Below are 433,303 nucleotides of genomic sequence, written 5' to 3'. Positions count from 1 at the left end.
CCGGCAGTGGCTTGTAGCGTGAGCCTCCACTACAACGTAATTTGCCCAAAAGTTATACTTTCAGAAGTCTCATTTTGATTTGCATTTTCTGCCATTGGCAATTGAGGGTAGTATCTGTGAAAAAAGAAACAAACCTTATGTGACTGAGTTTTTTGGGTTTAAGTTTGTTTCCTTCCTTTTAAAGTGGGAGAAGAGTAAGAGTCAGTTCATCTGTCTGTTAAATAAGATAACCATGTAAAGCTTTTCATATAGTACATCTAAAAATCGTTTTTTAATTAAAAGTAAGTACACATCCATCGTACACATTTTTACATAGAGTAAGAGATACTAAATACAGAAATTAAATGAAGCAATAATTTTCTTTGAAAGATTGATTCAGTTTCACATTTATGTTAACCAGGCTGATCTTGAGAGGTGACTTAGCCATTTTTAGATGTTTTGAAAACTTTTCTATTTAAACATTGTTGTTTTAGTCACGTGTTGCATTGGCGCATAGAAAACAGTTTCAGCAAATATGCTAAGAAAATAAGTAATAACAAACTCACCACTCGCACACAGGCCAGGTATATTATGTGTGCACATCAAGAAAAGGCTTAGTGAGCAGGGACATAGGACCAGGTAACCACCATGTGCTCGATGAGGTAGCTCAAAGCCCTGTGTTACGAGGTCGAGCAGTGAGTCTGGCATTAATTACCTGAAGAGAGAATGTATTCCAATGTGTCTTTTTTGTGTGTGTGATCAAGGGAAACTAAAATAAAACAACACTTCTAAATACATATAGACTATTTGAAAAACTAGCAGAAGTGGAACGTTAAGGTAAGAATGTTGCCGCAGAGTGACTCATTTATCCAACAAATATTTGTTGGGTCTAGGACAACATGAGGTGCTGAATGTCCTTGCCTTCACAGACCTCACAGTATAGTACGAAATAGTAAATAAAGAAATAGGAATTTCGATGAGCAGTGCACAATAAAGAGTAATGGAGTAGGGATACAGACATCTCCTTCGATGACAGAAGGAACTTCTGAGGAGGCGATAGTTAAGCTGAGACCCTGAAGATGAGAAGAAACCAGCCCTGTGGAGAGGGGCCAGTATCCCACAGAGGAGCGGGCTTGGAGGACGGGCCTAAGGTGGGAAGGGCCTTGTGTAGAGTAGCAGCAACTCGAAGCCACTGTGGGTGGTGGGTGAGATGGGCAGGGCCTGGATCACGCCAGGGCCTTTTGCCCCTGGTAAGATGTTGGGATTTCATTCCCAAGTGAGTTAGGAAGCCACTGAGAGATTTAAGCAAAGGAGAAACAATCGGATTTCAAGTTTTGAAATATTTCTCTGGTTTCTCTGTGGAAAGCAGGCCAGGAGCGTGATGCTAGTAGTGATAAGGGCGGCTTCCACTACAGGCGTGGCATTGAGGTGAAGTGAGGTGGACGCTGTTGGAGACACAGTGGAGAGGAAGCAATGACAGGATGTAGGGCGCGAAGGAAAAGGAGGAATCAGGGCTGATGTACATGGTTTCTGAATCGAGCACCTGGGTGGAAGGTGATGCTGTTTTTCTAAGAATGGGAAAAATCGGAAGATCTACCTATTAGTGAGAGAGATCAAGATTTTTGTCCTGGGCATGAAGAATTTTAGATTCCAGTGACTTATCCCAATAAAGACATCAAGAGACGATTGGATGGAGTTCAGAAGGAAGTTTGGGCTAGAAATGAAAATTGGCAAGTTTGCATGCATTAACATTTAAAACTGCTGAAATGGATGAGAAAAGGCCCAAGGCTTTTCTGGGAGAAATCCAACTATTAGAACTTGTGTGGAATGGTACCAGCAGACTGAAGAGGCATGGCAAATCAGGAGTGGAAACGGAGGTTGCTTTATGTTCAACTGTGGGATACGGCTAAGAAGCTGACTAAGAAAAAAACGGTTCTTATGCATATTAGCATATTATGAGTAGTAATCTTAATTTGTTAAAAGACCTAATGTGACCGTTTAACGTGAATTTAGACCGATTGTTCTTACTGATTTTTATTTATAAAGTAGAACTCTCTTTTCACACAACAGAAGTTAATATTTAGCAATATAATTATTTTGGGATTCTCTAATTGATGATTTAATTTTGTTAAAGCTTCAGTATGAACTTAAGATGACAAGTCGCATTTTCTGCATCACTGGTATTCCTGACCTGAGACTCGTATCTAATGTGTAGAGTTCTTAGGTGAATTGTCTCACCATGCATTTATGGACTTATTAAGTGAAGACTTAAACTGAATGTCTCTTACTAATTACAAGTAGCCTGAACCTCTGCTTGAAGAAAAAAATCTGTAATGTCATCAGTATTTTGGAACAAGGCAAGCAGCTGGGCAGTCTACTATCAATTCATAGCATAGGTACAATCAGTCACTGGGAACTTGAGAATAAATAGCATAATCATTTCTAATATAGGCTACAGTGATTCTTAATTTGAGGAACTGGATTTCATTGAGTATCTTGGGGAAGCTATGGTTTCTCACAAAAATTTTACACACAATTTCAGGGGATCATAGACCCTAAATTAAGAACCCCCAGGGCTAAAGCCATGTAGGGTCAGATAAGAAGCCAAGTCTTCTGCAGTCGTAAGAATGGAGCAATTTTATAGTTCCCCAAAGAAGAGTTAAGCACACAGATTGTTTTAACTTAAATACAATTGCTAACAGTGATATTTCTGTAATTCATTTTTCGTACATCCTCCTCATAGAATAATTTGTCCGCTCTCATAAACAAAATAGACTGTGACTTAGAATTCAACCAGAGAAGCAGAACCAGTGTGAGATAACATACAAACGTAGATAGATATATAATCTCCTTAAAATACAGGGTGTGTGTGTGTGTATGTGTTTGTGTGCAAAAATGGGGTGATCCCTGTAACTGAGGGGATGGCTGTGCGAGTCCAGGTTGTGTATGGCAGTCTGGAACGCCCTGGGCGTGGGCCTGGAGCTCTCGTCCGGTCCGCCAGGTGGAATTTTGCCTGACTCTGAGGAAGGCCTCAGCCCTGCTTTCAAAGCCCTCCAACTGATTAGGTCAGGCCCACCAGGATTATCTCCCTTCACGCTAATTGATAGGAACTTAAATTACATCTGCAAAAATCCCTTCTCAGCAGGACCTAGATGAGTGTGTGACTGAATCACTGGGGACTTTAGCCTAGCCAAGTTGACACATCGAGAGCCATTTACAGATGGGATAAGAAGGTCACATCGTACTCACAGAAGCTAGTTCTGGTGATGGATGCTCGGATCTATTTCAAGAATGTACTGTGTAATGTAAGTAATAATTCTGATTGTTTTAATAGCAACAAACTAGTTGTTCACTAGAACAGATATTATCCTTGAAAATGGGTGCTTTAGAACAGACTATATAGACTTATTTTTGTGATACTGCCACCATTCAAAACCTTCTTGAATCTTTTTGGAAGTGTCATTAGATCCAATTTATAAGCCTCGAAGGAAAATGTACCTCAATTCTTTGTCAATACCTTGTTTATTTGTTTGTTTGTTTTTGACCAAAAGTAATATATGTTTGGGTTCCATATCACACTTCTCATTATTCATCAGGCCTGGTTCGGAATTTTTCCAAAATTCAGGTGTCGGCTTCAAGAAGCCTTAATCCAGTTTCTGTACCACCAGGACCGTCATCTTTCTGGAGCACAGTTCCCGTCATTCTAATGCTTAAAGCCCCGCAGAGGCTTCCCCTTTCTTACAGATTACAGCTTTTTCAGCGGGGTGTTCAGAGCCCCGTGCAGCGTCACCCCAACCTGTCTTTACGCCCCCGCCTTTCGTTCTCACCCGCCTAGACCACCTGAGGGAGCCGGGGTCTTTATCTTTCACCTGCTCCGCTGCGCCTCACCCCTACCACTCACCCCCAGCCCAACCTTGTGCTCGTTCGAAAGCCAGCCTTCAAGGCCTGGCTCAAGTGGCCAGTTCCTCATGAAATGATCCGAAGAATCTCTTCTGTGCCAGGATTTTCATAGCACACCGATATTACTATTCCTTTAAACCTGGAAGCGTCTCGGTATGGTAGGACAGGTTTCGTGCCCCATACTACCAGTTACGAACTTAGCGAGCGAGAATGGCGTCCTCGCTTTGCTCTCTCGTGGTGCTTGGCACGTGCTCTGTCTTGGCCACGTGGGCTGTGATGGAGCATCACTGAACGTGTTCTGACTTAGAAGCAATTTAGCATGAGTCCCTAAAACACTTTCCACAACAGGAGGATTACCAAAATTAACTCATTGCCCTCAAGGTCGGCAAGTCGAATAATGCAAGACTCAGTTATTTGTGTTAACCTGCCCTTTCTATTCATGTCGTGGAATCACTCTTCCGGAAGGTTATCGACGAGCCCTTGTCTTTCCTTAACTGAGCCAGATCATCGAAAACCTGTCGCCGATATCCCGTCTCACTGCACTCGTGATGGAACCTGTGCTGGCCCTTAAACTGAATAAATTCCAACCGTGTGATTACTTCTGTCCACTTGCTCTAAGATATATATAGAGAGAGAGAGCTTCAGTATGTGCTGTGACTGCTTTCCACATGCCTCGCAGACGCCTCCTTCCGCATCCCCATTCTCCAGCACCGACAAGCCCCGTCTCAGCCCGAGACATGCACAGACGGCTGCGGCCGCTGCCTGGGGAGCCTCGCCATCCATGCACTGAAAAATCATTCTGAATAACCTCTGAGGAGGCAGTTTTGTTTGTGTTTCCTTTGTTTTGCATTTAAGTGGAAAATTATGCTTTCGGGTTGTTGCTGCTTGTCGGCATAGCCCAAAGAAACCCTAGGGGATTCGAGAGCCAGCCTGCCTGGGTTAGAGCTGGCTGTGTCACCTGCTAAGAGCATGAACCTGGGCAAGGTATTGGATCTCTTACGCCCGCCATTTCCGAGTCTATAAAATAGAGATGGCAGCAGCACCTGCCTCACGGGGTTATTGCCAGAAGTCAATGTAGGGCAGTCCCTGGCCTCCTAGAAATGCTCTAACTGTGCCGTGTGATGATTGTCATGGAAGTCTGAGAGGCCCTCCTTTCCTCCGTGAGCTGTCTGTCTCTGTGTGAGAATCCAGTGACGTTTTCTGCTCTCTGCCTTCCCCTCTGTTTGGAAGAGTTTACATGGGTTTACTGTCTCCATCCGACCTGTATACGCAGCCCTTTCCCTACCGACCACAGTGTTGCCTGTCACGGAACCAGCGTTCCCCCAGCTTCCCAAGACTGTCACTTCCTACCCGAGATGCAGGGTGTGCATTTCCAGGGCCACTCGACTTGGGACTGGAAGGGAGCAGCGTGGGGGTGTAAACGTTTATTTAAAAGTAGGATAATACATAGGAATCCTTCAAATGCAGTTATGCTAAAGCAATAGATTGGGGACTGAAAAACAATATCCATTCAGGAGACACAAGAAATGACCAACCTGGTAATAAAACATTCTAGGGTGGGGAATGACAACTACTTTATGTATATTACCTACTTTTTAGTCCTATAGCTGTGTGAATCGAGCAATAATTTCCCCCCATTTTATAGAAGATGAATTTGCAACTCAGTTAATTTGCTCTAGATAAGTAACAGACGTGGGGTTCAAACCCAATACATCTAAATCCAAATACTTCAAGACAACGGAAGAATAACCTGATGTGCAGATTCATACAGATCATATCCAGTTGAACCGTGGCCCTTTTAATTTTTCCCAAGTAAAATATGTGCAGACTTCTCAAGAACTTGGAGTGGAGACCATTGGTAAAGTGCTTCCTACTTTCGTGAACCAGATGCCAAGCTCAGGAACAAATTTGGAAACATACAAAATAAGACCTGGAACCCCCTTCCTCCTAGGACAGACCAAGTTCATTGTCCTATTGCAGGAGTTAATGATTTTCTCACCGTTGAGTCACCAGTCACTCGGTCAGGTTGGTTCACTTTCGTTCCTCAGTGGAAGTCTGAGAGGCCCTCCCTCCCCCGGCCAAGCAGACAGCCCTGCCCGAGCACCTGTGCACGCTGCTCTTGACTTTTCTTCTACAGTTTAGTGACAATACTCGTGGTTCCACGTGTGTATATTTATGGTGTTAATTTTTTGGTATAACGAGGTCCTTTCTGCTAAAGCAATAGTGAAGCCACGGGGCTGGGCACAGTGCCCTCGTGGTCTTGTCTACGTAGATTCTGATTGAATAGCTCACTCAGCTTTCACTACCTTGAGAACTGCACACCTGTGGGGTGGGGGCTGAATCTGAGAGCTCGTGCGTTGATCCCGGGCGGGCACGCTTTCTTCCCGCCCTGCGCTCACACACAGGTCGACGGTGATGCATCTGGTGGCTGCCTCAGGAGCTGCATGCACACTGAAGAGTTTCCACTTGTCTTTGAGTTCTTGGTCGCTGTTTCTTCTCTTGGATCCTCCCTTTCCCTGCTGCTTTGATTGCTTTAGTTTGAGCGTTGGAAAGCCGTGGATTGGTAGGGGCAGCAGCCCCTAACCCTGAGGAGAGTTAAAGTCCCATGGTGGCAGAGGGCCACCTGCACGTACAGAATGTCTGAGGAAACGTGGGTGCCTACGCGTGAACAGCCAAACAGTGAACGGAGATGTGCCTTGATTTATGGTTGCGTTTAGAAGGTCTGGAAGGCGAACTTCGATAAATTGAAAATGGTTTAACATAAGTGATTGCGTTTATGGGAAGAGGACTTTATATAGTAAAAAAGAAAAATAATTCTTCCGTTGTGGCCCATTATGCAAGTGCCCGTCCAGCCCACGAGCAGCCCTAACTGTGGCTCATTGCATGTCTGTTTTCTTCAGTGGCACTATCCTCGTGTGACATTTGAGAAGTGAGAGAAGGGGGCTTGTGGAAAGGGGTTATACTTTCTGTATGGGATCTCCCTGACTGGTTCACGGTCATTGGTTGTGGCTGAGAGAAAGGATACTTTGTGAGCGAGTAAACCCAGACATACAGGAGTCTTTAAAGAAGACGTGCAAAGCGGTGGACGGCTTTGGCTCCTGCCTTCACGCCCTGCTTTTATTTGCAGTCCGCGGGGCGTCTGCCTGCTGAGGAGTTCAGCCCGCGATTTCTCTGAGCAGGTGCAGGCTCGCCTCCCTTTTGATGGGATGATTCCTTCAGAAGGAGGAAGCCAGTCCTTAATCTCATTCTTTCCAGTCACATACGTTCTTGTGTAACGCCGATAGGCGTGGTTCAGTACCTCCCTCCCTCCCCAGCCCCTGGGTCCCAATAAGAGGGGGGACGGGGAGCAAAAGGGCAAGAAAGAGCCCGGATGTTACGTACGCACGCGTACGTGTACGTGCACCTACAAATGTTAATTTAAAACTGGTTCGTTTTGGCGTGCCAGGTGACACCGGCGCGTGGAATAAGGAAGTGGCTCAGTACCACAAAGGCCAGAGCACTGGCAGATGCGATGTCACAGCTTCGGGCTGACTGGGCGTGACCTAGTCTCTGGAAGCTCCTCAGTGCGTCCTCACGTAGGCTCAATGGACGCAGAGCCAGGCCCGAAGGGTTTTCTCCAAGCCGCCCTCCCAGGCTCATAATAGTCACTAGATCCATGGTAGGTCTCTTCATTCTTTCTGATTCTCTTTGTCCTGCCACCTTTCCCCGTTTTGTCCTCATAAGAAAGCATCTCGTTCGGCCACAGTTTGTATGCAGGGTCCATTGTTTAGGTCTGAGGAACAGGACGGGATTACATCCAGCATTATACATTTTTTTTTTTCTCGTGGGAAGAACTGCTGGCTTATTCTTTAATGTCTACAAATTGCTTTGTAGAGGAAAGTATTGCATAAATACCAGGTAACAGCATCGCTTTTAGGGGCGTTTGTTTCCAGTCCAGTAAAAGGCCTTTATCTCGAGGCACAATGGAAGCCCTGCCTTCCACAGCTGAAATTAATATCTGTTTCTTTCACGTATAAGAGAAGCAGAGCCTCCTATATGCACATTGGCAATGCTAACAGCATTGTTGTTCTCAGTAAAAAATATAAAAAAAAAAAAACAAAAAAAAAAAAACAACAAAAAAAACCAGTCGCCCAAAGAAAGAAGACATTGAGATAGAGCTAGGAAAGAAGGGATGGAGGGGCACATCCTCAAATACTCTTTAAGGGCATGTGACATTGGTGGCCAGGGAATTTAGAACTGGAGAAATAAATGGAGTAGGAAGAGATACAACATTTTAAACAGACAACTTAAAACGTAGCCCAGTACAGAAGGATCCCAGGTGCCTCTTTCAGTAAATGAGTAGGTACGAGAAATGAAGGCACGAGGGTGTCAGATGGCTGCTTCTCATCACTTGGTTGCCATGAAGTTTTCTTTGCAATTGAAATGAGAATCCCCGGGATGAGACTTAGAAAAGGAGAGATGAAAATTCCAGGGTGCGACACCGTGCTCACTTGTGGATCTTGCATGCCAAAAAAAAAAAAAAAAAGCTGTGGCAAAATTTGAATAATGGGAAGAAATGTGGTCGATCCATTAAGAAGCGTTAGTTGCAAGTGACAGAAACTAACTCTGGTTAACTACAGGGAAGGGGATGTACTGAAAGGGTATGAGGTCCCTCAGGGAATTAGCCCCAAAGCTGGATAAGCAGGCTGTGGAGAAGACAGGGACCCAAGCAATTCCAGAGGTCCGCCGGGTCGTGAGCCAAAGAGATTCTGGCTTCAGTACTGCGGTTACTCTGCTCCAGAACTCAGAGTCCCAGGGGAGAGCGTGATTGGCCCTCGGCTTGGGTCAAGGGGCAATTACTGCTAGTTTGAACAACAGGAACCGCAGTTCTCTAGAAATTCAGTGGAAGGTCCAGGGAGGCCTCAAGGACAGGTTCACTGTAATGCATGGGGGAGGGGTGCTGTGTTTAAATAGTGGTTCGAAACCCCAGCCAGAGTGGGGCAGGGCACTTTGATCGACAGTCCCAACAAGACCGCACGCACTGGGAGAGGGGAAGTTCTCCAAAGGAAAACTGAGGAACCAGCAAAGGGAGTCGACACGGGGTGAGGAGACAACAGGCGAGAGAGGGTGCTGGCTGCAGACTGTTCTGCAGATTCTCACCCAGGACTGCGTTCTCCTCATTGGAGACCCAGGACACCACCCAGACGGTTCTGCCCTGCTCGAGGCCTCAGACCTGACTCATCTCTTCGGCGTTCATTGCCTGTTTCTGTCGTGTACAGTTTCATACCTGGATGTCTTCGTAGGTGGTCCAACTTTACCTCACTTAACTCTAGTCACCCGAAGTGTATTGAGCCGTCGTTACAGACACGGTGCCATGCTAGGTATGAGTAAATAAGTGTGATTCCCTGACTTAAGAAGGGTCCTGACTTAAGAAAAGTCGAAATCTCATAGAAGCAGCTCATGCTCTACCCAAATTCATGCTCTTTATTCTATACCAACAGTGCATTCTACTCATCAACGTTTTGTTACTAGTACATTCTCAAACCGCCAGCCTTGAAACCTTGGAACTATTTGCAACTCAGCCTTTTTTTTTTTCTTTTATTATTTTTTTTAACTCAACCTTTTCCACATCCTCCTGTATTTATATCACTACCAACCTACCCACTCGGCAGGTCCCACCAGTCCTTTCCTCCAGACCCTGATGCCATGCCTGCATTTGCGTGGTGGCTCTGGGACACAAGCAAGTGTAAGAGAATGAGGGTTCTGACCCTCAGAACCCTCAGAACCCTCATTCTCTTACACTTACTTTTCTGTAATAACCACCAACTGAGCTCGTTAACTTGGTTTCCGCCTTCGTCCTGTCCATACACAGCAAGCCTCATCATGATGTCACTCCACACTATGTAAAGCTATTTCCCACTACTCCCAAACATATCTACAGCCCTGGGCAGGTACGTTGTCTCACTGACCTTCAAATATACCATGTTAGTCTTGCTTTCACGCCCCTCCTCACATCTTCTGCCCTTTCTCCTTCCCTGGAATGTTCTCCTTTCTGTCATCTATCCATTTAAACCAGTGTTTCTCAGCCTTGGTTACACATTCTCACCACCAAAAGAGAGGGGGGGTGGGAGGGAGTAAGGGAGTGAGAGAGAGAGAGAGAATCATTCCTTCTAAATACCAATGGAAAGCACCCAGCTAGAGCAATTAAGCTGAAATTTCTGGGGCCTCAGTATTTTTAGATTCACCCAGCTAATTCTCAAGTACCACTGGAGTTTAGAACAACTATTGAAACATCAGGCCTCAAACAAGTGTCCGCAAACCAGTCCTGCTCGGGAGGCTCTGCTGGACCACTAAGCTACTGTGCCTTCGATCTTCATCTTTCTTTCAACTTCTAGACAACTATAGTCCACCTTGTCCAAACTAGCAGTGAATTCTCTACTTGTATTATTTTTTAGCTGTCCCTGGTGTTTAGTTTATATTACAAGTTCCCTTAGGGCAGGCGCCAAAGAATTAAATGATTAGTAACCTACAGATAATGAAATATAAAATACATGGAGATAGATTCAAGGATATTTCAAGTGACTGTGAGTAGGCAGTGAAGTATTACGGGCTGAATTGTGTGCCCTCAAAATTCATATGTTGACGCCTTAACCCCCAGTACTCCAGAACGGGACTGAATTTGGAGATAGGGCCTTTAGAGAGATGATTAAGTTGACATGAGGCCATGAGGGTGAACCCTAATCTGATTTATTCAATTTCCTTGTAAGAAGAGGAAATTTGGACATACAGGAAAAACCATGTGAAGACACATCTGGAGCCAAGAAGAGAGAGAGACCTCAGGAGGAACCAGCCCTGCAGACACCTTGATCTCGGATTTCCAGCCACCAGAACTGTGAGACAATTAATTTCCATCGTTTAAAACCCCTCAGCATGTGGCGTTTTGTTATGGCAGCCCAAGCAGACTAATATATGAAGTAAAGGCGTGGGCAAATTAAATTCCTGAATTGAGAGAAGATACCCTAAATAAGCCTTACGTGGTCAGATACCTCGTTAAAAGAATCAGACTTCACTGTAGGCTGCGTACGGTGGCCTGCTGTGTTGGTTACTAAATGCTAGGCTATCCTCACAAAACATGACAAACACACAAACGCAACACCCTCACCCGAAACAGAGGAACACCTGCACCTGGGGGGCTGTGTGTGCAGTCAGGCGAGCCCTTTGGAAGAAGGTGCCAATCACCCTGAAGTGCGAGTCGGAGCTGCAGGACCCCTGTGTCCACCACTCGCTTGGAGGATACAAGCTACCGTGAATTTTAGAGCCATGGCAGCCATGTGGAAGCTGATTCTTCTCAAGTCAGGCTTGCATTTGGGAACCCACCGCGGCCAATACCTAGATGTCAGCCTCCCGAGGCCCCGCGTGGAGAAGCGAGGTAAGCCCGCACTTCTGACTTTCAGAAACTGTGAGATACAACTACTGTGTTTTGTTTTAAGCCATTAATTTGTGGCAATTTTTTGCGTAGCAGTGGAAAACTAATGTGGAGCGTATTTACTACATCCGAGAACATTAGAATGGGGGCCTGTCATTTAAAGCTCGAAGGAAATTAGTTTTTGAACACCTGAAGGTTAGCATGGCTTCATACACCAGAAGATAAATTCATGGGAACTGTTATCCAAAGAACCACTAGAGATTTTAAAACAAAAAAGGTTTTAGAAGGATTTCCGTGAAATCATAAATGACTTTTTTAAAAAAATTAGGGTTTATTCTCTATCTGCTTCCCCAAATGGTTCGAGGTGACTTATAAGGCATGTTTGATGACAATTAAAAAGGCAAATAGAAAATAATAAACCACAGAGGACACATTATAAGGAAATTAGCTTTGAATTTCTTAGAAATAAAGGTGTTTGCAAAAGGGTAAAATGATAAACTGTAGCAGGGGGTCTCAGTTTCAGGGGTACATTGGAAGCACCTAGAGGATATTTTAAAAACCGTTGATGTCTTGAGTTCCATTCCCCAGGGTTCTGACTATGCTGGTCCAGGGTAGGGCCTGAACCCCGAGCTATAAAAGCTGGTGATTCTAATATGCTGCCTCGGCTGGGCATCACTGAACTTTAGTTTTTATTATCAAACAAAAGCGCCCATCCTAGTTTATCAGGAGAGAGAAATTGCCTTTTGGAATTTACATCGTGAAATTTGTATAATGGACAATCTCTTTACACTTTTAGCAGTTTGGCAGAAAAATGCAGATAGTCTTCACAAGGCCCTTTCTGTTATCAACCTTTGACTAAAAACTAAAGACATAACATCAAATGTAATTTTTGAAGAGATTTCTATGGCTTAAGTAAATGAGTTTCTGATGCTATAATTTGGTGAGGATTTGGGGTTTAAATTTCCTAGAAATGTGAATGGACACATCTGTTTTTGCAAGTCTACTTTAAACAACTATTTTGAAAAAGTTCGTGAAGGGACTGGTAACAAAAAGTTCAAATTGAACTCTCCAGTGCAAACCTGTGATAAAAATATTCTGTTGAGCTGAATGAAGGTTTATGCGTTGGACTTATATTCATCTGCAAAAACCTATGTATCAACTTACATTTTCACCTTTACAATTGAGATTTGATTTATTTAGAGAACATTCTTGAAAACTCGGATTTTCAAAATGTTTTGAGATAGATTCTACAAAAACATAAGTGGTACAGGATTTACTTTGAGATTGGCTTCGTCCTTAGATAATTGTTGGGTATGAAAGCAAAGGCTGATGATGTATCAGCTAGAGTTAAAGAAAATTACTTGGCAGTGTTTTAACATTTCCAGGAGTGGTTACCACACATAGTACTTACCTCTGGGACTTCAGTGAGATGAATGGCAAGTCTTTTGATGCTATTCCACAGCTCATGTGGTTCTATTCACTTTTTAACAAAAAAAATACGTTTTCTCTCCATTCTTCATATCAGGTATTTCTCTCTTCAATTCAGTGACTCTTTACCCTGTTATTTCCATTCTGAATGTTTCCCAAGTAATTTTCTTTCATATCTGTGGAGTTTTGCATGAAAAGCACCTGGAGACAGACCACTTTTGCTACCTGTGCTCCGTCTTTGTATCCCCACCTGCAGCAGGACAGGTGTGTTCCTGTCAGGGCGGAGTTGGTGGCCGGCTGGGCAGAGGAAGTGGGGAGGCCAGAGAAAAGTGACTCCCCAGATTGCTCAGACCCAGGCGCCCTGACCTCAGGAGGCCAGGGGGAGCCAGCACTGCACCCCGGCGGGCTCCGTTGCCACCAGACGGCTGAGCAGCGGGTTATACACACAGTGGGCAGCGGTGGGGAGCAGAGGGAAACAGCTGTCGCTCCGTGGAGAATCCTGCTCTTCGGAAGACCTTCGCCTCGCTTCCGTCCCCCTTTCTCTCCCCCCCCCACCCCCAGTGCGTCATTCACACAGTGGCGCCATGATAACGGGCCATTCTCTCTGGGTGGGGGGATGGAGGTGGAAGGGTGGGGAGCAGAGTACTTGCGTTTTCCTCTCGTAGGGTGTCATCTGTTCTCGCCGCAGCCGTTTTACCTGGGCCGAGTTTGTGACTTAGTCGCTGAGCTGGTTGAGAGGGCCACGGAGGGGGGAGCAGCTGGCGCAGGACCCCTCAGAGCGGCGGGATTCACCCACGGGCGTGGCGGAGCCCCCCCACCACGCACTCCGGGCCCGCCCATCCTCCCCCACACCCCCTCGCCCCTCCCCTGTCCTCAGCACGGCGTCTCCCTTCTCTCCTGGGATGACTTTGCCAGTGCTCCTTTCAAACCCTCTTTGGGGCCTTTCGACTGTTTCCACTGCCTCTCCCAGGGCGATTATCTCCTCTGCAGCTTGCCTCCCGCGGCCTAATTATGCCCTGGGCATTTCTCCTTCCATGTTCTCTCCCCTTCCTTCCAGGTTGGTGTCTCACAGACATGTCCCCGGAGTACTTTGGTAACGGAACAGGAAGACAAGGGGCAACTAAAGCCCACGCTTTTTCGCCCCCATACCTTTACTACCCTTAGTCACTTGTGTTAATTGACGTTTCCTTCTGATGTTTTTTTTTCGGTTGCTAAGACCAACAAAAATGAATGTTTCTTGTTTTAGACCCTTAGTCTCATCCCTCCATAAAATGTTCGTGAGCGGCGAGATTGGGGGGGGCGAGGGCAGGAAGGGTTTTCGCCGAAACCATTTCTGCGCTTGGGCTGCCTGTGGCTTCCTTGGATGGACCTCCCTTCCTTAGAAGCCGACGGCCAACTTCCAACCACGTTGCTTTCCTCATCTCATTTTTCTCCACCCACATCCTCTTCCATCTCTCACCTGACCAATGACATTGTCTTTGGCTCTCTGTCCCCGCTTTTGAGCTCTGCCCAGCACCTGTTTTCCAGAGAGCTGAAGCTCGATGCCCTCCCGGCCCTTGCAGACATTTCCAGGCCCTCCCACCCCACCCCCAGATCCCCGAGAGCTAATTGTGACTCCTCGTGCACATCACTGCTCATTTGTTTCAGGAGAATGACTTCCTGCCACAGCGATCCGTGTCCCCCGCAGGCTGGCCTCAGCCGGCCATATTGGCCTTACAGATTTAGGCACAAGTGAGAATATGTGTAACCATGCCAGTGGGCATTCAGTAAATTCAGATTGTTTAATCGTTATCTGATCAGAAGAACTGAGTTTGGGCAAGAGAGAATTCCGATGCGGGTAGAAAAAACACAGTCAACTTTTTTAATGGCCATTACGCTCCAGGCATTGGATTCAAACTTTTTTAATGGCCACTACGCTCCAGGCATTGGATTTATCTGCTCTTCACGGAGATGAGATACGTCATCAGTCAGACAGTCAAGGAAGGGCATTCACCTTCTGTAAACTTGACACTGTTGCATCCACATGAATAAGAGAGGGACTGAGGAAGCTTTCGTGGGCTGGGGTGGTTTACGTGTCGGTGGATTGTGGTGTGTGTTTGCTGTAAGAGGAGGTCGGCAACATAAAAATCACGAGAGCGGCCTGGAGCTTCTCCTGTCCCCAGCTCGACAGGGCCGGGCATCTTGCCCAGGTGTCTCCCCGCGACTACCCAGCCGCGGAGCCACGGCTCTGATTTTGTAAGCACGCAAAATGCAGAACTTCACCCCGCTCCTAACCCGTGCGGGTTCACTGTTTAAATTGAGCACCAAGTCCTACAGTAAAGATCATGGCATCAGAAATGAGGAAACCTCAGTTCTAGTTCTGTAGGCACTCTAACAATTCTGAATGGGACACCCTGCATCCTTCAGGGTGAACTTCAGGGGGACCCTACTGGGCAACCCTTTCTCAAGATAACAAAGTAAACAGGAAGACAGAGTCATGTGCTCAGACCTTCAGTTCCTTTCAGGGTGTTGGAAACCAACCTATCGATGACTATATCTGGGAAAATTTTCTTATCTTTTAAAGCATCCAGACGTGAGATGGTACACAGATTTCAGATCCTGAACCTCCGAACAAAGTTTTTTCTCAGGTGGCTGTCATTTAAAAACATCTTTTTTTCCCGTAGTCAAATTCTTTCCTCAGATTTTCTTCCTGGGTTCTATGATGGCTGACTGAAATATCAGTCGCTATTAATTAACTCTTGCACCAATGGAAAATGTGTCGTGGACCGTTTTGTTTTGTCTTAAATTAGGAAGTGGAAGCTCCAAGGGTTCTCAAACGGCACTTCACAAAACTAACTTAGAGGAAAAGCCGGCCTTCTCTTTCCTTCGCATTGCTAAGATCCACCACAAGGTGGCGCCATGCAAGGCTCGATCCTGTCTGTCTTGCGTTTAGGCCCTCCAACTTAAGAGCGTGTCGCGTGGCACATCTGATAATGCTGTTTATATGGGGACAAATGTCTGTGTTGCCACGTGGGTTTTTAGTGGCTGACGTCTTCCTCCCATGTTCTCTCGATGTGCTCTGCCTTTCGAGAAGCCTTTCCATTGCCGCTGACCACTGGCAAGCCCACCGTTCCGTACGTGTTTTCAGGAGGAGGTGGCTTCGGTTCATCTCTGAAGTCGTTTGTCCAGTTTCCCCCTGAGCTGCAGATGGAAAGCGTGGGGAGGTCGCTTTCTAGTTCCTCTCCCCACGGTGTCCATCGTGTTCTGTTCTTGCGGATTCGTTTACGCACCAGATGCTTGGTTTCCTTAGTGTACCTGTGGAAGGCCTGCAGTGTTTGCGAGCCTCACTTCCGAGAATGGAAGGATGCCCTGAACTCCACGGCCGAGTGACAGCCATTCGCTTCCCGCGCCAAAGCAAACCTCCAGTATTCATTTCCTCCACTGGATGTTCGAATCCTGGACAACCGGATGATTTGGAAATTAAAGAGGTCCAGCATTCACGTGGTCTTTAACACTTGGAAAGGTAGCCACAGGTCGCAGCTTTTACGTGTGCAAAGAGAATGAAGCACAGGGCGTGAGTCTTTGAAACGAAATAGAACTTTACCTCGTACTGTCCTGTTGCCGTGTTGCTAGGTAAATATTTGCGGAGCACCTGCTGCTGCTCTGAATTTGGGGCACATGCTTGCTGGGTGTGAAACAGTCTCCGTGGGGAAGTGAGCCTACCCAGTTCTGGTCTCCTCCCTCTTACACAGAGTCTCCAGGCCGTGACCCAACCTCCAGAGGGGAGGGAGGCCGGCCAGCTCTTGTCTCCCTCTCTCATCTCGTTCTGGGGCATTCGGGTGACCGAGACCAATGGGTCACTCGCAAGAGCCCTGGAGATGAGAGGCAGGCCCAGAGGTTTATCTCTGAGGGTGTGTCCCTGGAGTTGTAGCGTGTGCCACAGGCTCGCGGTAGGGTTCACCGAGGGGTGGGCCAGTGAGCAATATGGTCGTTAGGGGCATCAATCTGTCAGAAACACTAAAAGATCATGGAGATGTAGCAGGATGGAAAATTGTATTTTTCAGAACTCTTCTGAGGTAGACTATTCTAAGGGGTAGGAAGAAATATTTTAAGTGGCTTAATGTGAGGGTAAGATCCACAGCCTCCACCCTACTTGGGAGGGCCCCTGGGGCCCTAGCGACAAACTGCCCACGGCCTTCCTGCCGAGGACATGTTCACTAAGCGCTAAGCAGGATTCACAGTGAGCAGAACGTTTGAGGGACAGAAGAACCGAGGCTGAGTTACCAGACACTTTATCCTCCTCTGTCTCCTCTTCCACCCCCAGAAGAGCAGGCTCTCACCTACAACATCCCGAAAGACTCTGGGGCTGAAGGAGGGCCGGCTTCTGAGTTCTTAGAGCACCATAGGCCTTTCCCTGCCCAGGTGAAACCGAGCCCCTGGGAGGGCGCCTCAGAGAGAAGTGTGACAAGAAGAGGCTCCTGTGACAGGATCACTACCCAGGTGCCCACTGGGCCGGGACCCCAGCCTTTCAAGCTGCCTTGTTGTTTCTCTCCCCCCAGGCACCTTGGGACAATGACGGTAGCCATATGTCCTGAATTTTCAAGAACCGTTTGGTTTTAAATATTTTGTCCATTTTGTTCAGATCAATATATCCTAAGTTGACGGTCAGTTATGCCCCGACTTTTGGGTCAAAAAGTCGGTCACCACAGACTCGAGGACTTTGAATTCAGCAGTTCTCTTTCTTGCGGTAGGAAGTCCCCTGCGAGGTGACCAGGGCTGGGAATTGCCTGTATCAACCCTGGGAGAACATTGCTGATAACTTCCTCACTGCGATGGACCGAAGACCAGGCTCAGTGGCGACAAATACTCTTCATGCACTTGGAGCAGAGGGGCTCTCCTGATGCCCAGCCTCACGGTGCATCTTCTGGGTCGTATTTAGCAGCCCCCCTTTCTTCAATCCCGCTTCCTTCCCTTTTTAAAATTCCTCTTACGCTTTGCCGAAGTGGTTTCCCGAGTGACCTTTCCACGGCGCATGTGGGCAGCAGCCCTGAGCTCTTGCACGCACGTCCAGCAGCATCCTTTCGTTCCTTTACGTTTGGCTAATAATTCGAGGGGGCAGAGAAGGCTAAACTCAAAGCCATGTCCCATAAAAGAATTTTAAGCACATCGCTGCATTGTCATCTAGCATAGTTATGTAAAATTTTAAAAATTTAAATGAGCGTTTTCTCTCCGGCTGCTTCTTTCAGCGGACAGGCTTCTCCACGTCCTCCTTCTGCTTGCTCAGCGAAGCGTTTCCTCACAACCAGGGCAGGGTAGTAACTCTGGGTGGGGACTCCCTCTGAGCGTGCCTGCCTCAAGAGGATCAAACGCTTACTACACTCAGGATGAAAAGCCATTAATCTTCAGTGCTAAGGGCTGGAAGTTGGGCCTTTCATGGAATCTGTGACTCATCATCCAGGAGCCTGAAAGATTAGTTTGCTCCTCTTGGGCTCCTTAATGCACAGACTGAATATCAGCGAAGTGTCTAAAGTTGCTCACGTAGACACCATGTTAACTAACCTGGGGACTTCATCTTTCTGGCTGGGTGACAGAGTCCAGAACGCCTGTCGGGTGAATTGTCAGCTTCCGTAGCTGCAACTTTTGCTCAGATGCAGGGTAAGAGACCACAGCTAGGCCCCTTGGACACCAGTGCAAGGCACAGGAGTAAGTCGTGTTCTCAGCCGGGGGTGCCAGCTGACAATAGTTCCCTGAGCATAGCAGATGAGTGAGAACTGCGAACTCGCCCTAGGGATGACCTGCTAACATCCCGAAGTGGGCCGGACTGCTCTGGGAACCTGGGAGCTCTTTCTCGTGAGAGTTCTTGATGGGGACGTTGCAAATCAGACCCAAGAACCTGTTGGAGGGCGAGAAGACCTGAGCTTTAAGTTCTTTTTCAGCCGTGAGAATTCGTGGGCAGTTCTTAGCAGAAGGACTGGCACGCAGTAGATGGCTCAGTATATTCCAGATAAAAAGTTCGCGGACTGCGTTATTCCCCAGCTCCAAGACGAAGGGTGTGACTGTTTTCATTCGCTCTGATTTAAGTCTATACTGAGCAGGTTTGGTCGCAACTACCATTAGCTACTTATATTGAAAAATTAATAGAATATTCTCTTCCTCCAGCAGTGGCTTACACTGGGGACCCCATTTTTGGTCTCAAGAACTTTACTGCTTAAAGTAATTTATGGGCACCACCACAAACTCGGTGCTGTGGGGACGTAACCAGCACAAAGAGGACACGAAGCAGTGAAACAGCAAGACTTCACTTCATCGCCTGGATCAGCACACACAGGAGGGCTTTTAAATAGGAAAGAGGCTTTCGGGGACACTCGGCCTGGAAAATACAGCTTTTCTTGCTGAGGAGAGTCGAAGCCATCTTCCTTGTGGCTCCTTTGTGTACCTGCTCGTGCCGTATGATTAGGGACAGAATCTGTAAGGGTGGGGACAATAGGAGACCGTCAACGTGCCCGTGAATTCAGTTAGAAAGCTTGAAAAGATGGAGCCTTTTTAGGCATCACCAGGAGAGGTGACTGGCCTGCTGGCCTCGCCGACGGTCAGGGACAATGAGCGAGGAGGGATCCGGCCGCCTAGGCTGCCGGCTCTCGCCTCTCCTGGCTTCTGAATCAAAAACTGGAACTCGTAGGCTGAAAGAGGATATTTCCAGCTTTGCGACTTTGTTTTTGTATGTGAAAATAAGATTACAAGTTTATAGGAAGATGAAAAAGAAAATAATTTATCCATAATCGTCTCACCTTAACAAAACTCCGTCGAGCTCATTGGATGCCTCCAGGATCCCCGCGGTCGCCTACGGTTTATTAGAGACAGATGATTTATTACAATCGTAGTGCCAATATAATGTTTGTGAGTGGGAATTTTTTCCAACTTAATAAGTCATCAGTATTTCGCTAAATATTCTCTCCCAGCTTTTGTTTCATGCGTTCAGCTTCTCCTGGCCAGCTAACTGGTGTTTCATCAAGTAGAAGGAATAATAACATCGAACGTGTTTCTCTGTTTATTATATGCTAAGCTGACTGCCATGCACTTCTCATGTTTATCGCGTTTATTTTTCACAACTTTAGGATGGCAGGTGATACTATTTACTTCTTTCAGATGAGAAATTTTGGGGAGCGTTAGTAGCGCAGCCTGCAAGTGGCAGAGCTGGGGTTCTGCCGGGGTCCGACTGAAGGGCCTGAGGTTTTAACCAGGATACCTAATCATTCCCTTTCTGTTTGGACATTTAAGTTGCCTCCTGCCCCTGCCCCCTGCTAACTAACTAACCCTACGATGAACATCTTTATCCAATAGGCCATCTGCAGTGTAATGTCGTTGACTCTAAATAACAGAGTGTGAACATATTGATGACAGTTGATGCCGTGGGCCAAAATGACTGAAAAGTATTATGCCAATTTATAATATATAAGTGGTATATAATTATATATAGCCTCTATATCCATCTATCTATAAACTACTTCCTTGATAGCATTAGTTTATAGTTTTGTTTTGCTGATTTAGTAGTAAAATGTAGTATTTTAACTTCTTGTTTTATTAAAACAATTGAATATCATTTCACATATTTGTCCACTGACTATGGTTCTTTGACTATTAGATTTATGCCCTTTTCCCATTTATCCATTGAAAACATTTTTAAGTATCAATTAGTAAGGACTTTTTTCACAGTGATGAAGAAATTAACCCTTTTTTAGATTTGGTATAAATATTTTTCCTGGTCTGTTTACATTGTAATTATTTTTTAAACTTATTTTGACATATTTCCAAAAGTTCATGTAGCCTAGTATGGCCATTTTTAACTCTTTAAATTTAATATACCGCTTTAATTTAATAGACAAAGTTATCTCCTCCATCCTCTTCTCAAGGCACTTCTGAAGTATTTTGCCTTCCTGTCATCTTTCTATTTGGTTAAACAATATGATTTGGAATCCATGTTGATTTCTGCTGAGACATATGGAGGCTGTTTCGTAACAAGCAAATCCCGCACCCCCTCTGGCTGCTGCTCCTTCCCCATTACTTCACCCCCCACTCACACCTCCGCCCACCTGCTCCGCTTGAATGCTGTCCCAGTCACACCAATAAAACATCTCTCTCAACACCCCAGTGACCTAGCCTTTCATTCCGGTTGGGTAAACTCCTAGGAGTAGAATTTGTGGGTCATGTGGCAGGCGTATGTTTAACTTTATCGCAACACTCCCAAGCTATTGTCCAAACCAGTTGTGCCATTTTAAACTCCCACTAATGCTGGAAGAAAGTTCCGGTTGCTTCGCCTCCTTGCCAGCACTTAATATTGTCAGTCTTGTTAATTTTAATTGTTAAGGGGTGTAAAGTGGCATGTCACTCTGGCTTAATTTGCATTTCTCTAATGATTTTGAGCACCTTTCTATGTGTTTATTGGTGATTTGTATGTTGTCTTTTGTGAAATGCCTGTTAAAGTGTCCAGGCATTTAAAAATCGGATTGTTTGTCTTTTTGTTTTTGACTTGTAGAAATACTTCAAATATTTTGGATAAGACTCTGTCAGATAAATGTATTGCATATTTCTCCCAGCCCATAGCTTACATTTTCAATTTTCTTAATGGTGTTCTTTGAATTGTTTTAAATTTGATTATTTCAAATTTATCCGTCTTTTCTTTCATGGTTAATACTTTTTGTGTCCTGCATAAAAAAATTGTTGCCTGCCTCAAGGTCATGAATATATTTACCTATGTTTTCTTGAAGGAAGCTTATAGTTTTAGCTTTTATTTTTATGTCTAAGATCCATCTCAAATAAATTTTTATATGTGGTATGGGGTAGGAGCCAAAGTACATTCTTTTCTATGTGGATAGTTAATAGTTCTAGCAGGATTTGTTGAAATGAATTCCCCCAATGAATTATCTGGGAATCTTTGTTGAAAAGCAACTTGTTGATTTATATGCTATTTAAAACTGATTTCAAGCATGTTAACCTTTCTGAGACTTAATTTTTAAATTGATAAGAGATAATAAAATCCTCACATGGTTGTGGTGAGGGTCATATTAAAAGTTCTTGTCACAGTGACTGGCACACAGTAACAAGCAATAAATGTTAATCCTCACTCCCCCACAAAAGAAAGAAGGAAAGGGAAGGAAGGGAAAGGAAAGGAAAGGAAAAAGAAAGAGAGAAAGAAAGAAAGAAAAAGAAAAAGAAAGAAAGAAGAAAGAAAGGAAGAAAAGAAAAAAAGAAAAGTAAGGCACCTGGTTGCATTTTATACGTGAGCACGCACGTACACACAATTTTTAGACTTCCTATTCTGTTCCTTTGATCTATTTGTCTGTATTTGCACGGATACCACACTGCCTTGTAGCTTCTTTCAAGATCATAGAATCAGCTTGCTAATTTCTTCAAAAAAAGCTGGAGAGATTTTGATTGGGATCATGTCGAATCTATGGATCACTTTGGAGAGGACTGACATCTTAACAAATTGAGTTTTCTGATTCATGAATATGGGATATATCTCTCCAATTACTTAGGACCTTTAAAATTCTTCCTGACAATGTTTTCAACTTTTTAATGTAGAGATTTTGCACATATTGTATGTATTTCTAAATATTTCATAGTTTTGATGCTATTACAATAGTATTATGTAAAAATTTTATTTATTTCTCATGTATAGAAATAGAAACATAATTGAATTTTTATAAATATATCCTGCAGTCTTGCTAAATTCATTTATCAGTTCTTTGAATGTTTTTCTTTCTTTCTTTCTTTCTTTCTTTCTTTCTTTCTTTCTTTCTTTTTTTTTTCCCAAATTCTTTAGAGTTTTCTACAGAGACAATTATGCCATGAGCAAATAATGAGTTTTACTTTTTCCTTTTCAAGATCTTTACAATTAATTAATTACCTAATTAATTACCTTATTGCACAGGCTAAGAACTCCAGTACAATGTCAGAGTACTGAAAGCAGACATCCTTGCCTCATTCTCCGTCTCAGAGAGAATATAATCAATATTTAGATTTTAAGTATGATGTTTGTATCACGAATGGGTATTCACATTTGTCAGATACTGTTCCCGCATCCTCAGAGATGGCCATATGAGTTTTCTTATTTTATTCTGTTAATGTGGTATGATACATTAATCGATTTTCAAATGTTAAACCAACTTGGCATTCTTGGAATAAACTTGACTAGGTTAGGATAGCTTATCGCATATGTAGTTGGTTTATATATGCTTTGCTTTGCTAATAGCTTGTCAATATTTGCATCTCTGTTCTTGAGGGATATTGGTCTTTTTTTTTTTTAGCTTGTAATGCCCTTATCAGGCTATTTAACAGGATTTATGATAGAATATTTCTTGCGGTCCCTACAGGTCATTGAGTGTCTGCTCATTTTTTTCCTAGTCTTTCTTTCTCTTTGTGGTTTAGTTTAGGATATTTCTGTTAAGCTCTATAGGTTCACGGATTCTTTCTTCTACAGTGAAAATTCTCCTGTTAATCTCATATGATGAATTTTTATTTCAGACATGATTTTCTGTTCTAGGATTTCCATTTGCTCTTTTTAAAATAGTTTTTATATTACTCTTAAATTTCAGCATTTCTTTCCTCTTTATCTCTTTCTTCACAATCTTTAGTGTATTCGTCTGCTAATTCCAACAAATAGGTCATCTGTGGGTCTGCTTTTATTAGATGTTTTTCTTCCTTTTGACAGTGGGTACACTTTTTTTCCTGCATCTTTTCCTGTGTGGTAACTTTTCTCTGAGATTACAACTGTTATGGGAAGGAAGGTTAGTTCATCACAAGTTTCTGGTAACAGAATTCTTCCTTTTCTCTCATTTTTACATTGAACAAGTCACATTGATTTTTAGAAGTCATTAAACTTGGGTTCTAACCCCATTTCTGCTACTAGTTAGCTGTGAGATCTTAGACAAGTTACTTAACTTTTCTGAGCCTCAACAATATCTTTGTATTTAAAATGAGGGACTTAGACTAGGTGTCTTCTAGTTATAAGATTTAGAGATTTTACAATTATAAGGTGTTGGTGCTAGGATTCAAGGACATATCCTGGAGACCAAATTTTTATCTCTTTCAGTTCACAGAGTCCTGCTAATTATGTTCTTTACCTCTGAGGGGTTTTGCCTGGGTGATTTCCTTTGCTGATGCAGCCAGCCAACTGCCACTAATCCACCCAGAAGGCCTTCGTCTTTGAAGTCCTTTCTGTCCCCACGCCCGTCTTTCAGGAACAAAGTACCTTTGAGCTGGAGAGAGCATCGTGCAGATAAGCGTCTATGAAGAATATCACATAGCAGAGAACATGGGTGTTATTAGAAGTTCAACATCAGTGCAATGTTTTGGCTCTGCCTCAGGCCTACTGAATGGGAAATGCTGGGGGTGGGGCCCAGCACGATGTGTTTGTTGTAAGAGCTCTTCGGAGGCAGGTGATGCCATGCACCCTCAAGAATGAGAACAACTGGTGGGGGGTATGGCAGAATAGAGCAGGAGCATGTAACAGGGGCTTGGGGTGGGGGAGGAGATACAACAGCAAAACCACGTTGAGAGATATTTTGCTTTTACTTTTAGAGACAGAAACTAGAGTCTATTTTGGTCTTTAGAAGGTGGTCACTCAAAAGAGTGAGTGGCGTTCTTTGGGTGATGCTGGGTTGTTCTGAGAAGCAGAGGATGCGGTGAGAACCGCATGGCCCTAGGGGGTCAGAGTAAGATTTTCTCCAGGCCGTTTCATCCCAGACCAGGAAGCCTCTTTGGTCCTTTGGGGGCAGAAGCGCCTCGCGAGGGCAGCCGCGCAGTCACGCCGGCCTCCGTGCGCACGGAGGGTGGGCGTCGGGTGGGTTCGGTGTGCGTTCAGGCGTACTCCCTTAGTCTCTCATGGAGGACGCTGCTTCAGTGACCGGTGCTCTGCGCAAGGTCACCCACTTGACGTGGAGCCAGCTGAGATGTCCTAGTTGCAGCCTGGAAGGTTGGGCCGACCTGGCTCGGAGCACACAGCTCGTGTTATCTTGGGAGCAACCTGGACAGTTTTGTGTCTAACCAGAAAAAAAAAAACGGAGGTTATTTCTCTAGCTGGAAGGAACACAGAGCCAACTACTGTGGAACAATTGCAAATATAAGTAGATTAAAAAGAAGAAGAAGAAAAGCTGATTAATGGGGTGAGAAAGAGTCTTCGTTTTAGATGGTTTCACACCACAATAGGCTTGGTAAAACAAGGAATGGCGCCTTGTCCTGAAGAGGGAGAACATACCCTCATATGTTTACTGGTCTCCTAGGGATTGCTCTACTTAAAATCGCACTGGGAAGGTTTCGCTGCCTGATGGAACACTGCTTTCATTGTATCACTCTGGCTCAAGACCTCACTCCGCCCACCCAGCCTGGCCTGCGAGGACCGCCTTTTGCTGCTGCCTCAGGCCCGGGCTTTCCCCTGAGGTTCCGACCTCCTTCCTGAATGTGATCCAGTCCCACCTTTCTAACCTCATCCCCTCGCGTCTCCCAGCCCTCGCCCCCCTCTTGCTCGCTGCCATGCCGCGGCTCAGCGTGTTTGCTTCCCCAAAGTGCCTTTATGTTCCACAAGCACGACTGTCCCTCTGCCGTGACCCGGCGCGCCCTCCCTGACGCTGGCAGCTCGCGCTAGACTCTGCTCCCCTAACGTGGACGTTTGTAGTCTCCACCTCTAAGGTAGTGACTACATAGGCACCATCTCACATATTTTTTTATAGATTCGCTTTCTATCTAGCTGGTTCATTCCACGATGGAGGCAGCTCGAAGTCCACCCGGCCCGGGCTCTCCGTCAGAGCCGCCGGAGGGCTGATGACGGGGAAAATGAAGACCACGCATCACTGGTGGGCAGACTACAGAACCGGGGTGTCGGGCGTCGATCAGCCGGATCAAGGGGCTCCCAGCTTTGTCCGAGGGAACACTGGCTGGGTACGACTTCGAGCATTTGTTGAAATGCCGCTTGACACGTTGAGGCGCGAGCCCCCGCGACAGCAGTTTCTTCCCGTCCCTGGTGTCACACCGAGGTGCAGACCGCGGTGTGGACGTGGGGGCGGGGAGGGCGTGTGTGCTGTCTTTGCTCTTTAAATTTCGACGCTCTGTGTTTTTGGGGGGCGTGCGTTAGGAAACAGGAAGGACTGGCTAATCAAACACGCTCAGGCCGGGGAGGAAGCCGCGCGGAGAGGGCAGCGAGTGTTTCTTTCTGCGGGGCGTGTTTTTCTCGCGCGGCCTCTTCTGGGCCGTTCGTTGGGACGGCAGCTGCCGTCCGGTGTTGCTCTGTGTGCTCTGCCGACAGCCTGCGGTGAACGTTCAGTCTTACGAGAGGCGGCGCTCGACACTCCCCGCCAAATACACGACGGCCGTCACGTGTTAAAAGGTGCTACTGAGAACATTGCCTCTCTCGGACATTGTCACCAAGATGGAGGGCGCATGGGCTGACGAGTAAGACACAGATGGAAATCAGGCCCAATGAGGAAAGTCGGGGTACCCCGGCAACCTCAGTTCTCTCTCCACCCACTTGGGCGCGTACACATCCACTGCCCCTCGACCTCCTATCCGCAACACGGAGGAGGTTGGCAGTCACCATCAGTCATGAATGAAAACTAGCCCTGCCCCCACTTCCTTCTGCATTGACGGCGTTTTTCGAAAAACTATATTACTTTTGCTATGCAAATAATATGTGATAAATTTATGAGTGCTAGAAATATAGATAACAAAGCATTCATGTAACCAATCAGCATTCTGTCTATGTAGTCAGCCGATTGAAAAAAAAAAACCATTGGACTGGAAATCACATCATCCAGACATAACCACTTTCACCATTTTGCCACATGCATTCCAGTCTTTTTTCCTACGAATATATGTGTAGAAATAGGTAAACTTTTAAAAAATGGTGTTACGATAAACAGCGTTATAAAGTTTTTCACGCATCAATATATTTTAATCGAATTTTTATCTCATTAATCTTCTACATCATTATTTTTACTGGCTAATAATAACTCTTTTGTCTGGAGGTACCATAATGTTTTAACCATTTTCCATCAATCGATATTCTGTAGATAAGGTTTCAGCGGACATGATTTACATACATCTTTGGATACTAGTCCGATGACCTCCTTTGGATGAATCCTTGCGAGCAGACTAAGTCAGAGTATGCATTCTTTTAATACTTTTCCTACAAATTGCCAACATGCTCCCCACAAATGTCTGTCCCTAAGATTCTCGCCCACAGTAGGCACTGTTCCGGTCTTGCATCTGATACATTCTTACCGACTTGATGTTTGCATCTGATACATTCTTACCGACTCTTGATGTGCACTGGTGGTTTTATAGCAGGAACAGCGAGGTCCAGCTGCAGAGGGGAGCCCGCAGTTGGTCTGCAGCCCCAGCAGGGAAAGCTGTGGCAGGGCCTCACCCCTGGAGTCGTTAGTGTAATCGTGGCAGAGCTGTGGGCGAGCCCCTGCCTGCTTTCTGCTTTCGAGCCCCGAAGACAAGCTTCTTGCTAGAATAGGCCCTGGGCAAAACGAGGCCATCAGCGGCATGTTATTCACAGCCGAGCCTCCCTCCTGTGCAGCTATGTTATTTCCTACAGTCCATCTTCCCCTCACTTTCTCAGGCCCCAGACTCCCCTGCTTTCCGTATCCTTCCCTCCCATGCAAACCTGCACCCAGGAAAAGATCTGATATCCGTCATTCCCACCTCGGTATGAATGTAAATCAACACGCTTATTCTTCTAGTTGTTCGCACTTAAAAAATTTACCCCTGACAGTACAAAAAAAAGCATAGTTCTTAATGAAAGAAATAGATCAGCCTAAACAGTATTAAGATGCATCTGACTACCTAGGGAGCCACAGCCTTCCCAATAGACCCTTCCCAAGTTAACACCGGGCAAGGGGCAGGAAAGAGTGTCCACGTGGGAAGGACGAGTGAGTCTCCTCGGCGTGGGTTTCAGGAAGGGGAAAGTGACTGCTCTTCATTTTAGATTTGTTCCTCCATTTGTACCAGTGGTAGGCTGGCAAACCGGGTCTCCGAGGGGAAAAGTAAGCCCTGATTTGTAGCATTTGTCGACTTCCATGGTGTAAAGACTTGCATGTGGAAGATTTTGATCTGCCAGCCATTTAATAACTGGCTCACTGTGTTCCTGACCAGTTAGTTACCAGCCTCCTTTTTGGTCAAAACAGTGGTTGCCTTTACCATAGCATCGCCTTTTAAAGCTGGTGTTCAGGGACCACATGCGCCCTACCTATTTATTGTGATGTTACCCCGGAGGAATCGCTGCTTAGTGCTACACGAATGTGTGTTCGGCACCCCACGAAGTCATCTTGCGATCACGGCAGTCGACAGCTAACACTCGTCTTTGAAACTTAAGGCTAAGTTCTCTCTTCTCTGAATCATGCTGCACAACAGCGGGCTGTGACTGCATGCTCACGAGAGGTTTTGAGGACGCACATAGTTCCTTGTTGAGAAAAATTCGTATCCTGCCTCTGGCAATGGCGACCCTTTTTTGAGACAGAGAGTATATGTCAGACCCCTTAATTTCACCCAGCAGCTTGTCAGTTCTGGTGGCTGGCAGCAGGGAACTAAAGAAGAGGAAACTCTTCCTATCTAGCGGTGCGGATGATAGGAAAGGCCACGTGTACGAGGCCATCCACATCTATTCTCTTCCAGATCACGGTGTCTCATAGTTTAGTGGGCACCACAATCACCTAGTGAGTTTCCGGAATGTAGGTTTCCAGCCCCCTTCTCCCAGTATGCTGATTCAACAGGTCCGGGTTTGTCCAAGAGTCTGCATTTTGTCAAGCAGTTGAGCTGGACGTCGTCAGCTCGAGGCAGGTGTGGGAGGACACCCTGGTCTCGCCTCCTCTGACTCTCTCGCCTTGTGCTGAGGTTGGTCATCAGACACGGAGACGTTCAGACCTGTAGGCTCCCCCTTGCTTGGCACAGATGAGTGTTCTATGCCCTTGGCTTTTATCAGAGGCCAATACATGAACTAGCCACATAATATAAATGTATGTTTTCACTCTTACTTAGATTTAATAATAAATTCCTTTTTAGAATTTAATTTTCATGGGGGGAAAAAAACCTTCTTTAGTATCTAAATAGGGAGCCATCACATTTATTTTTTTAGTCCTAAGATGCTCAGAATAAACTTAATTTAGCATTCAATAATAATACTTGCCCAGCTCTGATTCCTGTTATAATTATGACTGCCTTTTTCTCCATAGTTTCTGATGTTTCGGCTTTTATTTTAAGGTGCCTTAAATCCTTTTTGAAAGTACACAATGAGTGACAAAGTAAAAAATAGATAAAACACAGAGATCCATTAGATATCATTACTCTAACAAGAGACATAATTTCCCCGGCACATTCAGAGCTGCAGACTAGTAAGGACTTTGTAACGCTTTTCCCACTGGGCCTCTTCTGTCATATCATCAAGTTCTCTTCCTTCATTAGCACAGGCTGACCATGTCTTCCATAAAGCCATCGGCAGTGCTGTGGACCTGACGTTCACATTCCCCCAAATCCCTAGGCTGAAGCCCTAATCCTCGAGGGGGAAGGTATCTGGAGAAGGATCCTTTGGGAGGTGATTAGACCAGGTCACAAAGGCGGGTCAGGTTAGGTTAGGTTAGAAGGAGGTTTAGGTTGAGCTCATGACAGTGGGACCCTAATGATGAAGTCAGTGGCCTTATAAGAAGGGGGGGGGCGGGAGGAGAGGTATGTCCTTATCTCCCTGAGGAAAGGTCATATGAGGACATAGCGAGACAGAAGCCCTCAGCCAGCCAGGAAGAGAGCTCGCGCCAGGAGCCTAAGTGGCCTGCACCTTGATCTTGGACTTCCCACTCTCTAGAGCTGTGAGAGAGAGGTATCTGTTGGGTAAGCCACCCAGTCTGTGGTATTTTGTTATGGCAACTCACGCTAAGATAATCAGCACTGATGGGCGCGTACCTTCTCCCCAGTGCTCTGTTTCAGCCACTCTTTCTCTGAAGAGGAAAGATAGGGCACATTTCTAAAACTGGACAAGTCTAACTTTCACATCCCCTACTCACAGAGGGACTGGTCTCGGGCTTTTTATGATAAATACAGCTTCTTGGATATGTTACTGTCCCAGGAGAAAAGGCGACCCTGCCTTACGCCAGAGGGGTTAGGCCACCAAATCCCGCCCTGCTCATGAGCAATGTCGGCCCCTCCTCTCTCTCTCGTGGTGGTGGGTGAGCGCCTCTGTGGACCCCTAGCAAGATGACATATGCGTCTGAGGTGCTCTGTGAGACGCCTCTCCCCTCATTGGCATGGACAAGGCTTGGCGCTATGGTGCAGTAAAGAGTCCTTTTTGACGTTGAGTCATCCAAGGTTCCTCAAATAATGTGACCACAGGACTGCCCCCTTTTAGATTTCACGTTTTGAATAATGCCTGTTAAGAGCAATCGAAGAGCTGTGCTCGAGACCTAGCTCCACCAAGTGCCAAGAAGCGTCCTCTTCTCCGTGAAGTGGCTCTGTTTTACATCCCAACACCAGTGGCAGCTGCCCTCAGACGGCCCCGAAAATGAAAGCGTCATCACTGAAAGCAAAGCTTGTTCATTTTTAAAGCCGAACAGACATTATTCTACAAATATAAGGCAGTTATAGGGAGACCAGTTACAATGTATAAAAAAGGCTGAGTGGTCTACTGATGGGAGATACTGTGAAGAACGAGATGGTTGGAAGGACGTAACAGAGCTTTGAAAGCCTGAGAAAAGAGGGCGGGGAAATGGGGTCTTGTTTAGCGGGTATAGGATTGCAGTCTTGCGAGATGAAAAAGCTCTGGAGGTCTTTGATGCAGCATTGTGAAATATTGAACACTATTGCAACCTTAAAAATGGTCCAGATGGTAAATTTCGTTATACGTTTTATTTTTCTTTTATACCATAATTTAAAAAGTCCGAGACAGGTGAGGGAGGCAGGAAGCGGGAAGGGGAACACGCGTGTGTGGAAAGCGAACGCTTCGGAGGAGGTGTTGGAGTGGAGGCGGCCGGATCCACCGCAAGAGCGCAGCTCGCTCTCTCTCTGTGTTTTCTCTCTCTGTCCCTTTTTTCTCTTATCATGTTTATCCGCAGAACCCTTTATAAGATTAGACAAAACGGAAGGGCGCCAGATAGCAGTGAGGTCACGGGTCCTGTTTCCGGAAGCGAAGGGCGCCCTGCTTCCTCGCTGGCCCTCAAGACATCTCACTCTTGGTTTAAGAGTTCTCGGTTCCTCCAGCACTGTCACTGCCTCGGGCCCAAGGTTAATGCACGGGGGAAGAATTAATTCATTGATTAATATGTTGGGTCAGAGCCAGGCCTTCGTTTATGCTGAATTGCACTTTGGGCTTAGAAGTTCTGCCAAAAGGAGGGGAAAAAAAAAAATGTGACTGCCACCTGACATGAGATTGGAACCATTAATGGAAACAAGAGCAGCCTTATCTAGCATTTCTGGGTGTTACCAGCAAGCATGATGATGCGTCCTTCCCTTCATATGAAACTGAAAACGCTGGGCGTCTGATGAGATTTGAGCCATAGGAAATGATAATTGGTATGATGATAACATTTTATATCATGTGACATTTTATAAGCCCTTCCACCTAAATCACGTGGACCTGACACAGACCCCTGGAGGTGGGTCCTAGCGCCCCACTGCGGAGTTCAGAAAGGAAAAGTACTTGCCTCAGAACACACAGTGTTTTGTGTAAGTAGTAGAAGCAGTGATGAGGTAGGGTTTGACCACTGTGCTTTCAACGACCTAGGGCAGGAGGTGGCTTGGCGGTCACAGATGCTGTAGACATGTGTCAATAAAGCCAGGAAGAATTGTGCTGGTGGAGGGGACCCGCAGACGAAACCCCACGTGAGTTCTGGTCGTTTGCTCAACCTCATTCACTCAATCTGCTCGGCTGTTCCAAAGGCTCTTACAAGGCTACGTGGGCAGCTGAATACAACTCAGCTGGTAGCGCGGTCAGGCCCCTAAGGACTGGACGGTGGCTTCCATAATTCCAATAAGCCTTCGGTCATTTTCCCCGAGGTTCTTTTTGGTCCCAGCCTGCAAAGTCATGCAGTGCACGCTGCCAGCTCCCACTGGGAGGACCTCCCAGGTGCCAAAGCGGAGGCCCAGGGTTGTAGACGGCGTGGGTGGGCCTCCACCCATGAACGAGCCTAGCTACCTGGGGTCCACGGCGAGAAGCAGCTGGGCTTCCAGGCCTTTCCGGTGATGGAGCTTTGGGAAACGCATCCCAAAGGCGATTCTGCTCGCCATCTCCTGGGCGAGGAGCAGGCTACAGGGACAGAGGGGGGTGGTGCGGCCGATCGCCGAGGGCGTCAGTCCCTTCCACCCCCGGGGACTTACCCTTTCCTCACGCCTGCCTCAGTAGGAAGGAGAAAGGTAGCTCTCTCCCCCAAATCTTGTCTTTGCGAGAGTGACCTTAGGTAACAGGTGTAATGACTGTGAACCTCAGTTTCCCCATTTGCAGTAGACATGTAATCAGTCCCTCCTTAGCATGACATGCACAGCCTTCTGATCCGTCTCCATCTTCCTGTTTACGCTCATCTCTTACAGTGTCCCCCTGTGCACATCCAACATGGTCACAGTAAGCTATACCTGAATGTGGGTGTCTCCCCCGCCCAAATTCCTGTGTTGAAACCTACCCCCTAAAGTGGTGGTGTTAGGAGGCGGGGCTGTTGGGAGGCATGGGGTCCCGAAGGTGGAGCCTCACGTTAGTGCCCTTGTAAAAGGGACCTTAGAGAGCTCGCTTGTCCCTTCTACCAGGTGAGGTCACGGGGGGAAGGTGGCCACCTATGAGCCAGGAAGGGGGCCCTCACCAGGTACCAAATCAGCTAGCGCCTTGATCTTGGACTTCCAGCCTCCAGGAATGTAAGAAGCAAACTCCCCTTAAGACGCCCAGTGTGTGACTCTCTGCTAGGACAGCCCGAATGGACTCAGACACAGCAGCTGTCCGAGGGTCCCCGCGATGTCGTCACGCGCGCTCTCATCTTCGCTCTTGGCTCTTGATGTTCCCTCCGCCTGGAACGTTGCGGTCCCAGCCGCCACCGACAGAATTCTCACTTCCCTTCTGAGGCCCCTTCGCTTCCTCGTGCTCCCACAGAACTCGGCACACACCCAGAGTACAGAAACTGTAAACATGCCACCCAGTTATTTTCCCGTCGGTCTCCTGGCTCCTGATAGGGGCTTTGTGTTCGCCAACCTCCTAGCACACTTCCTGCACACACTAGGTGCTCAGTACTGTCAGCTGCAAGGAATTGACAGTATGCAGCTTAGAGCCTCAGGTGAAAGCTCCGGTGGGTGAATGGGGTCGGAGAGGCCTCAGGGGTGCACTGTAATTTATCTCCAGTCTGCAGACAGGACCCGTCTATCACTGCCCTTGAAGAACAGTAAGTAGTCCGTTGACTTTTAGAGGAAGGGTCCTTGTGCGCTAGAATGTCCCTTTGCTAACAGATGTAGTGGGAGAGGACCGTAGCTGTGGGCACCGGGAAATGGAGAGCACCGAGCTGGACCGGGGCAGCCTGCCATCCCCACGAACAGATCCTTCCAAAGGAACAGGACAGATTTCCCCTTTGAAAAGTCCCGAACTGCAGAGTCCTCAGCTTGGCCAGCATCCGACTTCATCAGGTGGCGCTGGGCCTTCGGAGAGGGATTTCATTGAGTAGAAAGAGGAAGCTTGGAGCTTTCAGAGGTGACATAGGACCAGCTCCTGTCTGTATGAAGAGGTTCTGTCATTCTAGGGAAAGCTGCGAAGAAAGAAAATGGTCTCGTTCCTGGCTGTTCTCAGACCCTTGGGCGTCTTTCAGCCCTTGGTCACCTGCTCAGGTGGGTGGAGGAGAAACTGCCCTAACGTTGCTCTGTGTGCTCCGGGTGCTGCCCTCACCCACATTGCCAAGAAGCCTGGCACGGCCCCCCCGTTGGAACAGCGTAGGATTACTTGTCTGCTGCCGAATCTTCAGCGCTCAGTGTGGTGCCTAGCCTACGGCAAGTGCTCGCTAAATGCTGAGTAGACAAATGCATGAATTATCTACCCGACAACTCAACCGAACAAAATGCCCAGGGCATCCGTTTTGGCATCTGCTTGAAATAGCAAATCAAATAGAATGTTAAGCTAAATAAGGCTCCTATTGGTTTTATTAATAAGACTAATCCTAGGAATTTTTATTTTTAATTAAGGTGTGTATTATTATTATTATTATTATTATTATTATTTTGTATTCATTAGAGTACTTTGGTTCCCAAGTACAGAATTGAGATCTTTGAGGGCAAAGATTACACTTTGTCTCCTCCTCACCTAAATGCTACCCAATAATGCTATGAAGACATTTGATAGGGTAATCTCGAGATGTCAAGTATTTAAATACAAATTTTCTTTAATAAAAGATTTTTCTCCATTAATTATATTCTATTAATGTAGAGTATGTTACCCATAGAAATGATCCTAAGTGAACTGGGTTACATATATGATCTGCAGTTTTTACTGAAAAGGAAAAAAGATAAAAACTTTTGTTGGTATCATATGCAGGTCTTTTGGTGCACTTATGCCTACAAAACCTGTTGTAGTTTTTGTAAAGTGCATTGAAGAATGAGAATTTCTTATTAAAAAAAAAAAGAGTCTGCAAAAGGTAGGGATTTCAGTGTAAAACATGGTAATCTGCTGCTAGAAAATTCTCCAGTTTACGAGGGGGAGTTCTTACTAAGTAGCAGGGCAACTCCCTGACAAATGTTCTTATATTAAATAGGAAAATATGCTTGACTTGACTTTAATTTGATTCTCAAGGATTTAAAGATGTTTTCTTTGCAACCATGGCAATGCACAAAACTGGAAACTATTAAAGGGCAAATTAAACCATGAGAAGAGTACTAATATATTCCTGAGGAACAAAATAATATATCCATTTGTCAACGTTTGAATTCCCTCAGACTCTGTAGTTTTGAAACATCCGCCTCTACAGCCGAGTCTTTGACTTCTGAGAAACTCTGACTGGAGAGGACGCGTCTGTCTCTAAGCAGTACTTGACCTTAACTAAGATGAGTTGTTCTGTCCAGTGAAGAAGGTTCTGTCTCCATCCCAGGCTGAAGATGTCTCAGTGAATCACAGCGTTTGTAGCCAATAAACTCTCGCGCATGCTCCAACTGCTGGGCCCTTGGCAGGTGTTCAAAACATAGTTGCTAACTTAGGCAAACCGGATGTCCAGTGTAACACCGAAAGGCTAGGATTTTTACTTTCTTGGCTTTGGATTCCAACAAGCGTCTGATGCATTGTCATTCTAAATGGATCTGCTGCTCCTCTGTCTTTATCTTCTCTGTTTTTTATTTACGTCTGTATATTTCAATTAAACAGTCAATATTATTTTATATTAGTTTCAGGTGTACAGTGCAGTGTTTAGACATTTATATAACTCGTAAAGTGATCTCCCCAATAAGGCTAGTACCCACCTGGCACTCTACATAGTTATTACAATATCGTTGACTATATTCCCTACGCTGTACCTCACACCCCCACGGCTATTATGTAACTACCCGTTGGTACTTCTTAATCCCTCCCCCTTTTTCACCCAGTCCCCAACCCCCCTCCAGTCTGGCAGCTATCAGTTTGTTCTCTGTGTCTGAGTCTGTTTCTGCTTTGGTTGTTTATTTTGTTCTTTAGATTCCACATGTAAGCGAGATCATATGATGTTTGTCTTTCTCTGTCTGACTTATTTCACTTAGCATAACACCCTTTAGGTTTATTCACATTGTTGCAAATGGCAAGATTTCATTCTCTTTTATGGCTGAGTAATGTTCCATTGTATATACATGCTACCTCTTCTTTATCCATTCATCTATTGATGGACACTTAGGTTGCTTCCATTTCCATATCTCGGGTTTTGTACATAATGCTGGAGTGAACATAGGGGTGCATATATCTTTTCGAGTTAGTGTTTTGGATTTCTTCAGACAAATGCCCAGAAATAGAATTTCTGAGTCATGAGGTAGTTAGTTCTATGTTTAACTTTTCGAGGAACCTCCAGACTGTTTTCCATAGTGGCTGCACCAATTTGCAGTCTCATCGAAACAGCGCACGAGGGTCCCCTTCTCTCCGCATCCTCGCCAACACTTGTTATTTGTTGGTTTATTGATGATAGCCATTCTGACAGATGTGAGGTGGTATGTCATTGTGGTTTTCAGTTGCATCAGTGACACATCCGATAATAACAGAGAACATCTTTTCACATGGCTATTGGTCACCTATATGTCCTCTTTGGAGAAATGAGAAGATTTTATTCTAATGTCTATTCAGATCCTCTGCCCATTTTTAATTGAATTATTGGTTTTTTTTTTTGGTGTTAAGTTGTATGAGTTCTTTATAAATTGTAGATATTAATCCCTTATTGGATGCATCATTAGCGAATATCTTCTTTCATTTGGTGGGTTGTCTTTTCGTTTTGTTGATTGTTACCTTTGCTGTGCAAAACTTTTTGGTTCGATGTAGTCCTATTCGTTTGTTTATTTATTTATTTTTTGTTTCCTTTGCTCGAGGAGGTGTATCATTAAAAAAATATTACTAAAAGCAATGTCAGAGAGTTTGCTGCCTATGTTTTCTTCTAGAGTTTTATGGTTTTGGGCCTTAAGCCTTTAACCCATTTTGAGTTTATTCTCGTGTGTGGTGTAAGAAAGTGGTCTCGTTTCATTCGTTTGCATGTGTCCGTCCACTTTGCCCAGCACTATTTATTGAAGCGAGTACCTTTCCTGCATTGTATATTCTCTTCTGTTTCTTCTTTGATCAGTGAGATTTCTGCTGACCCTAAACGCCCAAGGGGGGAGCTGAGGCTGCTCCTCGTGTTCCCAGCAGGTGGAAACTGAGGCTTCCACAGCTGATCTTGCTCACTCTCCAACCCAACTCCAGTCAACTTTCCTCGGCTGAACTTTTCAGTCCTGATCGCTCAAAAATCATGGTAAACACCCGTAGGTCCCCCTTTCCTCCCCTTTCCCCTCAGTGGTTCAGCACTTAACCAGGTTTGTTTCTTGTCTCTTAGCAGAGCAGTAAGTGGCGATTATGCCCCTGAAAGCTCCTGTGCAGTGAACACTTCCTTTGTGCATTGTCTTCGCAAGTAGGAGCTGCCCCAGTTTTCACAAACACCAGAAATGTCGGCGCCAGTTTCCCATCCGACACCACGTGGTTACCCCCCCTGTGCTCTTGGCACAGTTTCCAATGCTTTTGGTACTAGAAATGGATACAGGAACCAGTGAGCTAGAGTGCAGTGTGCAGAGAACGTTCTAGTGGGAAGGGGCACAATCGGCCTGAGTGCTCTGGGGAATAAAAAATGTTTCTTGGGGAATGAAGGTGAGAGAAGCATTATCAGTGGGGCTCATCTTTTCCAGCCCGTTCTCTCGCGGTGTGAAGGTCGTTGCATTTTTCCTGACTTGAAAGTTACTGAGAAACATTCTGCTTGCGAAGGCAGCTCGTGTTATCTGGGCACGTGCCCGAAGGGAGGCGACCGGAAGACATGCCCTGGCGGAGAAAGGGAGTGAGACCGGTGGTATCAGACGCGTTCGTCTGCCTTTCCGAGTCCTGGTTTCCTCGTGAACAGGCAGGAAGTGAGAGCTATTGCGACAGGGATCCCCTGAGAGCTGTGTCGAGGGAAGTGAGAGACGACGCATATGAAGTTCGTGCCATCAGGCCGGAACGCACGCTCAGCGGACGGTCACCTGGGGAGGCTCCTTCCCTCAGTCCTTCCTCTTTGCCACAGGGTTCTTGCGCGCTTCCTCACTCTCCTTGGAGGACGAAATTCCTTGCTACGGTCTTCCTGGGGATCCTACTCTGTGCCCTCATAGCCTTCATGATAAAGATAATGACGACTACTGTTTACGCAGCACCCGCCATGTGTCAGGCACTACCTGAACGCTTTATGTGCATTGACTTGCTTAATCCTTGCGACTACGGCAATGAGACGGAAGTATTATTATTTCCAATTTACACCTGAGGAAACTGAGGCACAGGAATGCTTTATTTTGCTGCCCAGCTGCTGCCACTAAAAAAGCAAGCCACTGGCCTCAGGGGTCAGCCTCCAGGCTGCCTTTCAGCTGCATCGTTAGCTGTGGGGTCTTTTGTGGAACTGATCGGGGGGGGGGGGAATCTAGCAACTCTTCATAACATCTTTTTGAGGAAAGCGTGTTTTGAGTTCCAAAAGCCACATATCCATGAACTTTTGGACCGAAGTTCCATTGCCAAATCTGGGGTGCTGGTAATGGGGTGGAGAGCGGGGCTCCCGGCCGTCTGGGGCTGAGCAGCGTTATAAGGTATTGAGGTCACTCCCCACCTCACACAGAGCTCTGGCTGAAACGCTCATCTTCCAGTCTGGGTGCTGTTCTTCTGAGTGGGTGGGGCCGGCGGGCTTCCAGCCATTACCTTAAGCTTCTGGACGGTCCACCTGGACTGGCCTGGTTTCCGGTGGCTTCTTACACACAGCTCTCCAGAGAGAGCCCTGCCGTTTCACGCGCCGGCTCCCATGCGGGAGGCCTCATTCATGGAACGGCTGTTTGGGTCACCCAACATCTCAGCTCTTACCTGCCCCTTGCTTGAAAGCTCTTTTCACCTGTTAGCAGCAGGGACACGAAAAAGCAGCAGCATCTTTTCTGTCTCTTCGTAATATAAAGGACGCGCTTAGCGCCTGCTCCGGCTTCCTTATTGCTGATGATTGTAACAGCTCTTATTTAAGGAGTCTGTTCTGTGACCTGGGCACTGGGCCCAGGTCTTTATATACTTTCTCAGCAATTTCTCAGATGAGGAAACTGAGGCCTAGAAGAGTTACAGCCCAGGCAGAGCTGAGGTTGAAACCCAGTTCTGCCGGGCGCTAAAGGCTGATTTCCTAACCACCAGTTCTCCTGCCTGCAGCTAGCTGCCTTGTGGTCCCCTACCGGGACAGAGGGGGTGCCTGTGGGGCGAATCCAAACAACGGAAAAGTTTTTAAAAATTACTGTTTTTTTTCCCTAGAATTTGTCATTTATGGGATTTACTTGTTTTATTTAGGCTAATACTTAAATTAATTTGTGAGTTTACAGCAGCTCAAGGTGTTGGGGGATAAGAATGTGGCCTGAGAGCATGGGAATCAAAGGAAAACATCGGATTGGGGTTAAAAACAGCCCCATAGACCCAATAAAACGATGGCTGTAGACGTGGGTGACCAAGGCTGGCGATGTGACCAAGTGGTGCAGTAAATCATAAAACGACGCATTCCAATCCACAATACAGTTTTGTTAAGTTTGGGCACCTCTAATTTGGGATTCACGGTGATCGAATGGCTTGCTTAGCGAAACAATTTCCTAACGATCATACAAACGAATAATATAAACGAGATCCTGGCCTGTGAAAGGTAAACTGGTTTGGGTGAGTTTTCGGTGCCTTAGAGGCATTTCTTTCCAGATGAATATTAATTAGGTACCTGTCTTATTCCCAGTTCATTACAGTGGCCCCATAGAGTCCCTCTTGTAGGGCATATGACTCCCTTTTTAGCCTCTGTTAGGCGAGGCTGTCAGCCTTTCCTAAAAAATTCTGGGATTAAGGTGGCGTCAGAGTGCGAACGGTCTTCCTCCCAACTTAGTGAAGTTTGACTGGTCTCTGAAATTTTTCGTTTCTGTACCCATAATATTTTAGGGTCACCACCTGGTGCATGGTGATGTCACGTACACACTTATCGTGCGCACAGTGAGGAAATCACAGCGAATAAAGGAAAACCGACCCGTCACAGGGGGAGGGGGCAGGCTCCCCACTCAGGACTTCCTTTTTTTTCTCTTGGCTGTTTCTAGAAAACACAGGCTGTCCCAGATTCCTATGATTTTAGGCCTACGAGGGAGCTGAGACGTAGCCAGTTCCCTCATTTTCATCTGTTTCCTTAAAAACACAACCCAAAGACACGCAAAGAAAATCGCACGCCTTGTGGGTCTGTCTTTCCAGACCAGGGTCATTTGTAGCAGCGGCTTCTGCGTACGGGCTCCCATGCACAGGTCGCTGTCCCCTCCTCATCCCGGCCTTATTTACTCACCTACGGAAAAAAAAAAAAAAGCCTCCCTCTTTAGGTCCAAGAAGATGAGAATGTGATGCCGTTCATCACACATGTCTTTTCTGACATTCTTTTTGGGTTTTTCAAAATACATGGAGAGAGAAAAGGAATCACATACATATTCAGGCCATGTAAAAAAATGTCCAAATTGCTAAGATCATGAGTTTAACTGATACTACTATTTAGCTCAGTCCCCTAGTAACGGACGATCTTTTCAATGTCATGCAGTTCATGCATTCATTCAAGGTTGACTGTCAGATGTCATCCATTGATAGGAGAGAAATAAAATACAGACCTTGTCCTGCGAGATCTCACAACTGAGCCGTTGAAGAGCCTGACTTGCCTCCCTCTCACTGAGAGGGTGGACACCTTGATTGTTTCTGGTTATTGCAATGATTGTTCTGACTCACAGCTCCCCCAGCTTGTTTGTGAACCAGGGCACTCATTTCCCAAGGCTAGTTGACCGGGGGTGCAAGGAACACTGGGAGAGGAGGGAGAATAAACAACAGGCACCATGTTTTGATCAAGTAGGCTGGGCAGACTCAGCTGTGATGTGGCTGGTGATGACGGCAAAGGCTGACAGTCAAGGCGATTTGCAGTGTCTTATACCTGGATGAACCTGATATCCATAAATCCTTGACAGCTGAGCCTGTGCTGAGGGCGCTGTGGAGGTGGAAGGCATCTATCATTGCAGATCCTCTTTAGAGAAGAATTTGAGCCCCAGGAGACAAAGCTCAATATAAAGACAGTGTTTCATGCATCATTTCTAAAGAGTATTATAAGTGAATTCATTTTCGCTTCCACGGATCCTTTGCCCACCCCCAAAGGTTTCCGTTTGGGAAAGGAAAGCTCTGACGATCACAGCTTCTACTTCCAAGGCTCAACTTCCTTTATAGATTCAGGTTTTCTTGAGGTTAACACACCCATTCTCAATTTTGAAAAATAAATCAAGCTTATGTTCACATTTCACTACTGTTTAGTTTCAATTTTTTCAGTTCAGTGAGTGTTCCATTTTAATAACCAGACCACGCCTTTTTTTTTTTTTTTTTTTAGGCACAGCGACCCTTGGTTGACCTCACAGATTGTAAGGACCTTGTCAGCTTACAATTCCTTATTTTTTATGCCGACAGCACCTGGTCTTCCTAGGTGGTCTCCCATACCAAGTACTAACCAGGCCCGACCCTACTCAGCTTCCGAGATCATACTGGATCGGGCCCATTCAGGGTGGCGTGGTCGTAGACACTTTTTTTTTCTTCACTAAAGAGGAGGCACAGAATTGCAAGAGCCTTTCTTAGGTTTAGTCCAGACATCAGTTTCTCCGAACATTTGTCTTTTACCTGAGTGATAACTAGGAGAAAAGAAATGAGAGAAATTGATTGTCTTTATTTTCAAATAGAATTATTTATGAAAGCGCATGCATGAAATCTCTGAAACGGCGAAAAGTTCTTGTATGTATATTATAAGATTACATTAATTAAGGCATAAATAGTAAAACACAGTTGAATAGAACAGAGAAGAATGCCATGAAGCTGATCCCAGAGCACATAATAGGAAGAGATGGCAAAGGAGCTTTACGAGTCATTGCTAAAGGGATGAACTTATGTAATGAATTATTTAATGAGTGATAGTGGGAAAATGGACTATCTGGGAGAAGTCTCAAATTATATTTACCTTCACCACAGAAGGTAAAGTCATGTCAAGTGAGTTCTAGATGGAATAAGAGAGAAATGTAAAAATGAAACCATAAAAAATTCCAAAAGAAACTGAAACTGGAGGCAACTTACATGTTCAACAGACAATAATCATTAGTATTATGGTACAACAAGAAAATGGAATATTATGCAGCTAGTAAACATTATGTTTTCAATGAATATTCAATAACATGGGTAAAATCTTACGTATGGTGTTTAGTGAAGGTAGATACACTCATCCCATTTCTGAAACAAAACAAATATTTAGAAGTAAAACAGGAAGGCAACATGCCACAATGTTGACAGTGGTTATTGCTGGTCGATAGCATTAACAGTTTTTAGGTTTTGACATCTTCCAGATTTTCCACAGTAAACACGTATTGCATGACGTAGAGCATAAGTCAGAATTAAATGGGAATAAGTCACAGTGTTTATTTTCAGTAAGCCGAAAAGCACCGCCATGTGCATTTTTATTATATCTATTGTCCTCTGTCACTGGAACACTCCAACGACCTTCATCTAGAATTCCAGTCCCTTCCTGATGGTTCCCTACCTGCTTCTCTTTTTATTTCTCTGCTCCCAGCTCGTCCACTGGCCCTCCAGATGCAGACCTCCTGGTCCCCCACACCTTTCTGCCGTCTGGAATTTCCTCGGTGCTGTCCCCTGCACATTTGGGGGCCCCGGGGTCACAACATCTTCCCAGTCCAGCCTCTGTGATAGTCCTACCAGCCTTTATGGTATTTTTCTGTCTTCTACCTGTCCCTGGAGGTGTCTGTTTTTGCAACTAGACCGCAGATGCCCACAGGGCAGCCACCGCGTGCCATCTGGTACAATACCGGGTATATAGGAGGTAGCGTGAGCACACAGTAGGCACTCAATAAGTACTGCCGAGTATCTCATTTCTAATCTTATTGTGACAATACAGTTTACCACCCTCTGGGAAACTTTTTTTTTTTACATTTCTCCCCTCCCCACCTCCACCCAGAACAAGGTCATTTGGAGATGATGGACAACCTCAGTGAGCCAATGAGCAGCCCAGACAGAAGGGAAATTAGGCTGTAGACTTATTTAGCCGATGTTTGGTTTCCTTTCTGCCTTCTTTTCGGGCTCTTCCCAGATCTCTCTGCTGGTCAGGAGCCACTCCAGGCAGCTGCTTGGACTCTCCTCCCCTTTTAACCTCGCAAAGGAGAGGGGCTCGTAAAGCATAAAGGCTTCTTTTTACTATCTCTTAAAATAAGTGAAATCACCCCTCATTTTAGTAACCGGCGTTTTAGGGAGGGTGGGGCCTGCCTTACAGGGCCAGGGCCCAGCTGTATTTATGCTGGAAATCAGGGCCGGAATGAGGAGGAATGGTGGCAGGAACTGGTGGCCACAAAGTGTGGACAGGAGGCCACAGGCTCAGAGGCCTCCACGGGCTGGGAGGGCAGCACGTGCCGGCGCTGGGCTGGGATGAAGTCAGAGGCCGGGGCGGGGACCTGCGTGGGGTGACCGGAAGCTCATGCTGTGTAAGCTCCGAGCCCCATCGCTTGCTCAGGCTCTTGGAGGAGGCATAACAATTTCATATTTATAGTTTATATTGATTTTTCTTAGCGAGGTATTTCCCAAGTTGTATAAGCTTCGAGTCCCACAAACCTGGCTGTGCATCTGGTAGAACTCTGGTGACCAGGGGGCCCAGTCTCCACAGGGACAGCTCATCAGAAGTGTCTCTGGAGCTTCTGACTTTTCAAGAGCAGCAAGGCATCTAGGTGTTTGTATGAAATTGCCCACATTTAAATGTTGGCAACTTAAAACAAAAACAAAAACTCATCGCTCTGGCCAAAACAAGCCTTATCTGCAGCCTCTCATGTTGAGCCCATTGGCTGCAGGACTGTGATTTCTGGTTATCCAAGCCCGTAGGAATTACAGAGCTGCCAAATGCTAAGGATGGTTCTACGGCAGGTGTACCTGCCCTCCTCGTCCCCTGCCCATTAAGAACAGGTTTGGCCAGGTCTAAACCAGTGAGGTTTGTTTGCTCTTTTCCATGGTGGCAGCCAACAGCCAGACATTCTCTAAGTGCTGCCGCTGGTCACGGGGCAAGGAGTGGACAGAGGGTGCGGACGAACGAATCGGTGTGAATTCATCCTCACAATTGGCAAAGCCGACTGAAACGTGTGGTCCGTGGCTAGTGCTGGGGCAGCAAAGTCACCTCGTGAACATAACGAGGGTGGTTATTATTCTTCCTGGGCACAGATTAGTCTTGGCGGTGGGTGTTTTGTGCCTCCTGGCAGGCAGGGCTGCAGCCAATGATTTCAGGAAAGATTTATATACCGTCTTAAAGGGACAGCAAGTCACCTGTCTGTAACTCCCAAACATTTGCTCCCAAGGCAAAGCAATTCACCATTTTATAACAGGATTTCCACAATATCAACACTCGTGAGAGACTGTAAAGAGCCCCCCAGCTGAAGGGAGTTACTTCTGGGTACCATTTCACGTGCACAATGTGCTTCTGGTATGGCAGGGGACATCAGATGGGGCCACAGGCTGGAATTTGAGGCAGAACATGACAATAAGACCTTAGAAGAGAGAGAGAGGCTGATGGGAACAAGGGATGGCCAGTGCCAGCCCTGTGGGCGCCCTCCTGCTCTCAGCTCTCCTTGGCGATAAAGCTTGGAGCGGCTGCATTTTGATCGCTAATTAGCTTGTCGAGCGATCTGCTTTGCCACGGAATGGCTTTGAGGGCTGCAGCTTGCCTTTCCACTCATCCGTTTGGGTGATTATGTGTGTCAGGCGTGGGGCCAGAGCCAGGGGGTGCTGTTGTCCAAATTCCACTTCTCCGGATCTGACAGAGGCAGGAACAGAAGTAAGTGGGGGAAGAGAGGAATACAGAGGGTGTAGGGGACATCGCAGAACATGAGCTTCTGCTGGGGACACCGTGCTCTCGTGCATGGCTGCTTCTTGGAAGGGACCCGTCAGCATTTCCTGAGGCCGTTTCAGGTTACACAGCTCACCCTTACCGAGAGATGTGGCAGAACGTGCCCACCCCCGCGCACCCCGGCACCCCCACTACGGCATTGGGCCCGAGGGAGGGAGTGCCTGTGGCGCATGGGTGAAAGGAGACGTTGCTGAGCCTGGACCGTCTTGTCTGGAGCCTCATCTCCTGACTTCCGGCCTAGCGCCCTGGTACCTGTATACGCCACCCTTCCCTGGGCAGGACAGCAGGGGTTCTGAAGTTGGAGACAAGAGCTGGAGACCCCAGGAAGCCCATTTTGGTGTAGAATGGGGAGACGGGCCGCAGTACTGTGACTATCTCGAGGTCACGGTCATCCTTTCCATGCCCTGGTGCTTAGGGCCAAGCACAGGTTTGTACTTCTTGAAAGAACTCAATGCATTGCAATTCCATACAAGTGCATTTCTACCCTAAACTTAAAAAATCTTTCAATTTTTAGAAACTGCCATAGCTAACGTGCGATGGGGGGAGAGTAAAGAAACGAGATGGAGACTTTCGCTTTTCCCTCCTGAGCTGGATGGTCTGCCTGTCTGAAACGTTCCTGATAGTCGGCGTTCCTGATAGCGTCTCGGGGAGGTTGTCTCGCTTTGCCTCTACACTCACTCACTCACTCACAAATTAATGTGTGACTTCCCGTTGTCATTGGTATCGTCCTCATCTTACTTCCATCTGGCCCTCGCTGATTCGTTTGCATTTCTACGAGTTAAAAATCACTCTTGTTTTAAATAGCGTGGTTTATTCTTCTGATTGCTGCTGACCAGGAACGTCTAGAAACCAGGGGTGTTTCTGCTTATGTAAACAGAGGGCCACTTAACACAGAATGCAGGCAAGTGGCAGATAGTGAGGCGATGCTCAGGCATCGATGAAGAAGGAAGAGAGCCAAACTCAGCCGCATACGATCCGGGTTCAAGATTTCATTCACTTTGTTTTCGGCGTTTACAGTTTCTTTAAGTTGTATCTAAGTGTAAAGTTTCGAAGGTTCATGTTGCTTGGGATTCGTCGGGCTCTTGAAACTGTGAGTTGATGTCAGCCATCAGTTCTGGAAAATTCTTGGCTATTATCTCTTCAGATACTGCCTTTGTTCCAATATCTGTTTCCTCTCTGGATGTCCATTAAATGTATGTTAGACATTTTAAACGTATCCTCTATTTTCTATTTTCCTTCCCCCCCTCCTTTTCAAGATGAATTCTGGATTTTTTTTTTCTGATTTGTCTTCTAGTTCACTAATTCTCACCTTAGCTGTGATAACCTGCTGCTAACGTAGTCATTTTTGTTTTGTTTTGTTGTTTGTTTGTTTTTTAAACTTCAATGATCATATTTCCCAGTTTGAGAATTTCTGTTTGGCTCATTTAAAAATCTTTTACTTCATTTTCTATAGTTTCCAGATCCCTGTCAAAATTTCCAAGTGTGGCATTTACATTTCTGAATATAGAAAGCAGAGTTGTTTTATAGTCTGTATCTAAGAGTTTCCATTTCTAAAGTATTTGTGGGCCTGTTTCCACTCTTAGCTGTTTCTGCCGTTCTTGCTCGAAATGTCCTGTTTCCTTGAGTGCTTCCGTTCTCTTAGTAGTCACTAGACATTGAGAAAAAAATATGTACATACATTAGGCATTGAATATATATGATAAATACACACACACACACACACACACACACACACATACACACACAGGGTCCTGTGCTGCTGCATGATGACAGCAAAGGACCATGCGTACCTGTGGTCCCGTAAGATTATGATGGAGCTGAAAAATGCCTATTGGGTGGTGATGTAGTAGCCATTGTGATGTCATAGCACAATGCATTACTCACTTGTTTGTGATGATGCTGGTGTAAACAAACTACCAGTCATATGAAAGTTTAGCACATACAATTAGGTACAGTACATAATGCTTGATAATGATATGAAATGACTATGTTACTTGCTTATATGTATACTATACTTTTTATTGTTATTTTAAAGTATACACTATAAAAAAAAGTTTGCTGTAAAAGAGCATGCCACGTTATGCTGGTAGCAGCCTCATGAATAGCTCATGTTTACTGCATCTCTCGGCTGCATTATTTTCTCTTGTGCTTGATTTAATCCTGTGTAGTTTTGTATGGTAACGTCCTGTATGGGTTAAAAGCCCAGGAGCAGTAGGTTGTACCACACAGCTGAGGCGTGCAGTAGGGTAGACCATCTAGGTTTGTATAAATGTGCTCGATGATGTTTGCACAACTGTGAAATCACGTAAGGATGCATTTCTCAGATCGTATCCCTATTGTTAAGTGGCTTATGACACACACACACACACACACACACACACACACACACACACACAAATAATGGTAGAATCTCCTTCTAGAGAGGCTTTTCGCTTGTGTCTGCCAGGTGTTGAAGGTTCTTCCCATCCGAAGGCACCTCAGTCCGAGAGCAAAGCTTGTCCCCTGCATTCAGTGGACCTGTCCTTAAGGCCGAGGGCTGTGGAGTCCCCTCTCCCCCGACCCGGGCACCCCGCTTGAAACGCCCAGTGGTTTGTCTGGATCCCTGACTTTGGCGGGCTCTGGGCTTTGGCCTCGTGAAGCTATCAAACAAGAGCTTGTTTTTAAAGTTGTTTTCTTTTCCGATTGACAGAGGCCTTTAGATGAAAGCTTTGTGGGCTGGCTAACCTCTCAAGGGTTCGTCCTCTCCTCGATTTGGGCAGATGTTTCTTCACTACCTTATTATTGCTTCGATGCTTTTAAGAAAATTAAACAAATATTTAATCCAGTTTTTAAGTTGTCTTTGTTAGGAGGCTTGACCTGAATTACTTAGTCTGCCATTGTCAGAAGCGGGAGTACTGGATGACCTGGGTTCAAATCCTGGGCCTGCCAGTTTGTTCCAGTTTGTTCCCTTATCTACCAGATGCATTCATTAAACCCTAGCTACTTGACAGCATGGCTGTGAAATTTAAAAGTGCAAGTTTTTTGTAAAGTCACACTATGACATCATTTTCGTTTATTATCTCTGTCACAAACTGGAATGTAACTTTCCTGAGGGGGGCACATTTATTTTTTTTCACTGTTGTTTCCCCAGTGATGTCTGGCCTAGAGTAGATGCTCAATAAACATCAACTAGGAGAAAGGGTCACTTTGTAAAGGTAACCAAGTGCTTAATCTAAGTGCATATATTTTAAAATAAAAACATATTGGAAAAGTGTACTCTTGGGGGGAGGGTGTCAAGCTCAAATCTTTGTAACAGCTTCTACTATTTAGAAGATCCTATTTCCTTCTATTATTTCATAAACTTTATTGTTAGATCGACACATTGGTATTGTTATTTTGTTTTAATTTCCCACTTGATATTATTTTGACCAGAATCTTCGCCATGAGGGAAAGCATTATATTTCATTGCTTTGAGTAAATGTGGTCTAGACCTGCTGGATGCTGGGCTGGTTCCAGTTTGGGGCTTTGATGGATAATGCTGGCTTCTTTGTTTCCTGATGACAGTGAAAAGGATAAAATGTGTCTATTGCAAAGACTTGTTCAGGCTCACTTTAGAAGGAGCAGGTCTTTTGGTACTTGAAGTCTAGCATCTTCTATAATATAAACGAAATCAACAAAAACTGATCCCGAGTCTCTCAGAGAAAGACTCAGGCTGCTTCCAAAGCAGATTGAGGAAGGAGGTCACGTGATGTGGGATCCAGAGTCACTGTCGAATGCTCGTCATTAACTTTCATATTTCTTTGGACCAAAATTATTTCATTAAATGCCCACTCAGTCATTGTTGCCACAGATAATTTATTTTTTTTCTTAAACCAAGGGGTGATTTAAAAATGGTAATGTGGTTTACCGTAAGCCATAGAAGCTGGGGTGCTTGATGACCTCATTCCATACTTTTCTATAGCTTTTTAGAAAAAGTACAAAAATAATGTTGTAATCAGAACAACTAAGTAACCTAAGTATGCTTTCATTTAATGGTTAAATGACTGGATGAAAAAGTCACGGCAATGATACGACTTACCATTTCTTGACCACCTCTGTGTTAGATGCTTCAGAGTTACTATTTGATTCTTAGAGCAATCCAGCAAAATAAGTACTACTGTATCTCCATTTTCCAGGTAAGGAAACAGAGACCGAAACAGGTTATGCAACTTGCCCAAGACCACACAGCTAGAGAGTGGCCGGGGCAAACTGGTGGTGCCAATCCCAGGGCCCCGTTTCTTTTCACGACCCACCGCCCTCTGACTTCTCATTTCCACGAAAAGAAGAGATGGCCGTTCCTATTGGCCAGAGCTCATCAGGCTGCCCTGTTTGACCATCCTCAGGCCCGTGAGGTTGGGGTGTTCATTACATCTAATAAGGGTTTCTTTAGGAACCCTCGTTGCTTGCCCCCAGGGCTGTGGGTTAGGTGACTTGAAAGGTGACAAGGGCTATTAAGACATGACATCTGCCTTTGGGGGCTCAGTGAAGAGGTTAGACATCTATGCACATAGGAATACGCCACGTGAGCTGCAGGTCATTATGCTGAGCACCCAGGGCGAGGAGGGGCAGGCATGTTGGCTGGGGGAGGGGAGCCCTGTCCAGCCCATCTCTCAGGAGATCAGACTAGGATTTAAAAGCTCCATTTTACAGATAGAAAAGCTGAGATAAAGCCTCCCCTGTCCACGAGCACACCAGTTTGAATTAGCATCTTCAGCCGGCTTCGATGTGTTTAGTCTTTCTCGAGTGTACCAAGATAGCGTAAACCTGGGAATCAGAGTTGGAAGGTAAAAGATCTGAAACTCTCTTGGCTAGCACCCATTTGCCCCCTTCTCCCTCCCATTTGCCCTTTGTCATCTGCAGGGAAGGTAGGGGGCAGGGAGAAGGTGATGGACACATAGTTGGGGAGAGCTCCCTGAAATTTATTTTTCTTCTGGTTCACTTCTGGATTGAACTGGAGCTCCAGCCCTCTGATTTCTGGTGAAAAGGCTGCCTGCAGAGGGTCAAATGAAAACTTTGGGCTCCATGTGGGCACAGCAACAAGAAAGTTCTAGTGTCCTGTCCAAGGAGACATGTCAAGCCAGAAATAGAAGTCGGATCTCTGGCCTGCCATTCCAGGCTGCCTCTTGTTTAACGTTCTGCGTGAGTCACTGAGCACCCAGCGCAGAGAGGCCACCAAGGGGCTCAGCATCCCTTCCGAACCCTCAGTAGCTGGACTGAGGGAAAGAGAGAAGTTTTTGTTCGTGAGCTCATTCCAATCAGAATGTGTCCAGACGCCCAAATATTTGATTTGAGCCTGGTTGCTAAGAGACCTCCCACCAGGCCCCAGATGCCTGCGGGCAGGAGGGCGGTATTGGCATCGAGTCAGATTTCTGCCAATTTATTTTGAAACCAGAAAACCTGGAAGCTCGGCCTCCTAGAGGCAGCCACGAGGAGAGGAGAGATCTGAGTCAGCCAGGCACCAGGGATCCGTAGGAGGACTCAGGATAGCTTTCTTACCCCGTGATTGTTTACTTGGTGTGAAGTCTGCTGGTATGGCAGTGGAGTTGAAACAGGAGCTTTGTGCTTGGGGACATGTCAGAGCCACCGCAGGGGACGTGGCAGAGCCACCACAGGGACCCCAGAACAGCGCCGGATCTGAGTTATAACTGGGAAGGCTGCCTTGATTCAAACCAGAGCCGCACACCCACTCAGCTTCCTGGGTTTTAATTGCCTGGTGATTTAAAGCCCCTCAGGGAATGCCATGAGCAAAAGTGTCCTTGATAAGTGTGTGAAAGGTCGGGGCAAAGGGGGGAGCTGGGGAAACCCCACTTTCCCAACAGAAGGCAGACAGCCGAATGGAACAGGCTTACTTATGGTTCCCAGCGAATGGCTGCCCCTGCTTCTCCATCCTGGGTGGCAGAATAGCCCCCCGGCAGGCCGTGCTCAGACCCAGGCAGTGATCTACTCAGGCCATAAACTTTTCCAGTGCATTTTGTTTCTGAATTTGGCTTCCGTACATATTTATAAACAAATGCGTTGATGTGGGAAACATAGGTTTTGCTGTCAGGATTTTTGGGTGAGAGTTGTAATGTGGAATGTAAAGGTCACGGATTGTTACCCTTGGCTTTTCCCCAGAACCCTCCTTCCTACGAATTATTTGCTCAGATGCAGTACTGCCCAGTGGGTTTTGCTTCTGGCTAAACCATACTGTGGACTCCATTCTCCCCTGCGTAGACACGTTCCCTTGGGCAGGGTTCGATGCCTCAGTTTCCTCATCTGTCAAAGCCACCCAGAAAGAAGCGTTTGTCGAGTTTGAGAAGTAGTATAGTGCTGGGGGAAGATCAGCTGGGAGGCAGCAGCTTGAAATTAAATAGGGAAACAGAAAGGAAAGAGAGAAGGGGTCTGTGCTGAGCACGATGTCGGGCGCATGGTGACCGGTGCCTAAGGCATTCTGTATTTTCTCTGAGAGGCTCCAATCAAGTTCGCTTGACTGAAAAGAAAGATGAGAAAGGATATATATATACCCAGTTCCATCATTGGAGGACTTGAGTGAGTCGTCTGAATGTAACGTAGAAGGGGGAGTCACGAATGCACCATCCAGCCGGGTCTGGTGGTTCTAGAAGACATCCACTCAGCAGGTAATAGGATTTCCACCGTTTAGACCAGGGAAAGAGATACTCTCCAGGACTGAAATACACCTGAATTTAGAGGGAACGCCATTCAGTAAAGCACATTTTTGCTGTTAAGTCTGTGTGCGTAAGAAACCTGCTAGAGATGTTTACATTTCTCTCCCCTTCCCCGACCCCTCCGTTAAATAAACCGTGCCATCCAGGGAACCAATGATTTGTTTCCATGGAAGAAGCCGTGATGTCACAAGGGTGGTGTTATGATGTCATCACAGGATCCCTTAGGCGCCTGACAGAGAGAGAGAGAGAGAGCGCGCCTCTGGTGTTGAATCCAGATATCCTCGCTAACGGGAACATTGGCACTGGGGAGGACAAGGCCACTTCAAAAAGATAAATGTGGCAGATGGAGGGCCCAGTCCTGCATGGAGATCTTGACTATTCCACGGGGTATTCAGCCAAAAGCTGTCTCTTAGTTTTTCAGTAATAATAAATGACAAAGCCTGGGGTAAAAATAAACCCACTTCCAGTGTTGTTTCTGGCTGGTTCAGCAGGAACAGTGCCGTTAGCCGTGAGGAGGCTGCGGAGCTGCCTGGGGATTGGCAGCCCAGCCTCGGCCTCTAGGAGGAGGACGCCAGGGGAGGGCTGAGGGGCTCAGCCCCCTCTACTCAGTTCCTGTATAAATTTGATTAGGTAAAGGCTCTCCTCGGGGCCGGTAGTTTAAACATCTTCCCTAAGGTGTCGGCTTAAGGCCAGTAGCTGCATTAGGTAAAGTGCCTACGTTTTGTCATGAGTGTATCTAGTACCCCAATAATCCCGCAGACTGGTCTTCTGTCCATCTGGGAAAAGCAATTGAGCAAGGAACACTTAGAGAAACAGAAGAACCTCGGTGGCCTACAGGGGTGCTCTGTCAATGTGAAGGAGCTCATCCTTTCAAAAATATTAAGCTACATACAAGCCATTTGCTTTTATAAAAATATTGGTTTCCACTTGTAGGCCTATGGTTTAAATATAAAAACTGCTATATGTTTCAAGTTACAGATTTCTAAAAGCATTGGTTTGCAAGAGTTAATACTCACAGTGCCAAAACACTCTGAGGGGGGCACGTATTGGCAGGATCTGGCTAATTGATAGGTTTTCTTTAGCTAGAAAACCCCTTCCGGAAATAAGAATCTGTGACAGTCCAAGATTACTTACATCTAAGACAAAATCTGGCAATCTAGAGGAAGTCTTGTGGGTGGATGTGTTTTGGGTAGGATATTTTTTCTTTTTAAACCCTTCATCTTATAATCCAGGCCAAAAAACAAAGAGCCAGATGTGACAGCTATTTTAAAAAAAAAAAAGATGCATACTATTAATACCTTATGTTTATCGGCTGCTTTCCTTCTGAGAAGTCCATAGGGCTTTGCAGATCTCACCCATCCCCATATGTTATCTTCATTTGAAGAAAAGACTGGAAAATGCCTGAAGTCAGGGAGTGTGTAAGACATCAGACGAGACCTGGGTTCTTTTATTTTGTACACTTTCCCCGGTTTCTCCGCTGCTTTTGCGTACCAGCATGACAACACAGAGGCCTTTCACCGAATTATGTTTTAAACCCCCCACCCCCTTTATTGTACCCACTTGTCATTTCGCTGTAACCCTAAGGCAAAAGCCTGAACATGCAGACAGCTCTCACCAGACCTACTGACAAACCCAATTACTTGTTGGCTGTTTCCTGCATCAGGCTGTTTGCAAAGTCACCTCTGCATGGTGTACCCACCCACAGACCAATAAGGTGATTCCAGGGCCATAGCTCTCCTGGATTGGAGGTGACATTTGGGGACCTACCCCTGACACTTTGAGACTGACGCCCGTAGAAATGCCCCGGCGGTAGAGTGCATTTCAGAACCCTGGTTAATGAGTCCATCTTTGGCATATCCTTAGGGCTTTACTCCAGGCTTTGAGATTCCTTAGTGATGAGAAATTGAAATCTATATTATGAACATCAAAAGTTGGAATGTCTGAAGCGATACTGCGATTTTCTCTGGAGCTCCTGGTCCAGATCCCTTCATGGTGTAGTGTTTTGTCATGCTCAAGAATGTACTAGACCAGGATTAGAGAAGCAACCAGGAGCCCATACACTTTCTGCGGGTGACAGCCGTTACGGACATGCAGGCGGGGCGTTGCTATGATTTTGGCCCTGATCCTCACACCCCAGCCTCATCTGTGCCCCGCTGCCTGCTCACCGCACGCTCGTCCGACACGCACAGCCTCACTGCCTGAACCCTTCGCCTTCCGTGGCGCCTCTGTGCTGGTCATCAGTGCTCTTTGCCAAATAGATCTGGCTCTCTGCCTTCTGGGCATGTGACGAGATCGCACTTCCTGGCGTCCTTGTGGTTGGCTGAGGCTGTCACGAGCTCTGGCCAATAGCTCGTGAGTGGAAGTGATGTGTGTCACTTCCAGGACAGAGCGATTCAGAGCCGGTCCAAGACCTGGCCTCATTTCCCTCCACCGTAGCAACTGATGACATTCAAGATGGCAGCTGCTCTGCCCAGCAGGCAGGCGTGAGAAACGAGCCTTTGCTATTATGAGCCACTGAGATTTGGGGACTATTGCCGGACTATTCTGATGGACCCAAATTTCTCTAATTTTTATTCCTTCACCTGTGCTTTTCCTTCTGCTTGAAAGCTGCACACTCTCTTCTCCGCTTGGCATATTCGTCAGATCCTTCTAGACCCAGCTCACAAGTCCTCTTTTCAGGGAGCCTCCAGGAAGTCAGACCTCCTCTACTCTGTGCTTCCCCGCCACCCTCTGTGCAAAACCCCACCGTAGCCTTAATCACCCCTTCTTCTTGCTACATGTCTGTCTTCGTCTCGTAGACTTCGAACATTTCGAGGGTAGCAGCTGTGCTTTGTTCATTCTTCCATCCCGAGTGTCTATTCCAAAGCATAAGCTCAGCAGGGAAATGAAGGCACTAAGGTCGGTTGATGGATACAATTAAGGTCAGCCCACTAGTGCTACAGTTCACCATCTCCATGTCCTTACATAGACCAGGACTGGTAATTTACCAGATGTGGGGAGACATTTCCTAAGATCGATTTCTCTCCTAGATTCAACATTATTTAAGTAGCCGTTATGTATATTTTTTTAAAAGAAGTTTGTGGTTCAATTAGCTAAGAAAGGAAGAAAGAACATCTTACAATTAGGCTCCCAAATTCTGATAATTACTCATCTTTACAGGAAAATATTTTTTAAAAAGATATGAGGATTTGAAGAGAATTAACCTTCATGGGTGATTTTTTGAGGTCATTATGGTTTGCGGCTAAGGCCTGGCTCTGCTTGTATGAAACAGCATATTGATTGACTCAATGCCCTCGAATTTATAAATGCCTTTATGTACATCATCAAATATATACCTCCCTCAGATGCTTGGAATGTACCATTAAGTTCAAATGTAAATTGATGAGATTCTATTTCAATATTTGTTATAGAGCCTGTTCTGGGTAGAAAATCAGGGAAGGTCCCATTTTTATTTAGGTCTAGTTCTCCATGTCAGAGGCACCATATTTACTGTGTTTAGTGTCCTTAATTTTATAAATGCACTTGGGCATATTGCCAAATGTGTTTTCTTGAGTTAAGAATAGACTCTTAATTCTAACACGAAGTGACAAGACTGTGTTTCAATGTCAGTTGAAGAAGTAGCAAAATCTAGACCTGGGAGAATGTCCAGAAGGGTCTCTTACTTGACTCAGGTCTGAGGTGAAAAGATAAAGGTTAATGTCCACCAGATAAAGATCCAAGAGGGTATGTTCACTTGAGGTTCGAAAAAGTAAAACTACAAAAACAAAACAAAACAAAACAAAAAACCCCAAAGATACATGTATGGATTTAGCAGTCATTTGATTCTCTTATTTTGGTTTTAAACAACTCTCAGTTCTCTTCTTTCTCTTCATTAAAAGGTGATTTTTACAGTATGGTGGACATCTATCATGTTTGTCTCCATCCATTCCTCCTCCTCCTAGTTACAGCTTCTCAGTGTTTATCCGATGCCTTTATATGAGTGACGCTCTGATGGGATCATAGCACAGTAGTTAAGAGCAAGGCCCGCTGGAACTGAGCTGCTTGGTTTTAGTCACTCACGCTGTGTGACCAGGGCTATGTGACCACCTTTCCAAATCTTGGTCTCCTCTTCTATAAAATGAGAATCATCATGTTACCTACTTCACGGAATTAATGCGAGGATTAACACATAGGGTAAAGCACTTAAAACAAGGCCTGATGAATAATGCGAACTCAGTAAGGGTTGGCTATTATTATAAAATTCTTATATGACAATTTAACTTCCTTAGGGACTTCATAAACATATCTTCTATCATTGATTGTGGCTGTAGAAGTCTGTAACAGGCTGATCTATTTTTTGCCCTTGTATTTATTTGTTTTTTTCCTGAGAAAATCAAAGGATTATTTTGTTGGAGATAATGACAAGAGAAAAAACTGTACGTGTTCGGTGCAGATGCACCATCATAGGCCTAACTACATAGTACATGTCAGCAACAACGTGACATTTTTTTCCAAATATTTTCGATAAGAGCTTAGTTGAATCACAGGATGCAGAACCCATGGAAAAAAGGTTGTTGACAATTTTCCTTGCACCATTTCCAATGCAGTCTTTATATCTATGTTTTTGGGTTTTTTTTCTTGCTTCTTTCCTGAGCTTCTTCAGCTCATGTTTTAAGATCTTCTGTTGTTTTTCCATAGCTTTCCTGAGCCAATGCATCTTTGCTTTAAGTTCTTGCTTCAGACCAGCTTTGTTTTGTTTTTGTAAATTATATTTGAATATGAATTTTACCTGTTCTATAGCACTTTTTTTTCGCGTGTTGATTCTTCACTGACATACATTTTTCCTCTTTCTTCACACTTTTTTTTTAATGGAGAAGTTTCGTAAAGATTTTCTGCTGGTTCCACCTTGAATTTCATCATGTGAACAAGATGAGTTCTTCAATAAAGAGCTGTTTGTAAGAGGCTCATGTAAAGGAGTGGGCCTTAGATATTTTCCAGCTAGCTGGAATTTTCCTTGGATTACGCTCAGATTCTTTACAACCCATGTTTGTGACTGAAGGTTCTTTAAATCTTTACCTCTTTGAATAGAGATCTGAAAAGGCCATGTTGAGTCTCTTTTTTCAACCTCGCCTCTTCCACAGCCTGCTTTTTACAAAGGTGGCAATTCTGTGTGGTTCTTCATTCAGCTACTCTTTCTTTCCTCAGCGCTGTTGTAGCATACACTGTTAAGGGCTTATGTTAATCATCAGTAGACAGGAAATATGCTCAAGAAACTCTCATTTAACTATTTCTAAGAACTAAGTTCACAGTTTAAGATGCCAAAAATTTTGTGAGGAGAGGCCTCTAACATCTAAGTGTTTCAAACAACCCATTTGATGATGCCCCATTCTTAATGAGGCAATGCTTTTCCCTGCAATATTTCTTGATGAATTTTAAACAAGTTTTTTCATGTAGGCTGTATCTAAATGAGGTCACTTAAACTATTTTTGATTAGCACATTTTTGGACAAAAGAGTTCTTAAGTTTTCAAAGAGTAATGCTATTCTGGATAAACTTTTCATCCTATGAAATAAACCCATTGATTTGTAAGTCCTAAAAATCATCAGGTTTACATATCATTCTTCCTCCTACAACCTGTGTTTTACAGGGTCAGGCAGGTAGTGTCCTATTTGCAAACTAGGCAACAGACCTGGGACTTGAGCCTAGTCTTCCTACCCCAGCTTGCCTTCCTAGCTTATCATTTTAGGCTTATAACTTCATCATTTTAGGTATTAAAGGCTGACTAGAGTAATTTAGAAATTTGCGAATGTAATCTATGCATTCGCTTTAGATAGTATTTATTTCTCCCATCCCATCTGCCCAGTTCTGAACCTGGGCCACACAAAACTGACCTTTGGCAGCAAGGCTGGTCGGTGAAGAGTTTGATGGGCATAAAATGAGTAACTCGGTAATGATGAGCTATTAAAAGTACCCCTTCTTTGGGGGCCTTTAATGATCATTTTTAAGGGCTTCGAGGAAATATAAAGACGTAGGGCCTAAACTTTAGTGATCCAGAATACCTGGCAGAGCTTTCTGGAGTGGAATTTTGGGGTAATAGACAGTTTTTGACTGATGGTAATAACTGACTGACATGGAGTTGGGGCGGAATGAAGGCGGGCCTCAGCACCCATCACCTGTTCCTCTAGAAAGACATGACAGGCTGGAGGACATGGTCAGTTACTGGAGAGGCGTCCAAGCCAGGGCCCCCGAATAAACAGAATTAGGCACTTTATAGGCCAGGGCTTAACCATATTCAGAGAATGGTGGTTTTTTTGTTTTCTATTGCAATTTCCAGGATGGAGAGCTTTTGTTTTACATGGCGTCCAGTAAGGGAGAAATGACCGCACTAAAGCCAGACTGATTTTGTCTTTGGCGTTCTCAACCCCTTACTTTGGGCTAAGGGACACATTCTTCTCACCTCTGTCTTTTATCCTGGACTCAGGCTAGCTGAGGACAACTTGATAATGCTGAATGAACATCACGACAAAGTTTGGAAAAGAAAGAAAACTCCCTACAGCACCTGTCACCAGTACAACAAATGTCAGATAGCTGTCCTAATTCAGCTTCATTTCCTTATCCATTTAACACACATCCATGGATGTGTAAGTTATGGGGGCAGGTGCTGAAATACGGCAGTGTGGCGCAGAAGTCAACATGTTCCTTTGCCCCCGTGGTCCTCAATGCTTGGTCACGTGCAAATTTCCCTCTGCTTCCTTTTCACCTTTGCATTGCCCCAGGAGACCTGCTCCTTTTAATAGAGAGGCATCCATACTTCTTTAGTTCCAGGGACAAAAGCCCAGACCATTGTTTTTGTGAGCTCTGGAGGCCAATCTTTAGGCAAGGAGCAAGTGGAAACTGAAATGAAGGGGAGAAGGAAAGGAGAAAAACCGTGCAAAAAGATGCCTGTGGTGGGCCATGGGAGGGTACCAGCTGGGATCTCAGGTATGCCTGGTTCCTACTCTCCATACCTAATCTTTAACCCAAATAAAAGATATTATAGTTCTCCAAACCTATTTCTTACGGGGGTGTGTGGGGGGGGTGTGGGGGTGGTCTGTTTGCTTTGGGTTTGGGTGACGTGTCCCAGCCTATCTCTCAACCCGTTTTTGAGAGAGGTTCGTTCCTTAGTAGTCTGTCTTGGAATCTGGGTTTGTCAATTCGGTCTGTTTTTAACAGCCAAGTAATCCCCTATGTGCTTTCCTCAGCCTGGAGAGCCTTAAGCTAGCAGCCTCTGAAAGACAAACCGGCATGGAGGTGTGGAGCTGGGGTCATTGTCTGATCTCCTTGGGGTCAGGGAAGGAGGTGGAGGACCGGTGCCGGCTCCAGATTACTTCTGCGAGAGCAGTTGGCCCGCATCTAGCTTGTCAGAACCAGGCAGAAGGTGCTGGATGAAGTTTTCTTTTCAGGGAGTAGAATTTTTTTTTTTTCTTTTCCTTTTACATTGAAATTGGAACAGTTCTGGGAAATCATGGGACAGGTGTCTCTCCAATCAAGAGTCAAGGCTGTTCACCCAGCTCAGCCTCGGGGCCCTAAGGGAGTGCAAGTCTTTATACAGGGAAAAGTATAATTTTCCAGAAAGTGGATAGTCCCTGCCGGGGACCCGCACGTGGGTCGCCCTCTGACAGGTGGACATGGGAGGAGGTAGGCAGTCAAAGTGCACGACCGAGAATGAGGCCAGAGGGAACTCTGGGTTTGTTCTCCCAGCCCGTAGGAAAGGATGTATCGAGGTATGAGCCCTGCCATCCGGGTGGGGCTAAGGAGGGTGTGGGGGACACGTTCAGTTTCCACCGAGCCTCTGGGTTTGCGAGGCCGAAGAGCGGCCAGAGCGGGAGAAACGAGGCAGGGCACAGCAGGAGCGAGGGCTGGCCCAGGCTGGCTGGCCGCTCCGGCCCGGGCCGAGGCGGCCTGAGGGGCGCGCCGAGGCCGCACCAGGCCCACTTCGAATCCACACGCCGCCCCGCAGCCGAATAATCCCGGGAGTTTTGCTCCCAAAGGAAACACGAGGCAGCGCCCGGCACGTCCTGCGCGTCCTCGGCCGCGAGGCGCCCTCCCCCCGGCCACAGGAGGACGCCAGCGCCGGTTTTGGTGCAATGCGAATTAGCTCCGGTCGCCGAGTCGGGAGGGACTGACAGGCGCGCGGAGCGCCAGCCGCGGGGCCGAGTCAACGCCCACCTCCGCCCGCATCCCCGCCGCCGCCTCCGGTCGCCATAACAACCGGCCCCCGCCCGTCCGGCCCGAGCCGCGCCGGGGCGCTCCGGCCAGGGCTCGGGGCGCTCCGGGGGGGCGCTCCGCATCCGAGCGGCCTCGCGCCGCCAACCCCGCCCCGCCGCGCCGCGCCGCCGCCGAGCGCGACACAGAGGCGCCCCCTCCCGCCCCGGGGAGGAAAGCCCTCGCGCCCCCGAGACTTGACTTTGCAGAATCAATAAAGCACCCCAGGGGCCGGGCTCCTCCCGCGCGCGCCCCCCGGCGCCCCGCACCTGCCCGGGGCCGCGCACCTGCCCTCTCCCGGGCTCCAGGGCGCACGCGGCAGCCAGGAGCGTGGCCGGCGGCTGCGCCCCGCGCCGGGGGTGCAGGACATCCCCGCCGGCGGCAGCGCGCGGGAGGCGGGGAGGCGGCCGGGCCGCGCGGGGAGGGCGGGGAGCCCGCGGGAGGAGGCGAGGAGGAGGGAGCAGGCGGGCGGCGGGGAGGAGGCGAAGGGAGGCAAGAAAGTAGCAGAAAGTGAGGCTGGCAGCTCGCGGCGAAGGAGCCGGGCGAGCGGCAGCGGCGGCAGGAAGTCTGTGCCCGAGCCGAGCAGAAATAAGAGCCAGGGAGGGACCGCGGCGACGGCGAGAGTGAAAGAGGAAACTGCCGGAGAGGAAGCTCTGCCGCAGCGCCCCGGCTGCTCCGGCTCCCGCGCCGCGCCGCGCCTCCGAGGGACGCCCCTGCGCCCCCTGCCCCGCGCGCCCGCCCCGGCCCCGCGCGCCGCGCTCGTCTGCCATGGCCCGCGAGAACGGCGAGGGCAGCTCCTCCTGGAAGAAGCAAGCGGAGGACATCAAGAAGATCTTCGAGTTCAAAGAGACCCTCGGAACGTAAGTGGGGGGCGCGGAGAGGAGGAAGGGGGGGCGAGCGGCGGCCCCGGGGGCCACCAGCGTCGCCGCCACCAAGGCAGGAACCAGCTGGCGGCCGCGTCCTCCTCGTGGGGGTCTCGGCGCCGCGGAGCCCCCCGCGCGCCCCACGCCTGCGTCTGCGCCCCGGGGCGCGGGTAGGCGCGGCGCCTGGGCGGGGGGCTCCGGACGGTGGGAGGACAGCCCGGCTGGCGGGCGGCTTGCCACTTCCCCCGGCGCCGCCGCCCTCTCGGCTTCTTTCTCGCCACGCGTGACTCTGGGCCGAGATGGTGGATTTTCCATTTAGCGGCGGTGCGTGTTTACTCACCGCGTGCAGGGGCGCACCGTGTGGACGAGGAATGCGGTCACGCGGAGATGGGGCTTCGCTCACCCCCCACGTCTGCCCTTCCATCACGTACTCGTACAGAGCTGACATATGCTCGTGCGAGGTGGACGCACGACTTTGGATGGCCACGCGATTGTGGAAGGGACGAATTTCGCAGTGTGCGGGGTCACGTGTGGGCAGAGCCTCACCTGAGCGTCCGTCCATGACACGGAGGCTCAGCCGCACACGCCGGCCAGGGTGCCTGTCTCGGGGGGAGGGTCTGTGAGTGTCGCTGTGCAGGCGCTTTCCCTCTAGGGCTGTACTGAGTCCCACGCTGGTCGCTGCGTCTCTGGAAAGCAGAAATAATCCGAAGTCCATGGCACGAATGCCGCGAGCAGGTGCCGCCGGCTTCGGCTTCGGCTGCAGTTCCCTCCCTGCCCCTGAGTTGGGTTTTGTTTGTGTTGGTTTTTGGAGCGCCCGAGGAAAGGTGGGGAGGCTGATAGTGAAAGACAATCAGGCACTGCTGGGTGAATCTGAAGTTCAAGTTATTTTCTCCCCTCATGTGATCAATATCTGTTGTTGATCAGTATCTGTCAGTGTACATTCGCACACGAGCTACCGGAACCTGACATGTTGCGGGCGTTGGATTGGGGGGTGGGGGGAGGAAAGGGAGGAGGGTATTGATGAGGCTGGGAAGAGAAGGAGTTGCTCTTTCCTAGGATAAATCGATGCGCTCTCTTCTTTTCTTTCTTCGCCCTCCCCTTACTTGTTTTTGTGGTTGGTTTGCTTTTCCAGAATGGTATTTTGAAACCCAGGCTGTCTTCTGCCCCATACCCAGGGTCCACTCACTGCAGTTGTCGCCTCACACCCCCCTCCCACCCCCCCATATCTGCACTGGGTCCCCCGGAGTGCAGTTGTGGAGGTGGTGGCCGTCGCAGCCACGCTTCTGATCCCGGGGGAGCACACCTGCCAGGGCTGGGCTGGGGCCTCCCAGCCGCGGTGCTGTGCTTCAGGGAGGCACCTGTGGGTCTTCTCCCCTTCCTGCCTCGGTTGCAGTGAAAGCAGAAGAGACTTAGTCTTTTCAGAAAGAGGGGCCTGGGGCTGCCTCCCAGCATGGCCAGTTAAGGGGTGAGTTTAGGGGGGGGGGGAGGAAAAACTTTCGAAAATTGCCATTGAGGTTTTTTCGGGTTCGGGTTTGTGACTCTGAGATGCTCAGGAAATGGGGCAAGTAGCAGTGTGCCCTTCGCTGTGGTCTCCACACTGATTTTGTGGCTGCGGATGAGGGACTGGAGAGAGCGGAGTCCCATCTTGTGAGGATGTGTTCCTGCTCACAGTGCCCCCCGCCCCCAACCCCTGGCACCCGTCACGCAGTCCACTGCCTCCAGGCGGAGGGATGCAGTGTCTCCTGGCAGGGCGGCCGCACCTCTGCAGTGGCGGGCTGCTGGGGCTCAGCGAGCTGTGGCTTCGCTGAGTGGCTCCAGCTGTCGCAGGCGCTGCTCGGGATAGCTGCGGTGGTTGCTGCCTCTGGGAAGGACAGGTTTGCCCTGCGGGGCTGGGGAGGCCTTACTGCTCTTGCCGAACAACCTCTTGGACTCTGGCCACGTCCCCTGGTGGGTCTCCGGCTGGGGTCCCAGAGCTGTGCCTTCTGCCTTAGCATTCTTTGAAGAGAAGCTTCCCACTGAGGTCCCATAGTGCTGGCGGGGTTCTAGAGGGATGAAACACAAACAAGAAAATGACCAAAATGTTTTTACTCAGTGACATAATGATAATCATAGTAATCATAGGTGACTTTATTAAATGAATTCTAAGGAGCAGGCATCATTCTAAGTGCTTACGTGTATTTACTCATTTTACTTTCATAATAACCTGATGAGGTGGGTGTTTACTATTATCCCCGATTGGCAGATGGGAAAACTAAGGTAACAGAGAGTAAGTGACCTGCCAGACATGAGCTAGTTTTTAAGTGGTGGAGCCAGTATTTGAATCTAGGCAGAACAACTCATGATTATCCACATGAGGTTGAGCCACTTCGTGGATTATGTAATGGCAAATATTTAATAATAATGTGACTTAATTTTAGTCTTTGGAGAGCTAGTCTTAATATTAATGTAAAACAACAAAAAAAAACATGATTATAGAGTGACCTGTTATCTAAATCTGTAACATTTCAAAGCTTTTGGGTTATCAGCATTATTTTGTTTCCTCACACTTTCTAGATAGATGGGATCTGAAATTCCTGATGCCTTTTTCACCCTGGGCCACGTCCAGAGACCTTGGCCTGAGTCTAAATAGAGAGGTGTCTTCTGGTCTCAGTGTGAATGTTGAGTCTGAGCTCTTGTTTGTAATGAAACACTGTAAGTCAGAGACATCAACGATTATGACTAGGATTAATTTCCAAGGTACTCTGCAGGTCCAATTATTTTGTTTATCACTCTTTTGCCATATGCCTTTAAGATCCTAAGGCAAGAACGCCCTGCCAAGAGCCAGACTGTCAGCTTGAAGTGTTACAATGCTTTTAAAATAAAGCATCGTAAAGGCCTGGCAAGCACTCTGCCAAACATCGTCATCTGATATTTGGCTGCCTGACCCGGTACCCTTCTGAGCAGAGCAGAACACTTGCTGTTGAAGCTAAAGGGGTCTAGCCGTTTAGTCTGGGTGGTCAGGGGGAACTTGCTGGAGGGCGGGGCTAAATGGAAGTGAAGGCGGCCCAAGGGTGGGGTGGGGTGGGGGGAGGCTGGGGAAGCCCAGGGCAGAATAGGGGAAGCACCCATCCCTGTGGTTTGGGCCTGGGTTAGCTGACAACCTCTGAGTCAGGCCTCAGGACAAACCTCCACCCTGTGGGCTGCGGTGTGACTTCCTTTGAGAAGGAATCCCAGAACCCAACCTCATCTCCCAATAAGGTGGGAAGACTTAATTACTATTTCTTCATCGGCGACATGCTCTCAGATCCTTGGCACACTGTGAGAGCAGATAAATGTTGTATAACAGCATCAGGAGTGGTAGACGTTTCTGTCGGCATATTGCTGAGGCCCTTCAGGTCATCCCTATTGTAAATATTGTTCAGTGACTTCTGAAACAAGAAAATGAAAATATGGCATTTGGGGACATATGTGGATTGGAAGAAAGCTTTGATGTGGTGTCCAGTAGTGCCCCACACTCATGGAAGTCACTTCTGTAATTTCCATACCACGAAAGGCATCGAAATAGAGAAGGCCTTAATCCTCGGCACGGCACAGAAGGACTCCCCAGCAGACCTCATTTCCTCTGGGCTATAGGAACTGGCATGTCCTAGAAAACATCTTCATCTCTGTGGGGTACGAACACTCGCTTTTCTTGCAGGCGGAACATTTTACGTGGCAATAATTGCTGTCCGTACGGGGCTGGAGCGAGCATTGTGGAGGGTGTGCGCCTGGGTTCTGGGCCCAGCTCAGCCCCTCGTGGGGTGTGTGGCCTGTGGGTTAACTGGTCGTTTGCTCAGCCTCCTCATCTCTGAAATCAGGGGTGCAGGGTGGCTTTCCAGTGCCCTGACAACCATAAGATTTCATGGCTCGCCCTTGCATGTGGGGCCAGGTGCAGCTGATCCCAGTTTGGAGGGACAGTTTTACGCCCCGGCTAGTTGCTAAGTGAGCCAGCTCAGGACAGGAAGTCTTACTCCACTTCATGTTAATAGCAGAGTCTGTCCTCTTTTTCATTAAATGAGAGCCTGGTGCGTGCTGCTTTAGGAAGGGTATAAATAGAAGTTTCTGTGGAGAAGCACTGTCTGTTCCCAGTAGCATCATACTTACATTCCTTATTCTGAAATTGCTCATTCAGTACACCTGTTGAGGACACAGATGATTGATTTGTCTGAAGGCCCAGGTGGAAAACAGACTCAGCTGTTCTTTCCTGGGATGTGCGTGGAGGGGGTGAGTGGAGAATGCAAAGCCGCCTGAGGTGGTTTGCATATTTGACTGGCTGATTTAATAGTATCTATTCTGGAATTACTCAGAATTTTAGAGTCTGGGAGAAGCATTCGAAAGAATATTACCAAGAGAGAGATGCGGTGGGAAGTCCCTAGGTTTCTACCTGAGGGTACCCCAGCTGCAGTATTTGTTAGAAGCTTTCGTTTCTCAATCTTCTTTTTTTGAAGCATGATATCAATGCAGCCTCTCATGCATTTAGAAATATCTATTGAACACTGTTATATTCTAGGCGCTGGGTGGGTGGATAGGGGACGGCAGTGAACACACAGATGAAAATGCCCGCATTCTGGCGAGGAAGCCAGAAAGTGAAAACTATGAATTAGTGAAATGTGGAGTGTGGTCTATAGTATACATGTGAGGGAGAAGAACTGAGCAGGGAAAGGGGATTTTTTCTGGAGTGGGAGTGATTGTAGCTTGAGGCAGGGTAGCGAGGGATGGCCTCCCTGAGAAGCTGGTATTTGAATAAAGATCTGAAGGAGCCGTGGGGTTAGCTGCTACAGGTAGAATGTTCCAGTTGGAGGGTCAGCCCGAGGTGGAAGTGTGCCTGGTGTTCGAGGCCTGGTATTCAAGGAGGCAGGTGTGCCTGGGACCGAGTGATCAGCAGGTGGAGGTGGGTAGGAGTGAAGGGTGGGAGGGGTGGAGTAGAGGGGAGGTAGAGGAAGCTCACCAGGCTTCGCAGGCCATGGTTAAGACTGCCTTTGCTCTAAGAGAATGGGGGGGGGCACTGGAGGGTTTTTGAGCAGAGGAGAGCCCCGATGTGATGTGGGGGTTCCTGTTGCGGCTGCGGTTGCTGTGTTGAGGGACCAGTGGGCTCCAGGGCGGAAGCAGGGAGATGCAGGGGAGAGGTGATGGTGGCTTAGAGCTGGGGACTAGCTATGGAGGCAATGAGAACGGGTTGGATTCTGGATATATTTGGAAGGGAGAGCAGATGGGAGTCGCCGGTGGCTTGGATGTGGGGTGTGGGATTCCCCAAGGATTTTTGGTTGAAAGAATGGTGCCATTGGTAGTTCGGGTCAGGTTCGCCAGAGATTTTCTGAGCACCTGGAAGAGTTTAGAGGGTCAGCTCATACCCTTCGGGCTCCTGGGCTCCCCTCGTGAGGGATTCCTGTATTTCAAGGTGAATTTCCTTCCTTCCAAGAGCGTGTGTCTGGAAAGGCCTTTTGAAGTATCTCTTCTTCTGTCACAGGGGAAATGATAGGCTGGACATTTTAGCAGCTGGAAGAACTGCTTAACTTTCTGTGAAAAGGTGGGTTTTACCTTTGGAATGATCAATCTAGATTACTTTGTCAGTAGGCCTAGAACTCTCCCCCTTCGGGGAATTTACAGCCCCAAAATTCTGTGAAAAAAAATAAACTCGAGAACTCTTGTTACTCCTTTCTTTGATGGAATGTTTTATATTAGGAGAGGAAAAGCTGAAAGTTCTTATTGATCTAGCGTCTTTATTGATCAGTAGGGTGGCATTCGGGAAATTCCACCTTTGGCTAGAGCCCGTTCCCAGAGAGGCTAATGAGGACTGCTTCCTAAGTAGAAATTTCTGGTCCAAACTTGGCAACTGAGTGGACAGCAATCAGGCTTGGCAGAGGGACATATATGTCCTCTTGGGGGAAGACTTTAGGGGTTAACTTGTTGAGTTTTTCTTTGGCTAGGTCTCCATAAATCCCTTTAATCTTCCCTTTCCCTGGATAAATCTCCTTAAATCCCCTCCAATCTCTCTCCTTCTCTCTCCTCTGGGAGGGCTTAGGCTTTGTCCAGCAGGGGATGGTCACATCATTGGTCAGCTTGCACCCACAGAGGTCCTCAGGGAGCCCACGGCTCCCTGGGGATGCATCTCTTTAACCGAGGAAGGAGCGGCTGGTGGGTGGCCAGGGGAAGCCTGGGGCCCTAGTCAGCTGAGCCACGTTTCTCTTCTGGCTCAAGATGGTCACGCCAGTGCACAGGTGGCTAGAACAGGAGGACGTGTGGCCTCCAGGACGGGCGTCGTCACGAGCTTTCTCAGTTCATGTTGGTGACACCCCCTCTGACTTTCTGTGGTACAGGAGGTCACTTTCTCCTTGGGCTTGGGCTAGTGTTCTATTAGAACCCACTTTTACAGATGTTTATTACACAACGTATGGATTATTCAGGCTCCAGTGAGACCAAGGGCAACCTCCAGATGGACACCACGGGCCAAGTTTGTCCCACGTCTCCAGCGGTCAGCTGTGTGTCTGTGCTATTTTTTTTTTTTTTTTTTTTTTTTAGTATTTCAGCTGGACTCAGAAACAGGGGCATTCTGTGTCTTAGATAAACCAAATCTCAAGGCTAGGGCTTTAAGACAGCATATTGGCCGAGGCCAGCAGTTAGGTGAGGCATCGAGAGGCAATGAAGAGAAATCATAGACAGGTAATTCCAGCATAACTATTCATACCCATGTGCGGCTGGAGAGGTTCCTTCATCTGTCTGAGTTAATGTGGAGAGGGAAGTTGCTGTCATGGATTCTCGTAAGGATTCAGTGACATGTCCCACCCAGAGGAGGTGCCTGGAACACAGCTGGGATTGAGCAAAGGGTACCTGTCATCTCTAGCTGCCTCCAGCAGCGGCGGCTGGGGCTGACGATCTATGGCTAGCCGGGTCGGTACTGCGGGGAAGAACGCATCAGTCTCTGTTGGAAACTGACTTGGGAAGCTCTTGCTGGGAGCGTGTAGGATGGTGCTTAGTTAATGTCTCCAAAAGTCAAGGTGAGCAACCGTCACAGGCCGTCCGGGAAGGACAGCTGCTGGCTGTCCTCGGCACAGTGGTGAGCAGCGCGGAGTGTGGGCTCCGAGGTCCCTAAAGCATGGGCGCAAATCCCGAGTGCAGTGCTTCCTGGCTGTGTGGTTCTGGGCCGGCTATTTGGCCATTTCCAGCCTCCCGTCCTCATCCGTAAAACGGGGTAAGACTGGTACCCGACCCACGGGCTGCCGTGAGGATTAAATGAGGGCGCATGGAAATTGCTTAGTGCAGTGCACGGCGCGTGAACACGTCCTCAGTGAGGGCCGGTTCTCTCTCATTAGTCCCCGCGGCGTGGAACACTGCTCCGCAGAGGCCATTTGCACAGATTAGGACGGTCTGTTGAGCCATTGAACGTTTGCTCCCCACAGGAGGGTGATTAGTTCATGGAGCGCTCGCGTTAACCAAGGGACTCAGCCTGCGACGTCCTCCCCGCCGGCTCGGGCGGTGGTGCGACCTAGTTTGCTGTATCTCACAGGCTCGTTCTTTCCCTCGGTTACCTCATCAGCTCTGAGTCTCTGCACCCTGAGCTGGTGCGTGTGCACGCGCGTCTGTTTTAGTCTGTCCTCACCTCAGCCTGTGCCACACTCTTTTTGAGCTGCTTTCTGTTCTTCTCGAATGGCACACGGGCCTGGCCGGCCACAGCTGCGGCCCTTCTCCAGCTAAAATGTGCTTTTTTCTCCCTCAGACAAGCCGCTCGCTGAGAACTGCTTCAGTGTTCCTGCTTCGTTTCTTATTGAAAATGAAGTTTTGATTTGAGGACTTAAGTAACTTTTTTTAAAAATATATATATAGTATCTTTACATTGTAGAGTTTTGTAGCTTAAAATCTCTATGGATATATTTTAATGTGAGAGTGTTTAAAAATGGCAGCATGTCTATGCAGCAAACACATGAACACATGTAGCAGTTTCTTTAAAAACATCCTTATAAGGGGGCTGGTGGATGGGCTGTCAGAGGAGGTCTCAAAAGATTAATTTCTCAGGTCCCTGGGTGTAGATCCAGCGCTCAGGGAGCTGGCCTCCGAACCGGGCGCTATCCCTCATCTCGACCTGTTCCCCTTCACGCTTTTGGTGGCCAACAAGATCTGGGGGGGGGGTCGCAATTTATTGAGACCTCCGCGACGAGGTGAGCAGGGGAAGAAGAGGCTCGCACAGGGAAAGGCGTCGACGTCGCTGCGGTCAGGAGGACCCCGTCTGCCCCTCGCGACCATGACGCCCGTCTCCGGCTTTTACACCAAGCGGGCGGAGTGCTGTGAATGGAACCCTGGAGGTGTCAGGTTCAATCACAGCTCAGTCCCTGATTTTCAAGTGACACTCTGGCCTGCCTCCTACACCTCCCACCAAGGCCCACAGCGTTGTGAGAAAAAATTTAAAAAACAAAACAAAACCAGAAAACCCCTAAACCTTTGTAGCTTTAGAAAACTTGTGGGTAGAGGAAAGAGAATGTGGGCAAAGCGGGGGGTCTGGTGGAGTGATGGAGGCTGCAGACATCCCAGGCGGGACCAGTGTCCCCTGCCCCTGGGCTGACATTTATTCGCCCTCAATAAAAACGACTGCTTGAGATTTGCCTTAAAACATCGGAAGAAATAAATACCTTAAACTAGGTCGAGGGACCAGACATTGATGATGTAAAAGGCATTGTAAAGAAAGTACCTGTCTCCGGCTCTTAACGGGAAAGAATGAGCGTTTGAACGGTAGACAGGAAGGAAGAGAGGGAAGATACGGGGTGCTGGCCTTGGAACTTCAGAGGAGCGAAGGAGGCTCGAACGGGTTGCAAACTGGAAGCCCAGGGTCAGGTGCGGCAGCTTGGGGAGAGGACCCAAGGCTGACTGACCTCAGGCATCACCACCGGGTCCTGGCTGGCCCGGGCCCCCCGCAAGGAGGACCTTGTGTGGCTGCCTCTGTGATCACCCCCTCCTGTCCTTCCCCTCCCCCCGCCCCCCAGCCTAGGCCCTGCCGCCAGCTCCAGCAAGACTGTGAAGACTGCAGTTCAGCCATGGCAGGGGCTCAAGGCTTGTCTAAGCCCGAGAAGGGTCTTCACTACCGTGAAACATGTTACTTCTCTAAGAAAATGTGCCCCTCACAACAACAACAACAACAACAAACAAGGACAACTTTAAAATGAAAAGCTTAAAAAAAGAAGAAAAGCTTAAAATGAACTTCTGGAGCCGACCTTGTGCAAACGTCGGGGACAGCCCATTTCTGGCAATTATGCACAAGAACGATGCAGCTTGGGTTCCTTCTTGGTTCCTTGTGGCACTTTTTCGGCTCCTCTGACAACTGGGATATGATAACAAGACCTCACGTTTGTGTGTGTTTAAATTGTGGTCAAGAATATATATAATATAAAATTTACCATCGCGACCATTTCTAAGTGTACAGGTCGGCAGGGTTAAGCACGGTCACATTGTTGTGTAGCCATCACCACCATCCGTCTCCAGAACTTTTTCATCTTCCCAAACTGAAACTCTCTTCCCATCCAACACCAGCTCCCCATCCATTCTCCCTCCCACAGCCACGGGCATCTGCCATTCTCCTTTCTGTCTCTATGAGCTTGGCTTCTCTAGGTGCTTCATATAAATGGAATCCTACAGTCTGTCCTTTCGTGTCTGGCTTATTTTACTCGGCAGAAGGTCCTCAGGGTTCATGCATGTGTAGCACGTGTTAGAATCCCCTCCCTTTTTAGGGCAGAAGAGTATCCCAGGGTACGGATGGGCCACGTTGTGCATTTCTCTTCCTCCGTCCTGGACACTTGGCGTGGCTTCCGCCTTTCGGCTCTTGTGAACAATGCTGCTATTGCGCATGGGCGTACAGGCATCTCACCGAGTTTCTGCTTTCGGTTCTTTCGGGTTATCCCCAGAAGTGGAATTTCTGGATCATGAGGTAATTGTAGGCTTATTTTATGAGGTGCCACCATACTGTTTGCCGCAGCCGGCGCGGCGTCTTGCTGTTTGCAAAATGTTCTTATATACGTGCGGGATTCCTTCTGAGTCTTAGAACAACCCTGTGAGTGGGCGGCAGTCATTGTCCTCATTTTACAGATAAGAACGTGGAGGTTCAGGGAGGTCAAATGACTCAGGTGAAAAGGTTGCTAAGTGATGGGTGGAGATCAAAGAGTCATCTGACTCCTAATTAGGTGCTCTCTCTCCCATGTCATGCTGCCACGTGGTTAGTGCAGGCGGGGGAAATGGAGAATACTGATGGATTAAAAAAAAAAAAATACCCCCGCGAATGTGGCATCATCTTCCGGTAAGGAGACCGGCTTGGATTTGTAATAATTGCTGATTTGCATGGCGTCGATACTCCTACCTGGAACGATCTTGAGCTACCTATGGTTTAACGACCTACTGCAACATTCTTGAATTAGGCTCTTACGAGCAGGTACAAGGTGACAGGGGCCCGGCTCAGGAGGAGGCAGAGGCAGGAGATCTGTGTTCAGTCCCCGCTCTGTCATTTAGGGACTGTGGGATCTTGGTGTTACCGTCTCTACGTCTCGATTGCCTTGTTTGTTCAATGGTGATAATTATACCTGCGTACCCTGCAAGCCTGTTTCAAGTCCCGAATGAGATAAATGTGTGTAGCAAGGCCTTATACAAATAGAAGGCATTGTCGTGTAACGAAGATTACAGCTTTCAGAATATTCCTGTCTCATAAATGCAGCCCTCGAAGCCTGCTGTCTGTCACCTTTGGGGAAGGGTTCCCAGAGAAGTCAGGCGAAGTCAGCCTTGACATTGACGGCATCAACTCAAACCCTGATATTTCATAATATATATACATATGTAGTATATATATGTGTGTATACATATGTGTGTGTGTGTGTGTGTGTGTGTGTATTTGGCCCTATTTAGGTGTGTGTTGTTTTCATTCTCAGTGTTTCAGTACCTTAAGACATTTTTTTTTTTTAATTATAAAAGCAACATGTCATCTTAGAGGATTTGGAAAATATGGAAGAGTATAAGGAAGATGGTAAGAAGTGATAAGTTAGCTGGATGGGTGCCGTGGGGTCGTCCTTCTCTGCTCATCAGCAGGAAGGTGTTTCAGCATTCCGCCGTCTGGTCTGCTCCAACCGCTGTGCACAGTTTGAGTGTCGGCTCCGACCTCGGGGCGGGTGGTCTTTTCGAGCGCTGTGAGTGTCTGACTTTCTTCAGGGTGTCATTGTTGGGGTGATTGTCACCATCTTTACCCTTGTCACCGCCTCTAAACGTAGCAGTGGGACGGAACCTGGTGAGAACAGGAGACCCTGCTAATTACGCATGTGGGAGGAAGGAGGTAAGAGATATTCAGATCCAAGGGTGGCCGAGTCTTCCCGATTAGAGCAGCACATGGGAACTTAGCTTCTCAATCACTTCGTGGCATAAAATAAATAGCGGACTGAATGTGTGTGCCTCCCCAAAATTCGTATGTTGAAACCTAACCCCCAAAGTGATGGTGTTAGGAGGTGGGGCCTTTGGGAGGTGATGAGGTCATTTGGGTGGAGCCCTCACGAGTGGGGTTAGTCCCCTTATAGAAGGGACCCCCCACAGAGCTCCCTTGCTGCTTCTACCCTGTGAGGACACAGCCAGAAGATGGCCCTCTGTGAAGCAGGAAGTGGATCCTCCCTGGAGGCCAAATCTGCCGGCACCTTGATCTTGGACTTCCAGCCTCCAGAGCTGTGAGAAGTGGCGTCTGAAAGCCACCCCGGGTACAGTATCCTGTCAGGCAGCCGGAACAGACTAACACGCTTGCAGCACAGCCCTGCCTTCCGCCCCGCTGCTCGGCGAAACCATCCAGCTCATCTCTTTAGGACATAGCGCTCAGGCAACTCATCCTTTGGATGAGAAGGTGAAGACTTTCTAACTCCAGTGGAGATCGGACGGGCCGGCTGCCTCGTCTCGCGGGCCGTGGGGCCGAGGCGCTTTGAGAGTAAATGGCTTGCCTGGCATCCCACAGTTCCCCTTGGCCACATCCAGAGCTCAGGAGCCTTGCCTGGGCCTCTTTCCTGTTGTCCTCTTTTCCCTCATGGTGGTAGTGGCCAGCCTCTGAGGCGCTGTCCTGTCATCGCCGGCGTGACGATGGTCACCCAGAAGGCACCGTGCCTGCTAGAGGTTTCCCGCTGTATCACCGTCCCTGGAACTCACTCTGTAAGTGTAAAACGAGCTGCCGAGGATGCATGTGGCTCCGTGGAGACTTCGGAGCCGTGAGCAGCAGGCGCCCTGGGCTGAGGCCCGGGTCGCGTCTTCCCACCCGCCAGCGGTCAGGACGCACCCACAGGCAGCGCCTCGCTCGTGTGCGGCACCTGTGTGCTTCCCTGGGGTTTGTTGAGTGAATGAATGAACAGTGAAATAAAAGGTACACAGGCTTCGATGGGAACAGTTAAGTTCAAATGCTGACTGTGCCACTTCTGAGCTGAGAGACCTTGAGCAAATAACACAATTTCTCTGAACTTTTGTTTCTCATATTGAAGGGGGAATAGCACTATCTTTCCTATTTTCCAGCTTGTTATGAGGTTTTGTTGCAAAAAAAAGTAATAATAATAAGGGATATAAAGCATGCTACATATTATAGGTGCTAAATAAAGGGGCGCCGACTTGATTTTTTTCAGTAAATAGGTGCTAGATCTCATTGTGTGATTTCAGCTTCATTGAAAAGCTCTCTGCCTGGTCCCTTGAGGAATAATATCCTTAGAGATTCATTCCTTTGTCTTAAGGGATTTTCTCAAGCATAAGAAACTAAGCAATAATAATCACTTATAGGTCGTTATTAAAGGGTTTATTTATTTTTTCTTATTATTTATGCCCACAGCACCTGTTTTCCTAGGTGGTCTTCCATCCAAGTACAAACCAGGCCCGACCCTGCTTAGCTTCTGAGATTGGACATTGGGCTTGTTCAGAGTGGTATGGCTGTAGACCACAGACCGTGGCTCCACTGGGGCATGAACCCAGGACCTTCTGCGTGTAAAGCAGACGTGCTAATGGCTACACCATGGAACCACATCCTTAAAGGTTTATATTTTGTTGCAATGAGCTTAGATAAAGAGGTGGGAAAGAGATCTTGACACCCGCAGTGGTTGGACAGGAATAAGGTAATCATGTTGATTGTGTCAAAGAGGAGATTGGAGGCTGGAAAGTCAGCCAGAGCCTTAGCATTCATTCCTTCTTGCATTTATTCAACAACAGTTTTGAAACCCTACTATATGAGAAATACTGGGAGGGCCTGGAATGTTCTATCTCCGTGGCCGCTGGTGCCCACACTCTGTGATCCCGATGGTCCCTGTGGAAGCCCTGATCAAGAAGAACGTGATTTGTCTTCCAGCTGGGGAATGGTTGGTTAACTCCTGTGTGTGGCTGATGCTCTACCAGTGGGAGCTTCGGCGGCAAACGAGACATGGGGTCCTCCTGTGTCCTTCGGACATGCCAGGCTCAGTGCAACCTCTGTGTCCTGCTCACACCGTATCTCCTGCTCCAATTGCCTCCTGGGCCATTCTCCAGGGCTCCTTTCAAGCCCGATCTCCTCCACCCCACCTCCCCAGACGTACGCAGCCCACTCAGGGCTACTCTGCCTCTCTTCTTCCAATCTCAGAATCACACTGTGGAGGGTCAGTCGTTCTAATTTTTTTTTTCCTTTGTGACAGTTTATCTGATGCAACCACAAACTCCTTGAGAGCAGGGGACATTCTGGCAGATGTAGTTCTTCCCAGGTCTCCCACGATACCTTCCATGCCGAGTAATAGATGGACAGTTTGTCTGGTTTGGTTTTAAAAATCCCGAGTGATGAAGTTATCTACATGGTTTCTTAGGCATTTTGCTTTTCTACACGTTTTCATGACCGATAGGCTCTTCAGAACGTCCCGCTCATATTTTGTTGGTCCAGATTTTGTCTCTCTAAATCGTTACCACCTTTCCGCGTGTGGATTGCTCAACTTGCAAATAAGCCGGGGTGAACATTTCGTCTGTGGGGCTTTGCCATGCTACCCCCCTCACCTGTTGGCAGGCTCTTTCTTTTGGTCGCCATTGGGGCTGTGCTCAGAGAAAGCAAACTAATTGTCAGGCTACAAAACAGAGTCTCCTGCAGTAGGACGGCCAAAAGCTAAATATCAACGAAACTGGATTATGGTGTCCTCTGTTAGCTGGGTAGCCAGGGTTGGCCGTGTCCTGAGGTATCCTCTGAAATACTACTATTTCTGTTATTTTCCTTCGTGACGTTCCTCCCTCAAACATGGGTTGTTGCAGTCTTGAGATCATCATGGAAGCAGTGTCTAGTTGTTTTTTTTTTTTCATCTTTTTCCTTGCAAATCAGGCCTTCAAGGGTTTTATCCCCCCCCCCACATGCCAGTGCATCTAAAACCTAACGCTGACCCTTGGCTGTAATTGTCCACCACGTTAGTTTTCTTCAGAAGACGTAGCATCTGCGGAACTGAAGGCGGGGCGAGCATCTCCTGGGCATGCCCACTAGCATTTCCGGATGTTCTTTCCCTCAGAATTAATCTTTGCCTCTGTGTCCCAGATTCATCGACTCTGAGGTAAAGGTTTCCCTTGCTCTTGGTACCTGGGCCAAAACTTCCGAGCGAGAAAATGTGCCATTTCCCCTTTGCCAGCACCTGCTTTCTCGAATGTACTGGAATTCCCGAGGACGTCGCCGGGGCTGGCGCTGGTGGGAAGGTCCAGGTGGAGGTGCTTCGGAAAAGAGTGATGATGGCTACCAATGTTTTAGCATCTGCTCAGCACTAGACACTTGACCGCTTGACAGGTCATTCAGTCCATTCACAGCCCTGTGAGTTCAGTCCCATTGACAGAAACTGACCGCCCTCCCCCGCCCCCGTACATAAGTAGGAGGACAGTGATTTGAATCTAGAGCTGTCTGAAAGAAGCTTCTGGAAGGCTGTGCCCAGCTCACAGCGGTGCTGTGTCTGAGGATGTCCTGGGACTCTGCACCACCGGCCTGGTCCTGGGGCGCCAACAGGGAGACGTGTGTGTGTGTGTGTGTGTGCGCGCGCGCGCACGTGCGTGCGTGTTACAGCTGTTATTGTTGAGCCTCCAGAACGTCACCCCTGCCACCCTTCTCCCCTGGCACCTCAGAGGCCTTGCCCTTGAACCTGGAGTTGGGGAGGGCACCTCAGCTCGGAGCTGATGATTCAGGCTCACCTTATCAGAGACCCTGTGCTGAGAGAGGGATGGGCCTAGTAACTGCCTACTTTGCAGACCAAGGATACATCTCGTTATTGCTATTTCTCTCCCGGCAAAAAGAAGAAAATCGTTTACAAACATCAAGAGAACCCTGAGATTTCGAATCAAACTATTTGTAAAAACAAACAAAAAGCAGCAAAAAAACCCGAGTGCTCTCCCCAGGGCTCTGGCAAACACAATGTACTGTTCTCTGGAACGAGAAAAAAAAATGCACGTCATTTATAGTTTAGGTATCCATTAGCAGAAGTTCGTGGAAAATTCCGGCAGGTACCCATACATTCAGACGAAGTCTGGTTTATTTTCTGAAACGGCTGAAATGCGTCCAGGAGAATGATTCTGACCCCCTCCCTCCTGTGCGGGCTGGTGCTGAGCTGGTCACTTGGTGGCAGTTGAGGGACTACGGGACGGTCTCTGATTCCTATCTCGGTCCCCTTTTCCACTTTCTTTTTTAAAAATTCATGTTGTTCTGCTCGCATTCCAACAATTTTCTTGTTCCAATGTGTTGTGTTTTTCAAAAGTTCTGTAGATCAGATTTACTTTTTCTCAGTGGTTAGTGATTAAAAAACAATCATTATTATGTGTGCAATAAAGGCCTCATCCTATATTATGCACCTCAGATGCTTTCTTTATGTTTTCATTCATCGGGAAACACCAGAAGATAGCCAATAGGAATATTCAAAATTCAGATCACCCCCTCTGTTAAGAAAGATGTACCAGCATGATATGCAACGGTACTCACTGTTTCTCTTTAGGATGTTTTGAAATCTGTTTCTCTAACGATATCTATGCAAGATGACCTTTTCCTGCTGTCACAGGCAACTTCTCAGCCTAAGAAGCAGCTAAAACCCCATCTTGTATTGAGTTCACATCCAGAGGTATCAGGAGCCAAGCTGGTTAACTTTCCAGTTTGAGATTCCGATTTTGCGTGTGGTTAATTCTGGAGAAAGCCTCCGACACGTGCAGCTGAGCTCATGGGCCATTTCACAGCCTGTTAGTCCTCGTCCCTCAAGCCCAGAGTGACCTCCGGGGTCCTGGCCACTGATGCCTTCCGGGGCCAGCTTCCTGGGTGCGCAGCCTTTGAACTTGCAGAGAGCCCCCCTCTCAAAGGCTCCCTTGCTTCATTTAATATGTGTCTCCCTCTGTCTTGAAATTCTTAATGTTTATGGAATAAGCTCTACCCCCGCCCCCCGCACCCCTACCTCATTTTCAGTGTGCTAAGTCCAGCCAGTTATATAGTTGGTCTGATCTCTCTTAATTACAGAATTTTCCTCTCCACTCCCTTCAGCTTAATATCAAAGGCATGTTAGTGGTAATTAAAGTTTTCTTAGGGTTAGTGGTTAAAAAAGTGTTTTGAGTACTAAAGTTTATTTTATACTTGGAAAATGCCTTGTATTGTGATTTCCTGGGTGGTACACGGCACCCAGGTTTGGGCAGAGATTTTTAGTATATAAAAAAGTCTCTGGGGGCACTATTTTGCAAAAATTTGAGGTGTTCTAGAATGCTGTGGCCTACAGCTTTCTCGGTATTGCAATGGGTCTTATAAATAAGGGGTGGTTGTGGGTGGGGTCCAGGCCTGAGTCTCAGTTCTCCTCACCAGCCATATGTCTATAATGCTGCGCCCTGATGTATAATGTATAAAACAGGGATAATAATGGCATACATTGTACAGATTTCTGTGAGGTCTCGGTGAGATGAATAATGTAATTAATTAATTAATTGCATAATGCCTGGTATACATGTGAAGTGCTCAAAACATGTTAGCCCAAATCACTTCATTTTGAGCCAGTTTTTGCCGCTCTGATTCATGGCAAAATGGGATACCTCTCACACCTAGGTAGATATCTTTCAAAAATGTGTCACAAAGTGGATGGATCAGTGTAAATTCTTTAGGAGAACTTAAAGAGGTGTCATATAGTGATATCCATGCATACGAAGGGGCAAGGATTGCCAAGTGTCCTGGCAACCGATAAATCAGAGAGTAGCCAGAAATAAATATTTGGTGTGTCAGATTGGAGAGAAGAATGCAGCTCAACACCACACACACACACACACACACACACACACACACCCATTGCTATGTTATAGGCCCTATGGATACAAAAATGAAAGTCACGGCCACTCTCAAAGAGCAAAGGGAAGCATTTGCTCATGTGCTTTCTTTATAGTTCTTGAGCCATGTACCCACAGAATCTTAGGGCTCTGGTTGCAAGGAATGGTGGGGGAGGGGTGTAAGCGAGGAGAGAGGTGAATTCGTGGCGTGGATAATAAGTGGGGGTGAGATGGGAACAGCGTGGAGAGGAGGCGGCTCTGATTTTGCATCCCATGAAGCCCTTTTCCCCTCAGGCCTGACCCCTGCAGAGCGCATATTGTGATACTGTTTCAGCTTCCAATTAAGCGGACACATGGTTTCAAATATGAGATAAAGGTTTGGAATGTTGCAAGATTTCTGTCACACTTGTAGCCTATTTCATGTCATAACTGTTCAGTTTGACAACAGAAAGGAGGCCCAAAACCCCTTCCTTTTATGAAGCAGATAACATAATGGCACTTCTGCTTTTCATATGATTATTGCCCTTATAAAATGGATTGATTTTTTTTTTTTTATCGCAGTGCACCCAAATCAACACATTTTTAAAGAGCACTTACCAACTAATTTAAGGCTCCCATTTTCAGTAATGATATAATGGTTAGGCGGTCATTTATCCATCTCTTTTGGATTAAAATGAATGGTTTCAGGTTCGGATGAAAACAAAAGTATATACCTGTGTGAAGTAGCTAATGCATTTTATGAATTTCTTCCATTTTGGTTTAGTTGAAAGCCTGCTTTTCCCCTTTAGACTTAGAGAAATAAAAAGGGCGTGGGAGTGAAAAGATCCGGCTGTGCCCTGAAAACGGTTATAAAAGAAGGTCAGATTTGTACCTACACTGAGCACTAACAACCAGCCAGGAGCCTTATGAAGTCTCAGAATTGAAGTGACCCCCACCCCCACCCCCCGGTGTGCTTACAGCTTGGCTTAAGCAGACAGTGATGAAAATCTGAATCTGTCCAAGAGAAATCTTAAAGGGGAGGGAGGAAGAACTAGAAAAAGCATTTTATTGTGAAACGTGTCGTCTGTCACCGGGGCCCCCAGCACGGGGTCCGCATCACACAGGCCTCCCATGGCCTTGAGCAGATGTAGGGATGTGTTGGATTTTCAAGTTTCACAGTGTTGACACTGGAGAGGGTCCTTGTGAACATGTTGTTCTTTGATCAGCTGGAGGAAACATTGGCCAGGGACAGCTGGGGCCCTTCCGAAGGACCATGCAACCGATGGTGGCAGATTCAGTGCGAACTCTCAGAACTTCTGTGGGCCGGGCCCTGTCCTTATTGCACTGGGGCTCGAGATGCTAAACTTCTTTAGGGGCTGGAGGTGCACGCAGCTTCTGCTTTGAAAAATGAGTAAAAGTGACTCACATCTTCCTTCTCCTTGTCCTCCTCTGGTTCTTCGTCAAAGTCTTAGGGCGACTGAGGCGTGTAGCAGTCAGGAGCCCTTTTTCAGGCTGTTGTCAGGGTGAAATGAACTGACATGTGTGAAGTTGTTAGCACAGCGCCTGCCTCCGAGTAAGTGTTCAATCAGTGTCAGCTCTTACTGTCACGGGCTAAGTGACCCGGGTGAGCAGTGCTGACTGTGGGTGGGCATCGTCTTCTGTGTGGCCTTAGGCCTTCGGTGCCAGGGGCCTGGCTCTCCTGCCTGAGGGGGCTCCTTTCATTCCAGGAGACCGTGTGTGGGAGGAGCCCCATCTACCATATGGTTGCGGGGTTTTTTTTTGGCCGCTGTTGCTTGGTGCTTTTTAGTTGTTGATGAACGTTTTTCTGTGGCTGACATTGCTAAGCATGAGACAGCCAGGCGTGTGCGCGCAAATGTGTGCTGTTTGCATATGATAGACATTTGATACTGGCTTAGTAGCTACGTTTCGTGTTGTCTTCTGGAAAGTCTGTGGCCCCGCCGAGTCTAGCATCTGGACCGTGGGAGGTGTCCTGCTGTGACTGTGGAATGGACACCAGTTGAGGACTCGGGTCGAATTCTCTTGGCAACTATTACAAAGTGGACAGAGCCTGCTCCCTGGTTTATTTTATTTTATTTTTATTTTTTAATTTTTTTCTGTCTTGCCAATGTGATGCTAACCCTTTGGAGGCTGTCAGGTGCCTACAGTTCTCACAGCTAGGAAAACATGTCATCTTGAGACTCGTTCCCAAGGTTTCCTAAGTAGACAGAGCAAACGTCTCAGAATGGGTGAGCATCACAGTCAGAGAGTTTTCCGAGGGCCGTGATGTCTGCACAGAAGCTGCCCGAGTCACCCAGGCGGAGCTGGTCAATCTTCATTAGCTTGTTAATCGCACAATTTCAGATGTTCCAATTAGCTGTGTCAGGAGCATGCTAAAATGGGAGAAACGAGGATTTTGGCAGTGCCCTTGCTAATTAATTGTCACAGAGTAGACGTGGCCTTTTAGGGGACATGGGACTGTAAGGTAAGAGTAAAATGTGCAGTTCATTGGGCTTTTCCCTGTGCTGTCCTTTCAAGGAAAATGGACAAGCAACAATTGCATGAGCTCATATTTGGGATTTATTAATGAAAACTGTGTTGTAGCGTGTGCGCCAAGTCGCTCATTGTATGGTCAGCCCAGTCTCCTACAATTATGCAACATGGCGTAGTTATAATGCGTGTAAGGTCCTCATGGCGTGTATCACGTTCATTTACACCAGATTATAAGCTACGTGTGGAGGAGCCCAGCTCACCTTGGGGAACTGACAGGATAGCTTGCACGTGAAATACTTAGACATGAAAGGGAAGACGTAGCCGCCTACCATGAGACAGAGACACAAAAAGTTACTAGGATCGTTCAGAAGGATTTTCAGCCACAAAACTTCGAAAACTAGACTTATGACAGACCAGACTATTACATTTTCCGAATAGTTTAGTCAGGGAATACCTCTAATAGTAGCAATATGAGCGCCTACTGTGTTCCAGACACTTTATGAACATTCTGTCAGGCAGTCTTTACAACATCCCTGCAAGGGAGGAGTTTTTCATCTTTTTTTTTTTTTAACCAGTTGGCACAGAGAAGGTAAGTAATTTACCCAAGGTTGCGCAGCTAGGAATGGAAAGATCTGGGATTTGAAGCTAGGTCTTTGATGGTCCAGATGTTTCCCCCTGTCCCTTTGTATATATATCCTGGCTAAGCAAGACGTTGCTCTAATATTTGTTTAGGAGTCAAACCAGATAATCCAGGTTTCCGGGTATAGGTTTTGACCTAAAGTTATCTGGTATGACTAAATAATCAAATTAAGTTACCTGCAAGTCCCCCATTGTTCTAGGATTTATAGATTTAAATACAATTAGAATAGATCTCGGCAAATGTTTTTTTAGGCGTCCTAAAGAGCTGTTAGAGCTAATTCTGGTGAGGGGTGAAATGAGAACTTAGGGAACAGTCAAGCAGGAAAATCGACGCAGAATTTCAGAACATGCTCAGAATCATCTTCCTTTTGGTGGTGAATTGAGTGGATGGATTCATTGAACCCAGAGAAATGTCGTATTGATTTAGACTTAATGGCCACTGTTTGGGCTTTTTGTGAGCAGGTGTTTAGTGCACCAGACACAGACATTTGGCTTTATTAAATCTCTCCATTTCAAGTCTCCTTGAACTTCACAATTACTTGTTTTTTTTTGTTTTGTTTTTGTTTTTTTTTTTAACATGTCACCATCCCTTTCCTACCGATCACAAGTACCAAGAATGCTGAAATTCGATTAGAGAAATAATAATTTGGGGAGATGCACATTGGGAAATGGACATATTTAAGATCGCTTATGAATGGGTATAACACCGAAATAACCTTTTTATTTCCCCACAACACACACATCTGAGGACGCTGCTCCCAGAGCTGACATCATACTTAATGGTGAAAGAATGAATGCTTTTCCTGGAGATCCAGAATAAGATAAGAATGTCCGCTCTCGCCACTTCCATTCAATACAGCGCTAGAGTTTTTAGCCAGACAGCGAGTAGCTAGGCGAGACGAAGAAATAAAAGGCATCCGATTGTAGAGGAAAATGTTAAACTGTCTCTATTTGCAGGCAACATGATTTTGTAGAGAGGAAATCCTCAGGAACCCACTAAAAATCTATCAGCGCTAATAAATGAATGAGTTCATCAAGGCTGTAGGATACAACATCAACATGCAGAAATCAGTTATGTCTGCTTCGTATCATCAAGACAGTAAAAAAGACCACCCATAGGATGGGGGATTTCTTTTTGCGAATCTGATAAGGGACTCGTATCTAAAATATGTTTTAAAATGCTTACAACTCAGTAAACGAAAGAAAACCCAATTAAAAATGGGCAAGGGGTCTAAACAAACATTTCTCCAAGGAAGCTATACAAGTGTAAGCACATAAAAAGGTACTTGACATCTGATGAGCCATCAGAGAAAAGAAAATCAAAACCACCCCGCGATATTACTTCACGCCCAACTGAATGAACCTAAGTCTTCATCAGCTGATGAATGGATAAACAAAATGTGGGAGGGATATCCATAAAATAGCATTATGTTTGGCCAAAGAAAGGAATGAAGTATGGCTGAGTCTTGAAAACAGTCGTCTAAACTAAAGAAGCCAGTCATACAAAACTCCATCTTGTGCGATCCCGTTGATGTGAAATGTCCATATTAGACAAATCTACAGATGGATTAGTGGTTGCTGAGAACCAGGTCGGGGAGGGTGGGAGAGGAAACGGAGCATGACTGCTGAAGGGTACAGGGTGCATTTGGGGGGATGATAAAAATGTTCTAGAATTAACTGCTGCTTATTACACAATTCTATGAATATGCTAAGATCATTGAATTGGACAATTTAAATTGGTGAATCGTGACACATCTCAATATAGCTTTTAGGAAAAAAAGAACTCTGTTTATGTACTAGCATTTCCCGTAGTAATTGACAGTTGGAAGCAACTCATATAATAATACAAAAATCGATAAAATAGGGCACAATAGAATGTGACACTTTGTGGACTTTAACTCATGATGGAGAATATTATTTAAGGGCGTGGGTAAACAATATACTGTTCAATGTGAAAAATAAGGTATCAGATAACATGATCTCAATTTTGTGGAAGAACACTCATAATTATAGGAGAGGGCTGGAGGTATGGACATCAATTATAATGATAGTAGTCATCTTTGAGTGCTGAAATGACAGATTAATTTCTTCTTCTTGCCTTGCTGTATTTCCTAGATTTTCTATGTTAATCATGTATTAGTTATCAGAAAAAGAAAGTTTATGTATAATTTACATATAATAGACTGGCTTAATACTTTAATAAAATAATTGGGAACTAAGAAGATAACTTCTTATTTTCACATATTTCATTTTCCAATTATTACTATTCTCGGAGTAATGACACACACGAACATACATTATATACACAATATGTAACAGTAACTTAACGAGAGCTTGAAATAAATACAATATCTATATAGAGACATTGTAAGCGCTTACTGAATGTTATATGCATGACTCTTTCCATGTCATCATAATTGCTCGGTAAACACCAGCTCTATCTGTTGGAATGTAAGTTCCGAAATATTTTATTCATTTTTGCAAATTGGGCCAGAAAACCCATCTTTCTTTCACATCTGCCCCTCCCACTTTAGTAGCACGTTGCTCTCATGAGTGAGTGAGGAAATGGAGCCTCTCGTGGACGAGAGGACGCCGCGGTGATTTCTGTCCTGAGCCTCTGTCCTGAGCCTCTGAGTGGCGTCTGCCACTCAGCATCTCACGTGTGGCTCGTGGCAGCTCCTGGGACAGGCGTTCCCAGATGTCCATGCTCTGGTAATGTCTATATCAGCGACTGTTTTGGGACACTGGGTCGGTTTCCCCTCTGCTTTGAGGAGGAGGAGACTTTGAAGCCCTTGTCACCATGGAATTTTACCTGAGTCAATCTGGAACCTCACTTTCGGCTTTTTCCTTAGTCTCCAGCTGCTAGATCTTCTTCTGCCTACAAATAAATGACATCGAGTGAAGCTGGTTAAAAACAGAGAAGAAAGCCCTGGAAATAGGCTGGTGCGTCTTCTTTTTTTCAGGAAATGCTTTTGGCCGTCTCCGAGCTCGGGTCTCTGTTGTGTGCTGCTCAGGGGCACAGGAAGAGTCAGTGATGTGCTAATTGCAGAGATTTTAAGCGCATCTCATCTAATGTGCCTCTTAAATTAAGAAATTGTGGAAAATGCACAGTTGCAAAGCTTCTGAGGGCTTATCAACAGTTCTGTTGATCGCCTAGGGCTAGAGATTCCAACAGTTTTCCAGAAAAACTCAGTCAACGTGGAGGTTTGTCTGCCAGGAAAGGAGAGACCTCGCGCCTTGAGAAGCCATGAGCCGTGCCGCGGACGGGAGCATGTGCCCAGGTTCCCGAGTCACGTTGGTGCCGTGCTTGAAAACCCCATTGTTTCTGAGGCTTGGATCCACGCGAGGCTCACGGTTTCAACCGTGGGGACCAGTTTCATGAAGTCGGCGTGATTTCCACCGGGGCGAGCTGCTGGAGATGCCGCCACACCTCGCGGAAGGTCCCCGGGGTTGGAAGGCATGGCGAGATCCCCCGGTTAGAGAAGGGGCCAGTGGGTCACTGCATTCGCGCCTGCGTGAAGGACTGTGTCACGCAGTGATGGGTGGCGAAGTGCGCTGCAGGGTTGGGACGGGGGCCGTTAGCTGTCCCGCACGCGTGTGCGTGTGTGTGAGGGGGACGCATGTGTGTCTTTCAGGCCGTGTAAGCCCTGGGCGTGTGCTCAGCCCTAAGGCCATGTTCTGCCCGCTGCTCTTGGGACACACGCCTTAGGATGTGAAGGGCTCCGGAAGGGTCCTGACATCGCTTCCTCAGGCCTCACGGCGAGAGGCTGACCACGAGAGCGAGCCTTGGCGTGATACGGCGCCACCCACGTGCTGGCCCGGAGCAGCCGAGTGGCTCTGGCCGGCCCGAGTGCGAACGTGACCTACTTATCGTGCCTCGCAGCACATTGGCACAGTGACCAGGTCCTCCTCCCTCCTCGCCTCGCAGCACGGACAGTTCCGCCGAGCCTCTCGGAGGCCGGAGGGCCAGTTATAGCAACGTGCCCTTTCCCGGCTGGCTCCCGTCCAGTTATTTCCAGTGAGTGTTAATGGCTGTGAGTTTGAAAGTTTTATTTAAAAGGAAACTGTCTTTCTTGACCCTAGCATCCTTGTAACTGTTATCTGTCTGAAGCTCTTCTTGGAGAAGAGGCTGAGAACAGAGTGATCACAGAATGCATGGTTTTGGATTGCCACTTGGCCTTCCGATTTTTTTTTTTTTTTTTTGATGTCGTCTGTGGATTTAGGCCGGGGCGGGCGTGAAATCGGTACACACTTACAGGGGGCTCTCAGAGCCCTTTTCTTGTAGGTCACTTAGACCAGCCGTGGCATGCAGCACCCCGCGGTGCAAGGTGACTTTAACTTTGAGAGGTGGCATCTCAGCCTTTTGACTCTAAGGGGTCTGTCTGCCTGGCGGCAAGATTTAACTTCTGCTCTAAGTCAGACCTCTGCCTGGATTCTTGTTACTCTTGGTACCGAGTCGACTGCCTTAACTTAAAGTGGTCGGGGCCCTGGGGACAGGTCGTGGGCGTCCTCTGCGCTGCTTAGAGCAGGATCACTGTGGACACGAACGTCCCGGAGGGTCGTCTCTGGGAATTCCTAACGCAGTCTCGGGGCTGGTGTCCCGCCTGAAGCAGACATCATGCTGTCAGTTGCAGGAGCTTCTCTCCCCCCGAGGATTTCCACACGAAGGCGGCCTCGTCGCAGCTGGGAGCACCGGTCGCTTTGCGCATTCTCCGTTGTTGTGCCAACTTTCCAGATGCCTTTGGAAATTCATGCTGACCATTTTTTTTTTTTCATTCCATTTTGAGTACCGAACATTTTCCTGTCATTACTTAAACTGGCATGAATAAAATATTCCTTTTCAGGATGACGGTCTTCAAGTGTTTTTTCAAGAAAAACAAAACACCCAGTTGGTTAGATTTATGAGGCCCGTTGAAACGTTCTTTCAGTGCAGTGAGTGAATTTGGGAGTTGGAACCTGTCTTTTTGCCGGTCACGTAGTGTCAGGCACAGTGGTTTCTGATGGTAGGCTGCATGAAGGAACCAGGAGAAAATAAATAAATTTGAATGGATACAGTTATGTCATTCAGCACTCAAAATAGAGTTTTCCCCTCAGAACCATCTGGATATCTATACTAAACTTATGGGATAGTTATCGCCATTAACAACAACATAAGTTAGAATGGGGAATGATGAGAGTAATATAAAGACTAAGTATAAAATACTCCGTCTCTTCATACATTTAATACATTTTAGTTCTTATGAAATGTAAGGCCATGTACTAGGTCCTCAGAGAAAGACAAAAAAATGCTGCGGTCAAAAAACTTAGTTATTAGTAGGAAGAAAACTTTTATAAGCGTTGTCCCTTTTTTAAAGTTTGAGAAGTAATGCACTCTGCAAAAGAGGGAAGGTAAAGAGAAACTAAGCCAAACCTTTTCCATATATTATTCCTCACTTATTCTCCTAACCTCAGTGAGATAGGTTCAGAGATTTAAATTTTCTCACCCGGAGACAGTCAGCTAGAAGGGATTCGAACTCGGCTCTGACGAGACAGTCCTCTGCCTTTCCTAAGCTGAGAGAGACCTGGTACGTGAGCTCAGAAACGGAAATGTTAATGCCACCTGCGGGGCACGTGAGCCCAACTTTGAAGCATGGGGCGGGGGGGGGGTGTCCACCTGCACCGGTGGGGACAGCGGCATGGACGTGCTGGGCCGGAAGCCCCGCACGGGAGGTGGCAGGGTGGGGGGCGGGTGGGCAGCGGCCTGGGCGTGAAGGACACATGCAGGAGCCCGTAGGAAGTCAGGTTAGGAAGGCGGGTGAGGTGTTTTCATATCATGATGAGTTCTGGTTCTAGGTCAGTGTGTTTTTAACTTTAGCTGGCAAGACAAGCTCTCAGAATATCCAGGTGATAAAGCTATTCGAATGTCATATTAGATTATTAGAAGCTGACCTCAGTGTCTGGGGCGGGGCATTGGAGCTGGGAGAGCCTGCAGAGAGGGTTGGAAGGCTGGCACAGTGGTCCCAGTGAGGGAGGCCCGAACGAGTGTGGCGGGGAGCACGGGAGAGGGGACGGGGTGAGGACTGTGGCACGCGAGGCCTCGTTGGGGCCTAGGGCTGGTTCGCCCGGAGCTGGGAGAAGCAGGGCTGGGTTCCGATGCCGTCTCAGGTGAATTTCCCATCACTGCATGGGGCCCCTCCAATTTGACTGGGGTGTAACTAGCTGGCAGCCGCTTCCGATGGCCGATGAAACGGTTCCATACCTTTACTTAAACACACGGTGCTTCGTGCCGGATTTCGTTCCAAGTGCTTCACACGTACTCACTCGTTTACTCTTTGTGACGATGCCATAAAGTGGGCTGTTATCATTGCTCCCGTTTAACAGATGAGAAGGCGAAGGCTGGCCCCAGGGTCTGCACTCAACCCTTAAGCCTCGCCCCCACTTCGGTGTTAAGGGTACACGTGAGAATGACATTTTAGTGTGTTTCCCTGCATTCCGAGTGTCTTCCCTTCCCCAAATAAAATGGCTGTAGTCTCCGTCGGAAACATAATGCGTGCCTTGGAAGCATCCAGAATGAGATTCGTCGTGAGGGTGTGACGTGAAATTGGTTTGGAATGCTGAACTGGGAGAATGAGAGGATATCGGAGCGAGAAGCCCTTGGTCCAGGCTCCTCCATGTGCACCTGGGCTGACAGATGCTGGGAGAGCAGGTGGCTTACAAGGGCCCTCAGGACTTGGCGGAATGCAGGGCTTCTGACCGCTAGGCCAGTGAGGGATGTTCTGCTTTGTTGGGGGAAGACTTAGTAAAGAGTAGTTGGGTTTTAAGTATTTGGTAGCCCACATCCAGGGCTCCTTAAACTGGATCCCAGGACTTTGGTCGGGGAGCGGGGTGCTGGAGGCCAGTGTTGGAGCCCCAAGGGCCTGGGAGGGGCCCCCCTCCTCCTCACACTGCCTGTTATCTCTTTATTCCACGTGACTGCCTTCCTCCATTCCTCTTGTGACGACGCCATAAAGTGGGCTGCTATCATTGCTATCAAAATTGTTGTTTTCTGGTGAGTGCTGGAGGATTTTTCAGTATCAGGGGTTATGTTCAGTGACAACGTGTTCAAATTCTGGCTGTGCCAACCGGGACTCCCATAAGGGTCTCCTGCTTTATCTGCTTTTCGCGATCTGTGACAAGCCAGCGGCCCGCCATCGGAGAAAACCCCTTTCTTTCTTAGAGGCGGTCTATGGAGTAGGGGCCACGCGGACAAGGTTTTCTCTCTTTTTCTGGTGTCTTATCATCTCTACTTCTGCTCTAGGCCTGAGCCGAGCAGATCCTTGAAACCGTCTTAAACAAGCTCTTCAAATTTCGCCGGAGTTCAGAGCAACAGCTCTCTGTTCCTTGCTGCCTTTGCTGGTTCCTCTGGGCCCAGCCCGTCCTTTGCCTCCTGCAGCTGTGGTTGGTGCAGTTCAGCTGTTCGAGGGCACCCAGGCGCCCTGCCGCACTGTCCACTGCCTGCGCGAGCTGTCCCCGAGGTTCAGGTATTTAACTCACGTGCCGTCCCCAGGAATTGAGTTCTGGGCCTAGGAAGAAGCAGGTTGTCCACGGCATCGCTGCGTTTGGCCCACAGCTGTGTTATCTCAACCGTGCCCCGTCGGCTGGCCCGGCTCATCTGCCGCCGTCCGTAATCTCAGTTTTAATTAATCTTTCAAAGAAAGAGATTAAGATGATTGCTTCCAAGCTGAGTTTCGCTGTGCGTACCTTTCAGCTGCCTTCCAGAAGTGATTAAAAGAAGAATTTTTATAGGAGCTTTTATGCCCAGTTGAAACTATTTTTGGATCTTGTCTCAATGGTTTATTTCCATCATGAGCCTGTTTTTTGACACAAGGACTGCAAATGAGGAGCGGGGCTGGTTTCCGTGTCCCTGTGGGTATACTTTGCTTCTGGACATCCTGCCAGGATCTTTGCTCCTGTTTACCTTGCTGGCCCGTCTCTCAAGGAGCTGTCCCCGGGATAGCCATTCCAAGTCCCCGACACTGAAGTCCCAGCTTGTGTTGGTGATTTGGCATGCTTCTGGTCCTGCCTCCCTTCGGTCCCAAGATTTCACAAATATACCATCTTTTCCTGGCCCACCCAAGTTCCTGTGGCCACCATACCCAGGATCTCCCTCTAGCACTGAATGTAATAGGTCGTATTGCAGAAGGCTGTCTATTGGTCAGTGGTCCCCTAGGTTGTCTTCCTTGAGGGCAGGTGTTATGCATCCCCAGGGCCCAGGACACTGCCTGGCACAGCAGGAGGTATTCCATGTGGGTTCTTTTACTGTATGGAAAAGTTGACAGAGGATGGTAAGTATTGCTCAGAGTCAGGGCAGAAAAAAATGTTGGCCTGTAGTTGTGTTTTGTTTGGCTTGCACGCTGTTTAAAAACCTTCTGAACTAACATATCAAAGAGAGGTGAATTATACGTAGAAAATCCAGATTGGCAGCTTCTCTTGCAAAATGTTGAGACCTGCACGGTGCTCTAAGTGAGGGGTGGGCTTCCCTTTGAGGGGCCCGCATTCCCTTTGCTCACCCAACCCCTAAAATAATTTTGTAAAGCCATCTACCCCTCACACACTTTGAGTTGCAAAGGATGTATTTTTCCAGCTTATTGTAAATATTGGCATCATTAAATAACACTGTTACATCATTCTTTTAAGTATAACCAGCGCCATCTAAGTGCTACAGAAATCTGATACTCATCATCTTCCATTTAAAAAGTACTTGAGTCTCTGTCCATGCCACCCTGAACGTGCCCAATCCCGTCTGATCTCAGAAGCTAAGCAGGGTCAGGCCCGGTTAGTACTTGGTTGGGAGACCACCTAGGAAGACCAGGTGGTGTAGGCGTAAAAAAAAAAAAAAAAAAGAGACAGAGAGATTATAAACTGACAAGCTCCTTGCAATCTGTGAGGTCAACCAAGGGTTGCCTCACCTGAAAACAAACAAATAAATAAATAAATGTACTTGAATAGACTCTTTAATCACTGGAATTTCTAACTTATTCTCTTTTTTCTCTGAATTCAGAGGATATTATACAACATCATATATATAATATATATGATATATAATGTTATATATATCACAATGTTATATATCATTATGTTTTTGTAGGATGTATGTAACATATATGCTACATATATGTTATATATGTGTTATGTGTTATAGATAAGTTAGGAATGTTATATAATGTTAGGATGCCAGAATGTTAACCTAGGATATTGTATTTACCCTTGCAAAGAATATATCTATACATTTAAATGAAATTTCCTGTGGCTTTAAGGGTCTAAATATTTTAAAAATTCCTGCATTTAGTTATTACGATTACCATTATGCATTTGGACAAAATACACACACACACACACACACATTTCAAAGTTTGATAAATGCGTTAAAAAGGTTAAAAAGAGAATGTAAAATTTACTTGGAATTACATCTCCTTATGAAACTCATGGCGCTGTTTGTTGTTTGGCATTTGTTTTCTGTGTCCATGGGTGAGTATTACTCATCGCTGGGATGAGAAGGTTCAGCATTCGTCCATTCCTATTTTTATGTTTTAACGCATAGAAGCACAAAGGAACCATGTGTAACTAACGTAGATAGGATAGGAGTTATGTTAACGGCTCTGCATTCTCTCTGAAGTCTTTCCGAGTTATATGCCCAGTTATTTGTCCTGCCTGGATCCATAGTTAGTGGGTCCGTAGTTTCTTCCTCTTCAGCAGGTAGTTCTTGAAGGGAGAGGACACGGCCCCTGGCTGGGGTCTTGGAACCGCATGGGGGTGGCTGGGGTGACGTCCCCCCATACACGTGTCTCTTTGAGGCTCACTGGCAAGAGGGAGTAGGTGACCCCTGGTATAGTCAGGAGGACAAAGGACAAGCACTGGTCTGTAGCTCCCTCGGCCAGAAACCACACCGTGGCCGGTTCTGACGGGCCTCCCGCGGCACCCAGCCCGGTCTCGGCGAGGTCACCAACGTCACGTCAACTACGGCCGGTCCTCATTATTCACGGATTCTGTATTTGCGAATTCACCTCGTCACTAAAAGGTGTTCGTGACCCCTAAGCAATCCCCGAGACGCTTCCGCAGTCATTTGCAGACAGGAGCAGAGCAGTGAAAAGTGTCTCCCCACGGGCAAGCTCCCAGCTCAGGCTGAACAGGCCGGGTTCCGCCTTCCCGTGTCAGTCTCAAGTGTCCGTCCCATGGTCTCCTCGTGCTGTGCTGTTTGCGGTTTTTGTGTGTGCGCCTTTTTTTTTTTTTTTTTTTGGTGACCTCACTGTTTGGGGACCCCCCTCGGGCTGGAGTGCGGCCGGCGTTCACCTGCCCACAGCTCCGTCAGTTCGGTGTTCGCGTACTCGCGCCGTAATGACGTGTCATGTACTGAACGCGGTGACCAGAGGCCCGCGGGCACCTCGCCCTGCATCTCCCCCTGGGGGCAGAGGCTCAGTGTTTGTGAATTCGGTGTTCACGGCGACTTTACGGGGCATAACTACCGTGGATGATGAGAATCCGCTGTGCCACAGTCGCATGTGGATGTTGTGACTTCAGAAATTTAAGGAGAAATTTCAGGGGACTGTCTGGGGAGGCAGGTGTTTCGCTCGGGATGTGAAAGTGGTAACAAATATTTTATTTCTCGAAGGTAGCCTTTTCAGGGGGCTCCCTGACAGCCGTGGCATTCATTACCGAGTCTTCAGAGTTCATCCAAAGGAGTAATGTTCTAATGATGCGACATGCTTTTGCCGTTTGAACTTGACCGTGAGCATACTTCTCGCCCCGTACTTAAAAATCCTGAGAGTCAGACAGGGCTGCGTGAGAAGAAGAGCATCCGAGTTGCTCTTTTATTGTTTGACTAAAGCTTCTGTCACTGGAAAATAAAAGACCTCAGAAAAGAGGTCTGGAGTTTGGAAACTCTGCCAACCTCCTAATTTACATTCACATGGCTTTAAACTACAATCCACCCTTAAACAGCATGGGGTTTGAACTGCACGGGTCCACTTATACACAGATTTTTTTTTTCTTTTTTGATAAGTACTGTAAATGTATTTTCTCTTCTTTAGGATTTTCTTAACATTTTCTTTTCTCTAGCTTGCTTTATCATGAGAGTATAGCATGTACTACATATAAAATATGAAATATGTGTCAATCCACTGTTTATGTTATTGGCGAGGCTTCCAGCTGACCGAAGTTGAGATTTTGGGGAGGCAGAAGTTACAAATGGGTTTTCAGATGCACGGGGGTGGGGGGGAGGTCAGGGTGCCTTTAACCCCCATGCCGTTCAGGGGTCAGCTGTATTTTAAGAGCCGCTAGTCCCACAACCACTAATCCCTGCTCAGTAGCACATAAGATGCAATTGTTATGGTTCTGAGAAATTTATATTCCGAGGCACAGAGTGTATTTTAAGATGTGACTCAGTCCTTCCAGAATCCCCCACTTGAGTGATGGCTTTGCACTCTGGGGACGCGGACCCCTCGCCTCCGCCCAGAGCATGACGTGGGCGTTCAGGAAGTGCTCGCTCCTGCCTCCATCCTCGCCTCCTCCTGGGCCCCATCTCCGGTCCAGGAATACCTTGCCTCTCCTCGCCGCTCCCTTTATAGAATGTTTTATAAGCGCGAATCGGATCCCAAGTCTGGTTTTCCCCTCAGTAAATCATCGAGCCAGTGGTTTTCTTTCCCTGTCCGTACGTTGTTTTTATTCATATTTATTTAATCGGGAGACATTACTAAGCCTCTGCTTGGTGCCGGGGCCTGTGCTGGGTGGTGGGGGGACAATGACAGCCAGCCCCCGACCCCCAGGGGAGGGAATTTACTTCACAGTGTGGTGAGGCCGGTAGGGGAGGTTCCTGAGCTGAGCTTCAGCAGGCCATGCTCAGGCTGCCTCAGGGTTTGCCCTAGCATCAGGGAAGGCTCCACAGGGGAGGCGGTGCTGGGCCTGAGGCTCGAGGGATGGGTAGGAGTTTCCCAGCTGAGCAAGGGGGAGAGCACGTCCCGGCGTATGGGCCTGCTCTGGTCCTAAGAACCAAAGGATGGAAGAGCATGGTGTCTGTGTTGGGGTTCAGGCAAGAACAGGGGAGTGGTAAGAGAGGGCCCTGGAGAGGGGATGAGGGGCTGTGGTTTCAGGGACCGTTTATGCCACGCTTAGTAGTTGGGACTTTATCCCGAAGGTGGGGGACCTGAAGGGGAAACATGATCAGCATTTTCGCGCGTTTGAAAGAAAGACCACTTTGGAGCTATAGCTGGGAAGCTCGAGACCAGTGTCAGGGGGTGGATTGAATTGTTCTTGGATGCGTGGAGGGGGTTCGGGGAGAAGATGAGCGACACACTGGCAGGGGCCCCGGAGAGGTGGGCGGATGGAAGATACGCAGAGGCGGTCAAGTCCAGTTCCTCGGGACCATTTTGGATTTGGGCGCATCAGAGAGAGGAGGGCCACGGGTTTCGTGCTCGGGCAGCTGGGCCGAGGTTGGCACGCGGCCCCGAGGGTGCGCGCAGGAGCAGGGGAAGGAGCACAGTCTGCGTGGCGCTGTGCGGGCCCCCGAGGCCGCAGTGCAGCTACCTGGCGCCCAGGTGAAGAGATCCATCACTGTGGCATAAACACAGCTCTGGGATCATACCCCGGAAGCAAGGTGTGTTTGGTCTGTTTCGTTTGCTCATTTTGGTCTGCGGTATCTACTCGAGTAATTTATGTTGGTCTGTTGGTTGGCAGATAAAGAGAGAGCATGGAGCAAAATGTGTGATGGACCCGGGGGTGGGTGGAGGGAGAAAAATGTCTAATGACATGGTCTGAAGACCGACGTGGGCGCGCAAAACCAGATAACAGTGAAAGGCCACGAGCTGGTTTTCAACAGTGACATGGCCAGCTGTCACGTGCTGGCCATCCTGTGTTCACGTCTGCCCTGTGGAACTGCTCGGTGGCTGAGGACGCCGGTTCTGGTCCAAGGTGTCCCTTTCCCAGCGAGTCCATCCTTTGGGCAAGTCCCAGCTTGGTGCCTAAAGCGTCTTTCTTGCATAATGGTGGTAATAGAACCCGCTTTATGTGTGAGGACTGAATGAGATAATTGATAGTGTATCTTAGCCCCAGTTCCTGGCATAGCGCGCACTCAAAAAAGAAAAAAAATTGTATCCTGAAATAATTACATGAACAGATCTTCTCTAATGACTCTAAATTCACAGCCAAACATAAAACCGAGACTCAGGATTGGTTTTTTTTTTTTTTTTTTTTTTTTTTAAGAGAGATTTTTCTCATGGAGGAAAGGCTGAGTGTAGAACTCCTTCCCATTAGTGCATTTAAAAATATTTGATTTATAAAAATTCCACATACTTTAAAAATCACGGTCTAGTATTAATAATAGTATAACGTATAATAAGCTGCATTAAATAATGCATTGAACTTTTACCGTTCTTTATCCCCTCAGCTGCTCCTCTGTCACGGGCTACACAGTAGGGCTGACCTTGTGGCCCTGATGTTACCGGGGAGGAAACTGAGGCCAGGACGCTTCCGGGATGTCACGCAGGTGACATCATTGGGGCCTATTGAAACCTTTCCTGTTGCTTTTTAAAAGAAAAGGATCAAAGAGGAAAAAAAAATGAGCATCTAGTTCCTTGAGCTTTTTGCAGAGCAAGAAATTGAGGAAGAAATTGCTAATTGAGCCGATCCAGACCTTTCCTTCGTAACTCGGAGAGCATGCGGTTACATCTATTGAATTCTTCTTTCGGAGATGTGACGCCCCTCATAAATAAACACGCTCTTAATCAGTTGAAAAGATAAAAACAAGTGCAGGGAAGCTAAGACAGAAAACTATCCGTTATTGTCGGTTACTTATTAGGGCTATGCTAAGAATGAGTTACTCTTGGTATGAATAACTTCCGGGGAAAGTTGGAATTGTCGAGAAGGAGGGACCTTAAAGACCAACTTTTAACCACAGGTAGTTTTGAAGCGCTAATCCCTTTCCTACATGTGTTTATGAATAAAGGACAGACCCCACGGCCGGCAAGGGTCTCCGCTGTCTTAGCTGTCACCACCACTGCCCACTGAGTTGACACAGTTCTGATCCAAAGCGAACACGTTTTAGCCTGTGCCACCATATCGTGGGTGAATGTGCGGTGTCTCTTGGGCCTTCTGAAATACTGCAAACCGCCTCAGTGGCCCCACTACTCTCTTTGGGGACATTTGCGGCTGTCTCCAGGGCAACCTCCCATCGCAGACATCCAGGGCGTAAGTCACTTGCCCATGGCAAGAAACGTAGGGACTTCGTAGGGTGATATATTGCACCCAGGGCAGTCGGGGTGCTGAGGAAACTGTGGGGTCAGTCACTGATGCCCTTTGTAGGAAACACGATGATACAGCTGTGATACACGCACAGCGTTTTTAGGTTCGGTCGGTCGGAAGGCAGGCAGTGAGCGGGCAGCACACCTCCACCGTTTGCTTAGCGCATCTGTGTATCTACTCACCTGCCCGCGGTCCTAAGCAGCTATCTCAGAAAATTAGTCACAGTCTGTCAGGTTGAAATGAACACCTGTACCTGTTTCGCTCTGTAAGCGCCATGTGCCGAAACCCCGGTAAACCCTCCCTCGTTGAGACCCCCATGCATCTGGAATGCCAAGTGGTAACCACCAGAGGTAGGCCAGCGTTTGAGCCGTTATCTACGAAGAAAGGAGTGACGTTTGCTAAGCAAACGTATGCTATCGACAGGATCGTGGTCCTGTTGTTTGACCCCTCAGCTTTAATATTTGCATGTGCAGTTAAGTGTTCATCGTGAGCAGTTCTTACCAGGACCAACAAGGCTCCTCCTGCGTAGCGATACTTGGCCGGCCCTTTAAAGTTGTTTATGACTCTCAAAGCGTTTCAATTGCATTTCTCTGTGAAGATGCGCGGGGAGAGGGCAGGTGTCTGACTTGTTTGCACCAGTGCCGACAGGAAGACCTAGCATGCAGGAGATGCTCGGTGCTTGTTTGTTGAACGTAGAATTGAATGTGTGAACAAAGCCAGTGCTCCTGGGATGGTGGGCTAACTAGCTGGGAAAAAAAGGGCACGTTGTTATTTTCCCATGGGAACCTATTGGCCCTGTGGCCAAGATGGTTCTTCCTTGCTGAGCACTGCCCGGGCATCCCTGGACACTCGGTGTCCCTTGATGTCATCCACTAAGCAACAGTGTTTCCCACCCTGCTGTGACCAACCACGAAGGCCCACGGGCTCCTCGATACCCCCTGGGGGAGCAGCGCCATCGCTAGTTAGGGATCACCACTTCTCCCCAAACATCAAAAGAAAGTCCAGATGTTAGAAAGTTAACTGTGAAAAATCAGTAAAATAAGGAGGAAATAGAAGTTAATATTTGATGAAATATCTTGTGAAAACAAAGAAAGTGAAGCTGTTGGGTTCTCTGCACAAATCAGTCACGCTTTCTCACGCTTCCCGGGTCCCCTCTGCTGCCTAAGAAGTCCATGTCTCTGATTGTCTATGAAGTTCTCTCCTGGGCTGGTCCGGCCTTTCCCATTGAGCGAGTTCTCGATTTTCAGAGGTGATGGAGGGCAGCCAGAGAGACTTGTCACGACTTCACCTCTGCAGACCTCACTTCCTCATGCCCTCTTTGAAACACCACAAGCACGATTCCAGGTGCGCCCGCGAGACAGTCGACTTCCTTTGCCTGTGAAAGTGTGTGAACTGAAAATGGGTACCCGTTCACATCTTGTCCCTGAGAACTGTGCACCTCCAGTGCGGACCCGGTTCGGGGTCCGGTGCGCGCGGCATGTGGGGAGATGGGGAAGTTTCGGCTACACAGTGGCCCGGACATGGAGCAGCTGTCCTTTCTCCGCTCGGACGTCACCTGCAGAACACGGCCCAAAGGTGCACCCATTCACCGGTATCTGTTGGTGCTCACCCTTCCCAAGTAATATAGGTATTTTGCCTCCGTTCTTGCCTTTTCTCCATCACTCGTTTACTTTATTTACTTGTTCTATCCATGTGTCCTCAGCATCTTCTCTGAGCAGGCACCAAGCTAGGAGCTGGGAAGTCTCAGTGAACAAGACACCCACGGTCCCTGTGTCCACGTGTTTGGTCCATACACTCACGAGTAGGAGCGGGAATGGGATGCAGGCTATGAATGTGTGCGCAACTAAGTAGCATAGTTACACCTGTGACAGAGAATGAGGGGAAAGAAGGATACTGTTTTAGATAGAAAGTTTCTCATGCGGCCCAACATCTTTTTTTTTTTTTTTTTTTTTTAAAGAAAATCGGTTTTACTGATATATAAATTCAGAGACCGTACAACTCACATTTAACATGTCCCATTCAGTGGTTTTCGGTACATAATATTGTTTCTTCTCTTTGAATTGTGGTTCTGTATATCACAGGTTTGTCATTTTAACCATTTTTAAGAGTACAGTTCAGTGGCACATCCACATTTTCCTGCAACCGTCATCAGTATCTACTTTCAAAACTTTTTCATGATCCCAGACAGAAACTCTATAGCTATTAAGAAATAACTTCCATTGCGCCCACTTTCCGTCTCTATGAATTTGTCTATTCTAAACATTTCTTATAAGTGGAATCACACAGTATTCGTTCTTCTGCGTCTGGCTTATTTTACTTGGCCTAATGTCTTCAGGTTCACCCATGTGTCCAAATTTTCTTCCTTTTTATGGCTGAATTATATTCCATTGTATGCATATGCCACACTTTACTGATCGACGTCACTTGAAATCTTGATGCTTTTTATTTTCTTAGGGAATCCCCTTTATTCTCATCGGAGTAACTTGCCTGCCATATTACCAGTAAATATGTCTTCATCGATTGAATTTACTAATGATTTTTAACAAGATAATGGTAGCGAGAAGTCAGAAATGCCATTTCCTGGAGGGCGCATTATGACTATGTGTGATTTCTGGAGTGTGTATGTTTCTGCGTATCTCATAAGTGAGGTCCTCCGTGTCTGCAACAGGTAATATAGACTCAGAGCAGTTCACCTGCCACTCCTGCTCCAACGGTATTGGAAGGAAAAGCCAGTTTCCTTGCAAAGCTTTGTCTTGTTCTGATTCACTCTTATAGTCTGCTTAAAACAAGACTGGTAGATATCTGTCTCCTTGTAATAAATGTGTTCCTCAGGGCTGAAGATGCAGAGATACAAAAAAAGTACTTCTCTAGAGGGCTGCTCCCCAGGGAAAGCGGAAGGATATATCTTTTTGTTGTTGGTTCCATAAATCAGAGAGGATACGTCCATTTGATCAGGCAGTGGGGGCAAATATATAGTGTGTTTGACAACAAGCGTTAATTCTCTCTCATGGGTGTCCAGAGGCAAAGTGATTCCCTAACTTAGGGACAGCCTGCGGTCTAGCCTTTAGAGTTTTTCCTCTGCCCTCTTTATTGATTATTTTAAACCCCTCTCTGCAGATGACTTGTTGCTGTTGCTTTTCGTGGGTTTGTTCTGATTACCAAGGCTTCAGAACATAACGGTTGGCTACAGTGGCCACTGTCTCCGACATTCTAGAATGCTCCTGATGAACCTATGCCCTTCCCTTCCTCTTAGACCCCGTCTGACCTTGCAATATGTGCTCAGACAGCCAGTGTGTTCGTTCATGTACTAAGCTTTGAGGCCCCCTCCTGTCTCCCCTGACACCACCACACTCAGCACTGACTCATGGAATATTTATTTGGGCCAGCCTGGGTGCTGAGTAATCATCTCTAGACGAGATGACCTCGGCCAGTTCTCCGTGCCTTGTTTTCTTAGCCTCAGCAGTTTTTTAATTTTGGGGGCAGGAACACGTGGAGAGAAGGCCAAGAACCCAAGCTCAGAACTTTCTCACTTTAGTTGAAAAAGAATTTCACCTTTACCTTCCTTCCCACTGTTGGCTGCACTTCCATGATGTGACTTTGCGTTGAAATTCCCATCTCGTGCCGTCTCGTGGAAGTAGCCACCTGATCGCCGCGCAGCTCTGGGCAGCCAGAGCTGTCACCGATGCTGCACCCAGTGGGAGGCGAGGTGACGTGGCTGCAGAGGCACCCGGGAGAGGCTGCTGCACTCACCCTTCATCCACCCCGTGCTCACACACTGCGGGCTTTCGAGTAGAAATTTATGGCAGATGCATTTTAATTTATAGTGTTATTCTACCTGGCTTTTTATGCCCATAGTTGGTAAGAGTTATAAAGCCGGGAATCAAAACCCCGACTCTAAAACAAAGGCTGGGACATCTGTAGCCGACTTTCAGTCAGTCCTGTTTGAGGTTTGAGTGTTTCTGACGGGGAGGGTGTGTCAGGTGACATCTGGAGGGAGAAGCAGAGGAGGAGGCTGAGGCCAGGGTTCTGATAACCCAGACAGGACCCTTTCCCACCTGTCACAGCCAAAGGGGCTTTTCTTTCATCGCGACCCTCACCGCCTGGTATTTGCCCCACCTGCGGGGCGGGCTTGTGGCGTCGGTGGCTCTGGATGGAAGCAGACAGTTGTCCTCTTTGCTCCCAGCTGGGTCCAGCCTAGCATGCTCACGGCTTCTCTTCATAACCACTGAAGAAGGGGAAGTGGGACGGGGTGTCTGTTAAAAATGAAACCAGTTGTAGGTTGTAGCAGATGCCCGGCTCGAGCGTAACAGAAACGGGGGTGAAGTGGGGGTGTTCGGCGCTGAATTTTCCAGCCACCTTTTTCTTTGGTCTTTCCCTTCGATGAATCACTTGGCCCTCCCGGGTTCTTTCTGTCCCTGGAAAGAGTTCGCGAACATCTTCCGGCCATCCTTTTCTACTTGACTCACGGCGGGGCCTTGCCCTCTCGGGTTGTGTCACTCGGGTGGGTTCTGGGGGCCTGCAGAGGCGGTGCTCAGCCTGGTTCCCTGAGTACAGCTTCTCAGACAGAAGCCCGGTCCCTTTCCTTGCTCTGAGGGGCCTCGCTCTCCAGGTTCCGGGAGTCATGCCTGCTTCTCTTGGGAGGTGGGGAGGTTTAATCAGGAGTTGGGGAGAGAGGGCCCATCTGCTTTGGCTGAGGTGAAAGCTGGCCTTACTGAGGTGCAGGGGAACCCAGAGAAATCCAAGGAAGTGCACAGTGGTCCTCAGGGGTGCTAAGGGCGGGCCTGCAGGGGACAGATGGCAGGTCCCCTGGTCGGAGGCTCTGAGTGGAACTCCTAGCCCACCGGTGCTGGGCTGTTCTGATATGTCTCAGGAGGCCTTCTGGGGGAGTGCCGAGAACCCTAAGGTGTCCTCTGTGTGCTGTATATCATCACGACACTCAGCCTGCTTGGGAAATTGTAAATTTGTGGATTGCACCGTGGGAAGGAAACTCGTTGTGCTGGATTCCAAGGGACAGAGTGCAGGATCACTACCTAAAAACAAAACAAAGCAAAACAAAACAAAACAAAACAAAACAAAGCCTTCCGTTAAGAGCACTTATGACATACTCAAGGGAGCTAACCTGCCCTCTTTAAGCCTCAGGCTCCGCACCTGCCAAGTGGGGTGATAGTACCTACTTCACCTACTTCGCAGGGTTACTGGATTGATCAAAGTAAATATGAAATCACAAATTTGAAAGCGGTCTTAACATACTATGTGGTGTAAGTGTTGTATGTGATGGGATGATGATGATGATGATGGTCATGGTGGCGATGGTGATGATCATGATGAGGGTGATGGTCGTGATGGTGGTGTTGGTGGTGGTGGATGGTGATGTTGGTGGCGGTGATAGTGATGGTGATGGTGGTGATAGTGGTGTTGGCAGTGGTGATAGTGATGGTGAAGAAGATGGTGTTGGTGATGGCGGTGAAGGTGATAGTAATGATGGTCATGGTGATGGTGGGGGTAATGACAGTCATGGTGATCATGGTGGTGGTGAGTTTCACTGCAGAGGACATGGAACTGTGTGTCCGAAGGAGAAATAGCTACTCATTGGCTGGTGTTTATGAACCTTAAATCCCTGGATATGGGATAGTTCTGATTTCAAGTACAATGTTCCATTGTTAGACTGTATATTTCAGAGTAAAATTGTGCCATCGTTTGTTTGGAAAAAAAACATGTTGTTTTTACAGAGTTTGCAGATAAGGAACCTGGGCCTGCCAGAATGAAATCAGGTTCTCTGAACGTCTTTGCTGGTTCTGAAATCCATGTGCTTTATACCTGTGGCCTTCAAACTTCAGCCCGCACCAGAATCACCTGGAGAGCTGACTGAAACGCACATTCTAGGCTTTTGCCCTGGATTTCCTCGGGGCCTGGGAATTGGCATTTCGGACAAGTTCCCAGGTGATGTCAGCGCTGCTGTTCCAAGGCCCACCCTTTGAGAAGCCCTGCTCTGTACCCCACAGGCCCCCTTTCTCAGTGCTAGTTCATGAGAAAGTTTTCACTGACATGCAGGAAAATGAGGAAAATCATGCACTGGGGTTTTCAGAAATCCAAATGTATTAAATGGAGAGGATTATCCTTTTTTCCTTGAAGTTGTGTCTTTCCTATTTTGCAACGATAAATGTTTTTTCCTTCGTGAAACGACGGTAATGATATCAGTAGTTTGGATGTCTCGACCGTGCCTGAAAATGAAGAGCTGGCAACTCTGACCCAGTTCCTGATTTCTGGGGACGTTCCCCGGCTCCCCAGAACCGAGGAGCCTGACAGCCGTCGCCTCATCGATGTGCAGTCTAGTTCCTTCATTTTAAAATTTTCTGCCTTTAAATGAGCAGTAGGGAGAATGGGGCCGTCGAAAGAAGAGGCATGTGTTTATTCGTTTGGCTAGGTCTTGGCTGTTTTATTTTCCGATTATTGTGGTACCCTTTTTGGGGGGTTGTTTTGCAAAAAGGCCGTCTCTCGCAGCAAACTCACCACACAAAGAAGACAGGGGTCTGTCTTGAGGGATGGACGTTGGTTATCCCGCGTTTTATCTTTGAAATCATCTTTTCCTCTGGGGATAATGGTCGGCCAAGAGGACCCTGGCTAGAGGTTCGGGTCTGGCATTTCATCTCTTGTACTTCATTATCTCATATGGAGGGAGATGTTAAACTTTGTACACATATCTTGCTTTTTTTTTTGTTTTGTTTTTTAAGCTTTGTACAGCTTTCTCAAGCCTGGCTATCCAAACACATCTAACACTAGTGCCCACTTGTAGGCCTCTTTCTGGAAGTGTTCTGATACGCTTTCACCGTTGCGTCGAGCTATTTTAGGCAAAGTGTTGAAGACAGTTTTACAACTGTGCCCCATTTCATTGAATTTGGATAGTTTCCTTGAAAAATCCTCCTTGTTAGTCACAGTGTCCCAGCTTTTTGCCTCATACTGGTGGGTGATTGATGACCTTAATTCTCCATTTGGCTCTGCCTGTGTGATGTGGTCTCAGCTGAGTTTTTTTCAGATCTCGCTTGATGGCCAAATTCATTGCAAATTCAGGAGGTAAATTATGGAGAGGCTGTTTCTCTTCTGTGCTCAAAAGGTTCCATTTAACATTCATTTTGAACTTCTACCGGAAAAGGAAATCTAGGTAACCCTCTTAGACGTTCCCTTGCAAATCTGTTCTTGTTTCCCAGTCTGATTGTGTAACCTTCTCATGTTTATAGATTTCCTCCGCTGTTTTCACATGTCCTGTTATTACAGACAGGATCACCTTTCTCAGCTTATTAACTTTCCCAAGCCTTTCACATCTATTCAGATCACTTGAAATGTGCATGATTTTCCTTTTCCAGAATACAGTGACTTACTAAGTCACCTGGCCATTCCTTTTTTGTACTCTGGAATGTATACCGGTAATTAATTTATTCTGTAAGTATCTATGTATGTATTTTTTTAAATTTTGTATTAGTTTCAGGTATACAGTACAATGGTTAGACACTTACATAATTTATGAAGTGATCCACCCAATTACTCTAGTACCCATCTGGCACTACACACAACTAAGTATTTATATTTTTAAAAAAATTATTTCTTCCAAGTGTTATTTATCCATGACTGTTTTTAAGGCCCTCACTTCTGCATATTTTGCTTCGTTATTCTAAACTCAGTGCTAAGAAATCACTTCTTTGTTTGAAACAAATTGAAATCCTAGTTATTTTGATCACTTTTGAAAAGACAGGCATTTGACTTTGGGGCAAAGTATTTATAAATATATGATTGTAGCTAAGGCTTGTGCAGTATAGCAGAATAAAAGAAAATATTTACAATTCATTTAAAAATATCTAAAGATATCTTCTTTGTGGTTTTTATTTTTGTGTGTGTCTACATAGTCTTTTTATTAGGAAACGTAGGATAGTCCTTTTAAAAAAATCAGTGTTAAATATATTAATATAAATATATTAATGGAGAGGTTTCTGGAAATGTCATTTAAAATGGAAACATTTAGTTTGGATTTAACTTTTTATGGAATCGCGGATGTAATTCCATTCACATTGCTGAGATTTCGTGGTATTAATAGAATAGACAAATCAGCGTTTTGTCGGTGTGTGTAAGACTTTTTTTTGTTTTTCCTGTCTTGATTGCTGGTTGCACATAAAATTCAGAGAAGGAAAAAGAGTATAGCGCAGAGCGGAAGGGAGGTGGCGGAATGACTCAGGCCTCCCGAAGTCCTGTTTCCACTTCGGTGACAGCCCTCTGGCTGGAAGCCCTTGCTTCTGAGCTGGCGGCGGGGCATTAGCCCTAGCCTCCCCACCCGTGCCCCCGCCCCCGCCGAGCAGTGCGGAGTGAGCCCCCAGATCGTCGGGGGTCACCGCAGTGAAGGGCTTTGCCGGCGGAGCGCAGTTGTAAGGCGGCGCGCACGCGCGCCCGAGGTGCTGTGCGCTTTGTGATTGGCGTGGCATTGTGGGGGGCCCCCGGGGTCAGGCTGCTTGGCTCTGAGTCCCAGCTCAGTCCTGTGACTTTGGACAGGTTGCTTAAGCTCTCGAAGCCTCTGTTTTTCAGTCTGTGAGGTGGGGATGGTAACAGCGCTCGCTCTCATAGGACTGTCCTTGGAAAGAACTTAGCACAGTGCATGGCGTAGGGTAAGGTTTTGAAAAATACTGGCTATTATTATTGCCCGAACACAAGGTGATGTGCCATAACCTGAGTTTCCTTACATTGTGTGTGTGTGTGTGTGTGTGTGTGTGTGTGTGTGTGTGAGAGAGAGAGAGAGAGAGAGAGAGAGAGAGAGAGAGAGAGAGAGAAAGAAACATTTTATGGAGTGTGTGAGATGTTTGAACAGTTTCAATGTCATGTCTTTGAAGACAGCCAGGAATTTGGGGGTGCTCCTGTGCCAGAGAAAATAAGTTCCAGAGAAAAGAAAACAAAAGCGAGACCCCTTGCACAGAAGGACGTGGCAACGAGTTGTTTAAGATGGCCTCAGCCAGGCGGATTGCTGAGTGGTTCCACAGCAGGTAGCCTTGGGGCTCAGGGTGGGGTAAGGGAGCAGGGGGCCAAGGGCCAAGGGAGGCGGGCGGAGATGCTGGCCTGGGAACTGAGCTGTGAGCCCCTGGTTCCTACAGAAAGGAGGCCTGGGCAGGCCCTCAGCTGGCTCCTCCTGGTACATGAGTGTGTGTGTGTGTGTGTGTGGGGGGTCAGGGTCTTTGATGTAGAGGCCCCACTCTGACACTGGAATTAAACGGACATTGGGCTTCCTTTCTTTCAAAGAAAACCTCTTTCTGCCAGTTGGGCCCTCCATACTCACTGACAGACAGCAGGCTGAGCGAGAAGGAAGAAGCCTCCCCAGGATGTCGGAGCAGAATGAGTTGCTTGCTCACTCAAGGAACGTTTGGACCAGTCCTTGCCTGCAGGGAGCAGCCAGTCTGTAGGTCAGATGAGGTGGATGACGTGTCATAAAGCCGCAGGGAGGATGGTAGATTGGAGATGCAGATGGACCTGCTTTCTCACTAGAGACGCACTTGCTTCATTACTGACTCATCCTAATTTATGTTCTCACTGGTGAAATTGCATTTATCTAAGTTGGTATCATACTTACTATGTCACTTTACACCTGAGTTTTTTTTTTCTTCCAACATTATGCTTAGAGTAATTCACCATGAATTATATAGTTGTTTGCAAATTTAATTTTAATAGCATCTGAATGTCTCATTGACTAGATGTTCCTTAATTTATTTATTCACTCTCTTGTGGCCCAACATTTGGCTTATTTCCATTTTCTACTATTGTAAATAACATATGCATGGAACATCCTTGTGCATAAATCTCTCCGTACAGTCCCAATTAGTTTATTTAGCCCCCTAGGTTTGATAATTTTTTTTAGTTTCATTGAAGTATAATTGACAGAGTTGCAAGATGAAGCGTACATATATACATCATGGTGATTTGATGTACGTAAACACCGTGGGAGGATTCTTCCCATCTAGCTAATTAACACATCTAGCACCTCACACCTTTTTGTGGGTGGGGGTGGGAGAGAACATTTAAGTTTTACTCTCTTAGCAAATTTCAGCTATAAAATACAGTGTTGTCAACGATCGTCGCCATGTTATACATTAGGTCTGTCAGACCTAACTCATCTCACGACTGAAAGCTGGTACCCTGTTACCATCCTCTCCCCCATGCCCCGCCCCCTCGGCCCTGGCATCCACAGCTCTACGCTCTGTTTCTGAGTTCGCCTCCTTGGAGATTCTCCGTGTACATGAGAACACCATCAGGTATTTGTCTACTTCTCCCTGGCGTATTTCGCTTAGTGGAATGCTCTGACGGTCCCTCCGTGTAGTCACAAATGGCAGGAGTCCCTTCTTTGTGATGGCTGAGTAATGTCCCCTTATTGTGTGTGTTTATGTGTGTGTATGTACCACATCATGTGCTGTCCGACGCCTAGGTCGCTTCCGTGTCTTGCTTAGCCTTTGTGAATAGTGCTGCAGTGAGCATGAGTCTCGTGGTACAGAGAAGGGGGATTAAGTTAAATGAGATACGTTTGTTTTAAGGGCTTGCCTGGTGCCATGGCGGCTCTCAGAAACATTGTTTTACTAATTTATGCTCCTGCTAGTGCTGTATGAGCATGTCCCTCGCATCACATCCTTGCCAGTGATTGTCATTAATTTTTTTATTTTTTATTTTTATTTTTTGCTAACTTGAAAGTCCAAAATGAAATCTTTAAAAAAAAAAACTCATCAAGATATTATAAAGAAACACTTGATGTTCAGTTGAGCGAAAGCCCCAATGACTGCATGTGGCCACCTGGGTGGGAGGGGGAGAATGGCGGTTTACCCCTATTGAGATGTCCCCAGCTTTGCTTCAGTTGAGGCTGGGATGTGGGGTGAAGACGCTGCTCATAGGAAACTTTAGAATAGCTGTCCGTTTTTTCGCTTGACTTTCCTGAGTGAATGAACTTCTCTGTTTTTGACCTAAAATTTAGACGGGCCCCTCAGAGGTCCTCCATCTCCAATGAATGGCAATCCATCCCACTTTTTAAAGCCCCGGGGGTAGGAAAATTCATAAGCATTAATGATTTTCCCATTTATTTTCTTCAAAACTTGGCCGACACGATCTCGTCAATGTCCACCTCTTCTCCCAACCCCTATTTAAAAAAATAAAATAAAATAAAAGGCAAAATTGAGAAAATTAAGCCCAGCGAGGTGAGGTTGCTAGGCGGAGGCCACTTACTGTGTAGGTTCCAAGATAGAATGGGGTTATCCCCACACGCACTGACTTGGGGTGGGAACATTTTCCAGTCGCTGTAAAAAATGGGAAAATCCACCAGATACCTAGAGCCAAGTTCTGTTTCCTGACTTTTGCAAACAGCTTTTATTAACAACGTGCGGGGCACACGTTAGGAATGACTCAGACCATTGGTTTTCCGAGGGCCTCAAGTCTGTGTGCAAACAGCCGGGTCCCCATGGCGCTGAATGAAGCCAGAGAGTGATTCAGCCTCGATCAGAGGAAAACACACACGTGCACACACATGCACACGCACACGCACACGCACGCCACACGCACACCCCCGAAAAGCAAAAGGAGTTCTTGTTATTTCTAGGTTGCAGAAAATCTTAGTATTGAAAAAACTGTCTTTTCAGTTTCTTAGGATTTCATGTTATGGATTGGGGGCTTGAAAGGAAGTGTTTCTGTGGGGACAGTCCCCAGATCCGTCCTGTCTCGAGCGTGACTCTGTGGATCCTTCTTTCATAGCGACTTCAGTAACTCAACTGAGGTAAAAAAAAAAATTCAGTAAGCAACGAAGAATTAGATATAATACTCCCCCCACCACCGCTCGCTTTAGTGAAAAGTCACCTCTACCTATGCAACTGTCAAAGCTGTGGCACTTTTGTGACAGACGTAGCGGAAGCATGTGATCATAGCCTCTGCTCATGCTTTACACTGGTGACCTACTCCAAAGGAACAAACGTTGCATGATTCTTTGTCTTATTTTATAAATTATAATATTTGTTTTCGTAGCTCCAAACAAAGCTTTATCGGCAGTGGATTTTCGGGATTAGTAGGATTTTTGTGGTAACAGAGGCTAACTTATTTAATTTACCCCGTGTTTGGGACTTTTCTGTGGAAATTTTAGGCAAATATATTCCTCTCTGGAACTGTCTGGAAAAATACAACACCACAGGCTGCCTGGCGTTTGTGGTTGCTTCCGACAGCCTTTCTCTCGCAAAGGGCTGCTACGAAATCTAGGAAGACAAGATTTTAGAGGACGACCAAGTACCTACCAGCAGGACTGTGACAGCCAACGCTGAGTCACTAACCTGCCTAAGAGTGACTTTGCTTCCTTTCTATAAAATAAAGTGTCAGATGTATTATCTTCCACTCCAAGAGGGCTGTCATCGTTCTGGGCTCACATGGGTATCTGGGACAGCTGAGGAGTCCAGTGGCTCTGGCCTTTGGACCGAGAGGAGGCCAGCAGGTGCAATGTCTCTACAGTGTCTGCTCTGTGAATTTGCCGCTCACCTTCATCTAAAAAAATAAACATACTGCGTTCCCTCATGCCTGGAGAAGGCCCTCTTACTGGTTTAAACTGCCCACTCTGGGCCCTGCAGACTTTGTTATAGAATCTCCAGCCCTGAACCCAAGCCCGGCCGCCTACCTTTCTGGGTGAGGAATTCTAAGACCAGGCAGGTATAGGCTCAGGTGTTTGACCTGGTTTCCTTCCCACTTTCACATCCAAGCATAGGAAGAACTTTCTCTCAGGTTCGAATCAGCCTGGGCTTTGCCTGAGCTTAGCAGGGGAGTAAAATCCTATTAATAAACCACCACGCTTATACTACTGATTCTGAAGGTCAGAGCTTTGTGGGCAGAGCAGTGTCCACTGTGCTTTTCATCCGGATCACAGGGAGCTTAACCCCGAGCGTGCCCAGCCAGCAGTATAACCGAGGACAAACAGTACAGCCGAGATATCACCTCCAGTTTCACCTCAGTCTGAGTCGTGCCTCATTTCGCTGTGCATTGTGCCTGCAGGGCCACTTAGCCCGGGTTCTTTCTGGTGGTTCTCGGTCTTACCCTGGTGGCTTTATTTTATTCCCGTGAGGCTGGGCATTCAGGAATGATTTTCACTGATATTTGGTAGTTACACTACATGAACATGCTCTCTTTGGTTCACCCACTAACAGATACCGAGGGGCGAATAATTATGTTACTGATGAATCTTTAGTCAGGGTATTTTGGTCGCGTATAATGGGAGGAGAGAATGGTCTTTTCTTTCCCTGCTCGTTCTTGATTTTAGCATGTGTTGGTAATGAGATCATTACACAGTGATCAAAAAATAACTCACTAGCTCTGCGTGGAGGGGCTCCATGTCCACAGGCATTATCACGCCGTAACAGGTATTATGAGGGGACACGGTTCCCTGGATGTGAAAAACTGTTGTGTTCAAGCTCCAACATACTATTTGAACACCCAGCAAACATGGAAGAGAAGCTGGAAGCTCCCCCTCAAAAAAAAAAAAAAGACATTACAGATAAACAGAAATACAAAATAGTATCCTGGCTTATCGTTTATCAATCACAGCTCTCTTTGGGAAATATGTGGATAATGACTTTTGTCAAACTGTGAGTACTACAGCCTGTTTCTTCAGGGGGGTTGCTTACCTGCCTGGAGCCTGAGCTTATGTCTAGAAAGCAAAGATGACTTAGGTGCAATAATGGAAGAAAATGGGATATTGTGCCTTGTTCCCTGCTACTTCTAGACACTTGAGAGTTTTCATCTTGTGATGTCCATGGCCTTCACTTAATATTACAAGGGTGACCACTTCCCTGTGCCGACGAGAGGCCCCTGCGTGAGGCGCAGAGATCCCCAGGTACGCAGCACGTCTGTTTGTCTGGAAGTGTCAGTGGTAGAAATTTTGTCGTCTTCTATCCAATCAGAGGGAAGTCAGCTTGAAATGACAGCTGGGACGTCTTGGATTTGGATATAAGAAATATCCCCTTCAGATTTGTTTGGACCGCCGTGAATGTTTTATCCTGGCTTATTTGGTTATTTTAGGCTTCCGGTTCTGGGGACCCGAAATCAGGAAAAAGACCCCCCTGCAGTGAGCTGGTGCCATCTCTTTCCCGCATTTCTCCGATAACGTCTTCTCGGCTCTCGTGGTCTTCGTTTCGGCCCCTGTGCACAGCTGTCCACGCGGGGCCCGGAGTGATTGTCGCGAGGCACAGATCTGAGCATGTCGGTCCTCTGCGCAAACCTCGGCAGGGACCTCCCCCGGCCCGGAATGTGTCACCCGGCTCGCGGGCCGAGTAAGTGGCGTGGCCATGCGTCTTGCCTGCCCGGGACCATCCCCATGTTCATTTCCCCAAGTGCAAAATGTCACTCTGAACGGGTCCCAGTTTGGATGATAAACTGTGGTTTCCCCGCTTCTAAGGCTTTTCGTGAGGTGCCCCCCCCCCCCCACACCCCAGCCTCCTCCCCTCCGCCGTCCCTGTCACATTCTACTTTTCCGGGGCCGTGCTGTGTTTGCTCTTCCACCTCCAGCCTGTAGACACGTGGGTCCCTCTGCCTCGCACCCGACCCAGCATCCCCGCCCTGGGCCTGGCTGAGGTTCCCTTTCACGCAGGAGCCCTTCCTTCCCTGCTCCTTCCTCGGCCCAAGCAGGATGCTGCTCCCGCGCTGAGCCCCAGCACCGCCGACTGCCCTGCATTTAGTGGTGCGTGAGTCCCATCTCACTCCTCAAAACCAGGCGCTCATCTCCTTGACCGCACAGGACTGTGTCTCGGTCACTGCTCTCTAAGGTTTGCCCGGCGCCTGCCAGTGTCAGCCGGAATTGATCAATATTTGTTAAACCGGCGAATAAATGGGCCACGTAAAAGTGGAATTCCTCCCGAGTAAAGAAGTCGTAGTGTCTCAGTTATCTCAGTTCGCGTGTGACGACAAGGAAGACTTTAAAACCTGCACTAGCAACGTTTTTTAATGCGTCGGTGGAGGAACTGGGAATAGAGGCCGAAAATTCTCATCCTGCTCTTGAACGATTCAAAGCCCGGATTTCAGCCAGCTGCCCCTGAGACGGCGACACATCGGCGAGGGACCGGACCTCCACGGAAAGGGTCTTACATGAGGTCCGCAGAGTTAAAGTAACTGCAGATCTTACGTCGCGGTTGACTCCCGGGACTGTCCCACCGCGGAGTGTGCCCAGGTGCATTCTGGGCCTGCGGGCGGGTGGGACACACATGACGCCACATCACCCGGGAAAAACCGACGGGCGCGAGGGCGGATCTCATCTCCGCCGACCGCAGAGTTGCCCTCTTTGGGCTGTTCTTCTGTCAGACCCTGGGGGTCGAGGGGCAGGGGGCGGGGGGCAGGGGACGGGGCGGGGGGCGGGGCACGGAGATCCCGCGTCTCCCGCTAACAGCTCTCCTCACCTCAGCTGCTTTTATGCTTCACACTTTCCTGCAGATTTGCAGATGCGTCTCGTCTCGTGGCCACGCAGGGCCCTTCTGCAGACCGCAGGGCTTAATTACCGGCGGTGGATGCGCTCCCTGCAGCCCTCGTTTCCTGCTCCGGGCGCATGCGATTTTTTTTCTCTCTCTCAGATTGAAGGGTTCGGTTGTTTTTTATTTCTGCTTTTTCAAACCAAGTAGTCTAGGCTTTCTTTACGGTCCTCTCCCCCAATTTTGCTCAGTGCTTTGGTCAATGAAAGCATGAAATAGGGCCGGGGGGAGCAGAATCCGATAGCTCCAGTGCGGAATGCTTGTTGAAGACTCACTTGATTTTGGGGGGCCAGGGGGGGCTGGGACCGTGTTGTGGGTGTCTCCCCCAGCTGTCTCACTTGTGGCTATTCAGAGAGCTGAAGTTGCTGTATATCCGCCGAATGAAAACCACAACAAAGAAGGGAAAGCAAGGCCTTGGGTTCAGAGCATTTTTGCAGTAACATGTTGTGATGCTCCATTTTATGCGTCACCTTGGCTGGGGTCAGGGGTGCCCAGGTCACTGGGAAAACACTATTTCTGGGTGTTTCTGGCCGAGATTAGATTTGGCTCAGCGGGCGGGGTGAAGAGGGTGGCCCTCCCTGTGCGTGTGGGTGCGGTGCAACCGCGGAGGCCCGGATAGAGCAGAAGGGCTGAGCGGGGCGAGTTCGACCTCTCCCTTCCTGAGCTGGGCGTCCGTCTGCTCCTCTCCTCGGTGCTGGATCTCCTGCTTCTCAGGCCTTCGGATTCTGAGACTCAGGCCGTCAGGCCCCCGGGTTCTCAGGCCTTTGCACTCAGAGCGAGTCACCGCGGGGCTCCCCTGGTTCCCCAGCTTGCAGACGGCAGCGTGTGAGGCTTCTCGGCCTCCACAGCCATGCGAGCCAGTTCCTATAACCGGTGTCCTCGTCTGTCTGTCCCTTTGTAGCTCCTATTGGGTTCGTTTCCCTGCAGAGCCCAGACTCATACACAGAGTGCCGAGCAGAACAGCTTCATGTGGGCAGCTCTGCTTCTTCTGGATGCCATCAGCAGGTCCAGCCTCAGTTCACAAATGCCTGTGTCGAGAATCCCAGCGTGAACGGGGAGGGACTGTCCCGCCAGGCAAGGGTTTCGGGCTCCCATGCTTCCTCCTGGCTGAGCTTCCTCAGCTCTACCAATGGCGTCTTCCGAGATGTGAACGGTTCCTCTGACCGTGAAGTACCACCACTGCCTTCGTCCAGGGGCAAGAGAAGCGTGCCATTCCTCGTCTGCAAGGCGAGGAAGGGTTGGGTCCCGAGCATCGATGCTCCCGGAGCTTAGTTGGCAGAAAAATAAATGTGAAGTCCCCATGTTAAGGACCTCTAAGACCGCCTCCAAATTTGATGATCTGCTGGGAGAATTCACAGGACCCAACCTGCAGTCATCCTCGTGGCCATGATTTCTTATGGTGACAGGACACAGAGCAAAGTCAGCAAAAGGAGAAGGGGCATGGGGCGAAGTCCAGCGAAGCCAGGCACAAGCGTCCGAGAGTCCTCTCCTGGTGGAGTCCCAAGGATGTGCTATATCCACCCCAGCAACGAGCTCTGACAGCGTGCATGATGTGATACCTGCCAGAGAAGCTCATCAGCGCCTCGGTGGCTGGAGTTTTCACTGAGGCTGACCATGTTGGCACCCTCTGCCCGGCACAAACCAAAATTCCAGACTCCCGCAGGAAAAGCAGGCATTCGGCATAAACCTTCTCCCCTTGCGGAAGGCTTCGTAGGCGTGGTGCCGTTGTTTCCCTCAGTTCAAGCAGAACAAGACCCTTATATAGATGTCCACCATAGGGTCAGCCAGCGCCATGAATTTCGGTGACTTTTCCTTAAGTATTTGGGGTCTGACGTGAGCTGGGGCTGTTCTCCTGGTGCCCTTTATAGTCCCGAAGGCCTAGAGTAAAAGATCGTATTTTTGTGTATGCCAGCAGAGAAAACTGTTCTTACTTTCCTAATGCTGTCTTACCTTGAATGACCAGTCCTAAAAGATTTCTCTTCCAAACACTAAAAAAAGAGTGTGTGGGCGTATTTCTCAAATTGTAACTGGCTGTGCAATGGTCTCTAGTGTGTGGGACACACCCCTTGAACACCTTGACTTGTGACTTCTGACGAATTGCTCTACCTTTCCGCATCTCACCTGTAAGGTGGGCGAGCCCTGCAGGAGTTGGGGTATGGTGATATGTGTGTGAGGGGTCCCGTGCTGAGCCCGGGGGAGGGTGCCCAGTAGACGCCGCTGTTGTAGTGATCGAGGCCAGGGGTAGAGCCACACCCACTCAGAACTGTGAGGCAGGTCGTGGTCCTGGCTTGTGTGTTCCAGGCTGTTCTTCCCATGAGTCGTGAGCCCTCGTTACTGGCCCAGAATTAACTGGTGGCTCTAGGGATGATTGCATTTAACAGGTGATTGCTTGAAGACTCTAAAAATGTAAGGAGTCTAAATGATCAACTCTCCATCCATAATGGAAAAGTTTAAAAATTCCTCATGATATTCTTAAACTTATCGTCAAGGTTCTCCAAAAATATAGAACCAATAGGAGATAGATGGGTAAATAGATAGGTAGGTAAATGGGTAGGTAGGCAGGCAGGCAGGCAGGTGGATGGATGGATGGATGGATAGATGGATAGGTAGATAGATAGAGAGGTAGGAGGAATTTATTGTAAGGAATTGGCTCATGCAATTCTGGAGGCCAAGAAGTCCCATGATGTGCAGTTGGCCATCTGGAGCCCCGGGGGAGCCAGTGCTATGGTCCAGCCAGCGGGCAGGAGAGGCCCAGCACCGCGGTCAGGCAGGGAGAGCGACTACTCTTACCTAGCCTTTTCTCCTCTCGAGGCAGAAACCGCATCGATTGCATACACGGTGCGTCTCTCTTCACTGCAGCGGTGAGCGCCCTCCCGGAATCCATGTCCTCGCAAGCCAGCGGAGGGCCAGCCTCGTCGGCAGGACTTGGGAGGATAGGAGTCAGGCCTGCTGTGTGACTCTTTCCTGCACCAGGCTTATAGGCTCCGTACCAGGCTCAGCCCGGGAGTGATTCCGGGGCTGGAGTCACCAGCCCTTCGCCCTGAGCTCTGGGCCTCATCCTCCTCCTCGTCTGTGATCCCTGGTTGCGGGTTTGTCTTGGAAAAAGAATCCTCATTCCGAGCAGCCCTTGGCATCGTTTGCCTACCTCTGGCTCTTTCCTTCACATTAGATAAATGACCTTGTTCGTCTTCTGCCCTGATGGAGTCATGGGTATGGCTGTTGTCCTGTCTGAATGGGACAGTACCTTTCTTAGATGGCATGTTTAGCTTCTAAGAAAAGCCTGTTTCTAAGCACGGGTCACTCTATCAGTGAAGGTCCCTGGGCACGTCTTCTGCCTGCGCTCACCCTCCTGTTTGCTGGGACACCTTTTCGACTCATTTCCCTGGCCTGGGAGTTAAACACTGCAGTGAGGCTTGCCTGCTCCTGCTGACCTCTCACTCAGGAGCCGTGGGTCTGCGTTTGTGGACATCATGCTAGGGATGACGAACCTCGAGACTGGAGATCCTCGCCCCAGCTCCCGAAGCGCGCGGCATCGTGGCAGAGGCGATGGGCTTGTCCTCCATGGCCCCCGCTCTGTCCGCCCTGCCTTGCCCGTTCCTGCCATCACACAGTTAACAGTTTTGACTTCAGTTAAAAAGCGAATAAGGAAATTTGCCTTTGGCCACTGAACGCGAACCACACCCTTGAGCAGCACTGTATTGCTTTCACCTTCTAGAAAGAAGGTGTTGGCTTTCTGTTTTCCGTGGCGTTTTCCCGAGACCTTAGCCTTCTGGTGCAGGAGCCTCTCCCACCCTGCACTCCTCGTGTGTGTGGGAGACCGTCACCTGGCTGAGACAGACGTCAGCCGCTCCGCGTCTACCGTGAGCCATTATCCCAAGTCCCAGTGCCTGGCCGTCTGAGGACAATTGTTCTGTATACAGCCAGCTGAAATTATTTTTCTTTTCTGCAGCTCATTCGTGCAGTTATTATGACAGATGCTTTCTGCGGGCAAAAAGCCTACGTGTGTCTCAGAGACCAGAATGGTTGTTTGTTGTGGTTTAATATTTATCGAAAGCGCTTGTCTGGGGGAGCGGGGGACGTTTATTGACCGGAGTCCAGGCAGCGAGAGCCACATGTGTTCAGAGTTATTCTGTGACTGTCCATCCCTTCAGACTTGCAGTAAGTTCTACCACCATTTAGTGTGCCGCGGACATTAAATTGACACGACCGAAATGTTGCGTGTTTTATCGCCTGCCTGCATTCGAGGGCTTGGCAGTGATGGCAGCTGTGACGACTGCGGGTTTCTGCTCTTGCCGTTCACCCCTCTTCCGTCAGCATCGTCCGGGTGAACATCTGTTGCATGAACAGGCTGCGCACCTGCACTCCTGAGCAGTTTGCACTTGAACCTGAGGGTCCCAGAGTCCAGAGAGGCCTGGGGACTTAAGTGGTTCCTTTTTCTGTGTCTTTGACACCAGACAGGCTGAGGAGGTTTTCGTTTTTCTCAACAACATGAGAAAGAATTTGATGGCCTGACCTGTCTTCCTTTTTAGCAGAAGCTTCTCTTGAAATCTGGGGGAAGCCAGAGATGGGGCGCCCCCGGTGAGGGCTTCATTCCTCCCGATGCCTCATAAGTCAAATGAGCATATGAATTAGTAGTTACAGTATAATATTGTAATCGTGTTCACGGAGACGTGAACTGTGTGTTGCGCTCATATAGCAGGAAAGAGCAGGTCTGTTGCTTTGTTTGTGTGTGCTGCCATTCTTGTTTTAGTTTAGTCCTTTTGGATACATATTTTATTCGTTTAATTTGCTGTGACAAAAGCCAAACTTTTTTTTTCCCCTCTCAGCCTAAACTTTTTTTTTTTTTATGTAGTCTACTCAAAGATGGGAGTTAATAACCTTCAAGAAGCATTTGATCATAGGTTAGGTAAAATCTCCAGAACATAGAACGGATTGGAAATAGTACAAAATGAATTTTCTTGCACAAAAAAAAGTAAAAAAAAATAGAAATTTGCAATTTATTTTTCAGGTTATAAAATAATGGTTTTGATGGCATAAAAATGCAGCTGTAATAACTCTTCAGGTCTTCTTAATGAATTAAAATGGACCAAAACTCAATAAAATTTAAATCATAGGCTCAAAGAGTTATTAAAGTACTTTTTACTAGCAATGTGCTTTTCTTAAAACTTTGATTTCTCTTAAACATTATACAAACATGAAACTTCAGTCTGACATTTTATTTCAGATAGAGATCTTTCCATTGACATTCACCGTTTTCAGTTTCACCACAAACCTTGAACATTTACCTTTCGTCAGAGTTTACATACGTCTAAATCTGATGAGATGGCGCTTTTAGGTCGTGAGAGGTTGTCCGTGGAGTGTTTTTCATTTGTTTGGTTTTCTATCAAGGCAAAGATCAAAAAGGAACTCTCAACCACTGTTGAGTATTTTGGGAAAAGTGAAAAGCTGCTTCTTCATTTGTTAGGAGAAGCATGTGAGAAGTGAATACTTCTGGAAACGTCCAAAATTCTGCCAGGAGAAGAGGAAATGATGGCTGAGTCCAGGGAAAACTCTGAAGAAGGCGGCATATTTGCCTTCTTCCCATCTAATCTTTCCCTCATCTTTTCATTTCTTTGCTCTTTCCACTTCTCCTTCCTCACTCTTTCTTTCTAATCTTCCCCTTAGGTTCTGAGACATTTTCTTTTGCTCCCTTTTCCATATCAGCTCATAGCAGTTGAAGAAAACAGTGACACCCCTCTGAGATCTCTTTTGTTAAGGACTCTGGAAGACAGATCCAAATACATTAACCTGCAAGAGTGAACTTTTTTTCTTGAGCGGGAAAGATATTTATGAGCAGCAAGTGTTCTCAGGGGTTGTCTGCTTAGGACATTCGTTCAGTATTTACAGAACGGATGACAGTTGCCCACTGTGCCTCAGACACTTTGGTCAAATATACGGATGGAAAAACGATGTCACTTGCAATTAATTTGAGGACACTGCGGGGAGAGGACAGACAAGCATATAAATGAGTAGTTACAATATCATATTGTAATCGTCTTCATGGAGACTTGAACCATGTGTTGTGCTCACGTAGTGACCCGTGAAAAAGACCGTGGAAACCTCCATTTCCCTGGTCTCTGAGACTTTGGGGAGGAGACTCTGCTAATAGGGTTCATGTGAGCATTCTGAAAGCAAACCGCCTCGGAACCTGTTTCAATACTGCGGGGCTCGAGTTTGCTTAGACTTAGCTTTGGTTCTGCCATTTTTGCTTCGGCTTCTTTGGCAGGAAGGTTGGGTGTTAGGCTCTGGCTACGTGGCTGGCTTCCACGTTAGCATTGCTGTCACTGACCATGACATATCTAGTACCAAAACACGGGTAAGAAAGAGGAAGACGCGACCGGGCTGCAGAACAGACAGACTTTCCTTCGCATTTTTTAGACAGGAGCCTGTCCCTTGTTTGTTCCCTGACTTGCCTTTCCCCGTTACGGTCATCACATTTGCACTCTCTGCCGTAATAGAAAAGGAAAAGTTTCTACTCTTCTCCACGTAAAAGTCATAAACCATCCCTTGACAACTGCAGAAAGTTACATCACTAATTTATTTTTGTTTTTAGCGGAACTTTTAATTGCCTTCCTTATCTTCGTGCCTGACTGTTGTTTTCTGGGACGAAGTTGACAGTGTTTTGAAAGTCAGTTCAGAGGTGAATGAACGATGCAGTCACAATAGAGATAGAGACGTGTTGTTGTCATTTAGCAAATGTCAGATACTAAGTTTAACAATAATAAATTTTGAGGAGGAACAAGAAGTTTCCAACTAGTAAGAAGAAGATATTCTACGTGACAGACTCTTGTTTTTTATGGATACCGCCATTCAGTTCTTTGCAAATAGGAAATATGGCTTCTTTGCCCTGATTATTGCCTTCTGCATTCAGCCTGCTACTATGTGAGGAACCTCGGATTTTTCCAGTAGGAATAATCACCATGATACAAGACCTCTCACTTCTTGTGATGCAGACCCTTTGCAGTGACCTCCTTTCCGGCAATCACTGAAACCTTTGGAGTTGGAGCTGTTGTTCTAGTTGTTGAACTGGCTTTTAGTCTCCGCCTCCCTTGGTGCCTTCAGATGCTACCTGAACCCGACTTTGACTTCCTTTGAGAATTCTGTGGCATCTTCTTGATGCCATGAGACACCCTTGACTTATTCCTGTTGGGAGTAATTGGACTCATCAGAGAAAAGGGACTCTGGCCCAGGCCTAGGGGACATTCTGACAGGCACTATCCTCAATTCATCTTCAGGCACCTTGCCTCTTCCAGGATTGTCTATTTGGATCTGATATATATATATATATATATATATATATATATATATATATATATATATATATATATATTTGGTTTTGTGTCTCATTTTAGCATTGAAGGTATAACTCTAAAGAAGTAATTTAATCATCAACGCCATTGTCAGTACTGACAAAGATATTGGAAGGTTGGCTACATCCTCCTTTATTTCCCATGGGTGTGTGTGCACGTGCGTGTGTGAATGGAGACTTCCCTGCAGAAGCTTGCCCAGACCCCTTAAAGGGAAAGATTGGCAGCTTTCCATCACATCAAGATAGGAAGCTGAGCGGGCAGCCTCAGGCCTCTGCCGCCCCATGGGCAGCCTCCAGGGAGTTCTCTAGAAGGAGAATTTGCAGAGCTGCCTAGATTTTTTTCACCAGGTTTATTCGGAGGAGAGAACTAAGCAGCATCTCAATGATTTGACTTTTCCATGAGAAACATGAAGTAAAAGATTTTTCCACCATCAAATATTTTGTTTTGGCCTATGGGGCAGATTTAATTATTCTCTTTTACCTTTTGTTTTTATTTTTCCGCACTATTTTTAAAAGAGAACAATGAAAGAATTATGCCTGGACCATTTCTCCCAGTGAAAACTATTGGGGTGACTATGTGGAAATAGCGTGTGGCCATAAGGAAAACATGTGGAGGTATCGTCCAAAATGCAGACTCTGTCCCTGAGGCCTCTCGGTGGCCTGGTTACCTTATCGATTAGATAGTGACAATAATCTCATGAGATGTGCCGTTCGATGAAGCGAGATCATTCTTGTAAAATACTAGAATTATCCCCGGTACATGGCAAGCAGCTCATGGCCGTTATTGTAGTATTTTACACGCATTCTCTTAGGTCATGTGATAATGTGCTGAGGTTTCAGAAACTCAGAACAAGTGTCCATGTAGGCCAATGTGAAATGAATTTTGGGCCCTGATTTGCTCATTTGGATCAGAGAAGGGCAATCTACCTACCAGCTTACTCTTTTCATCAAAGCCTGGTTTGTCACACTCATTTGGAGCATGCAGAGTCCAATGGTGGCAGGGCTCAGATGGCTTTCTGAAAGGCTGCATCACCTTGAGTAGCTGCCCTGGTGTTGAGAGTATAAAACCCCGGAGGAATGATGCTTGACTTTTAAGCAGCTCCACCACTAACAGCTGCGTATACCTTGGTCAGGCCATTCACTCATTCATTCATTCACCTCACTCCATTTGAAAAAGTTCTCAAGTATTTTAAAGTAAATTTAAGATACCTTATTGCAGCATTATTCACAATAGCCAAGATATGGAAACAACCTAAGTGTCCATCAACAGACAAATGGATAAAGAAGATGTGGTGTGCACATATACACGATGAAATATTATTCAGCCACGAGAAAGAAGGAAATATTGCCATTCGTGACAACATGGATGGACCTTGAGGGCATTATGCTACGTGAGATAAGTCAGACAGAGAAAGATGAATGCTGTGTGATCTCACTTACATATGTGGATTCTAAAAAACCCAAACTCATAGAAACAGAGAGGAGAGTGATGGTTCTTGGGGGCTCAGGTGGGGAGATGGTAGTCAGAGGGTACAAAGTTTCAATAAGACAAATGCATTCTGGAGATGTCACATTCTGTGTGGTGACTAGTCAATAATACTGTGTTGCCTACTTGCAAGTTGCTAGGAGACTCGATCTTAAATGTTCTTATCACAGAAAAGAAATGACGGAGGTGTTAGCTGGTGCTATGGTGGTAATTATATTGCAATATGTAAGTGTATTAAATCAACGCATGGTACACCTGAAACTTACACAATGTTACATGTCAATTATATCTTATTAAAAAACACCTTGACATTCCACCCCTAACGATACTTAGTGTGGATATCCACTCCTCCATCCCTCCGAGGAAGGAAGGAAGGAAGGAAGGAAGGAAGGAAGGAGGGAGGGAGGGAGGGAGGAGGGAGGGAGGGAGGAAGAAAGGAAATTTACCTATATATCTATATAATACATAAAATGACCTATACATAACATTATCATAACACAATTTATAATTTTGAATTTCCTCTAACATCCCGTTCATATGCAGGTTTCCCAGGTGTCATGTACTGAATTTCCTTTGTGTTACCACAGTTGCCTCATATGAGGAATGAGGAGGCAGAACTAACCGAATGCTCGCGAAGGGCTAAGGCCCTCGGAAGCATGAAAGTTTTCTGTCCCCCACCTTGAGGAGGGGCTGCTCGGGTTTATCCAGGCCCAGCAGGCTTTGGGGCTTGCGTTTTCTATGCTCCATGAACGTTCATACTGCCATTTAGAGCTGAAAATGAGGACAGTCCTTTTGATTTTCTTTTGTTAGTTGAGGCTCTGGTGTTTTATTCAAGGAGACTGAATGCTGGCTCTCTCAGGTTACCTGTCAAGAAAACTCACACTGTTTCAGAACACAGGGCAGCCACGGGGCACATGCTCCGCAGCCAGCCGGTACCCCTGTGAGGTCCCTTCCCAGCTTCGTAGTCTTCCCAACCTGCCCCAGGCCATCTTGTTATGCATGTGAAGAATGAGGCCCTTCCCACCTGAGCCCTGGACCAGCTGAGAGGTAGGGCTGAAGGGTCAGATAGATGGACACCAGAATATGAAGTTTATCCGTGATAAAGGCGAACGGGAGGACTGTGGTATATGGTCACAAAGGGCTTCTTAATTCAGAACCTCTGGGCCCGGAGGTGCTGGCCCCCTGCAGACCCCTTCTCCTGGTGGGCAGCGGAGAGGGGAGAAACAGTAGGTGGGCTTCCAGAGAGGGAGGGAGGGAGAAGGGGCTGAGCTTGCAGCCCTCTGGGTCCTCCTGGCCAGCCCTCCTGAGAGCATCTGCCCTGGGGAGGGGGAAAAGGGAGGGGACCCGGGGAGGCTCAGCCACAGAGAAAGGGATGTCGGGAGTCCGGGCGACTCTTTCCCCTTTATAGTCACCTTCCTCTTGCGACCTGGCACTCTGCAGCATCACGGGTGCCTTGTGGCCTCCTCCCCTCTGTCTTAGCTTCAGAGACTCATTTATTTAGAGGGGCGAGAGAAATAAGTTCTGTTGCAAGTGTCATGCCATAAATATTGTCATTCAGATAACATGCACTCCTTGAATAGATAAATTTTTTTTTTTAAATTCATCTTCAATATTTCCCCCAACTGACTATGAAGATTTGTTCAATGAATGAATATACCGATCCCTTGTTTGCATTTAGGGGACAGAGACTTGAAGATGGTTGTGAGTGTGTGTGTGCAGTGAGCAAGGCAGAGAGGAAGTGGGATGGAGAGCCAAGGTTTTCTGGAAGATTTATTACCTAGAGGAATTCTGGGCTCCCCTGAAGGGGTGCCCATGCCCAGAGTGCCCCAGGAGTCGCTCCGCTGGGTGACAGACCTTTCGCCCCTGGGTCCCAGGACCTGGGGCAAAGATGCTGGTGTCTTGAGGCTGCGTTTGTTTTGGGAGCTTTCCCTTGTCGTGGAGGGAGAGGGCTGGGGTGAGCCATCCGGGTCCCCTGAAGATGTCAGTGAGGCAGGGACGCAGCAACCAGGGGCCCTGGGCGGGCAGCGTTTGCCGGTCCCTTACAAAGTATAGAGACTGCGCTTTCCATGGGTTCCGAGAGCAGAGGGTGGGGCAGGACAATGGCTTCTCTTCAAATTAGCGGAGCAAAAGATTGCATTTCATATATATATATATATATATATATATATATATATATATATATATTTGGCATTTGTGGTAAAATAGAACATTGACTACTTTTAGGTTTACAGTTCGTGGCATAAGTGCATTCATTGGGTACCATCATCCATATCCAGAATGGTATCATCTTCTCTAACTGAAACTGTCCCCACAGACCACCCCTGGTAACCAGCCCCCTTCTACATTCTGTCTATGAAATTTGCTAATTCCAGGTGCCTCATGTAAGTGGAATCATACAGTATTTGTTCTTTTGTGACTGGCTTATTTCACTTAGCATAACATCTTCAGAGTTCATCCATATTGTAGCCTGTGTCAGAATTTCTGCCTTTTTTAAGACTAAATAATATTCCATTGCATGACTATACCACATTTTGTTAATCCATTCATACATCCAGGGGCATTTGGATGGCTTCCTCTTTTGGCTGTCATGAATAATGTCGATGTGAAAATAGGTGTACACATATCTGTTTGCATTACACCTTTTCAAAGTAAACTGTTTATTGAAATATATGCATTACAGTTTTGGTGACTACAACACTCTTCACTTCAATGCGGTGACTCACATTGAACCTGAATTTGTTAACCTAAAACCCTTAAAGTTTTAAACGCAACTATTACGACAGATTTTACCATTGAGCCTTGCCTAGTTTGTGCCGAGTTGTTCATTTTTGTGCACCTCAGTGTACCTTTAATCTTGTTAGATCCCGCTCACTAAACCAGCATGTCGAGACCTTTTAGAAATCTCAGTCTTTCATCTGATTTAATTTCGAGTCATCTACAAATACGCTTATCATATCTTCTCTGTCTCTACACATGTCTCTAAGAACTGCGGGTGTCCTTGGAGAGCTCCCTGGTGGTCGGCTTCTTTCTTTGGGTCTTTCATCTATCTACCCAACTTTCCTCACCTGTAGGGCCATTCTTCACTTGGTTCATAGGACATCACAAGGGAACTTGTCGTTTTGTGACGAGCGTGTCTGCATATTTCCCTGCCGTCGCAGTCTGCAAACCTGTTGACAGCGGAACTAAGCCAGGTGGGCCATGCACACTCTTAGCTTTTTCGCTCGGGAATGGTATAGTTGGAGGCGAGGAGGGGTTAGCTGTTCTCCCACAGCCTCATTCCCAGATTATCATGGAGGCACGTTTCAGACCAAATTCAGCAGCAGACACGTGTTAAAGAAACGCGTGTTAGTAACCAGGCGGAATCCAGGTCACGGGCTCTGTTCTGCCACCTTGAAGCCCCACCTCTGTGCCGCATAGGCGCTGTGACCACCACTTGGGACGGAAGCTTTACCTGAGGCAAATGTGCCAATCTTCCCAAAGCAGGATTCCATTGTCCTTTCGATAGGCATCAGGGAGTCGGAATGCTTACAAATGAATGGCTGGACCTTTTTTGGGACTGAGTCTAAGGTACAGGCTACGTACGGGCCTTGTTGGATGGATTCTTAGACCCCATCTATTCAAGGATAGGGAGTTTTACCCTATTATTAACACGTACCATGTTAATTAACAAACCCCTGATTTCATCGAGGAAAAACCATTTCCGACGTTCATCTTGCCAGTTAGCAAAGAAGCTAGTATTACTCGGACCTAGGGAGCGGAAGTGCTTCTAGTTCCCACTTCTGGAGTAAGAATTTCTTGGATGGGAAGCGAGCTGACCAGCTCAGCACGTTGAGATATAACTTACATATGAAGTTCACAGGTCTTACTGTTTTATAACCCATGTAATGAGGCAGTTCTCACTTTTAATTTTTTGACATACCTAGATCAAGATGCAGATCATTTCCAGCCGCTCTTTCCCAGTCAAAACACTCCCTACCAAAAGTAATCATGATTCTGGCCTCGGGAATTACTGTAGATTAGTTTTGCCTGGTGCGAATCTCTGGAAGTGGAATCATCCTTACGTTTCCTGAGATTCATTCATGTTTCTGCATGCATCAATTGTTCATTTTCTTTTTTTTTTTTTTTTACATTATTATGTAGTATTCCATTACGTGAAATTTAGATACCCATTTTACAGTGGTTGGACGTTTGATTGTTTCCAGTTCGGGGCTATTGTGAATGCAGCAGCTGAAAACATTCTTGTGCCATGTCTTTGGTGGATGGAGTATAAGTTCTTAATGAGAATAACTGTTCCTAGAATTGAAGTTGACGTTTACCAGCATGTATTGGCCATGCCAAATGGTTTTTAGGTAAATCGAAGGTGTTATATAAAACTGCATGAATCAAAGAATGAATTTAGTCAAGTATGGCTTATACTTGGCCTATCCATACTGATACAAAGGCACATGATTACTTTTGTGCTTCTTGACTGTAATAAATGTTTTAAACTGGAGGTTAATTTCCTGAAAGCTAAGATTCTCGTGTTAAGGTGTGTTTCTTCATGCCTTCCCTAGAAGGGGTGAGAAAAGAACCTTTTCATTAATTCTGCAAATAGGCATCATTTTGTAATTGCAGATTCTTACTGTGAAAAAAGTCACAAATTATCAAAAGCTCTGAGAATAAAAATAGTTTCATGGGGTGGGGGAGGAGGTTCCTTTAATTATATTGAATAAGATTTTAAAATATTCATTTATATATTTCTTTCCATATCATTTTGGGTATTGTGATGAACAAACTATTTGCTGCTAATTTAGAATCCCCGAATACTCTTATAAAAATTTAACTTCGCCTATATTAACTAGGCTGTCAAGCTTTTTTTTGAGGGCCTATTTTCCTCTCTAATAGATTACTAGAGGAGAAATCTATTAGCCTAGACTAGAGCATTGGTGGGTGGAAGTAGATTAGGGAAGCTGAACTCTGACAACCATTGAGGCATGCTGTGCTGATTTAAATTTTAAAGCATCTGAGTTTTATGAAAGTGAAGAATTAAGTTAGCACTCCTCTTGACAAGAGCAGAAAAAGGTTCTGGTGACCTATATCACACTCACCCAGGTAAGGTCCTGCCACTTCTTTGGAGCACTGAACAATACATTTTGAAAATGCTCCCGGAGGAGAACCCAGCAGAGTGAACCAACATTCCAGGGACAGCAGTCCCGTTCGGGGGGATTTTTCCTACACGTACATCTGCATCTGTAATGCAATAACATCTGTACAGAGTTATTGTGGAAGCTTTGTGTGTAACACTGTAACATCAGAAGCCATCAAGTGGCCAATGAGGAGGCGGTTGAAGATCTGTGTTCTGGGAGGGAACAGTGACCAGGTTCATTCCTGAGTGAAAGAAGCAAGGTGGAGAGTAGCCTGTAGAGTATGCTACCCTTATAAGAAAGGTGGGAATATGGAGATATGTAGATTAACTTGCTTATATTTGCATAAAGGCACACTGGGAGGATAAAGAAGAAGCTAATACAAATGCCTATCTATAGTGGGCATAAGTGGGTGGATCAATTACAAGTAGGTATAGGGATGAATCCTTTACATATATGTTTTTGTATTGTGCTGACTTTTTGAGTTACGCAGAAACCAAACAACCAATGAAAGTGAATCCATGTGGGCATGCCCTTTGCCGCTGAACTAGACCCGGAGTAGGTGGTAGAAAGGGAAGCTGGTTGAATGCATTGTGAAAGTGTCAGGCCATCCACGCCGTTTCTTTTCTCAGAAGCCAGGTCAGTGAGTTTAGTCATTCGAATGCTTATCGAGCCAGGCTGCCCCTCCAATGGGCTGTCAGTGGCATCCTGAAGGTCCAGGCTCTCCTGGAGCTGGCATTTCTGAAGGGACAAGCAGACAATAAATAGGTGATGGTGAAGGAGAGAAGGTTCATGCGGCTAGGGCCTTGGGAGGGAGGTGAGAAGAGACAGTTAATTGCTGATTGATATTCCTCTGCATTCGCTTTTGTGGATGGTGCATCTGTGGACGGCGGAGTCATGCACAAGACTATAAAGGGGAGTAAATTCTCGCTTTTAATTCTTTGCTACACCTGCCAGGATTTCATTTTTACCATAATATTATTATCACTTTGGTTAAGTTTCAAGTCAAGATAAAAACACATTATGTCAGGTCACTGGGCCCCCATCTACTGTAGTGTTGGCAGGAGACTAAAATTCAGTTGACTGAATAAAACATTTGACCATTGTAGTTTGCTTTCGCAACAGAGGGGCTGTATTGGGGATAATGTTATCTATATGGTTTGTGACTGTAATCACAGGTTGTTAGATAGACAAGGTATTGCTATGATAAGTATTTTTTTTTTCTGTTCAAGGAGTTGTTAATAAATTGTCTCTTTAAGATGACATATTAACTACAGAAAATTGAAGCGCACACACATGCACCACATAGCCCTCACATTCTATTCATGACAGTTGTCTGAAGATACCATAGAAATATTTCCATAGTAGATAGTGTAGAAATTTGAAACATATTTCTCCTATGTTTATTTTTTCTTGTTCTAGTCTTTTACTAGCACATTTCTCTTCCATAGTTTCTGAATTAGATGAAAGATTAATATGGTCACTTTTTAAAGTTTCTATGATGAAATGATTTTTTAAGAGATTTTTCTGTTTTTTGGGGGGTTTGATGAAAATTTTGGTGAAACTTGAGAAACAAAGATCAAAGTCATAGGAAAATGTGATGACCAAAGTGTTTCTTGCATCTCCAAATCTATAATAACTTAAGTCTAGCTCAGATAAGAAGGAATAACAGCCCAGACTTGGGAATCTGGAATTTTCCTGGCAACCAAAGTCCAAAATATGGATCTATCTGGAGCCAGCACATTCACAAACCATACTAGGTTTGCGATTTAATGAAGAAGGCAGAGAAATACAGATTCTTATTTCTTAATTATGATAAACCCCACTCTGTAGAGTAGCAAGGAAGTGCCCAGGGGTTTTAAGAATCCACTGTCATCCTGGGAAATGCACGAAAAGGCGATGATGGACTCCTGCTATTGTATTTCCTTGTTCTCTATTGAGTAAGAGACTTGGGCCATCTTTGACGACTGGCTGTTTCAGAATTTTGTCAGATCTGTTCTCTTGGAATCCCAGGCGACCTCAGGAGGACGTGATGTTCGCTTCCTCGTAGATCGAGGGGGAGGCAGTGACTGCAGGAGCTCTGCCCCTCGGCCGCCTGTGCTGGCCTTACGACAATGTTCCACCGCTTCGCCGGGCCTGGCTGGGGGAGGCGCTAGAGCTTGTCCATGATGGGGGTGACTGTCCCATTCTCCATCATTAACAGAGTGAGGCAACCTTGCAGAAGTACTCGATGAGGCAGGATGCTGCAAGGAACCTGGGAACTGAGAGGCCGTGTGAGGGGTGCTCCCCAAGCTGCGTTTTCTCCCTGAATTTAATTACCAGACAGGAAGTAAGAGCAACAGAGGTGCAAACATGAGACAGGATGACGGGGAGATGCAGCGAAGGCGGGCGGGCTGCTTCTGTCATGCCTTCTTGCCGTCCGGGGTGTCAGGTGAACGAGAGCCCTTTTTAAAGTCGGCATACCCAGAGCCGTCGGACAGTCCGTGAAGTCGTTCACAACTGATTTGGGGCCGCGGTCCGTCCGTGCTCCTCAGGGGAAGACCGGCTCCCCTGCGTGGAAGCCGTTTTGTTTTGCCCACGGCATCTTTGCAGGGACAAGTTGTTGCTCGTCACATAAACCATGGACCGCTTTTCTTGGCAGCAATTCTGTTTTCTAAATACGCAGTAAACGCAACCCGCTGGCGTCCACTTGACTGGAGCATTCCCGGCCAGCGTTCCTTGCATCTGCGCACAGCAGGATCCTTAGCCCCCTCGAGAGTCAACAAGAAGGATGCGTCTTTGTTCACAGGCAGTGTTAAGTGTTTTTCGCCAAAGCCCGAATTTGGATACTTTCCTGGAAAATAAGTGGATTCTTTCGTGCGCGTACTTTACGGGACAGTTTGCTTTTCTGTCCTGTAAAGAGTTTTGTAGATGGCTGATAAGCATTTGACTGTCTTCATGAGAGTCTCAAGGCAGTTTGACGGAATGGGTGTAAAATACCATAGTAAGGACAAGAGAAGTAGAAAGAGCTGATATTGGTCTCTTACTCTGGGGCTCGCCACACAGAATTTCTGCGTCGTATGTGTCATTAGACAGTAGAGGGGTCAGAGGACAGACAGAACAGGTTCAGGAGGCTGATTTGAGTCATGGTACTTTTTTTTCCCCCTATCGAGTTTATGCTGAATTTGCAAATCAATTTTAGGAGTATTACATTTTTCATTTTTTGTGTGTTCTTACGTCTGCAAACACAACTTTCCTCCACCATTTATTTTCTCTTTAATTTTTGTCAACTATGTTATACAGTTTTCAGTACAGAATCTTGTATAATTTTTTTTCATTTTTTTTCTTCTCACCCATCCCTCACTCCCCTCCCTTTTGGCAACCATCAGCTTGTTCTCTATCTGTGGATCTGTTTCTGTTTTGTTTATTCCTTTTTTTTCATTTTCTTAGATTTCACTTATAAGTGAAATCATAACGATATTTGTCTTTGACTTATTTCACTTAGCATAATATACTCTAGGTCCAGCCATGTTGTCGCAGATGGCAAGATTTCATTATTTTTATGGGTACTATTCCATTCTCTCTGTGTTTATGTATATATACATACATACACCATATTTTCTTTATCCATTCATCTGCCTATGGATACTAGGTTACAGGATCTTCGCTATTGTAAATAATGCTGCAATGAACATAGAGGTGCAGATATCTTTTTGAATGAGCGTTTTTGTTTTTTGTTTTTGCTAACTATCCAGAAGTGATATTGCTAGGTCTTATGGCATCTTCATCTTTAATTTTTTAAGGAATCCCCAGGCTGTTTTCCACAGCGGCTGTGCCAATTCGCACCTCACCAGCAGGGTACGAGGGTTCGCTTTCCTCCACGTCCTTGTGAGCTTTTATTTCTGACCAGTTGAGGTAGTGGGGTCCTCCCGTGTTGTCGAGAAGCACTCAGAGGGCAGCACTTAACAGCAGCACAAACAAGGAACATGGTGAGTGGGCAGGGAAGAGGAACTAAGCATTGTACCAGAGAAGGGGCATCTCTTGGCAAAATTCTGTTGAGCAAACAGCAGCTGGAATTTGTGTCAGGAGCAAACTTATTTCCTGGCTAATCAGGTTCAAAAATGAAAGTAAGCTCTACGAGATACACACACACACACACACACACACACACGCACACACGCACACGCACACCTTTTAAAGTAATCAGCAAGAATTCATCACCCGCCAGCACATCTGCGTCTACACTTTTCCCATGCCCGAGGTTGTCACCCGTGTGCTTTCACAACCGAGTTCCTGCCACCTTTTTCTCACCTGCAGCCGGCGACTTGAAGGATGGGATCCCAATGCTGAGCTGGGCTCTAGTTAAAACGCATCCCAAAACAATAATAAAAGTCACTGGCTGTTCCCCGCTCTTCCTCCCATGACTGTTGGATGACTAGGTAAGAAATGAACTAGGACGAAGGATGCGCAGACACCCAGCACAGGCCTCGGCAGGTGGGTGTTCCACGAATCGGTCTTTCCTTCGCACTCAGCAGGGCTTTCCGGCCTCCCCCTGGGTCCCGTCGAGTGCAGAGAGCAGTTAACACACAGACATCTTGGGATGCTTCTCCCATTGATGGGCACTGATCCTCGAGGGAGACGTGCCACTGTAACCTAGTGGCCTCGCCACCCCCTGGCACATGGATGCCAATTTGGGAAGTTTGGCATTAGTGGCTAATGTCAGGCAGGGCAGAAAGGAGCCGTCAGTTTATTCACCCCAAATACGTTTTGTAAGATTTCATGGTCTGAAATTCAGCCACTTACAGATAGCTCATCAGGCAGTTCTTGTAAGCAGGTTAGATTAAATAGCACACTCATTCCGCAGCCATTCTGGGCATCGGGCAAAGATTAATCATTCCTAACCCCTGTGTTTGAAGGTACCGTCGTAATGTGGAAATCTGATAGGAATGCACCCATAAAATATGTAGAGTTTTAGCGACCTGCATTGCTTCTAGTTGTGGGTTTCTGATTGAAGGATAACCAGGCAGCATTGTTTATTTATTTATTTATTTACCAACTCAGATAAATGAAAATAAAAAAGAACCCCTTTCCCCACCCTCGCTCATGGGCATCTCTGTAGCGACCACTAATTATAGACAGTCCTCAGTTACCCATGAACTCAGGGGTTCTTGCAAATAATCAAAACTCTCTGATAATCTCATGTTGGTGGTTCGTTCTTGTTTATTCTGTTGAACCAATCTTATTTTCAAAACCACTTTTGACAAAAGGAGTCACATTCGAGCAGCCACCGCAAATTCTGCCCAGGTCATCGCACGCATTTAATCATCCCTTTGGCCCTGTGATGTGGGCGCCACCCTCACATTACAGCTGAAGAGACAGAGAGGCTCCGGGAGGCTTCATGCAAGGTCAGCCACTGAGTCACGGCTGCAACTTCACCTCTCTGACTCAAGACTCATTTCTCTCTGTCTCTCTCTCTCTCTTAAACTATTGCCTGCCCACTGGTGGAAATGTGGCAAAACACCCTGCGAGACAGGAGGAGGCCAGGAAAAGGCTAAACTGGTCTCGAATCATCAATTTCGGAGTCACCCAGTACTGACGAATATTTGAGAGCGTTAGCTTCAATATTGATAAATATTGTAAGGAGCCAGTGACATGATGGATTAAAAATGCTTTGATAAATACAATCAGCAATAAGTGTACCAAGGGAGATGGTCAGTCCTTCAAGGCTGTGCTCGTAGGGAAGGCTCAGTGCCTGGGACTGTGTCTTCAGCCTTTCTGGGTTGTAGGAAGGTCGCCTCCCTGCCCGGGGGGGAGCTCCAAAGGGCTGTTTACACTAGTGATAGCCCCATCTGGTCTAGACAAAGAATAGCTACCAAACAAAGCAATAGAAATGAGGACCGTCTGGCCCAGGAGCACATTGGCTTATGATCTTTGGAACGTTCTGGCTAAAAGGCACACAGGCTGTGACAAATCATTTTGAAGCGAACCGTGTCTTCTCTCTGGGGCCCTTGAGAAACTTGCTCCTAAATGTGCAGAGAGCAGCAGACACGGAAGGGCATCGTCACATTTAAGCGTGTGGTAAATGACAGGAGCCGGTGGCCGGGAGCCCGCCTGCACATCTGTTGGGTGGGCGGCTGGAGCTCCGGAAACTGACGAATCGTTGCTTGAGCCATGTCCCCACCTTATTAGGGCACCTGTCTGATGTGTGTCTGAACACGTTCATCCCTGTGAAAGAAAAGCTCAGGCACACGAGGGCTACCTCATGACTTTCCTCTTATCGCTGTTCGTTTTCTGAGATCAGCCGAGACAGGCTCCGGGGTGCCTGGCGTAGGAACGGGCGTGCTCCAGGGTGGCACACGTCCTTGTTGAACAAATGAACTACAGATGCGTCTACAGAAGCCGGGCTCTCTTTGTCTGACCATCTGGAGGAAGGATGGACTCTTGATTGGCCTTCGTTCACAGGAAGCTTATAAAGTATGCCTTTCGGTTTGTCTTTTAATTGGAGTTTTTATTGAGGTAATTGTAGATTTATTTGAAGTGATAAGGGATAAAACAGAGATCCCCAAGTTCCCTCTACCCGGTCTCCCTCAGCGGCAGCATCTGGCAGAACTGTCGCACGTTATCACAACCAGGATGTCGACACCGATACATAGTCCACCCGTGCTGTGTGTTTGATTTGCGGATTTCATTTAAAGTGATTTTAAAATGGTGAAGTATGTTTGGGGAGAATAACAGCCAGGTTGTGGGCTTCCGTGGCAAAGGCGGAACCAGAACTTTCTGGACATCTGCTGGGTTGAGGCTGGTTCCAGTGGCAGAGGGGAGCTGAGTGTGGGATCACTTGAGGGGGTTCCTCGGTCGGGTAGGGGAGGTTTTCCCAGGGTGGCCTGGGGTTGAGAATGGTAAAGGACTGTTCGGCAGCACATAATGCAAGGAGGGAGCTTCGTTCCGTTTGTTCTGCCTTTTCCGGGGATGAGCCTTCCCCTAGCGGGTGCCCGTCCAGCCTGAGAGCAGCCCCAGCGCCAGCCGCCAGCCCACGTGGACGGAACACATGCGGCGGTTCAGGCTCGCAGGGGCTCTGCGTCGGGTCCACACCCAAATCCCAGACCGCACCCTCTCCCTTCCGAGGCAGAGTTTCCAGAAGGTTTGAGAGGAATGAGTGCTGCCTTTGTCATTCTTTCCTTTCACGTGGTTGTTTTCTTATTGGATTCAGGCAACCAAATAATGAGGCAGAGGCAGCCTGGGGGTACCTCTTTTTATTCATTATTTGGCAGGTTCTTCGCAGTCCCAAATCTCCTCTGTCCTCAGCAGCCCATCCAGCATCAGGCCCTGGAAAAGTGGGCCATTCAGGCCCCTGGAAATTGAGTCACCTTCTCCCAAGGGAGAGAGTCCCTGAGCATGAAAACGGGCAGGGCGAGGAGCTCTTCGATTGCTGGGACCCCTGAAGTCACTGCCCCACGGAGCCTAAAGGGGGGCCTCTGAAGTGGGAACATGCTCTCGGTCCTATTTAGGTGGAGAAGTACCACCCGGCATTTTTATTCTCCTGAGTGCAATCTAGCATTGCAGGTGAGGAGATGGAGGTTCTCCCGCCCTCCGCATTTTAGGTGTAGACTCGATGTCTGGATGTCAGCCTGTACCGGTGGTAACTCAGAGTTTCCCCTCTCTCCTGAGCCAGGCCTGCCGTTTGGGGTGCCGGCAGCCCTTCGTTCCTTCCCGCTTCCGCTAAGGCCGAGCCCAGAGAGGCAGCATTTGCATAATATCCCTTATTTGGTTTGCTCTACTCTCTGCCATAGATTAGAAGAGAAAAGACACACCTTTCGCAGAAATTGCTAGTCCTTAAACAAATAACCGTGCATAACAGCAGCTTATTATGTGGGAACTTTTCTTCCCAGGAAAAGCTAATACAATAAAATGCTTCGGCAAATATGCTTATAGTCTAACATTATTTAATAAGGTTTTAAGTATCCGTTTTTCAAATCTGAAGCTTCTGGAGGAAATAATGTTATATTTTACTTGGAGAACAATTTAGTCGAAATGACCCTTTCGAGGGATTTGACAATGAACGTGTTAAGTTATTCCTTTAAGCATTTGTGTGTAATTGGTTCTCACGAAGCTGGTTATACCTGGCAGAATTGTTTTCCTGTATTTAACGTCATCGGTTTACTAGGTTATTCTTAAGTATCGAACATCTACTTTAAGACGTATTCTGATATTTTAGTAAATGAATGAATACCAGAAAAAAAGGATGGTGAATTTTCTGCTTGATTGGCTTTGGGCTTTATTTTTGATCCAAAGGTTTGTCTCAGTGATTCCAAATATTCACATATCAGTAAGCAAGCAGATAATTAGGTTTTTCAGATTGTCTCAAAATGTCATTATTATATAAACAAAAGTAGCCGCGAGGGTCGCACTCGCCTCCCAGATTTCATAATGATTTTCTCTAATGCTTTTGAGAACTTTGATTTTATTCAATTCAGTACATACAGGCTTGCTTTTGTAAGTTAAGGAAAGTGTGCTTTCTTCCCACCCGACTTTGTGTATGATATATAAAGATTTAAAGAAGAATATAAAAGTCAATTTTAATCAGACATAGCCAGTTAAATTTTTAATGTATTTTTAAAGGCTTTTCTTTTTTTTATGTGTATAAATAGTTCATACAATTACATTTATAGTGTTTCTTCCATTTCTTATTCAATGACATATCCTGGGCATTTCCTCATTTTGCCAAGTCTTTCCCCAAAATACTGTATATACCTTTTGAACCCCAAGAAGCCCAGTCCTAGCTGGAAGTGCGCGTCATGGCCCAGTGTGCCACCACCTCTGTACTAGACAAGGCCCCAGTGTGTGCGTGTGTGGGGGGGGTGGGGGGCGGAGGGGCGGGGCATTAGTTCCCTCTCCCTCCTCCTTCCTCCCCACGGGTGTGTCTTCTACATGTTTATTTTTAGGTCTACTTTCTCCTTTGCCAGTGAATCAGAAGTGGAGGCCGACTGGCCTTTCGTTGCACACTGTCTGCCTGCGCACATGCCCGCTGCAGGCTGTGGGGAGCGGGCTGGCTCCGCTTGGGACGTGGACGCTGCCCTGGTCTGTATCAGCCTGGCCAGGTGCGACCAGGGCGGGGGCGGGGCGGGGCAGGGCAGGGCGGGGCGGGGCGGGGCGGGGCTTATGATGCCCTTTCATGATTACTTTCAGCCCAGTGATCACAGGTCTCCATGTTGACTTCTCACTGGAAACAGCATCTCGTTCACGAGGGCGAACCATTTCTTAGTGGCCAGCGTAGGGCTGGCTTGGCTGGTCAGACGACCATGTGACCCGGGTCCTGGGTCTTCGACTAGAGCTCAGCAACCAAGACTGAGGGTTAAAGGTCAGGAGCTGCTCTGGCTGCCAGGATGCTGGCCGAGGGCCCTTCAGCTCCCAAGTTCCTGAGAATCGAGGGAGGCAGGACCGGAGCAGCCCTCGCCTCCCCCACCTGGGCTCTCCTCCCATCTCTCTGCCCACTGAGCGGGTCTCAGATTTCTTCCTTCACTTTAATAAGGAGCGACGCATTGAAAAAGCCATGTTTCTGAGCCTGACTGCGAGTCCCCCACTCAACCTGAGCCATCTCTGCCCTGATTTTTTTTCTGTTGTCTAGAGCACAGCTAGCTGTTTGGGACACATAACTCATTTCATTGAGGTACGAGGGCATTTTGAGATACAGGTGCCGCGCCATCCCCATCATTCGTCTCTGTTTATTCCTGTCTAAATCTGTCACGGGCCTTGATGGCTTAGGCCCCGGCGAGACCCGTGAGCCTCAGGTGGTCTGTGCACAACATCACTGATTGCTCAGCCCCGTGTGGCCTTCGGTTCTGCCCTTTCTGTGATTATAAACCTTGCTTCTCTTCCTCTTATTCTTCTTCCTATGTGGAGACCTCGTGCAACGTTATTCTGTCTCCTTCTTTCCTCTCCCTTCGTTCAGCATTCATTCGTTCATTCATTCACTCATTCGCTCATTCATGTATTCATTCATTCAGCTTTATTAGGTGTCTTGTATGTGGCCAGATACAAGATATGTTTGAGGCCGCACTTACAAGGACAAGCAAGATAGTCCCTGCCTTCCAGGGCTCCACTGCTCCTTACCTGGGAGCCAGGTGAGCAGCTGAGTGTCCAAGGTGGGCATCGCTCTAATGGTGGGCAAGGGCCAAAGGAAAGACAGAGGAAAGTGGGCACGAGTGTGTCCAGGAGTCAGGAAAGCCACCAGTGGTACAATGGCAGCCCCGGATGAGTTTTCTAGGCCAACGCGGGGCAGAGCGAAGACGGCATGTAGGTGGGGGGAATAGCACCTGCGGAAGCCAGCCTAGGCAGGGCGGCCTGTGGTGAGGGCCAGCTAGCAAGGTGATCTGTGCGGAAGCCACGGGCCGAAGGTACACTTGGAAAAAGGAGCCTGTGGCCACATGAGGAAGATGCTTGTGTGTCAACATGATACCAATAGCTTACCGCTTCCATGGTCCTTATTATGTGTGAGACGCTGTCTGAGCGTTTTACAGATATCAGTCCATTTAACCCTCATAACACCTGTAAGAGGTAGGAATTGTTATTATTAGATTAAAAAAACAAAAAAAAAAACAAAAAACCCCAAAAACCGAGACCAGAGAGGCTGTGATTTACAGGAAGGCATTCAGACAGCAGGGAGTGGAGCTGGCATTCAAGCAAGGGAGTCTCCCCTGGGTGACCAGATGGCCCATAGTCAGCTCTCCCAATGGCCCAGCTCGCTGCCCCTCACGCTGCAGAGCAGCCGGGGGGCAGGGAGCTTATGATGCCCTTTCATGATTATTTTCAGCCCAGTGATCACAGGTCTCCATGTTGACTTCTAACTGGAAATAGCATCCTGCTGGTCTGCAGGAGCTACGGAAAGGTGTCAAATAGTGGGGAAGAGGGTCTGAAATCTGTGCAGGTAATTCTTTTTCTTTAGAGACAGGTGGAGACCTGATCCGGGAGGGCTGCTCAGAAGTCCCTGCTGTCTTTGTGGGGGGATCTGGTAGAAGCGTCTTGTAGCATTACTTTCTCAGAACGATGTGTGCTGAAAAGGCAATACCGGAACCTGTTCTTAGAGCAACATTGGTTATTAACGAAACACGCTGTGTACGCCGATGGAATCTGATGTTTGCATTAAAGGAATACGTTCATGTGACTTAATGGTATTTTGCTATATAATAAAAGGAAATTTTTTTTTTTTATGAGACACTTAAGTCCCTGCTACTTCTAAGTCGATGAGAAGCTGGCAGTAACACTGACAGAACCTTTGGGAGTCATTGGAGAAGGGGCAGCAGCTAGTCCGTGACAGTGACCCTGACTGGTACCTCTTTCAAGAGGATTGTTTTTTGTTTTGTTTTGTTTTGTTTTGTTTTTTACCATTTTCTGGTTATAGTAAAATATATACAACATAAAAAACTTTACCGTCCTAACCATTTTTAAGCATACAGTTCAGTGGCATTAATAAGTACGTTCACATCGTTGGGCCACCATCACCACCGGCCACCCGCAGAACTTCTTCGTCTTCCCGACCTGAAACACTGCCCCTCATTAAACACCAACTCCCCCTCCCCCCTTCCCCAGCCCTGGCCGTCATCCTTCTACTTTCTGTCTCTGTGAATTTGACTCCTGTAGGAACCTCATATAAGTGAAATCACACAGAATTTGTCTTGTCGTGTTTGGTTTATTACACTTACCATTAATGTCCTCGAGGTTCATCCCTGCCGTCGCGTGTGACAGGATTCCATTTGTTTTCAAGGGCAAATGATACTTAGCCGTGTGGACAGACATTTTATCTGGTCCTCCATCCCGGGGCACTTGGGTTCCTTCCGTCTGGTAGCCGTTGTGCACAATGCTGCTATGAACATATAGTAGAAGTCTGTTCAAGTCCCTGCTTTCGGGTTGTTTTGAGTACCCCATGAGGCTTGAACCCCTCCTAGATCTGAGTCTGGGAACTGGAATGCAGTGGTGTTCACGGGCATGGCAGCCGCCTCCTCCTCCACCTTCCTTCCTGTCCTACCCCGTCAGATGAATCACGCTTAATGGAGGAGGTGGGCTTCAGGAGGGCTGTGTTTTAGGATGGGTTCTCCTTCCCACTTTATGAGATGGGAAGGCATTTCCCGACGAATTCCAAGCAGGATGTGGCTGCGTCCCGAGCTGTGGGAATGCCGGTGGAGAGGGGGGTGGGCTTGAGGGAGGCAGGGAGGGGGCAGTGCCGACGTGAGCGCCGTCCGGGAAGTAGAAATTGCAGGAATTCATGAGCTTGCACTTCATGGTGGTACGTGAGGAACAGAGTGAACCCCAGGTTTCTAGCTTGGGCGACTGGATGGCCCCATTACTTGGGGGTGACTGGCAAGAGGGAGGGTTTGGAGAGATCGCAGGGCGCACAGCTATTCTGGGCCTCTCCACGGGGCCTGCCGATGATCTGCGGGGTAGCGATAATTACAACGTGACTATATAATGGAACTGGAAAATGAAATAAAGATACTGTATAATTAGTGCGAATTTAGATTCTTACTCAAAGAAGACGGTTATATTTCTTTACAGAAATTTCTCTTACTGTGGCAAGATTTTTTATTTTGGGAATCTGCAGTAAAGGTTAGTATTTTCTTGGTCTGTTTCAGAAGTGACAGATGAAACTAGGCGAGCAATTTGATATTAAATGCTATAAGTATTTCCACCTAAATTTTTGTACTCTACTTTGAACTTGAATTTGGAGTGAGTCACTACTTTACTCTTAATAGCACCTGCGTTGTCCGGCTCCATGAACCTTCTCAGTAGGCTTCCCCGTGCTCATCCCTAGCAAACCTAGCTCTTTATTTTTTCTGCTCCAAGTCCCATTACTAAAGAACTGGAGTGACGTATACAGTAAGAGGAACAGATGTTATGGAAAGGATAACGGGTTCACTTTCAGATAACTTGATCTCGCATGCTGGTGGAGCATCGAGGTGGAGGTTAAGTCGGTGCTTGGATATAAAGGTCTAGAGCTCAGGGTCAGCCTGAGGCTGGAGGTAGCTGTGGAGGTCATCCCAGTGCCCAGGGAGATGAGATTTCCAGAGAGGAAAAAATAGACAGAAGAGAAGAGCAGAGAGAAGACTGACCTCTTCGTTGTCTACTCGCATGCCCATTTTAGGTGATGGAGAAAGCGATAGGGCCAAGATTAAGAGTTGGCACCTGGCCTGGAGCTTTGTTCCATCCTGCTGTCTTCATGTGCATCATGCAGGCTCCAGGGCAGGAGTGACGGGGTTTCAGTAGATGGGCTGGAGGAGATAGGACGAGGTGTGACAGCCCTGAAGGCCAGAGCAGCGGAGCCCACAGGACAGGTGGCTGCTGGAAGTCGAAGGGAGGAAGTTGAGGGAGGTGCGAGCGGCTGGCTATGAGATGCCGGAGGGGTAAGATGATGGACAGGTGTTCGCTGCATTTGGCTGTTAGGTCATGGCGGTGTGTAACCCAGGGTGGCGACCTTCCAGTGTGCTCGCTCCTTAGCTCCTGACTTCCAGACACTGTAACTCAGAAAAACTTAAGTAACTTTCTTGAAGACGGTGGTTTTCAAACTTGAATGGGCATCAGAATCCCCTGGAAGTTTTGTTAAAAGACAGGCAGGCCCCCAGGCCTGACCCCCAAAGCTTTGATGCAGTAGGTCAGTGAGGGAGCTGGAGAAGTCACATTTCTGATAAATGCCCAGGTGCTGCTGTGGCTGCTGCTGCTGGTGTGGGGACCATGCTTTGGGGACCAACACGCTTAGCCACTCAGCTAAGTGGGGTCAGGGGTTCACACCTGGGCCTGGCTGACGGCAGGTGTGCTCTTTGCTTTATGGGAAGTAAACTTCAAAACCCGCGGTGGAGGGAATTCTGCTCACTGCCCAGGATGGACTAAGGGCTTCCTAGTAGGGGTCCAGGTGAGCGGCTATTTCTCTTTTAGGTGAGGTCCTGGCATGCGTGGGTGCAAAGGCAAAGGGAAGGGTTGGGAGCGGGAGCTAAGAGAGGGCATTGCCCATACAATTGCCCAGACAATCATAACATTGATTAAAAGTCAGTCTGCTTTATTATCGCTGTGTGCCAGCAATTCTAAACGACGTCTGTGATAAATACTCTGTCCCCACACCATGTATGTGCCGCTGCCTGCCAGGGAAAGATAAAAACGCTTAGACACCTTCATTGTTGGGGCTCCGAATTCAGGGACTTCGACTTTTGTTTCTCTGTGTCGCCACGTGGGTTAGCGCCCAGTCCGCATCTGACTTAAAACCCTCAAGGAATAAATCAGATGCTGTGGAGCGATACATTTGGTAGGTAAGTTTCATAGCAACTTAGAAAGTTTCTTGACACTCAGCTGTGTATCTGACGGTCCTAGACCCAGATGAACCCGTTGAATCCTCACAGTGACCTTGTGAAATGAATTCTGTTATCATCCCCATGTAACGAGGACACAGAGGTGCCCAGAGGTGAGGTGACTTCTCAAGGTCAAGGTGGCTTCCCAAGGTCAGACAGCGAGTGAGTGGGCAGAGCCTGGATTCCCGCCAGGCAGCCTCGTTCCATGCATTTAACCGCTATCCTCTACTGCCCCTCAGGGAGACAGTCGGTGCTTAATAAATGCACATTGGCTGGAAGTCAGTAGGCGCAGCCGATGCCAGTGGTCCAGGGAGCTCCAGTCTCCAGTGGGAGCGGGATGCCGTGTGGCTCACGAACTGCCCTTTTCAGGTCTCAGGATCTTGGCTACTGAAGCAGCCTGAACCCAGAGCCACTCGATGGTGACCTTGGGCGCTCAGGAGGGCACAAGCTCCCTCCGTGCGGCCTCAGGGCCTGGCCTTCGTGTGGCCTCACGGCCTGGCCTTCATGCAGGCGGCGGCGGCAGTGGCACTCACCTCCACGGTGATGCGATGTGGTTTCCCCCGCCAGCGGGTGGTTATTGGTATTTATAGAGCAGCTCATAGCTGAAGAGCTCCAGAAGCAACAATTACCTCTTTAATCCTCTTAGCAGCTCTCTGAAGAGAGGGGAGTGCAGGAGCTCCTGCTCCCGCTCCCTCTCCTTGCCTCTCCTCCCCTGCTCCTGAGCCCAAGGCGCAGCTTCACGGTGGGAGGAGGAGAGGGCAGTCTGGGCAGTAAGTCATTTCTTGTAAGTCAGGTTCCCAGCTTGGTGGAAGTATAGAGCCTCTTGCGGGGGAGGGCCTCAAGGTCAGCTCACCTGTATTCCTGCTTATACTACCTGGCAGCTCAGTGAAGAGAGAAATAGCCTTTTTCCATCTAAAGAAATCTCACCGGTCCCTTTCAGTAATAACCTTTAAGTTCAAGGAAAGAAAGTTTGAATAATACAGTTTCTTTTTTTCTTCCCAAGCCATGAATTCTGTCTTGGCAGTTACAGTGTCCAGGACAAGCTATTCGGAGAAATGGCAGAGAAAAGGGAAAGGGATGTGTGTGGTCTGAGAGATGTTAGCGTTTTTTTTTTTGTTTTGTTTTTTTTTCTTTTTCCATAAGCTTCTGTGCCTTATACATTTGCATCTCTGCGGCAGCCTGCTGGGCAGCGTGATAAACAGCCTGCCGCTGCTCTGTCTTTTGTTATGCAGATCTAATTGAATTCAGCGGAGGCACCTGGAGATACACTTGGAGGGGGAAAACGCTTATTTTGGTGATCTGAACTCACCAACGGGACCCCATGATGGGGCTGGAGGGTTCCTTGTTTATACTAACAGTTTTCTCTTCCTAAGGGTGGCACAATCCCTAACTAAATCAGCTCTGCTATTGCTGAGGTTCAGAACATTTTCAGATGTTCGGAACTCTGATTTCAGGGCTGTCAATCATTTAGTTCCCTGGCCAGGTCACAGTGCTACTAGCTAAGGATGCGGAAGAGATCAGACAGCTAGAGAAATACTCTGAGCTTCTGGTTCCGGATTGTTGTTGTTTTTTTCTTCTCCGTGATCCTTCATGATCAGGTCTGGCTGGACCAACTTCCTCCTTGTTGCCATTAACCACCTGTGCCCGGCCACTTCCAGAGTGTGGATGGAGCTGGTGGGACCCCTGAATTCCAGCCTTTGGGAAACTCCGCTTTATGTTTGCTCAGTCTCAGAGTTTTAATTTTTTTTTTTTAATATTTTTTTATTGGGCTTATTTCATACCTGGGCAAGAGTGGCTCTGGGTTCAGGCTGCTGCAGTAGCCGAGATCCTGAGACCTGAAAAGGGCAGGACCGGCAGCGCTGGCCTTCTGAACGGTTCACTCTGTGGGCATCGCACATCTGTCACCCCGAGCGGAGCCTTGCCGTGGGAGACCTCGACATGGCGCCAGCTGGGTTCCGAGCTCTGGCTCCCCCGTCCCCCCTCTTCCCGCCCGAGCGCCATGTTTTTTGCTCTTTCTGCCCTCCTCAAGGATCTTCTCTAGGGCCAGCAACCCCAGCAACTGTGTCCCTTCGTGCTTCACCTCCAGAGAGAGGACCATGTGTTCAGTATGTGTTGGGAGAAAGGAAGGAGGGCCCATCCGGAGATGCTGGGACGAAACAGGAAGAAGGAAGCACGGATGGAGGAGGCCTTTGACGACCGGCATACGCGCCTCTGCCCGCTTCCCTGCAAGGAGGCAAAGTCAGAGAGGGGAGATGTCATTATGCCCCACGTGATTACAGAAGAGAGTCTGAGAGTCCTTGGCAATGCCAGGGAAGTGAGGGAGCTCTTCTAGGTCGGCCCCCGGAAGCCAGCGGGGACGTGAGCTGGCGGGGGGGGGGGGGAGGATGAGCTCACAGGAGGGAGGGGACCCTATGCAGTGGAAATGCCCTCCCAGCCTCAGACGTGGGAGGCAGCTTCCAGGGACGGCTCGTGGAGTCAAGCCTGGTCCGAGGCTTCCTTTAGACGTTCTCCAGCTTTCTGACATGTGTCGTGTGGCTTCCTCGGCGAGGCCGTTCTGCAGCTGCTTCTGCGGTGACAGTGACTCTGGGGGCTGGGGCTGGGTGTGCGTGTGCCCGGGGAGGGCGGGTGTGGGAAGCAGGCAGCGTAGGGTTCCATGGTGTGCCCCCCCCAAACCATTTCCCAATTGGCTTCTTTCTTTCTGCTCCAGTGTCAGCCTTTTTCAATTTTTTTTATATCACAAATTACCTTCCTGTGTGGAAAGGTTCGCTTTTCAAATTCCTGCGCTGAGCACAGCAGAGCAGAGAGGAACCTTCCTGGAGGAAATGCTAGAACATCCCGCGTGTTTCCACTGCAACCCATACGGGTATTTCTCTAAGTAAGAGTACAAACAGGCCTGAAATAGAACGCATTAGTAAGTGCAACGGAGAAGCGAAGTGTATTTTTAGCAAGTATGGCTAAAGCGCATTATTGCGGTGCCCGAACAAGCTGAGAGAAGGCAAGAGAAGGCTGGGAAGCTGGGGATGAGGACGCGTCTGCCGCCAGCTGTCCTGGGACCCAAAAGAGTGACGGGGCCTGAGGACGCCTGGGCCGAGGTGGCCCCCGGAAGTCCGGGGGCTTCTTGAGGCCATCGCGATGGTTTTCCAGTCGCTTGTGCTCGGCTTCTGCCCGTCGTAGGGGAAGTAACTAGAGACAGGCGGCAGACTGGGGAAGCCAGACGAAACCAGCAAAGGCCCGAGGCGGTGAGCCCACCAGGGTCGGTGGAGAGGCTGAGGTCCTCGCTTCAGCCGTGGCTGCAGCTGGCCTCCTCTTCTGGTGCAGGACGGGGGAGGCCTGTGAGCCAGAGGCTGTCGAGGCAGACAAGGCTGTGAGCACTGCGGGAATCCAGGGAGGGGAGCAGGGGACTCGGATTGTGACAGCCGGAATATGAGGCCTCAGCCACACCAGCCGAACGCTCTAAAATTCAGTTTCTTTCTTTGGGAGCCATGAGCCCTGTCAAGGTCACAGATAAGTGAAGGTTGGAACTTTCTGAAGGAAATTGCTCAAAATACCGTGATGTGATACTATTTCCTCACCCGCTGCAGATTGGGTGGGGATTAACACTTGATAGCTGTGTGAGTGTGTGACTGCCTCTTGTAATGGCACTATTCACAAAAGGACAGAGTTCAACCCCAGGCAGGGCCTTTAGGTGTCCATCTGGGGGCTGCGGCTATCAGGATGCTGGGAAGTTTCCCCATCCAGGGCCCCGTGGCTGGACCCCAGAGTCTGGTCTCTCCATATTGGCCAAGTTCACTCTGGGATCCTCAGCTTCACGTGGGTCCTGGACACCTGCTCCTGTTTTCTCTTCTGTAGAAAAAGGACATCACAAGTATAATGGTTAATTTTGTCTATTAACTTGACTGGAATATGGGACGGCCAAACATTCGGTCAAATGTTATTCCGTGACGGTATTTTTTGGAAGAGGTTAACATGTAAATCAATAGAATGAGTAAAGCAGATTGCCCTTCCTAGTGTGGGTGGTCCTCATCCAATCAGTCGAAGGCCTGCATAGAACAAAAGGTTGGCCTTCCCTCAAATAAAGGGCAATTCCTCCTGCCTGACGGCCTTTGAACTTGGGCATTGGCTTTTTCCTGCCTTGGAATTTGAGTTGAAACATCAGCTCGTCCTGGGTCTGGAGCCTGCTGACCTTTGCACTGGAACTTACTCCTGGGTCTTCAGCTTGCAGAGTCACCCGACAGATCGTGGGACTTGTCAGCCACCATGATCATGTGTGCCAATTTCTTATAATAATTTTCTTTATTCTCTTTCTCTGGAGAATCCTGAATAATAACACAATCCTCTGCCAGTAAAATCGTATTTTGTGGCCCACCCAAAATGCCCCTTTCTCTGTTACAGGGTCTCATGAGAAGGCAATGAGTGAGCAGAGCAATGCAATGTGGGGTCTCTCATTGTTTAGTTTTTCTGTAACGGGCAGTAGATCAGAGACTTAGAGCCCAGGAGGTCCTGCTTTTAGAAAATTCAATGCATAACAGTTTAAACCTATGGAAAAGGAGAAATCAGGAGCTGATTTGTCACATGAAAATGGGATTTTTTTTACAAGGTCCTTTGAATTAGCAAGTTTCCTCTTTTATGTGGAAAATTTTGATTGGCCCTAACCCTTTCAGGAACACATGGCTTACCTCAGATGAACTAACCCCCCCCACCAGCCTCTACCATGTAGCATTGAGTGACCTTATTGATCTACTTACGAGGTTGATAATTCGATGGCTTATTTCACAGACCGTCCTGTAAAAACTGGCACAGACCTGGGCGTTGCCCTGTGGCAAAGGGAGCTTTGCTTGATTTGTACCTTTTTTTTGTTTATTTGGGTTTGATTTTATTGGATTGACTCTGAGTCAGTCCTCAGGTCCTTTTGGAATCACTCAGTGCCTGCAGCGAGCCTCAGCTCACCATTGTAATGGCACGTACCCTGGAAGAAGGTGCCATCAGAATCATTTCTGGGTGTCCTACAAGAGACCCCCATCATCAGAAAGGTGGTATTGGGCTGAGAGGAGTTCTGAAGAATTAATGAGACTGAGATTTTTCTCTGTTTCTGCCAGCAGAACGCTGTGTCCTACACAGACCCTTGGCAGACATATTCAGCAAACGTCAATATTATCAGAGAGAGAAAGTATAAAAATTCCCATTAAAATAGGCATATTCAACAATAAGCAAAACTTGTGGCTTTTTCGTTCATGTTTTAACAACCCGGGTATTTCAGAATCTCAGCAGGACTTCTAATGGTCAGCCTGAGCCCAGGTAATACCCTCCCGTCAGGCCTCAGCAGATCTCTTTCCCGAGGTCCCCTCCCTTCATGGACATTGTCTGCTGTAATTCTCGTGACATTATTCACGCTAAGGCAGAAGGGACCGAAAACAACTAAGTTTTACCCAGGAGTTGCGCTTCTGAGGTAAAGTTTCCCGTTTAACTATTTAAAGGGTCTGGATTTGTTTTCTTCTGAGCATGGAGGCCTCCCAGGCCCTCTGAAGTCACAAAGGTGGATGCCCAAATCACATATGTGGTGGTGGATAAATATACTCGGTGATTCTTCCATATGCCCTGGCGAATATACTGAGGTAATGACTATCTTTAGTGTTTTCGGCCAAGCCCAAATTGTAGGGTTATCTCGACCTGCCAGAACAGGACAACAGGTAGTGACTCTTACACGATGCAGGTGCCAGAATAGATTTTTTTTTTAGTATGGACCGTCCACGTGACATAAATGAATGGGATGTTTTCCCACGCTTCCCTTTCTTGGCAGTTACCAGGGTGTAGGGCTGCTCACGCTCTTCACACCCCTCCATTTAATCTCCGCCACTGTCATTTCCAAGTCTTTATCTCGAGCTCACACACCCATTTGCCCGAGCTCGCCCATCTGCACGGGCAGCTGTGCCCAGGCGAAGGCCAGCTCCGTCGAGAGCCCCGCAGAGAGCCCCGAGCGGGGAGCCGGGCTCCCTGGAAGCCGCATTCCAGCCTTCGGCACGAGTGGACGTGTTTCTGGACACGACGCTCCCTGCTCTGGATAGCGTGGGGCAACTGTGAACGGGGCGGCCACACTTGCTACTCCAGGCGCCGAAGGTGTTGGAGACACCCGGCCAGGCCTGGGAAGGAGTAGGCCAGTGGCACGCTGGAGTGCATCCAGGTTTCTCACGGCCCCACGTGAGAGGAGCACCCCGCCCCCCACAAACACCACAGCCCTCGCCTCTGCTCTTAAGCCTTAATTGGGCCCAGGAAACCACTCCAGGGGCGTCCCCTTCCCTGCCTGAGGACACAAGAGACTTTGTTCTGAAATTAATTAGCGCGTGATAAGTATTGTGAAACAGCAATGCCGTCCTTGGAACTGTCATCAAAGCCGGCTGTTTGCGGGGTGCTGGGACACTGGGTTTGCTAGATTCTTCTACCGCCCGGGGCTGTTAGGTGCCTGTGGTATGGACAGGGAACGTGTGTGTGTGGGGGGGGCCTGCCCCAGCTTCGTTGGAAGAGAGGGAAGCAAGTAAGCGAGGGGGGAGAGGTTTTAAGGCAGAGGGAGGAGACGGGATGGGCGATGAAGAAAAGCGTCAGGAGGCCGGGCCCGGCCCTCGGTCGTTACTTCCTCAGCGTAAGAACGTCAGGCCGGGTCGGCGGCTTCGTCCCTTCGCCATGTGACGAAAAGGAAAACAAGTCCGCGCAGAGAGTGGGGATCGGACAACGGACTGAGTTGGACACGATCAGATTTCCGTGCCGGTCACAGAACGTGCGGCCCCGTGCACGTCCGGTTGTAACTGTGGGTCACTGGAGGGGATGAGCGTGTGTTTATTTACGTCCTCCCACAATTCATATGTCGAAACCTAACTCCCAATGCGATGGTATTGGAAGGCGGGGTTTTGGGGAGGTGACCGGGTGTGGGCTCCCAGCCTGCCCACCTGGCACAGGTCAGTGGCCCAGCACAGACGGGGCTTAGAGCTCCCCGAGCTGGACGTGGCGTCTTGGTTGCTCCTGTCTCCGCAGTTGACCCCAGATGGTTCATCTGGGGTAGTTTGGTGGCCCTTCTTCTGCCTGTCCCTGGCTGAGCACGGACTCCCAGCTTCCACGGCTCCGATTCTGTGCCTCGCGGAGGGCCAGCCTTGGCAGGTGCAGAGTTGTTTTATTAATAGATGAAACCCTTGAATACTTGCTTTATCTATTCCTGTTAATAGCTTAACAGGGTGTTGTGACATGTTCACTGGCCCATCTAGGCAAATCCTCTCATGACACAATTTCTGAAAAAAACCCTTTTGCAGTCTCTAGACTGTCCCTTGGGCCGTCCTGAAAACAGTCTTCCCGATGACTCCTAGAAGCAAGTGGCAGCGAGGCCAGCACAGTGATTCTGTGAGGGGCAGGGAGCCCAGGCCGAAGTCTGGAGGCAAGCAGGTGCCTTTGGGGTGTGCGCAGTGGCCCCGGCGCAGATGTGGAGGCACCCGCAGCGTACCCACCTTACAAAGCGTTAGGGCAAGAAGAAGCCTTCCAAAATCCCCCTGTACAAGTTGTTAGTGTTTTTATTGTCTAAACTATCTGACGCAAGCTGTGCATCTTCTCACAAGAAAAATGCACGTGTGCCCACACCCCTGCCATTTTGCAGACTGTGTCAGGAGTTCACCGACTGACTGCCTGACGTGCGTTTATGGGCTATAGGTGAGGTGTGCTCCGAGCCAGTGTGCTCTGGATCCCGTCTGTTCCCGTAATTGCTGGTGAAAAGACGATGGCTACGCTCATTTTCGGGCACCTTGCTAGTCGGTGCAGAGCCAGACCTAGGAGCTTGCTGAACTGGCCAAGACTCTCCACCCAGGGCTCCTTCTACAACCCTCGGGCTCTCTCTCTCTCTCCCTTACTGCTCTCCGTGACATCCACACGAAGTGACTGTTGTCTTATTTTATCTCGGTGTGGGTGGTTCATTGCATTCGCTTCCGAGCCCAGGAAAGGCGATGGGAGCCTTCTTCCCTGGTCTGCGGATTTAATGCTCGTTCTGGGACGAGAGTTCGTGACCTCACTTTTGGCCGCAGAGGCTTATCTGTCACACTTCGCTTGGTGTTTCTGTTAGTAAGTCATAGTTTGGGTATAGAGAATCAGGCCATTGCAGAGCAGAAGGTGTATTAGTTTGCCAGGACTGCCATAACCAAGTGTCATAAAATGAGCGCCTTAAATAGCAGAAATTTATTGTTTTGGAGGCTGGAAGTCCAAAATCAAGGTGCTAGGAGAGCTGGCTCCTTCTGAGGCCTCTCTCCTTGGCTTGTAGGTGGCCGTCCTCTCGATGAGTCCCTTCACATCACCTTCTCTCTTCGTGTGTCTCTTTGACTGAATTTCCCCTTTTATAAAGACACCGGTCCTGTTGGATTAGGGCCCACTCATGAGCTCACACTAATCTGATTATCTCTGTAAAGACTCTCTCTCCAAATAAAGTCATATGCTGAAGTCCTGGGTTTTTGGGGGCATCGACGTGTGAATTTTGAGGGGACTCAATTCAGCCTACAGCAGAAACCATTTCCTGTTTGGTAGGTCTCGGTGAGGCCAAACTTCACCTGGTCCAGTCCGTTCTCCGTAACTCCCCACTGTCTGATTCCTTTAGATGCCATGAGATACATTTCCTGTAAAAAGTGACACAAGACACATCTTTCGAATGTTAGGGGAAAGTTTTGATTCTACCGGAACACTTGGCAAGTATCCTGAGCACCTCCCTGAGCCAGTGAAGTTTGCTTGACAGTCAGGTGGAGGGAAGCAAACACATTCGTTGTGTAGTTAAGAGTTGCATGCTGGGTTCTGGAAGAATCTCGCCTCTTCATTTCTAAGTGCCTGACAGCTCAGAATCAACCTGGTCGCACTGTGGTCATTAAGAATGAATTTTCCATTGGAATTACATTTTTGATAAATGGTGTCGATTACGTTTCCTTGCAGAGAAATCATACTCTCAGAGAAAGAATGCGGAAGCCAGGTAAAGACACAACCACTGACATAAATAAATGAATACTTCAGAAGCGAGTTTAGTTTCTCATGGAAGAAAGGTGCCTTTTAGCCTAAAATGAGTGCCTGTGGCACCTACCCGTCTCTATTTCTGTCTTAAGTTATTCGTTTTGTGCGGGGTGGGATCAAATAGATGGAAGGTTAGCTGCTACAGTGAAGTCACCCTGGTTTCCTGGAGAAAAGCCTCTCCTCACCTGAGCTTTAGGAGAACGGATGGAAATGCACAATGTTTTAAAATGTGGACATTGCAATCTGGGGGTGGTGAAGTGTAATCCTCTGTGAGAGCAGCTGAAGGAATAGTATAAGAGATTTATAGTCGGCCTTGAGACCCGGGTTAATGTTATGAACATCTCTTCAGCACAATGCTTGTGGAGGAGGAGATACTGGCCCTTCGGGTGGTCTCCGACAGGAGCTCTGAATGGCAGAGCAAGGCGAGGTGTCTGAGGACTGGCAAGTGTCATGTCAGCACCAAGAAAAATCCCATCCGTTTATAGCACAGTACATCAGACGAAGGCAAATACCAGAAGAAGCTTAAGGTCAGTTATAGAACCAGATTATCTAGGGTGGATTATCTATGGAAAACGTTGAATCCCAGCCTAGCTTCACTCGGTGTGGTTTTGGCATGCAGCTTGTGTTTGAGCCATTTTTCCTTTTCAGCTGGTGTGTGCCTAAGAAATACTTGCTAATTTTCACCATTAATTTTACAGACACACACACATTAGAAAGTCATATATAGGACGGAAAACCTACTGCCTTGATGCTCCATGCCCCGGTTCTACCTAGTGTGTCAAAAAGCCTGATATTTTTGTATTCACCATGGTTTTCGATGTTCTTGTTACTTTTCACCTTTATTGTTGTGGTCGATTAAGAACTGACTATCTCATTGTTTTGAATTTGATCTCTAGTAATGAAACTGATTCTAAACGTAAACTAGAAGTCAGTGAGGGTAAGAGTGGCTTACAGATGGAATTTCTATTTTGGGTGAAAATAGTCTCATTTAGAAGTAAAAGCACGATCGTCAAAATCCTGCAATTGAACAAAATGTAAACTGCGAACTCGTGGGCTGAAAACTTAGATTCTGGTTACTTTCGAAGCAAGCACATTGTTTTTTTCCACTGTTGTGAATTTCTCAGAACAAAAATTTGCTGCCCCAGTTGAAACTCATGCCATTTATGAAAGAGAAAAATACCTTCAATTCTTTTATTGCCTAAACAGTTTTCAGATGCAGACAAATATTTATTTCTTCCAACTGCTATAGGTACACGTGACCTCATAATAATGCATAGCAATGACATAAATTTTAGTGACTGCTTAGAATGAACTAAATACCATCACAGAATATTTCCAATTAGTTTAAACAATGACGTGCCTTTCGTAAACTATACAAGGCATTTCCCTTTTAATGGATTGGTTCTTTCCAGTTTTTAAAAGTTATCTTAATTTTTAAATTCGAAGACTTTTTTTTTTTTTTCCTACAGTGACAAACATAAATGTTTAGCTCTCCAAGAAATGCAGAATCCCAGAATGGTTCATTTGGGCGTATTACTCATTGAAGGTTTTGTGTCCTTGGGAAAGTTGCAGAATAAATATTTAGGCAATTTCGAAGAGATGAAAATACCCCAATATGTCACACTAGTAGACTACAGAAAGAAAGAATATACAAGACTTTTATTGTTTTCTGTCAAGAATTTCATGATGTGAAAGATTAAACAAACTGGACATATATATTCATTTCTTGTAGGAAAAACTTCTTTTTTCTTCCATGTTCTTTTAAATGTATATGTTTTCTTATGTGTCTCTGTTCTCCGAAGGATCTGGACAATTGCCTTAGTAAGTTACCTTGGTCGTTCGTGGCTTTATGAAGTTTATGTTCATTTTGAAAACTTCAGACTCTTTAATGGCTCTCCGTTAGGACGAAGACTGACGTAAGTCCTGGAGAACTGTAGATAACACAGTGAAACAGGACGGGGCTGTTTCTGTCTTGTAGAAGTCCCGGTGGGGGGTCTGGGGCCGGCGTGGCTCTTCGTGGCGGCAGGGGCCCAGGCTGCTTCTCGCTCGCTGCTCCGCCTTGTGCTGCCTTGATTTCATGGTGTAACATGGGGCAGCCATATCCCAGGCAGCAGGATGGACAAAGGGACAGAGAAAAGGAGGCCAAAGGAGCATGTGGCTGGCTAGAACTTAGACAGTCGTGCCTCACTGCAAGGGCGGACGGGAAAGAAAAGCTCCCTGCTGAGGTGTACGGGTCTTGCTCGTAATCAGGGACTTTGTCCCTAGGGAAGAAAGAGAACTAGTCATGGAGAACGGCTTGTTATCTCTGTGACAGTAACAGACTTTAGCTATAAACACAATAGAAACAGTCCATTAATAACATTTAAAAATAAGCCAAATTGCTTTTTATGGTTGTTAGGGACTCAAATTCTATTAGCTTTAAGACTAGAAATGCCCCCATAAATCCAGACCTGAAGTAAACATTCGTTGTTTAAAATGATGAAATGCAGTTACACTCTAATAAATTGTATTGAAATTTTTATATCTGTTCCCTGAATGACTGGGGTTGAAGAGTGCGCAAGAATTTCGCAAAAGCCTGGTTTACAAAAATTGACTAAAATTAAGCTTAGGAAGTGGCAAGAAAATATGAATTCGGTGATTAGACTGGAAGGTGCATAGCCCAGAGGAAGAAGAGAAGGGCAGGGAAGGGTGGAGATTGAGGAAAACAGAGGTAAGAGAAGAATGTGAGGACAACCGGTTAGAAGTCAAAGCGATGGAGACTTCTGTGATGGCCGGGAGGCCTGGACCCGAGCTCCGAGACTGACCTGAGCCAGGCTGGGGCAGCTGACGACCCTGTGGCCAAGATCATAGCGTGAGCATCTGGTACCAACAGAACAGAGCAGGGGCCGGCTTCTGGGTTATCCACGAGGAGAAGGCCTGAGGCCGGTTTGGTAATGGAGAGAAGTATCCAGGAACTCTTCGGCTAAGATCTGGCTAAACTCCGTAGCCGCGGTGTGCCCAAGTTCCAGCTTGTATAAAACCTGGACTCCGATGAGAGGGACCGCTGTGGGAAGCATAGCGTTGGCTCCCAGTACGGGATGCCTTCATTGAGAGAGAGGTTGGGGGACAGGTGCCGGGGCAGTGGGGATGGAACAGAATAGATTTCGGCTTCCAGACGGGAGATGGGTGGCGGGGAGTGCCGGGGAAGGTGAGCTCTGAGATTGACAGGGGACGGAAAGCTAGCCCACCTTAAGACCCCAGTCTGGTCTTGGAGCCCCAAGAAAACACCAACGTCGTTGTCGCCATTGCACACCACATTGTATGACATTCAGGTCTGTCGGGGGCGCAGTTCAGTTCCCTGCAACCCCACGGTTAAAAATTGGTAAGGGGAAGCAAGGATAGCATTGCCTCGCTTTGGATGTAGAGCCTTTTCCTTCCACGGCATGTCATCTCAATTAAGGAATTCTGTCAGTTTTCACCACAGAATTTAGATAGCAGATACTCACGCGCAATTTTGTTATTTATTCTATCCTTCGGAATTAAAATATGCAATGTTATATTAGTTTCAGGCATGTAACATAGTTATTCAACATTTATATACCTAATGAAATGATCACCACGACAAGCCTGGTACCCACCTGATACCACGCGTAGTTATTAGCAATATTATTGACTATATTCCTTATGCGGTGCTTTGCATCCCTGTGACTTGTTGAGTTTATAACTGCAAATTTGTACCTCTCATTGCTCTTCACCTTTTTTACCCGTCCCTCTCTTAACCTTCTCTGCTGGTAGCCATCAGTTTGTTCTCTATGAGTCTGTTTCTGTTTTGTTTTGTTTGTTTGTTTCATCTTTCAGATTCCACATATTAGTGAAATCATTCGTCCTTCTCTGTCTGACGTATTTCACTTAGCATAATACCTTCTAGGCCCATCCATGTTGTCACGAATGGCAAGATTTCATTCTTTTTTATGGCAGAGTAATACTCCATTGTATATGTGTACGGTGGATAGCCTCTACATCTTCTGTACCCAGTCATCTATCGATGAGCGCTTAGGTGGCTTCCACATCATGGCTATTGTAAATAATGCTGCAGTGAATATAGGGGTACGTACATCTTTTTGAATCAGTGTTTTCATTTTCTTTGGCTACATTCCCAGAAGTGGGATTGCTGGGTCATCACGCACCATTTTAGCAGTGGACAAATGAAGGCATTGATTGTGAATGACTGCCAACTTGGGTCTTTTCCGAATCCTACTTCCTTGGCGTCTAGACGAGGGCCTCTGTTTTTGCCTCCATATCAAATGTCATGCTTTATCATCATTTATGTTATCTGTTGACTAATAAGCTAGCTGCAAGAAGGATGGAAAGGGGATCGGGTAAATAAGAACTTCCACGGCAGTTCTTCCCTATATTGTTTTTTCGATCAATCTCAGTACTTAGAGCTGAACGGACGAGGTCATTTAGGGTGACCAGTAACTTTGGCTGAGAGGTGGGTGGATCATTCCGGTCTCGTGTCCCTGCCGGTGCCTCTCTTCTCATTCCGATGAGAACCGTGCTGCTTTATCTTGGCTGCCCACAGTCCATATCGGCATGCATATTTCATGATTTTCTTACCTTCCAGGTGCTTCTGAAAAAAGTAAGATGAAAAAAGACAGAGCTGAAAGCAGAAGTAAACACTTTGATGGAGCCGGCTCTGAGGCATTAGCATTGATTTCTGCCCATGTCTGGGTCTCTCGCCAGGTGACTCTGTGCCTAGGGGGTGGCGCACACGGGGTTTTCTGATAGGATTTGGCTGGAACAACACAAAGAAAGGCTATTTTCCCACTCTCTACAATAGATGGGTTTGAAGTTGGGGTTGAGGGTTCACCTTAGAGCAGACCCGGGAGAACAGAATTGTGGGTGGGCTGTCTGCCCTTTAGCTGTTCAGTTTTGAGGATACTCTTTTGGGGGCACCAATGGGTGTTAGCAGCCTTCTTACGTAACAGGGTGTCTCTACCGAGGCCTTGTGTACATTTCTGGAACCCTCACCAGACACTCTGGGACAAACTGACACAGTCCATGGTCTACTTGAGGAGAAGGAGCCCCAGGAAGAAGCAGCCCACACGGGTCATTTAGAGAGACCATGGCAAAGCCCGGATGCCCGGAGAGGGTGTGTGTGGGGTTTGGCTCCATGGAAGAGGGAGACGGGGAAGAGAGCTGCGTGCCTTCCTCCCGTCCCCCCTGGAGTGGACCCCTTCCCCGTGCGCACCTGGCCAGGCCTCGGACCCACATGCTTTTCAGCCTCACCGAGGATGAAAGCAGAAGACCCTGTGGGAACCACCCTGTGGGAATGCACTCTGGTGGGTGGGGTGGACGGGGGACAGGTCACCAGCAGCGGAGCCTTTTCCTTGTGGGTTTGAAGGAGTCCTTGTTGTCACTGCTAGTGCTGGTGACTTGCCTTTCTAGTGATCGAGAATATATTTAGTACGTAGCAGAAAAGACCAGGCTTTGAGGCCCGGCACTGCCCTTTGCCTTGTGACTTTGGATGAGTTACTTTACCTTCTGGACCTCCATTTAGAGAGGGTTATCTGTCAAAGGTGGCTCGGGACATTCTGCCAATTTGTTGTCTAGTCTGTCTTTCCTTTAGAAGACACCAAGGTATGGATTCTTTACGAGAGACTTAACGATGAAGTACAAAAGTTCCCTCTCATCCATGGGGGGTGCATCCCAGGACCCCCAGCAGATGTCAGGGCAGCAGCATGAGTAAGTCAAGGCATAGAGTGTGGAGTAAGTAGGGTGGTGGGCGGACCAGCCCACGTGAACGGCAGAGGCTTCATGGGGAGTTTGGTTCATCAGGCAGCGGGGTGCAGTGTAGACCCGGGCAGAGTACGGCCATGATGGACACAGGGCTATAAGAAAGTTGCTCCGATGGTGGTGGGTGGGGCGGGTGGAGAAAGGCAGGTCTGAAGGGAGAAGGGCGGCTGTTGTAGCAGACGGAAAGCAGAGGGCGACACACTGTGAAAGCTGGAAGGAACGTTGGCGGCCGCCGACCTGGTCTCGGTTCACCCATAAGAGAATTTGGGTGCAGAATTAGTGGAGGTGAGGCAGGACCAGAAACAGACCCCGGCTTTCTTGGGTGGGTCCTGTCCTGAACACACACAGGGAATCTCGTTGTGACTTCTCAGTAGCCCACAGGGTGGGTGCTGTCTTCACCTGCAATTTACAGAGGAGGAGATGGGAACGGAGTTCAGTGGCCCGCCCCGGGTCCCATGGAGGCAGCGGCGGAGCACGCTTTGACCCGAGCAGGTTGGCGCCAGGACACTTGCTCTTCAGCCGTAGACTTGGCTTCGCTCCCAGGCGGAGTGGCAGCTCGTGTTCCGCGAGGCCGTCCAGGCCGACCGCGGTGCTGGCAGCAGGGGTGGGGAAGGGGTGATTCAGCGGGCGGCGTGAAGGAGGATGCGGAGCACGCGGTGCCCGGCCGCCGCCTGGAGGCCGGTGGTGCGCCCGAGGCCCCGTGAGGGCTGCGCGCTGGCCACGTCCATCCTTTGCTCGTGGAGCCTCTTTCCTTCGGGGGCCCGGGCTCCGCCCACCCAGCGTGCTTCGTGGGGTCCGCGTCTCCATGCTCTCCTGGTGCCGCTGCGTCAGCGCCCCATGGCGGCCCGTTCGGTGTGGTGTGTGTTTGCGCGTTTGCACATGTGTGCTCCTGTACGTGTGTGCATGCATGCATGTATCTGCACGTGCCTGCATAAATGTGTATATGCCTGTATGTTTGTCGTGCGCATGGATGTGTGGGCGTGTAAGAGTATATGTGCATTTGTGTATGTGTTTGTGTACGTATACATGTGTGGGTGTGCATGTGTATGTGTTTGTGGGGGTGTGTATCTGTGTATATATGTGCATTGGTGTGTGATTGTGTGTATGCACACATGTGCACGTGTATGTGTGGGGGTGTGTGTATTTATGTGCGTACATGTGCATATGTGTATATGTATGCACCCACGCGTGCGTGCACGCACATGCTCCTGGAATCGCGGGAGGCATGCTTGCTCCTCTCCCTTTTAGCCAGGCGGCCTCATATAATGTATTTAAATACGTTCAATGAGACTTGTGAACCGAAACAACTCCTGGGAGCTGGGTTACAGCCGAGGAGCGGGTCCCTCCTCGCACGTGTGTCGCAGCTGTCCGGCAGCCGGGCAGAAGGGGCTGGGGGGATGCGGGAGGAGAGAAAGGAGGCATTGGCACTAGCGGAAGAAGGAAAGGACAGCCTTCAAGGACCGAACTCGGCGTAAGCAGGGAGCGTCTGGACCTCCTTCCTCTCAAGGATGCCAGGAAATGGACATTCTTTTGCAAACCCAGCATGGGGTTGGAATACAGAGATCGCCGGCTCTGGAATTTCAAGGGCAGTAACACTGTGGCGCGGAAAAGCTTCTTCGAGGAGGATCAAAGGCTTCCAGATGGTGCAGTGTCGGGGAAACTGGTCTGTACTTTCTGGAGGGAACTCTCCCCGGCCAGGTGGTCCACCCGGCCACTTGCCGGGCCCGCAGAAGGAGCCTAAGTTGCAGCGTCTGTCCTTTATTGCTTATTCAGCACGGTTGCCCAGCAGAGAATTAAAAGGAGTGAAAGCAAATGGGCTGGCACGAGTGTCTGTTTTACGAGAATTTAATTATCTTTCTCCTGGAAGAGTTGGATTTTTTCTTAGCTTTGTGGCTTTATCACCGTTTGGTTTTCATTAAGGCCAGGACTACATGCTCTGGCGTGTACCAGATACCAACAAAACAGGGCAGAGGAGGGCTGATCTGATAGAACAAGTGATTTCAGACAGCTGCCTCCTTCCGCCTCCTTTCCCGTTCCAGCACCACCCCCATCACATCACATATATATGAAAATCTACCATTTCTCCCAAAAGGAGGGAGTACCTGAGAATTCACTCTTTTGTATGAGAGTCATAGATTGGAAGAAAGGAGAATCCAGGTTGAGTCCAGGCCCCACCACATACTAAATGTGTGAGGACTGGCAAGTCACTTAACTTCTCAAGCCTTTATCTGTCAATCTGTATAATGAATGCATTATGCCTGTCTGGCTTGCTTCCGTAGTTGCTGTGAGGATCAGAAGAGATAATGTATGAGTGATTGCTTGGGAAGGTTAAGCTTCTCTATACACTGTAAAAGATTCAATGGAAGGATCTGGTCCTCTCTCTCCTGCTCACTCAGTGCTTGGTACCAGCAAGCACTAGAGTCAGACTCTTGTCTACTTCGGGTGATATTGTATTCTTAGTTCTCAGCACAGTGCTCGATAAATGTCAGTGAAATTAATGAAAGGGAACCAGAAAACAGTCTTTTAATATTTCCCCATATCAATGCAGAGCTGAGAACAGTTTTCAAATTAACCTCACTAATTAATAGAGGAAATGATTTATTGGGTTGTTACAATGCTGAGTACCTCATTAAAAAATTTAAGGAGAGCAAGAGAATTGAAATTAGGATCTTGAAGAGATCCCTGCACCCCCATGTTTATTGCAGCATAATTCATAATATCCATGATGTAAAACAATCCAAATGTCCATCAACAGATGAATGGACAAAGAATGTGGCATAGTTATATAATGGAACATCATTCAACCTTAAAAAAGAAAGAAATCTGCCATTTGCAACAACGTAGATGAACCAGGAGGACATTATGCTAAATGAAATAAGCTAGTTCCAAAAGGAGAAATACTACATGACTCCACTTACATGAGGTATCTAAAATAGTCAAACTTACAGATGCAGAGAATGGAATGGTGGTTGCCAGAGGCTAGGGAAGGGGGGAAATGGGGAGTTGCTTTTCAATGGATATAAACTTTTAGTTATGCTAGATAGATAAGTAAGTTGTAGAGACCTACTGTACAACTTAGTTCCTCTGATTGATTAACAGAATGGTTCTGTGCTGGGACCAACTTTAAAATATGTTAAGAGGACAGATATCATGTTAAGTTCACTTACCAGAAGAGCAACAAACAAACAAATGAACAAACAACCCCAAAGACTTAAGAGGAAAAAAGTCTGTCCACCATATCCACCTGACCCAATAATACGATGCTATATATACTGTTTGTATTATTTGTCAAAAAAAAAAAAATGCTTAAAAAATTTTTTTAAGGATATTTGATGAACTTCTTTCTGAAAGATTTTGAAAACTTTACAGTTACTGTTTGAATGTGCCTTACTATCTATAGCCCTATTTCCTCCTGATTCTTTGTTCCGATGGATAGTATGTATAGTAAGTATATCCCTCAAGCTGATAAACAAAGTAGAGAAAAACCAAGAGGCTAAGAAAACCCCGGAAGCCCCTGGACCAGTGGAAACAGGGTTTTCTGTGTCAGCTCAGATGGTGTCTGTCTGCTCCTGAGGATTCTGTCCTTAGACTCGAGGTTCACCGGGAACTCTGAGGTGCCCTTTCTCCTTTCGGTTTCTGTTAATCAGATGGGGGAAAGGCTTAAGCTCACCAAGATGGAGGTCATTGTGCCTAAAAGGAATCTCAACTCCTGGTTTCCGCTGATAAGAGTGATATTCCACTAAAATCAGGTAATCCTATTGCTCCTTTCCCAGGAAATTCAGAGGGAGTGGGTGGTATAGGAGATTGAATCCAGCAGCTGCTTCGGTTTCTATAGTTTTCTGGCCAGGGGGCACCCAGAGGGGAGGAAGCTTTTTTTCACAGTCGCACAGAAGCACTGTTATGGGCTGGTGGCACCTGAGATCACTGTTTCTAGAAAACTGCCTGCCAGGTCCCCCTTGACTCATGCTGTTTACCCTCAGTGAGGTCTTTATTGATATTCCTGATTCTTTTATTTATCTCTTATTGATTCCCTGCTACGTCATCACATAACTAATTTATCTTTCCTGTCTCCAGCCGTGGTTCATTTTCTTACTTCCTGTCAATGTATGCGTCTCAAGATTGTGTCCTAGAGATGCCCCTCTTGTCTCTGCAGTCTTCCTTATTCACCTCTTCTATGGCCCAAGCCTCACCCATCATGTTGAGGCCAAATTGTTCTCAGCCATCAGAATCTCCTAGGGAGCTTGTGAAGGCAGAGCCTGGGTCCTGTTCCCTGCCTCTCTGGTTCAGTAAAGCCTGGGGTAGGAGCGAGACATTTGCATTTTTAACAAGCATCTCAAGACACTTTGAGGAAGGGTTTGTTGACCTTCATCTAATAGAGAGGCAGACATTTCTCCAGTAAAATGGGTTTATTTGGGAAGAACAAAGGATCTCAATGCACAGCATTGGAATGGGGGGCAAATCGTGCACAAGTCCAGGGAAACGAAAAGGGGCAGGCTCTTTTACGGACTTGGGCGAGGGCTCTTGTAAAATAAGAGTCCACTGGAGGAGACCGGGGGTGGGAAGTATAGAGGCTCCTCATTGGCTGAGTCCTGGCCATCTCTCATTGGCTGAGCTGTTACTAGGCGAGGAGGACTCTTCCTCCCACCGAGGAAGTGAAGTAGCGTCACTTCCTGTCGTAAGTTCAGGTAGTTCTCTTTCTGTTGGCGTCAGGAGTGTGCGCTGAGTAACAGGTGCGTGAGAGTTCTCTCAGCTCTGGACTTTACTTCATTTTTTAAAGTTTTTATTTAATTTTCATTTACTTTTATCCCCTGCCCCTTGCTTCCCTTTAAATGAGGTTTCTGTTTATTACCGTTCACAAACTCTAGGATGATAATTCCCACCCCCCATCGCCAGGCCCTCAGCAAGAAATTCTCATTTCCAGCTCTGTGAGATTTCATATATTTTTTTCTGGTACCTCAGACTAATCTTTCCAAAAGTACTGACCATAGTCAAAAGGTGGAAACAACCCAAATCGCCACTGACTTGGGTGGGGTCGGGGGAGTCAGTGTTTAAGGGCGGGGCGGGGCGGGGGAGGGGTGAGAGAGTGTGAGGGAAGGACGGAATTTCTGTTTCGTGAGATGAAAAGAATTCTGTGGATAGATGGTGGTGATGGCGGCACAACACGTGATGGACTTAGTGCTGCTGCTGAACCGTACCCTTAAAAATGGTGAAGATGGTAAATTTTATGTTATATATATTTACCACAGTTTTAGAAAAGCAAGCCCATTGGTCTCCCTATCCATCCCAAACTAATCTTTTTCTCTTGAGGCTCATATTTAGTTGCTAGAACCTGATGGAACTGGGAGGAACCCACCCAACTTAGCTTCTGCATTTAAGCCAAAGTAAAAGAAAAAAATAAATAAAAGAATGTCTTTTGTCTTTAGACTCTCGAAGAATAGTTAAGCAAAAGGAGCTCATAGCAATGTTAACAGTTCTGGAAATTTGTTCCTCTGCCCCCTTCCCCCCAACCCTGGTAACAGGATTGGCAATTCTGGTGGTGAGTTAGTCTTCAGGAGGGGGCGTGGGCACAGAGACTGTGACCATCCACATGGTGTTACATTTTCTGAGATGCAGGGAGGCATCTCGGAAGAGGAAGCAGCATGTGCCAAAGCGCAGAGGCTGAAGACAGCCTTCATTTGGGTAATTGCTAGTCTTTCAGTTTAGCAGCCACTAATGGGCAGGGCCCCAGGCCAGAGGCATCACCTGCCCTTGCGTGAGGTTCTCTCTTCCAGCTCCTGACTCCACTTGCTACCCTGAGCCTGTCGCATGACACGGTCATTTCCTGACCAGGAATCATGCTCTTGGAGCAAAAAGGACTGGAGACTGGTATTTGACTCCCCCTACCTCAAACTGATGTGGTTTTATCGTTACATGAATGAACATGGTTTGTCAGCTGCCATTTAGATGTGAATTTGCATATCTTGATGCACTCTATTTTTCCAGGATTGTGAGGGTTTAGAAGGATCTAAGTGATCCTTGTCTAAGAACAGGCTCTAGCAAAGCCTTGCCACTACTCTTAATCACGCTGTGGTTTTTCTTTTGTTCACCAGGGACTTCGGACATAGCCACAGGGCACCAAGTGAATTCCCCCAAGGCCTGCGTGACATAGCCCATCTCCTGCAGCCTCCCTGGCTGGATGCATATTTTCATTTGAGGGTTAGGATCACAGAAAACTACACTCTGGGTTGTTGCCTGCTTCCATTATTATAGGGGGCAATGCCTGGAAATTGTGTTGCGGGTAAATAAAACCTGAACATGAACCCACAGTGTGGTTTTCGGCATAAGTGTGTCCTGTAGGCTGGAGCCGAACGAGCCACACTGCTCAGTTCAAGATGGTTTGGGAAGCCGTGAGTGCCTTTTGATGCCATCTCCAAATTTGTCTTAAGATCTCGTTTAATCATTCCCTATTATCCACCATAAAAGTACTCCTTCATTGACAAGTACATCTGAAAATTGAATGTCTTTTTACTAAGGTGGCTACATATGAGCAAAGTTCCCAGTGCAGCCTCTGGGACCATTCAGTAATTCAGTCCTTCCCTAGAGTCACCAACATGAGATGGCATTCTGGCCCTGCCTGGATGAATTGGAGGAGTGCCTTCTGCAGGATGCAGTGGGGACACAAATGTACAATCTTGGCATTTTCTGGATTCCTATGCATTTATTCTGCAGGGAAGACAGTGGAAGTGAATGCAAATGAATGTAGACCAGCAGTCCTGACAAGCTCCAGGAAGCCTTAATTCAGCAGTGAGTGTACACAATTGATTTCTCATTCCTTAGAGGCGTTCCCCGCTCTGTGATAAGAAATGGAGACCTAAGGACGGAAAGGATTTGGCAGTCAGGCTTTTGCGAGAGGCCTGGGTTCTGATGGTTTCAGAATGGTTTCGGGATGGTTTGACCTTCACGTTTCAGCTCCTCTGTGCTTACGCAGTATGCACGACTCTAATGTGCAGTTGATGGTCTGCTTCGTCATAAATATGCTCCCGTTTTTCTTTAAATTGCATGCTTTGCGAATGTGGCGATGAAGTCTTGTGCCGTCCCGCTCCGAGCTGCCCGTATCCACGTGAGTCGTCCCTCTGTCCAGCATCTCCAAGCTGCGTACACGCCCCACCCATTACTCCTCTAGCAGCCATCCCAGTTATCAGATTGACTGTTGTGGTTTTGGGGCGCTTGTGTTTAAGTCGCTTTTATTTTACTTAACAATGACCCTAAAAAGCTCAAGAGTAGTGATGTTGGCAGTTCAGATATGCCAAAGCATAAACTTTTTTAGAGTGAAAAGGTGTGTTTGTATAGGGAAAAACATAGTATATTTGGGGTTCAGTGCTCTCTGTGGTTTTAGACATCCACTGGGGTCTTGGAACATACCCCCTATGGATAAAAGGAGGTGCTGTAATCTGTGGATGGCAGTGCATCTAGGTTTTGGAATTGAACATCTCCCTTCCTTAGCCTTTATGGATATTCACTCAAATGCTGTAGTCAGCTCACATAGTAATACCTGGTAAGGACTAGAGGCTAGTGGTTTTCATCTGTGGTGGCAAATTAGAATCTTGAGGGAAGTTTTAAAAAGTACGTATACCTGGGCCCTCTTCCAGTCCAGTTGGATCAGAATCTTTGAGTGGTGCTCAGACATTGGTTTTTTTTTTTTTTATATCAACTCCTTGGGTGATTCAGATGTGGAATAGTGGAGAACCCCAGGGCCACACAGAAGAATCTGCACTCCTAGATGGGCACAGGGACTTGTTTCCACCACATGGATCGCAAGAATGGACCATTCATAATTTCTCACCAGGCACACGGCATCTCTGAGCAGTGGTGAACACATCTTACCCAGGACTGTGGAGATTCCTGGGTCCGTGCCGTTCATGAGCCGCATGAGTTGACTCAAGCGTTTTGTTTCTCAGTTTCTTTATTTGTGAGATGGGCATAATGAGACCTGCCCTGTGTCCTCACTGGGCTGTTGGACAAAAGCTGATGAACTCCTGGAACATGTATAGGAAAGCTCACTGCAAAATATAATGAAGTGCTATACTGAGGGAAGCTATCATTATGCTGTGGCGTCGTGAGGTGTCATAAAAGCCCGATACGTTGTAACAATGTCCAAAGCCTTGGTCTGTGCCTTGAGTGCGCAATTATATATGAAATTGAATTGACTCACTAAAGTATTTATAAAACTCTTTCCAGAAGAGGTGCACAAATGAGTGGAACTAGATACCTTTGTGATTCAGTTGGGATCAGTCAAGACCCGAGAAGGCACTTCCTTAAGCTGGCTCTGGTTTCAGACACCTTGAAGTTTCCACCACCTGCTCCACTAAAAGCCTACTTTTTTGCACCTGCCCGTAGGGAGATTCGGGGCTCCTTAATGGAGCTGTTGATAAATCTAGCATGTCTTTATTTTAATAGATAAGGGTTCATTTTGGCTTCTAGGATCTAGACCCATTGGTCGCCACTGTCATGTTTTCTCATTTCCAGTTGCCCCTACGTAGATGTCCTTGAGCCTGGGAGTGGGTGTGACACAGCGGACAGACCATCCGTGTGTTTCGTTAAAGCCAGGAGAACGGTTGTGCTCATGAAAGCTCACTGAAGCTCACATGGGTGTTTGCTTCTCTCTGAGGGAAAAAAGTGTCCCGGTTCAGGTGACTTTGGTATGTTCAGATTGCTCAAGGGGAAAAACAAGCAGACCGCGCGGGGCTCATGTTGACTGTTCCGCCACAGAGGGACCAACGCGAACTCGCTTTGTTTAACTTTGCTTCGGCTGTTTTCCTTTCCTGAACACAATCAACAGCCCAGACCTCAAAGAACACAGTCAGGATTGTGTGTCATCCCAATATGAGTATAAAAGGTTTTGAGGTCCTGCCCAGTTTAGGTGCTGCAGAGGAAATTCTTACGGGAACTCATGACCATCAGTTCCTCGAGCAAGTGTTCCTGGCTGCAGGTGCCTACCTGGGGGTTTTGCTGGTTTTATTGCTGGCCTTCTATTTTTCTCCCTCTTGAAGATCTTTTTCTTGTGGATGCTCTCCACAGGAGGTGCCAAGGTGATGGATTAACTGGGCTCGGCAGCCTTGGCAAAGTAATTGTGTCAGGTTTTGAGTTCTCTGGATGGATCATCAGTAAGTCCTGAGAAGGATGCAGGGTCATTGCAATGTGCAGGCCTCCTGGCTTTCCATGCTGACCCACTAGTTAGCCAAGTCATATGGTGGGCGGCAGACTCCCCCAAAGGAAGGCCAGTTAGGACTATGTGTGCTCCTTGAGGACAGGGCCCATGGCTTTTTCATAAAAGTTGCTTAATAAATGTTTGCAGAACTGATGACGCATTATCCTCTATTTAAAGTAAAATCTCAAAATAGTAAAAGCTCCATTGATGGATGTGGTTGTATCTCCACATTTGTCTTCTGTGTTTAAATCTAACATTTGTTCATCTCTTCGTCTGCCTGACTGCAGTGGTGAGCTGGGCTTGATGCTAATAGCATGATAAATTATGCCTTCTCTACATAGGCATTTGTCACTGCTGTCCTGGAGAGAACAGCTTCACTGGGTTGTTATGATGAGGTAATGGCATAATGGATCTGAAAGTACTTTTCAGTTGGAGACCAGTATGGAAATATTAAGGTTTCATTAATGCTAATACTAATCAAAATTAGTTATCAGGCTTCTGTCATTATGAGGCAATGGGGAGAGATAAACCATTGTGGATTATTAGCACAATTATGAATGCTGCACACACTTATACTTCTCTTATTTAGCATACTATTCCTTATTATGCAGATTTTGCAACAATTTAGGCCTACCTCAAACCACATTTGGAGTGTTTGCATTAATAAACAAAAATTTATCATGATAAAAATAATAACATCTTCAATTCTGGCCTACCACGTGCTGCATGCTGCACTGTGAGCTCACATTTTCTAACTTAATTCCCACAAGACACAGTGAGGGGGAAGTGTTATTTCCTTTTTACAGATAAGAAAACTGAAGTTACTTGTCTCAAGTCCCATAGGAAGTACGTGGGGCAGGCAGGATTTCAACTCATAGGTCTGCCTTGCTCAAAAATCTATATTATTAATAATAATGTAGTAATATAACAACCGAGCTCAGTCGGCTTTCTGGCGTAGATGTAACGAAGGCCGTGAGACTGTCATAGGTGCCCGTCAAAGCTGACTTCAACTAGAGCAGACAAACTATGTTATTTACTTTTCCCACTCAGTAAGAAGTGCCTAATACAGTGCCTGGTATCGAGCTAGTGCTGTGCATTTATTGGAATATGTTTATATCTCATTCTTTAAAAATACCTTTAAAGTTACAAATAGTAAACATCAGTCTTCTGGTGTATAGTTGAATGAGTTTTGACACACGCCTAAAGTCACGTAACCAGCCCCACAGTCAGGACAGAGAGCGTTCTCTCATTATGGTCCCTTTGGAGTCGCACAGCCCCTCCCGCCCTAACCCTTGGTAACCTTCCCTACAGGTTCATTTTTCCTGTAGTTTTCCTTCCCGGAATGTGATACACATGGCATCCCATAGTACGCAGCCTTTCGAGTCTGGCTTCTTTGTCGAAGCACCGTGCCCTTGAGATTCACCATGTCGTCGTGTGGCTCGGTGGTGTGCTCCTGGTTATCGCTGAGGATCGTACCATCACAGGACATCCAGCAGTTTGAGCAGTGCACCAGTCGGAGGGCTTTAGGGTGCTTTCTAGTTTGGGCGATTATGAATACAGCTGTTACAAACATTTGCTGCATGTAGGTTTCTGTGTAAACATGTTTTCGTTTATCGTGGGTAAATGTCTGAAAGTGGAATTGCTGAATGCTGTGGTAAATGCATGTCTAACTTTATCAGAAACTGCTAAACTGTTTTCCAAAGTGTCTGTACTCTGTTACGTTCCCATCAGCAGTGTATGATGGTTCTAAGTGCTCTACATTCTTGCTACCTCTTGGTATTATTAGTTTTCTTAAAAATTAGCCACACCGATATGTATTAGGCATACTAATATGAAACACAGAAATGTCTCACTGTATTTTAATTTGTAGTTCCATAGTAGCAAATGATTTTGAGCATCTTTTCAAATGTGCTTATTTGCTATCTGCATATCTTTGGTGGAATGTTTGTTCATATCTTTGAAATGGTATTTTATCACTTGATTATAATTTAAAAGCCCTACAGTCAAATAGATTCCTGTCTCTTCTTTACGTTTTAGTTGTATGTACTACCTCTACATGTATTAGAAACCTCACTAAATTTTTGCTTTCAGTCATCTTTTTAATTATAAAGAACTTAAGCAGAGACAAATAATATACCATACTTACCCAGATAGTTACCATTTCTTTAGCTTTCCCTTCATTCTTGAAGTTCCAAGTTAGAGCATATCTTCTGGTGATGAATTCCCTTTTTTCCTTCACTGAGGATGTCTTTATTTTTTCTTTATTACTAACTGGTATTTTACTATATATAGACTTTCACTGGATATAGCATTTAAAATTCTTTAAAGATGTTTTTTCCACTGTCTTCAGGCTTCCATCATTTCTCTTGAGAAATTTGTATTCATCCTAATTGCTATTTCCTTTATATGTGATGTGTCGATTTTCCCTGGCTGCTTCCAAAATTTTGGCTTTATATTTGGTTTTCATCAATTTGATTATTATCTGGGTAGTCTGAATTTATTTCGTTTGGTGTCTGATGAGCTTCTTGTCTTCATGTTTGGTAAGTCGTCAGCTGTTCCTTCTTCAGACTTTTTGTCATTGTTGTTGAGGGGTAGTAAACCAGTTTCTTTCGTCTCTCATTTTGGGAGAGTAATGATACGACTATTAGAACTTTTGATAATTGTCCCATAAGTCTCTAAGGCTCCATTCATTTTTTTCTTAATCTTTTTTCTTTTATCCTTTAGAGTCGATAATTTTGATTACTCTTTCTTCACTTTTATTGACTCTTTTCTCTGTCATTTACCTTCTGTTCTTTTAGGCACTTAGTGAATTTTTTAAAAATTCAATTATTGTATTTTTCAAGTCTAAAATTTTCTTTCATTTCCTTTTAATAATTTCTACTTTTCTCTGAGAACATCACTCTGTTAATTTCAGCAGTGTTCACACTCACGAAGCATGGTCGTAATACTGCTCTAAAGTTTTTGTCTGATAATTTCAACATCTGAATCATTTTGGAGTTGGCATCTATTGATTGTGTTTTTCTTTTCTTGTTTTTTTTTCTTTTTGTATATCAAATAATTTTGGATTGTAACCTGGATATTTTGAATATTATGTTGTGAGACTCCAGGTCTTACTAACATCTGCCTGGGAACGATTTCTAAGAAGTTTTTTAAGAAGGTTAGGCGCAGGTGACAGGTCTGTCTCACCTTTCATGGAGGGCAGCAGCAATGTCAGATCAGTGGTCAAAGCCTTTGCCTTGCTGTGCGGATCTGCCCGCTTGTGTGCTAATCCGAAGTTAGTCTAGGACTTTTGTGGTTCTTTATGCCATAATTTACTTTGCGAGGCCACCGCTGCTTTGGGTGTGTTTCACACAGGTGTGCCTCATGGGAAGCCTGGACCTTGTGTTCATTGATACACAGATTCGCAGGATCTCCAGCTCTCCCCTCTCTGGGATTTTCTTCACACCGTTGCTCTCAGGGGCGCCGTTCTAGTCGGAAAGGTGGGCACGTCTCAGAGTTTTCTCCTCCCCCGCCACCCACTGTGCAGTTCCTCAAAGCAAAGCAGTGAGAGAAGAGAAGGAGAACAGAAGTAACCAGCCTTTCTTCACACTCTCCAGACCACAAGACCCCGCTTCCCAGGTCCTTTGGGTTGTTTCTTCGGGTTCAGGTGCCCGGTGTCGCCCAGCAGCAGTGCGATGCCATGACTAGGGCTGTTCTTAACAGCAGGGCAGGGAGGTGAAAAAGAGAAAAAATACCCAGATGTCCTGTCTCACTCTGCGGTTTTCAGGGGCCCCTTTTCCCAGTCACCTGGGCAGAAAGAAGAGCTTTTCCTTGGATTTTATTATCTTCTCTCACTGTGCAGTGTCTTGATTTCACCTGCCATTGGATCACAGCCAAGAGCTAAAGTAGGAAAATCGAATCCAGGAACATACCAATGTAGATTTCTTAACGTTTCAGCGTCCCTGTCAATCTGACTGGTATTGTTTGCTTTTCAGAGTTCTCGGGAAGTCGGGCTTTGTCTCCTGTGCAAAGATTTTACCTGTAGTCAGTGAGAGAGAGGCTTTTATGGGCTTACTCCTTGTGGCCTTTCTCTCAAGTCTTACATCCCCTTTTTAAAAAGTAAACAATAGCATACTATTTGACACTTTTTTTTTAACTTAATAATATATCTTGGAGATAATAATAATGCCATTAAATAACAGTCGTTGAATGTTTTAAGTGCCAGGCACTGTTCTAAGCACCATACATATCGTATACTAACTCTATTAGGCAGGTAGTAGTAGTTACATTTTTCAGATGATGATACTTCATTAGAGAAATTAAGTAACTCACCCAAGGTCACATAGCTATTCAGTGAAGGAGCTACCTAGGTTTTCTGGTTCTAAAGTCCTTATACATAATTACAATTATATGAAATGGCAATGATAATATCCAATGCTTAACTATCACATATTAGCACATGCCAGCTAGAAACCGCTGTAGAGATAAATGTACAAATCACCTTCAGAATGAAGTGCCTTCGTTAGCACATCACATTTATATTCTGAGGTAACAAGTAGGAAGCTTGAGAAAAGTCAGGTGACTTTCTGGAGAGGAAGCAATAGGATTCTCTAGTACAGATACGAGGTCTTTTTAATGACTTATTGCTTCTCCTCCAAAAAGTATAGTATATTTCTAGCCAGTGAGTCTCGTAATGATAGTATCATAGGAGGTTAGAGCTGGATGAGACTCACAAGGTCCAAGTTCACCCTCTGTTTTTATAAATCATACATCGTGGTTTGAAGCACCTTATAAAACGGTATATGAATGTCAGTTGTTGTAGATACTGAAACAGTTCTAGAGAGCTCAAGGGATGAAATTCTCATCATTATCATCATAGCTGCATTCATAGGATGTAAATGTCCTGGGCTCTTTGCAGAGTACATCTCTGGTGTTTTAAATAACCTTGCAAAATAAGTATTAGTTCCCATTTTTTCACATGAGGAAAGAAATGGTCAGAGATGATCAGTCACCTGCTCCAACCAAGGTGACACACTTGGGTCAGGGTTCATTCACACTTCTTGATTGAGTGCTTCCTATTTATAAGTATTTGCTGGATACTAATCAAATGTGTAATTACCATGTAATGTTCTGATTGGGAGACTTTCTCTGAGTAAAAGGGGGTACTCAGTAAATATACTGGGATTGTCGGGCAAACTGGACAAAGGGCCGCCGTACCTGTGAGCCTTTATCTCCAGATCGCATCACTTGTATTTGCCATAGTTTGTTAGATATCGATGATATAAAATGCTGTGGAGGGCCAGTGTTCATGAGAGTGTATTAATAATCTGTTCGTCTGTTTTCCAAGGTCATTTGAGATGAACCACACAGAGCTGGGTATTTCTTTATGCAGTGGACAGAGGTCCCATACAAATTTTGCTCAGTATTGCTGAGCAAGAGAGGCCATCGTTTAAATAAATCCAATTTTAAAAAATATGAGTGCTGTGAAAAGTCATGAAGAAAGCCTGTAAGTCAATCAATATTTTAAATACTTTTCTTTATAGCGAGGTACTCAGGAGCCTTTCAGGATGAATGTGATTAAATATGGAAGAGAATAGATATCTTCTCTCCTGTATTGCACTGAGATGAAGGAAGGTACATTGTCCTGTGTTTCCTGGAGGTAAGGCTTTGGAAATGCAAACAACCAAAATGTGAATTTTCTCTTATATACTCTTGAAAAAGACATTTAGCCAACTGGTCAGGATGTATCAAGCTGGGTAATGTGCTTTGATATACATAAGCTCATAATTCTTATTGGAATTTCTTTCTTTCTTTCTTTCTTTTTTTTTTTCTTATCGCAATTTTAAGGAAAATAATTGTATCCTTATTCTGTCTATGGGGAAACTGAGGCTCAGGGTGTTTAAGTTACTGCCCCAAATTGTCACAGGTGATGAGTGCTGGTGTGGGGACTTAGGTCAAGGTCTGGCAAGTCCTAGAGGCTGTGTGCTACTCCATGATGACCTGGGAGACAGTTGTCATTTGCACGAGGAACAAGGTTACGCCACTCCCTTCAGGCTGTGAATAGGCAGCCTTGGGGAGCTCGTCTCCCAGGTGGACCTGAATGTCGTGTTTGGGGAGAGCCCAGGACTGTAGTATCATACTGGTGTCGTAAGTGCCTCGACCCTGTTGCAGTTAATCCTGGCAAATGAAGGGATTAAACTTGGTGTCCCTATGGCTCATCCAGGTCTAGCACTTTGTGATCTAAAGTTGATTGGGGGCCCCGTTCAGCATTGTAGACATTCTTGTGGGAAAATGCTGCGAACTAGTATGCATACTTACGGTTTACATTTGTGCAGCTTACCAAATAGAAAAGCACAAAAGCCCTGTTGTGATTTTTAGGGGACTTGGGAGAGTTAACAGGGGTTCTCCGGGGGGAGGAAGTAGTTGCCATGTGCTTTCTGCCAAGAACCATTTCCGTACATTACTTTTCTGGACCCCCCACCTTTCCGCCTTGTCATTCCAAGCTGCCTCCCATCTCTCATCCTTAGTCTGGAACGTGTGGTGATCAGAAGTCTGATCTTGTCCAGGACAAAATAATTAGAGCAGGAACTTAAAGGACCCTAAATGCGAGGCTTCCCCTATGGCAAATCAAACAGGGTAGAAGCTGCACGAAGTTTGCATTAACTTCATTGTTCCTGCCTTGATCGTTAGTGGTGAGACCATCACTATTCGACGATGAACTGCTGACACTGGTTGTTTTTCAGAAGTATGTAGTGTGTGTTAGTTAGGGGCCCAGCCAGGCTAAAAGCAGCCCGCCCAGGGCGCATTCACTCTCCTTTCCGCCTTGTGCTGAAATGAGGTATCGGCTGCTGGGGATGCACAAGGCAACGATCAGCGTCAGAAGGTTCCTGCGCCCTGGCTCCTCCTCGTCGGTGTGCGTCACATCGGCCTAAACATTGTCTGCCAGGCAAAGTCCAGTTGTTTGGAACCCATTTGTTCGTGATAAACACAATGACTACAGCGTTTTCCACTGTGAACCACCGTGGAGCAGGGGCAGCTGCTGGGAATTGTCGGAGTTGAAAAAACGAAACAAAAGTAAACACATTTTGCACAGAATAGCACAGTGGGGCATTCTTCAAGACTCACCCTCTGTGCGGAAACGATACATTATAGAATGCGGAGTAATTATGACTGAGAGAGATGACTTAACATTCCTGTCTCTTGACATTGCCTTCTCTCTGCTTGATTCCTAGAAATAACATTCTCCTAATGGTCTACCTGGGTCGGTCTCAGAGCTGAAAAATGGCTTGCGCTGGCTTTTCTCATGGGGTGGTTGATGCGGCAGATTACTGCAAAATGATGAGTTCGGGCATGGTAACTGAGGCCAGGCAATTGATGATAAAAGCAAAAGAGATTTTGTGTCTCTAATTACAAAGATTGATAATCTAAGAATCAGGGAACTCTCTGGTAGTTCATTTGTAACAGGTCTCTAATCCAGCTCTCCCCAAGTAAGGACATTCAACACACTCCACGGAGGCGCGCGTTGGCCAGGCTAGCCGATCATTTCCTCTTGTTCGCTTCCTCTCGGGTAGGTTATCGAGCTATTAAATCATTCCTAGAATAGGAAAAAAAAAATCTTAATTTTTTTTCCATTCATAATTGGATTTCTTTTTCTTAATTTGGTAGAGCACCTTCCCCGTTTTCTTCTTTGTTGTTTGGGCTTTAAAAGATATGTCCTTATTCATTCATTCAACAGATACGTATTCGATCACTTGGGTGATCAAAAAATTCGTTTTGCTTTATTTTCAAGACCGACCTTGCTGAATGCATCACCGTTTCTTGGCTGTGGAGGGTGTTTCTGTACTCTGGCTCCTCCCTCTTACGCTGTTTGGTTGTGCGATTGTGTGCATGGAAGGAAGGGTCTCACATACCACTCCGTGCCCCATCTCCTGGTCACTATTTCGTGCTGGGAGGCAATGTTCCTTCGTAGACTGATTAATCATGAGTTTATCCTTTTAAAGCCTGATTTTCATGCCATGAAACTTCTAATTGTATTTACTATACAGTCACCATGTACTTTTCTTTGTGCTCTACTGTTTAGTTTTCCATGTTTCTTTGGTCTTCATCGCCGTGATTTTAATGGCTCTGTATTATTACCATGGTCCATCTTTCCTCCCACTATTCTTCGACATGACACAGACCTTCCAAAGCTCATTGGGTAGTTCTTATGGCCAGCTTATTAGTAAAGACGTGAATTTGGCAGATAGTAACAGAGTTCCCGCTGACATGGTGTGAACAGATTGTGGGTTTATTATCACATACAAAATAATTTTAAAAATAGGGAATCCAGGGCCAGCATGGGGGCTCTGTGAAATCACAAGGAACCCAGGACCTTTGTACTTTTCTGTTCCATCACCATTAACAAGAATGTCTGTCCTGAAGGTTATAGGTTGACTACTGGAGATCCAGCCAGCGTATTCTCATTTTAGGAAAAAAGGAAGGGCAAGGGACAAAAAAAGTATGCCTCAAAATATGCCAAATCAACCCATTTTAAAGACCTTTAAATATCACATGATGTCTTCGGCTTAAATCTCATTGGCCACCGCTAGCTGAAAGGGAAGTCGGGAACTGTAACTTCGCAGCTTAGTATAGTAGAGTGCTGTTAGGTGCCGCAACAAGTAAACCTCCAAATTGTAGCGGCTTAGCGCAGTGGCCTTTATTTTTTTCTCATTAGGGTCTAGTACAGATGTCCCTGGTCAGCAGTTGGTCTTCCACACAGGGACTGAGAGACCCAGGCTCCTTGTATCTACCCTCCCCTAGGACCTCAGAGTCCTCTGCACGTAGCAAACAAGAATGGAGAGTCACATGGGGGCTGTTTCTGGGCCATCCTGGAAGGGGCCACATCGTCTGCTTATGCTCCATTGGCCAGAGCTCAGTCACACGGCGACACGTACCTATAACGCTGGAACTAGAGTCTGGCTGGGTTCAGTGGACAGCTAGCCACCGGGCACACAAGACGTCAAGATGCACGGAGATGTATGAAGTGGGTAATAATCTCAATTAGAGCCTGACATAAGCTCCTGCTCATTTTTCCTGTGGGAGCTTTTCCTGTTCCGGGTCACACGGGTCAGGACTTATCCTTTCTGGGTTTGTCCAATGACCCAGCCCTTGCCATTTTTCCCATTCTCTAAATTCTTGTCCCTACCACCTGATTTAGCTCTTAATTCCACAGACACTTGTTTTTATTTGTGCAGTGTTTCCTGGGCCTTGGTTCTTGTTCTCCAAACATGTGAAAGCAGGGACTCCGTTCTCTTCTTCCGTCATTACCGGTTGACTATTCCCTGGTGAGTAATGTGTCCTCACGAGAATGGCCATGAAATCAGTTCAAAGAAATGAATCCAGGAGTTAAAAAAGATAAAAATTTCTGGCCAGCATGATCCAGAGGCCGTTCTGAAGACTGCTGTCCTCTTGCGTTATGTGCTAATACTGCTTGTGTGGTCTGAGCCTAGACAAGGCCCCCCACCTTCCCTAGGTCCCAGTTTATTCTAGAAAATTCCCATTTCTCAGAGGTTGCTTTGTGAAGATTCGCTGCCCAATTTGGGCCCAGCAACTCTCATTCTCCTTCCTCTGAGTGCCTGTAACGTTTTGTGGATGTTTTTGTTTTATGACGTATTACCTCATTAAAATAATTAATATTTGCCGATCACACTGAAGGGTGAGCGTACAATTCCCACCTTTTCATTTAATCGTCACAACAGCCCCATGAGGTATGCGGCGTCACTGTCCCCGTCGTACAGGCTCATGGAGGTTAAGCAGCGTTGCCCCACACACTACGGAGAGGGAGAGCTGTCCTCGTCATTACGCTGGGGTGGCTGGCGTGCGTAAGCTGGGACAGTCCTAGTGGAGCCTGAGTCAGGGCCTCCTTCCTGCATGCCCGCGACTGTACCAAAAAGCACAGGAAAACACACAGACTACCATGTACCCACCACCCGGAGTAAGTAACCGATGATTCACATTTTGCCATGTTTGCTTCAGATTTCAGCAAAAAAAAAGTTACGGATATAGTTATGGAAACACATCCCATTTCCTCTTCCTTCCCAGATCCAATGTGTGCGAAGCTGCTGTGCATTCTTATTGCGTGTGTCTGTACACTTTTACTACTTACGTGTGTACTCCACGTCCCAACAATGCAGGGCTTAGAGCCGTTGGTGTGTATGTGTGGGTTCTACAGAGTGACATCAGTGGAATCAATACTATAGATATCTTTTTGGAACTTGTCTTCTCTCAGCCATTATTATATTTTCATGATTTATCCTTGTTAATACATGTAGATCTCATCACTTAATAGCCTACGGAGTATTCCACTGAATGACTCGGTCATAGCTTACTTTTCTTGTTTGGGATACTTATACCCCTCAAGATAAATTGGGATAATACATCCTTCTAGATAAATACATGTAGCTGTAACTCATTCTTTTCAGTGGCCGTGGAGTAGTCCATGGTATGGATGTACCTACCATTCCATTATTACTGGGCATCCACGTTTTTCTCATTATTTCCCGTTTCTTAAAGTGTGCAATAAGCATCTTTATACACATATCCTTATATAACGCTTTTATTTCTATAGGCTAGACTTCCCAAAGTGAAATTTAACAGGGATAGCCAGACATGGTTTCAAAAATTCTGTAGCAGCTTATAGGCAGCGACTTCCCCCACAGAAACTGACCTTTCCCCGACCCGATGAGAAGAAAGCAGCCCTGTCGCGGTTTCATTCAGCGTTTTCTGGCCACTGGTAAGGCTCAGCATCGGTTAATATGTTCACGGCCCATTGTGTGGCCCATGTGTTCGCACCCTTACCCACGTGGATTGGCAGGACCAGAGCATCTCTGCTGGCTGTGGTTTCTACGAACAGCGCCCCCTACAGTTGTACATGTGGCACCGTTAGTGGGAAGTCCTTGGTGGCATGGGATAGCGACTTTGTTTTATGTTATTCCTCCACCTCTGCCTCAGCCTATCTTTTAAAAATTTTTTGCTTCACTTACAGCGTCTTTTACTATGCCCTAATTTTTTATTTGTAAGACTTGAATATTTTCTCTTTTCCAATATGAGTTTTGGGTTTTGGGTCTCGCTTAAGGAAGTTAACTTACACACACTTCTCATTCTTTCCTGACGGCACGGCTAGGGCATCAGAACTCAGTTACTGAATATCATTTGCTTGGATACCGTATCGGACGCTCTGCCTACGAGCAGGGACGTGACGTGTGTTCTCATCTCTTCCTTTTTAAAATTCACACTTCGATCTTTTCTGTTCACATAAGGCGAAGCTTACGGAATGAGAAAGACACAGCCAGCTGATGGCTGTGCGCACTCGGAAGGGGGGGACCTGGACTAGTGTTTTCGTTTAAAAACTCAAGCAAAGAAACAGGGTCATGATGATTGTCCCCGATATTTATCCCGGGGAGAGATGCCAGCCCTGAAACATCCTGGAGACTGACAGCCGGTCTGGTTGGTTCTGCGGTCCTGTTGTTTATGAGGCTTGAGACACAGTGATCTGTTCCTGGAGGAGGAAGGAGGGTGGCAGCTGTGAGAGAAAGGGAGCTCATTTTGCTGCTGCCTGGGAGGTAGACCTCACTTAATGGGGAAAGCAGTTTGTGGATCTGGTTTCTGTGTTCACGCCTACCTTTCAGAAGCATTTAACTATGTGGCAAAGGAAGAAAAGTTAAATCATTGTAGTGGTACCTTTGTGTGTGTATGTGTGTGTGCATGGTTTAGACAGATTTCCACAACCTCCTTTTGTTATTAGATGGGAGCGACTCGCCATCATGAGGATAAAGCGCCAGCTCTAGGCCGGGCCTGCGAGGTGCAGACCAGCTGCCGGGTGTCGGGCAGATGAGTGATGAGTCGCGGGCTCGCCCGCGGCCCACGCGGTGCAGAAGACGTGCGTGCGGCAGGGCGTGGGAGCTGGAGCCGGCAGATGCTGGGGCCCGAGCCCCTCCTCATGGTGGGCTCCGAGAGCACCGCTTACCTGAGCCGGGAGGTGGGGCTTCATCTCCGTTTCGTAGGGGGCAAGACTGAGGCAAAAAGAGGCTGGGTCTCAGCAGCTTCATGGGGTCATTCAGGGAAGAACGAAAGGCCCTCTTCCTGTTTCACGAGGAGCTCTGTTTTTTGTTTGTTCGTTTGTTTTTAATTTTACAATCGCAGTCGGCATTCAGTATTAGTTGTATTAGTTTAGGTGCACAGCATAGTGGGTGGACATTTCTCTAACTTACAGAGTGACCCCCTGATGAGTCTAGTGTGCTTCCTGAGGAACTTTGACTAAATCGGCATCAATCTGACTGTCCACAGAGCATGAGAGCAATTCATTATTTTAGCTAGAACGATAGCATTGGTGAAGCCAATGCCAGACTTGATTCTTTACACCCTTTTTTTTCAGTGCTCACACAGAAGAAAAGAGTGTCCTACAACCAGTGGATTCACACATCTCTCAGAAAGACAACACAAAGCCCCTCCAAACCCTTGCCATGGCCCACGGGCCCTAAAGGTCTACCTGGATTGCCCCGATCCCATCAACTGGCCACCGGTTCCTTCTTTTACCAGGCCAGGGCCCTCGCTGGCCCCAGGGCCTGTCATTTGTGGGTTTTTCCTTCTGGCAAAGTTTTCCAGACGTGCTCATGGCTTTCCTCCTGTTCCATTCAATTCTCAGCAGAGACCTACCCTGGCTACTATAAATGTACATGCCTTTTCAATGGGAGAAGCCAAGGAAAGGCCTGTGCTGGTGGCCTCTGCGGGGATCAAAGCATTCAGGTCACCTTTTCTATAACTTGAGACTGGCGGGGGCTGGCAGGGGCCCTGCCTCCCCTTCCATTGTCTCTGTGACAGGTCATACCTGTCACAGCCCAGTAATTGAGAGATGCCCAGAGAGCATTATCTCCATGCTTCTGGCCCGCATTTTGCCCACAGTAGCGTGGTCTTGGGGAACGACCACGCTACTGTAGGCAGGCAGACATACTCTTACTCTTGGCCAGAAATAATGTCGTACTCAGCACCCCAGAACAAATTGATTAGTAGTTTGTGTGTGCGTGATTTGCATGGTGAATAACGCTTCACACCTCACACCAGGGCGTGAATGCCCAGGGACGGGTGAGCTTCTTTCCTCTGTGGCAGTGTTACTGTGACTATGTTGTGGGAAATGGGAGTGCTTGTCAGTTGCACTTGAAGCCACGTTGCCTCTGTTAATCAAGAAATGAAGGATGAGCTGTGTGGGCAGTTTACAAAGAGAAGGAATTAGCAAGTGGGGTGTCAAAAGGTCAGTCTTGAGTCTATTGAGTTTCATACTTTTGAAAAGAATGAAGATTATTATGTGGATTTTTCAGGTACAAAGGCAGTAATTTCAGGTATAAAGCCCAAATTGGAGCCCTCATACGGAATGGCTTAGGAACACAAACAGAAAGTCCAAATGAAAAATTCTTCTACTCTCCTGTAATGGAGGATGTGGGTTTCGGAAGGAGGAAGAAAGAGGACCTTCTGTCTTCAGCCTTTGAGATTGAAGTGGGCAAACACTGTCAGAAACTCAGAAGGAAGCTCACACACGTTATTGGGGCGCCATTCATGGGTTCTCTGGTTAGGACAGCTTTAGTGAATTCACCCTTCTTAGCTCAGATTGCTGTTGACACAGTTTGGGTGAGGATTTGGACAGTTGTGGTTGGAGGAGCAGAGGGAATACAGGAGGAGAAAACCTTTGCCCTCCATCCACTCTCCTTACTCTTCCTGCATTAAAGAATTAACTATACCTAGAGAGGTGGTATCATTTAAAAATAGAAAGGCATGACTGGGGCATCAAACTAGGGCCATAATATCAGTTGATTACTTTGTTAGTAAAATTTTTAACGTCTTCGAACTGCAGTTTTCTCAGTTGTAAAATGGGAATAATATTGTCACTCAGGATTATTGGTAGAATTAGAAAATGGGTGACAATTTTTAAAAATGATCTCTTCATTTAACAGAATGATTTTGATTTTTTGATTTTTTTTTGGCAAATATTTTTAAAATTAGCTTATAATAAGGCTTTAATCAGCCCAATAGATGATGGTGATGATGGAGATGATTATCTAGGGTAAAGAAGATTCATCCTTTGCCAATAACATGTCATCCTGGGGAAAGGAATCATTCTCTGTAAAGATAAGGAGGCGCAGAATAATCACATGACCAGCTTCTGTGGAAGAGTCCAGAGTGTGGCTCAGCAATGAAAAGATGGGCAGGGCATCCCACCTGGTTAGCACCAGGAGACGCAGCCAGTCACGAAGCAACCACCAGCGTAAAAAGGAAGGAGGAAATTTTCAAGGTGAAAATACAGAAAGTATGTTTTATGTTACTGGGTAGCGTAAGTAGGAAAACCATTTGCCATAAATGAGTTTCCTGCATGGCAAAGCTGTGTCTCTGTGTCAGGGAGCACACTTACCTGTCTCTGTTCAAACCGACGTACGTAGAGGCCCCGTGGCATGTTTGATTGGATTGAGAATCCCACATAATAATCAGCTCTGTTCATTTCCCTCATTCGTTCAGAATCTCATCCCTTCTTACCACCTGCTGCACTAAGTGACAGCCTTCCTCCTAATGATGTGTGCAACAGCATGGCGTGGTCCCAAGCCACTTTTCCGTGGTCAGCATTGCGTCAGCCCCTCACACTCGGGTTTGAATCTCAGCATCTTCCGGCACTGGCTTTGAGGTTTGGACAAGTTCTTGAACCTGTAAGACAGGGATAAATACTAATATTACAGATCTGTACTGGTTTACTCGTGCTGCTGTGTGCCTGGTGGATTAAGACAGCACAAGTTTATTATCTTACAGCTTCGGTCAAAAGTCCAGAAGTGAGTCTTCAAGGCTAAAATGAAGGTGTCTGCAGGGCTGTGTTCCTTCTGGAGGCTCTAGGGGAGGAACTGTTCTTTGCTGCCTGCCTTCCTTGGGGTCCCCTGATGGCGTCGCACTGGCCAGTGCTTCCAGCATCCCATGTCCTCCGACTCTGGCCGTGCTGCCTCCCTCTTACAAGGACCCATGTGATTACTTTGGGCCCACCCGAATCATCCAGGATGCTCTCCCATACCAAGACCCTTCACCTAATCACAGCCGCAAAGTCCCTTTTGCCATGTAGACGCACATTCACAGGTTCTGGCGACTGGGGCTGTCGTTCTGTCCGCCCCAGGATTCTGCAGTGTAGTGAATGTAAAGATATGGTTCATAGTTTCACACAGGTGCGCGTGCACAGGTGTTCCCACACGCTGTGAGCTCAGCACTGAGCGCTGCATGGTCAGGCACCGCCATCCTCCCCTCACGTGTGTATCAGACCCCTGCGCAGACGGGACCCGGCTCTGGAGCGGATTCTGCTTTTGTCGCCTTAGCTTTCTTGACGTCCCTCCATCTTCCCTGTTGTTCTTGTCCGATGACACATACTCATCCTTGCATTTCAAGATCCCACTTCCCCACGAATGACTTCCCTGGTGTTACGTATGAAGGGTCTCTATGAAGAAAAGCTTTTCATCAGAAAGTTTTTTAGTTTCTTCATTGGTGAAGGTGTCCAGACTACTTGTGAACCAAGTTGAGGGGGCTGGGCCACCAGGTCACACCAGTCCTGTCTAGACGGGTTAGCCAGCAAATGGGGTGAACTCTGCTGTCTAATGGGAATCTTACCGACAGTTCATCAATCGGATATAGCTAGTTGCTTAGTACAACTTGAACATCTAGAACAGGCTTTAATGAACTGGATGATCATTTTGTATAGATGATTATCGATTATTCTCTCGTTTTCTAAGTTCTTCACTTCATTAAATAACTTTTAATGGGAAAAACACTGTGACATAGAAACTATGGGTAAAAATAAAATTCCCCAACTGACTTCATTCTCAGGCAGTGTTGCAGTGTTACTTGCTTCTTAGTCTTTCCAAGGATGGGTGTATGTGTGTGTGTGTGTGTGTGTGTGTGTGTGATGCAAGTCAGAACACCAAAAGGAACTTTGCTCTGCACCTTTATTTTTACACTTAATATAGCTTGGGTAATTCTGTATTAGCACACATAAATCTACTTGATTATATTAAATGGCTGCATTGTTATCCATTGCATTTTTAGATTGTAATTCACTTAATTAGTCCTCTACTGATATATGTTTAGGGTATTTCCAGTGTTCTGCTATTTCAAACTTTCATTGATGTTTTTTTTTTTTTACTAGATCATGATAGCCTTTCTGTTTTCTTGATGTAGATACAGCAAAATGTCCCTTTAATGTAGTAATTATTATACCAATAGTGACTCTATTTTTTTTTTATGAGGGAGCTTGCGAGACTAATTAAAGAGTATGTTGACATGTGAGTTTGGTTGACGTGGAGCTTAAAAGCATTTTCTTTAAAGTTACCTGTTGCTACATCTGCCCTGAACAAGAATTAGAACAAGCTTAAAAGAGAGCTTAAACTAAGAGCCCTCCAGGGGCTCCCAGTGAGTGGGCGGCCAGCTGGCAGGATCAGAAACATCTACCCATCAGCCTCTCCAAAAGCGGTGCATTTGGCATTAGAAGGACATTGGATCTCCGTAGCAGTCACAGGAGAAAGGGACCTGAGGGCTGAGGGTCCGCCATAAGGGCTGGGAGTGAGAAAGCGGAGCGTGATCCTTAATGAGGGCCTCCAGTGTAGGGAGGAGTCAGGAACCTGCGAAGACCGCTGTGAGAGGCGCCATCGCAGCGGCCAGCACAGCTGATGAAGAAAGCTGCGGAATATCCTGGGATTCCTAGTTGCATCTAAGTTATTACCTCCATCGTCCAAGTAAAATACGCCCCTGCGACAAATGCGTGTGTGCCCCACAGGGACACTTCATGTGCCCGTTAGTGTAACTAGCCTTTTAGCCGTGGCCACAAGGAGACTTTGTAATCCTAGAACTGAATCATTTTTCCTGTCACCACCTCCAAAAAACAGGCTTCCATCAAGGCTCCCTGTTGGGGCGCTAGGAAAAAGGGACTGACTCGCCGGGGTGCCCTGGCGGCCTTTCCCGAGTGACTGGAGAAGAGTAGAGGTAGGATAGAATATGGGGCCTCGTCAGAGAAGTGGAGGGGAAAGAGTTGCGTTAGCAGATGAAGCCTGTCCTTGAAAATGTGACAGTATGCATTCATTTGGAATTTATTTGTCTTCTGCATTTGGATCAGTGAAGCAATTAGCAGTGAAGATTCAGTGCCACATAAAAATCTTAAGAAGCCCAGGATGTCACATGCAATGACCGAGCTGGAGCTCTGAAGCCTCTCCGTGCGACAGGGATTGTCATCACCCAAACCTGCTCCAGTGGTGTTAGATGTAGGGATGTAGTCGGAATGAGAATTGGGCAAAAAGCAGGCTAATTGTATAGCTATTTAAGCACATCTTGTCATGGTTCTTGAAGTTTTTATGGGAGGTTGCTAGTTATTGTGGAATTTACCAGTCGAAGAGGAAAATGGGATTTTTGAGTGAAAAAGAATAGCTACTTTCAGCAGGACTCTCTATTCCAATGTATAACTTACTAAAGTTAAGGATATGTCTCTGTTTTGAACCGGTCAGTGGGGCATGCATCTAAATTAATAAGAGCCTGAGTTTCAAGTCATTTTTAAGAAATGAAAATTTAAAACTTTTAGTTTAAGCATTCATATGAATGAACATATGGCTTACTATGTAATTTCTGTAATTTCCAAGTAGAAGGTTTTAGAAGACACACTCTCATGAACAGATGTTAAATTTAAATGGGACATCAATTTCCATGCCCACATATTTGTTCTTGAAGCATGTGAAAGCAGGGGTTTTCTTTTTGCTTCATTTGCTTGGCAGAGCATTATTTTCTGGATTGGGCACGGCTCTCTTTAGGTCAGTTGGCCGAATTAACACTACAAGACACCAGTAGTGGTAGGTGAATTAGTCAAGATTTTAAACTGAAAAAAATTCGGCAAAAAGAGTTAATTCCACTTCTAAAATTGCCCAGTTTCTGCCTGGGGATTTGCTCAGACACCGAGGCCAGCTGACTCCACTATTGCTACTCTCCATTCGGATTCTCTAGGGTCAATAAGACACTATTGCTGGGGTTAGCATACAGGCTCTCCTCTTTTAAGAATTGATTCTGCTCTGCAACAATAGGTCTGAAAGACACCAGTCTATTTTTTTATTGTCTAAAGCCAACTATCACCAACTCCATTTTTCACTCTAGGTTTTTTCCATTTTTTTCCCCACCAGCCCTTAATATTGTCCTGGCCTGCCACTGAGGAAAATAGTATGCTTAGTGGAAAAGAACATTTTGATTTATGGCCCAGGAACTGGAGGTGATGTCTGTCAGCCCAGTTGCACAGTATAGCAATGGCAGTAGACTAGAGGCAATGCCGTTAATAAAATTAATAACACAGTCAATCTGATTTGTTTACAGAATGACTGAAAAACTCGAAAAGGCAATGATCTAGTAATAGCTGACTGTAAGCTAATAGGGCAGATCATTTCGGCACCATCTGATGATTTCTTGGTCTAATTTGGGATGGATATAATCTTACCGAGCGATTGGTTTAGTGTGCTGTCGTGAATCAAAAAGACAGCTCTGGAATTCCTAATTCTTGAGAAAAATGAGAAGTATCTTTTTAAGGTCTTGCTAGTTCAACTGGATGGACATTTTGGAGCACCTAAAATGTCTACAAGTCACAGTAGGTTGTTGGAGGCCAAGTGTTTGTCTGTTTTGTGGTTAAATTGCCCTAATGTGAAAAAATAATGTATTTTTAAATTATGTGCACCTAGAGGAGCCCACTCATGTACTACTCAGGTATGACCTGATATGTATATTTTTTAACAACTTCAGGTTAAAGATAATTAGAAATCGGGAAAGCAGAATCCATAGATTCTTATCTATGTTTTTATGATGATAATTGATAGTGTAGTAGGTGGGTTAGCCAACATCTCTGGGCTTGGCTTAGCTCTGAGTTCTGATCTCTCTGTACTGTAGCAGATCTGGAGGTGAGGCGAATAGCTCTAGGAATTTTTTAGCAGCTAGAAGGTAAGTGTCTATCTTTGGTTCCCAAGCCCTTAAATATCTGTTTTTAGCCGTGGCACATGGGTTTTCTTCTGGTCGCTCAGGAAACGAGGAAACATGAGGAATTCCCGGAGTACAGCCACTTCTTTTCTGTCCTCCCATCGGTCAGTCGAAGGGGGATCATTTCACTCATAGAGGGCTGCGCACGTGATACCCCCAGGGTGGGCTTTATGGCCCGGGCAGTCCACCAGTACCATGCCGGGATTCTCTGCTGAAAGCAGACTAGATAAAGCAGAACAAAACGGCTTCGCTCCAGAGCCCTAATTTATGAAGTTGAAAAGTAGCTGTGTAGGATTCTTTAGTCAATGTAGAAAATGTGACCATGTCCCTCAAGTCTTAAAAATTCTCTCAAAAGATTATTTATTTCCTCCTGGGTATCTGGCTTCCAATCAGAGTCGGCTGCCTCCAGGTAATGATTTGATCTTCTTTGAAATGTAGAAGAAAAAGGGGAAAGATTCAACTTCCTTAATTTGTACAGCTTATCTTCAGGAGCCGAAGAAAATATTTAGCATTTCAAGAATAACTTTTTGTTTGACCTTTTCGGTAATTTGTCATAGAGATTTAATTTAGATGGAAACTTGATATGTTTTTAAAAATAGAATAATAGTTTTGTTTTTTTTTTAAATCAAATATCATGTCACAACTTGAAAAAAATGTAATTTTCAAAACACTGGAATTTTATTTCCCCCGTGATTATGTATTTTCTAGTCTATATAAAAATCTGACCTCTCCTCTTTCCTACCAAATTTTGCTTATTTAATGAGGATGAAGGTCTATGGGGAGAAACATCATATCATAAAATCCACAGATTTAATCTTTTTACCAGCTAAGATTGGCACCCAATAGGATGACCATCCAGTAGGATGGCTATGGGCAACTGGAACCATGGAGAACGAAGCCTTATATAAAGGAGGACCACTGTTTATCATTTATTTTTGCAGACCTGCAGTGCAGGGGAAATGTGGAAAGCTAGACAGAGGGTCAGAGGAGAGCCCCACATAATGGCCATCATCAAAGCTGCCCAGGGCGCCAATTGGTATGAGAATTGTTAGGTATGGAGGTACAAAAAAGAGTGATTTAGGACCCGCGCTCTCATGCAGGCAAGCGCATAAAGGACCACAATAGACTGTGTAAGTGGGGTCACACAGGCGTAAGCCAGGCATGCAGGCTTCCGAATGGGCCTCGTTCTGTCTGAGCGGGAGGCAATTGAGAAGACTTCAAAGAGAAGGAAATATACCAGCGGGGCCATTTAAAATATAAATGGAAATGTGCCAAACAGAAAGAAAAAGGAATAGCGTTCAAGGATGGGGGCTCGGGGAGAACGTGGGCAGGACTTAAACCGAAGCCAGCAGTGTGGAGGGGGATGGGGGTGTTCGGGAAGCTGACCGCTGACCGTGGTGGTTCAGTGGAGGTGTGTGTACGGTGGGCTGTGTTTGTGTTGGGCAGGTGTCCTCTGTGGCAGATGAGCCCACAGAAACGGGGTCAGGTTGCGAAGTGCTTTGAATGCCATGGATAACTTGCAGAGAAGTTCAAACTTTATTCTGTGTAGATGTGAAACCTCCATGTTTTAGGTAGGGTAGTGGCATAATCAGATCTTTGCTGTAGAAAAGTAATCCAGCGTCAGGTAGGAGATCGCGGGTGGGAGGTGAGCTTGCTGGGGGCGCGGAGGCCAGGAGAGAGTCCCGGGGCAGCGCCGCAGGGATGGAACAGGTGGCCTTCTGAGAGTCTTTTCACAGGAGGCCCGAGGATACATGTCGATGGACATGAGAAGGGAAAGGAGTGAAGTGGAGTACTAGGCTGCATTGCTGGGTCAGTGGACACGAGAGAGGATAGAGGAGAGAAGTTTCAGGATGAAGAAACTGTTTCTGACTTTGGTTATGGTGCTCTTGAGAGGCTGCTCGGGAGATTCAGCTAGAAAGCCCGAGTGGGCAGCTAGAAAGATGAGATTTGCACATGAGAGAGATGAAAACTTCCATGAAGGTTAGGGGGCCATGAGGAGGTAGGCGGTGGAAACTGAAAGCAACAGATTTTCTAGGGGGAGGGCGAAGAACAGGATGAAGGGAAGGCTGCTCCCGAAAGTCTAGGGTGGAGGATGACTCAGTGGGTCGTGGTTTTCCTTGGCCCACACGGCAGATCCAATTACCGAGATCCGGGATGGGCAACGAGGTGGGGGTTGTCCTGTCCCCAGCCCAGGTGTGGCACCCGGGCCCTGCCTGCTGGCAAATACAGGCGGTCTCGGAGAGGGGACAAGGTGGCCCCTGAGGCCCTGGAGCTCCCTGACCACAGGGGACCTCTTTGGAGAAATGGGCTTTCTGGCCCCAAATATTCTGGTTACACATTCAGTTTGCCGCTCTGTCCTCGCAGAGTTAAATTTATATTTTCTGGCAGAAAAGTCTCCCCGGCTTAGAGCGTGATGTGTTTTGTTTATTTGGTTAGTTTAAAAAAGAAACAAGCTGCTTATTAAAGGCTTGCATACCCCTATCAATTAATTAACCCTCTGTCAATACCACGTGCTGCACCAACTCACATTTTAATTACATCCTTACCTATCTGCGAGAATTAATTAAATGTGTGTAAACTGCTCTGAAATTTTCTCAGGATGAAAGGGCCTGTGAGGAGTCTACAGATATTAGTGTGATTTCTTGTCTCCTTGGGGTGGGGATGCTGACAGCTTCAGATGGACACGATCTTTCTCTGCAGGAACCTTGCCGGGAGCCTCCTTGTTTGCTCCCAAGTGACTGACAAAGTTGTTCCACAGGGTGGCAGGTGGCCCTGAGACATGGCCAAACCATGTGCGCATAGACCTGTCCCTTTGCAAGAGGGCACATTTGCATGTATGTACATTTTTGCATAAAGAATTTCGGTTGCGTGTGATGCTGGATAAAAAAAAAAGTAACAGTAACACTGGCCGTTATTTGCATTGTTACTGTTGCTCACACTTCGGCAGTGGGATTTAGAGGAGCCGCTGTGGAACCCCAAAGTCCTGAGTCTAAACTGCTTCTCTTCCTCCCTCTTTCTTCACAGCGGGGCGTTTTCTGAAGTGGTCCTAGCAGAAGAGAAGGCGACCGGCAAGCTCTTTGCCGTCAAGTGCATCCCTAAGAAGGCGCTGAAGGGCAAGGAGAGCAGCATAGAGAACGAGATAGCCGTCCTGAGGAAGTAAGTGCCCCACGGCCTCCTTCCCCAACTGCTTTGGGATGGTCGGGTCTGTAATCCGAGGGAGGGAGAAGGCCGCGGGCCGCCACGTGGGGCAGCGGGCCGCAGGGCGCTCTGGGAATGGCGAGTGACGCCCAGAGCGTTCAGAGCGCTTTTCCTCTGCGTGCACTGTGCCTTGTGACATTCGTAGCTGTCATTTGAGGTAGCTATTCTTTCCAGAGATCTCGGCAGTCAAGCTGACTTGGTTTCTAACTGAGACCCGGATCCTCACTCCAGCTGGGGGACCTTGGGCCGGTTCCTGAGCTCTGAGCCTGCTCCGTAAACTGCAGTTAATAACCTCTCCCTACACATAGTCTCAGGATTAAGTGCGATGGTGCTTGACGAGTGTTTGTAAAGCACTGTCCACAGCACCTGCCACATGGCGAGTGCCCTGTGAAGGGTGGCCGCCACCGCCACGGCTACTGGTGTTGTTGCTGTTGTCGTTGTTGCTGTTGTCGTTGTTGCTTCGTTTTATAATTAGGAGATGAAGCTCAGAGAATAAAGCCACTCGTCCGGCGCCTCGCAGCTCGCATGTGACCGGGCAGGCCAGCCCCTCCAGTGTTACTCCACACTCTGCTGGGTCTCCCACGCCCCGCCACACACAGCACCTGGCGCCCAGCACGTTCCACGGAGTCCACTGTGGAAATGTGTCACCTCTTCATCGGGTTTTATTTATGTTTCCCATGTGGAAGAGAAGAAACAAAAACCTCACCTCCATTACAGTGGCATGCACAGAACCCACCGCTCGGGTGTGGCTGGGCCCTCCCAAAACATGACCTCTCATTAGTGAGGCGCCTGCCACAGTCTAGCCATTCCTCCACGCCTCACAAGGTTTGGGGGAATAAATCCTTATTTGGTACCTGCTTTTGCTGTTTGGAGTGTATCTGAGCATTGTGCTATGAATTTTTAAGAGCTTCTATTAATAAAAGATGTTAGAAATATCCTTGAAATTTTTGGGGTTTGGAACCAGCACAGAACAAGAATCCTGTCCAGATAAGCGAAACAGAATGGGAACAAGCCTTGTAGGGCCTCAAAACAAAATAAATGTCACCCCCCACGTTCTTCTTGTATAACCCCCCCCCCCTTGTGTCTCGGGGACCAGCAGTGCCCGCTCAGTGATGCTTGGCTGCCACCAGCACAGACCCGGCTCACCGCGGGGGCCCGCAGAGACCGTCCTGTTCTGTAGCGTATGTGATGTGTGTTCCAGAACAGATGGGTCTGGACAGCTCTTCAGCATAAGGGTTTTGCTTATTTGTGTGGTTGTTTGGATGGTTTCTATGTTTCCCGGATTGTCTATTAGGGACCCACAGAGTTTCAGCTTGTCCTGTGGAGGATCTCATGAAATGAGTCCATGGAAGAGAATTGGGGAGAACAAATTACTCCACTTGAGCATCGAGCAGGAAAACACTATGTTAATGAAACATTTACTTAAATTGCTCATTTTTCAATGAGTGGGCCCAGAGCGAGATTTCCAGAGGTCGTGCCTTTCTTGGGCACAGGGGCCGCCCGCTGCTGAATCGAGATGCCGCCTTTATTTTTATGTGACTCCCTCATGGGCTGAGAAGCCACAAAGCCGGGAAAGTCCGTTTTTATTCTCAGTGGTATCGTCCAGCTGCACGGGCAGGGGCCGCAGAGGTAGACTGTATACGCCATCTCTGTTTACATCACGGTCGCTCTGCTTCGATCAGTGTCTCTACTCCATGCTGCTTCCAGCGAGAGGGCGTCTAAAATGGGGAGGGCCAGGGACTGAGAGCCACTCATTCGGATAGTTCACACTGTCAGCTGGTGGAATGCCATAAAGCATGGCCCTTCCTTCAGGAATAAAGAACAAAGGAATGATTTCTCAGGGGGTGAGAAGGTGATATATCTCCTGGACTGATTTTTTTTTTGGTCCTCTGCGAACGACTTACAAGTGGAATAAGAGGCAATTCCACATCATAAGCAGCCCAAAGCAAAGTATCTGAGTTGTGAAGGAAGTAGTTTTGGAACCACCATTAGAATGCTGTCATTGAAACATTTATTCATTGAACCAATAGTTATTAAATTTCTATGCATCAGGCAGCACTTCTGGGCACTGAGGTTTGAAAGATCAGCTACAGTTCTTGCCCTCCATGAACTCACAGGGCCGGAGGGCAGGGCCGGCCAGCTTTCCCTTTAGGGCGAGGAGTGAGATGTTGTGGAAGACATGGATCCAGATGCTGAGAATATGTGGCTGGGGCAGCAAGGCAGAGGGACGTTGAACTGAAGGAGCAGCCAGGTGGCGCGGCAAGGAGATGGGAGGGCGGCTGGTGTGCCGGAAACCCCAAGTAGCTCATCGGAGCTGGGCGGAGGGTTCAAGGTGAGGCACAGGAGACCTGAGGCTGGAGAGGTTGTGGGGATCGTATACCCCACTTTGGAACGTGAATGTTGTGCTGTAGACCGGGGTCCCCAACCCCCAGGCCATGGACTGTTTGTTACCTGTTAGGAACCAGGCTGCACAGCAGGAGGTGAGCGGCAGGCAAGCAAGCGAAGCTTCATCTGTATTTGCAGCTGCTCCCCAGTGCTAACATCACTGCCTCAGCCCTGCCTCAGGTCATCAGGCATCAGATTCTCACGGGAGCACCAGTCCCTGGTGCCAAAAAGGTTGGGGACCTTTGCTGTAGACAGTAAAGGGAGCCACTGAAGGGTTTGAGTGAGAGAGCAACATGATAAGAATTGTTTCCCAAAAGTTATTGTGGTAGAATTTAGAAGGATATATCGGAGGGGCTAAGACTCAGTACAGGTGGAGCAGTTAGGGGGTCTCCGGGGAAGTCTAGGGAGCAGCACATTAAAACAGGAGCTGTGGGTGTGAAAGACAAATATGAGCATGCGCAGGAAATGGCATCTCCAGGACTTAGGGCTGCGGAAGGGGTGAGGAGGGTTGAGAGGAAATAGGATTGCAGGATAACTATGCGGTTTCTGATCAGATAACTGGGGGATAATAATCTCATTAACTGAGATAAAAAATACAGGAGAGCCGGTCATGCGTTCTGATGCAGACATGCTGAGTCTCAGGGTCCTCGGGATGGAGGGGGCCAGTTGACTCTGGAGTTCGGGAACTCAGCTGTGATCTAGGCTTGCTAGATGTTAACGTTTTCTCAAATCCATACAAAAGAGATATCTTTTGGTACTTCCCATAACTAGATCATTGTAGATAGGGTCGCAAAGAGACCTGATTTATTCCGTGTGCTGCCATATACTCCTGTCATTTGTATTTTCCACACTGTCACACTATTTTTCATCCAGATAGGCCCATCTGAGAGACTGTTTGCATCCTACGTGCTGAATTGATTGTAGGGTGAGAGATTTATGTATTTTGTTGGACTAAAGCAATATAGCTAATATATCCTTAGGGGGTGTCTTTATACTTGCTCTGAAAAGAGCTCCGAAATGAGTCTTCCACTTGTGAAGTAGATGCTAAACCAAGCTTGGAGGAAATAAGAAGTGGAGGGAGGGCGGAGCGCTGTAGCAGAGAGGTGCGGGTCTGACCCTGGCGTGGGGGGGGGGGCGGGGGGCGGGGTCTGTGTGACTCAGCACAGGCGGTCCCCAGCAGCGTGGTCAGCTGCAGCCCCAGGAATGCAGTATTTTATGCATTAGGGGAGACCACATCGTCAGCACTACGTATCCTGGTTCAATTATAGAGCTCTTAGTGTCTGCGCTGTTATTTGTGTAGAGGGCAGACACTACCCGAGTCCAATTTCAAGTCAACACAGAAAGCATTTTTGGAGAAGTAGTAAGGCAAATATATAAACAGTTCGCATTTACACGAGGATCAAGAGAGCAGGAGATGTAGAAAGCCAGAAGATGGGAGACAAGAGAAGTAAAACAAATGAACTGGAGTAGCCCTTTGCCTAATAGTTGGGGACACCGGAGCTGAGACTGGTTAAAGAGGCGCCGTCTGAATGAAACGAGGCACTGGAATTCGACGTGCGGTTCTGCGGGCTTGGTAGGCTGCGGAGGTTTTCCTGGCTGGGGAAGGGCCTGGGTAGGAATTGTTTTTAAATTGTGTGTTCTCCATCTGGGTACACCAGAGAGTTTGCCTCCTTCTCTCTAAGGCAGTAGTTTTCAGCCCTAGTTGCATGTTAAAATCACCTGGGATGCTTTTCAGACCATCCTGAGGCCCAGGCCTCATTCTAGACCAGTTGAGGTAGAAATGGAGGTGACAGCGGGCATCCGTAATTTTACCAAGCACCCCCTTCCCCAGTGATGCTGACACACAGCCAGCTCGGCCCGAGAACAGCTGCTCCAGGGCCCACGCCCCCCGGTGTCGCCTCCGGGGCGGAGCTGCTCTTCCAGTGTCCAGGAGAGTGGAAAGGCGTGTACGCACACGGACACACCGGATATGTTCTCTTTAAGTGGGACGCTCCATTAAGAGGGGTTGAACTGCTTTATCAGAGAGAGGAATTGACCCAAGCCCACCATCCCATCAGTGGGGAGCAGGCACCCCCATTGGCTGGGTCCAAGCCTAAGAACCTAGCTCTTTGGGGTTGGTCAGGTCAGCACGACATGGCACCAAGCACACTATCAGAAGGGGGTCAGGGCTGCTGACAGCCCAGCGTTCCCTGCTGCCGAGGTCAGGATGGGTAGCAGGGGTGCGGCGGGGCTGGACCCTCTGGAGGGGCAGCGAGTGAGTCAGCATGAAACCAGGCGAGAGCAGGGCTCCGGAGGCCGGGGCCCTCCTTGCGGTAGCTGGGTTCTCTGCGTCTCTTGGAGCAGACGCACTTCCCTCGGTGCAGACGACTGGAGGGAAGGCAGCTTGAGCCCTGGAAGGAGAGGACAGCTGGTTTTGTATTAAGTAACAGCCGTCAGAGAAAGACTTCTCTGTGGATTAACTCGTTTAGATGTGGCTTGCTCCTGCGGCTTTGTTCTGATGGCAGGCTGGCCCCGTTCACGCGTTGAAATCATCACTGCTGAGTGCCAGTTTATTGTATGTGTTAGAGAAACATACACTTCAATAGAAATTCATCTATTCAGGGCAAACAGAATCACTTTTCCAATGACTAAATCGCTAAGCTGGTAAAGCTGATATTTGGTTTCTATAGGATGACATTCTAACGTAGACAGACCTTTTCTCTGGAAAACTAGTTTTGGAATTAGGACTCAGGCAGGAAGTCTGAGTAGTAATGGTTAAAAACCATAAGGTAACAAAATAGGGAAGCAGGTATATACTCTATGATCCAAGAACCTTTGGCTACTTTGGAAAACCCCTGCTGCAAGTTCCCTTCATTTTGAAAAACAAACAAACATGCGATTCAAGTAAAACAGGGATGTACTAAGTTGAGAGATGCACTAAGTTACTTAACGGTGGTTATTTGTTCTATGGCGTGTGATTGGAGTCGCAATCTTGCCATGCTTGTAGGAGCGTGCACCTGTGGGCGTATCTGCTGAAGGACCCCAGGCATGCTGGAAAGTCGCCACAGCCCCTCCTGGGACCTGTTCACATCAGGCTCTAATGCAAAAGCCTTAAATCACAGAGATAAGCTGATACTCCCCGGTGGCCCTCCCAGACACCCGAGCTCCGAATCTTGCTGATTTGCTGGACGTCCCCCCTTCGAGTTCTGTACCTAGGTCCCTCTATTTCTGGGAGCCCTGCGGATCTGACTCCAGGGCAAGGAGCTTCTCCCTCCCAGGCAGTCAACTCAGCTTTGTTCAGATCTTTATTTCGTGGTCTTCGTTTATTTCATTCTAACAGCGTGCGTGTGTATATATGTGAAATTTGGTCTGATGCCAACCAACCTTACAGCCGAAAAGGACACATTTGGTGCTTCCCAGCCAGCCTTCTCATGATGCTTTGTCCATAGAAGATAATCTAGGATCATTTTTGATTTGGTTTGAGATTCAGAATCATGCATTTTTTTATTTGTGCTATTAATTGCTTGAGCGTTGCTTACAGAACTCCAAGAATGGGAGGCAAATAGAGTCGGTGGTGTCCCTTTCCGTGAAGCTGGGATATTCAGACTAGCTTGAGCGGGCGTGTGGGTTTTTCTCGCTGGCAACCACCCACCTCGGGGGCCTCCCGCTGCCTGTGGTTTCTGCTTCCCAAGTCACGTGTTAAGCATGGCTCTCACGGGATGGTGGTTTGTCTCCCTGTCTTCAGTCCTCGCTCCAAAACGCGATGCAAATGAGAGTTTAAATGCATGTCCGATGTTGACCCTGTCCACCGTAACTGCACAGAGTCAGCCGCTTGCTGGACTCCAGACTCCTTTGTGAGCAAGCCCCCACTGGATCTTGCTATCTAGTGACTACCTCCCTCCCCCCACACCCCGTGTTTCAGTCTGTTCCCCTGAAAAGAACAGACGACTTCTGAACAGATGATTCAGGCCTCTGCTTCTCCCGCCTTCTCCTTCCTGCTTCAGCGGGCTAAGCCTCAGTTTAAGATGCTCCCTCCTACTGGATTCTCCCTGGTTGTCCCCGCCAGGATGGGCCCTTCCCTCTGAGATCCCACAGTACCAGGTTTCCCTCTGTTTCTCCTCACTCTGCTTTCTGAGAATGTGGGTTTCCTGAATCCAGTCCTGGACTACAGGCTTGAGGGTGAGGATGGAGGCAAGGGATGGGTGGAGCCATCAAGTGACAGTACGGAGGTTGGAGACACTGTCTAAGTAAAGAGGCACCAGAGTACAGAAGAAACCTGTGCTGACTTCCAGTTCTCTCTGGCTTTGGTGACTCCAAGGATGGCAGGTCCCTTGCCAATATGGGGCCTTCTAGAAGAGGAGGCAGATGTGAGGGGAAGATGATTCTCCTATGGCAACAGAGCCCTTAAATCTAGTCTGGCAGTTCTTATCACCTTTTATGCTATATACGTGCCTGTAGATATTTAGAGTTGTTGAAGAAGCAGCGTGTTTTATCACACTTCTAAAAAGAGTGTCAGTTATTTGCATGTTTAATTCTGTGTGCTCTCTCTCTCTCTCTGTCATCTAATCTGCCTATGCGCTTGGGGAGTTCAGCCCTTGTGTGGATTAGCTGTTGGTTTAAATTCCTCCAATAATATATCATGGCAAATGTTTTCCGCTCCTTCTGTAAGCTTACTTAGCTAATGGCTTACACAAATTCCACCAAAATGATTCTAACAGAAGTGTATGTGTTTCGTGTAGCCCAGTAGTGCTAAAAAAGTCAGAACAGCTTAGATTGGAGGATCACACAACATGGAAGATTAAGTATAGGGGGTCCTGAGATGGACCAGGTTGGCAATGACAGAAAAAGATATAAATATATACCAAAGAATCCTCTTTCTTTTCTTGTAAACTTTAGGTTGTGTCTGTTCTGTTTTCTACATGGTTTTGGCATTATTTATGTGGGTAGATAAATGATTTCAGTGAAGTTTTATTTATGACTCATTATCGAGTTTATACGTAATTTGGCGAATAAATTTCATTTACATACTTGAAGGTCCACGGTTATTATTTGAGTCGTTTAAGCAGTTGCCATTTTAAGGCTGCATAACTGACTTTTTCCTCCAAATTGGCTTAAAAGTAAAGCCAGAATCTTAGGTGACTGGCCTGAAGTTTTAAGGAACTGTACGATTATAGAAGTTCTTTCTAAAATAGTAGTCGCATGGAATTTGATAAATTGGATCCATTTTTAGGTTTCACATTTTTCTTTCATAAATATTTTTAAAATGGTGTTGACTGTATGATTGAGACATGTGGTAGATGTCACTGGGGGATCCAAACATCCGGAAGGATATCCATAAACGGATACGGTAGTGTGACAGATTTGGTGTTTTCATTCTCGTTGAAGACTACAGAACTGATGTCCTACATACACACACACGTATATATGTGCATATGTTATACACAATGCATATATTCACATATGTACATATACACATATGTATATAAATACACATGGTTTAAATACATTTCAGGTTTTTATATCTTTCCCCTAAAGAGCAAAAAATTCTTTTTGCTTTCTTCAGTAAATATGACCTCATGGCTGTCAAAAATCTGCTGTCTAATTTACCTAAATAAATAATAAGGCATGTGAAAAGTTTAAAATGTTTAGGTGTTAGGAATTATGCAAATATTAGGCATTCCCACTCTCGTCGTTCTATGCCAAGAGCTGAGAATATCGATATGGGAGAGGTACGAACAGAAGCTGTGGTCTCTGTTTTATGGAAGGAGAAACTGAGGCACAGTGTCGTTGGAGTGAGTGATGGAGCTGGAGGAGCAGCAGAAGCGTCTCACTTCCTACCTTTCAGGGTACCCAGCCTTCCCTTCTGTTGGAACTTGGGACATTGTAGATCAAACTGGTAGGAATCCGAAATCCTATGACTCCCAGCAAATAGTAAGAAAAAGATGGCAATCAGTTTTACCAGATAATAGTTATCAATAGATTAATTGAAGTCAATTAATTACATCGATAGACTGATAACTCTAAAATCAGAATTCGGTCTTTTGTCCCAGCGTAGTCACTGGAAATCTAGAGCACTTTTTATCTGTCCTTTGAGATTTTTAAATACGGATATTCTCACTTTGTCGTTATTTAGAGACTAGCTGGTGGTTCCATGAGCATTGTGTTACGCACTCTTTACAATAAAGCTGTGAAGTGGATGTTATCATCCACATTTTACAAATGAGAAACGGGGCTGTGTGCACGACATCTCCGGAGGGCTCGCAAGGAGTGACAAGCACAGTAGGAAGGCGGACCCGGGTCTGTGTTCCTCTGTGACTTATTGCCCCTGGACCCCAGTGTCTCCGTTTTGTCCTTTGGAGACAGGGCCACATGGTCTTGATGTAGGCAGAGCGCGCCGCATGCAGGGAGTGCCCATCAGTGGTGCAAGAATAAATCTCTAACTGTCTGTCTTGCAGTGCCATTAGAGAGGCCATGTAAACATATTGGGGAAGACCTGAGAACCAGCCTGCCTAAGTTTTCATCTGACTGCATCACTTCAAAGCCATGTGACAGCCTTGGGCCAATTATTTCAACACCGCCTCCATTGTCAGGAAAAAGGGGGCGATATAACTGCGTGCCTCACAGTTTCGTAGGGATTAAAGAATCAGGGCATGCAAGGCACTTAGAATGATGCCTGGCACATAGTGTGGGTTCTCCAGATGTTTGCTGTTCATATTATTACGTGACCGGGGACATCTGGTCACACAGTGGGAACAGGGAGAAGCTGCCTTCCCAGAACTCAATCACAGCAGTATTACCTCCCTGTGGGGTGCCCTTTTGGAGCCCAGGGAAGCCCCGCTGGCCGGGGAAGCAGTGGCAGCAGCAGTGAGGTGGCCGGCCCTCATCTGGTGGAGAGGGAGCTGCAGGGCATGACCCAGTGTAGCTGCAGAGTTGTCAAGAATATATCAGTTTTACTGTTTTTCTTACTGAAAAAAACTATGACGACTGCTGCTCTCCTTATATCTCCCACTGTCTGCTTCTTCTGACATTAGAGTCACAGAGCATTGGAACAGGAGAAGGAGCTTAGAGATCTTGGTCCAGTCTCTTGACTTCCAGTTGAAGAACCCTATCTAGAGAGGTCGAGTGACCGGCCCAAGGTCACAGAGCTAACTCAGCAGACGTGTAGCCGGAACCATGGTTGCTAGCCTCCTAATTTAGAATTCTTTCCACATTACCACGCTGGCTCTCCCGTACAGCGTCCCTCAGGAGATGGCAAGAAAATAACTGTGCCTCATGTTTGTAAGACCCGTGGTATGTATGGCAGGGAGTGAAGGCTGCCCACGTCACTTGGCCAGGTTCCAGGGTGGAATATTGAATCTAGTTTCTGAAATTCCCCTGGTGATTTCAATTAGACATGCTGTTCTTTCCTCCCTCTGCCTTCTCCCGGGGATGCGGGGTTGCTATGGGTTGTGATTGCTGTCATGCTCTGCCCAAGCTGCCTCTCGTTCTCTGGAATTCACCAGAAAGGAGCTCAGAGGCCTGTCTGATTCAGAGCCTCTGTTAAAGGTGAACCATCAGGATGCTCATTCCCATTCAGGTGTGTTTGATGACACTGGTCCTTGTGTGAGTTTCTTGTCAATAGAATGGAGATACCACTTCTCAGAGGTACTGGTACTGTAGGAGGGAGCCAGCTGTAGGCTGTGGAATAATCTGGAAAACATGGCAAGCTCTACTCTGGGGAGCAGCCACAATCCAAGAAGACCTTTTCACTCCCCCTTCCCAGCTGCAGACTAGGGAGGCCTGTCGATGATTGGAGCCCTGCTTCCTGTTCTTCTTGGCCCTGTTTGATCCTCTGCCCTCTCTACACCTTTCTGGGATGTTCTGGAAACAAAGGGAGGGCTGCCTCCTCATCAGAGTGGGTTTGAGGGACTCAGGGTCATCCTGAGACTGAGCAGAGGCTGATTTAACCACCAAGAAAAGGTACCATGTGCAGAATAAACCCACCTGTTCAAGAGCCACGGGACTGTTTTCAGTGGCAAATTTTTATACATGTAGTATGTAACTTTTTCAGGGTATAAAAGTGAACTTCCAGAAAGGAGTTTTCATTAAAGCATTAGATATTCTTTCTAGTGAGCCTCCACACTGGGGAGCAAAGCGGTAATGCAGCCGTTTCTTTAAAATGAACACTTTTCTGGTTGGAGTTGACTTGGTTTGTTTGAATTGTGTCTCCGCAACTCCAAACCCCATTCCCTAGCCATGAATGCCTGGTGCGTTGTTGTCGCTGTGTTTGTGGTTTGTTCAATCCAGGTAGGGTCCCTCCAGGACAAAGCCAGTTGATACAGCCACCAGAGTGCTTCCTGTCTTAAGACCTTGCAGAAGATCGTAGGAACAGGTCAGTAAGCCGGATGTGACTCACCAGCAGTATCCCTGCACAAGTTGCTTATGGTCACTTATACCTCACTAAAGCAGAAAAAAAAAAGTTGCTCGTTGATAGAGTCTCCTGGAAGAATATGGCAAGTAGGTTTTGCTTTCCAAAACATAATTACGTGACACAGTATTTTATTATGCAGACATGGATGCTCTAGCTTATTTAGGTAGTTTGGGGACAATTATTAAATTATTAAGTCTATTATTATTATTATTCAGTCAATGTAACTTTTCCACGAAGATAATATCCCTCTTTAAAAATAATTTAGCATGAGGTTTTTTAAAATTATTTTATTTTATTATTATTTTTTTTAATGAGTACAGTGTCAACCAGTATAGTACAAACTTCTGAATGAAACTTTGTTCTGAAGAAACTACTTATGGCTGAATGTTCACAATATTGTTGCTGAGTCAGATGAACAGATGGCAGCGAGACTTCTGAGTGTGTATTTCAGACTCCTGTATTCTCTGTACTTTACAGTTCAATTAGTATGGACATTTAATTTCCTTTTGCAGTAATGAGCTGCATTTATTTACTTGCGTAAGGCATAATTTTTTCAAATGAAATAACCCATAATATCAATATGCCATTTAGATTGTTTGCATTGTGTCTTTTTTGAATGGTATCATCTACTACATTTATTATATAAAATCTTGTTATTGTGAACTTCGTTTACTTAGGGTACATACAGATCCAGTTGAATTTATCTTTTCTAATGCTCTTTAAAATTGTGTGGTGAGCATATGATAGAATAACAAAACACATGAAGATGTTATAAAATTTACCTAGGAAATGAATATTTTGAAGTTCTTGAAACCAGCGTGCTAAATGCTGGCAGCTTTACCTTTTCACCTAAATAGATGTGACAGTGCCCCTGGGTAGCTGTGGGTTTAAGAGTCTACAAATACTTGAAATAACTCAGCTTCCTTAAAAAGCATTCTATAGCTCAGACTTTTAAATAATTTAGATTTGTCTTCTAATTACTCAAATCTATTTAAGAAGGATGCATCATTCTTCCAAGATTATTGATTTTTTTTTCTAGCCTTTAATTCTTTGTTTCCTCCCTTCACTTAACCTCTTGAAGATACACAAGGAAAGATGTGGTTAGCACTGTGGGCTCTCCTTGGCTAAGTTCATGGCCGCCCCCCCTGCCCAGAGCGGGCTTCCTCTGCACAGTCCGGCCTCAGTTGGGGTCCATTCTTCTGGGCCCTTTGCTGCTCAGAGTGTGGCCCACAGAGCAGCCACTGCAGCACCTCCAGGGAGCGTGCTAGAAATGCAGAGTCCTGGGCCCAGCCCCGGACCCGCTGGACTTGGCAGTGCTGCCAGAAGCCCAGGTGGCTGGCGCGCACCCTCACCTCGGAGATGCACTGGTCTCAGAGACGCTGAGGACTCCCCTGCCCTTCCACGTGCTCCTGCAGCATCTGGCATTTCCCCCGCTTGCAACACTTACCGTGATGGAGAGTAAGTCCCCGTTTCCTGTCCTTCATTCCTGCACCGTTGACAGCTCCTGGGAAGAGGGATGATCTCCGAGCTCCAAATGTCTTTCTAGTCCCCGCCACATAGTAGGTGCTTCGTCTGTTTCCATCACATTGAGTTACACCGATTTCACAAGAGGGAAGATTGAAGAACATAATGCGTGTTCTCCGTACCTCTTAAATATATCGAAATACTTTATTTCCTTGAGTGAATAGAATCTTCAAGTATTTTGAAAACATAAGCACATGTATGCTACGAAAAATGTTTTGAGAGTGGCAAATTCGTATTCATTTCAAAGATGGAAATTGGCACTGAGAAACTAAAAACTTAAAAAAAAATAGTTTCAATAAAATATGTTGAATCCCTGTTATGGAATTGGCCCAGAATTTCCAGTTTGGTTGTTAGTTCTCCTGGGATGGGACATGTAATACTCTCTTACAATGCAGACTGTAGAGGAAAATGTGCGAATTGTACGCCACGCACGCACCCGTATTGTTTAAAAAAAAAAAAAAAACTCTGGTTGAGGTTTGTCTCTCCTGTTTACAGCTTCTCCAGAATTTTAAATGTGAAAAGATACTATTAATGTCTCTAAAGTTTCGATGACTAAACAACCTTCTGAAAAGAAACTGGCAATATTTGGAACTTAATTAAGAGATGTTATTTCTTGAAGCTTATTGGCCACTGTATACGCACTTTCAAAATGAACACAACCCTGTCCACACCTCAGGGAGCTGATCTTTGGGACAGGGGGCCTTCCTGGAACACCCAAAAAGTGTGCATGGAAGTGTCCTGAGCATCTTGGCCTTGGAGTGACCCGGAAGGATGGGTAGGCTTTTCTGGGATGGAGGCGTGGAGAAGGAGAGACATGCCAGTGGGTGGAACAGCTAGAACAGTTATGGACAGACAGACGAAAAGCGGGGGCCGAGTTTGGACGCGTGGCGGGGTGTTTGAGAAGATGTGAGTGGGAAGGCGCGGGGACCAGGACAGGGCACGGAGATGCTTCCCCGTGAGGCCGAAGGGTGCGTGCTTCGTCTGCGAGGCAGCGGGGTGACCACTGAGAGTTGGGGAGAGTCAGGGTGACTGCCGAGGTGGCAGCAGGGTGCAGGTGGCTGAGAGCCGCGTCCCAGGGGACTGAGAGCCCGCCTGGCCTGTGCTCGCGCCAGCCCTGGCCAGAGCAGAGGGTCCCTACGCAACCCAGGGCCCTCACCCGAGACACTGAGAGGACTCCACGAGACTCCGCGGGTCCTGGGGGGTGAGGGAGGACGGAAGTGAGATTTCACGTCCGCGTGATGGGGAACGCGCGGGGACGTTAACGGGCACGGAGGAGCGAAGAGCACGGCAGGACGCGGTGCTGTTCACCGGACATCTTTCCTTCCTTGCAGCAGGATAACTGATGACAGAATTAATTACTCTGACCCCAGAGGCCTGAGCAGAATGAGGCCAGGCCCGCAGCACGGCGAGAGAGAACGACACGTGCGTCCGTGCGTGATGCCTGCCGGCGAGCAGCGTGGGGGAGCAGGGACAGGCCTGCGGCCGCCGGGCAGCTCCGATCGCTGCTCGGGGCCGTTTCACATGGACACAGATGAGGGGGCCGACTGTCGTGACTGTGTACCATGGTTGGCAGCGTCAAGATAGATTACGCTCATTAGGACAAAAATGCAGGCCTCTGAGGTAGGTCATAATTACAGCCTGGATTTTTAAGATGGATCAGGTGAAGCAAACACTGCATATTCTTGGCAGTATTTCCTCTTGAGACCTGATTTCTAGAGCTGTGGTTTTCTCCCAGTAGGGGTTGAGGGTTTCAGAATGCCCCTTGTTTTCTCCTCCCTGCCTTTCCCCCGCTTGCCTTCCCTGTACCCTCTTCCGCACGTAAACCTCTTCACATCGTGTTTCTGCATCCGGCGTTATACTTCCTCGCGCTTTGACTCCTTCACCAACCCCTTCACAGCCATCATGGCGCTGATGCTGTTTCCTCTGAGATCATCAGTTAATTGCGGGCTGCCAAACGTCATCGCCTTTTCGCAGTATCGATTCCCCTTGATTAAGAAAACATGGAATCTTCACTTACCCATCTATTTATCCATCTCCCCATCCACTCAGTAAATCTTGATAGAATGCTAATAACAATGTTAGCCAATACTTATTGATCAACCCCTAAGACCTGTCCCTACCGCTGTGTTATCCTCTGCCACCACAGCAACTCTGAGGACGGTATTGTGGCCGTCCACATTCAATAGATGAGGAACTGGAACACCATAGAGGCTAGGGAACTTCTGCAAGGCCACCCAGGCGGTAAGTGACAGAGGTTGGACTTGAACCAGTTCAGTCCAACTCTAGAGACCAGAATTCACACCGCTACCCTCTACTGATGACTGTCCTCCAGCCACACGTGTGCACTTTGTGCCTGTGGGGGACACAGAGATGAGTAAGGCATGCGCCTTGCGTTTGCAGTCCAGGGTGGGACCCAGAGGCATAGGTGGACGACAGCAGTGCTTTGCTAAGTGCCGGCTGCTCTGAGAGCACAGGAAGGGGCCCAAGCCAGGGAAAGGGACTTTAACTGAGGAGCTGTCTTGTGAACCAAGCCCTGAAGAACAAGCAGAGGTTGGCCAGGTGGGTGTGGAGGAAGACAGAGGAGCAGCTTGTGGTGTGAACAGGGCACAGCCCCGCGTGAAGCTAGGTGAGAGACGGCTCCCCTCTCCTGGCTCCGCCTCCTGGGCCCGAGCCTGGCCGCAGGGCCCTGCGTGAGCTCCCGGTGCCTTCCCCTTCCTTTCTCATGCTCCTCTGCTCGCCTGTGCTGCGACCTCATCACCTTCTGCCTGGACAGCCGCATGGCCTTCATTCCCGGCCTCTTCTCATCCGTCACACATCACTTAAGCCAGCTAACCTTATGGCACTCCCCGATCGTCTCTCTCAGTTAAAGAATGGCTCCCCCCCCCCCCCCGCCCGGTCCGACCACTCGGCCCGCATTCAAGGCCTCCGTTTTTGGGTGTCAGTCTATTCCCTGTTGTGCCTTTCATGACACGTCCACCTCATCCCACTGGAGCAAAGAAGAACTCCGTCTGCTGCTGCCATATACCGCGCTTCCCTGTCTCCGTCTCTCTGTCTGGGTAGTTCCATACTCCCCTTCGCCCTGCTCTCTCCCTGCCGGAAATCCTATCCATCTTCCAAGGCCACCTCTGATATTACTCAGACCTGAAACCTTCCCTCTCCCGTGCAGCCAGGATCCGCTCTCCATTCCCGAGGATGCCGCCCCCATCACGGGGCACCCTCGGCTGCCTCTCCTTCTGTCCTTGTTCACACTTCTTGAGGCCGCGCTGGGTCCTGTTCTCTGAATCTGTCCCCATAGTTCCCACCAAGGTAAGTCAGTTCGCAGAGTGACTGAGTTTCAGAGGGGCCTGCAAACCTGCTGCTGCCTGTGCGCAGGTGGGATCACTTCGGAAGACGTCTGCTCTCTTTTCCCTCTGCGTCTCCTCGGGCATTTGTCCTTGCGTAGAAAATCCAGTGACCTCGTCTCTTCCGAGGAGGTAAAGGCTGCCCACGAAACCTCATGAGGTGTTTGGGCAGGACCGGAATCCCCGGTGTGGGGAACCCGGAAGGTTTAGGCGCCTAAGCCTGGTTGTGCGGGCCCGGTCTCTCTCGTCGCTAGGTAATTCCTCAGGCTACAACTGTGTAAGTAATTTGACTAACTGAACTGGAAATCTAGGCTGTACCAATGCAGTCAAACAATACGTATATGTATTTTTTTTAGTGAAAGACTGGAGCCTGCTGGGGCTGGCAGCCTGTCTCCCTCACAATATTCTGTGTACAAAGCTAGTGACCTTATGAGTGTTGAAGTAGCTGTAGATTAACTCCTCGGAGAACTGTTTCCGGTGACGGTGGGAGATGTACTTTGTGTATAGAAGCCTTACTGTTCCAACAGGTCTTGTCAACCAATTCGAGTTGTACTTTGTACTTGAAAATAGAATATAAATCATAACTGAACGACTGTGTTATTTAAGACTCACTAGAGAGGCAGAGAAAAGCAAGTCACGAAGCGCCGTGTACTGCCGTTCTAGTTACCGGCCGAGTGGCCGGGGAGAGGCTCCGGGAAGGCTCCATGGGGAGCCACGAGAATGGCCAGAGGTTGGAAGTTAGGTTCTGGGAGGAGAGCCAGAAGCAACCGGTATTATTTTACCTGGAGAAATTTGGCCCCTGGCATTGTTAACATACATTTATTAATGTATTCGAGTGGCCAGCACTCTGGGGGGCATTGCGCCTTTTCTTGGTAAGTCCTTGAAGATTTAGAATCATAACACGTAGACATGATAACCCATCTCTTTTATTTCACGTTGACGATAATGAGGTCCAGAGGCATTAAACAGCCACAGCTCACCGCTTGTCATTGGCTGGGCGAGGACCAGGACATAGGGCCTGAAGACACAAGTGTAGGGAGGCTTTTACTTTTACCCTCTTAGGGTCCTTTTGGGCTGGGCCTGAGAAATAAGTTGACAGAAGAGGGATCAACAGGAGACAAGCAAACAAATTTAGTTAATCACAAGTTTTTTTGTGCACAGCAGCCTCCTTAAGGAACGAAGACCCAAAGAATGGTGAAACTTACTCGTTTTTATTTTAGGTTGAACAAAGAGAGGTAACAGGTCTGTTTATGTAGAAGTCCCTTGGTCTCGCCTTCTTGTCCTCGATGATAAGGATGTTTCTTTCCTTCTGGTATCGAGAGGAATTTCATCTCCTGCTTTTAAGAAAAGGAGGGAAGGTCAGAGTGCTTTTCTTGTATTTGTTGTTTTTAGCTCAAAATATTCAACATGTCCTTAACTCAGAGTATTCTGTGTGCCGGAGTGGCACACTTTGGGGCAGCATGTTCTGAACTCCTTCAGGAGTCACAGATGAAATTTAAGTTGGATACAAACAATTCCTTATCAGGGGAAGGTTATCTGATGTTGGAATGAGGGAATGTGGTCTCTTGTCTGGCGAGGTTAGGACATACAGTCCATACTGGGACTGCTGTAGCTCTGCCTATGGGGGTCAAACGGGCTGATTTCTCGGGGACCGTTTGATGGGGTGGCTCCAATGATGAGTTGGCTTTTCCTTTGCATGTAATATGAGATAAATTGTTTTGGCAAGTGTACAGTGTGATACTTGCCATTGTTTTTCTGTTTGTATTTGTTTTTGTTTTTTTAGGGAAGGCAACCCTTGGTTAACCTCACAGATTTCAAGGACCTTGTCAGCTTACAATCCCTTATTTTTTAATTTTCACACCTATAGCACCTGGTCTTCCTAGGAGATACTTGCCATTGTTAAGATAGCTTATCCCATTTCCAATCAGATACGTTTTAAAACAAGCATCAAGGAGGGTTTGGTGCTGCTTCCCAGTCGGACCTTAGATTTTGTCTGGTGTTGCCAATGGCTGAGTGGGTTTGAGTATCTCCGCGTTCCTAACACACTCTGTGCTTGGGGGCCTCACATTCAGGTAGCGTTTCCACTCTGAGCTTTCAATCTTTCTAAGGACTGAGTGAGTGTGATTGTACTATCCAGATTTAGGGTAATCAGAACGTTATGGAGAGTGGCTGTCAGTACTTGGACACAGGTTGCATGTTTTCAGCAGAGACAGATTCCGCAGTTGTTTCTCAAATGCGATGACCAAGTGCAAGCCCATGAGGACCCTGCAGGTCTGCCTGGACCACTACGGCAGGTCTTTAGCGACCTGCCACCTGGGTCATTCTGAGGCCTGCCAGTGGCTTCAGGGCAGCAGCCTCTGTCCTGCTCAAAAGGGCATTTCCTCCTTGAAGAATGGAGTGCCCCGAGCCATGTCCGGCATGAGTTTTAATTGAGGATCAGCTGTGATGAGGTGAACCATCAATGCCATCAGCTTCTTCCAGCTTTTGAAACGAGGTGTTTGGCCAAGGCCACTGCTCGGCCAAGTGGCCTCATGGGTGCAGCACTTCAGAATGTGAGGGTTCCTGAGTTCCCACAGACTCTACCATTCACGCAAGGCCCACCCTGCTCTGGGCGAAGGACACGTGGGTGTGGCATAGTTGAAATGTAACGGATCAGTTGCTTTGTGCCAAAGGACATTATCTTCCTGGTTAAAAAAATGGACTCGGGGTGTATTCAGAACTTTCGGGAAATATTTATTGGGCAGCTGTGCTATACGCACACATCTGAACCAACCATAAATCTAGTGTGAAATTATTTCATAAAAGAAATAAATTTAACATCATAAAAAAGGCAGGAAAAGTTGGAATTTCAAAATAAAGAGCAGTTTTTTAATAAAAAAAAAATAAAAGCAAAACTCCCAAGCTCTCCCTTTCCCATGGGCTTATTTTTGATTTCATCCCTGACAGGTGAGAACTTGTCTGACACTGGTCCCAAGAGTAGCTTTTGAGAACTGCCATCCTTAGTCAGTTTTCTTGTTTTACTGATAAGGAAAGTGAGTCACAGAGAGGCTGCTAGCTAGATAGCGACCTGCGAGCAGAGGCCAGTCTTCACCCTGTCTCCAACAAGAAAATGTGGACCACGGTTCCGATTTCTTGGTTCCCTGTCACTCGGAGCATCTTACCATTAGCGATTTTCATCTTATTCACTCTTGGCTTCAGTTTTCTCCTAGGTTGTAAGTTGTCTCCTTGGACATAATCTCTGAGTACCATGCTCTGATTTTATGGTTTCCTTTCCTTTTAAAGGAAAACAGACTTCTATGCAGCGTCGAAAGAGGTTCTGATGGTAAATAACCTAAAATTAATAAGGAACACAGCCAGCCCACAGCTAGTTTCCTAAAATACACGCTGATTTCCAAAGCACACTGGCACAAACAACAGTTCGGAGCCCCCTCGTAGCATCTCGTATACGCAGTCCTGGGAGATTCGGGGCTTTCTGGTTGTCTACATGCACGCAGCACCGCGTGATAGATGGCAGTGACGTGTCAGCTTTGATTACAGCCTGTGGCTCTGGACTCTGGCTGCATATTAAAACCACCAGGGCCTATTCCAGATCAATGAAATCAGATTCCCGGGGACTGAGATCCGGACATGAGTATTAAAAAACAACGTGGAGCCCGAGTTGAAACCTGGGGCCAGAGTCACCGACAGAGAGGGAAGAACAGGATTGCGAGAGCCCCCCAGGCGTGGGCAGGTGGGACCCCCCGTGGAGGTTGCTGCAAGAATTCCTTTCCTTCCTGTAATATAATAGGTCATTTCAGACAAGTATTTTCACTCTCTTTTTCTTGATGCACGAGAGAGAATAGTTGGGTTTGCCTCAGCATCTCTGTAGATTTTTCTGTAGATGTGTGACCCTGCTGCCAGTAACCCTGAGAGAAACCAGGAATGGCTGTGCTGTGGAAAGGATATGCAGCTGCCCCGTGAGCCCCATGGGGGCTGCGGGCACTGACCCCTGTGCTCTGTCAAAAATCCACATACAGCTTTTTACTCCCCCAGAACTTCACTACTAACAGCCTACTGTTGACTGGAAGCCTTACTGATAAACAGTCAGTCGGTTAACACTCTGTATGTGTCGTATGTATCATTTACTGTTTTCTTACACTAGAGTAAGCTAGAGGGAGGAAGAGGTTGTTGAGAAAATCATACGGAAGAGAAAACATATTTACGGTATTTGTTGAAAAACAGTCGGTATAAGCGGACCCACTCAGTTCAAACCCGTGTTGTTCCAGGGTCAGCCATGCTGAACTATTGAAGATTGTGCCTTCAAGCTCTTTAAACAGTGACGTTCTTAGTTGTTTTCCCCCTCAAAGGATATATTTACATGCAGCTTTGTAGAACAAATTGTTGAAATGAGTTAGTTTATAGCAACTCAGTAGAAAGTATGTGAATATTCCAAAGGGAATGAAAAATTGTGGGCAGTTCGGTACTGACTGCAGTTGGCAGGGTATTTGGGGACTGCGCTGCCCTTTGTGCCTTAGTGTCTCATATATGGGTGACAGATTGCCAGGCACGGAGCTCTACCCTCTGTGTACCGCAGTGACTGATGGGGAGATCCCCGTAGCTGGTTTGGCCACCCGGAGATGGCGAGCTGTTGAGAATAATGATTCTGCACCCTGACTGCACACTTAGCATCATCCCCAAGGGCTTTTAGTCACTGCATTTAAATAGGAGGCACACCCAGGAGAGTTTTCAGAAAAACAATGAGAAACCTTGCTCTCAAAAATGCCTGCTAATTGCTTGGAGACTTACGATAAATTACAGTAAATAAATATCAGGCGGGACCTCTAAATCCCTCCTCAGAGTTAGTAAATATTGAGTCAGTATTTGGGTGCTTGTTTTTGGTAATTACAAACCAGGGGCCATTGCTGTCCCCGAACTTCCTGTTTCCAGCACGCAGCTCCCCCCCTCCCCCCGCCCCACCGTCCATGCACCTGCTCAGCCCTCTCTCACCCTGGAGAGGAAGTAATAGAGAAAGAAAGCCTTCTCACTGAGCTGGGCATCCCCCAAAATAACAACCAATTTGCCATTCTCAACTGCTGTTCAAGAAGGAACTTAAACTCTGTATTAAACCTGAAAGAGTTGTATCAATTTAAAGTGCCTCCTTCTGTATCTGTTTTTTTCATAGGGAACAGACTGTAAAATCTAAGGTAGAATCGTTTGGTCTTTAAGAGAGGCTGACTTTGTTTACTGGGGCTAGATGCAGTTTGAAAAACATGCCTGCAGGCACCAACTGTGCTTCTTGGGCAGAAAGCACATTGCGTTTTGTGATTTTCATGTTTCTCTTGAACTGGAGAAAATGGAAGCGTTTTTGAAAGGTGGCCACAGAGATGCAAACATTAAAGATCAGGCATCCTAGCCAGGAAGAGACAAGTGAAAATAGCCCCCCCCCCTTTTTTTTTGCCAGTGAAAATATAAGGCATTCTACTGTTATGAGACTGCATCTTTTAAAAATCCTCCCCTCCAACACGGGAGTAGCTTCAGATGGGGGTGGAGGGCAGCAGGAAATGGCAATTTTCAGCATTTACCACTTCCTAGGAACAGGGACTTTAAAGAAAATCAGCCTCATGGAACATTTGTGCCCCATCATTGTAGTCATTTAGTAATTTCTGTGACTGGGTTTTCTGTTGCCATAATGTCCTATAAAATGTAGAGTTGCCGGTATTCTGGCAAAACCCCTCATTTTAAGTGCCCTTTGCAGTAGAGATGTGATGATATGTATAACTGATGTGCGAAACCCTGAAGCCGAGGGGAAAAAGAATGGGAGCACATGAAACTTAAAGCAAATGAAAATTCTTTGCAAATTACAATAAGCTAAAAAATATAACCACTAGCTGATCATTCTTTTTATAACCTTCAGGGAAGTCATTCAGAGTATCCATACTGTTTTTCATTTTCTGTAGCACTTTCTGTATCATTTTAGGGCAATGAATACTCTGTTTCTTGCCTAATTGCCTGCATATTGTAACTTCTCAACTATAGTCCTTTAGCTCTGAGTCTCTTTTTTTTCTCCCACGGCTCCTAGGAGAGTGCTTTATTCATATTTGCTGTTACATAACTGTTGAATGACTACACTTTTACAAAACACGGGTGTGATTTGTTTCGTTTTTCAAATTCAGCTCCTAATGATTTAATATATCTAGCCTGGCAGACATAAAGCTGCCGCATGGAGAATAAAAGACTGGAGTCATAGAACCAGAAGATTTTACAACCATAAAGGACCTGAGAGATTTCTATCTAACCTGTTTGTTTTATAGATAAGAAATTACAGCTGATAAAGATCCAGTGACTTGTCCAAGGTCACAGAGCTCGCAGTAGATGAATCAGCCATCCACCTTACTCACACACATAAACATTGCTGACAATTGTTTTAGCTACTTTACATTTAAATTGCATCAATCTTTATGCCCCTGACTTTCCTTGGAGAAGCTATTTTATTGATTTTTAATTTTATCACCTCTGATTTTGGGGCTAATTAATTGCTTGGTTTTCTCTGTCTACTTTCTAAAATTTCTTCATGCCACTTGCAAGGAAGCCAGTCTGAACAATCTGTGAGTTTTCACCTGTTGGATACAGAGCGGTGCTGGGTGGGATTGTTACCGGAACCAAACGGGTTCGTTTGCCTGCGTGCGAGTCAAAGGAAAGACACATGTAAGTCTGTGGCAGAGTTAGAATTTATTTCAGGGAGTTGCAAGTCCCGGAGACACAGGCGAGCTCATGCTCTTAACAACCTGCCAGCCCCCCACCCCACATCTCGGGAGTACAGATTATATAGGGAAAAGTCAGTCGTCATGGAAACTAAGGGAGTTTGGGGCGTGTGTGCTACTGATTGAACGATTGGATGGCGCTGGGGTAATTGATCACTGTGTTTGGTTCTGTAATCAGCCTGGCGCCATCCTGGCTGGTCCTGTGGCCAGGTCCTGGGGCCAGTGATGTGGTTGTTCTGCCTCAATGGGCCTGGAGCTGAAACACATCTAAGGCTAAGATGTTATCCTTAGTGTAACTGAAACTTATTGTCCTCACGATTATAGACCTGAGGCTCAATAAATCTTCTGTCCTAAGGCTTAATGATTAAAGGAGCAGGCATACAAAGGTAGGGTGGGAAAAAGCAAGTCACGATGCCATTATCTGGGCAAAACCAGCTTGAATCAGAAAAACTATGTTAAGGAAATGAAATGAAGTTCGTGTGCAGTCCCAGGAAGCTCATTATACACATGGACAGTGGCCTGATCATACATAACTCTAGAACTCTGACCCGTAACCTCAGCAGCCAGTCTAGGGATCCGAACAGTAACCCCTGTAGCGGCTGGCCCAGAATGGCCAGGACCTGATCAATTACTGACACTGCCCTTATTTTTGCTTTTATTTCCGATTTAGGACCAGCCCGGTAAAGCCCATTATGCTCTACACACCAACCGCAGAGCATGCCCGCTCCTAGTTAGCCCAGCTCTAGCGTCCCCTTGCCAGCAGCCTCCCATCAGGGCATCCCTGAAGCCCTGCCTTTGTTTTACTACAGAGCTTTCCCACCCGTCCACCTGCTTTGAGTTTCTGCCAGATGCAAGTGATGGTGGCTGACTCCCTCCTCCCTGCTCGCGCGAGCTCCGGGTAGATGGCCTTTGCCTGCGCTGGTTCGGGCGGACTTCACTCACTCGGAGGAAGACCCACGAGGACCAGCCCTGCTGCCTTCTGTGTTCTCTCTGGTTATGTTTGTGCAGACAGTTGTACATCTGCATAGTAGGGTTTTTTGTTTTGTTTTGTTTTGTTTTTAAGCCCATTCGTCTCTCTTTCATCAAAAGAACATCTGACAAAGCCTTGGTCGCTCTCCTGGCCGAAGTCAGCATGCCTTCTGTCAGCGGCGTTCTGGTCCGTCACCCCCGTAACCCGGCCGAGACAGGACAGGAGGTCGGCGTGGCCCCTGTCACCACCTCAGTGTCTCCCGAGTGTTCGTAAAACTGCCATTTAATAGTCTCCCTAGAATTTCGTAACGAGGATAATCTCAGGCGTCATCTGCCCTTTTCTTACTCTCTGGTATTCGTCAGTGTAGATTCAAGGTCTGAAGTCACAAAGAATGTACACGATTCACCAGCCAGAGGTATCTTTCTTTTGAATGTCAATATGTGATGAACTGAAAGGGATGAAATTATCTGGTTTGGGGAGCCACCTTTTGCGTCGCTTCCCTCCGCACAGGTGACACTCGAAGGGATGTGGGGCCAGGGATTGAGGCCGCCTAAGAGTCTGTCAGCCCAGGCCCACCCCTCAATTCTCCGATGTGACCCGTCGACATTTTCTCAATATTGAGTGAAGTGCTGTGCAAATGCAGTCGCACGCCCTGCATTTCCAAACATTTCGGACCCGTAAGGCCCTTTAAGAAATAAGTTAATGTATGTAAGGTGCTTAGGACACAGCCCGGCCCATAGGAATCACTCGGTGTCTGCCGGCTGCTGCGGTCACTCCTGTGGCCGCCACTGTCACGGGAGAAAACTCTGGAGCGGCCGCTGCCTCCCAGTCGTGTTTGCTTCACCCATTACGGTCCTCCAACGTGCCAAGCTCTTTTCCGCCTGTGGCCTTGACCCCCACAGTTCCTTCTGCTTGAGGCCTCTCTCTCTTCTTCCTGCCTGGCTCATTTCTCCTCATCGTTCAGATGCCCCTTAACTGGAAGCCTTTCTAAACTCTAGTCTAAGTTAGGGCCCCCATTGTATTCTCTGAGACTGGAGGGGGGGGGAGTGTCAGTAAACATTTCCTGAAAAGTGCCCATTAGTAGATGTTTTAGACTTTGCAGGCCACGCAGGTGACTGTGAAGTCTGCTGTAATGCAAAAGCAGCCACAGACAACATGGAGGTGGGTGGGTAGGCTGAGTTCCAATAAAACTTTATTTGCAGAAACAAGTGGTGGGCCTCTGGCTGTAGTTTACCAACCCCTGTTTTAGAACACTGTGATTTTTCTGCACACTATGATCATGTGACTTTTTATTATCTATCTCCCTGTGGACTGAAGCTTATTAAAAACAAGGCCTGATTGGTGTCCATGTCTGCGTCTACAGGGCAAGCATAGTGTCAGGCACATAGCAGACACTCAATAAACATTTGTTGACTAAATGAATGAATGAATGAGGTGGAAACGCAGTAGGCGTTGGGTTCTGCCTTCTGCCTTCTACCACTGCCCGCAGTCTGTTTGCCAGAACTTTTATTTATCTTTTAGCTCTGAATAATCCTTTGAAATGAAATCCTCTGTGGTCTTTTTGGGCCTTTATTTTCTCCCCTTCCCAAATCTCGTTCCTCTAGGCTTCATCTGTCTTCCCAGACGTGGGCCACTCAGCTGGTAATTACATTGGTCAGGCAGTTGCTGCGCCAGATGGGACTTTGTGATCCCTCCTTCTCTAATGAAGACATGGGAATAAAGTTATGTGTGTGTCATGATAAGAGATGAACTCATGTTATGAGCCTGATGGCATTCGTATTACAGGGAGGAACACTTGGCCATGTAAAATTGTCATTAATGTGATTTAAGGGAAGGATAAAAACAGCAGCCACCACCTAGCAACCCTACCCAAAGCATTTCAAGATGTAGTCATTTCTTTGATAACCAAACAAGTTTGTTTTGCTCAACCACACGTAAGTCTATAGGTGTGATCCTTATTTTTATAGGCATCTAATTTCAAAGTGACATCTTGGGACATGCTGATCTCAGCTGTATTTTTCTCGCCTTGCAGTTGAGGCTGCCAGCCCTGTCTGTGTCCACAGTGCTGCGAGCCGCAGGGGATGCGGACCCACCACCCCCTCAGAGTCGATGGTGGCGGGCTCTGCCTTGCTGCCTTTCTCATTTCCTCTGGCAACTTGTCCAGGACTCGGTGAACTCAGGCATCTCCCAGTTTCTCAGATATAGAAATGTTTAGGGGACAAGCAGTTTGTCTTCTTGGGAAGTGCATAGCTTCGTTAGACACTTGTTTTCCTGGTAAAAAACCTGTTTCCAGGCGGATGCACCTGTGGCTCTCGTCTGCCCCAACCTGCAGTGTTCAGGAGGTGCCAGGATGTGGTCCACTGGGGCCGAGCAGCCGTGCCGTAGCCATGCTGGGGGCCCGGGGACCAGGGCTAAGGGAGGAGGATGCGTACAGCACGTCCTCAAGTGGTGTCATTTTGTTCAATGTTATTCTGTTACATAATGTCAATGGGAAGAAAATATGGATGCCCGGCGGGGGCCACTGCCCGTGTGGACCGGCACGTTCTTCCCACGTCTGCGTAGGTTTCCTCTGGGGACTCGTTTTCCTCTCACATCCCAACGATGTGCCCATGCGCTGAGCCGTCGTGTCTCAGTTGTCCCAGTCTGAGTGTGTGGGGTGCATGATGTGCCCTTTGATGGAAGGGTGTCCTGTCCACGGTGGGTCCCAGCCTTGTGTCTTGAGCTGGGTGAGGCTGCGGCTACCTGTGACCCTGAATTGGAATAAGTGAGTTGTTAAACTGCCCTCTTACTTGTTTTTCTTTATCTTTCTTAAATGTATGTGTAGCTCACATTGATTTCAATGTTTAATATTAGAAGTGTTTAGTGTCTTTATTTAGAGGTTTGGTGATATTTTTGTGGCCAGAAATATGCCTTAGGAGCTTAACTCTTCTTTTTAATAGCCAGTGGTGTAATTGGTTTTGTTATACATCGTTTCACTTAAAGTTACAGGTTGGAAGAACCTACCCACGAAGTTAAGTGAGGGCTTATTGTTAGGGGTCAGGGTTCAGCTGCAGAAAGCAGAAGCTCCCGTTTAAACACAGAGTGAGTGATACAGAATATCCCAGTCATCGGAGTCTGCTGTAACAAAATCCTGTGGATTGGGAAGCTTTAACAACAGGCGTTTATTTGTTTCTCATGGTTCTGGAGGCTGGAAGTCCAAGAGCAAGGTGCCAGCTGATTTCAGTGTCTGACAGGGCTCTCTTCCTGGCTTGCAGGTGGCAGTCTTTTACCATGTCCTCACATGGTGGAGACACAGAGAGCGGGCTCTAGTCTCTCCTTCTTATAAAGGCACTAATCTCATCATGGGGTCCCACCCTTATCCTCATCTAAACCTAATCACCTCCCAAAGACCCCACCTCCAGATACCATCACATTGGTGGTTAAGGCTTCAACTTATTTTGGGGGGCACAAATAGCCCAGATTCAGGTGCTGACACAGTCGTTAGAAAGGCTGTAGCAGCAGCTGAACTTCTGTGAATGGTTCTCACAACCATTCCAGGATGATACCCTTTTCCCACAGTCAGAGGTGGAGAAGGATCAGGAACATGGAGCATGAGCAGGTCTGGGGCAGCGCTGAGATGCTCCTGGCTGTGGAGTCAGCCCTGCCTCTGGACTCAGGATTCATGCACTCGGGTCCGTTGCCTGGGATCTCTGTAGCTATGGTGGGCGCTAAATCCAGGACCGCCTCGAAATTCTTCATCATTCTATCTTCGCATTCGTGTTTTGCAAGTCAAGTCCGATGACCACGTGCTGGGGGCTTGTTGCCTTGGCTCCTGTGAGGTTCTGCCTCTACCCCCAGACCACCTCACCTCTGCCCCCGTCCAGCCGCCCTCCTACCTGGCCCTGGCCTGGGCACGTATGCGGGGCGGAGGGGGGAAGAGGCGGGGGGGGGGGCGTTGCTGGGGACTAGGGTGGGAGTGGGAGTGGCGTCCTGACCTTGCATCTTGGTGTCCTGAGGCCCGGCTTCCGTCTGTAGCCTGTAGGGGAGCGTTGCTCAAGCTTAGGAAACGAGAGGGGAGTGTGTTTAAAACGAAGACGTGTGGATCTTCACCCTCGGTGATTCTGTTGCTGAAATCCCGTGGTGATGTCGGAATTCTAGATCAGCCGTTCTCTGCAGACCCTGAGATGCCCCTCAGATCAATCGCTGGTCCCGCCCTCCAGGCCCTCTGCCCCACCCACATCTTTTTCAGACTTGCCGGTTTTTGTTTTCCTTTTCTGCACTGTGGCTGTTTTATCTGTCTCTCTTAACTTCCTCACAGGTAGAGGAAAGCAGAGCATTTTTTTTTTTTTCGAGTACTCTGGTAAACTAAGGATGTTGAAGGTAAACGCTTAGGTAAGGCTGTTTGTGGAGTTTGGGTTGAATTCGTTCACCATTTCTTGGGCCCCCACAATGTCCCTGTCAGCGGCGGCGTTGAATTGTTGAATCATAAATACACAGCCCCTGCTCTGTAGGGATTCCTAGCCTCACTGGGAAGCTTAGCACCACGCCCCTTGCTAGGTTCAAGCAGTGGGAAATTGGCGTCTCTTTGGAAAGAACAAATAAACCAAAACACAACACGCTTGCCAATCACACTTGGGTTCTGCGGTGACTGCTCTCAATTCCTTGAGTGCTGAGCGTCGAACTAAATCTGTGATGCCCACCATGGTTGGGGGAACATCTGTCACCTCCTCAAGGACCGAGCTCAGCCGTGACGTTCCAGCTGTGTTCCAGCTCACGGAACTTCACTCTGAACTTCCAGGAATTGAGGCCAGGGCCTTCTTCAGCAGGCGGCGTGCTGCCGTCCACAGCTCTGCTAACTTATGGTCGTTGGCCTTCGGGGTTGAGAGCCTCCTCCCACAGATGGGTTTACCCCTCCACGGGAGCAGGGACTCCCTTTCTGGGAGGTGGTTCAGTAAATGAGGGGGTGGCTCCGGAGTAGCTGCGGCGGAAGGGGGAGATTCATGGCCTAAACGCCCAGCCTTTCTTCTGCGAGAGGCACGTCTGTGGCCCAGGTGTTCTCTCAGTGCTGCTGTGGGGAGGAAGCCCGCTCCTTCTTGTAAGTTGTAGCCATTCCCCCTTTAGAGTCTTGCTTCATCCGTATCCTTGGCCAGTTCTTCCGGGCTGCCCGTAGGACTGTACCCACCATCTACCATCAGCTGTTCACTTATCCGAAGAGGAAAGAAGCTTCTTATTTGCCGATGGCAGCTGGGTAGCTGTGTCTGCGCTCTAACCAGATACTGGGAGGTGGGACAGTTACCTGGACATGATGTAGGTGTTGGCATCGTTATCAAACAGTACCACCAAAATTTGCCAGCACCAAGAATATATGTTCCTGTGCCGCATGCTGGACACACAGTCCAGTCGCTGCAGAGCATACGTTGCGACAGACAGTGCTGCCCCTTGTAAGGTGCAGAACGTCTTCCCGTGCAGGCACTCCGGCCACATTTCTTCGGTGAAAGATAATCACTTAATAGCTTCGGAAAGACCTGGTTCATGCTTTGATTTTTAGTGTCGCCGCATGAAAGCAGTAGCTGGTCCCTGCTGTGAAAATGAAAATGCTTAAGGATATTTGATTGCTTTTGCATTATTCATGTGCCTCAGTGGTGGACCGTGATGGCAGTGCATCTGCTCAAAGCATGTGACGACGTGTGGGCTCCCACCTTGGCCTGGGCTTGTTTCATTTCCTACAGCTGCTCTCCAGTGTGATAAAATGGGAATGATGCAGATATTTTGCCCATGAAGAGCTCCCAAGATCCACCAATTTGTGTTTTATCTAAACAGGGCACCAAAAAAAAAAAACAAAACAAAGGACCTAGAGATCCAGAGTAGTTTCAATTAGTATTTACTGAGTACCTACTATGCGCCAGGCCCCCTTTCACATACCTCAGGAAGCAAACTTGCTTTAGAAAGAAACAGTGTGTTTTGGGCTAGTCTACATCCTGCAGATTTAGAACACCCCCTTGGGAAATTAAACCCCTGGATGCTCTTTGTTACTTTGCCACAGTCTAATAAACGCTTACTGTCATGTCATAATATGACCCTGAGTGCACGTGATGTGTGCACTACCTTCTGGGCTGTAGGGGTGAAGGCAAGGGGGAGGGTTTGAGGGGAGGAGGAAGGGTCCGCAGATGGGTTCCTGAACCTCTCTTTGCATTTAGGTTTCTAGTGAAACTCTGCAGTCCGGAGACCACCCCAGCCTGGTTGCAAGCAGAATTAAACCGAGACAGATCAATTGTTGAACGAGTGGCTTATAATGACACGCTATCTGCTATACGTGTGGTGCTTGCATACAGCAGATCTATTTTTATTAGGTCTGCAAAGTATCTCAATATGTGTGATGTGATGTAATCCCGCATTTGGGGTGGGAGTTGAGTAAGGTGAGGGTAGAGAGGACAGCTGCTTTGACATCAAGCAAAAACGTAACGTATACAATTACTGTTTAGTACTTCAAAAGAATCTGCAGCTATTCATAGAATTGAGAAAGGGAATGCAGTCTTCTCATGAATTAGGGAGGGTGATAGACGTGTCTGGAGACTGCCTGGGTCCACATGTTTCTATGGCCGATAGTAAGTGTTTAGCATCATGATTTACTGAGCAGTAATGGTGACTTACTATCTTTGTTGGATTACATGGACCAGTTGTTCTGTTTTCTTGAGTTGTAAAATTACGGGTCAGATTTTGGGTCAGAGCGTTGGAAATAGAAGAACCTCCCGACCCTTGCCCTATTTTGAGAGTTGATGGGGGAGATTCAGTCAACTCAGGCAAGGTGCCACTGCCTCTGGGTTCTGGTTTAAAAACTGCTTTTCCGGATCCTTCAGGGGATGGTGTGGGGACAGAGAGATGACATAAGCACCTGGGTTACTAGGTCCCGGGAGATTTTATGACTCCATCGTGCCCAGGTGGCATCGCGGGAGCAGGTTATGCATGGCCTCCAAGGCGCATTCATCTTGACCATATGCAAAGTAGGAGAAGACCCAACCTTTCTGCTCTACAGCGCTTCAGGGTTCCCTCCCTTTCGCGACAAGCTTATCATGTGAAGAGTCCCTTTCATGACAGACTTATTCTGTGATGAAGACAGGAACAGGATCAGAAGAGGTGGAGAGCAAGGCTGCTACTTGGGCTTTCTCGCTCCAATTAAGAGAGAGTAGCGTTTTCATGAGCACCTGTGAGCTCTTGGCATTTGAGACACAGTGTCCCTGCCCCTAGTGTTGACACAGTTTCCAGATGGGTGCCTCGTGGGGGCGGGGGGCTTCCTCTCCTCAGCCTCTGGAGAGGAGACGAAGCCCAAAGAGTATTCACTCCTTACTGTCAGCTAGAGGAAACACGCATACACACATCAGGTCAAAAAGGCCTGTTATACACAAGTGGACTTAATTTGTAAGAAACTGTAGAACAGTAGAAAACTGTAAAAATACTTAATTTGGAAGAAAAAAGGGAGGAGAGATGCTCACTAAAGTAGATGTGACCACAGTTTCCGGCTGCTTGAGCAGGAAGCGGGGCGGGCACCTCCAGTGCTGATTAAATATTCCCCTTGCGACCTCAGCTCAGGGCAACTTCAGAAATGACAGACCCTGCATTTCAGCTCAAATGCTATGTGTAAGTCAAGGCAAAACTTGGAAAGTGTCCTCTCCCTGCAATCCATTCACATTTAAAAGTATATAGAGATAAATAAAACAAGGAACCTGTGTTTTAATTCAAGGAAACTCTAAGCTCCTTTGTTCTGCAGATGTTGATCTGGTGACATGTGGTCGGGTCTCTCCCTTTCAGCAATCAAAATGCCCAATTATAAAGGGAGAATTTTTCCCTCTGATTTACTTAACCACATAAGCTGTTTGTTTAGAGTTCACTAATCCTTTATCAGTCTTTTGTGGCCTGAACTTTTAACCACAAGCATTTTATGTCCTGTAAATGGTGTGACCAAGTTTTCCTTTATGACAAATTTTGTTCCATTTGGTGCTGACCATTCCTTATCTGAATAGACATGAGAATGACATGAGCCCTGCCACTCTCTAAATCTCATATAGGTCCCTGACCTGGCAGTTGTGCAGAGTGACCTGGAAGTCTCAAATTGGTCCTTAAAGATGCCGGTCGTACACACAACTTCAAGTCATTAGAAGGTCTTTTTTCTTACCCAGAATCCCCTGACCATGTTACCCCAATTCAGCTCACCTGGTGTGCATGACGGACCTGTGGACCGGGAGAGAATAGGAAAAAGTCCCTCACCCATGATGGGGACTGGGATTCTGTGGCGAGGGCCCCACTCTGAGCCCACTCATAAGAGGGGGGATTTCAGAATCTTCCAGAGCTCTGGGAATGCCTAGCCCATGATTCGCAAAGCTTCTCTCGATGATTCTGTCTGCTTTGCCATACTTCCTTGCAAACTTCTGTGTTCGTTTGTTTGTTTTTGTCTGATTGGTTCTTTACCCAAAGCAAAGTCTGATCACTGTAAAATAATTTATGGTAAATCATTATGAGGTCATTTGTCATCACCACCCACAACCTCCTCCTTGCTTACTGTCATAGTCAGACCACCGATTATGGGCATCTCATGCACGAGTCACTTTTCCATCCCAGAAAAGACATGAAAACAACCCTCAGTGAAAGAAAGACCCCTGGGTGACAAATTCTGTATTCTGCAGGACAAGGTGGCCGTCCCAGCAGAGCTTAGCGCTCTCTGAGTTAGACGGGAGTGGCGGCCTCTGCCCTCCCGGTCAGTGGGCCCGTTTGTGTTGTGAATTCCCGGATACTCCAGAAATGCCTCTTTTGACTTTTTTATTGACTTTTCAACTTGTCATAATAAAAGGGGCGCATATGTTCCGGACACGTGGTGGACATCCGCTCGTGCCGTCTCCGCGTCCTCCGTTGCCGGCTCCGCGACGGGCAGCGGGCCTGCAGACGTGTGGAGACCGCGAACTTGCACGTCCTGCCCGTCCGTGTGGGAATCGGGGCCTCCAGGAGAGTGGTCACAGCAGCCCCAGCCCCGACCTCGCCCGCAGACCGCACGCTCTCGTTTCTACCTGCCTGCTGGATATTTCCCAGCGAATTCCCTGTAGCCGCCCGACGCGCAGCGTGGGCTTGCCTGTGCCTAGAAGGCCCTCGCCCGCCTGAAACACCCACTCCTGCCTCACAGCAGCCCCGTGTGGCCATGGGGTGCAGCTGGTCCCCAGGCTGCAGGCAGAGCCTGCCCTCCCGGACTCCCCCAAGCGTTCTAAGCCTCTTTATCACAGAGGTCGTGGTCCCTTTCCACCGTAAATACTCATTTACCTATCTGCCTTCTCAGGCTGAAGGCGAACCTCCTGAGGCCAGGGATCGTTTCTCATGTGTCTTGGAATCCTTAGCACCCAACCAAGCCAAGTGTCTGTACACAGGCGATTCTCAGGGTGAACGAACGTAGCAGCGTAGGCGAAGTGATCAGATGGGCGTCGTGCAAACAATTCAGGCCAGAATCCTGGGCTTGGTAAAAGTCGAGCAGAGGAAGTAGTACAAGTGCCAGTACCTTTGAAGATAACAGACATTAATAAGTAATCAGATAAATTATGTAACATACAGTAAATCGTTGGCTTGTTAACAAGTGTCCGCCACTGTTGGCACACGGAAAGCTGAATTTGTGCCTCATCCGAGACGTGCCCAGTGTGCTCAGCTTCTCTGGAGGACTTTCCAGAGGCGCTTATCTGATGCTATTCAAAGAGTCTCGGGAACTTGAGGGTCGGTCTTACCTATTTCCAGTCGACCCATTCCTAAGAGTAAGACTTTATTACCTGTAACTTGTAAGTGATCCTCTGAGCATTTCTGGGGATTGCTTTACATGTTTCACGTTCCAGTTAACTGTCGGAGCCTGTATTGTTCATGTGTTAAATGTCTGGGGTACAGATAAAGGGAAGGGTCTGATTCCCAGTTGCAAAGTGGATCTCCAAGAATGGGGGAGGGGTGTGCCCGTGCTGGTATTGCCAAGTGTTTACAAAGTTAGTCCATCATGGAATCCGTTTTCCTGGACATTAGGGTACCATGGGACCACACTTTGGGAAATCCTGACCCAGTGCAGATGGACAGGTGAAAGGTAGAAGACCAGGATGTGACGGAGCTGGAACTAGAGCCCAGATCTCGCGGCTCCTAGGTCGGCGTCCCTCCCTGAGAGCCACATGGGCTCCATTCTCACGCAGGGAGGGAGGGCAGGGAGAGCCTGTGCGTGCGTGCGTGCGTGTGCCTGTGCATGTGCGTGCGTGCGTGTGTGTAAGACAGGCAGGCAGGCAGGCAGACACGGCTTGGCCAGAGCTGGCCCTGGGCAGTAGGCAGTGTTTGCACTGGGGTCTGCTCACCCTGCCTGCCTGTCAGCGGGCTTTTCCCCTGGCTGCCCTCTCCTTCCCGGAACCGGATTCTAGGCCACGGAGGGATCCCCTCTGACGCACAGGGGCTCTTCTCCATCCCCTATTCTGTGTCCCGGGAAAAAAATTCTACACTACGATTCCTGTTCACTGCCTTCAGAGGAATGATTCAAAAGAAAGGAGTTCTCGAGAGTGAGCTGGTGAAGGTGGGGCACAAGAGGGGGGCGGCAGATGTGCCACGGCCAGCCCTAGGGGCCACAGCCTGTGTGGACCACACTTCTGCCTCCTCCCTGGGCTGCCCTTGGACGTGGCCTTCTGTGACCGCCACCCTCCCTCTCCCGTTGGCCGGGAGCTCTTGGAAACAGGAGTTATTGGGAAACCAAAAGTAAACAGCCTCTCCCCAGGGCTGGGGCCGGGAGGAGCCGTGCCAGCATCTGTGCTCACACAGTCCGCGGGGCTCCGGGTGGGTGCAGGGGGCGGAGGCCACAGGGCGGAACTGGGCAGCGCACGGGTCACTGGTGTCCTGACTGCTGGGAGCAGACTGAGGTCAGAGAACAGGGCAGACGGAAATGCTCTCCCTCCGTCTGTGCCTCCGCCACCCAGCTTGGAGTGGAAAGCGACCGGGACAGCTCTTTCCTTTGAGCAAGAGCAGATGCTTTATCCTCATTTCACAGCTGAACGGAGAGGTTGTTTACTGATCCCTGTGAGGGACCAAGGGCCTGCAGGGGAGGGGCCGCTAGATCTCAGCCCCAGGGCCTTTGACCCCACACTACTTCCTCCCTACTCCACGGTCCCTCACTGACAGCAGCCCGGCCAGAAGCAGAAGAGCGGGGTCCCAGAGAGACCAGGCTGCCAGGCAGCTTGTGGAGAGCAGGCCCAGCTCCTCCCCGGACACCGTCTCGCCCTGCCCGCTCCCTGCCGCACGCTCGGCCGAGCTCACGCTGAGGTTCCTGAGACAGGAACCTCGGCAGATGAGGCCTTCGCTCCCAGACCTGCTGGGCGGGTGTGGGAAGCACGGACGTCCCCACGGGGCAAGGCTCGGAGTAGAAGGCAGGGGCTTCCACGCACGGCTTCCTGATGATTCCGAGTGCGGGAAGCATCCTTTCTGTCAGGTTCCCGTTCTGCTCCTAGACCCCAGCCTTCCCGGAGGACGCTCACTTCTGTGCCACTCCTGCGGCTCGTGTGATAACGTCCCCATTTACTGATCCCTGTGTGTGGCCTGTCAGGCATCACACCAAGCGCCATGTATCTGTGACTTCATCAGTGTTAGAGCTGGACTTAGCCGTCATCATACTCCCGTAGACGAGGCCCCTGAAGCTCATCTGACCTATGGTCCCCCAGCAAGGAAGCGGCAGATATTTAAGTCCCATTCTGTCCCTGTAGCCCCGACTCACACCCGCCTCCCCATAGAGCCAACACCCATTTGCTCTGAGAATGGGCCAGTTCCCCGTTATTTCCTGCTTTATTGAGATATAATTGACCTATAACGTGTAAGCCGAAAGCGTGCAACCTGATGATTTGATACACGTGTATTCATGACATGATCGTGGCAGTAAGGTTGGTTCATACATGCTTCACCTCACAAAGCTTGCATTTCGTCGACGATTCGGCCTGTTAACCATATCACCCTGCTGTGCATTAGGTAGAATTCCATCTCATAAGTGGAATTTTGTACCCTTTGGCCAACATCTTCCCTTTTCACCCTCTGGCCCCTGGCCATCACCATTCTAGTTTCTGTTTCTAAGAGCTGGCTGGGCCTGCTTAGATTCCACATGCGTGTGAGGTCATATGGTATTTGTCTTATTTCACTTAGCATCATGGCCTGAAGGTCTATCCATGTGTGGCAAATGGCGGGGTTTCCTTTCTTGTGGCTGAATAGTTAACATTCCCGCGTATGCATGCACCACATCGTCTTCGTCCGTCCGTCCCCCGGCAGACGCTTAGGCTGTCTCCATGACTCGGGCATCGCGAATGCTGCTGCAGGGAGCGCGGAGGACAGATAGCTCTTGGAGACCCTGGCTGCCGTTCCTTTGGATAAATACCCAGAAGTGGAATTGCTAACGCATATGTCAGTTCTGCTTTCAGTTTCCGAGGAGCCTCCGCACCGTTTCCCACAGCGGCTGCACCGGTGTACGTGCCCACGTCCTCCCCAGCACGTTCGCTCCTGTCGTTTTGCTGATGGCTGTTTCGACAGGTGTCAGGCGGTGTCTCACCGTGGTTCTGATTTGTGCTTCCCCGATAACTAGTGATGCCGCGTACCTTTCCATGTGCCTTTTGGCTGGGCTAGTTCTTGAGCTTCCAGCTGACCACCGACAAAGGGAAGAAGAAATATCCGAAAGTCATCAGTACAGTAGATCCTTGCTGTGTACCGAGGAAACAAATGGACATTTCGCATCCTCCTTTCCCGGAGGAAGAGGGAGGCAAGCGTTAAGGGAAGAGATTGTCTTCTCCTTGACAGGCTGGTGCGGCGCGCATATCTGGGGGTCGGGCGATGTTAACGGCGGTCAAGGGCTGGGTCTGAGGCTTGCCTGGCGTGTGTTCAAGCTTCAAGCGATTCACAGACCGATCAGATTAGTTTGCATCTCGGTGCCTCGGCTTCACCGTCTGTACAAAGGGGCTAATAATACCGCTTATCTGGAAGATTAGAGTGAGAGTGAATGAATCAATGCCCATAAAACATCAGCAACAGTGCTTGACCCGTGGTGCGTGCTCAGGAAATGTCACCTATTTGTATTAGTTGCTGTTTTCTGTGCATTGTTTATTCACTTATTTGTTTTCCTCTTCCATGTGAAATTCCTAGCTCTTCTGGGAACTCCTGCACTGGCGGAGCGAACTGTGTGAAGTCTCGTGAAGTGATGATCTTAGGGAGAGCAGAGGGAGCGTAAAATGGGGAATTCGAAGGCTTTGTGGCGTGGCTGGACCTCCTGCACTATTTTTCGGCCCGGGTCACCCTGACCGCTCTGCTAGAGCATTCACATAGAGCACATAGATAGATGTTTGGAGTGTTGCTGATGTCAGCAGAACCTCTTCGCAAATTAAATCCTTGACGATACAGTCAAGGTTCGTTTTTCTCCTTGGATGATAGAGAGTTAGGGGAATGATGATATTTATGCTAAGGAAAAGATCTGTGTGATTGATCAGAAAATAGTGCCGTAGTTAGTAGCCTTTTCCTTCTACTGCCCATGTGCAGTGTTTGGCCAAATCATTCACCTGCCCCGGCCTCAGTTTTGCCCCTGGGGCCGTGCTGGCAGCATGGGCGTGGACATCTGATGGGGATAGTGTGAATCCTGCTTCTGTCCCTGCCTGGGTGACCTTGGACCATGGCCCCACCTCCCTAAGTCCATCAATAGTAAAATGGGGATCTGGAGGTTTCACCTCGTGGAGTCTTTGCGAGGCCGGAATGAGGAAATGTGTTTGAAATGGAACCACACCCCGTCCTTGTGCGCGAGCCGATGCTCAGTGATGGCAAGCCTGGGAGAGGGGCCTGAGCTTCACCTCCAGTGGGGCCCCTCGCTGCCTCAGGGGCAGCTGCCGGCCCGAGGAGTGTGATCTGATCCTCCCCCAGCAGAGACCTGTAGCTGTTTTTAGGAGCCAGGGGTTGGTGGGCTGGGCTCCCGAATTCTGGGATCAGGTTTAAAGCCAAGTTCTCCAGTTGGCTTACCAGGAAAACGGTTTATATTTTCATCGCCAACATCAGTGTTTGTCTCGCTGAATCATGTTTCCATTGTTTCTAAACTCAGTAGGAGAAAAAAGGGATGTTATATATTGACTCCCTGAAACCCAGGAGGGCTTAGGGAGCACCTGGCAGGTAGTGATGAATGCTTAGGTGGCAATGGTGACAGAAGAGTGAACTTGGAATGAGAATCTGGTTCTTAGAGCTGTCATCCATAAGAGACACATCCTCAGTCATGTCACAAACGTGGCACCTGAGACTCAGCGTTCCATCTGCGTAATGCAGGAACTAGACAGGTCCGTGGGCTGGGTCTTCCTAGTTAGGTGGGAGAACAGCAAGCCTCCGCCCTCAGTGACGCGCAGGAAGGAATGTGCCTCCCTGAAACAGGGCGGCATTGAATGAGGAAATGTGTATGTGGTCACTGTCTTCTTAAAAGAAGGAATGCAGCCAGATCCCTGGTGAATTACATTCTGGGGACCATTTCAGGGACCTCGTCCCAGGCTCCCAACTCAAGACTGGGGGAGAGGGTGGTGTGTGTCTATAGACTGAGCAGAACAGGCGTTCCCAGCCTCTCTCTCCCCCTCCCTTCTTATCTCCTTTTTCCCTCCCTCTCTCTCTCTCCCTCACTCTTCCCTCCCTTCCTGCTTTAAAGCCAGGTACACCTTTACCCCCAGCATGTCTCATTCCCTCATTACTGAGGGTAACCCAGGGCTGACTATACAAGAACCTTCTAATAAACTATCCGACAGCATCACCGTAAAGGGCAACTTACTCTTGAGATGCACTGTGGGTTTTGTAATGAGAGGAATGCAGACACCTCCTAGGCCACTTAATGGTGTGTTAATTTCCCAGGACCATCTCCCCTGAACTGTGCACATTTCCCTCGGTGTCCCTGAGCACTCAGAGCCTCCGCTGCCAACACAGAGCAGAGACCTTCAAGCCAACGCCTGGCACCCTCGGTCACCTCGTGGATCTGAAGCAAACACCAACTGCGCAGGTTGCTCCAGTGGTCATGGCACTGACCTCCCCAGACACAAGACACTTCACTGACAGGAGTGCCAACCCAGAGGACACTTACTATTTTATATTTTAGGAATGTGAGGTTCAATAACAAAACAAAGCAGATCCCCTGGAGAAATTACGTAGAGCCCAGTGGAACCAATAACCGATTTCCATGGTTTAAAGTGATTTTGCTCTTTGTGCGAAGAGATTTACGATTGGCAGGTTATAAATAGCATTTTCTCTTCCATACTGCATTGATACTTTCACTAAGGCAGTGACAAGAGGGAGCCCCAGAATATGTTTTGTAATACAAAATCCAGCCCCACGGGCCTGAAAAAGGGCAGTTGTAAAGAGCCACCACTATAGATCAGAGAGATTTTAAGAGTCAATTGGGTTAGGAGCTATTTCACTTATTCAACAGATGTAATAAACAAGAACTTATATTGAGATTAAAGAACGCCTACTTTCGCAAGATCACCTTGCCTCTCTTCCTGTCTCTTTTTTTCCTCCAACTTATGTTGAATCAAATTATCAGGGTGCACCAACTAGAAAAGGTGTCGTGGGGCCGTGGTTAAGTGCACTGGCTTCAGTGCTTGCCCTTTGGGGTTCATATAGGTCTATGCAGTCTTAGGCGAATTATGTCAACTCTGCAAGTGTCAGGTGTCTCATGGGAGAAATCACAGGGTTGGTGTAGAGAGCAAATGGCATAATCTGCGCAAAGCGCTTGGCACGTGCCTGGTAGAGCTGAAGCGCTAGTGGCAGCCGCTTGTCATTATTGTTTTTATTGTTGTTGCTGTAACTCCAAGTCCTCGTCTTCCAGGTCCTTACCTTCTAGCAGAGGGTCACACATTACACAGACATTCATCTGTGATGGAGACGAGGGCAGGAGTGTTCTTGAAATGGGCATAACCCAGACTAGGCAGGTGAGTGATGTCTTCTGGGAGGCAGTAATGACCCACCTGTGGCTTAAAGGACATATTGCAGCGATCAGGGAGAGAACTGTGGGAACACGAAGGTCTCAGGGCCTGGTCGGGGAAGGGAAGCTTGTAGAGTAGAGGTCTCCAACTCCCGGGCTTCAGACAGGTACTGGTCCAGTCTGCGGCCTGTTAGGAATTAGGCCACATAGCAGGAGGTCAGCGGTGAGCGAGCGAAGCTTCATCTGCATTTGCAGCCGCTCCCCAGCGCCAGCATCACCACCTCAGCTCCGCCTCAGATCATCCAGCATTAGATTCTCACAGGAGCACCAGTCCCTGGTGCCAAAAAGGTTGAAGACCGCTGTTTTAGAGCCTGAGAAAGTATGCTTAAAACTAGAGGAAGGGTCAGCAGAGAAGCTCAGAAGCTAGGATGAGAGGAGGTTCAAGAAAGAGGAAATGACCAACTGTCAACACGCTGGAGAATTCAAGAAAACTAGAGCCCAGACAGTGACCATTGGATTTAGCAAGTATAAAGTCATTTGTGCCTCCGAAAGGGCCGTTTCAGTCAGGTGGTGGGGAAGGCAGCCGGTGGTGTGCTCCAGATGTCAACAGCTGGCTCTCGGGTAACATCTAACCATTTCCGTGGTGTAAATACTCCCAACACAGCTGATTTAAAGCCACCAATTTGAGGTCATCGAATCTGGCTTGGGAAGAGCTGCCCGCAGGCCTGACCTCAGCAGTCATGGCAGAATGGCCAGGTGACCAATCAGGGACAGGCAGATGGCTTTAAGTGTCAAGTTCATCAGCTTTCTGTAGCTCTGATGGAAACAGTGAGGTAGCATATATGCTGTCCTCAGCACAGTGGCCCTTAGCCAGTCTCGATGCCGACCTTGGCCCTGACCCCGTCTCTCCAGGCGCATTCCCGATTCTCAGGTGCTTTCTTCTCCCCGTTCTCAGCAGACCCCTCTTCTGTCATCTGCCTCGCAGAAAAAAAAAATGTTCTCTTAACATGAATTAACTGAAACCAGCCTTTCTCAGTACTAAACGTAATAATGGAAAGTCGTAAAAAGGGAGTCTGCGCATAAAGAGTAGGTGGGTCTGTCTCTAACCCATTTCAGGGCAGAGCGTGGTCTGACCGGCCAGCACAGTGTTCAGGTGCCCTTTGTAGGCAAGGGGAAGGTTCGATGTCCCCAGCTTGTTCATATGTCTGTTACCTCGGACCGACTTTTAATGGTGGGTTTAATGGTGCTCTAGCTGTATCTGAAAATTCACTGGACCAGGAGCAAGAGACAGCAGAGGACGGAGACCTTTGCGGAGAGGGAACGGTGGTTCGTTCTCCTGCGAAGGGCGTCGAAGCAGCACGTTCCTCCCGGGTGCAGCCTGGGCGGCTCGGGGTCGTTCTTTGAGCAAAGCATTGTCGCTGTGCCGTGAAAGGTAGGGCTGTGTGATTTCCAAAACACCTAAAATGTCCATGATTTTGCTGACAGTGGAAAATTCGTGTAGAGACTTTTTATTGTTAGTATTGCTGCCTTAAAAAAAAAAAAAAACCCTCAAATTACATAGTATCGTCTTGACACTTGAGCCCTTTAAGGTGAATACACAACAGCACTTCCTTTTTGGAGGCGGTATCTGCGGAGGACATGATTAGCAAATAGGGTGAGTGTCCCCGATTCTGTCTCAAGGCCCGACCAGATGCTGGGAGCCACAGATGCCGCTGTCCCTGGTGGCTGGCGGGGAGAGGATCGGCATTACCAACAGCCGAACACCCACTTTTCCCCACGGTGTAGGGATAGGTCACCCCAGCCTTTTCCCAGGACCCGATTTCCAGCATCCTGAGCCTTCCCTCCAGCAACCTCAAGGCTTGAGGAAACTTTAAACAGGCTGTTTCCACAAACGAAGGTTTTTGGAACCTCTACCCAGAACATCTGCGCTCTGGTGTCTAAGTGTAATCGGTGTCCCCCTAGCATGGGTGGCCGGTGCACACGGCAGCCTGCTGGGCGGCATTGTCACAGCCGTCACCAGGACAGGACGCAGCGCCCCGCTGTTCAGAACCCCGTTCGCATTTCTTCATCTACGATGTGCAAAGCGGCCTTGTAGACGGCAACCTGTTCTGTCTTGAAACTTTGAATCCTTTTCGGCACTTCAGCCCTATGGTTCTTGAGGGTCGGAGAGAATTTTTTCTTGTTGGTATCGATCACTTAGCTTTCTTCCAAATTGACTGGCTGTGTCTTAATTATTAAAAAAAGTAATAATAAAATTAAATAGCATGAAAAGCTATGGGCACGGTGAGATTTGAGGGCATCTTGCCTGTACTGAACTGAAGCTAAAGGCATAACCTTTACTTATTACTTTTCTCTTTTTGGTTTGGATTTGTGCCCCTCCTTCTGAGGCCATGGAATCACTGGCTCATAAAAACATCAAATGAGCAGGTCCCTAACCACCGGGCAATGCCCTCCAGTGGGGGTGTCTGTCCAAGCATGGACAGGACTTCCAGCCAAGGACAGGTCACTGCCTTACGAGGCAGCATCCTCTGTATTTTAGGACATTTTAATTACAGGCGTACCTCATTTTATTGTGCTTTTATTGTGCTTGATGCACAGTTTTTTTAAATATCCAAGTCAAGACCCCCCACCAGCATAAAGATAATGACTTGCATCATCGCGACGCTCACTTCATTGTGATGGTCTAGAACCAAACCCACAGTTTTTCCAAGGTATGCTTGTGTTAGGAGACGCTTGCTTATGTTTGAATCTCTGGCTTTGTAAAGTTCTCCCATTGGTACTATGTGATAATGCTGATGGCGATAGCTAATATAGTACTATAGTCCTTACCATAGGTCAGGTATTTTGCTTAGAACTTAATGTACCGCCTCATTTAATCTTTGCAAAACATTTCCAAGGCAAGCAACGATAGCCCTGTTTTACAGAGATGAAGCCTGAGAGGTAAAATGGAGACTGTAACTTGCCCAGTCAGTGGGAGTCTGAGTCTGGAATCTGCGAGAATACCACTCCCCCTCTCCCACCCATTTCCTTGGTCCTTTTCGTCCCCCCATCAAACATTATTTCCACACCCTGCTTGTCCCCTTCTAACGTCTTCAGTTCTGTATTATCATTAGAGCTGACTCCCATGACTTTAGGTTTGAGCTGATACTGACGGCAAATGTACGGTGGTGCCTTTTCCTGGCTAGTTCTGGACCAAGCGTCAAAGTGACCTAAGAATCGCATTTACATTTTTATTTCGACAGCCACATCACGTGTCTGCCCTAGTTCAGGTTTCCAAACCCCACGGCATCCCCCGCCCCCACTCACGCAATCTCTCTGCCAGTTGACAGCTGCTCCGTACTCCACATTTTACTTGGTTCTAGTTTAACCTAAGGGAGCCAGTGCGGGGCGTGGTTCTCGCCTGAGTTTCTCCACTTAGCCGTGTGTCACCCTGAGCAATTTTCTTGACCTGTCTCAGTTTCTTCGTCTATAAAGTGGCATCGTAATAATGCTTACCTCATCGGGTTGTGAAACTTGAATTTGTTAATGCTTGTCGGCACAGAGTTTGGCCTGTAGCAAGTGTCCAATAAATGTTATTATGCCCCGGATTTGTTTTTGCTCTTACATGCAAACTGGATCCAGACAATGGACAAAAATATTAAACTGTGGATCCGCATTAGACACATTTAACTGAAGCATCTCTCTTTTATGTGATTAAAAATGCTGTGAAGTTGTATTTGGCAGGTAGCGTTCTCTATTATGTAATAACCATAGTTTTATATATTACAGAGTTCTAAATATGTGTCACTCTATTGAGTTGCATACATAAAAATGTCTGTATCATACTTTATGGGAATTTAAAGAATTTTCAAGGGAAATTCTGACTGCTTTATACATAATTTTTGCCTTTCTGGCTGGCTTCGGAGCCAGGCCTCTTTGTAAGTTTTAACTGAGCTTGCGGAGCGAGGTCTGTGATAAACTGCTGGGATCCTCCGTGCCACCTGGCCCAAGGTGGCTAGCCAGCTCCCCACTTGTCTGCATCGCACATCCACACAGCCCCCTGGCCATGCAGAAGCTGACGTGGAAGTGTCCTAGGACCACTCGCTGTTGCCATACAGGAAGACAGGTCTGTCTCGTGTCCCCTGGTTCTTTGAGTGCCATCCGTACCACTGTGGTGTCAAGAACTGCTGGCCAAATGAAAGGCATGTGTCCAAATAATTACAGCACAGTGCAGTAAGGTAGATGCACTTCTGACTTACCACCAACGCAATGGGCGCCCAGACATAGGGCCCTCAGGGAAGGTGGGGTTTGAGGGAGTTACAGGGTTGGCAGAAGCAGCCAAGAGGGAGGATGAGGGGGGTTTCTGAGAAGGAATGGCTTGTAGGAAGCCTGAGGGCCCAAAATTGTATTTGAGTGAAGGGTCTACCTGGAAGTGGGAAGGAGCAGAATGGGATAAGGTGAGATGATCTCAGGTAATTGGGGAGCCATAGATGGTATTAAATAGAAAGAACTTAAATATTGTATTTCTTATATGATGTTTCAAAATCGAGCGAATAGCAAAACTTTAATTATCTCAATAAGTATTTAGAGTAGCTCACCTTTAATGATGCTTCCAGTTCCCCAGACACTGTTCTGAGACCGTCACATGAATTAGCTCATTTAATCCTCACATCAGCCTCTCAAGTAGTTACTGCTTTTACCCACCCTTCACAGAAAAATCCAAAGGACAGAGAGTCAGATATGTCGACCCAAGGCTCCACAAGGAGGGAGTTGGGGAGCTAGGGAGGGAGCCCGGGAGGTGTGTCCTCTACCCGCCCCCTCCCCACATGCAAAACCACTAAGTCCTAGGACACCCACTTCCACGGTATTTGTTAAGTAAATAGCCTGTGTGTTTGTGGGGTGGCCAGGGGAAGGTGGAGGCAGGAAATTTAATTTCAGGATTGCTTTCTCATTATTTGTCTTGTTATCTTCATCTAAGGACTTCCGTGAGCTTCTCATAAGCAAGGAGTGGTAGATTTTTTTCCCCCTCTAGGACACAGTTGGCCAATGGGATTCGGAATAAAATTATTAGCTGAAAATGCATTTATGCTTTGTATGAAGTTACTAGTGCAGCAAGCCTTCTAACTGATTAACTGGTGCTATTATTTTATTTGGAAATGTTTTATTTTTTTCACAATGACCAAAACAATGTGTGTTCATAGAAGACAAATTAGAAAAAGTATATGAGCAAAAAGAGGAAAAACATTCATAATCCCACATACCAGAAATTCTCGCTGTTCATGTTGGCATCGTTTATGTTAAATATTACCAGTGACCTTTATTCCCCTGGAATATGTTAATTAGCATCAGCCTGGCACTGGAATAGGAGATTAAGCCTCTAGTTGATAGGCAGACTTGGGTGCTGCAACGGCCAGATAATGAGGAACCCCACAGCATGGCAATTTGTATTTCTTGCTCCTAGGAGGGTTATTTATTAACTTCGAGGAAAGAAGTAATTTTCTGTCGCACCTGCGTCTGGGTTCTGACCCTGGGGACCACATGTCAAGGACCCTGAGTGGTGAGCGCACCCTCCCTCCAGCGTTTCTGGATGCTGAGATACCTGCTGCGTTATTTCCCTTCCCCCGGACCGCATGTCTCTGATTCACCAGCGATAAAAATACCGAACAGTCAAAAAAGACAAAAATACTAGTGTCACTGAAATGCAAATCCTTGAAATCCTGTAGTGCCTTTTCGAAATGGAACATGAAATCATATGTGTTTTCCAAACCATTAATTTAGTTGCATAACATCAGTAATTGGATTAGAGTAGTTTATATTTATTTTGAAATGACAGTTTGAACTTTTTAACTCCTACCTCTCCATTGTTGCCTAGGGTGGAATGCCTCAACCTAATGAATTCGATTATCTCTTTGAATACATGAGCATCCTCCTAAAATTTGAGTGTGTGTGTGTGTGTGTGTGTGTGTGAGAGAGAGAGAGAGAGAGAGAGAGAGAGAATTTTTAATTTACGTGAATGGTATTCTTCTATAGTTTCCATTCTGTTTCTTACCATTTTCAGTTCATACTATTTCTCACATCCGGCCATGCCGCTCTATTTCATTCTAGTTCATTGTTTTTAGTTGCTTCCACCTCTCTAGTGTCGGACGTCTGGGGGTCCTGCTCTTCTGCCCCCATAAAGAGCATCATAATAAAGGCCCTCGTATGAACGCCTTCACGGTGTGTGGGGGAATTTCAGGGGCCTTACATTGAGGAGAAGGCAGATGTGCGTTAATCTTATTAAGGACTGCTAGGTTGTTTTATTTTGCAGTTAAGTATTTATTGAGCGCTTTCTAAGTGCATCACATCTGCTTGGTGATGAGAAGGATTTGTGAGGGAAAAAAAACAGAACTCTGTTCTCAAGAAGTGTTAAAATTTATGTGGGAAGAAAGTAACAATAAAGACAGTCCATGAGTAGTAATAGGAAGAGTTATTGTTTATTGGTAGGTGTGTAGTGGTATCTTACTCTTAACAGTGGTATCAGTCTCTTAACAGGGTCTCTCACAAAGCAAGTTTTTCATTTTGACGACATCTAATTTATCCTTTTTTAAAAAATTAATAGATCATGCTTTGATGTCAAATCTAAGAACTCTTTGCCTAGCACCTGAAGATTTTCTGACATGATTTTACCCTCCTTAAAGTTTTTAATTTTAACTTTTACTTTTAACTATGATGCATTTTGAATTGAATTTTATGTAAGGTTGAGACTTAGGACAAGGGTTTTTTGTTGTCGCTGTTGCCTATTGCTTCAGTTTTTTTTTGCCTTTTGTTCCAATTGGTCCAGCATTGTGTTTAAAAGACTATCTATCTCCACAGAATTGCTTTTGCACCTCCCTGGGCATGTCGGTTTGGATTTATTTCTGCATTCTCTATTCTCTTCCTTTGCGCTATGTGTTTATCGACTTGTCAGTACCTAGATACTCTTTTGATTACTGTAGCTAGATGGTAAGTTTTAAAATCAAGTAGTGTTATTCTTTCCACTTTATTCTTCTTTTTCAAAATTATTTTTAACTAAATCCTAGTTTCTTTGCTGCCTTACATATAACTTGTAGAATAATGTTGTTTATATCGATAAAAAATCTTGCCGTAATTTCGATGGGCACTGTGTTAATCTGTATATCAATTTGGGGAGAATTGACATCTTTGCTAGTTTGAGTTTGCCTCTCCATGAACATGGTATGTCTCTCCATTTTTTAAATCAGAATTGTGTAGTTTTTATTATACAAGTCTTCATGTTTTACTACATTTACACCTAAGTATTTCTCTCTTTTTTTTTTAGAGACTATAAATAGTATTGTATCTTAAATATTGGCTCTCTTGTTCACTGCTAGTATATAGGACTATAGCTGATTTTTGCAAAATTTTTTTTTTTTAAATCCTGAGACCATACTGAACTCACTTATTAGTTCCAGAAATTTTTTGTTTGTTTTTTTATTGGACATTTTCGTATTTTCTTATGAGTCTCTGGACCTCACTTAAATCTAATTTTGATGGCTTTGTTCACACTGCTTTCTCAGAAGAAAGGAGTAGATGCTGCATAATTTCTGCCAGGTGGAGGTAGAAGTTGAGGTTCCCCACGAGGCCTCCGTTGATACCTGGGGGTTGGCTGCACTCACTGCCAGGTGTGGGGGGAAGTATAGTGGTCTTCCCTGGCACCACAGGGAGTAGAGGGCACACACCTTGTTACTGGCCGGCAAAGGTCTCAGGTGCCTACAGGGCCTTCTCTGACACCACCTGGTGCAGGTATCTGGACAGAGTGGTGCAGCCTTGCAAGGATGGAGGTCCAGACTCCTACTCAGCCCTTGCTGGTGTGGGTGATGGTGGGTCACAACCTTTTTTCTGTGCCGTTTGGCTGAAGTCAGGTGGTTATTGTCTAAAAGTTTTTTTCATGTAGCTTACCCCTTTTCTGGTCTTTTAGCTTGAGTGAAAGCAGGCTTTTGTTGGGGCTTTTTTTTTTGTCTGCACCCATTGGCTTTTCCGGATTGTCACCTTTTCTAGCTCTACATCTGGGAAATAGGAGGCATAAAGGAAGCCCAGGGAGCCTACCAGCATAATGTTCCTCGGATCCCAAGGTGCCCAGTGTCCCTGGCTGCCGGTCTGCCTTCTTCCCTTCACCTTGCAGCGTCTTCTTATCTGATATCCAGGGTATTCAGTTGCACTTAGCAGGAGGGACAGGGAAAGGAGCACATCTACCTCTTTTTCCTGCTAGTGGAGGTGGAGAGTGGATTTTGAACCCCGGCAGTTTGGTACTTGGGCCCTTGTACTTAACCAGTCTGCTCTTGGCCCTCCAGAAGGAAGGAGGGAAGGAGGGAGGGAGGGAGGAAGGAGAAGGGTAGAAAGGGAAAGAAGAAGAAGGAAAGAAGAGAGGGAGGGAGCTAAAAAAAAAAAGCCAATAATGAACCATGACTACATATGCACCGAAATGACTAAAATTAAAAATACTGACAACCCCAAATATTGAAGAGAAACTAGTGTTCTCTTACTTCACTGGAGGGAATGAAAATGGTACAACCACTTTGGAAAAACAGTTAAAACAGCACCTGCCAAATTACCCAGCAAGGCCCCTCCTCAATATTTACCCAAGATCAATGAAAACATGCACAGACTTGAATACAAATGTTTGTAACAGCTTTACCATAATAGCCCCAAACGGAGGAAAACCAAATCTTCACCAACAGGTGAACAAATAAACACTTGTGCTACATTTACACAGTGAAATACTAGCCAGAAGTGGATAAGAACAAATACAGCAGCCTGAGTGCGGCTCAGTAACATTGTGTTGAGTGAAAGGTACCAACGAAAGGATTACATGTTGCCTGATTGCACTTGCATGAAGTTCTAGAACAGGCAAACATAATTTATAGCGACAGAAATTCTGATCAGGGGTTGCCTGGGACAGAGGGTGGAGGGAATTAACCGGGAAGGAACATCGAGAATTCTTTGAGGCTATGGAAATATCTTGTATCTTGACTGAGCTGGTGATTATCTGGATGTGTAACCAGTCAAAAACTCATAGTACCATACACTTAAAATGGATGTATTTTATAATATATAAGTTAAATTCTCAAAGATGTCATTAAAACTAAAAAAGTAAACAAGATAATTATTGAATCCAGGGAAAACAAAAAGATACCAGAAAGAAAATGTAATCCAATTTTTATGTAATCATCATGTATACCTTATGATTTTGCTGTGAATAATAATCACATAATCACATAATGTAAGCGCTGGTCTTTGATTTCATGAATTGGGTGTGTGTGTGTGTGTGTGTGTGTGTGTGTGTGTTGGGGGGTGACATACATGTGTTTGTGGGATCAGATAAAAAAGCTGAATTATCTTCTTAGTCGATGTCAATAGATAATGCTCTATAACAGATGAATCAAAGAATAGTAGCCGAAACATGCTGAGAAATTCGGCGGTAAATACCCGAAGAAAGATGTTCAGATCCTTCGCCTTGGCCTTCAGGGCCTTCATAATTGTTCCCCAGTTTATCTTTTCCTGCCTTATCTCCAGGAAAACAGCCTCGATTGCTGCTCTTTCAGCCCTTTGTACTTTAAACACTGATTACAGAATATGGGGTCCGCAGCTCCATGTTCCTCTCAGTCGTTTGATTTAGGGCACATGCATTGGGTGACTCAGCATATACTACCGTGGACTGTTCTCACCACTCATCATTAAAGAGCTAGACTGAGGCACAAGCCCTGGGCAGCTTGTGTTGGAAGAAATGAAACGCAGTTTAGCTGGTGTGGACCCATCCTGACGCTGGCGGAAAGTCCTTATACGGTCCCGGTCTCCTGCCTTCTTTCTGAGAGTCTGGGCTCTTTCTTCCTCTTTGGAGTGAACCCATCTTCTCTGTTCTGAAAAAGAAAAAAAATAAAATCTATGCTGGTTCCTTTCCAGGGAATATTGGAATGTTTTCATATCTTGCATTGTCTTCACAGAGCTTATTAAAGCCTAAAAGTGGCAATTAGAAAGTAATTTCTTTGTCTAGAGAAATACTCCTTAACCGTAGGTGTCACTGAGGAAAATGCGCAGGCTCCCTTGCAGAGATTCTAACTCATGAAGCCATAAACCAGAATGGTTTCATGAGTCAGAAATGGAGAGAGTCCCTGGAATTTGTATTTGTGAAAGCTTTCGCCTTCATTTTGATGTGTTCCCCCATTTGAGCAGTACTGGTGTTAGGCAGTGAAGTCAGCCTCAGGAAAGGAAGCACGTTGTGTCATACGCAGAGGTCCAGCACACCTTCCGGGCCTCGCGATACCGTGCATTCGGTTGGTTCTATAAAGCGCTTTGGAGCCAAGATAAACGACAAGGCAATAAAGGTCCACACTTAAAAGAAAGAGAACGTTTTTTATTGGATGCTGAGTTCTTTTTGTTAACTTAGAAAAAAAAAGCATACAACAAATATTACCCTTTTAATTTGCCGGGGGATTTATTGTATTCTGCTTTCAAAAACCGTAACTTTATACAATAAACTTTGTACTCCACTTGATGTTGTGGAAACATCTAGTTGCAAGGCGTTGAAAGCCCAGGACGATGATAAACACATCTACATATACATACAAAGTAAAACCGGCAAAGAAACAGAGCGAAAGGTTTGTCCTTTCCTCCAGAAGGCTTGTGCGCTGTTCCCCGTGGGGGTTGTCAGAACATTGGAACACCACGCGGGGTGCGGAGTTAGAGGCCTTCTGGGCGGCTGTGGAGCGAAGAGCTCGTTGTGTGGGAAGAGCTTGATTATAGTCATTACAGATGGGGACATTCTCTCCCTCTGGTTTTGTTTCAGCCTCCACCATATCCTGCAGAAAAGTGCCAAACCATAGCTCTTACAATGTCTGAACATTTAAGAAATACATATTCGAGTTCCTGATTTTGTTGTGATGTTCCATTCCCTGGGGCTCCGTCGAACCTGGTGCTGGTCGGAGGTGTGATTTGAAGTAAAGCACGCACCCCAGGTACAGAAGGAGGCGGACGTCCGTGGAGATGGTGATGAGTTCAGCAGTGTGGACAGCAGAGACAGGGCAGCATCACCGCGTACTGCTGACCTGCTCCTCAGGCAACTGAGCTCAGAGGGACTCAGGGCAGAGGGGCATTCAAGAGCCCCAAGTAGGCTTTTATCTTGCTTCGGGGTATAGTTTGGCCTTGGTGACCTCTGAAGTTCCTTTCAAACCTAAGGATATAGCATTCTAACAAGTAAGCCAAAATTCCTCACCTTGATATTTGAAGCTATTTATCACCTGGTTACCTCTTCCCTAACCATAATCCCCTTCTCCCCACCCCCCACCCCCCCAACATTTTCTCCTCACTGGTGAGCTCGTTTCTGCCTCCGGACCCTCTCTCTCTGCTTTTCCTGGGGAACCCTCGCCACTCCCCACCCCCACATCCACAGACATCATGGCCACGCGGAGACCCCTTTTCCTTCTTTCCGTAGCATTCTGCCCAGCGAGCTGCCCTCGCCGCATCTTACCGATGAGCTTTCCCTAACGGCCTGAGCATCCCTCCGTATCTCCCTTCTTTGACCTCCTTTTGGACCCACTTCCTCCACAACACAGTGCAGCACTTTACAAAGGCTGTAACAGGGTGAGAGGCAGTGGAGTCTTCAGAGGTTACACTCAGGATGAGCGGATGACGGAGTGGGGACCAAGAAGATGCTGCCCTAGGTATGAAGCAGGGACCCCCAGATCCCCATGAAAGTGAAAATTCCTTGAGAGGAGAAACCTTATAATCCTCAGATTCTTTCTCATCACTTGCTGGTTCATTATATTACAACATAAAGAAACGTAACAAGGTGCAGTCAAGACTCTGTTTTGAAAGCGTATGGTGGTTGAAGTCTAGAGACCAGCAGAGACCCTCTGATGCCTCGTACCGCTGTTTGCACAGCGATTTGTGTGCGTGCACAGTATTTGTCATCAAACTTGGCAAAGGATCTGGGAGTAGGTTCTTTGAGGAGGGTGGTGAGTCTTTATAAAAAAAGTTTCAGTCCAGTGACTGTGACTTTGGAAGTGGTGACATTGTTCATTATTGTTTAGGGGCCATCATTCAGGATTAGGAACAGTTCAGATCATGTGCTGTGAAGAAAATAAAATCATGTGATGGGAGAGAGTGGCTTGAGGATGTGCTTTGGCCACTTTCTGAATGTTTACCCAAGAAGACACAAACACTGTGAGAGCAGAGACCGCTTTGGTTTCTGTCCCCAACCCCAGCATGCAGGAAGTACTCCATAAACATTAGTGCAATGAACGAGTAAATGAATAAAAAACTCTAAAACACTCTTCCAAGGTTGCTTATTGCCAGTATAGCTAAATGGATCCTTACCTGTCCTGGTTGATGCCCCTGACCTTCTGGTTGATGGATAAGGTCTCAATTTGGTCAAGGTCATACTTAACTCCATTACAGGCTTCTCTGTGGTTTGCAGACTTTGTAGCCAAATTCTCCTCCTTCTTGAAAATATCTTCCCCCAGTTACTTCCCCGTTTTACATGCAACTGTTTTAGATGGAGGATCAGAGAATGTTGCATTTTTGAGCAGAAACAGAAGTGCGATGAGCCAGCCTTGCAGAATCTGGGAAGAGACTTCCAGGCAGGGGAACTAGGAAAGTGAAAGTCCTAAGTGCGGGATAACCTTGAACTGTTGGAGAAGAACAGGATGACCCACGTGGCTGGAGCAGAGCAAGTGGAATGTCCAAAAGGGCTAGTAGGACCACATACTGTATGGCGTTGCAGGGCATCTGACGGAGACTGGATTGTATCCTAATTGCACAGGGAAGCTATTGAGGGCATCTGATTCAAGTGCTTCCCCATATATTCGAACCTCACAGCGATCTGCACCAAGGCAGTCAGATGTAGTTATTCTCGTTTTAGGGATGAAGGAAATGACACTCCACTTGGCTTGGGGGCTAGAGCCCAGACCTTCTGATGGCTCATTGGGCTATCTGATGCTTGGCGTGAAAGGTGGGGCGTCTCCCAATTTGTGGGTCTTCTCTAGCAAGGCCCCTACAGACTGTCCCATGGAGGGTCAGTTGTGCCCTGCCCTATAGCAGAAAGGCAGCAATGTATGTGCTAGGAACTGAGCAGGAGGTAAGAAGTCTTTCCTTTTTTTGTAGCTGGTCCCATCCGTGGTGTGGCATACTCATTTTGGCTGCCACACTTTGGTTCGAGAATGTGGTACCACAGAGGAACAAGAAAATAGGTAAAAGAATGCATCCGTGGTCTCACGGGAGAAGGCTAATGGAATTGGGGGGTTTGTAATTTTTTCCCTATGAGAGGCAATAGCAAAAGGTGAAGCAACAATTGATCCCTAAATAACAGGTTTCTGGCCTGCGACTTCCGCCTCCACAGAAGATTAAACTGGAGAAGGTCAACTTCTATGGTAGCGGTATAGAGCGACTGGGATAATGAGCTCATGAACAATAAGCATCATTAGACACTTAATCAGACCACTCAGGGCGATCGCAGAAACTTGGTCCCAAGGACCGTGTGAAAATCAGAGCCTTATTCCTCTGAAAAGGTGAGGCGCAGGCTCCCATCGGGGACACTCCGACCTTTCACAGTCACTTGACTCCCTGAGCCATGATCTGGGCAAGTTTGAAGTCTGCGCAGTAAGACCATTTCTCAGGTTTAGGAGAACATGACCTCGGACAGAGGGTTTCTTCCGGGCTGTCAGTGGTGCCGCGGGGACCAGGGGAAGCCAGGCTCACTGGCAGGGGTGTCAGGTGGCTCCTCCTGGAAGTCTCTTCCCAGATTCTGCATGGCCGGCTCATCGCGCTTCTGTTTCCACTCACGGGAGCGTTGTGTTTGTTTCTTGAAGAGTGACTTCCAAGCCCGTCGTCCACGCTGCTGGCGCGTCTCCCTGAGAGTGTCTCGTGCGTTAGCATCCCCGTTATCACCTGCACCTCGTTCTTCCTAAGCCACACAACATAGAATGTGCAGCGATTCATTTGGGAGAGAAAAAATAAAGCATAATCAAGAAAACCCAACTTTGTCAGGAGACACCTCCAAACAGACAGATGTCCCCATGTGCTCATCAACACCCGTTTTCAGCCCTAAGACAGCCCAGCAGTGACCAGCCTATTGTCCTACCAGATGTCCTTCAGGCCCTGCTTCTATAGGGACAGAACTTGGGATGAGAGATTTCAAGGCTCATCACATAGCTCGTGGTGTGAAGACCACACCATGTCCCCTGTTAGCTGGCACAGCACACCCCTTTTGTCCTGGAGTTCTGTGCAGGAGACACTCTGGCCAGCCTTCCAGAGCTGGCCACTGTACCCTCCCTGTTGAGTGTCACCACAATTTTCGACTTTCCTACAATGTTGCTTCATGTCCGTACAACTAGTGTCTGGAGCAGTTGTTCTTCCTGTCAGCCCATTCCCTGTCACTTCCCCTCGTCGTGACACAAGCCAGACATTTCAAGGTCACGATGGTGGCCAGGATTCTGTCCATGTTCCGTGGGGGTTTAGGTGACGGCATACGCAGGAGATTAGGATTTGTTTTGTTCAGTCGTTCAGTTGTACGTTCGTTCGTTCATTCATTCATTCATTCAGCACATGCCACATGCTGTGCTAGGAGACAGGATATAAAAGGAACCAAGACAGACAGTATCCATTTTGATGGAGTGAACATCGGAGGGGGAGTAGACAGTAACCCAGATAATTTCAGAAGTTGACGTGTGCCGTGATGGATGTAAGATAGGGTAGAATGGTGTGACGGCGGGTGGTGGAGGAATTAGGTTTGGGGGGCTGGGGAGGCCTCTCTGTGGACTGCATATGGAGAACCTGCACGCCTTAGTTCCTCGCTGCCCGGGTGTGGCCTGATCCAGGCGTGGTGGACGGTGGCACTGAGAACGATGATCTCCTACGACTTTCAGCCCAGCGAAGTGTTCCCTTCCACTTCTCTCAGGAAACCCACAGCCCTGCTAAGGTTTTTGTTTGAGAACTATAATCAGCGAAACATCTGAGTGAGCGCAAAGCTGTTCAGATTTCACCACTTGGAGTAGATTAAATTTAAAGTTCTGTTTACTCATCGGTTGTTTATCGAGTGTCCTCTGAGCCTGTGGCCTTGTGTGGGAGCATGGGGACGAGGTCCTGCCCTCAAGGACTGCAGTCTGGGTGGGTGGAGGGTGAAATCCACCGCTGACGGGGGTTGGGGAGACAGGGACCTTACCCAGGATGGCGGAGGCCAGTCTGTGTTTCACATCTGTTGGCATGTGGTACTGTAAATATGTCCATCGCCAGTAGAAATGAGATGTTACATTTTATTGTGGCAAAACTGATTTTATTTATAAACATTAAACCTAAGTTAGAAGCAGAGCGATGACTTGTAGAACTAAGGCTTTTATCTTACGCTGATTAATTCTTTTCTTTCTCTTCTGAAATGTGATGATTCCTGACAAAACCCAGTGTTTCATTTTATATTTAAAGGATGCTCCATTGCACATTTTATTAGTAACAATTCACGATTGAAAATGTGTATATCCGGAATGGAAACCATCCAGTAGGCTTGAAAGAAAACCCCAACCTCTTTAAAGTGGAAAAAATCTCCCTCTTGACTGTCGTGAATTTCTTCATCTAGACATTTTAAATGCTTTCTGAATAGTCCTTGGAGCATTTTTATTAATTGTGGTGAAATATAACATACAATTTGCCGTCTTAACCATTTTCAGGAGTAAAATTCAGTGGCATTAAATGTATCTCACTGTTGCATGGCGAGCACCACCATCCGTCCCCAGAATTCTTCTCATCGTGAGAAAAGACCTTGGAGGTTTTGAAGCTTCTCTTGCTAACAGGTGCATTTTGTTTAGCCAAAGCACTATACTGGGTATTTCACGTATGCTATATATAAAATTCATAACATCTATCTGATACGTAATCAGATTTGTATTTGATTTAATTCTCACCATAATCTTAGAAAGGGAACATTACATATAGTGTTTTTACTGGCGAGAAACCAGGCTGAGAGGGGTCAAGCACCTCGTTTAAAGTTATGCAGCCTACAGATGTTGGAATGAGAACTCAAACTCGGCTGCCTCCAGAGCAGAGGTTCTTTCTGTTCCACAGTGACGTGCAGTGTGACATCTTGATTTTGGCATCTCGCCTCTATCAGTCATTGTTCTCAGCACCGATCAGGGCGCGGATCCCGTGTTCTCAGGATACCGGGCACATTTCCTAATCAGTACATTTTGAGCACCAGCACGATATGCATCCGAAAAGGCACTGAAAATCAAAACCATACTTTCTTTTTGAAGAGGATTTTCATACATATTTCCCTAAAATGCAACAGCCGCGCACACCTCTGTCTAAACAGTCCTCCCTCTACAAAGCCGTGTTTTCGGTTTTAGCTCAGAAAGCCGGTTCTGTCACAGATCTCTTCCTGTCCGTCGGTGACGGCATCTGCATCTCTCTTTTTTGAAGACACGTAGGCACAGGCCGCATGTTTTCTTACCGTCAGCCCCGGCGGCCGGGGTGTGGGGGCAGGTAGAGGAGACGTGGATTCTGCAGAAGGGCCAGGGAGATCCTGGTGTCGGTGCGCCTGGATTTGCCCGCGAACAGGTGCCTCGTGCTGGGGGAGGCAGGCCAGCCGCATCGAAGCGCGCAAACGCTAGCAATCTTTTTTTATTCTTGGAAAAAACAGCCTGCGAGAGAATGTGCTTAGGAGTTAGCAGTGAGGCACCCTCTCTCCTTTCCCCTTTCTGAGCCACGGCGCTATATTAAGGCGTATGGCTCAGACGGGAACATGGAGCATATGGTGGAGGAGGGAAGGAAACATGGTCTCTCTCCAGTCTGACATGCAAATAAGAGGGGAGACGTCGCAGAGGCTCAAGCTGGCTTCTAATCTTAGAGAGCAGAGGAAGGCCGGCCGCTCCAGCACCCCAACCTGGTAGCCTCGTAATGTCCCTCCGCCTCCCCGTCCCAATCCTTTCCCCCCAGCCTGTGCTCCAGTGACCCGGGGAGGCTGGGCGGGCTTCCGGAGGTCCTCGTGGTGACAAGGGCCTCAGGGAGGGGAAGCCGGTGCTGCTGGGTTTGCGTCGGCCTCCCGTTTCCTCCCTCCATCTCTGCATCTGCCCCATCTCGTCTCTCCGTCTTGCCCCCCGCCCCCCGCACAGACACGCGCATGTCCGCGGTAGCGCCTCCACCAGCGAATCGCTGGAAGTTCACTGCAAAGAGGCGGCGATTGATGCAGGCTGAGCTCCCAGCCAACTTGTTATTTTTCTCGCTCACAGATCCAAAGCTTTCATCAGATGACCCTCCTCAGATTTACTGCTGCCATCTGGGCAAAGCCCTGTCTCCGGGCCTGCTTGCTCTCCGTGCTCGAGCCCTTGTTCCTGCCTTTCTTTGTCCGTGTACACCCCGCCTTCCCCATCGCTGCCCCCGCCCTTTACAACCCGGCCGTGCCGAGCCCCGTGCACTGTGCCCTCTGCCACCTCGGGCCGTTTGCTAAGGCCCTTCTCTCTGCCTGGAGGACTCCGTCCCCTTTGTCCCCTACCCTCACCCCGCTTGGCTTGAATAAAGCCTGCTTGCACTTCATCTGCCTCAGTTATTTCCCTCCGGAAATCTCTGAGCCGCTAAACCTGGTCAGGTTCCCTTCCTGCGTGAGCCCATGACCCGTGTGAACATGTAACACACACACACACACAGCGACAGAACAGCTTGCCTCCTGGCGTCTCCTCAGGCCACCTGAGGGGTCTGCGCACAGCCAGGTCCTCAGAGCCCGATAAACGTCTGCGGGTGGGACGGGCGCGCGCCATCCAGCGTGGCTGCGCAGCACTCTGCCCGCTCCTCGTTCGGAGTCATCAAATCTGTGAATGTGGACGAAGAGTAGGAGGGAAGAAGGTGGGACTCCCGACCTTCTCTCCGCTACAGTGGGAAAAGCCCTTCCGAGGCGCCTTCTCTGGCCATCGTCATCTCCATTGCTGCCCCTTTAGTCCTGCCCCTTCTATCCCACTGTTTATTACAACCAGAGACGATCTGGTTGTCTGTTGTCTTTCTCCATCTTCTCTGGACCGTCCCCTTTCCGAGGGTGGGGACCTCACCCCTCTGGTTCCCTCTTGAGCTCCGACACATAGCTCCTTCCTGGGACATGCAAGATACTCTGTCTTTATGTGCCGAATGTATAAATTAATGCAGATGACAGCAATATGCAGTACTTTCAGCGTCAGAAGAATAAGTCTCTTCTTTCTCCTCCTCCTCCTCCTCCTCCTCCTCCTTTTTTAGCCTTACACAAATGGAGACAAAGCTTTTCAAGAGGTTAGATCAGAATCAGAAAGGGCTTAAACTGTTGGTTCATCCAGCTCATCCCTCCACTCCAATGAAACCGCAGGAGATTTTTCATTACCATTTTCTCTAGGACATACTCCTGTGAAATCTTGTTTATTTACTTTTTAATTAACATTTTGTTTTTCAGTGTCCATCTGTTTATTATTTTAGTTACACTGATTTGCATAGCGTTGCATTCATTACCAGATCATTTAAGCCCTTAGGTACTTCTCATTACAATGCTCCCTGGGGAAAGATTATTATTTCACTATCAGATGATTTGTGAATGTATATTCCTTATTTGGAGATTCTATCCATGCCCCTGGTCTTCAAATAGAGACTCTGTACACCTGAAATTTTACATGAAAACCCTCTGGGTAGATCTACTGGAATAACCAATGATTTCTGATAGCACTGGTACCTCCAACTCTGTGACTTTAATGAGAGAAAAAAGCCCTGCAATATAATGTTCTGCGAAACTCCCCTTTTGGATGATAGAAACCGACAGATGTCCTTATTATTATTCTGCAGAACAGCTCCTTCCTCTCACCAAGAAGAATGTGTGTTCTCAGACCCAGCAATTTCTACTCCTAGAAAACTCTTCATTTGCTTTGCTCCTGAGAATGTTTCTCCCAATTTGGGATTTTGTTTGCTGTCAGCTTGCCTCACCCCATTTAATTAGGCAAGGCTTTGTCTCTGTTACAGGTTTTGCCAGCAGCTTGGTAGAAAGTGAAAGGATTTTAGAATCAGAAAAACCCAGCTCCATGGTATCCGCAGGTTAATGAGCCTCTTGGTTCTCACTGTTGATTGGGACCGGTACACTCTGTCTCCCTAAGCTAGCACGGAGCTCTATACATGAGTGTGTGTTGCACCAACTGAGCCTCATTTGGGGAGCTTATTATCTGCAAGCCTATTGGACAAATCAGCTACAAAATTTCAGAAACAAGTGCTACTTTATTTTCTCTGTGGAAAGCATGAGGATTTGAGAAATGGGTAAACAGATTAAAAATGTCTTTTGGTGTGTGAGATCTAATCAGGCTATTTGCATCTCTCTGTAATTGGTAAAAAGAACATTTAGCACAATTTTTTAGCACATCTTTGGAGAATATTCCTGACCAAAGCTTTCCCATGTGCTGTGCCGCGTGTCATGTTGTACCTGAGTCTGCTGGGCGGGCAGGGGGTCTGTAAGTCTTTACTTCTGCACACTCTATATATATTATTGTGTTTTCACTGTGTGGTGACATGAAAAAGGTTGAGAATCTCTGTTCTAAACTGATTATTCTAGGTAAATTCTTTCTTTCAAAGCGATTTTAAGGAATAATTTATCTAGTATCATAGATATCCTTCGGCTTACGATACAGTTTTGATAAACAATTTTGACCTTTAAAAAAATAAGTGAAAACTTAATTAATGGAAACATTTAAACCGATAACTATAGGGCATCAGTTGTTCCTGGACATATTTTAAAATGTATCATGGAAGAGATGGGTTGTGAACACCTTAAAGAAACGGGAATTACTTTGAGTCAACATTGAATTTTAAGTGGTTTTGAGACTGATGAAATTTTATGCGCTCCAAGATGCTGTACCTATCACAGTGTGTTGTAATTGTTTCCTGGCCCACTGATGGACTGGAATGTGACTTTCTTAAGGCCAGGGCTGAGAGTCATTTAGTTTGGCACTTTAAGGGTCTGGCACATACTAAGTGTTCAATAAATGATTGTTGAATGAATTAATGAGTATTCTTATAGGTGAGATGGAAAAGTATGAACTACATGATACCACACTTAAATGGTAGATGACTGGCTGAGCAGCTATGCCCAGAGGCTGCTGGATCAGTATAAACCTGAGAGGAAATTTGTAGGGATTTTCCTCAGGGTTGTCCCAGAACATACTTTTTCCAATAGTGTAAACAAACAAACAAACAAACAAATAGATCTTGTATAAAAACATGGAAGGCATGCTTATTAAATTTACATATGGCCAGAAGCTAGATTCAAATATAATTCTACCAATACTAAAGGACACAATAAATTAAATATACCCCAGCTCTGCTTTTTTTATGCCTTTAATTTAATTTTACCACCCACTGTTGAATTTATTTTAAGGTGTTTAGTTACGATTGGATCTTGACAATACAGAAGAATGTTCTGTAGTCATTTCCAGTGACTGTAGGGGAATATTCCATGATAAAATTTAAGAGTATTTCGTAGTACATTTCAGGTAAGACATACAAAAGTAGTCTTGGAAGAGTGAGTTACATAACTTTTCTTTTTTTCCTAAGTGGCTATAAAAACTAGAGATAACTTACTCTGGCCAAACTACATATTCTTCTCATGCAGTCTGGTGTGTGCTGACCTTCGCTGAAGTATAGAAGTCCCGCAAGCCTCTCATCTAGTTGTCCCTTCTCCTAGAACTGCCTAAGTAAATAGAACAGGACAGAGTTACCTTTTTGCATTTCCTGACAAAACTAAATGCCTCTTTTTTTCCATCAATGTCAGTCAAAACAATAATGCAAGCCAAACGTGAGGATTTGTGCCAAGTGACTAAACTTTTGACACTGAAATTCAATTCCTTTAACATTTGTAACAAATCAGATAACTCAGCATCTTAATATGCCATCAAATTTAATATTTCCTTACCCAAAGCCTTTACCTCATTACTGGAAACTTCTGTGACCTTTCTTCCCAGAAATTGGCTTGCTTTGTCCCCCTCGTTGATGGTGGCTCCCGCCTTAGTGCTTAGTTTCCTTCACCTTTTCCTCAGAGTTCCTGCCTCTTCTGAGCCATCTGGGCTTTGGAGCTTCCCCTGGAATTCCAGTAACCTCAACTTCGGAGACTTCCCTCTGATTCTGAAGGGGCTCTAGGCTTTTTGTAATAAATTATACATTTTCATTACTGGCAGTAAAAGCTCTGATTCATATCTTGTATAATTCCACAGAGAAATGACTTCCTACATTATTTTTTCATAAGTCATTACAAGTTAATATTAATTTCATGTTAATATTCCTATAAAGCTACATTCCATGGATCTCTTCTTTATCTCTGAAGAAAGTGGAAATATGTGTAAAATTGCTTGCATAGAAATTTCTATGTTAAGATTGGATTTCTAATGTAGAAATCCAAGTGGGATTGTTTGAAGGTTAAATAATCTTCACAAATGGTTTAAATTCATTCCTTTCTTTCTACAAGGCTGTCGTTTTCTTAGCATCTGACCTTTACCATGTGTCTTGGGTTTTTCAGAATTTTTCCAATGTTTGTACCCTCCTCTATTTTACTTGTTCTTTTCACATTCTAAGTGGTTGAACATTTTCCCATACTTTCTGTCTGACACAAGCAATCACATAACCCCTAATATTTTTAGTCAGTATTAATAATTATTGAGCTAACACTATCATTTTCAAATTTATTTCTAACCCTAGATATGAACTATACCTCTATTTTTGTTTACACTTAGTTGAAACAACTTAGAAATGTATGAACTTCTTCACTCATTGGACTGTAGGAGGCATTTGAGTATAAGCAACAGAAAACAAAGCTCAGTCAAGGGGGAGGTTGGTTGATGTATTTGATCCTCTGACAACAGGGCAGACATATCTGGTTCGATTCAGCAAGACAATACTGAGATTGAGACCTTGTTTTCTGCCCATTTCTTTGCTCTGCTCTCCACAGCTTCATTCCATGGTTAGTTCCTTCTTGTGGTCACAGGAAGGCTGTCGGCCGCTTCTAGAATAATTGCGTCCTTGTTCAAGGCCTGAGCCTAATCCCCCAGTCTTACGGCCAGGGGTAGAGTTAACTTATCCCCAAAGCACAAGCTGTGTGTCAGTGATGCCGACTCAGTGAAAATCAGGAACTTAAAGAAGGAAGGGTTTTTCATGGCTGATGAGAAGTGATCTGGTATCCACCATACCATATGAGTGCCTAAAAAATAACTTATGAGCGGTTCATCTAAAAATGCTACCTATGTTGTAAATAGTTCTAGAAAACATGTTAGTTGATTTGTCCTTTTTCATTTTGAGGCTACCCGATTTTATTTAAATTATTTTATACTATTTGAATAATTTATGTCATTTCTTGCACATGTCTAATTTTTAAAAAGTAATCGAAACATTGAAAATAGCTTTTGTTTAGTATCCTCCACTAAACAGAAAAATAAGTTTCTTTGCAAAGAATTACTTTTTGTTTATTTTGTCAATTATTTTTTATCCCGAATGGACAAAACTTAAGTCTTAGTATGGGAAATGATTTCCGAATTATAAAGCATCCTTGAAATTTATTTTAAAATATTTTATTTTCGAAGCTTTTAAGATAGTAATTTCTTGAAATAGCAGTGAAAATTTTTAATATTCTTTCATTTTAGAAGTTCATAGCTTCTCCCTGTCTGACTTGTGTAGCTCTAAATCGGTGGTCTGGAACCTTTTTGGCACCAGGGACCAGTGCTCCTATGGGAATATCATGCCTAATGATCTGAGGCAGTGATGCTAGCATAGGGAGCAACTGCAAATACAAAGGGAGCTTCCCTCGCTTGCCAGACTGCCGCTCACCTCCTGCCGTGCAGCCCCGTTCCTAACAGGCCACTGACCCGTACCTGTCTGTGGCCCCTGGGGTTGGGAAGCCCTGCTCTAAATAACCTTCTATGACTGTAATTAAAGTTAAAGTAGAAGTTTTTTAAAAATCTTATTATGTAGCTAATGTTGTTATGTTAAATAGTAAAATTTCTCTTTCTCTGGAAAATTTAAAGAAATCGGAGAAATATATTCATACTTTTGTTTTGAAGGCAGTTACTGTAAGTGAGCTTAGGAATGAGACAGCTGTGGGTTTGAATCCAGGATGTGCCACGTAACTAACTTTGGACCAGTTACCTGGCCCCTTGAATCTGTTTCCTTTTCTGTAAAAGAAAGATAAAAGGCCTGTCCCTTAACATTTTTCGGTTATTCAAATAGTCATCGAAATGAAATATGATTAGCCCAGTGTCTGGACATAGAAAGCTCTAAGTAGATGATAGTTAATCCAAAAAAATATGAGACTGAACAAGAAAAGAAAAAATTCCAACTGAGTTGTGGGAAATTATTCTATTTAATCCTTCAGGAGTTACCCTTTGTCATGTTGGATTCTTTTACTTTAGAAACATACATCAGTTACCTTTACAACTTTCTGTATGCCAGTGCTTAGTAGAAAAGCTATCTCTGTAAAACTGTATATATGTACCTACATATATGAATACATAAAGTGGAAAGGAGACTTTCACTGTGGCATATTCTGTCCTCCAGGAGCAGTTCTTTCTGAACCTGGCCACAAGGAGCCCCTGGTTCACTGGATTCCATTCTAGCCCTGTGCCCCTCTCATGGGGAGAGGTGTCTGTAGGATCAAAGACGCAAGGTCAAGGAAATATTTTGGTGTGTGTGCCCTCTACTTTGACCCGAGAAATCCTCCCCATGCCACCATTTTGAGGGGAGTCCGAGAATTCAAAATTCAAACCTGGCAGGAGGCAGAATGTTGTTTAAGAGCTTGTTGTTTTAATTTGTTGACCTTTAACAAATAGGACAGTCTATTTAACAGATCACTTTCTCTAGCGAAAAGGGTTTATTTGAGAAGAACAAAGAATCCCAATGCAGGACATTGACGGTGGGGGGCAAACAGTGGACAAGGCCAAGGAAACAAAGGACGGGAAGGCTCTTTTATGGACTTGGGGCTCATGTAAACTAAGAGTCCATTGGAGGAGACTGGGAATTGGAAGTATAGAGGCTCCTCATTGGCTGAGTCCTGGCGGCCTCCCATTGGCTGAGCCGTTACTAGGTGAGGAAGACACTTCCTCTGGCAGCGGTAGTGAAGTAGTGTCACTTCCTGCCGGAAGTGCAGGTACGTCTCTTCCCGTCGGTGTCAAGGGTGCGCGCTGAGTGACGACAGGTGCGTGAGCTTCTTCTATCTCCCAACTCCAAATGAGGTTCCTGTTTATTAATTTTCAGAGATTTGTAACTTGAGCTATACAAAGGTTGTTTCTTAATAGAGCATAAAGAAATTGGATTCTGCGACATACTGTTATTATAACCAGCTAAGGGATTGTGGGTAGTTACTTAATTTTCTCCATCTTTAAATGGATGGCTGGTTAGAACCTTGGTTCCCAAATTTGACTAATCATCAGAATTGCCAGAAACTTTAAGAAATATACATGGTTTCCAGGTTCCACCGGCCTAGCGGTGGTGTTTTAGAAGGATTGGGGAAGAGCTGGCAATGTGCCTGCCTTAAATATGACACGCGGGGTCTTGATGATCAGTTGGCTTTCACCACCAGTCCACCTGATGGACCTGAGTGTTATCCTGTTCATTTAAACACCACTTCAAAGAGTCTTTCCACAAACATTTGGAGATAGGGGCTAGTGTTGGATTGGGAGACACTGTCTATTCAGTATGTCTTAAGATCTGTGCTTTGCCAAGTTTGAACACACACTAATATGAAGAATAAGCAATGAAGTCCACTGCCTGGACTTTTATTCTGTATTATTATTAGGTGCCGAGTTTGGATGACAGTTAAGAAGAAAAGAGAGCCGATACCTCTCTGAAGGGAAAGAGGTCAGAAAAATGTCCAGAGACTCTGCGCTAGGAGCCCATGAAAACTTGGGTGCGTTTCTGCATCGTTAGGAATTCTATCAGTTAGCAGGCATTTTCTACATCCAAAGTGTTTGTGGTTGACGAGGATGAAAAGATTTTCCCAATAGGTACAGTGTATTTTCTGAAAGCAGCAGAAGTATTCAGTCAATGGCATTACAATTCTGGAGATGTAGGAAAAGTCTGAAGAACAAAACCCCAGAAAATAGGAGAGATTGATTCCTTTCTCACAATCCCCTTTTCCTTTAGAGGTGAATAGAGTCATGAATGTGACATCTTTCCATCGCTACCTGCTGAGAGCTCCTGTGTTAGTCTCAATCCCCAGGGAAACCTAGACATTTACACTACAGTCAAATTGACTTTTCCTACTTGTTCATGACGAAAAAGAAAAGTGTATATGAACTTTCCCGCTTGGGAAATTAAAAGTGGAGTAAAGTGAAATTTTATGTTTAAAGTTACATTAGTAGGAAAGAGAGGGTTAGGACCTCAAGCACAATTTGCACGGAACTGCTTCACATTGCTTAATTTAAATATCGCTGCAAAATGAAACACTATACTTTTTTCATAGCTGGAGTTTTACACTTGCATGCTGCTTCGTAGTTCCTTTAGCATAAAACTCACAATATGGAACTTGGCAACAAAGCCTCTCATGATATTTCCCAATCTTCCCTCATTGACTTGTTTCCCAGGACCCCCATCCACCTGAGTATCCAGTGTTCTAACACAGCACACCTCACTCTTCAGTAACTTTGCAAACGCAGTTCTCTATCTCTGTCATGCTCTTTTCCTTATCTTTCTGTATCTGGCAAATGTGCCAACGCTCGGAGTGCCCATCACCTGGGTGCAGCCCTGTCTGAGTGCAGAGTGGGCTTGAAGCAGGACGTTGGATGTGCTGTATCATGATGTTTACATACACGGCTGTCCTTGCACACTGGTCAGGGAGCCGCTTGGTTCCAGGAACCGTGGGACCATGTTTTATTTATCTTTATATCCCACTGCCTGGCCTATTGTCTCGCACTGGTAGGTATTCTCTCGGTGTTTTAGGAAGTCTGTGTCTGTGAATTCTATGCAGCTCTCTGCAAATAATGTGCCATGATGCCCCTCCAAGGGCACTGACATGCAGTGAACTGAGAAAGAGCAATGGTCACAGCAGAAGGTCATGCTTTTCCCTTCCCTCCTGTTTCTCCCCCCACCTGCTTTGGTCTGCAGTGCAGTTGGTAGCACTCTTGCGCAGTGTTCCATTGTGGCATCTGACAGGCTGTCTTATTAAGCGCAACTTTTATGTGTTTATTCATCAAACCACTTTAGACCTCTGGATGCTAAATCCATCACCAGCCCCACTCCTCATTTCCCAAGAAAAGACAGAGAGGGAAAAAAAGATGAGAGGAAAAACCACCAGATGGTTCATCTAACTCTACACTCGTACTGCAAGATCCTAGAACTGCCAGTCTTCATTTCCACGTGAGAGTTTGTTTCCCCCAAGGCTCCCGAATTAACCAGCATGCGTCCACATGGGCTTCAGCCGCCTCCTGATTTTGCATCATGAGACTGGGAAGTAATCCTGACTCAGTTTTGTGTGTGCTTTCAGAAGGCACCGCTCTTTGCTCCCTCCTCCACCCAGGCCCGTATTCTTTCAGTTTCGTTACTCCTCAGGGATTCTTGGCATCCTTTCCCTGAGATAAATCATTCTGCCAGGTTCTCTGTCTGCAGAGCATATCGCACTGTGCTGGCTGCCCCCAGCCGCTGGTAAAGCAGCAGCTTCAATGCTGGAGACCCAGCAACTGTATGACTTCAGACTGGGCTTAAGGAGAGTGGCCCCAAGACTGTATGTATGTCTGGGTGTAAGCATGCATGCACACATGTACGGATATATGTATGTGAATATGTGTATGCACGTATGCATATATCTCCTTGCCCCTTACCTGCCTCTATTCTTGCATTGTTGGCTTTTTCCTGTTTTTAGCATAATTAAAAAAAAAAAAAAAAAACCTCTAAAGAGGCATTAGATTCAGGAAGAAGTACATTAGCACCTTTGGGAATAACTTCCTGAGGAAAGGTATTCCCTTTGTATCTGAAAATACATTAATAATTCTAGTCTTCTCTAGGTGAAGTAGGGAAGAAAGCTTTTTTATTCAGTTATATATTATTTATTGCAATGGTTTTCTTTTTCCTTCCCTTTTTCTATTTTTTTTTTGTGTTTTTGTTTTCTTAGCAGAATGGTTTTAAAAAATAAATTCTCATATAGAACCCTAATACATAAACAGGTAGGAAATGTAGTATTTTATCAAAGGGGATTTATAAGTTTAATTTTTTAACTTTTTATTACCAATCCTACGACGGGGCGAACACCATGGACATGCTGGTGGTCACTGTGATTTCACATAAGGTATCTATCGCAGCTGGGCCTGTGCAGTTGTATTTCATGGAAGTCTCTAAAATATTTATTGAGAACCTGGTTTCCTCAAGGATTTAGGGGAAACCAGATTGAAAAGCTCTGATCAGAAGTGACCTCAGTGAAGTCTAGTCGTTGGACCAATGTGCTCTGATGCTTGGAGAGAAAAAAATCTCTGTGCCTGGCAGAATTCCCTAAAATGCACCTGGTGGCCTGTGTATGACCTCAGCCTGGCCTGTCTCTTCCCGCATTTCACCTTACAGACCTTGACCACCACCTGGGCACATCAGCTGCTTTGCTCACGCATAGGAACGCAGCCACCACTACCCTCTCCACCCTGGCTACCCAGAGACAATCCATGTGGTTGGGTTTTTTCCATCTCTTGATCCCTTGTCTCTTATGGCACAATTACTTTCCTAATTTCATTTTAAACTCTGGAATAGAAAACTGGGTGAATATCAACTAGTTTATTAGTTATAGTCTATTAGTGGTATCATTCCTGAGAATTTGCACATAGCCCTAAAGCTCATCCTAAAAAGTGTCTTACGAGTTTACATCCCTTGGGTTATCATAATCACATCATTTATTAGCAGGACATGATAAACTCCGAACTGCCTCAGCATTTGACACCCATCTACATGAAGCTACATTTGGAGAGACGATGTGTATATCACATGCTTCCTTTTAAAGAATTATTGACAAAGCAAAACATGCTCTTCTTCATCATCATGGCTCTAATCTCAGTTATAAATAAACTTGCTCTTGCTTTCTCAAGAAAGAATATGGAGTTGCCCTTATTACACTCAGATTATCTCTGTTTTTTTAAGAATGTTATATATATGGCACAAATGTCCTCATGAATTCCCAATATGTAGAAGCTTGAAAACTATTTCCTTCGATTTGAATGAGCCTGATTTTCTGAAGCCTGGCTCTGACCTGAACAGACTGTGTACAGCATTAATTACTGATGTGCAAAAATGAAAGAACACTCGATTCTGCACCATTATCTCTGAACACGGGCACTTTTCCTAGAACAGTGAGGAATGTTTTACAGCACAGATTCAAGCCTCTTAAGTCTGAAAATGAGCTGGTATTAGACAGTGCTTCAAAGCAGACTCGCCTCCTTCTCTATTTTTCTTCCTTATCTTTCACCACAAATTTTTTTACAATTTGCTTCCAACTTTATAAACAAACGCCACAGTATCCCAGCAGATTTAGTGAGCTGCCCAGGATCATGCACACCTGGCCCCAGGTGCTTCCTTATCCAGGAGCATGGGCAGCAGGCCTGGGCCTCTTTCCTTACCAGTGTTCCTGGAACTCTGTGTTGATATGAAAGCTACGCCTGTGCCAGGGCTGTGCAGCTCAGCGTGCCATTCCGGGTGCCTTTTGGCTTGGCATAGTCCTGGGTTCAAGCTGTGCAATATGGCATGCTTATTGTGGGAATCGGCAAACAAAGCTTCGCGGTAGCAAGGAAAAGGGAAGTGATACCTCTTCCCCAATTACAGTGCATTGTTTTGGTCCTCTTTCCTTTACGATCACCTAAATGCAGGTGTTCAGAAGTCTCTCAGGTGCTTCTTGAATTCAAGCCCAGCGTCTTCAGTCTGGGAATCGGAGCGTGTGGTGAGGCTGCAAGGTGCAGGCCAGGCAGTCGGCACCGGGTCCTCATACAGGCATGGCTTCTCATTCACATTGTGATCTGCAGTGAATCTGGGACAATCTTTCTGAGATTCCCCTTCTAAGTTGCCTTTGCACACTGCGTTTTCATATAAGTGGCGCTAATAAATCAGGACTTCTTCTCTGGGCTGAGGCAGGAGAGTCCCTTGGCGTTCTCCAGCACTGCAGGTGTCTATTCTCACGTGAAAACATACAGGGACATACGTGTTTTCTGTAGACAAAAAGTTATCAGAAAATCCAGAGAAGGAAATGACAGCATGTTCTTAAATATGTTTGTGTTTCAAAGCCTTACTAAGAAATATTAGAAGCTAAAGTTCCAGTCAACCCATTGAAATTTGTTCAGTGTTCACAAGTGGACTAATCTGTTGGCCAAGTAGCCTTGAACCTTCAGCTCGAGGACACCATGAATCTTACCTTTATCAGACCTATTATGAAGTGTATGTTTTCAGCCAAGATAAATTTAAAATGGAACTAAAGCTGTGGAATTACCGACTCCCAGGTATCTAAAAGTAAACCTTTCTCAGCATCTGTGGTTTTTATTAACCCAGCAACTTATCAGGGGTTCTCAGACTTTGTGTTTCAATCCCTTGGGAGGGAGGCTTTAAAAAAAATTCCAATGCCTAAGCCACATTCCAGCCAATTAAATATAGTCTCCAGGGGGTAAACTCAGTATCAGTATATTTTAGAACTCCTCTGGTAATTCTAACATACAGCCTAGTTTGAGATCCACAGGTAACTTATCATAAGTGGTAACAGGAGCAGGAAAGAAATATGCAGAGTCAAATCTTCTAACCTTTTTTGATTCAGGTATCCAGCTTTTGAGTGTATTTGGGCTGGAAGATTTTAGAAGGGCCAGAATTAATTGTTAATTTATTTATTCATTCTTCTAGAACATTCACTGAGTGTCAGCATGTGCCAAGCACTGGGTTTTTCACATGGATTTGGACCTAACTTATTTCTCCTTTGGACTAAAGATCTTGGCTGGATCTTCTGGAGCTATTCTAGACATAAGCAAATCACCTCGTCATTTCTCTATTGGTCCAAGGCATTACAGAAGCTATAGAAGGAAAAGAAAGTCTTTGTGTAAATGGCTTCCTTTCTCAAGAGATTCTATTCCATATCTAACTGACAAATTTACCCATGCAGAAGAAGAGGCTGTTGAAACATCAGTGGTAATCCAGGCTTCCATGCAGCAAGTGTTCTTCTGGAACACTCAATATAGGCTTAGACTCGAGCTTTGGGGGCCCATACATACCTCTGTACCCTTTGCCTCATTATAATTTTAGATTCATTGATTGTTAGAGTTGCAAAGGACCTCGGAGTATCCTGCTTGACTAGTTAACTTCTAGATGAAGAAACTGAGACCCTGAAAAGTGATGTGACCAACACACTCTACTAAAGAGACAGCCAGTCTGGTCGATGCCCCTCCAATGATGTCGTTACAGGCTCTAGCCTGGCCTCCCAGTACACGCATGCTGGCCATACTCCGATCCTATGTGCCCCTACATTGTAGTAAAGATGTCCGTGGTACTTTTTGACAATATGGTCATCTGTACACAAGGATTTTATTTGTTGTTCGTTTGTTCTTAAAAATTCAAAGAAAAACCTCATCTCATGTGAGAAAGTATCACATGTGGTACTTAAGCCTTAAAAAAATAAAACAACGAAACTGACTTACTGACTTATATACTTTTTTTTTTTTTAATGCCTACAGCACCTGGTATTCCTAGGTGGTCTCTCATCCAAGTACTACCCAGGCCCGCCCCTGCTTAGTGACTTACATACTTTAAGATGTAGTTGATTTGGGTACCATGGTCTGCTCCTTAGTCCAATGTTGATTAGAGCTCCATCTGCTGGCAGCAGAGAGATGATTTGAAGTTTTGGATTTTGGATTCTGGTCATTTGTTCCTGAGGTGGCCTATATTCATAATAGACAAGATTGCTGTTTTATATGTAATATGATACATATATATCTATATATGTTTTACCTCTACACACATATGTACATATGTACATATACATATATATATAGACAGATAACAAGACCGCATTTAATGTTCATTCAACAAATGAAATTCAGTCAGAAAGTATTTAATGACTTGTTCACATCTTACAGTTAGCTATGTCAGAGCTGAGAGCCAACCTAATCTCTTAATTCCTGAACAGTTAAACAAATCATATATATTTATTTGTGTCCAGCATTCTGGATATATTTTGATGAGTCAAGTATTAATAATTTTGATCAAAAACTTTTTAAAAAGTGTAAAAGTTTGGCAATGCAACAGTCTAGCAACCTTTCTATACTTGGATTCAGTGAGAGAATCAAGCCCTGATGCCCTAAGATATTCACTGAATACACTAAATTAACTTTCTCTCTGACGCAGCTAGAATGGTGCCTCTTTGAGAGAAGTGAGAAAGTAGTCACTCAAATCATTTCTCTCTCTTCTGTGCTTCAGGTGAAAATCTCCTCCCCCCTTATCACACTGTCTGTGGTAACTAGTTATCAGTTAGATATGTAACCTTCCAGACTAATTAATCTGCATGTAAAATCATTGAAATATGCACACACATATGCATACACACAAATACTTGGGATGCAATGCAGCATGTACAACAGACTGATAAAATAAGTGAGGTGTCCCACTGTGAGAGGTAAGGAATAGCAAAGGGTTCTCAGTGGAGGTGATGTAGAATGAGTTTCAGAGGATGAGTGGTTGAGTAAGAAGATAGGAGAGGGATGAGCACACCTATCTGGCCAGACAGGGTGTGCACAGATGTGAGAGAACTGCCCATTTTGGTGTGGGGCAGCAGTGGAAGGTGCAATGGGATGGATGGGTGAGGACTTCGCAACAAGGGACCTTGTGTGCCATGCCAAGTTGTTTGGACTTTATTCTGGACTACAGGGAGCCATTGAAGGATTTCAAGCTAAGAAATTTGATCAATTCTATGTCATGGAATGATGGCTCAAGAGACAACATGGAGAATGGTTACAAAGAGAGGAAGACCAGAGGGAGCTAGGGAGAGCAAATAAGTGATTATAAACTGGGAGTGATCTATAAAATAGAAATAATAATGCCTACTTTATAGAATTACTGTGAGAATGAAATAACATCTGTGAATGTGCCTGTTATAAAAAAAGAAAGGCATTATTTTTTAATACCATCTGGCAAATATTTTAACTGTCATTTTCCCTTGTGACGGACGGTATCGATTTTCTCAGCATTATTTTCTGTATTGCTTACAGGGAGAAAGAATAATCTGACCCAATAAAAGAGAAAACGATTCTTTTTTAATTTCAAAAAGACAAACAGGAGTGTTTATAAGACATCAGAACATTGGTCAAATATTTTTAAGGCAATTTGCCATGTCAGAAAACCGCAGAACTTTTTGGGGGGAATAAAATTTAAATTTTCTGGTGTATTTAGTAAAAGAGGGTGGTTGGTAGTGAAAGACTTAGTCCTTTATGTTTTTTGCTTGAGAGGGGTCTGCTTTTCTCATGAGAGAGGCCTTTCCCTGACTAGACGATTAACCCAGAAGTGCCTGAGAGAAGGACCGGAAGCTGGTCACGCTGATTGACATGACTAATGTCTTGCTTACTTACCTAAGGGGAGATGGTTCCTCCACCATCCTTGAAATAATGTCATCTCGTGTCTGACCCTTCTGATTATATTTCCTTCTGTCTCTTATCTTTCAATGGCTTCTTTAACCTGAGTAGGTAAGCAATCATTTCCAGAGATTGCCAACACAAAGGAAAGGGGTTTCATTGCCTTTTCCTTCTGATAATTCTCAAAGTTGTTGCTACAACCCCACAACCCCACCCCCAGATCAGCGAACCATGATAGGATGAGAAAAAGTAAAAAAAGCTAAACTTCCCTCTCGCTTCTTCTCTTTTGAGTTTCTCTGTCTTTCCTCATTTTACATGGAGTTCAAGCTCTGTGGCTCCTTGAAGCGTGGACAATTACACTGGAGGGAGAAATGGTGTGGCTGTCAGTCCTGATGTTCCCTCCAGCTTGGGGCTTTGGAATGGGGCCTACTTGCACACTTGCACATTTGGCACTGATTTTTTTTTTTTGCATGAATTAACTTTAAAATGTTTTCCTGGCTCCTTCCGGGTTTTTCTGGCTTGGCTATCAGTTAGCATGCAGGCAGGAGTCTATATCAATGCCCATATGCTGTTTTTCCACTCAACAGTTCCCCTCTCTCTCCCCCTCTCCCTCTCCTTTCCTCTCCTCTCTGGGCCCACTTACCTCTATCCACCTCTTTTGTCCATCTGTGGGGATTGTAGAGTCTTTAGTGTAGATTGCCACATACACCATTTACCGTTGGACATAGATGCATTGGTTAATGTTTACTTTGGGCCTGGTAGATAAGTCATTAAAATTAAGTGAGGTTCTTTTTATCACTTCAAGTTGCTTTTAGTGACATTATCCCTTTGAATTTATACACATTTTAGAAAGGTTTGCTTTTGAGGGGTGAACATTTCATCTATGAAGGGCCTCTTGGCCATGTTTTAGAAAGACTGAATGCTAACCTACCAGCATTCAGCTATCAACTTATGCAAGTTTAACAGAAATTTGGTTTTCCGTTTGTTTGGACTCTTCTCTCTGTCCACCACTTTATTCTCCTTTATGTTGACACTGGTAGAGCTGGGTTGATGAAAGGCTCTTTCCAATTATAATTTCTGAACTCCTGAACATTCCTTCTGCCTCTGAATCTCTCTTCCTCTGATTTATTTTTACCCACTGGGATTTCATCTGTCAGGATGTTTGCAACAAAACATCTTGAGAGTTTGCACTAAATTTCAGGATAGCTCAACAAATCTCTGCACCCACAGGAGTGGATATTATATTGTTAGTTTTTGAAATTTAATACCTTGACTTTAGGTGTTATAATTTTATATAAGTAACTGAATTTATATATGCTATTCTATATTATTATAACAATATGAAGTTATAGCATAAGTGCTCAATCGTGGACTTGGGAGTTAGAATCTCAACAATTCAATTATTAATTGTATGATTTTTGAATAATTACTTAACCTCTTGGAGTCTTAGTTGACCTCTTAAAAATAGGGAGAATGGTACCTACTTGGTAGGATTGTTATATTAAATGAAATCATTAAAAAAACTAAGTCTTGACACCTAGTTAACACTCAGTAATGGTAAATATAAAACAGATATGTAAGTAAGGCTTAAAGAAAGTTATAAAATTAGTTTATTACTAGATTTAGATGTGTTATATCTCAGGGAACTGTGGAAATTGCACTTACTATAAAAGAGTCACAATTGAAACAAAATTTGAGAAAATAATATAAGAGATATTCATAAATTTTCCAAACAAAAACTTTCGGATATGAGATGTATAGACTAGGAAGTTTGACTTCAATGCACAGCAAAATTCTGGAACAATAAATCAAGCAGATGGATGGTTTGTGACAATTTAGTAAAGACCGTAGTGGTTGCTAGGAGCCACCATGGTTTTATGAAAAACAAATGTTTTCAAACATCCATTTTCCTTTTAAATAGTATTACATGGTGTGTAAAACTGAGGAATGGTCTTTTAGCAAAGAATCTATTTATCTTCTTGTAGATAGGATTGTCAAATATGGGCTAGATAATAGTACTGCTGGGTTTGCAACGCGACAGCCATTGAATCCAGCTTATTAATGTCTTGGTTATCTTGATAGGGCCTTCTGGTGGAATACTAAGAAGCTCTGACATATAACCTTCTCACTTATGACCTTAGCTGGGAATTTGGATAAAGGCATATGAGATGGATACGTACCAGTCAAATGTGCAGATCGCCTTACGTTGAGAGGGATAGTATATATAATGGATGAGAGAATCAAAGTGCAAAGTATTCTTGATCATCTGAAGCAGTGCATGGAACCCCAAAAGATTAAGTTTAATGAAGGTGAAAATTTTAAGCTCAAAGATCAAACCTCGGTAAGAAGAGAGATATTGCTTAGTAAAAATTCAAATGAAAATGAGCTAGTCATTTAGTTGATCCTAAGCTTAATATTCATTCATTCATTTGCTCTTTCATTTTTTCAACAAATATGTTTTGAAAGTACTACCAGCCATGTACTTTTCTTGACATTGGGGAGGTAGTAGTGAACAAAACAGTCAAAAATCCCTACCTCCATGGAGCTTATGTTCTTTATAGGCTAACAGTTATACAACTGCCTCAAAAAAATGAACCCAATGTCAGGCTTTATTTGCAAAAGTAGAATATCCACCTCCTAATGGTTAATAGTTCTGCTCTATTATTTAATACCCTATTCTTGATGCTACATTTTACACTGGGATCATTAGTTTCACTTCCAAACACCACAGTCTGGACAGACAAGAGTGACAATAACATGAAGAGAGGCATATAAGCCATGTGGGAGGAGGATTGGTCGATGATAAGAGGAAAAGACCAAGCAGAGACATTATATTCATGGAATAGTTACAGGATATATAAGAAGAGGGCATGCATTTGTTGTTCTGTGTTGCTCCCAGGAGTCCCTGAAGTAAGAAGGAGGCTAGTTTCTGGTAAATACAAGAAAAAGTGCCTTGGAAGTGTCCTACCTACAGCCAGGTACTCACTCGTGTGGGCTCCATGAGGGCTGAGATGTTGCTGTTGTGATTCCTGGTACTGTGTCTGGTACCTGGTGGGTCCCCAGAAACGTGTGGATGGAGCAGTACCCGTCTAGTTCACTTGGGGTACCGAATTGACATTATGCGAAGATAACCTAGGTATTAAAATAATGTTAAAATTCGAAGTTCGGTGTTTGTATATCTTAAGGAATCTGAAGGTGGAGTAAAGTACCTGAGAACAGCTGTGTGAGGCCATAATGTTTCTTCTATCATGTTCTAATATATACAAGTTAATTAAACTACCTTTCTTAAGGGACATTTAAGGGGCCATTTTAGGATTTCTTTGAAATTTCTGAAGTGTGCCTATTCAGGTATTACCCAACCCAGCTCGACTCCCATCATTTTCTTGAGGCCTTCGCTGTAATTCTGACCCAGACAGAGCCTTGCTTTCTCTACAGGGTTCAGCATTTAATTCTTTCCTAGTTGCTTCATGGGTATCTCCATCTAGCTGATGAGCTTTTTGAAGGCAAAACCTTATTTTGTTTTTTTCTTGTGTTCTTCCAGACACATAGCAGAAAGTAGGCAAATGACAATTTCTTGATGGCTTGATTTGTTAAGAGGGATAGTCAGTAGATGTCCCATTCCAGCCACTTAAGAGGTCATGTAAAACATGGCAGGGTAAATGGACTCTAATTTCTCCATCCCCCGCATCCAGGAAGGCAATATATCCTTAATATATTAGAGTCTCCTACTTTGGCTGGGAGAGCGCTTTGTACATAGTCGATTCTTTGTATATACTTGAGTCTGTATTAATAGATGTACTCGAAGGTTCAAATTGCCTTCTTGGCTCAACCTGAGGGCAGCTGGGTGCAGGGACAAATTCCAAAGCCCAGTGTAGAGGCTTATCGACCGTGCTTCATGTCAGTAGCATGGCCAGAGTAAGCACATGGAAACACAGGGCACACAGTCACATTTGAATTTCAGATAAACAACAATGCAATTTGAGACATACTACAAAAGTGTTGATATTTATCCAGAATTAAATATAACAGGGTGCCCTGCATTTTATATGGCAACCCTATATATCAACCTCATTCCTTTCATGTTCTTATGAGTATAAGCTCCTAATTGACCCCCAACTTAACTCGACTGAAAGAAAATGTTTGTGCCCATGTGATCAATTCCACTGGCAAATTTAAAACAGTAATATAAGGGAAAATCCATATGCTTACACTTTTCATGGTCATATTCTTTCATTTATAACCAAGAATGATAATTCCACAAATATCTAGTATCTCAGCAGTCTCAAATTAATTTGTCTTGGTTTCCTTGATGACATAGTTTACTCTGTCTATATAATAATTGGTGATATTATTTTGCTCAGGTATCACAGTAACCACTGTTAATAAATGATTAGGCTTACACATTGGAATCAGATGAAATATGAATTTAATATAACCTATCATCTCAACTCCTACAAACAACTGCATTGACTAATGAGATGAATGAATCAAAGCAAAGCATTGTTACTCTCAATTATCTGTTTTGTTCCCGTCTTTCATCTGCTCAAAAACAAGATAAATTCTGGTTTGTTCCACCATATAAACTTCTTTTTGAGGAGCAGACATCTCACACTTAAGAAGATTGCCTCTGTTTTCCATCACTAAATGATGATTCCTACTGTTTAATAGCAACAGCCTGTAAATTCCATTCATTCAGGAATCATTTGTTAAGCAGATCGATGCAGGTACTAGGAAAAAACAAAATGAGTAAGATGTGTAGTCTCTGCTTATAAGGGTTCACAAGAATCTGCTCATTAAATGCTGGCTTTTAGGCGCTTCCACAATCATTTCAGAGAAAAGCTTGCAGAAGAGCTGATTAGCTCATAGAGTAATGAAATGATTCTCCTCGAATGCTTTAAATGAATATCAAGCCTTACATTCTGAAGAGAAACCTCTGGGAAGTTCTGGGGCTGGCATTAGGCTGTTTCCTTCTCCCTTGGTTCTGTAGTTAGGACTTTGAGTGTGGTCCCTAGACCAGTACAATCAGCATCTCTAGGGAATGTGTTAGACAACACAGACTCTCAGGCCCACGACAGACCCACTAAATCATAATGTGTGACCAGAACCCCAGATAATTCGTGTGCATATTGAAGTTTGAGAAGCACTGGCCCAACACAGAATCTCTCCAGCTCTGTGTGGTGTATATCAATCATCTGACGCTTCTGTTAAAACAGATTCTTGGGCCCTGTGCTCTGGAATTCTAACTCTGTCTGACGAATAGGGCCCGAGAATTTGCATTTCTAACATGCTTTCAGGAGATGCTGGTGCTGCCTGTTTGGGAACCACATTTTGATCAATACCCGTCTAGTTCACTTGAGGTACCGAATTGACATTTGGTAGTGGTGGTGACTGGAACCCCATGAAGGGTCAGTCTGGTTTTCCTTGGCCTAGGCTGGAGGCATGAACATGACAGATGAAACTGTCCCCTGGCACATCTTGCCTGTTATATGGATTGATTTGCATACAATGAACTATTCAGGCCAGTCTGTGATGATATTGTGAGACTACAGAAGAAAGCGAATGAAATTCTCCACAGGGGCTCAGCCATTTGAATTGGGCCTTGTAAAATAATAGGATTTTGCCTGGATTGGCCCAGTCGTGGGATTCATGTGAATTAATGGAATGAGGCTGGGATATACGTGAATCAACGGTAGTTAATCCAGTATTGCTGTATTGGAGGGTATAGGGCCCTCCAATACAGGAATGAAGAACAGAGAGTAGGGGAGGAATACTGGGAAGTAGGTCTGGTTTGGAGGCAAGACCGTGAAGAGTCTTAAATGTCACGTTAGAGAGTTTGGATTCTGTCTTAAGTACCAGAAATTCAACTGAGTAAACTTTTTAAAGATCTAACTGGCTTTGTTGAACAATTCATGAGTCAGGCAGCATCCCATCTATCAAGTGCAAAGGAGCTCTGAGGAGCTGTACAAAATGCAAGGCTTTTCTAGGCAGAAGAGGACGAGTGGATTGATTCAGGCTTAGGTAATCTATCTTTGGGGAACAGAAGTGGGCTGAGCAGCAGATTACCTCCTGCGTCAACCAGAAAATTCCAGTTATGATTACATCCCCAGGGGAGGTTATAACTGCTATTAGATGAGCTATGAGACTTGGTTTGCTGATGTGGGGCTTGGCCCAAGTGACTCCATTTTGGGCCCCTTGTTTCTTTTCGTAAAGCTTAGAACTGCTACAATGACATTTGTTTTTAAGTTTTCATGTCTCATTGTATTTATATTCTCTGTGTGTGTTTTATTTTTTTTCTTTCAGGATTAAGCATGAAAACATCGTTGCCCTGGAAGACATCTATGAAAGCCCGAATCACTTGTACTTGGTCATGCAGCTGTAAGTATCTTTTTCATTTGATAAGTATGGACCAGGGGTTGCAAACTCAAATGCCTAAAGGGCCAAGTGGTGAAATGAACTAATGTAATGGGCCAGGTATGACAACAGGGAGTGGTAAGGGCTGTGAGACATTGGAGGCACGTGTATCCAGCTAAAGACGGCTGGCGGGACACAGGCGGCTGCAGGCTGCACTCGGTCTAGCCTGCAGCTGCTGGGCCACACTGACAATCTCAAGTCTCCGCGTTGGGATCCGATGCTTCCATTGCAGGGCGCCTACATTCAGGATGGCTGTTCCGTTTTTTAATGTGTGAGGTCCAAATGCTGCTTCCTGAAAACACTTCTGTGGGCCCACTGTCAAGTACACTGTGCTCTTGTCTCTTGTCTTCATTTCTGGGGCGGCAGGGGAGGCAGTGGCAGATGGTAACTGTGTGCTCTGTCCCCTCCCTTTACTCTTCTGCTGGCAGAGGAATGCACACGTGGCTGAATGGGAACTCATGCCCAGACAAGAAAAGTGTAACCAGAGTCAGACCTTGACATTATTGCCCCCCGTAGGTTATTTCTGCATTCTAGTAATGCTGGAGAATACCAGAAGAGGGAGGAAATAAGAAAGCTGAATATTCAAGTAGAGACTGGACTTGACCATGTGTGTTTTTAAAGTGTAAAATGAAACTGTTCTCCCCACTCACACAAATGCTTCGCTCTGAGTGGTGTAATCCAGAGGAGTAGCCCAGGATTAGATTTGTTAGAATTAAATGATAGAAACTTTGTTAAGAGTGTTATGCTTTAACCATGACCTGAGTAAATAAATTCTGAAACACCATTGAGCTGAGTGACCAAAGAGGACTTTTGTTGAAGGTCAGAATATATACTTAAATTTCATTATTATTGATGATTTTCAGACTTTGAATTGCTAAAGGTATTTAGAAGAATTGAGGTTAGGCTAACAATTTTTTTAAAGCTGTTTTATTTTTCCATATGAATGTTTAAACCAACATATTAATTGGGGATCATGTTAGGATGCAAATAAGTGTTCCTCAGTGCATTTATTTAATCTTTCATTATCTTTAAAAATATTAGTAGATTATGACATTTCTATATAAACATTAAAAATATGTCCAAACCAGAAGTTTATGGATGATTTGTCTCTGGCAAATGATAGTCCTAGATGGTGGCTAACAGTTTTATAGATTTGTGTCTAATTGTCAGCCATGAGCCTGGCAGTTGAAGCAATTTTGACTGCTGATTCTACGCTAACTCCAAGCTACTTAAGTACAGTCTTTCCTAGTTTCTTGCTTTTCTGTTTGTTTTACAGTTTGCCACGTTTCTTGTTCTTTCTAGAGAGCGTTAGCTCTCCCCATTCTGGGGACACTCCTAGAAGCTCATGTGACATTGTTCTATATACAGTCTACTCTTAAAGAAGCTGGAGAATCAATTTCCCACCAAATAGAAAGAATATGACATTTTGGTGACAAGAAAAAGCCCCAGAAAATGTCAGTAGTATATTTAAATGTGTGCTTTTTTATTGGTGATACCAAAAAAAAAAAAAAGGTATTAATACATGAATCCAAAGCTATATGTATTTACTTGCTTTAGTTCTCTCTTTATGAAACTGTCACTAAAGAAATCAGTTAAAAGTCCCTCAAATATGTAAATTTCAGCCCTGCCTCTTACTAGCTGGGTGAATTCGGGCAAATAACTGGGCCTTTCTGAGTATCAGTTTTCTTCATTGAAAAAAGCGGGGATCGTAATGTTTACATTAGAGGGTTATAGTGAGTATTAAATGAGAAAAATGCATGGGAAATGGTCTGCCATAAATAGTAGGTACTCAGTTTCTTTATGGACATCCATATCATTTTATCAGTATGTCTCTGCAGATAAAGTTGTAAGTCGAACCATTGTAGGTTGGGGACCATCTGGATACTTTCCAGCAGAAGTTTCTGTGAAGATTGGTTGGCGTGAGAGCATTAAGGTGTTTGAAACAACGAACCTGAGAACAGAGTTTGGATGTCGTACTGTCTGCACAGCTGTCCTCGCCCCTCACTGAGCTTTTCTGTCATGGCTTTCTGCTCTTTTGCAATAATCCTAAAATCGCTTAATATAGATCACACTGACTCAGAATTTATATTAGTACAGAGAGGAATTGGGCTGAAATGAAGTTTAAGGGGCCACTGTACAAGGTTTGTCAGGCAAATTAATCACGAAATCTAGACCTAGGAGCATGAATGTTTCAAGCACCTAAGGCAAAATTATTTAAGTGCACTGTTAAGCATTTTAGAGGCACCATTTACAGAAGCACTGAATACACTAATTACACACTTTTAACTTGTAAGAATTCTTTTTTTCATCAGTTTTCATTAGTTTTTAAAAATCAACTTTATTGAGGTTCAATTTACATGCAATTATCTACACCTATTTAAACTGAGCAAATCAGTGATGAGTATGAGAGACACATACCCAGGAAGCCACCACCACAATCAAGAACAGAAAATTTCCATCACTCCAAAAGTGTACTTGTGGCCTTCTGAAGTCCAATCAGATCTTTTACTCAATTCTTACTGGATTGTTTATCATCATATTAGGAATTGGAAGTATTATTCATATATTCTGTCCTTTGCCAGATATATTTGACTATTTGCTTCCATTCTGTAGCTTGCTTTGTTGTTGTTGTTGTTGTTTTCTTAATGGTGCCCTTTAAAAAAGAGCTTAATTGAGATATAATTCACAATACCTTGCAATTTACACATTTAAAATGTGCAATGCAGTGGTTTTTATTAGTCTCAGGGTCGTAAAGTCATCACACAATTTTAGAACATTTCTGTCCCCATAAAAGAAACTCTGTACCCATTAGCAGTCACTCTCAACTCTTCCTCCCCCAGCCCCTAGTGGCCACTTACTTTCTGTGCCTATGGATTTGCCTACTCTAGACATTTCATATAAATGGAATCATAGAATGTGTTCTTTTGTGACTGGCTTCTTTCACTTAGCTTAATGTTTTCAAGGTTTATCCATGTTGGAGCATATGTCAGTACCTCATTCCTTTTTATTGCCAAATAATATTCCATGATATGGATATATCAGTTTATTTATTCATTCATCGGTGATGGGCAGTTAGGGTATTTCTGCTTTTGGGCTATTGTGAATAACGATGCTAGGCATATTCAGGTACACATTTTTGTATGGACATAAGTTTTCGTTTACCTCGAGTGTATACCCAGGAGTGCAGTTTCCAGGTCAAATGGCAACTCCATGTTTAACATTTTCAGGAACTTCCAAACTCTGGTCCACAGTGACTGCACCATTTCACGATTTCATGAGCAGTGTATAAGAATTATGTCTCTACATCCTCTCCAATACTTACTTCATCTGTCTTTTTGTTGATAGCCATTCTTAAGTGTGAAGTGTTATCTCATGTGGTTCTTTTCGCATTTTCTTGATGACTAATAATGTGGCACATCTTTTCACATGCTTATTGGACTCATATATCTTCTTTGGAGACATCTATTCAAATAACCTATCTATTTTAAATTGATATATTTTTCTTTTATTTTTGAACTGTAAGACTCTTCTTTATATGTTCTACGTACAAGTTTCTTATGAAACATATTTTCTCCTAGGCTATGGGTTGTCTTTTCACTTTCTTGACGCTGTCATTCACGGCACCAAAGTCTTTAATGTTCATGTAGTACAGTTTATTATTTTCTTTTGTCACTTATGTTCTTGGTGTCATATCTAAGAAACCGTCTCATAATTCTTAATGGTACCTTTAGAATAGGAAACGTTTTAATGGTGAACAATTCCACATTATCGATTTGATTTCTCTTTGTGCTTTTTGTATATCCTGTGTGAGAAGTTTGCCTACCCTAAGTTTGCAAATGTTTTTATCTTCTAGAAGTTTTATAGTTTCAGCATTTCCATTTAGGTCTATTTCAAGATAAACTTTAATTTTTACAAATGGTGTGAGGCAAGGATGATATTCTAACCCCCCCCCCCCCCAAACACACACCATAGTGATATCCAATTTTCAGCACCATTTGTTGAGAAGACCTCTTTTTCCAATTAATTGCCTTGGCACCTTTGTCAAAAATCTGTTGACTGTATATGGCTGGATTAATTTCTGGACTCATTTTTCTATTCTGTAACTTTTGTCAGTATCATATTATAGCTTTCTTATAAGCTTTGAAATCAGGTAGTATAAGTCCTCTAATTTTGTACTTTTCTTAAAATTGCTTTGGGTATTCTAGATTGTTTGCATTTTCATATAAATTATAGAATCAACTTTTTTCCTTCAAAAAATGCTTGTGGACTTTTGTTTTGGATTGTACTGAATCTGTATGACAATTTGGGAACAATTGACAACTGAAAAAGTTGAGACTTCTCATCCATAAATACAATTAATATCTTCACTTATTTAGATTTTTCATTTCTCTTAATGCTTTATATTTTCAGTGTGTAGTCATCCATCTCTTTATTGAATTTATTCTGAAACATTTTAATTTTTTAATCTACTATAAATGACTATTTTATTTTCCTGTGGCTTGCTGCTATTATATAAAAATGCATTTGATTTTTGTGCATTAACTTTTGGCCTTGCTAAATTTACTTATTAGTTATAGTAGTGGATTTCTGAGCATTTTCTATATGAACAATCATGTCATCTGCAATTTATAATAATTTTGATTAGACCTTAAAGAAATTTTATTTAGTAAAAGTTTGACAGTTTATTTCTAAATATGAGATGTGTTTTAATGTCATGTTACGTTTTTAAAAAATGTTTCATGTCAGATACTTTGAAAATTCAAATTTGCTTCTCTCTTATTTCTTTGTCTCCTCCATTGATTGTCTAAATAAGATTCCTAAAAAGCAATGGCAAAAAAAAAAAAAAAAAGAAAAAGTAAAGAAAAAAGTAATGACAGAAAACCCTTGATGTATCAGTATATAATATTGGGGAAAAAATTGGTTTGGTTGGAGGATTTTGTGGGCTTTAGTGCTGTTTTTTTAGTTGTGTTTTTATTGACAAGTCTTAATAGATTTTGTTCCTGAGGACCCCTCTTCCCATATCTCTTCTGTCAGGTCAGTGGAAAGGGGGATCGGGGTTTTCTTTTGAAGAGGTAAGAAAGTCTTTGATTTCTAAATACTTGGGGAGGATTTCGAAGACAGCATTTGTGGGTACTGTATTTCAAAATATTTGTGCCTAGGAGGTTTTTGATTTCCTAGAGAACATCATCTTGGGCACTGATGCTCAAATATAATGCGGGATGCTCAGTACCCTAATTTTATTATTAGCTAACTGCTATTTCGATTCTGAGTATTGTAGCATATTTGTTCCTATGTTGCAACAGCAAAAGAGACTTGATTATTTACAGAGGTATGTTTAAATTTTATTTGGGTTTTTGGACAAATATATTTTTTTGCAGAATGATATTTTGGGGGAAATATTTTTCTTTAGATAATGTGAGGTTGGTATGACATCGAGATAAGTTACAGATGAGACGTGTATCTCGATGTCTCGAAGTTTGTTTAGAGTTTATTTCTCATCCGACTTTGCTTATGGAGTATCAGCCTATATATTTTTAAATGGTGAAGGACATGCCCTCAACTCCTCCCCTTGCTCATCTGCAACAATTTAGAATGTAAAATACATTTCAGGCTGATAGAATTCAAAGGACACATCAGAATTACTTTTTAAAAAGCATTATATTTCCTTTTGAATTATATATTTTCAGTAAGACTTAAATTTCTATATGTGATAACCAACTTTATACCTTCAGCCTGGACCACCCCCCACGCTTGAATCCAGGCTTGCACATCCATGCTCAACTGTTCTGCTCGGCTGTGTAGTAAGCATCGCTCATTTATCAGATCCAAAATAAACCCCCGAATTTTCCACCAAATCTGCTTCTCCTGCTGTCTGTCTCATCTTAGCAAATGGCAACTCTTTTCTTCCAGTTGCTTTGAACAAAACCTCACAGCAATTCCTAATCCATCTTTTCTCTTACACCTATAGTCCCATTCACTGGTGAGCCCTGTGGTCACCAACTTGAGACTATGCCCAGAATCCAACCAGCTTCTGTCATCTCCCCAGCCACTACCCTGGGCCAGGACACCATCGTGTGTATAGAACTTACCTTCCTGCCTCCAACCTTCCCCCACCGCACTGTACCTTCTAAGTGTATGAGCTAGAGCTAGTCATGCTCCTGTTGGAAACTCCCACTGGCTTTCCATCACAGAGGAGAAGGCCGCAGCACCCTTTGTCCAGCCCCACTGGTAACCTGCCTGGCCTCACCCCACTCCTCTCATTATCTCATCAGACCGGCCTCCTTGCTGTTCCTCAAACACGCACATCCTGCACCCCCAGGAGTCTTTGTTCCTGCTCTTCTGTCCTCCTAGAACACTTTCTCTTAGCTTACGTAATGCTATCACGGAATGAAAGAAATATTAGAATTTCTGCCAAATGTCACCTTTCATTTGACATTCCCCCAGCTCCCCTATATGAGATAGCCACCCTCCCTACCACCTCCCACCACACACATTCGTTCCCTGTCCCCTTCCCCAACTTGATTTTTCTCTATAGCACCTGTCACCATCATAAAATTTATCTCTGCTTTGTTCTCTGCTAGGGCAGTGCTTGCCCGTTATGACAGATACTTAATAAATATTTGTTCAGCTAATATGATTACATATATAAGAAATAATAGTTAACATTTATTTATTCACTCGTTTAATTCTTATAACAAACAAGGTGCAACTGTTATTTCATTTTACGTGAAGAACCTGAGCAGAAAGGTTGGATCATTTATCCAAGCCAGTGTGTGACCCAGTGGTGGGCTTAACCAGCGTAATACAATACAATGGTGACATTTTCTAGGAAAAAATCTTGTAGGGAATATTAATGCGAATAGTTTGGTTTACCTGGAAAAATGATCACTTATGGTTCAATAAGTATTTTAAAACCAGAAACTGGAGACTAGAAAATGCCCTGCATTTTTTAGTGATTTGTGAGGGGAAAAATATTTACTAAATAACATCACAGGAATTCACTAAAGCAATCTCAGTTCATCACAGCAATGATCATGTTTCTGTCCTACGTCATTTTTTCAATTAACAAAGGTACAGGTGAATGATTCACCAGTATCATGGGTTTTTTTTTTTTTGCATTGTGCATATTCCACATGAGATACAAATATTTCTAATATTCCTTTCATTCCATGATAGCATTAAGATATTACAGCTATTTCCTGCTGAGTTTAAAAAACTAATGGTTACACATAGTTTTGAAAAAGAATGTTAATTGGATTCCTGAGTAGTCCAAGACATGAAAATATACTCAGCTTCCAAGAGGAAATATGATTTATCTACTACCTCGGCTTGTTCATGAAGCTGTTTGAACATTTCCCTATTTGTGGGGGTTGCCAGTGTTAGCTTCATGTGAATACTGTATCCATAATTCATACGGTGCATTCTCAGAAACGGTTTTAATTAGAACACAAATTATTACTCCCAATACAAAGTCTTTTGTAAGTGGCCAAGCATAATAATGAAGAAAGGGTGTTTCTGTGACACCTTAATGGATTTACATATAAATTACCAAAATCTTTTCTTTATTTACAGCAGACACTAATTAAGAGCCTGGAGGACCTGTGATATTTGTTCCGTGTTCGGTGGAGGGGAAGGGGGTTGGGGACACACACGAGGGACAGTGAGGTGCTCTCTGGTGACTCTTTGTGTGGAGGAGCCAACGTAACCCACAGCCACAGTGTCTCTTGAGGTTCGTGCAGGGAGCTCAGGGTCACAGCAAAGGCCCTGGTGGAGGGGACACCCTTGGGTGGAGGATGATTGGGACCTAGCCAGGTGTGGGGTGGCACGAGGCTATGCTTCAGGCTGGTACAAAGAGAGGCATTAAGGAGCCCGGGTGGATGTCAGGGCCTCAGACTGAGTTCAGTCTGTGGGGCTCCAATCTGTGAGGGGTGCAGTCCACGAGGGTTTTAATCTATAGGGACTTCAGTCTAGGAGGGTTCAGTCTGTAAGGGTTTCAGTCTATGTGGGGTTCAGTCTGTGTGGGATTTAGTCTGTGTGGGGTCCGGTCTGGGAGGGCTGCAGTCTGTTGGGAGTTCATGTTGTGGGGGTTTTAGTTTGTTGAGGATCCAGTCAGTGAGGGTTTCAGTCTTGGGGGAGGTTCAATCTGTGATGAGTTTCATGTGCAAAGGGCCCAATCTGTTGGGATCTGTCTTTGGGGGTTTAATCTGTTAGGGTTTTGTCCCATGGAGTTCAGTCTGGCGAGGGTGAGGGCCTGCGTGACATCTTGGCGAGGGATATGGCTGGAGATGTGGCTGCTGCTGTTTCTTTGTCATCCTCCAGGCTACTATGCTTTGGTTCCCCATTCCTGCCACTGGAAAACCTACTGAGATATGAAGGGCTTAGAGAGTCAAGAAGGTAAATAAAAAAGAAAAGCCAAGGTCCAAAATAATCATGAACCAGTTTTACTAGGTTCAGCTATATGAAATTGCCAAAATAAAGTCATGTCGTTTGATATCTCTTTTAATGTAAGCTTTTACAACTACGAATTTTCCTCTTAGCACTGCTTTTGCTGCATCCCATAGGTTTGGTATTTTGTGTTTTCATTTTCATTTGTCTCAAAAGATATCTTCTTATTTCTCTTGTGATTTCTTCTTTGACCCATTGGCTATTTATGGGTATGTTGTTTAATTTCTACATATTTGTGAATTTTCCAGTTATCTGTTGTTGATTTCCAGTTTCCTTCCATTGGGAGTGCAAAAGATACTTTGTATGATTTCAGTCTTCTATATTTATCTATATTTATTAAAACTTTATTTTGTTCCCTAACATATCCTGGAGATGTTCCATGTGAACTGGAGAAAAATGTATATGTATTCTGCTGTTCTCGGGTGGCATATTCTATATATGTCTGTTGGGTTTAATTGGTCTGTAGAGTTGTTCAGATTCTCTGTTTCCTTACCGATCTTGCTTGGTTGTTCTGTCCATTGCGGAAAGTAGGGTTCTGAAGTCTCCTTCTGTTTTTGTAGAGCTATCTAATTTTCCCTTCACTTCTGCAATGTTTGCTTTGTATACTGTGGAGCTCTGATGTTTAGTACATGTCTGGGGCATGTATCTTGTTGGTGAAATCTCCCTTTATCAACATATAATGTTTTTCTCTGTCTTTTGTCACAGTTTTGACTTTTTATAACCATGACTTTAATTCAATCATTTTTTACTTAAAGATTTTCACAATGCTTTTTTAAACATCATCTTACCTGTTTTATCCAATTTGAATGAAATATATCATCTTTCATTAAATTTCTAGTTAGTTAGTTTAAAGTATTCACAATTTTAAAATTTCATACATTGTGGAACAATTGTAAAAATTTTGATAAGTAACATCTGGTCACTGATACTCAAATTTTACAATCCACAAAAGTATATAAAAACTAGAATCCTACTTAGAATATGAAATATCAATTTCAGAAATTATCCATTTATTAATTTACATGTACAAATATTTATTTGATTTACAGATACATATAATACTGTAAAGTCAGCAAGCTGAGGCTTATAAAAAAAATAGAGAAGTTATCACCATGAACTTTGTTGCTTTTTGTTCCCTAGTAGATAAAAAATTGGGGCTTGTAAAATGCATGCCTGTGTGGTAATAAATTTCTAAATATATTAGATTAGACATTCTGGTTTCAGATGCTCCCAAATTTCAATTCCATTTGATGACTTATTAAAAGAAACAGACTTTCTGCTTCAACCAAGTGAACTTCCTCACGCCCTGCAAGTAGGATGTGGGTGTTCCTGCCTCAAGTTTTCCCTTATGTCTTCCCGGTGTCTTTGATGTTTTTCCTCCTCTTGTCAGGCATCTAGACCCCCTCTTTTCTTTTAAAGCACCAGACTAAACCCCTGACATCCCACTCGGGCTCCTTAATGCTTTTCTTTGTACCAGCCCTTCAGCCTGAAGCACAGCCCTGCCCCATCCCACCCCAAAACCCCACACCCAGCTGGCTAGGTCTTAATCACCTCTCCATTCAAGGGCGTCTCATCCACCAGGGGCTTACCTGTGAGCCAGAGTTCCCTGCAAAACACTGAAGAAAGCAGTCATTGTAGGTTATAATTGTTCTCTCTAAAATGTAAGCTGTACAACCTCTGTGATTCCAGGGGTACCAGCCCACTGAGAATTCTCTATTTTCTGAAATCCTGTGACATATTTTATCTGAACTAGTTATTATGCATCATGGTAATCATCATTCATTTACCTAACAAGTTCTTGTGCAGCCATTGCCATGCGTCTGGCACTAGTAGCCAGTGGGGATACAGCAATAAATAGAGTGAACTCCGTCCGCTGTAGAGCTCACATTACAGCACAGGAGAGAGACAGCAGACAACTAGGAAACAAGTAAGTGTGTATCAGGTGGTGATACAGTCTACTGAGGAAACTCCAGGAGAGTGAGGGTGAGACGGAGGGCTGGAAGGTGAATGGGCGGTCTGCTATTTTATGCGGAATGGTCAGGGGAGACCTCTGGTAAGGAGATCCTGGAGCAGAGACCTGAAGGAAGTAAGGTGGCAAGCCACATGGCCGGGCCTGACTTCATGGAGGTGTGACCGGTGGAGTCACACAGAGCCCTGTGCTCAGGAGTGCCCCACTGTTAGGGTTTAATGCTTTGTAGTTACCATATTAAAATTTTTAATAATTTAATCTTGGAATTTGTTTTGTACGTGACGTCCGAGGGGCTTCGAGCCTCTGCTGACGTCAGGTTCCACCTCCTGTCACCTTCAGATGCTTGGTTGCTCACTCCACTCCACTGTTCCCACCTGGCGGGGGCCTGGCCACAGTGTTTGGGTCAGATGCATGTACTCAGCATGCCAGTGTAGGCTGGAAGCCCAGGTGCCACGGGGGTCCGCACTCACCTCAGAGGTGAGTGTCCCTATGACTGAAAGGGCATGACATTAACACCATGACAGGGTCAGTGAGAGACCGTAGACGAAAGGAAATCATTTTTTCTGGCATTTCGAACAAGGAACATACCTTGCGGCTGTCAGAGGAGGAGCACCCTGGCAGCAGGACAGTGGTCCCCTGTGGGGGAGGAGGAGCCGGGGCCTGGGGGGCAGGGGGAGAGCGCGTGAGTAGGTGCGCAGGCGCAGAGGGCTCTGGGGAGTGGGAGGGGCTGGGTTTGGGAGGAGGAACGGGGGTCACAGGGAAGAGGTCTGAGGGAGGAGCTTAACCCACCAAAGGGTACTCAGTCGGGGTACAGTTACTTTTCAGTGATTATGTCCTGGCTTGGCAATTTAAATCTAAGTTCCCAGAGGGTAGGGACCATTGAGTCATGAGATGTAGCCCAAGGTGACCTTGGACATAATCTGATCCAACCCCAACTTCTGTCATTTTGAGGGAATCGTCGTCCCTTCATTGGAGTCATGAAAATCCAAATTATTTGTCAGACTATTTCATGGGGGAAAGTTAAAGCTCTTAGGTGTAGACTCTCTCATGTTCCCATTTGGGAGGTTTTGTCAGGCATCTGGAAAAAGATTTGGGGAGTCTCACAGCGCTTATTTAAGAGGTTCATTTAGGAATGCTGTAGATGGACGGAGGGCCAGACTGGAGTCGGGTACGGATTCCAGGTTCCTGCCTCCAGTGAGTCCTGTGATAGCCTAGCGTCTGGACTTTCTGGGCCTGGGTCTGTCTGAAGTAGAGGCATTCTTATTGTTGGTGCAGGTTTAGTTGTTATAGACAAGCCTAAGATCTCAGGTCTAAAATTCCAGTCTCCCGTGTCTTTTACTGTCCCTATTTTTTAAGTGTCAATCTCTGTGAAACCAGCATAGACATTAGAAATCCACTTGTTGGGGTTCCTGCATTTGCTGGCCACATCTCTCCATTTCCTGAGATGATATTTCTCAAACCATGTCTTACCTCTTTGAATCCATGGGGCTTTATAAATAAGGCATGTTGGTGATGATGCTGGCTTGGCAACCCTGAGGAAGGTATGAGATGTGATGTTTTACACAGGGGTTGGGGAGTAGGAATGACTGGGATTATAGAGAGGTTCTCTCCTTCCTGTTTGGAGCAGACATTTAGAATTCTGCCAGATCCCCCATTGCCATGTCTGGATGATTAATTTTACATCTTAAAGTAAAAATCCTTGCCCCTTTGTAGTTCAAGCGCTCAGGCTCTGTTCCCGCCAGCCTTCCTGGTTTCTGCTAGTTCCCGATCTTCTTTCATTCATTGATGGCTTTGCTGTCTGATTTATAGACTTCTACCCTGTCCCCCAATTCCTATGACCAGGATGGTCAGTATGGTGCATTCGTTGTCCCTGTGGACGACCTACATGATAATATGCAGTGTTCTTCAACCAGCTCCAACCCCTTGGCCGCTTTCTAGAATGGTGTTCTCCAGAGCTCATAACCTTAATCTCCACCACTCCGTGTCTGTCTTCAGCCTAGCTCACAGCTGTCCTTCAGCTTTTTGTTTCTTGCTTGTTCTTTGATGGTTCACTCTCCTGCCAGCATCATTTCTACTTTGCCTGCTGCATCCACCCTGCAGATGCAAAATTCGACATGAGTGCATCATCTTCCCAACACCAGGGTTGCGGGGTCCAGCTGGCAGGAAGCACTCAGTCAGCTGACTTGGAGCTGCTGAAAATTAAATGGTCTCCAGTCTTGGGCCAGTCCCCAGCCCCACTCAGCAGTCTGCTCACATGATCCTGTTTAGATTGTTTTTCCATTCTTCTGATTGTTCTTGTGATTGTTTTTCCATTCAGTTCATTCCAGATGTTTGTTGTTTTTACTAGGCTTACCTGCTCCATCATCAGTTGGATATTAGAATTATGTGAGCCTGTTAGGGAGAGACTTTGTAATCAATATAAGTATACTAAAATGGCATCAAACTTCTCTGTTAACAAAGTCCCTCCCCTGCCCCCCATGTTTTGGTTGTATTGTTTTTAAAAAAAAGAAAGTTGAAAATCTTAAAGTATTCAATGAGTTAAATGCAAAAAACAGCAGCTTTTGAAGTTTTTAGAAAATCCCAATTATTAGAAACAAAACTTGAAACAGGAGAAACTAAACAAATTAAGTGTTGAGAACTCAAGGTATAAGAGTTAGTTTTGAAATTCTGTAATTGTGCTTTGGAATAACTCAATCTGTGGAAAGTGTCTTATTGGGGCTCCTGTTTTTAATTAGATAATTTTATATTCATGTTCAATGGAACGAGATTGGGAAGACTAATTATGTTGCTGCATCCAAATTTGGAGAAACATTAAAAAAATTATTAATGGAGACAACTTGACAAGGTTTGTCTTTTACAAGTCTTTGTCGAAGAAAGAGCAAAATGACAGGGCCTGTGCAAAATATTTAGGCTGAAATATGTATATTTTATTAAAAATTTACAATGAGAATTTTTCTATTTAGTAGGATTTGCTTTGAATTTATTAGATACTACAGCACTTGAAAGAGAGAGTAATTTCCAAGTTAAAAATATTATAATCAATGGAGAATCAGTTGGTGTTGACAATTTCAAACTTATCATAAAATGCAATGTTGAAGAAGATTGTAAGCAATTTTATGAAAAAATTAAAAATAATAAGTTCACATTGAAAAAAATAAATTCAGATATAGATTTAGAGACAGATATGCATAAAAGTTAATTAAACTATGTGAATATGTACCATGACTAATCATTCTGCTTATATTATTTTCTGATACTCAAACAATCAATAGAAAGAAGTTTAATTTTTTAACATACATGGAAATGTTATTTTAAAATTTTGGAAATAATTTTACTTTAAAAAATAGTTATTAAACAGAATTCTTTTTTATAGGCTTACTAATGTGATAAAACAATGTCAGTTCATAAATAAAAATTTCAGACATTATGTGATTTTATTAACATCAGTGGCTCCTTTTACTCTAAAAAATGGATTGGCTGGATACTAAATTATGCAGTAGTTCTATCTATAATACTCTTTCTAACCTGCCTTCTCTCAAGGAATTAAACTAGTCTTTCCTCTCTTTTTTCACTATCCCACACATGATTTTATCATGTTCTTTTTGTTTTTGCTTGCTCACACGTCTGTCTCTTCTAACTGTAAGATACTTGAGAACAGGATCATTGTCTTCCTATTTTTGCATCCTCAAGTTCTAGCCCAATGCCTGGCATCTAACAGGTCCAAAATAATGATTATTAATCTAGTCAATTTAGGAATCTAGGTTTTTTTTTTTAAGAATATGCTAATGAACTAATCTATCAGTAAACATTTGTATTCAACACCATACCTTTCATTTCATTACCCATCCGACAGCCATTTGTTCAGACCCCTAATCATTAAGCAAATGAGGCTGAAAACACTTCAGGGCAGCTGAACATGGCATTTTCACTCATAATCGATGCACAAGTGTGCTCTAAAAGGGATGAGGTTGCATTGCATGCAGATGTGGCATCTTATGCCTTTAAAACAAACAAATTAAGCCGTAAGGAAGACACGACATTAAGGGCAGTGTGATGGAAGTCGCCGACGCTGCAGAGCCCATCGGCCAGTTTGCGTGGCTTATGACAAGTCGCAGAGGCTCCGTGTGAGGGCTCAGCCGCAGCAGGAAGTGCTTTCTAACATCTTGGTGTTTTAAAAAGCAGTCATTCTCCCTGGAAGAGTGGAGTTCCTTGAGTCGGCAGGGACTTTCGATGGATCAGTGATGTCCGATTACTTCTCTGGAGGGTCAGGGGGCATGGGGGAAGAAGAGAAGCTGCTGGGTCACACATGGGTCGGTGCATTAGGAAGCGAGGCCCAACCAGAATATCGCCTCCTGATTTATGCTAGGTTCTTTAGAAGAAAGGACTGTAGCTATTTTAGGTTACAAGCCCTTGGTAAGGGTCCTCAAAGGAGGTAGGTGAATTTTTAAAAGACATTCCATGTGTCTGAAAGCTAAAAAAAAAACATGCAAATAATGTGTTTTTCTAAAATAATTTTTAAATGACTGCTGATTTTAAGTCATATCACTATATGGATTGAACAAGTGCTTGTAGCCATGGTATGTAAAGACGATGTCCACTTCTTGTGTAAATACATAGTACATATCCCCATTGGTAATCCTTATAATGAAAAGAAAAAACTTAAGAGAATGTATTCAGAAGATGTCGGGAGTTAGGCAACATTTTGTTCAATCATCGTGCTTCTCATTTATGTACTCATTTTTCTTTTTTGGTGTTAAGATCTCCGAACTCTGGAAATATAGTTAACCTGGAATAAGTTACCTTTTCGTTCATAAAACGAGCAAACATTTATCTAGGGTGGTAGAAAAGGGAGCAGGGAAGCTGCCTCCTGAGATTCCAACCAGGTCTGTAACTGTGTAATGTTTTCTAAGGACTCCTAAAGAGTTAAGCCTTGTTTTCCAAAGGTTATCTAAAAATAGTCATTACTAACCCCACTGTCCCAGAACTGTGACCTTTAGTATAAAAATATGTTAGAACGATTTGGAAACCCCGAGCATGCCTGAGTTTTGGCATCTTTTACCAGGACTCAAGGACTCAGAGGGATTGTCCCTCTCATGTTTGGAAGCCGCCTGAAATCAATAATAACTACAGTATCAACCTGGCTCAAATATTTGCCTTCCCAAGAAGTGCCGCTGGCCTTACTGAGAGTGCATTGACCCAGGCCCCTTACAATATGCTTGTGCTGTTCGTCATCTGTTTCCAATAATGTTTCTTCAGGCACTGAATTATGTGTATTTTTGTTCAGTAAGTTCACCCCAGGTCCCCTCAGTGGTGACTCACTGTCTCTCTGTTCTCAGTCATCTGGGGCTTGCGGTGGGGGTGGGGGGGGGAGGGTGGTACTTTTGAGTGGCGGAAACAAAGTCATGAAAGGTTAAGGACTGGTGAGTGCCGGGAGATGGATAGGCTCACCTCGAGGACGGGTGAGTGGCCAGTAACGGGGGTTTAGACTCTTCGGGAGAGGTTTGCGGGACGTTCTGAGGGCTTGGCGGGACTCCGTCTTGCCTGCTCCGGCCCCTCAAGTGCATCTTATTTTGTTTCATCTGTGCCCGCATATGGCCAAAGGAGCTGGGGCAGCCACTGCACAGCGAAACAAACTCGGTTTCATGGACTAGAGTAGCGGTGGCAGCAGTGACGCCCGGGAAATAGCAGCTGCGTGTTCCGCAAGGACAGGACTCTGCTAAGGTTCTAGATGCCCAGTTCAGCCTGTTTAGAAGTAAGCGTTGTTTATACATTGGAAGTTCTGTCATTTATGCTCCATATGTACATGAAAATATTGTGCCCTGAATGAGGTTACTTGGTGCGTGCTGATACAGGCTGGTTGTGAAAAAATGATGTTAATGAAGATATAATGTTAATGAACAAGCACTGTGCCTAACAGTGTGCAGTGTGTACTGTTTATGTTTTTAAACAAGTTATATAAACACATATATGCTTTTCTGTATAGGAAGCATCTGGGGGAATATTTAGAAAACTGCTGGAGTTTGCTTCTGGGAGGAAAAATTGGGTGTTTAGAGTAGGAAAAAAACGTACTTTTTACTATATATCCTTTGCACTACTTGAATTTTTTTTTTTGCCATATTTAAAAATATATCTATATTTACGAGGTCCTGTTTGTACTTATTCCCGGGCTTTCACACTTGTAAGAGTCACTTATCAGATATCTGAGAACCTTTGATTCCTTCAGCAGACTGGATCTTTTACCACTAACTTTGAATAGTAATTATTTTGCTACCACCAGTAGTTTTCACACAGTGAGCATCAGCTGTCAATACGACCAAGCATTTCATTTTGCTGCCAGAATCAGAGCCTAGGTCTTTCTCCATGAAGGTGTGAGGCAGTTACACCAAGTGGTAACATCAGATTAAATGGGAAAAGGTCTGATGAGGGGCATTTTCAGAACAGATTCATCTTTAATATCAGCCTCGCTACTGAGCCCTTAATGATTTGGGTCTTTAATTTATCTCATTGAGCAATTTTTGTCGATTCAAGATGTGCCATTCTCTTTATTGATTCTGTGCTCAGAAAAAAAGCATCACACGGTATGTTTTGATAAAGAGCCCCAGAATTGTAGACCAGGATATTTTATATTTGTTCTCTTCCTACTGGGTTTTACATTTGAAAGAGATTAATGATGCTGTTTAAATTTCCATTACGACTTTAATGTATGATTGCAGAGTCTTTGTGAATTTATGAGCTTCTAATTTTGTTGTAATGTGAAATGGTTGATGGAGAATCATGAATGGTGGCTAGATCCTAACAAAATTATACTTTCTCATCAAATCACTAAGCTAAACCAAAGGCCTCTGTGTACAGCATAAGGGTGTCCAAACTGAAGGGCACTGGCATCAGGCTAGAATAGGAAGCAGCATTTGCCACAGTGCAAGCAAGAGAGCCCTTGACTGAAATAAAGACCACTTCTTTCCATTCTGGCCTAAATAAAAAAGAAGAGAATATTGACATTAACAGCTAAAGGCCGCAGTAGCCGGAAGGCATGGCTTCCCGGATGAAGACCTATATGGCTGTCACAGATTGTGCTTCCCTGCCAGGGACCCCGTGTTCTTCCCTCACGACGCCGCAGGAACATCTCAGCTCACAAGCCCAGGGACAGCGTGTTTCCGTTTTTGTGACTGACAGACTTTGAGCGCGGCTATAAATACAATTGATTAATGACCTAGATGTGCAGGTCTCTGAACTCCCTGTTAACATTAGTTAAAAACAGGTAACCGCTGCTCCACAGAAATGGACATGCTGAAAAACAGCAGGGGATTAAGGTGTATGAAATATCATTTTAATTCAGAAAGTGTTTTCATGCTCTAAATTTGTTTTGTATGGTGAGGAAATACCACTGTGGCGTGTGTCTTCTCATTTTCCAGGGCAGCCCTCTAGGGGCTGTTTCGTTCCTTCCAGGCCTGACACCTGTCTTGGCCACCAGGTAAATGAGTGGCTCGTGGTGATACTGTGTGGGTCAATTGGCACAACTCTTTTTGATATTAATGACTGAATTGTAGTGGCAACACAGGTCTGCTTTCATCTTTAAAAACAGTTATTTACTGAAATAAAAATAAATACAAACCAATTGCTAATTACTAGTCGCTGTTTAGCTTCTCAGAGAAGATAGCTAATGAAGAGAAAGATGTAAAGAATTATAGACAGCGCAGTGGAGTTTGGTGCCTTCATATCACAGTTTCATTATAATATCGGCGATTGTTTTTCTGCTGTGTTTAGGTAGAAATTTCAGCCTGAATCCTATAGATCCACAAGTTAGCAAGGTGGTGTTCATCCTTCACGGCTTAGAATTCCTTTTCATTTCCAAAACGCGTACAGCTTTAGCTCGTCCTCAGATGTCGCTGTAATGAGCTATATTCTTTCAGATTTTTTTTTAGAAGGCTGTTTATGCTTCTGAGGAAGGAAGCATTAAGTTCCCTTCTCAGCAGCCCCATAAAATGCTTTAGAAGAGGGAGATTGGCGTTCCACCCCATTGCCTTCCTGCTTCATGCAACTTGGATTAAACTGAAAGGAGAGAGATTATAACCACGCTATGGGGTCGCTGTATTTTTTCACTTAGGAGGTTTCCCTAGCAACCAGCTTTAATAACTTACTCAGTTCTCTCCTCCTCCCCTTTTTAACAAAGCTTTATTCTCCATTAAGTGGTTGAATATAAACAAATTATATTCTTTATAACCTATTTCTCCCTGTGGAAGTTTGACAGCCTGCTTCATAGAGAGGGTGCGCTTCTTGCCCACTCCTCATCCAAAATTTAAAATACGTTTGAACAGAAAATTCAGTTAAAAGCATACATAAAGTGGTTTTCTCATAAAAGTGTAACTATTAGGAATTGGTTTGAATTGAACCCACTATTTACAACGTAAAACTTCTTTATATTTGGTTTATTATTAAGTAGAAAACAAAATGAGGTTTTCATTTGGTCAGTTTACATTTGTATAGTTAATTCTGATTTGGGCTTTAGAATTTCAATGAAGCGTTTATACAAAGTGAACAAGACATTTACATACAGAGAACTTTCTGATATGCAGAGATGGTGGATGCTGGTAGACATTTCTATCTTTCTATGATTTGGTCTTGATATTGGCATCATCCTGTAATGAGTGCTGGTCTGGGCACCGAGGGCTGCTTGGTTCTCTTTGCTCTCCATAGGGCCCTGTTAGCTCCACTCGAGCTCTGCAGTGACCTGACCGCATATGTCACAGAACTATACACTGGAGAGTTAGGGAGAACTGGCAAAAATATAGAAGAGCCACCACTGAGCGCTTGCGGTACCAGCCACTGCTCCATGCACCGTTTGTGCACGGACTCTCAGTATTTCCGCTGAAGCCTGTTGAAATCAACTCAAGTCATATCTTCTACTGACAACAGGTCAACGCTTGTTTCATAATGCAAACGACCACACATGTAAGGCTGTACCACCCACCCCGGAAGCCACAAAGAGGGTGTCTGGAAACTTGCTCTTCCTTCTTCCCAAATTCTTGAAGATTGACTTTAAAGTGATGCTTGAAACAGAAGAAGGGCCAAGGTGAGTAGGGCCTTCCAGAAATTGGGCTGACACACGAAACAGCAGAGTGTTGGAAGCAGAGAAGTTGAACAGATAGGAAGATAGTCTAGTGACAGTACTTCTGGGGATGCAAAGACTATGGAAGAAAGAAGTTAGATACCTGGCATAGGGCTCAACTTCTCTATATTTTAATATGCAATGTACATAGTATCTATGCTGTGAGTAAAATGAAGAGGAGGAGGAGCCCTTCTACGGCCAAATCAACGTTTGTATCCTATTCTTACAAACCATGAGAGAGATTAAACACTTCTACAATCTTTCTGGAGAACAATTTGGCTATATCACTCGGAGTTTTAAATGCACATCCTCTTTGACCCAGCACTTCCAAGTCTAGAAATTTATCCAACAAATAGGTTTATTGCATCATTATTTGTGATGGCAAAATGAAACAAACAACAATGAGAACAAACTATTAATAGGAGAGACAGGTTAAATGAAGTATAGTGCATTAATATAATACCGCACTGCCTAGGCAGATAGATTGATATGTATTGATACAGAAAATTGCCCAAGTTTATTATTCATATGTAATATTTATTTATATATTATTCATACACACATGTATGCCCTTTTTAGAGGAAAGAGGAATTACTATGATTATGTATATTTTTAGTTTCATAATTATTTTCAGGATGGATACATGATCAATTTTAGAACAGGAAGATAAGTAACGTCTTTGGTTAATTATAGGGCATGGGACAGAGAATGAGTTTTTCCATTTTATTCCCTTTGGTACTGTTTGAATTTTGAACCCACAAAGATATATTGTTTTTATAATTTACAAAGTAGATCTCCCTTGAAACAACAATAATATACACACCTATTAGAATGACTGAAACCCAGAAACTAACAATTGCTGGCAAGGATGTGGAGCAACAGGAACTCGCATTCACTGCTGATGGGGATGTAAAATGGTACAGCCACTTTGGAAGACAATTTGGTGGTTTCTTACAAAGCTAAATATAGTCTTAGTGTATAATCTGGCAATTGTATTTTTAATACTTTACCCAATGGAATTTAAAACCTGTGTCCACACAGAAACTGTCACGTGAATGTTTGTAGCAACCCAATTCATAATTGCCAAAAACTCAAGCAAGCAAGATGTCCTTTAATAGGTGAATGAGTAAACTGACTGGTACATCCAAACAATGGAATAGTATTCGATGACAAAATGGAATGAGCTCAGGCTGCCAAAACATTAGCAAGTCTTAAACAGATATTGCTAATTGAAAGAAGCCAGTCTGAAAAGGCTACATATTGTACAGTTCCTATTACATGACATTCTGGGAAAGGCAAAGACGTGGAGATGGTAAACAGATCATTTGTGGCAAAGAGTGTGGTGGGCAGTCGAATTGATGGAACCCGGTATTTCTTAAAGCAGCGAAGCTGTGGTACTGCGTGATGCTGTAATGGGGATACATGAAGGGCACCATGCATTGCCTCATTCTGTCAGCGGAGAGCCCAAAAGCAACGACAGCCCAGTAGCAGCGAGCATAACTAGCGCCCAGATCCTTGTCTCTTAATACCTTTCTTCAACAAAGGGACCAGGACTCCTTGGAGACATGGCTGAAGTGAAGACTGCAGCGGGAAATGTACAGAATGACCCCGGAGTGTCTTTTAGTGCCAGAAAGTGCTCAGAGAACAAGAGCACAGTGCTGGGGCATATCAGAAGGACACAGAGACTGACTGGAACTGCCACCAGTGGCGAAACCTGGAACAATATGAACAACAAAATAAATACAGTCATACTGAGTTATAACTCAGAACATAAAATAAATATCCATGGGTTCATGCTGATATGAATGAATGAATGAATGAATGAATGAGAAAGAAAGGGCAAATCTTAGCGTAGAAGAATTCCAGATAATTTACATAGATGCCGCACCCTCTAGAAGGGGAATCATATACCCCCACTCCTCTAGCGCGTGGCTGCACATGGTGGTGTGGAGAGAGGAAAAAGAACGGCTTTATAGTGGGAGATCCGACACATACTGTCTCAGCCAGATGATCAGCGTCAACGTAACAGTGACAAACTGTGTCACTAGCATGTATCCTTTATATTATGATGAGGATAGTACTTTGCCTCTGTGATCTTCCTCCCCCAAACTCATAACCTCAGTCTAATCAAGAGAAGAAGATCAGACAGATCAGACAGATTGCAAAGTGCCTGACCAGTCTTCAAAACTGTCAAGGTCATCATAAACTGGAGTGTCTAAGAAATTATCACAGCCAAGAAGAGCCTAAGAAGACATGACTACTAAATGTAATATGCTAACCTGAATACAATTCCGGAACAGAAAAAGGGCATTGGGTGAAAAAAAAAAAAAGATATGTATTTATCAATATCAGTATATTAATTGTGACAAACATACCATGTTAATGTAAGATGTTGATAATAAGGAAACCTGGGTGTGAGATATATGGGAATTGGTGTACTATCTTTTCTATTTTTCTGAAATTCTAAAATCCTTTTAAAATGAAAAGTTTATTTAAAAAATAGATCTGTGCCCCAGATTTTTAATGTATGTAAATTAAAGCACCAACAAGGCTTATCTTATGATAGTGGAATAATAGCCGATTTATTTTTCTCTATATATTTATATGCGCATACAATCACTATGTGATATTTAACTTTTAAAAAACATTTAAGAGTTTTTAAAGTTTAGGCTAGTTGAACTAAAGACATGGCTAATGTATTCTAGACTTTACCCTTCTCACCCTGCCCTCTGCTCCTGAATTTATTTGCCTTCTTCAGAATGCCTGAGGGCTAATGTTTCTTATATGAAAGAGATAGAAATTTTGCCATGACTGTATATTTTTCAGGACTTATTTAGGAACAAGTATTAGTGACCCAACTCAAACTGGCATAAGCAAAAAGTATTGCTTCAAACCTGGAAGTCAACAGCGGTAAAACTGGCTTCTGACATGGTTGGCTTCCAGTCCCAACCTGTTTCCGTCTTTCAGTTCTGCATCCTCTGGGGTTCCTTATTTTTAGGTAGGCTTTCTGGCTGCCAGCTCTAGGCTTACCTTCTCATCCTGCAAGAAAGAGCTCTCTTTTTCCCCCAGAAGTCCCAGCAGAAGTCAGCGTAGGTACTCCCTGCCTGGTTGTCCTTTAGCTGTCCTCTGGGACATCTAGTCCCCTTGCTAAGGCACTGGGACAGGGCAGCTGCCATGGTTTCCATTGGTACTGTGGTATCCCGGTTGGGACTAGAGTCCTGGTCCAAACTTGCCATGCCTTTGCCGGATCGCTCTTCCTAGAGACTCAGCCCTAACCTTACCCTAGTCACCAGCCAAGGTTCTATGTCCAGCTGGGTTAGGTCTGTGGCTTCCCCAGACTGGACCCATTGGGTACTAACAATAGCCTGATCCCACCCATCTCACTCCCTTAGACACTGACATTCAGACTATTGTCTTCAGTATTTGTTTCCTGTTGCTGCCGTAACAAATAACCATAAATTGGTTGCTTAAAACACAAGTGTATTATCTTACAGTGCTGGAGTTGAGAAGTCCAACATGGGGCTCACTGGGCTTAAATCAGGGTATCAGCAGGGCTGTGTTCCTCCTGGAAGACCAAGGGGAGCACCTCTTTCCTGGCCTTTTCCAGCTCCTGGACACCAGCTGCATTTCTTGGCTCTTGGACTCCTCCTCCACCTTCAGAGTTGGCAGTATACTAATCTCTCTCTCCTCCCTCCCCCTTCCCCACCCTTCTGTCATTGTAGCCCCTTCTCTGGATCTGTTCAGGACCCTTGGGATTACCCAGATAATCCAGGCTAATCTTACGATCTCAGAATCCTTGATTTAACCACATCTGCAAAGTCCTGTTTGCCTCATTCACTAACAGACTCACAGGCTGTGGGGATGAGGACATGGTCACATTTGGGGAGCCACTGTTCTGAGACCCCAGCCTTGGGGTCTGGTTCCTTTCACTTCAATCCTGCCCCTCTCCAGCTCCCTCCCCTCTCCTCAAAGGCCCTGTGGCCATTGCACTGTGACCATGACATTTTTAATTAGGTAAAAGGTGATATTTCACATCACATAAAAAGGTCCAGTGCTTTAGTCACTATGAAATGCTCTGACATGTGAAGGGTTTACAGACCATTCGATGGGTGTGCTTTGGTCTGTCCCCTTATTCTTGATTATGACACTTCGATTACCCTTCCCCACTGAAGCACTGAATTCCCCCTACCGCTCCGCTCTAAAATGTAAGGGTCTGTGATATAATCCATGTAACAGTGTAGTTGATTAAAAAATAAAGGAACAGTTTATCTCTCTGGAAATCCTGCCATATTTTTGACTTGTAAGAGAGACATGTGGAGCATGAATGTTACCCAGATTTTTTCAATAATTGTCCTAGGGTGAGAAAGCTTGAAAATTGCTTTAAAATTATCCCAGAAGTCTGAATGCCTGAAAAAATATACACCTACTCAAGTTATATGTTCATATTCATGTTCAGCAGTAATTCACTTAATAGATAAAAAATGTCATTCTCTAAAAGCTGCCATTTACTGACTAAATTCTACTTGTAATTCGTGATGTTCTTCATTATATTTGGAAACATAAGAATTTTCTCCTCAGTAGAACAAGTAGTTCTAGTAATAAATTTCAAATTCTTGCCTTCATAGGAAAATGACACTTTCAAAGAAAGTGGCTTGTAAAGGTGTCAGTTTGAAGTTTGGGGTTAGAAACAGCTCCATCTTGGCCGATTTGGTTAATATTCTAGGATATTTATCTGTCAGGATCCTTTCAAAGTGGATCAGAGTTTCCCAGATAATCAGTTTGTTTGCTGTCACAGTTTCTTTTCACTGAACTCAGAAAGGAAAAAAGAAATAGTGAATTAAATATAATTTACAGTAAAAAACAGGCTAACCGAAGGGCAATGTAAACCATAACCCAAAACAGAGTATAGGAATAATACGCAGGTTCACCCAGAATTTAGAGGAAATGATGGAACCAGATTTGAGTTAAATAGTCCTAACATCTCTCTAAAAGTTTTTACTCTTCATATGTCCGAGGACCAGAATTAGAACCAGAACTAGTATGTGAGATTCTCCCGAGACGAGAAAATGTTTTCCTACTTTTAACTCCTGGCTTGCTGCTCTGTTGCTAAATGTAGAACAGTGACAATTAAAAATAGTAGTCTGGGTTCAATTTCAGCAGTGTTGATAAATTTGTTAAATGATTTAAAAAATCAAGGTCAAGGGAAAGGCCCTTGACACAGGCACACTTCCTGCATTTCCACTGATGTCGCCGAGCCTCTGAGTCTGGGCTGGATCTCAGCCAGGCGTCACGTGGGGTTCGGAGTAGAGGCAGTAGGTGGCGTTCATTTTGGTAGCCGGTGTGAAAGGTCAGTAGGCTTTAGAGGCCATTTGCAGGAAATGGCTTCGGCAGTTTCCAGAACTACTAACTCTCCCGAAGTCCATTCAGCTTACTTAGCAAGACCTGTCCCTTTGACAGGAGAGCTTGTGTGGCCTTGAAATGGCTGCTATTTAATGAAATAGTGACACTAGTTTTCTCTAGGTCATGACTTTATAAATACTGCTCAATTGTTAGACTTGGTACAGTTTTCACTGTGTCTAAATTGGAGAAGCACGTTTGTGAAAAAGTTTAGCATGGTGTCTAATACATAATAGATGCTCCCAGAATTTATCCACTGGAATTCTTAGATGTGTAAAGTCATGAGGAACACCGAATGAGCAAATACCAAGCCATGGCTTCTGGGGAAAAGAGGGTTTGGTGACTGTGAGCCTCTGGTCACGACCTTTTCATAGATCCATTAATACAGCACCTCGGTTGATGTGTGTTTCTGTTTAAATGCACCTCACCTAATAGCTATTGTTGACCTAGTGACGTTGCACTCATGACCAGCAGCCCTGCGACTCGTGCCTGAGCGAAGCATGTCAGACACACGCACATCCAGGCCTCTGGTGCTCAGGCGCTCGACACAGCACCTCAGCAGCACGCTCGGGGGCCGCTCCGAGCAGTGACGTCACCAACAGAAAGTCCAGAATGTGGACAAATGTGGCACTAAACATTACAAAAAGGACACTCGTTTATAATATGGGAACTGAAACTAAAAGGCTGAGCATGGCCTCCGTCGGCCTTGTGCCAGTTGGGACTCAGAGCCTCTCATCGCTCATTGTGCCGGTGACCATGGAGGAGCCACAAAATCGATTTGGGGGTTACAGCAAGGAGGCGAATTTGCAAATATGGAATCCACCAATATGAGGATTGACTGTCCTGGTATTTTAATTTTCTTTACTAAATATTTTTTTCTACCAACAAATCAAACACAACATTTTTTTTCCCCAGATGCTAGTCAAAATCCAGACCAGAGACAGACATACAGTAATGTCAGTGGAAACGCAGGAAATATACACCTGTGTCAAGGGTTTTTTCCTTGCTCCTGACTTTAAAGATTTCCCGTCACATTCTCAACAAATTTAGCGATACTGCCGAAGTTGAACCTGTACAGAGTCCCGTTCGTAATCTTCACTGCTCCGCGTTTAGCAGCAGAGCAGTGAGCCAGGAGGCAAGAGCAGGGATCTCTTTCTGGTCCCTGAGGAATCCCACGTTCTAGTGCTGGTTCTAGTTCTGGCTCTTGGACATACGAACGGTGAAAACATGTTGAGAGATATTAGGACTATTTAACCCATATCGTTATCCCATCATTTCCTCTAAATTCTAGGTTAATCTGCGTATTATTCCTACAGCCTCCTTTGGGCTTTACCTCGCATTGCCCCGAGGCAGCCTGTGTTTCATTCTATATGATATTGAATTCAGAATCATTTCCCGCCCTTCTCATGTATGGTTGAAAATATACTGCTATTTGAAAGTTGGCGTTTTCACCGTTGGCTGCCTATAGCTTATTCTTTAGTGTCCAGTGAAGTATAATCTAAAGCAATTTGTAAAACAAAAACAAACCTATTCAAAGATTACAAAGATTTGAATTCATGAATTAATTGCAATTAACTTTCATCATTTCTGTGTTTTTAAGTGCACCCCTGAGCGGAATTCAGACTTCCTCCGACGAGAGCTGGGCTGGAGGTGGGGAGAACAGACGATCGCGCCAGTTCTCTCTCGCCGGCTAGATCGCCCCTTCTCTTTCAGATCAATTTTATTTAAAGTAGCATGGCTTCTTCAGTGACATCTCTGTGATAAACTGCCCTGTGCTTTTCACTGAAGAATGTTTCTTAAATCTCCATCTTCCCATGAACTTCAGGTCATTTACCAGGATTTGCTGTAGGAGCTCGGTATAAATCCAGGCAGTTTGATTTTTCTCTGAACACATGGTGCAATACTCACCTGCTCCCAGAAAGGAAATCTTGCCTCCTGGAGCAGATAAATCCCAGATCTTAGGGGCTTCATGTGATAGACGCTTATTTCTTATTCATGTGATACCCAGTTGGGAGCCTGGCTGGGGCTTCTCCTCCAGCCGTCATCAGACTCCCAGGCAGGCAGAGACTCTGCCGTGTTCCACACGCAGGTGTAGCTGTCCAGCCAGCAGAGGACGTCAGGGGGACGTTGTGACGAGAACCCTAGAAGCAGCGCGCACCCCTTCTCCCTACATTTCTTGGCCACAGCTTGGTCGTGTGGCTTCCTCGTAGCTGTGGGGGCTGGAGGTCGGACGTGTGTGCCCTGGTGGGACAGCCACCTCAGAGCAGCAGCTCCCAGTCCATGAAAGGGAGCGTGACTTGTCCACGGACAGCTGGGCTGTCGCTGGCACGCAGTCACAGATGGTGCGGGATGCTGCTTTTGGTGCCGTGTGGCGAAATGGTATCAGATGTTGAGGAGACGAAGTTGTTGGCAATATTTCTGTCAAATGGTCTCTGTCTTCAAGCTAAATCCCTGCTTAGTGCCACACCTAACAAGGTATAGACACCTGTTCTCTCTGTTTAGGGGTCAGGTAAATACAGCACAGGGCGCAGAACCTCTTTTTGATGCTCCTTGGAGCTACTTGGGGACAGGATCCCGCTGAGCTTTGCGTAGAGAAGACACTCGGTACATGCAGATGGAACAAATGTAATGATAGCTCGCTTTCACCGTGCGCTGCGGTGGGCCAGGCCCTGTGCTGAGCACTCGACATCTGTTTTCTCCTGTTTTCTCCTTTTATCTCTAAATCACCGTTACAAGGCAGGTGCTAGTATTATGATCTCAGTTTTACAGCTGAAGAAGTGCAAAGGCACTGAACCTACTCACAGCGCATAGCTTGGGGGCAGCAGAGCCAGGGTTTGAGCACAGGCCATTTGTGGGGGAGGGGATCGCGAGTGGTACTAAGGGTGCATGGGAGTGACACCTGGTCCCGTCTTGGTGTTTCCCGAGGGTCACATACTGTGCACCACAGTGATTGACAGTCATCAAACCACATGATTTTAGGTTCCTGCCAGAGAGACATCATTGTTTCTTTCGGACTATGATGCCAGAAACCAGGCCTAATGGAGATGCCACAGGCGTAGGAGCCCCACTTTACAGACAGAGACACAGGCTCAGTAAGTCAGTGGCTTGCCCAAGGTGACATAGTAGGTTAGAGTTGTTTTCAGGAAAGTTCACGTGAGTTGGGTGCTCCGTCCACGCACTTGCCGGTTACCATCAAGAAGATAAGTAGTCGTCAGATAAACCTGTGATTTTCCTGGCTTAGTATTATTTGGGGATAAATCTGTCATTTGTCAGATAGCTGCATAACAAGCAGTTTAGTCAACACTAGCACCTCCGTCTCTCCAGAACTGGCACAAATGTGGCATCATCCCTGTTGGACCTGCAGGCTCAGCCAGAGAGCCAGGCAGGCGGGGCATGTGGGGACTGCAGTTGCCCTTCCACGGGCTGCAGGTGCATGCAGCTCAAAGGGACAGTCGTGAGGAAGCCTGCGGACCCACGGTTGTGGGAGTCGGTCCAGCCCTGCCATTGCTTTGTCTCCTAGTGACTGAAGTCAGCTGACAACACTGAAAAGAAAGTCACTTGCGTAGCGCCGACTCGGATACGACCCATAGTTTACGGTCTTGTCAAACAGCAGCCTTCCAGGTGCCCAGATACTTTTTAAGATGTGTTTGTGTTCAATAAAGAAGTGAAACGCTGTTGCAAAGTTAACTCTCATATGTATTCAAAGGTATAGATGCTACAGATGAATCATCCAGGGTTTAATATGTGATTCACTCTTCTCGTCCAGCTGACATAGACCAGTGTGTGTGTGTGTCTGTGTCTGTGTGTCTGTGTGTCTGTGTGTCTGTGTCTGTGTCTATGTGCACGTGCACAGGTACGTGTGTGATAAACGATTCGACTCCCACTCCCATCACCGATTTTAGGTAACTCTTGCTATGGGCGCATCCTCAGCTATGCTATCTTCATCCTTTCCTTCAGCCTTTTAAGTACAGTTTTTAAGAAGTTGCCTCATTAGGCAAGGTTAAACAGTAGGAGATATTTATGTACAGCCTCTCCCTGTTATTAATACTTCATGTAAAGGTAGCTGATTACAGTCACCAGTCCCCCACAATTGCTCAAATATAAATATGAGTTCATGATAACAATTATATTATTATCTTCTTTTTGTATGAAACATTGACTGAAATTGACTAGGGACAAATGAAAACGTGGGCATGGCACACTCCTCAGACCCTGTCCCCTGCCATTGGTGTTTTGAGTTGAGACCTTGTCTGCCCTCACCAGTCCTTCTAGAAGATATCATGTAGTCAAGAGTCTCGTTTTCTATAGCTAAGATGATAACACTCAGAAGAAGAGAACTCTCTCCAAGAATGAGTCATCAGGTATTGAAAGTCAGGCGAAGTGCACATTCCAAATGATTTGATGATTTATAATATGACAACTGAGAATACAGTGGGTTCTGTAAAACTTTGTGGATGGGGTTGGGGTAGGACGTGGAGGTCATCAGATGATAAGTGTTTTTTGTGTAATTCCTTTAAATGTTTAATGGCATTCATTTTACATGTCTCCCATGGAAAGTCTTTTTAAACGTACATTTATAATTTGAGTTAAATATCACTTATTTTTCTCCTTGTTCTAGTAAATTATTACAACACAGTGATGGTGTTGGAAGTAGTATTGGTTCTAGAAGCACAAGATAAGACCGGGTAAAAGTTGGGCAGAATCAAAATATCGAGACACTGGATATGCTGTTGCTGTTGACCATTATTCCTGAACAGCGGGGATCAGGGATAAGTTAGGGCAGCTGACTTATGCACTGCTTAATTGGTGGTTTTTGGACTATAGATTTATTTTTTTTCATCCTCAGGTCTTGATCCACCATCAGATAATCAATTTGGTAGATTATAACTGGCTGTAAAAAATAGAAAATAATAATGTACCGTACTTAGTAAGAGTAAGAGAATGTTGTTCTGTGCAACTTTTATTTCACTTACCTGGACGTTGGTGTGTGTAATACGTGCTGGTTTAGGAAGACCAGTCCAGTCTTTGGTTGTGATCGTGGCTGTCCATTTCCATTTGGACAGCTACCCCAGGCAAGGTAAGTGAACAAAGGTCATTGCGTGTAACAGGAACTTAGGCCAGAATTCAGTTGTTCGGGGTTGAGACACACGTTCTGTCAGTGTCTTCAGAGTCGGACGTATGGTCTGTGCTGCTCCAAGGATGGTAGCATCTCCCCTCGCTGGAGGCGCCTGCGGGACACGGATGCTCCTATCAGCTGAACAGCTGGATTGATGGAAAGGAATGTTAGTTAGAACTGATTTCCTGATTTCAGCAGTAGTTGCCCATCTCGAAGGGGCACACTGTAATACTTCGCATCCTTATTTAGCCTTAGGTTTACAAAAGTCATTTCGTCTTGATCAGTTTGGGAAATTACAGCATCATCGTTCTGAACTGAAGAACCACAGTGCAGCGACGCAGATGTGGGTGTGCAAGGTGGAGAGATGTATTTTTCACTCATCTCTTCATTTATTCTTTAACACGAGCATTTTATATATTATTCTATAATACGAGTATTGTTTTTGAGCACCTACTATGTGCTGTGCTCTGGGAACACAAAGATGATAAGCTTGTTCCAGATGTAGATACACAACAGTGATTCTACACTATTGGCAAGCGCGAGAATAGAGAGAGACGTGTATGAAATTATCAGGGTTCGAAAGGAAGAGGGACTAACTGTGCAGTTTAGGAAGACATGACCCATCACTCAGTCTTCAAAATAAAACTCGACAGGCAAATAAGAGTTTTCCATCTGGAGAAAGAGGAGTTAGAGAGGGGGTGGGAGACATCTCCTGACTCCAGAACACAGCCTGGAATTTGCTTTGTTTAATTAGCACTTGATGAACTTTGAGTGTTAATTGCTTTTTTCTTTTAAAAACTGAATTCAGAAAAAAAATAATTCTAGTTATTCATAGTGCCAATTAGTGGAGGTCTGGCTAATTAAGGTTACACGATAACATTAGTGTGTCAGAAAACAAGATTATACTAATATGTTTTTGTTTTAACTATATTGAAACAGTTTTGTTTTATTTATTTTGGCTAGGGTAGAAATCGATCTGTGTAATTCTGATTTTGAGTTCTTCCTTAGAATCCAATTTGGCATCTCATATCCTCTTCCCGGCAAGAATTTAAAGTGATCCTAGGGGTCAAATAAAGCATGGGTGGGAGAGAAAACAGCCAAAGCCTGCAGAGGAAGACAGGAAGTGTCTGCTGGAGCATGTCAGTCAGCGGAAGTGGAATGGGGCACGGTCAGAAAATAGGGATGCTGAAGAGTGACTTGACCAGCATCAGGGATGCCAGAACGCAGAGAGCAAAGGTCAGCACAGTTCGTTCAGCGTTACGGTTTCCTGTCTCTAACCTCTCTCTCCGGTACGAGGAGCACAGGTAAATGGCATAGCACAGAGCACGGTTCTCACTGACCTGCCTCCAAGGTCCAGGTTCGAACCGCTTTGAGTCTCCATCCTTAGCTGTAGAATTAGCCACAGAACGACTCCCTTGAAGTCATTTTTTTTTTTTTTGGTGAGGTTTCCTAAGGATTTATATCTGCTTAGCTCAGTAAATGGTCTTCCTCTCCCCTATCCTCCTACCCCACATATAATCCTATGCGAGTCTTTGACTAGGAGTTATCAAAGTAACATTGTCATTGCAATGCCCAGGACACACATTGTACTTAGTTTATCCTCTCCTCTCTAAAATCCAGAATATGTTTCTCCAGCAGAGTAAATGTAGCACAAATCGTGCATCGTTTTCGCTGTGATCTGAATGGCCCACCCCATAGTTCCATGTGTGAGCCATCTGCATTCCGCCCCCTGTGATGCCACGCTGACAGCGTGCTCCTGGTCTGAGCCGGGTGTGGGTCCGTACTGTGTCATCGAAGATCCGGACCGTGGGGTGCTGGCAGGGAGATACGGAGTAGGGCAAAGCGTCTGACTCCATCCAGAGACCAGAAAACTCTAGGAAGGTTGACAGATCGGCGCTGCATATTTACTCTCCTTCTTTTCTGCCCGATTCCTGATCCCAGTTAGATCTCAGTGTAGAATAACAAACCTATGATCAAAGTAGCATAAACGCAATTTGTTTTTTTGTTAAACTCTCTGGTATACTTTTGGTATTTGTTTCTCTAAAATCTTTAGATGACCTTGGCAAAGAATTGGTGATCTTTTCCTTTGCCTATAATTTGAAAGAATTTGTGTATCTCTTTAATAGCACCAATTTCCCCTAATTGTTTTAAAGATATTAGCTTCCAAGACTGTTTTATCTTAACAGGGCTGTATACAGTTGGGCCGTTCACCTCTTTTCATCTCTGTTGTACAAAGCGAGTTTACATATGGTTTTACTAATCTAGGATATTATTGAGTGTTAAATGTAGATGACTCGTTTGATGTCCTGGAGCTTATTCTAAATGACGCCAATGATATTTTAGGGTGCCGAAGTTCCCCAGTCACACAGTAAAAGATGCGCTGGAATCCACACCCCATACTTCAAAGTGAATTTTCTCCCGTCCCTCTCCATTCCTGCGGGAGTTTCTTATGCAGCACTGACCCACCAAACATTTGGTTCTTGGAAATGACGACAGATGACTGCATTCTACGTACCACTGCATACAGATGCTCATTCTCTGAAAAAACCCGTGTGCTAAAGTGTGTCAGGCCGTGATGTCCGGTTGAGATGCCGATTGTGGGAAAGGTTTCTTTTAATTGCATGGGGAAAAGTCGTTGGTTCATGGCTCTAGGATTCTGTGAAATCTTAGAGTGAATTCTTCTCTCCCCTTTCAATCCTAAAGCAAACTCAACACCCACAGGCAGATGGAGAGTAACAACTTGTGTCACATAATTAGTTCACAATATTATAGTAAAAAAAAAAAATCTTTGGAGAGCAGAGCTGGCTGGGTCCTAGGCTTCTCCTTGTGGCCTCACCAGGCCACCCAGTGGCTATACAAACCTTTGAGTGACTTCTTTGGCCGATCTGTGGCATTTTCTTTATTGCCGTCAGAGCTATATCAGAGCTAATCAGAAAACCTAGGAGATGATTAAGTTTGAAACTTATCTGCAATTTTGAAGTGATTGTCAGAAACTCTAGACAATATGAAAATAGTATGAAACTTTAGGAGTGAAAATCAAATCTTTACTTTTTAGTAGTTGTGGCCCCTTGAACAAGTTACTCAGCTTCCGCGTGGAGGTTTCCTCTACTTAAAGTCACTTAGGGCCCGGCTCGCCTTGCTCAGGTGTTGTAAGAAGCAAAAGGAATAACTAAAGTACACATGCTTCAGAGTATAAAACTGAATACCTGGTCACCCGAGCCTGCAAACACTGCAGGTCTCCCGTGCACCAGGCATAACAAAACGACAGGATGAGGGCAGGCGGGAGCGGAGGCTGCAGACGCTGAGCCGCTTTGGGGACTGGGATGAATTTCGTCGTCAGCCCTGCCTGTGTTCTGTATCCTCAGGGTTTGGGGTGGGGGGGCGGGGTGATGCTGAATTCATGGGTGCCCTGGAGATCTGAACCAAACCAGGATTCAACTCCAGATATGCGTGTCATTAAGAGATTTGAAAGGCAGGAGGAGCCTTGGAAGACTGAAGCCAGGAGGGCTAATGAGGGCTGCCGAGGAGGCTGCTGGAAGCTGCCTGACCTTCGGTGTGAAACTGAGCTGTGGGGACAGGAGCTGGGGGGAGGTGCCACTCTGAGCAGCATCCAGGTTGGTGGAGTTGCCAAGAGAGCAGCCCTGACTCTGGGGGCTTGAATGGCGGTGGCAGAGAGGGAGGGGAGGGCTATATTGGGACAAGGCAGAAGCCCACCGCAGGCCTCCCTCACTGTCAGACCTTCCCCCCGGGTGAGTCACCCTGTCTGGGGGCGGATGAGAACCTGATTGCGGGGGCTCCGGGAAAGCCCACTGTAGCCTCCACAGTGACATAACTGGAAGTTAAAAAAAAAAAAAAAAAAAAAAAGACACCGAGGGTTGGAAAGACAGAATACACTGCAGCTGAGAAAATTCTTGGCTGAGAAAACGTGGGGAGAGTGCTAAGCCTGGCGTTGGAGGGGCTTTTTTCTTGTTTTTCTTGGTCAGAGGAGATGGGGACAAGGCAGGGACCGCTGTCCCCACCCTTCTGCACTTGTGGAAACAAATTGAGAAGAAGACTGTGCCATTCAATTAAGAGTCTGCGGAGGAAAAGTAAAGTATGAGGAATATAAAGGTTTGAATGCATTCTCAAATCTTAGGGAGATAAAAATATCCAGAACGGAGGCTGTAGCCTGAAGCGAAGAGTCTGCTAACTCGGAAGGGACATTGGGAGGATTTATGATCCAATCAGTTTCAAAATATTTCTACAGAGTATTGTCACTTTGTTATATGTAATTTAATTTTTTAGTGGCTGGCAGACTTTAGGCATATTTAATAGGACATTTTGAAGGAAAGGTTACTTTTGCAAGGAAGGAAGTCAGTAGGAAAGGAATTAAAGAAAGTGGACTAGATGCTCAGAATTTCTTGTTTTAAGTTCTGGTGATCATATTTACTTTTATTTTTTTAAATTTATTTTTGTTTTTAAGCTTGTCATGCTTACATAGAGACCACTTAAGGCACTTCCAAAAATAAAACAAAAGCACTAATCCTCAGTAGAGAAGAATTAAAGGAAGGGCCTCACACTGAGTCAGGAGTCCTTTCTGAGTCTGCTCATTAATGAATCATTTTGGACACACAGATGATTTTACCTTCTTATCTAATAAAAAAAAAATGCTACCTGATGGGTACCAGTCATAGGGTGGCTGGGATTTTCAATATTTTCTTGATCTGTTTATGTGATTACATGATTATTTCTGAGGCTAGCCAAACTGAACTAATTTCTGTTGCATTGTCTTTCTTTTCTGTGAAACCGTCAACCCCTATTACAGGGAATCGATGGCTTCGGTCACCTCTTCGAGGTCTCATCCCAAATGTAAAAGCAGACACCTTTATTATTTGATTTAATAAAATTTAGAATACCTAAGATCATGCACTCTGACCATTGAAAATAAAAATGTTAAAGGCAACTCTTGTAGATTTTGAATTTGCATCAGCAGCACCTTGCATTTGTAGCGTTGTTTTATTTTCTCAAAGAGCTTACCCTTTTATCATTCTGTAGCCCCTACTGCTGACTCTCTGCCCCCTCTTTGTATGATAGACAGGGAAATATCATTCTCATTTTAAAGCGTAAATTATTCAAGGCCTACAACCCTTGAGCTATTTAGCAAAAAGACAAGTTGCAATCCCCAGGCTTCCTGGTTCTTAATTAAGGATTTATGCCATTAAAACCAGCCTAGGGCAACTGCTATCTGTCTGTCTGCTTGTGTGTCGGGTTTGGGTTCACTTTCATCTTATTGATGGTTCAAGGCAAGGGGCTGTCTCCTCATCTGACTTCAGTATCTTGTGAAAATCCAATTTGGCTTTAGGAGTATTTCAGTATATCACAAAATGACCTCATCTCTCTCTCCCTTCATTTGTTTGTCCATTCATTCCTTAGTTCATTCCTTCTTTCCACAGCCAACCACCATGGGAAATGCTGAAGATTTTATATGTATACAATAAACTACACACACACACACACACACACACACACACACACACACACACACACACGATAGTATCATTGCCCTTCTTATAATCCAAAAGGGGGAAAAATAGAAACAGATTATTGCACTGACATTCTGTCTTCTGGAATTCGAATATATGTATCCTCAAAAAGATAAATCTTTTAAGGTAGGCTAACTCATTAAAAGGCTTACAAAGAATTGGAATGCCTTAGTCAGATTTCTTTGCTGCCTTATATTGTTAATCACTCTATATCCAATTTTAGACATGGGCTAATTTGAGATCCTACTTTCTTCATCATTTGATTTGGTCAGTTAGAAAGGGATGGGGGCAAGGGCAAAGATATAATCCTAATCTCAAGATTTCTGTGAGGGGTGGTGTGAAATCATCCATTTTCTGCGGAAGGTGGCATCGGAGTCGACATCTGGTGGCGGGTCCCCAGGCTTATGAGCGTCTCTGAGCACAAGCCCTGAGAAGACTCAAGTGTTGCATAGAAAGGTGACTTGCTTATAGGCTCAGAGAGATCCACCCATCATTCTTCATTTAGTAAGCATTTATCCTTGGAACAGGAACTCCTTAGTGTCTTATAGTTGCTATTCATTGGAAAGACAGTTGTTGAGGTCATTGTAGAAACATTTATCCCTGGGATAATAGCACAGAGTTATCAGTAGCTGACATGGCTTCTGAGTGGTAGTTTTCAGACTTGTCCCTAGTGTGCTAAGATAAGCTGCGGGTCTAGGGTCAGGAGAGGGGGTAAGGGAGGACCCCAGTGGCTAAGCACCTGCCCTCCATCCTGCTGCCTGCCCAGCCGTAACCGATAGGCATTCGGAAGAGATCAGTGGTGGTCTCCTTGTGGGGAATAAAACATTAGATATGGAGAAGCTCCAAGTTCTTGCTTTGTTTTATTTTGTATAAGCCCCTCACGGGCTGCACGTATCCTGTCTGGAGAGGGATGGCGAAAACGTAGAGTTTGAAATTCTTCTATCGATTGCATCTTCTGTTAGCATTCTAAGGTTGGCCTGTGTGGCAGAGGCTGGCTAGCTATTCATCAGTCCCATCTCCTTTTCTTCCTGGGCACAGTGATAAATTGTATTTTCCAGTTAATCCTGCATCTAGCTTTAGGCACATAATTATGTTTCGGCCAATGGAAAGTGAGTAGAAATGACATGTGCCACCTCCAAGCCCAGTCCATCAGACCCTCCTTTGCAAAGTCCTTTGTAAACTCTTTCTCCTTCTGCTGGACTGATGGAGGTGCATACCCTTCCTGTTAAAGAAAACGGAACGACTTGAAGGAAAGATCGTGGGTCCTGGGAGGAGAGCAATGTCTGTGAGCACTTGAACTTGTGTGCACAAGATATAAATTTTTACCACATTGGAGCCATTGTACATTTTGGGGTTTGTTCGTTACAGTAGACTTCATCATCATAGTTTTATCCTCATTAGAGAATAGAATCTCCAGGAAGCCCTCAAAAATTCCAAGAACAACAGAAGTTTTGCACTTAAGGGCTAGAAATATCCCTCAGTGGATGATGACGTCTGTGTGGGAGCATCATGGATGATCAGCTCCCAATACGACTCAGCAAGGCCACATTCGCAAGGGCTTTCCTCCTCCACCCCCTGTCCCCCAGCGAGAAGGCATTGGTATCCGTGGGGATGCTGTTCGAGGCTCCCATTAGGAGACTCGGAGACACCCACATGGTACAGGGTGGCAGAACAGTGGTGATTCAGAGAACCACCTCTGAGTCACACTGCATGGGTCTGGACCTCAGCTCTGCCACGTAACTGACTTCGAGCAAATCACTTAACTTCTTCGTACCTTAGTTTCCTCTCTTTAAAATATGATAATAGTATTTATCTTGCTGATTATTGTGAGGCTTAAAGGAAACACTATGTAAGTACTTAGAACAGTATCATAATTTTTTGAAGAAATACTAGCTGTTGTCATTTGTAACTAACCAATTCAAAGACACTCAGATGCTTCTTTAACTTTCCCACTTCGAACCCAAGGTGTATTTCTGCAGAGTATACCCGGACACAATAGCTGGGTCCAGATGGAGTGACATCAGTTTCTACTATAAATAGCAGTGTTGTACCACCTCCAGCAGAATAATTTGGACAGTCTTTTGACATCTTTCTGTAGTTGGGCTGTAGTCATTCATTCCATACATGTTCGTTGAGCACCTGTTATGTACTACGCACTACAGTAGCTGTGGAAGACACGGGGCCGGCAGATCAGTGGGAGAAGCAGAAACAGACAGGTTCTTCTGATCAGTATGACAGCTCTTGATTTTGTCCATAAAGGTTGTTAGCTCCTCGGACTTTGGTGGGGGACCAGAGACTCAGGCTTTTTCGGGCTCAGGTCTGTGAGTCGTGAGGCAGAGGGTAGAACAGTGCATGGCTGGCAGTTCTTGGACCAAACCCCCTGCTGCTGCCCGGAGCGCCACCAAGCCTCAGCCAGGGAAAACAGAGTGCTCTGGGAGTCAGGACCCAGGCAGAGGGCGAGCTCGGAAGGAGCAGCACTGGTCCCTGAAGAGCAAGTCGCAGTCACACCACCCTGGCTCTAGCACAGTGGGGACCCACCGAGGTCCACGAGCACACCCAGCACGCTGAGTCATCCCAGCCCCTGTGTGTTTGACGTTTGAGCAATCGCAGTTGAGTGTCCATCACCTCATTCAGGCTGCAGCATGGACTTCTGTTTGGTGGGCTGTGCTTGTGTATATATTGCTTCTTTGATTCATCATGAAATCAAAATCCATCTCCCACATAAACCTGTTGGATAGAACTCCCAATCATGAAAGCCTGTTCTCTTTTTTATTCTCTTTCTCTTTGTTTTAATTTCAGCTTAATACAATCTAATGGCTGTGTGATTCCAGGAACAGTTGGTTTCTGGCTAAAAGCAAAATTTCCTGTTTTAGTCACTTAAGGTGAGGTGGCAAGAACTTGCTTCGGAGGAGTCAAGACCTGTTTGCCACTGGACAGTAAGAGGGCACTGGAACAGAGGCGCCACCTGCAGGGCCGAGGGAGGAACACACACAGCTGAGAAAATTCAAACCTTGCTTTGCAGAAAAGGAAAAGGAAAAAAGGAAGAAAGGTAGTCCCTCCAATATAGAAAGCAAAGAACTCGGCAGGATCACTTGCAGATACATGTGCATGAGGACACATCCTCGCAAGATTTTGGACACAACCCTTTCAATGCTGCCTTTTGAAGTTTCAGAAAGGTTGTGTTTTTATTTTTTATTTTTTTCTGTTTTTCAGAGTGTGGAGGGTCTTAAATCTCCACACCATCCCACCCCAGAGCTCTTGCTGCCTAATGCTACTGCTGCCTCGTCTTTTAATAAAAAGCAGTGCTAGGCGAAGCGGTCTTTGCTCTGGTGAGATGAAGGGAATGTCGCAGCCCAGTGCTGGGATGCGGCAGGGAGGGGCGTTCCCGCCTCCACCCACAGGCTTCCCTCTGTTCTGGTGTCTCTCCCGAACAGCAGACCCACACATCTGGCCCACCTGCGCGCGCCCACCTCCGCCTGCAGAAGCAACAGTGGCAGTCTAGAATTAAGGGAACAGTGACAACGAAGTTTGTCAAACGTTGTTTTCCGTATGGTGTCAGAAGTAAGCTGGTCCGGAATAAAGTTCTACCAGAATTCTTCAGTTTTAATGTTCACTTACTAATGTTTAACACGCCTTTCTGGGGCAGACCTGATTTCGGTTGTCCTGCGCGCCATGCATCTGAGCACGTTTTGCATGTTCTCAGCCGCATGTCGGCTGCTCTTCTTTTAGCTTTGTTTATTGTTGCTTTCAAGGGGCAAAGTGGGGTTCGTTTCTCTGATTTCTGCATTTTGTCAGCACCTGTCTGATGAGCATCCACTGTTGTACCAGGAACAGGAGACACAACGGACGTAGAAGGTGCTTTTAAGAGTTTCACCATGATGCCCAGGAGCCGGGGTTTACTTGCGTCCTAAAGAATGCCTCACTCTTCTCACCAGAAGCTGCTCGGAGCCAGTGGGAACTGACATTTCTTGAAGCATCATAGTGTCGCGGTCATTGTGGCAGAATCAGGGATGTTAAGATGTAGCTTTTTTTGTCCTTAGAGTGCTTGCAGTCAAGTGGAGGACATGGGCTAGGATAGGCACACACATAAATGTAATCCAGATCCAGCCAGGACCAAGATTTGCCGTGAGCAGAGGTCTGTGGGGCAAAGAAGGGGAAGGTTCAGCCGTGGGGTATTTTGACCACGAGGATTCAAATGTGGTATTCCCTCCCTACTGCCCAGTGCGCACGCACCGTTACCGACACTAAGCAGAGAGAGGAAGGGCGCAGAGCCTAGAGCAGCAGGCCGGCGCTGTCCGCTTGACTCTTTGAGGAGCTTCCAAGACCACTCTCTATGAAAGGAGCAAGGCTTAATCGTGTGAAAAAAAAAATACAGTTCCTAATGGAAAAGATCCTTTTGAAATCCCTGGAGGCATCAATCCTATTTCAGATCTCCTTCGGGCTTCCGTTCAGTGGGCGCCTCCTTTAAGAAACTCAATGGCAGGAGACTCATGAGAGACAACACAGGTTTCTCGTGCGTCTTGTTTTGATTCGGAAGTTGGTTGAAATGTGGCATGTGGTTAACTTTGTTCTCCAGAATTCCAGGGGCGCCCGTGGCCAGTAACTTCTCACAGCAGTGACATTTGAGGGCCGCGTCTTCTGTGTTGGCACAGCAGATGCACATGTACCTGCTGCTGTTGGTTAAAAATAACAGCCATGGGGGGATGTAGACTTGAATCAACATTCGCGGAGATCAGAGTAGGGAGAAAGGAAGACAGGATGTTTGGGCCATCCTCGTGCTTGAAATTTGTTCTGCTGCAGACTCTCGCTAGGATTGGGGAAGACCTGGAAAGGTCAGCTGCTCACTTAAGGGGCCCCCAAGGAGTGGCATTGGCCTGGCTGGCTGGATTAATGCCCCCAGTCCACAGTCTAGACCTCGGCTGATTTCTCAACACATCAGTGGTCGATCTTTCGGTCAGAACAGAATCCCATAAGCAATGGAAGGAGAATGCCAATTTTATTAATTTATAATGAGATATATAATTGTCCAGTATGCTCATGTTTGCTGAGCAGCATATTCTTTCCCTTTAGGCAAAAATCTCTGAAAAGGCAACCTATCATTAGAAGATTGCTGGGATCTAGGCAAACCGAGCAAGTGCTAGAGGGAGATTATTTTAATGGCTGCTACCATCCAGCTGTGATAGACAGCCTGACATCTTCACCTCTGCTACGGGCACAGTCCTGCCACAGTTCATGCTCGTGGTCCCTGCCCAGGGCTCTGCCGCCCCTGACAGCACTGTGAGGTGCTGTTGGCCCTGGTGACAGTAGGCCTCTCTGACCCTCTTCTCTAGGCTTCCTTTGCTGACCAGCTCCCACCTGCACCCCCACAGGCATGTTCCCTCCTTAGAATGTTAATACAGACAGCCTTCGTACATAGTGTATTCCCCAAACATACACTCATGTGAAAAACTCGAACAATGCACTGACCTGTTTCTAAATCTAAACATGAAAAACAAAGTTTAAGCCTGTTGGAATAAAAAGTAGAATATCTTTGTAACCTCAGTGTAGAAAAGAATTTCTTAAACAAAATGCAAAAAGCACAAAGACCTAAGAAAAGATTGATATATTCACATCAAGATGTAAAATTTCTGTACTCCATAAGAGCATAAATAAGAGTAAAAGATAAGTCGCAGACTAGGAGAAAATATTTGTAACATATCGTAGGCAACAAGTAATCAATGTACAAATTATATAAAGAAATCCTACAAATGAAAGGACAAGTGGCCCAATAAAAATATAGGCAAAGGATATGAACAGGACTGAAAATATATAGTCAATGGATAAAGGAATGGATTAAAGATTGTGATCTATTCAGGCATGGAACAGTATACAAAATTAAAATAAATCATTTCTAGGTATGTATCCATGCGGACAGACCTTAAAATGTTGAATGAAGAATGCAAGTTCCAGTATTAGCGCTGTGCATAAAAGACAAAAAATACTATATATTATTTCTGGATACATAAGTGTAAAAAATTTTAAAACATGAACTGAAAAGTTACCACATTCATCATAATGTTTGCTTCTAGGAAGGGAGCAGAATAAGAACAGGGTTGAAGAGAGAACCAAGGGTACTTGAGTTTGATCTGTCATGTTGTATTTCTTTCATTAGAAGGAAATCTGAAGGAAAATGTTAAATTTGTTAAATCAGTGGTGAATACTAGAATGCTCATTATAATATTCTGTGTAATTTTCTGGATCTTTTAAACTTCTGAAAATTAAAGTAATAATAAAGTATTTTTGACCATGTTTTGAAACACTTTAATAGTAAAGAATTTAATCGGAGAGAAGAGGAGAATGAGTATACTTAACACAGAAATAGAACATGAGTTCAGTTCTGTTATAATACATCATATTTCTCATACACACCGTGCAATGCAAAATCTTGCCATAAAAACCACAGAGCCTCGTGGGAGAAATGGTAGTAGGCACACAGTACTCAAAAAGCACATCAGTGACATGTTAAAAAAAAAAGATCGGAACCTAATAAAAACAGCACATTTTATGCATGTTTAAATGATTAAGAAATAAATAAAACAATTATCTTAAAAACGACCTGAAATTTGCTGTGGAAGTGGATGTAAGGAAGACGGCAGGTCGTGAGTTATTGTGAGGTACTGGGAGGAAGGTTATCTGAAAACGGATGGGAAGTCGTAACAGCAGATGTGGGCAGGCGGGGTTCAGAACGCGGGACTCCGAGGTCGCTGGTAGATGCTTGAGGACGTGCGTGTGTGCATTGTGTGTATTCCTGCCCAGCTCATTTCTTTTCATTCCCCTAGTGCAGCGTTTCTCACCCTTGCCGCTACTGACATTTTGTGCTGGATAAGTCTGTGTCGTGGGGGAGAGCTGGCCGGCCCATTGTAAGAGATTTCTCAACATCGTTAGTCTCTACTCACTAGATGTAGCGACCTTCACCCCCCAAGTAATGACAGAAATATCTCTAGACATAAAATTGCTCTCTTATTTAAAACTGACCTAATGTTTCTCACTGACAAAACACATGTAAGCAAATGGGAAACTTTGTGGTGTTTTACTCCCTAATGTATCAAATTCTTTGGAATAAGTTCATGCTTTCGAAACAAGTGTAATAGCAAAAAAAAAAAAAAAAAAATCTTTCATTAAACTTTAAATAATGAATTTTTGATTTAAATGTGAAAGAATCATTTGAGTTTTAAAATATGAACTCTGTTCCATATTTAATACAAGTGATGAATATAAATTAAAAATAAAAGTTGAAATAAGATAAAATTTAATACCCAAAGAAAATAAACACATATACAATAACAATTGTAATTAAAACTAATTTAAAGAAAATAGTTCAATAGAAAGTGGAACGTATACTTAATGCTGTTAGAGTATTTTAAACTAACAAACATATGAGTTACATTCTTCTAGTTATGAACCTCAAAAAATGTTTTGGAATTTATCCAAGATAACCACAATGATAAATAAGCAAAAATGGTAAGGAATAAAAAAATGCCATTAATTTTAGAAATAGTCCAGTGACAATGCAAATTTCATATTCTTCAAATATTTGGTATGAATAATAGTTTAGGCGACATAGCTGTTTTTTTTTCTTAAAGGGTCTTTGTATTAGTTTCGTAAGTAATTTGAAAATCTACATTTTCATTTTCAACATTTATGGCAACTTTCTGATACATTTTACAGCCTATTTATACTCTAATAATGAATCATGTAGGCAGGAATGAGGAACTCTCAAGTGCTTTTCCTCATACATACCAGTGAAATGAATAGAATTAGGCTTTCATGTAAGGAACTGTGTTTTTCTTATGCCCTCCCCCCCAAATAATAATAATTTCCAGTAACTCGTTGGGAGCTGGGCAAGTTGGAGTTCTGGAAGCTTTAGGGGAAAAAAAGCTTATGACATGTATTGTCACAGCAGAACCTCCTCTTATTCAAGGCAATTATCTCAATATTTGAAGTGATCTTTCCTCCTTTCTGAGAGTAATACGTATCATACATTTTTAACATAAAAATTTTATTGCAGAAAAAGTCATTTTCAATATTCAAAGAAAAAGACACTGCTCTGAAACCATTAACAATTTTAGTGGAACATTGTAGACCTGAAAGAAAAGGTGTATTAAATTATTTTTACTGATCATGCTCAGGATTTGAATTTTTTTATATTTCTGAGCAAGAACTGTTTCTTCCCACCGTGTTCTGCTGCCTTTGTTACAAAGTAGGAGGAAGAGAGAAAGCTAATTGAACATTAAACATCATTTCAGTGAGCCACTAATTCATAATTTGTAATTATTAAATGTGAAAAATACAATCATGAAATAGAGTTTTTTAAAAACAACTTATTACTCATAGCCATTATTTACATTTTTTATCAGAGCAGGTAGAGAAAATAATATTAGAATTACTTTTAAGTACCCCCCCCCCCATTTTGGTTTGGTCGTATCTAAATTACACTATTTGGTTTTTATATGGCATAAGAATGTGTTTTGTCAACTCCAGTCTGTCTTGTGTCATTTCTCCAATGATAGTGCCCACAGGGCAGCAGTCTTGTGCCCAGAAGGATTTTAATTAGCAGGCACACAAGCCACCAGATGGCTCTCTAAGTTTTTTAAATCTCCACTTAGATAAATAAATTGACTTTCTCTGAAAAACTTACATGAATAAATTTTGAATAATGCCCTAAAGTCACAATATGAGCAGGTCTTCATAGTTTCAAGCTGAATTTATAGGTTCAGAGCTGTTGGGGCTTATTACACAAGATCCCCAAGACGGTTTTACTACACGCATTGTGACATATCGTCTTTGTTGGCTTTTCTTTGTAATCGTTTTTTTCATTCAAATTTGAAATGCCTCATACTTTTTCCTTTTCTCCCTTCTAGCCTTTCTCTATGGAATATACGATGCCTTAGGAGTTTCATAACTGGGCCTGACCCTCCCAACAGCATTAGGGGTTCACAGCCAGAGCAGAATGTAGAAGTGTATGTTGCTCACCTGACATCCGTGTTCTCTGCCAGCCTGGCCTACTTGCTGCCCATACTCTCATGATGGAGCATTTTCTTTCATGTCTGCAAAGGACTCTGAAACCCAGTGTTTGGGATGGATTCTTTAGTCAAGAGAAAACAGAGGAAAAGGATTATGGGATTGTTTTTCATGTAGTAAGAACACTTATTAATATGGGATCTACTTTCAATACATTTTTTAGTTAACAGTACAGTATTGCTAACTATAGACAATTCTTCAGCTGAATGAGCTCTAGCCTTTTGGTAACAGCCATTCTAACAGGTGTGACATGATATGTTATGGTGGTTTTGACTTGCATTTCCCTGATTATTAGTGATGTTGAGCACTTTTTCATATGCATATTGGCCATCTGTTTGTCTTCTTTGAAAAAATGTCTATTTAAGTCTTTTGTCCATTTTTTAACTGTTTTTTTTTTTATTATTATTATTAAGTTGCGGGAATTGCTCATATAGTTTGGATTTTAGCTCATCAGACATGTGGTTGAAAATACTTTCTTCCATCCTGTAGGCTGCCTTTTCATTCTGTTGATTGTTGCATTTGCCATGCAGAATTTTGGTTTGATGTAGTCCCACTCATTTGTTTTTGCTGTTGTCGCCTGAGCTGTTGGTGTCACGTCCAAGAAATTGTTGCCAAGACCAATGTCGAGGAGCTTCTGTGAGTTTCACAGTTTCAGGCCTTAAGTTTAAGATTTTTATTTTCAGTTGATTTTTGTGTACTTTTGCTCCAATGATAGTGCCCACAGGGGACCAGGTTTCCCAACAGCATTAGTTGAAGAGACCGTCCTTCCCCATTGTGTGTTCGCGTGGAGGATCAGCTGCCATGCTTGAGTAGGCTCATTTCCAGGCTCTTGATTCTGTTTCTTTGGTCTATATGTCTGTCTTTATGCCAATACCGTACTGGTAATTACTGTAGCTTTGTAATATATTTTGAAATCAGAAAGTGTGATGCATTCAACTTTGTTCTTTCTCAAGATTGCTTTTGCTATTTGAGGTCTGTCATCGTTTTATGTGAATTTTAGGAATGCTTTTTCTATTTCTGTAAAAAAAAAAATGCCATTGAGATTTCATTGGGAATTACATTGAATCTATAGATGGCTTTGGGTATATGGACATTTTAACATATTAGGTCTTCCAGTGCATGAACACAGCAAGTATTGAACCTCTCTGTTAATCCTACTATTCCTCCTTCAGCAAACAGTTTATATTTTTTAACAGCAAGTCTCTTTTACAGTTATCCCAAGGCAAAACCTGTATTTAACTCTCCATTGGCTGTTGTAGGGACTAGAGAGTAAATACTCATTTCAGCCTTTAGAGTTCTGTTCACTGGGAAGTGTGGCTGAGAAACCTACTTGGGAGAAAGATTTAGAGCAGATCTCAAATTTAGTACACGAAAGAATCACCTGGAAAGTTTGTTAAAGAAAGATCCCGTGCCCCTCCCCACCCCCTTCAGAGATTCTGATCCAGGAGCTCTGGTTGAGAAACGGCACATGGATTTTCATTTCAATAAGCTTCCATGTGATGCCAGTGCCGATGATGCAAGGACTACTTTTTGAGGAGTGAGACCTTCCAGAAGATGCTTCTAAGAGTTGTCATCAGCTCTAGGGAGGAATGCCTTTGTAGGTGAACAGCAGAGTGGTGCCACATTAAAACATTTGCCATCTTAAACACACATGATTTTACATGATTCGAGACTGATGACTTCAATTAGGATGTAAAGAACCCAACTTGGTCCATCTCCAAAATTCCAAGCAAAGAGTAACTCTTGGGGTAGCGATGAGAGAAGAAAAAGGACATTGGCACATCACCCAGGGAACGCTCCTGCTGGCTTTCTATCTTCACTCATGCCTAGGAGATGAGTGAGACACATCTCAAGACATCATCCCATTAATGACAGACGGATGCCTGTTGTTGAACATAGGGAGACACAGCGAGTGATGAGAAATGTGACAGGTCTCTGACCAGCCTCCTCCAATAAGTCACTTCAAGACATTCCTACTGCTCTTTCCACCCAACCGTTGCTTAAGGGCAATGAGACCCAAAGGTGGCATTTAAATAAGATGACTGGCTCTCAGCTAAAGTAAACACAGACCCATTATCCCAAGCCAGTGGCTGGCACAGAGCCCTGATTCTCTTAATAGAAGTTTGAAATGGAAATAGGAGTCTTTCAGGCCTTTTTTTTTTTTTTTGAGAATGAAACTGTGGATAAAATTTATCTTCTCTTGAATGGCCCTTAGGAATCCATAAGGATTCATATCTGAGGCTTTTCAAATCCATGGAAATCGGTGGTTGTTCCGGCAGGATAAGCCGGGGAGCCTCCTGGGTGTGCCAGCACCCTACAGTCTTTTCAGCCTTAGAAATAATTGTAGCCCAAGGATATATACATCGAGCCATGCACGTGAATAGTTCTTAGAAGCCAACAGCAGCACACCTATCTTCTGGAATTTATTAATTCATTCCACAGAGACCTTTGGTGAGGATTTGTGAGATGATGTAACATAGGGCCTGATCTGTGGGGCTCACCATCTTTGACCGAGGTGCCAATGTCTGTTACACAGATAACTGGAGACTGGTTAAACTATGCCGTGTGGCTAGCAGGTGCTGAGCTTCCCCAGTGTTCCTGGGAAGCATCAATGCCGAAGGGACCGGTGTCGCCAGGGGAGGTGCAGGTGCGTGCAGCCTGGAGGAGGGAGGATGCATCTGCCAGGCGTAACTGGGATCTTCCAGGCCAAGGGACGAGCGTCTGGGAAAGCATGGATATAGGGCCACGGGGGCAGGGACCATGTTGCATCGCCTGTAGTCTCGTTGCCTGCACCGGTTTCTGGCACATTTCATTCACTCAGGTAATTTGAGATCGACCCCAGTACATTTTCTCATCCTTGATAAGAGAGTAGTTTCTCTATATCTGGCTCCCTCCACATCCAGGCTATGAAAACACCTTCTAGAATGCCATATGGAGAAGAAAGGAATTGCATCAGAAGAGGTGTATTAGGCAGACATTTATGCACTGTTGGTGGAAGACCGCAATCTGGTGTTGGATGGCCCAGAGCTTCAAAGCTCAGTGTGTTCATTCATTCCTCCAAAAAACATTTTCTGAGAGTTTACTAGGTGACAGGCCCTTTCTAGGCATCAGGAATTCAGCAAGCAAAATAGGCAGGGACTATGCACTTTACAGAGCTCATTTTCTAGTAGAGAAAACCCCATTGTAATAGGTAAGCGCATGATCAAGGTGCTTCCCGAGAGTGATAAGCATTGCAAAGGTCTGATGGGAGCTGACTGGTGGGAGACGGTAGGTTTGGATGGGCCAGAGGCCTGCTTCCTGCTCGTTACGGACACAGCACTGGACTCCACACGTCACAGTTACCAAGTAGACCTGACGTTCTGTAACAGAAGGTTTTGGAGGAGTCCTTTAAGCCCCTCGCTGGTTTCTAAGTGCAATGGACTCTATAACGGGGGGACTCCGTCTTTCTGATCTCCAAGGCGCATTAGGAAATGCAAGTGGGGAAGCAGTTACTGGGCAAGTGGATTGCTCAGTACGAGCGGGAGTGAGAAATGGCGATGCCCAGGAGAGGGAAACCTGGAGCCAGGCAGGCTGAGAGCGGGGGGAGCTGGGGAAACTAAAGCCTCTGGTGACAGCTGGGCGAGGGAGGACTTTGGAGCGAGACCGCTGTCTCGGGAGGAGTCGCTTCTCTGCAGTTGCCCGTGCAGCGAGAGGTGAACCCCCTCCTCTGTGTTCCGAGTCTGCATTGCTCACTCAGGGCTTTCTACGGCTGGGTTCTTTTTGGTCATTTCAGTGAAGGGCTGTGTCCCGGGTGGTGGGGGGGACTAAGAAAATCTGATTGGGGACACGGGAACTGACAGGTCTGCAGGAGCAGTCGACACCCGGGTTCCACTTAAAAATCATCCCACAAGAGGTTTGAAATTAGCACAAATTATAAAGTCATCCCCTAAAAATAATAGAAATGTGTGTCCTCATCTGGAAGGTAGAGAAAGTTATTCTTCATGGAGGTGTCGCGAGGAATGTGTAGCCGAGCGCCTGGCACAGTGTAGCTGTTATGAACTACATGTTCGTTCCCACCGCCCAACAAATACATGGGCAAATGCGAGCCCCTGATGTGACGATGTTAGGAGGTGGGCCCTTCGCGGGGTAATCATTCCTGAGGGTGGGGCCCCGTCGTGGGATCGGTGCCCTTGTAAGGAGAGACACGTGAGCACTTGCTTCCTGACTCTGCTCCCCACCATGCAAGGACACGGCGAGAAGGCCGTCTGAGGACCAGGAAACCGGCTCTCACGGACTCCAGATCTGCCAGCAGCGTGATCGCGAACTCCCAGAACTCTGAGAACTTGTGCTTAAGCCACCCAGTCCGTGGTGTCTTGTTATAGAGGCTCGAACGGACTAGACAGTAGCCATTCTCTTCGACAAATGCTAGTTTCCTCTCCCACTCTCTACCATGGGACCAGGCCCAGGCCAACTCTAAGGGCTTCATCGATTTGAAATCGATGAAGCTGTAAGATTCCCTGCTCTTATTGAGGTTCCAGGATTCTGGCAGAAAGAAAAGAAATGTTATTAATGAAATGAACGCAATCTACTTCAAAACAAGTGAAAAATTAACAGAATAAACAGCTAAAAATACAACTTAATGGATAAGTGACAGAGTATCGAAAATCTTAATAGCTTTTCCCTAATGGCAGTGCGATAGGGAGAAGCCGTGTGGGCTGGAACTTGAGTGTGGGTGAAGAAAAGGGAGAAAGAAGAGCGTCTTAGAGTCTATGGCAGGAGAAAACAACATAAGCACAAGCATGGGGACAAGAACCAACGTGTGTGCTAAGGGACTAAAGCTTTCGTGGTTTCACGTTAAGGGTTTGCGCATGTACAGTCTCATTAGTGGGTCACACTTAACTGCTTTAGAATTTGTGATTATTTAGAAAGAGACAGCCTACAGTTTGGGAGAACAGAGATTTATTACGCGCTTGAACAGTCTAAGCAAGGGAATTGTGGAATTTTAGCCGTAAAAGGAAAAGGTGAAGTATGCACCACTCAGAGAGGTTAAGTAGCCTCCCTAACCTCACACAGCTGAGCAGTGACAGACCTGAATTAATTAAAGCCTAGGCTTTCTGGCATCATTTTCAGAGCATCTCCTCTCATCCCAGAAAGAAGGGGAAAGCTATCTACTGAAGGAAACAAGCTATTAAAAATAACACAGAGTATAAATGCATACAAACATACTGTAATTGCAATATGGCACAGGTAAACGTGCATTTTTGCTACTGTTTCTTTAAGCTCATCACTAATCAGTCCATATGTTAATGAAGTGAGACCTCTAAAGGCAGTGCAATTACTATATAAACTGAAAGTAAGTTTTTTCTATTAAAATACAACAGAAATTGTCATGTTTATGACCTTGCGGCAATTTTAGTATATATGAGCAGGTTTTTAAAATGTTTTTCTGGATTGGCTCATTTTGATCTTTGGTTGTCTTGTATCTTAAAGGCGTCAGTATACATGGAGAAGGGAAGGTGCGGCTTAGTGTTTGTGTTTGGGGCTTTAAGGGTCCCTGAGTTGTCAGGAGTAACACGAGGCAGGAGTTGTTGCTTCCTCCACGCTCTCATCTGCATTAGATTTATCACACCTGTAGCTCAGCATCTTCTGGTGTAAGAATAATGGAACGTGATTGCTGGACAAAGACGAAACTTTGCAAATCCGCTTAAAGAAGACAGTTGAATATACCCCTATCATAGACACTGTGAAAGGCTATTTGGGGAGGTGTTCATTTTTTAAAGAGCTTGACGCCAGGTAATTTGCTGCCTGGGATTTAAACATAGGAGATGCTCCTTCATGCTGTCCAGCCCTGCTTCTCTGGGCCTTCACTCGGGTCTAACCAGGTGACATAATATGTTCCATCTGTGTCCCAGCCGATGGCACCTGTGATGTTTGATGTAACCGTGGAAGTATTAGAGGCACATTCCCTTCCACTCATTATTCTTTCAAATATTTAAACATCTCAAATAATAATTAAAGATTTTTGTCTACTAATTTGCAACAGAAAAGCGGCCCCATCGTGTTTCTCTTTAGCCATGTGTTTTGGGGGAAGCTAGGGAGCCCTTCCGGCTGCCGTCCTCTGTCTGTGAAGTGAGCTGGCCGACCCCGGCCCGGCTTCTCACCAGAACGCCCACAGGCCCAAGTAAGACGATGCGTGTGACGGCGCTTAGTGGTGCCAGCCGCGGAGGCCCTCCCTGCTGTCAGGAGTCAGCATGTCCCTGTGGGCGAGCACAGCTGAATGCAGAACCAGGGTGTTTCCTTCCACAACCAAAAGAACATGAAAGCAGTCGTTTTAAAGAGGGAATGAAATGTAAACTCAACTCAGAGATAGTCATGCAAATATGATTTTTAAAATTTTTTTCAAAGACTGTTCAGCCAGAATAGTTAGTAATCAGACAGCCTTCGACAGCTTCCTTAAAAAGTCGTAAATACCCACTGGCAATGTCAAGGGATACAGCTTCTTTTCTCATCTTGGAATCCGGCAGGTAAGATTGATATCATAAGACATGTCTACCCCTGTTCTGGAGGGGAGGGAGGGGGAGGGATTCTGGAAAGGGTCAGACTTTCTTAGCAGGTGAGTCACCGCTGCACGGGGCCTCCTCCTACTTCACACATGTTCAGGCTCAAAACGGTTTTCATTGACGTCTGAGAACTTCCAGTGTCAGAGCTGTGCACTCAGAATGACGGCTGCCCTGGAGGCTCCCGGTCTCGTTCCACAGCCCAGGGACCAGAGCAGAGTGAAGCCATGCGCTGGACGCTGCCTCTACTTAAGCTCAGCGTCCTCTCGCCGCACAAAGAACCTTCTATCATTTGTTTCCCTCCAAATCCCATTGTTTTCATAGTGGATTTATAGGCAGCACTTAAATTTTTCTAAATAAAATAAGTACTAATTTTTCCACTCTCCCCACACATGGCAAACACATCAGAAAGGAATTCTCACAGCAGAACCTTTCTTATTTCATCTCTGTGCACATGCCATGTGCTTTTTCTAGCTAATGAATAGTTCTTTGGGAGTTTTACTTAGCCTATAAAATAGAATTGATGACATTTAGTGTTATAAAGGGAATACTAAAGTCAAATAGAAAACAGACTTGCATACTGTCAACTTTAATTAGATCCAGTTCTGCAGCAGAATGGAGAACCACGTCCCAGAAAACGGTTCTGCAGACGCCACACTCAGAACCTGTCACCATTGTTATTAGTAATTACCGTTAGACCGCCAACGTATAGAGCAAAGCCATGCTGAACACTGTATTATTCATTGTCCTCGCACCTGGTCTGTGATGGTTGTGGACGCAAAGACTTTGAGGGAGAAGCCACTTGCCTGCATGCTGGAGCTGGGTTTTGTTTTCATGACTCTCAGCTCCCAAACTTTATCTCGTACAACTGCGGTTTTCAAACACAGAGCAGGGATTGAGTCCCAGTCTTTGTTTCCACCAGAATAGCGTTCGCTCTCTCTCTTAATTCTTTGCACTTATTTGTGCATCTGGGTATAAGTTCACAGGAACCGAGTTTCCTCTGCACTGCGCCCTGGCTGCCTAAGGCCCTGGCGAGGAGCAGTTGTGTGAAATTCACGCCTCTGACAGCCGTGCCCGTGATGCAGCCAGACCTGCCATCTGCGCCATCCTCAAGCTGCTCTGCCCAGCTGTGTGTGGCAGGCACGAGGCCTGTGGGTCCTGGGGCCAGAGAGCCAGCAGCGAGGGCTGTACCGTTTTGTAAGGGAAGAAAAAATAAGGCTCATTGCGATTACAGTAGGCTATAACTTAAAGCCTCTGCAGACTGTTTTAAACAATTCCTTTCAAGACCAGAATAGTTAGAAAGGTTAAAACTCAAAAATATCAAGCCAGGGTGTATTTGTGAGCTGAGGTTAAATAAGTATTGAGGACAATGCGGCAATCATGAGTCTGTGCTTATATAGGATATTTATCTTGCTTCAAGGAGCATTTTTACTGACAGAGCATGTGAAAGTCTAAGCAGTTTTTAATTTTTAGGATGATACACCAACATTCAGAGACATAAGTTATACACACTAGGATGAGGGTATATTTTGGGTACACTCTTCCATGCCATGTGTTGGCCCCCAAAATACATCATGGCTTTAAACACAACTCCCAACATCAAAGCAATGAAGCTTATTTTTTATTTGATTATATGAAAGGTCATATTCTGGTGTATCACCGTATCATAGGATGTATCTAAGAGCCCCAGAACATTTTCAAATGTAGCGTATTTCTAGACAGACCATCTGGAAAATGTGCTCAAATGCCCACCTATGCATGAAGCAGAGATGAGTTGCATTTCCAGACCCACACTGTGACTTGGAGGGCCGATAGAGCCACGGCATTGCCCGTCTAATAAATGTAATAGAGTCGCAATTTTTTACATTAAAGATTTAATGTAAAGATTTAATTCTGCATGTTTTTCTAGCAGCCCGTCTTGTGCTAACATCTTGCAGGGACAGCCCTGTCTGCCTTGCGATCCCAGTTGGCTGCTTGTAGAAATCCCTGGGCACCGGTTATACCAGTACAGGTGTTTGAATTGCGTTAGAATTTTAGTCCATCCGTGCAGCCCCTGTCTGAGGGTAGCAGCCACTGCAAGGCCGAGGCAGCCTGTGTTGTGAGTTGGCACCAGAGCAGTGCTCCGTGGCCTGACATTGCCATGACTTTTAGGAACTGTAGGCTGTGAGTGACAGTCTGCTGGAAGAAGTGCTCCAGTATCGATTGCATTATTGGCGTGGTAATAGGATGGAGCCAGAGACTTTGCTTCTAAAATCATTATAAGGAGATGCCATCTTTGCGCTCGTGATGGCTGCATGAGATGAGGCCGACCGGTTGTCCTCTCCACCCTTTAAGCTCTACTGACTCCCTCTCCGCAGCTTTTTCATGCTGCACAGCCACATACTTTCATGCTTCGGCCACCAAAACCAGGGAGTCCAGAGCGATTGCTGCCATTGTTTGGCTTTTGGTGTGTGTGTGTGTGTGTGTGTGTGTGTGTGTGTTTCTGCCTTTGTTACTCGTTGGTCAGGTGCCTGCCTATAGAAAAGTGTAGCAGAGAGGTACTGGTGACGATCATTTGCAGTATCTCTTTCCAAAACGAGTGATCATAACTGCCACAAATTTTGTAACAAAGGAAAAAAATTTAAAAGATACTCTAACATGTAAAAAAACTGAAAAGTGATTGAAATCATTCTTATTTCCTCACTGAAGTTAACCGGTATTCTGCCTGATGCCACCCTTCGCGACTTGATGTCATTGTGGTTGGGATAACAGAAGTCCCAGGATAATGGAGCTTTGGAACATGGGACAGAGTGGTTCTGTGTATATTTTTCATTCCACAGAGCTGGTGTGTTAAGTATATACTGAGTAGCAGAGATGGTTACATGTTACGACAGACAATAAAATTTCTGCCTCTGTGGAGGAGGGGACAGTGCCAATAAATATACTAAGTAAATAAGTATATTCTATAGCATGTTAGACCGTACTGAGTACTTAGTCTAGAATAAAATTAAGCAGTGTAGAGTAACAAGGGTTCCAAGAGGAGAAGGATTGTCAGGTATAAACATGATTGAGTAGGTGACATCTGAACAAAGATTGAGGAGCCAAGAAAATGAACATAGTATCTATTTAGGGAAAGAGCATGGCAGCCAGAGGGGACAGTAGGTGAAAAGACCTGAGCCAGGAGTGTGCCTAGTGTGGCCAGGGAACAGCAAGGAGGCCAGTGCGGCTGGCGGAGGGCGAGGTGAAGGGAGAAGAGGTGGGGTTCGGGTCGAGATGCATCAGGAAGACTGAGGGCTTTGTGGTCCTATGCAGACTGTAGGACTTTGGGTTGACTCTGAGGAGAATGTGGGGGCATCAGGAGATTTTTAGTTTGTTTTAAAAGAACCACTCTGGCTGTTTTGCTACATTAAGGATAAACTATAGGGGAAATCCTAGGAGGCCTCTGCAGTGACCCAGTCAGCCAGTTAGGATGTGTGGGGAGATGTGATATGGTTCTGGATTTATTTGGGGGGTCAGTAGTATTCCCTGGCAGGTTGGATGTGGACCATTAAGGGAAAGAGAGGAATCAAGAGTAATGCCAAGATTTTTGCCCCAAGCAACTAGAAGGATAGGGTTGCCACCAACTGAGATGGGGAATTCTGAGGTTAGAGCAAATTTGAGGAGGTCAGGAGTTCTTTCTTGGATATGCTGGATCAGGAACGTCTGAGGACTATCCAGGTGGAGCGTTTGAATAGACAGTTTGATGCGTTTAGGCTGGAGGTCTGGGCTGTAGATAGAAGTTGGGGACTCATTAGCATCTGCATTTGAATTTTCATCCACGACCAGGATAAGATCACCAGGGTAGGGTGGGTAGACAGAGAGCAGGACCTCTGAGCCCTGGTCTCCAACATCGCGGGGCCAGGAGAAGAGGAGGAGGTCGGACAAGGAGATCTAGAAAGAGTGACTGGTGGGATTGGCAGAAAATCAAGAGCATCCCCTTGGAAAGTGAGTCAGGAAAGTCTCAAGAGGGAAGATGTAGACATCGGCGTCGAGGCCAATGGCGGGTCAAGTAAGCTGAGGACTGAGACACAACCCCTGCATTTAGCAAGAGAATTGCTTCACTGGTGATCTCGATGAAAGCATTTTCAGTGAAGTGCTACAGGTGAAAGTCCGATTGGTGGCAGAGGTTTAGGAGAGAATTAGGGGGAGAGGATTTAAATTCGAGTATCGAGAGTGTATTTGAGATGTTTTGCTGCCAAGAATAGAGAAGTAGACAGTAGCTGGCAGAGGAAGTGAGTTCAAGATAAGGGTTTTGTTTTGCTTTGTTTGTTTGTTTGTTTTAATGAGAAAAAAATACGGTATATTTATGTTCTGGTGACAATGAGCCAGCAGCGAGAAGGGACAGGTGATACTATGGAGGACAGTCAAGAGAACCGTTCCGGTGGGCTCCTTGAGTAGTGGAGCAGGGGCGAGGTCTGGTGTGTAAGGGTCAGGTGTGGTTGTCTGTGAAAGGAGCAGAAGGCAGAGCGGCGTGATGCGGATGCTCTGAGTGATGAGAGTCTGCGGAGGTTCTCTTCTGATCGTTTCAGTTCTCTCAGGGAAAGAGGAAACCAAACCGTCTGCTGGGAGTCTTGGAAAATAGAGATTGGGGGAAAGGAGAAGTTGTGAAATGATTGTTTGTCAGAAGGAATCAGAAAGTGAATGGACTAGGGAACCAGAATACGATTTCCAGGCAGTGTATAAGGAGTTTAAAGGGGACCAGTCAGCGGGCTTGTGAGGCTTTCCACCGCCGTGTTCAGCTGCACAGGCGCAGGCGCAGAGCCGGTAGAGGGTTGGCCATAACCAGGGTGATGGCTTTGTCAAGCAAGTAAGATAGGAGAGGAATGAGTGCGTAGGATGGGGGGTGATTGGCTGTGGATTCAAGCTGGTCCAGGAAGCGAGAGAGCATGGAGTTGGCCAGGGACCATGGAAAGGCGATCGATGGGAAAGATGGATTGGAGGTCCAATCCTGGGTCGAAGGATTACTGGAGTCGGTACTGGCAGGAGCGGGCTGGAAAGACTGACAGTGGAGCTCAGAGAGGAGGATGCTGATGACAGGATTATGGTGAGCTGCTGTCGGTGGTGATCACAGGTCTAGGGTATGACCAGGGAGCGTGAAACAATGGCGTGAGGTGGGCTGGAGGACAGATCATTGGAGGATCCGAGATGACTTCCATTCAAAGACCTGGGCAGTTCAGGTATGGGCAGGGTCATCCCCACGCCTGGTGAAATGACCACGCGTATGACAGCAAGAAAGGAGCTCAAACCATTGACAAGTGAAGGGGCAGTGATCTGGGGTGAATAGTTGGCAGCAACGTTGAGGGGCAGGGGTGCTAGCATCCGGCAGGAGCGTCTGTGGCTTAGGATTGACAGGAGTTTGCATTGGCACCAAAATGACCTCATTTCAGATCTGAGGTCCACCGTTTACGGTCTGGCAGGTACTAACCCTCTCGTTTTTACTTTTCTCATCTGTTGAATTGGGGCAGTAACAGTACATACCCGAAAGGTTGTGCAGTCCTGCGGAGTAAGTAAAATAATGTATACAATATGTTAAGCGTAGCGCCTGGCATATAGTGGTTACTTAAAATAGCATTACGATGCCGCGCCCCTGCTTCGAATCTTCATGAGAGACCCTGTACCTCGTCTGGAGCACAGTGGCAGTTTATCTTTCTGTTTTTATGTAGCACAGCTGTTTGCCACATTACATTCGCTGGCCTCTGCTTCTTAGCCTTCGCTTCGTAGCCATGTGGAGGCTCTGTCAGGAAGAAGGGGCGCAGCCAGAAAGCGACCTCGTCTGTCACACGTGCACTCATTGTGTACGTGCTCAGTTTCTCAAAGTTTCTGAAAGGCCAGAGGTTCACAGGTGGACGAGCCTCTCCAACGCTGTGATTAAGCCTCCTGCGGGGGCTCCCTTTGGGTCCTCACCTCTTGTGCTTCCCATGAGCAATTGCTTCGTGTTAAATTATAGACACGAAGCTCCTGGACTTGGCTGTGGAAGGGTCTGAGAGCTGCCTTGATACCTGCTTCCCCCAAGTGCCGAGAACGTCAAGGCTTTGCCCTCTCGCTTCTCCCCCTCCTCCCCTTAGCTTATTCTTGCTCCTTAGCTTCATTTTGCTTGCTAGTATTAAATGTGCTTTATCCTTCCGCATTGCCTCCGTCCTTCCAAGCCTGCTCTTTGGAACAGGGTTGGTCATAAGAAGCAGTTCCTTTTGATAGATTTGGGCATTTTGGACAGGTCCCTCTTCACACCTAGCAGACTGTCTGTCACGAAACATGCACTCCGTAACATTTGTTAAATCAGTAAGAGTTGACTTGATCCCATCTTTGAAATAGAGGTATGATCCCAAGCATTTGCCTAGCTTGAAGTGCCTAAGAATAAAAACTATATTAATAACAATAATGATAATGGCTAGTATTTATAGAGTGCTTGCTCTGTGTCTAATTGTTTAACATCCATTATCTTAATTCTAATGATTCTGTGCAATAAGTGCAGTTACTATACCCATTTTAGAGATGTGAGTTCTAGAGAGGTGCATATCTTATGGAAATTCAGGAAGCTAGCCGTGGAGGAGGGCGGATTCAGCCTCCAGCACCTGGGGTGTTCACCACAGCCCTGCAGTGTCCGGTCCTCCTGGTAAACTGGCAGAAGCCTGTCTCCCTAAAAGGAGCTTGGGGTGCTGCGATGTGTAATGGGAACTAGGAAATTCATGCTTGGTCTTTGTCCTATTCCTGGCACAGAGCTCCTAAAACCACTGGAATTTCTAAGTGATGAGAGCAGCCACAAAGGTGTCTTTGTTATGTTAACCAAGTGGCTTTTGGAAAGCCCCTGGGTAACCCAGGATGGGCACTGCTCACCAGGGGAACTGACCAGGGGGCTGGAGGGTTGGAACTCCAGGGAGGGGACAGGGGCTAGAGATGGAATCGGTCGCCCGTGGCCAGTGGTTTGGTCAACCACGCCTATGTAAGGGAGCCGCTGTGAAAACCGAAAGGATGGGGTTCGGAGAGCTGCGGGGGTGAACGCGTGCAGACATGGGAGAGAGAGGCGCCCGGAGAGAAGGAGCTTTGCGCGCTCTCCCCGTGCTCTGGCCCGTGCACCTCCCCCATCTGCCGTTTCTGAGTTATATTCTTCTATGATAAACCAGTGACCTCGTAAACACATTTCCTGAGTTCCGAGAGCCACTCTAGCACATTGATTGACACCAAAGAGGGGGTTGTGGGACCTGTGATATAGCCATTTGGTCCGAAGCATAGGTGACAACTGGGACTTGCAGTTGGCATCTGAAGTGGGGGAGCCAGTCCTGTGGAACTGAGCCCTTAACCTGTGGGATCTGACACGGGCTCCTGGTACATAGTATCAGAGTGGAGTTAAACTGTGGGACATTCAGCTGCTGTCTGAAAAAAGTGCTGAGTGATGTCGGCACTACTGCAGAGCTGGACACTCGCAAACATCTGCGGCACCAGACCTCTCAGTACACCCTTTGCTCCAGGTCGCCACATGCCCTGCTCTGACCTTGGAGCTGGGAACAGAAGCTGAGATGTGGGGCTGGCAGCCTGGCAAGTGCTAAGCCCGACAGAATAATGGGGTCGCACAGTCAGTGTTGTGTTGTGCTGCTTAAAGATTTTTAGAACAGTGAAACTTCTCTGTATGATGCTGTAATGGCAGACACATGTCATTATACGTTTGTCCAAACCCATAGAATGTACGCCACCAAGAGTGACCTTGCTATAAATTATGACCCTGGGTGATGGTGACGTGTCAGCACAAGTTCATCATTTGTAACAAATGATGTTGATGGTGGGGGAGGCTGTGCCTGTGTCAGGGCAGGGGGCATGTGGGAAATCTCTGTACCTTCTACTCAATTTTGCAGTGAACCTGAAACTGCCTTAAAAAATAAAATCTATTTTTAAAAAAAAGCCGCACTTCTCATACCATGCCTCCGCCCCCATACTCCATTGCCGTGGGGTTGAGAGATGGCTGGCAGCATGCTCAGACTGCAAGGGAGAAAGAAGGGTAAGCTTATTTTGATTGAAATTCCTCGGTAGGCACATTGAAGGGTTTTAAAGCAGCGCTGAGCCCGTGACTGCTGTGGGCTCCTTTTGTTTGGATTTGGCACTGGCCGGACGTCCGTGCGGCCACAGCAAGCTGATGTGGAGCACAGCCTGATGGGTAGTGCGCCCTGAACCCTGCCCTTCCTCATCCAGAGAGTTCTGTCGTGACGCCCAACGCCAGGACTTCCGTGGACCTCTGTCGCTCTCGGCAGCCCACAAGTTTCTTCCCCTCTGAGGACCGTGCTCTCATGCTCCCGCCTCCTCCTTCCCCTCGCCCCTGGGAGAGTCCCGGCCCTGCCCCTGTGCCCTTTCTCCAGCCACTGCCTTTTCCTCTGTGTCCCCGTGGAGTGCAGGTGGCCTCGACCCAACAGACCCCTGTCTCTAACTGTTTGATAGATAAATATCGTGTTAAACCAGATAGTTTTATTTATTCACTTCCAAATTCTTATATATGTTTTATTGACAATTTCTTGATTTTTTTTCCCCAAGCAATTCATTTTTAGAAACACAAAGCAACTTGTATCATTAAAAGTGTTCTGGTATTTCCCACATAAGGATTTGTATTTTTCCATTTTGAGAAATATGAAATACAAAGCCTAATGAAGAATATATGAAAAATCAATAACAGAAAGCTAATTTTATATGCTTATGTGTAAGTGCCTGCCATAGGCATTAACTTGGCTGTGTCCACATGCTCGGATCTCAGATTCTTTCTCTTCCCTCCTGTATTGCTTCTCTTGATCAGTGGCACCACTGTCTACCTGGTCGCCCATGCCAGGACCAGCACGACCTTTGTAGTCGAGATGCTTTGGTTGAGAGTGAGAGCAGCTTAGCAGAACGGAGCTGCGGGAGCTGTTGTTTCTCTCATATTCAGTCATTCTCTCCCCTGACGACGCTGGGGACCGCTTCTCTCTTGTTCTCGCAGCATGCTGGTCCATTTTCAGCTGCCACGCAGGAACTCAGTCCCTGCAGTAGGGACCATGGCCACAGATAACTCCCAGTTTGAGTCATTCTAGCTTACCGATTCAAGAGAACTCTGAACATCCCTTGCCCAGCTTCAGGACATGAACTTGTGTTGGCCAAGCCTAAGTCACAAGAGACTCTCGCAGCTTAAACTTGCATTTCTCTACGTAATTGTGAGTTTGAACATTTTAAATGGTTATTAGCCATTTAGAATTAATCTTTGTGAATTTTCATATCCCTTGTTTCTAATTACATGAGATTACAGTATCGTCTTATTGGTGGAAAGGGTGCCACACAGACACACACTTCACTCTCTGAAACATGCTCCATGTCCCCTTTCCTCCCCTCTCCCCGACACCCAGTCAGCCAGCAAGTTCTGACAGCCCTCTTTTCCAGTAACCTCTCAAATTCTTTTCTTCCTTTCCCTCCATGTTGCTCCTTTGGGTAATTTATCTTTCCACTGGCCTGTTTGGTAGCCTTTGGGTGGTTTCTGTGTCTCCATTACTCTACTCCGTGCCAGATGCTCATCTTAAGACATGACCCCAACATGGCCTCCTTCTGTGCGGAGCGCTGTGCCTCCACCATCAGCAGAATCAAGTCTCAAGTCAGGGCCCTCCGTGGGGTGCCTCAGATGAACACACAAGAAATATCACCACTCAAGGTCTATTGAACTCATGTAAGACCACACTACACTTAAATTCTAGATGTATTAAGTAATTAATGTAAAATAGCAAATTAAATCGCAAGACCTTTAAGAAGAAATGTTTGTGAGACCTTTACAAGGAAGACCTTTCTTTAATAAAAGAAATAATGAAAGAGCATGTGGACAGATTGAGCTATCTAATAAAAATAGACAAAACCATAGGTGACAAAACAAGGAGAATAAAATTAAAATACAAATATTAAACTGTGAAAGATATTTCAAAAATTATGATAGACCCCAGGGTTAGTATTCCCCTGCCGTACTGATTTCTACCAACAAGAAGACATTTGAACCTCATGTAATTGGTGAACGAGGGAGATCAAGAGTCACAGGGACGAATTAGAAGTAGTTAATAAACAGTTTTAAAAGTTCAAACTCACTAATAAAGAAATGCAAATTAAGGCAGCATACCTGTGTTTTGGGGTGTAGGGTATGAAATGAATAAAAATTGAAACGGAACCAATCCTGGCAAAGATGGGATGAGCCAGGAATTCTATCCTATATGAGACAGTTGGCAAGAGTGAAAATCTGTTCACTCCCAGTATCATGTTCAGCATTATAATTCTCTTTCTAGGAATGATACGCAAAGGCATTATCTAAAATGTAGACAATGATATTTATGCCAACTTGCCCTCATTTTTATTCATAATAACAAAAATATCCCCAAGGAGTATATTGTTAAAACAAATTATTCTATAATCATACTTAATATTATGCAAACATCAAAATTATTTTATGATGTATGTTCATTAATATTGGGAAACATTTGTAATATAATATAATTTGATTTTAATGTAAGAGAAAAAAGATTGAGAGGTTAAAGGCAAAATGTTGATTGTAGGTGCCTCTGGGTGGTAGTTTTGGGCGATACTTTAAAGTTTTGTATGCTTTGTGTACATTTCATATTGTCTATACTGAGCATGTATTGTTTATAATCAGAACATTTTAAAGGTTTTTAATTATATGGTACACTCTCAGACTTGGTGTTCATTTCAACTCAGCTACTAACCAGTCAAATCGTTTATTCTTTCTCTAACCTGGCTACCTTGTCCTTAAAACAAGGCCGATAATAGTTTGCCTTGTGAGAAGCAAATGAAGTTCATACAGTTGCACAATCTTTTTTCCAGCTTTATTGAGATTTAGTTGACATATAACATTGTGTAAGTTTAAGGTATAAAATGAGATGATTTGATACATGAATATGTTGTGAATTAAGCACTGAAGTATGGTTGGTTAACACATCCTTAACCTCACAGAATTATCATTTTTGTGCGTGGTGAGAATATTTAAGCCTGACTCTCTCAGGAACTTTCAAGAGTACAGCACGGTACTGTTTACTACAGTTAGCCAGCTGTGCACTGCACCCCAGAACTTACTCATCTCTCATCATTGGACATTGGTGACCACCTTCCCCTTATTTTCCCTACTATCCCCCCCAGCCCTCAAAACTACTATTCTACTCTCTGTTTCTGTAAGTTTGGCTCTTTTTTTAGATTCCACATGTGAGTGAGACCGTATAGTACTTGCCTTTCTCTGATTGACTTACTTCACTTAGCATAGTGTCCTCAAGGTCCATCCATGTTGTCACAAATGGCAGGGTTTCGAGACAGTGATTTTATGTCCTTCAAGTATATACCAGAACTGAGGTTCCTGGATCATATGGTAGTTCCGTTCTCAATTTTTTGAGGACCCTCCCTACCGTATCCGCAGCGGCTGCGCCAGTTTACATCCCCCCCAGCAGCGCCCCAGCCTTTCCTTATCCCCACGTCCTCCCCAGCACTCGTCGTCTCCCGTCTTTCTGGCGCTGGCCGCCCAGACGGGCATGACGCAGTGTCTCACTGTGGTTTTGGTTTGTGTTTCCCTCATAACTAGTGGGCGTCTTTTCATGTACCTGTTAGCCGTTTGTATGTCTTCTTTGGGAAAATGTCTGTTAAAGTCCTCTGTCCATTTTTTAATTGGGTTACCGGGTTGTTTTGCTATTGAGTCATATGAGTACTTTATATATATTTTCGATGTTTACTTCTTATCTGATATATGCTTTTCAGATATTTTTTCCCATTCTGTAGGTTGTCCTTTCATTTCATTGATTGTTTTCTTTGTTGTGCAGAAGCTTTTGAAGTGATGTAATTCCTCTTTACTTTTTCTTTTCTTGCTTGTTGTTTTAGGGTCATATCCAAAAACTCATATCCAAAATGTCAGGAAGCTTTTCCCCTATATTTTCTTCTAGAGCTTTACTGTTTCAGGTCTTACATTTAAGCCTCTAATCTGTTCCGAGTTTATTTTTGTGAGAGATATAAGATAGAGTTCCAATTTCATTCATTTGCACATGAATATTGAGTTTTCCCAGCATCATTTATTGAAGAGATCATCCTTTCCCCATTGAGTATTCTTGATTCTTTTGTCAAATATTAGTTGATCGCCTATGCACGGATTTATTTCCGATCTCTCAAATCCGTGCCATTGGTCTACGTGTCTGTTTTTATGCCAGTAACTGTTTTGATTACTATACCTTTGTAGCGTAGTTCAGAGTCACGAAGTGTGATGTCTCCAGCCTTGCTATTCTTTCTCAGGATTGCTTTGGCTGTCTGAAGTCTTTTGTGGTTCCATACAAGGTTTGCATTTTTTCCCTATATTTTGGAAAAATTTCATTCAAATATTTTGGAGTATTGCATTGAATCTATTGATGCTTTGGGTAATATGGACATTTTAACAATATTCTTCTGCTTCATGAACATCTTCAAGTTTGTCTTATCGTTTTCAGTATATAGATCTTTCACCTTCTTGATTAAATTTATTCCTAAGTATTTTATCTTTTACGATGCTATTGCTAATGGAATTATTTTCTTAATTACCTTTTTGGATAGTTCATTGTTAGAGTACAGAAACACAACTGATTTTTGTATGTTTATTTTGTATCCTGCAGCTTTACTAAATTTCTTTATTAGTTAAAAAAAATTGGTGGAGTCTTTAAAGTTTTCTCTATATAAAATTGTATCATCTGCAAACAGAAAGAAACTTTACTTTTTCTTTTCCTGTTTGGATGTCTTTTATTTCTATTTCTTGCCTGAGTGCCTGGGCTAGGACTTAATACTATGCTGAGCTTATCGTCATCCTGATCTTGAAGGACAAGCTTTCAACCTTTCACTGTTGCGTGTGTTGTTACTGTGGGCTTGTCATATGTGGCCTTTATTACGTTGAAGTGTATTCTTTCTGTACCCAATTTGTTGAGAGTTTTTATGATAAAAGGATGTTGAAATTGTCAAATGACTTTTCTCTATCAGTTGAGATTATGTTAGGACTTATCTATCATTCTATTAATGTTAGATGTATCACATTTATTAACATGTTGAACCATCCTTGCATCCCATGGATAAATTCCACTTGATCATGATGTATGATCCTTTTAATGTTACTGTCAAAATAGGTTTCCTAGTATTCTGTTGAAAAATTTTACAGCTATATTCATTAGGGGTATTGGCCTGTAGTTTTCTTATACTGTCCTTGTCTGTCTTTGGTATCAGATTAATGCTGGCCTCATAAAATGAGTTTGGTAGTGTTTTCAATTTTTGGAAGAGTTTGAGAAGGACTGGCATTACTTTTTCTTTAAATATTTGCTAGAACTTATAGGAAAATTATCTACCATGGGCTTTTCTTTGTTGGGAGGTTTTTGATTCCTAATTTAATCTCTTTAGTTGTTAATTGGTTTATTCTGATTTTCTGTTTCATCATGAATCAGTCTTGGTATGTTTTATGTTTTGAGAACTTTATGTTTCTTCTAGGTTATCCAGTTTGTGTTAAACTGTTTATAGTAATCGCTTATTATTTTTCACTTCTGTGGTAACAGTTGTAATGTCTCCTCTGTAATTTCTGATTTTATTTGTGTTTTCTCTCTGTCTTTCATAGTTGTCTAGCTAAAGGTTTGTCGATTTTGTTTCTCTTTTCAAAGAAACTAGGTCACATTCTGTTGATCTTTTCTATTGTTTTTCTGGTCTCTTTGTTTATTTCTGCTCTGGTCTTCTCGTGTCATCTCATGTTCTCCTGGAAAGTTTCTGCTGAGAAACCCCCTGGGCAGTCTTAAGGGAGTTTGCTTGTATAAGAGGAAATTTTTTCTTTTGCTCCTTTTCAAAATTCTATGTTTGTCGTTGATTTTAGATAGTTTTATTATCACACATGTTGGAGAACGTCATTTGGGTTGAAATTCTTGGAGGACTTTTGAGCTTCATGTCATATTTGGATATCCAGATCTCTCCCCAGATTTGGAAGGTTCTCTACCATTATTTATTTAAGAAGCTTTCTGCCTTTTTCTGTTCTCTTCGTGGATCTCTAATAATGCATGGATTGTTTTCCTTAATAGTATTCCACAGTTCACACAGGCTTTCTTCACTCTTTCATTTTTTCTTTCTTTCTTTGCCGCTGCCTGGATCGTTTCAAATCGCTTCTTTCCTGCCTCACGGAGCCCTCCTTCTGCTTCATCCAGTCTGCTGCTGACATTCTGTGGCATTTTTCATTTTATTTATTGTATTTCTTAGGTCCAGAATTTGTTTCTCTTTTTTATTTCTATCTCTGTTAAACTTTTTATTTCGTTAATGTATTGTTTTCCTGATTTTGTTGACTTGTCCATGATTTCTTGAAGCTCACTGAGCTTCCTTAAAACAACTACTTTGAGTTCTTTATCAGGCAAATCTCAAATCTCCATTTCTTTGGGGTCAGTTACTGGAAAATTATTGTGTTTCTTTGGCGATGTCATGTTTTCTTTATTTTTCATATTCTCCGAAATCTTGAATTCTTGTCTTCACATTTGAAGAAGTAGCCAGCCACATCCTTCGATCTTTACTGACTGGCTTCAGCTGAGAACTACCTTTCATGAGCCATGTTGGGGATTTTGAGGCTTTCTCAGACCTTTTCTACAGATGTGCCTCCTCCGACTTATTCTCTCTCGGTGTGTGTGGTGGGGAATTCTTAAGATTGTATGCCTTCTCAGTCCTGTAGAGTCATGACAGGTGCTGATACCCTCCCATTAGCTCGCTTTCCCAAGGGAGGTGCTGAATCTCAGGTTAGTGAGCTCACGCCCAGTAGCCCGCTTTCTGCACATGCCCACTAGCCGTCTGCAAAGACTTGCTGTCAGCACCGTCAGAGATGTGCAGAGAGAGTAACCTGCAGCATTGAGGTGTGTGGGGGACGGATGGAGCCCATGGGTACATTGGGGGGATCTGCAGCCAGGTGTTTCCAGCAGCTCAAGGGCGAGCTTTCTGATGGAGTCAGTGGGGCAGTTGGTGTTTACTTGATGCCCTCGGAGAGCCCTGGCTATTGTTCTTCCAGCGTCTCCTCGTGCTCCAGTCGTGCCGCACACCACGGCTTTCTACGTAGGGTAGAAGGAAGCGGACGCCTTTGGCGGTGTCCTGCACAGCTGTGGAAGCCGAGCGCTCCCTCGATGCCCTCACTTTTCCTCATGAGAGAAGTCACAAGCCCAGAAGGTCTCTCTTGGCCCTGAGCTGTGCCACCTTGGGGGAAGTTGGCACAGGTAAAGTGAAACTGTTCCGCTTACCCCTTTCAGTGCGTCCAGTCTCAGATTTCATTTTGCTCCAGTGGTGAGTTGGCACCTCCTCTCTGGCCTCCTGGACTTCCACACAGGCACGCTCGCCATGGCTGATGGTCAAAACCTGTATTTTGTGGCAGATAGGACTATAGAAAACTCCTATATTGCCATTTCGATTGCACAAATACTTTTGAAAAGAAAAAGATTGCTAACAGTGGTGAGTTGAAATGTGATATTATTTATGCAAAATGTTTTTCCTAACTTGTAAAAATATATAATCGCATGGTAACAGACTAGTGCTATTTGCTGCTGCATCCTGTTGTTTAGGGGTTAATTTTCCTGATTTCTTACTGTGCGTTTCTCTGCCTGTGTCCAACAACAACCTTGGTCCCCTCCCCTGTCCTCCACTTGGGCAGCACTCCCTGACCCTCCTGGTTAGAGTTATGGGAAGGCATGCACAGGGGCCAGCCAGTGGGAGAAATTCATAAACAAGTAGGAGAGGACTTCGTGTGTTAAGCGAACTATCCATTCAGGGGAGGAGAGTTAAGATCAGAAACTAGAGATGGAACCAGAAAAGTAGGCAGGGCAGGTTGATGAAGATTGTTGGGCTAGCCGCTGTGGAAGCTAAGACATCGACTAAAGCACAAAGAGGCAGAACAAGGCAGGTCTGGAGAAACAGGAAGAATTTGGAAGGCAGTGCCTCCTTTGCAGAAATTGGGTTCGTTTGTTTTTTTGCATAGGACAACACACTGCATAGTGCTGGGTTCTGTGCTGGACCTACGATAACAAAATCAATAATGTAAATCTCTCTGGTTGAGGACATTTAGTATAGTGCCAGCATTCATATAATGGGCCAATGGAAATTATTAATGGGAAGATAACCAGAGACTTCTAATAAGATTTGGGATCTTTTTCAGCAAAGCAATTTCAGATAATTGGCGGCTCCTGGAATCTCTAAGGAAAGAGGGTTTTCCAGATCATCCTTCTGATATAACTGACAGAATATGCAGAATGCTGTCTGAAATGCTACAGTATCAGTGACTTTACATAATGTAATCATGCAAATCTTATTATCCTCCTGCCTGCAGGCTTTCTAGCAGAGGATGCAATTATATTAAATGTAGGAAAGAAATGGACTTCAGACTGAAGTATGGATACAGACTTTCCTGGTGTCTCATTGCTTTCCGGAGGGTCTCATTACTCTCAGATTTCCTCGTCTCCTTTCTTCATACTTGGCAGGGAGCGTGCAGTCTTGAAACTCTTGGAGGCAAGGTGAGGAGAGACCTCCTGGGTGCAACAAATCCATCTAAACAGATGCATAATGCATCTCAAGGTCCTTATGAAAGAGCAAGGAAAGCTCTGCTAACAAAGAGCCAGGTTTCTGACTTAGAATTCATTGAACAATAAATTTAGTATTACAGAGTCTGCGAAAGATCAGACACATTTTTCCTAGTGTTTGTGGTACTTTGGTTTGGGGAACTTTTAGTGGTTTTTCCCCTCCTTATTATGAAGAATTTTAAACATTTACAAACATAGAATCTATAATAAGCCTCTGTCTTATGTCTGGTTCCCTGGAAACAGCCTCTGAAGAAGCAGTTGGGGTGCAGGTGGTTTTCTGGGGAGAGCCGCGATGATCAGAATCTGCCGGGTGTGAAGGAACCAAGCAGGGCAGAGAGCGGGAAAGTGGGGTGCTTTCAACGAAGGCCTCAGCCAGTTCTGGGGCCCCTGGAGCTGGGGTGGCCCCTGATTTCTCCTGCCTTGAAACAAGTGGGGGGCGGGGGAGGGAGATGGGGAGGCCGTGGACATTTCCATCCTCTAATTATCTGCTCGGTGGATGTGGGCTGTCCCAGGGTGAGGGGGATGGCCTTGGACAGGTTAAGGGAGAAGCCATAGAGGGACTACGAGCCTCCATCAGCCAGCACTTGCTGCACTAGGGTGGCCAAGGGGCGTGCTGGGCCCCGCACAGCAGCGTCCGCCGCCTCCACTGGCCCCCAGCGCCGCTCTTGTCAAGCTAAGGCTCAAGTCACAATATCTCTACCCCACCTGCTTCTCCACTTCCACCCCCGGCCTATTTATTTTTTATTTTTGGACAGTTTTATGGAAGTGTCATTTATATACCATAAAATTCACTCATTTTAAGTGTATAATTCAATGACATTTATTTTAGTAAATTTACCAAGTTAAGGCAACCATCACCCTAACCCAATTTTAGAACCTTTTCATCACCCTAATAGCATCCTCCCTTTGGAAAATTACTCCTGTGAATTTTGAAGCAAATCACTTTAGCGAGGTTTTAATGCAATTAAGTTCTTAGCTGAAGGGATCTATCAATAGAAATAAAAAAAGACTTGCATTCATCTGAGTGTGCGAGGTGCCATTTAACAGTTATTTGAGGTCACGTCATGTAAGACTTTGGGATCTGTAATGAACTAAAGGCTGTTTCCAGAGGAAGTGACTCCTAACTCCCTTTGTTAAGTGGCTTATTCCCAAAGGTCATCTAAGAATATCACATCTGACAAAGGCTCTGCACTTTATAGTTCTTCTGCTTTATTCCTCAAGAGAAGAACTGGGGTTAGAGACGGGGCCCGTTTAAGTAGGTCTCGGTGCGTGCAAGACAGCGGGCGGTCAAAGAGGGGGGCTGTCTGCAAAAGGGAATAGTAGCTCCCGTGGCAGGCCATCTATGAACGCCATCAGTCAGGAGGAGAGAAAGAACAGAGGTGGAGGAGATGGAAGCGATCCGTCATGTCTATCAATAGATCTCTTCAGCTAAGGAAAATCAAGACAAAGGGGAAAGTTCCTTTTGTTAGGCAGAAAACTAGGCTATTCCTAGGGTTGCTATAATTGCCTTTTGCACATTCGTCTTTCTGTTGATAAAAATAATAGGTCTAGAAAAAGAAAAGGGAATTAAAAAAAAAATGAGATATAGTTCACGTACCATAAATTCACCCTTTTAAAGTGTATATACGATTCAGTGGTCTTTAGTACATTCGTAAGATTGTGCAGCCATCACCACTATATAATTCCAGAACATATCACCCCCAAAATAAAGTCTGTACCCGCTAACAAGTTACTCCCCACCTTATCTTCTCCCCAGCCTTTGGCAACCAGCCTGCTTTCCGTCTCTACACATTTGCCTGTCCTAGGCATTTCACATGAGTGGAATCATACAATGCGTGGCCTTTTGTGTCTGGCTCCCTTTCCTTAGCGTAATGCTTCCGATGCGTTTGCCGTGCCGTAGCGTGTACCGGCGCTGCATTTCTGTCTATGGCCGAATAAAATGCCATGCGTGAATGATGTGGATAGGCCAGATGTTGTTTATCCCGTCATCAATTGGTGGCTGTTTGGATTGTTTCTGCCTTATTTTTTGTATTATAAATACTTTAGCTATGAACATTCATATACAAATTTTCACAGGAACATATGTTTTCAGTTCACCTAGGAATGAAATGCCGGGTCATATTGTAACTCTGTTTAATTTTTGAGGAACCGCCGAACTGTCTTCCCCGCAGCAGCCATTGTGCATCACCACCAGCCGTGCGTGAGGGCTCCAGCCCCTTCACACTCTCGCCAGCACTCGTTATTTCCACAGGGCAGTTTTGTTTCTTTTTCCTCATTTTTAAGTTACAGCTGTCTCCGTGTGTATAAAGAAGAAGGCACCTTTCAGAAGACACTGACAGCAAACAAAGGTGAACATTAAAAACAAAAGCCGAGTCATATGTTCGGGGCTCTCAGTTCTGGGCCCACATAGCTTCATTGTGTGTGCTCGGCGAGCGAGTGTGGCGGCCGTCGCCGCGGAGAGCCCTGCCACTCCCAGCGCCACGAGGACGCCCGTTCTGGCCGCGCTCATCGGCCAGGGCCGGCTCCGTCTTGTAAGACCTGGCCTGACTGCGGCCGGCAGTTACTTTCAAATAAACATAAATGTGTGTGTGCACACACACACCCAGCAAGACACTAGAAACAGAAGTGCGAAGGAGAAAAGGAAAGGTAAATAATTCTGGCAGCACTACAGAAAGTGCGTCTCTCTCTCAGGAGATTTCTGCGAGTTTTCGAAGTGTCGCCGTATATGGGTTTTGTTTGCGCTTTTTCAAATGCAAGAAAGGACAGTCTGAGAAAGAATTTGCTTCCATGAAGCAAGCACAGCAACTTTGTTGGAAGTATGTTCTAGGCCCGCTTGGCACTTGGATGTCATTTTAGACGACTTCTTGTACTCGCAGTGTTTCGCCATCAGCGAAACACTTAGTATTTTCCTCTCATCCTATCGTGGCCTCTAGAAGTCAAAGCACGAATGACTGAATCTCAGATCTGTCCACTGGGGACTCACGAATCTTAGAAAAGCTTGCTGGAAATGGAGGGAGAAGCTGGAATGGTGGCCGCATGGCTTATAAATGTGACTATTCCGTGCCGTGCCTCCCCACTCCTCCTCAGGAGAACGTCTGCGGGGGTCTCCGAGTGGACGGCAGCTCCGAGAGCGCCCCCTCTCTCTCTCTCTCTCTCTCTCTCTCTCTCTCTCTCTCTCTCTCTCTCTCTCGTCTTCCTCCGCCTTCCTCAGCGTGCTTCCTCTGGGATTCTGCTCTTTCCCTTCCTGTTCTTGTTCCACCGTGCGCACGTGTGTGTGTGTACACACACACTCTCTCTCTCTCTCTCTCTCTCTCTCTCTCTATATATATATATATATATATATATATATATATATTTATGGAGAGAGAGAGTGAGGAAGAGAGAGAGGATGGATGGAGGGAGGGCGGGCTATTTGGTGCGCATGATTATCAAGGCTGACAAGTCCCACGTCAGCAACCAGAGACACCCTCACAGATACACCTAACGTAACGTTAGGCCAAATGTCTGGGTACCGCGTGTTCCAGGCAGCCGTCACAGCCCAGCCAGCGATGCCATGAAGGGACGCCAAGGGACCGTCCTGGCGCCTGGTCTGGCCCAGAGCAGTGCAGCTGTATTCTTCTCTGCTTCTTCACCCCTCGCAGCTCATGATATTTAAACTTTTCCTGTTCTTATTTGGTAAAAATATTTCTTATTCATTCTTATTTGTTAAAAATATTTTTTAGATGGTTCCAAAGCAAGCAAGCTTAATGTCTTTCAGAATGACCTTGAGTCAGAGGGAGTCCTGACGGAGGTCTGTGTGCAGCTGCAGCCGCGCAGGGCCGTTCTGTGCTGAGACACTGAGAGAGAGGGAGGGAGGGCGCGTGGGGATCACGTGAGCCCCGGGCCGCGGGCCCTGCACGGTCACTCGGTGTTGGGCACCGTGTGACTCAGAGTTTTCCTTCAGGACAAATGTAAACCTTAGAGAAGATAAAAAAAAAAAAAAGTTTCTGGAAAGGATTTTCTCTTTGGAACCTGAAAACCACTGGTTGTTGCTGTAAGCTTCTGGTTTGAGCGTCAGGGGCAGACCAGTGTGACATAGAAAATGTGTTCTAGAGGCTGCCACGAGGGGAAGTTTTGTTATATTCTCAGACGTACGGTGTTTTGAGCTGAGTGATAAAGAGCAAGCACCATTGCCTAGAATGTCTGGTGTCTGGTCTGTTTCTTTATCTTCATTCTAAAAGAGCACATTTGCTGAGGAAGACATTTCAGTGCATAATGTATATTTGCACAGCCATAAGAGATTGCTTTAAAACAATTTTCCATCGAAATGCAGAAATCACAGCAAACTACCATGGCCTAACTGCTTTTATTCTGCACACTGCTTTGTTCTGTTTTGATTTGCGCCATCTAGTTCATGTGACACTACCTGGGCCATGACATTGCCAGCCAGTCACACATACCCTGGGGTTCACTCTGTTCCCCACACACTGGCCTATATTATTCACTAACTCACCCTTTAGCAGATCATCCTAAATGATTTTTTGACATGATTTTTCAAATGGATGGTTATGTAAATATGCTGGAGCGTTCTCTTATTTAGATGATTTTAGGTGTGACCTTTTATTAAGAGGAAGTCATAAGGTGTTGTCTGCTCAAGGACCCAGGGCAAAGCCAGGAGCACCCAGGTGGAAGAGCCATTCACTGGACTGGCTGGGGCCCTAGAACATTCTTCAGAGTGTGCAGTGCCTACTCTAAGCAAAACAAAAGCAAAAACAAACAAACAAACAAACAAAAAACAAACAAAACTCAAAGCAGAAGAGGGCAAGGGGAGATACTATTGGAGAGAGAACTGGCTACAAGCCAGGAGCAAGTTCAGAGAGTCAAGAGAGAATCAAGGATGTCTGGCTGGCTGGCTGGATGAGGGTAGAGATGGAAAAAGTGGCTCAGCTGTCAGTCAGCTGAATAGGGTGGGCTTCAGAGCACTTCTGCTGTGCACTCCGTGCAGGTGCTTTGAGGATTTGCATGATAGTTTATGGATGCCATGTCCAGCTAGACCCCAGCCCCCCTCACTATGCATTTTTTTGTCCAATATCTTTCTTTATTCAACATGTCTTTAGTTAGCTTTTCATCTGGGCCAAGTCCATCTTAAACCTTGGGTAAAACTATTTCAGCAGAGGCTGACGTTACCCCTGCCTTTGTGGAATTCACAGTCCAGGATAGGCAAGAGCAGAGTAGGAGGACAAGTGTCACACAGACCAATGTGCTAGTGAGCAATTCTAACCAGTGAGTGCTGTGCAGAAATACAGGTGCTAAGAGAGAATGAAATTGGGGGAGACCCAGTCTGGCCTGGGGGATCAGGAAAGGCTTTTCTGAAGTAGTGGCATTCAAGTTAAGACCTAAGAGATGAGAATGGGTTCAATAGGTACAAAGGTGGCCTAGAGCCAAGGAACCCTGCAGTGGGGGCTGTGATTGTGTCCCTTTGTCAATGTTACCAATAGAAATTCAACCCAGAAACTCCACAGATTTAATCAACAAAGGCGTTGAGCATTTTGCAGGCATGAACAGTGGGCAGAAAACTTCTGTTTTGTTTCTGCTGTTTGAAGGCATCATTAGACCTTTCTCATGTTACCTAGGTGCGTGCGCTCCTCTCCCACACATCTGCTGCGTGATTTCAGTCGAGATCCCCACTGGCTGAGAAACACAAGAATGAACGCAAGTACATACAATGAACTGCCACTAAAGCTGGACAAACAAAAAGTAACTAAAAAGTGTTTTTCAGACTTGTCATGAAATTGGGGCCCTAACAAGTTGTCTTCAGATTCTGAGTCTCTGAGCGTATGTGAAATTGCATGATTGTCCTCCATCAGTTCTGAACATAGTCACTTACCTGAGACAGACAAAGATGTGCTTACAGCCAGCTGGCAGTCCCCTGCCTGGGAGTCACCAGTTCTGTGGACTGCCTGTAACCATGCCAGGTTCCTAGACTTGTTCCAGAGCCACCTCCAGTCTCTTTTTATTATCTACTCAAAGAATGCAAAATTATTTCAATATTAAGAAAATTATAATAGAAAGATAATTGTGTTGCCAAGTAGAATCTTCCTAATTGGAACTAACTGTGGGATGGCTGATATGTAACGTCAGTTTATTGCAGAACACTACCAAAAATTATACTTAATACCTTCGAGAACATCTGTCAGTGCAGAGCTCGTGCTGTCTGTGTTCTGTCAGAAGGTCACTGTCAATCAGTACTTCACTAACCTGGGACAGCTTGGGAAACGTGCCATAGCAGGTCGATAGCATTCTGACCCTCGCCTTGCACGTCCTCGTTTTATAAAGTTACAAGAAGATACCTACTTAATGGAGAAGTCACAATCTTAAATTGTACAATTATGTAACAAGGCCAAAATTTTCACAAACCTCCATCGTAACCAAGTGCACGGATGCCGTCACGAAAACCCCACCGGCCTGTGGGGAGCGGAGAGCCGGAAGCGCTGTCCCCCTCCTCGCCTTTCCACCCGCTGATTGCTCCCCTCCTCAGTGCCACTGGTCAACCAGCCGGGGTCACATCTGGACAAGTCATTTGTCACTGGTGGTTATGGTTATAAACTCGGGCTTCTTTTATAGCCCCCAAATCCAGACTGACCCTGCATGCCAAGCGGCGGGCTTGCAGAAAGAAGATGCTCAGTGAACATCTCTTTCTTCGACTGCTTTTCTCTGAAGAGAGTCAGTTCACCGAAAATCCCTTTCATAATCATTCACATTACCAGACTTTCCTTGCCACTGGGCTCTTCTCCACTTGACTAAATGCTGCTCCTCCTTTAAGACTCACCTTCTCCTGCCCTGTCCCCTGCGTCCTTTCTCAGTGTCCTTCTGTGGTCCCCAAAGCACCGTCACCACCCCGCTCCCAATATCGGAACCATCTGCTGTGTTTCACTTCTCTGGGTTCCTTAGCCCCACCCCCGCCACCAGACCGTGGCCCTCTTGGAAACAGGGACAACATATTGTCTGGCTCGATCCAAGATGATTTGGTGATTCGCTAAATTAAGAAAAAGCATACAGTGCAAGTAAGGTCACAGAAAAGGTTTTTCCTCCAATAAACCTCAAAAAAATACAGGAAGAGAACAGACATTCAAGGATACGCTGCCTGAACGTGGGGGGCCCTTCGTGCTGCCCAGTGCATTCGTTTGCCAGGGCTCTGTGCGCAAGACCGCACGCTGGAGGGCCTGAACATCAGACGTTTGTTTTCTCACCACTCTGGCCACTGAAGCCCGAGACGTAGGTGTCCTCAGGCTTGGTTTCTTCCCAGGCCCCCGGCCTGTTGGTGGCTGCCCTCTCCCTGCGTCTGCGCATGGCCTTTCCTCTGCGCGCCCGCATTCCTGGTGAGTCTCTGTCTCCCATAAGGATGCCAGTCGTATTGGAGCCCTCTGGCTTCATTTGACCTTAATTACCCCTGCGAAGGCTCTCTCTCCAATTACAGTCACATTGTGAGGTGTACCGGGGGTTAGGATTGCAACATACGAAATTGGGGAGGGGCACAGTTCTGTCCCTGACACTCCAGATATTGAGAAGGCAAAAATAGCCAAGATTAAATCATAAGGGGGCACAAGGGATTAAATTGATCCGGTCCATTAAGTGGAGAGGCATGTGTTTGTGTTTTGGACATTTCTGAGCAGATTTAGACCTGGAAGATATTGTGAAACTAAATGCTAAGAATAAAGATATTTTTTATTATTAAAGTAGGATTTATTGAAGGAAGAAAATATTGAGGGCAGAGGTTGCATGAAATAAAGCCTTAATCTTCCCGGAATGGATGCGCGAGTTCCCTAGGAACAGAATGTGTGGGTGTCAAGGCCGAGTGAAGTAGTGAGGATTAAGAGTGGGGGCCTGGGGTGGGCGGCGGGGCAGGGGGGAGCTGCCCTGTGTGGGAGGAGGAAGATCCCAGGGGCTGCGACGTGGGGACCTGCCTGAGGGAAAGACTGAGAAGATGGATGCTTTCTTTGTCCAGGCTCAGTGAAAAAAAAGACTCACTGCCTGTCATCTGGGCCTGGGGGTTTCACAATTGAAAAATGCTTGGCTTATAGGTCTCTTAATCACAACCTGCACATTTCAAGAGTGTCCTCCCCTTGGGACTCAGTGTAAACGGGGGAGGTGGTTCTTCGCCAGCGCACATCTGTAAGCTGCCCGGCTCTGGGGCGCAGTAAGAGCACGTCGCTCTCCCTCTCTAGCCGCGTCACCTGGTTCTTCTGCTCTTTCCCTGCCTAGTCATGTGACAGCCTTTGTGACCTTTAGGGCGTATTTGCTGGAACACAGCTTTTTCATGATCTCAGCATCACTGCTAATAATAGTTCTCAGACTACTCTGTCTGAGATTAACAGCGCAGCCCTGTACTGTTTGGCCTCACAGGGGAGGGAAACGTTTTCTGTGACCCTCTTCGGTCCCTAGCTAGGTCTGAAAATTAAACTGACAAAGACAGATTCACAGGAGAAAAGTACATACATCTTACTGAATTTTTACATGTGCATAAGAGTCTTTACAAGAGAATGAAGACCCGAAGAAGTGACCACAGCAAGAAGCTTTTATACCTTCTAGATAAATAATAAATTTGTGGAGAATTGACCGGACAAGGGGGTTTGAGCTAGGGGTCGTAGAGGTTGAAGAAGTAACTAGGAAGATAAGGCTGAGTTTAACGAGGTTATGTTTACAGAATTCTTTGGTGGTGTCTCTGGGCTCGTTAAAGTTTGTCTTCAGTGAAAAGAGAATTTATTTCTTGCCTTCAGATAGAAAACGGGTAACTTTTTCTGCTTTTACTGTTTCTTAATTGCCTTCAGCTCAAAATAATTTTTAGGCCAAAGAGGCATATTTTGAGGTGACGTATTTTGGTTTCCTTCGGGTTTCTTCATTTTATTTTCTCGTATCTAACTTCTAGAGTAATAGATGGTCATCATTAGCACAAGTACTATCTTTTAGTGATTGTATAGATGTTATTGTCACAAGGCATAAAACATTTTAAGTTAAAATTGGCAGTAATTTTTAAACTAAGAGGATAAAATTTTCCAAACTGAGATGGGGAAGTTCAAGTGTAGATAAAGAACAGCAGGGTTTGCCCAGCACTAACAAAGCGTGTGGCGTGGTATGCTGGCAATGTGAGACACCACCGTGGAATCAGAGCTTACGTTTCCTCGATCCAGCAGCCTCGAAATTATGTTTCTTGACAGTTATTCTTTAACTTGAAAAGATTTGCATTACTTAAAATTTTGCCAATTGAAATTTTACTGCGATTATTACATCATACTTTCACGCTTGCATGTTTAAAGTTCACATACACCGTGGCAGCAGTGCACTGTGCCAGGTAAGGTGGTCTGAGGCCGAGCAAACCCAACTTCCATGCAAAGGCAGTTTGATCTGAATCGATATCAAAGTGTGGACTGAGAAGAGTGGAGAATGTTCAAACCATCTCTCCGCCTTCTCCTTTAATCTTTGGTAGCCAGTTTACCTTTCCAAATCTGCATCCCCCACAGTTGAGCCTCTCTCCCAGGAGCCACATTAATTCATTTGATTTGTTGATCTGTTCTTAAGGTTCTACTTCTTTTCTCCAATCGCTGGACCCCTGACCCTTCTAACTGTGCCGCTCTTGGAAGGGAGGCCAGTGGGAAATTCCATGCACGTAGGAAGCTTACCACAGGAGGATACTGACTCAAGACAGCAACCTGTGTCAGATCGGCAGCCAGCCAACCAACCTAACCATGGTCTGCAGGCCTCAAAATGAGGCACGCCCCTCGCCATAATTCTAAGCCTATTTCCTCATTAGTGACGCTGGGATTCTGGTTGTTCACAAGTGGTTTTGAAAATGAGCGGGTGTCGTAGTTAACCTGGGCTGCCGTAACAAAATGCCAGACACTGGGCGTCTTAAACAATGCAAATGGGTTTCTCACATTTCTGGAGTTCAGGAAGCCCACAATCAAGGTGCCGGACAGATTGGGTTCCTGTCAAGGGCTCTCTTCCTGGCTTGAAACAGCTCCCTGTTCTCACTGAGTCCTCACACAGTAGAGAGAGCGCCAGTCTCTCTTCCTCTTCATGTAAGGGCACTAATCCCATCATAGGCCCCACCCTCCTGACCTCACCTAACCCTGACCACTTCCCGAAGGCCCCACCTCCCAGTACCACCACATTGAGAGTCAGGGCTTCAACTGATAAGTCGGGTGGAGGTGGGAGGTAGGGGGGTGGGGAGTGGGTCATAAACATTCAAGTGTTTGACATGTATGCTCAAGGAGACTTTTGAAAAGAATGAAGTGATTCGCAGATTCAAGGTATTTTTATTGGCATTGTTACATATTTTTATTGGCAAGTTTTTACAAATTTTCCCTTTGCCTTGGTTTCTAAGGAAACCAAATTCTTTCCAGGTACTGTTCGGGGGCGGGAGGGGAGAGGGGTGGAAAGCCTTGGTGTTATTTGAGATTTAAGAAGAGAAGTGTTGAAGTGTCAAGAGAATTTGGACTCTGTGGCAATACACACTACGGCAGCAGCTCCCCCTTCAGCTCTGATGCGTTGACCTTACTGCGTTGCTGCCCTACTGCGGTGCGAACGATAGCATTCAGTAGGCTCTATCAATGCCTGATACATTACATAGCAGAAGAGCGGACTTTGAGAACATGGGAAGCAGGAAAGATCGGTTTTGGAGGAAGGCGAGGATCTGACAAAGAGTGGGGTGTGCAGCGCTAGGGGCGGGAGGTGGGGAGGGCAGGGGCGAGCATTCTTGCCCGAGGTCCTCCAGCGGCCTGCAGGAAGAGGGCATGGACCAGCAGGCCACCGGGGTGAGAGAGCACTGGAAGACGGGTAGGGCGTGCCGCTCTTGGAAGGGAGGCCAGTGGTAGAGAATGAGGAGGGGCACGGTCAAAGCTGACTCTGCCCCTTGGGGGCCAGTGCTGCCTGACTGACCCAGCCGAGCACGGTGGCCGGCATGTCATGGGCACCCAGTGAGCACTGAACGAGTGGTTGAATGAAGCGATCAAGTCGGGGGAGTGCACCCAGGTCGCCCTGCCCCTGTCAGGAGCACATCTCCTGTCCCGAGTCCTCAAGCTCTGCAAAGTTTCAGACATTGAAGCTCATTGGAAGAAGGTTCTAGAAAAATAAAGACTGGCGAGAAGCTGCTGAGAGGGGAAGTTGGAGGTTTTGGTTTACCGAAGGAAGGATCATTTGGATAACAAAGTGGTCTCTCCCCCGCTGTTTCCATTTCTTTCCACTCCCTGAATTGCTTTTTATTTCTCTGGAGCATCTTTTCTTTCTTATCGAGATTGTTCAGTTTGCTTTAGAAAGGAGACATTATCTGAGCACAATATCACTTGGAATGGCTATAGGTAACTCGGAGGCCTTTTATAGCTGTAATTGTGTTTTCTTTATTGGATTTTTTAAAAGAAGGTGTCAGTGGATCAGTTATTGCACATTAATTGCCGTGACTTGCAGAAAATGAATCATGGTCTTTGTGAATGGGCGTGTGTGACCGTGAGGGCATGCCATTTATTCTCTCTGTTAAAACTGTAACAGTTGTTTATGAAATTGTTTTATGCTTTTAATATTTTATATAAATCTTTTTTCCATTTTGCATTCTTGAAAATCTGAAAAAAAAATAGTATTCATATATCCCTTGAAGCTCATTTCCAAGATGGCTTAATTATTTGAAAGAAGCGCTGTTTTCTTAGAGAAGTATATATCCTAAGAATTGGAAGGCTGAGGTGTTAGTTGAGTTGTTTCTATTCAGAATTGTGCCATCTGTTACTTTGTTAAACTCAGAGTTGCATCAGATATCGAAACGAAAGGGGCCGTAGCTTCCTTTCCAACTTGGGCCCCCGCAGAGAAGGGAGGTGAGGAGGAAGGCTCTTCTGCCACCGAGAAGGTAGTGACCAGAGAGCACACCAGCACCATGCACAAGCGCATCCATGGAGTGGGTTTCAAAAAGCGTGTCCTCAAAGAGATCTGGAAATTTGCCATGAAGGAGATGGCCATTCCAGATGTGCACACTGATACCAGACTCATCAGCTGTCTGGGCCAAAGAACAAGGGCTGTCTCAGACCATTTCTGGTGCAGTTGTCCACACGAAGTGAAGAGGATGAAGATTCACCAGGCAAGCTCTATCCATTGGTTACAGATGTCTCTGCCTCCACCTTCAAAAATCTACAGTTAGTGTGGATGACTAACTGTGGATTGTCGAATAAAGTTATAAAATTGCATAATAATAATAATAATAATGGTCTATAGAGGTCGTTCACCAGGGCTTTTTGACCTTTGCCTAAGAGGCCTTTCTTTGCTTTGGCTCTTTTTTGATAAATATGAAAAAATATTTAATGCAATCTGAAATTCAAAACAAATTAAAATTAAATATTCACACACACACACACACACACACACACACACACACACACACAGCAAGGCAATATAGCAGAGTGTCATTTTTCTTTCTTTTTTTGTAAGACACATGTGACTTTTAGGTTCTGATGCCTCCGAGGACGTCCCCCTACCTACCCTCTGTTGGAAACGGTTGATTCTATTAACCCTGTTGTTTTACAGATAAAAAGACTGAGGTTCAAAGACTCAAGAAATGCTAATGCACTCAGCATATCAGGAGCAGCACTCAGTCAAACCCCCAGATGTCCTGTGGGCTGCCCCGCACTTTGCCCACAGCACCCCGATCCTGGGCTCTATCAAGGCACCCTCTGTGCAAAGGAGAACTCTTGTCCAGAAGCATCTCCCTGTTTCTGATGATGCTCAAGTTCTGGAAGGTTATTCCAACTTTAAGTTGTCACCTTAGCATGGGTGCATAAGCCAGGAGAGGCTTGTCAAACCTGGCCAGCCCCTGGGTCCTGGCTTATTTTCCTTTATTTCATCCTGGAAATTTGTACCACTGTGACCCAGAAGCACTTCCCTGGTGTCACCTTCTGGGGAATAGATGGGACAAAATTTAACTCTGGTAGTGGATTCATTTTTTAAATAAAAGTCGTGTCTTTTATCACCTTGAAAGCTCTTATTGATGTTTTTTTTTCTGAGTGATTCAATAGATCTTCCCAAACTTCTAATTTGTTCCTTTTTTTTTTTTCAACAGTGTATCCGGTGGAGAGCTGTTTGATCGGATAGTGGAAAAAGGATTTTACACAGAGAAAGATGCCAGCACTCTGATCCGCCAGGTCTTGGATGCTGTCTACTATCTTCACAGAATGGGCATCGTCCACAGGGACCTCAAGGTGAGGCCATCGCATAGCAACAATCATCCAGCTACACTCCGACCCACAATGCACCTGTCTGAGAGGAATGGCTCCAGAGCAGGGATGGGGTTGTTTTGATGTAGATATAGATGTAGCGAAAGGTTGGTGTTTGTGTACTATTAGTCATCGGGGTCTTTGGGACCCAGAAGTTTCCTGAAAGAAGATGAAGATCAATGGAGCTGGCCATGGTCTGGGAGATTTTATAGCCATTATGCTGCCAAAGGGCCACCAGGAGGTGGGTTATGGATTGATGCAAGCCTATCTGAAAGGTGATTTTGTTCGAGATGTAAAAGCCACAAAAACCTTTCTCCCGGTGCAGCTCTTCAGGCTCCTCCCAGTTCCAGCCCTGTTTAAGCACCATGCACTGTGTGAAGGAGAAGGAGCGGTGGGTAGGGGTCATGAGACGAGAGAGAAGGGGCGCGGACGCCCACCAGGAAAAATGGGCTTCATGAGCTACAACCGCAGCCTTCTGCAGTGTCCAGGAGCTTCCTTCCTCACCTCTTTCTTACCGGGTTTTGGCATCCTGACCCTTCACCCAGTAGCGTTGAAGGTTCTGGGCTGTATTTGGGCATCTTGGTAGTACATTTCTCCCCGGGTCTGTGTAGCTATCTGAGGGTAGATATTGCACGTATCAATTTGAGGAACAGGACAACCAGCGTTGTTGACCCAAGGCTGCAATGTGACTTCATTCTGCAGTAGTTACAGGTCCAGTCCCCAGAGATTGCTGCACCAGTCAAGGTGGAAACTCTCATTCCAGCACGAATACCCTCCACTCATGTCATAAACACAGAAATTACATTCTGCTGAAGCTATACTACGCATGGCTATGGAAAATCTAATCAATTTAAAGAGTAAATTCTAAAACCTTAATGAAAATGAATTTTAGCATCTTCCCTTTATCTGGTACTGGGACTCAGGGTGTTAGATGGTATAGCTTTTCCTTTCATAAAGACTCACTGTAAAGTTTTCTCCTTATCTCTCCATGTTACCATTTTCCATTGACTAGTGTAGTGGCTCCCAAACATTAGCCTGCATTAGAATTGTCTGAAGGGCTTATTAAAAACACAGATTGTTGACCCCACCCCAAGGTTCTGATTCTGTAGGTCCACAGTGGGGCCCAAGAACTTGCATTTCTAAGGGTTTTACAGGTGATGCTGATGTTGGCCTGGGAACTGATGGACGGGGGTGTTTGGGAATGTCAGTGAAGTCCTTGCCTTCCTCACTCTGCAGGCTTCTTGACAGGTGAAGTGGGCTGTGGGCACAACTGGCTGACCTTCAGGTCCTGGCGGTCCTTCCGAGGGCCAGGTAAGGGCTAGGCGAGCCTCCTGTGTCAGGCAGCGCTGCCTTCTCTGCTCTCTTGTGCCCTCACCAGATGCCAGCTCTGCGCTTCCAGAACACTGAACGAGTTAGTGTGACAAGCACAGAGATGTGATATGATGGACTGGCTGTGCTTACTAGAAATAATTTCTAAGCAGATAGGCCACTTCCTGGAGGGGGCATTGTTTTTCTCCCCCATAGAAAGGCAGATGCTGTAAGGGTGACACTTCTCCCCGCCCCGATGGGTGCTTTTGGAGAAATGCAGCCCCCAGCCCATCTGCTTTAAGATCTCCCACGGGGCTTGGAGTTCTGGAGGGAACGTTGCCATTTTAGGGCCTTTATGTGATCTCTTTGCAGAGGCACAGAGGAGTTTGATCTGTGTGGAGGAAGTCGATATTAAATTTTCAGAAACAGCTAAGAAAATGAAAACAAACTGTATGATCTAGGCCAGAACAATAGAGAATATGATTGAGTTAATTTAAAATTAGGGCACATCTGGGGATGGGAATGTACTTCCTTCTTCCTCCAGAAATGTATTCTTGTGCCTGGAAGCTGCTGGAGCCTATCAGTTCTTTTTTCAAAGCAAAGATTGAGACAAAATGCCCACTGCTGCCTCGGAGGAGGGCAGTGGCCCGCCCTGTACGAGTGGCATTGAGAGCTGGCTCTGACTTGTGGCAGGGGCTGTGCTGTGCCTTGCGGGATGTTCAGCAGCACCCCCGGCTTCCACATGCTAGTTGCCTGTACGGCTCCTAGAGCTATGCCCACCAAAAATGCCTCTCGCCATTGCCAGCTGTCCTCTGGGGGGCACAGCTGCCCCCAGTTGAAAATCACCCAATTAGGACAATTCCGTTTAACATTAGCTTTAGGGAAAATGTTGCTTTAGATCTTTTAAAAGCTTGCTATGTGAATACTAAAGGGTTGGGATTGACATTTCAGTTCAGGTATTGGCCACCAGTTGTTTTGCAGAGATGTTATAAAGTACAGAAAGCTAGTTTGCAGGTGATTCCTGGACCTCCTAGGACCCCAAGCAGAATTGCAAGCTCTCTTCGCCCCCATCCCCCACTCCCACAGGCCTCCTACTGACAACTGGGGCCTCCATCCAGATTGTCCCTGAGCCTGTCCTCTCCCGTTTCTTCCCTGCCCTTGCCCCAAACAAAAAGCCCTGCTTTCTTTACCAGTCTTAAGCCAATTAAAAGTATTGATCTGAACTGTGAATGACCAGCCCACTGAGCCCTCCTTAGGGGTAATTGTTCTTCAGAGGAGTGCTTCATTGACCCCAGCCAGTCTCCAGTCCGAGGGCTGTGTAAGAAGGGATTAAGGGCTCTGCAATCTCTTGCCTGGAGGCGGCCTTCTTCAGGATCATGAGATCACTGACTTTAGAGCTGCAGAAGTGCTGGGACAAGGAAGATTAAAAATCAGACACAAAAAAAAGAAAAAGAAAGGCCCCTCTCTACACCCACATGGCTCCCTACTGTTATCAAAGGATAACCCCTAACCATTCAGAGAACACACGAGCCGCATGCACTTTTTGATGAGGTCATTGCCCCCACTTTCTAAGTATTATCATTTCTATCGATTGGCCCATTTTATCCTCCTTTAAAACTCATTGCAAGCATTCTCAAGCATACATTGATTTTCTTCTGACCTCGTGCTTCGTCCACAGAATTTGAGTCGCAGTGACTGTTAAATGCCATTCCTCTTTGTGTTATTATTTGTGGTGAAGAATGGTGTTTTGTTTTGTTTTGTTTTGTATCTTTCCTTTGGGTCCTGTTAAAGAAAAAAATAATTCTGACCCTTGTTAAAACTACAAGAAAGACTTTATTAAGGACTGCTGCAGTAGGGAAGAGCATCAAGCCCAACTCCGAATTTGGCACGGCCGCGTGGGGATTTACAGCCATTGAGCATAGCGGGGGTCATGGGCGGAAAGTTACCAAGAGGAGCCACTAGGGTATGGGGAGTCTTGCTAAAGGCAGGCCAAGGACTTAGACATGACAGTAAAAGGAAATTTTGACCGACTCGAGCTCCCTTGAGCTTTCTTTCTGACTAGGCCCTGATCTTGGGCTTGTCCTGAGTCCAGTGACCCTGCCCACTTACTTCAGTCTTAGTGAGAGTCCTGCTGAGTCCTGCTGAGTTCGTTTAGCCAAAGTGCTGACCCTGGATATCTAACCAGGTCCCTTGTTCCCCACCCTCTATATCTAACCGCCCTGGTCTGTAGCGAAACTCTTTTCAAGTCAGTGTATACAGACGCCCCCTTACCCTGCACATCCCCACTTACTCATTTCCCATCCACCGACCCCACCTTGCTTCTTAGCTCTAAACCTCCACTTGTCCTTATGTGTTCAGAACTGAATTCAGTCTCTCCCTGCAACTGCAAACCCCACTGCATCATGCCCCTCAAATCCAGTCTCCCTTACCGCCTTTAACAAGTGTCCGAATAGTATATTTTAAGAATGTCAAAGGCAGGGGGTGAAGAACTTGACCAGCTATCAAGAGTGAAGGATTCTCTCTAAACTGATTTATCAGGATTCTTGCAAAGACTGGGCCGTGCAGGCCCAGTGAGGACAGGAGGGACGCAGAAAGCCAAGGTCGAGGCCGAGTGGACAAGAGGGCTCCTCTGACTAACGTGTGGTCAAGGACGGAGTCCTGGTCGTTCTCAAGATGGCTGCACAGCAACAGGTGCGCCTCAGACTCCCTGAACCCCAGAGGCCTGGACGCAGCCCCTCATCTCCCGGAGGACAGCGCATCGAGACGTTTGGTTCCCTCACGGCCGAGTCTGCTGCACAGCGAGGCCAAGGACCTCTTTTCTAAACAAGTCTAATTACTCTGTGTAAGATTGATTCCTAAAATTTAATAATTAGGAACCGAAGATTCACCACAAACCGCTGACGAGGGAGAGGATTGCTTCAATGGCGAGACTGGGAAGAGAGCCAAACAGGAAATGGTGCGGGCAAATGAGTTCCCCAGTCCCGACCCTGCTGTACCGTTTCCTTCACGGCTTGGTGTAAATGACAGACATGAGGGCTCTACTTGGTAAATCTTCAGTATTTTCCGGTGGGCGGTGAAACTGGTTGATAGCAGAGGTGTCAGTCAGTCTTTGGCATTATTTTGCTCGGTGACAGCATCATTAATTGAGCAACTCTTCAAAACCAGACAAAAAACCGTGAGCGCCTCTATTCAGGTTCCTAACTGGGCAGAGCAGGGTCAGCTCTGAGGCCGTGAAGCCTCCCTCTGTCTCCGTAAGCCTTGCCCCCCATTCTTCACTAGGAACAGTGAGATTCCCCGGTTTTACGTAAAACACTGTAAAAATGAAGCTTCACTGTCTCCCCCTCGTCCCCAGCCCCTCCCGGCCTCTGCCGTGCTGGGCGCTGATGTGCATGGCTCCCCTGGAGCCAGGACCGCGCTCAGATGGGCAGACGCCGGCCAGGCAAGGAGCATCCTGCTGCCCCAGCTCCGCCGGCTTCTGTTCAGGGAAGGGAAGTACACAGTGCGCATCCTGCAGCAAGGCGAGCAGATGCTCAGGGTGCTTAGGGACACTTGGCTAGAAAGTGCTAGATCTTCCCGCACAGGTTCATTCCAGAGTGAGCAGGTGTCAGCTGGCTCAGGAATAGAGCGAGTGCTCCCCTCCACCCCCCGTCTGCCAGACCAACTGGTCGGGATGTTACCGAGCGCACGGAGGGGGACCCTTGGATCGGAGAAAGATTGCTAAAAAGGGCCTGAAAAAAGCAACAAAGGAGCTCCTGCAAAAGTAATTTTACTTCTCAGGGTCCCCTTTCCTCTAACCAAGGTCTGGGAGGCATCAGCTTTCTAGTGCTAATCTGAAAATAAAAGGCCTTTCAAAGTTAGAGGCAGCTAGCGTTTGAGACCAGCAAGAATAGGTAGCTACTCGGATAGCGTTCATTCAGGCAGAAGCCCAAATAACGTTCTGATTAGGAGGCAAAGCAGTGGGTATTGATGAGAAAGGGAAGGAGGACAAGTACATCCGTGAAAGGAAGGCCTTTCGACCAGCACAGGTGACGTAACTACGCTAATTCTACAAATGATAACTTTCAGTCCAGTAGTCATGATAACTGCTTCCTTGTTATCTTTGCAAACAGTTCTTTGGGAGACAGTGGGCCCCGTCCAAAGATTATTTTGCCCTATTTGTCACCTTCCAAGGGTTGAGGTATAAAACGTGCAAGGCAGTTCCTCCGGCATGGCAATTCCAGCTCCAGTTGAAAGTGGCTCCTTTTATTTTAATGTTTACATTAGATGGCCTCCAAATATGGTCGCATTTTTCCAGTGGAGACAATACTAATAAGGGGAAAGGGATAACATTTATTGAAAACCAGCGAGTGTCCTCTGCCGTGCACGACCCTCTGCAGTGTTTTATTAGAAACCGCTTTTCTTTTCTTAATACATTTACTGCATCTGAAGCTCAGGTATATTCTTGAATAGTAACTAGAGTTTGTGGTTTGCTGAGTCAGCCGCAACTGAACCAGCTGTAAACACCGTTTGTAATTTTATTTTTTCTTATTTTCTTCCTAGCCTGAAAATCTGTTGTACTATAGTCAAGATGAGGAGTCCAAAATAATGATCAGTGACTTTGGATTGTCGAAGATGGAGGGCAAAGGAGATGTGATGTCCACAGCCTGTGGGACCCCCGGCTACGTTGGTAAGGACCGTGTGTGTGTGTGTGTGTGTGTGTGTGTGTGTGTGTGCGTGTGTGTGTTCCCCACATGTCAGCTTCATCTGTCTTAGCACTTGAGCCTGGCACATGGTCACAGCTGCCTTCATTTCACTCGAGGGAAGAATGAAATGACTGAGAGACACTGGGTGAGTCAGAAGGGGGGTGTCCCGCGAAGCCTTTCAGGGCTGGGCAGAAATCCTGCCGGATGTGTGTGTGGGCCTGACCTCAGCCCCGGAGTTGGTTTGGGTGCATTGCCAGGTTCTAATACCAGAAACATTGCATGTATGTGTATTTTCAAATGGTTTACAGTGAGACCCTGAGCTAACAGTAAGGCACAAACTCAGATAGGACATGTTAAATGTCGAGGTAGAGGCAGCTGGAAAGAAAATGTTGGTGGAAGGACTCTGGTTCAAACCTTGACAAAGTCACTCTGTTGAATTAGCGAATGCTGATCTGTACTGGAGAAGCCAAGGACGCGAGTTTTCCCTAAAATCAGAAAGCTGTGTCTTTTTGTACTGAACATAGAGAATGCAAGAAGGCTCCTGACGTGTGAACATGTGGACACTGAGATTCATCTTCTGTCTCTGGGGCCCAGAGAAAGGCTGTCGGAACTGTTTGCAAAGCGTTTGGGACTTTCACTCACACGAATACATTCATTCATTCATTCATTCATTGAGCAAATGTATATTAAAGCACCTGCTATGCACTAGATACTGTTCTAGGCACTGGGGTGTCTGTGAATGAGACGGGCAGGGTGCCTGCCTGGGGGAGCTTACAATTTTAGTTAGGAGTGACAGACTGTAAACAAAGAAACAAATGAATGAACAGAATTTTTCAGATAATTGCTACAAATAAACAAAAAATGGGGGCATGTGATAGAGCAGCAGAGGCGCAGAAGGACCGGGACTGGGGGAAGGGGACAGGGAGAGGACTTGGGCAGTCAGCCATGGGAGCCTAGGGGAGAGAATGTTCCAGGTAGGGGCGTCAGCGTGCGCAAAAGCCCTCGTGGGAGGAAGCCTGGGGAGAGGGTGCAGACTACAAATGTCTGAGAACGGGGTTAAGATTGAGACTGGGAAAGACATTTAGAGAATGGACACCGCGATGGCCTTTCTTAGTAAGAACAGGAAGCCTGCCTTGGAGGAGAGGAGGGGATGTCACATGAGCCACATCATTCCTCTTTGTCTCTGGGTACAATCAGGCCGCCTTCTGGGTAGGCCGAGAGCAGGCCTCACAGGAAATGGGCCTGGGTCCCAGAGCATTGTGGGAAATTCCAGGTGACTCAGAAGGCACTTTGTGGCTTTTCAAGTGTTTGCAAAATAATGGCTGTTATGTCACAGCTGTTTCATTTAAGGAGCTCGAAGGAGAGGAGAAAAAGGCAGGCAGTGGGGAACAGAGAATAACATGAGAGAAAAGGCTGTGGAGGAGGAGGAGATACAGATGGCGGATATGAGGCGGGCACGAGAAGGCGTGCCCGGCGCTGCTCAGCTCCTGACTGTCGCCAGCGGGGATTGTGCCCCTGGGTTGTGTGCACGCGCTAGAGAGAGAAGGCGAGATCTTTCTCATTGTGTTTAGGAGGTCAGCACGGCCTTGATGGAGGTAATGGCGTGGAGAGCCGTCTCTTTTCTCGGAGAGGAAAGTGATGGTCGCGGGCACAGGCTGGACCCCGTCAGAGACCCTTGGAATCGGGGCTGTGACGCGTGTGGACATGCGTGTGCATGGCTGGGAGCGGGGCTGGGTGGAAGGGCGAGCGTGTGAGGGGTGTGTGTGGAATTTCTCCAGCTCAGTCCCAGCCGTCAGACAAGTGGCAAATGAAAACAAGGGGACAAGCTCATACTCGTTTCTCTTAAAAGATGGGGAGGGCGAAAGCCCGTTCCAGCCACAGACATTAGACAGTGAGGATGCCTGTGAGGTCGTGGTGCCCAGCGTCCCTGCCAGGGCGGCTCTGCCTCGTCAGCAGTCCGGTGCCCAGGCCGCTCTGGGCGAAGGAACTTTGTGTGTGTGTGGGGGGGGCACCAGCACCCCCTTCAGAGGGAGTCGGCGCTCGTGCTGTGATTAAACGTCCTGACGAAGAATGTCCATGCGTACATAAGCTTCATACTCTTCTCATATTTGGCTCTCACGTTGGACAGTTCTAGCACTTTCTGGCTGGGTTTTTGCTTCTTCGCGTCTTGGCAGAGCCCACGGAATGGCAGTTTCTCTGGGTTTCTAAGTGGCTGCCGCCCGAGGCGGTCTGGTTCTGTTTATAGGTCGGACGCTGGTGAGTCTGGGAACTGGGAACGATGCTTAGACATGGCCCTTGCTCTTTCTGCCCTAAACGTCTGCAGGTGGAGCCCTCGGGGGATTCTGCCCTCAGGTGCTCCGTTTCCTGTGAGTGTGGAAGGGGAAGGAGCACTGTGGGAATACAGCACTTCCATTCACGCTTCTTGAGCTCCGAGACTCCTGAAAGACTTTTCAGAACAAGGAAGGGGCCCCCGGGGGAGCTCTACGAGACACACCCCGGGCACTGGGCTGAATTTCTCCCCCACAGGCTGCATGACAAACTCCTACTCAGCCATCAAAGCCCAGCTTACATGTCACCCCTGCTTCGATGGCTTTCCCAACACCCATCCTCCCCTTCGTCACCCTGGTTCTCTGCCTTCCCCTTTTCTCATCACCGCTCAGAGCATGTTGCATCGGGGCCCGTATTTATCTGCGTCTCTCCCCCTCTGCGCTTGTGGGTTTTCCTAGAGCAGGGAGTGTCTTATTCATCTTTGCACAGATGCTTGTAGATTGAGTGAAAACCCAAGATTCATGAAAATTGGTGACTTTTTTCTTGTCTCCCCTTCCATTTGTTCAGCTTGTATTTATTGAATTTCTTTCATGTGCCATGTGCACAGTGGTTTGGTGTTAGAAACATAAATATGCATAAGGAAGAGTCACTGGCCTCAAAGTGCTCACAGTATTACCGTGAGAGACAGAGGGCAAGCGGAGATATTGAATAATATGTGGTGAGTGCTACATTATTCATCCATTCAAGAATTATTTATTTTGTGCCCACCTTCTGTTCTAGGTACCGTAGATGTATCAATAGGAAAAAAAAAAGATGAAAGTCCCATCTACAATGAGATATAGTAAGCAAACAGCTGTGTATGTTAATTAATATTGTAGATGGTGGTAAGTGCTCTGGAGGAAAACGAAGCAGGAGAGAGAAAATCAAATGTGTGTGTGGGGGGGGGCAGGGGTTACAATTTTCAATATGGTGCTAGAGCAGCCCTGGCTCAGAAGGGGTAGCAATGGGGGAAGGATCTGACGGAAGTGGAGGAGCTGGCCATGGTGTTATTTGGAGGAAGAGCTTCCTGAGGATTGTGCAAAGGCCCCGAGGCAGGAGTGAGTGGGTTGAGCAAAGAGTAGAGTAACGGCAGATGAAGTCAGAGGAGTAACGGGCAGGGCACGTGCAGACCGGGGCTAAAGGTCATTGTCAAGGCTGTGGCTTTTACGTAGGGTGGCAGGAAGCCATTGGTGTGTTCTGAGAGAAGGCACGATGCAATGTGACCTTTACCGGGATCCCTTTAGGGAACAGGCTGGGCCAGGCTGGCAGAGCGGAAGTGGTGAAATATCGATCTCCAGATATAATTTGAAGGTAGTGTCATCAAGATTTTTCTGAAAAATTGAAAGACAAATCAAGGATAATTCCAAGCACTTTTGGCCTGAGCACCTTTAATCGAGAAGCCCGTGGGAGAAGCAAGTTGCAGAAATATTACCAGGGGCTTGGTTTTGATTTGTTAAAGTTTGCAAGGTCAAGGAGGCAGCTGGAAGATGAGTCTGGAGTTCTGGAGAGAGATCCATTATGGAACTGTACTGTTCTCGTTATGTATCGTAGCTATGTTCTGTAAAGTCTAGGTGGACACTGAGTTTGTGACCACTGAGCCACGGCTCCCAGGGGAGATGCAGGGTTAGGTTCCTGTGGGCCTCTGGTCCCAGCATTCTCAGCAGCTGATAGACACACAAGCTCATTTTATGTGTTTCTCTTCAACGACACCTTATTTAATATTGTTGTTGATTCGTTAACATTGCACTCAGGGCCAACAGTGCTACAACTTGTGCCTGAGCGAAGCTTGTCAAGCACCCATACGTTCCCCATAGGCACATCCGGGCCTCCGGTGCTCGGGAGCTCTACACAGCACCTCAGCACCATGCTCTGAACAGTAACGTCACCAAAACACACCACAATGTGAAAAATGTGGCCCTGACTAGACCATGACAACGACACTTGTTTCCAGTGGAGAGACCAAACAAGAGGGCAGAGCGCTGCCCAGTTTGCCCTAGCCTGGAATGAGCACCTCGGGGGGCTCGGAGTTCATTTGCTCCGGGGGAAGGATGGACTGCGTGTGGGCGCCGATAGCCTCTGGCTGCGTTTCAAAGCCCCGACCTGGATGAGATTGCCAGCGGGGTGGGTGGAGGTAGAGGAGAAGAAAGCCCCCAGGGCTGAGTCCTGGGGACTCAGGGGACAAGGAGGCAGCAGCAGGTGACGTATGTAGGACGAGAACCCAGGGGAGTGCACTGTTGGGAAAGCGCTTCCAGAAAGATGAGGTACCATTTGTTAGTCGTTGCACTAAGTCGAGTAAAATGAAGACTGAGTGAGTGTTGGCCGTAGGTTTGGGAGACCTTGGAGTATGACTTAATTAACTAAGCCTGTGGGAGCCTGGCCGTCAGAGTAATGCTGGAAGAAGGTGAAATAGGACTCCATAAGAGGACTCCAGCATGCTGCCCACCCTGGGGACGGACACAGCCAGCTCCACCTGCCCCTGCAGCAGCTGCAAGGTCGGAACACTGTTGGGATCTCGGACAAAGAAGCCAGCGCCTCATTCCTGCTGGGCAGTTCTGCAGTTCTCCATCTGAACAGGGCAGAGCCCAGCCGATTTGGCATCTGGGAGAGAGAAGGGAGAGAGTGCTGCCCTCCCCACCCTCCACTCCCAGGGGTGGAACTGTCCCACGAGCCCCGGCCAGGAGCAGAGGGTCTCTGTCTGCCTTCAGCTTCAGTCCAGGCTCCTAGCAGCTAGCTTCCCAGATCTTGCGTACCTTCGAAAGGACCATTGGCCCTTGCAGAGTGTCACGTCATCGGCAGTAGGAGATGCGGGCATCTCTCCACCCATGCGTGCTGGGTTCCCACCACAGGCAGTGCAGAGGGCCCCTGCCGTGGAGTGTGGCAGGCGAGCGACACAGATCCACATAAGGTGGCATGTTTGCAGGGTGAAGCAAGTCAGCAACATGTTTCAGAAGCAACGTCACAGGTACAGGTGAGATGGATCAGCAAGGGCTGGAAAGACCAGGGAAAAACGGAAAATGCTACAGAGGAGGCCAGGGGAAGATGGGGAGGGTTGCAGATGCGGGCAGGCAGCTCTGCGGAGGCCCAGAGTCATGGACTGCTCCCTGCACAGTCAGGGGACGTGAGCAGACTCACTGGGCGAGGAGAGAGGGCATGCATGCACAGGTGCTCAGAGAAATGGGCCACCTGGTGGAGATGGGCTCACCGGGGTAACATGGCGACTGTCAGCGCAGTGTTGACCTGGGTTTGGATCCATTAACTGGGCCAGGGAGAACATTCCCCTTGGTGTCACCAAAGAGGGAGAAAATCAGCGCTAAGAACGTTAGGAAAATGACTCGTGTGACCTGCTCGGCACCACTGAGTAACGCGTCCAGACAGGCCCTCCAGAATCACTGAGCAGAAGCCGCAGGTCGGCAGAGAGGGCCCGTCCCAGTCGTGGCGTTGATGGGACGAGGGTCGACAGGCCCACCCTGTTTGGTAGAGGAAAGCCTGTCTTTCACTTCCTGGTGTTGCTGTTTGCACGCTGGTGTGATTTCTCAGGTTCTGTGGGTCTAGTCCTCCTGGTTTCAAAGAAAATGAAACTCTTTTAAAAGAGCCTCAAACCTTTGGCCGCGGATTAAGTGACAAAGTGCTTTGCCAGAGGAAGGCAAGCATGTGCTCTCTTACTAACTAGCAAGGAGATTCAGGAACCCCAAGCTGCACTTGGGACGGAAGGCTGGGGCGGTGGAGGCTGTCTCTGCCTCATGATGCGCTTGAGTTAAATGAGCCTTGCTTTTCTCATTGAGCCTTGTTGAGTGGCGATCCATCCCTTTGCCGTATTTCATTTGGGGTGCACGCCAGCAGCCACCCTCTTTCATTGTTGGATGCCGCTCAGAAACAGCAAGGAGGTGTCCATCTGGTGCGGCGTGTCCACGAGCTCGACTCCATGCCGGTTCTGTAGGTGGTAGCCAGTCGTCCCGTCCCTGAGCTGTGGGGAAGGAGCCCTTCCGGTTCCCCCTGGGACTTAGCTGTGGTGTCGCCTGCACAGGCATAGCATGGGCCTCGGCCTGGCTCTAGCTTCACTTTCTTAAATAGTTTCGGGAAGTTTCATCGTGTTCTCTTCTAGATGGACATGGGGAACGGTCGGCCGACATTGTTGGCGTATTTCTTCACACAGCTAGAGGAATACTCTTAATTCATAGTGTCATCACGCTTTAGAACTTGATAGTGGGACCAGAAGCACCACGAGGTCTTGGAAGCCCATGGTTCCAGCCAGTGCTGTGTCAGGGTGAGGACCTCTGTCCTCAGAGCCACACAGCCTGGAGTTGGTGGCAGCCACAGCAGCGGGACTTGAATGCAAGTATCCTGTAGTATGTTTCTGTCATTTGTTAGACACAGAGAGGCCCAAGCCCTTCACGTAAGCTCTTGGGTTCTCGGTTTCTTGTATGTAAAATACACAGGTTGGACTAATTGATCTTCGTGATTTTTTTCTGGTTCAACCATTAGGTATTTTTTCTATAGCCTTTATATGACGTAGTACCCTTTAAGTATGTACATATTCGTGTGTCAAGGATATTGACTGTTATTTTTTTCCCATTTTCACTCAGAACTGATAAGAACAATTAATTGGATTAAATTGATGGACATGGCCCATTTCAGTCCTCTTCAGCAACCTATGTCACATGGCGGCTCCTTTTATCTTCCCCATAGGTCCTCCGTTCCCAGCCTTTAATCCTCACTCTCCTGTGCGGTTGTATTCCCACAGAGCCCCCTTTTCACTTGTCCACTTAAGCATCATATTTTAGTACCTGGCCATAAGCATCTCATCATCGTTCTCATTCTCTCAGACCGTTAGTGTTGAAAGAGGATTGTACGTAACTGATGCATTGGCGTACGGGGCACATAAGAGTGGGCAGAGGATCCAGATGAGAATTTTCTCTTTCCTTTCCTCTCTGCAGCTACCCAGTGGCCCCCAGCCTCAAGCATTTCATCACACTGGTGCTGCAGCCAGGCCCCATTGTTAGAGAGGACAGCCCTCCCACGCCCCCTCAAGTGGGGCACGTGTAGGGCCTGCTCTTTTTCTTACTCTTTACACAGAGAGCATGGACTGGGACAGAAGCTCACGATCAGAACGTGGGCAAGGCGACCCCAGCCCTGCCTTGGAGGCGCCCCCACCCCACACGTCCTGTCCCATTCACTCCTAACTCTTTGTAAAGAAAGCGCTTTTCATCCTTCTGGGATTTCTTCGTGGCTCCTCTCGAAATCCTTGATACTGGACTGGAGTTCCAGTTCCTAAACTGGCTCCATTTTGTTAGGTGTGGGTTGTGTGTGGGTCAGTGGGGAAGCAGTATTTTGTGGCTCACTCTTTTTTTTTTTTTTTTTAACAATTACAAACCAAAACATTGGAATGGCTCTACATGTCGTCTTAATTTTGAAGTGTAGCTTCTTGTCAATTTCCGAAGGAAGGGTGGGCTTACGTGCAAAGTAGCCACCCCATTGCGGTCACTAACGGGTTACGGTGGAGGCCGACTCCTGGGACAGCGCGTAAGGACACACAAGGGTTATTTGTTGCCACGGTGCTCTGAAATGTCTTGCTCGGAACATTCTGCCTCCTCGTCCCACCGAATTCCAGGTCTCCCCCGTGTCCGAAACGTCAGCAGCCCTCCCATTTCCCGCTCCCTTTTCATTCCTTCGCTCCAGCTCCTCCGCCCACCAGCCACATTTTGGCTTTGGTAGCACTTGAACAGTAATCCAGCTCAGATCAGGATGATAATTATAAACCAGGATGGTGTTTTAATGGGGAGTTTTCATGCCTGTGGTAAAATTCAAGAAGCTACTAGGAAAATCAGAGTGAGCTGCTCCTTTGCAATGCATTTTTAGTAAATTATAACTCTGAAGGGAGGATACGAAAGAGCAAAAAAGAATGGAGCTTTCCCAGGAAACTTCCACCGCTCTGAAGTTTGGGTTGAAGACAAACCACAGGCAAGGTCGGATTCTGTATTTCAGTTGTATTTTTATTTGCCAATAATTGAGATCATAATACCCTGAAGCTAGGTGAGGCAGTGCCTGTTTGTTAATGTGCTTACCACAAAGTCCCTTTTTAATCCATTTTTTCCTCTTTTAATACCCCTGCAGCTGAAAATTCTGCTGACAGGACACAGATCTGACTGACCCATTCGGCATGACATCCTCGCTGTCCTGCAGGCCTTACCCACTTCTCCTCTGAATCATGCCTGATTTTATTACCCTCGCTCTACCACGTCCAAACAGGCCCTGGCTGGGTAGGGCTGTGTTCCTTCTCGCCACCTGTGGAAGTTACTTGGGGACAGGAAGACTGTCCAGGATCCAAGTGTCTAGCCCCAGACACAAATCCCTAGTGGCATGTCTTGAAATGAGGAGTCACACACAGCTCTTCAGTAGAGCTCAAGTCCTTTTCCACAGAGGCCTAACTCCAGGACAAAGTGCAGGCTCCCTTCAAGACAGGAGACCAAGGCAGAGAAAGATAATGAGCTCTTTAAGATACTCTCATACAGAGCCCAGCCTGTAATTCCGTCCTCTGAGTCAGTGCCGAATCCGAGGTGACAGAGATGGTAGTGCCGCTCTGTTACAATCGAAGCGTCTTTAAAGCCACCTCATAGAAGTTCAGGGCTCTCTCGTTAGGCCCCATCATATTGCCTAGCCTGTCCGGCAGAGTAGAACTTGAATCCTGACTCCCCTAGTTTCCATGGTCTCCTTTCACAAGCCACTTGGGAAAAAAGCCAGGATGTTAAAAGAAGTCTTCACTAACTCTGACCGTGACTGATTTTCATCTTTTAGGATCTTATCCTCCCCATCATGACACATGAAGTTCAAGTCAAATGCCTTTCTCCTTGGCCTCTTCAGGGAAGTAAGGCCAGTCAGCGAGAGGAAAAGATGAACCTTAGACTAGGCTATGGGCGGGCAAGTCTCCTGTCCACCAGCCTCTTCCTGCTGATATCGTAAGATATGTGGCAAGTTGGGCATTTCAAACCCATGTTCAAAGACAGAAGCTCATTCAAAGACATAGAGCTGCTGCTAATTTAGTGTCCGGTCGGCTCTGTCTCAGCAGGTAGGGGAGATGGCAAGAGTTCCACACACTGTAAAGAATTAGGGGGGAAATTAGCGTATGCCCATTTTATAGCTAGTTTTATGGATTAATTTTTTCTAATCTCCATTTAAAAAAGAATTATAACTGGGGCCAATGAAAACAGGAATTGGTTAGAGCTTGGCATTACACCTTCTTAGCTACTTAAAGAATGGGAGAGAGCTCAGGATGATGGGCAGGGTGATGCCACCTGTCCTGGAGCCTCAGAGGGGAGGATGGGGACCTGAGGGTGGGGGAGGAAGACGGAAGCCGGGGAGGGAGGATGTGCAGGGAGCGCGGTCTCCTTCCTCCCTCTGTAAGTGCAGGGCCATGAGGGTGCCGCGGCGAGCCGGAGTTCCCCAGCCATCGTAGGAGTCTCTGATACTATGAGAGATTGTTGTCATCTCTCCGCCGTTGTCTGTCAGCAGTGGCCAACAGGCGGTTCCTGTGATGCAGTGTCTGGAATGGTGCCTGGACAGGGTGGGCACTGTGTAACGTGCTGGCGATTAAGTGAGCAAAAGGATCAATAACCAAATGAACAAAGGGACCAACTGGGCGGGAGGTTAGTAGGGGGATTTTCGAAGTTCCGTCCAACTCTACGATTCAAGTTCTCATGACGCGCCCTCCCATCTCACACGAGCCCAGCTCGATCCTGGCTCAGAAGGGCGGAGAGCTTCATTTATGAATCACTTCTATCATGGCAAGCTAGAATCGAGGGAAATTACCAAATGGTATCAAGGATCTGTCCATCCTTCTTTCTGGGAAATAATGAAACTGGAGTTCTGTTTGCTCCTGTGCTTTTGGCTTTACCAGCTTTTCTCCCGTGCACAATGACGACTCCTGACCATGTGCTCGTCGTCTCCCGTGAGCGTGGTCACCCTGGACGCGGGGCTCCGCCTGCGTTCCCCTTTCACAGATGAGCAGTGGGGCTTTGTCCCACCCCACGGCCCCGTCTTCACACGTCCGCCTTCATCGCGCGGGCACACTCTCGCCGCCCGCCTCGGCCGTCCCGCCCCTGCTCAGTGTCCTTTCCATTCTTTCTCTTTTGACCTCCATCTTTTGGCCGTTGGAGGTAATTAATTCTTTTCTGGATAGCTTCAGAATTTTAGAGTAAGTTTAGTATTTTCCGAATTCTAGTTAGAGTGAGTTAAACTGAAAACTCAGTGCCCCCCCACCCCCGCCCATCTTGCCAGCATCCTGCCCGTCTTGGCCTGATCCTTTTCCTGAGGGAGGAAACTAAGGCCGTATTACATCTGTGGCTCGGGTCTACACTCAGTGCCCAGACCAGGAGTGCCATGGGCGCAGGGCTCACGTCCACCTCCTTCACCCCATAAAGCCAGTGCCTGCAATGAGACCCAGCCCATGAAGCGACTGAACCGAGGGAGGAACACCACCTCGGTCCCTTGGTCTGGACGGTGGTTTTCCCGTCCTGGCATTAAGGGTTGCTCCTGCCACCGGGGGCCCGTCCTGGCTGTGTCCCTGTCCTTCGCCCACCGGAAGTGGTGATCTTTGAAGTACTGGGAGGAGTGGTCCTCAAACCTCCATAGAGAGCAAATCACCTTGAACATGAGCGTGGTAGCAGGTGAGATCTTCTCAGTCTCCTTGTCTCTCTCGACAGGAACGGCTTGCTCTTCGGCACACCTCGAGAAAAATCCTTTCCTACTTTATACGAGCCTGAGGATTGATTGCTGGGGCCCCCACTCTACTCCCCCAGGACAGCTGCTCCCCTCGTTTCCAGTTACACTTGTTTAAGCCTTTTTCTTCTCTCTCTTTCACTGAGGAAAACACGCAATTTAATTGTTTTTAAAAACAAGGTGAAAGGTTTCTGAAATTGTGTAGTTTCCTTTTGAAATCCTTCTCTAAACCAGGAATCCTTGCTCTAAATCAGTATGATACAGCTCAGCTCGTAGAAGGTATTTGGCACCGAGTGGGATTCGGCACCGCGGACTGGTAGTGAGCCTCACAGCAGCAAGGGCAATTGTTTTAAATGTTAAACCTATGGTTTCACTGAAGACTGTGAGTAAGGCCTGGGCCTGAGAAGGACCACATCTGCCCACAGATGGGGAAGCTCTGCTGAGGCCGCATGGTTTCCGTGGAGATTAGTTATATTTACTGTGTAAACTAACCAAGCGGACGGGACGCCGCTTCTGTCGGGAATAGCCAAGAAAACGGAGGGAGCAGCCCTCAGTGTGTGACCAGGAAGGAGGTTCTGAGGGATCATTTAACAGAATGACTTTTCTGCCCTTTAGCCCTAAAACTAGACCTCCCGAAATCCCTTTGAGAAAAAGTTTTAGAAGGAGAGCAGCATGAATGACAAACATGTCCACGTGCCGATCATTAGAGCCATTTCTGCCTCTTTCATCCTCAGTATTAACGTCAGAAATCATTTGCCGAAGGACTGGTGTTTAGTAATTGATCTAACTTATACCCGATACTTTCCAATTGATGGGTTGATCGCATTCTGAAATTCATTTGTCACCCTCACTCTTATTTTCTGTATTTCCCTGTACCTACTCACCACAAATATTTGAGGCAGCTTAGTTTACTTGTAAGTCACTTATATGGAGCTCAAAAATGTTTTTTTATAGAAATAACAGTGTGCGTTCAGGTGAATAACCATTTGTTGAACTCCCAGAGCTTGCTAAACCCCGAGTAGGCTGGACGTACGTCCCTGCTCTCTGGCAGCATGGAGACTGGCATTTGACCGCGGAATTCACGCGGCGACGGAGGGATGCGTGATGCGTGACACACAGTAGGACCACGCAGAAAGTCGGTGTCTGACAGGGTTTCGGTGAACGGACACTCACCTGTCATGCCCGGCACACATGTCACCCAGACAGAGCGGCCTCCACCCCAGCCCCGTTCTCCCCACCTCCCAAAGGCCGGCTTTGGCCAAGCCTAAGGGACGGTCAGGAGGTCGGAACTGCTGCCTATCTTGCATGTGCCTTTTCCAACACCTTGAGGTGGGTGGATCTCTCTTCTGATGGCCACAGCCCTCAGGAACTGTGCCTTGAAAGTGCTGGCGGAAGGTGTCTGCCCCCCCCCCCACTTGAGTCTTTTTCTTCTGTCATGGACGTGCTGGAGTTGGAGCCCTTCCCCGCTCTGTGGGCTGATGGCATCACAGTCCAGTCACAGTGCCTGTAAATGACTGCTCTCTTTGTCAAAAGCTCCAATTAAGCTATTTCGATTCAGAGCCTCCCTCTATTAGAAGGTATGGGGGTGGCGAGAGGCATCGCCAACCTCCCACTGCACAGGAGTTGAGCTGGGTACAAGTAGAAAAGGAAGTTATTTCTCCTTAATTAAGAAATTCTTCAGCACCTTCAGGCAGTGTTGGGGGAGATGGAATTGTGTGGCTCAGAGGACCCTGATCACTTTCCAAGGCTCCGGATGACCTGTGCTCTGGGCCTCCTCAGCCTGGAAGCTCATTTGTCTTCTGAAAGCTTGTAAATTGGATGCTGTGACTTTTTAGAATGACAGCAGAATGTTTGCCAATGGTATAAGATGGATAACACAATACAAGGAAGTTTGGCCGGTTCTCAAAGTGAAAACTGAGCTCTAAAAAGATCAGAGTGAGAAATAGACTCTCCCAGTGAAACATGCTATGGAAAGGGATCAAGAAAAATGGTAAAAGATTGGCCAAAAACCAGGTGAATTAACCATTTGGTAAAACAACGAAGCCAACTACAGAACACAGAGCAGGAGAGAAAATATTTCATCTGATCCCAGGGGTTCATCAAGACTTGGTTGCCACGTCAGATTGTCAGGGGGATTGTCAGTATTGCCTGAGAATTTATTTTTGTCAAGAATTACTATGATATGAAAAGTAGCTACTTAGAGTGATGTATGTAGGCTTGTTTAGTGTCCCAAAGAATATTTAATTCCAAGAATCACATCACACGTGAAATTAGAATTAAGGCCATTAGTTGTGTGTACCACCATGCAATTTTTAAATATTTTAAGATGGTGAGAATATTATTTCCAAATCAGTTGGCTTTGTCTCTTACACGTCCGGCGTCATCTTCTGCATTGGTTTCAAGTGCTATTAAGAACCTCACCAGAAGGCAAATGGTTCCTCCGCCTCCAGTTGGTTAAAAAATGTTTATATTTTATTGTTGTTGACATAGCTCAGATAAGACACAACACGGAAAAGAACAAGAAATGTTTGACACAAGTCCATAGACGTCCACCCTCAATGTTGTGCCCCCGATATTCACTTGTTAATCGCTTAGAACTTTCCCCCTAATGTCCAGGACTGACCCTAGAATCTTTTGGTCAGTGGCTCCTTTAGTCAGTTGCCAATACAAGCGTCTGAGAAAGATACAGAATTTTTTTTTTAAACTGCATACTTGATGTTATAAACTTTACCATTGAAACAAAAGCTCATATTTAAGAATCTTCACGTGTCAGGTAACATCCAAGCTCCAGGTTGCATAAAAACCAGCCACTTGCTTTTCACATCTGTGCGGCGCCTTGCGCAATTCTCCAGACCAGTGGTGAATTTGCCAGAGTGAAGGCGAAATGCTTGATAAGTGCCTCCTGGGGGTGTGGGCTCCTGGGAGGACACCGTGCCTTTATTCTTCTGGTTTCTGAACAGAGGATGGTGGCCAGTACTTTTTCCTTTCTAACTGGTGAGGAGGAGGAGGAGGAGGAGGAGGAGGAGGAGGAGGAGGAGGAGGAGGAGGAGGAGGAGGTTCTTTTAAAGAGCTGCCCCCCAACACCCGAAGCGCTGGGGGCGGGGTGCTGAGGGCGGAGCCCTGGAGAGAACCAAGGGTGAGCTCCTCCGCAGAGCCGCATCCTTGCGCCCTTCCGCCAAGGGTGGGCCCAGCCTCGCCCATGCGCTGCAGAGCAGCTGTCGGAGGTGCTGACGCCTCCCTTCTCAGTGCTTCTCTCCTGTGTGTCTGTCACCTGTGGCACCTGGTCCATGAGTTTGTGCTTTAAATCCTGTGCAGAGTGCCTGGTGCCTCTGCACCCTTCGACAGCTGGTCTCCGAGTGTTCAGGGCCAGGCTGGCTCTCCATTTCCCTCAAGGGGCCTGGAGGCCAGTGCGTCCATCCACCGGCATGGCTCTGTGCTCAGAACATGTGCTGTCAGCTCTGCCGGGAGGTGAGGCTGGGTCAGATGGGCCCCACGAACCTTCTCCGCCTCTTCTGAACTTTCCATGGTGCCACAAGGAAGGCCCTGGAGTCTCAGAAACGCGCTCCTTGCAGACGCAGTCACCTCCCACCATCCGGGCCCCTGTGGCCACTCACGCCAGAACACCGGCTCATAGAGCGCATACCTCCTAAATCAGCAAGATGTTTCTGGTGGGGAACGGCTCCCTTGTGTCAGTTGCCATAGCAGAAGCATCTGAGAAGCATCTGAGAAACAGCAGTTATGGCAAAAGATAGTACCCGAGCCGCCAGCTCCCAGGAGCCAGGGCCACTTCTCTGGTTTCTGGCCATGGGCTGTACAGTTCTGTGTCTCCTTCTGCCACCGTGTTGAGGGTGAGCTCAGCAGGGAAGAGATGTACACGTCTTTTTATTTTTCTCTTGTTAAAACAAAAAAAAAAAACAAAAATTAAGTGTGATCGGAAGAAATTGGGGCTGAAACCTAAAATTAGATTTGGGGACTATCAGTGGATTTATTCCTTGCCATCATTACGAGAAACACTCAACAATAGTTTGTATGCTTCCCTAGTCTTGCCCTGAAAGATTTACCTTCAACAGAGTGGAAGAGGATCTCGCCGAGTTTTCCTGCGCAGGGACTTTTCTTGTGGACTGGAGACCCTCCCACCTTAACGGGCAGTGGATACCAGGGGGAGGAGCGGGGACGGGCGAGAAACCGAGCTGGAGCTGCGTTCAGGTCCCACCTGGCTCCACATATCCGCTCTGTGGAGTCAGAAAAGGAACTTCTCAGAGGCTCATGTCCTTGGTCTGTCAGGTGCAGATAAGGGTAATTAGCGAAGTCGTCCACAGGGTTACAGTGGGAAATGTTTATGAATGACAAGCAGAAGATCCAAATCGTGGCGGGCTCTTAATTCAGGTTAGGTCTCCCTGAGGGGAAGGTGGGGTAGAGGCCACGTTCCAGCTGGGTCGCTTTGGCCAAGTTATGGAACTCTCAGCCCCTCTGCGCCCTCACCTGTAACTTGGAAATGATGGTAAAGACAGTTAAGCTTTTTCCTCCGCGAATGTTTGAGGTAAGGGTGGTAATGCATCTCAGACCCCTCGGAACACCCAGTTCGGCTTGTGATGAGTGCCTCATAAGCTAGAGCTGGTTTTAGTTTCTCTACTCTCTTAATTTTTTCTGGAAAGTCTATGCTAAAGGCACCTCAATCACATATTTTTGGGTAAGAAGAAGAGTTTGCTTGTGAAGAAGATGTACTGTCTTTTCTTGTATTTATTTACTCATTGCATAAATATGTATGGCAGGCACTGCTGAGTGCCAGACAGTGTGTTTCCAACACTGGACTGTCACCACAAGGCCAGAAACAGGAGGCGTGGAAATAGTACAAAGTAAGCCCAAAGCCTCGGAATGGATGACATGTGATAAATAGCGGGTTAGACCCAAGGAAGTGAGATTAAATAGCATTTTTCCTATTTCACAGCGCCGACAGGAAACTCACCCAAACCCTCAAAGAATGAACTCAGAGCAGGCCTAATGCTGCATTCCCAAAGGCCGGGTATTAGTTCTAACCTCTACTGAGTCGTAAGCTCCATGGAGGCAGAAAGAGGGGGCTTCACCTTGGTGTCCCCACAGCACGTAGAAGGGCCCTACTTGGGGGCCAGAAATGCTCCCTTGAATTGATTTGAGGTGAAGTCAAAATGAATATACCTCTCTCTGACTCACTCTGGTCTAAGCTGAAGTGCTTAGCACAGCGCTGACGTAAAATACCCTCCTATTAAGTATTTTCCGATGGATGGGTTGAATTTCTTTGATAATCTCCAGTTATCCCCTCTCCGCCCCAACTCCACACATGAATGTCCTCATTTTTTTCCACTTAGAAAAGCCAACAAATAAAACAGGCCATAGATATCTACTCACATTTTAGACTCACCGATAGTTCAGCCCAAGTAGCAGACTGAAAAAGAAAAAAGCAAACCTAGAAAATGTCTTCCATATCAGGCGTTTAAATTGTCAGGTTGTGTCTCTGCTTTGTCATTGCGCAGCTCCTGAGGTCCTCGCCCAGAAACCTTACAGCAAAGCTGTTGACTGCTGGTCCATCGGGGTCATCGCCTACATCCTGTAAGTACTGCTTGGCATCTCGGTTTCTTTTTTCCCTTTTTTTTTTTTTCCAGTCATGGTAAAATATACCTAAGACAAAATTTACCATTTTAACTATTTTCGAGACTACAGTTCGATGGCGTTAAGCACATTCACGTTGTGGAACTGTCACCGCCATCCGCCGCCAGACTCTCTCATCTCCCCAAACGGAAACTCTGTCTTCAGTAAATACCGCCACCTCATTCCCCGCCCTGGCCCCTGGCACCCAGCATTTCACTTCCCGTCTCTACAAATGTGACTGCTGTACATACCTCATATAAGTGAAATCACACAGTATTCGTCCTTCCGTGTCTGCCTCATTTCACGTCACATAATGTCCTGAAGGTCATCCATGTTGTATGTAGCATGTGTCAGGATTTCATTCTTGCTTAAGGCTGAATAATATTCTGTTCTGTGGCATCTACTGCGTTTTGTTTTTCCATGCGTCCATCAGTGGACACTCGGGTGGTTTCCGCTTTGGGCCGTTATGAATAATGCAGCCATGAACATGAGTGTCCAGATGCCTGTGCACGTCCCGCTTTTAGCGCTTTGGGGCATATACCCTGAAGTGGGGTTGCTGGATCGTGTGGGAATTCTGTGTTTGACTTTTTGAGGAACCTCCGTACTGTTTCCAAAGCAGCACCACCATTCGCAGTCTCAGTAGCAACGCGCAAGGTCCCAGTTCTCACTCCCGTGCCCGCACTTGTTACTGTTTGTTTTTTGACAACAGCCATCCTCATAGTACACAGCGGTGTCTCCCTAAGGGTTTGATTTGCATTTCTCTTGTGGCCAGTGATATCGAGCATCTTTTCATGTGCCACCTTGGCTTTTCTGGGGACATAAACCACTATGAAAATATTAGGATATTTCTAAAAAAAAAAATCAAAAATGAGAAAAAAAATATAAAACCAAAATTTAACCTTCGGATAACTCATTTCTTCTCACGTAAATTATCTCTACTACCTGGGAAATGTAATCATAGGTCATAGGCTTGTTGCAATTATTTCAGGATGTTCAATTTTGGTTTTTATTGTTATGTTTTATTTTGCTTAAGTCCATTGTAAAGTTATTTTTAAGTTACATTCTCTTTTTGCAGTGATGCTTCGCAACACTTATCAAACATACTTTTACGGTAGGTTTAGGCTAACTAGTTTCTGTAATTAATAAGAAATTAATTTCTCTTCCTCATTGTGCCCAAGGAATGGAATGTTTCTTAGCAGACAGAGCGCACCACACACACAGACTGTGGGGGACGGTGAGCAGGGAAGGGTCTGATGGTGTGTGGCATCCTCAGGGAATGCTGGGAACGTGCCTACCCCTCCCTGGCCCCCGTAGTGGCTTTGTCTCATTGCCTGAGAAGCAAACGATCTTTTTATAGCATACATGCAACTGGGCAGCTTTTGTAGACAGCTAAGAAAAAAGAATAGAGAGTGGTGGAGGAACAAGTTTAAGGGGGTGGGTGAGATCAAGAACCTCGCTTGTGGCATGTTCATCTTGAGACCCCTTGGAGCAATCCGTGCAATGGTGTATGCATGTGCGGAGGCCGGAAGTCAGGGGCAGAGATGCTGGCATATGGGTCTGGGTGTGATTGGAACGTGCTGCATCTAAGTCCTTACAATTACAGGATGAGTTCAACGATAGTCTTAAGTAAAGATACTATGTTCATTTCTGTTTTAGGTATAAACTTGATAGTTACTTGGTCACCCCTAGCTTTGCTCCAGGACTTAGTCCCAGGTTGATTTCATGACTGTGTCAGACTTCAGAATAGCAGCCTAGGCGTCTGTTTTCCTTGGTGTCTTCCAGAGCTTCGAGAGTCTCAAGCAGAGAATGAATGGACTTCGGACATATCAGTTGTACCTGCCAAGGTGTTCGGATCCTTGAGCGATTGGCCAGATATCATTTTAATTTGCTATGTAATATGGCTGTGCTTGGAGAACCACTGGTCTCAAATTTATCATTCTCGGTGTCAACAACCAGCATATCTTGGGTACCTTCTCTATTTCACGTACTGTGCTAGGTGCTAAAGGTATCAGGATGGCAAAGACACAGTGACTCTCACAGAGTACTAACAGGGTATATGGCAGAACAAGAAGTTTCATAAGCAGATTAAGTGACGTGTAGGGAGTCTTGTGTCCAGCTGTAGGAGTTCCTAGGATGAAGTGCCATTGAGGACAGGCCGGTCCAGGAAGAAGAGGCACCATTCCAGGTATGTCCAGGTTGGAGAAGACTGACATAAGCAGACAGGAGAGGGCAGAGCATCCCAAGGGAGGAATGCAGGCACAGGAACAGGGCGCCTGAGGCATGTCGACAATATTCCGTGAAAGGCTTATGGCCCGGGCTGGTGTTCTTGACACAGGGGTGGCTCTGGGCTGAGCTAGTGTTAGAAGTTAGAACTCAGTCTCGGGCGCTTGGTACTTCCCACTGACCCATTGTGCCCGGTCTCCCCATTCCCATCCTCCATCTGAAGATAGATGAGCAAGGCCGCTGAGCAGGCTGTCACCAGCACGCAGCACCCGGGGGAGACCAGCCGTCCCGTGGGGATCCATGCGGAGTTCCTCATTTTTCCTAACACCTGTGATGGAAAAGAGGTTAGCCTCCGCAGTTTTTGGAGTGCAGCATTATTTCATTTCAAAACCTGTCTCACTGAGACATCAGATTGCGGCAAAGGTGGCTGAGACGAGGCCACCGCACCAGAGTTCCTCCTCTCCACGTGGCGTGCAAACATGCCTCATTTCGTCGGAGCAGGGTCTTGATGAGGGGATTCTCTGTTGCTCTTCACACTTATTTCTATGTTATCCATCATTTGGAAGAAGAAATATTTTTCCTATCAGGGATCCTCATTTTTTAAAACACATTTGATGGGTACTTATCCTGCCAAGAATCTTCCTTTGGGGCTCAGGACTTGCAAATAACATCTTTGCCTGCAGAGCTTAAGCTACTGAGAAGGCTTGAGTGTGGAGTGTGCTAGACACCCCGATGGCATGGTGGTGTCCAATCAGATAGGCTTGCCTAGGACGAGGCAAGACTAGTTCCAAGGAAATAAGTTTCTCCCGTCGAGATGAGAATCAGCATTTCATAGACCAATCTCAACTTTGTGATTGACAGAGAGAGGCTGCCTTTCTTCTCACAACTCTGAGGAGCCGATTTAATGATCACTTGCTTTAATTATGCTCAGGGACACAACGTGCTGTGGAGAAAGACAGTGAATGTTGACTGATGTAGAAACTCAGGAGACCTTAAGGAGACTGGGCATGAGGGCATGAGGGCAGGCCGCGTGGGTGGGTGCACGTGCCACGGACCCTGAGGGCACTTCCCCGTGTTGTGGCCTCTGACCTCTCTGCTTACAAGAAAGTCTGGGCAAAATACTTATCCACTTATTTTTTGACTGGCGTCCTATGTTGTTCAGTTCTTAAAACTAGGTCACGTAAGTGTTGAATGGCCAATACACAGAATAATTAGTTTTGTAAAAGGAACTAAGAATGCCTAATCTGCATGCTGTGTCACTTTTCTGAGACAAAGGATGATCTTTGCCAAGGTAGTCACCGTCACTTAGTGACTTTAGAACAGTGACAGCTGTCTCTTTGTAGATACATATGTCCCCAGGGGAGAGCGTGAACCTAGCTTCAGCGGGAGAGGATGTGGTATAAGTCCTGAGCCCCAGCGAGATCACCCAGCCCGGGGTATGATGATGGTGGTTCTATAATCCAGTATAGGTTGTATTAACGCTGATAGGAATAATTAGATATTTATGTATCTTGCTGAGATGAGCCCTGTGAATTGATTCACACTAGCCAGACTCAAAAGAGATTTAAAAAACAAACAAACCAACCTGGAGAGTCCGTTCTGTAAATTGTAATGAGATTTGTGTCCCGCAAGGTAATTGGAGATGCCTGCCATTGCAGGGCATGTTCTCTCCCTGATAGGACACGCTCCGTGAGAAAGCAGATTAAAACCAGAAGCTGCCTTTGCCAACAAGGAACAGCACAGCGGAGTCAGTGGCCTTAGCTGTTTTCATGAAGCCTGGTCTCCAGGTCACCCTTCTCACCAGAGGGTCCTGTTGTCCAGCGACGGCTGTTCCTGTCAGCTTGTGGGAGTGGCCCGGGCCCGTCACTCTTACACCTCCCTCTCCAGCCTCCTGACTTAAGGACCAGCCTCCACCCTGCTCTTTCCTTATCATTCTGCTTGCCCGGATTTCAGCTTTGTTCGTGGGCCTATGGTCCTCTCTCTGCTGCTCGGGTTCACTGCTAACCCCTTAGGAAATAGTCAAACATAAAATACTCTCTGGTTTCAAAAAGTGGGTGCAGGGGAATGCCCGATGCTAGTGAAGCGAATTTTACAAGCAGCGCAATTGAGCTAAAGAAATTCTGCATTTTAGATGTCGGTGGGAGCAACTTCCTGTCAGCGACTTCAGGGAAGATGGAATCCATCCATATCTATGCCTTTGTCTTTGCAAAGGCCCTGGGATGGAGAGGCCCCTGGAAGGAGAAGAAGGAAGGAAATATCTGTATCACTTTTATATTCTCAAAGGTGCAGCTTCAGGCCAAATGGAAAAACGTTTCACCTCCTCTGCTCTCTATGTTCATCTCAGCATCATCTCCTGGAAACTGTCATTTAAATAGCAGCTAAAGGCAGTGAGATGTTTAGCCTGGAATAGGAGGGAAGGCAGGGGATTGACATTCATTTACCTAACTAACATTTATTGAGCCTAATATGTGTCAGGCAATATGATGGAGCAGCAGGGATGGACTCATTACCTCCCAGCCTTGGAAGCACTTGCTGTCTGCTGGAGGTGAAAGTCAGCAAACAGATAAGTTACAGTTCAATCTTTCTGGCTGTCACGGAGATGGGAGGGAGGGGTTGGGGGAGCTCCCAGAACTATGAACCCTGCCCGGCCTCAAGGAAGGCTGCGTGAGGCACTTGACAGTGATCTGTGTCTTGAAGGATTGTCTTCAGAGGACTGTCTTGCCAAGCCATCATGTGGGGAGATTGATGGTTTATCCTTCAAGACCCAATTATCTAAAGATATGATGTGTTTGCTGTATTTGAAAAAAGGTGCACCAGTCAATCTGAAACATGATTTTAAAAATATAACTTGAAGGGTCTGATCCAGCTTTGAATGTTTGATATCTAAAACCTGGTGATGGAGAAAATATCATCTCCGAATTATCTGGGTTGTAAATTTACCTAGCAGCAAAATGAGTCAACAGAAGAATCAAAAGAGGCCTCGTTGTGATTTTGCATGCTTACCGCAAGGGCTGTGCCACCGCAGCACGCAAGCAGCAGGGAGGCCGTGCGTGGGGGACGGAAAGACCCAGAGAGCGCACAGGGGAGCTGGCCGGCTGGCTCCCCAGGAGGCGCGGCAGCAAGTCGTGAATTCAGACCACTTGTTCCAGGCTGGGTTTGTGGCGAAGAGGAGCAGGGGTGGAGGCAGGAGAGGGAGAGGTTCTGCCTCACACTGGCGAGGCAGGAAGCGCTCACGGAGGCGGTGCGAGGACGGGCAGGGCGGACCAGAACCGCGACTCGTCTCGCAGTAGTGCCGTGTACCGGGGCCGGACGGCACAGGAGACCCACTCTCTGGCTTCTGATCTCCTGGCCGTGTTCTAAGGCCTTGTCTTCTGTTCATCCTCAGAAGGGCATTGTGGGACAGCAAACAGAGGCCAGGAGACAAGTGCAAAGTGCAGTCAAAGGCCAAGGCCAGCCAGATGGAGGTACCGACAGGATGGAGGCATGAGGCCTGTCCCACATGCAGGTGTCGGTCTGCACGGACTCGTAACTGCTTGCCAGTCAGACCGTGACAGATGGCTGGGTGGTGGCGGGGGAGGCTGGGGGCAAGGAGCAGGAGCCCAACAAGCAAAAACAATGTCTGGATGCGAAAGTCGAATTGGAAATCTGCCCACTTCCCAATCCTCGGTTCTTGCTTGTGTTAATCACCTCCAGACTGCATGTCTGCACCCCTCGGGGCTTCGGCGTGAAATTCGTTACTCGTGAGAACTCGTTTCAGCTGCCGACGGTTCTGCTGTGTGTTTCCCAGCACGACATTCCCGGCGGTTGGAAGCGCTCCTCGCAGTGCCCTCCGTGCACAGGCAGCGCGAGCTGAGCTGAAGGTGGTTTCGTCCGAACCTCCTTCCGACGTGTCCCACCTGCGGGGAGAGGCAGGGTGCCTGTGTGCTCACCCCCCAGACGTCCCCGAGGGGCTGTCCATTCGGCTAATGCAAGAATCGAAAAGTTATGCATGTGAGACTGTGGATCACGTGCAAAAGCTTTGGATGCTGTGCTGTCTAGTCCAACTCTGTACTGTGTGCAGAATTTGTTTTTAACTATTTTACTCCAAATGGCATATCCTGTGAACTTCTCACGCTCGGGGAAGTGTTTGGTTACTTCCCTGGCTCCCAGCCTTCAGCTCCAATTGTGTATAAACTCTCTAAAGAATGTGTTTCCTTTTTCTCCTCCAGTATTCCTTTCCCTTCTCCCCTAGATCTTTCCCTGATCTGCTTGCTCACTCTCAGCCTTCAAGGCACTCTCCAAGTCTCAGGGACTGACACGGGACGTTTACCCATTGCGTTTTCATCCACAGTGCTTTGCCGAAGCCCGTCCGCACGTGGTTTTCACGTGGGAACCATTCCCAGTTTCTCCACCCTGGTCTCTTCCCAGTTTGCAAGGAGAAAGCTCTGGAGTGCACATAATCAAATATATGGTCGCTGAGATGATTGGATGACATTTTGTAATGATCCAGATCTCATCGGTCATTCTGTTTGAAAATCCGAATAATATGCTGAAACCCATTTTGTTCGCTCAGTGGGCCTTGCAACTAATTATAAGAGACTTACCAGCTTAAAAGCTTTGTTTTACCTTATTATTTTAAAAGGCTTTTATATTATCCAGAGTAAGATGAATAAAACTCAGATTCCTTAACACGGGCCCCAGACATTCATTCAGTAAACACTTGAATACCTACCGAGTGCCAAGACAGGCAGACAGTGCTGCCCAGAGTCGTTGTGCATCCGTTGGACTTAGTTTCCAGAGGAGAGACACCCAGACTTCATTGATTTTTAGAATGTTTTTCAGAAACTCTTTGGGCCCGGGCTGGCTTTACATGGCTTATCTAGTTTGCAATATACATAGACGTTTGCTTTTTCATTCCTTTTCATGGTGCCCTGGTCTAATTGCATAAAAATTATTCTTTCTTCACAAATACGTCTGCGTAAATGTTCTCGGAAAATCGCTAACTGTCCCTGGGATTGAGGGCTTCGGGATAAATGCTTGGAAGTGTTGGAACACACAGATCAAAGCTTAAATGCAGGTCGCTAGTAGTACATTCTGTCCTCACATTCATAACAGTGCACAAAACGATGGCCGGGGGCAGCATCGCTCTGCCCCGCATCCGGAGTGGTTTGGAAGTTCAGTTCAAGCCGTATGGGCATTAGCGGATGATTCTGAGACTGCGCACCACTTAAAAATGTGTTGCTTCATCCTCACATTTAGAACATCGGAGATTTGATTGGACCGAGTCCCTCGGGGCTGTTCTACTCCTTCCCCCCCCCCCCGCCTCGTATTATCGTTCCTGCTGGGGAGCAGTGTCCTGCTTCCCAGTAGTTCAGCTGGAGGAAGCTAAAGAGGACTAGATGGAGTCGATGGGATGGGAGGGGTAGGGGTAAGGGGGCCGGCATGTAATGATCGTTATGTGACAGACACTTTCATGCGCTGCTCTCTGCTGTCTGTACATCTCTCCATGCATGGGTGTTTTATGTGTGATATACATTATTATGTAGCATATATATATAGTAATATCTCTTTAGAAGGTGGGCATTGTTATCCTCTTTCACAAAAGAAACAGACTCAGGCAGCATATATATTTCCCCCAAGGCCACTCGACCATTGTTTATTGGCACCTTTGTTCCTCTAAAGCCTAGGCTGAGGAGACCACACCAGGAAACCTCTCTGAGAGCAGAGCCAGTGTCTGCCCTTGGAGGACAAACCATCCTTGAAAAATCACTCCTTTCTTCTCTTTCAGAGCCCTTCTATCCAATTAGTCTAAAACAGCAAATTCTGGGTTGCCGTTTTCTGAGTATTCATTTGTCAGTGTGGACTGGTGCGCTCATACTTTTTATATAAAATATTTAAGATAAGTTTTGGTGCTTAAGCTCGTTCAGGTGCTAGAAAGTTCGCATATGTCTGTCCCTTTGATCTCCCAGTTACTCTGGGTCAGGGAGTGAAGCCGGAACTTCCTCTCTGTCCTGCAGAGACTGCCTGTCTTCCCCGTCCCCTCGGCTGAATGGAGGAGTCACGGGGTGGATCGTGCTGGAATCTGGTTCAGTACACACTCGCGTTCATTTCTCTCCCAGAGGCAGAGTCATAACGGTCCCGGCCATTCTGCCATCTGTCTTTCCGGAAAGCAGGCTGGGTAGAACATTAGGTGTTGATTTCCTAACTTCAAGGACGTGAGCCGTTCTTTATTTCTTTGGCAGGTCTTATAGTCTTGTTTCTGGCTTCATTTCCAAACATGAAATAATGAAAACATGACACCCTGACTTCAGAGGCAGGTGTAGGGGGAGAACATGTGTGGCGCCACCCCGTCTTTGAGCGACACATCTGGCTGTAGTGCTTCAAGGTTAACGCGACTTGGCTCCGGAGTTGGATGAGGAAGGTTAAGGTTCTGTTCTGTCCCGTAGATGTGAGCAAGTTGCCTAATTGCTCATGCATTTCCTCATCTGGAAATGGAAGATTGAAATACTTACCTTATAAGCACGCATTTAACGAGACAGTATGTGTAAGTTGTGTAGCCCAGTGCCTAGCATACAGTAAATGCTCAACAGATGGTGGCTGTTGTCATTAACTTTTATGGGACAGGCGCAACATAATTAGTTTCTGTAGAAAAGTCAGCGTTCCACTTTTCCTATTTAAATATGGCTGGAGTCTGAACTCCGAGGAGCGAGAACAAGGGCCGCCTTCCTCAGCGCTCTGTGATCCGCATTTGGCATAATATTGGCGCTCAGTAAATATCTATGGATTGGGTTGAAGTGGCTTTCGCTGCTCTAAAGCCGGAGCTCTAGGCAGATAGGTGCCCAGGTTTGCAGTGGCCGTGGCCCTGAGGCCATCTCTTTATCCCTCTGACTTCTAGACCCCAGAATATAATTCTGTGGTTCTGTGCTAACCCCCCTACTACACAGAGTCCTTTCTCAAGCATACATTTCAGCGTTTGGTTTGAGGGTTGGGATGGGGACAGGAGGTATGATGAGCTGTGTCATCACAGGGACATGTGCCGGCCGGAGGGAATCCAGAGCAGGGAGACAGACACGTGGAGGAAACCGTCGGGGCAGGGGACAGATGCGACTCCGAGGATGTTCACTGAAGACTGGGCGTGCTCGCCTCCGTCTGCTTTGGGAGACGTTGCTTACAGCCAGTGCTGCTGGCCATTAAGAGTTCCCTGCCGACATGATGAAAAATTATAATACCCAGGAAAGTTGAGTCAATTTTTTTTTTCCGGAGTAAATACCCATTTCCGGGTATTCAGTCCTACTTCTTAAGTCAACTTTAGTACGTGTGGTTGCATGTGCATGCATACACACGTACACACACACAAATGTTCCGTGTGAATATTTCCCATTTATCAGAGAATAGTCAACCAGCACATATTTATGGAATACTGTTGAGTGCTGATGAAAAGTACAAAAGAAATACAGTATGTGACTTAGTCTCCCCCCCTCCAGGAACTCAGAATCGAGGTAGGATAAATGCAGTAACCGCGAGACGATGCGTTTTACAGTTTTTGAGAGGACCCACGAACGGGCTGGGAGTGTGAGGGGTGCGAGCTGTCTGGAGAGCCACGGGCAGGGCGGGCGGCAGCCCCGAGGCCCTGAGGCTCGTGCGGACTCACGCAGACGGCACACTGGTGCTGAGCACGTGCTGTGGGTACCGGGACTGCAGAAACAAGCCAGACACTGGCCTCGCTCAGGGAGCTCGGAGTCCCACGGAGGAGGTGACGGACGCGGATGTAAGGCAGCACGGGTGCCACATGGGTGGTGCCTGGGCACCTGGGGCACACAGAAGTGGGGCGCCTGCCCTGGCCGGGGTGGGGTCAGGACAGGGGCCGCACACGAGGCTTTGGGGGCCGGACGGAGCCGCCGTGGTGGCCGTGGGGAAGACGGGCGTCCTGGGCACGGAGAGCTGCGGATGGGAACGGGGCTCTCGGCTGAGGATGCAATGCACTGGCTTCCCGTGACCAGCCCCACATCATCTTTTCTGTCTGGTTTTACATTCCTTGTTTGTTTTGATGTTTCATGGTGCGTGTCCTCTGTCCCTGCAAACAGAATGCGAGTGCCACGGGAGGAAGGCTCCGATGGTCTCATTCAGTGCCATATCCCCAGGCCTGAGAACAGCCGATGCCCAGTCGGCTTTTGGGGGCAGCCAGAGGACTGCCGGATGGGCGCTTTTCCATCCTCTAGGGACCCGAGGGGTTGCCCAGAGAAGGCAGGTGTGGCCCAGGAGAGCCAGGCGTGGCTGCAGCAGGCCTGTGCCCACGCCTGGGTCAGAAGGCAGGAAAGGGCGGCCAGCTGATGTTCAAGGGAAAGCTAAGAGGAAGGATCAAGCATATTCCGCCTGAAGAGGGGCCGTTCTGCTCATGCTGGAAGCTTGCCAGCACACGCCGTGGAACGAACGAGCTGTTCTCACGTGGCCGTGCAGTGGGTCCTTCCTTTGCAGGTGATCTGAATGCTAGTTCCCGCACATGCATACGCACATATGCATGCCAAGAAGATTTCTGGCAAGCATTCACAGGAAATTAATAGCAGAAGTGGGAATGTGGATCAAGAAGGAAATTTTCCCTTATATTCTTTTGTATTTGAACTTTTTAACTATGATCATGAATTACCTATTAAGTTTTGTTTTGTTTTTTAAAGAACAAAAGTTGTGCCCCGCGCCCTCAGATGTATGCCATCAGGAGATCCTATGGGCCACCTTGTTTCTTCCCGCTTCCCAGGTGACTGTGATGGGCAGCAGCCTGGAACCTCAGCACAGGAGCCTTCCCTGGTCACCCCAGTCAGCCTTCTCAGTCTCCCCTGAACTCCTGCAGCAGTTGACAAGAAGAGAGTCACACAGGCGCATGCACACAAACATACACCACACACGCGCGCGCACGCTGCCTTCGGCACCTGGGCTCTGGGGTCTGGCCGGCAGGGCTCACTTATGCAGCAAATGCAGCCAGAAGTACCTAACCCAGCGCTGAGGCCCCTCGTCCCCTTTAGAGTTGCCTTCTCCAGACCTCTATCCTTGGCCCTTGACTCGAAGTCACCAGCTTAAGGTGTGGAGAGCCTGGTGGTGGGTGATGTAAACATGTGACCAGCTGGGCGTGAGTAATAGGGAGTCGTGGGGACTGGTGAACTGACTGGGTCAGCACTGTGAGCATTCAGAGTCACAGTTACCGTCAGTCACTGCTAGCCAAACAAAACACGTGTGGGCCAGATAAGCCTGCGCAGGATTTATCCACATCTCCTGTGTCTAGATTCTCACTGAGTGACCTTATCCACCCTCCCAGCTTGCATGCAAATGCCGATGGCTTCAACTTAGCATCCCCAGACCGGACCTAGTCCCTGGCTTCAGGCTCATGTCCCCAGCTGCCTGCTGGCTGCCTTCATACGCACCTGGTCCAGCTCACCACGACTTGAACAGAATTGCTCATCTTATCCTCTGGGATGTTGATGCTTTTAGTTTCAAGGAACAGATTCTTTCCAGTTACCTTAAGGAAAAGGGATTTGTCACAGGGCTTTGCGTGGACTGAACGGAAGCCCCAGACGCTGTAAGGGCCCCAGGCACTGGCACCTCTCCCAGCCACACTTCCGAGCTGGGCTCCCCCTCCAGGCATCTCTGCAGCTCTCTCTGTGTTTGTAAAGCAGCTCACTCTCCTCCCAGCCTCTCTCGGTCTTCAGCCCAAGCCTAGGCGATCGCCATTAGCTCTATGATTACTAGAGCTAATTACCACTGATGCCAGGCTGCTGACGGGTCCCCTGTGGTAGGTCAGGCTCCCCATCCACACACACACAACAGCTGCCTGGAGCTGCTTCCCGGAGTGGGGCCATGTCTGCTCGGGAGAAGCAGGAGCTGCCAGGCGCTCTGGGGACGCATCGGGGCCAGCCCTGGCCCCACCTTGCCTCCCATGTTCTCCACCGCGATGATGGCAGCTCCAGTCGTCCCTCCTGGAGATCCGAGTGTCAGCCCGGCTTCCTTCAGCACCCTGGGAGAGCCCAGACCCTCCCAGTGCTCTCTGAACTCCTTTGGGGACCTTTCTGTCCCGCCCCCCACTCCACCCCTGATTCAGCTACCACCACCTGTTGCTTCCTGACCTTCCTTTGCCTGGTACAACTGCTAACTTGTCTCCCTGCCTCAGATCTGCCCTCCGCACAGCCGCAAAGCCATCTCCCATGTACCTCCTCTGTCTGCACCTTCGGGGGGCTTCCTGTTACTTGAAGTCGAGGCCGAAGCATAGGGTTCAGTTCTCAAGCTTCCAGCTCTCCAGTGGGTAAATGGGATGGTCAAGAACACAGGCCGCAGACAAGTGGGGTCAGAGTCCTCCTGACTTTGCTGCATCTTAGTTTCTTTGCCTTGAACATCAGAATCATACAAGGGACTGTGTATAGGGGTATAGACTGGGGACAAAGGACAGCATGTGACCCCAAGCTTTATAGAAACTGGGCCCTAAATACACCTAGACCCAAGGGGATGAGGTGACGGGTGGGGGGTGGGGAGCGGGTGTCAGAGCCTGAGGGAGAGGCTGGTTGTGTCCGCCCCCCTGATGAGCAGCAGCCCTCATCAAGGGCTGAGGCCAGCCTGAGCGCTCAGCGAGAGGGCCAGGGCAGCTCCTCCCCATGCCCGACTCCCGCCTTCCTTCACCATCTCCACCGGGGGCCCTCCTGGCTGGTCTCTACGTGATGTCGGGGTTCTACTCTTATCCAGCTGTTCGTACACGTCAGCCTTCCAGGGACAGAGCAGAGTGGACAGTGGCTCTGAAGGACAAACGGAGTGTCAGGGACCCCTCCCGGGGGAATGAATGTTAAGTGTGATAATACAGCCAAGCTCTTAGTGGAGGTCTTGACCCAACATAAGTGCTCAGTCGAGGCTAAACTAGAATCCAACCATTTGCATGAGTATGCCACAGGTACAGAAGACGGCAAACTAAATAGCAGATGAAAGGCTGGAAGGCGTGAGCGCCCTCCCCGGGCGACTGTGCTGAGGCCGGGGGTGGAGGCGATGGACAAGCCCGCGGAGGTGTGCTGCCTGCAGTGGGCATGGCCAGTGGTCATTGGGTCAGCAAGCTTCGATGTTACTCTGAACCATAAACTTCAGGTGTAGAAGCATTAGGAATGCCTTTATTGTCTTTAAGTATCCATGGTGAGATAATTTGTAGGTTATTTAAGTGGTTTTATATGTAAAATCATCGTACAGAGATTAAGCATGCAAATAGGCAGGTCGGGGACCACAGACGTCAGTGGCCTCTATGTGGCGATGAGCAGCCCAAGCTGTTATTCCTCCTGTCTGGAGGCCGCACAAACCTCCTGTTGAAATAGCCCGCCAGGGAGCGCGGGGAAGCGCCGGCATCTGAGGCGGCTCTCACTGCTTCTCTTTGCTCTCCTCTTGTTTCACAATCCCTCCTGTGAAATCCTCTTTCTTAATTTTAATTTATTTAGTCTCCAAGCTACGTCTATTTCCTTTTCTTCCATCCTCAGTACAGCCGCATAAACAGAGGATCAGGTCACCCCTCCCTCCCAGAAAAGAGCTAAAACCAGGAGAGATTGTGATATACATTAAGAAAATTGGCACAAGAAGAATAAATCTTTCTTGGAATTTTCGTTAAGATTTTTTTTTTCCTTGAAAAGAAAGCCAAACTGGAAAGTAAAACATTCTCCGTAGTTAATAAACAAAAACCTCACAAATCGAAAACTTATTTTCCAAGATGAACTAACATTTTGCTCTGTCTGCTTTTCCTAATATGCACATTTCTTTTAGCCCAAACCCTCGCTCTGGGAAACATTTGCATCTCCGTCTCCCAGCTCCAGGGCTTCCTGAGCAGAGAAATATGTGCTTGGTGGTTTCAGAAGCACTGGCTCTTACTCATTTCGCCAAAAGCAGCAAATCTTTAGAAATGAAATTTTCCAGGCACTTGGCTTCTAAATCAGCCTTGTGGGAATAGATGATTTAGAATCTTATCAGACCACAGGTCTCACGGCCTTTAAAAATGTCATCCGCCTGTCCCCTATGCAGCCTGGCTAATCATACTGCCTGTCTTGCAGGAGCGGCCGAGGAATGACTGTTCCGAGGCTGTTTACAGTCTTTATTAAACTTCTTGTTTGCCGACAGACCTCATCTCTCGCTGGCCTGGAGTCTGTTGATCACTGTTAATTTGTTCTCATTAAGTTGGTCTCTAGGCTATAGCTGTGTTTTGAACAAAGTTTGGTTATGCGGGAAGGTTCATGGCTCGTGTGGCCACCCTCTTGGTCGTCTCGGGTGAGTTCTGTGCCATCCAGCTTTGCACCCGGACTTGAGGAATCCAGCCCTACCTTCTGCTCTGTCACTCACAGCCACAGCCTCAATCTCACCCCTTCCCGCTGTCCAGCCCCAACTTGGACCTGTCCGTGCCCCACGTGGGCCTCAAGCATGTCCGACATCTTCCCCTGGGGCTTGGCCAGCCAAACGAATTGGGACAGGGAGTCATAAAACCACAGCATCTTAAAGCTGGAGAGATTACTGGGAATTCTCTAGTCTGTCCTTTTCATGTTCAGATAAGGAAATTTGAGTCAAGAAAACGAGCCAATGGCCTACTAATGGGGAAGGTCCCATTGGAGGTGATAGCAGAACTGGAGTGAGAACCCATGATTTTATGGAACAAATCGTGTTCGGGATATTTAATAAAAATTTTTGCTTTTACGATATTTGCCAGATGACTGTTGGTATCTCTGGAACTATATGTTACTTGCACCAACACCCCAATTCAAAACTCAGCTTTGGAAATGTTCAGAGGAGAACAGCAATTTTATTCAATTTGTGCCAACTTCTGCTTTTACCGACTGCCAGTCGCGGGGCAAGCTGCAACCGTCTGGGCGCGGTCGGGTGCCGAGGCGGCCACCTGGTACAAAAGAGTATAGGATTTCCTTTTCTTCCTATGATGATGTGTTAAACCTAATGAATCTGGAAGGACCATAAAGTGCATATTAAACATATATTTTGGTGTTTTTTCCTCCCAACCCTTCATCTACTAGAGACAGTATTATGGATAAGATCGATAGCCGTCATACACAGAAGGCTGTCTGTCAGGCTTTTAGGGTGTGTGGGACTCTGTTAAATAACGTAAAAAGAGTCCAGGTGGACTTGCATGTGTGTATTTACCGTGGACTATCCCCGAGTTAGCCCTTGGGGGATTTATGAAGTCACAGGCTTCTCCTGTGCCACCTGGGCGCTCCGAGCACGCGCTTCCTGCTGGACCGTGTGTCTGCAGCGCACAGCGCGGGAGTCCCCGCGCCGGGGAGAGCAGCTCCTCCCCGCAGGAAGGTGTCCAGCGCCATGCGCGCAGGCCCTCACTCCAGCTTGTCTTGCAGGCTCTGTGGCTACCCTCCTTTTTATGATGAAAATGACTCCAAGCTCTTCGAACAGATCCTCAAGGCCGAATACGAGTTCGACTCCCCCTACTGGGATGACATCTCTGACTCCGGTAGGTGTCCTGCTCCCTGTGGGTGGCCCTGGGACTTTACACCCACATCTCTGAACCAAAGGTGTCACTGGCTGCCAGGGAGAAGGAACTTCGAGCTGGGAAAGTAGCATTTCAGGCCTGGCGTGGCTGTCTCTTCGTTGGCAGGTCTCCACGGAAAGTCCCACACCTTGGCTTTCCTTTTCCCCAAACGCTGGTGCTTCACGTTCAGTGTACCGTGGGGTACGGGGAGGGCCGGTCCCGTAGCCTTCACGCGACACACGACGCTCCGAGAGACCCCGTCGAGTCATGCCGTCGTGTCTCAAGCCACAGACTGACTCCTCCCCTGTGCTTCTTTTTGAACAGCAAAAGATTTCATTCGGAATCTGATGGAGAAGGATCCGAATAAAAGATACACGTGTGAGCAGGCAGCTCGGCACCCATGGTAAGGAAGGGCGCGCCCCAGAGACGTGTCTCCGCCGTCCTCCCAGGGCCAGCTTCCCGCTGGCTGTCGCTAGCTGTGAAAGCCACGGGGAGTGGCCGCACCTCCCTCCCGCCAGTGGCCTTAGTCCTTTCCCCAAGCCAGCACTCGAAATCTCTCGTCCCCTCGGGACGCAGTCTTCTAAACGCACTAACGACAAGTTAAGCGTGCTAAAGAGAGCTGTAGCTTTTTCACTTCACGTGAAATTTTTTTAGGATCATTTTTATTGAAGTAAGTTGCCCAACAAGGCATAAAGATGGGCGTTTTATTCCTTGAGTTTATTAGTCAGCAGTTAAGTGAATTGAAGTTATATATGTATATATATATATATATATATATATATGTTTGTGTGTTTTTTTGAGATGCTTTTCAAGTTAGCCTATGTGCGACGTGTTCAGCAGTGTTTGTGAGGCTGCCTTGTTTTTATGCCGCTGACTAGTTTTGAACCCAGCTTCACTACCAGCTAGCTGTGATTCGGGGTTTATATATTAACTTCTCCGAGCCCCAATTTTCTCAGCTTTAAAATGAGAATAGGGATACCTAGTTTACAGGACTGACGTAAGAAATCATCGAGGTAATGCACATACAGGGTTTAGCACAGTGCCTGGCACACAGGAGCTGCTTCATTAAGCTGTTATCATTAAAGCGCCATGAGCATCCCTTTTGGAACATTGCTCAGGAGCTTTAGGGATTAAACAAGATAATACATACAAAAAAGAAGAGTACCTAGTACGCAATAAATCTTTAATCTATGTGAGTCACCATTATTTTATTATTGCACTAAGGAGTTTATACTTTCCCCTTTGGGCAGCGGGAGCGCCTGAGCAGGTTTTAAGTGGGGTCCTCAGATTTGCATTTCAGAAACCTCAGCCTGGCTGCAGGGTAGAGGATGAGCTGTGGAGATGGGGCGTGGGAGGGTGGCAGGAAGGTGCAGGTGGCCTGCCCAGCACCACGGGGATGGGCAGGTGGAGAAGACTGCGAGGCGGACCTCAGGGGTGAGGGAGCGCCGGGTCTCGGGCAGAGCGCTGTGGCGGGGGGGGGCGGGGGTGCGGGGCGGGGGACACCAGGTCATTCCCTCTTTTCCAGTTTCAGCTAGAACTGGGGTCGTCCAGGCGGAGACCTGTGGTGAGCACTTTGCTGAACGGGTGTGCAGTTCAGGAAGGGGGTTGAGCTAGAGACAGCCCGGGTCGCATTAAGACGTGTTAGCATTTGAGCCGCACAAATAACCGCCTTCCTACTCCAGAGGGGTTTCCCCCAGTGCTTCATAACTTTCACTGTTCATATCAAAATTCCCAAGAAATCAAACATTGGAAAATGATTTAAAAAAAAAAGAATGCATTTGACCGAAGCGTCAGTCAAACGCCCCTCTTGGCTGCGCATGTGGTATGTGTGCTACTGTACGTAAGGTTGCCCGGGGTCCAGCCGAGGGCGGCAGCAGGCAGAGGGCGGGGCGATGCTCCCAGAGGGCGTAGCTCTACCAACATCGCCATTCTGGAAGCCGCAGCAGCGCCTCTCACCCTGCACTTGCTCCTCCAGCTTAGTCACGGCCGTCTAGGGCCGGGAGGGGCCTCTGGAATCCACGGACGCCTGCCCCCAGCCTCAGAACAGACCACTCTGGCCAGGAGAGGGCTCCTCGCAAAGCTTTCCTCTTAGGGGGCAGTGAGCCCTCTTACCAGATGTTTGCTGAGCGCCTCGCTTGAGGCTTTGCCTTTCTCTCGGTGGTGCGTGGTAAGGAGCCAGCAGGCGGCTTGCTGGCAGCCAGAGATTAGGGAACGGCAGTGGCATGTGGGAACCCATTCCTGTTTACAGGGAACACCTTGACAGAGTTCATTTATCCGGCTCAGGTTGTTCCAATCCTCGAGCTCCAGTTTGAGGGACAAACCAAGTGACGATCCTGGGCATCGGTGTCCCAGGTGACACAGTGCTCCATGGCAGCAGCAGTGTGGTTCCCTTGGGGACCTGGTCTGTTGGCCAGGCCGGGGAGCACCTGCCGCCTTCTCAGTTGTTTACAGAGACCCCTGCCCTCCCTGCTTCTAGCCCCAGCCAGCTAAGCTGGATTTAGGAACTGGGGCACAGCTAGGGAGCCCGGGATACGCACACTCATCACCAAGCCCATCTCGAGCAAGTGTCTAGAAAAATGCAAAATCAGAGCCACGGAGGTGGAGCGGCCTGTGCACAAAACGCAGAAGCACCTAAAGCAAGGAAGGCAGAGCTCAATGCTCTGTGCGTGGAGGACATGTGTGATTCACAGAACCGCTCCCTGCGGAGCTGGAGCGGAGGGGGAGGTGACAACTGGGAAGCAGAGGGCGTGAGATTGCCGAGGGAAAGGCGGGCGCCGCAGCTCTGTGTGAGTGTGCGCACGCAGATTCGGAAGCCGGGTCCCCTGTGGCGGAAGCGTTGTGCAGTTCCCGAGACAAGTGAGGTGGCCGCTGAGGCCCCTTCCATTTCCAGGAGGAATGTCCCTGTTTCGCTGGTGAGTGACGCTAGAGCCAGCAGCACACGCTTCGCGGGCTTCACACGTCGCTGTGCCCTTCCTGGCCTGCGAGCAGCAGCTGTCACTTCCATCGCGGTGTCCTTGCGGGGAGGTCCTGTGCTAGCAGGGTGCGCAGTGGCGGCACCCCCCAGGGAGACCGCCCAGTGGAGCCTCTGGGCCACCGTCTGCCCTGCTGACTCTCCCAGCTGCAGCACACCCTCGGACTGTGGCCCGCAAGCACGGAACATTCCTGAAATAATTGGAAGTGTGCATTTTCCTTCCACTTTGGCCCTGGCTCGCCCACAGAAAAGGGAGTCTCCCTGCCCGCCCACGGGTCTGTTTGGTTTGGAGGGCGGCTCTGCCCTGCGGCCGCGCTCTGCCCCAGGGATCCCGTGCTTCCGACCACGACCACTTCTGTGCGGCCATTTCCAAGAAAGAGCTGGCCACGGGTGGGGTGAGACGGCCCCCTCTCCTGAGTCCGGGGCTTTTATAAACAGTGCAGGAGGAAGTCACCCGCAAGCCCTCTCCAGGGGGAAAGCCTCACAGAGACGCCTGCACCCCACAGCGGTGGCCGCTCCCGTTTCAGATGGGGCGCCCCCTCAGATGCCTGATGTCCATTCACCGCATGTCTGGGGAGAGGGGGCGACTCACGGTTGGTGGACGTGGAAACTGGGGTCATGTCGGCTGGGTTCTGAGTGTCCTCTTGCCCAGTGTCTTCGGTCCCGCTGGGGACGAGGGAGGAGTCTGTGTGGGGCGAGCTGCTCTCAGCGGGAACAGACTGTATGCACGACTTGGGCCCAGCATGGCACAGACTCCATGTCCCGGCCACCAACCGTGTTTGCAGTGCCAAAGTGAAAGGCTGGCTGGCTGGGAGCACGTATCTTATTCAGGGATGCCTTCTTGTCGAATAAGCCCTCGGCTTCTTCCTCTCATCTCCCCAAACTGTTTGGACGTATTTGGACATCGTAGTCGTCTGGCAGCCGGGCTGTTTCGTGTCCGGGGCCCTCTGGTTCTGAGAGATGACAGGCTTCCTTACTCACCAGTCACCTTCCAGCCAGAAAGGGTGCTCAGTGTCACCAACACCTGTCTGCCCCTTAATTTCTCCGAGATGCAAGAAACTATCTCTTTGGGCATCAGATATCAATCTAGAATCTTGTAGTTTGGAGTGACCCAAGCCCAAAAGACTAAGGGCAAAGCACAGCTTCCTCCGAACCCCGGGGAGGCCAGTGGTTGCACGTAGAGTGAGGACAGCATGAGGTGGAGAAGGGACGTGTGTGCAGGAAGAGGGCCGGGAGTGGCCTGCAGGTGGTTATTAAGACCAGGGGCTGCCAGCCGAGGGAGAGGAGAGGGAGGCGTCCGGTGAGGGAGAGCATGAGCGGGGGAAGCTGGGGCGGGCAGTCTCAGGATGAGGGGAGCTCCAAGGACAGGAGGCGGAGAGCAAACCCACCTCTCCACTCATCGAGGGCTACGGAACAAGCAGGAGCCGATGCCCAGTAACATCAAGGACCCAGCTGAGCGCAGAGCGGATGTGGCCCTGGCATTGACGAGAACTCGTCTGGGAGACTCAGGAGTAGAGGCGCCGGGCAGGGCTGAGCTAAGGCTGGTCCCCTCTCGCTGAGCACAGAGAAGCTGAGCAGCCCCCCGGGTGTGGCTGTGGGGGAGCAGGGTCCACAGGACAGAGGGCCTGGAGAGGGCAGAGGAGGGGCCTCGCGGCAGGAAGCTGCGCGGAGGGCCCGAGTGCGGGTCCCGGTCAGGCGGGCAGGAAGCACGGTGAAGATGGTGCAGGCAAAGCCCTGCAGGCTGACGGCTGGCGGACGGAGCCGGGGAGGATGCTGGGAACAGCTCAGGTCACGTCGTCGTCGTGGATTCTGCTGTTGTGGGAATGGGCGTCAGAAAAAGGAGAGCCAGGTGCAGAGGTCCCATCTGGAGAGGGTGCAGACAGAGGAGGGGCGGGGCCTGAGAGCGGGTGGCGGGTGGCGGACCATGCTGCAGACAGAGTCGCAGGGTGGTGCAAGCAGCCTGGAGCACCTGACCAGCCAGCCTCGCCGCCAACTTCGGGAAAGGGGCGGGCGGGGGCTTCCCATGGAAAGCAGCTCCAGTGTCCACGGACCCCAGAAACTCTCTGAGGAAGCGTCTCTGCCTCTGTTTCAGGATCGCCGGCGACACAGCCCTGAGCAAGAACATCCACGAGTCCGTCAGCGCCCAGATCAGGAAGAACTTCGCCAAGAGCAGGTGGAGGGTAAGTCCCGGGGCACTGGGCCCCGCGAGTGTGACCCCCACGTGCAGCGCGCCCTGCAGCTGGAGCGGTTCTCGTGTCTGAAGGTTACGGTCACCCGAGTCTGAGGAACATCCTCAGAACCTCACCCAGATAATTTTGCTGATTTTCACCGATGTGATGCGAACTTTAAGAGAGTGTCACAGCGTGAAAAGGGTGACGTCTGTGGGTTGCTAGTCCCCTCCGAGGGTCAGGACCAGCCGTAGTGCCGGCTCCGACGCGTCCGCTATGTCCTGAGGACGTGGTCTTTCTCCACTTCGCTGGAATTCTGAATAGTCAACTTATATTAAAGTGACGCCAAGGAGAGAAAAAACAGGAAATCTGAGTCAAACTCATCAGTGTTTTCTGGTAAAATGTGGTGGATTTAAACCGACATTTTTGTGATCACTGACTGGTTACCTAGATCCTAATCATGTGGGTAATTAAGAGCCAACAGTGATAGACCATACAGAAACAAAGTTAGTAACCCAGACCTCTGTTATTCCGAGGACATGCTATTATTTGGGACGAAAGCACCAATAATAGGAAAATAAAAACTATTGTGAAATGTTATGTTTTAAGGTACCACATTATTATAATGAGCCTTTTATTCTAAAAGTCACTTTTAAATTACAGAGAATTGGTTTACATTTATTCCATATGTTTACTGCATCAGAAGAAAACTATGTTTCTAAATCTCCAAAATAAATTTTGATGGGGAGGGATCAGATACATTAGGATAATTTTAAAACACGGGGCAATATAAATTTCCTTTCTAGAGTATCATGAGAACATTTTTAGAAGTTTGAAATGCTTAGAGTCACTGGAGAAATAATAATGAACTAGAACATTTTGTCTCCTCTTTTCCTTTCTTAAATCTCAGCAAGCATTTAATGCCACAGCCGTCGTGAGGCACATGAGAAAACTCCATCTTGGCAGCAGCCTGGACAGTTCGAATGCAGGCGTCTCGAGCAGCCTCAGTCTGGCCAGCCAAAAAGACTGTGCGTATGTAGCGAAAACAACTTTTCAACTGGCATCTAAGACAAATCTGGGGTGGAGAGGAGGGCACTTGTCATTTGCTGAGTTCCTTCCATGTATCAGGCACTTTCAATAATTTATCCCGTCTAGACTCCCAGCAACTCTAGGGCGTGATTTAATTTTTAAAAATAGGGTTTTCATTTTTTTTTTTTAATTAAAGGTATTGCAGTGACATTGGTTAATAACATTAAATAAGTTTCAGGCGTACATCCTTATAACACGACGTCTGTATGCTCTAATGTGTGCTCACACTCGAAGCCTCGTCTCCCTCTGTCTCCATGTACTCGACGCGCCTCACCCTGCTCATCTTCCCCCCACCTCTGTTCCCCTCTGGAAGCCGCCATTCTGGTGTCTGTGTCTGTGAGTTTGTTTTTCTGTTTGTTTTGTTTGTTCATTTGTCGCTTTTTGTTTTCTATCCCACATGCGAGTGAAATCACGCGGTTGTTTTCCTTTCTCATCTGACTTCTTTCACTCAGCATGATGCTCTCAAGATCCATCAGTGTTGTCACAAACAGCAGTGGTTCGTCTTTTTTATGGCTGAGTAGTATTCCACTGTATACATGGATCACATCTCCCTTACGCAGTCATCCACTGAAGGCCGCTTAGGTTGTTTCCCTGTGTTGGCTACTGTGAATAATGCTGCAGTGAACATAGGGCTGCATGTATCTTTGTAAATAAGCGTTTTCAAAATCCGAGGGTAGATACCCAGAAGAGACATTGATGGGTCATATGGTAGTTCCGTTCTTAATTTTTTGAGGAATCTCCATACTGTTTTCCATAGTGGCTGTACCAGCTTATATTCCCCAAATTAATGTTTTAATATTCACACTACTGTACATATTCTTATTTCCATTTGTTATGAGAAGTCCGTTGCTCCAGTCCCGCACATCCATGTCCGTCTGCTTGCCCTCCGACTTGCTTGTCATTGTGAGTCCCCGTTAGGAGTTGAGGAAGGGATGGCAGAGACTCCTGACAGCCTAATCTCGCTGACTTTTCATACATATTTTTTGATGAGGACATTGATAACCGGAGCTGATTTATATGCAGTGCATTGGCTTTGCAATCAAAGTAATAGCAGTGTTCATTATCCTTCACTCCGTGTGGAAAGCTATGTCACTGAGGGCACACGCACACCCTCCTTTCCTCACTACCCCTCCGTGTATTTACCTTAATCTCACATCAGGCCATTCCAGTGGCTCCTCGCCACTTCAGAGCAGTTGCTGTGATCTTCCTCGTCAGCCCTCGACTCCCTAACCATTGAGCACCCTTCAGCTGGATCTCTCTCTGGGTATCACATATCTTCCCATTTCCCTTGGAAAACACGTTTCCTTCCTCTCCAAATACTCCTCCCATCTCATTCAGGAGTGTCCAGCCCTTAAATTTTCCCAAGAACGCTCCATGAGCATCCCTGACCCAATTGCTACCATAGATCCACGCTTACGTTTCATGACGGAGCCTTTCCACCCTCTGGTCAGTCGTTTCATTGAATATTCATACACTGGCTCTGACAGAAAAGCCATCTAATCATTTATTTATGGCTCAACCTGCATCTGAGCCTGCGAAGTTCATGGGGGGGCATGCACCCCTGGAGCTAAGCTGACCTACACCCAGACTTTCTGGTGCCAGCACATCTGCTCGGGGACCAATGTGGTGCAGTCTGTGAGGGATTTTTCCAGGCTAGAGGGTTGCTGAGTTCACACAGGAGTAGGAAAACAACCTCATTTCAATGTGCTTGCTCTGTGTCACAAACGTGTGTTAGCCAAAAGTACAGACCACTCACCAAGCAGGGATCAGAAGGCATGGCACATTTTCTCTTCATTCTTAAAATCTTACTTCATGGAGCTGCTGTAAGAAACAGTTTTCATAATGACAGTGTGCATTCAGCACCTCGCCCGAAGCCTCGTACATAGTAAGTGCTCAGTAAATGGCACCCGTCATATTAGGGTGGCTAAATCATGTCTTACTCAAGTACAAAACAGTTATAACGGAAAAAGGAGTGCAGGGCTGGGTCTCAGAAGAAGACTTTTTGGACACATTGCAAATGTTTTCTTAGATATTTTTATGCACTAAAAACTTAGAATTGAGTGCCTAAAAGGTCGACTTCCCCACCCCCAGCAAATCCTCGCAGAGGGCCGGGGAGCGAGTATTCCCTCCTGAAGCTCTGAACCCTTGTGTCACTGTCCCTGCAGGTCTGGCGCCCTCCACGCTCTGTAGTTTCATTTCCTCTTCGTCGGGGGTCTCAGCAGTGGGAGCGGAGCGGAGACCGAGGCCCACCACTGTGACGGCAGTGCACTCCGGGAGCAAGTGACTGGCTCTGGAGGTGGGACGCTGGGGGGGGGGGGCCTCAGGCGGGGCCAGGGAAGGGGGTCTCCAGGGCCCTCCAGCGCCACCAGCCCCTCCGGAGTGATCCCACCTTGCATGGTGCGCCTTCCTGCACAGGACTGGAAGACAGATGTTTTTTATGGCCATATTTTATACTGCAATTCTGAAGTGTTCGTTTCTCACAAACGGTACTGACTCAAGGGAGCCGATTTATAGGATCTGGTGCTGTATATACGAATCCTGCGAAGCTTTGCTGGAATGGACTTCCTGCGCGTCCTCGCCCCGATTCCTGGCATTCCCGCCCTTCTTAGCATAAGTAACCGTCTATGATGTATTTTTTTTTTTTATTAATGACAAAAAAGGTTTCAACTGGATTATTTAAGTATTGGTAAATATTGTGCATTAGGGTTTCATTTTTTTTCCTTTTAAGAAATCTGTCCTTGCAATCCATACCTCTTAGTTACATGACCTATATATTTTTTGCTTATTGGTAGTAGATTTTATGTTAACCTGTAAGAGAATATTTTTCCTTCAAGGCGAATTTCAAGGTATTTTTTAAAATGCTAACAAGAGGGTGGAGACGCCGTCTCCCAGGTGAAGAGTGCACGTACGTCACTTCTCGGCCTCGTGCTCTGCCCACTTCCGTGAGGCCCTCCACGGGCAGCTCGGCAGTCCCGCGGAGCTGTCCTCTCTCCGGGACGCTTTGGGAAGGAGCCTGAAGAAAACCTTTCCTGGCAGCTCCTCCACCCAACCCCTCGCCAGCTGGAAGCCCCAGGGGCCTCTTGCCATCAGCGGTCAGAAATGAAGACGCCCGCCCCCTCCAGGCTGAACTTCAGAGGCTGGGCTTGCTGTGAAGGAGACTCCCGCCCAGCGCACGTTTACATGTGCTTACCAAGGAGCAAGATGCCGTTTTGCTTAAAGGGAACCTCCCATGCAGCTCCCGTTTCTCACGAGGGGTAACCCCCGGAAGCTCTGCTCTCAGCTATGCAGTTTTCAAATTAATCTCTGTGTTTTTTAAAAATGGGTTTCTAATCCTACACTTAAAATGGCCTCCAACTCACATCAGTTGTGTCTGCACATTTTTACTCTGTTCTTGTATGAATGTTATCTGGAGGAGGAGAAGGAAATGGCCTTGGAAAAGAATCCATTGATCTGGTGTCGTAAGGAGAGGTGACCTGCCAAACAAGCAGGACACTGGCCACTGCAGCGATGGCACAGACCGCCTGAGCCAGGCCCAGCCGGCGCTCAAAGCTGTCCCTCTGACCAGGGCAATTTGAAAACCAAAGACCACGAGGGTGGGGTCACCAAAGGCCCCAGGCTGCCAGGACTGAAGTGTTTCCTGGGGCATAGGACTCTCAGTGCCAGGCCCGCAGCGACCTGGGCGGACCGGGCCACGTCGCTCAGCCACGTGGGGGGTAGGTGTGCAGGAGCGAGCAGTCGTGGTGTGAAACCCAGGGCAAAACACTTTTCAAGGGGGCTCAAGGATGCTGTCCTGTAGAGGCAGGCAGGTGGCTCCGAATGCCAGCTTCGCAGAAGCGCGCCCGCCCTCGGCTGGCACGGCCTCGCGAGGCTGAGTCCGCATTCCGTGCCGTCAGCTCAGCCCCGCCGGGGTCCCGGTAGGTCTGCCCGATGGTCCAGCAACTCTCCCAGCTGTCGTCCTCATGCCCTGTTCCTGCAGTTGGCCAGACTTGGCAGGTCCTGTTGGCTACGCCATCTTTGTCACTTCCGCACCTTTGCCATGCCAGATGTTTAGGGATAGCACCCCCCACCCCGCCCAACACACACACACAGTGTTCTTGGCCTCGGCAGCTCTGTTCTGCCTCTTTATGCGGCACAAGTGTGCATGAGGCAGCTGTGTCGTGGGCAGGAGTCCCGCCTGGCATCTGTCGCACGTGTACCCAGGGTGAAATCAGGTACCACTCTTCAAAATCCGTAAAAAGCCTGGAAACGTCTATAAAATAACAACAGACGCAGTTAGGAAACAGGTGTCCGCCCCCACATGCAGAAGGACGATCATGACTCCTCTAGAGAGAACCTGAGGAAACGGGCGTCTCTGCAGACTCGGCAGGACGCTGCTTGCTGACAGGCGCAATGGATCATGCGCGCGTCCACAGCTTAAGGAAACAAGTGCTCGGGCGGCACGCGCGCCGGAATTCGGTGCCCGCTCTGGGCCCTGCGAAGCCATCAGCCCTTGGCGCCATGCAGCACGCGGCCAGTCGTGCCGGGAAGGCGGCATTTAAAGCCAGATCTGGCATTCGTGATACTGTTTTCCGGAGCTAACACGTGGGTGCTTGTTACATGCAACGAGTTTGAAAGTGCGTCTTACCTGACGAGTGCGGCCGTACTCAGCCCGGAGCCCGTCGGGCCTCGGTAACACAGGGCAAGAAGGGCACAGCGGCTGGTTCCAGCCCAGAGGTTGAACTTGACATCGGGCACGTCCATACGGTCTCGATGCTGCCACACGTAGGGTATTTCCTATCGTTTTAGGAAGAGGAGAAAATGGCCACCGTATGGAAGAACTTCTGCCCTTTGGGGAGAGCCTGAGTGTTTGGTGTTATTCATGCTTTGCTGGAACATGGGAGGAGAACCCAGAATGTGCCCTTGTTAAGACCCGTCGAGTGGGTGGCAAGGCCCTAGGGCCCTCGCTGGTGTCACAGCCCAGCAGCAGTAGCTGAGCATTTCTCACGCACACCACCCGTGAAGCCAGAGTGTGTGTCCCCCGGCCCCAGCACACGCTTCCATCAGCCCCGAGCTCACATTGGTCTCCGCCGCCTCAGAGCAAGCAAATTTGTCTCTCACCTGCATGTCACATCTTGAAATAGTGTTCTCGAAGGGCCTTTCCCTCGCTTCCCTAATCTTCGTCAGTGAGGCCGTGAGAGAAGCCAGCACCTGTCTGAAACGGCGAGTTTGGTCCCCATCAGACCAGCAGCTCATTGCTCTTCACCAGGCCCCTGGCGTCTGGGCTGCTCGCTGCCCTCCCTCGGGCACGCTGGGTCTTGGAGCGTCGCGTTAGGGTGGGACAGGGACAGCTGAGAGGGGCAGGGCCCGCCCGCACGACAGGCACACAGCCGGCCATGGAAGACCCTCGCAGGAGGAAGGTGTCCAGATGGAATGACAGCGCAGCTGCGGGCGCTCGCGACCGACCGCCGCAGTGGGCAGTGTTCACCACCTATCGCTGCCCCTGGCTCCGCAGGAGGGTGGACGGGGTGTGTCCCCTTCATTTCCCTTTTCTTTTCTCTTCTTTTTTTTTTTTTTTATAAAAAAATCTGTGCAGAAAGTATGCGCCCCAAAAGCAGGTGTGGTTTTGTGTTCTTGACGAAGGTGGTGATTCCATCACTTCTAAAACCTCACCGCAGGAACAGGGAGCAGCTCCCCTGGCACAGGGGCTTGTGACCGTTGAGTGGGTCCCACTCTCTAGCTAGCTGTTGGCATAGTGTCCTAGGAACTCAGCAGTCGGCCTGGGTCAAAAGAAGATGCCTTTAACCGAGCAGGCCAAGCTCTGGATCTCAGGGAGCGTGAGCCGTCTGATGGAAGGGATTAGCATATGACCTCAGACTCAGTTCACCTGCCACACTCCAACCTCATCCTGGTCACTTGTCTGCGCGGACACACAGCATGTCCCAGATGGACTGTGGGGGCGAGAGGGCGACTCCCGTTTAGAATGAAGGGAGGGAGCTGAAAGGACCCCTCCTGACAGAGGCCTGACCCTCTCGCTCTCACGGAGTGACAGCTTAATCGGATGAACCCACTGAAGTTTGATGTTTCATGAGCAAGTTTGAACAGAAAGAAAATACCTTGTCCCAGTGGCGATAACCCATTATTTAAGGCTTTGGCCATTACGCCCTATGCCCCCACCCCCCACCCCAGAGCTGTGGCCAACATCAGTCTCAGGCTGGAGAGGCCACACTGGAACCACCACCGCCCAGGGCTGGAGACAGGAGAGTGGGGTGGCTGCCCGTGCTCTGGCCAGCACCCCTCCCTGCTTCCTGCCACTCCCACAGTGCACTGCGGCTTTCCTTCGAATATGAAAAAAGAAAGCGAGGGCCAGCAAGGGGCAGCTCCTCGGGCCTCTAAACACAAAGAAGATCCGCTCTTTCCTAGGGCCCCCTTCCGGCAAATGGAGAGGAAGTTCTCTGACTCAACCAGTGCACGAAGCCTTTGCATGTTCTGAAACAATGCCATTTGTTTCTACTCACTCTGCAGAGTTGGCCTTTTCCTTAAACACATTCCAGACCAAACACTGTTCAGTTTGTCTCCAAAAAAAAAAAAAAAAAAAAAAAAATGTATATACCTGTATGTAACCCACCGTTCTTTTGTGGGGTACCTGGTCATAGGTTGGGGCTGCAAGTGTACCTGACATTTGGAAAAAAGTATTCCAATCCTTTGGTTTTTGGTTTTCAGAATTGAAAAGGTTAAGATAGAAAAGGTGAAGTGGGCAAACATTCCTAAAAGGAGGGTGACTTATTTCCTGAAGACTCTAGAAAACCAGTCCGCAGATGAGTCCGCTTGAACACCCCTACCGCGGACCGCAGGCCGGGAGGAGGGAGCGGAAGATGGAGGCCCCTCAGCCCCAACCTCCACTGCGGTTCCTGCACGTCGTGGTCGCAGCGGGCATGGTCACGGGAGCCGGCCCCACAGCGAAGTGCGTCCTGCGAGCCAGCCACGGCCTGGCCGGAGGCGGGAGGCGCGCCAGCCTTCTCGGCCCTCCCTGCCACCTGCAGCAGCACAGCTCGGCTGTGGCCCTGGGCTGCCCTCTCCTCCAAACCCAAAGGCTGTGCACTGGGCAGCCAAACCCGCAGCATGTGGCTGCCAGGTCTCGTTTCGTGGACAAAGCAAAATGTGGAATGGCTTCTCTGTACCTTTCTACACCAAAGGGACAAACTGTCGCGTTCACCCTTCGTGCTAATGCCGCTTCTGCATTCATCACATCTATTTTTAACCTCCTGGTCTCCAGGGAACAACTTCTACAGTGATTATGTCTTCTGATTATTTACGCAATCATTTTACTTAGAGGTGATTTTAATTTCTTATGGACAGGAAAAAGGAACATGAGAGGAGTGTGTGAGACTTCAGCCATAGCGATAAGGTGTCATCAGGGACTTGAAAGCCCCAAACGCTAGATAAGTCTCAAAGGAAAACTTTAATCTGGACAGAATGAGGTCCCCCAGGCCCTCGGGGTGCGCCTGCACTTTGGGGTGTGGGGTCTGCTCAGGCGTTCACGCTCTCCTGCCCAGGGTACTTGGCATCTCCGAGTTCAGTGAGATGCTGTCCAAATGGCAACAGAAGAGATTTGTTTTCAAAGGTGGGGCCGCATGCTTCCGAAAACATTTATCTTAGTCGCATGTTCAAGTTGGAAGACACAAAAGGTACATTCTGTCCAGAATCAAAATTTGGAAGAATCTCTCAATTGGCTGTGGCCACCGCACACAATGCCGTCCCCGCCCCCTACAGCTCCCCAGCACTGAGCATGTTTTCCAAAAGCTTCTGACGTCGAACCCAGGAATGTCCCCGTGTCCGCCATCACCAGGCTTGTGAATGGTCCCATGTTTCCGTAAAAACATGCTTGTCCAAAAGAAGGGGAACTGCATTTATTCTGTGCATGTAGTAAACTGCAAGAAGTTTCACCCACATAGGTTTGCGGCTCTGCAAAATTGTGAATGGGCCTACGTAGCAAATGATTCTCTGCCTTGACAATCATGTACACATATCAAGATTTCTACCATAATGACGAGACTGATGACTTCTTGTTTTCCTTCAATAAAGACAATTAATCACCTTCAGATGTATGTGGTTCGTTTCTTTCATAAGGAGCAGGAAGCGGGTATTTCAGCAGCTCTCTTACCTCCTCTGTCTGAAGTTTGGGTTTGAAGGAAGGTGTCTGAATTGAGCCTCCAGAAAGACACGAGGTCCCCTAAGTATTTCATGTCACCTGTCCAATGAGCAGGAAGTGCCAGGGAGGGGGAAGGGGCAGGTTGGGGACTTGGGCTTCGGGTTCGTGAAGGGTGCCCAGGGTGAACACCCTGCCGGGCAGGAAAGCTCCCCCTTTTCCTTGGTACTGCGGGAGGTAGCTGGAGGCTCAGAAACCCAAATCACACTAACGAGGCGGCCACGCGTTGTTCTGCGGATAAGCCAGCGTCGATTTCCAGGAAGCTCGCTCTGAGGAGGGGCTGAGAGGCCGCACGTGCGTCACCATGTCCTCAGCATAGTCCTAGAATTCCCGATGCCCAAATGGAGATCCTTTTCTGAACAGAAGGCTACCTTCTTTTGTGGGGCTTGGGGGGACTTACAGTTCATAGGTCATCAAGTGCCCTGTGGGTGGGAGGCGTGATGACCACACAGTGCCTTCCATGCAGAGTACGTGGTTGTGTACCGAGGGAAGATGAGTCGACGTGTGTCACAGAGATGGAGAACGAACACGGTCCCACACAGCCAGTAAGCATCCCGCGAATACAGCGTGGGCCTCCGCGGAAATAAGCGAGCCCGAAGGAGGACGGGCACACCTCCTTTCATTGCATTTCACAGATGCTGTGTTTTCACGAGGTCCTCCGCTGGGAAAAAAGATGATGACTTGCTGAAGGTTCAGATGATGGTGAGCATTTTTTAGTGGTATTTTTAAATTAAGGTATAGACGTTGCGTTTTTTCAGTCATGACGCGATAGCGCGCGTAGTAGGCTCCAGTGTAGTGCGAGCATAACTTCTCCGTGCACTGGGAAACCAGGGAATTCACGTGGCTCGCTTTATCGCGATCTTCGCTTTGTCGCAGCGGGCCCAGAACTGGGCCGTGGCGGCTCCAAGGTGTGCCTCCGTGTGCACACCGTCTGACGTCTGCTCCTTCCGTAGGTGATGACGGCTTCTCTGGACCCAGACCCTAATCGCAAGGTGTGTCAACCCAAAGGGACCCTTCAGTGGACACACAAGTGACCTCGTTAATGCCGATTGTATGGAACGAAAGGACTTTGGTAACCTGACCACGTTTGAAAATTGTTTGTAAGGATTTATCAAAGAGAGGGCTGGCCAACCATGACTCAAAATGTGGCCAAAACAAAACAAAGCAAAGCACATTTGCGTGGTGTGGCATGAGAATAAATCGGATCCTAGTGGAAAGTGGGAGCTTATCAAGGCCTTAGAGTTGAGATGTTTAAGGTCACACTTGTGTTTCGCTTGGCTCCAGTCACGCTGCCCAGGCCAGCACCTCTGTCCTGGGAGCATGCACCCAGTCTCCCTGCTGCTCAAGCCTCTCTGTGGCACTCAAATCTAGCCCGAATTTTCTATATTTTTCAGGTAAAACTCGGTCGTAACCATTCTAGTGAATATCTATCATTGACCATCGTGCATTCAGGGGCTGGCAGTATAAGAAGTAAATAATGCGAATGCGTAGCTACAGGACTGTCCATCCAGGAAAGAGCCAGCCCGATCACAGCAGGCAGGAGCTGGGCGGCCAAAAGGGGGAGCCTGTGGTATGTCCGCCATGCCCCAAGGAAGGTGACGATAACAAAGTTCAACTCCATAGAGAGAGGTTCTGGAAACAACATCCTCAGTGCGCACGCAGGCCGAGCCCTTGGCGGGGCCAGCTGCGTCCTCAGCGGCGGGCATGCCCTTGGCTGTACCGGCACCGTCCGGCTCAGGAAAGGCCTGTGGAGAGGAGGTGCGCTTTGCTCTGCGAGGTTTTTGTTGTTGTTTGGTTGGGGTTTTTGTTGTTTTTTTTGTTTTGTTTTTTACCAATTTTATTGCAAAACCTGTGCTGAGCCCCCAGAATGTGTACTTTCCAAAAGAGCGCCCCTGTTAACATTATCTCTTTCTAAGAGGGAGAAAGAGTGTGTCTGTGTCTAGGTGTGTGTGCAGGTGTGTGCAGGTGCGCAGACCCTAGGCCAGGGCTTCCGGCTGTGGGGATGGGTCGTGGGGGTTGCCTTCCAGGCCACACACACCCTCCACGGCAAGCCGTGCACTGGGTGCAGGGGAGAGCGCGCTTCTTCACCCACCGAATTCATACGGAAGTACCGTATAGGGACCTGCTGGCCTATGTGTGCCCAGCGGACCTTGCAGCTTTAGACTGTGCCCTGTGGGACAGCTGGAACTTTTATCAGGTTCTCAAGGTTGGAGAAAGCTGCTAAGCGAGAGGTCAGGATGAAGGCCCAGCCTCCCGGGGGAGTTCGCTGGCCTGTTTTGTTGAGGGACGTGAGAGGAGGAGAGAAGCATTAGCCTTCGAGAGACTCTCTCTAAGGACTGGTACGTATAAAAGCACTTTACAGACCTCACTGGATATCACAGCTGTAGCAAAATGTGTTGGCTTCCTCGTCACACACAAGAAACCCAAGGAGGGTTTGCCTTTCACTCAGGCCCATTGGCAACAGCCAGGTCGGCCCACAGAACCCGCAAACCCTCCCTGACCTGTTCCCCGACCATCAGTGCCCTGCAGGTGGACCCCGTCGTGAGCTTTCTTTCATTCATTCATTTATTCTTTCAACATTTTTCTGGGTACCTACTCTACCTACAGGTCTCATTCATACTGCAAAAGTCAAGGTGGCTCTGCCCTGGACCTCACCCTCAAAGGCGAGAGAGCTTGGAGGCTGGGAACGTACCCAGATGGAATTGGACGTATTTCCCTGGGCGGGAGCATAGGGCGTGGGCCAACCACGGGGAGGGAAGGAAAGGCAGGGCCCAGGAATCTTGCGTCATTATCACCAACGATGCATCATAATGTCACGTAGTGACTGTTCACTGTGTTCTCAACACTGCGCCAAGTGCATTCCATTTAATCACCAGCCCAGCAAGGAAGGTGCCCTTCCCGCCCAGATGGATCCAGAGAGCTGCGCTGATTTTCCCAAGGTCAGCAGACTTTCACCCTCAGCCGGGACCGACACCAAAGGCCATGCTGTCGTACTGCCGCTCGTGGTTCTGCGCAGGTCACCGAGTCCTAAACTGTGCAATCCGGACTTTATTTATTTCGTAGGTACCGGCGGCCACCAACAATTGTTGAGTTGACGAGTGGCTCCATGAAATCAGGTCACGTTTTGGACCGTCACCGATGCCAGGGTTCGTTCTACATCCAAAAGGCCAACCGGTGGGGAACCGTGGAGAGCAGAGGCCTCGCTGCGTGACCACCCCGTGTGTTTCCTGCTGCTCTGTTGCTCCGTTTCTTGGGAGAAATATGTCCAGCAGCCGAACGCAGATTAGAATTGGACATGCAGACAGCAATTACAACACTGCTGGGGTTTTGTTTGTTTGTTTTTGAAGGTAGTCAATTCTCTTGCTCCAGTCGATGTCTCTGGAAAGTTCTGCTCATACGCACAGAGCTTCAACCCCGACGTGCAGGCTTCCCCATCATCTTCTATCCCCCTCCAACGCGTCTTCCAAGCCGCTGATTTATTTCCAAGAAAGAACGTGTCTCAGAGCTCATGCTGTCCTCCAGCCTCCCCGGAGAGGACCTGTGCTCGGCGTGAGCTCATCTTCCCACTGTTTCCAGCAGCGAACACGGGCTCGTTCCAGAAAGACATCGTCGGCTGGGGAAATGCAGCTTTCGGCGGTGTTATTAACCCTCTTCCTCTCGCCTCCCCCTCTGCCCATCTCTCCCCATCCCTAGAACATTTCTTCAGCTTCAGATTGCATTTCCTTTTTCAACCGGGTTAAGACCTGCCGTTTCCATGGGCCTTGCTGGTCAGGCTGTCGAGATCGGCTCGGCTCGTGGAGAAAAGCGCCCTTGGGGTGCTGACCGCCGGCCCAGCCTGGCCGTGACCGTGCCGGAGAGCGCATGGACCAGCCCCCAGCGAGGGCAGCTGTTCCTCAGCCGGACGTGGGAACAGGTTTTGCACGTGCCCGCCTGGGGGACAAGAGAAAGCTTGCTCACTCGGGGTAAGTCTTTAAGATTACTTCTCCTGTGTCCGGATGGCAATCCCTGCCTTGAGGGGGCGTCTCAAGAGCCAGGGAGTGGGAAGGGTTTCAGTCACCAGGGGCTCAGGTGATGCACTGCCACTGCCCGAGGCGGGAAGAGGCCCCCTCCTCAGCTGTGCTCTTGGCAAAAGACCCCAGGCTGCCGCTGCTCAAAAGGCAGCGCTCCAGGGCTTCTCACCTAATCCCGGGGGTTTTGCTGAATGGCAGGTTCTGATTCCGGCGGAAAGGCGCCCTCAGCGATTCCCAGGTGCAGAGCCACCCAGAGCAGCCTCCCCTCGCCATCCCAACTCCTGGGGTGGAGACACCGCACAGCTTCCGGGTGAAACAAAGCTGAACTGTAAGCGACAGTATCAGGAGAGCCCAGGAGAGCCCAGCATGAGTCCTGGGCCGAGCCTCCCAGATCCAGCTTCCGCCAGCCCACGGCACCACCTCTTGTCTGACTAACCTGTCCTTTTTTTTTTAAGGGTGACATTGGTTGACAAGATCTAGTAAGTTTCAGGTGTCCAATTCAACAGGAAGGCCTACATATGTTGGATTGTGTGCTCACCACCCATAGATTTCTTTCTGTCACTAATATTTGACCCCTTTAACCCCATCTACCTCCCCTGTCCCCCCACCCCCTACCCTCATAACTGCTAGTCCATAGTCCATGTCCACGAGTCTGTTTGTCTTGTTCATTTGTTGCTCTTAGGCTTATATCCCACATATAAGTGACATCACGTGGTTTTCCACTTTTTCTGTCTGGCTTATTTTGCTTAGTACGATTATCTCACGGTCCATCCACATTGTCGCAAATAGCAGTGTTTCATCTCTTCTTATGGCTGAGTCATATTCCATTGTGTGCATGACCCATAAAACTCCTTAAACTCTCCCACTGTGCTTTCAGGGACTCGGCGACTGTCATCGGCGCCATGTGCCTGCCCCTGTTTCAACCCTGTTTGAATACTATTTCAATCTGTATAACAGCCCTGTCATATAGGTACTATTATATCTCAGTGTTACGGATGAGGAAACTGAGGCACAGAGATGTTGAATGACTTCTCCCAGGCACACCAGTGTTAGCAGTTGTTACGGGTTAAATTGTGTCCCCCGCCCTCCAAACTCACCTGTCGACGTACTAACCCTCAGTATCTCAGAATGTGACCTTTTTGGAAATAGGATCTTCAGGGTGGGCCCTCATCCAATACGACCAGGATCCTGAACAAAAAGGGGAGGATTTGAACACAGGCACAAAGACAGAGGTGAAGGACAGAGGCCTACAAGGCAAGGATGCCAAAGAGCAAGAGAAAACCACCGGAAGCCAGGCCCACAGCCTGCACAAGGAGCCAGCCCTGCCCACACTTTGCACTTGGACTTGCAGCCTCTAGAACTGGGAGACAAGGAATCTCTGTCCTGGAAGCCGCCCAGTGTGCGGTGCTTCGCTACAGCCGCCAAGGAGCCTGAAAGCATGGCTGAGCCAGGATTCACACCCAGGCCCTCTGGTGCTGGAACCCGAGCTCCCTCGCCGTGGGGCTGCCTCCCATGGGGCTGCCTGCCATGGGGGCGTCGGCGGCATTCCGTCCTGCCCAGACACACCTGCTCTTCATCTTCCTGCCTTCACTCCCTCCTTTTTCCCTGTCCCCTTATTTTCTCCAAGTCGACCATTTCCACTTTTTCGTGTCTCTTTCCATCCATGTTAGTTTTCTTTCAATTGTATACCAAAATACTTAAAACTAAGACTTAAAACAACAGACTTGACTATCATAGTTTCCACAGGTCAGGAATCGGGGTGTGGCTTTGCTGGGCTCAAGGCTGCTTGCGCGGTAGTGACCAGCGGCTGCCCACGGGGCCAGGGGCATCTCGGGGCTTGGCCGAGACTGAAGGGTCTGCTTGCAAACCACTCATATGATTATTGGCGGCCTTAGGTGCTTGCGGAGTGTTGGATTGAGGGCCTCGTCCTTAGCCATACATGTGGGCCTCTTCCTCAGAGACAGAGAAAGAAAGAGACAGACAGACAGAGGACAAACCCAGGACAGAAACTACAGTCTTTTGATAACCACACCTTGGAAATGACACCCCACTGCTTCTGCCATATTCTATTCATTAGAAGTGAGGATTACTCAAGAGTGCAAATACCAGGATGTGGGGCTCCCTGGGGGCCCCAGGAGGCTGCTTCCACAGCATCCTCCTCTGCTGACCTGGGAGCAGGGATGGGGCCCAGACTGCGGTCCGTGGCCCAAGTGCCTCGGTGAGGGAGAGGCAGTGTGGGCGCGGAACCGCCGATGCTGGCAAGAACCGAGCTGCTCTCAAAACCACGTACTTCACGTAATGTCTTTAAAACCTTGGATTAGCTGTAAGAATATAGCACAAAATACTAAAGCCCAAGCAAACTGCCCCAAGGAAGATTTAAGCTTCAAGACACAGCGTTTCCTGTGTGTCCTGAGATAGAGCATTCAACCCCTCAGGGAAAAAGTAAGCTTCGGCCCAATGCCTCAAATCCACAGGCGCACCCCATCCCCCAAACGGCGTCAACACATCCGTTTCTAGATCATTGGTGAGCTCAGATGCCGCAGGTGGAGATGAGAAATGAAGTCAGGCCCCACTGTACATGGTCCTGTAACTGGGACCAAACCGTACACGCAACCTGGGCGGAAAGGGCTGGGGTACCGGTCGAGTCGAGGGGGACAAGCTCGCGGGTGATGGGTGGCAGGCGGCGTCTGCGGGCGGCAAGGCTCGGGGGCGTGGGCGTGGCTCCTGCTCTCTAACACCGACAAGCCTGTGCAGAGCGGCTTGGCGTCTGAAGCGCTCTGCCTCGGGCACCATTCAAGACCCCCAGCAGCTCGTGAGGCAAGTGGGAACCACGTACATCGTTTCTGCCTCAAACACCGGGAAACTGAGTCTCAGAGACGGGAAGTGACGTGTGTGGGCCCGGAGCGCCGACCTGCTGTCCGCAGAGCCCGCTGCAGTCTCCCCCTCCCACGACCCAGCAAGGCCAGATCCTGTCCCAGACAGTGTGTCAGAGGAAGCGTTAAAGCACGCTGGCCGTGTGTGTGTGTGTGTGTGTGTGTGTGTGTGGGACCCTTCCCGGCGGGGCCGTGGGTCCACCCAGCTGAGAAGGGCGTCTTCGCCCAGCCCTGCCTCTGGAGGGCAGGACGCTCACTTGCTGTTTCTCCCACGGCCGTGGTCGCCCAGCGAAGCGGAGGGGAATTAGTGGACTTAGGTCATGGCTTTGGCAGAAAACTAGAGGTGCGTTTTCACTGAGGCCACCGGGGCCAGCGGTAACTGTAACGCAGTCCACAAGAGGGTGACAGCACAGAGGAGGCGGCCGGCTGGGATGTTTCTAAGGTCTTTCCCGACCTGTTGGTCGGACTTGCAGCTGTCACCTCTGCGGCCACCCGCGAGCCCAGCATCATCGGGGTTGAAAACTTGGTCGTCTTCCACCTCCTCAGGTGAGGCCTTTATCATTCAACAACGTTCTGAGTACCTTTGTGCCAGGCACTGTTCTAGGCACCGAGGACACAGCCATGAGCAACACACACACACACACACACACACACACACACACACAGTCTCCGCCCTCACTGAGTTTCCTTTCTCCCCCTTGCATTTCCGGTCTCCTCGGCCCTCAGTCTGTGTGGAGCTGTAGGCATGACAGGGAGCTGGATTCACAAGTCCATCATCTAGGGTTGAAGAAATAGCAAGTGAGCGTCCTGCCCTCCAGAGGCAGGGCTGGGCGAAGACGCCCTTCTCAGCTGGGTGGACCCACGGCCCCGCCGGGAAGGGTCCCACACACACACACACGGCCAGCGTGCTTTAACGCTTCCTCTGACACACTGTCTGGGACAGGATCTGGCCTCGTCTCATCGTAAGCCAACAACTCTCCATGTCTTTCCTCCACATCAGCCCCAAGGGGACCTCAGAGAGTCCACGAGCGCACGTGGAGTCCGAAGACTTGGTCATGGCCCCAGACGTGCCACAATGAGTTGTATAATCTTGGGTGACTCACTGGGATCCTCAGCCTTCTGTGTCCTCATTTATACGATGATGGGTTGGACAAGAAGATCCCTAAGAGGCTTCAAGCTCCAGAATGCTCTGACACCCAGACATCGCTGGACCCCGTGTCCCCACTGCCTTTTTTGGGTTTTGCTGTCTTCCTGGAGAAGGGCGTTGCCATGTCAAATGTACCCTGTTTGCTTCCTGAGAAACAAGGCAAAGAGACTCAATCCAATCTGTGAATTTCGGGCTTTTCCAGACCTGGATCCCACCCAGAGGCAAGAAAGAGCATGCGGTAGAATTGTTACGGCGTTTCTGAAACCCACACTTCCTGTTGTTTCTTTCCAAGTCTGGTGTTAAGTTAACAAGCTCAAATGTGAATGTTAACAAGGATGACTCAGGCCTAAAGAATGTGGTGGGATGTTGCTGGCGTTAAGTAACAGCAGTGGAAGGGCTTCCGATACATTTGTTGACAAAGGACAGCAAGAGATCATTAATCTAGTTCAGTGATCTCTAAACAGTTTTCATTGTGCACCCTTATGATAAAATATTTTTGAGCACGCAAGCACCCCTAACATATGAATATTTATAGACTTGGAAATTATAGGCATGTACTCCTATACCTACCTATGAACATATAAAACATGCACAAAGGAGAAAATTTAAAGGACAATACCTAAACACAAGAAACTCTTTGAATACAACAAAGCTTTTATCTTCGTTACATTGAGTGATTGAGTAGCTTGTTATTTTTGTAATACAGCACTCTGAAAGTCTAATTCCAAGTCTAGTTTATCTAAATTCTTGGTTTCTAAGCCCTGTTGTAACTGAAAAAGTTGCAGTGCAGAAGTATGTAGCCCCAGACGGCGGCAATCTCTTGTTGAGGTGCATGTCATTGGGGCCTTGACCAAATGCACAGGGGAAGCTTCCTACAAGAATGATGGTAGTGACGTTACAGGCTGCTGCTTTGTTCCAATCCCTGTCTACCTGCCCTTCCGGCCAAGGCTCCTTGTATGCCTCTAATCATGTTACACAGACATATTATAATCCACGTACAAATAGGTCCCCAAACTCCCTTTTTCTCTGTAAAACAGTCAGTGTTTATATCTAACTGTTAATAAACGCTTCACTCTTTCAAAAACTCTTGAAGGATGAGGGGGCCCCTTTTCATGGAACCCAGCATACTAGCAAGTAGAATCGATTAAGAAAAGACAGCACAAAAAGCTTTTAAAAATGAATTTGTAAAGAAAACATGGTATTTACATTCAATGGAATATTATACAGCTTTTAAAAAAAGGAAATCTATCACTGGCAACAACATGAGTAAACCATGAGGACATCGTGCTAAGTGAAATAAGTCAGTCACAAAAGGACTAATATATTGCCACTTATATGAGGTGTCTAAAATCGTCAGAGTCATAGAAGCAGAAAACATGATAGTAGTCGCCAGAGCTTGGGGGTGAGCAACATGGAGAGTCGTCAGTCAATGGATATAAAGTTTCGGTTTTGCTAGATGAATGTGGTCTAGGGGTCTGCTGTACAACGTTGCGCCTATGTTAGCAATACGATTGTAATGGACTTCAAAATTCGTTAGGAGGGTAGATCTCATGTTAAATGTTCTCGCTAAAAAATACAAAACAAAACACCCAAGGGACACAGGGATTGGGAGGTGTTGGATATTTCTGTGACCATGCTTGTGGCGAAGGTATCACAGGCAGCCCTTGCAACCAGTGTGTCATCTGGACCATTACCTTGAAGACACACCCCTTGTGGGAGGAAAAGTAGCTAGGAATAAGGATCCAGACCTCTCAGTGATGATCTTGAAAACCCAAACCTATTACATTGTGACAAACTTATACTAACCAGGCATTGTGGACTTTTAAGTCCTTTTCTCTTTCTAGGCTGTGTGCCGATTGACACTCATGACCTTGTAAGGCAAAAAGTAAAATGGAGAGGGGTACCAAAGGAAATGCACAGAAAAGGAACCACACGGTATAACTGAGATACAAGGTCGTCCCCTTGTGCAGCGCTTCTCAAACTTTAAATGTCATGTGAAACACCTGGGTGTCTTGTTAAACTGCAGGTTATGATTCAACAAACCTGGGATGGGATTCTGCAGGTGTAACAAACTCCCAGGGGATGCTGGTGCCGCTGGTTGGAGACCACGCCCCAAGTGGCAAGGCCCTAGCACGTAGGTATCTTCAACAGGGGACGGATGACTTCATCTTGCTCAGTGCGCCGGTAGCAGCCTCGGGCTGGGAACCCAGAGAGGGCCGGCATCGTGAGCTCCACACACAGCACAGACGCTGCGGCTGGTAACGAGGTATCAGGAGAATGGCTGTCCTCACCCTTACCTCCGGCCAAACGAGATGGCACCTTTGGGTTAAACTTTCAGTTCAAGCCCGTGCCCTCCTAGGGGAGGGTGTGGCAGTGCGGCGCAGGCGCGCCCCGCGGGTGTGCGCCACAGCGCCCCCGCTGGCAGGGCGGACCTCCGGCGGGAGACGCGACGCTGTTTAAGGGGCCACAGCTGGTGGCGAAGGCGAGCGCGGGGTCGACGGCGGGGAAGCGGGGCCACGGCAGCGCGCGGGCCGCGAGCGCAGGCCCTTCGGCTGCAGCCCGCACGGCAAGTGCCCGCGCCCTGAGCCCCCAGCGCAGCGGCCCCGGAGAGCCGGGGCGGGACGGCCCCACGCCGCGCACCTGGCAGGTGAGCCGCTTCTCCCCCGCGTCGCCGCCTTTTCTGTGAGAAGCCACCTCCTGTGACTGCAGGGTGAGGCCCGGCCCTCGCACCGCTGTGGCCTGGCGGGCAACTCCTCTTGTCCTTAAAAAGGGAGGAGAAGAAAGGTCCATCCTGGACACGCTGTCGACTCGGTTACAGCGGCGCGAGGCGCCCCGCCACCCTGAGCGGAGGGGTGCAATCCGGTTGTGCCCCCGGGAAACGAGGTGGTGTTCGAGAAGCTTCCTAACGTGGTCGCGAATTGGCTTGCGATGCTCCTAAGAATGCCCCCCGCAGCCTCTCAACGCAGCGGACTCGCTAGCGAGTCGCCTTCGGAGGCCGCTGGGTGAGTTCGCGGCCCAGGACGCGCTGCAGCGGGTCGGCTCCCCGCTGCCCACCCGCCGCTTTGTCCCCGGTGGAAACCGCGGAGGCCGAGTGCGCATGGCGAGGGCCGGCGCCGCGGCCGGCTTGCTCCCCTTGTATCCCCAGCACGCGGCGCTGTGCCCCGCTTGCCTTGGGGCCCAGCCCGAATGGCGTTCCGAACCCCCCCTCGACCGCCTTCCCCGCTCTGCTTGTCCTTCCTCTTGCGCCGGGAAGTGGAGCTTTTAACCTTGAGAAGGAAGGGGGTGATTCAGAACTGAGCGTCCCAGCCTGGCACGCGAGGGCAGCAGCGGGAAAGGGCAGGAAGCCCCTTGGCGCCGCTGGGGTCAGGACGCCACCAGCCTGTCCTGGACCCCGCCCTAGTGGGCCCACCACGAGGTGGGTGCCAACCTGGTCTTCAGGGGTTTTTCTTTATCCGGCTTTACTGAGCTACAGCTGACACACGGCACTCTGTACATTTCAGGTGTGCAGCGCAAAGGTTTGCCTTAGGAATCTTATGAACTGATTCCCTAGTCTTCAGTTTTACCCGCGCCGCTAGTGTTATTCACGACAGCTGGAAGGGGAGCGGCCCACGTCGGCTTAATCAGACGGTTCCACGTGTTTCCTTCAGTTGGCCGATGTGCGTATCTGATGCCTTCAGGAGGCCCAGAAGAGCACCAGAGTAAACACGGCTTGGAGGTCTGCTCGGAATCAGGACTATGCAGGGTTAGGCTGCAGCTGCCGGGGGTCAGTGGGGAAGGAGAGATGCACGGTGGAGTGCAGGATTTTTAGGGCCGTGAAACTGCTCTGCGTGATACTATGAAGGTGGACACGTGTCATTGTCAAGACCCACAGAGTAGACACCACCACGAGCAGCCCTAACGTGAACTGTGGACTTTGGGGGGTCACGATGTGTCAGGGCAGGCTCATCAGTTGTAATAAATGTCCCGCGATGGTGGGGGATGTTGATCATGGGGGAAGAGCAGAGGGGATATGGAACTCTCCATCCGGTCCTCTCAGTTTTGCTTTGAACCTAAAACTGGTCGACAACATGGTTTCCTCCCTCGGAGTGGCAGGCTGTGCCGGAGAGAGAGTGTGTTGGCAGGCGGAAGGGTGGACGAGGCCTAAGGGGCTGGGCGAGGAAGCCCGAGTTGCCGCGTGCTGATTTTCAGGCTCTGAGGAAGGCCTGCTGTCCTGGGATGAGGCCGGGAGCCCCAGGGATGCGCCGGGCAGATCTGGCCCTGAGGGGTGAGAGCGGGAAAGGAAGGCCGTTCTTGGTTATCACAGAAACTCACGTACTGCTCCTCCCCGACCCTGCCTCGCCCATCCCTCCCGCCTCCTCCCTCAGCCCACGCACGGGGTTTACCTTGGCTCCCGGCAGTGCACTGAGCTGTGTGCAGGCCTGAAACTCGCATGCTCTCCGCCAGATGGTTTGTTTATTCTGGACTATGAGCAAGGATGGGCCTCCCCGTTTGCTTCCCTGAGGCCCACACTCGCCGGCCACATGGCCACGCGTAGGCAAGCCTGAAGTGATGGCCCAGCGCCACGGCGCCCCAGCTGTCGGCGGCCGGCGGGCTAACTCCCATCTAGGGGCGATTTGCCCGCTGCTGGTAGCTCCTCCGAGGGCGGGATGGCGGGCGCTTGGGGATGACCGTTCTCATTTCTTCGAATGTCTGTAATTCGGCTGAACCTTTCTCAGGGCATAGCTCAGCGGTTCTCGGCCGTGGCTGCACATTGAAATCACCTGTGTGCGTCTTTGCTGGTTCTGATCTCATTGGTCTGGCCTGTGACCTGTGCTAGGGAAGTTTTAAAGCTCCCTCTGACGATTCTAGTGTACGAGGAAAGTGGACTCGCGGCCCTGCTGAAGCCTTTCTGGCTCCGATGCAGGTGGAACAGCCTGACCCTGGAGCTCCTTACCGCCCCGGCTGGTTTCTACAAAGCCGGGACGGCTGCAGAAGAAAGGTTCCCTTAGGGTGCTTCTGTGTAGAAATGTTTCTCATCTGTGCTCCATGTTCTTTAAGACCCGTGGGACCCGCCCCGTTCTGCTTTGCATTGCGAATTTTCTGTTCACGTGTCTCACGTTTGTCTCACTGGGACATCCTCCAAATCCACCTGGTGACTGATCTCTTCCCGTTGGGTTCAAAGACACTTCTGGTACAAATTGTATATCCCAGATAGGGTTGACAGATATAGTACAGAAGGAGCAGTTAAATTTGAATTTCAGAAAACAGAGATTATTTTTTTTAGTATAAGTATATCCTATGTAATATTTGAGATGTACATATATTAAGAAATTATTCAAATTCAACTGAACATCTGTATTTTTAATTGATAAGTCCGGGGACTGTGGTAAATATAGTAACTAGAACTCTTTGTTACAGGTGACAAAGTCCAAACTCAGACTAGTTCAACAACAGCAACAAAAAGGAAGTTAATGGGTTTCCGTAACTGAAAAGCCCATGTATTGGGGCTGAATTTAAATGTATCAAGGGCTGTCTCTCCATGTTTCTTAGCTCTTCATTTCTCTGTACAAGTCTTTCTAAAGAAAGAGGCCCCTGGCCCTATGGGTGGCCACTCCCCACCCAGCACCTGGGCCGATCAGTTTTACAACAGACATGGGTGTGGGCGGTTTCCCAAGGGAAGGGATTTTGAGCAAACGTGCATCTACTCCATCCAAAGAGGAAATGGTTTCTTGCTCATCCCAAACATGTGAGCATATACTGCCTAAGGAAAGGAGAATCTCAGTTAGGATGACTGTGAGGTCGGGAGTGGGCGATGCCCTCGGGGTCTCTAAATGAACCATGTAATCGCCCAGCAGGGACGGCACACAACAGGGTGCCTAGCCCTCTGCCGTCAGCTGGGGCTTCTGCGCGCAGAAGGGACGAAGGTCCGCAGTGTGTCATTTGGGGAGGGTGCGAGGGGGCATCCTTCCTCCAGCTCTGTGCCCTCCCCTGACTGTGAAAGTGAGAAGCCTCTCGAGCGGCTGTGGTTGAAGACCCTCACTTCTGGCGCCTGAGTCATCCACAACACCCATGATGCACCGCACCCTGGCAACCTTGTCGAGGAGGCACCCGAAGATTCCGGCCCCGGGGCATCATGGGTGGCTGAATATGCTCCTGAGGGAGCAGAAGACCCGTAGGGCCTGCCCCATTCTGCCGTGCGTGTGACCTTTCCATTCGTGTGTGTCACATCTGACTTCTCGACGGTTCCACCAGGGCTTCTTGAAGCCTGGGATCCTTCTGTTCTTTCGTAGGGTCCAGGGTGGGGCTTTGTTGCATGTGTTAAGTTACTGGAAGGATGGGGAACAGGGCTCTGTCGTCCTGTCGTTCCCAGTTCTTGCAAATTGGCATTTTTAACATACCTCTCCACCAACGAGTATGTATCAATCCACTTTTTAAAACAAAGTTGCCCATCTCATGCTTCAAGAAATTCCGACTGAGAAGACTAGGATGTTGGGTTAGATTGAAATGTATATTTTGGTTTTCGAAGAGCTCTACCAATAATTCTGAAAAATATCTCTCTTTTTTCCGTAAACCACCTTCAACTGAAAACAGTTCTGGAATAAATCTCTTCCGTTGCTTGGAACATCAGAACAAGGTCTGGAGTCATAAGGCCTGTGGTTCGATTTCAACACACCTTCACTCAGTGGCATATCGTGATTGTGTTGGACGCGATTCAGGAGAAATATCAGGCAACCTAAAGTTTCATGGCACAAACCAAGTCTAGGCTTATGCTTAGAAGTACTTCTGTGCTAGCACTAAAAGGAGATCTTTCGAGAAAGATGTCCCTCAATGCGGGGAGATGGTTCCCCTTCTTCTCGTGGCTCCGGTTTAGTTCTGACAGTGCCCGGGGTTGGCACTCGCAGCTCGTTCTCCTCTGACCCCTGGAGAGTGTGTCATGACAGTGGCCGCCATGACACCTTGGGGCGGGGCCCCCACAGGCTACACAGTTGTTAAATGTCGTGGCGGGTGAATGAACGCTCTGTTTGCTTTTCCTTACGTTACAGTGAACCAGAATCAAACCCCGTCCAGTCATGTCAGAGCCAACCGGGAGCTGGGGCATGTGTGGCCGAGCGAGCGCAGCCAGGTGGACAGGTGGACGCCGTGTGGGCCTGCCAGGCCGGGAGAACAGGAGGCGGGAGTGGGGGGCGGGGTCTGGGACGGGACACTCCCGTCACCTGAGGCTCTGACTCCTCTGCAGTGCGATTCCGCCGAATGTCTGAACTTATTCCAGCGTCCCCGTCATCAGCAACCATAGACGGTCCCCGTGTGCAGATCCCCGCCGTCCCCTGCCCCCCCCATCCTACTCAACTCAGGCTAAACCCCTCCCCTCAAGAACCATTGAGAAAATGACAAAACTCCGTGGTTATCTTTCGATGTCCCAGTACATGGGTCTTAAAACAAACGAATCAGAAGCATTCAGGAAGTGAGGGACCTCTCACACCTCCCGCAATCGAAAGCAGTCGTTTTTAGTCAAGCTAAGTTGCCCCCTTGTAGTTTTATATATGAGGATATTAACACCTAACCAAATTCATTTATTTTCAGATTCACATTTTAACTGAAATAACACTACTTTATAATTAAAATCCTCCCCATCGAGTTCCTTCCCTAACTGTGCAAACCTTTCCACTGTAATATGCGCCCCATTAAGTCCCCTAAGATCATTGTCTACAGAAGCGATTCACAGGACCAAAATTTTCTGCAGACTGATGCTTTACCTTAAAAACGACTGAAATTTTTCTTATTCTACATCATAATAGACCTGGGCTTATTGTAAAATAAGATTTTAAATCACTTACTATCAGGAAAGCCGAAATGATGATATCATATAACCTTATATCAGCGTTATAAAGTTTTAAGAACATAAACTCGTATAAATATGTGAAGATAACAAGTGTTCTTTTACTGCTTTATAGATAGTTGGTCCAGTGTGATGTTTTGGGCCACTTTTGGTGTAAATTTACTCAGACAGTGAAGTCGAATGATAAACTGGAAAAGTTTGCGGTCCATTATTTCTTGTACCATCTTGCAAAGTATCCATCAAGGACATTTTCTGTAAAGAAAGATGACGGGGTCTTAGACAGGGCCCTTCGTTTTATCATCAGAGTAATGATTTTTATTATACATCAAGTAATTAAGAGTCTCAAACATTTTCTAATTCTCCCAACTTACTCTCTCTGTGTAAGTCTCAAGCCTTCTTTTATTACAGAGATCTGCTCATGTTTAGCTTTTTGAAAATGCAGCTTTGCCTTGAAATTGTTGAATGTATTCAGCTTTGAAAAAAAAAAAACTGCCTAAGTAAGCCAATTTTGAGGTCATATTTTTTTAAAAAGTGTATTGCTACAGTTAACCAGGCATGTGCTGGTAAACCAGTTGTCCAGGAAAAGGGCAGGGGGAGGAGTCCTGATTTAATGCGTTTGCCCGTTACAGTGACATAAATGTTCCCACTGGGGTTGACTTCAAGTTCCCAACGTGTCACTAAATGTGGAGCTGGGAGGAGACAGCGTGAGTGGCCCTCAGCGGCGGGTATGAGCCAGGCCAGCAGGCCCCAGCACGGCACCGACGTGAACCTGTGCGCACAAAGGTGCATAGAACATCGCCAGCGCCCCCAGGACTCCCTCACCTGTTCTTCCCCCTCATAATTTTTTCCTTCCCAGACGAGTGAACCACATCCTCGCTTTCGTGATGACCTCTCTCTCCCCTTTTACTTTCCTAAGGACGCATCCCCCAGATATTCCGATTTAAGTTGGCCAGTTTTGAACTTCATGTAAACGGGATCACACTCCGTGTATTCTTTCGTGAGTCGTTTATTTCGCTCCCTTATATTTGGGAGATGTATCCATCCAGGTGTGTGTACCTATGGGCCATTCGTCTTTATTACCGCCCAGTGTTCCAGCATGTGAATCAACTCGGTGGTATGCTGGAACCGGCCCGTACAGCCTAGAAGGAGCGGATTGTTCCGGAATTTTGCAAGCTGGTTGATTTCATGTGGGGAGCCAGAAATTGGCCACAGTGGGAGTACTGGCCTCATGGAAATTGGTGAACGCTGCAGATCAAGGCTTCACCCGCCCCCCCCCCATTGGTAAACATCTGCTGTCTGTCATTGGACATGCTATAGCGTATTTATCCATTTTACGGGAAGTGGACGTTTGGGTTGTGTCCAGTTTTTGCTTATGAAATGCTCTTGCTTGTGTACTGGTAGCTATGCACTCACATTTCTGAAGGATAAAATACCCCGCGGGAGGGAAACCGTGAGGTCGTAGGGCATACATATGTTCAAATTTAGTTACTAATGTCAGATAACGTTCCACAGTGTTTGTGCCGATCCACGCAGAACCCCAGCAGCCCGTGGAAGTCCTGTTACTCAGTGTCCTGCCGTCTCTCGCTGTCATGAGACTTTTAAACTTTTGCCAGAAGAACAGTTGTATATTTATATATTGTTATGGCTTTAAGCTGCATTTTCCCAATTACTCATGAGGTCGAGTACCTTTCCTTATGTTATTTGGCCCATTTGAATTTTTTTCTTTTTAAAGTACTCGTTCAAGTCTTTTGCCAATTACGTGTACTATCTTTTTGTTATTGATTTTTCAGATTTCTTTATTCTGGATATTCGAATATAAGCATCTAATGCTATAAACTTCCCTCTTTTTATCTCTTCCTTGAGGTTTGTTTACATAGTTGCTGTTCCATTAACAAAAATATCTTGTTTAGGGTTAACAGGGCAGATTCGTACAGACTTTCTGTTTACTATGACGTGTGCATGAATTTTGCTTGACATCCTTTAACCTTCTCTGGAATCGCTTTATTTCCCTTCATCATGAACAGTGATTGAAAGATGGAGTCTAAGATTTGTTTCATTACTCTGAGGCTCAAAGAGGCAGAGAGAAGAAAGGGAAAATTCTGCATGAAAGATGCACAGGGTCCCGTGCCTCAGATACTTTTAAATGTTCTGGGTCTACTCCGTCTAGCCAGTGTATTTTGTTCTCTTAGATTCTGGAAACTTCCTACAACCCAGCACTGTGTCCTGGAAGATGGCAAGTCTCAAAAAACCCTTTCCACATCTTCTGAGGTTCCTTTGAAAGCTAATGCTCAAGAGAAGGAAGGAAGCAAAAGAGTATCACATAATCAGCACGTGCGTCTTAGTCTGTTCAGGATGCTAAAACAAAGTACCGTAGGCTGGGCGGCTTATTAACAGCAGACATTTGTTTCTCGCAGTTCTGGAGCTGGGGAGTCTAATATCAGGGCGCCAGGAGATTTAGCGTCTGGTGAGGCCCATTTCATAGGTAGCCATCTTCTTGCAGAAGGGGCAAAAAAGCTCTCTAGAGTCGCTTTCATAAGGGCACTGACCCCATTCTGTTGCCCACCATCCCTCTAATGCTCTCTCTCTCTCTGCATAGTCAGGAAGAGAGCAACCCAACCACCCCCAGCCAATGAGAAGAGAGGCGATAAAGTGATGGGCGAGTAGCTGCCCTGTCAGTGCCCAGCCAGAACTGCATGCATCACTTGCACTCATTTCATTGGATGGCATTTAACCCTAGGTCCCACCTACTTGCAGGGAAGGCTGGGAATTGTAGTCTCTAGCTGAAGAGCTACAACTTGAGTTCTAGTAATCATAGGACGAAGGGGAGAAGGTCTGTTGGGAGTCAGGTAACATCATTCCCACAGATCCTCAGCCATGCCGCCTGGTGACAACATTCCGAGATCACCAAGGAGGTGACTTTCTCCTGCCTCTACCTCCGATCTCACTTTGCCCTGTAAGTTTTCCTCTTCCCTTCCTGTATCTGCTCTTACCACCTCAGGTTCTGTCCCTTTGGAGTATCAGGCCTTCAGAAGGACCGCTGTGAAATCCTTTCAGATCCCCCAAGGCTCTGTAACGTAGGAACCGAGGAAAACCTGAGGACCTTCTTGAGGCAGGTCCTACCCCTTGTGTCTTGTGACCTTCATCCTTGGGCGATGTGGCTAGCCGTCAGGACCTTCATTCTCCTCCTCTTCGGGTTTTGGCTTAGGAACCTGAAGGCACTTGGGGGAAGGAAAGAGAGACGAGATAATGGGGCCGGGCCACCTGCAAGACAAGGTCTAGAACCTTGGTTGGTTCTCTGCCAACACCCCCGCCCCCCAGGAAGCTTCCAGATACCACCAAGGCTGAGAACTGCTAGTGTAGATCATAGAACACACCCCACAGATTGCGAGCTTGACTAGCTGGTAGATAGGGGCGACAAGGTCACTGTGACCCGCCATCGTGGTCCCTCACTATTTCTCAACTCTGGCAGCTCACATTGCGGGGAGAGGCGGGGAAGAACTCACCCTAGGAACCTTCTATAAATGCGTGTCCCCTAAAAGGCCATTTAGGGTCTGGTGCAGAAACCAGAATCCTGTGAGATAAGCCAGCACCTGAGGGGGCGAAGCTCGCCGCTGCGTCTGGGTCCTGTCCCAGCTGCCACGTCTGTCACAGCTCCCGCTGTGCTCTCCTTGCCGAGCAGCCTCTCTTGTCCCCAGGGCCCTGATATTGTTGCCAGCAGAAAGGGAGAAGAGGACAGAGAACAGGGGGCCGGCTTCCTGAGGGACTTGGGAGCACCCCGCAGTGGTCCCCGTTTCTAAGTCATCTCTCCGATGTGCCCGCCTGGCTCCTGCAGGTGCCCCTCATCCTACAAGATGTGCAGGCAGAAGGGCGGGAAGTCGCGCCTTGAAGCCCGCCGGAATGCGCAGCAGCGGGCTCCCCATCAGGAAGGAGACAGGCTGCTCCATGGACCCCAGGGAGCACTTCTTCCTTGGAGTCTCTCCCATTCTCCTTCCTTTAACCCTTCCGTCCTCCCAAGCTGACCCCGGCTCCATCCCGTCTCTGTTCCTGCGTCAGGGCCACCATTCCTGCCTCCTCCTCAGCAGGGCACGCCTGGCCTTTGGTCACGAGCACAGTCAAGACGCAGACCTCCCACCTCGCAAGGCGGGTTCCTGCACAGAGCATAATGCCGGGCGTGACTGTGCTGAAGCCCCCAGCCCGATGGGCAGCAGTGGAGTTTGGGGAAGGACACACAGAGGAGAGAACCCCACCCTGCCCCACACCCCATCTCGTGTAGCAAAGGAGGGGCTCTGGGTTGGCAGTGTGGGGTGACATGGACCACGGGGAGCGGAATGGTCTGCAGGAGCATCCCTGAGCCGCCCGGGGCACCCACCTTATGAAGCAGAAGGTCAGAGCAACTCAGAGCATAATCTTCCTTTGGAAGTCTCGGAAAAACGAGGGCCAACACACGGATTTTCCCGGTGGAATTTTCCAGTTCCAGGAATTTCATGAGAGGGGGAGTATGTAATGTTACTTCCATAGAATAATGTCTCTAGATAACTTAGAGGTATTCAAATTATAGATCTGTTCCTAACTAGAATAAAACCACATTGTTAAAAAGTGTACAGTGGGAGAACAGTCTTTAAGGGAACCGTTTCATAAAGTAACGAATCACGTAAAGTAACGAATCACGTGGGAGGGCGTCTTGGGGAATGGTGGGCATGTGTAGAAGAGGGGACCGCCGTGTACCCCTCCGCTGAACACCTGTGCTCCCAAACACGTGGCTTTTTTCTCCTTGACATTTTGGGTTTTCCCATTCGTTCCTTCCGTGCTGACTCCATATCTCATTTGCCTGGTGTGACCACTAAAAAGCATCTCAGTTTTTTGCTTCTGTAACGTCTTTCTTATGTATCCTTCTGTCATTCGGAAAGCAACGTGTCTGCCTCTCCACTCCCAAGAGCTCAGGTCTCCGCTTGCCCCTGGTGGCTCTTCTCCCAGTCGTGATCTCTACTGAGAGGAAATTTGGGCTCCCTTTTGCATAATAAGGGTCCACAAACCTACCACATGCAGAGCATCCAATGCTGCTCAAAGGGTGGTCTGGAGCAAGGAAAAAAAAATGCAGAAAGTGAGTGTAAGCGTCTGGAAAGCTTTGAGCCAGCTGACATTGCGATGACAGCCGGGTGGGTGACTTTGAACTGCACCCGCCGTCCTCAGTGACAACTCCCCTTCCCGCCTCCTCACGTTAGGGTCCACACGGCCAAAGTCTCCGCCCCATCAGACTTGACAACATGGGAGAGGACCCCTACGTAAGGCTTCCCTCACAATTAATGGGAAAAGCACCCCAAAACTCCACCTCCGTGGACAGTAAATGACCTGCTTTAAGAATGAGGTATCTCATTATGCGTCGAAATAGAGCAACCTCCAATACCTGTCTGTAAATTTTAAAAAGTGCAGCATAGTATTTTGTATGTAGGTGTGTGCGTGAGAGCGTGTGTAAGAGAGTGATAATTTTGGTTGGTTCTAGAGAGGAAACTAGAAGGGCCGCGAGCTTCAGGTGGGACTTTTCGCGGTGTACGCTTTGCTTCCTTTTGGGGTCATGTGAATGTGTGACCAGTTCAAAACTAAAAGTTTTCCGTTTCTGTTTACCACAGTTTGAGTTGGGTTTTCTATCAGTCGCAACCAAGGAATCTCGAAATATCTTTACTGCTATCTGTGTATATATAGTTAAGTTTATTTCTGTAAATGAGGCACGTATCTGTTTCTCACATGTGAAATCCAAAATGTTGTTTATTTTTTTTCACTTCCTCAGCGAGTTGTGTGTGAATTTCTGCATGTTCCCACCTGCTCCCTGGCACCTTTCGGCTAAAGCGTTTGTGTATAATTAAATGGAGTTTCACTGACGGGGTCGGGGTGGGAAATATAGTTATGTGCTAAATAGGACCTAGGTCCATCACTTACCGGCTGCGTGAGGGGCAGGAAGCCAGCCTTTCCGGCCCTGTTTTCTTCACCTGCAAAGTGGGGCTCCATGTTATGTTTGTAAAGTCCTTGCTGGATGGATGTGTGGGTTCAGCAAGATCACACAGGAAAAGCACTCACCCCGGAGCCTGGTGCGCAGTACAGAACAGACCAGCGCCTCCCATGGCGAGGCCCATCCCTGGAGCTCGCAGGTCACCGGGCACAGCTCCGTATTCGCTCAAGCATTTTCGGCCAATGAGGACGCAGCTCTTGGTGTTGAAACTCTTTTTTAAAACATGCTGCACTTGGTCAGACCTCACGTTCCCCGTCTCACGATAGCCTTTTAAAGAAAGAACAGCATGGCGAGCTGCCGTAAATTCAGATTTTCTTTGTGCATGATGAAGGACCCGGTGTCTCCCAAGACCTCTCTGATCTCTGGAGAAGCTTTTTTTCTTTGGAAAACACACCATTTTCTCTGAACACGAAGGTTGCCTGTTCACGAAGTATTGCATTTTTTGATTCAATCGTTGAAATCTAGATTCTGTCCCACTGGTTAAAAAAAGGGCTTCCTACACTTTTTTTCTGAGATAAAGTTGGCACATAACATCGCATTAGTTTTGGATGCGTAATATGGTTTGATATGTACGTATGTGTTGTGAAATGATCACAATGAGTTTAGTTAACTCGAACCACACATAGGTGTGAATTTGTAAGATCTACTCTCAGCCACTTTTAAACACACAACAGTATTGTCAGCTGTCGTCACCATGCTGTACATGACATCCCGGGACTTATTTATTGTGTAACTGGAAGTTGGTACCTTTTGACCCCCTTCATCCGCTTTGCCCGGCCTCCGCCCCCGCCTCTGACTGCCACCAGGCTGTTCCGTGTGTCTGTACGTTCAAGACTTTTTCTAGGTTCCACATATAAGTGAGACCTTGTAGTACAGTCCTGCATCGCCGAACGACAGGACGTGTTCCGAGAAATGAATCCTTAGGCGGCGATTCTGTAAGAGTGCAAACATCACCGAGTGCACTTACACAACCGGGATGGAGGAGCCTGCACGCACCTAGGCCGTGTGGTCTATTCTGCTGCACGCTGAGGCCACGTGGTGCAGCCTGTGCCCCCCCACACCCCGGGCCGCACACCGCGCGGCCCATTACCCTGCGGAGTCCTGAGGGCGACAGGGATTTTTCAGCTCTGTTAGGATCTTATGGGACTACTATCGTATGTCACAGGGGTCCCCAGCCCCTGGGGCATGGACCGGTACTGGTCCGTGGCCTGTTAGGAACCAGGCCACACAGCAGGAGGTGAGCAGCCAGTGAGCGAAGCTCCATCTGTATCCGCAGCCGCTCTCCAGCATGAGCATCGCCACCTCAGGTCATCGGGCATTAGGTTCTCGTAGGGGCACTGGTCCCAGGTGCCGAAAAGATTGGGGACCCCTGATGCACGGGGTCCCTCATTGACTGAAGCATCCTTACGCAGTGCACGACTGTGTTTGTCTTTCTCTGTCTGACATGTTTAGTTTCGTGCCCTCGGAAGCCTCCTTGCAAATGACAGGGTTTCCTTTTTATGGCTTAACATGTCATTGTCTTTTAGACAAGTGCCCTTCTAATAGGCGTGAGGTGGTATCTCACCTATCTCATCGAGGTTTCGATTTGCATTTACCCCCGCCAATTAGTGATGTTGCGCACCTTTTTACACACCTGTTGGCCATTCCTATGCCTGTCCTGGATAAAATGTCAGTCCGGTGCCTCTGCCTGCTTTTAAATCAGATTGCCTTTTTATCTCTTGAGGTACGGGAGCTCTTTATTGAGTTGTATGAGTTCTTTGTGTGCCTCGAGCAGGAAAACATCCTCAGACAGCGACTTTGCGGACACCGTCCAGGAGTCCAGGAGGCTGCGTCTTTATTTCATCACTGGCTTCCTGCCGTGCAGAGCATTTCGGTTTGCGGTGATTCCCCTGGGTCACGTCTCCTCTTGTTCCCTGTGCTTCCGGTGTCAGGTCCAAAACGTCGCGGCCACAACGGATGTCGAGGAGCCCACCGCCTGCGTTTTTTCCTAGGAGTTTTGCAATTTCAGGTTTCCGCTCAAATCTTTGACTCTGTTTGGAGTTGACGTTTATGTGTGGTGTAAGGTACTGATCCAGTTTTTCATTCTTTTGCATTTGGCTGTCCAGCGTTTTTTTCAACACCACTCATTGCAGAGACTGATGCAGGATGGAGCAAATTTCCCCTGGTCTGGGGGTGACCAAGCCCAGCACCTTTGGTGGAGAGTATAGAAAGAATTGAGCACATATACCAAAGTTAGAGCCAAAGGGAAAATGTATTAGGGAAGGGGTCACACTCCACAGACAGAGCGGGGTCTCCTCTCAGAGACAGAGCGGGAGGGACCGAGTGAGCCATGCAAAGGCGGTGAGTGGGGGCCCCCAGCGGGCCGGTCAGGGAATTCAGTTTATATTATCATTTTTTTAGTCCCCGTTTCCTTCAATAAGGACGGACGGCCAGGAAGGGGAAGAGGAGGAGGCTGCAGCCTGAAAGGCCCCTCGGCTGGTCCCAGCCTTTCATCCACAGGTTCCCAGGGTTTCAGCCATAGGGAGTGAACGATTTTATTTGTGTGGGGCGCCACTTAAAGACTCTGTGGTTCCTGTTTGCCTTCCCGCCGAGTGTGGGAGGGCGGGCTGGTAGGCCGGGGTCTCCCTTCGTTCTGCAGGCCTCCCCCCCTCCCCCCGCCTGGCTGCGGGGCCGATCAGCACATCTCAGAACGTAGTAGCTTGATTAACATTTTAATTCTCGTGCCTCCCCCGTACATTGAAGTTATCCTTTGTCCATTGTACGTCCTTGGCTCCCTCGTTGTAAATGAAACGAGCATGTATGTGTGGGTTTCTGTCTCTGTCCTGGTGACGTCTGTGTCTCTTTAAGCCAATACCAGATCATTTCGACTACTGTAGCTGCATACTACAGTTTGAAGTCAGGTGTCTGCCGCGTCCAAATTGGTTCTTCTTTCCTTTCCTCCCCCCAGACTCCCAGGGCCAAGATGCTGCTTGAGCACTAGGAAGAGGAAGTGGACTAAGTCGTGGGAGGCCTCTGCCCCCCTTTCGGCTCTGTGCCCCGCCCCCCCACCCCCGAAGTGAAAACCCCAGTATCGGGAGCCCTGTGAGCGTCATGGCCGTGTGCTGGCGCCTGTGTAGCAGCCGCTCAGGTCATGCTTGAGCCGGGGCAGGTAACCACGCAACAGCTCACAGACCCCTCCAAGGCCTGCTGCAGGGTGGACTCAGATGGGAACGCCATTGCCCGTCGGGCCCCCGCCAAGCGCCCCGCTGACTGCTGGCCCGGGGGAAGCCCAGCACCGTCAGCCGCTCCCAGAAGGGGGTAGAATTTCCCTCTGTCCCTTTGTTTAAGCTGGCGAACACCCACGGGTCCCTGGTAGAGGACTGGGAAGGTGTACAGCATTGTGTAATGTCAGGACAAAGTCTCTTCAGGGGTTCCTGGTCTCCCCCGAAATCCAGGGGCTCTACAGACCGTCTCAGGGCTTGGCGTCAGTTGAAGGGCTCTGACTTCTCCATAAGGAGAGACTCAAGCCAGGCCTCTCTGGTATTTTTTAATTTAAATTTTATTTTTTTCGTTCATTAAACATTTTTTCCCCTCTTTATAAATTTTATTCCCATTCCCCACCCCACTCCCATCTGGCACCCATCAGCTTGTTCTCTGTATCAATGTGTCTGTTTCTACTTTGTTTTGTTTATTCGTTTGTTTTGTTTTTAGTTTCCTCATGTAAGTGAAATCGTATGGTATTCGTCTTTCTGACTGACTTATTTTGCTTAGCGTAGTACCCTCTAGGTCCATCCATGTTGCTGCAAAGGGCAAGATTTCTTTCCTTTTGACTGCTGAATTATATACACACACACCACATCTTCTTTATCCATTCATCTGCTGATGGACTTCTATGTGGCTTCCATACTTGGCTATTACTCGTAACGCCGCAGTGAACGTAGGTATGAGGTGATGTCTCATTGTGGTTTTGATTTGCATTTCCCTGATGATGGGTGATGTTGAACATCTTTTCATATGTCTGTTGGCCATCTGCATCTCCTCTTTGAAGAAATATCTATTCAGGTCCTCTGCCCATTTTTGAATTGGATTGTTTGTTTTTTGGCGTTAAGTTGTATGAGTTCCTGATATGTTTTGGGTATTACTCTCTTATTGGAATATATCATTGGCAGATCATTTCTCCCTTTCTGTAGGTTGTCTTTTCATTTTGTCGACGATTTCTTTCTCTGTGCAAAAGCTTTTCAGTTCGATGTAGTCTCACTTGTTTACTTTTTCTTCTGTTTCCCTTGTCCAAGGAGACACATCCAAAAAGGTATTGCTAAGAGTGATGTCAGAGAATTTACTGTCTGTTTTCTTTTAGAAGTTTTATGGGTTTGAGTCTTTAAGTCTTTAATATATTCCGAGTTTATTTTTGTATATGGTATAAGAAAGTGATCCAATTTCTAGTTTTTTTGCATGTATCTGACCAATTTTATCAATCCCACTTATTGAAGAGACTGTCTTTATCCGCATTATAATATCCTTATCTCCTTTGTTGTAGATTAATTGACGGTATAAGCTAGGACTTAATTGGGGCTCTCTATTCCATTAATATAGATATAAATATAGATATAGATGCTTTTATTACTGTAGCTTTACAATATACTTTGATACTAGGGAGTATGATAGTTCCCACCTTGTTCTTTCTTAAAATATCTTTGACTATTTGTGGTCTTTTGTGGTTCCATACAAATTTTAGGATTAGTTCTAATTCTGAGAAGAATGCCATTGGTATTTTAGTGGGGATCGCACTGAATGTGTATATTGCTTTAGGGAGTAAGGACATGTTAACAATATTAATCCTTCTGATCCTTAAGCGAAGTATATCCTCCCATTTATTTGTATCGTCTTCAATTTCTTCAGTGCCTATGGTTTTCAGAGTATAGGTCTTTCACCTTTTTGATTAAATTTATTCCTAGATATTTTACGTTTTTAAATATAGTTGTAAATGGGATTATTCTCTTAATTTCTTCTTCTGATTGTTCATTACAGATGTATAGAAATGCAACAGATCTATGTATATTGATTCTATATCCTGAAACTTTACCGCATATACGAGTTCTAATAGTTTTTTTTTTTTTTGATGGAGTTTGTAAAGTTTTCTCTGTATAGTATCGTATTATCTGCAAATAATGAGAGTTGTACTTCCTTTTAATTTGGGCAGCTTTTCTCATCTGATTGCTTGACCTAAGACTTCCAATTTTTTGTTGAATTACAGTGATAGTGGGCACCCTGGTCTTGTTCCTGATCTTAGAGGAAAAGCATTCAGCTTCTCACCGTTGAGTGTGGTGTTAGCTATGGATTTGTTATAGATAGCTTTATTTTGTTGAGATATGTTCCTTCTTTACCCACTTGGTTGAGAGTTTTTATCATGAAAGGATGTTGAATTTTGTCAAATGCTTTTTTTTTGCATCTATTGAGATGAACATATGGTTTTTATCTTTTGTTAATGTGGTATATCACATTGATTTTACAGATGTTGAATCATCCTTATGTCCCTAGGATGAATCTCATTTGATCATGGTGTATGATCCTTTCAGCGTGTTGAATCTGGTTTGCTAATATTTTGTTGAGAATTTTTGCATCTATGTTCATCAGGGATATTGGCCTGTAAGTTTCTTTTCTTCTAATGTCTTTGGTTTTAGTATCAGGGTGATACTGGCTTTGTAAATTGAGTTTGGAAGCATTCCTTCTGCTTCAGTTTTTTAATTACTCTAAGAAGGATATGTGTTCTTCTCTAAATGTTTGGTAGAATTCACCTGTGAAGCCATCTGGTCCTGGAGTTTCCTTTTTTTTTTTTTCTTTTTTTATGGCTTAGGTGCATTTAATTGTATTTTTGTGGCTTTTTTTTTTTTTTTTTTTTTTTTTTAGTGCTCCAATTTTAATAATAGTAGTCTATTTAGATTTTGTATTTCTTCCGGGTTCAATCTTGAAAGGTTATACCCTTCTTGAAATGTATCCTTTACGTCGTTGAATTTATTGGCATATAATTGCTGAATTTGTTGGAATATTATTGTTCACGGTATCCTTTAATGATCCTTTGTATTTCTGCAGTGTCAGTTATAACTTATCTTTAATTTATTATTTTATTTATTTGGGCTCTCTTTTATCTTGAGGAGTTTGCCTAAAGGCTCGTCAATTTTGTTTACCTTTTCAAAGAATCAGCTCTTAGTTTTCTGAGTCTTTACTGTTGGTTTTTAAATTTCTATTTGATTTATTTCTGCTCTTAACCGTTTCCTTCCCTCTGTTTCCTTTGGATTTTGTTTTTTCTTCATTTTCTAGTTCTTTTAGGTATAGAGTTAAATTTCGGGGTTTTTTTCTTGTTGAGGTAGGCCTGTATGGCTATCAATTTTCCTCTTAGAACTGCTTTTGCTGCTTCCCATAAATTTTGAAACATTGTTTTCATTTCTAATTGTTTCAAAATAGTGTTTTATTTTCTATTTGTTCTATTGCTTATTTAGTAGAATGTTGCTTATTCTACACATATTTGTGGGGGTTTTTTTTCAGTTTTCTTCCTTTTTTAAATTCTAGTGTGATGTTATTGTGCTTTATATGATTTCAATTATTTTGACCTTATTGAGGCTTTTCCATCTCTTTGTTTTGTGGCCTAGTATGTCATCTGTCTTAGAGAATGTTCCATGTGTACTTGAAAAAAAAATGTGTATTCTGCAGTTTGTTGGATAAAGTTCTAAAAATGTCCGTCGAGTCGATCTGATATAATCTGGTATAAAACCATTATTTCTTTATTAATTTTCCTTGTGGATGATCTACCTGTTGATGTGAGCGAGGTATTAAAATCCCCTACTGTTTTTCTTTTGCTATGGATTGCTCCTTTTGTGTCCATTAATAATTGCTTTATATATTTAGGTGTTCTTATGTCCGGTGTGTATATTTATGATTGTTGTATTCTCTGCTGGGCTTGACCCATTTATAATAATGTAATGTCCTTCGTCTTTTCTTTACTGCTTTTTGTGTGTTTGTTTTAAAGTCTGTTTTGTCTGTTACAAGTATTTCCATCCCAGCTTTCTTTTTATTTCTATTTGCATTGAATATCTTTTTCTATTTGCATGGAATAGTTCTTTATTTTCGGTCTGTATGTGTCTTTCAATTTGAAGTGAGTCTCTTGTAAGCAGCATATAATCCATTCAGCCACCCTGTCTTTTTATTGGAGCATTTATTCACATTTAAAGTAATCATTGATAAGCATATACCTATTGACATTTAATAGTTCTTTGGTTGTTTTTATAGTTCTCCTCTGTTCCTTTCTTTTGTTCTTGAAGTTTGCTGGTTTTATTTAGTGTCTTGTTTAAGTTCCTTTCTTATTATTCCTCGTACATCTTTTGTAGGTTTTCGGTTCACGGGCACCTTGAGATTTATGTATATCATTATATATATATATATACACACACACACACACACACACACACACACACAGCATTCTATTTGAAGCTGATAGTCATTTTTAAGGTCAAATATGTTCTATAAAGACTATTTTTACTCCTGTCTCCATGCTCTTTGCTGTCGATACCATGTTTTAGATCTTTCTGTGTTCTGTATCTCTTACTTCTTGTGGTTTGAGTTTGATCCTTTTTTCTTTTGACCTCATAGTAGTTTTCTAAATATCCGATTTGCTGTATTTATTAAATACTTGCCTTTACCTGTGAGATGTTTTCTCGTATTTCCTTATTTCCGGTTTTGGCCTTACCTTTTCTGCTTAAAGAAGACCCTTTAAGATGTAAAGCTCATTTAATGGCGACGAATTCCTCTAGTTTTTGCTTGTCTAAGAAACTCTCTCATCTCTTCTTCAATTCTGAATGATGCCCTTGCTGGGTAAATTAGGTTGTAGGTTCCTTTCTTTCAGTACTTTAAAGTCTGGCCGTCCCCCTTTGGCCTGTAAAGTTGCTGCTGAGGTGCTTGGTGCTTTATCTGCACGATCTCCTGGGCCCTTGAGGCGGTGCTGTGGGCAGCTGCCATTAACTCCCTTTGATAGAGTTCGTTCCGCATGGTGTCCGACCCCCAAAGCTTTGCCCTTTCTGCTACTGTAGTCCGTCTCCCCAGCGGAATTGAGATGCAAGGCTAGTAGGAAAGTCATCACTTGTGCAAGGGAAGATCACACACCTTCCCGTTTTCCCTACTAATATGCTCATGGCTTTGATAAAAAAGGAGGAAGCCTAGACTAGGGGAGTGGGAAAGGCCGCAGCGGGCCTGGGGGCAGGTCTTGGCTCTGCACTTTACTAGTTGTGTAACTTCATGATAATACTCGCTGCTGTGGACTGAGTCGTGTCCCCCAAAATCGTATGTCGAAGCGCTAATCCCCAGTGTGATGGTGTTTGGAGACGGGGCCTTTGGGAGGTGGTTACAGTCCAGCGAAGTCGTGAGGGCGAGGCCCGAGTCCGATGGGACTGGTGTCCTCATGGATGACGAGGAGGTGTTGGAGAGAGTGCTCCCCGCTCGCTGCCAGTACCGTGTCGAGGAGGGACCGTGGGAGGACACAGCATGATGGGGGCTACCAGCCAGGAAGGGAGCGCGCCCCGAAAACAAATCTGCCGGCACCCCAATCTTAAGCCCGGAGTGTCCAGAACTGCGAGGAAATACATCCCAGGTGTCAAGCCGCCTGGTCTGCGATGCTTTGTCGTGACAGCCGAAGCAGACTGAGACAGATTGGGGTGCTGAAAAGTGGGGTGCTGCTGTGAAAAACACCTGACTGACCGTGGAAGTGGTTTTGGGACTGGACGCTGGGTAGAGGCTGGATCGCTTTGAAAAGACCATTGGTAGGAAAACGAATGTTAAAGGTGACTCTGGTGACATCTCGGAGGAAATTAGGACCATGTCATTGAATACGGAGGGAAAGGAGATTCTCGTGATGAGGCAGCAAAGAATTTGGCCAAATTGTATTGTCACGTTTTGTGGAAGGTGGAACTTGGGAGAAACGAAATTGAATATTTAGCTGAGGGAATTTTTTAAGCAAAGTGTTGGCGTGGCTTAGTCGCTCCTTTTACCCCTTATTGGAAAATATGAGAAAAGGGAGATAAATTGAAGGCACTGTTAAGCAAAAAAGAGCCAGAACTTGAAGATTTGGGAAATTCTCAACCTATCCATATTGGGGAGAATTTAAAAAAAAAAAAGTGTGCTCCGAAGAGAACGCCGAGGAGGTAGATGGAAAATCACTTGATAAAGAGATCGTGGATGTGAACCATGGATTTAATCGGCCATCTCCGTATCTGGGGACAGAGAGGGAGTTATATCAACAGAGACGGCCATTCTGGACCAGAGAACAGAGCAGGACGAGAGAGATGCTTTCATCTTTCAGGAAAAGGGAAGAAAGACCCCAAAGGTGATCCGGAGGTCATTCGGGCTGACGTCCACTCCACAGGCCCCTCCTTAGTCTCGGAGGCTTCAGAGCGCCCCCCCCCACTTCAGTTTCAGGGTGCCGGGCGGCCCCTGCCCCACACCTCAGAGGAGAGGCCACCACGGAGCCCTGAGGGGGCTGAGGGGGCGGAGCTGCTACCTGGGGCCTCAGGCCGATGCTGCTGTCACCCCGGGGGTCTGGAGAGCAGAGCACCCAGCAAAGAGGGTTCTTCTCGAGCCGTAAGCTCTCATGGGACTTGTCTTGCTAGATTTGGGGCTCGCATAACCCCCGCCACCCCTTCCTTTCCAGTTTCTCCCTTTTGGGATAGAAATGTCTATTCTGTGTCTGACCTACCTGTATTTTGGAAGGACATTCCTGTCTGGAGAGGACTTTTGCCTCGATGAAACTTACGTCGTATTTTCTCCATACCTGTTTAAGGTGATATTTAGATGAGACTTTGGACTTGGCATTGATGCTGAAATGAGTTAAGACTGTAGCTCTTACAATGGAAGGAATACATTCTGGATGTGAGACAGGCATGAATTTGGGGGGCCCAAGGGAGGCAATGTTATGAACTGAGTTGTGTCCCCCTCTAATATCCTATATGGAAGCCACAACTCCCAACGGGATCATATTTCCACATAGGAAGGTAATTAGGGTCAAGTGAGGGCGTGAGGAAGGGGACTTCATCCAGTAGGACCGGTGTCCTTACTGAGAGAGCTCCCTCGTCTTTCCACGCGAAGGCAGCTGTCTACACCAGAAATGAGCCTTTCGGCACCTTGATCTGGGACCGTGGGCTCCAGAACAGTGAGAAAATAAATTCCCGCTGTGTTAGGCACTCGGTCGTCAGTGTTTTCTGTCAGTCCAAGCAGACCGACGTGGTGACTAACACGATCATGAGCACTCCGTGCACATCGGCTGTTGCAGTGTGTGCGTGTGGGGAAGAGGCTACGTTATCATCGTCTGTGTGACGCGAACGGGAGGCCCGAAGCTCAGGACGTGCACCTGAGTAGGGAAAAGCAGTTCAGACACATGCATGCACACACACATGTGCACACACACACCTACAGAAAGAAGGCCAGGCATTCTCTGATGCCAGGACAAGGGGAATTGACTGAAAAGGGGCACAGGGAAACTTTTTGGGGTGATAGAAATACCCCGTGTCTTGTTTTATCTCATAGTGGTTCCATGGGTACATACATATACATATACATACATACACACACACACACACACATATATGTATGTCAAAACTTAAACTATATACTTAAAATGAGTACGTTTTATTATGTGTAATTTATAACTCAATAAGGATGACTGAAAATTTTTAAAGAAAAATAAAACATTCTTGCCATTAAAAAGAGAAATTATTGCTAGAGTCAGGCCATTGGGTCTGAATCCCAGCTCCATAACAGATCAGTTGTGTGATTTTGATCAAGTTACTTAATCTCTCTGAGTCTCTCAGCCTCTGGGTTCCTCATCTGTAAAATGGGGATAAGAATATTTTCTTAACATGTATTTTTAAGACTGTCATAAAAGTATTTTACACTGTATTCATTTATGCATTCATCCAATAAATACATGGTGAGCACCTACTGTGTGTCCGGCAGCATTCTAGGAAGAAAGGATGAACCCACTATTCTAGGTAGTAATGCAGTAAACAAAATAGGGTTCCTATGTCCATGGAGCTAATTTTATAACGGGGATTGGAGAGGCCAGAGGCAAATTTTAAAAATTTGCCAGTAGAATATATGCTGCGAATGAGATTAAACAAAGTAACGCAGCTAGCTAGGGAATGTATCAGAAAGGCTTCCTGTGGTGTGCGTGCATGCATGCGTGTGTGTGTGTGTGTGTGTGGCTGAACCAAGCTGAGGAGGTGGAGACCTGTGCAAAGATCTGAAGGTCAAGGGCTCCAGGCGGAAGGAACAATGTGTGCGTGCAAAGGCCCTGAGGCTGGAATGAGCTTGGACAGTCGAGGGACAAAAGGCTTCGTACGACCGGAGAGGCGTGAGCACAGTCTCGAGTCAGGAGCAAGGAGGATGACCTGACGTAGGGCTGCGGTGCGGGTGGGGCAGGGGTCAGTGGCTTTTCAGGGATCACGAGGGCGATGAGAAGCCCCCGGGAGATGTACAAGGGGCCAAGAAGATCCGACGTTACCTTACGACAATCACTCTGCCTGCGCTGCGGAAAATCAGCTGTGAAGGAAACAGCGACAAGCCACAAGGCTTGTAGGGGGCCGTTGCGGTATCGCAGGCTCCAGGTCCTTGGACCATGGTGGTGGCCTTGGAGGAGGACGGAGCTGGGTAGGTTCTGGATGCGTTTTGGTGATAGAGCGAGCAGGTCTTGCTGATGTTTTGCATGAAGAGGATGAGAGAACGGACATCAGGAATGACTCTGGGAGTTCTTGGCTTGTGCAGCTGGGCGGGTGCTGGCGCCATTGGCCGAGGCAAGGGAGTCTCGGGCAGAAAATCACGAGTCGTTTTAGACCTGCCGAGTTTGAGATGTGCTTCGGCCAGCCACACGGCGATGTCCCGCACGCAGCTGGAGGTGAGAGTCGAGCTCAGGGGCAAGATCAAGGCTAAAGGTGTAAGGAAATGTCCAGGCTACCCGGAGAGCATCGTTACTGCCTCTCCTGGCGGCTGCGGGGGACGCCATTTCTCCTGGCCCGTCGAAGGTGTAGTTCAGTCTCCCCGGATGCCTGCAGGGCTGGGGGCACACACAGCTGGTCCTCGGGGGGCCCTCCTACTCCAGCTCCGCAATCCAATGGCGTTTTCCTTTCCTGAGGGTCATGTGTATTTACAGACCCCTCTGACTCCTCATTTTTCAGGTCTCATTTTGAGGTCTCCGAAAGGCCTTCTCCAGGCATCCTGTCTAAAATAGGTCTCCTCTCTCGATTTCCTCCCCAATGGCTGCATTTCTTCATTCACCGTTGATTTCAGTCAGAGCGGTCACTCGTAATTACTAGGTTATGGTTTCTGTTCCTCTCTGCCGTGGGAGACAGAACGAGGCTCCGTGGGGGGGAAGGACCTGCCTGTCTGGGTCTCCACCGTCGCCAGGACCAGCACGGTGCGTGGCACAGAGTAGGTGCTCGACATTCACTGGAGACGCGAGTGGGCTGCCCCCGCCCGAGATACCACGAGCGGATCGATCGGCTAAGTGTGGGCCGGGGGAGCCTGATTCCAGACCACCAAGCCCGCAGCCCAAGACCAGGAATGGGTTTGGTTTTGTTCGTCGTGGTGGGAGCATCTATCGTGAGATCTACCCTCTTAGCAGCACAGTCAGACTCAGTAGAAGTAGAGAGGAGCATGGCGGTTGCTGGAGGCAGCTGTTCAGGGAGCGTAAACTACTAGTTACGTGAGACGAATGCGGTCTAAGGACCTGGTCCTTGGTGGCGGCATCGGGGAACGCAGAGGCTGACCGCATGGTGGGTTTCCCGGGCACGGGGCGCCCTTGGCATCACTGAGCACCACGGCGTCTGCACCCCGGTTACAAGCAGGATCACGGCCTAGAGATGGCTGGATCCACGCCAGCTCCCTGCTGAGTCCCCAAAACGAGAGGTTTCTGTAAGCCACGTGGGTCGTCCTCATGAGATGTCAGGGCCAGCAGTGCGAAAAAAGCGTGTGGCCATTTGCCAACCGCCTGGTTGAAAATCTGGTCCCTTCCATGGAAAATGAAATTGAGAAAGTATCTTAAGATTTCTAATCAGGCCGTGTCCCCTGCGGGGGAGAAGGCTTGTTTTATCTTCTGTCCCAACGCACTGGAGCGGCGGGGCACAGGGCACGTGTCCGGCCTCTCCGAGGGAGCCCGGAATAGTGCTCGGCTGGCTCTCCTGCCCAGGAGGAAGCCAGAGATACCCCAGACGTCTCCTTTTCTCTGCCAGAGAAAGGCCTGTCCTCCACCTCTATGGAGGGACAGACAGGGACACAGTTCAGTAGATGCCGAAGTAGCACAGGAATCATAAAGGGCAGCTGAACGGCGAAGGGCTTCTTTAATCTGAGCTAAGGGCCTCATTAACTTACGTGTGTGAATTAGCCAGTAGGGAGCCGTAAAGGCAAAGGGAAAACCTGGCCAAGTGTCTGTCATTCTGGAGGAGGTCAGAGTCCACGGGTCGAGGGAAACCCTGGCATAGGCAGGGAGAGGTTAGAATTTTTCTTCTGAAATGTTCTTTATGCCTCTTTTTAGTCTGATGGAAAAAAAAAAAAAAAGCCGTCTCTTCCCCACTACATGGTTCGCGTGATAAGGTTCTGGAAACATCTGTACGTATGATTCACAGTATTTTGGAAAGGTAAGGCAGGAGAGGGAGGGCTTAAATCTTTGCAGCCAGAGTTTCCAGGACGAGGGACCCTCCCAGCCGGAACCTTGCTGTTCACGTGAGGGCCAGAAAATGGGAAGCAGCCTGGAGGCTCCTTGGCACCTGGCGTCTGGCCCCAAAGTGATAACCTGTGAGGTCATTTCCTCGGGAATGCGGGAATGCGGGAACGGTTCTCTGGGAAGTGCTGTCTAGTTGCTTTTTGAGTGTTGCGCGTTGTGGGTTGTAATGTTCATTGTTACCACCAACCACCCTCCAGAAATTAAAGGACAATAATCCAGTCCTCGAGTGTCCCAGTGCAAAAGTAAAATGAAAAGGTGACCAGTGACGTGGGTCGAAAACGCGCAACCGTGGCCGGCGTGGTTTTCGAGGCAGAGAGAGGCTGCACGGGGTGGGAGTTACCGCGGGAGACCCTCCCCTTCTTTCCTGCGCCTGCTGAGCTGTAGACCGGCCGGCCCCAGCGTCCTCACCCCTGACGCCTCCCTCCCCGTGGCGACCCTGCTGCCGGCCACCGCTGGCCCGGCCACCGCGGTGCAGGTGGACAGCCTCGTACCTCTCGCTGGAGCGCATGACGGATGGGACGAAATTCCACAGTGACGGCCCCACAAATATTCTACTCAGCGTCACTGATGCTCATCATCAGAACAAGGAAAAAGTTGTGGAACTTCAGAAAAAATTCTGTCTCTCAAACCGATGTGTTTCTGGCATCTCTGAAGTCCCCAGGGTGTGGCAAGCAGGCAGGCCAGGTGGATGCGAAAGGCTCGCGCCTCTGGGCCATCGACAGGGGTTACCTACAGGAGACCCGTGGAGGGCCGGGCCGGCCCCTCCTCCAGCAGACGCTTGTAAAAACTTTCCTCTTGGCCCCGGGTCGGGGAACTCAGAAATCTGCCACAGCCTCCCTCTTCCAAACTAAACACTCGGGTCTGAATTACAGACTCCAAGTAAAGAGCCTGCCTTGGGGAATCCAAAGCGAAATCTAAGCAAAGAAAATGAGTTTTGAGCACTGCCCGCGAGTCGTAAGATGGGGTGGTGGTAAAGCCGCCCTTTGGGAAAGCGCCATGCACTTTAGCAAGTGTAAAAAAAAAAAAAAATCAGTTTTTTGACTTTTGGGAAAATAGGGAAGTCAGTTATTTTCAGAGGCCATGTTGGAAAGCAAATAGAAAGA

General features: G+C 46.7%; 1 protein-coding gene, 1 long non-coding RNA gene, 1 other non-coding gene and 3 pseudogenes across 7 annotated transcripts; 4 read left to right on the top strand and 2 right to left on the bottom strand.

The window, feature by feature from the left end:
• Nucleotides 1-40,865: 40,865 nt before the first annotated feature.
• Nucleotides 40,866-40,985, bottom strand: LOC118609243 (annotated as a pseudogene).
• A 181-nt stretch (nt 40,986-41,166) lies between these two features.
• LOC107504851 lies at nt 41,167-61,257 on the bottom strand. The gene is made up of 3 exons (XR_001595553.2): nt 60,455-61,257; nt 50,868-51,041; nt 41,167-45,994 (listed from the first exon to the last, which is right to left on the bottom strand). It is a non-coding gene; the product is annotated as an uncharacterized LOC107504851 (long non-coding RNA).
• CAMK1D (calcium/calmodulin dependent protein kinase ID) lies at nt 59,710-396,508 on the top strand. 5 transcript variants are annotated; one of them, XM_016134431.2, is made up of 11 exons: nt 59,710-60,111; nt 184,519-184,650; nt 262,804-262,878; nt 343,724-343,862; nt 349,725-349,851; nt 366,397-366,472; nt 382,072-382,184; nt 382,527-382,605; nt 387,266-387,353; nt 388,252-388,369; nt 390,596-396,508. In XM_016134431.2, the coding sequence occupies exons 1-11, from the start codon at nt 60,020-60,022 to the stop codon at nt 390,712-390,714; spliced, it is 1,158 nt and encodes a 385-aa protein (XP_015989917.1). In that variant the 5' UTR covers nt 59,710-60,019; the 3' UTR covers nt 390,715-396,508. The 5 variants fall into 5 exon arrangements, with proteins under 5 accessions (XP_015989917.1, XP_015989918.1, XP_036084078.1 ...); XM_016134432.2 differs by having other exon boundaries at nt 388,252-388,373; XM_036228185.1 differs by lacking the exon at nt 59,710-60,111 and adding an exon at nt 154,531-158,011.
• LOC118608998 lies at nt 89,202-89,320 on the top strand (annotated as a pseudogene).
• LOC118608837 lies at nt 124,061-124,191 on the top strand. Its single transcript, XR_004953211.1, has one exon. It is a non-coding gene; the product is annotated as a U6atac minor spliceosomal RNA (small nuclear RNA).
• On the top strand, nt 341,421-343,026 carry LOC118608630 (annotated as a pseudogene).
• Nucleotides 396,509-433,303: the final 36,795 nt, after the last annotated feature.

Source organism: Rousettus aegyptiacus, unplaced genomic scaffold (assembly GCF_014176215.1).
Source record: "Rousettus aegyptiacus isolate mRouAeg1 unplaced genomic scaffold, mRouAeg1.p scaffold_m13_p_10, whole genome shotgun sequence".
In the NCBI taxonomy this organism is placed as follows: Eukaryota; Metazoa; Chordata; class Mammalia; order Chiroptera; family Pteropodidae; genus Rousettus; species Rousettus aegyptiacus.
The sequence above is the reverse complement of the archived record's forward strand: the minus strand, read 5'-3'. Positions and strand labels throughout refer to the sequence as shown.

Excerpts from the sequence above, each read along its gene's own strand:
- CAMK1D (XM_016134431.2), top strand. The coding sequence starts at position 60,020 with ATGGCCCGCGAGAACGGCGAGGGCAGCTCCTCCTGGAAGAAGCAAGCG. Across the intron at positions 262,879-343,723 it reads TTGTACTTGGTCATGCAGCT|TGTATCCGGTGGAGAGCTGT; the intron begins GTAAGTATCTTT and ends TTTTTTCAACAG. Across the intron at positions 349,852-366,396 it reads TGGGACCCCCGGCTACGTTG|CTCCTGAGGTCCTCGCCCAG; the intron begins GTAAGGACCGTG and ends GTCATTGCGCAG.